This window comes from Homo sapiens, chromosome 8 (genome assembly GCF_000001405.40).
Source record: "Homo sapiens chromosome 8, GRCh38.p14 Primary Assembly".
Classification (NCBI taxonomy): domain Eukaryota; kingdom Metazoa; phylum Chordata; class Mammalia; order Primates; family Hominidae; genus Homo; species Homo sapiens.
Window position 1 is genome coordinate 24,277,379 of NC_000008.11, and position 576,716 is coordinate 24,854,094.

Below are 576,716 nucleotides of genomic sequence, written 5' to 3' on the forward strand. Positions count from 1 at the left end.
GACAGAGTATCAGCAGCAGAAAGATTAGACCCGAAAGCTCACATTGGCATCTTCCCCAGTGTTCTCCTGCATGCTTTGCCCAATACAGGCTGCTTCCTTTGTAGCTACGGTCATTTAAGTGTGCTTCCTCCTTGTGGCTTTCTTCTCTTGTTTTATAGAGTTGTTTTTTTAAAAAAATCTTTTTTTTGGGGGGGTAACATAGGCCTCTTAAATTGTTTTACATACTTTTCACAAAATTATTTTAACAGCCATGCTTTGTTTTTGTTTTGCTTTTTTGGGGGGAACTTCAGAGAAGTGTTCTATCACCTTAGTTCTGCTCAAGTTGGTTATTTTATGTATATTCAACTTGGATAGTATGATACTTGTACTTCTGTATTTTTCCTAATATATGTGTCAGTAGAGCTGCCATGAAGGATTTATGGATCCCAACATCCAACGTGCCCCTTGAGACTCTCACCCAACTCTCACCCCTCACTCCTAGCAGATTATTTTGTTCTTGTTTCATGGATACAATACTTTCCATAGTGTGCATACTTCTTCACTAGACCCCAATATTTTTTAGGTCTTGTGATAACCTCTATTGGCTCTAAATCAGTACAGGTTTTTAGGTTATGATAACCTATATTGGATTAGATCCATTATAGGCTATCACTTATAATCCATCACCCTAGTCGAATACACTTACCTGCTTTCTTAATCCCAGCTCATCTCAAGCCCAATGAGAATGAACTCTAACCTACCACTCTATAACTTTCATCCTTCTACACTCTTTCAACTTACAAATTAACCAGTTTCATCTTGGGGCAAAAAAAACCAGCTTGTTATTTCTCCTTTCCTTCCAAGTACAAGTTCTATAAACAATACATTTTAATTCATACTCTTTACTTAATTCCGCCTTTATCTCTCCACTGAAACTATCCTTGATAAAGACATCAGTGACCTACTCATTTCCAAATTCAAAGACTACTTCTTAATTACTATAATATCTCGGGGATATTTGGTGCTGTTGACTACTTTATTTATTTAGAAAGTCTCTTCTGTTCCCTGTTTGTCCACCACTCTGATTTATTCTCAGTAACCTGCTCAAGGCCCAGTTTCTCCATCTTGTATTTACTGAGTGTGAGCACGTGTCATATGCTGGGTTCTACCAGGATGGCTATCTCCATGCCCTGTAGACTACTAAACATGACTAGTGGGATAAGAGTGGTGATTTTCCCATTCTTGGAAAAAGTATTTGCACAGCCATTTTCATCATTTCTTCCTCTATCACATCTTAAGTGGTAGAAAGGGGAACATGGAATGCTGTATCCAAAAAATCCTAATTCCCATAGGAAGTGCAGGGAAATGAATGAATACTTTGTATTCATCAGGGCTCTCCAGAGAAACAGAATTAACAGGGTGTGTGTGTGTGTGTGTGTGTGCATGCATATACTCACATATATATCTCTTTCCTATACATATGAAAGAGATTTATTTTAAGCACTTGGCTCACACAGTTATGGAAGCTTGGTAAATCAGTATTTTGTTTTCCCTGGAGAATCAGAGAAGAGTTACAGCTCAAGTCCAAAGGTGGTCTGCTGGTTGACTTCCTTCTTATTCAGGTGAGGTCAGTCTTTGTTGTACTAAGGCCTTCAACTGATTGGTGAGGCCCACCTGTATTGTGAAGCATAATCTGTTTTACTCATAGTCTTCTCATTTAAATGTTAATCTCATAAAAAAATCTTCTCAGGAATGACCAAGAATAAGATCTGACCAAATATATGGACATATATGGACATTCTGGCTCAGTCAAGTTGACCTATAAAATTACCCATCTACCTAATGCATGTGGGGCTTAAAGCCTAGATGATGGGTTGATAGGTGCAGCAAACCACCATGGCACATTTATACCTATGCAACAAACCTGCATATTCTGCACATGTATCCCAGAACTTAAAATAAAAATAAATTCAATGCCAAAGAGGAAAAAAAAATTAACCATCACACATTTATAGGTTAAAATTCCAGATCTTAATTTCTTCAAACTCTTATCTCTCAGTTAAATGACACTCCATTGAATTTATTTTCTCTCTTTTTAAGCCGTTTTCACAAATGGCTTCATTCTTGACCTATCCCCATCTGGGATCATGTTAATCCCAAATTAACAAAACATGAATATTTGGATGGTTGACATTCATACACATTGTGCATAAATCATCAACCATTTTTAAGAGGATGGGTTAACAACTTTCTTTGCTTGCAAATTGAGAGAGAAATCAGAATTGCCCAGTCTTGTATTTTGATCCTCTCAACTGAGCACCTCTTATTAATCCAGAAGCACATGACACAGAAACAGGTAATATTGTAGAATGACTCATTCCTGTAGAGATCAATATGTTGAATGTATTCTTGTCAGTGTTCTTCTACATTGCTTATTTAAAAGTGAGGACAGGGCTGTCAGCCTCAGAATCTGTTGGTCCTGGCTTACAAGATTTTATCTGATCAAAAGATGAAGAATCAGTATATATATATGTGTGTGTATATGTATGTGTATATATATATACACATACTCATATATGCACACACATATATACACATATATACACACATATATACACACATAATTTTCTGAATATACACAGTAGGTTCATATATATATATACACAGACATATATATATGTATTTGTATTGTATGTTTTTATATATAGCACATTTGGGAGTATATATGTGTGTGTGTATATGTACAAATATGTGCGTATATGTGTGTATATGTATGTGTGTGTGTGCATATATATATATATATGCATCTACATACTCCCAGTTGTTTAAAGTACATTTTAATCCACTTGTGATATCTTTGGGCATTATTATTCATGTGGGTGTCCATTACTTTGTAAAGTAGATCCAGGATTTTCGACCCAAAAAAGCTGATCCTCTTTGTCCTACAAAGGATCCACTGGAGGCCTTCTTAGTTATGCAGATGCATAGTGAGCAGTCTTATCTTCTTTTATTTGCCCTGTTGGCTGGGGAGGTATTCCCATCCTAGGTTTATGGAGATGCTGAACATATGTTGCCTGGTCCTGGACAGATAAGGTTGACAAATGCTCATGTCACATATACTCATCGCTCAAGGAAGAGGACACTGCATGCCATAAAGGCCACATGAGGAACATAAGTACAGGGAACAGGGAAAAACTAGGGCTGTGGGAAGCAGGCTTTGTGATTAGTATCAATGCGGTGAGGTGCCCTCTGGTTCCCGTGGGAGTATGTGATTGCCTTATCTGAGTAATTCTGTAGCTGGCAGGGAACTGAAGCTCACTACTCAGGAATAAGCAGGAACTTTGCCTAGTCCCTGTGATAAGGAGAGTTGTTTGACTAGTGGAGGTTATCCATGGGAGAAAGGTGAGGAGCAAGATTGGTGGTTAAGCCATTCCAGGCCCTACCAGTTTTCCCCAAATGTCATGTCATACATAACATTGGACCTTAATTTTAGTCCTTATATCTCATCATGCCAGTGGAGAGTGTAGGGAGAAGAAAGAAAACATAGAAGAATCATAGATATAAAGATGGGTGGTGTCTATCCTCATTCTACTTGGAAGGCAGATTGTTCTGCCAAGCCCTGTCTGCTTGTTAAGTGCGTCAAATTCTGCAAATAGTGCATCCATTGATTGTATACAATATATTAACATCTCTGCTGATTACCTATTGCTTTAAAACTTAGATAGTGTATGATGAGAGGATGGGCTGTTTCATGTTACAAAGGACCTAATAGCATGTAGCGTGTCTTAAATACATAGCTAGTAATTCAGGGCCTGAGAGGTTATTAACTAATTATAAAATAGCAACCTAAGCAAGAGGGTAGAAACTTATGTAAATATAGTACCTGAAAGGTGATAACAAAATCTCTTCGCTTTCTTTTGTGGAAATGTGTTTACTAAGCTCAAAAGCAAATAGCTTTCTTTTCTTTGTGCAACACTATCTACTTACCACAGGTGGGAACAGAGCATGTTAGAATAGGAAACCCTAATAGCTTTTTTTTTCCTCCTCTTCTAAGGCTCAGCAGTTCATGACTTGTGGTTCTGAGGCTCTGCTTGTTTTTTGAAGAGTGATCCTGTTTCAATCATGAATTTAGTGTACAAATATTTAGCAGCTACTATTTTCTAATCACTGTATTGGGGTCTTGGGGATTTAATGATGAATAACACATATATCTTAAAGAAAATCTTGGTTAGGGGAGAAAGAGCTTGTTTTATTAAATTTGGAAAATATTTATTTTCCAAGCTGATTTTTACATAATTGTTAAGTTATAAAGGTAATACCAACCACTGCTTAAAAATTAAGAAATACAGAGAGGAGATAAAAATACTTATCTTCTTACCATACACACATACACACACACACACACACACACACACACACATTCACACATGCCTCTATTTGGGACTTCTTTTTGTGTTCTTGGTTTTTTATTCTTAATGGATTCTTGATGCTTTTATTTAGTTTTGATCATTTAACTGTAGTACATCATTTTTGCCCTAACAGTATAATATAAACATTTTCTATAATATAAAAATTCATTATAATGGTAATTTTACATTATGGTTCAGTACTTTATTGAGCAAGCATGAAACATTTACATAACCATGTTCTTATTTTGGGACATTTAATTTTGCTTTTATCTTGTATCAACAATATAATTAATATCTTGATACATTTTACATTTCAGACAATTTCTTTAGAATGATTCTCAATGGTTGAAGTATTTGTTTAATGTTTAAGAAAATATTTTAAAATCTTGTATTTGACACTGACCAGCCTGTTTTTCTCTTGGAGGTTACCCTCCAACTCTAAGTTTGCACTTTTGTCTGTTTTGCTAAACAACAGAGGAAGGAAAGAAATCAGATACATTTTCAGCACATATACAATATATGTAGTGAGCAGATAGAAGGAATGTGGTCAGCCATGTTAAAGTCCAATTTCCTGAAACCCCACCAAACATCTCTTAAAAGCATCACCAAAGCATTCACTCAGTGCCAGTTCTGTGCAGGCCATTTCTAGGTACTGGGAAACAAATACAGTGCCTTGGCACTACATGACTCTGGCCTGCCTTTGGGTTGAAGGAGTGGTACTTTTCTGTCCGTTCCAGGAGCAATTGTAAGAGCACAGCTGTTAAAATATTATTGACTAACTGAATAAAAACATATGTTGAAGATCCCACATCCAGCGGCCCCAAAATTTGTCACACATGATCAGAAAATGTCTATTGTCTTTGATATTTCCACGATATTTCCTTCTTAGCGTTACGGTGAAGATTCATATGTGCTATATAAGCCAACTGGCACATCCCAACTGCCCAGTGAGCATGTGATTCTCTCTCCTTTTCCCCTCACCAAGACTGTGCACCCCCTGACCTGAGGCCGGGGCTCAGTAGGAGTCATCCTTTTTCTCTCATTCCCAGCTTTCAATAAAAAAAACTTACTCTTCTTGCTACATGACCTTCTTTGACATAATCCAGCTGGCAAGCAGAAAGAAGGGAAAATTCTGGGCTGAAAAGAAGTGTTTGTGAAGTTCTTTGGAGAAAAGATACAGTCTTTCACATGTACAGCCCTTCTTCTCCCCTAAGTGAATAGAGCACCTGGGAGCATAGCTATTTTGTTTCTGGGAGTGAAAGAGAGTTACAGTGAAGTCCTTCTGGTGCTTCAGTAGTAAACCCCCTTATGTGGAGTTGGAGAGAAAGTTTCTCTCACTCAAAACCACGTGACTACATGGAAATTGAACAACCTGCTCCTGAATAAGTCCTGGGTAAATAATGAAAATAAGGCAGAAATCAAGAAGTTCTTTGAAACCAATGAGAATAAAGAGAGAGCATACCAGAATTTCTGTGACGCAGCTAAAGCAGTGTTAAGAGGAAATTTATAGCACTAAATGCCCACATCAGAAAGCTGGAAACATCTCAAATTGACACCCTAACATAACAACTAAAAGAACTAGAGAAGCAAGCAAACAAATCCAAAAGCTAGCAGAAGACAAGAAATAACTAAGATCAGAGCAGAACTGAAGGAGATACAGACACGAAAAACCCTTCAAAAATTCAATGAATCTAGGAGCTGGTTTTTTGAAAAAAAAAAATAACTAATAAAATCGGTAGAAGGCAAGCTAGAATAAAGAGGAAGAAAAGAGAGAAGAATCAAATGGACACAATAAAAGATGATAAAAGGGATGTCACCACTGATCCCACATAAACACAAACAACCATCAGAGAATACTATAAACAACTCTATGCGATAAACTAGAAAATCAAAAAATGGATAAATTCCTGGACACATACACCCTACAAAGACTAAACCAGGAAGAAGTCGAATCCCTGATTAGACCAATAACAAGGTCTGAAATTGAGGTAGTAATAAATAGCCTATCAACCACAAAAAGCCCAGGACCAGATGGATTTACAGCTGAATGCTACCAGGGGCACAAAGAGGAGCTGGTACCATTCCTTCTGAAACTATTCCAAACAATTGAAAAGGAGGGACTTCTCCCTAACTCATTTTATGAGGCCAGCATCATCCTGATATCAAAACCTGGCAGAGATACAAGAAAAGAAAACTTCAGGCCAATATCCCTGATGAACATCGATGCAAAAATCCTCAATAAAACACTGGCAAACTGAATCCAGCAGCACATCAAAAAGCTTATCCACCATGATCAAATCAGCTTCACCCCGCTGGTTCAACATATGCAAATCAGTAAACATAATTCATCGCATAAGCAGAACTAATGACAAAAACCGTGATTATCTCAGTAAATTCAGAAAAACCCTTTGATAAAATTCAACATCGCTTCATGTTAAAAACTTTCAATAAACTATTAATGGAACAGATCTCAAAATAATAGCCATTTATGACAAACCCACAGCCAATATCATACTGAATGGGCAAAAACTGGAAGCATTCCCTTTGAAAACTGGTGCAAGGCAAGGATGCCCTCTCTCACCACTCCTATTCGACATAGTATTGGATGTTCTAGCCAGGACAATCAGGCAAGAGAAAGAAATAAAAGGCATTCAAATAGGAAAAGAGGAAGTCAAATTGTCTCTGTTTGCAGATGACATGATCCTATATCTAGAAAACCCCATCATCTCAGCCAAAAAGCTTCTTAAGCTGATAAGCAACTTCAGCAAAGTCTCAGGATACAGAATAAATGTGCAAAAATTACAAGCATTCCTATACACCAACAATAGTCAAGCAGAGAGCCAAATCATATATGAACTTCCATTCACAACTGCTACAAAGAGAATAAAATACCTAGGAATACCATTAACAAGGGATGTGAAGGACCTCTTCAAGGAGAACTACAAACTAGTGCTTGTAGTTCAAAGGAAATGAGAGAGGAAACGATAGAGGACACAAACAAATGGAAAAACATTCCATGCTTGTGGATAGGAAGAATCATTATCATGAAAATGGCCATATTGCCCAAAGTAATTTATAGATTCATTGCTATTCCCATTAAACTACCATTGACATTCTTCACAGAGTTAGAAAAAACTACTTTAAAATTCATATAGAACCAAAAGAAAGCCCATATAGCCAAGACAATCCTAAGCAGAAAGAATAAAGCTGGAGACTTCATGCTAAATGACTTCAAACTATACTATAAGGCAGCAGTAATCAAAGCAGCATGGTACTGGTACCAAAACAGACACATATACCAATGGAACAGATAGAGATCTCAGAAATAAGACCATCTACAACCATCCAATCTTCAACAAATCTGACAAAAATAAACAATGGGAAAGGAGTCCCTATTTAATAAATAGTGCTGGGAAAACTGTCTAGCCATATGCAGAACTTTAAAACTGGACCCCTTCTTTACATCTTATACAAAAATTAACTCAAGATGGATTAAATACTTAAATGTAAAACCCAAAACTATAAAAACCCTAGAAGAAAATCTAGGCGATACCATTCAGGACGTAGGCACAGAGAAAGATTTCATGAGAAAAACATCAAAAGCAACAGAAACAAAAGCAAAAATTGACAAATGGGACCTAATTAAACTAAAGTGCTTCTGCACAGCAAAAGAAACTATCATTAGAGTGAAGAGACAACCTATACAATGGGATAAAAATTTTGCAACTTATCGGACAAAGGTCTAATATCCAGAATCTATAAGGAACTTAAACAAATTCACAGGGGGTGGTGGCTCATGCCTGTAATCCCAGCACTTTGGGAGGCCGAGGCGGGTGGATCACGAGGTCAGGAGATCAAGACCATCTTGGCTAACCTGGTGAAACCCTGTCTCTACTAAAAATACAAAAAGTTAGCCGGGTGTGGTGGCAGGCACCTGTAGTCCCAGCTGCTCGGGAGGCTGAGGCAGGAGAATGGCATGAATCCGGGAGGTGGAGCTTGCAGTGAGCCGAGATCGCGCCACTGCACCCCTGCCTGGACTACAGTGCGAGACTCCATCTCAAAAACAAAAAGCAACCCAATCAAAATTGGGCAAAAGACATGAACAGACACCTCTCAAAAGGAGAAACTTACGTTGCCAACAAATATGAAAAAAAGTTCAACATCACTGCTCATTAGAGAAATGCAAATCAAAACCACAATGAGATACTATCTCATGCCAGTTAGACTGGAAATTATTAAGATGTCAAAAAACAACAGATGCTGGTGAGGCTGTGGAGAAATAGGAACGCTTTTATACTGTTGGTGGGAATGTAAATTAGTTCAACCATTGTGGAAGATAGTGAGGCAATTTCTCAAGGATCTTTAACCAGAAATACCATTTGATCCAGCAATCCCATTACTGGGCATATAATCAAAGGAATATAAATCATTCTATTATAATGATACAGGTATGCATAAGTTTATTGCAGCACTATTCACAATAGCAAAAACATGGAATCAATCCAAATGCCCATTAGTAATAGACTGGATAAAGAAAATGTGGGACATACACACAAATGAATACTATGCAGCCATAAAAAGGAATGAGAGGGAAATGGATGGAGCTGAAAGCCATTATCCTCAGCAAACTAACACAGGAACAGAGAATCAAACACTGCATGTTCTCACTCATAAGTGGGAGCTAAACAATGAGAACACTTGGGCACAGGGAGGTGAAGAACACACACTGGAGCCTGTCAGGGGGGACAGGGAGGGAGAGCATCAGGATAAATAGCTAATGCATGTGGGGCTGTGGGGCTTAATACCTAGCTGATGGATTGATAGGTGCAGCAAACCACAGTGGCACACATTTACCTATGTAACAAACCTGTACATCCTGTACATGTACCCTGGAACCTAAATTAAAAAAAGACACAGTTTCTCATTCATAGAAATTGATGGTTGTTAGTAATTACTATTGAAAGTATTTTAAGCTCTTGAATATAATAAATTCCCAGAGAACACAGCATGACAATTATGTTTATGATATCTATTATTTTTTAAAAATAGATCTCCATACTGAAATCCAAACATGCTTTTTCTAATTAATGACTGAATATCCTGCCTGAATGTAACATGTCTCAAACTAATCTTACACATTTTTTCCCTTACCTGCTCTCTTGTGTGAATCTCCACTCTAATGGAACAAGGCAATTACCTAACTCAGATTCCTACACAAAGATCAGGGAATCAAGCCATAAGCAAACGTTGGCATCCCTACTGCCTAAATATGTCCCTAACCTGAGCACTGACCTCCATTTTCACTGCTTCCTCACTGACCCATTGTTTTTTGGATGTGTTTCAGCAGCTTCTGAATTGGTCTCTCTTCTTCCACTCTGTATTTCTGTCTCTGTAGATAAATTTTAGAAATGTGCTGAAGTTCCACCAAGGGTGTTCCATTGCACTTGAAATAAGCCACTTTTAGGCTCAACATTCTTACCGTCTTTCCCCACATCTCCCACTGACTCTTCTCCTTCAGTCACTCCAGCCACATGGATTCGTGTTTTGTTCTTGGACATGTTGAATGTGCTTCAGCCTCATCCTTTTGCATTTTCTGTTCCCTCTACCTGAAATGCTCTTCCCATGTTTTTTCACGTTTAGGTTCTCATTATTTAGAGCCCAACATCTGTTACCTCCCAAAAGAGGAATAAGTAGCCCCAGCTCTCCTTCCTTCCTACCCCTTCTTGTTTGTCTTTAAGATAAGGCAATTAAAAATATTCATCTTCCTCACTATATCGCTGAGCCATCTGAGAAAGCAGACAAGGAAAATAAAGACTAAAATAGCCCCCTTGTAATTGTTAATGCTGGATATGACCAAAATGTGGTTTATAAATTTGGACTAGCATGTTTGCTAGCACTGGTCCCCAGAATCCAGTAGGCTCATTTACCTTTCCCAGGAAGTCCATGGGGCTGGCTCTGTTCCACATGAGGACAGCTCTTCACTGCATCCCTGGATACTTAAGGATGGAGAAGCAGAGCATACATGTTCTCCCAAGAGGAGAAGAGAAACAAGCAAGGCAGATGGGTTCCTCTACTTGCCTTGGCAAAATAAGACAAGGGTCAGAAAGGGGCTAGGAGGTTATGCTACTGGGTAGTCTTCCCATGGCAGGAAACAGTAGGAATGAGCAATGGATGTTTGTTCAGAACTTGTCATCTAGTTTTATTTTTTTCATAGCATTTATTTTGCTCACGTTCCCATTCCAACTAGATTCTAATCTCCAAGCATGTATACATTTTTATCTCTGTGTTGAAAGCCTAATCCCCAAAACCTATTCCAGTAGTTGGCACATAGTAGACACTACATAAATATTTAATGAATAAACCCTCTTTTTAATTTCAGCACCCCCATATCTAATTAATAACTGTATCTCTCCATTATACTTAATAAATATTTCTCAAATCTCTCCCCTTCTTTCCATCCCTGTTGTTTCTGCTTAAATTCAGACTCTTGCTTTCTTTCATTTTCACTTACAGCTGGTATCTTTTCTCTTCCCTAATCAGGCTTTAGAGTCATTCTCTACACTGCTGCCAAGGTAATTGTTCTGAAATTTCCATCTGATTTTACACCATTCCATACTTCCTTTTGCAGCACTCATACCTTGTATTATTTCTCTTTCTGAAATACTATCCTAAATATATATTTTTATACACATATACATATATACATACAATTATATGTGGTGATGTACCACCATCATCTGGGCAATCCATTGATGATTGAAATGTCATTTATGTGGCACATACCTGTATATAATAGAAACAGGGTTTAATCCAGGAGGCAGAGGTTACAGTGAGCCAGGATCATGCCAATGCACTCCAGCCTGGGCAACAGCGAGACCATCTCAAAAAGAAAAGGAGGGTTTATATATATTTATATGTGTATATATATACACATATAAATGTATATACATAGTTATGTACCACATAAATGACATTTCGGTCATTGATGGATTGCATATATGATGTGGTCCTATAAGATTATAATATTGTATATCATTTCTATACTTAGATATATTTAGTTTCATGATACCACTGTATTACAGCTGCCTACACTATACAGTACAGTAACATGCTATACAGGTTTGTAGCCTAGGAGCAATAGGCTATACCATACAGCCTAGGTGTGTGGTAGTCTATACCATCTAGGTTTGTGTAAGTATACTCTAACACAAACCAACGAAATCGTTTAATGACATTTCTCAGACTGTATCCCCATTGTTAAGTGATCCATGACTGTGTGTGTGTGTGTGTGTGTGTGTGTAATGAGTCAATAGTAATGATATGTATATACGCATGCATTATTCCTGTGTGTAATTTATTTTATATATATATATAGAGAGAGAGAGAGAGAACATTGTTAAATATGTTTTAGCACAGGTTTTGAGTGCTACCTTATGCTTTTTCTCATTCTACTGTACTCCTCTTCATGTATTATATATGTTTTTTCAGTCATGTAGCTCTTCTTTCTGCCATTTATATTTTATATTCTGGCAAAGAGTTTGACAAGTCATGGCAATGAAAGATGTCAATGATAATGCTGTATTTATCACAAAGAAACAAAAGGGAAAATTAAACTGACTGCCCAAATTCAACTTTTATGCTTACTTGATACAACTTTGAGGAAATAACCAGGGAAGCAGAAAATAAAATTCATTTAGAGATTGGTATAAATTCTTTGACAGTAAAGGGAATTATAACTCTGGGCTATGAAGAATGATGAAAAATTATGAGAATGATAACTGGAACAAACTGATCAAAGGCATGTCACGACTACAAGAGAATTGAAAAGAGCCGAAGAACAAGTGCCAATTTAAAATTCCACATGGATCAGCATGCAGACTGTCATCATTCACCATTTCCAGGGCACTCCCCTCCTCAAGAAGCAAGCAGGAAGGTTATACTTCTCATTCGATCCCATCAGTGGTGACCATTCACCACAGCGTCAAAGTCAAGCACAAATACTTAGCAGGATATCTTCCCATTCTCTCAGGCATTCTTTGCTCCAACAATTCCAAACACTACCAGCCATAAACTAATGTGCTATAATATATTGTCCTTATTTATTCTCATAATTCTTTTTTTCCAACTTTTATTTTAGATTCAAGGAGGTACATATCCATCTGTTACATGGATATATTCCGTGATGCTGAGGTTTAGGGTACAAATAATCCTGCCACCCGGGTACTCAGCATAGTATCCAATAGCTAGGTTTTCAGCCTTTTCCCCTCTTCCCTCCCTTCTCCAGCAGTACCCAGTGTCTATTGTTGTCATCTTTATGTCCATGGGTACACAGCGTTTAGCTCCCATGTATAATTGAGAACATGCAGTATTTATAGATTTTGGATATTAGACTTTTGTCAGCTGTGCAGTTTGCTTATATTTTCGCCCGTTATGTAGGTTGTTGGTTTGCTCTGCTGATAGTTTCTTTTTGCTGTACAGAAGCTCTTTAATTTAATTAGGTCCCACTTGTCCATTTTTGTTTTCATTGCAATTGCTTTTGAGGACTTAAGTCATAAATTGTTTCCAGGGCCAATGTCCAGAATGTCATTTCCTAGGTTTTCCATAGTTTGAGGTCTGACATTTAAATCTTTAATCCATCTTGAGTTAATTTTTGTATATGGTGTAAGGTACCGGTTTTCTGTTTCTGCATTAATTCACTTAGGTTAATGGCCTCTAGGTGATCCATGTGCTGCAAAGAACACAATTTAATTCTTTTTTATAGCTGCATAGTATTCCAAGGTATATATGTACCACATTGTATTTATCCATTCCACCACTGATGGGCACCTAGCTTGATTCCATGTCATTGCTCTTGTGGATAGTACTGTGATGAACATAAGCATGTGTCTTCTCGGTAGAATAATTTATTTTCTTTTGGCTATATATCCAGTAAACGGATTGTTCGGTCAAATGACAGTTCTGTTTTAATTTCTTTGAGAAATCTCCAAACTGCTTTCCAGAGTGGCTGAACTAATTTACATTCCTACCAACATTGTGTGTTTCCTTTTCTCTGTGGCCTCACCAGCATTTGTTATTTTTTGACTTTTTAGTAATAGCCATTTTGGCTGGTGTGAGTTGGTACCTCATTGTTTTGATTTGCATTTCTCTGATAATTAGTTATGTTGGGCAATTTTTTCACATGTTTTTTTAACTGCTTGTATTTCTTCTTTTGAGAAGTGTCTGTTCATTTCTTTTGACCCTTTTTTTTTTTTTTTTTCTTTTTTTTTGAGACGGAGTCTTGCTCTGTCACCCAGGCTGGAGTGCAGTGGCGCAGTCTTGGTTCACTGCAACCTCCTCCTCCGGGTTCAAGTGATTCTCCTGCCTCAGCCTCCCAAGTAGCTGGGACTACAGGTGCCTACCACACGTGGCTAATTTTTGTATTTTTAATAGAGATGGGGTTTCACTATGTTGGCTAGACTAGTCTCGAACTCTTGACTTCAGGTGATCTGCCCACCTTGGCCTCCCAGAGTGCTAGGATTACAGGCATGAGCCACTGCACCCACCCTTTTGCCCATTTTTAAATGAGGTTACTTATCTCATGCTTGTTCAATTGTTTAAGTTCTTTATAGATTCTGGATATTAGACTTTTGTCAGCTGTGTAGTTTGCTCATATTTTCACCCGTTATGTAGGTTGTTGGTTTGCTCTGCTGATAGTTTCTTTTTGCTCTACAGAAGCTCTTTAATTTAATTAGGTCCCACTCATCCATTTTTGTTTTCATTGCAATTGCTTTTGAGGACTTAAGTTATAAATTGTTTCCTAGGGCCAATGTCCAGAATGTCATTTTCTAGGTTTTCCATAATTTGAGGTCTTACATTTAAATCTTTAATCCATCTTGAGTTAATTTTTGTATATGGTGTAAGGTAGGGGTCCAGTTTTATTCTTCTGCATATGGCTAGCCAGCTATCCCAGCACCATTTATGAAATAGGGAGTCCTTTTCCCAGGACTCCTGCCACCAGGATGCACTCCCTGCCCTGTTTGGTGTAGACCTCTGACTTCTATTGATAAATCTATTGTAACACTAAACACCTTGTGATATTGTGATCATTTATAGGTGGTACTCACTCTGTGCAATTTTATGGTAATTGAACTTATCTTTGTCAGATTGTGAACATCTCAATGAAAGTGATTGTGTTTTTTGTTTGTTTGTTTGTTTGAGACACTGTCTCGCTCTGTTGCCCAGGCTGGAGTGTGTTGTTGCAATCTCAGCTCGCTGCAGCCTCTGCCTCCTGGGTTCAAGCAATCAAGCAGTTCTCCTACCTCAGCCTCCTGAGTAACTGGGATTACAGGTGACCACCACCACACCCAGCTAATTTTTTTTTTTTAGTAGAGATGGGGTTTCACCATGTTGGGCAGGCTGGTCTCAAATTCTGATCTCAGGTAGTCTGTCTGCCTCAGCCTCCCAAAGTGCTGGGATTACAGACATGAGCCACCACTCCCGGCCATGATTGTGTTTTTTCAACTGCAATCTCAGTGTCTGACACATAATAGCTGTAAGTAAAATTACGTTGAATTAATGGAGAAAAAATATGTAATAATTAAAAGTTGAAGTATCCTTTCTGTTCCCTGGAAAAGACAAAGCAATGGAACTTGGGTTGAAAAGGCAAGAAATCTGTGAATCGCAATCCTGATGGTTAAAATGCTCAGTAACTAGACTCAAAAATTCCTTTGTGGTTTTAGTTGATGACTGTATAATCATTTGGAGACATCAATAATCACTGTAATCCCTCTAGTATGAGAATGTGTTTCAGAATCTGTAAAATGATGCATGATTTTAGTGGACTAGGACTAGGTTTTGTGGTAATAACTGGTCCTCAGCGTAATTTCTATTCCTTAGGAATTTCATAATTATTTCTATTCTCCCAGAATCTTTTCAATAGAAATGATACTGGGAGTACAAGTCAGCTAAGCCAAGGGAAAGCATTAGAGTATATGACTAAGAGCCCAGACAACACATAGTTCAGATTCCACTTCTACCACTTACTGGATAGGTGACTTTATCTGCTTAATCTTCTTAATCTATACAATGAGGGGACAACTGATTCTTAATCTTTTGAATTTTGCCTTTAAAACCCCAAATTTTCACCTGCAAAATGATTGTAAATGCATAATACATGAGTATCATAAAGACTAATAAAATAACAAGTACAGTAGATTTAGGAGAGTACCTGTATTAGTCCATTTTCATACTATCACGAAGAAATATCTGAGACTGGGTAAATTAAAAAGAGGTTTCATGGCCTCACAGTTTCACATGGCTGGGGAGGCCTCACTCTCATGGTAGAAGGTGAAGGAGGAGCAAAGACACATCTTACATGGAGGCAGGCAAAGAGAGCCTGAGCAGGGGAACTGCCCTTTATAAAATCATTAGATCTTATGAGACTTATTCACTATAATGAGAACAGCATGGGAAAAGCCCGCCCCTTGATTCAATTATCTCCCACTGGGTCCCTCCCACAACACATGGGGATTATGGGAGCTACAATTCAAGATGAGATTCAGGTAGGGACACAACCAAACCCTATCAGTACCTAAAACTTAATAAGCAGCTCAGTTGATATTAGTTATTTTATTGGTTATAAGTATGATTTTTAGACATGCCCAGTTTAGCCTTACTACCACCAGTGACAGATCCTAAAATTGTATCCTTTGGGTCTTGAATCCTTCTTCCACACTCCTCATTGCCAGTTATGACACAAATACCCCCAAGGATCTAAAAATTATTGTGCTTATATTGTCAGACATTCTTATTTCAGGATAGTTCAAACTTCCTGAGAGTACACTTGTGTGAGGAATAGAACATAAAATAATGGAAAAGAGAATGCTATATAGTAATTAGGTTGAATTAGAAATTGCTTTACATAACCACATTATGTATGTGGGGGAAAAATAACATTCTTAATAACTTTTTTCCTACAACTGTATATATATAAAAATATATTTAAACATATATTTATATATCATATCCGTAATGTAAATAAATGTCTAGCATGTTTTTCAAGACTCATTAATGCAGTTGCCTCTTTCCTTGTAGCTTATCTGGCTATAGTAATATGTTGGAAATGTACTACTTTGGAGTGGGGAGTATGGCAAAGGAGAGCAAAACAATAGTTCAGATCAAGTAATCTTAGAGCCAGGAGGCAGCCAGGACTTCCGCCTGCTGGGCCATTGTTGCAGGACCACAGCTTCGAGGTTGCGCAACACCTTTAGTAAACACTTCCTGAATCAGAGACAAGAATGAACCAGGGAGTTTCATTCTGTCTCACTGGAGAGGAGGCAGGGACAGACCCAGCAGCACCCACCTGAGCGAGAAGAGCAGACACCGTGCTCCTGGAATCACCCAGCATGTTGCAAGGTCTCCTGCCAGTCAGTCTCCTCCTCTCTGTTGCAGGTACATATTTAGCTCTTTTTCAGGTTCTATTGAATGCATTAGCGAACTTTTCATAGTCTCCTAATAGTTTTATTGTATAAACTATTTTGACTTTTTTCTTTTTCTTTTTTCTCAATCAATCTTACTAACCAGTTGGGCTGGTTTTAACCTGTTGTTTGGGGGCTGCGAGTGATACAAAGACAATGTTAAAAAGAGGCAACAAGAGGTCTTGAACCAATATGTATGCATCTCATCTGAGAATATACAGAAATAAAAGGGACAATTTCATACAGCACAATTTAAATCATGAATATGATTTTTGACTGAAAAAGTGGAATTCATCAAAACCCAGCTTGTCATTTAAAGAATGGTAAAGATGTGGCAGATTTATTTATTTATTACTGTGTACAAGGCTTAGGAAAATACCTACTATTATTATGGGAGCCAGTTTGGCTCTTTCTGTTTGAGTGTATATTTTTGTATTTACTCATTATTAGTAATAATACGTGTGACTAACTGGAAATAATTAATATTTTTTATTTATAAGGTACTGTGATATTACTTAACAAAATATCTCTGTTAAGCTTAAATTGATAATTTACTTCTATTTTGCTGATTATACCAAACATTTAAAAATTTGAAAGGAGAAAAATACTACTTCCTAACAGGAAATTATGTCTAGCAAGTCTCTCAATTTCTGGTAAATTCTCTAATTAGACTTTGGTTAAATTAGATTGGGTATTGTGATTCTTCAGCTTCTATTTCCAGAGCTTATTTAACTCAGCACATGAACTGCAGTGCCTCGAATTCCTCCCAGTAAACCTGTTCTTGGGTCTTAGAATGTTTGCTGGGACCTGGGGATGGGAACAGATTATCAACTAGAGGTATGGGCTTAGGGAGGGAAAAGTTTTCCTTGTCCATGCACCCTCTTAGTACTTTGTTGCTAAAAATGATTTTCCTGTGTCTCACCTGTTTCTGATTTGTTTTCAAGACTTATAAAAATTTCACTTAACCTAATATCTTTAAATATCGAATTATTTTCCTTTTGTTTCTGTGTATTTTTGCTTTATATAATATGTACCTATATCTGAACTGAACCTTTTCCCACTGTGCTGTGATCCTCTTCATCTCTAATGCCTTTTGCTTTGATACCTATTTTGTCTGATGTGAACGTGTTACACCAGCTTTCTTTTGGTAAAATAAGCCTGAAATATTAAAAATATATATAAAACTCATGCCAGGCATTTAACATTGACCTGAAATTCCTACTTTTTGAGGCAGACTTAATAGAAATGTTTTTTTCTCTCCGTTCTCCAAAAATGCTATCACCAAGAGCTTTTCCAGAACCCCCTCTAAGCTGAAATACAAGAACTGCTTGGGCACTAGCTTAGTTGAAGAGCGTAAAGATCAAGCTGGATCCATTAACAGAGTCACATGGCTAACACTGGGGCCCATGCACATTACAGTCCTTTTGTGCAACTGGGCACACTAATCAGTTCTGCTGCCCCGACGGTGCATGTATAACATGGCACCAAGAGATGCAACTTCCTCTGATGTCAACTCTAAAAGTGTGATGTCACCCCTCCTTTAACTTCTAGCTTCTATTTTTAAGGGTGTCTTTTTGCCACTGAACTATCCCTGTTATGATTCCCATTTGGGTTGCCTTTCTAGTCAGAATATAAGAAGTAAAGCAATTTTCATTTCCCAGTTCTTCCTGTTTGTTCTCTGCCCCCATCATCAAAGCAATACATATGTGCCCCTCTGACCATGACTTCTGCCCAGTCCCCAGATGGTTGAAATAAAAGAAAGAGATGTAAAATAAGGCTGGTTGTGTGCAGTGAACTTCACAATCCCGAGAAAAAATTGACTTATGGGATTTCATCCTAGGAAAAGGAAAAACAAATATTTAAAAGGATGTGACAGGTGTTTGCGGGGTGAAGATGTAAATGATTGCATCAACAAAGGAGAAAGGTGCTTACCTTATTACAGCAGAATACTCAGGGGGTACAGCACTTTTTGAAATTATTTTATTTCAAACTACCAGTTCTTCCTTGCCTTTATAAGGTAACTGGAAGACTGAAAAGAAAATATACAGTTTAATCTAAATAGTCAAAATAACAGACCTAATAGAAATGCAGTTTTTTCCCTTTTGTTTGTACTCACTTTTAATGCATGAAGTTTAAAACCACAAGATGGTTTGAGGAGATGCAGAGAATCCCAGGACATAAGTCAATATCCTTGTGTAAACCCTAATTCAGCGTTTAATATGATGTGTTCAGTTTGGAAAGAAGACATTTCTTTGAACAGTTTCAAACACATTTGAACGAAAATGAAAATGTCAATATTACATACTCATGTTCCCATTTCCAAAATGACCCCAAACACATGAACAAATAATGTAGCAATCCAGACTAATGTCTCTCATATTAACGTTGTTAATGAGCTTTGGCTTTTCTAAGACTCAAAACAGTCAAAAATAATTATCCCATCTAAACCAAAATAACAGTTTTCTTTTTCCTGATCTGGTTTTGCTAGTCAAGACTAATCCAGTGTGTGAGTTCTGTGGGAGAGAGAAGGCAAGTATTAAAATGAATTAGTAAAAACATATTGTGTTACACCTTGGATTTGTGTAATCCCTGGATGGCAGTTAGTTGTGTTTGTTCCTCAGGCTTCAAAAATAATTAACGTGATGTTATTCAGTGGGGAAGACGCTGCACCATTTCCATTAAACTTAAGGATGGATGAGCTAAACAATATTTAGGTCTGTTACATCCCTACAATGGCTGTGTAATTTGTTGTATTCCAGATCCCATTATTTCAGGGACTTCTAGGTTTCCAGAAAATAAGAGCCTTTAAGAGAAATTCCATTTAGTTTCTTTAGAGAATATATGGAGTGACAGGAGTTTGGAAGGAGCTGGAATTCCATTCACTTCAAACTGAAGAGATTGAGAGGTTGCCAATGATTTCTAAAAGAAATGTTGTGGGTTTTTTTTTGTTGTTGTTGTTGTTTGTTTTATTTTGCTTTGTTTTTGGTTTCCATTTGGAAGTGTTCGGCCACCAAAAAGTTGGAAATAAATTACATAACTTACATATTTTAAGCCCATATTTAAGAGCCAGTTTGCAATTTCTAATTTCATGAAACATTGGGATTCAGATACTAACTAGAAGCATAGAGGTCAGGGTGCATGTGAGAGAAAATTTGTGTTGGCTAGATGAGCCTGTTTTCCTTCTTACCATTTCTGAATGGTGCTGAGAAGGAAACTCACTTCATTTTCTGCTTTTATACAAAAAATCGGGAACGTAGCTATTATTTTATTCCACGAAGGCAGCTTGGACTACTATTTCCTGTTAGAATCATGTGTGTTCTAATATAGCATTTAAAAAGATTTATGTTGGCTGCAACATTGGTGAAATTTGGCTTCTTGAACTCTCTATCTTAACAAGACTAATTGCATTGATTAGCTACTGTAATGTACCAGGCAGCACGTGGGTGCCTTATGGTATGCTTGTTTTGTGTCCCTGAATTAAGGAGGCAGCAGGGAATTGTGTCAATATCATCAGTTAATTTCTGGCAGGAGTAATTTTCTTACCTCTTGGCATCTTAGTGTTTCAAAATAATTACAATAATTAGAAAAATTTTAACTCAGAAAAAGAATCATCAATTTTTCTTTAGGTTTTTGAACTTATGTTTCAAAAATTTTTTATAATTGATGTTATTCTTTTCCTTTACCAAAAGTTAATTTAATAGAAATAAAAGACGCCCAGCGATTACCTCTGTGACAGCAAGAAATGAGGAACTGAAGAACCCCGTGATGTTGTTCTTGAAGTGTGACAATGTAATGAGGCTTATTTTATCACATTGGATCAGAATTCAGTTATCCTAATGATCACTGACTCTTGAAAGAGGTTATAGGGGATTCTGTACTTGTATGCATAAATCATAAACCACTTGAACTAGCTTTAGAAACCATTTAATTGGCGTCCTTTTTTCAAACTATTTAAAGACTCAAACCAAATAAAAAAAATAAGGTATTCTAATGTCAGTGCCATGGCTTTAAGTAATTTTGAATTTTTTTTTAGAGTAACTCTTACACCACTGAAAGAAAAGATAGTTCATTACTTTAACACCCCATTTTTGACTCAAAGAGTTCTTAGCTGGTTTAAACCCTTTTTCTGTTCTTCAAAGTTAAATGTAAGTGACTCTTGAGTCGTTAAATGAATTAAAGTCATTCTCGAGTAATTTTTAAAAAACGCTGTTTTTTGAAAGTTTATGCTTTAGTTTCTGAAGAAAACTTTAAACAATGTTTTGCTCTGTGGGAAGTGACTGGAGTAAGTGCACAGTCCTCCTAGATAAGCAAGGAATAATACTTATTAAGTGCCTCATCTATGTTTGTTAAAAGATCAACCACAGTAACATAAATGTATCTCACCATAGAACTTAAGATTTGAGTACTTTAATGAGCTGGCATTACCTTTAGAGACCCTCCTAGTCCTTACTCAGAGAAGAGAAAAAAACCTTTTCAGTTTTAGTCTTAGAAAGTTGTAGAGTTAGGCCCCATTCTGCTACTGCAGTCTACATTTTGGTTAAGCCTGTAGCCACCTGTAGCAGCTAAGGAGCAGGTCTATCGACTATATACAGAGCAGAGACTAGACCACATGGGCAAATCAAAAAGAAAATAGAAAATCTAATGTTAGCTTCGAGAAAATTGAATCTCTCTCTCCAAAATGACTTCTAGGCCAGGTGCTGTGGCTCATACCTGTAATCCCAGCACTTTGGGAGGCCGAGCCAGGAGGATTGCTACAGCCTGGGATTTCAAGACCAGCCTGGGCAACATAGCAAGACTACTTCTCTAATAGAAAAAAAAAAAAAAAGCCAGGCATGGTGGTGCACACCTGCAGTCCCAGCTACTCTGGAGGCTGAGGTGGAAGGATGGCTTGAGCCCAGGATGTTGAGGCTGCAGTGAACCCTGTTTGTGCCTCTGCACTCCAGCTTGGTGACAGAGTGAGACATTGTCTCAAAATACAATAAAACAAAATGACTTCTAAAGACAACATGGAGAGGAGCATTTAAAATGCAGATAGGTTGGATCAAATCACTTTTCAGTTCTCTTTCAATATGACTGCAGGCTCAAAAAAGTCCTTCCAGGCCAGTGATTCTGTTTGAATTATCTGCTTCTCTAATTTTCATTTTTTAAATGTTCTGTATGCAAAAATAAGGTTTTTCTGTACTGCTTATGCCAGCTCATTCTATGAACCTAGTATTGGAGCCTTTTCTTACTGTGACATAGTTTTTTTTTATTAGTATAGAATATTGCTGTTTTCAAATCCAAGAAAAATAGAATAAAAATTGTGCACATTAGTTATTTTATTTTTCTAACATTGTATGGTTTCCAGTGCTTCAACCCAATTTTTCTGGGACTGATTCGCTTCTCAGAGGATTACTTTCGCTTCTATCTTCACTTCTTTTTGCCTGAGCTGTTGCTATTTCCCTGCACTGCAGGATCAAAGATAAGAAGTGGGAAAATCCAAAAGAAATACTTTCTCTAAATACAGTAACACCTGTAAACTTTTAGTGGGGAAGGATCTGAAGATATAGGCTAAAGTAAAACTTTAAGAGGAAAGAGTAGCTTTCTGAGGTTGTTGCTCTCTTCTGGTGTCAGCACATTAATCACTCTGACATTCATCACTTCAGGCTTCTGTGTGTGGCATCGTTCATTGGGAATGCAGTAAGGATGGCCTTTACTGACCAGCCTACTTCAGTTCTACCTGGATAAGTCTTTTCTTTTTCTTTTTTCTCAGTAAGTGCTATAAAAGAACTCCCTGGGGTGAAGAAGTATGAAGTGGTTTATCCTATAAGACTTCATCCACTGCATAAAAGAGAGGCCAAAGAGCCAGAGCAACAGGTACAGCTTTTGATTTATCAAAGGATCTTGATTTGAGATACATATATACACACATATATATATCTATCTATGATGAGAGATAGATATGGGATTTATACATGTATGTTTATATATGTGTGTGTGTGTATGTGTGTGCCTGTGTGTTTCAAGTGGAATTTGTGATGTTTTCAGCAATTACACCTTGGAGTTAAATAACAATGATTATATTTGTATTTGTTTTTGACCTTTTAAAAAATCTTCACTATAACCCAAAGTTATATTATTAACCTCATTCTACAAATCAAGTTTCTGAGAAGTGAAAGAAACTGTCCAAGGTTAAAAAGAGTAAATTTGTTTTTTGTTTTTTGTTTTTTTTTCCAGACAGAGTCTCGCTCTGTCGCCCAGGCTGGAGTGCAGTGGTGTGATCTTGGCTCACTGCAAGCTCCGCCTCCCAGGTTCACGCCATTCTCCGCCTCAGCCTCCCGAGTAGCTGGGACTGCAGGCGCCCGCCACCACGCTCGGCTAATTTTTTTGTATTTTTAGTTGAGACGGGGTTTCACTGTGTTAGCCAGGATGTTTTCTATCTCCTGACCTTGTGATCCGCCCGCCTCGGCCTCCCAAAGTGCTGGGATTACAGGCGTGAGCTACCGCCTAGCCATAAATTTAACATTTTATGATGATTTATTCTACGTACTTCCAAAAGAAAATTGGATGCTATCTCTCTATCTATCCATCCTTCCAAACACAACTATGACAATTGAAACAGAAACAGAAAACAAAATACAGCAGGTGAATGCATGTATATATGCACATTAACATGAAATTTACCTGTCTTTTCTGAATAGGCTCTTCTTAATGTTTGTACGTTTCTTACTGCAAATGAAACAACATATTCTCAGTCAACATTTACTCAATAAACATTTATTAATTCTAAGAGAAAAGCTAAAACATGATGATTCATTCAATTATAACAATGTTATAATTACCTGCACTCTTAAGTCTTCTTCTGGGAGCCAGCAAGATACAGATAAATGAGACACAAATAATAGTTTACAGAAATACTCTGAAATCCAGCACACTCGGTGCACATATTCCCTCACTGGACACGGTTTCCCATAGCATTTCTTCTAAAGCAAATTTATGAAAACAGAACCTGTATTTGACCCCATTTCCCAAAATAATTATCAACCAAGTGGTTTCACTAACTTCAGATGGAACCCAAAAGCATAGGATTCCCCTTCAATATGACTTTCTTCAAATGCTCTCTAAGACTTTCTTTAAAATGTCAGACACCTTTTTTCCTGTTGTGCATTATGCTTATTATCTGGGTGACAAAGTAATCTGTACACCAAACCCCCATGACATGCGATTTACCTGTATAACAAACTGGCACAGGTATCCCCTGAATCTAAAATAAAAGTTGGAAAAAAAAATAAGGATTTTTAATATATTTTCATATTTAGTCCTTTCAACAAACATATAACTTAAGTGTATTTTTACAGTATTTTATTTCTAAGTGGAGAGATAGGGGCTCAGAAAATTTAAGTACCCTGCCTAGGAGCACATAGCTTATACGTTTTCTAGCTAGGATTCAAACCTCTGTTTGACTCCAAATGACAACTTTATGTGTTAGTATTATTTGTGGCTGCCTATCCAAGCAGCTAAATTGATTTAATATATGGGAGAGTCCATATGTTCTCCTGAGAGCCTCTGTGGGATCAACACAGGCTTTCTGGCCATTAAGGTAGCTCAAGTTCTGTTACACTAAAGTCTAAGAGTCAGTCTGTAACCCTGAGACACTGACCAGTTTGTTGTATCGTTTACTGTTAAAAATAAGAGACTCATCAGCTGAATTTTTTTTCTAATAACTTTTTGTCTTTTTGAAAATTCTATTTTAAGTTCTGGGATACATGTGCAGAATGTGCAGGTTTGTTACATAGATAAACGTGTGCCATGGTGGTTTGCTGCACCTATCAACCCATCACCTAGGTTTTAAGCCCAGCATGCATTAGCTATTTTTCCTGATGTTCTCCCTTGCCCCGCCGCCTACCACTCCTCAGAGTGTGTTGTTCCCCTGCCTGTGTCCACGTGTTCTCATTGTTCAGCTCTGAATTATAAGTGAGAACATGTGGTGTTTGGTTTTCTGTTCCTGTGTAAGTTCACTGTGGATAACGGCTTCCAGCTCCATCCATGTGCCTGCAAAGGACATGATCCTGTTCCTTTTTATGGTTGCATAGTATTCCATGGTGTATATGTACCACATTTCCTTTATCCAGTCTCTCACTCATGGGCATTTGGGTTGATTCCACGTCACTGCTACTGTGAATAGTGCCGCAATGAACATGTGCATGCATGTATCTTTGTAATAGAATGATTTATATTCCATTGGGTATATACCCAGTAATGGGATTGCTGGGTTAAATGGTATTTCTGGTTCTAGGTCTTTGAGGAATTGCCACACCGTCTTCCACAACGGTTGAACTAAATTACGTTCCCACCAACAGTGTAAACGCATTCCTATTTCTCCACAGCCTTGCCAGCATCTATTGTTTCTTGACTTTTTAATAATCACCATTCTGACTGGTGTGAGATGGTATCTCATTGTGGTTTTGATTTGCATTTCTCTAATCATCAGTGATGTTGAGCTTTTTTCATGTTTGTTGGCTGCATGAATGTCTTCTTTTGAGAAGTGTCTGTTCATGTCCTTTGTCCACTTTTTTTTAAAAATTATACCTTAAGTTCTAGGGTACATGTGCACAACGTGCAGGTTTGTTACATATATATACATGTGCCATGTTGGTGTGCTACACCCATTAACTCATCATTTACATTAGGTATATCTCCTAATGCTATCCCTCCCCCCTCCCCCCTCCCCACAACAAGCCACAGTGTGTGATGTTCCCCATCCTGTGTCCATGTGTTCTCATTGTTCAGGGTTGTTTGTTTTTCTTATAAATTTAAGTTCCTTGTAGATTCTGCATATTTGACCTTTGTCAGATCAATAGATTGTAAAAATTTTCTCTCATTCTGTAGGTTGTCTGTTCACTCTGATGATAGTTTATTTTGCTGTATAGAAGCTCTTTAGTTTTATTAGATCCCGTTTGTCAATTTTTGCTTTTGTTGCAATTGCTTTTGATGATTTGTCATGAAATTTTTGCCTGTGCTTATGTCCTGAATGGTATTGCCTAGATTTTCTTCTAGGGTTTTTATAGTTTTTGGGTTTACATTTGAGTTTTTAATCTATCTTGAGTTAATTTTTGTATAAGGTGGAACAAAGGGGTCCAGTTTCAATTTTCTGCATGTGGCTAGCCAGTTCTCCCAGTACCATTTATTAAATATGAAATCTTTTTCCCATTGCTTGTTTTTGTAAGGTTTGTCAAAGATCAGAGGATTATAGATGTGTGGTCTTATTTCTGACCTCTCTATCCATTTCCATTGGTCTATGTGTCTGTTTTGTACCAGTACCATGCTGTTTTGTTTACTACAGCCTTGTAATACACCTTGAAGTCCGGTAGTATAATGCCTCCAGCTTTGTTCTTTTTGCTTAAGATTGTCTTGGCTATACAGGCTCTTTTGTGGTTTCATATGAATTTTAAAGTAATTTTTTTCTAATTCTGTGAAAGATGTCAATGGTAGTTTAATGGGAATAGCACTGATTCTATAAATTACTGTGGGCAGTATGGCTATTTTCACAGTATTGATTCTTCATATCCATGAACATGGAATGTTTTTCCATTTGTTTGTGTCCTTTCTGATTTCCTTAAGCAGTGGTTTGTGTTCTCCTTGAAGAGGTCCTTCACTTCCCTTGTTAGCCATCAGCTGAAATTTTACAAGTTCACCTGTATCTTCTTTGTTATCAACCTTTTGCTACTAAACCAATGATTAATTGTGTCCTTGTGGAAATTTACACTAATTATCTACTCTTTATGTGTTTTTTTCTCACAGTAAACAATGCTTCCAAGAAAACCCAACATTTACACACACACACACATGCACGTGCACACCAAACACCCTTTTTTCACTGAACATTTTGAGGAAAATTTAAACACAAGTGAAGTGTTTTTAATCACAGCTGTGAAGTGATTTCCTCACGACTGTAAAAAATAAATTTGAGTTTTGAATATATATTTTGATTAACGAAAGCCATAGACTAGTTACTGGCTCATACTAGATGAACAATATTAATTTTTGCAATGATTGACTAGGTGGATGAGGTTGATATAATGTGCTTGATATTTACTGCAGTTATATTATTTATCTAGTCCATTACTAGGTTAAATGGCTACATGAACCTTACATTTTCCTGATCCATAGTGCAAGTATATAGGAGCTGAATTCAGAGGATTAGTTTGTGTTCACCTGTAAATTTTGTCCATTCTCTCTGTATAAATTTAGACAAACATAAACCTTACGTTTCTTGTCTTAAAGTGGAGATGATCATAATACTTGTATAAATATTTGGGGATAATGTATATGAAAAGCAAGGAAGGATCCAAATTTTAACTCCCTATTCAAGATTATGCTATGGGCTGGGTGCATTGGCTCACACCTGTAATCCCAGCACTTTGGGAGATTGAGGCGGGTGGGTCACCTGAGGTCAGGGGTTCAAGACCAACCTGGCCAAGGTTGTGAAACCTGTCTCTATCAAAAATACAAAAAATTAGCTGGGTGTGGTGGTGGGTACCTCTAATCCCAACTACTAAGGAGGCTGAGGCAGGAGAATCATTGGAAACCTCTAATCCCAACTACTAAGGAGGCTGAGGCAGGAGAATCATTGGAACCTGGGAGGCAGAGGTTGCAGTGAGCTGAGATCACGTCATTTGCACTCCAACCTGGGCAACAAGAGTGAAACTCCTTCTCAAAAAAAAAAAAAAATAGATTATGCTATGGTGCTGCCCTGTGTAGCCCATCATATTCCAGTTCTTATGACTAATTTTCAGTTTTTGTGGCTTCATGTCCCAGTTAATAAACCTTTATTTTAAAATTCTTCTTTTCGACATAAATTATCAACTTCAGGTTGCTTTTCTTAATAATATTCTTGTTTCTACTTCTATGTTTTTTTTAATGGATTTCTTGCTACTTAAAATATTCTCTCTACATTTAGAGTCCCTCCCATTTAGGGGACTCTATATTTAGAGTCTCTTATAGTCTTTGTTAAGCTGACTTGCCATATTCATATATACACTAATATATCCCTATCCTGAAATCGTGCGTCAGTCACAGTCAGTATTATAAAGTTTAGCTACTGATTTTAAAAAGAAATGTTGATTTTGTGTCAGGAGCGATGGTGTGTTCACAAGTGTGTGTATGTGTGTGTGTGCATGTGTTTCTATGAGAGCAAGTGTAACCTTCACTTCTGGTTTGAAACTGTCCAGGTAAATTTTTAAGAGGTTTCTTTTTTTTTTTTTTTTTTTTTTTTTTAAAATATGTCTTTGCTATGTCTCTACTCCTCCTTCACCCTCACCTGCCAATCCTTGTCCTGGAACATAAATACTTGTTTCATTAATACATGTTGGTCTAAATAAATACTTGCAAAGCACATTAATTTTATCTTTAAAGGAAATAAGAGTATTAAATAAACACCATAGATAATTGAAGAAAAAATTACCTAAACAATTAGAACCTTTTAATGTTCCTTTAAATGGAAAATCTTTTATTTTTTTAGTTTCATCTATTACATTTCCAAGTTCTCTCCTGCTCCCTTTGGTTGAAGAGTGTAGAAGAGAATATATTATGAGGCCTGATGAATATAATGGAATGAGCACTGAATGCTTCCACAGCATCTCAGAAATAAATATAACTCTCCCATGTTTACTTTTTAATATCTCAGGTGTCAGGTGACACCTTTGAATTACCCCACAATAACCATGTGGCTAAACCATTAGCAGTAAGTTTTGCCAGGGTTTAATTCCAGCTGTTCACAGGGAGATATCAAAAACCGCATGACAGGGTTGCCAGATGAAATACAGAGTACCAGTTAAGTTTGAATTTCAGACAAACAGTAAAACTTTTTTGTATAAATATGTCCCACACCACTTTGGGAGGCCGAGGCGGGTGGATGACGAGGTCAGGAGTTAAGAGACTAGTCCGACCAACATGGTGAAACCCTGTCTCTACTAAAAATACACACACACAAATTAGCTGGGTGTGGTGGTGCGCACCTGTAACACCAGCTTCTCAGGAGGCTGAGGCAGGAGAATCACTTGAACCCTGGGAGGCAGAGGTGGCAGTGAGCTGAGATCATGCCACTGCACTCCAGCCTGGGTGACAGAGTGAGACTCCATCTCAAATACAAATAAATAAATAAATATATATATATATATATATATTTAAAAATATATATATATATGTTCCACACAACACTTCTGATATAATTATAAAGAAGCATTCCAACAGAATGAATCTAATTTTCCCAGCTAGTGCATTTGCATCTCTTTTCCTTAGTCGCTGATCTCTAGTTTCTATTCTTTCCCACATCTTCTAAACTCCTCCATGTGCAGGATTGTCACATTTAGCAAACAGAAATATAGGATGCCCAGTTAAATTTCAAATAAACAACAAATATTTCATTAGTATGTCACCATGGTCATAGGGGGCATATGTATTTTAAAAAGTATTGTGTGTTTTTATGTATAAACAAAAAAATATTCTCTGTTTATCTGAGATTCACATTTAATTGGCATCCTGTATTTTATCTGGCAATCCTATCCTGTGGCTTTTGATATCACCCTGTGAGCATCCAGAACTAAGCCCTAGCAATCTGTCCATGATTCCAGATTCTGTCCTATCCACAGATCTAAGGTTCCTAATGCTGCTGCATGCCTCATATCTCACTCCTGCCCTGTTAGGGTTCTTGGGTTCTGCCATATCACAGTTGTTTTACAAACATAGACTGAAGAAGCTAGTGACATCTTTGTTTGCCACACAACAAATACATGATTTCCATTGGCATAGACTCTTCTATAGTCTCTCAGGCACACCTTATGACTAATAAGAACACTGTCTTCTAGATATAAGCCAAGTTTTAGGAGTTATCTTTGTAGTTTCTGTGTTGAGACTATGGGTCTTCCCTGTGCAAAGACTTGATTAGCAAATACTATTTGAAACGATCCCAAATTCATAGTGCAGTTGACCACCCTTCTGATCAAGGGGATCTCTGTATATCCCATGAAAGCTTCATAGGTCTCACCCTAGATTAAGTGCTTCACTTCTCAAGACAGTGAACAGATGGAAGACTTTTGTAGTTATCATTATACAACTGTGCCCTGTGTTGTTTTATTATACAACCAGAGAACTGAGGCACTGGCTTTACCTGTCAGCTACGCCAGGGTTGTGACGTCATCTTTCTGACTTGATCACACATGCCACATTGCTTAATATTTCAGCTAGACTGAAATAATCCTGTGTAAAAATTTTTGGGGGCTGGGAGTAAAGAACAAGGTGGAACTTTGAATATTTTATTCATAATCATATTCACGATTGTATTTATATGAATGACATAAGGACTAAATAAGTATGTGTTAAATAAATGACCAAATGAGTAAGTAAACTAATGGACAAATGAATAAATGTTTATGACTGGAGCATATTACCCATAAACCTCCATAGATGCATATTTAACCTATACTCTGTGAAAGTCCCTGATGCTGGGAACTTAAATTCTAAAGACAGTAACTATTCTTCAGAGAATTCAGCATCCAGATTGTACATGTTCTTAGAGGCCCAAACCATCTTGGTATTGGCCCATGTCGTAAAAGAAAATATCTTACAGCACAATTCCTCCCTCAGATTGAGAATTCTTTCAGGCCCATTAGCTGATTTAGCAGGGTTTCTAGAGCTCACGGATTTACTGTAAGTTTTGAACAACTGTTGTATTACTAGAATTAAGAACCTCTCTGTGTATTCTACGGCTGCCCTTGATATTTCCTGTGTGCCCATTGACATCCCCTAGACCTTACAGATTTGCTCCATCCCAGAAACATCCAGGACTGTGGCTTTCCCAATCCACCCACTAAATCAGACCCATGTCATTATTTTAGAGGAAATTTGGATCTATATGTTTCTGTGGTCAGCTAGTCTTACTCAGTAAAACCAAAATCATTTCCTTATAGTGAGTGCTCTCCAAATCAAGGTGCATCTTACTTCTCTTGATGCATACTTCAGAACCTACAGAGTACACAACTAGAACACACTTCTTATCCTCAAACCTTGCTCTCCACCAGGGAACTCTCTTTCAAAAGTATTATTATTACATTACCCAGTGTACTCTCTTTCATAGAGGCCCTGGCTTTCTTCCTTCATCTTTCCTTCCATCCATAATCTTTATGCCAGTGTTAACCAAAACTCCACTCCAAAAGCATTTATTCTTTTCTAAAACAACCTTCAGCTAAAGTTTTAGTAACTAAATCTACTAAAAAGCCATTGCTGAACAGGAAGCAGATATCTGGAAGGCCATTTCTGGTAGAAGACCATATTTGGTATCATTCTCATGGCTTCATTCTAGCTAGGCTTTCTTAATCCTGAACAGTAAGAGGTTATGACTATTCTGCATAACTTTTATTTTCAATGCCCTTTCTCTTTCCAGTTCCTGTCATCCATGAAAATAAGCTGAGTCCATCAACCTCTACTTATCTAGGCCCACATTTGGGGGAAATTTATAGCCTGGGATTACTGACAGCAGAGCAGACCTCAACAACTGAGGATTTAAGCAAAGTATGGACTGTAAGAATTGACTTTGGAGAGGGCTAAATCCCAGCACGGTGCTCATGATCTGATGATTCTAACATGCCTTGTCTGTCTGTGAGCTCAGATACCATACCGGCCAGAAGGGGAGGGAGAGAAGGAAGGCTTGAGCTTAGGTGCACCACAGCAGAAGAAACAGAACTCAGTCCATAATATGTGTTTCTCAACAACCTTTGGTCTACCATATTTAGATATCTTTAATGACAATAACGAGGCACTTCCTAATAACTTTTTAGATATTGAGTGCAACCACAGCCAATAACCCTGTTTTATAGACCAAAGTCAGAACTTAGTACCCCAAAACATCTTCTTTAAAATAATTCTGTGTAGTCCTCAATAGCTCTCCTTATATACCAATATCCAAGTTTAAAATAATTTTCCTTTTACATGGTTTACCCGAGGTAATATTTCTTCCTTCTTAAATACCTGGGACTGTGGTTTCTTCTTGATGGTTCTTCCTCACATTACAGTATACATTCCTGTTATGTTTCTCATAGTTTATGTTCCAGTTAGTCTTGAGAAGACTTCAAGACCAAAAATCATGAGATGTGATAGAAGTTTTTAGGCGTCTGTGTACACTATTCCTTCTAATCAGTTAACTTCCCTTACTCACTTCACCTGGGTAATTTATGTGTCGTTTTAAACATTACTTCCTCAAAAAAGCCTTTCCTGGCTTTAAGATGTGAGACATCCTACTATATACATCCATTATCATGCACATAACTCACCTCATTGTCTGTCTTTTCACAAGATCATAAGCTCTCTGACAGTACGTACCAATTTTTCTTGCTTAGAGTAGAATTTTCAAAACCAAGCAGTATCTTGCAAAGAAACAGCACTCACTCAAACGATACTTTAAAATGCAGGGATGGATGGATGGAAGGATGGTTGGAAGGGTGGATGGATAAAAGGCTCTCAGATAATTTGTTTATTTAGTTGCCAGAGTTGTTTGATCTGTCAAGAGGGGAAGAGGCAAGTATTTGGTATTATACTGCTAAAAAATAGATATTGCTTGCTAATGACTACACAGATAGAAATATAATAGTCAAATGAATATGTTTTTAATTACAAGTAAATGTTTGTGTATTTTTGCAGGAACAATTTGAAACTGAATTAAAGTATAAAATGACAATTAATGGAAAAATTGCAGTGCTTTATTTGAAAAAAAACAAGTAAGTATCTTTACCTGTGATATTATCCTCAGCAAGAGCAAGGCAGCCTATGGAGAGTGTGCTGAGTCTGTTGCTGCTTATGGCTCACACAAACCTGGACTAATCAGCGTTTGCTCTCAAATGACTTGAGAATTTCCATGGACTTAGCAATCAGCACAAGTAACCACAACATTTTTGTGTTTCTTTCTCCAGGAACCTCCTTGCACCAGGCTACACGGAAACATATTATAATTCCACTGGAAAGGAGATCACCACAAGCCCACAAATTATGGTATAACGGAGTCTCTTCAATTCTTTAATTAGGGTTTTACCCACAGACCTAAAGGTAGTGTCCTTGCCAGGCAAATAATAGAAGTGAAACTGCATTTGTAACATTAGTGCTTTTTTCAGCAGTAGCCATTACTTAAAATATAAAAAAAAGAAAAGTGGAAAATCAATTAACAAGAACAAAACAATTTCTTGGCAACTCCGGTAAGTTTTTCCAGCCTTTAAGGACCCCTGTAGGAGGGTGGGTAGAAGGAGCATGTTATTTTCTTGAGAGTGAAGAGTTACATACCTCTGGTGTTCTCAATCAATTTCTATCATTTCTCTGGATTTGTGGTCTCTTCAGCCAAGACTATTTCCTCAATGGCAATTGCAGAATTGCTTTTCTTAAACAATTTCTCTTTACTGCTATTCATAGCCCATCTTTTCTTAGACTGAGCAGATGACAGTGTGTAGCCATGTGAGGGGTCATGCACCATTACCTCTTTTTCTGAGCTCCATTTTCCATGGGAAGCCCTTCAAGCATTGTTCTCTGTAGCAATAATATCAGAGTTTACATGGGTCAACACCTCATCTGTCCCGAACTAGAAAGGTCCTTCATGGAACACCCACACGAAAAAATGTTAAGAAGGGCATTTTGCTCCAAATGGAGGCAAGAAATGTGCTGATCCAGTTAATCTGATGGAACGCTTTTGATAAATCAAGAAAGAAAAAACAAAAACCCAATCTAAATAACCTATCCTTTGGAAAAAAGCTTGTAGATCTTTGCTAGAAAGAAGTTAATGAGAAAATGGCCAAAAGGAAAAATGAGTGTCCAGTGTTTTAGGAGCTCAGGTTTTAAACTGACATATCCAAGTTTATTCCATCTAAGTATTATTGACATTCATCCTACTTAGTCAACATTGACAGTTAATACCTTGTAAACATTTTGGGATCATTAACTGACATTAACAATTTTAACTTACATGAAAGATTTTAATTATTTTTTAAACATCTTAGTTTACTGTTGTACAGCAGAATATTGTTTGAAAGCATTTAAAATCCTGTTTCAAGATTTCAGATGCGGCTTTAGCAGCGGTGCTAAAATTCACATGTACTTCTCTTTACAAAACCCCTTTTCCTTTAGGATGATTGTTATTATCAAGGACATATTCTTAATGAAAAGGTTTCTGACGCTAGCATCAGCACATGTAGGGGTCTAAGGTAAGACTTCAGGAATGTTTTGCATGTACCTGTGATTGTGGTATTTATGTATGTATCTAACCAACCAGATGAATCCCAAATATCATTAATTTTTATATAGTTGAATATAAATCATAAGGGCCATAACATTTTGAAATTTGAAGAAACACCGCTTCTCTTGATAGTGGCTTGTAAATTACATATCCGAATTGCTTTCAAATATATTTTTGTTAGTTTAGTTTTAAAATACAGGATTTTGAATCCCAGTTCTGGAGTCAGAATCTTTAGGTAATGGGAGCTGCTCTCTCTTCTCGCTCTTCACTTTATTTTACTCATTGATTTAGATGGAGTCTTGCTCTGTCACCAGGCTGGAGTATAGTGGTGCGATTTCAGCTCACTGCAATCTCAGTCTCCTGGGTTCAAGTGATTCTCCTACCTCAGCCTCTCGAGTAGCTGGGATTACAGATGCCCGCCACCACACCTGGCTAGGTTTTGTATTTTTAATAGAAACAGAATTTCACCATATTGGCCAGGTTGGTCTCGAACTCCTGACCTCAAGTAGTCTGCCCGCCTCAGCCTCCCAAAGTGCTGGAATTACAGGCATGAGCCACCACCCCCAGACTCTCTCCCCACTTTAAGCTCTCACTCGCTCTCTCTCTAGATTGCCTTATCCATGACTATGACATACCATTCTGTCTGTTAATGATATACTATGCATCTGTCTATATATAGTAATCTATAGTAAGGTGGCTCTTCTGATGTCCAGACTTGATTATCTAATTTTCTTTTTCATATTTTCAGTTGGATATCTTAAAGAAACCTCAATCTCAGTATGCCTTAAACCAAACTAATGATTGTCTTTTGAATCTGGTATGGTTTCCATGTTCTTTATTTTAATCAATGGTATAATTAGATAATCACTTGCCCAATTCAGAAACCTAAATTCCTTGAGGTCTGCTTGCCCCTCAGCCCTGCATTTTCAATCCCTTACCAAGTCTTATTGATTCTATCTTCTAAACACTTTCTGAAATTGTTCATTCTGTCTCTACTACGATATCCTAGTCCATCTACCATGATTCCTTATGCAGACCATTGCAATAAACCCCATAATTTATCTTCTTATATCCACTCTTGCCATTATCTAATTTTATGTACATTTAATTCAGTCTGTCTATTATATCTCTTGTACTTTTTCTTCACATCAATTATTATAATTATATATAAGTACTTACTATATAATTATATATATTCTGTGATTATTTGATACACATCCATTTTCCTCATTTGAACATAAGCTCCATAAGAAAAGAGACCATGTCTTTATTTTTGCTGTCTACCCTTAGTCCAATGCCTAATGAATAATGGGTACTCAATGAATATTGGTTGAATGAACCCTGGTTCAAGGCTTTAGCAGAGAAAATTGAGAAGAAATTGATAATATTTATTTGTCATGTGCTTTACATGTTCTCTCATTCAATCTTTACTATCACTATATTAGGTAGGTATTAAGACAAATAAATGTGGAGAACCTGAGGCTTGTGAGTTTAAAGAATTTTCCAAATGTATCACAGTGAATGAGTTATAAAGCCAGTATATTAACACTTATCTATAAAACTCTAAAATCCTTTTCATTATAAGTGTACCTTTAGAACAAGTATAGCATTAAAATTGGAAGAATGCTGTACCAAGTGTCAGGAAATATTCATTCTAGTGCCAGAACTGATATGGTTGCTTGTACAACACTGCAGCAGTCACTTCTCCTTAATATGTCTTATTTCCTTGTAGAAAATAAGTTTAGATAATCTTCAAGGTATCTTCAGCTGTAAGTTTTACTGTATTTTATTGCCATGAGCTTAAATTGTTTTTGACATTGACTAGGAATTTTAAAGGTCCTCTTTTGGATCTTATAAATCTGTATGAACCTAATGCAACAATATTTGTTAAGAAGCCAGAACTCTCATGTTTTTTCAGGGGCTACTTCAGTCAGGGGGATCAAAGATACTTTATTGAACCTTTAAGCCCCATACATCGGGATGGACAGGAGCATGCACTCTTCAAGTATAACCCTGATGAAAAGAATTATGACAGCACCTGTGGGATGGATGGTGTGTTGTGGGCCCACGATTTGCAGCAGAACATTGCCCTACCTGCCACCAAACTAGTAGTATGTGTAACTTTATTTATTTGAAATGCTCTCATGTATTCTGCCCTGGTTTCCAGAATTAGCAGTGCAATTTACTGAAACTATAGTCATTGTCAAAATTAGTAAGTTATAGAGACACTAATCCTTAAATATTGCTAGACATTAATGATTCATTTAACAAGTACTTAGGAATCAACTATTTTTTTTTTTTTTTTGAGATGGAGTTTCACTCTTGTTGCCTGGGCTGTAGTGCAATGGTGTGATCTTGGCCCATCACATCTTCCACCTCCCAGGTTTGAGTGATTCTCCTGTCTCAGCCTCCTGAGTAGCTGGGATTATAGGCATGTGCCACCATGCCCAGCTAATTTTGTATTTTTAGTAGAGACAGGGTTTCACCATGTTGGTCAGGCTGGTCTCCAACTCCCGACCTCGGGTGATCCACCTGTCTCAGCCTCCCAAAGTGCTGAGATTACAGGCATGAGCCACCGCACTTAGCCGGAATCAACTATTATTTTCAGCAATGTACAAAGGTTAAAAATAAGTGTAAAATATAACTGCCCTCTAGAAGCAGGAATCTGTCACACTATTCCCTGTAGCCTACAATAAACCACAAAGATATAAAGTATTATTATTAATTTACTCTTGATTTTAGCCAAAAAGCTATGAAGTGATTATTATTATTTTGAAATATCTTGCTGTCATCATAAATTCATTCAACAAATCTCTCTTAAAGTGCTGTCACAGGTGCTGGGAAGATAGAAATGAGCAAAATAGACATAGAATCTGGCTACAGGAACTTAGAATATTATTTTATGTGTGGAATTCTGCTTCTAGTCATAGGAGATAAATGAATATAGTTTTGTGTTTTAGACTGTATATATCAAAATATCTTTGTTGACCTTACTTTTATTTCTTATTGATACTGCTTTTATTTCCAAGATTTATTTCAAATCCAATCATTTCTTTTAAATGTTCTCAGAGTCTGTGAGCAAAGGGTATAATTGGTCTAAATAAAATTTCTAGTCAGTTTAATTTTCTGTAGGTTTAAATTCTACCAGCAAGTTCAGTAGTAAAGGTAAATGTATAGTCAAACCCAGAATACTCCAATATTTTAAGTGCTCTGTAGATCACATATATCTCTAGTATGACACTTAAAAATCAAATGAGTAAAAAATAATGATGCCCATAATAATTTGTTAAGAAATATATAATATAAAATATGTATATTGTGACATTAAAAGTATAAATTGTCAGGGGGAAGATAAAAGTCTAGAGTTTTTATACATGACTGAAGTTAAGTTGTTATTGGTGTAAGATACTCCATTACAACTATAAGATGTTTTATGTAAACCTCACGGTAAATACAAAAAAAAAAAAAACTATAGCAGATACAAATGATAATGAGAAAAGAATAAAAATGCAGCACTACAGAAAAATGACCAAATCACAAAGATAAACAAGGGAGGAAGAAATGAAAAAGAAATCTATAAAACAAAATGGCAGTAGGAGATCCTTACCTATAAATAATTACTAGGAATGTAAATGGATTAAATTTTCCAATCAAAAGATAAAGAGTGGCTGAATGGCTGAAAAAACAAGATCTGACTATATGCTGCCTCCAAGAGACATTTTTAAGCTTTAAAGACATGCATAGGCTGAAAGAAAAAGATGGAAGAACATATTCCATGCAAATGGTAACAAAATAGACAAACTCTTAGGCAGACTAAGAGGAAAACTCAAATATATAAAATCAGAAATGAAAGTGGAGATATTACAAAAGATGTCTCAGAAATGAAAAAAAGATCTTAAAGGACTAATATGAAAAATTATTTGTCAATAAATTTGATAGCCTAGAGAAAATAGATGAATTCCTAGAAAAATACAACCTATAAAGGTTGAATCAGAAAGAAGTAGAAAGCCTGAACAGACCAATAACAAAGAGATTGAAATAGTAATTAAAAATCTTTCAACAAAGAAAGCCTAGGACTAGATGGCTCTAGAGCTGAAAAGTATCAAACATTCAAAGAAGAATTATTACCAATACTTTTTAAAATTTTCAAAAAAATAGAGACAGAAGGTGTACTGCTTAGTACTTGTTACAAGCCCAGCATTACCTTTATACCTAACCCAAGACAAAGACGCCAAAGAAAGGAAAACTACAGGCCAATAATTCTGACAAACACTGAGGTAAAAATTTTCAATAAAATATTAGCAAATCAAATTCAACAACACATCCAAAAGATTATACATCATAATCAAATGGGACTTATCCTTGGTATACTGACTTAACCTACACAAATTGATCAATGTAGTATATCAATTATATCAACAGACTGAAAGACAAAAAATACATGATCATATCAATTGGTGAAAAGGCATTAAACAAAGTTTAACATGCTTTCTTGATTAAAAGTTTAGGTAGTTAAATAATGGTGTGGAGTTAATGGTTCTTGATTTGAGAGTTTAGGCATAGAAGAAAAGTTCCTCAACATCATAAAGGCCATTTATTTATTTATTTATTTATTTATTTATTTATATTTTTTAGCAGTCAAATATACCTTATTTTATTCTCATAAAATGCTACAAATTATCTTGATTTAGGATATTTGTAAACATTCTATAGCAGCTAGGAACATGTTTTTCCAAAACCAAATAAAGTTTTTTACATGCCAGTTACATTTCAGAGATTTTGTCATTCTTATATTCTTCTTTCTTCATAAAAGTAAGTGCTTGCTCAAATATGTGGGCCTTCTACTGAAATTCATTTAATATATAACTTTTATCCTTGGCTTAGTTGGAATTCGAGTTTTGATAAGAAAGGTGTGGTTGAATGGACATAATCATAGGCTTTCAGCAACCACACAAATGTTGATAGTGTGCAATGCAGTTGTTGATGATTAAACAATAATGAAAATTTAAGAACACTGTTGCATTATTTTATTTGAAGCTGGAATGATGTGAAACTCTAAAATATGTCTCAGCCCAAGCATTAAGGTTTACCTGCCCACTCTTCTTTCTCCTTATTTATTTTTTAAATTAAAAGCCATTTATGGAAAGCCGCTGATAACATCATAATCAATCGGAAAGCAGAAATAGCCATTCTTCTGGTACCAGGCAAGGATGCCTACTCTTACCACTTCTATTAAACATGTACCAGAAGTACTATCAAAAGCATTTAGAAAAGACACATTCAACTTGGAAATGAAGAAGTAAAATTACCTCTATTTGCAGATGAAATGATTCTACCTGTAAAAAACCCTAATGACTCCACTGAAAAACCATTAACACTAACAAATAAGTTCAATAAAGTTGCAGGATATAAAATCAACATACAAAATCTGTGACATTTCTATACACGAATAACAACCTAGCCAAAAATGAAATCAAGAACACCATTCCATTTATAACATAAATAATACTTGGGAATAAATTTTACTAAGGAGGTGAAAGACCTGTATACCGAAGACAATAAAACATTAATGAAGGAAATTGAAGAAAATGCAAATAAATGAATATCCCATGCTCATGAATTAGAAGAATGTTGTTAAAATGTTCATACTACCTAAAGCAATGAGTAGATTCAATGCAGTCCTTATAAAAACCCCAATGACAGTATTTACAGAAATCAGAAAAAAATCATAAAATTTGTATGGAACCACAGAATATCCCAAATAGTCAAAGGAATTCTGAGAAAAAAAAAGACATCATACTACCTGATTTAAAGTTATATTACAAAGATATAGTAATCGAAAGAGTATAATGGCATAAAACCAGACACCTAGACCAGTGGATGAGAATAGCAATCTCGGAAATAAATCCAAACATATACGTTCAATTAATTTTTGACAAGGGCACCAAAAAGACACACTGGGGAAAGGATAGTCTCTTCAATAAATAGTGCTGGGAAAACTGGATATCCACATGCAAAATTATGAAATCGAACCCTTTTCTTATACCATAACTAAAATTCAAATCAAAATGAAAAAGAAACCTAAATGTAATACCTAAAACCATAAAACTCCTAAAAGAAAATAGAGGGGAAAAGCTGTTTGACATTAACCTTGACAATGACTTCTTAAATATCATACCTAAAAGCTAAGGTTATAAAAGTAAAATGTAAGAGACTATATCAAACGAAAAAGCTTCTGCACAGCAAAGCAAACAAACAAAATGAAAAGGAATCTAAAAAAGGGGGTGAGGGTGAGTGTCAAATATATAGAGGTAGAGAATAAAACAGTGGTTACCAGGGTCTAGGTAGGGACAGGAAATGGGGAGATTCGGGTCTAAGGATACCAAGTAGCCAAATATGCGGGGTTAAGCAGTTGAAAGATCTAGGGTACAATATGAGGACTGTTAAGGACAAAAAGTAGACAAATTTAACAGAGTTTAATTGAGCAAAGAAAGGTTTGAGAATCCAGCAGCCCTCAGAACCAGAAGATGTTGAGAGCAATTCCATGCTGGTCGTTGGTTGGAGAGGATTTATAGACAGAAAAATGACATACAGAAAAATGGATTAAGGTACAGAAACAGCTGCACCGGTTACAGCTTGATGTTTGCCTTACTTGAACACGGTTTGAACAGTTGGCCACCTTTGATTGGCCAGAAGTTGGTGAAACTCCTAGCTATATGTTGCTGTGAATATCAACTCCTGGGTTTGCTTGTACAGGGCCTCTTATCCCTCTGTTTCCATTCCTTGGTAACTACGTGGAAAGAGCTTTGCTTTTGAGACATTTTATCGTTTTGGCTTTCCTCTACCTCAGGAGTGCTACTCCTCATTTCATTTCTGTCACCCTTACTCTGATTGACTGGTAAATATTAGAGAACCTCACATAGCTCAATCCTGGATCTTTATCTATACATTCTTCCTAGGTAATCTTACCCTGCCCTGTGCCTTATTTAAATAGGAACTGTGCACTAATGGCCATCAGACGTTTATCTCTAGCCTCTGCCCCTCTCCTAAAGGCCAGACTGTTATAATTATCTTTTTAATATATCTACTCAAACACCTGATATCACAAACCTAAAATATGCCCCCAAAAGAACTACCAATTTCTAAACCACAAACAAAACCTACTTCTCTCTCATTCTCCCCATTTTACTTAACACTACCACCACTCATCATTTGTTCAAATTTGGATCTAGAAATTATCCTTGATTCTCTTTTTCTTCATCCCGCCTTATATGGTATCCATCAGCAAGTGCCTCCGACATATTTCAGATCTTTTACTTTGCTCCCTTTTCTGACTACCCCAAGGTGCCATCTCATAATAACCATGGCAACAGCCTCTGCCTGACCTGCCCATCCTCGTTCAGCAGAATCCACACTCCACACAATCAATCCAGTGCTATTTTTATTGTAAATCACATCACATCCGTTTTCTGCTCAAAGCCCTCCGATGTCTTCCCATTGCATTTAGTATAAAAGCCACACAACTGACCATGGGTCACAAACCCCTATACGATTGTGGTCCCATAGACCTCTCTGGTCTCCTCCTACTCTTTACTCCCCGTCTCTTGGTGACCTCCCCCATTATGTTATAAAAACACAAGCACTTTTTTTCTATGCTCTAAATATGCCAATACTATTTCACCTTGGAGTCTATTTACTCATTTTTTTTCCCTGCTGGAATTGTCTTCCAATTTCTCTTTCCTTGCCTGGCTTCTCATTTTCGTTAATACATCTGCTTGAGGGCCAGCTCTTTAGAGAATTTCACCTATTCTGAAATAACTACCTAGTAACTCAATGTCACATGCCCACTTTAATCCTTCACATAGTACTGGCCACCATCTGATATGTTTATGTTTGTCTCTTGGTCTCTCTGCTGATGGAGCTCACATGGTGATTTCACTACTGCATTTGCAGTTCCCAGAGCACTCTCAGTGTATTGTAAGTGCTAATAAATATTTCGTTCCCATGGAGGGTAGGAAGTAAGTACATGTCTCATCAGATAATACCTAAAAATCTATCTTCAGGAGTTTCTTCTTTGTAATCGAACTTTAGTTACCTATTAAAAGACATGCACTTCCAGAAATGCAATCTAATAAACTTTGATGAGCTATTATTTAGTAGGAATAATCTGTTGGTCCCTTTTCAATGAGTCAATCCACTATGTAACTTTTTTTTTTTTTGAGATAGAGAAAGGAACAGAACATTGGTAAGTTTGAAACATGGGAAGGAGATTCAACTCTGCCTGAAGAGAACAAAGTAGACTAGAAACAATGGTGTCTCTGCATTGCACCATTGATAACGGAGCATGTATTTCACCAGGATATGAATTAAAGGCTACCAAAGAAAACAAAAAAACAAACTGACTAAAAACACTAGGAGGATGCTGAAGTCAAACTTTCTCTATTTTGTGTCAGGATGGTGAAGAAGTCTACTGTTCAAAACAATAGAAAGACTGGTTTTATTTCTAGCTCCCCTATTGTAACATAATTTAGACCCCTTGATAAAAGGAAGGAATCAGACCAGAATATTGCTGGTGTCCCTTCACCTCCAAATTTATGAGCCTTGTCAGTAGATAATCCTGTCGGTTGAATTGGTGTTAAAATGCTAATATTGTCTGCCTTTACTCCAGATATCAACCAACTGCTTATAAAATTACAGATGTCAAATAATAGAAGAACTTTTGCAGAAAACAATATTGTATCAGTAATTCTACTCTTTATATTTCAGAAATTGAAAGACAGGAAGGTTCAGGAACATGAGAAATACATAGAATATTATTTGGTCCTGGATAATGGTGAGGTAATTATATGAGATAAATGTGCTGTCTTCCAAAACTCCCACCCACATATATTTATTTATTATGTGAGACATTAAATATCTGGATGAGATTTAAAGAATCATGAATATGAGCTATGGTTACATGTTCTTCTAAAACTATGAAATTTGACATTTATAATTAAGCTGATATGACTTCTTTTCAGAGCGATCAGGGCAATTGATATGATATGCATAAATTGTTGGCACTTATAACACTATTTTCTTATTGACTTAAGAGTACCCAACTTAGTTTCCAATTACATTCTTCTGTCATTTTGTCTTTTGTTAAGTTGTTAAATCATTTGTAAATTAAACTTTATTCTCATTAGGGAGTCAATACAAAAGCTTAATTGGTCACAATGAAAGCTTAGTGAATGGAATCCTCTGAAAAGGCAAATCTTTGGTAATAGTCACTGTTTATCTTCTACTGTAAGAATGCATTTTCATATACTGTGTTTTCAAAATTTAAAATGCACATGTGTATGAAAATATAAGTCAACCATTAGCTCAGGCCCTAAAGCTTTGGTCTTACTTACTGTGCTTAATTCATGTACTGTTCATGTATGTGTCTCTTAAATTAATAAGATATTCCTTCTGTTAATTCTGCACACCTTAGAAAACCATAGAATTTAAGTGAAAATACATTTGGAGTAATTCTTTAGAGCTTTATACTGAGCTAGTACTTCAGAAGAGAAAACATCATATTCACTCCCAAAGTGCTTTAATGTAGCTAGATGAATAGGAATTAATTTGATTCTAACTTTTAATTAAATCTAATAACTAATCTTTAATTAAAATCAATAATAAGTAATATAAGAGAAGATGCCTTTTTAACCTTCCAAGTATATTCATTTTTATCAATGCCCATATTCTTTCTTAATTTTTCTTTTAGTTTAAAAGGTACAATGAGAATCAAGATGAGATCAGAAAGAGGGTATTTGAGATGGCTAATTATGTCAACATGGTAAGACATATTTTATTACCTGCAGTTTTAAACAGTTTGCTGGGAGATGTCACTGGGTTTTTCAATGAACGCACATGAAGCATGGAAGCAAAGTCAAGACATTTGAGACCAATGTGGCTGACTGGCTCCCAAAGGATGACCACAACTTTTGCTACATAGGTGAACATGAATATTAATACCACAAACCAACACTTTTCTTATTTACCTGCCACAGTATTCTCAGGTATAAGAAGACATAAAAGCTACATGGGTGCATTGTATTTTCCAAAAATCCGCTAAGAAAATGCTGAAGACCAAATCCCAACAGAAAGCTGGTCCAGAGGGGAAAAAAATAATTTTAAACATACCAAGCACTGTCACAGTAGCATATTTCATAAAATCTCATGTAATACCCAGAACAACGCTAAATGTTACTAAAGCCTAATGCATAGCTAAGGAATCATATTCTCAGAAACAAAGAACTTACCCAAGATCACAAAGTGAGAAAAGAATAGCCATGGGGTTTGAATACAGATTTGTCAGATTTCCAAACCCATTTGAGTCATGCAACTATTGACTATGTTCTTTAGACATGATTGTGTTATCTAATTTCCAAAATATTTAAAAAATGGTTTTACAGTCTTTAAATACTACTTCTTAGTTTTCTGTTTGTTGGATATATAGTTGGCATACTTATTTTGAAATGAATGAGTCTCTTTGTGGTATCCTATAAATGCTCTAAAGATAATTTTTTGTTGTTGTACAACATAATGCTGTAATATACTTCTTTTGATATGCATATACATAGTGAAGTGATTACCACAGTCAATATATATGAAATAAAAAAATAATACATTTCCTTTTTATGCTGATGGGAATTATTTGTGGAGGGCTAAACATTGATAATGCAGGAAAGACAGAAGAATTATTGGAATAATCTTGATTGGGGGAGAAATAAGAGATTTAGTGCATGAGTGGAGAAACTGGCCTTAGACTCAGAGATTGTTCATTTATATAGCAGATGGGGAGGCGCAAGGTGTTTGGACAAGACTAGGTGAGGCGATAAGCCAATGGTGGGAGCTTGTGGACGTTCTCTTCAGATTGCTCTTATAGTCTCAGCGAATGTGGAAGCAAGGACAGTTGTGAAAGTCGGATTCAAAGGAAATGTTAGAATTACTAAGAAGAGGAGCATAAAAAATGTGTGCAGAAAACTGCGTGTGAATGGAATTTGGAAATACAGCAGTTTTGCTGGAACGCGTTAAGGACTGCTTGAGCTTAGTCACAGCTTTAAAGTGAGAGCAATCAGAACAATGTGTTTTCCCCTGTGTTCAAGGGCAGAAGGAAGAGAGATGTAGAGGCAAGTTGCTTTTAACCAGGATTGGAGTTTTGTCAGGTGAGTAAAATTAAGCAAGAAAGGAACAAGGAAGTTGAGGAAATAATCCAGTGAAGGATGATAACATGGCTGGATTTTAACTTCACTTTCAGTAACTGCATTCCTTAATGCTTTTCCTGTTTTCCAAACTACCTTTTTTTTAAAAGAAATATTTAAGTTTCTTAGCAGAAAGTTGCTGGTGAGAATGTCTGTCACTGTGCACTTTTAGAAACTATAGTAGTAATTTAAGCTTTTATCTTTAGAGTAAGCATATTGTTTCATAAGTTTAAGTCATTATTTCTAAAGTTTATCCTATATGCATTGTGGATTATTTGGTTCAATCCATGTTTAAGATTAGAGGACCATTGTCTCATTCTGAAAATACATAATATGGGTGGCTCATAAATGACAGCAATTTATTGCTCACAGTTCTGGGGGCTTGGAAGTCCAAATCAAGTTCCATCAAGATTTGGTTTCTGGTGAAGATTGTCTTCCTGGCTTGGAGACAGCTGCCTTCTCACTGTGCCTTTATATGGTAGAAAGAACAAAGCAATTCTCTGGGGATCTCTTTAAGGGCACTAATCTCATTCATGAGGGCTCCACTCTCGTGACCTAATCACCTCCCAAAGGCCCCACCTCCTAACACCACCACCTTGGGAGTTAGGATTTCAACACATGAATTTTGGGGGACACAAACATTCAAACTATAGCGACTACTTAGCTTATTGTAAATGCATCAATGTACAACATTTCATCATATCAAGTTACTTCTTTCATGCCTAAACCAGCACCAAGCCAACTTTGCTAATTCTGAAATATTCTCACTCTGAGAGCACTGAAAAACATATAAGCAATTGAAGCCATAGTAATGGGCCACTGACACAAAATTATAGTATTTCTTAAGAGCATAAACAGGAATATGTTGTCTTAACAGGGCCTTTTCTCCTCCCTACCACCCCCCACCCAAAAAAGAAGTTTACGGACCTAAACTATCTTAGTGTATTTATCTTTTGTTTTGAATGGGAGTTTTAGTGTCTACAAAATAGTCAATACATTCTGTTTCACAAATATGCTTGGAAATAAGGTTTTTATACTGCTGTGATGAATGTTTAAAAATACAAAATATATTGAAAATGTTTAAAATGATATCACCATTATAATTAATTGCTTTGCCATTTATTTTCTTTGGACAGCTTTATAAAAAGCTCAATACTCATGTGGCCTTAGTTGGTATGGAAATCTGGACTGACAAGGATAAGATAAAGATAACCCCAAATGCAAGCTTCACCTTGGAGAATTTTTCTAAATGGAGGGGGAGTGTTCTCTCAAGAAGAAAGCGTCATGATATTGCTCAGTTAATCACGTATGTACAGATTTTCTCCCATTGCACACTATGTGGTATTTAGTGGATGCTTTTCTGAGCCTTGGCAAAGTGAGGGGTGCACATAGAGGGGTAGACATTTATAGAGCACTTACTTGGATTATATGTCAAATATGCTCTTATTTTGGATCCAAGTATTTTTTTTAAAAAAAGAGAGGGTCAATAATTTGGCAATAATTTATAAAATGTTTGTTTTTATTGGGTATACAAGAAGAAAAGACAAGTTTATATAATGGAAAGAGAGTTTTTGATTCAGTGTTTAAAAAAACAACTGATTGGCTTTAGGCTCAAGTTAGAAGAAACATCTAAGATATTATTAGAAAAATTAAGTATTATATTCTAACTCCACATCTTCACTAATTTATTTCCCACTGAAATGACCTGTTAAGAACAACAGGGGAAATAAATCTGATGGCTGTAAATTATATGAGACTGGAGCATGTGCCTCAAAACATTCAAGAAAATGCTGCTGGGTAGATGGATAATATTTAGTTGAAATCAGATAGAAGGAAGCAGTAAGGATTGACTTGAAGTTACTGGAGAGGCTATTACCTAAGAAAACCATGAATTTCATGGAAATCAGTGAACTATGTCCTGCCAGAATTAGTTAATGTTTCTGTGCTGGTCATCTGTTAACTGCATAACAAATGAGCTTGAATTTCTGGGCTTGAAATAAGGCTTCTTCACTTACATAATTGGTGTGTGGGCTCATCTGGCTGGAACAGTGAGTCTGGTTGGTCATGTTTCTGTCTATATCCCCTTTCATGTGCCTAACTTGAGTTTCCTTCAATATGGCTATCTTAGAGTAGGTGGACTTCTTACTAGGTGTCTAGCTTTTCTCAGAATAAGCATTTCAAGAGGCATGAGATAATGCATCAAGGTTTTTTATGACCTAACTACAAAAGTCACAGGGTGTCACTACTGGTATATTATCTTAATCAAGGGGAAGTTGTAGGGCCAGTCCAGATTCAAGGGGAAGGCACTACTCAGGCTGAGAATACTGCAAGGCTGGTTCATTGAGGGGGTCACCTTTGGGAAGCAGCCGACACAATTTCTTAATTTGGAAAGGTGAGTTTTAGACTCGAGAGCCCATTCTTTGTGGAGGAGTTTAGTGGTTTTCTAAGGTCTCATAGCTGGTAAGTAATAAGGGAGCCAGACAAATTGCTGAATACTCCATCACTGTAAGTAATAACGTAGAAGCTTAAAAATAATAGACGAGATGATAAATGTATAGGTAAAAATAAATGACGATACAATGTCAAGAATAGATTCCTTGAAGAGATCAGAATAAAGATACGATGAAAGGAAATAGTTGTTCTTCCAGTTATGCAATTAATGTCTTACCATTTACCAAACAAGTTAACAAAAGAGACCTATACTTAGGTATAAGTAGGTTAAAAAAATTAGAGTCCGAATATACTGTTTACTTAAAAGATAAACCAAAATATATAACTCCAAAATGAACGAAATGTTATTTTTTGCAAATGAGCAAGTGGGGAGAACTGAAACCACAAAAATGTAGAATGAAGTATAAATAACTTTGTGATATAATTTTAAAAGAGAACAGGTATCATAAACCTTTTAAGTATGCATAATGTAAAATATATTTTCAAAATAAATATCTGAAATCAGATTAAATAGATAAAATCTGCAGGGAATGAAAAATTGGAACGTTTTCTAATTTTCTCATTTTATACAGCAGAATTAAAACTCTCTATTTTTAGTATTGTTTTATGGTAAAATACAGGTTCAATTTCCCACGTAAGTGCATCTACTAAGGAAATTAAAAACTTGATGCAATTTGGCAAATTTCTAGAGACAATTAAGGGCCAGGATCTTGTACAGATAGCAAAAAAAAAAAAAAAAAAAAAAAAAAAAACCAAAAAACAAAAACTAAAAGGAAAGAGTATGAAATTATTGAAGGTTTATAGAAAAATCAAAAGGAACCAAAAAAGCAAAATTAAAATTACCAAAGACAAAACATATTATCTATGGAAGTATAAGTGCAAATGATTCAAACCCCTCTCCAGTATAAAACTTATTTGAATAATATAAATGATCACTAATACAAATGCTTTCAAAATGGGCCCAATCCCTAAACCTACTGTAGCTAAAACAATGCTAATGTAAAACAAAAGTATGTGATATAAAAATATGAGTAAGATATAAATAAAAACAAAGCCTGTGTGGTACTGCTAATATCAAAACAAGATACATGTAGACAGATGTTTATTAAGACCAAAAATAGCCTTTCTTTTTCTTCACAAGGGATACATCTCACAATGAAAAGTGTTATAATCAGAAATGATAGAAAATATTCAACATAATTCTATCTAGGTGTTTGGATTTTAAGTAACACAAAAGCCATTCTATAGAAAAATGCCTTATGCAAATTCAAAAACTAAAGAAAAATATGACAGTGATGGTTCACAGTGAGTTTTTCTGCTAACCATTTAGGGTTTTGGATGTATTGTCTATAAAAATAGAGCTTAGCATTATAATTTGTTACATCAATTTATTCCTTTCTTGCAGAGCAACAGAACTTGCTGGAACGACTGTGGGTCTTGCATTTATGTCTACAATGTGTTCTCCTTATTCTGTTGGCGTTGTTCAGGTCTGTATGATGATAAACTGTTGGTTCTATGATTTACATTTATCAAATGCTTTTTAAAAAATCTATAGAGAAGATCATGATAGTTTTTCTCTGTAGTCTGTTGACATGGTAAATAACACTGATTGAATTTCAAATGTTGAACTAATTTTGCATTCCAGTGTAAACTCAACATATTGATAATGCATTATCTTTTTAATATATTGTTTAGCATGAAGTTTTTAGCTACAAACTCTCAATAAACTAGGTATTGAAGGAACATATCTCAAAATAATAGCTATTTATGATAAACTGACAGCCAATATCATACTTAATGGGCAAAAGCTAGAAGCATTCCTTTTGAAAGACAGCACAAGACAAGGATGCCCTTTCTCACCACTCCTATTTAACATAGTATTGGAAGTTCTGGCCAGGGCAATCAGGCAAGAGAAAGAAATAAAGCGTATTCAAATAGAAAGAGAGGAAGTCAAATTGTGTCTGTTTGCAGATGACATGATTGTATAATTAGAAAACCCCATCGTATCAGCCAAAAATATCCTTAAGCTGGTAAGCAACTCCAGCAGTCTCAGGATACACAGTCAATGTGCAAAAATCACAAGCATTCGTATACACCAATAACAGACAGAGAGCCAAATCATGAGTGAACTCCCATTCACAATTACTACAAACAGAATAAATACCTAGGAATACAATTTACAAGGGATATGAAGGACCTCTTCAAGGAGAACTACAAACCACTGCTCAAGGAAGTAAGAAAGGACACTAACAAATGGAAAAATATTCCATGCTCATGGATAGGAAGAATCAATATCATGGAAATGGCCATACTGCCCAACATAATTTATAGATTCAGTGCTATACCCATCATACAATTGACTTTCTTCACAGAATTGGAAAAAACTATTTTAAATTTCATATGGAACCAAAAAAGAGCCTGCATAGCAAAGACAATCCTAAGAAAAAAGAACAAAGCTGGAGGCATCACACTGCCTGACTTCAAACTATACTACAAGGCTACAGTAAGCAAAACAGCAGGGTACTGGGACCAAAACAGATATATAGACCAATGGAACAGAACAGAGGCCTCAGAAATAATACTACACATCTACAACCATCTGATCTTTGACAAACCTGACAAAAACAAGCAATGGGGAAAGGATTCTCTATTTAATAAATGGTGTTGGGAAAAATGTACAGATTTTTTAAGAGTATGCCTCTAACTCTTTCTTCCCATCTATTGTGCTATTATTATCATATGTTTAACTTTATATCACCATAAATACACAATACATTGTTATTAATTTTGTTTTAGATATCCATCTTTCATTGCAATTTAAAATTAAATTAGTTTTCATTTGTACAACAAACCCCCATGACACAGTTTACGTAAGTAACAATCCTGCACTTGTACCTGTGAACTTAAAATAGAAGTTAAAAAAGTTTTATATTTACCATCACTTCATTGCATTTCCAGCACTCTTTACTTCTCTATAAAAATCCTAATTTCTATCTAGTATATATTTTTTCCTTTCAAGGGAATTTTTTAAAACATTCCTTATAATACAGTAAATTCTTTCAGTTTTGTTTGTCTAAGAAAGGCGATCTTACTTTCATTTTGAATATATTTTCACAGACTTTTTGGATGTCCTGTAACCCCAACTTATTGGTGGATTCAAGGGAAGTTATAGTTGTCTACCTGCCTTGTCCTTGTTAGTGTAAGAATAATGTTCTTTCCAGCTTTCTACATCCTAGATAGAAATGGAATTAACATATTTTTTAGTTACTATCTTTTGAGTCTGGGTTTGTGATAGGCTTCATGGATGTACAGAAGAAGTAAAATACATATTTTCAAACTTGAAATAGCTTGCCATAAAATTGGAAGAGAAACTGGCCTACCTAAAGCAATAGTTCTAACATATAGTAGGTAGCTTAATGCTACTTTACGGAAGTAAAAACCATTCTAGGAATTCATAACAGATGATCGTTGATGAATATTAACATAGTCAGGAAAAGTTGCATTAAGATGGACCTCAGCCTGTAATCCCAGCACTTTCGAAGGCCAAGGCAGGTGGATCACCTGAGGTCAGGAGTTCAAGACCAGCCTGGCCAACATGGTTAAACCCTACCTCTACTGAAAATACAAAAAAATTAGTTGGACGTAGTGGCTGGTGCCTGTAATTCTAGCTACTGAGGCAAGAGAATCACTTGAACCCAGGAGGCGGAGGTTGCAGTGAGCAGAGATGGCACCATTACACTCCAGTTTGGGCAACAAGAGTGAGACACAGTCTCAAAAAAAAAAAATGGACCTCAAAGGGTAGGTAGGATTTAGAGTGGGGCAAGACAGAATGGAGGTCATTCGAGGGCAAAAATCATTCAAGTTAGGAAAACCATTATTTAAAGAAAGAAACCATAAACTGAAAGGAACTTCATATAGGCCTCTAAACACATTTTAATTTTTCTGGGGCTTTTTGGCTTGCATTTTTCCCCATTTGGAGCACTCCATATTTCTATATAGGAGGTTTTACCATGTTCATCTCAAAAGAATGAAAGAATATAGTGTGTCTAGGTATCAACTTCCCAACTTACACAGCTGTTCCTTGTTTGCCACTCTTGTACTGTTCTTCATCAAACTTTACATTTAGTTCTTTGAGATGAAGTAGATAAGAGAATCAGACTTCTGTAGGTGGATGTTACTGGCAGATTCTTATCTCCTCAATAGGACATTTTAACCTGCAACGATTCTCCTGCATTGTTTTATTGCTCCTGGATAATTTATAGCTGCAAGCTCTAATTTATCTGCAAGCTTGGAGTTGAGTCCAAGCACCTCAGACCAGAAACAGTCTGGTGATCAAGTTGGCTATAGGCTGGATTTCATGCAATGGGCAAGTTTTTAATTGACTGATGTCTGTCTACTCTTGGCAATTATGGAATTGAGAAAGATACAAGTAGAGCTAAAGTGCTAGGCTGATGAACAATTTTAGATCCCTGATGGCCAAATGCATCATAGACTTCTAAAAGGCAAGCCAAATGTAAGGGAGATAGATCACTTAAAAAAAAGTTCTGATTTCTTATTGTTGATGAAAATTTGCCATCTTTCTTGGAAAGAAAACTAGAACAATTTCCTTCATTATAGGAACCTACTCAAAGAGGAAAGGGCAGACCATATATGCTGTGATGGGCATTCAGTTCCATTTAGTACTCTCTCTCTCTTGCTCTGTGTGTGTGTGTGTGTGTGTTTGTGTGTGTGTGTGTGTGAGAGAGAGAGAGAGAGAGAGAGAGAGAGATGGCAAGTAGAGTGATGTATAATTTCATTCGAAAATCAGAGAATCTTTTTCTTCTTTCATACCTTTAGGACCACAGCGATAATCTTCTTAGAGTTGCAGGGACAATGGCACATGAAATGGGCCACAACTTTGGAATGTTTCATGACGACTATTCTTGCAAGTGTCCTTCTACAATATGTGTGATGGACAAAGCACTGAGGTGAGGCTCTCTGGGCCCTGGGGACATGCTATGTAGCCCTGGTTTTGATCCACTGTGGGCTGTACTACTTTAGGTCATCTTCAACAACGTGTTCGAGTTTTTGAGTCACTAAATGTGCATTTGTGCCAAGCCACCTCATCTATGGGTAATATTTTTTAATAACTAAGACATAATTTAAACATATTGTCTCTTTGCTGATGGGGCAATTCATCATTTTATCCTCATCTTATCTATACAAGACCTGGCTTCAGAAAAATCGTTAGCATTTATCAGGTTTTCCATGAATTCAGCATAGATGGTGGTCAGAAAAGAGTTCTAGAATAAAACTCTAATTAAAGAAGAAACTACTCATAGGACAAAGAAGACAGTCTATGAAAAGACATCACACATTCCCTCCCTGAATTAGGCAAAATTTTTAGGCAATCTTATCTTTAAAAATCTCACAATCTTTTTTAAATATTCATGTCCTCTTTTCTATACATACAGCTCACTCTATAAACTCTATTTCCTCTTTTCTATTTTCATTTCCTCCCTCAGCCCACTGAAGCTAGGGTTATTCTCCAAAGCCCCTGTACAAAACAGCATATGGCTGCATGCCAGTTACAGAGCTTATGTTAACTCTCCCCTCTATTACAGCAGTTTTAAACCTCATCTTTATCTGTAGGATGAAGAGATCCTATCAATAGGAATTCCTCTAAAGGAAAGTGAATTCTGAGACATGTAAATAAATATTTTGGTACCTTTAGGTCTTTACATCTCCCAGATGATCTAAGATTATCTGGAGAAGTCAGAGACATATTTGTTTTATTAAAAGTGGCCTGGATGCTACACATTGAAATATGACTATATTTTCTCATGAAGTTGGAGGTGGGTTAATTCGGGCATGCAAATGAGCTCACGATCTGGCAGTTGGTCAGTGGATTGGATTTTGTCTTTTGGGGCAGGCCGTGGGTGTAATTGTGCCTAATGTCAGATACTGCTTCGCACATGTTAAGCATGACTATATTCCAGTTTTTCTTTCCTTATCTTCACAGCTTCTATATACCCACAGACTTCAGTTCCTGCAGCCGTCTCAGCTATGACAAGTTTTTTGAAGATAAATTATCAAATTGCCTCTTTAATGCTCCATTGCCTACAGATATCATATCCACTCCAATTTGTGGGAACCAGTTGGTGGAAATGGGAGAGGACTGTGATTGTGGGACATCTGAGGTATGGCCAATCACTTTCTAAAACGATCTAGTTGGTTTTTCAGTTGCTAAGAAGATCAACTACAAAATAATGTGTGGCCCGCTATAACATTATAGGTTTTTTGGGTAATTTTGGGTACGCCCATTTGTAGGTATTTTCCAGGAAAATCTTTCTGACAAGGAACCCTGCACTTCTGAACAGACCTTGCTAATTTCTCCCCCAGGTTTCCAACCTCATTCCTTTTTTTAAGGACTATTTACTAACTTGGGCCTTGTGTCCTCGTCCCTCCCTTTCTAAGTGAAATACTTGAAGCTCCTTACGTGACTATGACTTACCCAGTATTACTTTAGACAGAGCACTATGAGTGCCCAGAGTACAAATAGCTTGCTGGTTCAAGGTCACTGGGCTGGCAAATGGAGGAGCCAAGAACTGGATTCAAATGTATCTGTTTCCAGCTCTGAAACGCAAGACCACCCAGCACAGGGATCTGGTTCATCCCTTACTGCTTTGGGACTCGGGAGTTATTACCATCAGAAGTTCTGTCCTGACCCTCTTCACAGGGCAGCTGGGATTTTGAATGGGACCTCTGCTTCCATGTTATTGATGCTTAATATAAATAATGCATCAAGCCTTCAGAGTACTGGCTTTCAGTAACTTTGAAATATGATTATATATTTGATTATGTATTTATTTGCTCTATGAGAAAAAGTAGTCTGTCCTGGTTGATGATTATATTTGAACTAAGGGCTAGAGTTTTAACCCTAAAATATTGTAACCCTGAAACTCTCAGTCTTCTATGGGAATCTAGACAGCTGCAGGGGAACACTTTTGAGGTAAGAGTTTCTCCAATACCTTTTGCAGGCAGGATTCTGACACAAAGCAGAGAGACTAAGACAAAGTATTTGCTTCAAGCACAGTTGAATTAAATATTAAAGTTAGATAAAGAGCTGTATCTTTAGCTTTTCAGTGGATATCCTAGAAATTGGATTTACTGCTAGATATGTACATAACTGATGAGTTGAAGGAATTATATTCTATAATTAGACAAATCTTATTTCAAGAACTGTGTTTTTTCTTCATATTTTACCAAAAAGAATAGATCTTTCCTTAATATTATTGGAGACTGAGGAAACTAGTTAATAGAAAAATGACGTAAGTGGAATTCAGATAAACAACAAACCATCAGTTGCTCCAAAATTTCAGGTTTTCTAATTTTTTTTATATTTTTTGAAAAAGTCCTATTTAGACTCCACGAAAGTAACATATGCCTGATGAATATAGTATGTTACAAATTGTGCTGAACTGGGACCAAAAAGTAATGTTGCATTTACATTTGTTTCTCATATTTCTTAGGAATGTACCAATATTTGCTGTGATGCTAAGACATGTAAAATCAAAGCAACTTTTCAATGTGCATTAGGAGAATGTTGTGAAAAATGCCAAGTAAGATTATTTTATTCTATTTTAATAATTATGATTACATTTTTATACATTAACATCTCAGTGATTATGTTAACTGAAATAAGCAATGCAATATTTTTCTTTATATAAAATGATATATTTACTATTTATGAAGCACTTACTCAGTGTTCTACACACATGGCCTATTGAATCTTCCAGTGATCCTTCACAGTAGATATTATTTCATTTTGTTTTTGAGAAAAAAATGCAGAGTAGAAAATGAACAAAATAATATGGCCACTATTTGCTACAGCCTGGATACACCTGAGAACATTATGCCAACTGAAATAAGCCAGCATAGAAAGACAAACACTGCATACTGATCTCACTTGTATGTGGAATCCAAAAACGTTGAATACACGCAAACAGAGTAGAATGGTGTTTACCAAGGGCAAGGAGGCTCGGAAAATGGGGAGATGATGGTCAAAAGGGACAAGTTACAGTTATGTAGCATGAGTAAGGTTAAAGATCTAATGTACAACATGACTATAGGTACAGGTACAATGTGACCGTATTGTATGTTAATAATTTGCTAAGAGAGTAGATTTTAAGTGTTCTCACCACACACACACCCACACCAACACCTATGTAAGAGACCGATACATCAATTTGTTTGACTGTAGTAATCATTTCTTTCTAAAATTGTTTTATTTTTAATTTTTGTGGGCACATAGGTGTACATATGTAGTAAGCATTTCACTGTATATATGCATATTAAATCATGTGCACCTTAAATACAGGCAACAAAAAAATGTAAAAATAAACATGGCCACTGTTGAGTAGGATAACCCCAAGTGTGATCATCTCCAAAGCCAAAGCTGGTTACTCCTACCTGCTGCTGTTTCTCATGCTCCATGGCTTTCTCAGGTCGAATCTCACAAAACTGATTGTATCTCCCTTTAACAATGTGTGTGGTGGAAGAGGTTTTATTCTGAGTAGTGTGGGGGTATCCCCATCTTCAATCTTTGAAGCCACTTCAGGGTGAAATTCTTCTAAATATGCCATTTCATGTTCTCTGTGGTGCTTTTCTGAATTGTCCTTCAAGTTTAGTATTTAACTTTCTGTTGTTGCATATCGTTCTATATTGTGAGGGTTTGTTTCCATACTCAGATTGACTCCTAAGGCCAGAAGACAGATTCACTTTCACCTAGCACAGAATTTCATACATTTTAAATGATCTGTAACTGCAGCATGAATGTGCACATGGCATACCAGGTTTTATAGGGAATGTTTGGTGTTATTTTGTTTTTAATGTCAGAGAGAGAGGAAAGAAAGAAGTCCAAAAGGAAGTAAATTTGAGAACTTAAGCAGTACTCAAAGAGTGTTTAGTAAATGCTATTTGTTAGAGATTATGGTAGGTAAAAAAGTATCCAGTTTCTTACTATTTAGAGCAATGATATACATATATGAAACATATGAAAATATAATGTGTGATTCAATGGCCTTGTAGATAGCATAATGATATATTAAGCTTTTTACGTACAGTCTCACTTGATTTTCACAATGGCCTTGTAAAGTAGATGTTGGATGGGGACAGGGATTTTCAGAGAGATTAAATCCATTTTCTAAAGTTCAGCACTCAGACACATGCAAAGCCGAGATTCAAATTCCTGTCATCTAAATATGAATTCGAGGCTCTTCCCAAGCACATGAAGAAAGCAGGAGCAGCAATTTGCATTAAAGGTGTCAGAGGAGACTTGGTGGGAAAATGGGCTTTCAACTGGACTTGAAAAAAGATTTTAGACAGAAGAGATTTAGACATAAAAGAATTTCCAAATGAGGGCACAGAAACAGCAAAGACATAAGAGAAGATACAAGCATGGTTTGTCTGGTATGTGGTAAGGAATTCTCTGACTGGAGCTTTGGGTTGAATTTGTAGGATCTCACATGCTTGCATGGAAATTTGGATTTGATCCCGTCACTGGTATTAAGATATTTAAAGTTATTTGACGCATTGAAAACATACCTGCTCCTGTTAGGAAGGAAAACAAACAAACAAACATACTTTCTCAGTTTTGCAGGAATGGCAGAATTTGTTTCACTAAAGTTTCTCTGAGCAAATAAGAGTAAGATTTGCAGTAATTGATTACAACTGAGTTAGTATATCAAGTGAATATTTGCTTATTTCTCCCTCATGATAAGTCATTCTATGGAAGAAGTGAGTTGAAAGGAAATAGCTGAACCTACAATAAAAGGGATTAAGGATTAGGAAACTCGAGGCCTGGGAAAGTCCGAGTCTGCTGATCTGGTGCTTGTAAGCTTATCTCCTTGAATACCGAAGATCCAATTCACCAGTAAATCTCTGAAGTTGCAGATTTAAATCTCCTTGGAGTTCCTGACAGAGATGCATCCAACAAAAGGAGAAATAACTCCCTTCTTTTTATCTAAGTTGTTGCCTGTTTTTTTTTTTTCGTCCTGTACTTTTCTACATTATGTTTCTTTGGTGTTTTTGATACAAATTCAGAAATATTGCTTAAAAACTTAGGGCATTAACCAATATTAATAGAAGTGATATAACAGATCATGGCTTTAATTTATGACAATGTAAGCTTCAGTGAAATGACACCTCCAACTACTATGCCCAAAAAGTCCAAATGGAAAATATTTGTGTTAATTTGAGGTATTAGGGTAAAGCAGGTAGGGAGAATAAAAAGCCTTCTATTTTTGTTTTTCTACAGTTTAAAAAGGCTGGGATGGTGTGCAGACCAGCAAAAGATGAGTGCGACCTGCCTGAAATGTGTAATGGTAAATCTGGTAATTGTCCTGATGATAGATTCCAAGTCAATGGCTTCCCTTGCCATCACGGGAAGGGCCACTGCTTGATGGGGACATGCCCCACACTGCAGGAGCAGTGCACAGAGCTGTGGGGACCAGGTAGGAGGACAAATCCTTTCCCCTGTGCATGTGCGAAGGAAAATCATTTCAGATGACAGTGTTTAACCATGGTCAAAGGACCATTCTGTCCTATCCTTCTTAGAAGCTTTGAACTCAAAATCATGGAAAGGTTTTAAGATTTGAGGTTGGTTTTAGGGTTGCTAGATTTAGCAAGTAAAAATAAGGATGGCCCCGTTAAATTTTAACTTAAAATTAACAAGTTTTTTGTTAATTTTTTGTTTTTTGTCTCAGCATCAGTATATCCCATGCAATATTTGAGGTGTGCTCATACTAAAATTATTTGTGTATCTGAAATTCAAATTAAACTGGGTGTCTTTTTCTTTTCATCTGGCAACCCTACTAAGATCATAAACCCTTGGAAATCTGTGTGTGTGCGGGTGTGTGTGTGTGTGTGTGTGCAGGGGTGGCAGAAGTACTGTGGGATGGGACAGAAATAAGAAAAGATGGAAAAAAGAAAAGAACTCTGGAAATGCAGAAAGCCAATAAAGAAAAGTGAAAGTTCTTAAATGGTCGCTTTGTCCATAATGCCAAAATTTTAGAGACCATATTCTCTAATTTCACCAAGAAAACTTGAAAAATAAAAGTTTAAAGAGATATCCGAAAATTTAAACAGCAATTTGTATAGTATTAAATAACTTTGGCCAGGTGCGGTGGCTCACACCTGTAATCCCAGCACTTTGGGAGGCTGAGGCGGGCGGATCACGAGGTCAGGAGATCAAGACCATCCTGGCTAACACGGTGAAACCCCGTCTCTACTAAAAATACAAAAAATTAGCCGGGCGTGCTAGTGGGCGCCTGTCCCAGCTACTCGGGAGGCTGAGGCAGGAGAAGGGCCTGAACCCAGGAGGCGGAGCTTGCCGTCAGCAGAGATCGTGCCACTGCACTCCAGCCTGGGTGACAAAGCCAGACTCCGTCTCCAAAAAAAAAAAAAAAAAAAGAAAAAAAAAGAAAAATAACTTTATTAGAAAGTCAATTTTAGATCATAAGTGATCTAGCTTATATACCTAAAATCTAAAAAAGTTGAACGCATAGAAGCAGAAAGTACAATGCTGGTTTCCAGGGTGTGACAGGGAGGAGGTGGGGAGATGTTGGTCAGAGGATACAAAATTTAAGTTGAAAAAAAAAGGCAAGTTTTTAAAAACCAGTTATTTGGACTTTCTGGATATGATGTGTATGATGTACATGTATTTAATTGCCATACTCCCTTCCTAATAGTTTCAGACTCCTACTTAAATGACTGAAACAATATTTATTAAAATAGAGAAAATCTACATAGTCCTATTATTTGAAAGGGGTCATTGCGTGCCAGAAACTTTTCATAATTCCTGAAAACAGAGCTAAAACAAGATTGAGAAAATCAACAAAAATTCCTAACTTGCAATGCACTGTGAAAACAAGAAACCTGGGAAACAAATAGACAAGACCCTAGAAAAACCTCCCTGTAAACTTCTCTGTCTTTGGCTACAGCGGGTTGAGACACAATTTGAGGAGCAAAGCTCAATTCCCTTAGTATGTCAGCAAGCTCACTAGTATCCTGGAACCAGGCCTCAGCAATCTTGCCTCCACTTCGTGGATGCGCCAGGTTAAAGGTGGAAACAAAATTGATTGTTGGTTAAGAAGCTCATGTTTCCTTGGCTAACTTCAGTATACGGCAAAAACCAGGAGAAAGAAAATCTTTAGCACAGAGGTGAAGTTCTGAGCATCACCTTTATTATCTTGTAGTAAATATTAACTGCAAACAATATTAACTGTTACCCTCCTCCCTCCTTTGTCCGACTTTATGATTAGTCTCCTCGGCAAATCTGTAAACTTCCTGGAACAGGGACATTGTCTACATTGTTCACAGTTGTATTCCCAGTGCCTCCCAGCACAGTGTCTGGCTTTAGTAAAAAGCTCAAAATTGTCTATTGAATTAACATTGAACATATTTATCTGATCAGGAAATGGAGTAGACCTCTTAAGTCATACATTTAAATACAGCCATTATAAAAGGCCAGAGAAAACAATTTGCCTAAACAAAATTCCAAATTTTATAATTCACAGAGGATCACGTATTTATTTTAAATTAATCTGGGAAGTTTGAAAAGTCTTGCAACTTTGTAAGTAATTTAAAAATCATTCTTTTTGGCATCAAATCATTCCCACAAATCAATTCTAATTCCAAGTATTGAAAATGTGGCTAAGGCATAAGCAGGCAATTTGTCATAAAGAAGAAATACAAATGTCCTGTAAAATTAAAATCATTTTAACTCATTAGCAATATACAAAACCTGAATGAAAACAAGTTAATCTTCTACATTTGCTAATTGGCAAAAGTTTGCTACAGATGTTAATGTTCAGTGTCACAGAAAACATAACCAAACAACTCCCTTCGTACACTGCTGGTAAATACACAAGTTAGCATCATCTTTACGGACAGAAAAATGCATACACAAAATCTAAAAATAATTGTTTTTTACTCCTTCTCCTAGCAATTGTACTCAAATAATTATGAGGATTTTTCAACCAGCATTTTTTAATGATAGTGGATAACTGAAAAACATCTCAAAATCCAAAATATATGGATTAGTTAAATAAAGTGCATTAATTCAATACAATTTTTGCAGCTGTGATGCTTTAGAAAATTTAATGCCTGGGGAAAGGACAGCTATATTGTTAATTGGCAAGAAGTTATAAAACAGCATGATGCCAGATATATGAATGATACCTTCTGCAATATCAGCAGCAATAACTCTGAAGTCTCAGATTAGGAATATCATGCTTCTCCCTGATTATTCATGACTAATGATTCTTTTCTTCCATGTAGATTAGGAATATCATGCTTTTCCCTGATTATTCATGACTAATGATTCTTTTCTTCCATGTAGATATTGTATTATAATAAAACATGAATACATTTTACTAAGATACAAATAATAAAAAGTAACAAAACTCATTTTATCTTACACATTGAAACATGAAATTCGTTTAAAAGTATTTCTTAAAAACAATGCCGTATCTTCATAGGTGTTTATTTTAACTTAGCTTGCTGTTTGTCAAAGGCTAGACTCAAAATTTCCAAACGTTTAAGACAGAATTACTTGTTCTTGAAGAGAGGGTACCTCAGCACAGAGAAGGAACATAGGTCTTTCTCTGTGACTTGATAGGATTCTGTTTCCTTATTAATAAATTGAGAATGGCAATAAGAATGGCTAGTATTTGTCAACCATGTACTGCTGACCAGGCACTGTTCTCAGTGGCTCACCTATATTAAGTAATTTAATCTTCAAAACAGCTCTTTGAGGTAGGTACTGTCATATATAATGTGTATATATATACTTTTATATATGTGTAAATATTAAATATATATGTTCACATAAATATAAATTATATATCCTTATTTTACAGATGAGAAAACTGAGGGGTTAAGACACTTGCCCATGTTCACACAGTTACTCAGTCTTGCTTGAAGCCTGGGCTCTTAACAATGTGTTTTGTCTGATGGAGATCTGAGGAAGATTACCTGAGACATGAAATATGTGATGCCTATTTTTGTACCTAGCACATAGTAGGAGTTTGTTACAGAGTAACAGATTATTTAAAAGATTATTTGTAATTCCAGCCAGCTCATTTGATACCAAATTACTACAGCCTATGTTTCTAGGAGTGGTCAATGGAATTATGCTAAAATAGTATTTTTCTTGCTTGTTTTATATTTTATAAATCGCTTTCCAGCACTGAATCTTTAAAATCTTTTATTTTCAAGTATCTCTTGAATCTCAAAAATCTATTTTCTTTTCCCTGCTGACTGATCCTGGTCCCAGGAACTGAGGTTGCAGATAAGTCATGTTACAACAGGAATGAAGGTGGGTCAAAGTACGGGTACTGTCGCAGAGTGGATGACACACTCATTCCCTGCAAAGCAAAGTAAGTGGCCTTGTCTGAACCTTCCTGCTTCACAGACTAGAGCAATGGTACACTTCCAGCTACACATTCTGATTTATTCCAGTTAAAGGGAAAGTGCATTTGGTCATCAATCATTTGACAAACATTTATTGAGTAACTACTATGTGCCATGATGTGGGCTAGGTACCGAGTCTAAAACAACAAATAAGAAATGGCTTCTTTCTTCAAGTATCTCATGGTGGGTGCTTCAGATGACACAAAGCACAGTCATTGTTGGGTAGAATGAATGGTTGTGATGGAACATGCCACAAAGAATGGGTCTGGTTAGAAATTTGTCCAGGGATTTCCCAGTATAAATCAGATGCTTTCTCAATCTCATGTTTTTCCTTGTAAGATTCAGAGTAGAAATATTTATCTACCCAGAGGAATAACAGATGCAGTGCTTGAACAGTTTTTTAAACTTTCAGTAGAATTACATAAAGAAAAAATACAATATGAAAATATTGACAATTCATCTGAAGAGTTTGTTAGTTTTAGTACTGATATCCGGGAAAACACTATAGAACAGCACACCAGAAGAACTTGGGATTTTTCTATGGTTTAATTCTGCAATTTTGAGATGAGTTTTAAAATCCAATTATAGATTAAACTCTTTGTACCTGCTCTAAATTTTACACATACCAAATAATATATAACAAGAGGTTGCACAAGATCAACATTTCCCAAAGTTTGTCTATTGGACACGAATTTCTCTGAATGACAGGTATTACCAAACTATACTTTGGATATAGGGTTATCTCTTGGGAGAATCTGTGCCTAAAGAACAATCATTTTCGGTGGTCTTGTGGTCTCTTCTTTATAGGAAACCAGGGCAGATTCAAAAGAGGAAATTATGTAAAAGGCAGTATGTGAGGGCCAGAGGAAGGGCAATTGTAGGTGGTGAATGGGAAGAGAGTGGGTCTCGCCATCTTTCCTTTGCAGTCTGTGCACACAACAGTGTCCCATATAACTCTTTGCATGAGCATTAGTTTCTGTGCTCTAGTGGCTCAAGCAGCTCCTTCACCCCACAAACTACCCTCCTAGTCACTTCTCAGTAGTCATTGGCTATAGTGAAGAGTTAGCCTGAAATTCCCTGTGCCCTAAACCATCCTTTATCGCTTTACCTAAGTGATTCAAGAAAAACACACTCTCATATTTTGAGAGAATATATGCCTTTCTCCACTCCTCAAACATATTTTCTACAGCCAAGAGAGATCAAAAAATCTGATGCCATCACTTTCTGGATACTTTTTTCACAGCCCTCTTCCGAATTCTACATAAAGCAATTGACTTCCATTTTATTGTCTTTTAGTCCTGTTGGCAGTAAATGAATGGCTTGAGTGAGTGTTGAGCAGTTTAATCTGCACCTTCAGGGAGACAGTTCTTTTAGTAACTCCACCTGATGCCTTGCAGTGTCAAGGGAGGCTCAGCTTTGTTCTGACAGCATTATAGTGGAGACTTGGGCTTTCTTTTGGTGGAATTATTCTGCAGCCAGTTGTACAAATAAATGAGTAACCTATCTGAAACAAGCTAGAAATTGATGTCTCAGATGCCTCCATGATGTTAGGAATCCATGTTTTATCCTCTAGCTCCATCATCCACATGACTTTCATTTCCATGTGTTTCTCTAGGCCTATGATAGCTTCTCTAGCTATCATACTCCAATCAGCAAAAAATGAGAAAATGTTGAGAAATAGAAGATAATTCCTCATTTAAGGCCACCTTCTAGAATTTGTGCTTAAGATTCTGTTTTCTTCTCATGGGCCAGCACTTCGGCAACTGGCAAAAATTAGGTGTACAGGGATCTAGGTAATACTGTTTATTTGAGCAATAATATATTGTGCTAACGTTCAGGCATCCTATTACTGAGAAATAAGGGAAAATGAGTGTAAAGTACAACTAAGAGTCTCGGCTACAGGGAAAAATACCATCAGTTAAATATCCATAGTCCTAGAGCATTTATGTAAAACTGCAATTTGAATCCTGCAATACATTTTGGCTTTTTCCTCAGTGATACCATGTGTGGGAAGTTGTTCTGTCAAGGTGGGTCGGATAATTTGCCCTGGAAAGGACGGATAGTGACTTTCCTGACATGTAAAACATTTGATCCTGAAGACACAAGTCAAGAAATAGGCATGGTGGCCAATGGAACTAAGTGTGGCGATAACAAGGTAAGTTGAAATTGTGGCTTTCACTCAAAATAGTGTTTTTTACTTTGGTGTGCTTTGTTGTTTTGCCCCTCGGTTATTCACTATGTGCCTTGTTTCCCGATTTTGGGGTTCGCCATGCCTTAATAGAACCCACAGAGTTTGAATTTGGAACACAGAAATGAAAATGGCGCAGAACCTAGTAAATAGCAGGAATAAGCACTGACATTAACATTCTCAAACACTGTGGTGAAATTTGGAAATAATTGACTCTCATAGTCATTATTTCAAGAAGAGTATCATATCGTCATGCAGATAACACACAGTAGCATCCGTTTAACTTTCATAGACGAAGTCTGAAAACTCACTGAAAGTGCCAGTGTATGTGATACTGGGCTTCATTTAACAGATCTGTATATCATTAATAATATAATGAACTTAAATACGAGTACTGTTTAGCCAGGGCCAATCAATTCACGAACTTTGACCATGAGGTTTGTCTCTCTTAAGAGATTAGAATTACCCTCTTTATATATTCACTAAGATATCCACATGACCAAAGAGTTCCCCTGATTTTTCACTGTGGTAAAGCCAATCCTCAGAATATTATCCTATTTACTTAAACTGATTTGGCTATTTAAATATTAATTTATCCAATGATGAGTCCAAAATTATCTAAGTGGTTCAGTGTGGGTATTGCTTATACGTGGTCTCTGAACCCCTGGAGCTGAAAATAAAAATTTAGCAATGTTTATAAATCTGCTGATTTGACATTAAAATATTAGGTCTTGCCTATAAGAAGTACCCACAGTATTTAAACTTATTCTTTTCCCCCATTTTTCCTGAAACATATGCTAGCATCAAGGGCAAGGAATTTTATATAAAATATAATATTTAACTGCGTTTTCCAGGTTTTACTAATTTCCTTGTATTTTCTAGTGCTGAAGCCTTTAAAGACATTGAGACATTATCACATGACCTGGCATGGATGTTGCAGTGCTTGGGCCTTAAGGGAGGGAAGTACTGGGACTAGGGCAGAATTGAGATGTTTCTGGGTCCCCTGGCATTAAGATCATCTCATTATTGCTTATCCCTTAACTTCTTGCATAGTCATTGCTTCTGGGATATACAGTTGTTTGGATTTTTAAAAATACATAAATTCTTAGATAGACTTTATCAACCTTTTTGGGTTGGTTTAACTAAGAGGATAATGTAAGCAACAGAGCCCGTCTCTGTTTCCCTTCTTCTACATCAGCCTCCTGGCAGAGCCACCTTAAACAACATCTGCTAGCCTCTTCACACAGACCTCAACTTTCTCATCTACGTTCAGAGAAGATGAAGCTTCATGTTTTCTACATCACTTTCAGGTTTGCATTAATGCAGAATGTGTGGATATTGAGAAAGCCTACAAATCAACCAATTGCTCATCTAAGTGCAAAGGACATGCTGTAAGTTCTGAAAATATGTTTCCCTAAGCTCTCTGAATCTTATGACATTCTAGGTCAGTCATAAGAAAGCTAAAGGAATATTTTCAGCTTTAAATGATGATAATTACTAAGTTTATCCAAGCCTTCAGTAGCATGGTTCAAGGAGAAATTTCTTCTGGGAATCATTCATGAAATGCCTCTCATTCACTCATACTTTTTGTAGATAGATGGAAGCCTGGAGACTGGGGTTATTCCTTTTTCTGCATGAACTTTATTATGGATGAGTAGGGCCTTGAGTTTCTGGTCAGCCTAGCGGGGACAGTAACAGGATCATTGCTCCCCTAGGTGTGTGACCATGAGCTCCAGTGTCAATGTGAGGAAGGATGGATCCCTCCCGACTGCGATGACTCCTCAGTGGTCTTCCGTAGGTAACATTACACATCTAACCTGAGAAAATTGCTCTCCTCTTCCAAGCCTTTATTTTGTATTATATGAGATTTCACTGCTTCTTTTCTCTGTTCTTGAAATTTCTGTTCTGTTGATGTTGAATCCACAATATTTATCCCCCAAATCTCCTTAATACCTTTTAATTATATTTTCCGTGTCTTCATTTTCACTGCACATGCAAAAAAATTTCCTCAACCTTTATATTTGTAATCTTATTTTAATTTCACAAATTTTCTTACTTTAGGACTCTTCCATTTTCATAGCAGCCTCAAGTTAATGGAAAAATGTAATATCCTCAAAACTCTCTAAGAATATGACCTATTATTTTGTATGTTCAGTTCTATTCTTTGAATTATCTGTTTCTTTTGAGTTGGTTTGTTCTGTTGTCACCACGTCACTTGTATTCTGTTGTACTAGTTTTCTTCAGGATATGTGATCCTTAGTTCAATGTGGAATTGGTAGAGCTGGATTAGTTCACACGGGATGTCTCTGCATTTGTGTGTGCTGTTGTACCTACTGATATTTCTCTTGATGGGGGAATCTGGCTGGGAGCTCTATGGGCAGGTAGGCAGGTCTGCCTATAGGTCTTCAGGGTGGGAAGGAGCCAGAGTGGGGACCCACCTCCAGTTGTTACGAGGAACATTTTACCCTGAGGAGGGAGCTCATCACCACATTTTCTCCTGAGAGAGCTGCTTTTTCTCATCATCATCTCATTGACGCTCCCCTCTCTGTCTGATATAGTGTAGGTATCTAGAGGAAGCCTCTGTCCTCCTGTTCATGTTCCTGCATCCTCTGTTTGCAGAAACGGAGAAATTCTTAGGATTTTGATCTCAGGTGATGAGCCAATCTTGTTCTATATACACAGGAGATGAAGTAGACCTCAGTGAGATATCTGCCCCAAATTCAGATTGTTAGACTTTTCAAGAGAGAACATTTATTTCTGATGTTTAGTCTATATTTATTGTTTCCATCCACATAAATCCCTTAACTTCCTATCTTTCTGAAGATTTTTAAAATTATTTTTTCTAGTGCCCTATGATTTTATTATATACACATGTATTTGTCATGTATTTTGAAAGGGGCATGAACATAATCAACTGTTTTAATTAGAAAACTCTTTAATGGTTTCAATGCTCACTAAAAATCCTTTTAAACTATGACTTTCTTGACTGCTTTATTTTGACATATCTATTGATTTGCTAAGTCACCTCTATGACTAATTTCTTCCTGGTGTAACAATGCATCCACATAAAACTTTCTAAGTTGTACTTATGAGAATGTATTTCTGTTGCCAAATATTTTTAATATTTCAATTAATATTCTATATCATAGCATGCATAGCAGGTTTGATTGAATTTGATTTTTTAAATCATAATTTTGCATTCATAACTCTGTTAAAGTAGATGTTTATATTTAATGTCAAAAAAAAAAAAAACAAGGCCAGACTGATTTCTGTTGATGTTAAATAACATCCCTTTTAAAAGTCATTAGGTTTGTTTTGCTTAAATGCTTTTAGAATTAATTACTTAATTACTAATTAATCAAAATGAATCACTATTTTATTCCTGGGTGATGTTCTGTTTCCATTAAGATGTTACCTAGTGAGTTTCTTTAAACTGAGGATTTGCTTTTTTCTTCCATTGAAGAAATGTTTCTGTTGTTCTAGGTTTTAAAATTTATTTTCTTTCAGTTTTCTGGTTTCTGATTTAGAAATGTAAATTATTTATGCAAAATATCTCCACTGTGTGATCTCCATATTATATTCCATATTGGGTCATTTTTCTTGTTAATTCTGGGGAAGTTTTTCAAGATTATTCTCTGTATCATAATATACATTTTTTAGCAATGTTAATTCTCTTATTACTTATAATGACATTTAAAATTATTCAGTGGCATTTTTATGTGTCTTTGAAATATTTTTTTATCCCAGTTGGTTGTTTTCTCCTGTTTCACATCTGTCTAGCTTTTTTACAGTCTATATTTTAATTGCATTGAGAGTACCCTAAATTTGATTCTTTATACTCCTTTTCTGAGAGTATACATTTTATGTATACTTCTACTTCTATGTGTTATTTTATACCTAATCTTTTGATTCAACCGATGCTTTTTCTTTAGTTATCATCCAATAAGGTTGAATTAATTCTGATAAGCACTGTTAAAAGTATTTCTCAAAATTTTTAACTTGGAGGACTAGCGATACAACTTTACGGTATATTACATGAAATTTGTATTTTAGCAGGATAAGGAGGTAGCTGGAGAAGTTCAAAATACATACAGTGGAAGCTTTTCTCAACTTATTCTGTTTGTTGAAACCACTACATCAGAATTCAACTTTATCCCCCAAGCCTTGTTTTTTTTAGGGCATTGTGTTAGTGGGTTCAGTGCCCTTTCAGTGCTATTTCTTATCTAACCATCAAGGAAAGCCTCAGACAGACTGAGGAACATTTCCTAGTTCAGAAGTGTCCTTGCACCAAGAGGACAGACCCTAGAGGATGACAATTTTTACTATAGCTATGGTCCTAAATCTAAACTTGAATGGGAAAAAATTACATTTTTATTTTCATTAAATTCTAAAGTTAGTTTAGAATTTTCTACAATTATGGGAATGTATGGCTTATAAACCATAATAGTATTAGCAATATTCCATGACTTTGTCACCAATAGAAATTACAAAGACTTTAATATCTCATTGCAGTTGTTGAATGTATCTCCAAATACCCCATGAGTATCATTTGTTTGAAATTTTGGTAATTACTGACCTACTGTTAGAACTGATTATTTCAGAGGTTAATAAACACATATTTTACTATATCATAAATTGTTTTATAATATTTTCACAACTGTATCCCAACATCAATAGCTTCCTTTAAATCTTATGCCTTTTATGAATGAATTTAGAAACACTCAGAAAAGGGGTTTATAGGCTTTATCAGATTGCCAAAATGATTTGCAGCATGACAAAGTTTAAGAGCACTGCCCTACGACATGGCCATACACAGCCATTGGCTTTCAAGATTATTGTTAACACCATCTTTTTGTGTGTAACATAATAGAGCAGACATGTAAATATAAAGGCAAACCTGATGATTACAAAATGAACGCTCATGTAATATAATAAGGGCCAAGAAATAGACCCAGACATCTGCTTTCCTGCCTCTTTTCAGTCTGATCTCCCCTCTTTCTCTAAGGGTTGACCATTAATCTTTCTTTTGTCATAATCATTTTGTTAGTTTTCTTTGTAGTTTTGCTTCCTAAATACACATCCTTAAACAGCAGCTTTTGGTTATATAATTCCATGTGTATAAAGTTTTTAAACACAGGAAACACAGCTTCCCTCACTATCAACACTGTCACCAGAGACATACATTTGTTACATCCATGAACATACCCGGACACATCATTATCACCAAGAGTCTTTAAAGTTTGTATGTATGAAATTTTTCTATGCTCATTTTCTTCTTTTTCTCTACCTTATGCTTTCAAGATCATCCATTCTAGTGATTGGATTAAGGTCCACTAGTTCTCTTTCAAGTTTCTAAGAATTCTGTCAAATACTTCCTTATTTATTAAAATGTTTTCCCCTTTACTCTATTAGTACTGTCAAATAAGTCAATTGGTTTGTGAACATTTATCTAACTTTGCAACCTTTGAATAAACCTAAGTTAGAAATAATATCTTTTTTATATAGTGAAGGATGTTTACTCTTATTTTATACTCTTGGGTGATATTGGACTGTGATTTTTTCATATTGAAAAAATTGCTGAATTTTGGTATCAAGGTTATGCTAGTCGCATAAAGTGTATTGGAGAGTATTCATTTATATTCTCCGGAAGAATTTGTATTTTTTGGCTATTTTATATTCATGGGTGATATTGGACTGTGATTTTTTCATATACGTGTTCTGTAGTATTCTCCAGATATTTTGTTTATCAAGTTTATTAATTGTCTGATATATAAATTAAGCCTAACATTGTTTATTTGTTCTACCAATTACTGTGCTGGGAGTGTTAAAATACCCCCCACTGTAATTGTGAATTTGATTACTACTTCTGGCTCTATCAATACTTTTATACTTTGAGAGCGTATTATTATATACATACAAGTTTAGAGTGTTGCTTCTTCCAAATTAATGAACAGTGTATCATGATGAAATGGTGCTGTGTCTATCTAGTACACTTCTTACCTTTGAGAATATACACTTCCTGGAGACCATATAGCTGTAACGTATTTGTTTTGGTCTGTATTTGCCCTGAAATAACATTTTTCCATATTTTCATTTTTATCCTTTCTGAATCACGTTTTAAGTCTTTTTTTCTTTTATTAAAGAAAGCATGCACATATAGTTTTTAGTAGTACTCACATCTTTGGTTTTTGTTTGTTTCTTTAACTGAGGAACTTAGTCCGTTTAAATTAAATGTAATTACTGATGTACTTGGGTATAAATCCACAATTATATAGTTTCTATTTGTCTTTCCTGTTTATGTTCCCTTTTCTCTCCTTTCTTACTTTCTTATAGACTTATTGATTTTATTATTTTATTAACTTGGATGTTATGCATTTCTTTTATATTTTAATGATTACCCTAAAACTTCCCAATTCATTTGCTTTTTTAAAAAAATAAACTTAACTTACTTTCTTTTGTAGAGCAGTTTTGGGTTCACAGCGAAATTGAAGAGAAAGAACAGACAGTTGACATATACCCAGCAACTCCCACTCCTGAACAGCTTCCCTCACCATCAACATCCCCCATTCTCGTGGAGTATTCGTTGATGGTAACAAATACTCCATAAACCTACATTAACACATCATTATCACCCCAAGCCCACAGTTTACATTAGGGTTTGCTGTTGGTTCATTTGCCTTTCATTTCTTTCTGCATTTCTGAACTTTTATCTAGGATTATTTTCTGTCTCTCCAGGTCCTTGCCCACTCACTAATCTCTACAAAGTAATTTTATCTAACATTTAAGTACTTTTATACTTTTAGGATGCTTTTGTTTGCTTGTTTGCAAAAAATTTAAAGATTAAAAGATTATTTTTAATGGGCAGGTTGATCTCAATTTCCTAGTCCACCATTACCAGAAACAAGAAGAGGCTGCACTTACTCTTCAGTGATTTCTATCTTCACCTGCAAACCTTCCGTTGTTATACTTCCATCTGTCCTGTGCCCCAATTTTAGCTCCAGACCATGTCTTTTCAAGTTTGGTGTGTTTGTGAAGTACTGCCAAATTCCCATTTATTTCTCTGATAATATGTCATTCTTCTGAAAATAGTTACAGTTCTGATATTAGTGCAAGTAAGTGTATGTTTTTCATTCTGAATGTATCTACACTATAACAGAATGCTTCACTGTTTTATTTTCCTTTGACTTTTTGGATTGGAATCTTATGGAGGGTGGCGAGTAGCGAATATTTGAACTAAAGTCATTGTCTTACCTAGAATTCTGCTTCTGATGTGTCTACCTCTATCTGCATGTGTGTGTGTGCTCACACTTGTGAACTTTTCTTGCATTTATACAAATATTAATCATGCTATTGGTTTGCTGATTTCTGTAATAAGAGAACGGTAACTTTTGGCATTGCTTTTCAATCTTTTCCTTCCTGGTCTCTTGTGGTTTCAGATTATTGTAAGAGAAATGAACAGTTAAGAGCAAAAGAGTGAAGTTATATTCATTATTTAAATTTGTCAGTACAAGAAAAAACACCATGGAGGCCCAGGAATATTTGTTCAAACCATTTCCTCATTCTCAAGGTCACATAACTTCCTGTCTAATTCCAGTGTAGACCAACATCAGTGGAACACTCGATTATTTGTCTTCTTAGTCACACCTCAGCTTCTTATTCACTAATGACAGGAATGTATTTTCAAAGTTTTAGTTTCTTTTTCTCTGTTTTATTCCAAGACTGCTTTTCAAAAATGTTTCATTTCTTCTTTGCCATCTTCCTTACTGTATATTCTCTTCTAATCTCCCAGCTCATTTCCCAGTTGTTACAAACATTATCTAAGTATTCTCAATATTATGATTTTTAACTTATTTCATGTTAAATGTTTCCTATAGATTTCATGTGTATTTATTCTACCTAATATTAATATAATTATCCTGATCAAAATACTTTTTCATTTTACTGGCTATGGGAATTTATGTTCATTGGAGAAAAGGGTAGCTGGAATATGTGCTAAGTAAAGAAACAAGGACTAGTGTGTTGTGCAGATGTGTGTTTCTGCAGTCCTCAGCGGGCCCCTGTTCTCTGCTGCAGACTTCTCCATTGTGGTTGGGGTGCTGTTCCCAATGGCGGTCATTTTTGTGGTGGTTGCTATGGTAATCCGGCACCAGAGCTCCAGAGAAAAGCAGAAGAAAGATCAGAGGTGATCCTTTATCTTATCTTGCTGTAGGGACTCTTTGACCCCTATTTTACTTTACTTTAAATTCAATGTATAACCTATCCTTTCAAATTGAATTGGTTTACTTCTAATATTCAGAAATACATGCAGATGGTCTTTTTGGACGAGAAACTGGGTTTCCCTTTAACTGAGAAATCCTTCACATCTAGAAATGTTTTTTGTTTTTCCTTCTGTTAGTCACCGTAGTTATAATAATAAGAGTGATATTAACTCTCATTATGACAGATTTTTTGAATTTGTTGTAAGAATATAATATCTAACATTATTTGATCAATATACGATGAGCACTGTGCTAAGCACCGCCCCACCCACTTTTTTTTGAGACAAGAGTCTCCCTCTGTGGCCCAGGCTGGAGTGCGATGCTGCGATCTCGGCTCACTGCAACCTCCACACCTCCCAGTTTCAAGTACTTCTCCTACCTCAGCCCCGAGTATCTGGGATTACATGCACATACCACCACACCGGGTTATTTTTGTATTTTTAGTAGAGATGGGGTTTCACCATGTTGGCCAACCTGGTCTCAAACTCCTGACCTCAAATGATCCACCCACTTTGGCTTCCCTAAGTGCCGGGATTACAGGTGTGAGTCTCCACACCCGGCCGTGTGCTAAGCCCTTTTATATCTATTATCTTATTTACACTTCACAAGAACTTCATAAAGTGGTCATGAGTTTCATTTTACAGATGAGAAATGTTTTATGCTAACCCTTACACAATTTTGCAAGGTTAGGAACTTCACATTTTGATGGATATAGAAACAAGCTCAGAGAGATTATTAGCAAACATGCTTTCAGTCTTGCAGAGTAAGTGGTGGAGGCTGGGTTTGTCTCACGAACGTGATTCTGGCACAACGGTGTTTTTTTTTTTTTTTTTTTTTTTTTTAGCACTTTTAAAGAAAGACTTATTTACTCATGATGAGTTTTTTAATATTGAGTAAGACATTAATAAAACAACATAATTTAGATAAAATTTGGATTCAACACTATCATTTTTAGAAGTCAGGGGTTTTTGGAGAAAAAAGAAAACTAGTAGTGATTATGAATTACAAGGCAATGAAAGAGGCTGACGGGGAAGTAAAAACTGACCCAGGGAGCAGATAAAAACCCAGGCAATAGGCAAGAAAGACACAATGGGAAAAAGAAGTTGGGAATCTTCTACGGAGTTTCCCTGTCATGCTGAAGGAGCTGCTAAGTCAATTGATATCATGTGTTTCTCTCTTACAGGCCACTATCTACCACTGGCACCAGGCCACACAAACAGAAGAGGAAACCCCAGATGGTAAAGGCTGTTCAACCCCAAGAGGTGAACTATATAGTCTGGGCTGTGATTACCATGGCCCCACTTTGCGTTTCTCTCACACTCTTATCCTGACTACCTATCTATCATTTCTACCCAGCAGCGTTTTGCAGTAACACATTCAGAAATGTCTCCTTTGCCTTTTGTTAAAGGCAAAAGAGTCCCTAAAATGCCGAGGCTACTTTGCCGGGGTTCATGAAATGCAAACAGAATAAAGAGAACAAAGAATGCACATACCGGATGTCTGTCTGTCTCTCTCTTTGTCTCTGCTTCATTCTCTCTCCCTCTCTCACACACACACACTCCCTCTAGCTTATTTCTTTGCAAATTGACAAAATAGATACAAAAATATGTATGTCTGTATGATAATACATGTAATATTTATAACCCAAATGTCCTACTCATGTCCTGTAAATTTAAAGATTTTAGCTGAAGTTGGTTAATAACATTGGTAATCATTTATAACATTGGTAATCATTTTTTGATGAAAACTTTTCATTACAGCTCTGGGAAATACTTCTATGGAATACGCCAGCAGGACCACTGTGATTTTCTATCTGGTCTCTTGGTGTCAGCTTAGTTCCAAGCTTCCATGCCTTGAAAAGTGCTTACTTAAAAATTACTTAAAAACTGTGCTTATGAAACTAATGGTTCATTTTGAAATATTCGTTCTTCTTTTCAGATGAGTCAGATGAAGCCCCATGTGTATGATCTGCCAGTAGAAGGCAATGAGCCCCCAGCCTCTTTTGTGAGTTAGCAACTTCTCTTAAATACCACCCTAGTTCAATCTCCAGGAAATATCGGTGAAAGTCATAGCCCACAACACTTCATTATTTCTTCAGGACAATATTGAAATCTATGTGAATATTAATATAAAATACAAATTCTTCTGCAAAATATTTTGAAAATATAAAAAAATGAACATGTATGTCACTCCATGCCAACTTGTGACAAGAAGAGGACTAATCTGCTTAATAGAGTACCACTGTTTTCATCAGCTCAGGCTGCTGTAACTAAATTAACATAGATTGAGTGGCTTAAACAACAGATATTTACTTCTCACATTCTGGAGACTGGGAAGTCCAAGTTCAAGGAGCTGGCAGATCCAGTGTCTGGTGAAGCGGCCTTCTGGCTTGTAGACAGCTGCCTTTTTATTGTATCCTCACATAGCAGAGGGAGAGCATCTCTCTTGTGCTTCTTCTTATAATGGCATTAATCCTATCATGAGAGCTGCACCCTCACGACCTCATTATTTCCAAAAGGCCCCACCTCCAAATACCATCATTCTGGGGATTAGGGTTTCAACATATGAAATTGTGGGGTGACACAAACATACAGTTTATAGCAATCATCTTTATCAGATACCTATTGACATTGGACTTAGGTCTCAACTGTGTATGTACAACTAAATGAAAGCAATCAAACTCATATTTTACAATATTCTCATGGGTGGGGTCATGGCTTCTCCATTTCTGAAAATGATTTAAGTCTTTTCTTTATGCACGCCTATTTTCAGGACCCTATCTTTGAATGTAAATGTTTTATCCTTTTACTAGCTAATTACAAAGCCAGATTTTCCACCACCGCCAATTCCTGCACCTATATCATCTTCTTTGCTTGTAAGTATCAGATAGTCATTGGTGAATTTTTAATCTCTCACCTGCTCATTGCAAATACTGTCTCCACATCCATCGGTTATCAGGATGTGTACTTTTGAGGTTAACTTGAAATATCACAGCACATTTGTCCCAGGGATATCTAAAACTTCCTGTCTATAAATTAGTATGGATATTGATGTTTTATTATAAAAAATAGTATTGCTGTTATGCAATTATTGAGAAACGATAAATAGCTCTGCTCTGTGAGGTCTCAAAGATTCATTTCTAGATGTTTATTTAAGGAGATAAAATTTTATTAGGTGATATTTTACTTTATGTATATTAGTCATAGTTTTCTGTAGGAGGTAGGGTATGAAAAATGGGCCATATATAAGCAAACCTGGAATAAGAGTCAGGTGCTCATGAAGTAAGAATTACAGTACATTCACTCATTAAATGGCTCCTGAGCATTTTTCTTGTGCCTGGTATTCTGCTGTGGGTAAATGAGAAAGACCTACATTTGAGATTTTTTTCTTTCAAGAAATTTCACATTTTTAGTGAGAAAAAACAAGTCATATAAAAATGGAGCACTTAATTCTTCAACTGTTATTTGTAGTATCGCCCAAGACGAGTGACACTGACAGGAAAAATATGGTGAGGAGAAAGTCAACGGGCTTGGAGTGGTTAAAGTAGGACGAATATTCATTGGTTGAGTAGTTGGAATTTGAACTGGACCTTGAAAGTTGGGTAGAATTTAAATGAGTGAAGAAGAGCTAGGAAATAATTTCATTAAGGAAATAAATATAGCTAAGATGGGACAAGCATAGCATTTCTAATGCCATACCATTGTTTTTATAATTAACGTAGCATAAAGACACAAACGCACTTCCCCCTACTGTTTTCAAGGATAATCCAGTGTCTACACCTAAGGTAAGAGATCTATAGCCAAATTATTATATTCTTGTATTATAATCTCCTACTGTCAAGAGAAGGCCCACCATGTCTTTTTAGAAAAAAACTTACTAAGAACAGTATCTGTATGATTTGGAGATGGGTGCCAACATGAAAGTCTTATTTCTCGGTATGGCCAATAATTAAAAAGAGAAATTAGAAGATTCTCAGCTAGAAAGCTATGTAGACACCAATATTATTTATTTTCTCAGAAATATTCCCTAAGGATGAACATGAGAAGAAACCTCCCATAGAATAATAAGTATAGTATCCTGTAACTCTCCTTCTGGTCCCCTACCTTCTCCATATTATGCTAATTACCGGATAGATACTTAGATCTTAGTGTAGTGTTTTTCTCACTCCCTTCCTATCCTCTCACATTTCTACTTCTTCGTTTTTGCTGTATCAAGTGACCTATGAAATAGAAACTGACTTCAGATAATTTTAATTTCTTCATAGTTCAGCTTCATAATAGTAAATATCTAAATTTTTGAAGAAAGTTGATCATTTAGAAGTTATGTCTTTTTTAGGACTCAAATCCAAAAGCATGAAGCAACAGCTAAGCAAGAACTAATGGCTAAATTATCAACTTGGAAAACTGGAAAATCTGGATGGCAGAGAAATATACTATCTATCTCACCAGTATTTGCTCTCGACTCAAGAAGGTTAACATTTTCTGATTCATGTTAGACTTTGAAGAGACTAAAGAAAATTTTCAAGAGGAACATATGCCTGAGAACCTTTGCATGAATTTAAAATTTCAATTATCCATTCTTATAAGAAGGAAGATGATTGTAAAGAAATATCTCCGAAGTTAAAATCTGTAATAGGAATTGATTCATTCTCTAATGAAAACAAAACATAAAAACATCACACTAATCTTGGAGGAATAAGAAAAATTGTACATCCATTAAATGTACAATTGATTGCAACATCTTGATTGTTTTAACCATTAACTTGTCAAATTACAATCACAGTTAAGAAAATGATGTAAAATTCTGTTTTGTGGATCTCTTTCCTAGATTAGCTTCTGAAATCATTATTAGCTATATCATTTGAGGTTTTCTACAATTTGGTATAACTAAGAATTTAAAAATGTTTTATCATATATATTTGTATAATTAATTACTGGCATGGTTAAAGTGGTTTTCACTTTTTAAATGGAGAAAATTTCAGTTAAATTAATAGGATAAACCAGGTTGCGAACTGGTGACCTGTAGGCCATGTTTGCACTGCAAATATATTTGGTCTGAATGATATTGATATTGGACACATAGTACTTTTACATGTTTTGAATGTATTGCTAATATTTAAAAATTGAGAGATCTTGCATAAACAATAGATTCCCAGCTTTGTCAGATGTAATCTAAAAGTAATCCGATGCTTTGTCAACAACAGACTTACATTGCCCATAGCAACCGTCAGCTTAGTTGATGGGTAATGTAGCAAACACTATTGGTTTCCTACCAAATAATCCCCTTTTTCCTGGCTTTTAGAACAATAATTTTGTTCACCTGCCCACTTCTAGGAAAGAATATCCTATCTAATCTATCTATCTCAGGGATAAATCCCTATCCTTTTAAGTAAGTCAAGTCAATTAAAATAACCTCATTTTTCCTTGCTAGTGGTCGACTTGGAGATGATTTTATAATCCTCCCCCTCCCTTTTTTTTTTTGCTAGTAAGACGACAGAGGAATTATGTTACAACACTTCTGGAAAATTTTTCCTCGTCTCTTTTTCTGGATATGGGCATCTGAATACTCTAGCTGGTACTGCTGCGCTCCACACGGTGATTATGAAGGCTGAAAAAGATAGATAGAGCAGAAAGATGAAAAGAATAAAACCTGGCCTTTCAATGATGTCATGGAATTGGTAGATCAGTGACTGCTGGAGTTACCTCACACTTTCTTGGTACTCCTTATTATATGAGCCATACATTTTCCTTGTTGTTTAAGCCATTTTGAATTGGATTTTCTCTCACTTTCAACAGAGATCATCCTAACTAGTAAAGTAGCTGTTTCCATAATCAGGGAACATGCTTTAGTTCATCATCACAGCTACAGTTTTTCTTGTATTTGTCTGCTTCACCCATTTCTATCAATCACTTACCTGGTCCCCACAGGCCTGTCGCTTCATGAGGAACTTTATGGTTCATTTACCCTTGCAGTATGAGGTTCTAGATAAGCCCACTCTGGCCTCAAAAGTGAAGCTCAGTCCTCAGGAAATCCAGAGTCCACTGATCAAATCACTGTCAAGGATACAGGCTTTTTCTCCATGTGGCATTTGCAGAAGAACAACTTTAAAAGTAGAGCTTTATCTGCCCTGTGAGGTTTCAGAAGACCCTCCCCTGACCCAGAAATAAATCCCTATTTCCTGGAAAGCCATTATGTACTCGTGACCAACTTGTGAACTTTTCTGTGTTGTTGTTGTTGTTTTTTAAATATCTGTCCCCAGTAATAGATTCACCTAATCCTTTTTTATACTGATGGAATGGAAATCTTAAATCTATGAATCCTCAACTAGCCATGTACCATAACCCAAGCAAAAACTAAACCATACACTCTCAAAAGCAGTGGCATGTGAACATGCCTGCAAGTTCCTAAATGATGTCACTAGGTCCCTGATGCAGATGCATCATACGTCCTATTTGAAGAGAAGAAATGCAGTACAATGACAGGAAAACCATTATTTTATCATAGAACTGCGAACCCAAGTCCTACAATGTTTCCCTTTCAGCTCAACTGCAGAATAGTTTAGAACAGACTTTTTGATTTCACAATACTGTTTCCACACTTACTTATATCCGTAACTTTCTAACTTTAAGGGAATTCCGCTTATTTGACATTTAACTACCTCAGATATGCCACCAAACCTGTTTTCATCATTAGTTATTTTTACCTTGTCTACTTTAAAACAGTGAAATTATTAGGTTAAATTATGTTTTTATCCAGTTACTCTAAGATACCTTAGTGTTTGTCTACTTATTACAACTCACCAAATTACTGGTTTTATATGGCCTTTGGGAAGGCTTTTAGCTTTTTATAAAATAATGAAGTATGCATGAAAAGAAAGCAAATTTTAGTTGGTTGCAGTCAGAGAATATGGAAAGGGTTATTATTATAATTAGGATTTTATTATTCACATTGGAAATCACTGCTATGTGTTAAGGAATTGAAGGTGGCCTCTGGCTAGCAGCCATTAAGAAAATGAGCCCCTGAGTTCAACGACCCTCAAATGAAGTGAAGTCTACCAATAACCACTGAATAAGCTTGGAATTTTAGATTCCTTCCCAGCTGAATCTTGACTTCAGCCTTGTGAGACACCCTGAAGTAGAGGATGCAGCTAAATTTTGTCCAGATTACACACCCACAGAAACTGTATGATAATTAATATGTGTTGTTTAAAGTTGTTATGGTTTGGAGATATTTGTTATGCAGCAATAGATAGCTGATACAAGGAAGTAGAGAACAAACATTTTCTATTAGTCTGTTTTCACATGGCTATAAAGAATACCACCTGAGACTGGGTAATTTATAAAGAAAGGAGGATTAATTGACTCAGATTTCCACATGGCCTAGGAGGCCTCAGGAAACTTACAATCATGATGAAAGAGGAAGCAGAAACATCTCATATGATGGAAGATGTGTATGAAGGAGGAACTGTCAAACACTTATAAAACCATCAGATCTCTTGAGAGCTTACTATCTCGACAAAAGCATGGGGGAAACCACCCCCATGATCCAATCACCTCCCACCTGGTCCCTCCCTCAACATGTGGAGATTATAGCAATTAAAAAAATGAGATTTGGGGGGATGGACACAGAGCCAAACCATATAATGTTTTAAATGCTCCAGATAGGTTTAGGTAAAATTAACTATATTTAATAGGCTTTCATCACTGCAAAACTTTTTTTCCTTTCTTTGTGTCTCTAGTCTCTTCCATTTGTTCTCCCTTCTTTACTAGCACCGAGGATTTGCTTGAAATCTCTGATAGCCAGTATTCTCATTTATCATATTCTTTCTCACTTTGTGTTTCCTTGGTAATTTTGGATAACTCCTTAAATTTATCTTCCAAATTACTGGTTTTTATATTCTGTACTGTCAGTCCTCCTGTTCACTAATTTCAAAATTTATAGTTGTTTCTCTTGTTTACTTATATAGTTGTTTCTCTTGTTTACTTAATAACATTCTCTTCTTTCCTATCAGTTTAATTTTATAAAGGCTAACCAATTAACTGTTTTTAACTTATATTTCCAGATATTTTAAAAATTAAAGCAAAATGTGTATAAACTTTATTACTGCTTCCCACAGTAAATATTTTTCAGAAGTACATGCTTTCTCAGCCACTTGACTAGTATGTTCCCCATCATTCAAAGACACCATTATTTCCTAAGTGTTATATTGCTATTTTTCAGTTGGTGCATCCAATATTATTATCAGCTTTAATATTGTTTCATCATATGTCATTGTTCAAAGAATCCATCTCTTGAGCGTAAGCTAAATAATTTGCATACACTAGCATCTGGATGTAATATGGAAAAATATGGAAATGGTTGGGGTGATAAGCAAGTCTTGCATATTCTTTTCTCCTCAATTTTTTTTCTCCAAAGTGGGCCAAGCCAAGAGTGGCACAGCTGTGTGGAGATACTGAGCTCCACCTTGTCAGGGAAGATCCCAACTCAGGAGAAAACACCTCTAACAAAATCTGTAGCCACGTTGGCACATCTGCCCTTGAATTCACTTTGTCTCTTTTGCTGCTTCCATAAAAAGGCTTTCCCTTGACAATGTTAGGCACTTTTTAGCAACTAGGCCTGGGTGGTCTGCTACAATGCCCAACACTTAATACAGTATCACTATTACTGTTAGTAGTATGCTAAGCGAATACTATTGTTATAAAAAAAATCCTAAGCATGAAAATTACGGTATACAATTTATTGTGAAGGCAACTTCTTGTGAACATTAAACGGTTTATCTCCTTCACCTCATATTAAAGTCCATACTCTTGGGATATATCTGACATCTCAATATTAAATGACTAAGATGACTAAGTCGTTTATGTTGCTCCCACCTCACACAAAGTTAAAACTATTTGTTACTTTAAATAGTTTGACAATGTTATTTTAAAATCTGGACAAATCACAAATATAAAATACTTATTTAATTTTCTTCTGTAAAAAGATGTATGCTTGGTCAGGCACAGTGGCTGATGCCTATAATCCCAGCACTTTGGGAGGCTGAGGTGGGTGGATCACGAGGGTCAGGAGTTCGAGACCAGCCTGGCCAAGTTGATGAAACCTCATCTCTACCAATAATACAAAAATTAGCCAGGCAGGATGGCGGGCACCTGTAATCCCAGCTCTCAGGAGGCTGAGGCAGGAGAATCACTTGAACCCAGGGCACAGAGGTTTCAGTGAGCCAAGATCGTACCACCGCACTCTAGCCTGGGTGACAGAGCAAGACTGACTCCACCCAAAAAAAAAAAAAAAAAGCAAAAAGAACAAAGCTGGAGGCATCACACTACCTGACTTCAAACAATACTACAAGGCTACAGTAACCAAAGCAGCATGGTACTGGTACCAAAACAGAGAGACAAACCAATGGAACAGAACAGAGGCCTCAGAAGTAACACCAGACATCTCCAACCATCTGATCTTTGACAAACCTGACAAAAACAAGCAATGTGTAAAGGATTCCCTATTTAATAAATGGTGTTGGGAAAACTGGCTAGCCATATGCAGAAAACTGAAACTGGACCCTTTCCTTACACCTTATACAAAAATTAACTCAAGATGGATCAAAGACTCAGACGTAAGACCTAAAACCATAACTCCAGAAGTAAACCTAGGCAATACCATTCAGGACATAGGCATGGGCAAAGACTTCATGACTAAAACACCAAAAGCAATGGCAACAGACGCCAACATTGACAAATGGGATCTAATTAAACTAAAGAGCTTCTGCACAGCAAAAGAAACTATCAGAGTGAACAGGCAACCTACAAAATGGGAGACAATTTTTGCAATCTATCCATCTGACAAAGGGCTAATATCCAGAATCTACAAAGAACTTAAATTTACAAGAAAAAAAAAATCCCCCATCAAAAAGTAGGTGAAGGATATGAACAGACACTTTTCAAAAAAAGATATTTATGCAGCCAACAAACTATGAAAAAAAGCTCATCATCACTGGTCATTTGAGAAACGCAAATTAAAACCACGATGAGATACAATCTCATGCCAGTTAGAATGGTGATCCTTAAAAAGTCAGGAAAACAACAGATGCTGGAGAGGATGTGGAGAAACAGGAACACTTTTACACTGTTGGGAGTGTAAATTAGTTCAACCATTGTGAAAGACAATATGGCAATTCATTAAGGTTCTAGAACCAGAAATACCATTTGACCAAGCAATCCCATTACTGGGTTTATACCCAAAGGATTGTAAATCATTCTACTATAAAGACATATGCACACGTATGTTTATTGTGATACTGTTCACAAAGCAAAGACTTAGAACCAACCCAAGTGCCCATGAATGATACACTAGATAAAGAAAATTTGGCACATATACACCATGAAATACCACACAGCCATAAAAAAGGATGAGTTCACGTCCTATGCAGGGACATGAAAACCATCATTGTCAGCAAACTAACAGAGGAACAGAAAACCAAACACCACATGTTCTCACTTATAAGTGGGAGTTGAACAATGAGAACACACGGACCCAGGGAGAGGAACATCACATACCGGGGCCTGTTGCGGGGTGGGGGAGTAGGGGAGGGATAGCATTATGAGAAATACCTAATGTAGATGATGGGTGGGTGGGTGCAGCCAACCACCATGGCACATGTATACCTATAGTAACAAACCTTCACATTCTGCACATGTATCCCAGAACTGAAAGTATAATTTTTAAAAAATTTAAAAAACAATATATGCTTAATATAGAAAGGTTGAGAAACAAGAGAAAGTACTAAGACAAAAATTTTTCCTAATCTCACCAAGTATGATTTCAATCAACACTTGGAAATATGACCTTTTCCTCTCTTTTCTGTCTGGTATATAAGTTAAGTATTAATTCAATATTTATGCTATTTGTATTATGGCTTTTAATTTTACTTAGTAATATGACACAAATCTATAAGAATATTATGCAGCCATCAATACTATTTTATTAATGAATAATGTTTTACTTAATATCTGATTCAACAATGAAATCTTTTTTCAAAAATGTTTATGGCTAAAATAATGCAGTGATGAACAATGGTGTATATACCATCTAAAGGCAGTTCTCTGTATCACAGTTCGGGTTCCTGGGCAAGCAGAATCTGAGATGGATTTTAGCAGCCAGGAAGTTTATTATGGAGGGCTTTCAGGTCAGGTCCCCTATTTGTTTAATGGAATGGGAGAAAGCAGGATTAGGCTGGAGGAGTTGGGAATGATGCTGCCTCAAAGAAGGCTTTAGCTGGCCCAGCCAGCCCTGAACCTGGGCTATCCTTCAGAATGAAGCCAAGTTGAGGCAAAAGGGAAAAGCTTTTACTCCCTCATGTCAACTAGTCACAGGTACAAATTGCTCTCAAAAGAGCTGTGACCTTGGGCAAGATGACTTTATTTAGTGAAAGCATTTTCCAGGTACAAATTGCTCTCAAAAGAGCTGTGACCTTGGGCAAGATGACTTTATTTAGTGAAAGCATTTTCCAAGGCAAGTTGATGGCTGTCTGCAGGTAGCACAGCCAACAATTGGGGGATAAGTTCTTCTGTGCTTAATGGCGACCTGTGCAGCCCAAAACAAGGCCTATTTTTTCTTTGAGTCTGGGTTTCATTGCATTGCTCAGACTGGTCTCCAAGTCCTAGACTCAACAATCCTCTTGACTCAGCCTTCCAAGTCACTGGGATTACACATGTGATCCACAACACCCAACGTTTATTACTTCTTATTTCCTTTGGATAGTACTCTATATGTTGGCTAGCCCCCTAAAAGTTTTCCAACTTTTTTGCTACACTTTGCAAAAATTTTTCTCTAGTAGGAATATGTATGAATTTAAATTTCCATTAGCAATTTATGAAACTGTTTCCACATAGGCATTCTCATTCTTAATACCTGCCTATCTTAACACCTTTCCTTGCTTAGAGGATTCCCACATTGCACATCTTGGAGATATAGCTCCTTTGCTATTTGCAGTGGCAACTGGAAATATTCTGCATGTTGTTACCAGATTCTTTTTATTTTTTCCTGGAGACAGGGTCTTGCTCTCCTCTCTTGCACCAGGTTGGAGTGCAGTGGCATGATCTTGGCTCACTGTGATTTCAACCTCCCAGGCTCAAGCAATCCTCCTACCTCAGCCTCCAAAGTAGCTGGAACCATAGGCATGCACCACCACACTCTAATTTTTGTATTTATTGTAGAGAAGGGGTCTTGCCATGTTGCCCAGGCTGGTCTTGAACTCCTGGGTTCAAGTGATCTGCCTGCCTTGGATTTCCAAAGTACTGGGATTCCAGGCTTGAGCTACAGTGCCTGGCCAACCCTCTTTTGCACCTATGACATAGTTATGGCCAAGGATCTACCTTTCAGATGTACCCTCCCAGAACTTTGAATCAGAAGTATGTAATATAAAGCAGAAATTACAGAGAATTATCTTTGGTGATGCACACTGTTATAATAAGGTTGAGTTCCTCAGGAAGTCTTGAGACTAGTGCCAATTGCTGGTTCAAGGCTGGTCTAGTGCAAGGAGTATCAGCAGTGTCAGCTGAGTGACTGGCAAGGGTGAGACAGACATTCTGTATTATTCAGCTCCACGATACAGGCTGGAATTCCTCATTGCATAGCTACCAAGTTTGGTTCTCCAGTCCTCATGTCGAGTCCTTCAGCTACCTAAAATCCTTTGTTTTAACTCAAATATTATGTTTTATTGTGGTAAAATATATATGACATTGAATTTACCATTTTAACCAGTCTTAAGAATACAATTTGGTGACATAAGTACATTCATTGTGCTGTGCAACCACCACCACCATCTATTTCCAGGACCCATTCGTCATTCCAAACAGAAACTCTATATCCATTAAACAATAAATCCCCGTTATGTTTTCCCCTCAATCTCTGGTAACCTCTACTCCACTTTCTGTCTCTGAATTTGCCTATTCTAGGTAGCTCCTATCAATGGAATTATACAGTATTTTTCCATCTATGTGTCTGACTTATTTCACTTTGCACCATGTCTTCAAGTTTCATCCATATTGTAGCACGTATCAGCATTTCATTTATTTTTAAGGCTAAATAACCTAATCATCTTTTAATATATTTATTTTCTATTTGAGAGGGCTGGAGATAATTTCTGTTGCTCCATGTCATCATTCAAATTAACATTGTTTTTCTCCACTTTATACATTTTAATTTACAATTTTTTTTGATGGCAAACCTATTTTAAAATGGATAATGATACATACTTTATTCCTAGTATTTTAGAACCTCATTTAAATCAGTTATTGCTATTCTCTTCTTCATGAGAACCACATCCATTGTTTCTTTCTAAGCTTAGTTGACCAAGCACAGACAATGGCTCAATGTTGAAATCTTAGCTGTGCAATCCTGATGGGAACAACAATTTAAGGAAGTTCAGAAAATTATCTAAATGAAAAATGAAATGATGATGCTATGACTAGAGATAACGGTCCCCTCCTGATGTCCCAGTAGCTTTTGAGAAAGCAGGTATCAACTGCTGGACCGCAAAAGTTGCTCCATTTCTCATAGAGAAGACTCCAATGCACAGGCCAAGTGCTATGTCTCAGCAGATAACACTGTTCCCTTGTAAATCAACATGTGTTGCCAAATTGGCCTTGATCTCTCTAACTGCTGTGGAATAGCTCTGAGATTCGTGGGTCTCTTGAGACATGTTGTAAGTATAATTGAAATGGAGCCTGCAGGAGCCAGTTCCTGGCAAAACTCTCTCAGTTCTTTTGTGCCCATGGCAGGGCTGAGTAGATCCACTGGAAAGCTGCAGTCTCAGATAGGAAATAAGGGAACGAAAATGTAGCAGAAATATAAAGACAAGAGAATAAGAGAAAAGTCAGTTTTTGGTGCAGGATGGTAAGCCACACACAGAAAACAAAGTATAGATAGTCCTCCTGGCTCTGCCAAAAACTAGCTCTTTAGCCTTATGCAAATAATTTCAATTCTTTGATTTTACCAGTCTTAAGTATACAATCTGTACATTTACTCATCTATAAAATGAAATTAAAAATGTATGACTTGCCAATATTCAAACAGGATTTTTTTGTTCTTGTTGAGACAGAATTTTATTCTTGTTGCCCAGGCTGGAGTGCAATGGTGTGATCTCGGCTCACCGCAACCTCCGCCTCCTGGTTTCAAGCAATTCTCCTGCCTCAGCCTCCTGAGTAGCTGGGATTACAGGCACACACCACCACGGCTGGCTAATTTTTTGTATCTTTAGTAGAGGCAGGGTTTCACCATGTTGGCCAGGCTGGTCTCGAACTCCTGACCTCATGATCAACCCACCTTGGCCTCCCAAAGTGCTGGGATGACAGGCATGAGCCACTGCACCCTGCCCCAAAGAGGATTTTCTAAGAAACATGTAAGGGCAGCATGAAAATATAAAGAGAAGAGAGGGAAATGTCCATCATCTAGAAAGGCAAGTAGCACGTATCCATCAGTGCCTACCTGAAGGAGGACTCCGTTGTTGAGCTTGTCAGCACAGAGACCCTCTCTGAACAGTCTATTGCATCATATGTCTTTAAGCAGAAAGTAAGGTTTGGGGAAATAATTACTTGCTGTTTGTACATATTTCATTGGTGAGTACGTATTTCACTGGTGAGTTTTTTTTGAGACAACATCTCTCTCTGTTGCCCAGGCTGAAGTGCAGTGGCATGGTCGTGACTCACTGCAGCCTCGACCTTCTGGGCTCAAGTGATCCTTTCACCTCAGCCTCCAGAGTAGCTGCAACTATGGGCATGCACCACTACACCTGCCTAATTTTTAAATGTTTTTTAGTGACAGGGTCTCCCTGTTTCCCAGGCTGGTCTCAAGTTCCTGGGCTAAAGTCATCCTCCTGTCTCAGCCTCCCCAAGTGCTGAGATTACAGGCATGAGCTGCTGTGCCCAGCCGAGTCTTTTTTCCTTGGTCTTTTATTCTCCTGATGTGCTTTTAGAATTTTCTCCGTAATCCTATTCGGTTTTCTCATCTTATATAATTAAGTTGAATCTCAGTCAGAACTTCTGGGCCAAATAAAATACTGTCCTAGATCTGAGGCTGCATTGTGCAAAGACCCTGGATTCATATTTTGGGGAAATTAACATGGACTGAATTCATACAATTTTTAGAAAATAAAGTCATAGCCAATTTCAAATTTGATTATTTCTTAAAGTAAGGATATCATAAGGTAATAACAAAAGTACACAGTAGCACATTCTGATTTATGCAAGTTTGTGTGTATTTTTGTGTGTTCGTATGTGTGCATGTATAATTTCACTTAACATTTATGACAGTCTTGCACAGGAATCTTACTTCCTTTCACACAACCACACTGTCTGCAGCAAAACTATTTTGCACTGAGAAGCACATTTAATACTATATTATTAAATATGAGAATTCTATTTTATCTCCAGCAACAAATTCTTCTAGGCAATGTTTCCAGTGAAAGTGTATCTGAAGTTGCAGTCAAATCTTTTTTTAATTTTTTCATTTCCAACTTTTATTTTAACTTCAGAGGTACATGTGCAGGATGTGCAGGTTTGTTACATAGGTAAGTAAACAGGTGCCATGGTGGTTTGCTGCAGATCATTCCATCACCCAGGTATTAAGATCAACATCCATCAGCAATTCTTTCTGATCTTCTCCTCCTCCCAACCCCCTCTGACAGGCCCTAGTGTTTGCTGTTCCCCTGCATATGTCCATTTGTTCTCATCATTTAGCTCCCACATATAAGTGAGAACATGTCATATTTGGTTTTCTGTTTCTGTGTTAGTTTGCTTAAGATAATGTGCTCCAGTTCCATCCATGTCACTGCAAAAGACATGATCTCATTTCTTTTTATGGCTGCATAGTATTCCATGTTGCTTATATACCACATTTTCTTTATCCAGTCCATCACTGATGGGCATTTAGGTTGATTCCATGTCTTTGCTATTGTGAATGGTGCTGCAATGCAGACAGTGGATGTGTCTTTTTAACAGAACAATTTCTATTCCTTTGGTTATGTACTTAGTAATGGGATTGCTGGGTCAAAAGGTATTTCTGCCTCTAGGTCTTTGAGCAATCGCCACACCCTCTCTTACAACAGTTGTACTAATTTATACTCCCACCAATAATGTAAAAGCATTCCTTTTTCTCCACAGCTTTGCCATCATCCATTGTTGACTTTTTAGTAATAGCCATTCTGCTGCAGTCAAATCTTATGCCCCTTGATTTTCTACTCCTGAAAATCCGTTCTCATTTTTCCCCATTCTTGTTACTAGTGATTAGCAGAGAGCCTGGGAAATGGTAAGCACTCAATAAATCAACTAACAAAAGTCTTCCACCAAGATTCTGAGCTTAATACATTGTGTAATTTACACTTATCTGGTTGTTTTCTGTAATTCTGCAATACAAACATTTACAAAGTCTCCATTTACTAAGTGGACACTGGAGCTAGAAGGATTAACCTCTTTCCCTGCCGTCCAGGGATTCTCATCCTAGCTCTAGAGACTGACATAAATATAGAAATAAATAATCACTAAAATAAATTGCTAAACTATGAGAACAAGAAAGTACAGAGGAAATGTTTATCAAGAGAAGGCATGAGAAGTTTCTCAGAGGAGGTGCCGTTTAAATCTTGAACTCTAGGCAATTTATCAGATCTATAAAGGAAAAAGAGAAAAAAAAGTCTTCTAGAAAATAACGGAGTTAAATAATAGCCTTGCTAAGTCATGAATCCACAAGGGCCATGACATGTTCAGGGAACTGCAAGCAGATCATCAAGACTATGGAAAACCAAAAATTGTTATTTTTGAATACGTTTAGGTATTTATATATACCATGTTTCATCAAAGATACATACATATTTGTGCATACACAAACTTAGGAGATTTAGAAAAGTATAACACCCCCCAAAAATGAACATTTAAGAAAATCAGAAAGCAAGAAAGTTCTAGAAACCATAAAGCCATGGGTCAGATGAGACTTGTGAAATTTAAAATATACGGCCCTACGTGTTTGATAAATATGAGCTCCAAACTGTACTCCAAACTATCTAAGAATAAAAAAGTAAACAAGAAAAGTAAACAGGATTTATATGAGACTCACAGTGTCTATAAAGAACAAACATACCATCATGGAAGACAGCAAAACCACATAAACACAACAAAATCAGCCAAGTGAATAAAAATTAATGGTTAAGACTGAGCTGTACATACCATCATGGGAGACAGCAAAACCACATAAACACAACAAAATCAGCCTAGTGAATAAAAATAAAAAAGACTGAGCACAGCTCTTTTTGCTTCTGAGACCTAAAATTTGTACTCAGGATGGTGTTGCTGTTGTATCCAACTAGAGAACCTGTCTGTACCTTTTGCTTGATTCCCCACCCTGGGAGCCCCTCAGTACTTCATGGCTACAGACTCTTGGCTGCCTGCCCTAACCACACTGCAGTCACACACACAGTCATAAATAAACCCCAGCAGGAAGCGAGACATAGGCTCAAATTAGAACACCCTCTCAACCTTTTCATCAATAACTTTCAGCACTGCTCAGGGTAATGGAAAAATTGTTTCTAACTGAGCTGCATATCATGAGTTTGGAAGCCAAGTAATAGCTTGCCTATTCATATCATCACTGAACAAGTTATTTCACCTACTTTTAGAATACTTGAAATACTTTTTTAATATAGATCATAGCATCTTTAAATTTTCCTTCGAGGGAATTCAGTATCTGAAAACACAGTGGCTTTAGTGACATTGGTTACAGTTTTATCACTGCCTAATCATTAATTATAATTTTTAAAGGTTCTCAGTTGATTATTTGAGGAACTGTATTTTCCTTACAGAATAATTCCTAGGTATATTGGATGATCTTTTCCGGTGACTAAAGTATATGTAGGGTGTTTGTTACAATATTTGTTCTCTTATCCTTTAATTATTTTGTTTGTAATCAATCCAGCATGGAGTAAAAGAAATAAGAGTAAAGTAATATGTATATTTTTTATTTTCTAAAAATATTGAAAGAGTTCTTCATGTAATAATGGTTCTTGACAAAATGTATCAAGAACCATTTATACCAACCACTTTATACTAACAAAATCTGAACACAGAGGGAAGGAATCAAGATGTCAGTATTTTAATAAGTTCTAGAGATGAATCTAATGTATACTCTTGATTAAGAAACAAAGATTTAATGGAAATATCTCGGCTCTAGTTGGCTACCAACATCTTATGCCTACTATTATCTTAAGAGATTAATTGTATGCTGTAAGTATTGATCTTGATTATTCATGCAAATTAGTATCCGAAATAGCAAAAGTAATTTGATTATAAAAAATTCAAATTCAAAAATATATGTTTGTAATGTCAACTGTTTATCCAAAGAATTTTCAAATTCTAAACATAGGATATTTAACTGGTGGTACTGCTAAAGCCTCTGACTTTACCTGGAATAAAATTATTATGTTTTGTTTTTATTACAGTAGTTTTTGGGGAACAGGTGATGTTTCATTACATGGATAAGTTCTTCAGTGGTAATTTCTGAGATTTTGATGCACCTGTCACATGAGCAGTGTACACTGTACCCAATATGTTGTCTTATCCCTCACTCCCCTCCTAACCTCCTCCAAGTTCCCCAAGTCCCTTATATCATTCTTATGCCTTTGCATCCTCACAGCTTAGCTCCCACTTAGAAGAGCCTAGGATATTTGGTTTTTCCATTTCTGGGTGACTTCACTTAGAATAATGGCCTCCAGCTCCATCCAAGTTGCTTTAAAAGACATTATTCCTTTTTATGGTGGAGTGGTGTTCCATGGTGTACATACATCACATTTTCTTTATCCACTCATTGGTTGATAGGCATTTAGGTTGGTTCTTTATCTTTGCAATTGTGAGTTGTGTTGCTATAAACATATAAACATGCACATGCACATGTACTTGTGCCTTCTTCACAAAATGACTTCATTTCCTTTGGGTAGATAGCCAGTAGTGGGATTGCCGGATCCAGTGGTAGTTCTACAAAGTAAAATGTTTAAAAAAGGCAAATAATCTTGAAAAGATCAGCTTGTAAATAATGAGTAAAAGAAAATATTCAGACTTGAGATTATGATTTCTCTCCTGGTGGTTGCTGAAAAACTTTATATAAAAATATCAAGCATAAATAAGAAAATATTCATGACTATAGCAGAATCCAAAGCATTTTGGGAAACTCATAATAGGTGCAGCACTCTGTTCTTTCATTCATTAGAGGTTCATGCCTATGACCATGCACAAAAGACATGGCTTTTTAAAAATAGGCTATATTTTAGAGCAGTTTTAGGTACTTAGAAAAAAATTGAGCAGAAAGCAGAGATTCTTCCCTGCTCCCACACACAGCTTCCCCCACTATCAACATCTCATACCAGGATGATATACTTGATCATTGATGACTCTCCTTTGTTCCATTATTTTCATCCAATGCCCATAGTTTAAATTAGGGTTTATTCCTGGTGTATCTTCTCTTCTATGGGTTTTGACAAGTGTATGACGACATGTATCCACCATTATAGTATCATACAGAATAGTTTTACTGCCTTAAAATTCTCTTTTCTCTGCCTATTCATCCCTCCCTCCTCCCTAACTCCTGGCAGCCATTGTTCCTTTTACTATTAATAGTTTTGCTTCTTTCAGAATAGCATTATCATTGGAATCAAACAGTACATAACCTTTCAGATTGACTTCTTTCACTTAGCAATATTCATTTAAAGTTTCTCCATGTCTTTTCAAGCAACATAACTCATGTCTTTTTAGGGCAGAATAAAATTCCAATGTTTGGATGTCCCTGAGAGTAGCAGAATGTACCACTTCAAACGATGCCACTTTGACATAGGATGACTTCAAACTGAAGTCATTTGAATTACAGCAGGTGCAAGAAGGGGGCATTCCAATCATCCACCTTTCTTCCTGAAAACAGGAGATTAAAACTCCCATGTGAATGATTTTATCCTTGTATCAGTAGAAAGGAAACATTCTTCAATGCGGAGTCACAGCTGGGAGGATTCTGTAAAACCAGACCTTGTTAAAATAATGACCTTCCTTTGGCCTCCCCATATAATGTAGTTACTTTCCACAATTGCTTCTCTTTGTTCAATGTAATAAAGCATGGAGGCTTTGCCACTCTTTGGGTCTTGGTTCCCTGGGAGCTTTATGCGGCTCCCATGCCACATAAAACTTGTATTGTATAAATTTGTATGTTTCTCTCCTGTTTATCTGTTTTATATCAATTTAATCTTCAGGACCAGTTGAAAAAACAAACTCTAAAGGGACAAGTAAAATTTTCACCCCTATGTTCTGCAGTGTATTTATCAATTCACCTACTGAATGACATCTTAATTGCATCCAAGTTTTGGCAATTATGGATAAAGCTTGTATGAATATTCCAACTCAAGTTTTTGTGTGGATTTCAGTTTTCAACTCCTTTTGGTAAATCCTAAGTAGTGCTAATGCTGGATTGTTTGGTAAGAGTATGTTTAGATTTTTAAGAAACTGCCCATGGTCTTCCAAAGTGGCTGTACCATTTTGCTTTTCTACCAGCAATGAATGAGAGTTCCTGTTGCTCCACATCCTCGTCAGCATTTGGTGTTATCAGTGGTCTGGATTTTGGCCATTCTAGTAGTGGTATCTCATTACTGTTTCAATTTACGATTCCTAATGACATATGATGTTGAGCATTTTTTGTATGCTTATTTGCTAGACCTAGGCTTTTGAAGTACCCCAGCACCCTTTACTTTGTTGCAACTGGAGATACTTCACAAATAGATATTATAAATACTGACTCAGATGACCTCAAATAACCTCTGCATCAACAATATGTGAAACTTTGTGCAACAGTGTCTCACCACTAAAGCTACATGAACTGTTAGAGTTCTGTTTTCTTCTTAAAACACAGAATAGAGAAGTAAAGAAGAAAGGTAGCTAGGCTGATACACCTTAGTTTTATACTAAAAAGGGGGTTTTAATGACCCACTAAACTGAATGATGTAGTTGTAAGTACATTTAATGAAAAAAGAAAACATCTCTATATTTACCTTGGTTAAAAAGAATTCAATGGTTTAAAGCAAATTGCTCATTTTTCACAGTTGTCTTTTTCTCTAGTCTCAGCAAGTACTGAGAAACGGGAAGAAACCCCTAGATAATGTGGGAACCGGAGTGGGTTTAATTTTGGACCCTGGGCTGTGTGACGCTTTGGCTTGGGTCACAAGGCACTTTGGGGAGTCTGAGAGAGAGAAAGAGAATGCATTGTTGTGCTTCTCTGGCCACTTGCCAACTTTGCCTCGGACACAGTGCTGTGTGCATCCCTGCAGAAGCTGGAACTAGTCCTAGTGGACTCTGGGATCAATTTAGGGCAATAGAGAAACCTTGTGCAATGTGACACCAGAGAAAATGAAACTAACCTCTGGCAGTTGCTTTCTCACTCCACCCCCTCTCAAACCTCCAAAAGGTGTAAGTTTATGTTGTTCACTCTGCTTCTCTAAGGACAAATGGTGAAAATCTGACTTGAGCTCTATTTCTGGGTGGAGAGTGACTGACTGGTTTTCTGGTCCCCAGGTTTTGACATCTATGAGGAAGATTCATCAACTCCCAGCTCCCTAAGCTTTTCCGGTTGATAATATATGATATGCACTTCCCTCCATATGCATTGCTTAGTAGTATAAGTCCCACGCAAAAATGATATTGCTTGCCAGAACAGCAATACGTTGAGAAGCACAGACATTTGAAAAGAAAAATATACTGCATTATAGATCCGAATCTAAGCGTAAATATCAAGAGAAGGGCCAAAAAATAATATACATATTAATAGGAATAATGGATATTTGAAATATGAAACCACAAGAAAAAAATGAATTAAGGAACATTTCAGGTATAGAAAATGGAAGAGTTGAAATACAGAATAAAATAGGTAGAATGAATACTAGAATAGGTAGAACTGAGGAACAAATCAGCAAACGGGAAAGATCAAATAGAGAAAATTTTCCAGAAGAAAACAAAAATTAGCAAAGCAATTTTTTAAATAAGAAAGAGTAAAAATTACAGAAGGTAGAAGTAGAAATGCTAAAATTAAAATATGAATCCTACAAAAATGGATATTTCCAAAAAATGGACATAAGGAATTACTTGAATAATGGAGATGAATTATTTAGACTTGAGAAAAAAACATGGCAAGGCAAAGAAGAGAGAAGGAAAAACAAGGCATAAAACAACAATCCTGGCCTCTAAGAACATCATGGCATTATAAAAATATCTGGTTCAAAGGATTATAAATCATTCTACTATAAAGACACATGTACATGTATGTTTATTGTGGCACTGTTCACAATAGCAAAGAACTGGACCCAACCCAAATGCTCATCACTGATAGACTGGATAAAGAAAATGTGACACATGAACACCATGGAATACTATGCAGCAATGAAAAAGGATGAGTTCATGTCCTTTGCAGGAACATGGATGAAGCTGGAAACCATCATTCTCAGCAAACACAAGACCAGAAAACCAAACACCGCATGTTCTCACCCAAAAGTGGGAGTTGAACAATGAGAACACATGGACACAGTGATGGGAAAGTAACACAGCAGGGCCTGTCAGGGGGTGGGGGGCGAGGGGAAGGATAGCATTAGGAGAAATACCTAATGTAGATGACAGGTTGATGGGTGCAGCAAACTGTCATGGCATGTGTATACCTATGTAAAAAACCTGCACGTTCTACACATGTACCCCAGAACTTAAAGTATAATAAAAAAATCAAAAACAAAGAGAAAATTCTATAATTCTAAGAGAAATGGATTACCACATAGAAAAAAAGCAAGAGCCCGTTGATCTCAGAATTTTAGAAGGAGAAATAGATTCAAGAATAAAATAAAACAGTAAAGTATTGAAGTTTCCTTCAATACTAAGTTCTTTTCAGAACTTAGACTCTAGGATTTTACATTCAAATGGTCCCTCAGTTATAATGGTTTAGTTAAAAAATATACTCAGGAATACAGGGTTACAGAAACATAACTATGTAAAGAACCATTTGAAAAGTATTTTTGGATAAATTAATAAATTAGAATAAAGATAATTTACAATATACTGCAAGAGACATATGAAACAGAGATAACCAAGTACCTCAATAAAATTATGTATCCTAAACAAAATTATTATAACCAAATAAAACCAGAAATTATATCCATAATTATGCTCATTTGAAAGCCTAGATCAGTTCTGTGCAATAGAACTTTCTGTGATGAAACTATTCTGTACCTTCACCATTCCATATGGTAGCCAATAATCACACAGCTACCAAGCTTGAAATGTGGCTTCTGTAACTGAGAAACAAAATATTTAAATTGTGTTTAATTTTAATTATTTAAATCTTAATAGCCACAAGGAGTTCATGGCTACTTTTCAGGCATTATAGGTCTCAATAATATCAATATGTTGTAGGGCTTGGGGGAAAGCAAGGGATATGAAGCAGGGTGGATAAGTTATAAGACAAAGATTGACAGACTAGATAAAATATGGGTACACGTTATTTCTAAATAATACATCTAACATAGAATTTCATGCAAAGACTGAAAACAAACGGATAGCAATAGATGTATCAACTCATGTAGGCACCTAATTATCAAATATACATACTTTACAGTGGAAAGCATCATTAGGGATGGAGGAGGTAAGTGATAGAGTCACTGTATAATTTTAAAAGGTACAATTTGCAAAGACAATATAGAGTTTTACATATCTTTATAACGAATAAATTTATAAAATTACAAGGAGAAGTTCATGTATCCACCTTCACTGTGTCAGATTCAACATTTCCTTTTTGGTTGTGAATAGTGCAAATAGGCAAAAAGCTAGGAAGAATATTTAGGCAAGCTGAATAATACAATTGTCAACCTAGAGCTACTGTACATATGCACCCAATAACAAGTAAAAACATCTATAAAAGTATTACAGTATATAACCAAAAATACAATAAAAGAATTAAAAATACTAAGAATATTTTAATAATAAAAGGAGGCAGGGAAGAAAAAGAGAAATAGAAAATAATGCAAAAAATGGAGAGAGATAAGAAAATAAATGCAAAAAAGGAGAGAGAAAAAGCAAAATAGCATATCCCCTCATCGTACCAATAATTATATAAAACACAAATTGGCAAAGCAACTAAAATAAAAGGTAGACACATTTTAGAAACAGTTTTAAAAAGACTGGGTTAAACCCTGACAAAAATATATTGTGTTAATGTAAAGATAAAATTGAATGTAAAAAGACATACTATGCAAATATTCCTTAGAAGGTGATGTGACTATAGGAATACCAGAAAAATTAGATTTTAGTAAAAAAAATATATATATCTTAATATATATATATTTTTTATGTATTTGTTAGAGACTACATATATATATATATATATATATATATATATATATATATATATATATATATATATATATATGGCTGGAAATAAAGAGCAGCATTTCCTACTAATTAATTCATCACGAAGACATGATAATTCCAAATGTTATATGCTTGATAATAAAACTTAAAAAGCTAGGGGCCTAGCTAGTTCCCTCCAGTCCTTTTATAAAAGCACTAATCAATTCCTGAGTGCTCCATCCTCATGACCTAATCACTTTTCAAAGGTGACACCTTTTAACAACATCGCATTAGGTATTGCATTTTAACATAAAGTTTGGAAGGGATGCAAACATTCAAACCAAAGCAGGCATTCATTATTTAAAAACACTTCAGAAAAAAATAAGAATGGAAGGGAACTTTCTAAACTTGATAACATTGACCAAAAACCTACAGTTAATATTAAATCTAATGATAAAAGATTGAATGGTTTTGTCTTAAAACTGGGAACAAGGCAAGGACATTTACTCTCAACACTTTTATTCAACAATGGGCTGGAAGTTTTAGCCAGTGCAATGAGTCAAGAAAAGTGGGGGATCGGGGGGGGGTGGGGGTGGGGGGTGGGGGTAGAAAGCAACCATATGATAGATGAAATAAAACTCTACTGTTTGCAGATGACATGATGGTCTATTTAGAAAATCCCAAAGAATCTACCAAAAAAATCCTAGAGCCAGTAAGTGAGGTCAACAGGTTACAGATTACAAGATGAACACAGAAAAATAAATTATATTTTTCTATATGAGTAATGAATATAAGAAAACCGAAATGAAAATACAATGCCATTTATAATTTTTTTTAATACTCAGATGTAAATCTAACAAAATATATCCAGGATGTATAACCCTGAAAACTACAAAATGCTGATAAAGTAAATCAAAGAAGATTTAAATAAATGGGGAAACATTCCCTATTCATGGTTTGGAAGACTAAACATAGTAAAGATATCAATTCTTTGCGAATTAATATATAGGTTTAGCACAATTCCTACAAAAAGCTCATCAGGAATTTTTCTGCATAGAGATAAGATTATTCTAAAATTTACATGAAATGCATAGGATCTAATATAACTAAAACATTCTTGAAAAGGGAGAATAAAGTGAGAAGCATCAGTTCACTTGATTTTAAGACATATTATACATATATACAGTAATCTAGTTGTAATGTATTGATGGAGGAATAGACATATAAATGAAATCAAATAGGCAACTCAGAAATAGCCACATGCAAACACATCTGATTTTGAAAAGAGGGCAAAAGCATTTCAATAGAGAAGAGATTTTCCAGTAGTGCTGGAGAGAATAAACATTTATAAGCAAAAAGGAAAACAAACCTCAATTTGAACTTCACAACTTATACAAAAATTAGCTCAAAATTGACTACAGACTTAAATATAAAATACAAAACTATAAACTCTGACAAAAATACGTAGAAAAAAACTTCAAAATCTGGAATGAGGCAAAGAGTTCTTAGATTTAAAACCAAAGACACCATCTATAGAAGAAAAAATTGATAAACTAGACTTCATCAAAATTAAAAACATTTATTCTGTAAAAATCTGTTAAGAGAATGAAAAGACAAGCTACAGCCTAGAAGAAAATGCTAGCAAGGCACATAACTGACAAAGGATGAGTATCTAGAATATAAAAAGACTCACAACACAGCAGTAAAAAAAAAAAAATCTAATTAGAACATTGGAAAAAGACATGAAGAGACATTTCAATGAAGAAGATACATGGATGGAAAATAAGCACATGTGCAAAATCACGGTCAAATTTAAACCACAGTGAAAAATCCTAAACACCAATCAGAACGGCTAAAATGAAAAATAGTGACAACACTGAAAATAAGCAAGGATGCAGAGAAACTGGATCATCCGTATGTCGCTGGTGAAAATGGTAAAATGGTACAGATTCTCTGAAAAATGGTTTGGCAAGTTCTTAAAAAAAAAACACAAAAAACAAATACAGCTAACCTGATGCTGCAATTACACTACTGGGTGTTTATCCTGGAGAAATAAAAATATATGCCACGCAAAAAAAAAAAAAAGAATGCCATGAATAGGGATAGCAGATTTATTTGTAATAGTAAAAAATAGAAAACAATCCAGATGCCTCTAAATGGAGGAATCATTAAATGAACTGTGATGCATTCATGCTATGGAATACCACTCGGAAACCAAATGGAGTGAACTATTATATACAACACCGGATGAATATTCAGAGTGAAAGAGAACAATCCCAAAAGCTTACATACTGTATGATTCCACATACATTTTTTAAATGACAAAATTGTAGAAATGGAGTAGATTAGTGGTTGCCGGGGGTTGAGGAGGGTGTGAGGTGGGTAGAAGTGGGTGTGGCTATAAAAGGGCAACAGGAGGCATCCTTGTGGTGACGGAATTATTTTGTATTGTAACTGTACCAATGTCAGTGTTTTGATTGTGATATGGTACTCGGGTTTTGCAAGATGTTACCATTGGGAAAAATGAGTAAAAGGTATATGAAATCTCTTCATATTATGTCTTACAACTGCATATGCAAGTACAGTTATTTCACTATAAAAAAGTTAATCTTAAAAACACAAAACTGACTCTAGAAATTCTAATTCCCTTATATATATCTACAAATTGAATTTTAATTAAAAACTTTTCTCACAAATAAAATTCTTGCTCACATGGTTTCACTGATAAATCCTATTCAAAATTAATGAAGAAACTATCAGAATAAAAGAATATCCTAAAGACTTAAACATAAGACCTAAAACCCTAAAAACCCTAGAAGAAAACCTAGGCAGTACTATTTGGGACATAGGCATGGGCAGACTTCATGTCTAAAACAGCAAAAGCAGTGGCAACAAAAGCCAAAACTGACAAATGGGATCTAATTAAACTAAAGAGCTTCTGCACAGCAAAATAAACTATCATCAGAGTGAACAGGCAACCTACAGAATGGGAGAAAATTTTTCCAGTCTACCCATCTGACAAAGAGCTAATATCCAGAATCTATAAAGAACTTAAATTTACAAGGAAAAAAAAAAACAACCCCATCAAAAAGTGGGCAAAGGAAATGAAGGGACACTTCTCAAAAGAAGACATTTATACAGCCACAAAACATGAAAATAGAGCTCATCATCACTGGTCATTAGAGAAATGCAAATCAAACCACAATGAGATACCATCTCACGTCAGTTAGAACGGCGATCATTAAAAAGTCAGGAAACAACAGATGCTGGATAGGATGTAGAGAAATAGAAACGCTTTTATACTGTTGGTGGGAGTGTAAGTTAGTTCAACCATTGTGGAATACCATGTGGCAATTCTTCAAGGATCTAGAACCAGAAATACCATTTGACCTAGCAATCCCATTACTGGGTATGTACCCAAAGGATTATAAATCATTCTACCACAAAGACACATGCACACGTATGTTTACTGCGGCACTATTCACAATAGCAAAGACTTAGAACCAACCCAAATGCCCATGAATGATAGGCTAAAGAAAATGTGGCACATATACACCATGGAATACTATGCAGCCATGAGAAAGAATGAATTCATGTCCTTTGTAGGGACATGAAGCTGGAAACCATCATTCTCAGCAAAGTAAAACAGGAACAGAAAATCAAACACTGCATGTTCTCACTCATAAATGGGAGCTGAACAATGAGAACACATGGACACGGGGAGGGGAACATCACACCCCCCTGTTGGGGGGTGGGCTGGGGGGCTAGGGGTTGGGATAGCATTAGGAGAAATACCTAACGTAGGTGACAGGTTGATGGGTGCAGCAAACCACCATGGCACATGTATACCAGTGTAACAAAATTGCACGTTCTGCACATGTACCCCAGAACTTAAAGTATAATAATAAAAAAGGATATACTAAAGAAATTCTTTTAGAATATGGAAGAATAGGACTCTATGCAGTTTGTTTTGTAAGATCAACATAATGTTGTTATATCACAATCTTAAAAAGGCATTACAAGAAAAGTAAATTCTAAGAAAACATCTCTAATGAATATGGGTACAAAACTCCCTAAAAAAACTAATACTACATAAATATAATACATCATGATTAAGTGAAGTTTATTTCAAGAATGCAAGATTGGGTTTGTTAATTGCAAAGACCATAATTTACCTTATTGACAGAATAAAGGAGAAAAAACCATAGAACCATTTCAATAAGTTCCAAAAGAAAAAAAATCCAACATTTTTCATAAAAACTCAACAAATTGCCAATAGAAAGGGAACTTCTTAATCTATAAAAGGGCAAAATAAAACTTACAATAACTTATTTGTTGATGAAATTTTGAACATATTTTACAAATATTTGTTCTACTGATTCTAGCAGTATAAAAAGGCAAAGAAAAAAGCATACATGTTGAGAAGGAGTAGTGAGACTTGGTTTTTGCAGGTGGCATGATAGTTTACATAGAAAATCTTCCTTCTGGAATGAATAAGTTTATGTATGTGTGTACATATATATATGTTATATATGTATATACAACACGTATACAAATATTGGTTGTATTTCTATATGTTATCAATAAATAATGGAGAAATAATTTCATTTACGATACCATCGAAAAGCAAAAAATATTTCAAAACACATTTGATGAAATTTGTCCACGTACTCTATTTTAAAAACTACAAACCATCAATGAGACAAATATTTAAAAAGACCTAAGCGAAGAAATACACGTGTTTATGCATCAGAATATCAATTATTACCAGTTTGGCTCAATGATTCAATGCAATCCCAATCAAAATCCTAGTAAGATCTTTATTGGGAACTGATAGGTTGAATCAAAATTGGTATCAAAATGTAGCAGACCCAGAAGAGCCAAAACAAACTTGTAAATAAGAACAATGGATTACATACACTACTTGTATTATATATTATACATTATATATTATGTAATATATAATATATGTAATTATATATTAAATATACATTATATATACAACCTATGTACACTATACAGATATATAATGTTAGAAGAAATGTGAGAATTGTAAAGGCAAAAAGATAATGTGTTATACACATTTTATATTATATATATGTATTTTTTTCTAGCTCATCAAGGTATCATTAATGCAAGATTTATTTCATTGATCTCCATAGCAAAAAGTATAATTTATGTGCATAAACTTGTATCTTTATTTGGGCTCTGAATATAACAATAAGTTTTTGCTATGTTACTTCAGTCTTAGCAATTATAATTTTAAGATAAAAATGTTCATAATTAGAAAAAACAGAAAAACTGGATGTACTGACATTATATGGGTCAGCAAAATTGGTAGGATCCAGACAAGATATTTAAACTTTTTTTTGTTTAAATATATTTTAAATAGGGTTGTAATGAACATAAAATGTTTGAATGCATGCAAGCCACTTAGAACAATGCATGGCTATATAATTGTTAGCTAATATTACTATTAACACAGCTTCATCCAGTAGGGATTCCTGGTGGGTTTGGACAAGCTCAGATTGGAAAAAATTATCTCATTAGATAATTCCAATATATTGATAGACCACCGAGGTAGGGAACATGATCCCTCCCCCAATGCCAGTCATAAGCAAATAGGGATTCCTGAGCATCAAAGGAGTTCAGAGCTTGGCCACCACTATGTTACTTCTCATCTCGAACCTCTGACTCTTACATTATCATATCCTTGAGACAGGCTTCTTCTTTGCAGCAGTTGAAGCCATCATAGAGATCTCCCACAGTAAAATATTTGAAATTCTTTATCAAGCACGTCTTTTCCCACCTTAATGACCTTGGAGACATCTATTACATACCTGGGTGATTTGAAGTATACTAGATCACCTAACCTCTTTGAGTCATCTATAAAATGGGAACCACAATCTTTGAACTGACTACTTGTATCTGTTGTTATTATGACCAAAGAAAATCATGTATGCAAAAGTCGTTACTTGTGCAAGACATTATCATAATTTTTGTCCATGTTACTGCTCTATTTTCATTTGTAGCTTGACAACATTTAAACATCCGCCCCAAATCAAAAATATGTTATTATGCAACATTCTAAAATGTTAAGTTGCAAGCTTTATGGGAATAAAATTCTTTGTAATCAGGATGTTGGTCGTGATTTCTTAGTTTTAGGATCATAAATTAAATCCTATGTTTAGTCAATCCTTAAATATTGTCTTCATAAGGCTCTGTATATATTCTATTTCTCATTCCCTCCAGATGCATTGGGTAAACAATTTCTTCACTGTTATTCCCACAGTTTTGATTTATAGGCTGATATTCAACTATCTAATAAACAGCATCTGTATCTTATGCAGAGTTTAGTTTTCAAATTTTTTATGGTATTCATATATTAAATGAATATTTTAAACATCTATTATCATCATGGTGCTGTGGTCCTGAAGGGTGCCCCAGGATATATAACTCCATTTTTAATGGATTAACAAACTGCAACTTCCATCAAGACACCAAATTGGAAGATTTATATAGTGGCTCAAGCTGAACCTTAGAACTCATTCTAGATTCCTCTGTGTCTTCCAACTGGGAGTGGCTACATACAATCAATCAGCAAGTCTGATAATTGTGTAAGCTAAGTATCTCTCAAATATGTACCTTCTTTAAGATCATTTGTTCCCCCATAACTTGGCCTCTGCATGTGTTATAAGTTTTATATCACATACCTATTACTTTTTTATTATAAAGTTCTGGGATACATGTTCAGAACGTGCAGTTTTGTTACATAGGTATACACATGCCATGGTGGTTTGCTGCATCCATCAACCCGTCACCTACATTAGGTATATCTCCTAATGCTATCCCTCCCCTAGCCCCCCACCCCCCAGCAGGCCCCGGTATGTGATGTTCCCCTCCTTGTGTCCATGTGTTCTCATTGTTCAACTCCCACTTATGAGTGAGAAAATGTGGTGTATGGTTTTCTGTTCTTTTGTTAGTTTGCTGAGAATGATGGTTTCCAGCTTCATCCATGTCCCTGCAAAGGACATGAACTCACCCTTTTTTATGGATGCATAGTATTCCATGGTGTATATGTGCCACATTTTCTTTATCCAGTCTATCACTAATGGGCATTTGGGTTGGTTCCTTTATGTTACGTTCAAGTCATGAGGAACATACACTTCAACAAACAGTATGATTTTCTATATACTCATGGTTTTGCTCATAGTACCAGCTCCACTATTCCTTTTCCAGGTATTATCTGATTCTCTCCACCTATCAAGTGATATGGCCTTTCTAAAATTGATTTCAGCACAATACACAAATATCAATCATAATACTTCATATTTGTACAGACTACCTGTTTGTGGTTGTGTCTCCATTATTAGACTTTATTGTGGGAATATGTGAATAGCAAGGACAGTATCAGTCAGCTTAGAATCCTTAGAAATGTAGTAGCAATTTATTAGAAACACAACTTTAATATGATTTCAATAAATATTCAACTGCCCTAGCAATACTAGTTGTATAATTAATAAGCAAATTAGTTCCCGCTAAATAGCCAGAAAGCAAAATTGTCCACAGCAATAATGGTCACCAAAAGATAGCCAAATCTCATCCAGTAGAGAAACTGCTGAATCAAGTGGTAGTTAGACTTTTAGCTCTTTATGGAATCTCCACACTGTTTTCCATAGTGGCTGTATTAGTTTCCATTCCAGCCAGCAGTGTAGAAGTGTTCCCTTTCACTGCATCCACACCAACATCATCTATGATTTTTTTATTTTTTATAATGGCCATTCTTATGTGAGTAAGGTGGTATTTCATTGTGTATTGCATGTTTATAGCAGCAAAATTTACAATTGCAAAAACGTGGAACCAGCCCAAATGCCCATCATTCAAAGAGTAGATAAAGAAACTGGTGTATATATGTATATACCACACACACATATATGATGTATACCATACATACATGCATATATACCATATATATGCACCACATATACACCATGTATTTGATGGAATACTACTCATTCATGAAAAGGAATGAATTAATGTCATTTGCAACAACCTGGATGGGATTGGAGACTATTATTCTAAGTGAGGTAACTCAGGAACAGAAAACTAAACACTGTATGTTCTCACTTATAAGTGGGAGCTAAGCTATGAGGATGTGAAGACATAAGAATGATACAATGGACTTTGGGGACTCAGGGGGAAAGGATGGGAAGCCAGTGAGGAATAAAAGACTACTAATTGGGTTCAGTGTATACTGCTCAGGTGACGGGTACACCAAAATCTCACAAATCACCACTAAAGAACTTACTCATGTAACCAAATACCACCTGTTCCCCAAAAACCTATAGAAATAATAAAAAAGAATATGTTTAATGAAGAATTAAAAAAAAAATAACTGATGCTAAAAGGACCTGCGAGCAAAGAAGGTGGTACACATGAATAATTTCAAACATCTGTAGAAAACACACACAAAAATAATGAGTAACATGGGGGTCAAAATCATGATAAACTAAAATACTTGACAACAACATGTAATGTGCTAAAGGGTAGGGCACTGATAAGAGTTCACCATTCCAGGATTCTTTTATTATTTGATGATAGAGACATAATTAGCATTATACTTTGTTAAAATATTAATGGCGGGTCATAAAGGATATAAGAAGGATGCCTATCTCTGGACCAGAAAAAGAAATGCAAAATTATAGAGAAAATGTTACTATTTTAAAGGAAGGTAGAACAGCAACAAAGTGAAGAATAGACATAGAGAGGGGATTTTTAAAGTTCCAATTAGATGTTAGGAAACTCCCAGATGTATCAGTGAAAAGTTAAGTTCAGCAGTTAGAAGGTATGGGTTTTTAGATTGGGAAAACTATACATAATGATTTAATTTGGCCCTAACTTTCTGAAAAGCACTGAGTCAATGTTTATCAATAATCTCAAGTTGATTTACCCTTTTTAGCTAAATAATAGCACTTCTAGACATTTATCCTGAAGTCACCAGAAATTCAATTAAAGAAATATACACAACCAAACATTACATGGACACTCAACACACACATATGTAGAAAATATGATATTCTAAAATCACTAAAATTATGTCTTAATATTCAATGTCATGAGAATGCTTATGTCATAGTGCCATGGAAAAAAAAATAAGTTTCTTAAACCCTTTGCCCAATAAGGTTAGCTTTCCTTTTCTGCATAAGAAGATGAAAATAAATTGTAAAAACGTTAACAGAAGTTATTTCTTGATGTCGGATCATTGGCAGTCAACTTTTTTCTCATAATAAACTTGTGATATTATAATCATGAAAATCTACCATATTTGTCAGAGAAACATTGTTATTGTATAAGGTAGAACTCAGAAAGTACACCTCGAACATACTTCATATGTTGTATAGTTCGGTTAAGGCCAGCACTGTCAAGGTTATTTAAATTTCTTGTACATTTCTTATACATGCACATTTCTTTACAATTTTACATGCATGTGCATATGTGTGTGTGCAAATGCATATGAATTTTATAAGAATCTTGAGGCAGTTAAAATTATCAGCATCCCCTGTTGACTCATTAGGAGACTGAATGTTAGAGAGATTTTCAGTATCTTGGTTTGTAGGACTTTACCTGGTGCTTTTTAGATTCTGTGTTCACTGTGACAGTATCTCAAAATATGTACAGAATACTGATATATGTCCTAAATATGTGGATTTATTTCTATAAGGATACTGAACAACAATCGTAATGGTCCAGTTTGGTGAGTATGTAGATATGCACGCGACCACCTCAGTCTCAGTTCACACATTCCCACTGCTTATAGGAGCACCAGGGGCAAACAGTGTCCAGATGTGAGTCCTCAATGAGCTATAACCACAGCCATAAATATCTCTCAAAGATGAGGAACATTCTCATGATGTTGACACTGCAATTTTTTGACAATTTCCCAACACTCTTAAGAAACATTCCCCAATCTCACACGAAAAGTGGGGGTTTTAATTTTCTTGTTCAACTTCTAAAGAGAAATTGGAGAAGATAAAACTGGACACTGGGGAGACCACAACTTCATGCTGCGTGGGATCTCCCAGCTACCTGCAGTGGCCACCATGTCTTGGGTCCTGCTGCCTGTACTTTGGCTCATTGTTCAAACTCAAGGTACGTACCATCACACCAGCATTTTACATAAAAGTCAAATTATTTGATGAATGTTTAAAGTGCCTTTTGAAAAAAAATGGCATATGTTTTTATGGTCGAAAGACCATTACCATTTGCATTTTGGTAGATTTTCTACCTCTCTGCAAAAGCGAACTATATATACATAAGTATGTGTATCTTTTTGAGTGAGGATATTTTAAACCACTATATGAAACATGGATTCTAAAATTTGTCCTATTTCCTCCAATTGTTATATATTTTAACAAATTTTATGTTTGCACAATATTTTCCAAAATAGAGGAAAAAAAAGCTACATATTGTTCCATTCATTATGTCTTTTCTCTACTAAATAAAATTTTATTAACATCTTCATGAATCATGGCTGTTTAAAAAATCTGCACTTTGGGATATTTCCTTGAGAAAAATTCTTAAAAGCAGAATGACAGGGTCAAAATGACTAGTTCTGGAAAAGGAACCCTTTTTGTCTTTGAGATTGATTATTGATATTATTGATAGATGAACCATTTTGATGACACACTATACACACCCTACAAATAATTTTCAAGTCACTGGTTATTTTACTAGTGATCACATAATAAGCATGTTAAAAGCCAAGCTGTAAACCTACGTATTTCCATGTATAAACACATTTGTGCTAAACCCTATATTGAAACAGGTAAAGTACATAGCTGAGGAGTTATCCAAGCTCCCCACAAAATTCCCACTTGCCTAAAAGTTGCCGTGCAAAAGCTGCACACATACGGCTGGCTCTAGCCTTCATATTCTTTTACATTTCCTCATTGTGCATCACCAATACTATACCCAAAAGAAGGATAAAATGGAGTAATTATTATACCAATAATTATGCGATATATACACACAGCTTACTGAAGTCTTCAAATTCAATTATTTGATCCATATAAACATATAAAGACAGGCTTATAGTCAACACTTTGTAATTTGCATAATGATTTAGTAAGGATGTCTCTGGAACTGTATTTCTTATTTAATAACTCTACTAGATCTATTTTCTTTTCTAAAACACACCATCCCAATGACAACACAGAACTAACTTCCTGGCCAAAAATCAAATCCATGTATTTAAGACAACTTCCGAATCATAGCTCTGCTAGGATGAAAGACAGAGAAGAGTTTAAAATAGAATGAGGGCTAAATCATATATAACTGCATTATTAAACAAAAATCAGATGTAATACATTATAATTGCATTATTAAACAAAAGAAAACATTAATTGACCAACTGAACAACTGTGCCTGTGCTGTCGGATGAGAATTAATTGTACCTAAAGAGAAGTCAAACAACATGTAATGAAATAGAACTTGATTGAAATAAAAAAAAAAATCTACATATCTTTTTTCCCCCCATTCCTCAGAGGTCTCAAAATACTCATAGATACATTTCTAGAAAAGTGAAACTTGTTTCTATTAATATTGTTCTCACAATATTCTGCTGAAAAAGTCACTGAAATACTTCTGAATTTGATGATAGTCTATGATGCCCATAGTGCCCAAGTAGCCCTACATTTTTAAACATTCCTCCCTATTACTTTAGATAACCCAATAGTTAACAATGAAAGCTATTATTTTGGAAGATATTCATTAGGTTGCAGTTAACTATATAATTTTATACCTGGTAATGTTCTTATGTTTACCCATACACAATCTTATCTGGTAAATTATTCTTCTTTCAATCTCACAACTTTCTGGAACTTCCATAAAATCTTACCATCATTTTTAACAGTGCATGAAACAATCATTTTCAAACAAACTTGTACTCACTGAACTGCTAAGCAAAATGAACTTCAGCATTACATTTGTATTGCTTTATGTGTATAAAACCACGCCAGAAGTTTCTGGGGGAAATGGGAGGGATTGCAAGAAGGTTTTACTTGGCGTTCTGCCATATTCACCAATCTACTGCTCCTTGTCCCTATATGATCAGCCTTACCTTCTGCTCCTCTATCTGACCTATCTGTGCTGGCTTAACACCTCCATTTGTCTTCTAGATCTTATCCCTTCTCATACAAGGACATTGACCTAACATTTTCCCTCCTTCCTACTGTATCTATTCCATATTCTCTATGGAATCATTCCCATCAGCATATAAAAATTATCCCAACTTAAAATGAATATCCTTTTTCTTTCTCTTCTGCCAATTAACATCCTAAATTTTCTCTCTCCTGCCGGGTCTGTCCCGCAGACCCTGGCTGACCGATGAAGTGAGTACTCAGACACAGGTATGCAGTGTAAGAGCAGCTAGCTAGAGCTGCCTGGCCCTAGTGGCCAGAGAGCAGCTGTTATGTTTTGCCAGGCCAATTGATTCTGGTTGGCTTGTTGTTCCCACAACTCATCATATTCTGTTCACCAGAGGGGGTATTTACTGGTCTCTAAAGTTGTTTTAGCTAGCACTGACCAGTCCCATGGGGTCATATGGAAGTTGTCTGCTATGGCCTCAGTTAATCCTTTCATAAATGGGCTAGTGGCTCTGTTTTCTCTAATGCTTTTTCTTATTTCTTTAGAAGTGTTGAAAGCAATGAGTTCACGTACCTGATTGTCTTGTTGATCTTGCATCACTGGGCAGGTCAAGAGCTCCCTTCTAATTCCACTTGACTAAGACAGGGTCCCATAACAGTAGTGTATCCCTTGTATTTTTTCCAATATATTGGGAGAGAGGGCTCAGGGAAAATATTTGTCTCCTCTGTGGCACCTTTACTCGGTAACGGCGGGGCTGAGGGAGAAGGAGGAGGTGGTAAGGTAGATGATGGTTCTTCCTCCCTTCCCTTTTTAGGCTCTTCTGTGTAGAGTGGGGACAAAGCAGCCCTGACTAAGGCCCATAACGTTAAAGATGTTACTGGGACCCGTTGCCCTTGTGCATGATGTTAAGATTTCTCCCCACTTGTTCCCAGAGCTCTAGGTTTGGCAAGCCTTCTTCTGGGAACCATGGGTTATAGAAAACAACAGTTTGCATAAGGTCCCTTAATTGCACCTCTGAGACACAGGCTCTGCTAGCTTTAAGCAGCTGTTTCAATACTTTTATATACTGTTGCTGTTGAGCTGTTAACTGTTGTCCCATGACAAAACCCTAGCTTGAAAATCCCCTCAAACTTGGAAATCCCCAGCAGGCACCAATTACTTACTGCGCAGTCACTTCACTTTCATTCTCGAGGGTTTTGTCACAATCTGTTGCAGCATTCCTCACACAGGGCACCACCTGCTGGCTCTGTCCTGCAGACGCTGGCAGATGGATGAAATGACCATTCAGACACAGGTATGCACTGTAAGAGCAGCTAGGTGACTGCCTGGCTCTGGTGTCCAAAGAGCAGCCCGGAGAAGCTGGAGCTGCTTGCTTTTATTCAGTGCAAGCACAATGCCAAAAACCTGGAGCAAAAACAAACTGTAGGTAATTAACATTTATTGTTCCCCTTTCAGGGAACGTCAGGTGTGCGGATGATCAAAGGTCAGTTCCAGGTCAACATAAGTAGATGAGCCTGTTTAAGATAAATTCCCCTACACTCCCTGGTACCTACTTCTTGCCCTCTGCCTCAGGGTTATAGAATAGCTGCCTTCAGTTATTCTTCCCCGAGGCTCTGCAGAACCTTGAGAACTTTCAGTAGGTTTGCGTCCTTTCCCTATAGTTTTTCCCACCACTCTGACCAATCCCCAGCATTCCCTTTTGCATAAAAAAATCTTCAAACGTACTGTCTATACACTTTCTCTCTAGTTAGTCTCATCCCATTCTCTTCTATCCTACTTCTACAGAGTTTTCATCTCCAACACTCCACCAAGACTGCTCTTACGGCTTCAAGGATGTTAAATCCAGTGGTCATTTTGGGGGCATCATATTCTCATGTTTTTCCTCTCTTTCTTTCTCTGCCTTCCTCTCTCTTTCCTTTTCCATGGCATGAAACACACCATTTCATTTGGTGAACTCCTACCTCACACTGGCCTCCTTTACTGGTTCCTCCTCTTCTCAATTTCCTAATGTTGGAATAGCCCAGGGCTCAGTGCTTGATACTCTTTTCTTTTGTAGCAGCATTCAGTTATTTGGTGATTTATCTAATCTTTAGCTTTAAGTACCATCCACAAGAGGACAACTCCCATCTTTTTGCTTCCACACTAAAATGTACACTTTATTTCCAACAAATCCACTTAGATGCTGTTTCATGGTGGGCAGGTCTACGCAAATCTGCCCCAAAGCCCAAGGAAGCTGAGATGCCAAAGAAAGAGGCTAAAAGATCCAGTTTCTTAGAAAGCAAGTTTTAATAAGGACTTACAAAGAGAAGCCATGTCTATGTCCTGAGTGGTGACAAGACAAGACAGATGGTGGATCCCTATTCCATTACTCTCCAGATCCAGGGCCTTTATACTGTAGGTGAGGGGTGGTTCAGAAGGGATGTACGGGACAATTGAGGTATGATAGCATTACAGTTGTTTGACCCAAGGGCAAGATTTATGAGAAGTACCTGCTCTTACACAAGGAAAAATGGATACACTGGAAATCTTAGAGGGATCCCAGAACAGGGATTAATCAGAAGCCAACTTGCCAGATTAGCATCCAAGATGGAGTTGCTTTGGCCTCTACAGATGCCTAGTAGACATCTCAAAACAATATACCCAGAACCTTTCCCACATATCTGTTCTTCCTTCACCTTTCCTCAAGTCTGTCAATGGCAATTCTGTTTGCTCAAGGCAAAAATATCTAGTCATCCTTGATTCCTCTCTTTCTCTCATGTTCTATATCCAATCCTTCACCAATTCTATTGATTTCACCTTCAAAATATATCCAATATTTGACCACACCTCACTGCTTCCACTGATACCACTTTCATCTAAGTCACCACCACCTCTGTCTTACATTACTGCAATATCCTCCTAAATGAGCTCTCTGATTCTACACTTGCCTCTCTGCAGGATACTCTTGACAGATCAGACAGGGCAATCTTATTAAACAAAAGTCAGATTATGTTACTTCTCTACTCCGAACTCTCCAGTGGCCCCCATTTCACACAGAGTAAAAGCCAAATTTTCTATCAGGTCTTGCACAATCTATTCATTTCCATAACCAACCTACTTGCATATTCTATTATTCACTCTTCTCATTCCATTCCAGCTAGATCCCTGTGGTTTCTTAAATGCACTCTCTATCCAGGATCTCACATTAAAACCTTATTACTAGCTGTTTCCTCTATCCGGAACTCTTTGTTCCTAAAGAACAATATGGTTCAGTCCCGCATCTTCCTGAAGTCTTGGCTTAAAAGTGATCATCTTGATGTGACTATCATTACTTCCCTATTGAAAATTGCAACACTCACCTCTAATCCAGCATTCACAATCTCCTTTACTCTGATATATTTCATCACCATAGTACTTATCATCTTCCAACCTGTAAATAATTTTTCATAATGTATGCTTCATATGTATAAACATACATAATATAATATCATTTCCCAATAGAATGTAAATTTTATAAGAGCATGGATCAATGTCTATTCTATTATTTTATTTAACCTGACAGCCTCAAACTGTGCGTGGCCTAAAGTCAGCATTCAATAAATATTTGTGAAATGAATATTTCAGTTTTCACATAAAAGAAATATCAGAGAAGGTAAGTTGCTTACTGTCTAGAAAAGAATGTAATACGTTTACATTATTTTTTCTTCTATGTGAAAAATCAAATGTAGTGATTTGAGACATCATAGTTAAAATAAGAGTATAATATTGACCCAATGTCTCCATTTTTAAAATACATTTTTGAGTATTAAGAGGTTGAAATTTCACTCAACCTTGTTTGACTATCATTTTGATAGTCATTAAAAAGACACTGTTGGGATGGGCACAATGGCTCATGCCTGTAATCCCAGCACTTTAGGAGGCTGACGCAGTGGATCACAAGTTCAGGAGTTCGAGACCAGCCTGACCAACATGGTGAAATCCTGTCTCTACTAAAAATACAAAAATTAGCCAGGTGTGGTGGTACGCAACTGTAATCCCAGCTACTCAGGAGGTTGAGGCAGGAGAATCGTTTGAACCTGGGAGGCAGAGGTTGCAGTGAGTCAAGATCGGGCCACTGTACTCCAGCCTGGGTGACAGAGCGAGACTCTGTCTCAAAACAAAACAAAACAAAACAAAACAAAACAACAATAACAAAAACAACACTGTTGGATTTGGTTTTATTTTTTTTTTATTTGTTTTTTACTTTATATATCTTGCGAAGGTTTTTGGCTAAATCACATTGTAATCTACTCTTATAAAGTTTCCCCAAAGCCAAATAAGGTAGACAGAACAAGAAGTGAGGTAGGAAAACAGATATTTTGAGGGCTCTTCCAAAATTGCATGATTAGTGCTAACGTTGGGACTAGACATTATTAAAATTCATTCTCATTCCAAGCGCATGGCTTTTTCCACTAATGGACTCATATTCTCTTTTAATAAAAGATCATTTACTCATACATTTCTAGATTTCCTGTTTTAGTATGTGATGAATCCTTCTCAGGACAGCATTACAGCAGAACTTTGGGAGCTGACTAGGAGGGAATTCTTGCTTTGTAATTTCCTTTCATTTTCCGTATCAGCCAGGTATAAAATCTCCTGTTTTCCCTAAGATCACTCTGTCATACTGAGTGGAAAACTGTCTCTAAGCACAGATACTTATGTATGAAAATGTGAGCATTCAGAAATAAGACTGACCTTGTATGAATGATTGAATAATTAAAAGAAAAAATAGAAAAAGTATGCTGCCATCTTCCTAATAGGGTACTAAATAATTTTATATATTTTATCTTATTCAAGTTTTACACTAACCTATACCTTAGATAATAATCTGGTACAAAGCTGAAGTTACTTCTACGAGGTTATTTAGCTAGGGCATAAGACCACATCTTTTGGCTCCAAGATAATTTCTTTTCTACTATTTGTAAACAATGAAAATCTGTCTATGCAATGTAATTTCAAGTACATCAAGAACATTGTGTCCATAAACAATCTTCCTACTTCCTCTCTGAGGCTTTAAAACTTTCAAAGAGAGGCCAACAAAAACTTTATTTCTTTGAAATCTAAAGTCTTGGGGGAAAATGCTGAGAAAAAGCATCATGGCTTATTGACACACTGAGGAATAAAATTACTGCTAGTAGAGTCTTTCCTAAAAGTAAATGATTATACACAAATGAAAAACTTTATCTTTAGAGTATATAATCAGGGGTTGTGCTTCAGAGGGAAAAGGGTATAAAAAAGAAAAAGTCTTGGAGGGCATAGAGAGAAAAATTCACAATTTTTAAGAAGACTCTAAAGCAATAAGGAAATGGATTACTACAGGTAGAATTCTAGGCTCACACAACCCCTGTTCTTAATCCATAACCTGTCCTTTCTGGGCATGGTGGTCCAGAGTTTGCATACACTGAGAGATCATCTAAAGAATTGTTTTATAATCTTCATGTCTTTTCAGAATAGTGGGAGGGAGAGCAAAAAAAAAAAATCCTTGTCATCAAAGCTGAAGAACGACAATTAACTTGTTATTCATAATGTTTGCTCTCTACATAGGAATGTAGTCTTCACTGCTCTTTCAGCAACCCAAGAAATGAAAACAAAACACAACACGACTAAAACCAAAACCTTTAAATCTTTTATGTGAATATTATTTCTCTTTCTCTAGCAATAGCCATAAAGCAAACACCTGAATTAACGCTCCATGAAATAGTTTGTCCTAAAAAACTTCACATTTTACACAAAAGAGAGATCAAGAACAACCAGACAGAAAAGCATGGCAAAGAGGTAAGCAAGGTGAATGACCGTGGTAGATGTTACAATCATCCAAAGAGACAATAAAAAGCCTTTTCACTAACAGAAGTGATGTTACAGTTACTATGTAATAGTTTCATATTGAAGCCCATGTATACAACTCCCCTTTGTTCAGGAGACAGCTCACAATTTCTCAGAATGCTGCTATGGTTAAGCAGCAGAGAGTCAACAGCCTCACTTGATAAGAAAGGATAAAGCTGCTTAGACATTTCTCTTAAGTTTGAGAGTGAGGAGAGAAGCCCGGGAAGGTCGGCCATCTTTAACGGAGATGTTGTTCCTGGCAAGCCTCACCACCCCTTTTCTCCAGTGAATTGTCTTTTTCCTCAGCCATTTTGTCAATAGTGAAAAATTAAATTTTATATCAGTAGTTAACATAATATTTTATTACTGATTAAAGATACCAATTCTTTGACTATTACATTGTTGCAAGTATTTCCCTCATTTTGTAATTGTTACCTAATTCTTAGTGGGTTGAGAGGTTTTTTTTTTTTTTTTTTTTTTTTTTAGTATTTAATTTAATGTATTTAGTTTGGTTTTAAAGTAAGAAAAATACACACCTTGTTTTGATTCCCTGGCTGATCCTGAGACAGTATACTGTACATTAGGGCAAATGAGAAGTCCCTATCTCACATATTAAAGCTAGTTTAATCTATAAGTGTTATTATCACATAATTGTACTTTTTGGAAGTCCATGTTAGTGCATAATTTGTTTTGTCTTACATATTTTAAAAACACAAAAGAATTGCTTTTATCCTATATGCATTTGTAATTGTTCTTCTAATACATACTACATATATAATTATTTTAGTTATGCTCAGAAATATAAATTGCTTGATGTAATTAAATGTTTTCAGGAAAGGTATGAACCTGAAGTTCAATATCAGATGATCTTAAATGGAGAAGAAATCATTCTCTCCCTACAAAAAACCAAGTAAGTTGTACCTCCTAAAAGTCTAATCACTGGATTAGGTTATGAAATTGGGGAGCAATCTTTTTGAGGCTCCATTTAGTGTGGTTTGACATAGAAGACATGAGGCATTTTGAGCTTTAGATGATACTAGTTTGTGCTAAAAAGGCTGATTTCCTAGGAAATTATATACAAAATGTAAAACAAAAGGAATGGCATATATAAATGACTTTCTTCCTTGACCTGGGAACTTAGTGAACTTCTTTTTCTACTCAGATAAACTCAAGACTTTGATGCAGCTTTCCATTCTTTTATGAGAATATGTGTCCAAGGCTGATTCAAAATGCATGGCCTAGAGATAGATTCCAGGGGATGGGGTTCCTCCTAGTTCTATAGCAGTTAATAAACTTCTCCCTGAATGCAATGGGCCTATAAGCATATTTGTGACCCAGCACCCTTCAAAGGTTCTGTGGAGGTTGTGTCCTTGGTGCAAGAAATCTCAAAATTACTAATTTGAAGATAGGGATCTGCAGATGGGAAGAAGATGAGGGGACTTCCTCCCTCGGATTTAATAGGAAGAACCAACTCTCTGATTTGCTTCAGCAACAGAGCTCCAATGTTGGAAGAGGATTAGTAGGTCAGAACCTTAGCTATTTATCATTGTAGACACTATCACTATTTTAGTGCTGAAGTTCAGGAAGTTCTGCCTTTCTTACCATCCTGAGTGGTCCATGCAGCTCTCTGCTCTCTACAGGCACCTCCTGGGGCCAGACTACACTGAAACATTGTACTCACCCAGAGGAGAGGAAATTACCACGAAACCTGAGAACATGGTAGGGTCCGAATACTTTGTGGGTCTCTTTTGAGTTTTAGATGTTATTAGTTTGTGCTAATGTTAACTAAGATCTCCAAAGGGCTCAATTATTTTATAAAATTCATAGGTCCATGAACAGCTTCAAAAAATAATCAAAGGACTTGAAAGCAAGTTGCTTATCTATGATCAATGAGACAACAGTTTGGAAAATCACATTCAGCTTTTAAAACATAGGAGCAGCAGAAAGCTTCCAAGTGTCACATTTTTGGAAGCAACCAAAAGTCCACTTCTCCCTAGACCATTTTATCCATAGGTTAGAAAAGTTCTTCTCTATACGTACTTAAAACCTCTTGTCACTATTTACTATTTTTTGGAGATACATGCATTTATCCTGAGGTCAGCAATGAAATATCAATAATTAATATTTTTATATCTGATTAAATCATCATCCCGTAGACAATACCAGGGCCAAATGTCAGACATTAAGAATCATGGCATAGAATATCATGAAGAGAATACAATAAATCTCAATCAAGAGATGTTCATGTTCCCAGGCTAAGACAGCTTCTCAGAGCCATCCTACAAGGTACCCTAAACCTGCATTTCTCTATATAAAAAAAAAGACTTCTGCCACAGAATGGTTCTTTGTTCCCCATGCTCATTAAAACTTATTTCATGAACATCTGAATTTTTGCTAACACTATCTTCAGCGGACAGTGTCTGATAAATTAATTTATGCTCAATTGTTAATAGCTGATGATACATTAATGAGGAATCTTCTCAAGTCTTCTATGAGAAAATGTTTATGTTGACGATATCTCTTCCAAAAAGGGAGAAAAGACCATAGATGGAATTTCATAACCTGAGGCAGGTCAATTTATTTTGCACTGGAGTTTTTTCACTACCTTTTTTAGATCACTCCACGTAAGTGGCCCCTTAACTTTGCTGATGTGGGCCAACAATCATGTCTGAATCTCTAATTGTAGACAAATAATTTTGTGTCTTTGAGGCTGATAAAGGGATTCCACTAACAGACCAATTAAAACAGTGATTAAATCAGTTAGTCTGAGGAGCTCAGGAGTGATAGTGTGAAATATCTGGGATTCCCCAGTCTAGAAAAATAGATGTCTCATTTTACTTATTTGTAATGCACAGTGCCTTTGGCACTCAGCACAGTGAAGCCAAATTCTTGAGCACTGACCCCCAAACCTGAGGACCCACTGGGAGTACTGTACATCCCAAGAGGACTGGCTACTTCTCAGAGAAAGCATCCACTTTCACTATGAGCCCACCTAGGTTTAACTTCCCTGGACTCCTCCTTAGTGTAAATTAATGTCAGAAAAACAGTTCAGCCACCAAATATAGAGAGTTTCCAGTGAAGCAATTCTGAAAACCTCTGAGGTTCTTGCTGTTTGTGTTTCTGAGGATTGGTCTGGCCACAGTCACTACTTGAAGAATTTTTACATATTCAAGATGGTAGCTTTCCTCACAACTGTGATACATGTATTCTCATAGTTTATACATTACACACACACTCACATACACACACACACACACATTTCTGAAGCATAATTTCTTTTTTCCACTCCAGGAACACTGTTACTATAAAGGAAACATCCTAAATGAAAAGAATTCTGTTGCCAGCATCAGTACTTGTGACGGGTTGAGGTAAGAACTACCATCAAAATTACTCAAGATCAAGAAGCTTTTTGTTACACAGAATTAAGGGCTACTAGATATTGTCTTCTTACTATTTTGGTAAATTTTTCATTGCTGAAATGCTGAATATATGTGGTTAAAGTGAAGAACAAAGTATTACCCTGACAATCATTTCATAATCTGCTGCTCTAGGAGAAGTCAGGCCTAGCAATGTAAAACAAGAATGCTACACTCTGGACCTTGATGATATCTGGATCCACTTCTGTGTTTATCCAACCTACTCTCTGAAACAGTTACTTCCTGTTTTCTAAAACATTCTTCCCTGCAATGGTCACAGTTGAACTTAATTTTAGAATTATATGTGTTTCTGTTTACGTAGATAATTATTGCCAATGAGAGAAAGTTTGGAAAGTAAGAAAAAGCACAAATAAGAAAATAACAGGCCGGGTGCGGTGGCTCACGCCTGTAATCCCAGCACTTTGGGAGGGCGAGGCGGGCAGATCAGGAGGTCAGAAGATTGAGACCATCCTGGCTAACACGGTGAAACCCCATCTCTACTAAAAATACAAAAAAAAATAGCCGAGTGTGGTGGCTGGCGCCTGTAGTCCCAGCTACTCCGGAGGCTGAGGCAGGAGAATGGCATGAACCCAGGAGGCGGAGCTTGCAATGAGCCAAGATAGCTCCACTGCACTCTAGCTTGGGCGACAGAGCGAGACTCCGTCTCAAAACAAAAAAAAAGAAAAAGAAGGTAACAACTACCACAAAAGTTGACCTCTGAGTAATCACTGTTATTAACATTTTGTCATGTTTGCACCCTTATGTGCACATATAGACAAATGTATCTTTCACAGCATTGAAATAAAAAAAAAACCACATTGTTCTTCCAACATGGCTGATAACACACACGACAAGTTCTTCACATATCATAAAATACCTTCAGGGATATAATTTTGAACAGTTAAGTTGGATTGTAATATTTTATTATATGGATTCACCTTCTATTTATGAACTAATTATCATACTATTGTGATTATAGAAAGAGGGATTCTTTAAGCTACTTCTAATCCCAACGTGTTACTCTGGTTGGCCTGCTGATCATTCATGTTCCCCTCTGGGGTTCTTGCTATCTAAACATTCCCTTACTCCATTTTCCATTATAGTCCTAGGATCTGCCATGAAATATTTGTTAAATGAATCAATAAACTATGGAAAAATATTTACCACGGTGCAAATTCCAAATTCTTTGGGGTTGCTTCATCTTTATAATTCTTGTTCAGAATTCTCTTGGTAAATAAGTTAGGCTTCATTTTATATCGACAAATAGTGATTCTAACTTACATTACCAGAAGTTAGCTGAAAGGTCTATGAATGACAAGGCTATGTGTGAAATTGGGATGGAGGGGCAGACATCAATCCATTCTTGGAAGCAAATATGACACTGTGTGTCAGGAATCCTGAAATATAAGTCTCTATATCTCCCAGAGGATACTTCACACATCATCACCAAAGATACCAGATAAAACCTCTGAAAAGCACAGACGAGAAAGAACATGCCGTCTTTACATCTAACCAGGAGGAACAAGACCCAGCTAACCACACATGTGGTGTGAAGAGCACTGACGGGAAACAAGGCCCAATTCGAATCTCTAGATCACTCAAAAGCCCAGAGGTGAATACAATTCCCTTACCTCATCATTTACTTCAATTGTCTCAGCAAAGATAGGCAATATACTACTATTCTTAGAAATGAGTAGTATGTGTATGTGTCAAGCCTATAATTTATTTACTTATTTTTCTATTTATCTTCTATTTTAGGAAAACAAGTCTCCTTTTAAGCTTTGGAATCTTTTAGGATAAAGATAATGATTAACAATGTTCTTTTATTCTTTGTAAAGAAAGAAGACTTTCTTCGGGCACAGAAATACATTGATCTCTATTTGGTGCTGGATAATGCCTTTGTGAGTATGAAACACACGGCCCTCTCGGCCAGTTCAGTCACCCTTTAAGTTTACTTATCAAGCAAAAGCAAGCAATAAACTATTTTAGCTAATCATGGGGCATTTGTCCACCTGGGTGTCTTGGCTGTTTACATGCCTTGCCAGCAATAGTTATCTCCTCATACCCTTTAATATCCATCTGCCACCAAAATATTTAGTATTGGCAATATACTTAATACCAGATAGCTACAGGCAATCAACCAAAAAAGAAAAATAAAAGGAACGCATTATTAAAATATTGCAATACTTTATATCTTAATATAAAATTAAATATATTTAATATAAATATTATATCAATATAAAATCAACACAAAACTCTATATAACTTAGAAACTATATTGATAGATACAGAGGAAAATACTAGAATCTACATTTCTATCTAGTAAATATTGTTTTGTAATCAAATTTTAATCACATGATTCGGTTTAAAAACCTAAAAATTGTTAATTTGATGTATTCAACTTTAAAATGAAGAACACTAAAATTTTACATGAATGTCTAACTTTTATCAAAAAACTCCTAACATTTGAAATAGAATTTGCCACAATGCAGTCTTACATTATTTAATTATGGAATGAATAGATGTTAATTGTAGTGAAATTCATAATTTTTCTTAAAATGTGAAATCTTGTATGCCATCAGCTTTCTCAGTGTAATCTGCTATTTCACTATACTTTGTGTTTTGTATTTTACAGTATAAGAACTATAATGAGAATCTAACTCTGATAAGAAGCTTTGTGTTTGATGTGATGAACCTACTCAATGTGGTAAGACATTAGTCATGTAAACCTCATGTTTCTGCATAGGGAAGTTCTGCCTGGAACTTCCCTAAGATTTCACCAACAAGAAGTTAAAAAGATCCCAAATGTCTTAAGTTAAATAGTTCAGGGAAATTTTAGCAGAACAAGCATCAACATCAAGGTGAAATCACATGCATGGCAACAAAGACAACTTTTAAAATTTTTACTTTCAAAATGGAAATTCATTACTTGTAGTCCATCACTTTATCTATTACTTGTGGTCAACAAAAGCTCTCAGACACGAAAGGAATCCTGAACATTTTTATGAAGATAAATGCTCTTTCCACAGATATATAACACCATAGATGTTCAAGTGGCCTTGGTAGGTATGGAAATCTGGTCTGATGGGGATAAGATAAAGGTGGTGCCCAGCGCAAGCACCACGTTTGACAACTTCCTGAGATGGCACAGTTCTAACCTGGGGAAAAAGATCCACGACCATGCTCAGCTTCTCAGGTGAGCACATGCTGGCCAGGTGAATGTAGGCAGAATGGATAGCTATCCCCAGGGTTCCTTAGCAGGGATTTCCACTCTGTAATATTTCCCTGATCAACTGTCAGAGTGCTTGACATTTTACCACTAGCAATTCACCTGTGACATTATTGGATCAATAATCAGATGATAGAATGAGCTCTTGGATATAAGATAACCATCTGTGGTCATAACACTAAGGAATAGTAGAAGTTTTTTGGGGCCTAGTGAATATAAAAAGGCTAGGGCAGCGAGGCAATTCGTTAATGTAATTAACAAAAGCTAATGGTTACAAAGACTCAGATTGTGACAGTAGTATCTGTAACTTTTCATACAGCGGGATTAGCTTCAACAATCGACGTGTGGGACTGGCAGCTTCAAATTCCTTGTGTTCCCCATCTTCGGTTGCTGTTATTGAGGTTTGTAAATTTGTAGTAAGGCTCTCTGTGGTTCTGTATCCTCTATGAAGGCCAGCATAACACCTTATATAGAATGAGCAAAATGAACATTTGCTGAATCAATGAATCAAGGAAGAAATGAAACTACTGGTAGGTCATTGCACTGAAGATCCCTTGGGTTATGCGACAGAACATTTCCTTACATCAGCCTTGCTAGAACGTGCCATATCATTCTTTAGTTCATGTTAGAAAATCAGAGTAGGAATATTGGAGCAGAAAGGGCATCCAGTACCCTCTGTGGCCTGGGCTAATACTAGTCATCCCCAGTATCTATGGCCAGAGAGGCCAGACAAGGAAGAAGGGTGCATGCAGGTGTCATATGGCCAAGAACTCCAGTGTCATAGGTATCATAGCAATAGGTTTTGGAGACCTCCGATATGGTGCCTATGAGTACTTCCTATGAAGAATGTAATTAATTCAACCATGATTTACTGGTAACTTAGTATCCATTAGTTCAACAAATATTTATTGAATAAAATGTAAGTATTCATAGGACCCAACCACTTTAAATGCTCTTTCAACGTTTTGCAATACACAGTGACAGGGAAAGGAGCTAACAATTCACTAGTTTTCATCTCTTAAGCCATTTTTAAAGTACTGCACATTGGCAACAATTAAATAAAAAAAGAATAAATAAATATATCTACTTTTTCCAGGCTAAAAAAAAGAATAATGTGGCTCTTGTAGGAGTGATGTCACATGAGCTGGGCCATGTCCTTGGTATGCCTGATGTTCCATTCAACACCAAGTGTCCCTCTGGCAGTTGTGTGATGAATCAGTATCTGAGGTGAGACCTTGTCATCCTAAAAGGAGAGAGATATTTTCCAAATCTTTTTTTTTTCTGAAGACACATATTATTCTCTATTGTTTAATTAAATATTAGATCTTGTGTTGTTCCAAAACAGATTTTAAAATTGTTTATAAAATACATACTAATCAACAGGATAGATTGAAAGTGTTACCCAAAAAACAATCTTAAAACGTGTAGGGTAACATATTACATTCTTAACCTAGTCTTGGATTACAGTAATCTGCTGATATATGTTTCATAAAGACATCAAAAGTGCTATTTTACAAGTAAATTATGTTTAGGGACACTTGCAATGAATGTTTCTTTTCATATATATATATATATATATTATACTTTAAGTTCTAGGGTACATGTGCACAACCTGCAGGTTTGTTACATATGTATACATGTGCCATGTTGGTGTGCTGCACCCATTAACTAGTCATTTAGCATTAGGTATATCTCCTAATGCTATCCCTCCCCCTCCCCCCACCCACAACAGGCCCCAGTGTGTGATGTTCCCCTTCCTGTGTCCAAGTGTTCTCATTGTTCAATTCCCACCTATGAGTAAGAAAATGCGGTGTTTGGTTTTTTGTCCTCACGATAGTTTGCTCAGATTGATGGTTTCCAGCTTCATCCATGTCCCTACAAAGGACATGAACTCATCATTTTTTTATGGCTGCATAGTATTCCATGGTGTATATATGCCACATTTTCTTAATCCAGTCTATCATTGTTGGACATTTGGGTTGGTTCCAAGTCTTTGCTATTATGAGTAGTTTTCCAAATCTTTAAGAATTCGGAAGCAGTCTACAGATGTTGAATGGACATATCTTTTCCCAAGGGTTGTGTATCCCATTAATTCAACTTCCAGTCTCTTGATGCACAAATTTTAAAAACTACCAGGGCTCATTCTTTAAGATTTCCAAATATGCCAAGATAGAGCTTGCACGTATGATGACCTTATAATTTTAACTTAAAATAATTCCAACTGAAAATGAACCCATAGTTTCTAAAAATATTAATCTCATTATGTTGATGACAGGATCTTCTTATATTCCCATCATCAATCAACCAATCAATCTGTTTTTGCATATTTATGAATTACCTGTGAATGCCAGGCACTTTGCAAAGACTTTGGGATAGAAAAATAAATAAAACATACTTTGTTCTTGAAATGCTCACAAAGAAGGAGAGAAATATTTCCATAAAGCCCAGAAGCCTGCAACTACTTCCCTTCACTGGTTCATTATTATTATCTCTTGCCCCTCAATTCTCAATGCAAAATGAGTGGATAATTACAAATGGTGATGGCTGTCACTGCTGTCCTTTAGAACAACATTAAATGGCCACATGGAAATTGAAATCCTTCCAGCTCTGTGACTTAGGCTCTAGGAAGAAAAATGTCCAAATACCATAGTATGCATGCTCTACCACCCACCACATTTAATACAGGGCAGTCCTAAATGGTTGCCAAATTTGGAATTTCCATTGAGCTCGGTAATACAGTTAGATAAATCAGAGTCTCGTGTTTCTTTATCTTTATTCTGTGTTTCACGCAGAAGGCACCACACTGTATATCATATTATTTGAGTTTTCTTCTGATTACAGTTCAAAATTCCCAAAGGATTTCAGTACATCTTGCCGTGCACATTTTGAAAGATACCTTTTATCTCAGAAACCAAAGTGCCTGCTGCAAGCACCTATTCCTACAAATATAATGACAACACCAGTGTGTGGGAACCACCTTCTAGAAGTGGGAGAAGACTGTGATTGTGGCTCTCCTAAGGTATTATTTATTAGAATTATTGGGGCAGAAGAATTATGCAGTTTTCTTTTTGTTTTCCAATATTCTTTTGGAAATTCTTTCTAAAGACAAACTTGGCATCGTAGTTAAAAAGGAGATTTGTGCTTGTGTTTTTGCTACTGAATTTAGTAATCCTTTGAAAGGCATTTCAAAAACTAGGACTTGATTTTGACATAATTATATGAAGTTAAATGTAAAAAAGTAAATTGTTAACTATAACATGTCACTTGCAATCTTTCCAAAACGTGTATTAGTCAGAAATCCCTAGACGACATAATGTCACAGTTGATCATCTGTTGAACAGTAACAATTAGAGATCTAGAAGTAAGTTCTACTCAGAGGGAGAGTTGGTCTTTTCTCATCAAGCCAGTGTATAAACCAGGTTGTAAACAGAGAAGAAAGAGGAAAAGAAAAAATAATCACAAAAATCTGTAGAAAATAGGCTATTAACATAGAACATCCAGAATAAGCACTATGATTCTGCTAATTTATATAAATTAGACTCCTTCAAGGCATTTATGTACTCTAAAGAATGCTGATCACTAGCAATCCCATTGCCTTCTAAAAGATATTCTGTTGCTCCACTGGTGAAGCAGGATGCAGTCCAAGAAGTATCCATTACTTAAGATGGCTCTGTGACAATGAACATGGCGTCTAAACTCTCTATGCTTCAGTTTATGTATTCAGAAATTTTAGCTGGTTAGATTAGATCAGAAGACTACACAGCCTAACTTAGTCATTTGTGAAGAATATTGTAAACTTTCTGTTAATTATAAAGAGGCATGGAATTTTACAAAAGATTTGACATTTTATAGCAAATTAGAGTTACGTTTATCTCGTTCTTACTTGCTTACATTCATCTATGGTTTCTTGGGTGGAAGACAATTGAAGATACTCAAAACCCTAGGTACTTCTGGTTTCAGCAAGTAAATGGTATGTATTTACAGAGAAGAAAGGGGGAAAGGATGAAGGAAGAGGCCAAGAGAGGACCATTGTATACACAATATGTAACATCTAAAATTCTTGAATTATGTCAGTCAACTCTTGTATTATTTTCATATCTTGTTGATTTTTTTCTTATGTAATTGAATAAAACCAGAGAGTTCAGGCTTAGGAACAACTGAATTTCTAAATAACTGTTTTCTTTTCCAAAAAGTAGTATGTATACTTCATACAGTATTGTTTATTGAGTAATCCAATTTCTCATAGATCTGATATCCCAGTTTATTATTCCTAGGTATATAGTTAGGGTTTTTTTTTTAGATTTTAAAAATAAGCTTTCTGTCTAGATATTTCTCCCAGGCATCACACTATTTTAAAGATTGTAACTTGACAATGCGTTTTAATGTCAAGTCTCTTCATTGTTTTGTCGTTACTGTTTTAGCTGCAAATTTGCCCTCAAATACCATTGAGATTTGATGGAAATGCATTAAATTTATATTTAACTTTGAAGGGCACTGATATTTTTACAATATTAAGTATTGTCTTAAAAGACAAGTTGCCTTTAAAGTTTCTCAGGAAATGTATATATAAAGTTCTTCATGGAGTTCCTGCACTTTTGAAAGGCTTTCTAAATTATTTTCATATTTTTCTTTCTGCTGTATGTTCAATTTTTTTTAGTTTGGACTTACACATCATACATCTAGACAAAATTTATTTTTGAAAAATTCTTGAATAATTCTATTTCTCACCTTTTGAGAAGTCTTCATTGCTGATAATATTTTGTTTTCTATTTTTCAATGTCCTTGGTCATTTTCACTGGAATTTGCCTATCAGAGTAATTTACCTTAAAAAGTAAACTTTCATTGCCATCTTGTGCCAGAATTCTATCACCTAGTCTATGGGAAGAAAATGTTGAACCCACCTTTTTCCATTGTGTGTGTGCTTTGAAGGAGTGTACCAATCTCTGCTGTGAAGCCCTAACGTGTAAACTGAAGCCTGGAACTGATTGCGGAGGAGATGCTCCAAACCATACCACGTAAGACCTTTTGTTTTCTTTGTTCCAAAACGTTTTCTCACGTTTATTTCAGATTTGAGAAAAATATGCCACTGGGTTCCATAATACACTAAAACACAATGTATTTTATATTTTTCAAACGACTCAATTTTGGAGAGGAAAACTAGCAATCATTATGAGCATGACTAAGGATTGTAGACAAACACTCATGAGAAAGTAGCTACTTTGACATTTGTGAGATTAGGGCTGCTGGAATCTATGCCAAAAACTGTTTAAATTCCCGTTAGAGAACGATGAGTTTAATACAAACCAAAATGAGAAAAGAAAAGTGTATTTAAAAACAGCCTCAGTTGATGAGCTCATTTTATTCTTGGTTAAAAGCTGATAGTTTTAATTTGCAAGGCTGTCAGAAAATCAATAGCATTTAAGAACATGCTATAAGATTTGACAATTTTACTCCCTTTAAAGTGTCTCAATGAGCCATAATTCAGGTAGTAGTTCTGTGTCTTATACAATCCTATGTGAGCTGGGCTAGGGAACCCAGTTACTTGGAAAATGGTACTTGTTTCAGTGAAAAATAACCTCTAAATATAAAATGGCAACAAGAAAAATAAAAAATAGGGGAAAGACTCAGGATACATTTTCTTTACTCCTCTTTCCCAATTCTTTTCTGGAATTGAAACTGCAGAGACAGTATAAAGAAAATAATTGACTCAAGCACCATCAATTATCATTTCATAGGGAATGGATAGGCAAGGTCAAAGATAAGGACCAACGCTTGTTTATTTACCAAACACCATTTAATACAGCCTACATGAATCATGGAATGAATCCACTCTGCAGGGAATTCTGGAAACTGTGCCCAGGCCAGAAACATAGCATCACAAAAGAAAAAAAATCATCCAGCTATTTAAGGGCTTGGAACCCTAGGTGAACATGCCCCTTACTGTGCAAGATAGGCAATTTATACCATGGAAGAAAATTGGAGGTGGACTCAGGAAACTAAAATTCTAGTCTTTTCTGTCAGAAACTAGCTGTGGGACTTTAAGTCCAGATAAATTAGTTTTTTTCACTCATGAAATACAGCTAATGGTATAGTCTCTTAAATAATATGAATTGTTATTCACATAATTTAAATTCTATACATTTTCATTATCATTATTACATAATATTTTGTAACTTGTAATAACCCTGGCTTCCAAATTTTATTTTTCCTTCAATCAGAGAGTGAATCCAAAAGTCTGCTTCACTGAGATGCTACCTTGCCAGGACAAGAACCAAGAACTCTAACTGTCCCAGGAATCTTGTGAATTTTCACCCATAATGGTCTTTCACTTGTCATTCTACTTTCTATATTGTTATCAGTCCAGGAAACAGGTAAACAGATGTAATTAGAGACATTGGCTCTTTGTTTAGGCCTAATCTTTCTTTTTACTTTTTTTTTTCTTTTTTCTTTTTTTTTAAAGATCATGAATTTGTGACTTAGTTCTGCCCTTTGGAGAACAAAAGAAAGCAGTCTTCCATCAAATCACCTTAAAATGCACGGCTAAACTATTCAGAGTTAACACTCCAGAATTGTTAAATTACAAGTACTATGCTTTAATGCTTCTTTCATCTTACTAGTATGGCCTATAAAAAAAATAATACCACTTGATGGGTGAAGGCTTTGGCAATAGAAAGAAGAATAGAATTCAGGTTTTATGTTATTCCTCTGTGTTCACTTCGCCTTGCTCTTGAAAGTGCAGTATTTTTCTACATCATGTCAAGAATGATTCAATGTAAATATTTTTCATTTTATCATGTATATCCTATACACACATCTCCTTCATCATCATATATGAAGTTTATTTTGAGAAGTCTACATTGCTTACATTTTAATTGAGCCAGCAAAGAAGGCTTAATGATTTATTGAACCATAATGTCAATAAAAACACAACTTTTGAGGCTTTTCTGTGTGGTCATTTTCAAAACTGAGTATTTTCAAGCTTCTTTTGTAGGTTTGTGTTAGGTGCTGAAGCTCACATCATTGGAAAATCATCGCTCTGGTAATTTGATAATATTGTCACAGATAGCCAAGCAATGCTATATGAACATGAGAAGAGGAGGTTGTATCATCTTTTCATGCCCAAAATGGCATGATGTGAGGCCAGTCACACAGGAAGACTAGGCTTCTTCCTGAGGCTTCTTTCTTGAAATAATTTTTAACAATTAATGAAAGTTACCTAAATTTCCACAGATGCCTATGCTGGGAGACTAGAAACTTAGACATGTTTTTAAAGATTGGGCTTTGAAACCAAGGGCCTCCTGGGATGCCCTGCATGACAGTGTTGGCCATCTCCCCCTTCATGGCCTTGATGTCATCGATGGGCTGGCACTGCCAGTGTTTCCTGTGAAGCTGTATGCCAGGTGTGCATATCAGCCCGGCTGCAGCCCCAGGATATGCCTTGCCAAGATCTCCACTGCCCACGGGTTTGATACGAACTTCCAGCCAATTCTTCGAAGGAAAAAGGGCTTCTTAGGACATCCTTTCCACCCCACCCCCAACCCCTGACCTTGTGCTCAGGTAGGGGCTTCTTATAGCAAAACTCACTGAGCTGCAGGGATTAAAATCAGTGGCATGCTGGAGACTTCTAGTACAGGCTTGTGAATGTCAACTGTTAAACTTTAAGAAATATTGTGAGCTGGTTGCTAAACACGGCCACTACCGAAACCCAACGTGTATAAATTCATAATTAAATTCTAGCAAAAGCAAAGGAAATACTCAAAACATATCACTCCCTATTCTACTACATTTGACTCATCTATGCTCTATAGTTATTTAACTCTAACATAGTTATGTGATGTAAATACTATATAAGCATGTGCTACTGAGACCTCTTCCCTACTGTCTGGCCAGTGACATCACGTTGCAGTGGTATATGACAGGAGGACTTTAGCACAGAATAGCCAAATGCTACAAATCGAGGTTTGATTTATTGTTTTATTTATTGTCTATACTTAAGAAAGTGATGGAGTTTTAACTTAAAAGTAAGTCTTGTTTATAGCAATTAAAATGTGAAAGCATAAAATTTTGAAAGGATATTTTTTCATTATTTGAAAACTATCATCCAACTCAATAGTCACTCACACTTTTAATGAATGAGTGAAATTCTAATATATGTCTTTATTCTTTCAATTTTACTCATTGATGTAAGCAAAAATATCAACCAAAATGTTGGAACTATACTCGTTCATTGCTTGCCAGCATAGTTTGGCTAAGGCTTAATAGTTCAACAGAAACCAACGGAAGCATTCTGTTAAAATCAATTGCCTGTTTGGAATTATAGTAATATTGTATTTTTAATTATTATTCAAAAACTGCATGCTACACATTATATCACCGAAATTTAGAATAAACATAGGTACTTATATGTACACATCCTTTTTTTCCCCAAGAGATAGCTTTTTTCTCATCAATAATTATTAATTATTAATTTTTATTTTTATTTCAATAGTTTTGGGCGTACAGGTAGTTTTTGATTACCTGGATAAGTAATCTAGTGATGATTTCTGAGATTCTGGTACACCCATCACCTGAGCAGTGTGCAGTGTACTCATATATAGTCCTTTATCCCTCACCCTCCTTCCAACAATTCCCCCCAAGCCCCCAAAGTCTATTATATCATTCTTGTGCATTTGCATCCTTATAGCTTAGCTCCCATTTATAAGTGAGAACATACAATATTTGGTTTTCCATTTCTGGGTTACTTCACTGAGAAGAATGGCCTCCAGCTACATCCAAGCTGCTGTAAAAGACATTATTCCTTTTTATGGCTGAGTAGTATTCCAAGATTTATACATACCACATTTTCTTTATCTACTCATTGGTTGATGGGCATTTGGGTTGGTTCCAAAAAGGGAACACTTTTATACTGCTGGTGGGAATATAAACTAGTATAACTAGTATGAAAAACAGCATGGAGATTCCTTAAAGAATTAAAAGTAGGACTACCAGGGAGTCAGCTTTTAAAAATTTACCAGCATACCACTGATTACAGAACCTTAAACATAAACTTTTAAAGTTCCATATGTAGCTACCTGCTCTAAGGTAGGCAAATGAATGTCATCAGAGTGGTCAGGGAATGCAGTAGGATGGATTCTATTAGCCTAAAAATATGATCACCACCCCTTCTCCACTGACTTCCTAGCCAATGAGCAAGTATAGCTGCACAGTGTGGCCCTTCTGTCTTTCTTCCAGTGTTTTTCCTTAAAAAAATCCCTGGTTTCTTTTCTTTTTCTTTTTCTTTTTTTGAAATTCCTTTGGTTAGGCTTACTCCAGTCGATTGAACATGGATTTATAGACATAAGTCTCAAAAGAAAGGAGTCAGGATTCTGATTATTTTCTGCCTTAAGAGAATACTCTGCCTGATTGCTTGAGATGCTATACAGATATGGGAAGGGAGGAAATAGGGTGGATCCTTTCTAATTCTACCTAATAGCATCCAACCACTGAAATCTGGTGTATATTTTGAAGCAGAAATGACACCTGACCCCAAGTGCTTTGAGTGTTGAAGATCCAAGCGCTTGCCTAACCCCAAATGTCCTACTCAATAAATTTCAATTTTGAAATGATTCCTCGTGTGTCATGAAAAGATCCACTTTTTTAAGAAAACTGGCTTAGACATGTGGGCAATCTTTAAAGGTTGTGCATAATTAACATATCACCAAATAACTAATTTAAGTGAAATGTTTTCTACTGAATTTAGCATGGATCATAGAATTATTTAGGGAAAAATAGTCATTTCTTTGATAAAAAGTTAAATGCTATTTTTAGAAACCTCCAGAGGGTTGGTATGTTGGTAGACCAAACATCTGGATGGTTTGCTTTTGATGTTTGACAACAATGCATACAGTTTAACAGTTAAATATGACATGACTTTTAACATCTAGCAATTACTTTTCAAAGGCATAATCATTTCCAACCAAAGCAGAAATAAAACACTATTATTTATCTGTTCAATGGATAGGTTTTTCAAAGCATTTTTGCATCTTTTATCTAGTTTGATTCTTAGTGAAATCAATAAGAGACATATATGATGATAATCATTATTATTTAAAATTTATAGGGGCAGAATCTGTGGCCAAAGAGGTTGTTACATGATTTATCTAAGGTTCTATAGAAAACTTACGGCAAACAGAGGCCAGGCACAGTGGCTTATGCCTGTAATGCCAGCACTTTGAGAGGCAGAGGCGGAAGGATTGCTTGAGCTCAGGAGTTCAAGACCAGCCTGGGCAACATAGGAAGACCCTGTCTCTATAAAAGATTAAAATATTGACTGTGTGTGACGGTGAGTACCTGTGGTCCCAGCTACTTGGGAGGCTGAGGTGGGAGGATCATTTGAGCCAGGAGTTTGAGGCTGCAGTGAACCTGGAACTACACTCCAGCCTGGACAACAGAAAGAGACACTGTTCCAAAGAAAAGAAAAAAAGGAAAAAGAAAAAGAAAGAAAAGAAAAGAAGAGAAAAAGAAAAAGAAACCTATAACACAAATTCAGAGTCCTAAAGCTAGGAATTCTACCACTTATCCTCCATTCTGATGGAATTATCTCTTGAGATGGACGAATGCCACATATTAAAGCATTCAGGAGCCACTTTATTTGTTGATACATACAAGGTGTCATAAATCCTAAGAGGACTGAGGATGATGTTAAAAAATGAATGTGAACTTGAAGCATGAATGCCTGCAGATAGTGCTCAGTAATTTGCTTTCTAAAGACACTGATTGCTCCTTGACCAAATTGCCTCACACTAGGAGTTCACTGTTAAAGTAAAAAATATTTAGCCTTACAATTTATGTATAAAATTGAAATGTAATTAATTGGAAGAAAATTGAGTCCACACAAGGATAAACAAAATTTCCCATTTTTAGTGATTAAAAAGCACATATATTGAGTTTCTATAAACAAATAGATATACTATATACTGGAAGCTTATTGAACACATACTGTATACTTTAGTAATGTACCTGGTGTATTATTCAATAACAAGGATAGAAGATATCTAAAGAATATTTTTTCTTCCAAACACTTTTTTAAACTTGTGTTTTAAGTTCAGGGGTACACGTGCAGGATGTGCAGTTTTGTTACATAGGGAAATGCGTGTCATGGGGGTTTGCTGTACAGATTATTTCATCACCCAGGTATTAAGCTCCGTACCCATTAGTTGTTTTTACTCATCCTCTCCCTCCTTCCACCCTCCACCCGCCATTTGGCCCCACTGTGTTGTTCCCCTTTATGTGTACATGTGTCTCATCATTTAGCTCCCACTTATAAGTGAGAACATGCCATATTTGGTTTTCTGTTCCTGCATTAGTTTGCTAAGGATAATGGCCTCTAGCTCTATCCACATCCCTGCAAAGGACATGATCTTTTTCTTTTTTATGGCTGCATAGTATTCCATGGTGTATATGTACCAAGTTTCATTTATCCACTCTATCACTGATGAACATTTATGCTGGTTCCTTGTCTTTGCTGTTGTGAATAGTGCTGCAGTGAATGTACATATGCATGCATCTTTTTAATAGAATGATTTATACTCCTTTGGGTACATACTCAGTAATGGTATTGCTGGGTCAAATGGTATTTCTGTCTTTAGGTCTTTGAGGAATTGCCACGCTGCCTTCCACAATGGCTGAACTAATTTACACTCCCATCAACAATTTCTAAGTGTTCCTTTTTCACCACAACCTTGACAGAATCTGTGATTTTTTTACTTTTTAATAGCAGTCATTCTGACTAGTGTGAGATGGTATTTCATTGCGGTTTTGATTTGCATTTCTCTAACGATCAGTGATGTTGAGCTTTTTTTCCTATGATTGTTGGCCACATCTATGTCTTCCTTTGAGAGGTGTCTGTTCATGTCTTTTGCCTACTTTTTAACGGGGTTATTGTTTTCTTGTAAATTTGCTTAAGTTCCTTATAGACGCTGGCTATTAGACCTTTGTCCAATGCATAGCTTGCAAAATTTTTCTCCTATTCTGTAGGTTGCCTAGTTACTCTGTTGATAGTTTCTTTTGCTCTGCAGAAGCACTTTAGTTTAATTAGATCCCATTTGTCTATTTTTGATTTGTTGCAATTGCTTTTGACATTTTTGTCATGAAATCTTTGCCTGTGCCTATATCCGGAATGATATTGCCTAGGTTGTCTTCTAGGGGTTTTACAGTTTGGGGTTTTACATTTAAGTCTTTAATCCATATTGAGTTAAATTTTGTATATGGCATAAGGAAGGGGTCCACTTTCAATGTTCTGCATATGGCTAGACAGTTATCCCAGTGCTGGTTATCCCAGCAACATTTATTGAATAGGGAAACTTTTCTCCATTGCCTGTTTTTGTCATGTTTGTCAAAGATTAGATAATTGTAGGTGTGTGGTCTTATTTCTGACTTCTCTATTCTGTTCCATTGCTCTATGTGTCTGTTCTTATACCAGTAGCATGATGTTGGGCAGCATGATGCCTCCAGCTTTGCATTAGAGAAATGCAAATCAAAACCACAATGAGATACCATTTCACACCAGTCAGAATGGCTACTATTAAAAAGTCAAAAAAATAACAGATCTTGGCATGGTTATTGAGAAAAAGGAACACTCATACCCTGCTGGTGGAAGTATAAATTAGCTCAGACATTGTGAAAGACAGTGTGGCAATTCACCAAAGACCTAAAATACCATTAGATCCCCCAAACTCATTACTGGGTATGTACCCGAAGGAGTATAAATAATTCTATTACAAAGATGCATGCATGTGTATGTTTACTGCAGCACTATTCACAATAGCAAAAAGATGGCACCAACATAAATGTTCATCAATGATAGAATGGATAAACAAAATGTGGTACATATACACCATGGAATACTATGCAGCCATAAAAAAGAACAAGATGCTGTCCTTTGCATGGATATGGACAGAGCTGGAAGCCATTATCCTTAGCAAACTAACACAGGAACAGAAAACCAAATACAGCATGTTCTCACTCATAAGTGGGAGTTAAATGATGAGACACATGTACACTTAGAGGGGAACAACACACAGTGGGGCCAGTTGGAGGGTGGAGGGTGGAAAGAGGGAGAGGATCAGTAAAAACAACTAATGGGTAGTGGGCTTAGTACCTGAGTGATGAAATAATCTGTACAACAAACCCCCATGATACAAGTTTACTTATGTAATAAGCTTGCACATCCTGCACATGTACCCCTAAACTTAAAATAAACGTTAAAAAATAGAATATATTTACCATGGAATACTACTCAGCCATAAGAAAAAAATGAAATGATGTTTTTGCAGCAACATGGCTGGAACCGGAGGACATTGTCTTAAGTGAAATAATTCAGAAGCAGAAAGCCAAATACCTCATTTTCTCACTTACAAGTGGGAGCTAAATAATGTGTACACATGGGCATAGAGTATGGAATGATAGACATTGGAGACTCAGAAGGGTGGGTGGGTGTGAGAGGGGTAGGTAATCAGAAATTACTTAATGGCTATAATGTACATTATTCTGGTGATGAATACAATAAGATCCCAGACTTCATCATTTAAAAAAAAAAGGAAAGAAAGATGTTAGGTTTCTAACACAGTCCCAGCATTGTGTTGGGATTTAAGCACAGTGGATCCTAGCACATAGGAATCTCTGTAAGCTCTCATAGCATTAGCAACTGGCCAAGAGAAAAATAGATATGAAGTGCTCTAGGGGTCATGTCATAATTTTTTAAATGTGGTTATTATCTTGGTCTAAAAACAAATTGAAAAGGAAACATGTACCCTTAATAATTAGACTAGATGAAAAGACTAATCCAACCAAGCCTTAGACATCACAGAAACCAAGGGATATGTCAGATACATGTGCATATGAGTTTGTGCCCACATATGTACACACATGTGTGTGCTTCTTCAGAGTACTCCGTTGGAACAGGGAAAGATCATGACACATCCAAAGAGAAGTCTGGGAAGCCAGCTGCCCTAGAATGTCAGTGAGTGAGGATGCTGGATAAGGTCAATGCAGAGTTCAATCACCCCTGGGGAGACCTAAGAAGAGCACAGATGTTGGCACGGGGCTATGGGAAGGGAGGTGGCAGCACATGGGAGATTTCACTGATCAAACTGATTTGCTGTTGATGGTGACAAATGAAGATGCAATGGAGAACTGATGAAGAGTTTGCTGATTAAAGTGGCATTGCAAGGTAGAGGAGGGAACAAAATTAGAACCAAGAAAGGACCTTCATTAAGGAAGTCATGTAGCAGTATGCTTTTGGAAAAGGAAGAAATTAAAATGTGGCCATTTAAAAAGGAAGACAAATATTTTGAGCTTTTACAGAAGTCGAGTTTGAAAGAAACACACAAAACAAATGTTGGAGGTGATGGATACCCCAATTACCCTGATTTGATCACTGCGTGTTGTATACATGGATCAAAATATCACATGGACCCCCAAAATATGTAAAGCTATGATATATCAATTAAAAAATACAAAAAAGTTTAAAAAGAAGGCCATTGTATGAAAGACATGGTTTAGAAGATAATTTTGCAGGGCCGAGATTCAGAAAGTCAATACCAAATGAGAAATATCTATGAATAAGAACGTTGGAGAGGACTTTACCTGCTGTGATACACTCAAATGGAGAACAGACGAAAAGTATGGAACAAATGCTGTGTTTTACGGGAGGTATTCTAAGGTGAACATTTAGAATCTTGTGCCAGACGATATCCCTCAATTGGACTTTCTTCCTGGAGTTTTCTTTAGAATGAGGGATTGAGAAAAAAGGAAAAGGGTGTCCAAAGGCCCAGCACCTCACCACTTAGCACATAGTACAATACCTTGCCCTCAGCTAGACACGAGAAAAATGAAAGAAAGAAAGAAAGAATGAATGAATGAACCAATGCATCATGAGAGAATGGGAGAAGAGGACTGCATACAACATCTTTCTAACTTTGTCCACCCCCAAACCCACCACCATCTAGTAACAACCCTAAATTGGCAGAATATTTCATTCTGAAATCACATTAACCTATATTGTAGTATCTCCATCTACAAAGGATAAGAGGCAAGAAGAGAGAAACCTGCAAAAAGAAGACAGAGCCCCCCCTACCCATCACAGAGATTTTTTTGAAAAAATAAAAAACCCAACATGCTATTATCTCGGGTATAATAATGGCCCCAGGATACAAGAAAACAGTGAGAAATCAGAGGAGAGGGAACATAACGAGGTTTTCATGGACATGTGGGAAGAAAATAAGAGGAAGAGTCAAGATTTGAAAATTCAGTACTGATGAATTAAATTAGAAGTAGGCATTTAGGAGAAAAAATGCAAAACTTTTCAAATATTGTGAAGACAGTCCCTGACTGCCAGGTTGAGCGTGGTCTGGGTTCACTCACTCTCCCTCTGGGGATGCACCACGCCAATTCCTGAGAGAGTTAGACTTCCTTCTTTCAACTGCATCTTCAATAACAAAAAAGAAAAGCAAAGCTAAATAAAGGGCTTTTTGAAAAAATAATTTTACTCTGTCCTTAATAAAAAAGAAATAAATACAGTGATAACATGCAACTTAAGTAGAGTCACTTTTCCAGGGTACAGCTCTCTGATATTAAGACAAACTCCAGGCCAATGGACTGGCAAGTCTTTATGTATCATGCCCGGTTCCCCTTCGGCTCCTCCATTTCCAGGTAGGGAATTGCATTTTATTACCGATTTCCTAATCTTTCCTCCTTAGTTCCTGATACCCTGCATCTTTAAAAATCCTGCTTGCGAACAGTCGGCAAGGCCCTTCCCTATAAGCTCCCAGGAAAGCCTCTGATCTCCACGGATGCCTTCCACCAGGAGCCCACTTAGCAGGTGACAGGGAAGGTGAACCCACTTCCTCAGCCCCACAGGCCTCTGTGCCCACAGAGCAGGGCTAGAGGAGAGGGCCTTCGGGACCAAGGACTTCTTGCCTTTCTTTGCCTTTGCATTTCCTCTGCATTTCTCGTGCATCAGAGGGGCTGTGACTGGTGTACTGTAGGTAGGCAGAGTAGGAGATCCCTGAATCCTGGTGTGTGGACCTGACTCAGACACAGGCCTATGTGGGCAAAACCCGGGACCTTTTACGCCCTCGTGTGGCCATAATGTTGACAGCAGCAAAGCCCAGGTCTCCATCTTCTGTTGAATCCTAGGTGATAACGTAACCCGCGGAGAACGGCTTTACTGCAGGCCTCCGGCTGTGCTGGTCGAGCCGTATGTGAGCACGTGACCGTGGCAGAGAGGAGAAACTCAGCTTCACAGACAGCTTCCACTGGACCTGTCCCTGAACCACAGTCTGCCCAAAGCCTCTACCCTCAGCCAATATGCATGCCCTTCAGGTCACCTTAACAAAAGCTGAGCTTCTTGGGCTGAAAACTGCATCCCTGGCCAAGCCTCATTCATTCAGTTCAGCAGAACCAACTCCTCTCCTGTTACCTGTTGAATGAAGAAATAATCAATCTCTATCTTCCACCCAAATATCTCGGTTCCACTTTTTATTTGAAACTGAATTTGAGACTAAGAGTTTGCAAGGATCCTCTACCTTATTTATGGCTGATTTGGCCAGTTTTCAGCCTAAGAAGAATCTTGGAAGGAGAAAACATGCAAGCTCTGGAAACGGTGTCTCTGGGGCACTGTTAACGTGCCTCGTGAACACACATGTTCACAAGCTGAGCGCCACCAAACCAGAGAGTGGCCAACAGCTTCCACAGAGACCCACAGAGCTGTCACCTGGAGTCTGTGCAGGGTATGGTTGACCACAGGTTTATTGTCTCTACTCAGGAGTGCCAAAGGAAAAGGCCAAATACTAAGGAGATTCTGGCTTATTGTCCATGGATATGAAAAGAAGGGGGAAAAGGGGATTAGAGGAATCAGGGGTCCGGGTTAAAGCTTTTGGGAGCAGATCACCAGCTCCAGACTGACATATCTCACAGTCTTTGAACGGAAACAGACCTCCTGCCCAGACTAGCAGGCCAGGCAGGTAACGTCAGCCCAGCTGGCCAGAAAGAAACCTGCTCAGGCCTGTCAGGTGGATTTCCAGGTAAGGGATTTTCAGGGAGTTTAGGGCTAAACTCCCTGAGTTTCATTACTAGGGCAATAACTGGCAAGATGACAACATAATCTGTTCCTCTGAAGTATCATAATTAGTCCAACCACAGTGTCTCCTATCCTAGTGTTCATTCAACCTTCTCTATCCCCTTTTACTCAAAGAAAAAGCTACCTTCTCATTACCTTCTGATACGGTTTGGATATTTCTCCCACCCAAATCTCATGTTGAAATATAATCCCCAATGTTGGAGGTGTGGCCTGGTGGGAGGTGTTTGGGTTATGGAGGTCGATCCCTCATGGCTTGGTGAGGTCCGTGATAATGAGTGAGTTCTCCTGAGATCTGGCTAATAGTGTGGAGCACCTCCTCTTCCCTCTGTCTTGGTCCCTCTCTTGTTATATGAGATGCCTGTTCCTCCTTCACCTTCCATCATGATTGTAAGCTTCCTGAGGCCTCCCCAGAAGCCAAGCAAATGCTAGCACCATGCTTCCTGTACAGCCTGAAGAACCATGAGCAAAATTATACCTCTTTTCTTTATGAATTACCCAGTCTCAGGTATTTCTTTACAGCAACACAAAGAGTGGCCTAGCACACCTTCTACACAATCTCCCTCCCTTCTCCTTAACCTCAGCCTCAAGCCACAGATGCCAGATGGCTTGTTCCTGTGCTTTGTCCTTGATGGTTCTACTTGCAACTGCAGGCTTGCCTCATTTCCCGTATTTAGATAAATCTCTTGGATCATGACTACCTACCTACTGTCATTTTTGAGGATTAGAATTCTAGGCACAAGTTCTTTGTCTTATAAACATTTTTCAAATATTCCAGATATGTCACATATATGTATGTAGATAGAGCATTTCCTCCCAGGCTAGGGCTTGCCTTTTCATCCTCTTAACGTCATCTTTTCAAGGTTAAAAATGTTCAATTTTGTTGAAATCCAATTTATCTTTTCTCTTTTATGCTGTGTATTTGCTCAGTACTAACACGTCTTTTTTCCCTCCTGGTTGATAATAATTTCTTTCATGTTTTCTTTCATAACTTACATTCTTTTAGGTTTTATATTTGGTTATATGGTATATTTCAAATTACATTTCATATATGGTGTCAGGTAAGGTCCAATGTTCATTTATTCCATATATATGGTGAGTTGGTCTAGCACCATTTACTGGAAAATAATGTATCCTGTTTTTATTGCATTGCCTTGCTACATTTGTAAAATAACAAAGTCATTAAGAATATATGTGAGAACCAATTCTTGGCCTCTCTATTCTGTTCTATTGATTTGTATATTGATCCTGTAACTTTGCTAAGCTAACTTATTCTAGTAGTTTTTATGTAGGTTCTGAATTTTGACATTGCGTTTTCTTAATATACCTTGTCTACAGGATTGTAAATCCAGGGCTCTCCATTGACTTGTCACATTATTTAGACACTGATGACTATTTCTAACCACATTGTGCAGCCAGCTCAGTTATCAACAACCCAGATTAGATTTGACCTACACGTGTGTCCTGCTCTGCATTCTGAAGCTCTCCCCTAATCCTGCCATGTGATGGCCTTCTGGGCCCATACTCAATAGCTTCCTCCCTGCACCAGGTTATTGACCTGAATGTCATTCTCTCTTCTTCATCCTCCAAGTCAGAGGCATCATTTATATTTGCTTAGACAACAGTTTTAGCACAGAAATTCAATTTAGCAAATGAATCTTTCAGCTTTTACCCTGGAGGGGGCTATCTCTATGTGGTGGTGCAGGGGGAATCTCATGTCCTTTGGTAACTGAGCATTTAAAAGATTAATACTTTTTAACTTTAATATTATTTATTTATTCATTAGATTATTTAGGGTACTATTCCTTCCCCTGTGGGTTAAAGAGAGATACAGAAGAAATAATCAATTTGAAGAAGATGGACTTGTATCTGGGAATTTTACAGCTCAGCTACTCTGAGGACATCTTTTTGACACAGTAGATATAGACCTCATACTACAAAAGAATATTCACCAAAACAGATGTAATAATCTTAGCTAAAATGGAAGGCCCTGGGTTGAGTGCAGAGACATGAAAAACTCAATACTAAATTACTTTTTTAAAGGAAAGAAAAATCCACACAGTACTCAATAGTAAAGTCCTCGCTAAGCATGTGAGCACAGGAAGATAAAAACTTTGGCTGAGGTCGGGTGCGGTGGCTCATGCCTGTAATCTCAGCACTTCAGGAGGCTGAAGCGGGCAGACCATGAGGTCAGAAGTTCAAGATCAGTCTGGCCAACATGGTGAAACCCTGTTTCTACTAAAAATACAAAAATTAGCTGGGTGTGGTCGTGGGTGCCTGTAATCCTAGCTACTCAGGAGGCTAAGGCAGATGAATCACTTGAACCTAGAAGGCAGAGGTTGCAGTGAGCTGAGATCACAGCACTGCACTCCAGCTTGGGCAACAGTTGAGCAAGACTCCATCTCAAAAAAAAAAAAAAAAAATTGGTTAAATGCTGGGAAATGAACTTTTTCATGGCCTGCTAGGCAACTATCACCAGCTAGAGATTGCTGGTGGTTGTGTTTTCTCTGTGTTTTTTGAGTTTCTCCTATGGCCCTAGACCAGGACAATAGGCATCTATTATAGGCTCCGATTACAAAGAGCAGAAAGAATTCTTTATTTCTCTGCTAATTACTCTAAAAATGCAAGTTGAAAGAAAGAGTACCACCTCCTGTATCCATCAGCAAATAGCACCATGCCTACCACCATCCTTTACCATTCAGGCCCTGCTGCCTCAAAATTCTCCATTGTTGTCATGAGTCATTGACCAGCATGGGCAATGGCACCTTCCAGAGTCAGCCTCTGTGCAAAGAAAGCAGAACTAGGTAGAGAGACACCTGGCAAAATGGAAAGCATTGGCAGGGATGTGTGACTCACTGGGTACCTTCCAAATAGCATGTGGTTGGTTATCATATTTCAAGTGCTTTCACATTTTAACATATATGAAGTTGGGATACTGCTTGTAGTATATACGTATGTATATTTTTTGCACATATACATATACACATAGAAACATACACACTGCATAAGGTAGTGTTCCCCTTTTTCCCCTCAAAAAGTATGATGAAATATATGGTGTCTATTCCATGTCTTCCAGCATGATATCTGTGAATGCAGGAAATGCGCTCATTACGATAGCCGTTGTAATATGTTAATAATACTAACCAAATGAGTCTGTAGTCTGTATTTTTAGGTGTTGGTGGCTTGCCTTTTTGCATTAGGAAATCTTGCAGCTTGCTTCTCTTTTATTAGGCAATTGTGACACCTGCTGTCAGAAACAAAGAACTTACCCTCTTCTCAAAAGCAGGCCTTTTCTATGGAAAAGAAAGAAACATGGCTAGGACATGAAAACTTCTGGGTGAAGATGAGAAAATAAGTTATTTTTTTTCTGACTGTTTAAAGTGCAGTATTAAGCAGGTAGCATTTTTCATTGAAACATTCTAAACAGCCCCAAACCTGTGTCTCTACCTCCCCATCCCTGGCTTTTTCCCTGAGGATGTGGTGGTGAGCCATTTAGAGACCAATAGTTGGACTAATATTTGCAGGCATCTACCCAACCTTTGGGCAGGTAGGTAGCACTTTTTTCTAGTTTCTAGCTACCTACATACGTTTGCCTCATATCTCCTTTCTGGAGATATGACTTTATTAAGGTATAATTTATATACATGTAAAATAAAATGCACTTACTTTTAACAAATGTAACAGTTTCTGCAATCATAATATAAAACATTTCCATTACTCATTCTTTTATGCCCCTTCCTTGTCAGCCCCAACTTCACCCTGGGTCCCAGGCAATCACTGATCTGCTAACACTATAAATTAAGTTTGTCGTTTCTAGTGTCAAGCAAAGGGGATCATCCAGAATGCATGTTTTGTGCCCAGCATCTTTCACTCAGCATAATGTTTAACAGGTTCATTTATTGTTCCAGTTACTATTGCTGCATAACTACTCACCTCAAACTCAGTGGCAGGGAACAATCATTTTAGCATGCTCATTGATCCCGTAGGTCAGACTTTCATCAGACCACAATAGTGACAGCTCTGTGATATATAGGGCCTCAGCTGGGAATATAGGCAGACTAAGGGTGAATAAATGCTTGAGTGCCAGTGTAATGGGGGAGCTCTCACTCACGTGCCTAAGGATTGATGCTAATTACTGATAGAGACCTCAAAGGCATGTATGGACTGGAACACTTGTACGTCGTCTTCTCACAGCTTCATGGTCTCAGAATAGTGAGAATCATTGCATGGTAGGTCAGGATTCCAGGCAGAAGCCGTTTGGCCTTTTCTGACCTAGTCATGGAGGTTACGTAGCGTCACTTTGGTTGCGTTATGTTGCTTTTAAGTACATTATCATGGTCAGTGTAGATTTAAGGGAAGACCCAAACAATTTGACAAAGGATCTGTGGATATATATTAAAACTGCCACATTATTTAATTGCACTGGAATCATTTTTTAAAAATCATTTTTAATGATTTTTAAAGAAATCATCTTTTAACTGTTCATGGGTAGTTAGGGAGTTTCCAGTCTTTGGCTATTATGAATATAACTGTAATGAACATTTGTGTACAAGTCTTTGTGTGGGCATATATTTTCATTTCTCAGAGTAAATACCAAGAGTAAAATTTCTAGGCCATATGGCAATATATATTTAACTTTATAAGAAACTGACAAAATGTTTTCAAGAATGATGTCACTTTACATCCCCGACAGCCATATGTGAGAATTCAAGTTGCTTTACATTTTCAACAACAGTTAGTATTGTCAGTTTTTTCAAATTTTAGTCATTCAACTGTATATATAATGTTATCTCATCGTAATTTTAACTTTCATTGCCTTGATGACTTAATGTCATTGAGCGCAGTTTTGAATGCTTATTGGCACAAATGTGTTGCAATCATTTGCTTGTCTTTAATGAGTTATTTGTTCTATTATTGAATGATTGCAGTTCTTTACATATTCCTGATACAAGTTCTTTGTTAGATAGACACACTACACAAATATTCCCAGGCTATTGTTTTTTCCTGTTCATTTTCTTAATGTTGTCTTTCCAAGAAGTTTTTGATGAAGTCTAAATAATTTTTTTCTTTTGTGTCTTATTTTCTCTGTACTAAGAAATCTTTGCATCTCTTTGGTTGCTAAGATTTTCTCCTATATTTTCTTCCAGAATTGTATTGTTTTAGCTCTTACATTAGATTTATGATGCATTTCCAGCTAATTTTTATGCAAGATGTTAGATATGGTTTAATGTTCATCTTTTCCATACCTATGTCCAGTAATTCTAGCACCATTAATTGAAAAAAGTATCCTTCCCTCATTGAATTACTTTCATACATTTGCAAAAATAATTAGCGAGTGTAGACATGAGAGTCCATTTCTGCCCTCCTTATTCTGTTCCATTGATCTCTATGTCAATGTTTTGGATGCTTTGGCCTTGCTGAACTAATTTATTAGTTCAAATAGCTTTTTTTAGACTCTTTAGGATTTTCTACATACAATATCATGTTGTCTGCAAATAAAGAGATTTTCACTAAAGGTGTACTAATGAGTATACCTTTTATTCTTTTTCTTATTGTATCACAATATTAGGTACTCTAGAAAAATATTAAGTAGAATTGTTGAGAATGAATATCCTTGTCTTGTATTTGATCTTATGGGGGAAACATTCACTTATTCGCGATAAAGCAAGCTTTCTCAATCTGACACGGAGGAGGTAGACATATGGAGTTAGATAATTCTTCATTGTGCAAGGGGCTCTCTTGTGTATTATAGAATATTTTGCAGCACTTCAGGCTTCTACTCTCTAAACACAAGTGGAACATCATCCCCCACCCTAACTGTGACAAGCAAACCTGTCTCGAAACATTGTCAAAAGTTCCCTAGGGGCAAAAATCACTCCCAGTTGAGCAACATTGCTATGTAGTGTGATTTTAACTGTAGGTTTTATGGGGATGCACCTTATTAGGTTGAGAAATTTCTCCATTTCTAGTTTGCTGAGAACTGTTATCACCAGTGGGTTTAGAGCTTTATCAAAAGATTTTATTGTTTTAGTAAGTCATATGATTTTGAAGCGGCATTGCTGTCTGGGGTAAATACCCAAAATTCATCCTCTCACACCAGGGAAATCGAGGATGTGGATGCACAAGAAGTGAGTTTAAGAGCGGAGGTTTGGTAGGCGAAAGAAAGAGAAGAGAATAGCTCTCTCTCACAGAGAAAAAGGGGTTCTTGAGTGGGTCTTCTGGTTCTATGGTGAAATGCATGGGGTTTTATAGATGGGCTTGAGGAGAGAGTGTCTGATTTACATAGAGCCGAAAAGATTGGTCGGGCCAGGTGTGCCACTCACATAGCACGAAGAAGCTGACCATCCTACCCTAATCTTTTATTATGAAGATGGGGTCTCTACCTGTCCATTACCATGTTGCCTTTTTTTTTTTTCTTTTTTCGCAGAGTCTCCTGCTTTGGCCCAGGCTGGAGTATGGTGGTGTGATCTTGGTTCACTGCAACCTCAGCCTCCCAGGTTGAATTGATTCTCCTGCCTCAGCCTCCCTAGTAGCTGGGATTACAGGCGCTTGCCACCACGCCCAGCCAATTTTTGTATTTTTAGTAGAGACAGGGTTTCACCACGTAGGCCAGGCTGGTCTCGAACTCCTGACCTCAGATGATCTGCCTGCCTGGGCCTCCCAGAGTACTGGGATTATAGGCGTGAGCCACCGCACCCAGCCTGCCTTTTTACTGTACACATGGCAACAAAGAAAACTGAAGAGGGAACCTCCATTTTGAACAGGCCTGCCCCCAGGTAGCCTTTTCCTATTGGCACAGTTGCCGGCATTCACCTATACAAGCTTCTAGCTTGCTTCTTTATGTCTACAGCTCAATTTTACAGGCTGCTGTTTGTTAGAAAAGACATTATTTGGAGGAGAAGACGCGGTTTGGTTTTTGGCCTCAGCAATAACACCACACATCTACAACCATCTGATCTTTGAAAAACCTGACAAAAACAAGTAATGGGGAAAGGATTCCCTATTTTATAAATGGTGTTGGGAAAACTGGCTAGCCATGTGCAGAAACCTGAAAAAAATCCCTTTCTTACACCTTATACAAAAATTAACTAAAGATTGATTAAAGACTTAAACATAAGACCTAAAACCATAAAAACCCTAGAAGAAAACCTAGGCAATACCATTCAGGACATAGGCATGGGCAAAGATTTCATGACTAAAACACCAAAAGCAAAGGTAACAGAAGCCAACATTGACAAATGGGATCTAATTAAACTAAAGAACTTCTGCACAGCAGAAGAAACTATCATCAGAGTGAACAGGCAACCTACAGAATGGGAGAACATTTTTGCAATCTATCCATCTGACAAAGGGCTAATATCCAGAATCTACAAAGAACTTAAACACATTTACAAGAAAATAACAACGCCATCAAAAAGTGGGCGAAGGATGTGAACAGACACTTCTCAAAAGAAGACATTTATGCGGCTAACAAACATATGAAAAAAGGCTAATCATCACTGGTCATTAGAGAAATGCAAATCAAAACCACAATGAGATACTATCTCATGCCAGTTAGAATGGTGATCATTAAAAAGTCAGGAAACAACAGATGCTGGATAGGATGCACAGAAATAGGAAGGCTTTTACACTGTTGGTGGGAGTGTAAATTAGTTCAACCATTGTGGAAGACAGTGTGGCGATTCCTCAAGGATCTAGAACTAGAAATACCATTTGACCCAGCAGTCCCATTACTAGTTATATACCCAAAGGATTATAAATCATTCTACTATAAAGACACATGCACACATATGTTTACTTCAGCACTGCTCACAATAGAAAAGACTTGGAACCAACCCAAATGCCTATGAATGACAGACTGGATAAAAAAATGTGGCACATACACCCCATGGAATACTATGCAGCCATCAAACAGAATGAGTTTATGTTCTTTACAGGGACATGCATGAAACTAGAAACTATCATTCTCAGCGTCATGCACCGGGGCCTGTGGCGGGGTGTGGGCCTGGGGGAGGGATAGCATTAGGAGAAATACCTAATGTAGGTGACAGGTTGATGGGTGTAGCAAACCACCATGGCACGTGTATACCTATGAAACAAACCTGCAAGTTCTGCACATGTACCCCAGAACTTAAAAGTATAATAAAAAAGATATTATTTGAGGATTGCTTTTTATTAAAAGGAAAACCAAGAACTCTTCCCCTTCCTATCTGCCTAAGTAAGTTATTTCTAGCTTCTGTATCAGTTTCTCTTTCATAATGATGAAATGTAGGGGTTTATTTTTGAATGTTATTCCAAACTTGTATTTCTAGGATAAACTCCACCTGCTCATGTTATATTATTCATTCATATATTGCTATATTTCATTTATTTATATTTTTAACTATTTTCTTGCTCTCTTCATAAGAGATAAGCCAACTATTTTTAAAAAATATTTTTGTATGGTTTTGGTAATAGGCTAATTCTGATCTCAAAATGTAATTGTGAATATTTTCTTTCATGCTCAAAATTTTAGAAGAGTTCATGTAAAATTCTTAAGATGCTGGCATGAATTTCACCAAGGAAGTTATCTGGGTCTTGAGTTTGCATTGTGGGAAGGTTTAAAACTACAAATTCCATTTTTCTAGTGGCTATATCTATTCAGATTTTCTATATCTTGATTAATTTGTTTTAACAACTTGAATCTCTTAAGGACTTTCCCCATTTCATGTAGATTTTAAATATTTGTTAGCATAAAGTGGTGCTGATCATAATCTCAAACACTTACCCAACGGTGTTGATATTCAATCACCAGTATTGTTTCTACCAAATTTGCGGTCTGTACATGAGGGTATGAGAAAATGCGTTTCACAAAACAACCTAGAAGCATGGCAGAGAAGGTAGGAAAGTTCAATAGGAAATGCTGACATCAATGCACATCAATTCATAGAAAAATTTCAGAAAGAACACAGCCACATAGAAAATGAATGTGAATGTATTTTCCAAAAGCTATGCCTTAAGAGAGAGGAAAAAAAGCAGATATTCATCATTATGCAAGACTTCAAAATACAGTTAATAATCATAAAAGTCAGTCAGTTCTTAGGAACTACTTATGTTCCTACCATAATCTGTGTCTGTAGTATACTTTTTCACATGTCCAATTTTTCTATTTAATTTTTCCCCTCTGTTTTAAATGGTCAGTGTTATTTTTTACAATTTGCTATGCTGTGTATTTCATTATTACACCATTTCCAACACTAAAGGTGTAAATTGTGTAAAGACTTTTAGAAAGTTTTTATATCTAAAATCTATCTAATCCACAGAAACATAAAAACATTTTCTCCATATTCCACAGAAATATAAAGGTAAGATCATAAAACCTATATTAACAAGAAAAATGGGTTAAAGTAGCACCAGGTAAAGTTCTTAAAATTCTCTTTTCTAGTAAACCCCATAGATCAACTAGTTTTCTAGTTAATTAATTCTCCCTGCAGGGTAAAACACATTCACATGTAGGCCTGCGCATGTACACATGTAGAAAACAAATGAAAAAAAAAATCCATTATTTTTACTAAAAAAAGTGACTATATCGTTTTATGTTTCTGTTTTACTTTCATCTAGGAAATTAAAATAAGCTTCACAGAATTAGAGAATCAAAATAGTTTGTTGTAAATTAGGAGGAAACATTCATTTGATTGACCTAAAATGTGCTCTCAGTAATTTTAGTCTTCAGATAAAGTACTTTTTCTCAGAGCATGCGGTTGAAGTCAGATTTCATTATTAGAAAAAGAGAATTTTAGAGCTACAAAAGAACTTCAATGTCTAACAACCTTAATGGATTTAGAGCTAGTTTTAGAAAAAGGTATATTTAGGACACATATTGATTCCTAGTACTGATTAAGTTCGTGTTTCTTCAGAAGTACATATTGCCAGTTACCACTCTATTTTCCTATTACCTAAATGAGACCTTCTAACTGCTCTGAATCATAAGTCTTGGCAAGAAATAGATACTTGGTATTTTTTTTTAAAGTTATTTACTTTTAATAGAGTTAGTGTGATATCCTGAAAACCAATTGGATTTTTAGGACATAGACTCAGGAATCCTTGTTCTGCCACTTACTATCTGTGTGAATTTAAAAAGGAGAATTAGTTTACTTATCTATAAAATTACCACCCCATCCTCCATTTTAAAGATGAGCCCATAGGATAGGCAAGCCCTGGATAAAGCATAGTTATGTTTTGCCATCTTTGGAAGGTTTAATAGAGATTGCTTAGCACTGTGTGTGAGACACAGTAAGCATTCAGCAAATGGAAGGTAATATTAGTAACTGTCAATAATAGAAATGCTTTTTCTCTTTGTTCAATCTCAGATGTAATGTCACAGCTCTGCTGATTTTCTACTGCACCATTATCTCCCTGACCTAAACCGGTAGGCCAGGACACATGAGCACCTTTCTTTAAGTCCGCTTTTTGGGGCCTACCTTCTTCTGTGTCACATGTACTGACACAGTCCTTTACACATGTTCAACAAAGATTTCAACAAAGAGGGGTGCCCCAATGTCTAGGTAAAGAATTCCCAGAAGCTTTATTATGAGGTTGGATATTAAAGAGACAAACTTGGCTTTTTCTAAAACAAAATATAGCATTAAGTTACACAGTAGGTCAAACAAATTATCTTTGTTTCTTGCTTTTTCTTTTCTTGCTCTTCTATTTACGTGTGTATATGTGTTCGCACATGCACGTATCTGCATGTACATGTGCAGTGCTCTGTTACTTTTACTATTTGAGAAGCCTTCTATACATCTTCGTTCTTCTAATTTCCATTTCAGTTCTTCTTAAGAGCTCTTGTCAGCAAAATGTAATGCAGTAAACCTCTGGGGACAACAGCTACTTCAAGCCAGAAGTATATCCTTAAGAAAACGATTCCTCCTTCTCTCCACCTGCCTTCTTGTAATATAATAGTGAGTTATAACTGCAGTTGTATAATTAGTAGAAAATCTATTTTAGAAGGAATATGATTTATTTATGCTCCATGTTTATTTCCTTGGAGTTTAATCTACTTAGCATTACTTTTTTTGGTGGGCCAAAACCTGGCCCAGAATCTGGTCACCCTAAATAAATACTATTGAATATTTTTATTTTGAGTGGTTCAAAAATCTCCCCAAATTTAAAATGCTTACAAAAAAATGGAAAATAACACTAACATAAAAAAATATCGCTTAAGCCAGAGGTTGATATACATTTTCTGTAAAGGCCAGATAGTATGTACATATTTTAGATCTCACAGGCCATACGGTTTCTCTTGCAACAACGTTGCTATTGCATCATGAAAACAGCCACAGACAAGTAGACCTGGCTATGTTCCAATAAAACTTTATTTATAAAACTTGTTGTGTTCCATATATTGCAGTATACTTTCCCCTTAAGAAATACAATGGCTGTCATTTTATTTCTTAATTTTGGAGAAAATCATGCAGCAGTCTTCCAAATTACTGAGAAAATCTTCCAAAATGCCTTGAAAATCATCACATTTAATATCCTATATTAAATACAGTTTGAGTACCCTTTCTCCAGCAAAAGAAAACTCCAGGAATAAAATCTCTGAGCCTGAAGGATAAAAATAAAATATATCAGTGTGAGAAAAAAACTAAATTAAGATCAAATCTGGCCCAATAAAAACCATTTGCTTCTTTCCCCATTCCAATCCATTATTCCAGATATCCTTATAATTCAAAAAAAAAAAAAAAAAACAGGTTGAACAATTTTATGTGTGTATTTAAAATCTTTAGCAGCTATTGCCATCAGGATAAATTATCTTTTTACCCTAGCAAACTGACCTCTTCATGATCCATCTCCACCATCCCTGAGTAGACTCATCTCATGCACTGCCTTTCCTCTTCCCCAAACCCATTAACCGATTCCATTGCTAACCACATCTCCATTGAGCACCCAGTTTTAGGAATGTGTCAGAGTTTATATGTGCATTGGCTTCATCTATATTGTTTTCAAGCATTTTCGTTTCAATTCATAACAATACTGTACTAAAGAGTACTTGTGGGCAAATTTCATCTTCCCATTAACATCTAACATTTTTTTAATTTTTTTTTTTTTTTTTTTTTTGAGACGGAGTCTCGCTCTGTCGCCAGGCTGGAGTGCAGTGGCGCGATTTTGGCTCACTGCAACCTCCACCTTTCGGGTTCAAGTAATTCTTCTGCCTCAGCCTCCCGAGTAGCTGGGACTACAGGCATGCACCATCACGCCCAGCTAATTTTTGTATTTTTAGTAGAGACAGGGTTTCACCATGCTGGCCAGGATGGTCTCACTCTCTTGACCTTGTGATTTGCCTGCCTTGGACTCCCAAAATGCTGAGATTACAGGCGTGAGCCACCACATTTTTTTTTATTTTAATCTTCTTAGAAGAGTATTCAATTGCTACAAGCATGTATTACTTAGGCGAAGCAACAGAGAAAGTCCAGCAAGGAATATGGTGGAAGCCAAGGTTGGAGGGCCTTAAACCATAATAACAAACAAAATAGATCAAAAGAAACAAAAGAGAACAAAGAAAACAAAAGCCTACCTCCTGACTTCATAGGGAGAGAGTGAGAATAGCTTTTGCGTGAATTCTCCTTAACAATTAGGGATAAAGGAGCATGGTTTTTTAAGGAAGAAACTTTGATGAAAGAAAATTCAAAAATTCTTAGATTTCTATCTGAGGACAACCATTGGCATGAGCAGGCAGCAGGACCACCAACAAGGCACAGAACAAGGCAGAGGCTCCAAATATGCCCTTGACCTTTGCATCATTTGCGGTTAGAATTTGAAAATGGAAGAGACTGGTTTCCTTAATTTCAAAACTTGTGCAGGTGGTGGTTACCTTGAGAAGCAAAAACGTTTTTCTAAAGACTATCATTGATAAAGGGTTTCTCTGTGATGCACAGAAGTGAGAGTTAGAATAGTGGAAACCCAGTAAATTAATTGTCTAAGAGACTTGGGCTAGGACAAAGCTCCCCCATTTGCTGGTTTTCCTAGAGCAGGTGAATTTTTCTCTTGAACCTCAGTTTTCTCATTAGTAACATGGCTAAAACAATAACTAACGTACATTGTTAAAATGACTGAGACTGACAGAGTGAATGCTCAAGATATCAGCTGTATTTCATCATTAGCTAGAGGGGTTAAATTCAAACCTGCCTCAAGTGCATGCTTTCCGAACAAAGGAGGGCATTCTGGGTGCCAGAATACACTCCTTTACTTTCTCTTGCCAGGGGACAGTCTTAGCAGGAGGGAGCTTGTGGCACAAATTTGAGGGCCACACTCAGCCTCTGACCCATGATTAATGGAGACCTGCCGGTACAGGCACACAGAGATCAAGCTGTGCCCAAAGGAACAACTGTGGGTGAAAGCGATCTTACAGAGTTTGAATGAGCAGACTGTAGAGATGCTATCACATTCATTTTCTCTTTTCAAGACAACAAAACAAAACAGAACAAAACAATTATGGATATTCAGGTTGTTACAACTATCACTATGGCCTTGGCTCTGGTATTCGATGGCTCATGAGTAGCTCTTGATTCCAGATAACTCTGGAGCTTTTCAGCAGCCTTGGGCTAACTGTAGAGACCCAGAGCAGTATATATTTTTAGGAAAATAGAGGTTGCAGTGGTAATGGTTTTTCAGTCACATCAAATCTATAATATTTATAATCTATTCTATAAACTGAGTGTGGCAATAAAGTTATGATAAATCAATTAACTTCTTAAAGTACTAGTCGCTGAGTCCCAACAAGGTGCACGGTCTGGTGTTTTCAGACCCTGCAGAAGACAGGTGAATGTTAGCCACGGTTTCTGTCTTCAAAGAGCCTACACAAATTGTAGAAAATAATATGAGAATGTGACCTATGATTCCTGGCATTGCAAATGTTCAGAAGCAGGAATAGGCAGACGACTTGCAAATTAAGATTTATCACTTTATTAAGGTCTAAACAAACAAACTGAATACCTCACACCTCACTACAACTAGTCCACAATAACGAGGAAAGAAAAGATCAAAGACTCACTCAAAGACCCTCACACACCAACAGGGAGACTGTAGAGCAGAGAGAGGCAGAGTATTAGGAGACAGGGAGGGGTAACAGAGGTTTCCTGGAGAATGTGATATTACATGTGTGGGTTTGGGGAAAGTGATGGGCATGGGGCAGGGAGCCCCTCATGCCGCAGGATGATTTATCATATTGTCAAATTGGAGGAGAAAGGTGACATGGAATCAAAAATATGATTAAGCTGCAAAAGGCTTTACAGGTGCTCTCAGAGTTCTGTTCAGTCAACCTTGAAAACTATCTTTCAGCAAAATCTGTAGGAAGATGAAAGCAAAGACAACTGCACGGGATAATTCACACAGGCATGCCAATAAAAGCAGCAGGAACACCAAGAACTGAGCAGGCCAACCAACCAAGTGATCGTTGGCCAAAAGTAACATCTCTACTCTTTCTCAGTTATTGATTTTAAACATTTTCCAAACAGTGACTGGGCATGATAACCTATGCCTCCTAATACTTGAGCATTCATGAGAGTAGGAAATTCTCTTCAGAAAGCCAGAAGAATCTGGAGTCTTGGTTATTTGTTAATAACACTCAGTTCTTGGAAAGAAAATGTAAGCTATTGTAAGAAATGCAAGAAAATGTAATATAAGGACAAAATACTTAAAATGGTCAATTCACACTAAAAGTATTTATTGAGAGGCTACTATATGTGAGGAACTATTCTAGACCTTAAGGGTGTAGCACTGAACAACAGATGAAATTCTATGTTGCATTCTAGTACAGAGGGATAGATGAAGAAATACACAAATGAAGTCTTCATTGAGCAGGTGCTAAGAACTGCTATGATAAGACACCAAGTGGGGAGGGGGATGCATGTTTAGATGCATGTGTGTTAGGGGAGTGAAATCTAAAATAGAGTGGCAAGTGCTGATATTTTCTGAAAAGTGGGAAGGTCTTACTGCAAAGGTGACATTTAAAGAAAGGACTAAAAGTGGTGAGGGATAGAGCCAGGAGGAAGGAGCCCTGGGATGACAACATGCTGGCATTTTACAGCAAGAACACAGCATGTTACATACAGCAAGAAGGGCAGAGAAGGTGAGCAGGGGATGGGTAAGGGACAAGGCCCATGAACAACAAGGCCCCAGAGCAAGTGGGGACTTGGAGATCATTGCAAGGAATTTAGCTTCTACTCACCTACTCACAGTGGAGTGGGAGCTATTGGAGGATTTTCAACAAAGAATGACATAGTATTGTGTCCATTTTAAAAGGAATTATGGGAGAGAAGCAAGGACAAAAGCGATGACACTGCCAATAAAGAGGGTGTTGAAGAAATCCCAGTGAGAGATGATTATGGATTAGCTGAGTGGTGGCAGTGCAGATGAGAAATGGTTAGATTCAGAGTGTATTCTGGAGGATGAGACAGCAGGATTTCCTGACAGATTACGTATGAGGTGTGAGAGGAAGCAAGGTGTCAGTGGTGCCTTCAGCATCTTTGGCTTGAGTGGCTTTATTGACAGCATTGCCATTTACCTGAGGTGAGAAAGACATATGGAGAAAGAACTTGGGGGATGAAGATCACGACATTGGTTTTTGTATATATTAAAGTTGAAATGCCTACTAGAGACCAAAATGAAGATGATAAATAGATAAATAAAGCCAAGGAAATATTTCTGGGTTCTATTAATTTGACAACCATACAGCTATAGTTTGAAAGACATGCAATTTACTGAGATTCTCCAAAAGAATAAGTGTAGACAGAAAGGAGAATAAGCAAAAGGAGTGAGCTTTGGGGCTCTTCCCATGTTTAAGTCTCTGGAGCATGGGGAGAAAGTGAGCAGCTAACGAGAAAGAAAACCTGAGCTGAAAGTCACATAAAGAAAATGTGTCCAAACAGCGGATGGTCAATAACAAATCAAACATGAATTTGAGGTCAAATGAAGTCAGGACTGCTGAGAACAGACCACTGAATGTAAAATCTGGGGATTCTTGGCGACCTTGATGAGTAGTTTCAGCAGAGCAATGGGGGCAAAAACCTGTGGGGTAGCCTAAAAAGCGAATGATGAGAAGAACTAGTGACAATGATTACAGATAACTCTTGGAGGGGATTTTATTATAAAGAGATCAGAAAACTGTAGGTAGCTGGATGGAGATGTGAGATCAAGAGAGTTACTGTAAGTTTTTAAAGATGAAGGAAATTGCAACTTGTTTATATGCTCGTGGAAATGCTCCAGGGCAGAGATGGAAAAGGATGCAAGAGCGGGGTGAGTTGTGGCTGTCAATTGAGAAAAATGATGAGACAAGTCTCGATCATTTCAGGAGGTTTATTTGCCAAAGTTAAGGGCACACACCCATGACACAGCCTCAGGAGGTCCTGCAGACATGTGCCCAAGGTGGTTGGGGCACAGCTTGGTTTTACACATTTTAGGGAGACGTGAGACATCAACAAATATATGTAAGAAGTACATTGGTTCCATCCAGAAAGGCGGGGACAACTCGAAGCAGGGAGGGGACTTCCAGATCACAGGTAGGTAAGAGGAAAATGTTTGCATTCTTTGCGTTTCTGATAAGCCTTTCCAAAGGAGGCAATCAGAATATGCATCTGTCTCAATGAGCAGAGGGATGACTTTGAATAGAATGGAAGGCAGGTTTGTCCTGAGCTGTTCCCAGTTTGACTTTTCCCTTAGCTTCGTATTTTGGGGCCCCAAGATTTTCCTTTCATATCGCCATGATGTCCTTTTATAGGGAAGAAGAGTGAGAGTCTAGTGCAGAATTGGATGTATCAGCCTTTGATAGAAGCATGGCCCATTCATTCTCAGTAACTGTAAGACAGAGGATCTGAGCACAGACAGGTGGGTAGATGTGGTAGTGGGGGTTGGTAGAAATGATTTTCTGATTGTCTCTTTTTTTCAGTAAATTAGAAGCAAAGTCACTAGCTATTAGAGATGAAGGAAGAGCCATTGGAGGATTGAGGAGTGAGGCAAAGCTGTGACTCAGTTTTGGAAGAAGATGAAACTTATGAATAGAAGCATGAATGCCATCACCTTGGGCCTAGTTTATTCAACAGGGAAAAAAAATCTAATTATACTGACTTTTATACCCCGTCACCACTTGGCTTTAAGCCTGTGTTATTTAAACCATTTTGACCTTACTGAACTTAGTGAAAATTCTTAAAGCTGTTATGAAACAGTCAGATTGAAAGTAAGAAAAACATCAACCCTTTCACAAAATTGAGAGTTATGCGTGTGTTATGCACTATTCATTAATTATCTTGTTTAATGTACACAGTGATCCTGTATAGAATGCTAGGATCAGTGTGTACATTAAACAAGATCATTAATGGAAATACCAAGGAGTTTGTTCAATGTCACTAGCTAAATAATATGATTACCATAATTAAGAGGTGAAATTGTTATACACTCTGTTTACCCTGGGCCTGCCACTCCCTAGGAATAACGTTGACCCTTTGGGCAGCAGACTGAGTTAAATTTTTTGACTCTTGTTGCATTTATTATTTGACATTTACTATATATAAATTGATAAATTTGTGGTTGGAAATGGAAAATAAGATAGTGATAAAATGACCCCAATTTTTTATTATTATGATAAGTTAAAATCTATACTTACAATGAAGAAGGTCTAAGAGAAGAAAAAGATCAGTAAAGAGATGGAAACATTTGAACAATATAGTGATAGAAACATAGCATTTTGTTGTTAAAACAATCTAGGGGATCAAACATAACTATTCCAATTTATAAATAAGGTGCAGGGGCCCCCAGAAATAAGTGACTTGCTGAAGTTCACTGAATTAGAGAAGAATACAGGGCTTCTGATTTAGAATTTGGTATTCTTTTCAGAATACTTAAGCATGATTACCGAGCTGAAAAGAGCTTCTGAATCTATGAAGAAAATTACAAATTCTCCTGGAATAATGTGTCTTTGGAGTACTTTATGAGGATATTTACTGTAAAGTCAGATAGAAAATGCTGATTTTTATTCCAGTAATTCTATATGAACCTTTTTTTGCCATTACAATTATAATTTAAATAAGATACTTTTATTCATTCTCTTCAGTCTCTCCACTCACTTGAATGTATTGCAGCTTTTCTTCATGTTTCTTTTTACAAAGGTGGCACAAGGGTAAGCATTTTGGGTCCACAAAGTGGGCAACTTTTCATTTCCAGCTCAGAATATATTCTTTATCAACTGCATTCTTCCCAGGCCTCCATTATTGTTCACTCTTTTAAGTCCTTAAGAAGGTTGATGAGATTGCTCTCCAAGTTGCTAGCTGGGAGTGGGAGTGGGAATGAGGGAACTAGAGAGAGGAGACTTAGGAGGGCAAGCCTGAAGGAATATCTGGGTTGTGAGAGCAATCAAAAGGAGAAAAAGGCCAGCTGTGTGCAAAGCTGTGAGGCCTCCAAGACAAGTACTCCTGGTTGACTGTTTTGTAAAGAGCTGATGCCAGTGGCAATAAGAAATGAATGCAAGAATCTACGACCTCAATACTCAAGGAAACCTAGATGGGACTCTATCGGAGCACCTGCTATGAGAGATTGCTTTGCTAATTTGCAGCAGAGAAATAAAAAGAGGACAGCGCATTCTCATACTTGTTTAATCTTCTCTAAAATCTGCTTTTGTTTGGCATTTGGACTCCACAGAGTTCCTTTGATATTGAAATGCTTCAGGGTTCATTGTTTTTGTAAAAAAGCTTTGTATACTTCAATAATATCATTAATTTAAATATGGAAAGCTGTGACCTGAGATGAGAATCCATTATGGGCTAGTAATAAAATCTTCATTTTTTCCCCTATCCCGTACTAATGATCTGGTAGAGTTTAGAATTGAGGGATCATATTCCTCAAATTGAAAAAATATATCATAGAGTGATCGTGAGAAGGAATAAAGCTTCTCCTCTCCCACATAAAAAAAGAGAGGCCTCAGTGTATAATAAAAATAACAAAGAGCTAGGCAGAAATTTTCTTTTCATCTCTGCTTTCCACTTATTATGTTGTTTGAATAAATTACAAAAACTTTTCTGTGAATTTCCCTAACGTTCTTGGTTGTTTCACCTGGGGTAACCATACATAATGCCATATGTAATATTTCAGATTCACTAGAAAGTTGGCTTGACCGTAAGTTGCTGAAAGACATCAGACAAATGCCTTAAAGTCTTATCTTTTAATATGACACTATAAATAACTCAGATTCCATGATTAGTATTTTAAAAATTGGTTTATTTCATTTTCCACAATCTTGACTGTAATAGAGGCAAGTTCAACATATTTCCCATCACCCAACATAAAATGTTCTTTTCAATTGTCACTGTGAATAAAGCTGACAATTTCCACTTGATGCGTGAATGTTTGGTGAAGGGTCAGATACACTCAGTAGGCCCATTGGACTTCAACTATCTCTTCTATTGACCCGAAACAGTAGTAGAAATTCTACCAGTAAAGATGATAATTTGGGTTAAAGCTGTTTCAAGGACAGGTTCAAAATTTCTGGAAAGAAAATATGTAAGGATCTAATCTGAAAATATTTTGCAAATTAATTTAGTAATTCATTTAACAAATTTATATTGAATGCAATGTCTATATGCAAGACCTTGTTAGGTTTGTGGTACTAGAGCAAGCAAAGCAACTGCACTTTTTACTTTATGGAGCTTTGGTTTTCTGGAGGAGACAAATATTCATATATTTAGAGTAATAAGTGTAGGACACACCAACATAAATTTTCAGAAGTAAAAGAATCTTGTTTCACAAAGAAATGTGGCCTAGACTTAGGCGTTAGGGAAGACTTTTTTGACATAGTGACCCTTGAACTGAGAACTGTAAATGGAGAAATTAATTTGACCACAAGGAGGAGAGGACAGGACTACAGGTTAAGAGGAAAGTATGTCTAGAGGTCCTTTAATGGGAGAAAGCATTGCATATTGGAGTAAAGGGGGAACGCCAGAAAACTTGGAGCTCAGAGAGCAGAAGAGAGAAAAAATAGTAGCAGATACAATTAGATCAATAAAAGTAATTATACCAAAAATCGACATTTATATAGCTCTTAGAAAATCAACACTTATCTATCTATTGACATATGGGAGGCATTGCTTTTCAGTGATTTACATAAATCACTTCACTGAATCCTCACAACAATTGCTGCAAGTTAGATAACGTTGCTATTCTCATTTTGGGAAATGAAAAAACTGAAGCACAGAGAGATCAGATATCGTCCAAGGTTTACAGGTAGGAAGTGTAAGTGTAAGTGCTGGGAATTGAACCCAGATGGTGTGGTACTTAGTGCGTACTTTTATTTACTGTACTCTACAACCTCCTCATCATTAGAAGCTAAAATAATCATAGTTTACGCTCTTTTTTTTGAAGCAGAGGTTTAATCGGCAAGAGAAAGAAAAAGGAATACAGCTCTCTCTCTCTAGTGAGAGAGAGGGGACTTCCAAGAGGAAAAGGCCCATAGTTTACTTTTATTGAGTGTTTGCTATGTACCAGATATCTTTCGAAGTTTGCAAATGTATTACATTACACATTCAATAAAAATCTATTGCCAATCTACTGTTCTAGGCAATAAAGATACGGTGGTAAACAAAGCAGACACAATTTTTATCCTCACAGAGCTACATTTTAAGGAGAGGAGTCAGCCTATGAAAAATAAGTAAACAAACAAGTAAATGTATAGCATTTTAGATGGTGACTAATACAAGGCACAAAAGGGCTTAGAGGTGCCAGGGTGGGAGTGGGCAGGTCTATTTTGCATAGGGTGCTTACAGAAGATTCACAGAATGATGTATTTTAATAGACACCTGAAAGGAGAGAAAAACATCGACGTGTGACTGAGAGGGTTACATTCCAGGAAGAAGGAACACCGAGCAAAGACCCTTGAAGCAGAATGTGCTTGTCATGCTCAATAGATGCCAAGGACACTAGGCAATATGCTCAGTGTAGGGAGGGGGGAGAGTAGTAAGATATGAAGCCAGACAACATCAGGCTAGATCATGTAGATCCTGGAGGCTCTCAGAACTTTGCCTAATACTCTGAAAATGGAAGTTATTGAAAAATTTGGACAGAAGGAATCACATAAAGTGATGCATGTTAATAAGAGCATTCTAGGTGATGGGTGGATAATACATTGTGAGGGACCAAGAGAAAAACAGTAAGACTAATTAAGAGTTTAGCTTCAATAAACTAAGCTAGAGATGATAATGTCTAAATTTTCTAAGAATCAGCAAAATAGCAGTAAATGTGGTGAGATACGGTCAGAGCCTTGATGCCTTTTCAGGATAGTGACAACTGGATTTGCTAAAGAATGGGATGCAAAGTGTGAAGAAAAGAGACGAATCAAGGATGACTCCTGGGCAACTGAAAGAATGGAGTTGCAATATCTTAAGATAGGAAAGACTACGGAAACACCAGGTTTGGAGGGGGAGAGCAAGAATCTGGCTTTGTACTTGTGCTTGAGAAATCCATTAGTCTTTCAAGTGAAGATGTTGAAAAGAGAGTTGCTTCTATGAGTCTGAAATTCAGAAAAGATCAGGTTAGATAAATAAATTTGGCAGCCATCATATTATAGATAATATTGAAGATCAAAAGATTGAATGGGAACCACCTCATGAGTATACAGAGAAGAGGAAAGTCTCAAGAATGAAGCCATGGGAATCTATAGCGTTTACACACTGGGGAGAGAAAGAGGACCAACAAAGGAGACTAAGAAGATGCAGTGAATAAGCATGGAGGAAATCCATGATGCACCAGGGACTCAATTCCTTTCAAAAAATGAAAATAATCCACTGTGTCCAATGCTGCTAAAGGATCAAGTGAGTGTGGACTGAAAACTGACCACTGAATTAAGCAAGGTACAGATCATTTGAACGTCGCCTTGTTGAGCAAAGGGTAAAAAGTCTAACAGGACTAATCTCAAGAACAAATAAGGAGAAAGGAACTGGAAACAAACTGTAGACTTTTTATTTTTTTAGAAATTTTACTGTTAGAATCCAAGAATGGGTGGTAGCTGTTTGAAAGGAGAATGATGTAAAAGAAGAAATATTTTTCAAAGGATAGAAAAAATGATTATATATATATATATATATATATATATATATAGAGAGAGAGAGAGAGAGAGAGAGAGAGAGATGATAGTAGAGATGGGGAAGAATTGCTGGAGTGATGACATTGAGGGGACAGGAAGGAATAAAATCCTGCATATTAATTGGGGAATAGACACTAGAAGCATGAACAGTGCATGCATAAAAACAGGAAAGAATGAGTCTATATGGGCACACATTGTAAGGTAGATGTGATAATGAGAGAAAGTGAGAGTTCCTATGATGGTTTATTTTTTTGCCAGTGAAATAGAAAAGCAAGATGGTCAGATGAGAGTGATGAAGAGGAGATTTCGAGATTTAGGGAAAGAAGAAAGGGTATATAATAATTAAGAGAAGTGGGGAGTGAATTAACTAGGGAATAAAAGATGGCTTGTGAGTACGGATTCATTTAATCTTCACATCATCCCTATCAGATTTATATTATTATGCCCATTTTATAGATGAGAAAACAGAAGTACAGAAATGTATCATACCTTAACCAAAGCCACAGAGTTAATAAGTGTCAGGCAATTTAAGTCAAGTGAGTCTTTTGTCTAACACCAGTGAAAAACTATTGAAGCATTTTTTTTTAACAGGCACATGACATGGCCAGGTTTACCTATTAAAAATATTACACTTGTGGTCATGCACAGTGACTCACACCTGTAATCCCAGCATTTTGGGAGGCTGAGGCAGGTGGATCACTTGAGGTTAGGAGTTTGAGACCAGCCTGGCCAACATGGTGAAACCCTATCTTTACTAAAAATACAAAAATTAGCTCAGCATGGTGGCACACACTTGTAGTCTCAGCTACTCAGAAAGCTGAGACAGGAGAATTGCTTAAACCCAGGAGGCAGAGGTTGCAGTGAGCCAAGATTGCACCACTGCACTCCACCCTAGGTGACAGAGCGACACTGCATCTCAGAAATAAAAAATAAATAAATAATCACACTTGTTGCAATGTAACCAAAGAATGTCTTGGACTATAATGGAGGCAAAAAAAAAAAACTTAGTGGTGGACTGATTATAAGGGATGTCATTGATGATACTGACTTTCAGAATTGCAATGCTAAAGGGATGAGGCACTGCTGGCCAAGACAGAGGACAAACTGGGGGGAAATGTATTTTAAGTCTTGTACATATTGATTTTACAAGGACTTTGATCCTTCCCAATGAAGACATTAAGTAGAAACTTTGCTGTAAAGATCTGTTGCCCAAATGGCTAGAAATATAAAATGTGAGGCATAGCATAGCAATAATTAAACCATAACTGAAGATGAGATGGCTTTGGAACAAGCATAATCGGAGGAAAAGAGGGTGTTTAATAAATACCTCAAGGAACTCAAAAATTTAAATGCTACATAGAAAAGGATATACCTACAAGTTGCCACTGAACCAGGAAGAAGTTAAGAAGGCTATTGTGGCAAGGGAGCTAAATAGTATATTTCAAGGGGAAGGATGTGGTCAACAGTGCTAAAAATTGTTAAAAGGGCAAATGAGATGAGGAAACAAAATATCTCTTGGATATAGAAATGGTAAAATCACTGGAGATATTGGCCATTTCAGTAGAATAATAAAGGCAGATGCTAGAACTGGGATGTGGTAGGATAAGTTTGAGGTAAGAAAATTGCAAGAAGTCCAGGTAATACTGTGTTAGAAATTTAGCTGTAAAGGAAATGGGAGAAAAAGTGATAGTAAGAGTATATGAGATATAGAATAGAGAGAATTTTTCAAAAAGGAGAGACTTTTGACTTGACTTAAAATGGTACCCCCGTTTTAAGCCAAGGGACTCCGATTTCTCTGCCTCCTTTCCAAGTTTGCTTATGTTTTCCCAATTTGTAAATATCAGTGTCAATTTCCCCACCTGCAAAGTGGGGATTATATTTTATAATGCTGCTATACATGGCTGCTAACTGGGAGCAAGTGAACTGTATGAGGACAATTCTGTTTTTCAACCACAATGGATGAATATTAATGTCAGATGGATTTTTCCTCTTATGTTTCCTTGTAGAAAAAGTCGTCCTTGGAGCAGAGGGTCTAAATATCAAAAGGAAGCTTCCAATTGACATAGATTCGTTCAGTTTGTGGAAATATTAGAGACATATAGATGCGGGTGAGAAATAGAATCCCAAATGAAGATAAAAGGATTCTATTGGCCATGGGATAACTCTACTAACATAACAAGAGAACACAGACATACAGATGGAATTGTCGAGGCCCTTTGCACATCTGTCCATTGGTATTCTTTTTTGTATTGCTTTGAAAGGGCTCTATATTATATGGACACTTACTCCCACCTTTTATTTATTTATTACATACATTTCTGTAGTTTGGATATTTTAATTTTAATATGTGATTTATGCCATATAAATTTTCAATATTTCTCATTTAACAAATGTTCCTTTTAGTTTTTATATGGCATACTCTGCATAGAAAGAATTTAACCATCTTCAACCAAAGCATATATAAATATTTTTCAACATTTTTTTCCTAAGACATTCTTGATTTTTTTCCACTTTTGAAGTTTTCAGATATCTGGAATCAAATTTATATTAGACATGACGTAGGAATCTATGTCCAGCCAACCTTCACCACCACCACCTCGGTAGTTGTCTTTAATTAGAACATGATGTTCAACCTCCAGGTTTTAGCCTCAAGCACCTAGCAAGTTGTGTAACTCCCTCAAGGAACACTTCCTTGTTGTGGATCAAAACTGCCCACCTATCTGTGAGGTGCTTCATCCCTGCAGTGGAAGTGAGGAGGAAGAAAGGTGAACTCCTTTTCTCAAGCACTTCTGCTCTCCTCTACCAGAATCACTCAGAATGCTTCCCGGGTGTATATTCTTGATGATTTTACTCATTCCTCAGGTTAAAGGTATGTCTTGCTCTTTTTATCAGGACTTTCTTATTATGCTGTGAGGTTGTGTCTCTTTAGTCACAAACTTTAAACTGTAAGTGATAAAAACATTAAACGTTGATGATTTTTCTGAGAGCTTCGACTAGATTACAGCTAATCATGAGACTCCATGCATCTGTGTAATGCCATATCACTCTTGAACATTCTGACCCACAGTGAGGAGGAGAAAGGAGTGGACAAGTACTGCATATCTGCAGCATGGCAGGCACTGTGCTGGCCATTAGCTGCTTTGTATGTTAAAGTGTTTAAAATTTGAAATTAATATCTCCACTTTACAGATAAGGAAAATGAGACTATTTACAGATCAGAGAAATTAAATATGCTACTGCTGGCCACACAATAAATTGGTAAAGGCTTGATTCAAATCAGAGCATATTCCAGAAACCCCATGCCCTCTCCTTTTTATTGCTCTTTAAGTATCACACCTTAATTAAGCAGGGCTCATCTCACAGATGACTATCAAGGTGATAGGACATGAATAGAAGATTATGGTTGGCACTGATGCAGGGCTACCCAAAATTCTTTAACAGGTAAAGGTCTTATACTTAACTACGAAAGGTAAGACTTTAAATGCAAACATCCCTGGAAGACCAAATTCAGTAATTTACATTCAAACAGGACAACAGTGCAGGCTTTGACAGGAGACAAAATCCAGAGGTTGGCATGAGGATAACAAAACGACAACTGCAGGCCAGACATGGTGGCTCATGCCTGTAATCCCAGCACTTTGGGAGGCTGAGGCAGGTGGATCACCTGAGGTCAGGAGTTTGAGACTAGCCTGGCCAACATGGTGAAACCCCGTCTCTACTAAAAATACAAAAATTAGCCAGGCATGGTGGTGTGCACTTGTAATCCCAGCTACTTGGGAGGCTGAGGTGGAAGAATCGCTTGAACCGGGGAGGCGGAGGTTGCAGTGAGCCGAGATCACGCCACTACACTCCAGCCTGGCTGACAGAGCGAGACTCTGTCTCAAAAAAATAAATAAATGAAACAAAAAATAAAATTACAGCTGCAGAACATGGCGAAAATATGGAGGAAATGGAGGGACACTGATTTCTTTGGCTCCTTTCCAAGTTTCCTTATATTCTCCTGATTTGTAAATATCAGTGTCAATTTCCTTGCCAGTAAAGTGGGAATAACATTTCATAGTGTTGCTGTCCATGGCTGCTAACTGGGGGCAAATGAACTGTATTAGAACAATTCTGTTTTTCAGCCGCTGTAGACGAATGTTAATGTCAGACGGATTTTTTCCTCTTATGTTTCCTCGTAGAAAAGTTCATCCTTGGAGTAGAGGGTCAACAACTGGTTCGTCCTAAAAAGCTTCCTCTGATACAGAAGCGAGATACTGGACACACCCATGATGATGACATACTGGTACAAGTTTTGATTTAGTAAATAAGATTTGTTGCTTTCACAGGCATGTAGACAGTTGTCTCTAGCTCCAACCAGAAGCAAATAGGGAGAGAGGAGTTTCAATTTTTCTAAGGACTCCCATTCGGCATACACCATGTGCTTGGGAATAAGCAACCCCTCAATGGGTTAGAAAACAGAAAAGAGTAAAGCCTGGGTTTAGGGAATACCATTCTAAATTTTCCAGTTTATGGAGTTCCACCAACAGCTTTCAGGCTGACTTATAACAACCTCATTTGTTCTGAGCCGGTGCCTGGTGAATGTCATCTTGAGCATGTTACTTTCCCAGAGGTCTGGTATGCAAGGTTTTTGTTTATAGAGTCTGCAGCAAAGATGTGCAACTTTCAGAGGAACTCAAAGGCCTGCTTGGTCTGTTGCTCAGAAGGGTATTTATTCAGATATTAACAATTAAATAAAAACTTGAAAGATTACTTTCAAAAGTAACGAATGCTTATTATAGAAAATAGATAATATATGTAAGAGGGAACAGGCTTGAAAATTAAGATGTTTTCAATTTCCACTGTTATAAAAGACATTAGATGAATGTCCTTAGGTATTTATCATTAGGCACTTGATTTTTAAGCCTTAGGTTTTAATTGGGCTCATAGAGAATACTGACAGGCACGTTGCCCAAACGTACTATGGAAATCCAAACCCTTCCCAATGAATTTCTTCTGTCCACCATTAGAGCAGCCAGTTTTTCAAGTTCTCACTTGTTAGGTTTCTCAGTCATAAATTAGATACACTTCACTTTTCTAAACAGTCCCACTGAGATCTGTTTCCTATGGCTTGAGATGATTAAAATAAAAAGCAACTCTCCGTCTCCTCCCGTTTGGAAGTAATATGTAACTATTTTGTTCAACGATTCTCTTTAATATGCGACTCTATTCTCACTTTCTCAGACTTTGTCTTGGCTGAAGATTGGTACTCAGCTAAGGGGGCTTTCACCAGCTTTCTACCACCCACTGTGCATACACTGGTGGCGTCTTCTCACGACTACTGTCCTAAGACTTAATCAAGACTGATGTTAAAAATCTCATTATGGCTGGGTGCAGTGGCTCATGCCTGTAACCCCAGCACTTTGGGAGGCCGAGGAGGGCAGATCACGTGAGGCCAGGAGTTCAAGACCAGCCTGGCCAACATGGTGAAACCCCATCTCTACTAAAAATACAAAAATTAGCCAGGCATGGTGGTGTGCACCTGTAATCCCAGCTACTCCGGAGGCTGAGGTGAATCGCTTGAACCCAGGAGGCAGAGGTTGCAGTGAGCCAAGATCATGCCACTGTGCTCCAGCCTGGGCAACAGAGCAAGACTCTCTCAAAAAATAAAAATAAAATAAAATAAAATAAAATAAAATAAAATAAAAATATCATTATGAATATACCAGATAAGCTTGGATAAGGGCAAGGAATATAAACAATGAACCTAAAGCTTCTTGTATACCAGAATATGCTCAAACAGACAAAACAAAATTCAAACCACATTGAAGGGGTCTTGTCAAAAGAATTCAGAAGCCAACAGAAAGAGCTCCCGATGGCCAAAGCTGGGATAATGTGAAGAACAAAATAAATAACAGCTTTGTATTATGACATGAAGTGTAAATAAATATCATGAGCCCATACTGATATAAATAAATGACTGAATAAATAATATATAATAAATAAATAAATAAATTAAATAAATAAATTGAAAAAATGGACACTTCTTCTGGGAGAGGAATCAAATAATTTATGTAGATGCTGTCCTCTCCAGGGGGTGGAACCTAAATCCCCACCCATTAAGTGTGGGTTGTAGATTGTGACTTCCTTCCAGGAAGTACCATACTGAAGGGGGGAAAGAGTCATTTTACAGAGAGAAAGATGAAAACACCACCTCAGCCACGTGATCAGGTTTAACACTTGCTAAGTCCTGTGGCTAGTAGGGTGTAATAAAATGGCATTTTCTATTATGGCTCTCACCTCAAAATCTGTAACATCAGTCTAAGCATGAGAAAAATATCAGAACAAAAACAAATTGTAAGACGCCCTACAAAATGCTTGACAGATACTCCCCATAAAGGTCCAGATCGTAAAAAAAAAAACACAAAAAAACGAAAAAACCTGAGAAACTGTGAGACTTCAGGAGGCTAAGGAGACCTGACAACTAAACGTAGTGTGGAATCTGGGATCAGATCCTGAAAGAGTTAAAGCACATCAGGGAAAAACTAAGAAGACCTGAATAACTATAATTAATAGTAGTTTATGAATCTGGGCTTATTCGTTGTGACAAATAGACTATAGTAATGTCAGATGCTAATAAACAGGGAAACCTGAGTGCAGAGTATATGGAAACTCTGTACTATCTTTCCAACTTTTCTGTAAATCTAAAATGATTCCAAAATAAAAATTAAAAACCAAATTGTTATTAAAAACAGTATTAATGACACAATTTAAAATATCCTATTAACAATATTGACAATATTAAAAATCTTCTAATATTTGTTAATATAAAATCCATATCTGAATTTCCAAAAAAGTTCCATTGCCACCATTACACCCATACATGCATGTACACATACATGCAGACACACACACATACACACCTCTACACATACAACTCATCATGTTGCAAAATGTGACCAAACCCTTTCTATCTGATTAAGTACCCACCCTAGTTTCTTGGCCTCCCACGTGGGGATTCTGTGTCTTTATGATAAAGCTGTAATTTTATTGTTCAACTTGCAGTCAAAACAACCTTAACTAATGCACACTTAACATTGAATAAACACAAAACTCTCCTTCCCAACCTCATAGCTGACCCTCTTCAGATCCTCCTTGCTATAGTAGCACAGCTCTACAAGTTAAACAAATCAGAAATCTGGGCTTAGTCTTGACTACTCTCTCTTACTCCATCTGACTATCACTGAGGCTTGTAGATTCTAGCATGTAAATGTCTTTTAAAGTTATCTACTGCTTACTCCTCTGCTCAAATCATCTGCATTCATCAACAGCCTTAAATGGTTTTCCTGGCTATAGTACTGAGTTTTGCTAATCCATTATCTACAAGAAGTAAAGTACTAAAACACCATGCTTGCTATGGCATGTTTCTGCCTAGATATTTTGCTTCTCTTTGTTCATAGGATAAGGCCCAAATCTTTGACTTACTAGGTTGAACATGATTTACTCCTTCCCACTTTGTCATTTCATTTCTATTCAACTTACACCTGATTTTCCAGTAATATTGAACCTCTGTCTGTTCTTCAAATGTGTCATGTTCCTTCCTGGCTCAGAGCCTTGGCATGTGCTGTTCCCTGCCCCTGACTTCTCCTTGTAATATCCCTGGCACAGTCCTTGCATTTCTCCTATTATGATGCTCATTACACTCCACTATGTGTGCTTGGTTATCCAGTGTTTTTCTCTGCCAAGCAGGGACTTCCATGAGGGCAGAGACCTCCACCGTCTACACCATTGTATTTTCCATATTATCTCTGTGCCTGAAATAGTAGTCATTGAATAAATGAATGAACAGTCATCTCAAAGTAATGTGCAACATGTATGACCAACAACTGTGAATCTTAAATTATAGAGAATTTTTAAGAAGCATGAAGAAATAAAATACCACAAAAGAAACTGGTGAAAGGGCATGAATCAGAATCCATATGAAAACTACAAATAACTAAATAAATAAAGGAAAAATATTGATGTGAATGATCATCCAGGAAAACAATTTATCACAATAAGTCATCATTTCATTGTTTAAAATATTTGTATTAATCATAATATCTATTATTGGTAAGAAGGCAAGGAAACAGAAACTGCTATAAATTGATGGTGAGGTTCTAAACATGACCACTTCCTTTCTTCATGATAGTTTGGCAATAGTTATAAAAGCTTTACATTTTTTTTCATGTCATTGAAAATGCAGCTCTGTCCAACGACAGGGAATACCCCAAACCAAATTTCTCATAGTAAATATAGATTAAATAAATGAAGTTTCACTCACATTGTGCTTAGCTGCCTAAAGACACATACTATAAAAAATTTATTAAAATAGGAAATAGTCATGATTTATCATTGAGTGCAAAGTAGACGAAAAAACAGTATGTATAAAAATCGCTTTAAAAATGCGTGAACAGGATATCTGTGTATAGAGCTGCTACATGGACATATGGTAAATGGTGTATCCTTGGATGAGGAGAGAATCTGCATTTTCCATTTAATTGTATAACTAGAAACTATATATAATATGCTATATTATATTATATTAAACTATATTATAACATGCTATGTTATAATATAAATAGTTGTAATATAACTAATAATATAAACTATAATATAAAAGAATAACTATATTTATATTTTATTCTAATATAACTAGAAGAAATCTAGTTCTAAAATATAACTAGAATGAGGTTTGTAAAATCTTCCTTCTAATATTAGCTCTCTTTCAATTCATCTTTATCAGTATTTTGCATTTTGGCTGAAAGGACTGCTGGGTGGATTGGAGATAGGGAACATTCACCCAAAGCACTACTTGCTCCAGAACACACTAAATGAGCCCATGTTGAAGTCACGTGATGCCTCTTCTTTTTTAGAAAACGTATGAAGAAGAATTGTTGTATGAAATAAAACTAAATAGAAAAACCTTAGTCCTTCATCTTCTAAGATCCAGGTAAGTTCTATTGTGATTCCAGTACCTTATAGATTTTAGTAATTATGGTAAGCCAATTTTCGTAAAAACTGCCAGTGAAGAGGATTCCTCAATTTTTATTTGCACGTAATCTGAATTTTTCCTCTTCAAATAAAAGCTCTTCATGTGTAAGCCAATCACATCTCAAAAGCTTAAAGACAATCACAGATGCCACTGTTCTCCCGTTCCTAAATAACTCCCTACTTTGAATACTTGCAGTTTTTTGAGCTCCATATAGTCACTCTAAGAACAGGGTTGATACATTACTGTGTTGGGAATCAGTGGAACAAAAGAGATGTGAAAAACATGGTTTTTAAAATGACTTCTAAGTTGTGTAAACTAGATATCAAATCAAGTTCCATTGCAGAGTAAACTAAGAAATGTAGCGCATTTGCTTCGTCAAGACATCTTGTGTAACCAAATAGTGTAATTGCAATGTCTATAACTTTCTTCATTGGCTTTCTTCAAAAGAATGTCTATTGTTGCCGCTGTTTAAGTTTCATTGTTTTTCCACTGGGCCATTTCTACACAAAATAGCTCTGTCTCAGAGCCCCAGATATTAAAAGGATGAGGAGCTGTCAAATGCTAAGCAGAAAGAAAGAGTGACACTACTGGGGAATTGAGACTTTGGTCTATTAGCTAAAAGTAAATAACAAAACACACACACACACACACACACACACACACACACACACACACACACAATCCCAAACCCTCCCTCTATTCTGAATCCGTCACCAGACAAATGTGCCGAATAATAAACATAATCCCATAACCATATTGATAATACATTTAGACTCTGCATATTTTCACCTTCTCAGCATGAAAGAAGCAAAGATTTATTGAGAGATTTCTATCTCTGTTACTTTTTAATTCCTGAAAAATGTATATGAGACAGATATTGTTTAATTTACACTTTGCTGAGGAAGAATTATAGGTACAATGAAAAGATAACTTGTCCAGGGTCACAATACTCATAAGCACATGATGATGCAGATGGTCTGACTGAAGAGTTCCAAGTTACCTTCACAATTACCCCAGGCTGCCTAGGCCTCTGAGTCAATTTCATTGTATTAGCCACTGCGTAATTCTGCTAATCAGCCTGTAGTGGCATGTTAGTGAATTGTACACACAGAGAGCAGTTTAATCTAATTTCAACATCTGTAATAGGCAACACTGCCTCATTCCCTCAGTTCTACAAAGTAAATGAATTTAGTGCATACCACAGAGCCTCTAAATCTGTGAATATTATGTGATTGGATGTTTTTGTAATACAGTAACAAACAGAAACTGATCTTATTAATTTAGATTTCTATTTGTCTTTCTCTCCATGACCACACTTTTCAACATTTCCCCTCTAAGTTTCATTCAGCTTGTTTATTATTATTATTATTATTATTATTATACTTTAAGTTTTAGGGTACATGTGCACAATGTGCAGGTTAGTTTACATGGGCCATGGTGGTGTGCTGCACCCATTAACTCGTCATTTAGCATTAGGTATATCTCCTAATGCTATCCCTCCCCCAACCCCACAACAGTCCCCAGTGTGTGATGTTCCCCTTCCTGTGTCCATGTGTTCTCATTGTTCAATTCCCACCTGTGAGTGAGAATATGCGGTGTTTGCATTTTTGTTCTTGCGATAGTTTACTGAGAATGATGATTTCCAATTTCATCCATGTCCCTACAAAGAACATGAACTCATCCTTTTTTATGGCTGCATAGTATTCCATGGTGTATATGTGCCACATTTTCTTAATCCAGTCTATTATTGTTGGACATGTGGGTTGGTTCCAAGTCTTTGCTATTGTGAATAGAGCCGCAATAAACATACTTGTGCCTGTGTCTTTATAGCAGCATGATTTATAGTCCTTTGGGTATATACCCAGTAATGGGATGGCTCGGTCAAATGGTATTTCTAGTTCCAGATCCCTGAGGAATTGCCACACTGACTTCCACAATGGTTGAACTAGTTTACAGTCCCACCAACAATGTAAAAGTGTTCCTGTTTCTCCACATCCTCTCCAGCACCTGTTGTTTCCTGACTTTTTAATGATTGCCATTCTAACTGGTGTGAGATGATAGCTCATTGTGGTTTTGATTTGCATTTCTCTGATGGCCAGTGACGGTGAGCATTTTTTCATGTGTTTTTTGGCTGCATAAATATCTTCTTTTGAGAAGTGTCTGTTCATGGCCTTAGCCCACTTTTTGATGGGGTTGTTTTTTTCTTGTAAATTTGTTTGAGTTCATTGTAGATTCTGGATATTAGCCCTTTGTCAGATATGCAGGTTGCGAAAATTTTCTCCCATTTTGTAGGTTGCCTGTTCACTCTGATAGTAGTTTCTTTTGCTGTGCAGAAGCTCTTTAGTTTAATTAGATCCCATTTGTCAATTTTGGCTTTTGTTGCCATTGCTTTTGGTGTTTTAGACATGAAGTCCTTGCCCATGCCTATGTCCTGAATGGTAATGCCTAGGTTTTCTTCTAGGGTTTTTATGGCTTTAGGTCTAAAGTTTAAGTCTTTAATCCATCCTGAATTAATTTTTGTATAAGGTGTAAAGAAGAGATCCAGTTTCAGCTTTCTACATATGGCTAGCCAGTTTTCCCAGCACCATTTATTAAATAGGGAATCCTTTCCCCATTGCTTGTTTTTCTCAGGTTTGTCAAAGACCAGATAGTTGTAGATATGTGGCCTTATTTCTGAGGGCTCTGTTTTGTTCCATTGATCTATATCTCTGTTTTGGTATGAGTACCATGCTGTTTTGGTTACTGTAGCCTTGTAGTGTAGTTTGAAGTCAGGTAGCATGATGCCTCCAGCTTTGTTCTTTTGGCTTAGGATTGACTTGGCGATGCGGGCTCTTTTTTGGTTCCATATCAACTTTAAAGTAGTTTTTTCCAATTCTGTGAAGAAAGTCATTGGTAGCTTGATGGGGATGGCATTGAATCTGTAAGTTACCTTGGGCAGTATGGCCATTTTCACGATATTGATTCTTCCTACCCATGAGCATGGAATGTTCTTCCATTTCTTTGTATCCTCTTTTATTTCACTGAGCAATAGTTTGTAGTTCTCCTTGAAGAGGTCCTTCACGTCCCTTGTAAGTTGGATTCCTAGGTATTTTATTCTCTTTGAAGCATTTGTGAATGGGAGTTCACTCATGATTTGGCTCTCTGTTTGTCTGTTATTGGTGTATAAGAATGCTTGTGATTTTTGTACATTGATTTTGTATCCTGAGACTTTGCTGAAGTTGCTTATCAGCTTAAGGAGATTTTGGGCTGAGACAATGGGGTTTTCTAGATATACAATCGTGTAGTCTGCAAACAGGGACAATTTGACTTCCTCTTTCCTAATTGAATACCCTTTATTTCCTTCTCCTGCCTAATTGCCCTGGCCAGAACTTCCAACACTATGTTGAATAGGAGTGGTGAGAGAGGGCATCCCTGTCTTGTGCCAGTTTTCAAAGGGAATGCTTCCAGTTTTTGCCCATTCAGTATGATATTGGCTGTGGGTTTGTCATGGATAGCTCTTATTATTTTGAGATACATCCCATCAATACCTAATGTATTGAGAGTTTTTAGCATGAAGGGTTGTTGAATTTTGTCAGAGGCCTTTTCTGCATCTATTGAGATAATCATGTGGTTTTCATCTTTGGTTCTGTTTATATGCTAGATTACATTTATTGATTTGCGTATATTGAACCAGCCTTGCATCCCAGGGATGAAGCCCACTTGATCATGGTGGATAAGCTTTTTGATGTGCTGCTGGATTCGGTTTGCCAGCATTTTATTGAGGATTTTTGCATCAATGTTCATCAAGGATATTGGTCTAAAATTCTCTTTTTTGGTTGTGTCTCTGCCAGGCTTTGGTATCAGAATGATGCTGGCCTCATAAAATGAGTTAGGGAGGATTCCCTCTTTTTCTATTGATTGGAATAGTTTCAGAAGGAATGGTACCAGTTCCTCCTTGTACCTCTGGTAGAATTCGGCTGTGAATCCATCTGGTCCTCGACTCTTTTTGGTTGGTAAGCTATTGATTATTGCCACAATTTCAGAGCCTGTTATTGGTCTATTCAGAGATTTGACTTCTTCCTGGTTTAGTCTTGGGAGGGTTATGTGTCAAGGAATTTACCCATTTCTTCTAGATTTTCTAGTTTATTTGCGTAGAGGTGTTTGTAGTATTCTCTGATGGTAGTTTGTATTTCTTTGGGATCGGTGGTGATAACCCCTTTATCATTTTTTATTGCGTCTATTTGATTCTTCTCTCGTTTCTTCTTTATTAGTCTTGCTAGTGGTCTAACAATTTTGTTGATCCTTTCAAAAAACCAGCTCCTGGATTCATTAATTTTTTGAAGGGTTTTTTGTGTCTCTATTTCCTTCAGTTCTGCTCTGATTTTAGTTATTTCTTGCCTTCTGCTAGCTTTTGACTGTGTTTGCTCTTGCTTTTCTAGTTCTTTTAATTGTGATGTTAGGGTGTCAATTTTGGATCTTTCCTGCTTTCTCTTGTGGGCATTTAGTGCTATAAATTTCCCTCTACACACTGCTTTGAATGCGTCCCAGAGATTCTGGTATGTTGTGTCTTTGTTCTCGTTGGTTTCAAAGAACATCTTTATTTCTGCCTTCATTTCATTATGTACCCAGTAGTCATTCAGGAGCAGGTTGTTCAGTTTCCATGTAGTTGAGCGGTTTTGAGTGAGTTTCTTAATCCTGAGTTCTAGTTTGATTGCACTGTGGTCTGAGAGACAGTTTGTTGCAATTTCTGTTCTTTTACATTTGCTGAGGAGAGCTTTACTTCCAACTATGTGGTCAATTTTGGAATAGGTGTGGTGTGGTGCTGAAAAAAATGTATATTCTGTTGATTTGGGGTGGAGAGTTCTGTAGATGTCTGTTAGGTCCACTTGGTGCAGAGCTGAGTTCAATTCCTGGGTATCCTTGTTAACTTTCTGTCTCGTTGATCTGTCTAATGTTGACAGTGGGGTGTTAAAGTCTCCCATTATTATTGTGTGGGAGTCTAAGTCTCTTTGCAGGTCACTCAGGACTTGCTTTACGAATCTGGGTGCTCCTGTATTGGGTGCATATATATTTAGGATAGTTAGCTCTTCTTGTTGAATTGATCCCTTTACCATTATGTAATGGCCTTCTTTGTCTCTTTTGATCTTTGTTGGTTTACAGTCTGTTTTATCAGAGACTAGGATTGCAACCCCTGCCTTTTTTTGTTTTCCGTTTGTTTGGTAGATCTTCCTCTATCCTTTTATTTTGAGCCTATGTGTGTCTCTGCACGTGAGATGGGTTTCCTGAATACAGCACACTGATGGGTCTTGACTCTTTATCCAATTTGCCAGTCTGTGTCTTTTAATTGGAGCATTTAGTCCATTTACATTTAAAGTTAATATTGTTATGTGTGAATTTGATCCTGTCATTATGATGTTAGCTGGTTATTTTGCTGGTTAGTTGATGCAGTTTCTTCCTAGCCTCGATGGTCTTTACAATTTGGCATGATTTTGCAGTGGCTGGTACCAGTTGTTCCTTTCCATGTTTCGTGCTTCCTTCAGGAGCTCTTGTAGGGCAGGCCTGGTGGTGACAAAATCTCTCAGCATTTGCTTGTCTGTAAAGGATTTTATTTCTCCTTCACTTATGAAGCTTAGTTTGGCTGGATATGAAATTCTGGGTTGAAAATTCTTTTCTTTAAGAATGTTGAATATTGGCCCCCACTCTCTTCTGGCTTGTAGGGTTTCTGCCGAGAGATCTGCTGTTAGTCTGATGGGCTTCCCTTTGAGGGTAACCCGACCTTTCTCTCTGGCTGCCCTTAACATTTTTTCCTTCATTTCAACTTTGGTGAATCTGACAATTATGTGTGTTGGAGTTGCTCTTCTCGAGGAGTATCTTTGTGGCATTCTCTGTATTTCCTGAATCTGAATGTTGGCCTGCCTTGCTAGATTGGGGAAGTTCTCCTGGATAATATCTTGCAGAGTGTTTTCCAACTTGGTTCCATTCTCCCCATCAGTTTCAGGTACACCAATCAGACGTAGATTTGGTCTTTTCACATAGTCCCATATTTCTTGGAGGCTTTGCTCATTTCTTTTTATTCTTTTTTCTCTAAACTTCCCTTCTCGCTTCATTTCATTCATTTCATCTTCCATCACTGATACCCTTTCTTCCAATTGATCACATCGGCTCCTGAGGCTTCTGCATTCTTCACGTAGTTCTCGAGCCTTGGCTTTCAGCTCCATCAGCTCCTTTAAGCACTTCTCTGTATTGGTTATTCTAGTTGTACACTCATCTAAATTTTTTTCAAAGTTTTTAACTTCTTTGCCTTTGGTTTGAATTTCCTCCTGTAGCTCGGAGTAGTTTGATCGTCTGAAGCCTTCTTCTCTCACCTCGTCAAAGTCATTCTCCATTCAGCTTTATTCCGTTGCTGGTGAGGAACTGCGTTCCTTTGGAGGAGGAGAGGCGCTCTCCTTTATAGAGTTTCCAGTTTTTCTGCTCTGTTTTTTCTCCATCTTTGTGGTTTTATCTACTTTTGGTCTCTGATGATGGTGATGTACAGATGGGTTTTTGGTGTGGATGTCCTTTCTGTTTGTTAGTTTTCCTTCTAACAGACAGGACCCTCAGCTGCAGGTCTGTTGGTGTTTGCTAGAGGTCCACTCCAGACCTGTTTGCCTGGGTATCCGCAGCAGTGGCTGCAGAACAGCGGACTTTTGTGAACCGCGAATGCTGCTGTCTGATCATTCCTCTGGAAGTTTTGTCTCAGAGGAGTACCCGGCTGTGTGAGATGTCAGTCTGCCCCTACTGGGGGGTGCCTCCCAGTTAGGCTGCTCAGGGGTCAGGGGTCAGGGACCCACTCGAGGAGGCAGTCTGCCCATTCTCAGATCTCCAGCTGCATGCTGGGAGAACCACTGCTCTCTTTAAAGCTGTCAGACAGGGACATTTAAGTCTGCAGAGGTTACTGCTGTCTTTTTGTTTGTCTGTGCCCTGCCCCCAGAGGTGGAGCCTACAGAGGCAGGCCGGTCTCCTTGAGCTGTGGTGGGCTCCACCCAGTTCGAGCTTCCTGGCTGCTTTGTTTACCTAAGCAAGCCTGGGCAATGGCGGGCGCCCCTCCCCCAGCCTCGCTGCCGCCTTGCAGTTTGATCTCAGACTGCTGTGCTAGCAATCAGCAAGACTCCATGGGCGTAAGACCCTCCGAGCCAGGTGCGGGATATAATCTCCTGGTGCGCCATTTTTTAAGCCCGTCGGAAAAGTGCAGTATTAGGGTGGGAGTGACCCGATTTTGCAGGTGCCATCTGTCACCCCTTTCTTTGACTAGGAAAGGGAACTCCCTGATCCCTTGCGCTTCCCGGGGTGAGGCAATGCCTCGCCCTGCTTCTGCTCGTGCACGGTGCGCTGCACCCACTGTCCTGCGCCCACTGTCTGGCACTCCCTAGTGAGATGAACCCGGTACCTCAGATGGAAATGCAGAAATCACCCGTCTTCTGCATCGCTCACGCTGGGAGCTGTAGACCGGAGCTGTTCCTATTCGTCCATCTTGGCTGCCCTCCCCCTCAGCTTGGTTTTAATAATAATAAATACTTATTTTATAAACTCATGTTGAGAAATAGCGATGAATCTTTCTAGGACAACAATGTTAAATCAGATTGTACATTCATTCTGTGGAAACGTTGATTGGGTCAATTTTCTGTTCGCTATAATAAATCTATTAATAGATGAAGAGTTTTATTTGTATGTGCGTATGAGTCACCAGAAATATTAATTTAGAATCTACTATACAACCAAGCAGTTTATTATATATTTTATATATGCTATTTCAAAACAACCACAAAATAATTATATTCTATTTACCTGTTGCATCTAGTTAATGTTCCCAAAAAGTTTACTATGATAAAATTTTAACACACAGAGCAGAATTGAAAAAAATCCATATACCCGCTAACATATACATATACCCATAGATCCATTAAGTTACACATATTCACTAATATTTTACTATTTCTGTTTTATATCATCTTTCTCATCTATCCATTCATCCATCAATCCATTCATCCTCCATGTTATTTTTATGCATTTTAAATTATATTACAGACATCAGTTTACTTTCCCCTCAATACATGAACAAGGTTAGCATTAGAGTTTAGTATTTGTTTTTGTTTGTTTTGAGACACAGCCTCACTCTGTCACCCAGGCTAGAGTGCAGTGGCACAGTCATGGCTCACTGTAGCCTTGATCTCAACCTCCTGGGCTCAGGTGATCCTCCCACCTCAGCCTCTCAACTAGCTGGAACTACAGGCACATGCCACCACACCCAGCTAATTGTATTGTTTGCAGAGATGGTGTTTCACCCTGTTATCCAGGCTGGTCTGAAACTCTTAGGTTCAAGCAGTCCTCCTGCCTTGGCCTCCCAAAGTGCTAGGATTACAGGCATGCACCACTGCACCCAGCCTAATATAGGTTTACACTGAATTTTTTCTTTGTATAACATTTTCATAAAATGAAATGCACAAATTTTAAATGTCCATCTACATATTTGTTGAATTTTATGTATGTATGTATGTATGCATGCATGTATTCACTTATTGTAATTTGACAAACTATGATTGTATATATTTATGGGGCCAAAGTGATGTTATGATTCATGAATACAATGTGTAATAATTAAATCAAGCTAATTAACATATCTATCACCTCAACTACTTATTTTTTTTTTTGTGGTGCAAACACTTGAAATTTACTCTCTAAGATTATTTACTCTCACTATTATTAAGTAAATTCACCATGCGGTGCAACAGATCCCAGTAAAACTCAAACTAACTTACTCATCCCATGTAACTTGGGCTTTGTACCCTTTGACCATCATCTCCACATTTTTCCTACAGCTCCAGTCACTGGTGACCACCATTTTATTCTCTGCTTCTATGAGTTCAATTTTTCTAGATTCCACATATAAATGAGATTATGCAGTATTTGTCTTCCTGTGCCTGGCTTTTTTCATTTGGCATAATGTTCTCCAATTCCACACATGTTGTCATAAATGACAGAATTTTCCTCTATTTTAAGGCCGAACATTATTCCATTGTGTATCTTTACCATATTCTCTTTATCTATTCATCTGTCGATGGACGCCTAGGTTGATTCCATAATTTGGCTATTGTGAATAGTGTTGCAATGAATATGGGGGAGGAGACATCTTTCCCACATAGTGATTCCAAATCTTTTACGTAAACACCCACAAGTGGAATTGCTGGGTCCATCCATTGAGCTCTGGCAAATGCACATATCTATAAAACTCCTATAAAAATACAGAACTAACACTCAGAAAAGTTCTTCATGCTTCTCCTGAGTCACCTCCTCTAAAAATCTGTCCTGGGAATTTTTTTTTTTTTTTTTTGCCGTAGATTACATTTGTCCATTCTGGAAATTTTTAACACAAGAATCACACTACATGTACTCTTTTGTGTAAGACTTTTAAAATTTAGCATACTGATATTGAGATTCATTCATGCTGCTGCATTTATCAGAGGTTTGCTTTCTTTATTTTCTTGCAGTATTCTGTTGAATAAATATACTGCAGTTCGTTCATCCACTCTCCTATTGATAGACATGTGGGCTGTTTTCAGTGTTTGGCTATCATTAGTAAAGCTTCTATGAGTGTTCATGTACAGCCTTTTTATAAACATATGTTTTCATTTCTCTTTGGTAAACACCAAGGAGTGATATTCCTGAGTCACAGGATATGTATATGTTTAGATTTATAGAAATCTGACAGATTCTTTTCCAAGGTGTTTGTCAAATTTTAGTAACTACCAGCAATGTATGAGAATACTACCTGCTGTATGTATTCCTCATCATTTTATACTGTCACTTTAAAAAATTTTAGCTATACTAGTTGTAATATTTAACTATTATTAAATGTTATGTTTCCTGTTGAAAACTTTATGTGCTTATTTGATCATTTGTATATCTTTTTAATCTTTAAATATTTACCCATTTTTATTGGATTGTTTGTCCTGTTATTATTGAGTTCGAGGAGATTTTTTTTTCCTCACTCTGTCATCTAGGCTGGAGTAGAGTGGCACGATCTTGGCTCACTGCAACCTCTGCCTCCTGGGCTCAAATGATTCTTGTGCCTCAGCCTCCCCAGTAGCTGGGACTGCAGGCATCCACCACCATGACTGGCAAATTTTTTGTATTTTAGTAGAGATGGGGTTTCACCGTGTTGGGCAGGCTGGTCTTGAACTCCTAAGCTCAGGCAATCCACCCGCCTTGGCCTCCCATAGTGATAGGATTACAGGCATGAGCCACTGTATAATTTGGAGACCAGCCCTTAGTCAAATATAGTTCTTGTTATGTTTGTTCCTGTCTGTGACCTTTTAATTCATTTCTAAAAATTGTGTCTTTTAACAAGTAAAAATTTATAATTTTAAATAAATTTTAATTTATCAGTTTCTTTCTTTATGGTCATCATTTTCTAGGACCTAAGAAAAATTGCCTAACTGCAAATCACAAATATATTGTATGTTTGCTTCTAAGCTCTTCATAGTTTTAGCTTTTAGTTTTGGTCTGTTATGACCTTAAATTTGTGTATGTGCATATGTGTGTGAGTGTGTGTGTGTGTGTGTGTGTGTGTGTAATTTGCTGGAGAAGTCAATATTCTTGTTTTTCCCTATTTATAGGCAATTATTCCAGTCCATTTTGATGAATTGTCTTTCTGGTGCTATTGGATTACTTTGGCACCTTCGGCCAAAATCAAATGACTATTTCTTGGCTCTCTATTCTATCTTATTCATCTATTTACAGTCTGTAAGCCATGGCCAAACTGCCTTGATTACTGCAGCTTTTTAGTATACTTTGAAGGCACAATGTGTAACTCTTCTAATCAGAATTGTTTATTTATTCTAGGTCCTTTGCATTTCTATATAAAACTTAGAGTCACCCTGGCAATTTCTATTAAAAGGCCCGCTGCAATTTTACTGAATTTCATTTTAACTTACTGACTCTATAGATAAGTTTGGAGAGAACTGACATCTCAGCAGTGTTGAGTATTCACGTTATAACTCATCTACTTTAATGTTTATCAACATCTTTTAAAGTTTTCAATGTGGAGCTCTCACCTGTCTTGTTAAATTTATTTCTTTATATTTACTATTTCTGGTGGTTATATAAGCTGAATTGTCTTTATTATTTCATTTTTCTATGATTTGTGTCTACAATATAAAAGCAAAATGGATTATTTTATTTAGGCTTTGGATTTGAGAAGCATTAGTAAATGAATTTATTGATTGTTTTGTAGAGTACTTAGAAATCTTCTAGGAAATTTACCATCTTGTCATCTGAAAATACTGATAGTTTTGTCTTCCTCTCTGATTATTCTTTCTTTTATTTTTATACTTTATTTTATGACAATGGCTAGGACCTTCATTACAATTTTACTGGAATGAGTGAGGGCAGCCTTACACTTTTCCTGATCTTAAAGGGAAAGTGTTCAGTATTAAATGATTAATATGACAGTACCTGTAGATTTGTCATTGATATACTTTATCAAATTAAAGTTCCTTGAAAAGTTTTTTGCAAGTATTCTGTCTGAATCCATTGAAATGTCGATATGGCAGTGTACACTGATTTTTGTTCATTATACCTTATATATTATTTTATAATAAATTATTTTATTTAATTTGCCAATATCTTATTAAGGGTTTTTGAAATTATGTTACTGATGGCTATTCTGTGTTTTTAGTTTTTGCAATAGATTTGTCAAATTTTGATGATAGATTATGTTGTGCTTCTGAGTTGGGAAATATTCTCTCCTGTATTTTCTTAAAAAAGTTATTTTCAAAGTGTTTGACAGAATTTACAAAGGAAACTGCATGTGCCTTGAGCATATTTGTGTGTATGTGTAGGAAAGAGGTTTTATAACCAATTCAAGTTTACTTATAAGGGGTTATTCAAAGTTTCTATTTTATCATGCATCAGTTTTAAATTACAGTTTTCAAAAAAAAATGTCTATTTCACTTAAGTTGCCCCCTTTTTTGGCATAAAGTGTTTCATAATATTATCTTATAATTTTTAAAAATGTAATAATTTATTTAGTGATAACTCTTTTTAAATTTCTATTATTGGTAATTTGGGTTCTTCTTATATGATCAATCTAAAAGGGGCTATCAATTGTCGACCTTTTATTTATTTATTTATTTTTATTTTTTGTTTTTGTTTTTGAGACAGAGTCCTACTGTATTTCCCAGGCTGGAGTGCAGTGGTGCAATCATGGCTATTGCAGCCTCAACCTCCCAGTCTCTAGGCATCCTCCCACCTCATCCTCCTGAGTATCTGAGACTGAAGCCATGTGCCACCATGCCTGGCTAGTTTTTTAAAAACCTTTTTGTAAAGATGGGTTTTCGCCTTGTTGCCCAGGCTGGCCTCGAACTCCAGGCCTCAAGCAATTCTCCTGCCTTGGCCTCCCAAAGTGTCAGGATTACAAGAGTGAGCCATCATACCTGACCTGATTTTTCTTTAGCTTTGTGAATAATTGTAATTGGTTGTCTATTTATTTCACTGATGTCTTTTATCGTTTGTATTATTTTCTTTATTATTCTTATTGAGTGTTTATTTTTCTCTGGTTATAGAAATATTTAATATTTTCTAAGTATTTAAAATATTGAAGTCATAGCATTTCTCTCAAGTCTTCATTTAGATACATCTCAAAAGTCTTGATTTTTTTTATTATCATTCATTTCAAAATATTTGATTTCTTCTGGGATTTCTTCTTTGAGTCATGAATTATTTTAGAGCATGTTATTTAATTACCAATGTTTGGATTTGTTTGATTTTTTTAAAATGTATCTTTGGGCCAATCATTTGTGTATTTTGCAGTTTGTTATCTGATATTAACACAGCTATTCCAGCCTTATGTTTACTATATAAATAAGATACTATTCTTTTATTCATTTCCTTTCAACATATCTGTGTCTTTACATTTAAGATGTATCTTTTGTAAGATGGAAATTAGTTTGGTCCTGATTTTTAATGCCTTCTAATAATCTCTGATTTTTAATAGGAATGTTAACATTAACATTGAATGTTAATGTTATTATTTTTTAATAGGTTAACATTTAATGTTAATGTTACCGTTCCTATTAACATTACATTAAATGTTATGATTGGCATGGTTGGAATTATTTCTTTTATGTTTATCTCCTCTGTTACTATCCTTTTTCCTTTGATCTTTGGCTTACTTTATTTTTCACTTTCCCTGCTGGCTTCTTATTAATCTCTTAACTTTGTAACAATGACTCTCTACATTAGATTTAATTTTCATTTTAGAGATTGCAGCATATATTTACAATTAATCATTAAGTTATAGTTAATGTCATGTCATTTTATGTGAAATGTAAAAACATTGCAATAAGTTCATTTACAGACACTCCTTATTTGTGAAAAGTTGCCATATATATATACATATACACATATATATGTGTGTATATATATGTATGTATGTGTGTGTGTGTGTGTATATATATATATATATATCCCATGATGCATGACTATAATTTGGCTTTAAACATTTATATGTATCTTATGTGAAAATATGTTTTAGTTTATTCATTTATCACTTCTTATCTCTCCCTTTTTGTTACAGGTTCAGTTTTTTTCATGTGTTACAATTTCATTGAGACTAAAGAACTTTTACCAATTTTTGTAGCATAGATCTGTGGCAAAAATTCACTTCAGTTTTATTTTATCTGTAAGTCTTTGTCTTCCTTCTTGAAGGCTATTTTTGCTGCATATAAAATTCTGGGTTCGCCAATTTTCTGTATGCTCCACCTTCTGGGTTCACGCCATTCTCCTGCCTCAGTCTCCTGAGTAGCTGGGACTACAGGCACCCGCCACCACGCCCAGCTAATTTTTGGTATTTTTAGTGGAGACGGGGTTTCACCATGTTAGCCAGGATGGTCTCGATCTCCTGATCTCGTGATCCACCCGCCTCAGCCTCCCAAAGTGTTCGGATTACAGGCTGAGCCACTACGCCCAGCCGGTTTTCTGTATTTTTTTAAGAAAAGATGATGACTGATGATGTTCTCCTCTTCTGGCTCACATAGTCTCTAATGGAATGTTAATGGTTGTACAAATTTCTGTTCCCCAGTATGTGTCGTGTTGTCTTTCTCTTGCTGGTTTTGAGATTTTGTCTTTATTTCTGATACTCTGCAATCCGACAGTGATGTGCAAAGGTGTGACTTTCTTCTCGTAAATGCTGTTTGATGTTTTCTGAACTTCTTGAAATTATAATTCATGTCTTTCTCCAAATTGGGTTCATTTTTTGCTACTACTTTTCCATTTTTTTTTCTGATACCCTTTCTCCACTTTCCAGCACTCCACTTAATCAGTATGTTAGTCTTTTGATGTAATCTACATAGCTCTGAAGCTCTTTTTTTTCTGTCTCTTTTTCAGGTTAGGTAATTTCTATTAATCTCTCATTGAGTTTGTCAACTCTTTTATCAGTTTTGTTCTTATTTTAAGGATATCAAGTAAAACTTATCTAGGTAGTTTTTAGCTATAACATTTTCAATTTGTTTTTAAAAAATATAATTCCATTTATCTGCCACAGTTCTACATTTTTGCATGCATTGCAAATAACTTTCTTTTACTTTGCTAAGCATAGTTATAGTAGCTGCTTTAAAAGTCTTATCTGTAATTTCAACTTCTAGATTAACTTGAGATAAGCCTCTGCTGATCATCTTTTCTCTTGACGATAGTTCAATGTTTCATGTTTCTTCATTGTGTAAATTTGAATTATGAACTGAACAATCTGAATGTTGTGTGAAATGGACTCCAAATTCTGTTACGTTCTGCTGAAGAGTTCTCATATTTTCATTTTATTTGGAGATTAACTTTGTTGGACTTAAACGGCAAATTCTGTCTTTTGGGTGGCATCAAATTTTAGTTCAGTTGTTTTATTCTTAGCATGGCTACTTTTAATCTATCCTTCACATGTCATAGTTCAGGGAAAATTCTGAATTTGAGACTGAGTTTGTTTACAGAACTGAGGATTCTCCCCGCTCTCTCATTTTTTTCCATGATTACTGTGTACATTCCTGTTACTGTGATTACTCCAAACTCTGTTATATGGCTTTTCAAATAAGAACAACTGTGGTTTTCTAGCAGAGTTTTATCCGTCCTCTATAAGGCAGACTTCAGCCTGACCTCAAGCTAAATGCTGTAAAACTGGAAACTTCATCTTATGCTGTGCCTTCTTCACCTCTCATGCTGTGCCTTCTCCCCTGAGCCTCCTTCCCTTTCCCAAAGGATGCTGACATCCCTTCAGAGTCTGCCTGCTTTTGCTCGGTACCTAGATCCTTGAGGTACTTTCTTTTTATGTATTATCCAGAACTAAATATTTATACATGGAATGTCTGTCTAGTAGTAGCTTATTCAGCCATAGGAGGAATGAAATGCTATATTTAGTTCATTTTAAACATTAGTTCACCATTTATTTTTTTGACCACTCCTAATATTCCAAATACTATCTTAAAAACTGGAAGACACAAATAAATAAAAATGAAAAGTCCTTTTCCTATGGTAGTTCACAGGTAACCTTTGAAGACTGACATGAAATACATCATGGGTGAACAAATGATAATTGGTACACCAAATTGGGCATGTTTTCTATTAATGTATACCCCTTAATCTAAGAGTAATGTTCAAAATTTGGAATATTTGGAGTAAAAACAGCAGCAACAGTAACAAAAAATGAAACAAAGAACATGTAATAGCAGCCACATATATGGCCAATATAGCCTCGAATGCTTATTGTCTTCACCTGTACAGAAAAAGTTTGCTACATTTTTATTATGTAGCAAACATGAAAATGAATATCTTTTGAAGTGTGAAATACACCTTATGAAGGGATCTCAAAATCTGCTTGATGGAGTCAGGATGTGTGTTTTGCACTGAGTTTTGAAGAACTTCTAGAAGATTCTTATGTTCAGGTTGGGATCAAGAAGTGGCCATGGGTAGTCCAAAAAGATGTTCAAGAAAAAATTATTCAGTGACAGTTGTTAAAGCACTGTAAGGCAGGCTTTATTCAGGCCCATCACTATAGATATAGAGACCACTGCAATGGTAGGGTCTTGCCATGGGGGAGAGAGATTGGGCTCAATTCCAAATACAGCATGGGTAGTGTGAATTTATTATAATTAATACATATTACTTTTATCTAAATATGTAGCTGTTAGGTTACTATATATTAAGACGTACTCGCCACATATATCTTATGATGTGATGAATATAAGACATATTCATCACATTTATTAATGCATGTTTTTTGCATTAATTTTGATCTCTGATTTTTGCTTAGATAACATTTTCTCCAAGCTATTTTAAAAATACTGCTTTGCTAAAACTGCCAGAATCTATTTTCTAGCTTCTCTACAGTCTTTATGAACCATGATATTTAAGTAGAAAGGCTCTTCATATGAGTGGGCTTGATTTTGCTTTACTATTTCTAGCGGAAGAGGATCTTGCTGAGATTTGGAAGCAAACTGGACACTTCTCCATCACATTATAGGTTTTATCTGTCAGGTTTTTAGAACGAACAAATCTCACCACCTGTCTGCCCTCTTTTTCAGGGAGTTCCTAGGCTCAAATTACAGTGAAACATTCTACTCCATGAAAGGAGAAGCGTTCACCAGGCATCCTCAGATCATGGTATCTTATGGAACTTTACTGTGTCTCTTCTCTAAAAGCAGTATTTCCTGATGTGATTTTGAAACCCTGTTCTAGCTGTACAAGCTGTTTCAGAAAGTACTACATCAGAAATAAGCTCTGAATTGATTACTCTCACTGAAAAATTATAGTATAAAAATACGATTGTGTGGACCCTAACCTCTTACTGCCTAACAAGCAAATCAATGACTGCTAATATAGCTTTGCTTTTCCTAAACTGATTTCTGTACACTCAATATGGTGTTAAGTCTAGGAGAGGGTAAAGCAGGACACCAAAAATATAAGGCACCTTATGAGGCTGTGATCAAGCTAAACGGATAAAATCTGAAGCTATGAAACAACTTTAAAATCTCCATTAATTGATCCTTATGTGATTCTCATCCCCTTGCCCGGTTTTTCTGACGCACCAATGTTGAGGTCTTTTCTTCAATCCTCAAATGAATTTTTGTTCATTTATTATTATTATTCCATTAATTTTAATAAAATCTAGATACAGATTTTATTTTTACATCCCCATTGCTTTTTTCCAGAACATGTCCTCTGTAACCTTCTACCAAGAACATTACTTTTACCAAACCTATACATTTAAAAAAGTATTTCCTCCATTTAAAGCAATGGTGAACTTTGTTTTGTTTTGTTTTGAAACAGAGCCTCACTCTGTTGCCAGGCTGGAGCGCAGTGGTGCAATCTCAGCTCACTGCAACCTCCGCCTCCCAGGTTCAAGCGATTCTCCTGCCTCAGCCATCCAAGTAGCTGTGACTACAGGCGCATGCCACCGTGCCCAGCTAATTTTTGTATTTTTAGTAGAGGCGGGGTTTCACCATGTTGGCCAGGATGGTCTCGATCTCTCCAGGCTGGAGCGCAGCGGCACAATCTCAGCTCACTGCAACCTCCGCCTCCCAGGTTCAAGCGATTCTCCTGCCTCAGCCATCCAAGTAGCTGTGACTACAGGCGCACGCCACCGTGCCCAGCTAATTTTTGTATTTTTAGTAGAGGCGGGGTTTCACCATGTTGGCCAGGATGGTCTCGATCTCTTGACCTTGTGATCCACCCGCCTTGGCCTCCCAAAGTGCTGAGATGACAGGCGTAATCTACCATGCCCAGCAGCAAATGTCAACTTCTATGAGAGCTAAGTCTTCATGCAATCTTCAAAACAGGACAAGAGGAAAACTGGGTAACATTCTTTTATGCAGGGGGTGGGTTATTTGTGAGGGTGTGAGGTCCCTGGAAGACCACAGAAAGTGTCATCCATAGGGAGGATTTTAACACATGGAAATGATGGGAAAAATAATTACCTGATTGGACTACCATGGGCAGAGCATCAAGTAGGGAGTAATAAAGACACCAACTTGATTGAAACAGAGAGGCTGGAGAGAAAGGCTAGTTTCGTAAAAATTTTAGGGTGGATTAAAAAGTAATATTTCTAAGGAAAAGGTCACAATTCTAAAACTACTGTCGTCATTAACAGACTATTAAATTTGTAGAGGAAGAATCTATACTTTGCTTTACACAACATAATCACATAATTAAGGTAAAATGTCTCTGAAGCAGGCTCAAATATTTCCAAATGAAAGAATTTAATGAATGAATGCAGAACAAATATCAATGCAATTTGTCAAAATAAAACATTGATATATTCTGAACAGAAAATATTTAGATATTAGTATCTATATAAAATCAATATTTATACATATAGTAATAGAGTCTTCTTCTATTTTAGGATCATTGTTTTTACCAAGGATCCATAGTACACGAATATGATTCAGCTGCCAGTATCAGTACGTGTAATGGTCTAAGGTAATGCAGAATATCTTTCTTTTTCCTTTATGAGTTTTCCTATGGATTTTCAAAGAAGTTAACTTTGTTGATTTTGTTTTATCACTCCTGGTATATAGAAAAATTAATGAGAAAAAAGCTGCTGTGCATTTTTAGCAGTTTCAGCTGTAGCCTATGATTTACATTTTGACAAAGAGATGCCTAATGCATAGTCCTGAACAAGACAAGCTTTGCAGTATATGAATAAGGGATTCATATTTGGAAGATTACTGAAAATCATTTAGTCTGGGCTCTCATTTTATAGATCAGGATACTGACTGAAATTAGAAGCTTTCTCCTGAATATTCCATTTGCTAGTGGTAAAATTGAGCCTGAAACCCAGGTCTTTTGAAGGCTAGTTTTGTGAATTCCCATTATGCCGTAAGGCTTGACTCTTTTAGCTTTTTACTAAATTGAGCTGTGTTTGCAGCCTCTTGAAAGTAAAAATTCAGAAGTAAAGCCTATAGTTCTCTATAGATCATAGGCTCATGGACAAAGAAAGATGATGTGGAGAGGTAAAGAGGAAAAGAACAAGGAAGTTCTGTCTTTAATTACGGGAAATTTGCTTGACTAGTTCTTAGTGTTTTCAAGAATGAGAACCCCTTTAATGACACAGTTACCACATATTAGTATTTTTACTTTCATATATTTACTTTCATATATATTCCATGTCATGATAGACATAGAAACTCACATAATTTTTGCAATAACTCTTAAGACTTGACAGCGGTCCACAACCACCAGTGGGACTTGCTACACTACCTGTACTCAAAGCAGATATTGGACTGTGAAACTTCTGAAAATCTAGTAAGTTGACTCTTAGAAAAAAGTATTGATTCAGTCAAAGGCCTCATATCATCACATTTCCTTACCACTGAAAGCACTCTCCTACCTGTTCATGAAGCACTGGCTTTGTGGTTTCTCTTTCTTGAAAAGGCAAAGTCAATACAATGAAATAGAGTAATTATAGGCCTTGAATACAAATTGTGTTCCCAATTTCTACAGGGGATTCTTCAGAATAAACGACCAAAGATACCTCATTGAACCAGTGAAATACTCAGATGAGGGAGAACATTTGGTGTTCAAATATAACCTGAGGGTGCCGTATGGTGCCAATTATTCCTGTACAGAGCTTAATTTTACCAGAAAAACTGTTCCAGGGGATAATGAATCTGAAGAAGACTCCAAAATAAAAGTGAGTACTTTATTATTATCTTTACCCCAAATGAAACACCTTTTATTTTCTTGATGATGTCTAGGGATAAAGTATGAGTCCAGTTACTGAAATATATGTGCTACTTTCAGTCTGGCACTTCATCTGATATTTGAAATTGGAAAATTTTTTCTTGTCTATGTAAAAAGTGTTTATTTCATAGAGTTTGTTTAATCAGTTTCAAGAAAGGATGATTCTACAATTCTATGTATAGATTGATAACATTGGGGCTATGAGTAGTTGGAAATCATGAAATTTTCAATGTCCTAAAACCTAATCTAGAGATAGTGTCTTTCCTTTTCTTCCCTGCCATTTTTTTTTGCAGAGTTATTGATGACAAGCTATGTTCTCCCCTTTTTATCATTCAAATGTTTTAATGGTTAAGGATGATTAAGGATAAAACAAGTTCAGTTTTTGGTGGGATGGTTGTATAAAAGTAGTCCTTGGAGCTTTAGGCTTTTCTATACAACTAATCCATATCCCCTTAAATTCCCAGTGGATGTTAGTCTGTAAGCTACTTGGTTGTTTTTCTTCTTCGTATGTCCATGATTTGTATAGTGTCTGACACATACTGTATGCCTAATGGATGTTTCCTGATTGAATAAATCAACAAATAAATGATTACTTAGTCCATAGAAAAAGATTTAGCCAAATCTTTGAACAATTTACCTCTGTTTTGTCCTCAGAGAATATGTACATACCTCAGCGCATGCACACTGAAAGCTGAATACTTAGAAGAATTTCCTGGTATTGGTGTTTTATAGACATAAAAGATTGGCCAGGCATGGTGGCTCATGCCTGTAATCCCAACACTTTGGGAGGCTGAGGCGGGCCGATCATCTGAGGTCAGAATTCGAGACCAGCCTGACCAACATGGTGAAACCCTATCTCTATTAAAAATACAAAATTTGGCCAGGCAGTAGTGGTGTGCGCCTGTAATCCCAGCTACTTGGGAGGCTGAGGCAGAAGAATACCTTGAACCCAGGAGGTGGAAGGTTGCGGTGAGCCAAGATTGCACCACTGCACTCGACTCTGGGCGACAGAGTGAGACCCTGTCTCAAAAGAAAAATAAATAAAAATAAATTTAAAAAAAAGATCTATGATTAGCAAAATTTGTACATGTTTGCTTGGAATTGAGACTACTGAAAATTAGAAAGTTGGGAAGCAGGGGAAGGAGTACAAGAAATGCAGTCAGTCCTGTTGGTCCACACTATGTTTTAACTCTCAGTTACAGATGGATGTTTTTCACGTGAGCTTACTAATGAAACACTTACTCAGTAAATGAAAAAAAAAAAACCTGAATGTTAAAGTATGTGTTTATGATTATTTACAACTCTTATTTGACCTGAAAGCCTAAACAAAGCATTAGGAAAAAGAGCTAATGCATGCTAGGCTTAATACCTAGGTGATGGGGTTGATAGGTGCAGCAAACCACCGTGGCACATGCTCACCCATGTAACAAACCCACATATCCTGCACATGTACCTCGGAAATTAAAAAATAAAATTAAATTTAAAAAAAAGAAAAGAAAAAAAAGAACAAATAGAAAATACTAAAATCCGATGTATAGGACCCCATGTTTAATCGTATAGATCTCATTTAGATAAATTCGTACAATTTTTATATATTCATATGCCTCCCCATTTTGTATCAATATCAACATTTCTTACCTTGAAAATACTAGGATTTTTTTTCCAACTTAAAGGGTTAAGATAGAAAGTGTTAACTATACTTCAACTGAATTTTCCCTAACTTTACAGGGCATCCATGATGAAAAGTATGTTGAATTGTTCATTGTTGCTGATGATACTGTGGTAAGTTTTCAATAGAACATTTCTCTCTTTATTCTTCCTTTTGGAACTTGTAGTTATCATTCTAGCATAGAGAGAAAGGTATTCTAATCAGAGTTCTATTCTAGGCTCAAAGTCCTATTTTTAGCTTCCCAAAACAGACATACATAAGAGATTATGGGGTCCTTTGCCACAATAGCAGACTGACCCAAAATAGAACACCCCTCCCCATTAAGAACATATGGAAATGCTGAATGACATACAAAAAGTTGAAAATATTTTAGCAACCTGTTGTTAAGCTCAAAAGAAAAAGTGGAAAATCTCCAAGTACTAAAAATGAAGAAGAAAATCTCTATCAGAACAGTGAGTAAAATTTAAAGGCTTGGTGACCCCGCTATACAGAATACAAAAAGAGGCAATTGTAATGTAATTGAATGTAAACCCCTGAGAAGCACAATACTGAAATTTGGAAATGAGACCTCTGCATTATTCTCAGAGCCATAAAGGGCTGCCCATCTCAGAAAAGGGAACTAGAAACGCTCCACAGAAACTGCAAGAGATAAGGGAAATTTTCTGTCTGCCTATAGCCATGAGCAGGTAAAATGTTACACATGGGAAAACAAATCTCCTGTCTGTGTTATGCACAGATGTGGGACATGATATTATATATTTCTTCAGATGCAGCACTGCCAAGCAAATTTTTTAATATAAAAACTTATTAGAGAACCGCTAAACTGCTGGAAGTCAAGTCAAAAATGCCCTAAAGTGACTCTTCAATAATCCAAGATAAAATGAACCACATGAGGAAGAGTCAATCAACTTAAAAAAAAGGAAAATAAGCTCACCTGGAACTGTAAATCATCCAATGATATTTCAGACTGTGCTGTGACACTAAATGTTTTAAAGTTATTAAAGATGTAAAAATGAATTAAAATGACACTGAAATGACTAGAAAAGACTGGACAAAACAACAGGCATACTTGAAAAACTACCTGTTTTAACATTTATAAAAGGAAAACGTATATACCCTTGAAAAAATTAAACAGAAGATTAGACACATGTGAAGAAAGAATTAGTGAACTAGAGAATGGAGGATATAGAGAAACCACCATTTCTCCAGAGAAATAAAAAGTTGGAAACTGTAAAAGAGAACATAAGAGACATTAATTCAGAATATAAAGCTTATAAAGAGTGAATGGGAATGATTGGATGACAGATGACAAATGAGAGACAATTCTTGAGAATTTTCCAGAAGGAAAGGAATAAGCAAATCAGATAACATGGTAGAAAAATTTCTGAATATCAAAGACAAAGAAAAAATCTTTTAAAATCAACTGTAAGAAAGAGGCAGATTGACTATAAGTAAATCACAAACAGAGCATACGTTTTAAACAACAGAAGATACAGTTTCTAGAAAGTAAGTTCAAACAGCTAATGAAAAATGTTATAAAATTTAAATTGAGTACTAAAGTATCAGGCAAGGATAATATATTCGGAGAAAGAAATCATACTTAAAATGTTCTATGGAATTTTAGATTAGGAATGTAAAGGTAGTCACAATTTTACACTTCATAAGTAAAGTGTGAGTATTAAAACTTTAATTGTAATCACTATGAACCTAGCAATTAGAATGTAAATATCCCAAAAGGGTAGAGGGAAATAGGTGGATTTGAAAATAAAAAAAAAAAGACCAATCCAACAGAAAGCCTCAAAGAAAATACACACTTGCACACATACACCTACAGTCATGCACCACATAACAATGTTTTGGTCAACAATAGACCACATATATGAAAGTGGTTCCATTAGATGATAACAAAGCAGAAAAATTCCTATAGCCTAGTGACATCGTAGCCATCATAACGTTACAGCACAGTGCTTCACTCATGTGTCTGTGGTGATGCTGGTGTAAACAAACCTACTGCATTGCCAGTTGTATGAAAGTATAGCACATACAATTATGTACGGTACACAATGCTTGATAATAATAAAAAACAACTATGTTACTGGTTTATGTATTCACTATATTATACTTTTTGTTGTTATTTTATAGTGTACTCTTATTGATATATTTAAAAAGTTAACTGTAAAATAGCTTAGGTGAGTCTTTCAGGACATATTCCAGAAGAAGGCATTGTTATCAGAGGAGGCGGCAGCTGTATGTATGTAATTGCCCCTAAAGACCTTCAGTGGGACAAGATATGGAGGTGAAGACAATGATAGTGATGGTCCTGATTTTGTGTAGGTTTAGGCTAATGTGTGTGGTTTTTGTCTTAGCTTTTAACAAAAAAAGTTTGAAAAGTAAAAATAAATTAAAAAACAGAAAAAAGCTTACAGAATAGAGATATAAAGAAAAAATATTTTTGTACAGCTATAGAATGTGTTTGATTTTAAACTGATGTCTAAAAAAATCAAAAGTTTAAAAATTTTTAAAGTTTATAAAGTAAAAATGTTACAGTACGCTAAGGTTAATTTATTATTCAATAAATAAAAATATACTTGTGTAAATATAGTGTAGCCAAGTATAGAGTGTTTACAAAGTCCACCGTAGGGTACAGTAATGTCCTAGGCCTTTATGTTCACTCACCATTCATTCTTTGACTCGTCCAGAGAAACCTCCAGGCCTACAAGCTCCATTCATGGTAAGTTCCCTAAGGAAGTGTACCAGGTTTTTTTTTTTTGTCATTTATACCATTTTTTATTGTACTTTTTCTATGTTTGCATACACAAAAAGCATTATGTTACAATTGCCTACAATATTCAGTATAGTAACATGCTCTACAGGTTTGCAGCCTAGGAACAATAGGCTATACCATATGGTTTAACTGTGTTGTAGGTTATAACATTTAGGTTTGTGTACGTATGCTTTATGATGTTTGCACAAAGAAGAAATCACCTAAGAATTCATTTCTCAGAATATATTCCCATTGTCAAGCAATGTATAACTATATTACATATATACATACACACAGAATAGTAAATACAAAAACAGAAAAAAATATGTGAAGGTAATTCCAAATGTGTCAGAAATTAGAGTAAATATAACAATTACATCTGCCTGTTAGAAGTTAGAAAGTCTCAAATTGAATATAGGAAAAGGACATTATGACATTTATAAGAAATATACCTAAACTTCTCAAGAGACCTAAAAAATCTCAAAACTAGTTTCTTCTCTCCAAAAATATATCTTATGATTTTAATAGTATATAAAAGAGAATTTATGATTTAAAAAGTTATTTGAGATAAATTGGGGAATTAATCAGAAAAAGAGCACCAAAAGGATACAAAATATGAAAATACCTAACAACAAAGTATAAAAAGATAACAAAAAAAAAAAAAAAACAGGTTTGCCAGAAAAGTAGGGTATTTTTTAGCTCCTCTCCATCAGAAAATGTAAGGTCAAGAGGAAAAGCTTCAGCAAAAATGGACAAGATTTGAACCACATAAATGCAAGTTTCATTTAACCAACTGATATACTACCTTGCATTTAAAAAAAAAGAATATGTATTTTTTTCATGTACAAATAACATATTTGAAAAAATTAAGTGGGTATCTGGCCACAAAGAAAATACATAGAAATAGCAAAGAGATATCATAAGATCACTGTTTTCTTTTTTACCACAACCCAATTAGAAGTTATAACAGAAATTGTTAAATTAAACCACTAAAAGACTATTGGTTTGGAAACTGAAAGTACAATATATTTCCAAATATTAATTGTCTAAAAAATCAAATCTGAAATTATGGACTATTTATAACTGACCATAAAAAATAGTAAAGTAAAATTTATTAGATACAGGTAGCATACCAGTATTTAGAAAGACATTTGTCAATTTAAACAGTTTTATTAAGAAAAAAGAAAGAAAATAAATGGACTAAGAGTCCAACTAGAGAGATTAGAAAACAAAACAATATAAATCCAAAGAAGGTATAAAGAAGAAAGTAATTTTAGCAATGAGAAAAATCAATAAAACCACCAAGCAAAACAAAAAATACCACAATGGAGTAGTTCAACAGAGCCAAGTACTAATTCTTTGAAAACATTAATGAAATAGACAAGCTTCTGACAATGCTGATTAAAAAATATAGAAATATATGTAAAATTAGAAGACAAAATATAAATAAAAGTTACACTTTATTAAAAATATATGAAGAACTATGTGCCAATAAATTTATAAACAGATGTAGTAAAATGCTATCAAGCTGACTCAACAATAGGAAACCCCAAAAAGATTTACAGCAGATTTGAAAAATTACATAAGTAGTCCACAACCTATCAGCAAATAAAGACACCAGGAGCCTCAGATTCGTTTAGTGGCAAATTTTACCAAAGTTTTTTATAAACAAACAACCTTTGTTTAACAAAGATAAATAACCTTATCTTTTACAAACTGTTCCACAGAATAGGAAAAGAGGAAAAAACCCCACATTTTATAAGTTTATTATAACCTTTGTATTATTTATCTACCACTGTGTAATCAACTACTCAAAACCTGGTGGGTAATCAATGACTCATGCAGCTGCAGTAATCTATTGTGTCCAATGGCTGGCTAGTCTAAGATGGCCTCAGTCATTTGCCTGGTACGTGATATTGGGTTTCAGCTGGCCATGTATCTCCAATAGGCTAGCTAGTTGTGCTTTCTTGCATCATAGCTGGGCATCAAAGCACCAAAAGAGAGGTGAGGCTGCAATGTGCAAGAACTTTTCAACCTTCTGTTTGTACATGTTTTCATGTCTCAAGCAAAGTAAGTCATATGTCCAAGACTAGAATCAACATTGGAGGAAACTTATAAAAAGATATAGATACCTGTAAGAGTGATTCCTTGAGTCATTACAGTAACAATCTATGACAACTGATAATATTGGTAACAGATCTAGACATGATCTTATGAGAAAGTAAAATTATAAGCTAATGTCCCTTATAAATGCAATTTCAAATGTCCAAAAAATATTTGCAAACCCAAGCCAAGATATATCCATAAAAATTTACATGAGAGTGACGGTTTCCTCCGGTAATGTGAATATTGCTTTGCTTTGACATGAATAGATTTTTAAAAAGTGATAATTTCAAATATCTCAAATTTATATATATAGTATATATTTGTGTATGTATACACATACATATAATTCAACACTCATTCATAATAAAACTCTTAGGATATAAAAAGTGGAAGAAAATAAAGTATATTTACCAAACTCCTATTCAGTATAAACATTAAACTTATTAATAAAATGTTGGCAGTTTTCCTCCAAAATTGGGAATAAGGTACATTTGTTCATTGTCACCAGATTTCTTTCAACATTTTTACTGAAATTCCCAGCCAATGTAATAAAAAAGGTAAGACCCATCTTAATTGAAAAGATGTAACAGTTTTTACACATTAAAGATAGAAGAAACTATAATTAACCTATGAACAAAATTTTAAATCAAAATTAGTAAGTTCTAAGCACTAAACAGATAGGCTTACACTGGCATGTTGCTGAGAAATTTTATAAAGAATGCTGAGACACTTTGCTCTTAATAATAATATATGTGTTATTAAAGACCAAGAATAGGTTATTAAAATTTTTACTCATATACTAGGTGAAGGGTTGCTTGGTGTGATTTTAGTTGCATTAAACTGGGCTTTAGTGTATAGCTCTTGCTCATGCTGCTTTAATAGTATCTTAAAATATTTAAGGTTTTCTTTATTTAGAGAAGTTCCTAAGGTAAATCATCCATTTTCATTAGACAAATAGTTAATGAGCATTCAATATGCTAGGTTCTGAGTATTAATGATATATATGATAGCCAAATAAAAAAAGCAGCAGAGGTCAGGTGCAGTGGCTCACACCTGTAAACCCAGCACTTTGAGAAGCCGAGGTGGGAGGACTGCTTGAGACCAGGAGTTTGAGACCAGCCTGGGCAACACAGCAAGACCTCATCATGACAAAAAGAAAAGAAAAAAAATAGCTGGGTGTGGTGGTGTACACCTGCAATCCCAACTACATGGGAGGCTGAGACAAGAGGATCACTTGAGCCCAGGAGGTCGAGGCTGCAATGAGCCATGTTCACGCCACTGCACTCCAGCCTGGGTGACAGAGCAAGACCTTGTCTCAAGGAACAACAACAACAAAAAGAGCAAGAAAGCAAGAGAAGGATAGAAAATTTGAGCATTGCAGTCAGATAAAATAAGGAAACCAAAGGCAGTCTTTGGAAACCTGTTGAGAAGTTTATATATCTCCACAATAATGAGGAATTCTCAGCAGGAAAGTGAAGTGAGGATATGGATGAAACACTGACAGCTAGCAAGTTGAAAAAGAAGAGCAGAACACAAATGTCTGAATCCTGGGAAACACCCATCATTAAATAAAGATTTGGCAATAAAAGTGCAAAGCTCATACCTAACCATTCCTCCTCCCTCCCCTCTGATTGAAACTCACTGATTGATAAAGCATCTAATCTTTGTGATCCCTAAAATAGCTTCAGAATATTCTCCACAGTGAATTTTAGGCAGTGAATTTTGGGTAATTTTTATCAATCAATCAATGGAAATCCTGTTGTGAAACACATTTGTCATCCAGCATTTAAGGGATAATGGGAATGCACAATAAAATAGTAGGAGTGTCCGGGGTAATAGAAACCAAGAAGAAATTTCTTGAAACAGAAAATAGTCAACATTAAATGTGGAGAAGATGACCAGAAAGGAAAATATGTTCACAATGTATTTGATAATTAAGAGAATATTTGTGGGTTATTAAGAATAGTTTCAATGGAATAGTGGCAGTTATAATCAGAGTGTAGTAGGTTGAATACGTGGAAGATGAAGATTGAAGAGATTCTAATGCTATATCTTAGCAGTATTTTGATCTTTAAGGTAACAGGACAGCAATGGCATGGTAACAAGCAGATACTTGCGGGATTCAGGAAAGGCAGGTTAATTTCTTATTTTTATTATGAAAGAAGTTTGACCATTTGCATTTATCCCTACAGGACACCTTATGTTATTATTAAGTACATTTGATCAGGTCTAAATTGATAATTGATACAAGATCCCGATAGTACAAAAAGGGAATGCAGTTATAAGGAGACAACAAAAGTCAGAGTAGACTGGACATGAAAAGTCTGGTTTGCCCTCGTAGCTATTTCCTGGAGGGAAGGGGTAGCTACAGTTTCCTGTCCCTCTTCAGCACTTCTCCAGCTCCAGTGGGTTTTTAAATTACATATTCCTTATTTTGTGAACACCAAGGACACAGAAGGACTAATAAAGTTGCTGTTCTTCGCCATATAGATTGCTTTGTAGCTTTAATAGGTTTGTTTCATCAATGTGATAAAAATGGACTCTAAAGAACACTAATCAGTTGGTTTAATAAATTAATGCAATGTAGTACAATGTAATGTGAAAAGGAAACAGAGTTAGAAAGAAAAGCTTGAAGTAATACTACACCTAAGAATGTCTTTAGGAGGGCTGTATTTAGTTATTTTATATCAAAAATGTATTTAAGTTGTCTAGTTTTTAGCTGAATGAAAGGAGTTCTCTTTCTTCATTAGGCCAATGATTTTTTTCTTTGTAATAGCTGATGAATGAAGTATTTTGTTGAGCTTTTATGCAACTCCTATTATTAATGAATATTAATATGATATTTATATTTCCAGTATCGCAGAAATGGTCATCCTCACAATAAACTAAGGAACCGAATTTGGGGAATGGTCAATTTTGTCAACATGGTAAGATTTGATACAGTTTTTGAATCAAGCCAATAATACGAATGCAAAGAACCTTTCAGCGCAGTTCTCTGCTGGACTATTGTAGTTACCTGATATTAAGGGAGTACAAAGCACAAAGACTAATAAGCAAAAATCCACGGGAAAAAATAATAACAACAAACCACAGCTCTGAATTTTCAATTTTCGATGTAAGTGACATTTAATATTGAAATAAGTTTCAAAATTTGGTCTCTAATCACAAAATTTATGAACCAATGTACAAAGAATATGAAAATCAATCACTGTAAACCAAATCACACTACTTTAAATCACTGCTCTGTGACGTTGTATAACAAAAAGTCTTAAGTTATAATTTGTTGTCCATGGTTTGGCATAGAAAGTGGAGTAACTGTTTCAGTAAAATATATTAAAATGCTTAATTTGTCTAAATTAGAATGAGGTATATAACCCTTTAAAAAAACAAATTGTGAATGGCAACACATTTTTTTTGCCGACTCATTCTAAGACACCTCAGCCCTATTACTAGGATAAAGAGACCCCATAAGAAAAAGCTGTAAGGAAGGCCCCTCTAGGCCAATGGTTACTAATTCACCAGTTGAGGGACATTTAATCTGTTTGTAGTTTTTGGCTATTGTAAATACAATGGCTTTAAATATTTGTATATAGTTGTATGTGCAATTATAGAATTTCATTTATTTTTTGTAAATAACGAAGAAGTAGGAATACTGGGTCATATGGAAAGTGTATGCTTCCTCACAATAATATATTCTTTGAAAGAAAGTTACTATGCACGGCTCACACTTCAGTGGAAATTATGCTCTTCCTCCTTGACAATGGAGCATCTACATAAATTAGTTGAAATTTTTCTATGCAAGAGATGTATCTCTTTTCTTCCATTAATATGTATTTAATAATTTATTTATATCAGTATGGACTCATGGATATTTATTTTGTACTTTGAGTTACAACCTAACACTACTTTATTTTGTTGCTCAAACTGTTTCAGTTTTGTCCATTGGGCAATATTTTAGCTGGTCTATGTGTCCCTTGGGCATACCCTCATCAGTGTGTGTGTGTGTGTGTGTGTGTGGTATTTACAGTGTTGGATTCTCTGAACTTCTGGGATCTGTGATTTGCTGTTTTATACTATTTTTAAAAATTATTGATCATTCAAATATTTCAAAGAAATTGAAATATTTCTTCTGCCTTGTTATCTCTCTTCTCTTTCTCATATTTCAATTATATGCATATTAGATCCTGTGATTTTCCCACAGCTTTGGACCTTCCCCTATGTGGTTTTCACTCTTAACTCTTTGTGTTTCCATTTGGCTAATTTTTGTTGGGCCAACAAGATTCTTTCCTCACCCATGTCTAGCCTACTGATGTACTCATCAATGGTATTCTTTGTCACTACTACCATATATGTACTCAGCTAATTTCACTCACTCTCTCTTATAGTTTCCACCTCTCTGCTGAAATTCCCTCATCTTTTCAAGCTTGTTTTTCACTATATTCATTTTTTTATTACTGCATAACAAGTTACCACAAACCTAGCATCTTAGAACAATACTCATTAACTATCTCACAATTTTTGTAGGCAGGAAGTCTGGGTACAACATAACTGGATTCTCTGCTCAGGATCTCAGAATGAGGAAATCAGGCCTGGGGATCTCAGCTTGTTGTTGTTGGCAGAATTTATTTCATGCAGTTACAGGATTGAAGTCCTCAAATTCTTGCTGGCAGTCTGCTGGGGCCATCTCAGTTACTGGGGGCCCTGACAATTTCTTGCCACACAGTGCTCTCTCGGACCCTTTCACAACATGGCAGGTTTCTTCTTTGGGCCAGCAGGAGAAATGCTGCTGCTTCAAATTACTAGACTTGTTTTAAAAGATTAAGTTAGGTCTACCCACAGTAAGTTCACTGTTATTCAACTCAGAATCCTCTGATTTGGGTACCTTAATTACATCTGAAAAGCTGTAAGCTCCCTTTATCTTTGTTCTGTTTCATAACCTAAATATACTAGTGAAATTCATCATAGTCACAGTCCTGCCCACGTTGAAAGGGAGGTCATTCCACAGTGTGTTACTGTCCAGGAACAGGAATCCTTGGGGGCCATCTTCAAATTCTGCAAACCACATCCATGTTTTCCATTAGAGCCTTCAACATATTATGGATAACTAATTTAAATTTCCTGTTAGACAATTTCAACATGTGGGTCATCTACGAGTTTAGTTTTGTCAACTCTTTTCTCTCCAACAGTGGGTTGTCTTTTCTTGCTCTTTTGTATGTTCTTTAATGTTTTATTGGATAGTAGACAGTATGTATAGGATAGTAGAGTCTAAGAAAATAATATTTATGCCTGAAATGGTACACTTCCTCTTTTGCTAGGTCATTAACATGCGGAATTGGATTAATCTGGTCAGAAATTAGCTGATTTTGTTGCTACTGCTACCTGAAGTGCACTATCAACTGCATATTCATCTAGTGTTACTTTGTGCTTAGGGTGGGTCCTGAATTGTTGGGGAGTTTTTCTCCATATTTCTGTTCCTTTCTCGACTTTAGGCTTTTATTGAGAGCCAGCACCTCAGCACGTTTATTGAGAGCCAGCACCTCCCTTCACATTCTCACTGCTTCTTCAGTAGTGGCGTGTTGTTTGTTCCTCAGTGCCTTCTAGCCTAGTTATGGGGTCCAGAGCATGTTCTATCATCCTGATTTAACCTCAGTCTTAGGGAAGCCCTGTCCATGGGTCATTGGGTGAGTATTTCTCAGTGTTCATTTTCCTCTCCATTGGTAGGAGATCTTGAATGGTCTGGATTCAGGACAGTTTCCCACCTGTCCTCCAGGAGTAGAAGGCTATTTTTGTTTTGTTTTGTTTTGTTTTGTTTTCCTTTTCTTCAGCTGTAATACATTTTAATTTGGGTTCTGGGGGAAAAATTTACTATAGCTCCCTTGGCAGTTTAAAGCTTTTGTTCCTTGAGGGAAAGAGTTCGGTAGATTTTATAATTTTTTGCAAAACAGCAATTCTCCCCTTCTTCAGGCCCACTCCACTGAGGGAGCCATCTTGAGTCTCCCTCTCTGTCTCCCACTGTGGTTGTTGGCGTCCATGGAGGCCCATGGAGATCAATCTGTGTGTGGGTCTGAGATCCCTGTGTCTGGATCTCCATAGGGCTCTGCATTCTCCTTCTCTCCCACACTTGGCCTGAAGCAGTTCATCAATGATATTTGGTCAGTTCTTTCTACCCATTAAAAAGGTGCTCAACATCTTTCTTTCTCATTATCTGCCACAAGGAAGGTGCTCTGGCACCATTTCTCCTTGAAGGAGACTGTCTTTTCTTAGGGTTCAGGCACACTTGTTGGCCCTATGGCCTCAGTTCTGTGGTGGATACAGAAAAAAATATATGATTTTCTAGATTCTCTGGCTTGTCCTTTTTGTCAGGATAGAGGCAACATTCTTTCTAACTTTGTACTTTGTAGGCAGAAGCAGAACTTCTCCCAACTGTTTCAATTTATGTCCGTGGAAATTGAAAATTTCCCCCATGCCTTTTTGTAAGAGGGAGGAAGGAACAGTGTGGAGTGCAATGATTACATCTCATAGTCACTTCTGTTTTCTGCCTTGCCTTGTATCTTGCAATTATGTCTTTTATCACTTCCCTAGCATTGACACCAAGTCAAGACTCAAACTCTCTCCTTGGTTTCTCATCTTCAAGTAAGCATACATACAAAATTGTTGCATATTGCTGAACTTTTACTGAAGATTTGTAGTTTAGATTGGGAGGTTACATAGCACATTATAAAACAAACAATTTAAGCTAACAAAGTCTAAAAGCCCGTGTGCCTGGCCATTGTATCCCTTCTTACTGGCCCTTTATCCTTCACAGAGCCCATACTCACGTTATTTCACTGGGTCCTTTCTTATTTTGACTTTTATTATGTCTTCACCCCTTTTAACTCAGAGATTCCATAGTTGTTTCCCTACTATAAAGAGCAGTTCAACTCTCCACAACATTCCAAATGTGTGTATCCAAAACTATCCAAGAATTTAGCAGATAAAGCATGGCTTTTATTTTATATGTTCTTATGAGAAGAAAATATCATCAGAAGGACAAATAATATTTCCGTTTGCACTTGTGTGTAGTTTTGTAAACGTAAAGCCCATTTGTGAATAGAGAGGGTCTGAAAATCCCACGTTAAAATAATTATTGCTATGTAGTACTTGATTTCTAAAGTTTACCATACATTAAGATTAGGGTCAAGATCCTGGTGTGGTGACTCATGCTTGTAATCCCAACACTTTGGAAGGTCAAGGCAGGAGAATCACTGAGCCCAGGAGTTCAAGACTAGACTGGGCAACAAACTGAGACATCGTCCCAACAACAACAACAACAACAAAAAGAAATAAATAAATAAAATAGCAAGGCACAGTGGTGTGTGCCTGTAGTTCCAACTACTCAGGAAGCTGAGGTGGGAGGATCCTTTGAGCGCAGGAGTTCAACTTTGCAATGAGCTATGATTGCACCACTGCACTCCAGGCTGGGTGACAGAATGAGACCCTGTCTCAAAAACAAACAAACAAACAAACAAACAAACAAACAATTCAGGGCCAAGAGGAATAAGGATGCATATCACAGGCTCCAGGGTAGATTTGAAGTCAGAGTTTGACTACATGTCTAACTTCGGGAGAGTTTAAAAGGCACCTAATTCCCATGATTATGAAATGACTTCTTTGGCCTCTACTGACACATGGAATTGAGTATATTCATATCATGTAGGTTAAGAAAAGTAGAATATTAACAGAAGTTTATTGTTATAGGAATGATATAATTATTACACTTCTTATTGACTAGTTACATTGCCTAGTAACATTGTATGAATGATCTTTCCATTTCTGTTCATTCAGTGTTGATAGTTTATCATTCACTTCCTTTCAACCTACTTGTACTGACTATTGTAGAATATAAAACTGATACAACACATAGTCCTTTCTCTCAAAATTCCCATAATAACTGCATAAACTCTAACTTCTTTTGTCCTGGCATAAAAGTACCTATCACCCAGGTGTTTACAGAGCAGGTAGAAATAGGTGTGAGGTTTATAGGCTACAACTATTTCTGCCTGCTTAGAGCAACCCCTAATGACATTTCTCAGATTAAATAAAAAGGTAGTTACAAAATTCAAACATAAAGATCAAACACAGCAGTTAAGTTTTTGAAAACCAATACCAACTTTCTAACCTGCCACAGAATGAACACTTGGCCTGAAGTATGAAGGTGCATAAGGAGCACTCACACCGCCTGCCACTGTTAGTAAATTTATGCTTTTAGGCCAGTTCTAAATTCAGAACTTTAATACATTCTTCCAGCACATCCTGAGACAGTGCCTGTAAGACTTATGATAGTTCGAGGAGGCAGATCTTTCTGATCAAATTTCACCATTGCCCAGAAAATTCACCAGGTATTCTGGGCAATGCATTCTGTCCCATTTTGATATATCTGTTTGCAACATGAGGCTTGCACTGTTTACTAATGTACCTCACAAGTTCAAATTATTGTTTTTTGGGGAAATGTAAAGGAATATAGTAATATTGAAGACTGTTTCCAGCAACTTGACTTTGTGAAAAATGATTTCTTCTTTGAACAGATTTATAAAACCTTAAACATCCATGTGACGTTGGTTGGCATTGAAATATGGACACATGAAGATAAAATAGAACTATATTCAAATATAGAAACTACCTTATTGCGTTTTTCATTTTGGCAAGAAAAGATCCTTAAAACACGGAAGGATTTTGATCATGTTGTATTACTCAGGTTGGTGATTGCTCTATTTTCTTGCATACCTTTGGTGGATTATTACAAAAGAAAACAAAAAAAAATTAACAGAAAAAAAACATTTTTTAAGCATTTGACTTTTGGGTAGCACACAGGGACAAAATGTTATTTGTAGCTACACAGAAAATTTCCAAGCAAGGAACCGTAGCATATATCTTTAATCCCAACATTTTAGGAGACCAAAGTAGAAGGATTGTTTTAGCCTAGGAGTTCAAGACCAGCCCCAGGCAACATAGCAAGACCCCATCTGTACAAAAAATTTAAAAATTAGCTGAGCATGGGGGCAAGCACCCATGGTCCCAGCTACTTGGGAAGCTGAGGCTGGAGGATCTCTTGAATCCAGGAGGTTAAGGATAACATGAGCTGTGGTTGTGCCACTGCACTCCAGCCTGAGTGACAGAATGAGACCCTGTCTCAATAAATAAATAAATAGAAAGTTTTCAAGTGGACTATTTAATAATCTTTCTTTCTAATATTAATACTAGAAAAGAAAAAATCTGATATATTCATATTCCTTGGTAGACTTAAAAATGCCATTAGGTAAGCAAAGTGCTTTTAGAATCCATGTTACATTTTTTATCAGCATCCAGTGCTAACTCCTCTCGCCCTCCCATGTTGTACCGTTCCAATATTCTTCCAAAATCTGCCTTTCTGGGAAAGCACCTCACTCTCTGAACATTTCCCCTCATCAAAATCTGCCTACCTGGTGGCCAGCCCTTCAATACCATCTTCTCTACTATACAATTGAACAAACAACTAATCTGATAAGTGAAACCTGTCAGAGCTTTAATATTCCTAAGTAAAAGCGTGACTTTGTCTAGACCACTCAATCTTTAATTTCTTTAAAAAGGGGACCATTTTTATCATTTTTGTTATTCAAGATACCTAGCGCAGTACTTAGCCCAGAGGAAAAGGATAAGTAATTATGGAACTGAATGTAATACAACCTAATATTTAGCACAGTCCTGTTATCCTAAAGAATGCTAAATTGTGGAAGAAGTCCTTTGGAGCGATGCCATCTTTTAGAATCTCTTCTGAAGCCCTTAAAGCTACTGTATTAAAATAGTGCTCACTCTTCCTACTTTATATACCCATAATATCGGTATTTCTCCTAAGGTCTGCAAACCCAGCGTGCTAATCTTCTATTATTATTTAGACGTTGACTTTCAGTCCGAACTCAAAAACCTGAAGCTTCCAATACCTGTAGTCAGAAGTCAGATTCAGTCCTTTGGCAGATTAATGAGAGTGCATCAGACCTCCAAAGTAACATAATTCCTGTTTTCTATATCTGGGATGGCCCATAGCATATATCGCCAGAGGCATAGTTGTGCCTGGCTTGTACTTGAATATTCATGCATTAGCATGCCCCAAAATCATGGGGAATGGAGCGTGGTAAAACATCGCCATAAACTTCAGAGTGGGCAAGATTAACTCCTTTGCCCTCTCTTTATACATGTATTTTTTAATACTTAATAAATAAAACCAAAAGTATTTGAATGGGTGTAAGTAGAAAACTTTTAACTACTTTAGAACACCTCCGATTCTAACCAGTAGCTTCTCATATCAATAGGATGTCTGCAAGTGAGGAGATGGGGTGAAATGCTACTAAATAGCCAATTGAGCATCATATTTGGGACTTCTTATGTGTTAAGTTTCTTGGGTACCTGCCCTTCTGTATTCACTTAGATGTAGAAGTGGCAAGACAGTATATATGGCATTATCATGTGTTACTTGATTTCATGCAACCATGAGAGGACACTCAAGATTATTCTTGTCCTGGCGCTTCCCCTCCATACATGTGGTTTTCTCAATACCCCCAGAGTTTAAAAAGACCAGAATTCTGTCTCTCCAAGAAGCATAGTCAAATACTGATGCCTAATATGTAGGAAGAGAAACATTTCAATAATAAAGAGAAAAATGGAGTGTATCTTAATCAAAAAAGGTAAAGACTGAAAGAGGTCATCTAATCTGACCACCTATCTTGTCTTTGAGTTCTATTACATTCCAGGTATGACCCTTTAGCCCCTAATGGCTCTTTTTAAAGTGGTTCAACTCTAAATAATATTCCTGAAATCAAATCAAATTTGGATTCCTATAATATAAATATCTACATTTGTCTTTTCAAGTAATCCAAGGAACAGTTCTCATTTTATCTGACAACTCATTTAAGTGTTTTATTATAGCTATCAAATCCTACCTGAGTTTCTATGGTTGATTAAAAGTCTTAACATTTTTCAATTGTAGCTAATCAATCATGGTGTTAAGTCCATTCATTGTGTTACTTTGTTTTTCCTTCTAAACACTTTTACATTTTACATTTCATTAATTTCTGGTCTTGTAAGTGGTTTTATCCAAAGCTGAGGGCAGAGTAGACTAAAGTAAAATGGGATTTCAATTGTATTTTTTGATTTGTATTTTTTTGTTTTTTGTTTTATACCTTTCTACAATTTCAGTGTAAGATTGCACTGGCTTTTTTTTTTTTTTTTTTTTTTAATTGAGGTGGAGCCTCGCTCTGTGTCCTGGAGAGCAGTAGCATGATCTCAGTTCACTGCAACCTCCGCCTCTCGGGTTCAGGTGATTCTCCTACCTCAGCCTCCCAAGTACCTGGGACTACAGGTGTGCACCACCATGCCCAGCTAATTTTTGTATTTTCAGTAGAGATGGGGTTTCACCACAATGGCCAGGATGGTCTCGATCTCTTGACCTCGTGATCCACCTGCCTCGGCCTCCCAAGTGCACTGGCTTTTTCAATGCCTCTAATATCCCACAGGTTAAAGATGAGCTCAATATCAACTAAGGTCAGCCTCAATTCCAAAACTCCAGAAATAAGAAGGCATTTTCACATGCAAAAGCATTGGCATTGCTGGGGTTCACTGCAATTTGATCTTTGTGTTAATTAAACTACTAACTCAGATTGAAGACTATTTTTGCATCTTTTTCATAGTGGGAAGTGGCTCTACTCACATGTGCAAGGAATTTCTTATCCAGGGGGTATGTGCCTGCCCTATTATTCCACCAGTATCATTAAGGTGGGCTGTGTTTTATTTATATTACTTAATAATGTTTGAATAAAATTGTTGTAATGTCCTGGGTTCCATGGAAAGAGACTATGTATGCATTTTGTCATATATACTCACTAAGATATGTCATGAACAGACTGTTATGCTTCCTTTATTAAATGAATAAAAATGTTTTATTGAAAAATTATAGATAAATATTGAAGGTAAACCCATTTTGTTTAGAGTTTAAACGGATAGTATACCACAGATCAGCATGCAATGATTAGTAAAGCTCTTTTGCATATGAAATATAGCTACTTATAAGGACAAATAATGCACATAAAGGTTGATGGCTCATTTAATAAGTGAGGATAATTGTTCTAGTGCTGATAATAAGGCACATAAACCACTTCCTATATCATATCAAGACAACCTTTCAATTCATTTTTAGAAAGCATAAGACCTAAAAACTGTTGACTCCCTTTTTTTTATGTGATCCTTTCCAAAGTCTCTAAGCTTCTAGTAAATGTTGTCCAAGTAACCCCATCTGAGAGATGCTTGAAAACACGAAGGTTTCTATTTATTTTCTTTATGTCGCGCCTAATTGTTGCTGTGCCTTGTCTGGTATTAAGATAAAAAATTTCAAAGCTAGTACTTATTTAAATGACCACATGACTTACTTATTATATAGTTATTTTGTGTGTATAGCTTTTCCTATGGTATTTCAGTAACATAAGTTTTGGATCATAGAGTCAATTTCATCTGATATATGCTGTTAGATTATTGCTACTCATACTATGATACACGCTACTTAGATTATGCTATTATAATCACTCCAGGACACATTTTAAACTTTATATGAGTAAGATGAGATGACCAAATTAGGTATGTTTTATTAGCTTTATAGTAATCTGATAGCCCACCTCTTTTTGGAAATTAATTCTGTATTAACATAGAAATTAAAGCATATAATGGAACTATGAGCCAAGTTAACCAATTCTTGCATGGATTTGATATATCTGACATTTAAGTTTTTCCCATAATAGAAACTTCGTCTTTAAGATTGTATAGCATTGTTGTGCAATGTGAGACTATAAGCTGAAAACAAGAACCTCATATTTTTATTTGTATAGAATTTGGATATCTAGTACAAAGAGGACAATCAATATTACTTATTATATTGTGTAGGATATTTATCTTAGCTCATTCTAGCTGCTGTAACAAAATATCACAAATGAATGGGTAAGAAACAATAGAAAGTTATTTCTCGGAGGCTAGGAAATCCAAGATTAAGTCCTTAGCAGATTCGGTGTCTGGTGAAGCCCTGTCTGGCTCACAGTTGACACCTTCTTGCTGTGTCCTGACCCGGTAGAAGGGGCATGGATCTCATTCAAACCTCTTTTATAAGGGCATTAATCCCACTTATGAGGGCTCTGCCCCCATGACTTACTCACCTTCCAAAGACTTCACCTCCTAGTGTCATCACCTTGAAGTTAGTTTTATACCTTCGACATATGAATTTTGAAGAGGTAAAAATCATAATAACATTAGTTCATAGTTTTTAACTATTTATAAGAATGAGCTTCTATAAATTGAACAATGACTATCACCATGCCACAAAGAAAGAATTTCAAATGTTAGAGCTAGAGATACTTAAAAAGTCACTTTCTTGGGTTTCTTATACAATTAAGGAAACTGAGGTACAGAGGAGAGAAGTAACTGAGTCCATGCCTTTTTAAATAGATACCAGTTAACTAGGAGCTAGAAGCCAGGTCTTTCAACCACTAGTTTGAAGCACTATGTACTACAGTATGCTAACTTTTGAAAATTTCTAATGCAATTGTTTTATCATCAGGATCTTTTACCTGACACAAACATAATTGCAAACAGAATGGCACATCAACTGGGGCATAACCTTGGGATGCAGCATGACGAGTTCCCATGCACCTGTCCTTCAGGAAAATGCGTGATGGACAGTGATGGAAGGTGAGATTCGAACAATGTACAGAATACACTTACATAATTCAGAAGTGGGCTGGGCATGGTGGCTTATGCCTGTAATCCCAGCACTTTGGGAGGCCGAGGCAGGTGGATCACCTGAGGTCAGGAGTTCGAGACCAGCCTGGCCAACATGGAGAAACCCCATCTCTACTAAAAATACAAAATTAGCCAGGCTGGTGGCACATGCGTGTAATCCCAGCTACTTGGGAGGAGAATTGCTTGAATTCGGGAGGCGGAGGTTGCCGTGAGCCGAGATCATGCCACTGCACTCTAGCCTGGGCAACAAGAGCAAAACTCCATCTCAAAAAAAAAAAGAAAAAAAAAGAAAAGAAAAAAATATGTTTCAAAAGTGGATTTTGAGTCAAAATCCATTATTGTAGGATATGTTGTAAAGCTATGGAATTTCCTAAAAAGTCTATTCCATAACTAGGCGTGGCAGTTTTCTTTCTGGGGCTAAATCTTGCCAACTGGTAGTGTCTCTCTCTAGTGATACCGTGAGAGAAATCCCAAAACTTTCTGGGTACACTGCAAAAGTACACCATGAACAATTAGTACCAATTGCTACCAAGGCAATTAGGGGACAAATAGACTCTACATGCCTTGTTTTGTCATCTTTTCTATAAGCTATAATGTCTTCCTTCACATCTTTACTCAAATGTTATTCCCACCGATGTTTTCCCTGGCCACCTGATCTAGATCATACATACATCCTGGCATTTCAACTCCCACTCCATTTGTTTTTTGTCTTCTCTTTAGTACTTATTACTATCTAGCATATTCTCTGTTTCATGCATTCAGCTTATTTATAACTGTACTCTTCTGCTGGAATATAAGCTAGTCCCACAAGGTCAGAGGGTTTTGTCTTTTGGGGTCACTGTTATAACACCACTGTACTAGAAAAGTCCCAAACACATATTAAACACTCCATAAACAGTTACAGAATAAATGAATATCCAGCCTTCCCCATTGTACTGTGAATTACCAAGCAGTCAGGTCCTAAGTTTTGCACATCTTTGAATCCCTTCGGAGCAGGTATACATAAAGCATTGTATATAGTAAGAAAAGTTTCGTGGTGATCAATGCTTCCACACATTGATTAAATGGAGTAAAGTGACTAACACAACTAAATGTGATGGCTGGCACAGAATAAGAACACAGTAATTAATATTTAGTTTTACATTATTATTTACATAATTAGTAGTATTTTACAGAGTCCTAGTATCTCAGTCTAATGTGATCAAGACTCTAAAGACCTACTGTATTGAACTATTATGTCAATAATAATGTTAAGGAAGTCAGAAGAAAAGGAAGATGGAAGGGAGATAAATTTCAGGTTAAGAAGTATATTACATTCCTATGGATGTGTATATTATTAAATAAACTGTTTGTCTTAATAAATTTATAGAGAACCACTTTGTGCCAGGTACTGTGTTAACTAATGTTTATTTTTTTAAAATCACACATGATACAATTATTGCTTTGAGATGCTTGTAATCTAGTAGGGATGATAAACAAATACATAGGTTATTTCAAGAGGACCAAATTAAAGAGGATGTGGAAGCAGTAAACACAGACAACCAGTCTGTAAGGTGGGCTTCAGGAAGGATTTGCTGGAGGATCTATAACCAAGATATTTTCACTAACATAGCATGTGTTTGCTGTGTTTTGAAAAGATATTTTCTATAATAAAGGACCCAGTTACTTCCCTGCTCTAACAGTAAACATTTACATTTGTTCTTTTCAAATGCTTCATAAAATGCTCACAGCCACTGTACCACTATGCATTGATATGATTAATCTTTATTTTTACCTCATTCTATCTCTAGCATTCCTGCACTGAAATTCAGTAAATGCAGCCAAAACCAATACCACCAGTACTTGAAGGATTATAAGCCAACATGCATGCTCAACATTCCATTTCCTTACAATTTTCATGATTTCCAATTTTGTGGAAACAAGAAGTTGGATGAGGGTGAAGAGTGTGACTGTGGCCCTGCTCAGGTATTTGCAAATGAAGCTATCTTTAAATTGCAAAATTTATGATCAGGTAGAACCTAGGCAGGGATGTGGCCATTAATCAAACCAACCGTGGTGTTCCTTGTAAAACTTTTAAAAATTTTGCTTTCCATTTTTATTTTGATTTTATAAAACAAATTATTGGTGCAGCCTCATTCCAGGGCTTCTTATCAAGTCATGAAACATGTGTAATGACCTTGCTGGAGATCAGCAGCATCAGCTTTCCTTGTTAATATATAATTGGTTCTGCTTGTGACAAGGGCCCATAAGTGTCCTTAAGTCTGATGTCTCATGCAGAGTCAGAATCTGCTCTACAAAATCTCTTACTCAATCAAGTTTTATTTATTAACTTATGAGGCTAGCCTGTATCACAGCTGGACAGTTCCTGTTAATAGAAAACTCTTTCTTAATAGAGCAGAAACCTTCAAATGTTTCATGTATTTATTGTAGTTGTGGTCTCTGGAACATTTAGGAAAAGCCCTTGAGGCAATTTTTAAAGTAATTCTTAATATGCTTTTCCCTATCATAGAAGCTATTTCTTTCAAGAGCTTATCACATAGATATGTCTTCTAGACAACTGCCTCTGAAATTAATAAGTGCAGATGAATCACCAGGGGACATTGTTAAAATGTGAACTCAGATTCAGTAAGTATGGAGTGGTTCTGAGATTCTGTACACCTACCTAGCTTCAAGGTTACACTGATGTTGCTGGCCCGAGGACCACAATTTTAGTATCTACAGTCTAGATAATGCACAATACCAGGAGGTCTAGTAGGACAGCAGTTAGAGACTCCATAATCAGACTGGGGACAGTAACCTGTCCAAAGGTTATAAGAATGTCTTCAAATGTCTCAGGTTAAACGCAAAGAGGCTCTTAATTTTGGAAAATGATCCTCCTGTCCATATGCATTCTTTGGAATGGTTCCATAGATTCATTCTAACACATGAGGTACCTTATCCGGCCACACTCCATTTTCTTTGAGTTTTTATTTTGTTTGAGAAAATAGGGCATAAGTTACCATTTTGATGTTATTTAATGATACATTAAAAAATAAAAGTCAGCCTGAAATAATGGACAGCTTGAGCAAAAGGTAAAATCAGATCTTCAGCAGTTGAATAGTCTCACATCACACTTCAGTACAGGGAAGCAGTATGACCCTTCAAGGAAATGGAGATAATTAGGATAACTGAAGATTATAAATGTTGGACTCTCTAATTCTGTCAATGAGAATCCATTACCCGTAATGTACCAAACAGCACGAGAGAAGGAGAAATAGTTAAAGTCCCAAATACCCGTTCTAAACAGTAATCTTTATGTATGTACCACAGCCAACAATCATGCATCACTATTTAACTCTATCAGAATCCACAGAAGCACAACTAATTAATTCTTCAAACAGGAGTCAGAGTACATACCAATTTCTCATCTCTCTTTTGTGGTTATTGCCAGGAGTGTACTAATCCTTGCTGTGATGCACACACATGTGTACTGAAGCCAGGATTTACTTGTGCAGAAGGAGAATGCTGTGAATCTTGTCAGGTAAGGTCATGTGCCAGGAGAAGGTTTTTTTTTTTCAGTTTAAGAATATGTAGGATCCAAGAGTTATCTAACCACTGGACAGCCCTGCACCACTGACTCCAAAATGAAGCTAGGCTTGCAAGTACCCAACAGAGATTCTTGTGAGATGCTCCAACATCTGAGCATTGGGCTGTGCTATGGCCTGGGGTAGTGGAGAAACATCAAGTAGCAATTGGAGGTTTAGGAGGGAAGTCACATGACCAGCTCTATTCTTGCTCCTTTGTAAATAATCACCAATCTGTTTAACCTCATCTAGGAGGATAGTTGAAATCCCAAGGGAGAGCTAAAAGGGAAAGGGGTTATATTAGCATTGGAAAGTGGCAGTGGCTAGTAAGTGGAGAAACGTTCCCGAGGAAGACAACCAGAAACCCCAATGGCTCTGTCCAAGAGTTTACTGACACTTCTTTCACTCAACTTTATTGTGAATTCACAAAGAAAACAAACATATCTTATGCATCTTCAAATTCATCCAGAACCCAGCGTAATTAAATTCTTATTGAATGGCTGAATGAGAGAATATCTCTATGCAGTTCCCTCTAGCAGTGAAAGCAAGGGTATTTTTCTCCAGTTCATATGCAGGAATCTGATTTATTGGGACTGGAGATTTCCTCATTATAAGCAGGGGTTCCCAATTCGAGGTGGGTAGGGGGTAGGCAGGGTATGTACTGGATCCCTTGGGACAAAGAAAAGACAAGATAAATGAGAACACCTGCCCGTTTCTTCATTTGATGTACATCCCAACTCTCCCTAAGGCTGCTGTAATACCAAACTTCAAAAACATCATTTTGTCATTCTTAAAATTACATGAGTGCCAACACATTGACAAATGACAATGATTCTTGATGGAATGGAGAAGGAAGCTATGATCCATCCTTAAAACCTTTTTTGGATGAATGGGTCAACTTTCTGTCTACTTACGAAACCTTACCTACCTAAATGTATCCAGGATTTAGTCTCTTTGTTTTTCCTCAACAGATAAAAAAAGCAGGGTCCATATGCAGACCGGCGAAAGATGAATGTGATTTTCCTGAGATGTGCACTGGCCACTCGCCTGCCTGTCCTAAGGACCAGTTCAGGGTCAATGGATTTCCTTGCAAGAACTCAGAAGGCTACTGTTTCATGGGGAAATGTCCAACTCGTGAGGATCAGTGCTCTGAACTATTTGATGATGGTGAGAGATAATCACAGTGAAGTATTCACACAGATGGTGGCCTCTATTTCTCTGTTATTGCCCTGTAGGAATTGGGTCAAGATCAGATATAATGTCATTTGTGGCATTATTCCAAGATATTGCTTAGCATTTCTCTGGATATTACCTGTCATATTAGTTGATCTTACGTCTAATATTAACTATCTCAGTATATGAGCTATGTATATTTGTTACTGTTTTATATCTCCAGCCTAAAATATTCTCCTGAGGCAATAGGATAGTTTTTAAATAATTTATTCCATTCTACTTCACTATGACATGATTCTGAAAGTTTAATTACATTAGAAAAATAAGGTCTTTTATGATTCATGATAGTCATGCTTTATTGTTTTACTTTTATACCATTTTTTACCCCAGAGGCAATAGAGAGTCATGATATCTGCTACAAGATGAATACAAAAGGAAATAAATTTGGATACTGCAAAAACAAGGAAAACAGATTTCTTCCCTGTGAGGAGAAGTAAGTGCCCTGTGGAAAAAAAGTAATTTGCCTTCTTACAGCACTTTGTCAAAATCAGAATGGCTCCTGTCCCCAGACCTGTTAATCTCTTTTTACTGAGACCGGGAGAAGAGGGAAATAAGAAGGAAATCTTGGTGTCCTGATTAAAATTATGCTAATTCAAATTACTAATAAAAAAATATTCCCCTGTAAACTTAAGCCAGTATTGACTTGTGAGGTTCACAGGGAAATCCAAAGGAAATATGATCATTTTACATTTTTTACGGACTCATCTCAGTTCCCAGGGCCAAGACTTTGCTCAGTGGTTTTCTCTGCCCATTACAGCCTCCTTAACTTGGCAAGAAACCTGGATCTAGAAAAAGAGTGACCGGGAGGCTCCATTGCCAGCCTAGTCTCAAAAGTTGTATTTCTAGTTCCAAGTTTGAATATTCTGCCTTTCCTTCAGAGATGTCAGATGTGGAAAGATCTACTGCACTGGAGGGGAGCTTTCCTCTCTCCTTGGAGAAGACAAGACTTATCACCTTAAGGATCCCCAGAAGAATGCTACTGTCAAATGCAAAACTATTTTTTTATACCATGATTCTACAGACATTGGCCTGGTGGCGTCAGGAACAAAATGTGGAGAGGGAATGGTAAGACAAAAGCCCTTTGTTTTATTAAAACTTCTTAGTTCAATCCTTTAAAAACATTACTGGATACTGTAATTGCTTCCAAAGAGGTCTAGATATGGAAAAGGAAAAAATATTGACAAGTATTTTTTTAATGAGGAGCAGAGTAGCAATAACACTGTAATAAACATCCATTTTGCCTAATTTTAGTCATGCCAAATGACCCATAATTGTTACAGATGTGCTTAATTAGTAAAACTTACAGCAGATATCTAATTAGACATGGATTATAGACATGGATTTTTCTAATTAATGTGAGTATAAAGTAGCCTTACATCTTCATTTATTTTATTCATTCACTCATATTTACTAGCCATATACTATGGTGCCACTGACTGTACACTAAAGGTAAGCATACATGAGAATTTCATACAGTAAAAATTACATGATTACAGTTCAAAAAATTGCTTTCTTAGTGGTGTGACCAATGTATATTGATGTCTAAAGGAAAAGTGGCTGACTTTGCTCAGAGAAGATGAAATGGCATCTTAAATGAGTAACATTTCAGCTTTGACTTGAACATTTTAACACACAGGAAATGGGAGAAGACATTTTAGCAAAAAATGCCTGCACAATATGTAAAGGTACAAAGTGTATGGCATAATTCAGATGACCAGCAATTTCAGAGTGGCTTGACCTTTGGGTTAAATGGCAAAAGATGAAATTGAAGAGAAGACAGAATGGGTCCAAATTGGAAAGAGTTTTTTATGGCAAGATGACAACATTAGAATGCATACTCTAAACAATAGCTGGCTCATAAAGAATATATGGAAAACACATGATATTTTACCCCTAAAATCAGCTATTTGAAACTGAATAGGTTCTCTATGTGATATGTCTTCCCTTCTCTCTCTACACTATCACCAAAAATATTACAGTGACATTTGTACAGTGTGATAGAGAAATACATTGGAAAACCAAAGTTCAGAATGTAAAAAAAAGAACTAGAACTAAATATTTAATAGCGACTTACATTTTGAGTCTATATATTTAACTATCCTACTTCCTGTTAAAATCATTAAATGAATATCAACATGCTAAGAAAGCTATGTTTGTGAAAATTAAGGTATGTATGCTAACCACAAGCTAAAAAATTCAAAGGTATTCAACAAGACTAAGTGTGAAGCCTGAGGTTGAAGAAAATACCAAAAGATTTGCTATTCACCTCAGATACGAAAAACCAGCCTGAGATACAAAGTGCTTCCTTCTTTAAGAGTGGCAAGGACTGAAGAAAGGGGCTGTTAGAAAGGCAGTTGTGAAGGAATCCATCTCCATCTCCCAAGTACACTGTGACCACGTACTCCGCATAGAGAGCTTATTCCTTCAAGAGAAGGCTTAGGGCAGAAGTACATCCATCACAGTGGTGCCAGTTCTTCAGCCAAATTCTAATGAGGAAATTCATGCATAGTTAATGCCAGTCTATGTAGGTATCACAATGATGTGAGTGAAAAAAAAATCTCTTTTTGGCATTGATATGCTATTTTTAGACTATGAGCTATGTGGGACCTTATTCAAATCTGTTGTTTTAGCAGGGCTTCTCTAAAACCAAAGGACAAGAAAAGGAGTAGGCTAACGAGATGGAAAACATTTTGGTAATAATTGCCCCACTCCAACCAAACAGCAGGGAAAAATTCTATGGTCTGACTCCTCCTGCATCAGCAAGGATCAAGTGGGAAGCCTAGACTTCCATTTTCTTCCAGCTCTAACAGATGCCCTGGCTCCAGACAGGGTTTCAGTGGAGGCTTATGGGGAGTCAGGACATTCACCACAGCTCAGTGGTGATGAATTCTTCCAACCCCAGTGTCATGAAAGTATGTGAGGAGGCTGGGTTTCCACCCCAGCTGGCGTGAGTGAAGCAGTGATTCTCTTCCATAACAGGAATGGTTTTAGAGAAGATCTGCTAAAACAACAGATTTGAATAAGATCCTATAGCTCATAGTCCCCAGAGTATCCAGAATACAAATGAGCCACTCTTCAAACAAAGAACCAGGGAAATCTCAATTGAAATGACAAAAGACAATCTCTAGATGCAACAACAAGGTGACACATATGTTGAATTACCTGACAAGGAATTTAAAGCAGCCTTTACAAAAATGCTTCAGTGAACAATTATGCACACGCTTGAAATAAATGAAAAAAATAGAAGGTCTCAGCAAAATAACAAACTTCCAGAAAAGACGTATAAAATATAAGAGCCAAATGGAAATTTTAGAACGGAAAAATTACAATACTGGAATAAAAATATTCAGTGAATGAGTTCAACAGAAGAATGGAGGGAACAGAAGAAAGAATCAATGAATGTAAAGAAAAAAATAAAAATTATTCAATCTCAGTTGCCATTTCAAGTAAAGGTGAATGTAAGGTGAAACAGGAGCAAAGATGACTCTTGTTATGTTTTAGCAAAGAGACTGGTAGCATTTTGCCCCTGCTCTAGAGATTTGTGGAACTGTGAACTGAAGAGAGATGATTTAGGGTATCTGGTGGAAGAAATTTCTAAGCAGCAAAGCATTCAATAGGTGACTTGGGTGCTGTTAAATGCATTCAGTTTTATAAGGGAAGCAGAGCATAAAAGTTCAAAAAATTTGCAGCCTGACAATGTGATAGAAAAGAAAAACCCATTTTCTGAGGAGAAATTGAAGCTGGCTGCGGATGTCTGCATAAGTAATGAGATGCCAAATGTTAATCCCAAAGACAATGGGGAAAATGTCTCCAGAGCATGTCACAGGTCTTCATAGCAGCCCCTCCTATCACAGGCCCATAGGCCTAGGAGAAAATGGTTTAGTGGGCCAGGCCCAGGGTCCCCGTGCTGTGTGCAGTTTAGGGACTTGGTGCCCTGAGTCCCAGCCACTCCAGCTGGGACTAAAAGGCTCCAAGGTACAGCTTGGGCTGTTGCTTCAGAGGGTGGAAGCCCCAGGCCTTGGCAGCCTTCATGTGGTGCTGAGACTGCAGGTGCACAGAAGTCAAGAATTGAGGTTTGGGAACCTCAGCGTAGATTTCAGAAGATGTATGGAAATGCCTGGATGCCCAGGTAAAAGTTTGCTGCAGGGGCGGGGCCCTCATGGAGAATCTCTGCTAGGGCAGTGTAGATGAGAAATGTAGGGTCGGATCCCCCACACAGAGTCCTTGCTGAGGCATTGCCTAGTGGAGCTGTAAGAAGAGGGCCAATGTCCTCCAGACCCTGGAATGGTAGATCCACCCACAGCTTGCACTGTGCACCTGGAAAAGCTGCAAACACTCAATGTCAGCCCATGGAAGCAGCCAGAAGGGAGGCTATATCCTGCAAAACCACAGAGGCAGAGCTGCTCAAGACTATGGGAACCCACCTCTTGCATCAGTGTGATCTGGATGTGAGACATGGAATCAAAGGAGATCATTTTGGAGCTTTAAGATTTGACTGCCCTGCTGGATTCAGACTTACATGGGGCCTATTAGCCCCTTTGTTCTGGCCAATTTCTCCCATTTGGAATGGCTGTATTTATCCAATGCCTGTACCCCCATTGTGTCCAGAAAGTAAGTAACTTGCTTTTTGATTTTACAGGATTTTAGGTGGAAGGGACTTGCCTTGTACTGAATGAGACTTTGGACTGTGGACTTTTGAGTTAATGCTGAAATGAGTTAAGACTCTGGGGGACTGTTGGGAAGGCATGATTGGTTTTAAAATGTGAGGACATGAGATTTGGGAGGGGCCAGGGACGGAATGATGTGGTTTGGCTGTGTCTCCACCCAAATCTCATCTTGAATTCCCACATTTGTGGGAGGGACCCACTGGGAGGTAAGTGAATCATGAGAGCAGGTCCTTCCCATGCTGTTCTCCTGATACTGAGTAAGTCTCATGAGATCTGATGGTTATTATAAGGGGGGATTTTCCTGCACAAGCTCTCTCTTTGCCTGCTGCCATCCATGTAAGATGTGACTTGCTCCTCCTTGCTTTCTGCCAAGATTGTGAGACTTCCCCAGCCACGTGGAACTGTAAGTTCAATTAAACCTCTTTCTTTTGTAAATTGCCCAGTCTCATGTATGTCTTTATCAGCAGCATGAAAACGAACTAATACAATGTTGAAAGATTTCCTCCTTTATCAAGAAAAATTTTTTGAATGAAATTTTAAAACATATTAAACCTATATAAAAAAGTATAATTTGAGATCAAAGAGCATTGCCTTCAAAGTACAAACCATGATTACTGGTTTATATGTAATGTGGCCAGTAAACCACTGAATTGGATATTACAAAAAAAATCAGTAAGTTAGAAGCTAAACTTCTTAACACAATAACATAAAGGAATGTTAAAACTCAAAGAAAATAAATAAAACCAGGAAATAGAGTTCTAAAAAATTCATTACAGATTTAATATGAAGTCTAAATTAAAAACACAGAAGAGAGGTGAAAATATAGTTAATGAAATAATCACAATATGTCCCTAATCTGAAGAATGTATGAAAAAATTCACTTAGTACCAGGAAAAATTTATAGAAAGAGATGAAGGCTTTTACTTACCCTCATGCCTTGAATGTCAAAAATAAAGAATACATGCCATAAGCACAAAAGAGAAAAGGTCATTAATTTGCTACAGAAAGAAATATCAGGTTACCATAATACTTCTCTGCAACAAGTATCCAGAAGACAATGGAGCAACATCTACAGAGGTTTGGGGAACATAATTGTTGGGACCCTAAAACTATATTTACAGCCAAGTTTTTATTCAGACAGAAAAGCAATGCAATGATACTCTCACACATATTATAACTAATAAAATATATTGTAATATATAGACTGCACCTATTTTTTGAAAAGAAAAATAGTCAAGAACGTATTCCAGCCAAGAGAGAAATAAATTTAAATTTAGAAGGTAAAATAAGGAGATAGGATATTAAAGAAATGATTGCAAGCAACAAACTCCATAAGACTTTTGAGTAAATTCTAGTTATTAATTATAATATTTTTATTACAATGATGTAAAAAATCTCAGGAATAATAAATAATTTTGACAATGTAGTATCTGATTTACTCAATCAAAAACTTGAATTGAGAGAAAGAGGAAAGAAGTAAAAACATGATAAATTTCTTATCTTGCAAAAGGAGGAGTTAATGTTGATTTTTTCTTGAAAATGATAGAATTATTTAGATTCAAATATATTAATGTAAATCAAATTAATCTTTAGAAATTAGCATATATAGCTTTCAAATTAGAGAAAACAATAGCTGAATAAAAGTGATAAATATAGTAAAAGGTAAGCCACAATGTCTAATGTTGGAAATCAGGTAAATAAAATGAAAGGACTAAGAGTATATATATATATATCACTTATTCCAATAAATATAGATGTATTAAGTTCTCCCTACAGAAAATGTAAATATAATCTTTGAACTGGTGGCAATAAATGAATGTTTAATTATAAATAAAATGTAAAATAACATTTAAAAATTAAATAGATGAGTAAGGATGAATCACGCAAAGACCAAAAATAACAAAACCAATAATATTTTAGTGATCAAATTTACCAAGAGAAAGGAAAATTTAAAGCAAAAATATTAAACACAAATAAGATTAATTGATATTAATAAAATGACCATCAATTGTGGTATAATAAACATACATTGCTAAACCAAAAGAAAAACTTCATTGAAACAAAAGAAACTGTTGCAATTACAGTTGTAGAATCTTTGACAGATTAACGCTGAAGTAATTACTCAGAACATAAACATTTTAATAACTAATGAGTTTAAAATATTTCTTTGCATGTATAGTACACACCCCAATCATCTATAGAGGATTTCTCTATCCACAGAAAATACTACATGTGGAATTTTACAGTAGGAAAAATTACATAACTTATAATTAAATCATGTAAATTGAAATTTTTCATATGTAAATTACATGCAAAATTGTGCACTTCACATGCATTACATGAAATTACAATTTCACATCAATTGTAAGTCATTTTAATTCATGCTTGGTTACTTCATTTCTAGGTGTGCAACAATGGTGAATGTCTAAACATGGAAAAGGTCTATATCTCAACCAATTGCCCCTCTCAGTGCAATGAAAATCCTGTAAGATATGACTGCTTTCAAAATTAATGTCTTATCAGCCATATATTTACTTTATTCCCCAGCCTATATGTGCATGTATATGTATGTATATATGTATTTTTGCTGCTTTCTAAATCAAATATATATTTGGGATTCATTTTTTCATGTGTTATCAACAAAATTTATCCAAGGAGCAAAATCACATATTATTATACACAGATACAGCCAGTATTACAAGTAATGCTTTCATTATTGTACTGGTTATCTAGAAATTCAGTGATTCATGTATGTATAAAGTTTAAATCTGATGTTTAAAGTTGAATCTATTGCAACATATCTTATAGTTAAATTACACCAATGTCAAGTTAAGCTTTTGAGAAAATCAGCAAACATTGTATATTTTTTACAAAATAATATATTAACACTAATACCAACAATTACTAACAGTTAGTGCCTAACATCGCTCATAAGCTGGGTTAATCAGTAACACTTATATAGTAATACACACACACACACACACACACACACACACATCACACATCACACACACACACACACATACATATCAGGTTACCATATTTATCATATATATCATATATTTACCTGGAAAGATAAATCATGCTGTCTTGTTCATCTGCCTTTGAATTTGTCAGTATCATTCTCTTATTCACAGGCCGTTTTCAAAGATGGCTGCTTCTTGTATTTTGTTTACTTATTTTTATACATCATTGATTTTGTTACACAGTTTAATAAACGAATAAAAAGTTCGCGCTTGTGCTTGTGTGCATGTATGTTTGATGTAGAGGTAGCACTAAAGTAAGTGAGTTGCAGAACACAACTTATATCAGTCATTTGAGAATATATCATTGACTGCTCTTCCAGGTGGATGGCCACGGACTCCAGTGCCACTGTGAGGAAGGACAGGCACCTGTAGCCTGTGAAGAAACCTTACATGTTACCAGTGAGCATCCTAAAACAAAATCTTTCATATATCAAAAGCCTACCCAGCGAAAAAAGTTTTTCTTATTTTTCAAGTCTGCTACTTATTTGCTGTGTTTTGATATGGATTTGTATGGTCTTCATATTATTGTGCATGAATACCCAAATTGATTTTACTGCAATTACCTTTTACAGCAATTCCCTTTTACAGCCAATGTAGTCTCTTCTAGCTAAATTAAATTTTCTTAGGTATCCCACAAACCCTCAACACACAAGGGCTTTTCTATAGTTATTAACTGACAATCAAAACTCTTCCTGATGATTGTGGTTCCCTTAAATATAACGGAATATTGGGTGGAGTGTCAGTTGCAAATACAAATGATAATTTGTATAATGTTTGGGCTTTTTACTTTACATAAAAATAATTGAGAGGAAAGGAGAATTGAAGTTCTATAGAAAGGAATAAGGAGCATTGTAACAGCTCCATTAAATGTTAATATTCCACTGTTTTACAACTGATACCCTCGATGAAGCCCATGTTTCTTCATGTTGCAGATATCACCATCTTGGTTGTTGTGCTTGTCCTGGTTATTGTCGGTATCGGAGTTCTTATACTATTAGTTCGTTACCGAAAATGTATCAAGTTGAAGCAAGTTCAGAGGTACATTTACATTTTTCTATGTGTTGAAGAAGGGAATTGTTACTGAGAATATGTAAGCTTTGTGGTTATAGAGGATATTCAATGGGGGGAAGTATAAGCTTCTTACTGAAGATCAGGTAAGAATAGTAGTAACTCAAGCTTTTATGTACTTGCTCATATCCAGATGCTAATATCAATGATTCCCAAACTTGTGCACATTGAAATCACCAACAGGTCTTTCAAAAAATACTGATGTGGGTTGAAGACATTGTGATTTAATTGTTATTGGGTATGACTTGAGCATTAGTATTTTAAAAATCTTGTAGATGATTTAATTTTAGCCATAAATGTATCCCATAGTTTGTTTATCCCATAATTTCTGATTCTTCCCACATCAAGAATCAGGTGACATCACTGAAGATTGTACAAGTATTAAGTTGATAATTAGACAATATAAAAAAGCATTATTTCAATATATTTAACATTGTAATGAAATGGAAATTTTTGAAATATAAAAATTACTAAAGCTTACTCATGAAGAAATAAATAACCTGAATAGCCCTATATCTAATAAATTAGTTGTTCAATTTCCTTCTTGACAGCCCACCTACAGAAACCCTGGGAGTGGAGAACAAAGGATACTTTGGTGATGAGCAGCAGATAAGGACTGAGCCAATCCTGCCAGAAATTCATTTCCTAAATGTAAGAAACTTCCATTTGCAACAGTTAATTTATTGATTTTTTTTTTTTAAGTAGCTGAATGTGTTTAAAGTAGAACCCGTCCTAAGCTAAGTGACATGGGAAGTGCAGAGGAGCAATTTAACATGGTTCCACACACATGAAGCTTTGAATCTACATGTAGGGAAAGGAAAGAGGGCAGGATTCAAAACAGATATGGAACAATAACCAAGATACTATATCAGAGCAGAATATATTGGTTTAATAACATACTAATTTGTGCACTATTGGAAAAATTTACAAGCATAAACCACATGATGGGCCATAAAGCAAGTTTTAACAAACTTAAAAGAACTGAGCTGGGCGCAGTGGCTCACGTCTGTAATCCTCACACTTCTGGAGGCCGAGACAGGCAGATCACCTGAATTTGAGATGAGCCTGGCCAACATGGGAAACTCCCTCTCCACTAAAAATATAAAGACTAAAAAACAAGAAAGAAAAGAATTGTAGCCACACAAAATATATTCTCAGAATTAAATTACAATAGAAGTAAGTAATGGAAAGATATCACTAATTAGAAAAATTCTCAGTTGAAAATTAGATAATGAATTCTAAGGAACTCAACTTTCAAAGGAATAATCAAAAGGGAAATTAGAAAGTGTTTTAACCTGAATGAAAATTAAATACCACGTGCCAAAACATGCAGGTGTAGTAAAATCAGTAGAGGAAAATGTATAGCGCTTATCTGCTTCTGTTTGAAAAGAAGAAAAATAAAAGATCAATGACCTCAGCTTTTACTTTAAGAAACTAGAGAAAATAAAGAAAATGAAGCCCAATATATGCAGAAAAAAAGAAAAAGTAAATATCAGATTGATCACTAATGAAATAGAAAACAGAAAAATAACAGAGAAAATGTATTTTGAGAAGATTAATAAATTTTATAAGCCTCCAGCCAGTCTAACTAGTTAGTACATATTATTAACATCAAGAATCAGAAAGGCAACATCAATGAAGATACTATAAATATTAAGTTGATAATTAGAAAATATTATGAAAAACCTTATTTTAATAGTTTTGACAGTGCAATGAAATGGAAATTTTTGAAAGATAAACATTACTAAAGCTTACTCATGAAAAACAGATAACCTGAATAGCTCAAGTTAAATTTGTAGTAAAAACCTTTCCACAAACAAAAAAATATTTGACCCATATGGCTCTACTGGTGAATTCTATTTAAAAATTCATGAATGCATAACACTAATTCTACATAAACTTTCCAGATAATTGGAAAGAGGGGGAAAATTCCCAATTTATTTTATGAGGCCAATATTTCTCTGATGCCTACCTATAAAAGTCATTACAAGAAGAAAAAGCACTACTAACTAATACACTAACAAATATAGGTGCATGAATTATTATTAGATGTTAGCCAACTGAATCTCATGATGAATGATAATGCATCATGATCATATATAGAGGATAATGAATCATGATCAAGTATTACTGCAATAATGCAAAGAAACTTTAACATTCAAAAAAGCAATGAGGCTAACTTACTGTATTATCAGTGAAAGTGTAAAATCATATGATCATATCAATAGAGGCAGATAAATTATTTGAAAAAATTATGTCTATTCCTGAGAAAATTCAGTAAACTAGGAATGTAAGCAATATATGAAGATCTAAGAAAAATGTTGAAAATCCTGCAGAAGTCCCTGCAAATCACAGCTTGTTCAATAATTGTAGCAACAGCGATAATTTCCAATACATTCAGCTCACTTAAAAAACTGTTAGAATGGTGATCATTAAAAAGTCAGGTAACAACAGATGCTAGAGAGAATGGAGAGAAATAGGAACACTTTTACATTGTTGGAGGGAGTGTAAATTAGTTCAACCATTGTGGAAGACAGTGTGGCAATTTCTCAAGGATCTAGAACTAGAAATACCATTTGACCCAGCAATCCCATTACTGGGTATATACCCAAAGGATTGTAAATCATTCTACTATAAAGACACATGCACACGTACGTTTACCGCAGCACTATTCACAATAGCAAAGACTTGGAACCACCCCAAATGTCCATCAATGATAGACTGGATAAAGAAAATGTGGCATATATATACCATGGAATACTATGCAGCCATAAAAAAGGATGAGTTCATGTCCTTTGCAGGGACATGGATGAAGCTGGAAACCATCATTTGCAGCAAACTATCACAAGAACAGAAAACCAAACACCGCATGTTCTCACTCATAAGTGGGAGTTGAGCAATGAGAACACATGGACCCAGTGAGGAAAACATCACACACTGAGGCCTGTCGGGGGATGGGGAACAAGGGGAGGGATAGCATTAGGAGAAATACCTAATGTAGGTGACAAGTTGATGGGTGCAGCAAACCACCATGCCACGTGTATACCTATGTAATAAACCTGCACGTTCTACACATGTATCCCTGAACTTCAAGTACAAAAATAAAATAAAATAAAATAAAATAAAATAAAATAAAATAAATAAAATAAAAAAACTGAGTGGCCAGGCACAGTGGCTCACAGCTACAATTCTAGCACTTTGAGAGGCCAAGGCAAGAGGGTAATTTGAGGCCAGGAGTTCTAGACCAGGCTGAGTAATATGTCAAGCCTTTGTCTATATAAAAAAAGAAAAACAGCCAAACATAATGGTGCACACCTGTAGTCCCTAGCTACACGGGAGACTGAGGCACCAAGAACCTCTGGAGCCCAGGAGATCCAGACTGCAGTGAGCTATGATCATGCCACTGCATTCCAACCTGGGCTACATAGTGATACCCTGTCTCAAAAAACAACAATATCAACAACAATCAAGACAAAACCTGTAAGGAAAGATCAAGAAACTACAAAGGCATTAGCTTTAAAAAAAAAAATAGCTGATGAAGAAAGCATCATTTTTGAAAAGATTATCTCTTTAAAATGATGAAACTGCCCATTAGGATTTAAGTCATGAAGAAGGGATCGAAAGGCCCAAATTTTAAGGCTAATAATTAACTGACTCTTGCTAGATGCAAGTGCCAATAAAAATATTATATTGCCAGTATTTTAAAATCAGGATATTTTTGGTTGGTGGGGTGGTCTGGTTACGTAGTTCCAGAGGTTTCGAATGCTTTGCCACGGCTTTAGGCATGCCATAAGCCTTGTGATTTTTACTGCACAATATTGCAGAGCATACCCCCACTCTATCCCCCAGAACACATATATGACATTTTAGTGGAAATGCCTCTGATGAATTTCACTGGCATATAGAGATAGTGAATCTTTCTCTGGTTATATATGTTAGTTATCATTTTTATCCATTTATACTCTTTATTATGCCAGATGTGATTCCAAGAAGGTAAAACCAAGTCTTAATTGTCCATTAGAATGGACAAAATAACAACGTGTGATTTTTTTTAAGTTTACACTGAGATTTTCAGGAAAGAAACCGCATGATGCTAATGTAATTCTCATTCATTTGTCTTGAGGTTTAAATGAGAAATTGTATGTAAATATACTTAGCACAGTGATTGGTATACACTTAGCACTTAATATGTGTTATTTTAATCTACGATGCCTCATGTGCTGTTGCAGTTACTTTCCTAATTACATTTTCCTTAAATTAATACGTTAAAATAGGTGGACTTCCAGAGAGATGAGTCAGGAAAGGTAGGCTGAGTACTGCTCAATGATGAATAACCATAGAGCGTAGGACATATTTGTTATGATTATAGATCCTAAGCTTCCTTTAAGGGCTTTTGGTTTTTTGGTTAAATGAGGGGCACCTAGAAGAGAAGATGAATAAATATCTGTTGAATATGTGAATAAATTCAATTTACTGTTGATGGTATATACACCATGATATTAACAGAGATAGGAGAGTTGGATCCTCAAACATCACATTTAGGGTTTTTGTATTTTTTGGCATGAAGTATTATAAACAATAATGATTTAACTGATGCTTATTTGACACAGTTATCCATCAAAGACCAGTCCTCAGCAAACCTGGGGTTTGGGGGAGGTCCGTCTTTGGCGTCTTTTACCTATTACGTTAATGATGTTTGTTTTTTGTTTGTTTGTTTTTTCTCTCCCTGCTCTGGCATCCAGGTCCTCTCACAGATCCTGCTTCCATTGGACCATGCTTTCTAGTTGTATTAATATTTACTGGGGAGTTAACAGAATGCACTTTAAAGAGGGAAACTTAATTTAGGAATTTTTGTATTTTAATAGGAAATTGTGGAGTTTCTCAAAGACATTCAAGGCCCAAAGGAATGTGGCTGGTTAGGGAATTTCAGGCATACAGTCAATTAGCGATAGTAAGATTTGGTGGCTAGCAGACCTGCCTCATCATATTCATATCACAATGTATAAATTCCCACTCTTCTCATATGTAAATTTGTCTTATAGACAGGCCCTGAGATAGACTCATATGTTGTAGGATAACAATCTACACAAGAATATTATGTCTGGGTCTTTCAGTATTGGTATATTTACTAGGAATTGCAGGTTAATAGTATCTCTTCTTACTAGCAGAGAACTCCAGAATCCTTGGAAAGCCTGCCCACTAGTTTTTCAAGTCCCCACTACATCACACTGGTACGTTCCCCTCCCCTTCCTCTTGGTGGTGGGCTATGTCCTTTCCAATAATAATTTTCATGAAACTTAATCATTTGTTGGTTCCTTGAAAAGGACCAATAATATAACATCGATAGCTCTCTGATCGGAGGTAGAAATGGGACACTCTGACACTCTGGCATAGAGACCTACTTCTTAACAGGGTGGGGGTTAGGGTGAGGAGAGTGAAGTGAGCCAGGCAAGTCCTAGGGCAGACCCAAGTTTTTGTTTAAAATGTTGGCATTTTGTTCACCATGATACATGCATTTTCTTGCAAATTAATTTTGATATTTTAAACTAACACATTAGCACAAAATTTATCTTAATTACTGAATTAGTTTTCTCCCCTTAAATTCTGCCCCTGAGACCAATGCTTCACTCACCTCACTCTAGTCCTGGCCCCTGTTCTAAAAGGTAAAACACAGCAATGGTTTTCAGTGAGTCCTTGATCAGCCAGAGGGCTCTCCCCTGGAACCCTCAGTTAGATGAAGCTGTGTAATCCCTGCATCTTTATTTATAAGGGAGAAACAAAATATTAGCACATATTAGCACACACATGCATTAGAGACTGAGTCAAAGCACACACACACACACACACACACACACACACACACACAAAATAGAACCACTACAGGATTTCTAGGAATTGCCCAAATGACTAGAATCTCTATCTCTACATCCTCAAGGTTACTCAGTAGAGCACCTCTTACTCAGAACTGGGCGCTGAATACACACAGATTTTCAACTTTGTATTTTTAAAAGCAGCCATTCTCATTAAGCTTTCTTTATGGACGACTAAAACGCTGTGATTAGTTGATTAGTTTCTAATCTGTGGTTGCAGAGAATCCTCAGATCACACAAAAGGATTACAGAAAGTGGCAGACAGCTGGGGGAGTTGTATGAATGAATTCTTCCTTGAACCCGGGCAGTCCATGTTTAAAATCAATTTTACTGAGATTCCAACAGAGATGTTATCGGAATGAAAGTGCTAATACTTTAAAAGTGTTTGAAAATCTCTTACCTAATATATTCTAGGGAAGATTCACAGATTTTACAACCAATAATGGTTTCTGATACAACTTTGCTTAACCAACACCATCTATCCTCCTCTCCCTCAATCCCATAGGAATTTACAAACTGTCTTAAGCAATTTACAAACTGTCTTGGATTTTTCATGGAGCAAGCAGAGGTGGCCTGCGTGTGTATGTGCTCATGTGTATGTGTGCACATGCATGTCTGTGTGTGGATGCCCATGCGTGTAACATCTGATGTGGCACATGATACAACATAATTTATTTATTATAGAAACCTGCAAGTAAAGATTCAAGAGGAATCGCAGATCCCAATCAAAGTGCCAAGTGGTAGGTTACCCTGACAGATAGTACCTCCCTTTTTTATTTTTCAAATGCTGGCATAGTTTTGTGTTCTTTACCAACTCATTGATTTACTGGGGACATCCTCTGTACTTATCACAACAGATTAGGAAGGTTAGAATTTTTTTTTTTTTTTGCTGATATGCTTAAAGTTCTAATATATAATTCTGCTAAGGATGTTTTAATCAAAACTTTCTAACCGGACCAAAGGAGCAATCCAGAATTCAACAGTGCCACAGTCTCAATACAGGTTAGGAATAACGAAAGCAGCACTATTCTTTCAGACTTTTGTTGGTCAGAGTATACATACCCACAGGTTTTCTTCAAGTATGTTAAAAGACTTCGTAATGTTGGGAATCACAGAAAAGGAACAGTTTCCTTCATGATTCCTTTTTTAGATTTTTCACTTATCAAATCAATAAATGGAAGGGTTGATTTCACATTTGACTTAGTATGTCTATATTAGAAAATTTATCCAAAAATTGTGATTTATGTCAAAGGGAAAGAAAATGAGCATGGCTTCAGTACATTTTGAGTTTGTTTTCATTTCTTCCTCCTTTATTTCTGCTGAGTTTTTACAGTGCACTAGGCACTGGATTAGTATGAAGATTCCTTCCACAAAGCGTTCTTATGAGGTGTAATAAGATACACCGCCCACCTCCACCGAAAAGCAGGGCATTTTCTAATGATCTTTCCACTCCACAATGACAAACCTGTCCCACAGAGAGTAGAGAGTGAAGACACTCCTTAGTGCCAGCAAACTGTTTGGCATCCCATAATGGAAAACAAAATTATTTTCTTTCTTTCATAATAGGCCTATTTATTTTATAACTGCTTAATTAGCAATGGCTAGGGAGATCTATAAAAGCATGAATAAATGTAGGACTACAGAACACAGAAAGGTTATTCTAATTAGTAGATATAAATGAGTAATGGAAATACATGGTTCACAGATTTCATAGGAAACAATCTATTTTTAACCATCTGTTTCTATTTAGAGCTTGAAGTTGGATATCCAAAATGGCCGTGCAAGCTTAGGCTGGGGATTCTGGATGCAACGTCTTTACAACCTTACCTAGATATCTGCTACTCACATTTTTGGTAGTGTTTCAAACGTTCTTTATCCAGACAGACAATGTTTAAGAGAAACAACTTATTTCTGTTAATATTTACCGGTAGAATTCACACCCTCTATCATAAACATATGCTGCAGAAAAAAAATGTCTTGTGGTCTTTCAAATGCTCTTTAGCACAATATAAAAATTCGTAACCTTGCTGTAGTATTTTCCTACAAAATGTTACTCTGCTTTCTTTTAAGAATCCAAACTTTAAGGATGATAACTTACAGTCTAAGAAGAAAACATTGCATATAAAAAGTTACTTTTTTGGAAACATAAAAGTACGTTTTAAAACTTGAACATGACATCATTAGCACTAATTCTGGTTTAAATGAAAGTCCTGCAGAAATGCCAAAGAAGGCAGGGCAGAGCGGCACGGATTCTAGGTAATTAAAAGTGAAAGAGGCAGAAGAATAGTGGACAGAACTGCAGGATAGTCCTTAAAATAATGGTGGTGGGAAAGGAAAACACAGAATGCTCCTGGCAATTCTAAATTCCTAGGTTTGCCTTTCTAGAATTCCTTAAGAAGCTGACAGAGAAATCAGAGGGTTACAAGAATTTCAGAAAATTTACTCCAAGTGAGAGGACATACTCACAACTCCTATGAAGGGTTTCTAAGGTCTTTGTCCTGTGCAATTTGACAATGTGCCATTTCTGTGCTGTCTCTGCCCTCTCCCTATCCGTTTGTTATGGGATGGGGGATTACCCTGGGAATGATTTCAGCTGCTTCTTACACAGATGCCTCTCAAGGTGTTCTTTTGTGTCCTCTATTTTCTTCTTGTGAACTGTTAAAGCTACATGCATTATTTTTTTTCCATTTACTGAAATAAAGTTTTCAAGTTCTAAATAAAAATATTCTGACTCGATGAAATAAATAAAGGCTACAAAAGAAGGAAGAAAGGCTGTTGTCCTTGTTGACATTGTTGTTGCTCTGCTGACTTGTTTTTCTCCTGGAGCGGAGCCTGCCTGCAGCACAGCACAGCGGTGACTCAGCACTGGATACCACAGGAGCTTTCCTTCGGCGTCTGCTGTTCTAATCAAAGCCGCCACTTTAAGAAAGGGTGTTGACAAATGTGTACTCAAAGCCAAAGAAACTAATTTAAACGTTTTATGTAAATTTGAGGGAAAAAAAAAAACCCAGAAACTCCACATCTGATATATGCTGGCCTCATTAAAGCAAACAATAAGCCTCTGATGTCCAAAATTAAGGAACAACCACATCTTCATATTCTCCTGAACACTGCATATGTGAATGAACAAAGCACATTTTGATGATATCGTATTTCCTTTATAAAAAGGATCACCTTTCTGATTCATTATTTTTGTATTTCCTCCATATCACTTTCAGACAACATCACCTCTCCCCATTGCTTCTGTCTTGGGCTCCATATTTAACTAGCTGCTACTTTCTGGTGAATTTTTTCCAAGTTCTTCTCTCTCCAATAATAAACATGTCTTGTACCCCCTCCGTTCTCCCACCTCGTTGCTTCCTGTTCAGATCTCTTTAGCTTTCTAATTTGCTTCCTTTTCCTTCCAACAACCCCAGAAGCCTCTGACAGTTAGGCCCCTTTTCAATTTTAGGTCACGTTCTCCAAGTTTGTCCATATGTAGACCCCAGGCCTTAGGACTTTCTATTCCTTTTAAGTGCTGTTAGGAAGCCTCTCCTTCCAATGTCTACAGAGCAGAATCAAACGTCACAGCTCCTCGTTACTTGTTGACCCCTTGTCAGCCCAGTTCTGCCATGACTGTGGAGCCAGTTACTGGCCGTGATTTCCCAGGAATGGACATCGGGAGTCCCTGCCCCATACATGGACATAGCTGGCACTTGCCCAAACTCAACTTGAGTTTGTTGTGTTTTGAGATGCTGTGTTTTAGGGTATGGGGTTGTCCTTGCAGTTGGGTCATGCCCCTCTGCTCTGAACAGACACAGATTTATATGGAAGCAAATGATCTTGCCCTTTAGAGCCCATAATATGTACTGCCCTTTTCAACACCATTTATCTAATTTTGTATTTACATTTTTAAATGGCCTTCCATAGGCTGGATTTGGGTTGGGGAGGAGAAATCCAAAATATTTATAAGCAAAAATGCTAAAACCTATGGAAAACAAATAGGACAAAGATGTTTCTTGGCTATCCTGGGACTGGAGGCACAGCTAAGGTGAGGCAGCTGAGGTGAGGAGTGGACTAGCCAGGGATGGAATTAGGGTCACAGTTGGGCGGTGTTCTGAGAATGAGAGAAGCATGGAAGGGTTGCCAAGCTCTCCACTCACCCCTGCGACATGCACAGAAGTGGGTACCCGAGAGAGCACCACGGAGAGTAAAATCCAAGAGAGGACTGAAAGCTGATGGGCTTTGATTACACTCCCAACCCACACAGAGATCAGTGGCCTGAGGGCTGAAGTTTTACAGGCCCCCGGGGTTTAAGCAAAACCTCTGTCCAAATTACTGACCCCTATAACCTGCCAACCCCAGGGCAACCCATAGAAAAACAAGATAACATATAAAAGTGAGAATTAAAACCTGAGCAGAGATGTCCGTGGCTATACGCTTCAAGCAGAGATGTCCGTGGCTGTACACTTCAGGAAGGGAGTTAAGGGAGAGGATGGGGGAAATCGATTGTGCAGTTTAAGTCCAGCCCAGCCACTTTTTAAAACACTCCAAACAATAAATTGGAATCCACACTTGCTATAAGATATTATCAAAATGCTGTTGTGCCAAGGAATCTCAATGCACATATTTACATCAGTTCTGCCAGGAACACACCAATGACAACACAAAACAAAACCTTCACTGACGGATGACCTATCATCAGCATTCCCAATATACCAGCAATTATTCTCAAATATCAGCCATCTCCCCACAGCTATTCTGCCTTTTTCTCAAAGTATCTGTCCTGCCGGATGATTCTAGAATTCAGAAACTCACATCGTATATGCTAAAATTAAGAAGTCATATTCCAAGAAAGATAATAACTTCTTTATTAGTGGGCAATTGTCTGTGTACCTGACAATGCATCAGCGACATCCATGGAAGAGCCACTAGGTGGCCACATAGCTAACAAAATTCTTGTTAGCTAGAAAACTGCTCCAGGCTGCTGCTGTCCCTTTTCCAGGTAGCACTAGGCTGTCAAAATCATGACTTTAAGTAAATTTCTTAAGGAATTTGATCAATTCCATTCTTGATGATTCCAGATGGAAATCTTGGTGAATTGTTTCAAACACTGCTTTCGTCTCTGGCAGAGTTGTGGATGGAAATAGGCAAACAGGAACCATATCCCTAAAACGAAAGGGGAACTGGGTTCTCAGCTAGAAAGCTTTGAATGGAGATTTTAGACTGGAAGGATAAATCTTCTTTACTCTCAGTTATGAAGCCCAATCTTCTTGACATTGGCATTTGGATAAACCCCAAAAAACCCAGGGTCCTTAAAACTACTGCGAGTGGGTGTCTAGTTTTTGTTGTTGTTTAATTATATATTATCTGTTCCTTTTTTTTTTGAAGGCCATCAAATTAGCTTGGCCGACTGCTGCCATGGAAACCTGAAGTGCTCCCACCTCCCAGGGGATGTATAATGGATGGTGAATGTCAGAAGCCTGCATCCTGTGTTACTTATCTGACATTGTGGTGGACTGTTGATGACAACTGATGTCCTCTACTAATCATCACCATTGTGTGAGAAATATTGATTAGATTCCTAGGCTTTTTGAGAAGCTTCCTGATCACTTTCTAATTGAAGTTCAGGCTTTTAGGAAACTCAAGAGCTGATGTATAGGGAAGTGAGGGTCTAGTGGGCTGGACAGAATCCATTAACATCTGTCTCCAGGAAAAGTTGTAATTGTGAGACATATGTAATGGGTATTGATTGCTAAGGAAAGAACATACATATAACTTTAAACCTTAGAAGTCTCCAAGGACAAAAAAAAATATGGAAAAGGGGGGGTCTTTGGGATTGCAGGAATGCTGGCTGGGAAGAAATTGTATCAGAGCTGTCTTAGAGGATCTTAGATAAGTAAATTCAAAAGCCAAAGTCTCTTGCCCAAGGATACGAGAGATATGCTACTACAGCAGCTAGAACAAACAGCATTTCGTGAGTGGACACTATTTGTCAGAGATTATTCTAAGCACTTCATACGTATTATTTCATTTAACTTAAAACAATGAGTTAAATACTATTACTATTTTCATTTTACAGCTTGGAAAACTGATATGAAAAAAGTCAAATAATTTGCCAAAAGAGACAACTGATTAACTAGTATAGTCACAATTCTAAGCCAGGAAGTCTAACTCCAAAGAGTATGCTTTTAATCATTATTATGCTACTGATATTAATACAACTTTGACAGGAAGAATGCACAGCCCTCACCCCCAAAATTCAGAACTGTGTAAATATCTCACTCCCATTCTCGTCTTCCATCTACCATCCACCATACTTCCCAACCACAGTATAATGGTGCGTGAGTTAACATATCAGGTAGGAAGCGCAAAGCTAGGCAGCTGTCACCTCCCAATTCAGCCAGAGCATGGCTGAGATGTTTTTGTCCAAGGAAGAACTGTATTTGGGGATGGACTAAAACTTAAACACTCTTTGAAGCCCTCATTGGCCACTTCCTAGCAGACACTTTGGGATCCTTGAATCTTTCCCTTGTGTTATAGTGACCTCAATTTCTGGATGATCCCTTCTTAATAGAATAGACCTCTACTTGGGTGGTGCTTTAATTCAGCTTAGTGTGTTTGGGCAAGCTGTCTGTTGCTGTCTCTGCCATCACTGTGCATAAAAGGGAAGACGGTGGGTCAGGGGATGGCAGCGGCCAATCAAGAGATAACAGCCCTCTGCTAAAGCTTCCTTCCTTGCTTTAATCAAATGAAGAATGCACCAGATGAGGGTCACTTGGAACACATAGGGAAAGGTAGAATGCCTACAAAGAATCTTCCAGACCCCATACTACTGCATTTCCATGAAATGCACAAGGTCCATGGGAAGGATTATTTTACAAATGAGGAGGCTAGGGATTAAGAGGTCCTCAAACACACAGCCAAGAAATGGCAAAACAGGAATCACAGGCCTCAGACCAAAGCCACCATCCGAACAGTAACTCATTCCAGTTTTAAAAGTGACAGCATCACAACTGGCCACTGGATGACCTCAGAGTTCAATCCTGCTAAAAGTAGCTTTGGATTGAGACCATCCTGGCCAACAAAGTGAAATCCCGTCTCTACTAAAATACAAAAAATTAGCCAGGCATGGTGGCATGCACCTGTAGTCCCAGCTGCTCGGGAGGCTGAGGCAGGGGAATCCCTTGAATCCAGGAGGCAGAGGTTGCAGTGAGCTGAGACTGCACCACTGCACTCCAGCCTGGCGACAGGGCCAGACTTTGTCTCAAAAAAAAAAAAAAAGTAGCTTTGATGTTGAAAGGGGCTGGGTAGTAGAGATCAGTTAGTGGGCCCTCCCCAATCCTAGCCAAAAGGAGCACAGTATCCATTTCATTTTCACATCTTCAGGTTCTTCAAAGTCATGCCTAAAGTGGGGAAAGAATTAAAAGATCTACTGTCATTCTAACAGGATTCAAAGAGAGGAACCACTGGATGGAAAAATGTGAATTATTTTAGACAAAGCCTTTAGCATTTAAAATACTCCTCATCCCATAATTAATCTATTCCTTTCTCTCACGTTATCAGCATCAGTGCCTTGATATCAAAGTGTATGTCAATAAGTCACAGAAGGGAAGATAATAGTTGGAGTGACCTTCTGAGCTTCTAGGTTGTTCTACCCTCTCCCTTAAAGTCCTGGCTCAGGGGTGTGCCTCCTCAGGTCCACCAGGGAAAGCAGCTGTAGAGTAATCTGATCCTCTCCAAAATGTCCGTGACGCTGTCTCTGAAGAAGGACATTTCCCAAGTTTAAGCTATCATTACCTACTGCAGTCTTCTGTCTGGCTGAAGGAAGGAAGAAATAATCTCCTAAAGTGGCACATTGTGCAAATCTGATGCGTCAATCTTGAAGCACTGCCAAGCAATTCAGAAGAGAAATAAATCAATTCATTCCATCTCCTTAATGCTGCCGTGTCTAACAGGTTTCTATGCTGAAAATATCACCAGCTGGACACTGTGACACTTAATATTGCACCTTCAGAAATGAATTATCAGGCACAAGCCCAGTCTGATGTCATTCTCCTTCCCTGGTTCACTTGAATCTTCAAGAGAAAGAACACTCAGGCTCAGAAGGAACAATGATAAAATGGTAGAACAACATGACATCACCTCCGCATCACAAAACAGGCAAAGTTATAATCCTCTTCACTAGGATCCCTCTGTGACTCCTCTAAACAGAAACAATAACAAAAAAGCAGAGGCAGAGATTAAGCACACTTACAGATTTCAGAGGGGAAAAAACTTAGAAAAGTAAAAAACGAATGTGGACTGATGCCATGTAGGTTCTATTTACTTATCCATTAACGTCTTTGTTCAACATGTACTCATCGCATACTGGCTGTGTTAGAGGTATTATTCTAGGGACATGTAGATATGTAGGTGTACACAGCCCTGCCCTGAGAAAACCAAGCTTTGTGAGCAAGCAAAACAGGCTTCTAAATGGATGGTCATAAATTATGTGATGTCTGTATCAAAACATCTCATGTATCCTCTGAATATATATACCTACTCTGTACCCACAACAATTAAAAATTAAAAGTTTAAAAATAAAATACATTGCCACATATACATGAAAAATGAAATTCTGGAAAAAAATTAGAAAAATAAATTAATGTGATACATGGCACCAAAGAGGAAGGCAGTAGGTGAAATTGCCCAGGGGAATGAAGAGGAGGCTTCTAATGCTTGTTGGAATGGAGAAGGCGTCAGAGAGGTAACTTTTAATCAAGGTCTTAACAAAGGTACAAGGGTTTGCCAAGCAGAGAATTAACATTCCAGGGAGAAGCAGCGAGTCTAAGCATACCTGAGTTTGGTAGGTCTGATCACAGAAAGTAGGTTAGTGTAGTTATATCATGAGGTATATAGGAAAGCATGGTATGAGAGGACATTAAAGACAGGCTGCATTGGATATTCTATGCTGTGGTTATCTGTTGTTGTTTGAGACAAGGTCTTGCTACATGGCCCAGGCTGAAGAGCAGGGGCATGATCTCGGCTCACTGCAACATCTGCCTCCTGGGTTCAAGTAATTCTCTTGCCTCAGCCTCCTGAGTAGCTGGGACTACAGACGTGTGCCACCATGCCCAGGTAATTTTTTAATTTTTTGTAGAGACAGAGTTTCACAATGTTGGCCAGGCTAGTCTCAAACTCCTGGCCTCAAGTAATCTGCCTGCCTCAGCCTCCCAAAGTGCTGGGATTACAGGCATGAGCCACTGTGCCTGGCATGGTGTGGATATCTTAAAGGCAAATGACTTGGTAAAATAACTTAAATGAAAGTAACAAGGTAAAATTTGTGTTTTAGGGGGGAGAACTGCATGATTTTGAAGGTTGGATAAAAGAAGGCTACTGTACTGTCCAAGTTAGAAGATATGAAACCTCAGAGAGACTGGAGTAGTAGAAACATAGATTAAAGGAGGGCTATAAGAAGTTCTTTTTTGATTGGATAAGGGAACAGGGATGAGGTCAAGGGCAGAGTTGATGCTGTCTTCCATGTTTCTGATTTGTGTAGATGAAGTTTTATGGGTTCCTTAACCAAGAAAAGAAAGTAAGAGAGAAGCAGGTTAGATTGGAGATGACAATGGAGCTTAAGTTTGATGCATTTTTAACTTTCTTATGTAAATAAATATAGTGAATTAATATAACAATAAAAGTATACTGGTAAGTTTATGTAATCAAATTGGGGTAACTGAGATACCTATCATCTTAAATATTGTCTTTTTTTAATGCGAGGAACACTCAAGTTATTTTTTTCCAGCTACTTTGAAATGTACAATTGATGAATGTTAAGTGTAGACACCCTACTAATGTATCCTGAAAATATGTACACGTATATCAACCAAAAAATCTAAAAAAACAAGTATACTAAGAAATACTCAGATAAGTTTTCCTAAAAAAATTACTTAAAAATACGCATTCAATTTTACTCAGTTATTGTGTTAACAGTTGACTATCTAGAACTTTGGACTAGGAGCAGAGGGTATATAGTACAGTGTAGGTTTATCAAATATTGTTTTAGATTTAAAAGAAACGTGTTCCTTTTATAGGTTTTGAAAACAAAGCCCAATGAAGTTAAACAGCTAGTGGAAAATAAACAAGATGTGGATAATTGTGTAAACAGGACCCAACTCTCCTAGCTTCTTATGTAGTACATGGTCCCTGCTCATCTGCAGACTCATTGGTGAGATAAAGACTATTAGGCTATTCCAAAAATTCTCTACAAACCCCAAAGACTTTATGGCTCTCCTGAATAAGCCCCTCTGTGACTTTCACTCTAAGCCCCAATACAGGCCTCTCAAGGAAGAAAGTTAAGGTCCCCTGAAGCAAGAAAGTCATTTTATTTGAAAAGACAGAATGACAATTTTATCCTATTCTACCCAACACAATCTTCCTTGTTTCCCCATCTTGGAACACTAAGTCCGCTGCAAATGTTTAATATCTTTTATATCTTCCATGTCTCTACTTAAATTTTTGAACATATTGATTATTATTTTAATGAGTGTTCTGAGCCTAGTCTGCTAAATCAAACATCTGTGTCTGTTCTAGGTTAATTTTAAGTTTTCTTTTCATGTAAGACCCCCACTTTAGCTTTACCTTTTGCAATGAGTAAAAGCTCCCTGAGGCCTTGCCAGAAGCAGAAGCTGCCATAATTTCTGTAGAGCCTGTGGAACTGTGAGCCAGTTAAAACTCTTTTTTTTTTTTTTTTTTTTTTTTTTTGAGAGGGAGTCTCACTCTGTCGCCCAGGCTGGAGTGCAGTGGCACAACCTCGGCTCACTGCAATCTCCGCCTCCCAGGTTCAAGCGATTCTCCTGCCTCAGCCTCCCAAGTAGCTGGGATTACAGGTGCCTGCCACCACACTGGGCAAATTTTTGTATTTTTGGTAGAGATGGGGTTTCACCATGTTGGTCAGGCTGGTCTTGAACTCCAGACCTCAGGTTATCTGCCTGCCTCGGCCTCCCAAAGTGCTGGGATTATAAACCTCTTTTCTTTATAAATTATCCTGTCTCAGGTATTCCTTTATAGTAGTGTGAGAATGAACTAATACATCCTGTGAAATACAGCTGCCTTACTCTGCTTGGATCCATAGCTCCTTCTGCTCACCTCAGGGAATCCACTGGGCTCTGCCTGGGTTCCCCCTTCTTTGTGCTGCAGCCTGAAAACTCTGAAGGCAGTGAGTTTGGGAAATCAAATAGTTCAGATCCTTCATTTCCAGTCTCTCAGGATTCATCATCCTTCATTGTTGGATGGCTTGTGCCTTAAACTGTTGTTTTCATACTGTTTGCCTTTAAGTGTTTGCAGTTGTTCCAGATAAAAGGGTAAATCTGGTCCCAGTTTCTCTAGTTAATGCCTGTTTCGATACAAGTAAAGAGGGAGGTTGAATTGTAGCTTCCCTAGCTGGTAAAATAGTGAACAAGAAAGCTAAAGAAATATACCTGGTACAAAACACCAAAAAGGTCTGAAAAGTTTTGGAATTATTTTTTAACTTTTAAATGGATTGCTGTTTTGATAAGAAAGTAAAGGTTATCCTGAGTCCAGAAACAATGAGAAACATAAATCCAGAAATGTAAGCTAAATACAAACCACTTTAATCACAACCTCAATGTTTCATCTCACAGTAAGCTTCCTGTGAACATGAGACTATGTTTTAGAAAATCACAGAGTGGAACTGGAACTAAGTCATCCAGAACAAGGGTCAGTAGAAAAAGTAAACAACAATGTTAAGACTCACAAATATGGCCCGGTGTGGTGGCTCACACCTATAATCCCAGCAGTTTGGGAGGCTGAGGCAGATGGATCATCTGAGATAAGGAGTTCAAGACCAGCCTGGCCAACATGGTGAAACCCCATCTCTACTAAAAATACAAAAATGAGCTGGGCATGGTGGTGCTTGCCCATAGTCCCAGTTACTCAGGAGGCAGGAGGATTGCTTGAGCCTGGGGGTGGAGGTTGCAGTGAGCCAAGTTTGCGCCATTACACTCCAGCCTGGGCGACAATAGTGAAACTCCATTAAAAAAAAAAAAAAAAGCCTCACAAATATAATCAGTTTTGGAATAGACTCAAAATATAAAATAAGTACATTCATTATATTTAAAAAGTTATAGGATGACCAGAAGAATAGAAATATTAAATAAAAATAGTCTGTGTAATTTAAAACACACATAACATAGTTGAAATTTAAAATGCAATGGATGTATTGAGCAGCATTTTGGACATAAACAAAGAGATAATTAGTGAGCTTTAAGGCAATTCTAAAGAAGTTATTCCAAAATACATCATGTAGTTGAAAATAAAAATAGTTGAAAAATAAAAGACTAGTTGAAAGATGTAAGAGAAAGTGAAAAGATGTAACATATCTAACTGAAGTGATGATAGAATGGGTTGACATTATTCAAATAATGATGGATATATTTGTTCCAGTAACGTGAAAAAGAAAGAGATGAAAAAGAAAAGAAAAAATATTTTCAAAACTAGAGCATTTCGGTTTCCAGGTAAAAAGTACTCTTCTTAAAAGTCATAGTAAAATTTCAAGTCATAGGGTTTAAAGTGAAGAATCCAATACCTCCGAGAGAAAATACAGGTTATAAAAAAGGGATTAAGAATAGGATGGCATTATATTTCTTAATGCAGCTTGAGAAGTTAGAAGAAAATGGAGCAAAGCCTTCAAGAATTGAAGGAAAATGCTCATCAGACTGCACTTTCTTACTTGCAAGACAGCAAGTAACAAAGGTACAAATGGAAGTACAAGTAACTTACTTAGAAATATAGAGGTAGCTGGTAGTGGGAATGTAAAAGTATGGAATGTCTAGTATACAACAAATGAGAATCAGAAGTGGTAACATATGGGGCAGAAGCTCATGTATTTCATTATAAATCTTTGGATATTATTTGATATTTTAAACTATGTGTACATTTTATGAAAAAAATATTTTCGAAGAAGATAAGGTAGCTGTCCATCACAAGACACAGTGAGCTAATTAAGAAATTCGACTTCTGGTTCATACAAATGAGTAAATAACTTAGACAATTTTGCTAAAAACTTAATAATTTTATTTTCCAGTTGAAATACCAAGAGATGCAAATTTTTTTGGTCTTCAATGTATAAAGATCAAAATATCTAATATTATATCTCATATATCTATATTTCGGTACTTATGGATGTGTGTATAGATAGATAGATAGATAATATAAATATAGATTTTTTTTTTAAATTTCAAGTTGACTTCCCCACTGGAGAATTCATGCAGAGTAGGATGAAGGGGGTATGTCCACAAGGTTGAGTCAGGGAGGACCAGGACTGTCCCTTTATCATCTCTACTTAGTGCCAGAAGGACAATATGAAATTGTGACTGAGAGAAAAGTTGAGGCTGAGCCAGAGAGGCATGTGCAAAATGGGCCCTTAAAATTGCAGTAGAGGAAGCATCAAGAGTCCACATATTGAAATCAACTGGAATTGGAGAGCTAGTCAATTTGGTGAGAACTGGCTGAAATGAGGGAAGTAAATAACAAGTGGCCTGGAATAATTCCAGACATGAAAGCCAATGTCTGCCACTAGGCTTGTACAAATTCTCCACATACGTTTGCATAAGTGAGTTCTTCCACTTAAAAAAGGATGGGACAAAAAATGACCTCAGTCTGTCATATGATGGGAGGCCTCAAAATTAAAAGCAATACATATATACCCAAACACACAAAGGACTGAATTTTGAAATTCAATCCATGGCCTCTATGAGCCCTCCAAACAGATGAAATAGATGAGATTACCAGTCTGCAAATGATCAGGACAAAGCTCATTGTTGTGATGGTGAGACAGCATCATTGGATGACAGCATCACTAGCATCTGACTCACTTGACAAAGTATCTGTATCCTGCCTTTTACTAAAAAGCCTAGCACTGAGGTCTCATTTATTCTAGGTAATGAGCACACTTCTTTGCTTTAAGGAGCACTGTTAAGATAGGAGTGTTAAAATCAAGGCTTTACCGATAACAAGGATTTTTAAAAGAGATTTACTACTTTAATTAGAACCAATGATTAGAAAGTCTTGCATTACATTGCAGTACTTAGAATATGAGAATGCAATTTTCCTTCAGTCACTAAGATAATAATTTTTATGAGTGTATTCAGAGGATGTGCATATGTATAAGATAATTGGAAGACGGTTTTTAGAAGAATAGTTATGTCACAAGAAAATTTTAAAAATTCACTAAGCTACTGATATTAATACTTGCATTCATTTGTTAAAATCTTTCCCTTTTCACAGTCAAATTTCCTACTTATACATGTGAAGTGTATAGTTTTTCCCCCATTACAAGAGGTGCAAAGATTTCCTTAGGAAAGTTGCATTTTGGCAAGATATTCGAAATAAAAGAAACACAATTGTTGTTTTAGTTTTAGCTTTAGTTTAGTTTTTTTTTTTTTTTAAAGGAAGTCAGTGATAGTCACAGAAATATTAGGATTTCTAATAGGTCCTCAGAGTATGATTGAAAAGGTCATGTCAAGACAGGGTCAGCAGTATACCTTGGCACTGAGTGAGTTTGAATTGGTTTAGGAGATGAGATCATATTTATCTGAAAGGAAGCAGAAAAGATACTCTAAATCATTTTTGTTCTCAGGAACTTATATCAGCTTAGGAAGAAGGACTAATATGTTCAAGAAAACAATCCCATTGTAAGTGGCACGCATTAACCTTAAATAGACTTGGTGCACAGGGTGATCTATCCCTATAAGTGAGTTTGTGTGTTAGAACCTGAAGGACATTGTGAAATTCTATTTTTCAGGCTCTAAACATGGGTCATTGTGGGAAACAGAAAATGAAAGAGGCAAAGATGTTAAATTTCTCTTTACAAAGTTGCATGATTTACTAGTTAAAATCAATAGGGACTACCTGTAGTAATATACAAATAAATAATGATTTTTAAGATAGAAACATGAGAGACATCTGACTTGCCATCCTCGTTCTCAGAACAGCAAATGGCTCATCTGAGATCTTAGAACAGATGCAGAACAATAACACAGGCTCTTCTTCCATAACAAGGGCATCACATACTCTTCCTCTAACACAGAAGTGGATCATGAAGGGCTTTGCCAACCCCACTGCCCACCTCTCACCTAAGTAAAAAATCTACTAGGAGTTTTCAAAACAGCTGTGTATTATTGGAGAGGAGGCCCTTAGGATGAAGATACCGATGATGCCTACTTAAATGTGTCTTCTGTACTGAATATTAAGTACAAGAGTAAAATCCTAGTTTAAAGAAAAATTTGGAAGAACACTATTCTAAGTAGTAAGCTTTCTATGTCCAATTGTGGGGAAATTTTTGGCTTGTTTTATTTTCTCAGTTTTTCGTCACTTGATTGTGAATGAGAATAGCCATTTCTCCTGCTGTAACACTGTGCTATGCAGTAAGCACTCATTTATAGAACACGGTACTAGATCTGCTGTACATATATATCAAAGCATTGGTTCCTGATTTGGTGATCTTTCTCTTCAATTCACTTTACATAAAAAGTCTCAAAATAATTGTAATTCCTGTTCATGACATTCTAACATCCTTACCAGTGAGAGAATATATGCCAGATATAGAAAATATAACAGTTGTTCTTCCCCCATGTTAAATGTATGAACACATGGGAATTGAGATACACAGAAAGCAGCTTCAAGCAAGGATACTTATTGTCATTGTCTGTGTCATTCATTAGAAGTTCTATGGGGATAAAATAGCCATAGCCAGATAGTTGTTTTTATTTATACATAACCAAATTTTATAAAATTTAGCTTTCAAAGTCTACTAAGCCATCAACAAATATTTAATTGGCACCTACTATGTGTTCAGCCCTCAGAAATACTACTAAATATACATGATAACTATTGTTAATGTTAAAATAATTAGGTTTATCAATTTGGAAAAGAGAACTTTATTTCTCATAAAGGGTTGCAGCCTACAGGGTGACCATTCTGACTGGGAAGCGTAGCCTCTGGTCAGAAACCAAAAACAGACACCTCAAGGGAGGGGCAAAGGGAAAAGGAATTTATGCTGATCATATATATATATATATACACATATATACATATACATATATATACACACATATATACATATACATATATACATATATATACATATATACACACATATATACATATATATACATATATACACACATATATATACATATATATATACACACACACACACACATACATATAGTTGGTAAGCTGTGGTAGCCATGTATATTTATGAAAAGAGAAATGTGTGCATGCACAGTTGAGTCTCATGTCCCTTCACGAATATAAACAGCTGCAAGTGCGTGACCCCAACATAGAGTTTTCAGCTCTCTGATGGCAAAAGGTGAAGCAGAGAACATGAAAACCCTCATTACACATTCTTCGTAGACTGGCCAGAGCCACTCCATGGTTGGTGGACTCCTATCAGAAGGAATGTGGTTTGTTGTTTTGTTGAAACTACAAAAGGGTGGACCAGTATCCAGCAGTTGGTTGACACCATTGGTAAAGTCTTTTGAAAGGGCTGTTTTCTGTTTTTCCCTTAGGGAAGAAAGCTTAACAGCAGTTTGCAAAGGAAGGGGTATAACGAGGCACGTCTAAGCTCCCATCCCATCATGCCTGAGAAGTCAGTTTTCAAGGTTTCTCTGGGTCCCCTTGGCCAAGAAGGGGTCCGTTCAGTCAGCTGGGAGGCTTAGAATTTCATTGTTATTTCTCATGATAAAGAAGAAATGCAGTTTTTATCCTTCTATTTGGATTGTGAAAATAAGATCGACCTATAAAGAGTTGGCTGCAATCATGCAGGTTTATGCTGTTTGTACACCCAGGCTCATGCTTGCTCCTTTCTGCTGTCTCATCCAAGCACTGTGCACACCCCTTCTCCAGATAATTCAAAACTTTCAATCATCAGGATGCCTCTGCTGGATACTCTCTATGTGATTCTCAGATTCACTTTCCACCCTTTTTTCTTCCCAAGGATGCTGTGGGCAACAGCAATGAACATTTCCTTTCTGTGGTTTCCTTTGGAGTTTGTCCAATAGGAGGTACAATAGGCTGAAGTTTGGAAAGGGAAGACTGGAACTGGGCTTTGCATTCTCCCAACTCCTTTCGCGCAGGGCTATGGCTTGGGAAGTTGCTGTGCTACTCTATTAAAGTCCACAGCATTTGTCAAGCAGCTCTGTCCCTAACAGCAACTCCCCCACACCTTTGTCTTCCAGCAACAGTTCACTCCCTTTGCCCTTTAGGGTAAGGGTGGTAAGGGCTAGCTGCTGTTGATAGCCTTGGGGTTCTTCATCATCCTTTTTGATTTTCCTGAAACCCTAAATATACCTTTTTTATTATACTTTAAGTTTTAGGGTACATGTGCACAGCGTGCAGGTTTGTTACATATGTATGTATGTGCCATGTTGGTGTGCTGCACCCATCAACTCGTCATTTAACATTAGATATATCTCCTAATGCTATCCCTCACCCCTGCCCCCAACCCACAACAGGCCCCGGTGTGTGATGTTCCCCTTCCTATGTCCACATGTTCTCATTGTTCAATTCCCACCCATGAGTGAGAACATGTGGTGTTTGGTTTTTTGTCCTTGCGATAGTTGGTTGAGAATAATGGTTTCCAGCTTCATCCATGTCCCTGCAAAGGACATGAACTCGTCCTTTTTTATGGCTGCATAGTATTCCATGGTGTATATGTGCCACATTTTCTTAATCCAGTCTATCATTGTTGGACATTTCAGTTGGTTCCAAGTCTTTGCTATTGTGAATAGTGCCACAATAAACATATGTGTGCATGTGTCTTTATAGCAGCATGTTTTATAATCCTTTGGGTATATACCCAGTAGTGGGATGGCTGGGTCAAATGGTATTTCTAGTTCTATATCCCCGAGGAAACGCCACACTGACTTCCCAAATGGTTGAACTAGTTTACAGTCCCACCAACAGTGTAAAAGTGTTCCTATTTCTAAATATACCTTTTTGCAAAATGGCAAATCATCCTCTTCCTGCTACTCCTCTCATTCACACTTATCAATTATCCCCCATTCAAGTGCAGCACCTGTGACCTGCCTGGACTCCGTCATCACAATGTCAAAATTCTGTCACAATGTCAAAATTCTGTCACAGTGCCAAAATTCTGTCACAGTGTCAAAATTCTGCTGAGTTTCACGCCAAGGGAGGGGAAGGAGAATATTCATCCTCTTTTCCCATTTGGTGTCACATGCAATTATATGGGGCCCAAAGCAGATCAGCTTATATCCAGGTAAGTCAAATAGTTACACCAAATCTTATAAAACTCAATTCCCTACAATCTTAGAAAAGAGGCAAAAAAATAAAAATGAGGAATCAAGTTATTCTTCCCATCCTCTATCCTCTTCATAAACCCTGCTTCTAATCACAATATTCCTCCCAGGCATAAAACAAAAATTGCATTGCCTGCCTATGGATACAAAGAGGTTCGGCTGATGGTAGCAAGTGTTGGGAAGGCTTGGCTTACAGAGCATTAGCTTATCCAAGCAGAACGTTCTCCGTTCCAATAATAGAAGGCAGGAGGAGTAAGAAACTGATCATTACAAAGGTTGGACAAATCAGAAAAGGCTTTATGGACAAGATGAAATTGACTTGGGCTTGACAGATAAAAAGGATTAAGAAGTTTAGAGAGTATTTCAGGGAAAGGTAACATTTGTGCAAAGATAATGAGGTAGGACATTAATACATTGAGGGGAGTGGGGTTTAGGGAGCAATGGAAGATAAAGTCAGATGGGTAGAGGAAGCCACTCAAAGGCAGATCTTGAAAGTTACGTAGAAGTATTTACATTAGATGTAATCAGCAATAGGAAAACATGGAAGGTATAAAATCAACCTGAAGAGACAAGTGACAGGCCACTGGAAGGAATTCTGTTCTACTAGTTTTGGTTAATTTAATGAGATCTTGGAACTCTGGTAATGCTATCTTCAAAATGGCCCTTTTAAACTTCCTGGACAATGTAGAAACCAGTAGAAGCCAAGCCCATTCTTCCATAATGGCAGATGTGGAAATCTTTACATCTTTAGTTAAGCGAGCCTTACAAAGAATTATGGCACTTTGCTAAAGATCCGCTCAGAAGACAGATGACAGATAAATAAGCCTTCAACACATCTCTGCACTTGGAAATTGCAAAGCTGACAAAATGTTCAGAAACTCACCCAGAAGTAGTTTCCATACAAGAAAGTTTCCTTACTTGCTATTTCTTGAAAAGTGAGTAGATAATAATTCTTTAGGCCCAGGCTACCTCTGTGATGACACACGCTTTGAAATGTAGTCTAAAAGAAGCAATAATGTAGAAAAAGGGCAAAGAGATGAAAAGGATCAGAAATGGCTACAAAGTCCATATGACATGGACTCCAACAAGATTACAGGTCATAAAGTGGTCTAAGCTTTCTGATTATCTAAATTTTCTGCATATGATGCTTCCTTTTTCCCTTAAGGACAACTGTAAGAAATACAAAATCTTTGGAGGAAAATGGAAAGCTAGCATATTTAGAATATTTTTTAAAAAGTTAAGCTTCATGCACTATTCTGTGCATTTCCTTATTTAGTAACAACTTTATTAAGTCTATAGGTATTTAGTAGTTTGCTCAAAATCACACAAAAAGATTTTAAATTAGGACACTCAGCCTTCATAATCAATACCTTTCACATGTTACTCACCTGGTATAACTAACAGAAATCATTTATCTGAATATATATATGGTCAGCCCAATTGATCTGAGTTTTCTTCTAAGAATTTTCAATAGTCATACTGTTGAGCTATGTCTCTCTGAATTAAATCAAGCCTATAGCTAAAGGAGATCCCCTCTATAGTCCTTTCCTATTTTCTAACTGGTTTTACTCATTGTTTTATTCATTCGCTGTGTGTGTTTGAAGGAAGTTAAGCTTTGATATCATTTATTCATTCATACTTTCATATATTTCAGCACCTCTTATATGGAAGGCATCAATGAGAACCAAAATAAAAACTACAATCCCTCACTCAAGAAGTTTAAAATGAAGTGAATGGACAATTGTGAGAAGAAATGCTATTGATCTTCCAAAGTTGTATATTCGATAGTGAATATTGTATGTTTAAAGTAACCTTGCAAAATGTGTCATGTCAAATGTAATAAATTGTATGTTCTGACGAAGGAATGGAATGCCAGATCTAAGGAACTGAAATTTATCTGGGCACTGGACAGTCATTTTATATTTTTGAGGAGAAAAGCCATTTTAGTATTCCTTGAATATGTGTAGTTTCTTAAATACAATATATATGTAGCATGTAAGTACTGAATTTAGAATGGAAAAATACCTTTACAATTACCTTGTTCTATCCTCTTATTTGACAAGGAGGACATGCAAGCTCAGATAAGTGAAAATTACTTGCCTGGATCTGATAGGGCCTGAATTCTACATTTTCTAAATTTAAACTTCCTGGTAGATTGTCATTGAACTGAATGTCTATTAACTCCCAAATCAGTACTTCGTCAGATCTTTGTGACCCAATATTGATTCATTATCTTATTTGCCAAATAAATAACAGTTTAAGCACAATGCTATGTGCTGGGTGTGAGGAGAAAAGTGACACACAGCCCCTGACCTAGAAAAACTTCCTTAATGTGGGAGAGGGTAAAATGCAAAGCAATACATGTGTTAATCCATTTGGATTCACAGGGTATTAGGAGAGAATAATAAATATATTGTGGCATCTTAATTACCCATTATGCTTATTAAAATGCATGAGTATTATATAAAACATTCCAAATGAAATGCTGTCAAATTCATATGACATTGTTGTAAAATCCTCAAGATATTGAATAGCTTCATTAATGACACTGTTAGAAAAATACTGCTGCATTGCAGGCAATATTCCCATTTGGAATAAACTCATTTGCACTTTTCTCCTCAGCGATGGAGCCACTGCTTTGCTATCAGCCAGTGCTCCAGAAACTCCTTAAGCTAAACCCACATTTAGGAAATAATAGAGATCGGTTTTTTGACTCCTCTAAAACCTTCTAAATCTTCCATAGCAGTTGGTCCATTTGCTGAGCTGCAGAACTCACGCTGTCATGAAGGAATTTTACTTCACAGATTCAAAGAGTGGTTCAGGGCTGTAATGGTCATTGGGGCATTTTTCTCATTTTTCAGGTGAGGAAACTGACACTCAGAGAAACTGGATGACTTGCTAGTTAGCTGCCAGATGAAACTAGATCCCTAAATACCTAGCAACTGTCTGGTGCTGCTTCTGCTACAACATATTATCTGGACACCTGTCTTACTCTGTTTTGTGCTGCTATGATAGAATATCTGGGATTTGGTAATTTATTAACAAAAGAAATTTATTTGGATAACAGTTCTGGAGGTTGGGAATTCCAAAATCAGGCAGCCCACCTGGTGAGGGTTTCTTGCTGCTTTAACTCATGGTAGAAAGAGGGGAGGGGGAAGAGAAGGGGAATGTGTAAAGAGACCAAACACGAGAAAGAACAACCTGGTTTCTGCTAACTAATCCAATCCTGCAAGAGGGAGAACTTTCTTCCCCAGATGGTATTAATCTACTCGTGAGAGATCCATCCCTGTGACCCAATCACCTCCCACTAAGCTCCACTTCCCAAAACTGCCATATTGGGAATCAAATTTCAACATAAGCTTTGACAGGAACAAGCCACATCTGAACCACAGCAATACCTTCTCCAATATAATTTTTCCATTATCAATAAACTCACAGTGACCCATTATGGCATGAGGTTCAAAAAGTGTTCTATCTATTCATGAAACACTATTATGAGTCCACATGGATATTTATTCCAAGCAGGGAGCTCGAATGAGAAAGAATGACACAAACAGGGTTTTCTCTTTGTGGCACCTCTGCTGGGATGGGCCACCTTAGTCTGTTTCTTGTATTGAACATGATATCCTCTAGTGATTTATATAGAAAACTTTATGGAAACTGCAAGACAGAAATTCTTCTGGGTACTTTGCCTAGGTTATCTCATTCAGCCCTCACAAATCGTGACGGGTTTGTATGTGGTATGTGTGTGTGTGTGATTGTCTTTCTTTTGTAGATTAAAAAACTGAGGCTCTGAGAAGTTATCTGTGCAGGTCACATACCTGGTAAATGGTAAATCTCAGAGAAACTTTGGTTTCTCTGAACTTAAATTCATGCTGCTTACACTGTGCCAGGTTACTCATTGAAAGCACCAACTCTGCCCTGAAATTAAGCAAAAGAAATATTTGTTTTCATATAGTGTAATTATATGTGTATATTTCAGGGTTTCAAATTAACAGAACCATGTTGGAATTGGTATGACATTTTGCATTTCCCAAATGTTTTATAATTTTTTTGTCTGATCAATGAGAAAATCTTTATAAGTGATTTTGCAAGTCATAGTGTTTAGTTTTTTGTTTTTTGTTTTGTTTGTTTGTTTTGTTTTGTTTTGGCAAGGAGTAGGAGCCTGAACAGAACTGACTTTGTCATTCTATGGCCTCAGAGGCAGGGATGAGTTACAGCTTTTTAAGTTTCCTGGGTTTTGTCCATGTCCTACGTTCATAAATCCATTCATCTCAGCTCCAGAATTGTAGACTCATCAGGGCCACTGGGAGCTATTGTCTAAAATACCAGGTCTCGGCCAGGTACGGTGGCTCATGCCTATAATCCCAGCACCTTTGGAGGCTTGGGCAAGCAGATTGCTTGAGCCCAGGAGTTTGAGACCAGCCTGGGCAACATAGCAAACCTCATATCTACAAAAAATTAAAAATAAGTTAGTCAAGCATGGTGGCATTTGCTTGTGGTCTCAGATACTCAGGAGACTGAGGTGGGAGGATCATTTGAATCTGGGAGGTTGAAGCTGCAGTGAGCTGAAATTGTGTCTCTGCCCTCCAGTCTGGGTGACAGAACAAGACCCTGTCTAAAAAAAAATAAATAAAAATAAATAAAGTACCAGGTGTCTCTTTTAAAGAGCAAAATGAAAAACATTACCAAGATTGATGTGAAAGTCACAGAAACTGAGGTTTGTGATTTGTGGAAGACTCATTACCACATTGAAGTGTCAATGCCTCCATGCAACCTAATGAACCCTTGGCCTTAAGTCACCCAGTATTATGCAATGTAATAAAAATCTACTGGGGTTCAGCGGGGTAGGTGATAGTGTCATGGTGTTACAACACTTTTGTACAGTGGCCAACACAATGACTGCTTTCACATTCATTTCCTTCGGCTTCATTGATTATGTTGTGTGACTTTGCATAAACACAGCATAGATGTGACTCTGATTTACATTGCAGTGACCTCTAGCAAGCGGCACCAATTTCCCTTCAACTCCAGTCTTGCAGCTCCCGAAACTCAATATTTGGGAATGGTACATTTAAACAAAGCCAAGGTGCTACAAGGTGGATCTAAAACCTAGGAGCTTTCTCATCTACCCCCAGCTTCAGGAATAGATAGTCATTGGAAACCCAGTTACACTATGAGCAGAATAAGAAGAAGAAATGAAATCATGACGAAGGAATTTTACCAGCAGATATGAAAGAGTTGCAGGAACATGTTCTTCTGTAAAATATTGTGGTTAAAATCTACGAGGCTACGGTTAAAGTTTAAACCAGGTGCTAAAAGAACCACAGATTTGCTCCTAGCTCTGCTCTGATTCTTTGAAAATATTGGACATAAAATTTGAACTCCGGTGCCTATTTTCACATCTGTAGTTTTAAACATATATCTACCAATTCTAATGACGACATGTCTTGGTCATATTTACCACACTTAGATCACAGCAGTATCTAATTCATAGATGACACTAAAGTTAGGTCTATTGAATAAATTAGGGCTTGGTCTTCTTATTGCCTGTAGTGCTCACACATAATTAAAAGGCAGCATAGTATGGTGGTTAAGTGCACAGGTTGAGCCCAGTAAACTTGAGTCTGACTCTTCACTGTTTATACATGTAAACCTGGTTAAGTTCCATAATCATTCTGTACCACACTTTCATCAAAGGTATGTTGTAATAATGGTACCTACATCATAAGATTGTTATAATAATTAGCTGAGTAAATATAAGTAAAGCAATCAGGGCAGAGCCTGGCATATAGAAAACACAAGTACATGTTATTAAATTTGACCTTGTTAAAAAGATCTTTATTAACTCTATGATTTCCTGTTTATTCCCTTCCTGACAAGACTCTATTAAAACAATTAATGAATACTGAAATTGCCCAGTGAAGAGCAGGGGAAAGTGAAGGTAAAGATTAACTATCAAGAAGTAAGAGTAAACATTTTATACATCCCCAGATCTCCCAAGTTGCTCTCATGTCCTAGAATACAAACCAATCAATGCATTTCAAGGAGGCTCCTTTGTAAAACACAATGTATTACTCATTAACTTAGGAATCTGGAAATAGAATGCATTTTCTCACAACTGCAAAAAGGAACAGAAGGGCAGGTATGCTACTTAATTCCCTTGTTTGAATTCAGTATTACAGTGTGTAGCATTTTTTACTAGAATACCCTGGGCATAACATGTTTATCATAAGCTTTCTCTTTGAGGCCTTTAATTTGCCCACACTCCCTCCCCTTGAGTTCCCATTGCAGTTCCACTAGGGAAGGAACTTTCTGATCCTATAGCCTACACATAGGTTAGAGGTTTGTCTGTCTTAATTTTACATTCCACTGAGCAAAGGAAATTGTTTCCAAAAGAATAAGGCAATAAAATTCCTAATTTTGCCTTTAAAATGCATAGGTAATCTATTTAGAATGATCTCTCTTTGAATACATAGGTTTGAAACATCTTAGGGTATCGTGATTATGAGCTAATTCCTGCTCCATTCTTCCAGGCTGGGCTATAGCTCTTGGGCCTATCCTGTAAAGACTCAGCTCTGATCCAATTTAGATTAAACCAAAGGAGACCAAAAGAAAACTGGTAGCCACCCTGGGATAGGGTCAAGAACTGGTCCTGCTTGAACCAGCCCATGGTTTGTTCTGCAGTGATTCATAGACATCTGCTTGTCAGTGAGTTGCAATCTTTCATTAACCTCTACCATGAGTTTCCAGACCACATACCTGGGCTTCTGCTTCTGTTTCCTGAGTCGCACTCTATTTGTAATCCAGTTTCCTGATGGCATTGGAAATTGGAGCCGAAACCCAGCTGAAATAGAGAGGACCCTGACATACTACTTTACCCCGTTGTTATTTGCTTTGGGGACTGGACCACTTTTCTCTATTTCATATGTTGGTCTTTATTTTGTTCAAAATAACATGGACCACCTGGAACCATGACATTGATTTCTAATTACCAGGCATATCTCCACTATATAGAAGTTCTTTATTTTGCACCACTCTTTAGATCAGACTCCTCTCTGTAAACAGACAGCTCAAATCAAGAAATAATGCTACTTGTGGATACTCTCATTCTTATTTGTTTAAGCTCTCAGAGATAGCACCACATTTGGGTTTGTTAGTTCTGGCCTGGCTTATGCCTACTCACTCATGTCCTCACTGAGCAGCTACAGATGGTTAGTTCATCATGACCCATGGAAGGGCCTAACGCGATCCTACTTCATTAAAAATTAGAATCACACACTCACAGACACACACACACATGCACACACACAAAAATAATATTCGCAGAGTTACAATAGAAATACATGTACACATGCACAAAAATGTCATAGCAGGATTATTTTTTTATTTCAAATCATTTAACAATAATGTATAAATAAATCATGGGCTATTCATACAATAGAGTACTACACAATAATAAATAAACATAATTTATTGGTACATGCAACATTATAGATAAATTCTGTAGGCATAACTGAGCAGAAAAAGCCAAACACAGAAGGATATATTCTCAGTGGTTGTGTCTGTATAAAGGGCAAAAACAGACAAAACTAAGTGGCTATAGTGATTACCTCTGGGAAACAGAAGAAAAGACACAGAGAACAAGAGTTAAGGAGTAAACATGAGTAAATCACAAACTCCATCTTCTAGGAGCTAGCAGCCCTGTAGAGAACAGGAAAATGTAAACAGAGGTTTATGAAATTGGAAGTAGCACCTTAGGAGGCAGCAAGCAGAGAGCCTTTCCTTTGACTCCTAAGGCTCCCTAGAGATCTGGAAGGCTTTTATTTTATGATAGAGTTTATATTACAGCGAGTCCTGGAAATTGTCACCCATCTACTATAACTTGACAAAAGAAGAACTTGAGGCATCCTAGGATGTAGATAATGTTTCATTGCAGTCTCTCAGTAAAAAGACAGACATTTTCACATTCAATATCTGTGCACTTTTCTGACTATGTATTATAATTATAACATTATTAAAGATAAAAAATATGGCCTCCTGCAATTAAGGTTCCTGCTGTTTAATTTTGGGGCTACAGATTTATAAATAGAACCTAATCTTCCCCTTGGCTATTTATCCATCCTCATTCTACCAATATTCTTCTGTGGGCAGATGATGCCAAAGTCTATAGCTGTAGCCCTGACATCCCTATCCTGCTGTCAAGCACACTTGCCACACGGGACCACTTGAACACTTCCTTACCTTTGACAGCTTGTCTACAATACTATTCTTTCTGCCTCTAAAATCTGTTTAGTCCATTCTCTCCTCCCCTCCCTGATAATTATCACTCTTCTTGCCACCTCATGCATTTTCCTGGACAATTGTAGCTACCTCCTAATCGGTCTTCACAACAGCAATTTGTATCCATCATAACTGTGACTCCATCAAGACCATAAATACGTTGACACCATTCTTTTGCTCAAAAGTGTTAATATCTCCCAAATGCTAACTGAATGAAATAAAAACCCCTAGGCCTGGCCTTCATAGCTGGTTTCAAGCTATCTCACTTATGCCTTTTGCTGCTCCACTTCTCATATCTGATTCTTGTAGCTAGTCTGATTTTCTCAACATTTGCTGTGTCTAGTCTTACTAATCATATTTTGTTTCTTTTATTCATAATTGGCCCTCTGCCATGGATTTGTATTCTCCTATCTTCAGAGACCTAATTCTATGTATCCCGCAATGTCTAATTCAAATGCTACCTTTTTGATAAAAGTTTTTCCTCATTCCTTCCAGGTGCAATTTCTCGCTCCTTTCAAGGACCATCACCACTTTATTTTTATATCTTTTATATGTATTTATCAATTTTCCCCTTTTATCAATGGCCTAATTTGCAAACAAACAAACAAAAAACTCAATGTGTAATGAGTAAGCAGTAGTTTGAATCCTACCTTTGTTGCTTACTAAGTGTGTGATTTGAGGCAAGTCATTTAACTTGAGCTTCAATTTTTTTTTTTTTTTTTTTTGAGACGGAGTCTTGCTCAACTGTTGCCCAGGCTGGAGTGCATTGGTGTGATCACGACTCACTGCAACCTCTGCCTCTCGGGTTCAAGCAATTCTTCTGCCTCAGCCTCCCGAGTAGCTGGGAATACAGGCATGTGCCACCATGCCCGGCTAATTTTTGTATTTTTAGTAGAGACAGGGTTTCACCATGCTGGCCAGGCTGGCCTCGAAATCCTGATCTTGTGATCCGCCCGCCTCGGCCTCCCAAAGTACTAGGGTTACAGGTGTGAGCCACCACACCTGGCCTTTTTTATCATGTCAAAATATGGAAGATGGCTGCAAATTTTCAGGACTCACTACAATATAAACTCCATCCTAAAATAAAAGCCTTCCAGATCACTACGGAGCCTTGGGAGTCAACAAAAAGACTTTCTGCTAGGTGCCCTCTAAGGCTACTCCCTGTTTCATAAACCTCTGTGTACATTTTCCTATCCTCTGCAAGGCTACAAGCCCCTAGAGGATGGAGTTTATGATTTACTCACGTTTAGTCCCTTAACATAAGCACCATGCCTTGTACACTGTTAGTGCACTAGAAATGTGTGTTAAGTAAATCATGGAAAAGAATCATATAATGAAAGGGTGGTATTTTACATAAAGAATTAGACAAGTCTAGAATTTACTGGGAATGACCAAAGAAGTTGTATTCATTGATAACATCAGGATCTAAACCCAGGTGTCATGTCTCAGAGGCTAAGACTCCAATAACTTGACAGTTCATCCAATCATAAATAAAACAGTGAAAGGAACTCCAGGGATCATCTAGTTCAAGCACGTCGTTTTATAGGGTGTCCCTCCAACCGCTGAAATGCTTTTCCCACTTAATATAGCCAGAAAAGGCTACAGCAAGAGGCCAGGTTTGCTCTTTTCTCTAGAGATCTCTTCAGCTTGTCACTCTGCTTACCTCTGGAAGCCCTGTTGCTAGGCAACCATGAGCTCTTTCAACCACTTAAGTTTCAAGTGTATTTTATGAAATTTCTCTCCTTGATATACTTGAATGATGGTGGAATTTACTATGAGAAAGAACAAACCTGAAAACAGCCAGCTTGTGAGCTTAGGGAAGTTAACTCAGTCCGGTTCCTCTAACTGGACAACGGGATTGTTTTGCTTGATGTGAATAATGAATAGGCTACTGGCTTTACAGCATTAAGCACCCCGAGTCCACACCAGCTCTGGGCATGTGGATGAAAGTGCTTGCATGTTTTTTAAGGGTGGTGAATATTAATCTCACTATGCCCTTTTAAAATACAGATTTTTTCCATGAAAATTACATGTATTGGTTATTTGCTTTAACAAGATTTTCACTTGGAAACTTCCACATTTTCACTTGGAACCTGATTTTTATAGCAACTGCATATAGTACAGAGGCCTTTTTCTTGTACCTGATTTATGATCTTTCCCTGGAAATTGCCCTGGGGACCCCTCTGGCCCACTGCTGAACTCTGGTACTCTTGGTTTCTCTGGTTCCTTCAATAGGGGAGCAAATGGGAATTAAAACTGACTTCTTTAACTGGTTTCAGCCTTGCTATTCGTATTTGTCTGCAATGCAGCACAGCATTCTCTTCTAAGCACAGTGAGCTCTAACTCTGGCAGTGTTTTCATAATTTATAATATATTTTAATATTGGGACTCAGTTCACATATTTGGGAGGATTCAGTTAGTTGTTTCTCAAAGGCTTGGATATAATACGACGTTTGTAGCCAGTTGCTCTTCTGGCCATTATTTTGTCTCATAAGCCAACTCTGAAACCAGTTTACTTCACAAAAACTGACAATAGTGGTTTTATTTTTAGCTCTTGAGCCAACTCTGCAATGATAAACAGTCAGTTATTTCAAAGGTGATACAAGAGCTAGGAATTATTATTCCAAAATATTTGAAAGTTGCCAAGGGCCATACAAATTTTATTAAATCACTTATAATAAAACATGTGAGAATTACAAATTATAATAATTTACTTTTATATATCACTTTTCATAATACAAAATACCTTAATATTGATGCTTACAATGACCTTGTGGGATAGGCAAAGCTCTCTGAAGGTAGGTATTAGCTCCAATTTATACACTTGAGAAGCTGAGACTAAGGGAAGTAACATGACTTGTCAGGAACATTCTGTGGAGGAGCTAGGACTTTAACCCAAGACTTTCAGTTCCAAACTCACCTCTCTATTACTAATGATACTCTTTGCCAAATATCAGAAGATTACACTTATTGAGCTACTTATCCCATACCTTGGGTGGTAGAAAGTAATGATAACTCTAATAAATGCTAATACTAAACGTCATGAATACATTTGGAATTCAAGTTCTATGACATACATGCTATTATTTTCCACATTTTACTGATAAAGAAATTCAGGCAAAATCAAGTTACATAACTTGCCAAATGTCACATGTTTAAGAGAAAGGGTGAAGATTCAAATCGAGGCCAATTGCTGAGTTCTAAGCACCGCTATGACTGATATAAGAAATATAAGGCAGCTAGCTGCAGAGAAAGGACAGTGGTGACCAAGCAAGTTCACAGGTTCATTTGAGGATCCATCTTGGGACCTCATGTTCATTAACACAGTATTCACTTGCTACATGCTTCAAGCAAATAACTGGTTGGTTTACGACCATGCAGCTAAAGAATATTAGACTCAAGTACTGTGGGTCTAAGAACACAGCTGAATCTGGTGGGTCGGGGTCATAGAGATGATTCCTTCTCTAAGTTACTGATTGGGACACTTGCCTTTGATCCTGCTCTAAATAATTTCTATGTCTTTATTTTTTTTTCCCATGAGACATAACTTAAATAAAATCTGATAGGATGATCATATGTCCCCATTTTCCCAGGTCCTTACTGTTTTACTTCTGTTGTTTCAGAGTAATTATTGACAACAGCCCCTCTCACTCTCAAAGGCTTCCCAGTTTGGGTAGTAGATATTATGATAAGAAACCCATAATTTCCAGACTATCAAAATTTCAATTGAGTGGAAAACCTCACATTTTGTTGTATAACTGACTTGAATGTGGATAGTTAATAGCATTTTGCCTTGATTAGGTTGAACTTAGCTCAGTCTCCTGTCTTTCATCTGCAAGATGGATATACCAATATAAATCTTGCATACTTATTATAAGGATTACATTATACACAAGCATTGGCTCCCCGTGAATTTGTTCCCATTCTTCACTTCCAGTATCCTTTATTTAATACTTAACTGAGGGCTGACAGTTGTTCTTTTCTATATATGCTGCTCGTCTCTTAAAATAGGTAAGCCCCTCAGTGGTCATGATCGAATGTTAAATCACTGTAAGTCCCAGTCACTTGATATGCTTCCTTGTAATTGCTTTTTGTGTAATAAATGTTTGCAGATAGTGGATTTGTCTATGAGTAGATCTTATTGAAATATTTAAGCATCTCTAGTATACAATAGTTTCATGGAATCAATGTTAATGTCAGAAAGTCATCCAGCCACAAATCTTACTCTCTTCTGTAAGCAAGTTCATCCTGGTGGTTACAATGCTTCTTTTATGCTACTAGGGTATTCCTTAGCAAATAACTGCAAGATTGCTTTACATGTCATGGTGCATTGCAGCTAGAAGTCTTCCCTTCTTTCTGATCCTTATATCAATATTTGTTTTCTTCATTTTGTACATGATAAAAGTTCTTCCTTTATTAAGGAACTAAATAGTATAGCAGTGGCTTTAAAGTGATTTAGGTGCTCTGTAAGAATTTCCAAGTTCCTTAAAGAAGCACTGCATTGTATCTTAAGAAGGCACCACATGGTTTGGCTACAGAGAAAGTCAGTTCCAAGTTAAAGTTTACATGAAGATACGTTTGCAGGGGTCTTTGCAGCCTTCTGGACTGATGTGCATAGAATCTGTATAACACGCAGTTGAGAGGGAGAGTAAGACACAATGGCTAGCCTGAAACACACACACCAGAGCCATTCTAGAAGAATCTGACCCTGCTAGAAAGGCCAGCGGCAGAGATGACCAGGCAGGTCCCAGCGCAGTGAAACTGGCCTCAGTTAAGGTGTTCCAAGTGGTCAGTGTTGAGGAACAGAATGAGGTAGGGAGAGCATTTTATGGAAAAATCCAAGGAAGAGGGAGTAGGATTCTTGACAATCAGAGAAACTGTTGCTATGAGTCCAGGAAGTTTCCTCATTGAGAACTCTAGGCCTAGCCTCTTCAGGGATTAGGAATTATACTTCCTCCATAAACACTTATCACATTTTATAGCAATTTCTTGTTAATTATCTGTCACCTCACTAGACTGTAAACTATGTGAAGGTAAGGGAATCTCAGCCTTGTCCTGCTCTAATCCAGTACTCAGCAGGCACACTGTAATTGTTCAATAAATAATCGTTATGTAAATAAATGAACCAATAAGCTACATAAACAGCAGTATCTTAGCCATGAGTCTAGGTAGAACACTAAAGCAAAGCTTCATAAGGGAACTAATGAATCAGGCAAGTACCAGGTTGAAATTGTGGGTGTGATATGGACTCACCTCCATAGACAATATCCAAGGTCAACCTGGCAGAGACTCTATGGGACCACTGAAATTCAGGGTATAGCATATGGCTTAATCCCTAGTCTAACCAAAGAGAAGACACTACCATTGATATCCCCTGTTGCTGTTTTGCTCAGAGAACACAAGTCTGACTGTTAATAGGTCAAGCCTTGAGGAGTCACAAAAGGCACTGGGGTATTTGTCCTTGCATTAGGTCATTTTAAGCAGATGCTCCTGGCAGATTCTGTAAAATCTACGTATTGGCTTCATTTTTGTTGTAATTTGATGGAAAGCTGGGTATTGATTTTTAGAGTAAAAGCAAAAAATACTTGGAAAGGTTTTGATTCTTTCCATTAACTTTATTAGAACTATAACAAATCAGTCATCTATTAAGACCACAGCATTTTTATAGAGAAGACAGATTCCTACATTCAAATTGTTTTGTCCCAATCTCTGTCTCTCCCTAAGCAAACACAGTGTGTTACTCAACCATTCTTCTAAAGATATTTTTTTCTCGGGCAGGGCATGGTGGCAGCGCCTGTGGTCTCAGCTACTCAAGAGATGGAGGTGGAAGGAACACTTAAGCCCAGAAGGTCGAGGCTGCAGTGAGCTATGCTCACACCACTGCACTCCAGCTTGAGCAACAGAGTGAGAACCTGTCTCAGATAAATAAACCAATAAAAATAAAGAGATTAACAAAATAATAATTTAGAAAGACAAAAAATATTTATTTATTTTTTGAGACAGGGTCTCCCTCTGTCACCTAGGCTGGAGTGCAGTGGCATGATCATGGCTCACTGCAGCCAAGACCTCCTGGGCTCAAGCAATACTTCCAACTCAGCCTCCTGAATAGCTGAGACTATAGGTGTGCAGGACCATGCCAAGCTAATGTTTGCATTTTTAGTAGAGATGGGGTTTCACCATGTTGCCCACGTCTGTCTTGTGCCCCTGGCTCAAACAATCCATCTATCTCAGCCTCCCAAAGTGCTGAGATTATAGACGTGAGCCACCACACCTGGCCAATCTCCTCATTTTTTAATGTAAATAATTCCACTTTAGAAAGATCATTTGCTTATTTGCTTTGAGGTGAATTAAAGACTTAGGAAATATCAAAAATATTCAATATACATTTGACTCTATTAACATGTCTTCATCTTCTATTTGAAAAATTTTCTTAAAACACTATAAGGTAGCTTTTAAGGATACTTAAGGCTCAGCTATGAGTCACCCTGGGATAAGTACAGTTCAAGGTGAAGCTGAGGCTTGGTCAGATCAAAACCAATGGGATGAACATTAATATATGTAGCTCTGTATCCTAGGGCTTAGGCAAGAATTTGAAGTAGAGGATGTGCTCAGAAAGTGGACAAAACAATAGATGAAAAATTGAAAAAGTGAATGAATTAAATAATCTTGAAGGATGTGTCTGTTAATCAGCTAACCAGTGATACCAAATAATGCCCAAATAGGTAGAGGCAATTGGCTTACTATTGGTAGTGATAACATACAATCAGGTCAAACCTGTGGTTCCTGGCATGAGTTCCCATAGTTTGAATGGATGGCACAGCTCAAAAAAGACAAGTGACAGGAACGATGTCTAGATTCTAATAATGCTGAGCCACAGTTGAGGTTAAATCTCTTTTCTCACCATGGAAATGAAACGTTGAGCAGGAAGACAAGATTAAGAGGAACAAAGAGGCCTACACCTCAGAGGCAAAGGTGAAGACTGTAGCCTTGTGGCTTTCAGATGCTCATGGCTCATGAGAGGTGAGGCAGATCAATGACAACAAATCTAATTCACGACCTACGCCGTCACTGAATTTTTTTCTGTTCTGATGGGGATTGGCTACAAACTGGGAGGGAAGTTAGGGCGAAGTGAGGGTTTCAGTATCCCATGGCAGAAATAAGTGGGGAGTCACAAAATGCACTGGGGATTTGTCCTTGCATTAGGTCATTTTAAACACACGCTTCTGGCAGATTCTGTAATATCTATGTATTGGCTTTATTTTTATTGTAATTTGATGGATGGAGAGTGATACCAAAAAATTCCTGCTAAGTACAACATTTTCTTTCTCACCACCTAGGATGAATGAATCTTATCTAGCGTAAAAGAGAGATGCTAAAGGAGATGCCAGAGAGGGTGGGTCTATGTACCTGCCTGTCATCCCTACAACTGCTTTGTGATCTAGGTTTCATTTCTCCCAGTTTTACAGACAAGGAAACTAAAGCTCATGGAAATTAAATAATTTATAAAAATTTACAATACAGGAAGAGACAGAGATAGTTATCAAAGGTAGATCTTTTTCAATCTTATGGCACCTTCAGCTAATTTAAGACTCTGAGAATCTAAGTCTATGAACTGCAACAGAAACAAAAGACACTGCCTGCCCTTCTTTTTTGGACTGGGCTGTCCTCACCTGTTAGCTATTAAGAAGTGTGATCATTTTCAGTCCTTACTCCAGAGTCTGACTCCAATCATCATCCCTATTACCAATCTTCAGATGTGTATTCTGAGAGAGATTGAAAACTTGTAACTCCTAAATCTTGACTTCACAGGACAGAAGAAAAAAATGTAAGCAGTCAAAAATGTGAATTCAGACTAATAGGAACTGCTTTAACTAGAAGAGATGAGATATTATTATGACCTAAAGGATTCATGGGACTAGAAAGAGAGGTAATGGCAAAAGCGTCCCTATACCAGAGAAGAACGAGTAAGTGCTCATGGTTAACTATAGGAGATTTTTAATTCACGGATCCTTCCAATGCTGCTCAAATCCTTAAGCTGTATTCATCCTTCTTGTTCCCACATGTGTAGATTTCTATTCCCCTCCCCAGCGCATAAATCCAACACTAACTCCCAGTTTACCAAAGACAGATGGTTAAGGAGGTGTAATCCATGGGAAATAGATGTTTCCAAAGCCACAAGGTTTAGTACATATAGTAGAGCATCAGTCTATGGTTCTCCTTGCTCTTTTATTTTTTTCAAGAACTGGTATCTTTTTAGCATTCAAACAGAGGTGTTATGAGTCAGCAAAAAGAAAATAAAGTTTTTGTTATAAGTCAAATTTACTATTAGTATTGTTGTATGTTTTGAATGGAAATAAATGGCATTCACTTCTTTAATCTATCCATATGCTACATGTATATCACCGAAAATGTCTTTAGTATCAAGAGTTAGCTCCAACACTGCACTACATAGATTTATACACACAAGGGTTAAAGTATTAAAAACTATCTTAAAGCGACATGGAAAACGAACAGCCAATGAAAAGCTCTTTTGATGAGGTAATGCTATTTGCTTAAGTTTCATTGGTTGAGTCTAAAATTTCTGTTTCCAGGAGTTGGAGGACAAGTTTCTCTGCAACCAGAAAGAACTGGATAGTCTCCAATTGCTTATATAAGATACTTTATGATCACTCAGTAAAAGCAAGTCCCTCCTCAACTTGCCAATAGCCTAGAATTATTTCCCAACAAATTCATACATAAACTAGCCTGCAGGGATTTCTGCTTGTTCCAAAACAAAATCTACATAAGAGATTAAGAAATGCAGAGTTAAATTCTGAGTAATTATATTTGTGTACTATGTTGAAAGGAATATTAAACTATAAGTTAACACACCTCGTTCCTCATCCAAGCTCTGATACAGTCACCTTGGCAACCTTGTGCTGCTACTTACCACTTCTAGAATTTAGGTTCATCTTGTTTTTGTTTTTCAAAATTCTTATTTCTTGCTGAAAAATGACAATAATTGTGGCAGTCCTACCTATTCCGCAGACTTTTTGCATGCAAGGGCATCCAATGAAATATTGAATATGCAAGAGCTCTGAAAAATATCATATCTACCTCAACTTACAGGGTTTCCTGTAATTTTATGGAAAGATGACATTATGACTCCTTTTTGAGGTAACATTAGCACCCTTCATAAGCAAGCACAGAAATCCTCTTAGCTAGATATGATACGTCCATATGTTAAAAGAAAAAAAAAAACCAACAGAAACTGAGAAGGTAGTCTGCTTTAATGCTAGGGAGGAAGATACAGATTTCATTGAGGTAGAGTTCTATCCAAGCCAAACCGTCTTGAGACTTAATTATCTAATTAGAATAGCTCTCTTAGCTTTGTGAAATATAGATAGGCTGTTTGTCCCATTGGGAGTTTTAAATCCTATCTTCAAGGCCACTAGACTTTGAGGCAACTATCCCACTACTCATTGCAATGTCTAGCCATCTAAGTATACAACCCACTGCATAGGCACATTGGTAGCTTCAAGTCTATTGCTATCTTGGCAAGAAAAAAAATGCAACAGATTTATTTTCTGGGAGAGAGTTCTAGTTATACATCTTAACATATTTAAAAGCAAAACTCTTGATATTCTTACTACCCAACTCTAGCCTTCCCAAATCCCTACCTCTTTCATCTCAGTAAATGGCAATCCCATCCTTCATGTTGCTTAAGCAAAACACCTTGGAGTCATCTTTATTTCTTCTCTTTTTCTCCACCCGACCTTGACTCTATCAGCAAATACTGCCAACCTACTTTCAAAATACACTCACAATCCAGCCTCTTCCACTCATAATCACCACTGTGATTATCACTCTGGTGGAAACTGCTGCCATTTTTTCCCCTTGGATTATTGCAAAAACCTCCTAGTTAGTCTCCCTGCTTATGCCTATCCCATACGATCTACTGTTCAAAGAGCAACCTGAGTAATTCTCCTAAAAAGTTAATGAATAACGTCACCTCTCTGCTCCAGACCCTCAGAGGTCCCATCTCACTCAAAGTGAAAGTCAGAGGCCTTACACTGACCTGGCCCCAACATGACTTCCCTACTCCTCTTCTACTACTGCCCTCTTCTGTACCTGGAATACAGCAAGCATCCGCATCCGCCCTCCACACCTTTGCACTGGGTGCTTCCTCTGTCTGGGATGACCATCTTCCAGCAAACTTTCTCTTGCTCTCTCCTCATCTTTATTCTCAATTAGAACCATTTCAATTGCATTCTTAATCTACTCTCATTGCAATGGTTAATTTTGTGTGGCGACTTGACAGGGTTAAGGGATGCCCAGATAGTTGATGAAACATTATTTCTGCTTGTGTCTATTTCCAGAAGAGAGGAGCATTTGACTCAGCACACTGAGTAAAGAAGATCCCCCCTCACCAAGGTGGGTGGGCATCATGAAATTCATGGAGAGACAAGATGGAGCAAAAAGGTGGAGGAAGGGAAAATGCACTCTCTCTCTTATTCTCCCTCCTTCCCTTCCTCCCTCCCTTCCTCTCTCTCTCACGTAGACACACATACACACACATCTTGAACTGGAGCATCTATCTTCTCCTGCCCTCAGAAATTTTAGTTCTTGGTCTCTGCATCTTCAGGTTCCAGGACTTACACTGGCACAACACTAGCACCCCCTCCAAACACACACCCTGTTCTTAAGACTTTAGACTCAGGGTGGGAGTCACACCAGGGGCTCCCCTCATTATCAGGCCTTCAGACTCAGGGTGGGAATCACACCATGGGCTCCCCTGATTCTCAGGCCTTCAGACTTGGGCTGAATTACACCACCAGCTTTCCTTGTTCTCCAGCTTACAGATGGCATGTCATGGGTCATCATCTTCATAAACGCATGAACTGATTTCTGTAATTAAACTCATATATATTAATTATGTTTTTCTACAGAACCTTGACTATTAAACCCATATAAAATTATATCTTCTACACAAACCCTTTCTTGTCTACATTGCTATGTTTTTCTCTACAGTTCTTGTTGCTATCTAGCAGATTTTAGGTTGTCTTGTTTATTGTCATCCTTTTGCACGACAACATAAGCTCCATGAGGACAGGATTTGATAATTTTTCTTCCATATTCACAGCGCCTAGCAGTAGGTGCTGAAAAGTATTTAATATAGTACGCAGGAAAGGTAGTGTATTCACATCTTACTTGAAGTAGTCATAAAATATTTAATACTTAAGGAAAACCAAAGTGTAATTATGAACTCTTAAAATTGATCCTAAAAATATTGTAATTTATATGTTCCCAGAGGAGGCATTCAGTCAGTGTCAGTATCATTGCACTAAGTGTATAGATGCTCAAGGACATTCTATTGATTGGAGAAATAGGAAAAAGTAATGTATAAATGAATGCTTAGAATTACTCAGACACTGGGAGATTTTCTTTCTTTAGCATTTTGATCTAATTTCAGGAATCTCAGTGGTTAATAATCATTTAAATGTACATATTCTTATGCATTCATTATAAAATCAGTCCTTTTTGTTGATGTATAAACACATGTGTACCAATAAGATACTGAAATATCACCTATTATCCTGACTACAGACAGTGAAATTCTGATATATGAGTAAGTTACTCTCTAAGCCCAAGTTAACTAGTTATTCATGTAGGTTGAGAAGTGCATACTTAATTCATCTCAGATAGGAAGAATTTTTAAAATGATCTAGAAAAATCAGCATGTCTCTGAGAACCTTATTGATGTGCAGAGGGAGTACCTTCATAAGAAACAATATGGTATATATTAAAGAAAATATTATTCTGATACTTGTTAAAAGGATACAAAAGATTTTAATGAGGACTATTACCATAGGTATCAAGACCATTAGAGTAGGGGAGAGAGATGACCTCTGAATACAAAACAGACCTTTAAGGATTTATAGCCAAAGAGCAGAGTGAGAGAATCAGTGGAGAGAAAATTACTGGCTGGGTGCAGTGGCTCATGCCTGTAATCACAGCACTTTGGGAGCCAAAGCGGGCAGATCACTTGAGGCCAGGAGTTCAAGACCAGCCTGGCCAACATTGCAAAACCCCGTCTCTACTAAATATACAAAAATTAGCCAGGCGTGATTGTGCACACCTGTAATCCAGGCTACTTGGGAAGCTGAGGCACAAGAATCACTTGAACCCAGGAGGCTGAGGTTGCAGTGAGCCGAGATAGCACTGCTGCACTACAGCGTGGGTGACACAGTGAAAATCTGTCCCAAAAAAAAAAGAGAAAAGAAAAGAAAAGAAAATTACTAGGAGGTGACAGCTAGGATCCAGGGTAGTGGGATTCTTGCTAAACTGACTTAACAAGATTCTTACCAAAGGTAAGCCAAGTATATATGCACCAAAGGCTGAGAATGAGAAATCTGATGAGTTATCGAGGATGATCGGATATCAAGGATGGGAAGATTCTTGCTAAAGTGGCTTAGCAGGATTCTGGCTAAAATTGCACTAAGCAGGCCTAAGGTAAAACCCAAGAATGAGGCCTAGTCTTAAAGGCAGCTCAGAGGAGCCTGGCTAAGGTCTGGTTAATGAGAGAACCTTTATTATATAAAAGATCATATCAAGAGCCCATCTGAAGTTCATTTGTCTCCAAATATCATAAATAAGACTTGGCCATTATTTAATTCAACAATATGCATCCACTGACCTTGCTGTAGGCACTGTGCTCAATATAGAAGAAATAAATTCAAATATAATGCCATTTTGACCTGGGAACTCCCACTCTAGTGGAGAGACCAAAGTGTAAAATAATCATCACAATGTAATACAGCATGTGCTTTAATAGAGGGTGAAGAACATATTATGAAACACAAGGAAGAAAGGGAATTGATGTTGAACAAAAGAGAAAAATACAGGGGTCATGGAAGTCTTCACAGCAGTCTATTCTTTCGGTTTGGGTCTTGATGGAAAGGTAGGAGTTTACTGATCAGAAAAATAAAATTGAGGAATATCTTTCAAGGAAAAAGCAACAACACTTACATAGGTTCAGAAATACAAAACAAATAAGATAGCTCACTGGGAGATGCAAGAAGAGGCTGGACCCAGCATGGGGTGCCTGAAGAGGAATGGAAATGAGTAAGGCAGGTAGTCACCTGGATCCAGATTGTGATGGACACTGTACTCTAATTGCGTCCCTGGGTTTGGGATGCAATAGGATCCTATAGGAGGAACAGAGGAGTGGAAGTCAGATTTACAGTTTAGAAAGATTTCTCTGACACAAGTGGAAGAGGGAGACTGAAGTATAAACAGACCAAATAAAAAAGACTACTTTGGTGGTTTCTGGACTCTAGGAGAAAAATAATAATGAGGGTTTCAAGGAAGGCAAATGAGGTTGGAAAGGAAGTGACAAATTTAGAGGGGACAGATTTTCATTAGAAATCCAATGTTAATTATAAGGTAAGACTTCTGAGTGCTTATGAAGATAGTGGTAGTATTAATACATATAAAGAGTATAGAAAAATGAAATAAAATAAAAACGTGTCACCTGTGGGGTATATAGAGAGATTTGTTTCGAATATGTTGAATTTAAGGTGCTCAAGTGACCTCCAAGTCTAGATGTCTGGAATGCAGATCTGTGTGTGGGTTTGTGACGCAGGTGGAGGTAGAAGGTGAGACGGGAAATTGCAAATCACTGTAACAGAAACAGGAGTTTGAACCACTAGAGATGGAGAGCGTACACAGGAAGAACACCGTGTGAGAAGACAACAAAAATGGAACCCAGGTGCACTCATGCATAAGAAAAACCACTGTGTGTTCAATTAAAAAGAAAAGGCTTATGTTATATAACCCCAACTGTTCCTAAGCAGGATGAATTATGTTAGTAAGAAAAGCCCTGTTTTGAGAGTACATTGATAGGTTTAGATAAGCAAATATGAGATATGCAAATCTGCTAAATTACTCTGCAAATGAGAACAAGAGAATTGAAGTTCTTTAGAGAAAAATACAGACAAAAGAACCAAAAAGGAAGACTAGATGCTTAGGGAAATCAGAAAGCGAGATTCTGGCAGGAACTTTAGAAAAAATATGTTTCAAAAACATTTGAAATTCTATGTTGTGATTTACACTCTTCCCAAATGAAAACTTCAGTAAGTCCACAGTTCTCTAATATCTTTTTACACCTGTGGATTCACTGGTCTGGGATTGTGTGGAGGGGGTCAGTTCTCTAAGAGCTATTGATTTCCACTTTTGGCTACTTAGTGCAATTAAAAGACAATGTTTATAAGATAAGACAGAGGAGGCCATGAGAGACTAGGCAGCAATAACTGACACACAAAAAAATTGTGAGGAGGACTTCCTACTTCCCCCAGGGGCTAGAAGTTTCCTGTTGACCCATGTGCTACACAGTATAGATATTCATAAATGATATATACCAACAAAACACATACAACACATTTAGCTAGCTAGCTAGCTATGTGATCTTAGGCAAGTTTCCAATATTTACCCATATACAGACTCACTTACATATGCCTCTGTATTCTTATATCAAATTCAAATTCAAAATGATAGCCTCATTGACATGCATAGCATGTCTATATATTTAACCTCCTTTCTATTAATACATTCCCTACCATGTGCATATGCAAATTGTTGCTTCACTGTACATCCCCAAAAATACAGGAACAGTATATGTATTGTTTTTTGTTGCTTGTTATTTTAAGCTACATATTCGCCAGGTGTGGTGGCTCACACCTGTAATCCCAGGACTTTGGGAGGCTGAGGTGGGTGGATTACCTGAGGTCAGGAGTTCGAGACCAGCCTGGCCAACATGGTGAAACCCTGTCTCTACTAAAAATACAAAAATTAGCCAGGAGTGGTGGCACATAATCCCAGCTACTCAGGAGGCTGAGGCAGAATTGCTTGAGCCTGGGAACGGAGGTTGCACTGAGCTGAGATCGTGCCACTGCCCTCCAGCCTGGCCGACAGAGCAAGACTCTGTCTCAAAAAAAAAAAAAAAAAAAAAAGCTACATATTAATCTCTGGTTTTAGAAGAAGATAATTTTTTAATTTTATGAGGTTTTGTGTTAGGCGAATCATGCAAAGCAGATATAAGAAACTTAAAAATATTTCCATAATGCAAAAACATAAATCAGAAGGCTTTTTTAGAAAAATCAATACAGCCAAGCAAACCTTATGTGCATTCTGCAGGCAGCTGCTGTCAAGTTTCCATGTTGCCCTATGGGTCTCAGAGGACGCCCTTATTCTTTCTGCAGATACTGCAGAGATGTGGGTGTGGTTTCCAATACAGAAGCTAACTGTCTATGAATATTCATAAACACACTCTAGCTAAAACCTTCTAAGGGTTTTCTGGGAACAGTTAAAATAGCAACAGTAAATTTTAATCTAACCAGATAAAATAGATAAGGAAGGATGCTGAGTTATTTGAAAATGAATATATAAAGCACCCACTCCCAAAGTCTGTTCAGCACAGAGCCAGTTTCCTCCAAATCAGTCCCCTCTGAGTTATGAGGGCATGTTACTTGAAACAGATTGGTAAGGAACAAGAAGCACAATTCACAGAAGCTACAAAACAATAGGATCCAATGATATGTTAAGACAGTGTCTATAATTGGTTATTTCTGAATCCCTAGGAAAAGTTCCAAAACTCAGCCTCAAACTTTCCTTACATAGTATTGATTTTTTACAAAATTGTGCACTTAAGCATTGTTTTCCCAATCATGAGCTGATCTTTGCGCAACATGTGAAAAATACAAAGTTGTATAAAGAAAGCCAAAATACATTTAATTCCTCAATCCAAAAATTATAAATGCTATAAACATAGAGACAACTATTTTATCTTACATAAAACTCTATGTGCAAATTTATCTGTGTATCTATCTACCATCTATCTAACCTATCTATACATATATACACATACATATCACATAAATCTCTTCATACAAATTTATCCATATATCCATTTATCTATCATCCATCTAACCTATCTATACACATATATACATACACACAATATTTTTAAATGGATATTTTATATATTTAAAGACAGTGGTAGTTTATCTATATACTGTTTGATATCTCTCTTTTCAGGTTATATCAAGGTCACTTTGCTAAATTTTTACAAATGATCTAAAATCCCATATTATGGATATGCTATCATGCATGTAAATAAACTTTAATTGTTGGATATTTAGTAATTTTTATTTTTTGCTATCATAAATAAGAGTATAATAAATATTACTGTACATAAGTCTTTATGGGCATTTCTGTTTATTTCCTATAAATAAATTTCTTGATTAGGATTAGCCTGGTAAACTTCCACAAAATTTTAGAGAATGTATAGAAATTTTTGCTCTTAAACGAATATTGCTTATTTTGCCCTATAGTCACAACTAAGATAATAAGTATTATCACAATAGCAAAAAATACTAATCTGCATTATTGGATTACTAACAAAGGGAACATTCCCATATGATTATTTATTTCTTTTCCTATTATTTGGTAATGATCATATTATATCCTTGATCATGGTCTTTAATAGTGCAAAAAATAATTTTTATAGTATTTATTTCACTCTCTGTTTCTATCATTATCAAATACAGTTTTAGCAAAATGTAAATTTTTGTTAAATGAATTGGAAAGCTTTTGATCTTATTTTCTTTTAACCTGGCATAATTAGTTATGGACATTAAATCTTGGAAATTCAAAATAAAGATAGACCTGGAATTACTAGTTGCGGCAACAGTATTTTTCAGATGTAATTTTTTGGCCAAAAAAAAAAAATCTCATATTTGCATATCCATGATCAATTCCTATCTTCTATTTATTCTTAAATCAAATGAAGTCATAACATTTTCCAGAAATTATGTTTATTCTGTCAAGAATTCAAATGAATTAAAATTTATTAGCAGAGTATTCTACATGTTAGTTATTTAAAATATATTTTTTATTAGTCACATATCGTTTTTATTTATAACATTGTGGGGTTTTTTTCCTCTATCTTTTCTTAAGATAGATAAAAGTTTAGTTAATTAGTACTTTATTTTCTGGGAAGTTATCATTTTAATTTATAAGTGATCTTTGTATTCCCACTTAAAGTTTTTGCCCTGGAACCCTCTAGCTGTAACTAATGTTATTTACACTTTGCTTTAGTATTTTATAAATTTTTCATCCAAAATATTCTCTCCAACAAGTTACTGATAACAAATCCATTTCACCTTATTTTGGAAGAGATTACTGAACAACAGAATTGTTCTTTGCTTTTGTCCAGTTTATAATCAGGCTGTTTATCTTGGTTAAACGTTTTATAAAAACTCATGTTGGGTATTTTATTACATTTTGTTATACCTTTTTTTCTATTTTGCTCTTTGAGCTAAGATTTCTTATTGGATTTTGCTTTTCTCCAATAATTTGGAGAACTTAAAACCATTTCGCATCTTATGTATGATTAACTCAAACTTTTAAAACTATATTGGAAATGTATGTTTCTAATAATAAGTGTTAGAAATGGGAAAATATTAACTGACTTCTATTTTAAAAGATATGGTGGGGTTTTTTTTGTTTTTCTGTTTTGGTTTGTTTTGGTTTTTTGAGACGGAGTCTCGGTCTGTCACCAGGCTGGAGTGCAGTGGCGTGATCTCGGCTCACTGCAACCTCTGCCTCTGGGGTTCAAGTGATTCATCTGCTTCAGCCTCCCGAGTAGCTGGGACTACAGAGACGCACCACCATAAACTTCCTATACTGTTATGCTTCGGGTGCTATTTTCCCAGATATACCTATGATATTTTTAATTAGTTGTTTGTTTGACTTTCTTTTTGTCACTAGGTTTTAGTTTCCTAAACTTAACTGATTATCAAAATCACATTGGGCTTTGGTTGCAATTCTGAATTTTTTGGTTCCATCCAAACCTACCTAATCATACTCTCTAGGAATAGGCCTGGGAATTAATATTTTCAGCATGTACTTGAGGTGTGCCTTTGAGCTTGTTTAAAAGGTGTGTTTACATTCAACATTTTTTAGAGTTCGCATTCAACTTTTTTTTTTTTTAACCCAGGGGATCTGATTGATCTGCAAACTAGAGTATCATTCAAGAGTCTTTTCTGTTATCTGTATATATATATTATTACTGTTCCATTTGTGGGGTTTTTTTTTCCTTTTTTATTAAGAATGCCAATTATGTGTAGATTATCTCCAGTTTTTATATGAAAACTTTCACCCTTTAGCCATTTGAATGTTTTTGCTTTTAATGGTGTGAGTTTTTGTCTATCATGATTCCATTTAGTAATTTGGATTTCTGCCATTATGATATGTTCCCCTCAATATGATGCAGATTTTAATTCTTATCTCCTTCTGTTCTTGTTGATTTACAAATTTTTAAAAATAATTTTATGTCAATTTTACTGAGAAATGTTTTTATTTTATCTTGCTTTATTATATGTCCTGTTTGCTATGGTTATTCAATCTCAAAAATGTGTTCTTTCCTTAAGGGCACAGAATTGTTGTAGAGTCATTCAACTCTGTGTTTTGTTTGTTTTGATTTGACTGGGCTTTGTTTTTTCACTCCCAAGTGAGAGCGAGTAAAGGTCTACCCAAATGTTTTTCTCTCTAACCGGTGGTTGAGACCTCCTGGGTTTTTCTCTTAATTTACCTGACTGCTGCTTAACTCTTTTTATTTTTAATTTAGGGCCTCCTAACGCAGTGTTTTTCTTACTAACATGCTTATAAATCACTAGAAATCTTCTTTAAAAAACAGATTCTGACTGAGAGCAGTGGGTGGAGCCTGAGAGTCTTCATTTCCAATCAGCTCTCAGATATTACTGATGCTGTAGCCCTAAGACCCACACTTTCAGTAACAACGTCAGTAACAAGACAGATAGTAACTATCTCTTAGTGCTTTGGATTTATAGATATGAAATGGAATCAACTGATAAGGTTTCAGTCTTCTGTGAAAACTTCCATTAACTGTTAACACTTGCTTCTCCAATTTGGGGGCATGTAAGGGATACAGGTTGTATGTAAGCTGTTTTGTTTTTTAATTTTTTTATTTCCATAGGTTTTGGGGGAACAGGTGGTGTTTGCTTACATGAGTAAGTTCTTTAGTGGTGATTTGTGAGATTTTGGTGCATCTATCACCCAAGCAGCACACACTGAACTCAATTTGTTGTCTTTTATCTCTCATCCCCTTCCCACACTTTCCTCCTGAATCCTCAAAGTCCATTGTATCCTTATACTTTTGCATCCTCATAGTTTAGCTCCCACTTATACTGAGAATATATGATGTTTGGTTTTCCATTCCTGAGTTACTTCACTTAGTATAATAGTCTCCAATTTCATCCAGGTTGCTGTGAATGCCATTAATTCATTCCTTTTTATGGCTGAGTAGTATTCTATTGTGTGTGTGCATATATATACACCCCACATTGTCTTTATCCCCTCATTGAATGGTGGGCATTTGGGCTGGTTCCATATTGTTGAAATCACAAATTGTGTTGCAATAAACATGTGTGTGCAAGTATCTTTTTCATATAATGACTACATTCCCTCTCTGCCATCCTCTCTTCCCACTTGTAGGTGCTACATGAGCACAGTGGCCTCATGGTGACTTTGAGCCTACAAGTGTGTACAGTGTCACACCTATGATCTGCCTCAGCCACAGGCTTTCATTGCTCCAGAAAAGATAGTGAGGGTGAAGTCTACTGTGGTCTCCTCTGTATGTTTCCTGTAACAGAACATTCTCAAGTGAATAGTGCATGCCAGCCCTGTCTTCCTTGAAACCCAAGTACTTTTGTACTCTATCCTGCAGATTTCTTAACTTTTAAGGACTATGGATCACTCCTATCTCTTGTCAAAGCATTGATGAAGATTTTTCCTCATTATATTTTGTGTTGCTCATTTCATTAAGGTACTGTGAGGAGGGTGGAAAAAATAGGGAGAGAGCCATTTAGAGAAATACATGAAGTTTTCTGCTCATGTTGCCATCTCATTCAGAAGTCTTACAAACTCCTGTTTATATTATTTGTATGTTTTTGTGTGTTTTCTGTTTCCCACATAAAAATAACCCTATTAACTTTATGGTTATATAAGTAATACTTCTTTATTGTATGTTTTTCAGATAGTACAAAAATGTATCATGACAAAAAGGAACTAAAATTGCCCTTGCTATGGTCTACGTCTGTGTCCCTCTAAAAGTCATATTGAAACAATCTCCAAGGCAACAGTATTAAGAGATGGGACCTTTAGGAGCCGATTAATTAATGAGAAAGAAGCTCTCATGGATGGGGAGCAGGCCCTTATAAAAAGCCTTGAGGACATGGGTTCCCCTTTTCTTCTTTTCTGCCATGTGAAGACACATACACCCTGTTTTGCCCTTCCACCTTCAGCCTGCACATGAAGCACTAAGCTAAATATATTATATGCCTTATCCCATCTTAACCTCACCATAGCCCTATGAGGTAGGAACTTCATTATTTCCGTTTTGCAAAGGAGGGAACTGAGGTGCAAAAAGCACAGTGGATTGGCCAAGGTCATCGAGCATGGTAACTGGGCAAAGGCCAAGGAATGAAAGGCCGTATGTTCAAAGTCAGACGGAATTTCCTCCTGAAAGCCATGAGGAGATGCAGAAGGATTTTTACAAGACAGTGACATGATCTTATCTGAATTGTATAAAGCTAGACCTGGAGTTGGGGACTGGGGAAGAAACGTGGAGCCATGGGCAGAGGAAAGCAAAACAGAGTCATTTAGAAAGCTTTAGGTGAGATCTGAGGGTGAATAATGAATAAGAACGTGTGCATCTGGTGAGAAAGGAATTGATTTGAGAGAGAAGAGCAAACTATAGTGGACCATCAAATGGCAATTCAAGAGTTAAAGTACTGAACCAAAACAGATATTAAAGATGCTTTATTATTACATATTCCCCCAAAGGATGATGGGAATCTGCACAATTTACAGAATTTACACTATGATAAATATGGACTTGACAATCCGGAAAATCTGATTAGTGATTAATAGCCCAAGTTATTTTAAACTCATGGGTCATGATCATTCAGAAAGGAGAAAATTGCCTCTCTTGTTGCCTTCCACTTTAATTCCAACTAGGAAGAATCGTTTAGCAGCCTTTGTTATGCAGCTTATAAATATCTTTTGAAAAACAGGACAGCATCAAAGCAGTATCATTCTGACACTGCATGACATCACATTCAGCTGGTACCAAACAGGACAGACAGAGTCCTACAGTCCCAAACCAGGACCCAGAGTTTCCAGGGATGAAGATCCACTTTCTGTCTTCACTTCTTGGCTCATGCCTTTAAGAGGGTGGGCAGGGGGAAGATTACAAATAAACATCACTTGGTTATCAGCTCCAGAACAAGTTTCCCTCAATTTCTCTCTTATATGTCCATGAAAATTGGTCAAGGACAATTCGCTAGTATCATGGTTTTCCTCCTAAAAGGACAATAAAAGCAGTAGCTACTTACAATTTTCTGGGGAAAATAGGACCAGAGGAGTGTGAGAACAATAGCCCAGTTTGCCTGTCTCTAGGATACTTTTCCCTACACACACAAAATGAGCAACACTGTAGGGGTTCAGGCCATGAAATAGAATGATTCAGTATTTTGCACAAAGGCCACTTGGAAATTAAGTTCCTGCTAAGTCCTGTTCTTTTTAATTATAACCTGTAAAAAAATTATTCCACGTGTTAAATTTTCATAAATCATGTCGAAAATAAGGCTTCATGTTTGGGAGCCTGGATGACATTTTAAGAAATACAAACTAAGCCTATTCCAAGGTAGGAAAAGTGATCAGAATTGATGCAGATTGCCTTGGCACATTTCCTAAGTCTAAAAAAAAGGAAGAAGTTATGAATTTATAATATATATAAAAACGACATCCTGTAGAGTTTTTAATTTTATATATTTTATTGATTTTTAGAGATGGGGTCTCACTATGTTGTCCAGGTTGGCCTCAAAATCCTGGGCTCTAGTGATCCTCCCACCACAACCTCTCAAGTACCTGGGACTACAGATGTGCACCACCTCACTCAGCTAGGGTGTTTTTTGTTTATTTCTTTTTGTTTTTGTTTTCTTTAGCACACACACCTAAATGTGCACAGATTGTAAGTGGACAAGTAATGTATATTTAGTGTTCACATCCATATAACCAGTGACCAGTTTCAAGAATCAGAACTTGGCTAACAGTATAGAAGCTTGCACTTACCCATTTCCAGTCATTATTTTTCTCTTGAAAACGGTATTAGGGAATGAATGCTTTTCTCCCGTCCTCAAATTTATATGTTGAAACCCTAACCTGCAATGTGATGGTATTTGGATACAATACTAATATTTAGTAGATGAGGCCCTTATGATGGAATTGATACTGTGATAAGAAGAAACAAAAGAGTACTTGCTGTCTTTCCCTCCACATACAGAGCAAGAAGAGGTTATGAGAGTACACAGCAAGATGGACAGCCACCTGCAAGCCAAGAGGCCTCAGAATGAAATCTGCCTTGCTGGCACCTCGATCCTGGACTTCTCAGCCTCCAGAACTGTGAAAAATAAAGTTCTGCTGCTGAAACCACTCACTCTGGACAGCCCAAGCCAATAAAGACCAATGGTAGCTACTTCTCTGAATTCTAACATTACAGATTACTTTTCCTTGGTTTAGAATTCTTTTTTTATTATGCTTTAAGTTTTAGGGTACATGTGCACAACGTGCAGGTTAGTTACATATGTATACATGTGCCATGTTGGTGTACTGCACCCATTAACTCATCATTTAACATTAGGTATATCTCCTAATGCTATCCCTCCCCGCTCCCACACAGGCCCCGGTGTGTGATGTTCCTCTTCTTGTGTCCATGTGTTCTCATTGTTCAATTCCCACCTATGAGTGAGAACATGCAATGTTTGGTTTTTTGTCCTTGCGATAGTTTGCTGAGAATGATGGTTTCCAGCTTCATCCATGTCCCTACAAAGGACATAAACTCATCATTTTTTATGGCTGCATAGTATTCCACGGTGTATATGTGCCACATTTTCTTAATCCAGTCTATCGATGTTGGACATTGGCTTGGTTCCAAGTCTTTGCTATTGTGAATAGTGCCACAATAAACATACGTGTGCATGTGTCTTTATAGCAGCATGATTTATAATCCTTTGGGTATATACCCAGTAATGGGATTGCTGGGTCAAATGGTATTTCTATAAGTCGACTTACACTGTGTGCATTCATTAGGTTTGGTTTATATAAACATAATGAGAAATTCATTCATATTTACCAGAATAAGGAAATGCTTTTTCTTTTTCCTTGTTTCTTGAGAATTTATTTTCCTTGTTTGTTGTTGCTGTCTCTTTGGCTTGTTATTGTTGTTGTTTTATTGTGAATAGTATTGACATTACTCAAATGTTCATCTCCAGATGAAAAAAAAATATCATTTGATCCCCACTGCTCACAAACATTTTTCTGCTAATATGAAAGAAAACATTGGTTGATTTTCAAATATTAGGTTACTCTTATATTCCTGGAATAAGACTAGTTTATTCAAGATGTATTCTTTTTTAAAATATATTTTGCTGGATTCACTGAGCTAAAATTTTATTAGAATTACTGCATCTATATCCCTGAGGACTAATGGTTTATAATGTCCTTATCAAGTTTGGGATGACGGTTATATTGGCCTCAAAAAAGAGTCGGGGAGTATTCTCTATGTTTCTATACTTTGAAAGAATTTTTTAATATTGGTATTATTCTTTTCCTTAAGTATTGAAAGAATACTGGCAAAGTTATATGAGTATGTTTTCGTTAACTGTTATTTTGTGTCTATGGAAGGTATTTAGCAACAGATTCAATTTCTTTACTAAATATTAGGCTAGAGATTGTTTTCCTATTACTTTCAGTTTATGTTAGTTTTTTCTTAAGCAATTTACCTGTTTCATCCAAATTGTCAACTTTACCGGCAAAAAGTTGTTTCTAACATCCTGTTACCACTTTAAATGTGTATAGGAAATATGGTAATACTCATTCTTGCTATTGGTAACTTACGTTTCCTCTCTCTTCTTTGTTTTTTCCTTTTCTTTCTTCCATACTTTCTTCCTTTCTTCCTTTTTACCCTTTCTTCCTTTTTGTTAATCGCCCTTTCTAGGTATTTATCAATGTTATTAATTTTTAAAAGAGTCAATTTATAACTTTGTTGCTTACTATTGTACTCTAATTTTATTTATTTCTGCTTTTAACTTTACTATTTTTCTTCTATTTTATTTAGTTTAGCTTTGTGAGTACTTTGCTTTCTTTCCTTCCTAATATAGATATGTAACACTAAAAATTTGCCTCTGAGCCTTAGTTGAGTTCCACAATTTGCTTTTTTAAAAAGGTTATATCTTTGCTGAAATTGAATTCAAAATATTCTATAATTTTGGTTGTAACTTCTTTGGTTCACAAATTACTATGGAATGCATTGTTAAATTTCTAAGTTTGGAGATTTTATTTATTTTTCAATTTTTTCTTTCTTTCTTTTTGACAGTTTCCCTCTGTCACCCAGGCTGGAGTATAATGGCACAATCTTGACTCACTGTAGCCTCCGCCTCCTGGGCTCAAGCAATTCTCATGCCTCAGCCTCCTGAGTAGCTGGGATTATGGACATTCACCGCCATACACAGCTAATTTTTGTATTTTTGGTAGAGACAGGGTTTCGCCATGTTGGCCAGGCTGGTCTCAAACCCCTGGCCTCAAGTGATCAACCCACCTCGGCCTTCCAATGTGCTGGGATTACACGCATGAGCCACTGTGCCTGGCCCAATTTTTATTTTATTTTATTTTTTTTTAGACACAGCCTGTCACCCAGGCTGGAGTGCAGTGTTATAATTATGGCTCACTGCAGCCTCAGTCTCCTGTGCTCAAGCAATCCTCCCACCTCAGCCTCACAAAGTCAAAGGATTTTAAGTTATTTTTAATTATATATTTCTAGCTTGATTTCCCTGAAGATCAGACCTCATCCTCTGAATATTAATCCTTTGATATTTGTTAAAGCTTTCTTGATGGTTCAGCACATGATGGTTTTAGTAAATGTTTTATGTGTACTTGAAAATAATGTGAATTTTGAATCAGTAGGATTTCTATACACCCATATCTCCCAAGCTGACAGCAAAACCAAGAACACAACCCCATTCATAATAGCCACAAAAAGAACAAAATACCTAGGAACTCAGCTAACCAGAAAGGTGAAATATCTCCACAATGAGAAATACAAAACATTGTTGAAAGAAATCAGAGGTGACACCAACAAATTGGAAAAACATTTCACACTCCTGGAGAGGAAGAATCAATATTGTTATAATAGCTATACTATCCAAAGCAACTTACAGACTCAATGCTATTCCTATCAAAATATCCTTTTTGAGAATCAAATATTCAAAAATTTATGTGGAACCGAAAAAGAACCTGAATAGCCAAAGCAATCCTAAGCATAAACAACAAAGCTGGAGGCATCACACTACCCAACTTCAATGTATCCTTCAAGGCTACAGTTACCAAAACAGCATGATACTGGCACAAAAACAGACACATAAACCAATTGATACAATCAAAGAATACAAGAAATTAAGTGGCACACCTACAACCATCTGATCTTCAACAAAGTCGACAATGAGGAAAAGACCCCCTATTCAATATATAGTGCTGCGATATCTGGCTAGCCATATGCAGAAGATAGAAAATGGGACCCTTCTTTCATCATATAAAAAATTAACTCAAGGTGTTTTAAGGATTTAAATGTAAACTATAAAAACAGTAGGAGAAAACCTGGGTCATACTTTCTGAACATAGGCCTTGGTATATAGTTCATTAACTCTCCAAAAGCAACAACAACGAAAAACCTCTGTAGGCTCCACCTCTGGGGGCAGGGCACAGACAAACAAAAAGACAGAAGTAACCTCTGCAGACTTAAATGTCCCTGTCTGACAACTTTGAAGAGAGCAGTGGTTCTCCCAGCATGCAGCTGGAGATCTGAGAACAGGCAGACTGCCTCCTCAAGTGGGTCCCTGACCCCTGACCCCCGAGTAGCCTAACTGGGAGGCACCCTCCAGTAGGGGCAGACTGACATCTCACATGGCCGGGTACTCCTCTGAGACAAAACTTCCAGAGGAATGATCAGACAGCAGCATTCACGGTTCACGAAAATCCACTGTTCTGCAGTCACCGCTGCTGATACCCAGGCAAACAGGGTCTGGAGTGGACCTCTAGCAAACTCCAACAGACCTGCAGCTGAGGGTCCTGTCTGTTAGAAGGAAAACTAACAAACAGAAAGGACATCCACACCAAAAACCCACCTGTACATTACCATCATCAAAGACCAAAAGTAGATAAAACCACAAAGATAGGGAAAAAACAGAGCAGAAAAACTGGAAACTCTAAAAAGCAGAGCACCTCTCCTCCTCCAAAGGAATGCAGTTCCTCACCAGCAACGGAACAAAGCTGGACAGAGAATGACTTTGACGAGTTGAGAGAAGAAGGCTTCAGACGATCAAACTACTCCGAGCTACAGGAGGAAATTCAAACCAAAGGCAAAGAAGTTAAAACTTTGAAAAAAATTTAGACGAATGTGTAACTAGAATAACCAATACAGAGAAGTGCTTAAAGGAGCTGATGGAGCTGAAAGCCAAGGCTCGAGAACTACGTGAAGAATGCAGAAGCCTCAGGAGCCGATGCGATCAACTGGAAGAAAGGGTATCAGTGATGGAAGATGAAATGAATGAAATGAAGCGAGAAGGGAAGTTTAGAGAAAAAAGAATAACAAGAAACGAACAAAGCCTCCAAGAAATATGGGTCTATGTGAAAAGACCAAATCTACATCTGATTGGTGTACCTGAAAGTGACGGACAGAATGGAACCAAGTTGGAAAACATTCTGCAGGATATTATCCAGGAGAACTTCCCCAATCTAGCAAGGCAGGCCAACATTCAGATTCAGGAAATACAGAGAATGCCACAAAGATACTCCTCGAGAAGAGCAACTCCAAGACACATAATTGTCAGATTCACCAAAGTTGAAATGAAGGAAAAAATGTTAAGGGCAGCCAGAGAGAAAGGTCGGGTTACCCTCAAAGGGAAGCCCATCAGACTAACAGCAGATCTCTCGGCAGAAACTCTACAAGCCAGAAGAGAGTGGGGGCCAATATTCAACATTCTTAAAGAAAAGAATTTTCAACCCAGAATTTCATATCCAGCCAAACTAAGCTTCATAAGTGAAGGAGAAATAAAATACTTTACAGACAAGCAAAGGCTGAGAGATTTTGTCACCACCAGGCCTGCCCTACAAGAGCTCCTGAAGGAAACACTAAACATGGAAAGGAACAAGTGGTACCAGCCACTGCAAAATCGTGCCAAATTGTAAAGACCATCAAGGCTAGGAAGAAACTGCATCAACTAACGAGCAAAATAACCAGCTAACATCATAATGACAGGATCAAATTCATACATAACAATATTAACTTTAAATGTAAATGGACTAAATGCTCCAATTAAAAGACACGGACTGGCAAATTGTATGAAGAATCAGGACCCAACAGTGTGCTGTATTCAGGAAACCCATCTCACGTGCAGAGACACACATAGCCTCAAAATAAAAGGATGGAGGAAGATCTACCAAGCAAATGGAAAACAAAAAAAGGCAGGGGTTGCAATCCTAGTCTCTGATAAAACAGACTTTAAACCAACAAAGATCAAAAGAGACAAAGAAGGCCATTACATAATGGTAAAGGGATCAATTCAACAAGAAGAGCTAACTATCCTAAATATATATGCACCCAATACAGGAGCATCCAGATTCATAAAGCAAGCCCTGAGTGACCTACAAAGAGACTTAGACTCCCACACAATAATAATGGGAGACTTTAACACCCCACTGTCAACATTAGACAGATCAATGAGACAGAAAGTTAACAAGGATACCCAGGAATTGAACTCAGCTCTGCACCAAGCAGACCTAATAGACATCTACAGAACTCTCCACCCCAAATCAACAGAATATACTTTTTTTTTCAGCACCACACCGCACCTATTCCAAAACTGACCACATAGTTGGAAGTAAAGCTCTCCTCAGCAAATGTAAAAGAACAGAAATTATAACAAACTGTCTCTCAGACCACAGTGCAATCAAACTAGAACTCAGGATTAAGAAACTCACTCAAAACCGCTCAACTACATGGAAACTGAACAACCTGCTCCTGAATGACTACTGGGTACATAACGAAATGAAGGCAGAAATAAAGATGTTCTTTGAAACCAACGGGAACAAAGACACAACATACCAGAATCTCTGGGACACATTCAAAGCAGTGTGTGGAGGGAAATTTATAGCACTAAATGCCCACAAGAGAAAGCAAGAAAGATCCAAAATTGACACCCTAACATCACAATTAAAAGAACTAGAAAAGCAAGAGCAAACACATTCAAAAGCTAGCAGAAGACAAGAAATAACTAAAACAAGAGCAGAACTGAAGGAAATAGAGACACAAAAAACCCTTCAAAAAATTAATGAATCCAGGAGCTGGTTTTTTGAAAGGATCAACTAAATTGATAGACTGCTAGCAAGACTAATAAAGAAGAAAAGAGAGAAGAATCAAATAGACACAATAAAAAATGATAAAGGGGATATCACCACTGATCCCACAGAAATACAAACTACCATCAGAGAATACTACAAACACCTCTATGCAAATAAACTAGAAAATCTAGAAGAAATGGATAAATTCCTCGACACATACACCCTCCCAAGACTAAACCAGGAAGAAGTTGAATCTCTGAATAGACCAATAATAGGCTCTGAAATTGTGGCAATAATCAATAGCTTACCAACCAAAAAGAGTCCAGGACCAGATGGATTCACAGCCGAATTCTACCAGAGGTACAAGGAGGAACTGCTACCATTCCTTCTGAAACTATTCCAATCAATAGAAAAAGAGGGAATCCTCCCTCACTCATTTTATGAGGCCAGCATCATCCTGATACTGGAGCCCGCATCACCAAGTCAATCCTAAGCCAAAAGAACAAAGCTGGAGGCATCACGCTACCTGACTTCAAACTATACTACAAGGCTACAGTAAACAAAACAGCATGGTACTCATACCAAAACAGAGATATAGATCAATGGAACAGAACAGAGCCCTCAGAAATAACGCTGCATATATACAACTACCTGATCTTTGACAAACCTGAGAAAGACAAGCAACGGGGAAAGGATTCCCTATTTAATAAATGGTGCTGGGAAAACTGGCTAGCCATATGTAGAAAGCTGAAACTGGATCCCTTCCTTACACCTTATACAAAAATTAATTCAAGATGGATTAAAGACTTAAACATTAGACCTAAAACCACAAAAACCCTAGAAGAAAACCTAGGCATTACCATTCAGGACATAGGCATGGGCAAGGACTTCATGTCTAAAACACCGAAAGCAATGGCAACAAAAGACAAAATTGACAAATGGGATCTAATTAAACTAAAGAGTTTCTGCACAGCAAAAGAAACCACCATCAGAGTGAACAGGCAACCCACAAAATGGGAGAAAATTTTCGCAACCTACTCATCTGACAAAGGGCTAATATCTGGAATCTACAAGGAACGCAAACAAATTTACAAGAAAAAAACAAACAACCCCATCAAAAAGTGGGCGAAGGACATGAACAGACACTTCTCAAAAGAAGACATTTATGCAGCCAAAAAACACATGAAAAAATGCTCACCATCACTGGCCATCAGAGAAATGCAAATCAAAACCACAATGAGATACCATCTCACACCAGTTAGAATGGCAATCATTAAAAAGTCAGGAAACAACAGGTGCTGGAGAGGATGTGGAGAAATAGGAACACTTTTACACTGTTGGTGGGACTGTAAACTAGTTCAACCATGGTGGAAGTCAGTGTGGTGATTCCTCAGGGATCTAGAACTAGAAATACTATTTGACCCAGCCATCCCATTACTGGGTATATACCCAAAGGATTATAAATCATGCTGCTATAAAGACACATGCACATATATGTTTATTGCGGCTCTATTCACAATAGCAAAGACTTGGAACCAAGCCAAGTGTCCAACAACGATAAACTGGATTAAGAAAATATGGCACATATACACCATGGAATACTATGCAGCCATAAAAAATGATAAGTTCATGTCCTTTATAGGGACATGGATGAAATTGGAAATCATCATTCTTAGTAAACTATCGCAAGGACAAAAAACCAAACACCGCATGTTCTCACTCATAGGTGGGAATTGAACAATGAGAACACATGGACACAGGAAGGGGAACATCACACTCTGGGGACTGTTGTGGGGTGGGGGGAGGGGGAGGGATAGCATTAGGAGATATACCTAATGCTAAATGACGAGTTAATGGGTGCAGCACACCAGCATGGCACATGTATACATATGTATCTAACCTACACATTGTGCACATGTACCCTAAAACTTAAAGTATAATAATAAAAAAAAAAAAACATGTAGCCACGAAACAAAACAAAACAAAAGTTGCCACAAAAACAAAAATAGAAAGGTGAGATCTAATTAAACTAAGAGCTTCTGCACATCTAAAGAAACTGTCAAAAGAGTAAACAAACAGCATACAGAGTGGGAGAAAATATTTGCAAAGTATGCATCCAACAAAGGTCTAATATCCAGAATTTATAAAGAACTTAAACAAATAAACAAGCAAAAAGCAAACAACCCCTTTCAAAAAATGGGCAAAAAACATAAATGATGCTTTTCAAAAGAAGACATACACGTGGCCAACAAACACGTGAAAGAATGCTCAACATCACTAACCATTAGAGAAATGCAAGTCAAAACTACAATGAGATACCATCTCATACCAGTCAGAATGGCTATCATTAAAATGTTAGAAAATAAGATGTTGACAAGGTTATACATAAAAGGAAACACTTACATGCTGCTAGTGGGAATGTAAATTATTTTAGCCACTATTGAAAGCAGTTTGGAGATTTCTCAAGGAATTTAAAATAGAACTACCATTTGACCCAGCAATCCCATTACTGGCTACATACTCAAAGAAATAATGTCATTCTACTAAAAAGATACATGCATGCATATGTTCATCACAGCACTATTCATAGAAGCAAATACACGGAATCAATCTAGATGTTTATCTATGGTCGACTGGATAAAGAAAATGTAGTACATATACATGACAGAATACTATGCAGCCATAAAAAAGAATGAAATCATGTCCTTTGCAGCAACATGGATGCAGCTGGAGGCCATTATCCTAAGTGAATTAATGCAGAAACAACAACAAAAAAGAAATGCCACGTTTTCACTTGTAAGTGAGAGCTAAACATTGAGTATACATGTACACAAAGAGGGGAACAATAGATACCAGGGCATACTTGAGGGTAGAGGGTGGAAGGAGGGTGAGGGTTGAAAAATTGACTATTGGGTACTATGCTCATTATCTGGATAACAAAATCATTTGTAAACTAAGCCCCTGTGACATGTAATTTACTCATGTAACAAACCTGCACATGTACCTCTGAACCTAAAATAAAAATTGAAAAACAAAAATGAAAAGAATGTGAATTCTATTGTGATTTTTATGGGGTATTCTTCATGTTAAATACCTAGTGTTCCATTATTGGAATGCTAAGCTTGTGGAAGTTATTTATATCCTACTGCTCAAGGTCATCGCCCAGGTCTGATTGCAAAAATTCAAAAAATTGCAACCTCAGGCATAAATGGATAAATCAGATCAAGTTTACTGAATGTGTTGTTAATTTCTGCTATATTCTCACTGAGTTTTGTCTACTTGTTCTATAAGCTATAGATGTTTGTTAAGATCTGTCTATCAGTTTGATTTGTCTATTTCTCCTTTAAATTATGTTAATATTTTTTGCTTTACATATCATAAAGATGCACCATTGAAGGCATACAAATTTAAAATATTGATATTGTTTTGACAGATTTACCCAGTTATTATTATGAAATATACCCCTTTATTTTTAGTAAGATTTCTTACCTTAAAGCCTATTTTGTTTGATATTAGCAAAGCTACTAGAGTTTTCTTTTATTACATATTTGCATGGAATATAGTTATTTTAATCCATTTATTATCTCTATGTTTAAAGTGTTTAAATATAAATGCTTAATCCATTAATACTCAATTTAATTACTTATTTAGTTCTGCTTCTATCTACCACTTTACTGCTTGTTCTCTATTTGACCCAATTTTAATTTTTTCTCATTTTATATTTTATATTATTTAAATGTTATTTTCACTATTCCATTTTGCTCTTATTAACTTCTTAGTTATTTTCTGTTTCATTCTTTTTCAGTGGTTACTACTGCTATGGTATCATAGCAGGCATTTTTGAGTGAGTATAATGCAGTATAAATATTACTTTTATCACCTCCTAATAATTCTGGAATTTACAATACTTTAACTAAAATTACCCCTTATGCATTTCATGTTACATTTATCACACATTTTAATTCCATATATTATATATATTTTTAAATGATAAGTTCTAGGGTGCATGTACACAACGTGCAGTTTTGTTACATAGGTATACATGTGCCATGTTGGTTTGCTTCATCCATTAACTCATCATTTACATTAGGTATTTTTCCTAATGCTATCCCTCACCCTGCCCCCTACCCCATGACAGGCCCCAGGGTGTGATGTTCCCTGCCCTGTGTCCAAGTGTTTTCATTGTTCAATTCCCACCTATGAGTGAGAACATGCGGTGTTTGGTTTTCTGTTCCTGTGTTAGTTTGCTGAGAATGATGATTTCCAGCTTCATCTATGTCCCTGCAAAGGACATGAACTCATCCTTTTGTATGGCTGCATAGTATTCCATGGTGTATACGTGCCACATTTTCTTTATCCAGTCTATCATTGATGAACATTTGGGTTGGTTCCAAGTCTTTGCTATTGTGAACATTGCTGCAGTAAACATATGTGTGCATGTGTCTTTATAGTAGCATGATTTATAACTCTTTGGGTATATACCTAGTAATTGGATCGCTGGATCAAATGGTATTTCTAGTTCTAGATCCTCACAGACATTAGGAGTTTTCTTTTCTGCAGTCAATTTCCTCACATTTATTCACATATATACTCTAACAGGCTTCTCATTCTTTCCTGCTTTTCCATATTTCCATTGAAATCATTAATTATTCCTGTAGACCTCTCTTGTATTTTGTTTAATGTAGGTCTGCTGGTGACAAATTTACTTGGTTTTATTCTGAATATGTCTTTACTTTCACCTTCATCTTTGAAGGATATATTTGCTGGGTGTAAAATTCTAGGTTGGCAGTTATTCGTGTTTCAGCGCTCTTAAGATACCATTGTATTTTTTTCTTACTTCTTTCACAGAAAAATCAACTGTCAGTTGATCCTTTAAAGTTAATGTGCTGTTTTTTCCTATGACTACTTTTAAGATTTTCTCTTTCTCTTTGTTTTTTTAACAATTTGACTATCATGTTCCTATTGTTTAATGCATATTTGCCAACCTGGGTTTCCCTAAGTTATCTGAAGCCATAGGCTGATGTTTTTTCATAAATTTTGAAGTTTTTTCAACAATCGTTTCCTTAAAAACTATTTGCTTTCCATTTTCTCTTCTTTCCCACCCAAAAACCAAGTACACGTTACACTTTTTGAGCATGACTCATATGTCTCTTATACTGTGCTCTATTTTTTCAATTCATATTCCTCTCTGCATTTTGGGTATTTTCTATCAGCTGTTCCTCTTGGTCATCACTCTGTCTTCTGGTATATTTAATTTGCTGTTAAACTCATCCATTCACAAATTCTATTGTTCAGTTTAAGAACATCCACTTGATTTTCTATACAGATTCCAATTCTGTGTTGAAATTCTGCACTCTTTCCATTTTTCTCTGTTCATTTTTTGAACATCCTGATCAGTTAAAGAACTTGTGTGCTAACTTTGATATATGGATTCCTTGTTGGATTGTTTCTATGGTCAATTTCATCTTAGAGTTCGGTCCTATGATCCTATCTCCTCACATATCTAGGAATTTTTTATTGAATGACACGTAAAGGGTTAAAAAAATATAGATACTTTAAATGGTTTTGTCTTCCACAAGAGAGGATTCCCCTTTATTCTGTTAAATGGTTAAAAGGAGACTGATTATTTCAAAGCCATCTGTTTGAGGACCTTCACACCTCTAAATCTGTCCCTGAAACCCTTCATGACTGCTAAGACTGCCTCTGGTTCACAGCCTGGGCTGCACTTCGAGTCTCAGTTTCAACTCCATGGACAGTATCAGATAATGTCCACAAAGAATACTCCAGATAACACCGTGTTGCAGTTTGTTAAGATGCAGCCAACTTCTTTTTTATAGCTGTTCCTAGGATACAGCCCTTCAGGGATTTCAGTTGCAATCATTGTGAGTTTTTGTCTCCTCAGCAATGAGAAGCTGCAGGAATCTCTGCTCTGATTTTCACAAGGTTTTCAGCTTAGTGCTTTAGTCTCCCATCCCACATATTAGAATTTGACAATGGTCTTGAGGAGGAGACCAGCTGTGTTTAAAGGCCTTCAACTTTCCAATTTTATCACTCAAGTTCTGAGCAAATGTCAAACATCCCTCTGGCTTCTTTGTCTACAGCAATGGTCGGCTTCTAGAGGTCAAGCTTGGATTTTAAGATTGTAGCTATATCCAGATATTCAAGTACCTCTATGAACAAAGAAACAGGAGTTTTGTATCCATGTCAGTTTACCATCATGGGGGGAGGGGGGTATTTTAGCTCTCCTCTCTTATTTTTAGTATGTGTGTACTGTCCCTAGTACATATTTGTTTGCTGAGTAACGAGACTGAAAAATTCCACTCAGCGTTTCTGAGATCTGGGCTTAATTCTTTAGCCTCCTCTCCCATGCAGATTTGGAGTGAAGCAAATGTATTAAAAGGAAAACTAGCCATCTGTTTGAGGACTTTCACACCTCTAAATCTGTCCCTGAAACCCTTCATGACTGCTAAGATTACCTCTGGTTCACAGTCTGGGCTGCACTTCGATTCTCAGTTTCAGCCCCGTGGACAGAATCAGATAATGTCCACAAAGAACTGAAAGTCTTAATTTCACCTTCTAAAAGTGTTTCTCTGCCTAGAACATTACTCTGTAGTCCTCATAGTTCTGTGGTTCTCTCACATTATTATAGCTATAAAAATTGTATCTTATCTGACTTGTCTAGTTTGTCTCAGTGGGAACACTGGTCTGCTACGAAATTCTCCATCCCATCCCTAAGAAGTCCTGACTTGGCTTTTTCGATAAATAAAATAAATGTCATTCTTCATTTTTTTACTTCTACATGGAGTTTGCTTTCAGATCTTCTGAACTCATATCCAATGGCTCTTACTCACAACCTCTTTACACATAGATGAATACTGACAAAATAATTTTATTTCAAAGTAACCACAAACCGTAAGTCATGTCATCTTTTTCAAAAGTTGCTGGGTGTTTTTATTCTACAACCGAAAGAAAAAAAGACACCAAAACTAGTTTATTAGTTTTTCTATAAATGTTAGCTTTTAGACAATAGGATATTTATGATCATATTTATGACTTCTCAGTAGGAATTTCTTTACTCAAACACTCTATGGAAATGTTTTCTAATTATCTGTCTAAAGACTGGTAAAATCAATCTATACCACTTCTGGCTTCTCTGTCCCTATTCCCCTTCACTGACAGTGGTTGCAGATTAAGTTCACTCTTGCCCCACACTGCACCCAAACATCCCTTTCTTCTCCAGTGTTGTTAATAAGGCATTTGGAGAGTTTTGTCTTCCATAATGTAATTTGTTTTGAAACATGTTTGTAGAGGGATCTGAGGCTTTAAAAATACACAGGCATTTGATACCAGCATTTGCATGTTATCATGAGATCAAGAAGTTTTGATACCTCTTTCCTTCTGTAGAACAATTATGTTAATGTTAATATAACATTTTGTGTTTACAAAATGGCTTTATGTAATCTCATATTTGCATCTCAATAAGTATATAACAAAGTTATTCTTGGTATCTCCATTTGAGAACTGAAAAACTGATCATCTGAGGGATTAATTGATATCCCCAAAGTAAGATAGCTAGAAATGAACTGAACTTCAGCTCAACTCCAGGTCTTCCTATTATAAATTCCACGCTCTTTTTATTTACTTCCTTGGTTTAATCTGGATTACTAGCATACGAGATAGTGTGCTAGAAACTGGAAAAATGTAAACATATGAGATCCTATCCTTGTGTTTGTGTAGTCCATGGGAAGACACACAGTAATGACCCACCATTTCCAGAGTGTAACAGTTACCATACCATGTAGGTGGTGGTATGTGAGCATAGAGGGCTTGCATTTAAATAAAAAGAAGATGTCAGTAAAAGCTTATCTGAGAAATGACATACGTTGAGTTTTGAAGGTACAAAGATTGGGTAAAGAATAAAGGAGAACACTTGTCCGGAGGCAACAGCATATAGAAAGATACAGAGGTGTAAATCACAAATGTTCTAATATTCTAAATATAATTTACTTGGGGAATGGTTTAGAAGGTAATGATTAACCTATATTCTATTAAAGATTCTTGGAGCTAGAGGGGTTCCCCAGAGTCTGCCTAGACTTGTTAGCTACCACATGGTATCCTAATGATACCAGCCAAGTGGGTCATCAGTTCATTAAATAAAACTTTACAGCCTCTCTAATAATGTTTTTCATCAGCTAACAACACTTGGTTAATTTTTTAATTATTATAAGAAATATTCTTCAGAACTTACATACTACCTATTTCTGTCTTGGGTAAAATATTCCCTAGATCATGTGAGAGTACAAAGAATCATGTGCAAATGCTTCAATTTGTTAAACTCATCCTATTTTTTCCCAATTATTCTTGAAAAAGGTCGCTGCAATTTTTGAAGACATCAATTTCTCTCTATATGGTCATCATAAATTCTCAACTAAACTGTGTTTATGTTTAGTGGGACAACATTAAGAAGTTTTTGTTTTATCTACTTCCAGATCCTTCCCTTTTATTTATTGACAGTTTTCTAATCCGAAAAAAAAGATATATGAAACAATACAATTAGCATTTCCATATTATGGATTCTATTTCAAATTAGAATAATTCCTCAATCATAACTATTAATTTTTAATTGAAATGTATACTTTTCAATGATGAGGCAAATATTATGGTTTATTTTATTCTCATATTTTATGAAAGATCCTGAGGCTCAGGCAGACAGTGTTGTCTTGCCCTCGGTTACAGTGCAGAACCAGAATTTAGTTTCTAATCCAGTGATTTTCCCATTACCCCATGCTGCCTGTTCACGGGTCTCCTCCCTCCCTCTCTCTATTTTCTTCCTCTCACCGACTACATTCCAGAAATCTTATTACTTCTTGTTAGTTCTACAATGAATAGGTGAGAGTTACCTTCCCTGGAGTTTATGCTCTTGATTAGAATTCCTGAATTCCATAACTAAATGACAAACGACTTAGACTTTAGGGAGCTCTCTCTTTGTGTCAATTGCTGAATAACCCCTTTCTGAATCTTAGATTCATTTTTTATCCTTGACACAGAAGTAGGACCTGACCTACTTTCTAAATTTATATTACATTGCATTTTACCCCCACTTCTAACCACCCAGTTTATTTCACTGCTTTGAAGGAAAAATAAAATGACATGAACATATTTCTGGGTTAATTTTTAAGTTAAGCTCTTAGTAAGCCTATCTGTTCAAGATAAGGTGTATGGAACTATTGAAGAGACAGAGAAAAAATTAATTGGAAAGTAAAGTATGTTAAAAATAGCCCCTGGGGTAAAGCTTATTCAAACCAATCCCTCAAAAGCTAGTTTGGGGAATAACTATCTAGTACATAATTTCCATCTCCTTAGTAAGGATATTGTAGGATGGAAATTAGGATTAAAATTGAAGAAAACTAAAAGTTCATTCCAGTAGAATTTTGAAACAAAGAAAAAGGAGAGGGAAAAGTCATAAAAGCAATAATACAGGAAAATTCCTAGAGTTGAGGAAATGAGTTTCCACATGTAAAAGGTCTGCTGAGTTACAATACTTTAATATAGTATATAAAGAAAATATTGGAAACTTCTAAGAGAAAATGATAATATGCTAAATATCTGGAATCTGAATGTTTTCAGATTCCTAATCAATAATGGTTTCACACAGATAAATGACATTTCTGATTTATAAATTTATAAAATGACTCTAGATGATATGTAAGTAATGGATTGGAATAAAAGCAGCCAGACAAATTAGGAAGCTGTCACACTCATCCACCCCCAGTGGGATGATGACAGTGGGGATGGAGAGCTGTCCAGAGGTGTGAGCTAGAATCAGCAAAGGTGTGGAACTGAGAAATTCCAGGAGACAGAGACCTACCAGTTCCCCAAATCCCTTAGATACTCCCTACATAGTCTCTTTGTGACTATAAGCAGTACACAAATATAAGATTGTATCTGCAGATAAGCATAGTCTGAAGATTTGGAATTCCTTCCCAGACACCAAGCAATCTTTACTTTTCTATCCTACATTTCATACATACACTGATTATATGGAAAATCTCCAGGTGGCTTCAGGTGGCTTTCTACTGTTTCCTTTTCTCCCCCAACATTACCCAACAAAACAAAAGAAGAGAAATTACAAATAGAGTAATCTGCAAAAGCTCATAGTTCCTATCCTCAAATAACGTAAATTCTAAGTGACCATAGAAAGCTAACTAATATTATAAGGATACATATGGGTATATATGTTAAGTGGAAAACAGTCATAAGGTAACGATATTTCTTAGGCATTCGAAGGGAGGGGTTTGCTGTTTGAGGGGTCATAGAGGTGGTACTCAGGTAGAACTTGGAAGTTCGGGTGTCAGGTGGAGGAGAAATGACAGACATCACAGAGAACACAGCATAAATAATAGGTGAGACTTAACAACCACCATGTTTGGGAGGTAGAGAGTAGAAGAGGCTGGTTGGAGAGATCCTTATAACAATGTACAACACATAAGAAGAGTATTTTTTTTCCTTAATAGTACCCTCCCCACTGACAATGTGAGTGCACTTTCATATAACAGCACAGTGCACCAGCTTGAATACAATAATATGACCAATATAGATATAATTTGGTCCCACCCATATTTGAACATTCATTATATTTTATATTCTTCTTATGTGGTAACTGTGGGATTGATCCACTCAGATCTCACTTCAAGAGAATCTGCTGTGGAGAGCATAGGTGACTGGCAACTTCCAGCTGCTGCACTTTGAGATATACCTTCAGATTCACACCGGGACACACTTCCTATGTTTCACTTCCAGCTGATAAGTGGGCCTAGCAGAGATATTAGCACTGGGCCAATCCTACATATTGACATGGCCAACATTTTCTTTCCAGAACTGGACTGAGATCTGAGGTTGTCCCTACCTAATCCTCCTCTTCCTCTTTCTTTGCACAGATATCTGACTAGCACCACAGTTTGAAAGCTTTCCCTTTCTTTCTCAGGCATTTCCTGTGAATCTATTGTATACCTAATTCTATCTTGCTGTCTGCTTCTTGGAGGACCAAACTGATATACTTGGACATGTATCCCTAAGAACACAAATCAACAATTATTGCTATCAGAAACATCGGAGAGTAAAAATCTTTCAGGAGACACCATTCTGAGACAAATATAACCATTAATTCCTTTCAAGTTCCATTAGTTTCCACTCTAGGGTAAAAAGGATCTTTTAAAGATCATCTAATTCAACTCTACATTCTGACGTGTGGTTACTGAAGTAGATTAATGACAAAAATGGCCTGTTTATTCACCCCTCCCTGTATCCACATCCTTTCCAATGTAACCTTGCAGCTTCTCTCATCAAGTGAACACTAATTATTGCCCCACCCCTTGCATTTAGTCTGGCTTTGTGACTTGCTTTGGTTAATAGAAAGGGATGGAACACTGAGCCAAGCTCAGGACTCCAGTGACCTTGCACAATTCCACTGTTTCTCTTGGACCTCTGCCTCCAAAAGAACATGATCAAGATCGCTGGATGGAGAGCCAGAGACCACATGAACCAGAGCTGAGTTCAATCGTCCCAGCCAAGGCATCAGGCCTGTGAAAAAGTCCAGCTGAGACAACCACAACTGCCCAGCTGACCAGCAACTGATCATAGACATATGAGGGGGCCCTATTCAGTCTAGAAAAACTGTCAAGCTGACCCATAGACTCCTGAGCAATAAAAAACATTTGCTTTAAGCCAGTGAGTTTGGGAATGGCTTGTCATGTAACATCATTGTGTTAAATTTAACTAATACATATGTTTTCTAAGATCGTCTTTATCACAGACGCACCCAGACTCTGCTAGGACTACACCAGGGGGAGGACAGAAATAAGTGATCAGGACTTTTTGTCTTCATTTTCTTCTCTTTTCTTAGATTAAATGAGATCATGTGGTTATTTCAGTGGACCTCAATAAATACTTAGAGGCACAGATGTCACTATGCTGTATCCCTCCTGTCCACCCCCAATCCATTATTTTTCAGTTTCTTTCAATTCCATGACATGTCCAGTTATCAGGGCTGATTTTTCCTACTTCTGCTATATCCAGTTCACCTATACAGTTAGTACAATTGGAGAATCTGAGCCATGAATTTGGGATATAGTTTATTGCATGTGTTCCTCAGGATCAGAGATTCTTTTTGAAGGGTGGGGATATTTCATTAGTGAATTTGGTTATTTTCATGGAATTCTTTATTGCAACTTTTAAAGTGATTATATGTTGTAACTAAAGCTCTGGGCAGGGATGGATATTAGGATAGCACAGAGCTGCCAATACCTGGAAACCTGACTAACATGACATCAACAAATGAGAGCTTTTTTTAAAAATTCTCACCCGATGAAAAGTTTCAAGTAATTGAAACTGTCCTAGCAGCTTAACAACACAAGTTACAGGGTCCCTGGGGTTCTCATGAATGCGAGATGACAATTCCCACTTTAGGTATTTCAACAAAGCGAAAAGAAGAGAGGAAAATATAGTACCAAAGTTATTTGTTCTTTTTGTCAGAAATGAGAAGCCCCCAGAAGATTTTGTTTTGTGTCATTGTCTAAAATTGTACCACATGGCCACCACTGCTGCAGGGAAGGTAGTGAACTATGCAGTTTCCATTCTCAGTGTGAAGGCAGCAAGGGCTAGCAGTGCTTGGAAATGAGTACTGGTTAGGCAACAACAGTGTCTGTCATAGTCTGTACACTAAAGCAAAGAGTAAAATTGGGGAAACAGACAATGCAAGTTTAATCAACACAGGATTTATCTGTAGGTGGACAACATGCACTTCAAATTTCTTGAAAAATAATAAATATTCTGAGACTTTGCTCCTCAAATTAATTGTTGTAATTTTGGGAAATATTTATATTATGAATGAGTAACTTTATCTGAGAATATTGAGTCAAAGCAGGGCACCAGAATATGTATACTTGAAAACTTCCACATGCATTTCTGTATATTCAAGCTGAATTTACATTCCAACCCCCTACTCCTGTTCACCTAGTCATCCTCTTCCTCACCTCTTAAATCTATCAATTTCCAAGTGCAAGCAACTCAGCCTCCCACATAGAACTCAATCTGCTCTTACTGTGCATTCTTGTTGATTACATCATAGGGCAGCTCATTACCCACCTGCATTACTACAATAGAGGCCATACTGCTTACTTCTGTTAGCATTTTTTCCTCAAATCACCACCCAACAATCCTGTCAAAGTGAAATATCTAAATTTAAACTGATTTTTTTAACTAGCTACCTTAAATTTTATTTCCTTTGAAATAAAAGCAGGTATCCTTTTGGCAAGACTTAAAAGGTCCTTTATGAACTGGTCTTCACCATCCTCTCCTAGCTCTTTATCCTTTCCAAACAACCCTTTGCCCTGAAATTCCTAGAGTTCCCTAGAAACGGCAGACCTACCACGTGCCTTCTTCTCCCCACGTTTTCTCACATGTCCTTGCACTAGGAATAGCTCTAGGGTCCATTATTCATAAGGGCTCCTCCTTGTCATGCACTTCAATTCTCATCTCAATGATAACCTGCTCATGTGCCTGTCTCGTGAGCTCCTGAAGTGACTGTGTATTTATCACACTTCCTTATCATCATCTCACTATTATTTATCACTGCAATTGTGTGTTCCTATGTTAGAAAGTAAAATTTAAAAGTTGTTGGAACACCTAAAACACTTTCAGTCTTCAGAGACATGTGATTGTGTGATCTGAGTCATAGAGCATGTAGTTGTAACTACTTCTTCTTAGATTATAGATTTACTCTTTCTTAGTGTTCTTGTTTTGTAAGTGACTAGGAGAGACCAAAGGCCAGACATCCTCCCCTTCTAATTACTTACCTTTGTTACAGATTAACTGTTGCCCTTACTGTCCTGTACCTAACTCAGACCAGGTGACACAAAAGACTTCGTGACTGTTACATCTTCAGTGTGGAATGTTAAACATACCTCTCCCGAGAGAGAGAGAGAAAAAAAAAACACCTTGACCAATCAGATCATTATAACTATGCAGTAAGCCTCTATAGAAAGATGTTGGAATCCTGCTAAGTTTCCCTAAACCCTGCCTATAAAGACAACCCCAAACTTCTACACTTCAGAACAGTGACATCCAGTCTTTAGAGTCTGTGCTTCCTGGGCAGTCATCTTCAAGCTTTTTGTATGAATAAACTGTACATTTAATCACATATTCTTAATCTCATTATTTAAGGTTGACGTGTGTGTGTGTGTATGTGTGTGTGTGTTCAGCCTTTTAACATTCATGACCATCTAAGGTAGCCAGGCAGAAGACTGAAATGCTACAGTGGCACCTACATACCACCACTACCCTTCCCTTTACCCTGCTGCAGAAGTCAAGGACGCAGAAGGAACCGTACAATCAAGGCTGTGAATTCAGGACTCTGTCTTCGTGTGTTTACTTTCTTCACTGGCAACAGTTAACACTCTTCCTGATACACTGTGGGTGCATTTGCTGAATTGGTGAAAGGAGAAAAGGTTTTAAAGGTTAACTTCTAACAAAATGTTTATCTCCCTGGAAAAAAGTAGAAACTACATTCTCTGAGCCTCATCTCAAAACGTATGGCTTTGGTTGACCTTCAAAATGTTAATTTCCAAGGGAGAGGCAACTTTTTACCTCTCAATGGTAGAGTAAATCATATATCTTAATGTGGGCTCTGAGTCTCTGAGGAGGATTGATGGGCCAGTGAGTGAGAGAGAGGGGGCTCCTTAGGTCCTGGACAACAGGAAATGACAGCTACTGGCTTGTTTCACTTTCCCCAGACTTTTCCTAAATCCTTTCAAATGATTCTCTGCACTTCTTTCTAAATTGAGTTAAATTTGTGCCCTCTGTAAGATTATAAAAATAGCAAACCCAATAGTCTTCAAGAGTGAAAAGGTAAACTTCAGCCTCAACCCATGTGATGAAAAATATCAAATCAGTGGCCTTTGGATTAATGAAGTTTTACTGAAGTCATATTCCTAATTGTAACTTTCGCATTGCTGATACTGACAGAACAAATTGAGAAAAAGCAATTTGGCTTTGCATTCTCATGCATCAAATTTCTTGAAATCTAAATATAGATTCCTAGGATCTCCTGCAATTTGGGAGTAGCACTGTGCCAATCCAGATGAACAATTTTCCCTCAGGAAGCTCCTGAAAAGGTTCTGTTTCAGAGACCTCTAGTATATATTAAAAGCCAAAGCAGCAACAGTTAAGATTCATATATAGACCAAGTATTGGTGCTTCAGAAAGTTTTCCAGAAAATAAAAATGTAAATTAGTTATTGCTGAATCAAGTCACAGGAGAGTACTTTATGTCAATTACAAAAGCAATAAGAGAACAACAGCAACAAATGTGTATTTGATATCTTTCCTAAAAATTGATTTTATATTTTGTTTTAGAAACATGGAATAATTGTGGCTTGCCTATTAAGCAAAAAAAAAAAAAAAAAAAAAAAAAAAAAAAAAAAAAAAAAAAAAAAAAAACACCACCACCACTGTGTAAATAGTGTTGTTCACCATTCAAGCATTAGGATGACCTAAATCACTCACAAGTCACTTGGGCCCAGCCCTGAGTCACTCCTTAGGACGTGATTGAACTCTCCCAGATGGGGCCTTCCTTCTAATTTCCCAGGTATGTTAGAAACTGAGGCCACACCACTAATACCAGATACCCAATCTGGAGTAATTTTTCTAGGATTTTTGAGAGTTAAAAATTAGTGCCTGTTCATCATGCTATCTGACTTCAAACTATACTATAAGACTACAGTAACCCCAACAGCATGGTACTGGTACCAAAACAGATATATAGACCAATGGAACAGAACAGAGGCCTTAAAAATAACACCACACGTCTGCAACCATCTGATCTTTGACAAACCTGACAAAAACAAGCAATGGGGAAAAGATTCCCTATTTGATAAATGATGTTGGGAAAACTGGCTAGCCATATGCAGAAAAATGAAACTGGACTCCTTCATTATACCTTATACAAAAATTAACTCAAGATTGATTAAAGACTTAAATGTAAGACCTAAAACCATAAAAGTCCTAGAGGAAAACCTAGGCAATACCATTCAGGATGTAGCCGTGGGCAAACACTCTATGACTAAAACACCAAAAGCAATTGCAACAAAAGCCAAAATTGACAAATGGGATCTAATTAAACTAAAGAGCTTCTGCACAGCAAAATAAACTATCATCAGAGTGAACAGGCAACCTACAGAATGGGAGAAAATTTTTGCAATCTATCCATCTGACAAAGGGCTAACATCCAGAATCTACAAGGAACTTAAACAAATTTACAAGAAAAAACAAACAAACCCATCAAAAAGTGAATGGTCACTTCTCAAAAGAAGACATTTATGGGGCCAACAAACATGAAAAAAAGCTCATTATTACTGGTCATTAGAGAAATGCAAATCAAAACCACAATGAGATACCATCTCATGACAGTTAGAATGGCAATCATTAAAAAGTCAGGAAACAACAGATGCTGGAGAGGATGTGGAGAATTAGGAACACTTTTCACTGTTGGTAGGAGTGTAAATTAGTTCAACCATTGTGGAAGACAGTGTGACAATTCCTCAAGGATCTAGAACCAGAAATACCATTTGGCCCAGCAAATGGTATTTTGCTGGAATATTTGCATATACTGGGTATATATCCAAAGGATTATAAATCATTCTACTATAAGGTCACATGCACACGTGTGTTTATTGCAGCACTATTCACAAGAGCAAAGACTTGGAACCAACCCAAATGCCCATCAATGATAGACTGGATAAAGAAATGTGGCACATATACACTGTGGAATACTATGCAGCCATAAAAAAGATGAGTTCATGTCCTTTGCAGGGACCTGGATGAAGCTGGAAACCATCATTCTCAGCAAACTAACGCAGGAACAGAAAACCAAACACCGCATGTTCTCACTCATAAGTGGGAGTTGAAGGCTGGGAGCGGTGGCTCACTCCTGTAATCCCAGCACTTTGGCAGACTGAAGTGGGCGGATCACGAGGTCAGGAGATTGAGACCATCCTGGCCAACGTGGTGAAACCCCGTCTCTACTAAAAATACAAAAAATTAGCTGGGGGTGGTGGCAGGCACCTGTAGTCTCAGCTACTCAGGAGGCTGAGGCAGGAGAATGGCGTGAACCCGGGAGGTGGAGCTTGCAGTGTGAGCCAAGATCGCGCCATTGCACTCCAGCCCGGGCGACAGAGCGAGACTCCATCTTAAAACAAACAAACAAACAAACAAACAAACAAACAAATAAATGGGAGTTGAACAATGAGAACGTATGGGCACAGGGAAGGGAACATCACACACCGGGACCTATCAGTGGGTGGGGGTGAAGGGGAGGAATAGCATTAGGAGAAATATCTAATGTACATGACGGGTTGATGGGTGCAGCAAACCACCATGGCACATGTATACCTATGTAACAAACCTGCACGTTCTGCACATCATGTATCCCAGAATTTAAACTGTGTGTATATATATATGTGTGTGTGTGTATGTGTGTGTGTGTGTGTGTGTGTGTGTATGTATAAAATAGTACCCGTTTCAGAGGCTGAGGAAATAGAAGGTGGTGCTCCATTCAGGCACTGCGACTGGACAAATTTTATAGCCTTGCATGCATCACTTAACTCATGAGAGCCTCAAATTCCCCATCTGTGAAATAAGAAACTTGAAACAGAAAACATCACCTTGTATTTGTACAATATTAAATAACTTGCAAAGCACTTCAGCTGTTTTCTCATGTAATCTTAAACAAAAATATGTGAAAGGCTGGGCTGGGTTGAAATTAATATCCTTATGATGGTCAAGTTTTGAGGATTCCTAAGGGACACTAACTCTTCTACACTTATATCAAGTAACTGGCTTAAGCAAATAACAGCAATCAGACAGATGGAGGAAGAGTGCCAGGAGCTAAGGAACATGAACAGCCTATGGAAGCTAGAAAAGTCAACAAAACAGACTCTCCCCTAGAGCCTCCAGAAAAGAAAGCAGCCCGGGCAACAGCTGGGTTCTTAGTCTCATGGCACTTGTATCAGACTTCTGGCATACAGAACTATAAGATAATAAATTTGATTTTGCTTTGGTTACTAGTTTTTTGGTACAGGTTGAGAGTCCCTAATCTGACAATCCAAAATCCAAAATGCTTCAAAATTCAAAACTTGTTGATTGGCAACATGACACCACAAGTGGAAAATTCCACAACTGAACAACTGCCACCTTTGCTTTCTGATGGTCAATGTACACAGTTATTTTGTGTACAAAATTAAAAATATTGTATGAAATTACCTTTAGGGCATATGTATATGATGCCCATAAAGCACAAATAAATTTTGTGTTTAGACTTGGTTTCCATCCCCAAGATATCTCATTATGTATATGCAAATATTCCAAAATCTAAAAAAAATCTGAAATCCAAAACACTTCTGGTCTCAAGCATTTTGGACCAGGGACACTCAACCTACGCAAATTCTATAATTTGCTACTGGCAATAGAAAACTATTATATGATACAACCACTTTGGAAGACACTTTGATGTTTTCTTAGAAAGTTATGTATATCTATAACATGATTCTTCCATTCCACCCCATTTATTCACATCCTATTAACTCAAGAGAAATGAAAACACATATCTGTATAAAGACTTGTACGTTAATATTTATGGCAATTTTTTTCTTTTTAGAGACTGAGTCTCGCTTTGTCACCCAAGCTGGAGTGCAGTGGTGTGTTTATAGCAACTTGTTTTGAAATGGCTAAAAACCGGAAATGATCAAAGTGCCTATGAACAGATGAATAGATTTAAAAAATCTGGTAAACCCATACAACCAGGTACTAGTTAACAATTTAAAAGAGTATACCATTGATCTATATAACACTGGGGATGAATCTCAGATTATACTGAGTGAAAAAAGTGAGATAAAAAGAATACACAGTCTACGATTTCATTCATATATTTTCTAGAAAATACAAACTCATCTATAGGAACAAATGAGTGGTGGCGACAGGGAAGTGGCTGTGGGTCAAAGCAGGAGTGAGGGAATAAAAGCATGAGTAAAATTCTGCAGGTGATGGATATGTTCACTCTACTGACTGTGGTAATGGCTTCACTGGTATAGAAATGTCAAAATTTATCATTTGAACACTTTAATCTGTGTCAATTATATCTCAATAAAGTTGTTTAAAAATAATGTAAAATATCAGGGTTCCCAAGTTTATGTAATATGTTAATAGCAGAGATAAATACCATTTTTCAGAAATTTATTATATTCCTAAAGGCCATGGCCTAGCTGCAAATATCAGCATAGTAACAATCAAGAATAAAATCAGTTTTGTTCAAGGATCCAAGATTCTGGGAGAATATAAAGCTGTTTGGCATGATGGATTTCCAAGCTGGAGGCTGTGTTCACTGGCCACTTCTTCACCTCATTAAGCAACTAATTATTGGCACAAAGGGATGGATCAATGAGAGGCCTGCAAGATGTCTCCTGGAGGCAAGGGGTACTGGGAAGAAAATGAGTACAGTCTCAGCAGGAACCCTGAATCCAAATGAATACCGAGGACCATTTAAGGTGCCAAAATGGGAAGACAGCCATCATTTGGAAGCCAGGTATGTGGCAAGAAGCCCCCACTTTTTTTTTTTTTTTAGACAGAGTCTCGCTCTAATTGGCAAGCTCGAGTGTAGTGGCGCAATCTCAGCTCACTGCAACCTCCGCCTCCTGGATTCAAGCAATTCTCTTGCCTCAGCCTCCCGAGTAGCTGGGACTACAGGTGCACACCACCATGCCCAGCTAATTTTTATATTTTTAGTAGAGACGGGGTTTCACCATGTTGGCCAGGATGGTCTCGATCTCTTGACCTCGTGATCCACCCACCTTGGCCTCCCAAAGTGCTGAGATTACAGGCATGAGCCACCACACCTGGCCTGAAGCCCCCACTCTTTAAGGAGGCTGGCATGCATGAAGGAAAAGAAAAGCTGTCACCATTGAGCTGTTATTTAGGGAAAAATATAATCTTTCTGGTTGGGCACCATGGTGTGTGCCTGTAGTCCCAGCTACTCAGGAGGCTGAGGCAGAAGGATAGCTTAAATCCAGGAGGTCAAGGCTGCAGTGAACTATGATGGTGCCACTGCATTCCATCCTGGGAGATAGAGCAAGACCCTGTCACTTAAACAGCCCTTCTACCTGCCCGCAGTAAAAATTCAGGAAGGGAGAGTGAGGGGAGAAAGAGAGAGATAGCAGTTCTCACACCTTTCAATTATAAATTGTTTTCTGTACACTCAACTAAGTTTGGTGTCATGGATGGATGATGTCTTCCTCATATATTGAACTCCTAATCCGCCAGTACTTCAGAACATGACTGCATTTAAAGATAGTGTCTTTAGGCCGGGCACAGTGGCTCATGCCTGTAATCCCAGCACTATGGGAGGCTAAGGCGGGGGGATCATGAGGTCAGGAGATCGAGACCATCCTGGCTAACATGGTGAAACCTCATCTCTACTAAAAATACAAAAAATTAGCTGGGCATGGTGGCGGGCGCCTGTAGTCCCAGCTACTCAGGAGGCTGAGGCAGGAGAATGGCATGAACCCGGGAGGCGGAGCTTGCAGTGAGCCGAGATCATGCCACTGCCCTCTAGCCTCGGTGACAGAGCGAGACTCTGTCTCAAAAAAAAAAAAAAAAAAAAAAGAAAAAGAAAAAATAATTTGTCTTTAGAAAGCAATTAAGTTATAACACATTACAGTGGGCCCTAATCCAATATGACTGATGTCCTTACAAGAAGAGAAAATTTGAACTCAGACACGGACAGAAGAAAGACCACGTGAAGACATAGGGAGAAGATGCTGTTGCAAGGCAAGGACAGAAGCCTCAGAAGGAATCTACCCTGCTGGCCCATTGATCTCAGACTTCCAGCTTCCACAATTGTAAGAAAACGAATTTTTATTGTAGAAGCCACCCAGGGTGTGATACTTTGTTACGGTTGCCTGAGCAAATTAGTATGGTTGGCGTGATCTGAGACAGGATGATTGCTGACTGACCGAAGCCAATGAGGTAATGCGTGATCTTTTGGGGAGATACTAGGGACAGTTCAGGTGGGTAAAGACTGTACATCACCCTATCATATTCTTACTATTAAGTTGTAAGAAAAGTAAACTACAGATCACTCGAACCCACAAAGCAGAGGTTGCAGTGAGCCGAGATCTCACCACTGCACTCCACCCTGGGTGACAGAGTGAGACTCCATCTCAAAAAAACAACAACAACAACAACAACAACAACAAAAACAGCAACAACAGCAACAACAACAAGAAAATAGCACAAAATAATTTTGCAACCTGTTCTGTAATCTTTCTGCCCTCCAGGAAATAAATCACTACTGGGTAGGGATGGGTCACTCAGGAAAGCAATACTCTAGAGACAGAATTCCGTTATCTTATAGTCCACATCAGAAGGCAGAATCCTCTGAACATAGCATATTTTAAAATCAAGCTCCATTCTAAGGAACAATAGTAAAAAGCATCATGCAATCTTACACTTTGTTCACTCAGGGCCAGAGAGTACTTCTACAATTTTTAGCCAAGATAATTGCATGTCTTTAACACGACTAAATTCTCCAATGACTATGCATTTCTAAAATAATTTTTAATTTTAGAATTAAAAAATACTTTAGAAATAATTAGAAATGGTTTTAATGGATATATAAATCTAATACCTTTTCTCTGTCAACATTCGTTCTCCACTAAAAAAATAAAAATCTGAGTGGGTATGGTGAGAAGGCCTTATTCAAAGATTCATAGAAAAATTTCTTTGTCTAACCGTAGACACATTTCAACAATGGACTTAGAATGTGTAAAGTAAAAGCAATTGTAAAGTGACAATGACCTATTTCCCTGTCACCTAAGTATTTTTAATACATTGATTTTTTTTATTGGTGTAATTTTACAGGCCATCAATATCAAAAGCATTATATGAAACCTAAATGTATATATTTTCTGGCAGAGTTAATGCCATATACAGAAGTGCTAACATAAAATGTGTAAATCACTCCTTTTAGCATCTTCTTGTTTTTTTTCCCCTTAGCATATTTTCAGAGGAAAATCTGGAGAAAATAAATCCATGTTGACTTGGATGTTGACTCTTCTTTAAATCCATCCTACCATTGGATGTGGTTAGCTTTAAATTTCTTACCACCTTATGGGATAGGACACCTCCAAACATTATGTGAATTTTATTTTTTAAATTTTATTTCTTAGTGTTACGTTTGTGAAACTTACGTTTTGACAAATGGCAAAGTTGACCTGTTGTCATCTAATGACTGAAAAATCAAGGTTATTGTATTATGCTGCAGCCTGATGCCTTTCCCTCAACAGAGAAATATCCTAATAAAATTGTTTCCATGCCTAGGTGATTACAGATACAGATATAGATATTTGATTTTAATTTTATTAGGAAGACCTCAGTTTTCCTACCAACTAATGTGAAAGATAGCATCTTTATTGACTCCAACATTATATTTTGAGGCTCGACTCTTCTTAAATTTGGCTTATATTTCATAGTTTACCATATCTTATCTTAGTCTTGAGCCAGGGCACTTTAGAATAATATTAGGAAGCCAAATATTTCTTAGGAACTTTCTTATATAAAATCTACTGCCCAAGTGTTGTTAAGTCCTCTAAGAAAACTTGAAATTGCCAGAATGCAAATCTTTCTAGAACAACATAAGTACAAGTAGAAATTATTAGTGATTCAAGATACAAATTGAGCTTAATTATTTCTTGATTGGGAGATCTTTCCACCTTTTCACTATGTACCATGCACTTATTGTATCTATTCAGACCCAAATCCAGGAAGGCCATCCACTCTCCATGAATGCCCTGGATTCTCTGCCCTGCTCCCCCAAGTGGAGTTGACAGCTCAGTTTTCTGAATTTCTACCATGTCTTGTCATGTCTCAGTTATATGCAAAGTGTACATACAGAATCTATCTATTCATCAGTACATTATGTGTCAGTAATGTATATATCCACTACTTATATGTCCATTAGTACCCTATGGATTACTTGAAGGCAGGAATTGCTTTGTAAAAAAATTTTTTGACCAAAAAATGATCATTAAGTGATTAATGGAAGAGTAACCAGCATGAAATGAACATGAATATAGCACATGGAAAGTTAAATAATAATACCAGTGTTTAAAGAAGAACTTTAGACAATTAAATTTAACAGAGTTTAATTGAGAAAAGAATGATTCATGAATCGGCCAGCCTCCTGTGCCATGGTAGGCTCAGAGAGACACCAGCACAACCGCATGGTGTAAGAAGACTTAGGGATGGCAAAAGGAAAACGATGTACAGAAAATGGAAGTGAGGTTAAGAAAAAAAATGGCTAGAATGATTACAGCTCGATCTTTGCCTTATTTGAACATGACTTAAACAGTTGGCCCCCTTTGATTGCCCAAAACTCTATGACTGTCACAAGAGTAGGTTACAGCCTGTTTATGGATCCAGTTAGGTTTCAGTTTACTACGTATAGAGAAACCTTTAGGCTGAACTTAAAATGTGCAAGGAGACAGCTTTGAGCTAAATTTGATTTAATACAAGAGAAATAAAAATACTTTATGGACAATGAATGACACCAAAAATACACTCTATAAGCTCAAAGAGTTAGCTTAGAAAGATCAGGTAAGGGTTTAGGAAGAAATTGGAAATTGAAAAATGACTTGGAATTAGGGTAGCTACAGAAGAAGGAAAACAGTTCCAACCTGGGATTATTGAGGTTTTCATGGTAATAAATCACAAATTATTTACCAAATAAAAATATCTTTCCTGGGATGTTAAGTCAGAAATGACAGACTGCATCTTAAGTTTTACAAAATTGGTATACTATATCTTAATCATTGGGATGATACGGAACTTTCAAAACCAGGAATTCACCCAAGGGGATGTTGAAAATGACAGCCCTAGGCTCACAGAGTTTTTGATATAGATTGTAAAAGTCTTTTGTTTCAGTTCGTCCTTTGAAGAATGGGATAAAAACTTCTTTTTTCCCTTCCTGCAATAAGTCATCAATGTGGGGCTATTTTGGGGAGAGGGCTTTAGGCACTTACATTGTCCTCCATGCATTATATGCCAATAGAATAAATGCAAATTTTGTTGGAGCTATACAGTCTGTCAGCTCTGGCCCATGCCTCACCTGGTTCCATCAGATTTGATAAATCATCAATGACCTTTGCAAATCTTCCACTTTTTTCTTAAGAGCAGGTACATGCTGATTCATAACAGGCACAAACCAATGAAATAATTAAATGTGTTAAGTGTTAAATGTGAAGGAGAAAAAATGATTTGAAAAACAAAAAGAATATTGGTACATTGGTTAATTTTATGTGTTAGATTGACTGGGCTGAGGGATACTCAGATAGCAGGTACACATTGTTTTTGCGTGTGTTTCCACAAGAGATCCAGATCTGAATCTGCAGACTGAATAAAGAAGGTCACCCTCATCAATGTGAGTGTATTGCACATCATCAATATTGGCATCACTGTCATCAATGCAGATGGGCATCATCAATATTGGCATCACCCTCATTGATGTAGGTGACCTTCATCAACATGGGCATCACCTTCATCAATGTGGCATCATTCGATCTGTTGAGAGACTGGTAGAACAATAAGATAGAGGAAGGGCAAATTTGCTGTCACAGCTTGAGCTCTGCCATCCATGTTCTCCCACCCTCAGACACCTGTGCTCTTAGTTCTTGGGCCTCTGGACTTGAAACAGGACTTATGCCATCAGTTTTCCTGGTTCCCAGACCTTTGCACTAATGTTAAATTATAGCACTGGCTTTTCTGGGCCTCCAGCTTGCAGACTTCAGGTTGGGGAACTTCTCAGCCTTCATAATTGCAAGAACCAATCCCTCATAATAAACCTGCTTTTATATATCAATATATATCCTATTGGTTCTGTTTCTCTAGATAAATCTGATAAAATAGGTCCTTAGAAAACCTGCTTTAATGCTTCAGTGCAATTCTAGATACACTAAAGTAATGAAGAATAAGTGGTTCCTTGAAAGCTTTCATTAATGCTTGGATCCAGAGGTCAAGAGATGATTGATTTTTCCAATTATACATTGATATTGATATTGACATGGATATTACTCTATGGCAGAAGCCTTTGTTTACCTCAGGAAAATGAAGAAAAGTGAAATATGAGTGTCCCAAGTCCATCTGAACTAAAAAAATAAAAAATCCTGAAAAGCCAAACAAAATCTTCACTGTACTAGTCAATATTTCAGCCCAGATTGGCTGGTAAAGTTGTAAAATTGTCAGGCCTTCTAGCATTCCAATTTGAAGTTTTCTTTTTCCCTACTGGTAGTATTCCTTATACGTCTCAACCAAGTCTTTGTGGAAAATCATACTCCATGTTTCTAATAATGGCCAATATTTATTGAGCCCTTATTATGTGCCTGACTTAAGTATATTTCAACTCTTTGCCACAATAATGCTCAAAATTACTGTATTATCTTACTGTCTCCTTATGCAGATATGAAATCTGAGGGGCCAATGAAATTTTATCAAATGACACAGCAAATCTTAGACCACACAGCAAATACATGATGAGACCAAAATTTTTAACAGAAGTTCATAGGCTCTTGATCTCTATTTTATACTCATATTTGGGACCCCAGAAAAAGTCATCGAATAGATAAACCTATGATATTAATTGATTGAATAGATACACCTATGTGGTTTATCACATAATCAGTAACAGTAAGAAAACATAATAGTTTAAGAAAGAGTAAATTAATTCTTTCAATTTAAAAACATGGTATGTTATTTCATTTATTTGTATCTTTTTCAGTTTCTTTCATCAACATTTTACAGTTTTCACTGTACTGATTATTTCACCACCCTTAAGTAAATTTATTCCTAAGTATTTTATTGTTTTTGTAGCTATTTTAATGAGGATTATTTTCCTACTTTCGATTTCACATAGTTCATTTTTAGTATATAGAAACACAACTCATTTTTGTATGCTGACTTTGGCATGCTGCAACTTTATTGCATTTATTTCTAACAGTTTGTTTGGTGGATTCTTTAGGGATTTCTGTACATAAGATTATATCATCTGCAAACAGAGGCCATTTTACTTCTTCCTTTCAGGCTGGGGTATCTTTTATTTCTTTTTTCTTATCTAATTGCTCTGCCTAGCACTTCCAGTACTATGTTGAATAGAAATGCCAAGAATGAGCATCCTTGTTTTGGTCCTGATCTTAGAGAAAAAGCTTTCAGCTTTTCACCATTGAGTGTTAGCCACCGGTTTGTCATATATGGCTTTTATTAGATTGAGATACATTACTTCTACACTTGATTTACTGAAAGCTGTTATTATGAAAGGATGAATTTTGTCAAATGCTTTTTATGCATCATTGAGATGATCATATGATTTTTATGCTTCATTCTGTTAATGTGTTGTATGATATTTCTATTATTTATAAAGGACCCACCCTGTGGTGTTTTGTTATAGCAACACAAATGGACTAAGACAAACCCTTACATAAAAATTATTTTTGTTTTAAATTTTTTCTAGATAATTCTAACATCTGCATCAATGAATCTGGTTCTAATGATTATTTTGTCTCTTCAGACCGTGTTTTTTCTTGCCTTTTTGCATTCCTTGTAATTTTTAGTTGAATGCCACATATATTGTATTGGGTAATAGGAACTGAAGTAAATGGGCCTTTAATGTTTGTTTTTCTTTTTTTAGATAGAGTCTTGCTCTATCACCCAGGCTGGAGTGCAGTGGTGTGGTCTCGGCTTACTGTAACCTCCACCTCCCAGGTTCAATTGATTCTCCTATCTCAGCCTCCCGAGTAGCTGGGATTACAGGTGCCCCCGACCCCGCCTGGCTAATTTTTGTATTTTTAGTAGAGATGGGGTTTCACCATGTTGGCCAGGCTGATCTTGAACTCCTGACCTCAGGTGATCCACTTGCCTTGGCCTCCCGAAGTGCTGGGATTACAGCTGTGAGTCACTGTGCCTGGCCTAATGTTTGGCTTTATGTTATCTTGCTAGAAGTCAGGCTGTGTTTAATGTTCTCTGTAGCTTTAGGTACGAGAGGCTTCAAATTTCTCTGGTGACCTTGTTTCGTCTTCCCTTCCCCTTTTGAGCTCCTGCAAATAAATATTCTTCTTCAGAGAATCTCTGAATCTAGCAGCTCCTTCAGCTGGAATCCACAGTTATTATAGTTGAGACCTATAGGTTTTAATGAAAAGGTTTTGGAGAGGAGGAGTGCTCTATAATATTATGATTAACTCTTGGTCTTTTAGTAGACTTGTGTCCCTGTCTGTGACCTTCACAAGTGTTTTTCCAATTGTATAAGTTTTTACCCCTTCCCTTTACTTTCTTTCCTGGCTGCAGAGTTCCCAAGCCATTTCTTTGAAGTCCTGACCTCAATTCCATATATATATATATATATATATATATATATGTATATATATATGTATATATATACATATATATGTGTATATACATATATATGTATATACGTATATATGTGTATATATGTATATACGTGTATATATACATATATACGTATATATGTGTATATATATACGTATATATATGTATATATGTATATATTATTTTTTTTTCCTCTCGCTGGGGTAAGACAGAAAGTAGGAGATGACTGGTGTAGCGGAAAAGAATTTCCTTCTCCCTGCTGACATTAAGTTTCAGAAATAAGCCTAAGGTTTCTCTATTGCAGTGTAGGCCTTTGTTATGGAGAACGTTCTAGGAGTATTTCACAACGGTATCTCTTCTATTACCCTGCCATAGTTAACAGGGTCTTTCTGGAATCCTCATTATGAAAACCTGGTGTGTTTCCTGTTGAGAAAGCCCAGGAAAATGTCCCCACAAGATTCCCCTCAAACTGGGACTCCTGGAGTTTCTCACTTTCCTGTTAGTCCACACACAGCTTCCAGCAATGTGTCAAAATTGAGTCTTTCTACCAGTTCATGGCTCCAGTTGTCTCCCTTGCAGTAAGCAGATCATGGTCACTGTCTCTCTCTGGATATCCTTCTCTTTCCAGATTTTGGGGTTGGCATTTGCCTTGTGTCTGGAGTTCTCTGATGTGTCCAAGAAAAGTCATTGCTTGCAGATTGTCTATTTCTTATTGTAATGATGGTAGTGAAAACTCCAAGCTCTTTATGGGTGAGAACTAAAATAAGAGGTTTGTGGACTTGAGGTTTAATTAAGTACAAGGAACTAGGGTAGAGTTTTGAGGTTGGGCCTGATAAAGACCTTATGAGGTCATGACATTGTCTGATATGAGACGTGGATTTGTGCTTTAGAAGATCTGGGAGGACTTAGCTATTCTCCACCCCTACTCCGGAATCTCTTCAAAGGAAGTTTCAAGAGTCTCATCCAAAGGGGAAAAAAGACTCTGGGTGAATATGCTTTGCATAAAGACAAGTATTTGTTTTTGGAGAAAATCACAGAATGGAGCCTGCCTTGGTCAGTCAGTCTCTTTTCTCAGGCCCTAATTTCTGTTCAAAGCCTGCAGTTACATGGTTGTAGTGAAGAGTGATAGAGGGTGGAGGTCAAAATTGCCTGTTTCACTAATAGCTCTATAGACACTGAGAACACAAAATAGCTCTCCTTTGGGTCATCCTTATAATTGAAAGGAAGGTTGGGCCCAGATACAAGAGGGTCTTGAAAACAGATGGGATAATTTAGGTATAATGCAGGGGTTAAAAAACAAACATGCCACTAGAGACTTTTAAGTAACAAAATGTTATAATATTTTCACTGGATCAGTAACAACTTTTGAGTCTGGGCGCATGGCAGGTTCTAATGATGCCTTTGCTCACAGGTCATGCAGCATTAAGGAGACCCTGACTTTGAAACCAGGTATTAAAGAGATTAAATTTTGGTTCTAGTACCTATTAGCTGAGCCACTTGGCAAATTTCTTTGCAGGCCATTTTCTAAATTACTTCCATGGCCCATATTTTCACCTGTAAAATGAGGATAATACCTATTCAAGGAGTTTTGAAGATTATATCAGATAACATATGCAGTGTACAGAGATATAGGAAATGCACAACAAATAAGTATTTTATTGTACTTTAAAATATAATAGTTAATATATAATTAAATAATAGCATTTAGTTATATCATTAAAGTTTTTGAAACTTATTTTCATAAGTTAATGGTAGTGAATGGGTAACTGGGGTATCTCTCCAGTCTCATAAGGTTAACAAAATGAATTCTAATCTCTTGAAATGAGCTGAAAATAGGTCATAAACTTCTGTGTGGGGAATGGAGAAATGGCAGAAACCAGAGGAGTCTTCACATCAAGGAGAAACTAGGGAATGGGAGAGACAGTGAGCTCTTGAATAGCTGGATAACTCCAGCAGTAAGCTCAGCCCAGGAGCTTTAGAACTATGGAGCAGGGGCCAGGTGTAGTGCCTCATGCCTGTAATCCCAGCACTTTGGGAGGCCAAGGTGGGTGGATCACCTGAGGTCAGGAGTTCGAGACAAGCCTCACCAATATAGTAAAACCCTGTTTCTACTAAAAATACAAAAAATTAGCTTTGTGTGGTGGCGCACTGCTGTAATCCCAGCTACTCAGGAGGCTGAGGCAGGAGAATTGCTTGAACCTGGGAGGTGGAGGTTGCAGTGAGCCGAGATTGCACCACTGCACTCCAGCTCGGGCAACAAGAGCAAAGCTCCGTCTCAAAAAAAAAAAAAAAAAAAAAAAAAATAGAACTCTGGGGCAGGAAAGTAAAACTCCCCAAAGGTTTAGAATCATCTTTAGAGGTATACATCCTAGAGTTAGAAAAACAAACAACAAACAGACAAATTAGATTTACCATGAGAGGACCAGACAGAGGGGAAGACATGGACAGGAATTATGAAGCAAATTGAATAAAGCAATTTATGATGTATTCTAAATTTTCTATTCCTTTAAAGTCTAAGTCATAATTTTGGGGAACTCTGTCCTTCAATGTTAGGATCACAATCAAGCCAGACAGGAAACCATCTGAGACAGCGTGGAGTAGAGGCAAAGACTAGACTTTGCAATCAGACCAGTTTGGATTCCATTTCTAAATTTTATAATGATAGAGACCTGTGTCCTCTTGCCATTGGCCATCTCCTTAAATTTCTTAAACTACATTTTGGTTGCACCAGACTGTGTCATCAGGCCTTAGACCTCAGGAAACAGCTGGAAGGAGATGCCAATCATACTTTCTTTCATTCTTCCCTAAAGTTTCATGTTGAGCTGCGTACGGGGTGGGGTGATGAGGAGAGGGATGCCTTTTCCCTAAACAATGATAAAGGGAGAAACATAAAGCACTGATGTTTACCAAATGCTTGCTAACTTCTAAGTCATCCTTTTGCATTCCTGCATTTTTTAATGCCATGTTTTGGGCTTCAAATTGTGAAAAGCTAGTAGGAGAAATCCGGAATTCAAGCCTTCAAGGAAGACAACCCTAAGATAATAGAGTAACAGAGTAATCATAGAAGCTAAGAGAACATAAAAGCTTTACTAGAGACCTAATATGTGAATGTTTTCCAGTCAACCTGCTTCCAGTTTTACAAAAATAATGAATATTTTTAACAGAACCTGCCAGTCATCAGATACCTTGAGTCCTTGGAGGAAAACACAGGATAAACAGAATGCAATTATTTTCTATTATGCCCTCTCTTCCTACTCAGTGGCCATCCAAATCAACTCACATTTATTAAATACCCAAGGAGAGAAAAATGTCACACAGTGAAAACACAATGCAGTAAGAAACAAAAAATCTAGGTTTCAGACCTGTCACTGATGCCAACAGTCTATAACTTGGAACAAGTCACTTAATCTTTAATGCCTGTGTTCCCACATCTATCAAATGATAGGTTGAAACAAATGGCCTCTAAGGTCCCTGCTGTTTTTATAAAGTGATAGGAGAATGGGATGCTGTCTAAAACAGAGATAATAGTGGATGATGCAAGACCTCTAGGTTACAACTCACCTCTACCAACACACTGTTTTGGAAGGTAAGCTGAATGTTTGTACTGCCAAAGCAATATGATAATTTGTAGATAAAACAGAGCTCCACAACGTGAGTTAGGTAAAAGTAACCTGGAAACGGCAAGGTAATTTCTCTGTATTGTCTCTTCATTTCACACACTGAATGTAAATACATTTACAAAGTTGATCCTAAAATAAAGCCAGTCATGATTTCACAGTTAACACTGTCCAAAAGGTGCAAATAATCATGCCATTTGTTGATTAATAACAACTTTAGGCAATGGTCTTCACTACACTGGTGTCAACCCATTAGTGAACAGAGCCGCTCGATAATAATGTTTCAAATAGAAGAGAATAAAATATTTCAAATAGAAAATAGAAAATAAAATATAAATAGGAAATAGAAATGAATACAAAAGAAAGTACATGACATACAGTAAGAAGTATTATTTGTAAAACAGTTTTCATATATATCACATGTGCCTCTATAGCATGCATTTAAATAGTCATATACATGTTTATATATGCACATATAAATGCATATACATGCTTATATATGTATATAACACATATATTGTGTATGTGTGTATATGAGAATATTGGCTCACGTTGTAAAATTTAATTTTTTACTCTGTATCAAGGTCAAAAAACCATGAAACGCACAGTTACAGGGCAGCTCAAGTCTTCCCCAGTCTCACTCCTACCCTATACTGCAGAATTAGAAGACCTCTGATGCTGTGCAGCTTTTTGCATAGAAATAGATCCTGTGTTAGGAATAAAGCATTTGCATCATAAAATATTCTAACTTTCTTTAAGTTCTACCTTTTGACTCTTGGGCTTGTGCTCCTTCCTGGAAGCTCTGTTAGAATATTTATTTTTTAGGGGGGCGGGGAATGTAACACGTTTGACTCTTCTTCTGTGTAGCTGATACAAAAAAGAATAGCCATGGCCTCTTTTGCCTTCCTGAGTGAAGGTGCTGTCCTCTGCCTCTTAGAGTCAGGAATGAAGTGGGAAGCAGTGGGGAGACCAATTGCTGATAACAACTTGTGCATGGCAGGGGGATAGAGCAGTGAGAGATGGCGAAGGCTTGAGACAGGTAGGGAACTGCCCTGAACACTGTGCTAAGGATTTGGGACATGATGCTTTGGGAAAAGGGAACACAGGGGTGGCGGGGGAGGGGGTCACAAACAGAGGCCACTGGAAGTTTTGAGTCAGATAATGCATATTTACATGTAAGGAATTACTCTGAAGAAAAGTTAGAGCCCCATAGACAATGAAGGAGATCAATACCTTTGCCCAGGCAAAGAGAACAAAAATAATGAAAGTGTGAACTAGGGTATCAGCAGGGAGGATGGAGGTATATTCAAGACTTTAAGAGATAAAAGACTTGGTCTCATAGCTCTAATTTTTTTTTTCATTTTTACATTTTACTACGTAACTAAAAGCATCAAAAACGAAAACTCATCTTTCCAGAAAAAAGGAAAAAAAAAGCTTTATCCCTTCTAACTTGTCACTAGTACAAGCATCATCTGGTCAGAGGAGAAAAGCAATTATAACCTTCTTTAGTTCACAGTGTCTTTTGTCCTTTCTCTTTTATTAGTTGCCAAGAAACTCAAATTCTCAAATCTATATTTTTCTTGTTTTTTATTTTTTTTTTGTGTGTGTGTTTGTTCGTTCGTTTTTGCAAACATCTTCCTCTTTTGCTCAAGCCATTATAAACCAGTGGAGTCTGAGATAATTTTTCAACTGGTTTTCTTGGCCTTCCTTATTCTTTTCTCTCCCTTTTAATTCCCTGCCTTCAAACTGATCTTTCCATGATGATATTTTTTTTCCTCTATACCTCCCTAGTTATAGACTCACAATAGGTTCCAATGACCAAGAGAATAAAGTGAAAATGCTCTGGTTCCCACCTTCTCTCTTCTACTTTATTTTTCAAACTCTCTTTAACAAACATCTCACCTTTTATTCATTCAACAAAGAATATCTGAAAACCCAGTGTATCCCATACTATTTAAACTGTAGACAGGAGCAATGGTAAAAACAATTAAATTTGTTTCAAAGTGGGAAGTCATCAGAGGTGTTGTTTTGTTTTTCAAACTTGTTTAATTGTGTTTTCTAAACAGAAACTGACATGATCTGGTTCTGCTTTGAGTCTTTAGGGTCTCACTCTGGAGGGTGGGTGGAGAATGGATTCTTGGGAAGCAAGATAGGTGCAGGGTGACTATTAGAGTATCTGGGAAAATCTATTGCAGCCTAGACCAGGATGTTAACAGTGGAGATGGAGGGAAGTCAGTGGATTCTGGGTATCTTAAGAGTAGACCTTATAAGACCTGGATTATGAATTCAACATAGGGAACATGGTAAGAAATAGTTCAATAAGAACTTTGGAGTCAGATATAATTATCTAGGCCTGAACAAATTTTTTAACTTTTCTGAGACTAAGTGTATTTATCTACTTAAAAAGGATAATAGCACTGTTATTACACATACATAATTGCCCATATTGACTGTTAGTAACCTACAAAAGTCATGAACTTATATGGTTCAATGTAATATTGAACTCATAGCATTATTGGAAGGATTAAATGAGGTAAAGAATGCAAAGACACCAACTTAATACCATATTTAGTAGATGCTCGTTTCTTCCTCCCCCTATTCTTCATTCTTTCCATTTCAGGATCTGAATACAAATCTTCACTGCAGTCTTCTTGGATCAACTAACACTTATTGATTTCTTTATCCTCAAGACTCTAATTTCTACACCAGATTGCTCTAGTTTAACAATTCTCCACAACTGCCTTTCTTTGTAAGAGTTCAGACAAGCCAAAAGCTTTCATTATGCTACATAGTAAGTTAATGACAGACTCAGGCCAAAACATAATTTTCTGAACTCTGGGATTTACCACATTGATCCTGCTTTACTGCATATTTACTAACGTGTATATTTTATCTCTTCAAATATACCATAAGCTCATAGACAACGATGCAAGTGTACAGTTGTTTAGAATTTAACATTGTCTTGCACCTACTGTATATTCTGTAAGTACTTTCTGAGGTACTTCAAACTAGATAAAATCTATAATATATAGGAATAAAAGAGAGAAAAATAAGAACACATGGAAAGAACATAGAGTTTCTTATCAAATCCATGCAAAAAAATTACTCTAGAAGAGGAGGAATAAAGGAATAATCAGAATAAATTTTGGTTAATTAGGGAAGGTCTCCTAAAGAGAAAGACCTTACCAGTGCTACTAATTGTAGTTGTTTTATTAAGGTCTTAGGGCAATTTGTTCTTTATTAAAAATGGACCAAATGCAGCAGGTAGGACACATTGAGTCAGAAGCAACTGTTAGCAGTGGTTTTTCCAATTCATAATAGGCACCTGTTAAAACAGCTGGAATCTGAAAGTACCTGCCCAGTAACTTACTGCATAGCCTCAATCAACACCACAAAATGGAATAGGTCTCATATTTGAGTGATCCTTGATTTTGTTTGAATGTAACAGTAATTTTTTAATCAAAACTGCCTGCAGTTTTACACATAACCAGTTCAACCAAACTGAATAATCAAATCAGACAAAATACCCATGAAACTGACTTGAATTAATGGGTCAGTATGATTTTTAAAACCATGCAACCTTAAATAAAGGCAGTCAAGTAACTAGGATGCAAACACCATGAAATAACTTTTCTTTAGCATTTCTAATGAGAAAGAAGAGAAGGATCATGAATAAGTCAGCAGCTAACAATAGCCCTTGAACTTTACAGTCCATGAAACATTTCAGGTTTCACATGTTTCATTTGACTTCTACAAGCCTTATGATAGCTATTATGCTTTTCAATTTTGCAGATTAGAAATTAAAATTCAGAGAAGGTAGACGTATTAGTTCATTCTCACACTGCTATTAAGAACTACCTAGACTGAGTAATTTAAGAAGAATAGAGGTTCCATTTCCTCACAGTTCCTCAGGCTTAACAGGAAGCATGACTGGAAGGCCTCAGGAAACTCATGATGGCAGAAAGTGAACGGGAAGCAAGCATGTCTTATGGTAAAGCAGTGGGGAGGGGAGAGTGCCGTACTTTTAAACCATCAGATGTCATGAGAACTCACTATCACGAGAACAGCATGAGAAAAATCCGCCCCCATGATCAAATCACCTCCCACCAGTTTCCTCCCCTGACATGGGGATTACAATTCGACATGAGATCTGGGTGAGGATACAGAGCCAAACCCTATCAGTAGGTGATTTTCTCAAAATCACAGTTCTAGTACATTAGGAAGCATGGCTTCAAAACTGAGTTTTTTCCTCTACAAATATTACTCCACTTATATTGCTGATGGGTTACAAACATTGCTGGATATTGCAATCACCTGGAATTTTGTTAAATGCAGGCACCTGGGATAAAACAAGGCACACCCTGGTTGATATTGTGGCAGGTGATATGAATATCTTACTTTCGGAAACACTAAAAGGAAAGTGAATTAGGAGGAGTTGGATGGGTACCAAGTTTAAACTGTGTATCTTTTAAGAAAATGTACAAGGAATATTGCATTTGCTTGTAGGAGTTTCATTTACTACAAAGGCACTAATATGAACATTAATCTACGTAGAGAAGAAAAATGAAGGTTAGCAAGAATATAAAACCAGATGTAAGTTAGCCACATCACTAATAGCATGCCGTATGTCTTCCTAACTCACAAAAATAAGCAGCGATTAACTCACTACTTTAATGATACTGGAAATCCTGTTCATCTCATATGTGTCACAATTAACCAAGGCTAAGATTATTGGAAATACCTGGATTAGGGGAAAATTAAGGTACCATCAATAGCAAGCCAGTTTTCAGGACTGTGCAACACTTTATCATATTTTACTGAATTGTTTAATAGAATAAATGACAATAGTGACTACAACAGATGAAACAAATTCATCTTATTAAAATCTATTTTTCACATGTACATATGGAATACATATATGGCACATAGAATGTTTTTCAACTGCTTTAAAAAGTATTACAGTGTCCCAAGAATAGGGTGGTCAGCTCTGTTTATTTGCCCAGGACTGAATGGGCTCCATTTTAAAGCAAGAACAGTCCTGGACAAACTGGAACAAGTTTGTCCCAGTGTGAGATTTTAATTGAAATTGACTTTAAGTTAAATCAGTGAGGGATGTAAGTCCAGGGTAAAATCAAGGTATTAGTGGGTGGCTAAGTGGAGTGGCCAATGTGGAATAAAGTAAGAGTCTATAGTAATTAAGGACTATTCATGTAGTAGAATAATAACAGGCCATAGGAAGGAGACTAGGAGCTTAGCATCTGTAACAATGTTCAGTGAATAAGACGTATTCAGGAAATCAGTGACAGTGAGGGGTAAGCATACAAGCTAGAAAACCCAGCTTGAATAAGGCTCAAAGGCACAATTAGGAGACAGTGGATAAGGCTCTGCTAACATTTAATTACAATGGAATGGAATACAGTTTAACTGCAGAAGACATAAGGAACAGTTTGTGGAGAAAGAAGAGGACTGCGACTTGGGCTTAGAAAAAAGAATAAACAGAGCAATGTATGAGAAATATGTGAGAAAAAAGTGAAAGCTAAAATAGATAAATGGATCCTTCTGTTTGTGCACTGGCCAAGAACTCCTGAAACACAAGGCTTCCAAAACAAGTATTCTCAGGAATTGTATTTGGATGGGCTATGCTATTGAAGGAAAGTTTTCCTAGGATTAACCCATTTGTGCCAAAGGTTGCAATTTTTTGAATTTTTGCAATCAGACCTTGGTGATGACCTTGAGCAGAAGGATATAAATAACTCCCACACGCTTAGGCATAAATGCAATATGTTTATTGGCAGTTGACGTCCTTTCTCATCTGTTTTTCTTTCATGACTGTATCTCAGGGGCTGGAAGTCTAAAAACTTTATTTCTGACTCCCTTGAGCTTGAGCTCCGAATGAGATCTAAGTTTCAATGATGAAAATGCACTTGAAGAAGTTTAAGAGGCAGAAGGGAGCCAGAGACCATAAACCTGCATCTGTGGCAGGGAGCAAGCAAACTCCCCTAGACATGGATGTTTGTAAGGATTGGATCTCACATTCTCCTGCCTAGTCACATTCTACTGGCAGTGGAAGGGGTGGTGGCAGTAGCATAAATAGTTTCCTAATATTTGTATCTAAACATTCAGTTATAACCCCTTATTTCTACTTCTCCAGTCTTTCCAACGATTTTGTAAGTATTCAGTTCCCTTTATCAAACCCTGTCTGTTTGAAAGACCCAGAATGATTTCAGTTTTCTACATCCATAGCCAAGACAGAAGGTCAATAAGAATAGTCATCTCTCAGGATTGTCATTGTGTGTTGAAAATTGAACATGTCTTCATAAACGGGAAGGCTACAACTTCCTTGCAAAGAGTCCATTTAATTTTTATGTAACTTTGTTCTAAATGATCTCCTGGCCCAATTAAAGTAATTTGACAGTTCCTAAGAATTTTACGCAAGTTGGAAATAGCAGCAACTTCTAGTGGATGGGAACATAAAGGCGTGAGAGAGGACCCAAGGTACAGAAGGAATAACACTCTTCTCATGGAAGCCTTGACCCAAGATAGGGAATTAATTAGTTTCCAGGACTCTTTTTTTTTTTTTTTGTACTTTCAATTCGTTCAATAGTTTTAATTTTTTAATTTGAAATAATTATAGATTCATAGGAGTTTGCAAAATGTACAGGAAATCCCCGCGTGCTCTTCACCCAACCAAAGTGAACTTCTTACACAACAGTATAATATCAAAATCAGGAAGTTGACACTGGTATAATCAATAAAGCTTATAAACTTACTCAGATTTCACCAGTTACACATGCACTCAGTGTGAGCATGTATCCTTGCAATATTACCATGTGTACCTTCCTAACCACCACCCAAACCACATTCTCCACTGTAGCATCATCACAAGACTTCCTTGTGTTCCCTTTTATAGCCACGCCAATCCCTCCCTATCCTAACCTTGGCAACCACTTTGTTTTCTCCATCTTTAAAATAATATTCTCAAAAACGTTACACATCGGGGTTGCGTAGCATGTATCTTTGGAAAGTCTTTTGTTAATTAAAACATGTAGTCTTCTGCCACCCCCAGATGTTTTTCACATTTTAAATAGTGAAGTGTTCTGTAAAGAGGATGATATTTAGAACAACTTCAGCTTCTAGGTATAAAAACACCTCAAATATAAAGTATTTGCTATTTTTAGCTACAGTTTTATTTAAAGCTTAGGAATGACTTTCGAATAATTAAATTCTAAAAACAAAGTATCAAAATAATTTTGAAAAACAGGGTAATTCTTGTGGGATGCTGCTTCACTTCCTACTGTAAATAAATGTACAGATCCAATTATAGAGACTTATAAATATGCTACCTCATATTTTCAATGTTCACACTTTCAGGCAAATAAGGTCCTAGTTACTAACACAACCTTAACACTTATGAACCTTGACAATACTTCTTTTGGAATACAATATATTCCACCCGCCTTGCTTTAAAAAATTAAGGAAAACCCAACAGAATTCAGCAAACTTTCTATTCATGTGGGCAAAGTTGAAATTAAAATAGAAACCTTGAGGAGGAAGCCTATAACACTGTCTGATTTAGCTCTAAAGAAGAATTCAGAGGAGTGCTGCGGTGAGTTAAATTATTAGCAGGGGCATATAAAGTTCAGAACCTTCTCTTGAAAACTGTTTCTCTTTTTCTCTTCTTTTGGATCTCCATCTCTTGGGACAGATCTGAAAGCCACTCACCACTCCAACCTAGGAGCCTAGCAATCCTCTCAGAAATTTAATGCATATTTTTTATTTGAGCATTATTTTCTCCAAACAAATAAATGACCCTATGTTATGACAAAGGGCTTCTAGGCCACTTTCAGCTAGGTGGGACAATTTAGAGTATTTTAGTTAAGGAAATATTAAAATCTTCAAAGATTTTTATGGTTTATAATGAAAATAATTTCAGAACTATTATATAAGATTTAGGATGAGTATCTAGGCAAATATGGAAGTCCGAGATCAAGGTTTTGGCAGTGTTGGTTCCTTCTGAGGGGGGTGAGGGAAGGTTCCATCTCTGAGCTCTCTCCTTGGCTTACAGATGACTATCTTCATGTCTGCATACCGTTCCTCCTCCCTGCCTGTAAGCCTGTGTCCAAATTTTCTCTTTTTATAATACCAGTCATACTGCATTAGGACCCACTCTACTCTAGGAGCACTTCATCTTATCTGACTAATTACATCTGCACTGACCCTATTTCCAAAGATTGCACTGCAAGGTACTGGGGGTTAGAACTTGGACTTAAACTTTTCAGGGGATACAATTCAACCCATAGTAGGATTCATATTACTAAAATAATATTTCCCTCTACTTTCTCCAAAATTTTTTCCCACATAGAGTCCTACCTGCAGAGCACATCCTGATTGGACAGAACTATAATAAACTGCAGGTCACTTTCCTTTAGGGTTGGAGACAAGTCATCTTGGACCAGATTGTTTTTTAAGGATAGAGTCACTTCTGTAGCTATTTCTAGTTATGTAAGTGTGAGATAAGCAGACGCTCAATAATTTGAGGATAAAATGCAACTGATCCTTCACTGATTAGTCTGACAAAAGTGACTCATTTTGATAACCTTCCTTGAACCTTGTTTTCAGGGACAAGACTGGTAAATGTGTGTCATGGAGTATCCTGTAAGAACAGTGACTGAGAACCCAGCTCCTCTGTTCTGTGGAGTCTGATGGACTAAGAAAGCCAAATGAGGTTCATCAGCATTGAAGACACCAATAGTCCCCAAGGAGAACATTCAGTAAATGTAGGAGCTCTCTGAACAAGACATCTGGTTTAACAAAATAGAAAGTTACAGTGAGAAGGATTTGTTCAGGCATAATATGAATCTACCTCAGACCTGGCTGTCCTATGGCACAAGGGATGTCAATGCATATGAGTGTAAACTCAATAAATAGAAGTATTGGGAGGCCAAGTGTGGAAAGACTGTTGGCATGCATTATGTTGGTGAAATTGTCCCTCCTAGAAAATCACTAAGGGCTGCACAGGGAGGTAGACAAGCAAGACAATTATTACAGCAGTGGATAAAAACTTCTCAAATAGTGCAACAATGACAGAAGCAATTAAAGATAAAAATCAGTACACACTATTGACTTTTCACTCAGTGTCTGCAAGTAGGAGTGGTGCCTTCAGACGTAGTAAACCTCCTGCATTTTTAGGCAAATCGGGGAAAAATGTCTATGGTTGCAGAGTGTGGTGACTATCTTGAAACATGATCCTGCTGCATATTGTATTAATTCAGGTAGATTAAGTGAATAGTGTTAATATTTTCAAATCTGTGATTTTACTTATATGGCAAAGTGTAACATACATATGCAAATATACATAAAGAATAACATCTATTCACACTCTATTTCAAGAATGTGAATAGATGTTATTATTTTTCCAAACACTACTTTCTCTGTTGGAGGATTATACTTCCCCACCACTTTGACATCAAGCTTGGCCATATAGTTTGCTTTGACCAATAAAATATGAGAAGACGTAACGTATGCCACTTTCGAGTTGAAGTTTCGAGAGTTATCTTCTGCTTCTGCTTTCCTCTCCCCACCCCCTTGTTTTCTGCCACAGGACAAGCGATGCCTTAGATAGGAGGTGCTCTTTCAGCCTGGTCCCAAAATAAAGACAGCACAAGGCCACGCCAGGGCCAACCTTGGTGGTCAAAATGTGAGAAGGGAATACAACATGGTTGTATAAATCCAATATCATTTGAGAGGACTGCTTGTTACAGCTTAATCTGCCATGATCAAAATAGAAAGCCTTACCAATTATATATATTTTTTCATTTTATAAAGAGGACCTAGAGTTAGTACTAATATTTTGGAAGGTAGTCAAAACTTCAGTATAGGGTTTGGTGGCTCATGCCTGTAATCCCAGCATTTTGGGAAGCCAAGATAGGAGGATTATTTGAACTCAGGAGTTTGAGACTAGGCTAGGCAATATAGTGAAACTTGTCTCTACAAAAATAAAAAGTTAGCTGGGTATGGTGGCATGCGGCTATAGTCCCACCTATTTGGGAGGCTGAGGTGGAAGGACAGCTTGAGGCTTGGAGGTGGGGGCTGCAGTAGGCCGAGATCCATTGTTACACTCCAGCCTGGGCAAAAAAGCAAGACTCCGTCTCAAAAAAGAAAAAAGAAAGAAAAAAAAACTTTAGTACACAATATTCTGAGTATTAGATATTTGGGTTGCAAATGGTAGAAACCCAAAGCAAAGTAGCTTAAGATAACTTTTAAGGAAACTATTGATTTATAAAACTGAAAAGTCCAAAATAAGTTGTATTCTGGAGGTCCACTGATGTCTTCAGGACTTTGTAGCTTTCACTGTACTGCCTGGCTCTGATTTTTTCTTCATTGTCCCCTTCTTCACCCATTCTTCCCTCATATCAGCAAGATGGCTCTCACATCCTATCTTTTCTGCAAAAAAAAATTCTCTTTAGCTCTGACAAGTAAGACGTTCAAAACACCTATCGAGTATTGAATTTTAATTTGTTTATTTTAACTTTTTTTTCCCTTCCAAGGCCACAGGGAATTCGCTGGTTCCAGAATGATTAATGTGTGGCTTGGGGGTGGGGAAGGGCTCCACTACGCAAGTAAATATGAATTAAAATCCCAACCTGAGAGTGGCACAAGCCAGGGTTTCTGATTTCTTGCAGGAGACTCATTCTCTCCCCATTTATTTTGCAGATAGGACTCTAAACAGTACATAGATGACTCAATATCAGCTCCCCACGTGCACAGAGCCTGCATCCTGGAGATCACCTCCTGGATGGATATCAGAACCTCAGGCCCTATGCACGAAGGCTTAGATCAAGTTCATATATTCCCATGAGCTCTTCAGCCTTAGTTCTTGATGACTGCTCTCCGAGTTCATCCATCATAGCTGGCTCCAGGGGATTTTTCTGTTTTTTAAATGGTTATACATCAAAAATTACTATGTTCTATGTAGTAATATTTGCTTGGCTCAGAAGAGATGCTTTCACATTAGCTCAATGTACCAAGTTTTTAGTGACCTCTGTAATTTGTTTGCAATGCTCATTAATCTTTGGTCCATGCAAGATCAGGTACTGTAACTATTGTGTTCACTCCAGAACTTAATACAAAGTTGAGGAAATAGTAGGAACTTAATACATATTTCTCAAGTGGTGAGAGACAGTAGAACACAGCAGTTAAAAATTTTGGCTGAAACCAGGTTGCCTGAGTTCAAACCCTGATCTGTCACTTCCTAGCTGTGTGAACTTGGGCATGACTCTTAACCTCTGTGCACTTCAGCTGCTCGTGGGTAAATAGAATAATAATGGCATACAGGCCTCATAAGGTTGTTGTAGGTATTCAATGAGGTAATGTTTATAAAGCCTGTAAAGACCAGTGCCTGTAATGTGTGTAATCAGCGCTATCAGAGTGTTAGTACATATTATTTGTCGTTTCATAATTAATAATACATTTTATTTGGAAATAGGTAAGCCTTTTAGTAGGACACATAGTATAAACAGTTATCTCCTTTGCCTATGTATACGGCTGGCCCTGGGATTAAATCTTGTTGAAGAACACTGTTGAATGAAATAGCTCAGAACAGAGACCTGGTGTTTGAAAATCAAGTAGGATAAATTGCAGTGGGCATAGCAAATTATTGTAGGGCTCAGGGCTGTGTTTTTCCATCCCAGCAATCAAGTGTCCCGCGAAGGGGGTTGCGGTGGGGAGAGGATGAGAGGGGAAGAAGAAACAGGAGCTAATAAAAGGCAAAAAGGATGTCCTAGTGTCTTGGAATCAACCCAGAAAATATTTTTTTTTAATTATATTTCCCACCAGGCATAGAATTCACTTTGCAGCAATAGTCTATTTGTATCAGGATCAAAAATTTCAAAATCTCTTAGTGAACATGTTGGTATAATAATCTTTCTAGTTTAAATAAAATAGACATATAAATAGAAACCTTGATTTGGAAAAGGTGCTTCAGTCATAAGGACTGCCAAATCTTTGTTTGATAAATTCAGTAATTACCTACTTACAGCTTTAAAATATTCACTCTCTTATAATATGTAACTTGCAGTGTGGAGAGTTCTACTGCAGAGTCCTGATGATTTAGATGTACCAATGTTTGAATCCTGTCTCAAAATAGAAAGAGAAAACCAGGCATGGTACAATTTATGTGTCAATGGTAGTGATGCTATTCCTACATCTAACACCAACTGTGTAAAATATTGACGTCGCATACAGATGTTTCACCTTGTGGTCTCAAAACTCTTTCTAGCTGATAAGTTTAGCAAAATAAATATGTTATCTTCCCTAGATTATGACAGGGCACCCAAAACTAAACTACCCTCTCTGGTGATTAAAGGGTTTGAGAAAATAGCATGCTGGTCTTTCTTTTTCAGCAGACAAGGGCAATCATATTAAAAAAATTAAAAATTCCACAAAATTTATTTAGTTTGTATATTTTTTACTTTCAGAAAACAAATGGCAGAAAGGAGGTGCCCCACCTAACATTACTGAGGTGTTAAGTTTTTTAAAAAAGCATGTGAGGGGGGTAAAATCAGTGAATAAGAAAATTAATATACACATTCTAATCTTTAATAGATTCAGACTTAGCTTCATTTAGGCAAATATTAACATAATAATTACTTGTGCTTGCTGAATATGATTCTGTAGATTATCTACTTCTCTGCAAGTCATTAATGGAGAAAAACTATCCACCTAATGATTATCTGGAATATATTTAATTACTCACCCAGTTTAAACATGTTAACACATCTGTAAATGTTATCTGAAAAGATGATATAATGGATGGTGCAGAGTCAGAATAGCTTGTCCCCAATGAATTATTACTATTAACTATACAGAAATTTACTAGGATATTGATGAATCAAGCCCTAAGTTATGAATATTTTTAAATAAATATTATTAAGCAAATATTTTGAAAAATACTCAAAGATTATGTTTTATTGTTAGAATTGCACAATTTGAGAAACTAAAATTCCGAGAAATAAATTTAAACATCTTGGCCTACAAATTATATTTAAACGTGACTGGATGGTGTGATAAAGCTGTTGTACTTTACTAAAAGCAGAATGGATTGATGAACAACTTTAGGTGATATTTTATAAACACATTTATGTACATGTCTATTTCTAGGCCATTCTACTCTATTCCACTGGCCTAAGATCTATTTGTGCCAAGCCCACACTGCCTTACTTAAAGAAGTTTTATAATAAGTCTTGAATCTTGAATGTAATCCCGCCCAGGTGTTATTTTTCAAACTTTCTTTGGTTATTCTTGTCCATTGAATGCACAAATAAATTTTATAATCATTTTGTCAATATTGCTATTGGTATTTTAATTTGGATTACATTTATTTTATAGAACAATTTTGGAAGAGTAAACATCTTTGTGACATCTACAATATTCTAATCCATGGAAATGGTTATTGCCCACTGTTTTTGGACTTTAAACAAATCAGTAACATTTTAGAGTTTCCAAATGTATAGATACTTTCATTGGACTTACTTGTAGATATTTGATAGTTTTGAAACCATTATCAGTTACAAATTATAACTTTTTATGTCATTTTTATTTGTTATTTATATGTAGTTTTTAAAAATCTTATGTTGGCTTCTATCTTGCAACCTTAATTCACTGATGTATTCAAATGTTTTACATGTAGATTCATTCTACATCCAATCATATCACCAGTAAATAGAGTTTTATATCTTACTGTTTAAGCCTTATAACTTTTGCTTTTTTTTCTTACTTTATAACAATAAGTAGGATCTCTATACCATGTTGAATAGAAGTAGAACTAGACGTCTTTACTCATTTCCAAATTCAGGATGAATTTTAAATTCACACGAATTGTGAATTCAGAATTTGTTCATTACAGAAATTTGTTTGGTTGTTTACTTTGGCTTTACAGATTCTCTATTACTTTAAGCAGGTTTATTTTCATGTCTAGTTTGCCAAAATTATCACAAAATGTCTTGACATCTACTGATATAACTCTGATATTGTTCTCTGCTTTGTATTAATGTAGAAAAGTACACTGACTTTCATTATATATTAATCTTTTTATATATTGCTAGAATTAATCTTGCTTTTATGAGAGTGATCAGCCCTATAATTTTCCAAAGTGCAAAAAAAAGAATCAAAAGCCAAAAGATAGTTCATTAAAAAGTCTAAAAAAATTGAAAGATCTTTAGCAAGACTGATCACAAAGAAAGAGAGAAGATACAAGTTACCAGTATCAGATTTGACAGAGAAAGTTGCTACACAAATAGATCCTAAAGAAATTAAAACTTTAATTAAACAACTTTAAGACAGTAATTTTAAAAAACTGTTGAAAGACACAAATTCCTGTAAAAACACAAGTTATCAAAACTAAAACAAGACTAAAAAAGATCTGAGTAATCCTATATCTAGCAAAGACATTGTAATTAAAAACTTCCCCACACAAAAATCTCCAAGCCCACATTTAAAGAAAAAGTGTTAAAAAAAGACTATAATGTCAATCTTTAAAAATGCTTCTAGAGACTAGACAAAAAAGAAAGTTTGTTTCCTCACTTATTTCAGGATTCCATCATAGTTTCGAAACCAAAATCTGAGAGAAGCACTAGAAAAGAAATACATAGAAATTACAAGATTAGCTCTGTAAATTGCTTATTTCCCCACTTTTTAAATACAAGAGTAGTTTTAGAGAAAGGGGAAAAGGTTTGAAATGACTGCCACTGAGGAGGAAAGCAAATGTTTCTGGAAAATATTTGATAATTTTCCAAAGTATTAGAGTTTCAGCACAGGGTAGAAATTTAAACCTGTAGTAAAATCAGTTTGCATCTGGTGGGATTTTGTTCTATTTTCCTCATAGCATTTGGCAACCTAGGTGAAAATGTGAAGTCATACTTTTGGATTGATCCAGGGTTGAGATATTGTCATGTAAGTACGAAAAGTAGGAGGACAAGGAGGAGGAGGAAAAGGAGAAGGGGAGGGGGAGGAGGAAGAGAAAAAACAAAGAGGAAAGGGAAGAAATGGGGAAGAAAGAAGAAAAAATGGAATGGAAGGGGAGGGGAGAGAAGAGAAGGGAAGGGCCAGAAGATCCAGGAGACAAAGGAAAAATGAAAAGTATATACACCAGACACTGGAGGTATTATGAGAAAACAACAACAAATACAAAAACAAACAAACAAAAACAGAGCAATGAAATGACTAGTGATGGAATGAGAGATTGCCATCCTCCATAGAATGTGATGTTTAAAAGATCAGAAATGGAGCAATTAATTTCAGTTGATCCGTGGCTCTGTGTATGGGTAGCTCAAGTTAGATGAAGTTATTAGAACTGAGGAAGTCATGGAAGTTAAAGGCTAGTATGTGGGCTAGGTCATCCATATAGCTGTTGTTTACCTGATGGTGGATTGGAGCAAGGGGAATCAACCTGTCCATCAACCCATTCTCTGTGGGAGCAGTGGAAATATAAGCATAGGGTTCCATGTAGAAAATGACTAGACAAATTCTGTGCAATTCTAGACAGTTGAATTAAAACAAAAACAATGGTGGTTTGGGAAAAATAATATTCTTGGACTCACCTAGACCTATTATGACAGAATTCCAGGGGAAGAATGTAGGAAGATATATTCTTAGTGAATGCCTCAGGTTACTTTTCATTCATTCATTCATTCATTCCTTCATTCCTTCGTCCATTCATTCATTCATTTATTTGAGATGGCTCACTGCAACCTCCACCTCCTGGGTTCAAGCGATTCTCCTGACTCAGCCTCTGAGTAGTTGGGATTACAGGTGCCCACTACCATGCTCAGCTAATTTTTGTATTTTTAGTAGTAGAGATGGGGTTTCACCATGTTGGCCAGGATGGTCTGGATCTCTGGACCTCGTGATCCACCCACCTCGGGCTCCCAAAATGTTGGGATTACAGGCGTGAGCCACCGCACCCAGTCAATGCCTCAGGTTATTCTTATGCTTAGGCATGAGCAGAAATGTGGGGAGAAAATGTGTAATACAGGTGGAATTTTTGTTTTGTTTGCTCTGATAGGAATAAAAGATTTCTAACTAAGGGACTGGGCTGATCCAAGCAGATGTGACTTCCCTGTTGCTGACTTTAGGGCATTAACTCTTCAGACACTTGGAGCACTTGTGCTGTGTCCCAGGCTCTGCGCTTAGGTTTTTATCCTTGTTCTGAGAGGGCCAACACCCTCATGGAGCAGACAAGTAATAGAAGAATAAAAAAAGTGTGCTAAGATCATGATATTTGTTTTAAAAAAATCTTATAAGAGCACAGAAGAAAGATCAACCAACTCTGTCTTGGGAGCCAAGAGGAAGTTTCTCCTAAGAAAGACATTTAATCTGAGTTTTGTAAAATTCAGTAGGAATCTGCTAGGCAAGGATGAGAGGGAGAGGATTGCAGGTAGAAAGAATCGGTGTACAGATGCAATGAGAGTAGGAATAATTGTTCAGTCTCTTTGCTCAGGTTGTATTCTGTTATGAGTTGAATGGTGCCCTTACAAAAAAAAAAAAAAATATATATATATATATATATATATATACATAAATATTTGTTATTTATGTTAGAGTTACTACCACTTGCACTTCAAAATGTGACCTTATTTGGAGATAATGTCTTTACAGAGGCAATCAGGTTAAAATAAGCTCATTAGCATGGACCCTCATCTATAATAATATGACTGGTGTCCTTATAAAAAGGGGAAATTTAGACACAAAGACAGACATGCACTATGTGAAGATACAGGGAGAAGATGGTCATTTTCAGGCCCAAGAGAGAAGCTTGTAACAGATTTTTCCTCACAGACCTTGGAAGGTACCAATGTTTCCAATATCTTGATCTCAGACTCCCAGCCTCCAGAACTGTGAGAAAATAATTTCCTATGGTTTAAGCTGCCCAGTTGGTGACACTTTGTTATGGCAGCCCTAGCAAGCTAATACACAATTCTGTTAAAAAGTAAAATAAAATGATACATGCCATGGAGTGGATAGGGGGCTTCTACTTACTTAGTCTGTCAACCACAATTTCCAGAATATTGTGTGGTCTGTAAATTAGCACTATATTGTTACATTTCCTTAGCAATACTGAAAGATCCTATGAGTTACTTTAATTTGGAATAAATACAATAAAAATAATTTCATGCTAACTATTAGACCCACATTATAACTTACAGAAACTAGTAGTATATAAACATTTACCAAAATATGTGTGCACAACAGACCACAATTGTATATTCATCTGCATTGAATGTGCAATGCTATAATTAACATTTCCTGATAGGCCACTCTTGATGTTCATGGCCAATTGGTCCTCTAAACGCTCTTTAAAAAAAATTCCGATTCTCAGAAACAAAAGAATGACTTTAAATAAACTTATTCTTGATCAGCTGTAGTGAAAGCCCACACTGTCTCATATAAATCCTTATTTAACAATAATAAAACATTTCCATTATCTACAAATGCTTAAGTATCAAGATCTAAACTACAGACATAATTAACTTGATTTCTGTGCATTTATCTGTTTGTTCTTGGATGCTTCAGCTCAGTCCTGCTATTCCTGAACTTAAGAAGATTCACCACTGTGCATCTTTCCAATATGTGCTCTGCAAAAGTGCTTGCCTCAGCTGCCTTCTAATGTGCAGGCAGCTTCTGACTGCTGGTGCTGCAGTGGGTGGGCTTTATAGCCACTCTTGGCATCTGGCAGGAATTCAGCAGAGTGTGCTGTGATGATTCAAAAATTCCGTTTAATTTTAAACAAGTGAACAAACAAGAGCAACAACAAAGACACAAAAATCCCTCAGTGTTTTCTTCCTATGTTACACTATAAACTATGCTCTCTTCACCCCACCCTAATAAGCAATAACATCTTAGTGTTATTTACTGTTTCATAATCACTTAAGCATAGACTTCAAAATATCTAAGAGTGTGCTATACTCAGGTGATATGAGGCAACAAAGAAAAGTTGCAGTTAGACCCTAACCAATATTGTTTAATCCCAGCACTTTGGGAAGCCGAGGCAGGCAGATCGCTTGAGGTCAGGAGTTCGAGACCAGCCTGGCCAACATGGTAAAACCCTCATCTGTACTAAAAATACAAAAATTAGCTGGTTGTGGTGGTACATGCCTGTAGTCCCATCTACTCAGGAAGCTGAGGCAGGAGAATTGCTTGAACCCGGTAGGCGGAGATTGCAGTGGGCAGAGATTGCACCACTACACACTCAGGCTTGGGTGAGACTTCGCCTCAAAAAATAATAATAATATGGTTGCTCTAGGCTAAGATCTTTGGACTGTATTATTTCATAATATATGTAATGGGCTTGGGTTGAAGAATTTTAAGCAAAGAATAACTTGACCAGATTTATAATTTTTGTATTTGTAAAGATCACCCCAATGAGAGGGTAATCTGTGGATATGCATGCCTTTAGGAGACTTTTGCTGTACTCCAGTAGGACCAATGAAGGACTGTACTTAAACAATGGCTATAGGAAAGAAGAGAAGTGAATGGACCAAGAAATATTAAGGAGGTAGAAGTAATGGGATTCATTCATTGATTGCAATGAGAAAAGGATATATACTGTGGTACTCTATTACATCAGTATAAAGTCAGAGATCAAGATTGAAATACTGGTTTCTCTATCTACTACCTGTGTGACTCATCTGAAACTAGTAACACCTACTGCATAAGGCAGTTATAAAGACAAAATAATATAACACATGCAAAGCACATAGTACTGTGGGAAGTACAGAATTATAAGTCCATGTATTTAGAAATAGAATGGATAAAATCTCAAGGATAACTCTGAAATTTCTCACTGGGCATTCTATCAGGGGTATCATAGAGAAGATTAACACACTGAGCTTGATGAGAATTCACGATTCAATGGTTAGAAGCAAATATAATTTCTATGATAGATTTTTAAAAATTACAAAGCAGTTTTTTTTAATTGCTTTTAGTATCAATTAACTGCAGCAGACTCTCTAGTTGCTGATCTCACTCTGGGTGACCTGTCTTGCTTCCTTTGATGAATCGATCCTTGGGGAACTCTAGGGGAAGGCATTTGTTTCTGCAGCCTGATAGGCAATTCCTTGTTTCAATAGTGGCTAATCACTGTAGGCTCCATTTCCATCCTTAGGTCATGCCCTTGTCAGAGCATCCCGGCTGCTCCACAGCAGGCAGCACTTGGCTTTCCATTACATGTGTCCTGCAAACCTCTAGTAACCATGGTAATAATCATCAGAAGACACAGCCCCAAACCCATCCTGACCTATTGACCATCCATGGTGGAAACCACAATTCCTTCCTGTTTGAATGTTTTAAATTAGACAGCCATGAGATTTTCTTTCAGTCAAGGGACAATACCATGTGCCAATGACAACAGCGGCCTGATATCAATCAAAACAAGATATCAATGATAAGATGCTGTTCTAACACAATTCAGGTCAAAATGCAATCAGTCTTTTATCTGCAAAGGACAGCCAACATTTTTCAATGCCTGTGGTATTCTGGGATTTGGGATGTCTGCTTACTCTTTTTTAAAAAAATAATTGCATGAAGGAAATATTTCTAGTGTTTCTCTAAGAGGAATGTAAGAAATATTAAAAACTGAGGAGTGGCATTATAATTAAAATTAAAATTAATGGATTTTATAATTCTTCTCCCTAAGTTTAAAAAGAAGAAAACTGAGGCACCAAAAAAGGGGGAGGAGTACTTACCCAGGACAGCACATCTTTAAGGGATCACAATACTGAGACTTATAGAATGGTGGTTACCATGGATTTGGGTTGGTAGGGCAGGGGCAGTGGTGAGTGTTGTGTTGGGAAGATGTTGGTCAAAGGATTCAAAATTTCACTTAGAGAAATAAGTTGAAGAGATCTATTGTACAACATGATGACTATAGTTAATAACAATGTATTATATATTGAAAAATGCCAAGAGAATAGATTTTGAGTGTTCTTGTCACAAAAAATGACAGGTATGTGGAGCAATACATATATTAATTAGCTCGATTTAGTGATTCCACAATATATGCGTATTTTAAAACATCATGTTTTACTTCATAAATATATACAATTTTGTTAATTAAAATAATTGAAAATAATTATATCATTCATTATTTAGTTATACTGCATTTGTTGATTCATTCATGCATCACACTTAAAACGGCACTCTGTATGTGGGTGTCTACACTTCTTTAAAGGGGATGCCTGTGTTTACATGTGACACTGTATGAGATGGTGCATGGGCCATGGGATAAATATAGCTCATCTCCATAGACTGTCAATTTTATTAAAATATATCTATGGGGAAATAAAACAACTAACCCGAATATAATATGGATTGCAATGCAAAATTCACATGAAAGAGAAAAAAAAGACAATTTGAAACAACTGTCTGTTTTTGGCAGCCCTGGTTAGTCTTTTATACCAAGACCTCCAAGATTATTTATCTCCCTTTGATTGTCATTAGCAACACAAATTTGAGAAGAAAAATTGGAGAAACTCTATGCCAAGAATAAAACCAGCATATAGGCCAGTCGCGGTGGCTCACACTTGTAATCCCAGCACTTTGGGAGGCTGAGGCGGAAGGATCACCTGAGATCTGGAGATCAAGACCAGTCGGGCCAACAGGATGAAACCCGTCTCTACTAAAAATACAAAAATTAGCCAGGAGTGATGGTATGTGCTGTTCAGGAGGCTGAGGCAGGAGAATCATTTGAACCTGGGAGGCTGAGGTTGCAATGAGCCGAGATCACACCACTACACTCCAGCCTAGGTGACAGAGCAAGACTCTGTCTCAAAAAAAAAAAAAAAAAAAAGACAGCATATAATACAGCATATACAATATAATCTCTGACTTGATTATAATATGAATTTTACATAACACATGTAGACAGATATAGGATTTAAATATATAAAAAGATCTGATAGCAAAAAAGAGACTCAGTTGCAAGTTGAAATACACCAAAAATGTTTACAGTAGTTGTCTTTTTTTGTTGTATGATTAAAAGTGTTTGTTTTATTCTTGATGTCTTTTTTGCACATATAATTTTTCTTAAGTATATGTAGATGGCATTTTTAAATTAAATCTTAACATGTTTATTATTTTTGAATGAAGAAAATATATACAAACCCACTCTATTATTAATCACCATAGAAAGACTAATTTCAAATTTAATAAAGTAGTAATTTTGGTTATGTTAAATCATAAAAAAAATTAGCATTAGATTATATGAGATTTCTTGGGTTTATTAACAGTCTTCCTCTGGGATAAATTATTTAACTTTCTAGAATTGGTAGAAGTTTAAAGAATGGAAAAACTTATAATTTCTTTTTCTTAGTTGTGTGGATATATTAAATCCTACAGCTGAAAACTACATCTTCTCCCCACATGGAAAATATTTAAGAAATAATACCTCAGTTTCCCTAGATTCAAATGGAGATATTAAAAGTCCCACAGATTTATTCATTATTAACTATGAAAGTACTTTAACATGTGATTTGCACCCTCCTTTTGAAAAGCAGCTTTAGTTTTATTTGCAGGCCATACTCATCAGTGTTAAAAAAGAAAGAACATTTCAGTAAATACCAAGTAACTATAGCATCAGTCTAAAACGTGCTATCAGAGTGCTTTAGTACATTATAGAAAGTAGGGCTCTTTTGAGCCTCCGGTTCTGCATCTGTGGTCCAACAAGACTGTGGAGGATTTAAATTCCTCTCTGTGCATTGCAGGATACCTCTGGAGACGAATGATCTGGCAATGTGTGGAGTCCAGCAGGCAATCACTGTAACGCGTGAACTGCAGTGCAGGCTTGTGAAGTATCAAAAAGTCTTTTTCACAAAACTTCTCTGAGCCAGCCTAAAAATTGAAGGTACTCTTTCAATGCTGTCTCTTCAAATATAAAAATTATGTAAATCATAAATATAAAGCGTCTTACAGGCCGGGCATAGTGGCTCACGCCTGTAATCCCAGCACTTTGGGAGGCCGAGGTGGGTGAATCACTCTCTCAGGCCAGGAGTTCAAGACCAGCCTGGCCAACATGGCGAAACCCCTACAAAAAAAAATTAGCCGGGCATGGGGGCGGGTGCCTGTAATCCCAGCTACTCAGGAGGCTGAGGCAGGAGAATCGCTTGAACCTGGGAGGCAGAGGCTGCAGTGAGCTGAGATCGTGCCATTGCACTCCAACCTGGGCAACAAGAGCGAAACTCCGTGTCAAAAAAAAGAAAAAAAATTGTCTTACAATATGTTTGAATACAGTGGAGATAAAACACTTTAAGGCTGACAATCAAGCGGCTTGGATCCTGAGCTCAAGTTTGCCACATTACATGACCTTGAATAAAGTTATTTGACCTTCGAATATCTCATTTGCATCATCAATAAAATTAGGCTAATAACACTGCTTTTTGCTACCTCACAAGGCTGCTGAAAGTCTCAAATGACTGGAAATATAGCTTGAAAAGGATAAGAGAACAATTAAAATAAGGTCATGTGACTTTTTAATCTTCAAATATCAAATTACTTATAGACTCTTTTCATGTTTGAAATAAGAAAGTGCTTTTTTTAAAAAACGTGATTTTTAAAAATCCACAACATCTCTTAAAGAGAACAAAACAATAGAATAACTTTTTTACATTGGACAACTTTTTTGGGTTTTGTTTTTGTTTACTGTCAGACAGCTGTGTCAAACGAAATATTTCAACTCCATGATAAACTTCAAAATAGAAGTTGAATATTTGCTTTTTTGTTAATATGTACATAGGGCTGGTAAGTCTAGATAGCCATCTGTCCCCAGACCCCAGGAAGAATGATACCACTGAAAAGTCCTTAGCATGGAATTCAAAACCAGCAGACTTGGTTCATTTTAGTCTTATGAGGTTGGCTATTTACATATCAAGACCTTCCTCTGCATTTCCTCCTAAACCTGCTCCCCCACAGAACTGTAGATTCCTTGGGAGAAGAGAAAGTATCTTATTCATCTTTCGACCCCTCCCTGTTTTATAATATAGAACTTTGCAAATTGTAGATACAAATAGTAGCTTGCGAAGTGAATGCATAATTACCATTTCTCTGCTTGTAGCTGTATTGAGAACTAGCATTTGCTGGGCATGTGTTAAGTGCTTTGTCACTGTGCTAATTACTTTACAGACAAGTCTCCCTGAACCTCCAGGGAGATGTTACTAGCAAAACTTAGGATCTAGTAAGCGTGAAATAAATATTAACTGTAATTAAGATAATGATCATTCTTATTACGCCCCTTTAAGAGATGAAGAAACTAGTTTCAGGGAGGCAAAGCTGGCCAAGGTCACAGGTTCACAGTTAATAGTGAAGCAAAGTGAGGACTTAAAAGCAGACCTATGTGGTGTCAGACCTTGTATTTAGCCATTTGACCCTACTGCCTGCCCACAGGAGATGAGGTTATGAGTGGAATATTGCTCCAGGACAGAGGTACCACCTTCGTCTGTTACGACAAAATTGCCCATCCCTCTCTGTGGCTTGGCAGACTTTCCAAAGAGTCTATGAATTGTGGGGAGGTTTTACTAACGGTGTGTCTCCTCCATGGGACCCAGTTTGGGACTGCTGTCTTCTCATTCTGCTGCTCTCACTTACTGGGCTTCACAATATGTGCTTTGGGATTTCTCGCTGCAAGCAGATTGAATTTCTGTATAAGTAGGTGGTGATACTCATCAGTTTATGTGCTATGATATTCCTTTGTATCATTGAAGAGAGTCTCAGTCTTTCTTATTTCATGAAGTATTAATTATATTCTTTATAAAATGAATATTATGTTTATTTTAGAGAGCTTATTAAGACAGAAAAGCAACAAGGAGAATCAATACTCATCCATAACCACACTACTGACTGCTGTCTACAAATTAGTAGATGTCCTTTTCTATGTATAATATGATGTGTCAATGTATATAAATGTGTAAGTTTTGTGTATATACAAACCATACACACAATGGTGTCATATCTAAAAAACATACATGTTAGGTAATTCTTTTTTTGACTAAATAATACATTTTGGGCCTCTTTCCATTACATAAAATATGATTTAAAATTATCATGTAAGTAGTTAAATAATAATGCTTTGTTTAAATATGTAGTTTATTTAAGACATCCTCTATTAAATTTATTTTTAATTATAAACACAATGCTGCAAGGAATATCATTGTAGCTGAATATTTATCCACATCATTAATGATTTCCTTAAAATGACTTCTAGATTTTGTCTCATCCAATTTTCTAGTTTTACACAGAGGGAAAGGTTATACATTTGTTTTAATCTGTAGTTGAGTATACACAGTTGAGTACACACAGCTAAGACATGTAGTGGCTTGGATTTTAACTTCCAATCTGTGTGCCTTAAAGTCCCTACACTTCCCAATATACCATATGGTACACTTCCCAGAATACTGGTCAAAAAACTATGTACAATTTACACGCCCAAATTGTACAAGGGGATTTTTAAAGGAGAAGTAGGAGTACTTATCTCAGGGAAATTGTCATTTTGATGATGTGTTTATATCTCAGAATGATAGTTGCACTTAAATGTTTAATTTTCAAAATGCTAGGGGGAGCTTGACACGCAGTCTCTAAACTGCAGAGGTCTAACCATGAAGTATATTGGCCTTTCTAATGGGCTCGGCAAATTTAGGGGGAAGAAAAATGCATCTATTGATTTGGCTCAGCTGTCTCAATTTGGGAGCTGTCCCAGTAATCTCATTACTAGGGTATGTATGCTTTTATTCCCTCAGCAACAGAATTAAGTCTATATATAGAGCCAGCAGCTGCATTCTCAGCAAGACCTCAAGGTATCGAATGCCCTCCGGAGCTCTCCACTACTCATTTTCATTAACACAAGGCACTGATGACAAATATCTTTTTCTTGACCCACACGTTATTTTCAGTCCAAAGATCTATTTTTCTCCTTTGCATATCTTTGTCTAAACTAGCACAGATTTTTTTAAAAATCATTTCCAGATTCAGGCCTTACATGCTTTGATTTTGGTAGAGATTTAAATATATTCAAGCACATCTTTCTTTTTACCTGACTCATGAAATCACCAGATTGGCCCTCAGAAGATTTTATGGATTGAATACAAAGAAAACTGTAATTACTAATAAATAAATAAATAAATAATAAAAATACAAAATGTATAGTATGTTTAATTGTCCTTTCCATCACAGAAATTAATTTTTAAATGACCACAAAAATGTTTTTGCTCACCAATAAAACCTTTTTTTATGCTATTCCTTGATATTTTTCTCTTTTCTGCAAGAAAAAATATGCTTATGTGCAGAAAGTCTGGCTTGCTCAAGTCTGCATTTCACCCTCACTTGCCATATGCAATGCATAAATTTATAATGTGTTAAGCTTCGAGAACAGCTGACGACAAATTTCAGCTTTCCGACCTGGGTTTAATTCCACCTAGACGCTCTGTCCCCTTATATCAGCTGTGTGTGTTGTGAAATGCTTTTATGACGAATCAAATATCTTCTGCTGCAAAGATTTCAAGGGCTTTTAGTGAAAATGAAAACCTGTGTTAATAAGAACTTGAGAAGTGCTAACGAATCGTGTTTGTCTCAATGCCACTTTTTTTTTTCTGTCTTATCCTTGAAAGGTCATGAGCTTTCAGAGTGGAGGTTTCCTCCATGACCAAATTCTATGACATTTACATGAAATGTTGGGTTATAAAATACCTGTTTAAACACTAATATTAGTCCTCACACTATTATCTTTTGCTTTCTATTGTCCCAAGCAGAAACACTGTTTAATTTATTTCCATGTGCTCGATGCAAAATCTCTTTTTAGTAGCAAGAGATTAAATATAAATCTCTTGCTACTAAAAATTAGGCCAATTTAAAGGAGGAAGAGATTATCTGATTCAATGTCATTGTATTAAAAAAAAGGGAAGTTAATGCCACACAACCCGATCATAACAGAGCTGAGGCTAAAGTCTAGGGATTTTAAGTATCTTCCTTAATAATGCACAGGATATCCTTGATCTTTCTTAAATACTAAAGTATAAATAGAAAATCCATTTGCCTATTTAAATTATCTTGTTTTTTTTTTTAATTTTTTTTGAAAAGCAGACTGAGAAGATCACAATTAGTAGCCCAGCAAAGAAAGTGTTTTGCTTATTTGGTTGAAAATCTTTTACTTCTAACTGGGTGATACTCTGGAAAAGGTAAAAACCATAGAGCTAATAAAAAGATCAGTGGTTGCCAGGGGTTGGTAGAGAGAGACGGATGAATAGACATAGCACAGAAGATTTTTAGGGTACTGAATCTATTCTGCGTGATACTGTAATGGTGAGTATATGTCTTATCCATTTGTCCAAATCCATAGAATGTACAATACCCAGAGTAAACCCAAATATAAGCAATGGTCTTTATGTGACGATGTGTCAGTATAGGTCATCAATTGTCACAAATGCACCACTCTGGTGGGGAATGTTCATGGTGGGGAGGCTGTGCCTGTGTAGGGGCAGGAGTAGATGAAAACTCTCTGTACCTTCTGCTCAATTTTTCTGCTAACCTAAAACTACTCTTTAAAACATCTTTTAAAAATATCTTACAAACTAATATGTCAAATCAAATTAAAATTAGATACCTGTAAATCCAAATAAAAAGAAAGATTTAAGCTGATTCTAAACAATACACCATCATGGGTTTGAGAGTTTGAAATAATGACAGAGATGGTCAGCAGTTCACTAAGATACCTAAAAAAACTTTTATAACAGAAACTTAAGGGGACTTCCTGGCCGGCCCTGGTGGCTCACACCTGTAATCCCAACACTTTGGGAGGCGGAAGCGGGCGGATCACCTGAGGTCAGGAGCTTGAGACCAGCCTGAACACCATGGAGAAACCCTGTCTCTACTAAAAATACAAAAAATTAGCTGGGCATGGTGGTGCATGCCTGTAATCCCAGCTACTCAGCAGGCTGAGGTAGGAGAATCGCTTGAACTCGGGAGGCGGAGTTTGCAGTGTGCTGAGATTACACCATTGCATTCCAGCCTGAGCAACAAGAGTGAAAGTCCATCTCAAAAAAAGGGACTTCCTAAAATGATGGCATCTAGAATAAAAACATCTCAGTCTCTCTTTTAAAGATATATTGAAATGATCAGAGGATAAAAAATATTAGGAGAAAATATGTATCAGCACTGGAAACTAAAACATGCTGTCCACATACTCTAAGACATAAAGGTGTTTTCTCCTAAATTCAGTATAAATAGGAATATGCTAAGTAGAGACACACCAAGGGCCAACTCACAACTGCTCCCCTCAGAAAAGTATTATAATTCCAAATACATTCACAAAAGACATACTAGCAGAACACAGAAAACAAATCCCAAATTGCAAGGGCAAAGGTAAGATACTAATATATAGCAGAATATTCTGACCCAACTGTGCTAGGAGACCCCAGGGAGAGGTTTGCTACAGCAAAATATGAAAACGGACCCTTATTTCTACAAGAAGATAGTTGTACCATGGTAACACACAAAAATGCGTTTTTGCTATGTGACCTGAAGCTAGGTAAGTATTATTTTTGTGCCTTTCATTTTCTCAAAGATAGAAATGATAATAAAGATACTGATTTCACAGGTTTGTGGAAAGGAAGAAATGAAACCATATAGGCAAAGTGTTAATCAAGGTGCATAGTTTTAAATCAACACACAGTATGTGGTAGCCACTATAATAATTGTCGTTGTCGTCATCGTCATCATCATCGTCATCTTCACAGTGTTTATCACCTTCAGAGGCATGGACTTTGCATTTTGACAGTAGTAAAAGGAAAAAAGCTGGAGGAGCTTTCCTATGCAGAGATAGCACCGAACAGAAAATTAGCTTCAGAAAGCTTGCCCCTAGTGATAGATTTCTGCAACAACGTGGTATGGAAACTAAAAGTCCCTCATGCTTTAACTGAAATTAAGTGCCTCATCACTAGTCTCAGAATTTTGGGATCAAAGAAACAGTGACATAAATACAAATCAACAAGTCCTTCAATTTGAGATCTGAGAAAGTATTTGAAAAGTGCGTAAGAAGGGGCTGTCTCTTAGAACACAATACCAAAATAGAATTATCCTCATCCTATCTAAATATCAAAGAACACAAATACAAAACCAATACAAAGCCTGCAATAAGCTGAATAATGTCCATCCAAAGATGCATACATCCTAATCTCAGAATTGTTAAATATGTTGTTGCCTTATATGGTAAAAGATAACAATGGATATGATTAAGTTCAGGATCCTGAGATAGGAAGGTTATCATGGATTATTAAGGCAGACCCAATGGAATCAGGAGGAATCCTTATACAAGAAAGGCAGGAGGATTAGCATTACCAGCAAGAGATGTGACAACAGAATCAAGAAGTTGGAAGTGGTCACTAGGCAAGGAACACAAGATGGTCTCTAGAAATGGTAAAGAAATGGATTGTTTCCTCTGAATTTCCATAAGGAACCAGCCCTTTAAAAATGGTTATTTGAAAAGATAAATACAATTGATAGACCATTAGCAACATTACCCAAGCAAAGAAGAGAGAAGATCCGAATAAACTGAATTGGAATGAAATGGGAGATATTACAACTGACACCACAGAAATACAAAGATCATTCAAAGCTACTGTGAACACCTTTACATGCATAAACTAGAAAACCTAGAGGAGATGGATAAATTCCTGGAAAGATACATCCCTCCCTAGCTTAAATGAGGAAGAATTGGAAACCCTGAACAGACCAATAAGAAGCGGTGAGATTGGAATTGTAATAAAAAAATTACCAACAAAAAAAGTCCAGGACCAGATGGATTCGGTAGCTGAATTCTATCAGACATTCAAAGAAGAATTGGTACCAATCCTATTGACACTATTCCACAAGATAGAGAAAGAGGGAATTCTCCCTAAATCATTCTATGAAGCCAGTATCACCCTAATACGAAAACCAAGAAGGACATAACAAAAAAAGGAAACTACAGACCAATATCCCTGATTAACATAGATGCAAAAATCCTTAACAAAATACTACCTAACAAAATCCAACAACATACCAAAATATAATCCACCATGATCAAGCGAGTTTCATACCAGGATGCAGGGATGGTTCAACATATGCAAGCCAATAAATGTGATACACCACAAAAACAGAATTAAAAACAAAAATCACATGATAATCTCAATAGATGCAGAAAAAGCATTTGACAAAATCTAGCATCGCTTCATGATTAAAAACCTCACCAAAATTGGCATACAAGGGACATACCTCAATGTAGTAAAAGCCATCTATGACAAACTCACAACCAACATAATACCGAATGGGGAAAAGTTGAAAGCATTCCCTCTGAGGACTGGAACAAGACAAGGATGCCCACTCTCACCACTTCTATTCAACATAGTACTGGAAGTCCTAGCCAGAGCAATCAGCCAAGAGAAAGAAATAAAGGGCATCCAAATCAGTAAAAAGGAAGTCAAAGTGTCACTGTTTGCTGACAATATGATTGTTTACCTAGAAAGCCCTAAAGTCTCCTCCAGAAAGTTCCTAGAACTGATAAATGAATTCAGCAAAGCTTCAGGATATGAAATTAATGTACATAAACCAGTAGCTCTGCTACACACTAACAGCAACCACGCTGAGAATCAAATCAAGAATTCAACCTTTTTACAATAGCTGCAAAAAAAAAAAGAAATACTTAGGAATATACCTAATCAAGGAGGTGAAAGACCTCTACAAGAAAAACTACAAAACACTGCTGAAAGAAATCATAGATGACACAAACAAATGGAAACACATTCTATGCTCATGGATAGGTAGAATCGATATTGTGAAAATGACCACACTGCCAAAAGCAATCTACAAATTCAGTGCAATTCCCATCAAAAAACCACCATCATGTATCACAGAACTAGAAAAAACAATCCTAAAATTCACATGGAACCATAAAAGAGCCTGCATAGCCAAAGCAAGACTTTTTGGTTAAAAGTCTTTTTGGTTAAAAGAGCAAATCTGGAGGCATTACATGATTTCAAACTATACTATAAGGCCATAGTCACCAAAACTGCATGCTACTGGTACAAAAATAGGCACATAGACCAATGGGACAGAATAGAGCACCCATAAATAAACCCAAATACTTACAGCCAACTGATTTTTGACAAAGCAAACAAAAGCATAAAATGGAGAAAGGACACCCTATTCAACACATGGTGTTGGGATAACTGGTAAGCCACATGTGAGAGAATGAAACTGGATCCTCATCTCTCACCTTATACAAAAATCAACTCAAGATGGATCAAGGACTTAGATCTAAGACCTGAAACTATAAAAATTCTAGAAGATAACATCAGAAAAACCCTTCTAGACATTGGCTTAGGCAAAGACTTCATGACCAAGAATCCAAAAGCAGATGCAACAAAAACAAAAATAGGTAGGACTTAATTAAACTAAAGAGCTTCTGCACAGCATAAGGAAAAGTCAGCAGAGTAAACAGACCCACAGAATGCAAGAAAATCTTCATAATCTATACATCCAACAATGGACTAATATTTAGAATCTGCAAGGAACTCAAACAAATTAGCAAGAAAAAGCAATCCCATCAAAAAGTGGGCTAAAGACGTAAATAGGCAATTCTCAAAAGAAGATATACGAAAGGCCAACAAACATATTTAAAAATGCTCAACATCACTAATGATCAGGGAAATGCAAATCAAAACTACAATGTGATACCGCTTTACTCCCTCAAGAATGACTATAAAAAAAACCCAAAAAATAATAGATGCTGGCATCTATATGTAGAAGGGAACACTTCTACACTGCTGGTGGGAATGCAAATTAGTACAACCACATGGAAAACAGTGTGGAGATTCCTTAAAGAACTAAAAGTAGAATTACCATTTGATCCAGTAATCCCACTACCCAGAGGGAAAAAAAAGTATCTACCCAGAGGAAAAAAAAGTCATTATACAAAAAAGATACTTGCACACGCATGTTTATAGCAGTACAATTTGCAACTGCAAAAATATAGAGCCGGCCCAAATGCCCATCAATCAATGAGTGGATAAGAAATCTGTGGTGTATACATATATACAATGGAATACTACTCAGCCATAAAAGGAAATGAATTAATGGTGTTCACAGCCCGAATGAAATTAGAGACTATTATTCTAAGTGAAGTATCTCAGGAATGGAAAACAAACATCGTATGTTCTCACTCATAAGTGGGAGCTAAGCTATGAGGATGCAAAGGCATAAGATTGATAAAATGGACTTTGGGGACTCAGGAGAAAGGGTGGGAAGGGGTTGAGGGATAAAAGACTACAAATTGGGTTCAGTGTATACTGCTTTGGTGATGGGTGCACTAAAATCTCATAAATCACCACTAAAGAACTCAGTCATGTAACCAAATACCACCTGTTCCCCAAAAACCTAAGGAAATAAAACATTTAAAAATAAACAAAATACATGACACAAAAAAATTACTGAAATAATGATAAAAGAGACAAATTCACATACTCTCTTAATAGTTGATCTAACAAAAAGACAAAAACCTAGTAGGGAGTAAGCATAGAAGATCTAAACAACAAAATTTAAAATTTGATATCATGGACATATTACCGTATCCCATAATGACAGAATTTAGATTGTTTTAAAGTTCAGACAGAATGCTTACTAAAATTTAATAAATTCTGGGCCATGGGAGAATTGAAAGGTTAGCAAATGATCACATAAAAAAATACAAAATATAGAGTAGTCATCATGTCCCATCTGGCTGATGCACCAAGCAGCCAGCAAGGTCAAGGTCTTTAATTCTTCTCCCACCACCACTCACACCAGAGGAATTAGTTGTCCTTATCTCCTCTAATCCAGCCTCACGTATTTTATCAGGGAATACTCAACATGCTGTTTAAGAGGAAGACGTTAGTTACATTGAATTTGGAAAATGTATACACTCATGTGTTAAAGTGAAAACTTTCTTCACAGCATAATCTTCCACTTTAGAAGACAAGACCATAGCAAAAGATAAAAGCACAAACTGTGGACCTACTCTATTACTATTTATACGAATACTTCAATAAACATGAAAAAGATTCAGGATAAATTGGAAAACAGATGAGACATTAGAACAATTGTGAATTAAGACTTTCAAAGATCAACCAGGACATATGGTCATGCCAATCTTGCCCCACCCTAAAAAGCAGTGGATTTTTTTTTCAGCTTGCTTATTTACCAATAAAGAGAAGCAGATGTATTGATTGCCTTTATCACTGTTCTCCTCCCACCATGCATAATGGGCAAATTCTCTTTTCAGTTTAACAGCTGGGGACAGGATGACAGGCACAGCTCTCAGCTAATTTCCTCTTCTGAGTCTTGCTTCTTGATTCTCATTATTTCAAGCTAGAATAGTCTGCATATGTAAGGCTGAATTCCCAAATATCATTCATAGAGTACATTAGAGATTTAATTGAAGAAACTAAATCTCCTAAGATGCTATCAGTCTTTATTCCCTCCTTAAATGCAAGTTTTCTAGGTGCCCCAAATACATATCTTCCTTTATGAAAGAAAGGACAAAAATAACCTGGATTTTGAAAAGCAGCACCCATACCACAGAGGGACCATTTTCTGGCAGTAACAGATTTGGGATGTTTAAGTGTGTATGGCAGAGGGGAATTGATTGCAACTATTATAACCATTATGATTATGGGTATTACACTGCAACTCTTTTCTAAATAGTTTTAATACTCTTACTTGGCATAGATGTTTTCATTGACCTGGTTCAGTTTGCTTCCCCTTAATTCCTTATAGATGCTGGTAGGCTATCTGCAAGGCTTAAGTATAGGTTCTTCTGTGGTTTCATGTATTTTTGCCTCCATGGGTATTTTACTGAGAAATTGGGGAAGATTAACCAGAGGTTCATAGCTGGATTCCATTATAAAGTGGAGGTGCCTGAATCAATGATTTTTAATCAACGGTCATGAGCAATGTGCACTAAAGCTGATTAGAACTCATTAAAATGCCGTTTCTTTAAATATAGTATTTCTGCTTTACTCTGTACCTCTATTGTAGTGTCACAGGCCATCAGATATGCTGAAAGATCACTCTAGTTTCCAGAATTAAGACTGACACCACTTAACTACAATTCACCAAGACAATGGTTTACAAACAATTTTGGCTCTCCCCGCTCCACACCAAGAGAAAATATCTTATATTTCGCAATACATTTGACTAATTGCAAAAATAATTTTAAAACTTGATTTAATCAAAGGCTCTGAAAAATATAATTCACAGTAGTTTTACTCTTGTTCCCACATAGAAAACAGAGTTAAAGTTAGTTCTATTTTTTCTTTCTTTGGTTTTGAGACAGGGTGTCACTCTGTCACCCAGGCCAGAGTGCAGTGGCATAATTATAGCTCACTATAACTTTGAACTCCTGGACTGAAGGGATCTCCTCATCACAGCCTCCTGAGTAGCTGGGATTACAAGCACAGACCACCATGCCTGACTAATTTTTTAGTTTTTGGTAGAGACAAGGTCACATGTTGCCCAGGCTGGTCTTGAACTCCTGGCTTCAGGCAATCCTCCCATCTTGGCCTCCCAAAGTACTGGGACTACAGGTGTGAGTCACAGCATCCAGCCTATTTCTTCTTTTTTAATTGTTCGTTTCTTCTGAGAATTTTCCTTCACCAACCTAAGCCCTATCAATATTTAATAGGTCCCATTTTAATCATGTGAAAACACAAGACTCATATATACATTGAATCTATTTACTAAAATTTACACAAATTTAATTAAAACAGAAAATTTTTACACCCTCTGTATTAACAGATTCTATCTTATGACTCTATCAATGTATAGAATTATTTAAATTCACTTCCTCCGTGTCATAAAATGTGAGTCATAAGCCATCTCTCTAACACAGAATACATTACTAGAGACATGACATTTTCTGTTCTCATGTGTGCTGGAATGGGTAAAATTCCATTTTATAGTTGAGGGAATAGGTGATAGTCATCTTTTTTCTTTTTTATTCACCCACTGAATTTTCTCAAAATTTTTAAAAAGATACACCCACTCATTTTAATAGGCCTTTGGAAGGGTAGTGCGAGGGGCCTTGGTCTGATAGAAGGAAGGAAAGTACATAACAAAAATAGAGGCATTCCTTTTGAGCATATCGCCCTTTCTCAAAAAATTGCAGATTTTTACTTGGTTCTTTCTCTTTCTTTTCTTTTTCTTCCTTTCTTTCCTCCTTTCTTATCCTTTTAAATAATTAGGATCTTGCTCTGTTGCCTAAGCTGGAGTGCAGTGGCACAATCATAGCTCCCTGCAGCCTCAAACTACTGGACTCAAGCGATCCTCTGACCTCTCAAAGCCTCTCAAAGGGCTGGGATTACAGGATTCAGCCACCATGCCCAGCCTAAAACCACTTTTGGTCACTTAAATAACAAATAAATTTTGTAAGTGATATCATTGAAATCATTACCAATCTAATGAATTTTTCTTTCATGTGTGTTTCTCTGAAACAGAGGAAAACTTTTAATGTTATTCTGTGTATACAATTATTTGTAGCATATTTGTTGAGTACTTAATAAACGTTAGTACTGTGGGCTGAAAATCCACACAGATACGGTCTCATTTTTTTCCATAAAATCTCTCTGTAAAGTAGGAACTTTACTTTTTTGTTTTACAGGGAAAGAAACAGACTCGGAGAACCTTGATAATTTGCACAGGGTCATCCAGCTATTGAATGACAGAGCTAGAACCATTCTTCCTAAGGTGGTCTGATGCTATTAATGTCAGAAACCCATAATTTCCCAGCCAGTTAAAAAATATATAGATGTTTAGCGCCTCCATGCTGCCTGGTGCTCTGCGTCAGAGTCTAGAAAACATCAGTTTTCTATCTGTAAGTTTTCTAATTACTTGCTTTATTATACAATGATCTACCATATCAATTCTACTTAGGTTGTTTTATTTTTTATCTTCAGCAATTTCCACTAGTTCAGGCAAATTGATGGATTTCAAGAATAATGAGTCTTGACATTGCTTTTTTTCTCCGGTGATCTTTTTTTTTTTTTTTTTTTTTTTTTTTTTTGAGACGGAGTCTCGCTCTGTGGCACAGGCTGGAGTGCAGTGGCGCGATCTCAGCTCACTGCAAGCTCCGCCTTCCGGGTTCACGCCATTCTCCTGCCTCAGCCTCCCAAGTAGCTGGGACTATAGGCGCCCGCCATCACGCCCGGCTAATTTTTTTGTATTTTTAGTAGAGACGGGGTTTCACCATGTTAGCCAGGATGGTCTCGATCTCCTGACCTCGTGATCCGCCCGTCTCGGCCTCCCATAGTGCTGGGATTACAGGCGTGAGCTACCGTGCCTGGCCGATCCTCTCATTTTTAAAGCTTGCTGATATTCTCTGCACATGTGCCTTTACAAAAACAGCTTCTCTGACTGGTATGAAACAGGATTTTGCAGACCTCTTCAACTTTGAAAAATAACATCTCACAGCTGAAAGGTTTGCTTCTGTTAGACGACATTTACTTTTTGTAGGCTTTTGTTTCTTCTTATAAAGTAACCTCTTTCCTGCCTCTTGATGAAGGTTTTGGCAGGTTCCTGACTCACATCCATTTTCATGTGACTTATCTTTATTCAACATGTCTGTGATGTGTCAGTGACTAATCAAAGCACTAGGGATATATTAGCAGCAACATAAATGACTGCTTGCCTTCAGGGAGCTTACATTTCTAGTGGGGGAAACAGACAATAAAAGTGATAACTCAGTAAATTCGATAGTAGAAAAGAAAATGATAAGTATGAAGAAGCAAAAAAAAAAAAAAAAAAAAAAAAAAGCAAGAAAAGGATGTCCAAAGGGGGTGAAAATTTAGATAGTACAGCCAGGGGAGACCTGAATCAAGTGATTTGGGACCTGGAAGAACAGAGAGATTTGGGATTTGAGATAGGTTTGAATTGGTACAGTTTATTTCATCATTCAATGGATCAACAGCATGCAGCAGCCAATAGTTGAAAACCTGAAACATTGTAAACTTAAGTGTCCTAACGGAGATCAAATCCACAACCTTGGTCTTACATGTTCTGTAGTTTAACAGAACTCACCTGCCAGGGATGGCCAGGAGACTGGCTCCATTGTGTCTTTATTAGTATCTTAAGGCTATTTTATCTGTGACTCGGGTAGAACCAATGAGTATTTTATTAAGCCCAAAAATTTATTCTAGTAGTCTTGATTTAACTGTTCATTAACTGCCCCCGAAGTATTCCAATTCTTCCCTAAATGTTAGTTTAAAGTGTAATGACTCCAGCAAATATGAGTCAGGATCTTTCACTTTACACATTATCTTTTTTTTTTTTTTTTTTTTTTTTGAGAGACAGAGTCTTGCTCTGTCACCCAGGCTGGAGTACGATGGCACAGTCTCAGCTCACTGCAACCTCCACCTCCTGGGTTCAAGCTATCCTCCTGCCTCAGCTTCCTAAGTAGCTGGGACTACAGGCGTGCACCACCACACCCAGCTAATTTTTATATTTTTCGGTAGAGATGGGGTTTCACTATATGTTGGCCAGCTGGTCTCGAACTCCTGACCTCAGGTGATCCGCCTGCCTCGGCCTCCCAAAGTGCTGGAATTACAGGTGTGAGCTACCGTGCCAGCCACATTATCTTACATAATCCTCACAATTCCTCCCTCAGATTTATATTATGTTCTTGTTACCAATGAGGACAAAAAGGCTCAGATAGATTAAGGAACTTCCCTAAATTAAAGTGATAATAAAGTGCTCAGAGGAATTCACACACAGATATTGTCTTAACTCTAGAGTCTGTGTTCTTAAATGCCAGGTTTATTCATTGAAGTGGATGCATCAGACATGAAAGAAACCTAAGAATGAATCTACTTCACAATGAGGCCCAGAGAGATGGAGTTATTTTTCCAATGACTCAAAGTCACAAGCAGTTTGGACTAGAAATCAGATGTACTAGTGCTTAGCCTAACCATCTTACTACTACGCCATGCAAAGATTTATTACTATAATATAAAGCTCCAGGAGAAATAAACAACCTGTCCCATGCCCCATTGTTTCTTGGCTGGAATGACCATGGCCTTCTGGTAAATATCCTATTCTTCTATTCTTTCTCCAAAATCCAAGGAGATGGTATCTCCTTTGCAAAGCCATCCTTGATACTTCCAGCTACTGTTACTCTCTCCATCCTCCATACATCTATTGTTGTCTTCTCATGCCATCTAAATCATACCATAATTTATAAATCACATGTCCTTATCTCCTTGAAGACTGAGCCTCTTGAAGGGAATCATGTCATTCTTTACAGTAGCCCCAGTGTCTACAGCAAATACTAAATATTTCTGGCAATGAATTTTTTTGTATTCCCATTTCCTTGAGCAAACTATGATTAATATGGCCTTTTAAGTTTTATATAAAGAGAACACAAATAGAACTTTAAAGAAAACATTTTGTTTACTGTTTTAATGCAATTTTTAATTCAATCATTTGTTAAATAGATAACTCAATGTTTAATTAACAACCAAAATATAAAATTATTTTCAAAGAGACACAAGTTCTTCCTTAAATTAATTTTTATAGGAGCTTTAGTACTCTACATTTCTTCGGAGGAGACACCCTTTCTTCAGCTTTCCTCACTATCCCTAGTAGGGCACCCACCACTGGAATTGTTCTGAGCAAAAACAGCTCAGCCTACCCAGGGGACAGAGATTCTCCTTCTGCATTGTCTGTCTATGTAGGTTTCTATTCCTTCCTGATACAATGTGAAATACTGGAAAAAGAATAAGATCTATGGTCAGAAAACTTGGTTTCAAGTTCCAAATCTTCCGTTTAATTTATAATGAATGTGTGTAAATCTCTCCAATATTTTTAGTTCACCAAAATGGGGATATCTGCTCCATCTAATATCTGACAAGGGAGTGAATATGAACTGAGTGATGTTTGTAAATGTGCTTAGTCAGCTAAGTACTACATTAGTCCTAGTTATTATTTGTCCAGAATTTTGCTTGGATGGATAGGATCTACCATTCTAATATCAGCATCAGTCTTTTCTGCTACTCCTAGAGAGAATAAAAACATATATGTAGCAGAAATCTTATTTTGTCTCAAACTTAGGGGAACTCCTCATATTATTTACCTTATTACGTACTGTCCAAATGATGATATGGAGAGAAATTACTCTTCATGAGCAGGTGGTGGATGACATAATAAACTTTGCAATGGTTGACTTAAATAAAAATTAGTAGTTTAAGTTGGTGGGGTCCTCCTCCACAGTCCTAGGTCTGTGTCTGTGTTATGTTAATTTGGTGAGTGCTATTAAAGTTTACTGATTCCTGATGAGGGTGTTGGAGGTGATTGGTTTGGAGACAGTTAATAAGCATGAATAGGAAACTCTTTCTTGACTAGCAGCACTATTAGTATTCCCCCATCCATCCCTTTTTCACCTATAGCACAATTGGCATAAAGATTCTTCAACTGGCTTCTCACCAAGACTAGTAAGAATAGAGCAATAGGCCGGGTGCGGTGGCTCACGCCTGTAATCCCAGCACTTTGGGAGGCCGAGACGGGTGGATCATGCGGTCAGGAAATCGAGACCATCCTGGCTAACACAGTGAAACCCCGTCTCTACTAAAAATACAAAAAAAATTAGCCGGATGTGGTGGCAGGCGCCTGTAGTCCCAGCTACTTGGGAGGCTGAGGTAGGAGAATGGCGTGAACCCGGGAGGTGGAGCTTGCAGTGAGCCGAGATCACGCCACTGCACTCCAGCCTGGGTGACAGAGCAAGACTCCATTTCAAAAAAAAAAAAAAAAAAAGTAGAGCAATTAACTCTGCATTGTGGTACCTTGTAAAAAGATAATGTCCCCAGATCAATGAAGTACTCTTTCTATAGGCAATCACAAGCACAGAAAATGTCACCTTGTGGTATCAGAGACTTCCTTGAAATTACTCTAAATAAGATTTAATTTTCACATGTTTTAGCTGCTAATACTGAAATAGAGATGAAGAGATGATTGAGATGTTTAGTGCAGATTTTTTTCTAAGGCACAGAGCTTTTAAAAAAATTATTCAATTTTCCAAATTGCACCCCGCCATTAAGAAATCCTTCCAGGATATGAAGATTGAGTTTTAGAGAATACTTAAAACCCAAAACAAATAAATCAAGACAGCTCATAAGAATTTCTTATGTCAGTGTAATTTACAAAGATAGATACTGCACTTTTTTCCTGAATGTCAACAGAATGGGAATTGCATTGAAAATTCTCCATCTACAATTCCCGAACCATGGACTTGGGAACATAGTGAAAAAGCTAATCTTTCTAATGACATCTTAATGAACCTTTTTCATATTTGGATGGCCAGGAGCAACCAGAAAAATCTGGTTGTGTCTTTATGTCACACTCAGCGCCTCTTCTCCTCCTCACTCCCTGCTTGAGAACTTCTGTTTTTATCCAGGTGTCTCAAGCAAGTTTTGGAAATTCAGTATTCCTTCAACCACTGATTAGTGATGGGACCTTATGAAATGTCAAAGAGCATTTATTTTGTGAAAGTAAGAATAACAATAAAGAGTAGTACAATTTAGTCAACATGTGTATACTCAGACACTATTATAATATTTAAGTTTCATTGATAAAAGGCCCTGCTAGAGGGGACAATATTCTTGTGGACACCAATAATTAGAAGAATTTGAAATGCTATGATGAATTACTGTGGTTGGCGAGACAAAGAGGAGCAACTTGCGTAAAGAAACAAGATGAACCAGCCAGGCGCAGTGGCTCAAGCCTGTAATCCCAGCACTCTGGGAGGCTGAGGCTGGCGGATCTCCTGAGGTCGGGAGTTTGAGACCAGCCTGACCAACAAGGAGAAACCCCATCTCTACTAAAACAACAACAACAACAACAACAAAAAACAACAAAAAAACGAAAACAAAAAATTTGCCAGGTATGGTGACACATGATGCCTGTAATCCCAGCTACTGGGGAGGCTGAGGCAGGAGAATCACTTGAACCTGGGAGGCACTCCAGCCTGGGCAACAAGAGCAAAACTCCATAAAAAAAAAAAAAAGAAACAAGATGAGAGAGAAGAGAACCAAATTTCACTTGCGTATTTGAGGCCACCTGAGGGATATAAGAACAGAGTTGAAGCTTAGATAAGAAAGTCAATATCTTAATAAAGATTGCATTATGCACATGTCCTCCTAGTAACCCATGACAGGATTATCTTGTCAATTTAGTTATAATTAAATACATAGATATTTAGACAGATAATAGATATCGAAATACTGATACATAATGCAGTAAAAACTGCACTCTATTGTGAAGTACCATATAGTTTGGTATTTCCATTTTAGGTCAAAGGCTATGCATAACTTTTCATAGTGGATAAAAAAAACTTTATTTCCTGGTGGGATGAATTTGAATTTGGTAAATTTTTATGGCGACTCCCGGTGGCATGTCTCTCCTTTCATCTTGCCATGTCCAAGGAAGAATAAGAAAAATGAAATTTTATTTCTGTTGTTATCAACTAATACACACTGAGAGCTTGCGGGTAGAGGCCATCACGTGCATTGTTTCATTTTATCCTCATAGTACCCTTGTGAGGTGGGAATTATCTCCTTCCTCCATCTTATGAATGAGTAAAGAGTTCAGACATGATAAATAATTCACTCTGAGAAAATGTTAGACTTTCAATTTGAACTAAAGTTTATCTACTAAGACTTATGCTTCTTGCCAAAATCACATACTGACTTTTTTTTATTCATTTAACTGGCATTTATTAAATTAGGTGTTGTAGGGAAAATTATATGGTCATAGTTAATTGCATGGGCTCCAGAGTCAGACAGTCTGGGCTAAAATTCTAGCTTTCTCATTTGTAAGCTTGTTAGCCTTGGGGAAGTTACTTATCTTCTCTAAACATTAATTGCCTCATCTATAAAATATGGTTTTTAAAATGGTGTCTATTTCAGAGAATTTGTTAGATAATTAAAGAAGATATTGCATACTAAATACTTAGCTCAGTGCCTAAATCACAGTAAACGTTCAGTAAATGATAGTTGCTCTAATTGTGATAAATATATCAGGGCCTCTGCCCTCAAGAACTATTGACTTAAGAAGGGAAGATTTGATATGCGCCAAGTGACTGCAATACATAATTTAAAATGACATTGTGAGAGGTGAAAGCACAAGTGGTAAGTCTGATCTAGTGAGATCATAGGCATCATTGTTGGGGAGGATACATTTTATCAGGGCCTTGAGGAATTGGCTTATGCAGACTCAGCAGAAGGGCATCCCATGGAGAGGCATGAACAAAATTGGAGGCAAGAAAATACAAGCCTTGGCTGATAAACAAAAGAGAACTGAGACTGACTCGAGCATGGGCTCTATGTAGGAGCTCAGTGGGAGACAAAACTAGGAAAATATATCAGAGGCTGCAATGCAATGCTAAGAAATCTGGTCTTTATTAGGTGATAATATAGAAGACTTTTAACAGGAGTTAGAGAAATATGCCTGACCTCTTAAGATGCAGATGTAAAGTGTAGTAATAACTGAGAATGTTAAATAAAATAATCAGATCAGCCAATTAAGGAGACTATATGGAAGTCAAAATGAACAATAATGAGACTTAAGCGAAATAGAGCAGTGGGGAGTTATTGCAGAGAAACAAACTATCTCTGAGGGGGATAAACACATAAAATGGACGGTAGTTGTCAAACTGGGCACAAGAGACAAGGGAGAGGAAATAATTTAAAAAATGACTCTGAAAGTTCAAGTCCGACATGAAAGGACAGTAGAGGCAGTGAAAGAGAGAGAGATCAGAAAGCAGACCAGCTTTGCAGAGCAGGTGATGAGCTCTCTTGCACACATACTGCTTTTGCAACCAGACAGCTATATGGAGATGCTGAGAGGTGTTGAAAGATAAACCTTTGATAAATTCAATTTAACAGAGTTTAACTGAGCAAAGTACGATTCACAAATCAGGTAGCTTCCAGAGCCAGCGTAGGCTCAGAGAGGCTCCAGCGCAGCCATGTGGTGGAAGAAGATTAATGGATAAAGAAAAGTGAGGTACAGAAAACAGAAATGAGGTGCAGAAACAGTTGTTTTGGTTACAGCTCAGCGTTTGCCTTATTTGAACATGGTTTAAACAACTGGCAACTTTTAATTGGCCAAAACTTGGTGGTTGGCACAAAAATAGTTTAGTCTCTTTACACACCCAGTTAGGTAGGTTTCCATTAACTATGTATGGAGAAATCTTTAGGTTGAACTTAAAATATGGAAGGAGGCAGCTTTAGACTAAACTTCACAGAAGGTGATCAGAATTGTGAGACTGCAACTCAAGAAGAGATTTAAAATCATAGTGGTAACTGATTTGAGATGAATCTCCACATGATGAGAAGTTAAGTACCCTATAACAAGTGCAATTGCTGAGAGAAAGAGAGGAGAGCCAGGAGCACTGCATGCAGAGAGGGGATAGAGTCACAGAAAATACAAAGAATAACAAGAACAATGTTAAAGTATTCTCAAAACCAGTAAGTAAGTAGTAAATAAAATAGATGGTCATTAGAGCAAAATTGTGCAGTGAAGCCAATGCTACAAACTAACAAAAGATCAATATTAACACTGGAAAATAAGAACTCATTGGTGGAGCCAATTTGGAAAATACTTTTGGTAGCTTCTCATAATTTTAAACATATAGATACCATATGAATCAGCATTATATTCATAGATATCTACTCAGAGAGAAGAAACATATTGTCCACACAAACTCTACATAAATGTTCATAGTGGCATTATTCATGATAGACCCAAAATGGAAATAACTCAAATACCCAACAATTGAAATGGATAAACAAAATGTAGTATATCCAACAATAAAATATTATCCAGCAGTAAAAAGGAACAAAGCACTGATATTTGCTACAACATGGATAAACTTTGAAAACACTATGTTAAATGAAAGAAGGCAGTCAGAAAAGACTACAGATTGTATGATTCCATTTATATGAAATGTCCAGAATAGGCAGTTCTATTGAGACAGTAAATTAGTGTTTGCCTAAGTACAGAGGAAATTGAGAAGAATGAGTAGTGACTGTTAATTGGCATTGGGCTTTTTCTTTTTATTTGGAGTGATGAAAATATTCTAAAATTAGATAGTGGTGATGACTGTATAACTATGTAGATATACTAAAGCTATTGAATTGTATACTTAAATTTGCTGAATTCTATAGTGTACAAATCAAATCTCAATAAATCCATTAAAAAAGAAGAAAGACAGCCGGGCGCGGTGGTTCACACCTGTAATCCCAGCACTTTGGGAGGCCGAGACAGGCAGATCACAGGGTCGGGAGATGGAGACCATCCTGGCTGACACGGTGAAACCCTGTCTCTACTGAAAATACAAAAAAATTAGCCAGGCGCGGTGGCAGGCGCCTGTAGCCCCAGCTGCTCGGGAGGCTGAGGCAGGAGAATGGCGTGAACCCGGGAGGCTGAGCTTGCAGTGAGCCGAGACCGCGCCACTGTACTCCAACCTGGGCGACTGAGGGAGACTCCGTCTCAAAAAAAAAAAAAAAAAAAAAAGAAGAAAGACAAAACAATGGAAAAAGTAAAATGGTTAGTGGTTGAAAAGATGGTAGCACAGAGAATTTTTATGGCAGTGAAAAATACCCTGGAAGATGCAATAATGGTGGATATAATGGTATCATTTTACATTGTCCAAAGCCATAGAATGTACAACACCAAGAGCAAACCTTAGTGTAAACTATGGATGCTGGGTGATGATGATGCATCAGTGTAGGCCCATCGGTTGAAACAAATGAACCGCTCTGGTGTGGGATGTTTATAGCGGGGGAGGCTGTGAATGTGTGGGGGAAGGGGGCATAGAGTCCACTGGTAATGTTTGAAAGAGCTATTTCTGTGAAATGGTAGGATTCAAAGGAATAAAAGCTTCCAATATGAACCACATTTAAGAAAATGGGTGCAGCACACCAGCATGGCACATGTATACATATGTAACTAACTGGCACATTGTGCACATGTACCCTAAAACTTAAAGTATAATAATAAAAAAAAAAGAAAATGTTCAGTAAGTTACAGTCATGAGGTAAATCAAACAAAACCTTAAATAGGACACCACCTAAGATGCTGCATCATGTCTCTGCAAATGAAATTCTGGCAATCCATTCATGTTTTACCTCAAGGAGAAGATGAAAGAAAGGTGGTTGTGTGGCTCCAAATGCTAAACTTAATTTCCGCTGACTTAAACTCCTTCTGCATAACAACTCATTGATTTGTTTAGAGACGTCTAAGGTTTAGTCATGAGTCAAACACTTTCATTATTTACTATGAACATCTTGCATCTCATCATCATATGCAGTTGCAACACTCAGAATGACCCAGTAGGGCCTTCATCACAGATTTGCTTGTCTATCATACAGTGAAGCCATTGAGAGAAGAGCCTGGTAGTCTACACGATAGCTGCCTTGACTCGCCTCGTGGTCTTACTGTGGTGGTAACACCCAGGGAACCCACTGGAGGGTATATCACCCCTGTGTGTTATGTGGGTTGCTGTCAGGTGTGGCACAACTGATCAGCATCCTGGGGCATTTGGTTGAATCTGGGTGCTCTAGGCACTAAAATGACATCAAGAGTCATCAGAAAAGAAGAATTAATACGTCTTAATGCAAAAGCAATAGCAATAGTAATTGAATAATTTGTGTATATGGCCCAAAATTTTAAGGAATGAATATTAAGATTAAATATATTTGTGACATTGAAATAAACATACATACTTTGAGCAACAGAAATCCTAAAAAATAGCAAAACTATCTCAAAGCATTAGTATAGGCTCTAATGAAAAAACGATTTATCTTTCAAATATCATGTTTTTGGTTCTTCCAATATGAATGAGTAAATAAAAGGGAATAAACGATAAGTATTTTTATTTATAAATAAATAAAATATTTTATTGTTAAAATAAACCCAAACCATTTTGACTTGCAAAAAAAAAAATGGTTCAGGTTATTATTTGCTTCACAACTGATTAGTAACCCCAAATAATTAATGGTTGGAGAAAACTCCACCCTCAGCAGCTTTTATGAGAGAAATTGATGCTTCTGACATTATAGGACATGTATTCAACACCTCAGAAAACTTCCCTCTAGGTCCAATCTCCTTTTACCTTCTCACGCTAGCATTTTGTCAGTTACTTAAGGAAAATAGAAAGGATTTTTGATGGCCAGTGAGTGGTTAAATACCATTTATTTCCAATCCTCTGAGGCATCTCATTAATGTAATAAGATTGAGCCACTACTGCTTCAGAGCTTACATTACCTAAGATTCTGAGATTGATGTGCCAAAGAGAGCCCCTCAGAACAAAATGCACCGAGCAGGAGCACACTGCAATTCATCACTTCAGTGGATTGAAAATTCATTTCATTCAACAAATTTTTATTGAGTGCCTACTATGTGCCAGACAGAGGGCTCATTGTTCTAAATGACACTGTTCTAAACATAGTTACTCTATTCAAGAAGGCATTAATATAGTAGAGTGGGTTACATTTTAAAAATTAATAAATTTAGTATTAGGTAATCTAAATACTAATAGGGCATTAAAAGAAAATGTAATAAAGTTTAAAATAATTACTTGTATTAGTCCATTCTTACACTGTTAATAAAGATAAAAATTCCTGAGACTGGGTAATTTATAAAAGAAAGAGGTTCAATTGATTCACAGTTCAGCATGGCTGGGGAGGCCTCAGAAAACTTACAATCATGGTGGAAGGGACAGCAAACACATCCTTCTTCACATGGTGGCAGGAAGAAGAAGTGCTAAGCCAAAGGGGAAAAGCTCCTTATCAGATCTCAGCCGGGTGCGGTGGCTCACGCCTGTAATCCCAGCACTTTGGGAGGCCTGGGCAGGTGAATCACCAGGTCAGGAGTTCGAGAGCAGCCTGGCCAACACGGTGAAACTACGTCTCTACCAAAAATACAAAAAAATTAGCTGGGCGTAATGGCAGGCGTGTGTAATCCCAGCTACTCAGGAGGCTGAGGCAGGAGAATCACTTGAACCCAGGAGGCGGAGGTTGCAGTGAGCTGAGATTGCGCCTCTGCACTCCAGCCTGGGTGACAGAGTGAGACTCCATCTCAAAAAAAAAAAAAAAAAGAAAAGAAAAGAGAAAAAAAGCATCAGACCTCATAACTCATTCACTATCACAAAAATAGCAGCATGGGGGTAACCACCCCCATGATTCAATTACCTCCAATCAGGTCCTTCCCATGACACATGGGGATTATGAGAACTACAATTCAAGATGAGATTTGGGTGGGGACACAGTCAAACTGTATCAGAATCTACTTGGAAGATTAGAAAAACTTCCAATTAGAAATACATCTTTGATATAATGATAGAATAATATCATTTTTAATGTTTATGTGACAAGCATATCACATCTATATTCTCATTTAGTCACAGAAATAACATTAATATAGGTAGGAATATTTCCAGTTTTTATAGAGGAGAAAAACAAATCACAAGAGAATAATGAATTTATCACGTTCATGCCCACTCAATAAATAAATAGAACCTGGATTCAAACCCAAATCTGTCTAGCTCCAAAAGTATAAACCAGGTCATTATAATGGCTTTTAAAACACAGAAAACTTGTACAAGCAGAATTGGTGTCACAATTTCTCATAAGTAGAGGGTTAAGGTGAAAAGATATCTATACAAAAGACTATGGGGATGTTGATGGATTGTCAAAAATAAACTGCATGCAAGCACAGTGGGGAAGAAAATAAGGGTACATGCACTGGACTGAATGTTTGTGTTCCCCTAAAATTCATGTGTTGAAACTCTAATCCCCAAGTGATATTATTGGAGACGAAGACTTTGGAGATGATTAGGTCATGAGGGTGGAGACTTCATGAATAGGATTAGTGCCCTTATAAGAAGAGGCTAGAGAGCTAGCTCTCTTTCCTCCATGTAACGACACAGCAAGAAGACAGCTGTCTATAAACCAGAAACACCACCCTCACCAAAACCCAACCTTGCTGACAACCTGATCTCAAACTTCCAACAAACTCTAAAACTGTGAGAAATAGATGTTTGTTGTTAAAACCCCCCAGTTTATGTTATTTTGTCATAGCAGCCCAGGCTGACTAAGACAGTGCACAACTAGAAAGGAGAAATTCAAGAACCAGTCAAGAAATGTGTGTCTTTTTGGTTAAAAAAAAAAATTGAAAGCCACTGGCAGCTTTTCACAAAAAGAGCAGAGCATGAAGAACCTTAATTCAAGACGAATGCCCAGATAACACTGTGTACAAGAGGTTGCGTATTGAACAATAATGGTACAAACACATAAAGAACACTCATTATCAAATAAAAATCCTTAGTGCTAATTAGCAGGTTATTTGAAAGGTTGACTATGGGTAACAAGAGAGAAAGTTTGGAAGATATTTCATATAAAATAATTACTCAGGGTGACCACTAAAAGAATGTTAAGTATTGTTTTGAGTGAAACGCTGAGAAATAAGATAGTATTAAAAATATCTTTAAAATTCTGCTGCACTCACTCTGTCTTGAGCTGTTTATCCATATTGGGCTCATAAAATCCAATATTCCCCAGCCCACACAAATATTTTTCTCTTCAAGAGTTGCTGTTTTGTAGAAGGGCACAAATACTTTTCTTTCAATAGTTCCATGGATACTTTATACATTCATCGCAAATTTCAAATCTATTAAGCATCTTGCCCTCATTTATTTTCAGATCAGCACTCATAATTCATTATTCATTACACACTTTCCAAGCTAAGCACTGTACTAAGTACTGGGGATAAAAAGAAAAAAAAAGGTAAAAAGGTTATATAGCATGCTGCGGGATGTACACATGTCAACAAATCATGACAATACGTTGTATGAAGATTGTCTAATAGAAGCATATGAAAATTACTCTACGTATATTTCAGGATGTCAGTAGAACCATCTCACGTATTTATAACAGAGAAAATGTAATGCAAGTAGTTGATTACTCAGAAGATGCAGATCTGTGAAGTTAAATGGTGGACAGTGAGGTGGCCAGGAAATACTCACTGCAGACAGCCTTTACCACTTCAAGACTGGAGAAAAAAAGAGAGAGGTGGTTGTGGTGTGTTAAATGGCTGCCCCTAAAAATATATATTCATCTTTGGGAGGCCGAGGCAGGCGTTCCAGACCAACCTGACCAGCATGGAGAAACCCCATCTCTACTAAAAGCACAAAATTAGCCGGGCATGGTGGCACATGCCTGTCATCCCAGCTACTGGGGAGGCTGAGGCAGGAAAATCACTTGAAGCCGGGAGGCAGGGGTTGCAGTGAGCCGAGATCACGCCATTGCACTACAGCCTGGGCAATAAGAGCTAAATTCCATCTCAAAAAAAAAAAAAAATACACACAGACACACACACACACACACACACACACACACACACATACATATATATATATATTCGTATCTTAATACCTAGATCCAGTGAATATTACCTTATTTTGAAAAAGGGTCTTTGTAGGCATAAATTGTCATTAAATTAAAGATTTTGAGGCTGGGCACAGTGGCTCATGCCTGTAATCCCAGTGCTTTCGGAGGTCATGGGGGCTGGATCACCTGAGCCCAGGAGTTCAAAACCAGCATGGGCAACACAGCAAAACCCCATCTCTACTCAAAATACAAAAAATTCACCAGGTGTGGTAGTGCATGCCTGTAGTCCCAGCTACTCAGGAGGATCACCTGAGTCCAGGAGGTCCAGACCCCAATGTGCTGTGATTATGCTACTGCACACCAGCCAAGGCAACAGAGAGACCCTGTCACAAAAAAAGAAGAAAGCAAGCAAGAAAGCAAGCAAGCAAGCAAGAAAGAGAGATAGAGAAAGAAACAAAGATTGATTTTGAGATGAGATCATTCTAGATTACTCAGGTGGACCCTAAATCCAAAGATAATCATCTTTATAGGAGACAAAAGAGAAGACATAGAGAAGAGGAGAAGGCCATGTGAAGACAGAGGTAGAGATTGAAGTGGTGTTGCCATGAGCCAAACAAGGTCTGGGTCCATCGGAAGCTGGAAGAGGTGAGACTGGAGTCTCCCCTGGAACAGTCGGAGGGAGCGCCCTGCTGACACCTTGACTTCAGACATCTGGCCTCCAGAGCTAGGGGAGAACACATTTAAGTTAAGTCAGTAAGTTTTCAGTAATCTGTTACTGCAGCCCTAGGAAACTAATTCAGCAGTGTTACTGGAGCTTGAGTTGGAACCAGAGCAAGCACATGGAGCTGGAGCTGGAACCAGAGCAAGCATGTCTACTGGGAGCTAGAATTTCAGAGGGGTCAGAGCCACTTCTTCAAAACCATTCAATGCAGGGAGGGAGGACAAGACCCTGGTTTCTGCTTTCCCACCCCCATTTTCTGCCAGAGCTGCTCACTGGTTGGTATCAGCCCTAGGTCAGCTGACACAGGAGCCTAGAGAAGTCAGTTCCCACCATGCAGAGAAGAGTCAGGGAGAATGAAGAAGTTGTCCGAGGGCCACAGGCTCAGAGGCAGCATATTATGGAACACACTGGGTAAGCAAAGCTTGGTATATCAGGAAATCTTCACAGAGAAGATAACATTTAAGCTTAATCTAGACAAATGAGAAGAAATTCATTAGGCAATGGAGGAAAGGCATCCAAAGGTTGGGAGAAGCACATGCAAACTCAAGTTCATAACCCCATGCCATCTTCTTTTCCTCCACTTTTGTGCTCATGGTATCTGAAACACAAATATGGGCAGGATTTAATCTCTAGGGGCAGGCACCCACTCTTCTTCAGGGTAGCAACCTGGGTAATTGGCATAGGATCTAATCTGAAGATTTAGCCATCTTAGGTGCGGAACAAAGAGGATGTAGAACATTCCACTGGGTATCTCTGGATGAAGTGGCACTCTCCAAATTAGTCTTACAGACAGGGCTCTGTTAAGGGTTATGTTAAGGCTATGTCAGGTAATTGCCAATCTATAACAAAGCAGTATTATCCTTGCTATTTGGCTTCTCACTTGGCATGCATAAATATCTTCAGCTCATGTATAAGGAACCCCAATGGAGGTGAAGTAAAGAGTAAGAATTTCAAATCTCGTGCCTATTCCCAGAAACAGATGCTAATTTTTAGATCATATGATTTATTCATACATAAACGTCCATTATACAGTTGGAGTTTGCTTCTGAAATTCAAAGCAAATATTGGGCATGGGATAGAGGTTTGAAAGTCATTAGGTAATAACTTAAAATATAGGACTGAATGAGAACATTGAGGTAGATGCTAAATGAGGACTAAGGACTTTGCTCTAGGGAATCTCCAGTGATGGGCATACTTCATTGCTCTTAGGAAATTCTGCTGCTATTCACTACTCTTCAGTCACCTGCAGCCACCTGCACTCTCCCGCTTTTCCTCAGACCTGAGACAAAGTTATCAATGGAAGCTTAATTTTAAAACATTAGATAACTCTTTATTGCAATACCTAATCTACCAGGTATTAGAATGGATTAATCAGAAAATAACACTGCCAAGCCTTCAGAACTTTTTACCTTTTTTTTAAAATCCACCTATTCTACCTGGATTTCAACCAGAATTGAAGAGAAAAGTTGCTCTTATTTTACTGGAATTGCACCTCCTGCAACTATAACTCCATCTTTAAAGGTTCTGCTTTTTATTTCTTGCATATTTAATCCTTCAAATTCTTGCTCAAACAAAAATATAGTGTTATTTCCTCATTTTAGCTCCCACCTTATGTAACCTCGAAAGGCAAAAGAAGACCTCATCGTAAACTTTCTTTACATGGGGTGTTAGCAAAAGAGGAAGAAAATGCTGCCTTGTCAACTAAATAGCACTGGATGGTTACAAATGAATGCAGCCCTCCTAAAGGACAAGCCTGTATCCAGGCAGAGGCTGGCAGTACTACAGCATTGCACATAAACGAGTGATGCACTGCAGATAAAATGCAAATCAACCTGTCTTCTGGGCAGTGAGCCCGTTCAAGGAAGAAACCTCGCTCTTTACTGAAAGCACACCATCCTTCTTGTCCACACTCCCCAAGTGCCTGTCATTTCTTCAAGAAAATATTAAATGAAGAACTGGTCTCAGTGAAGGAGTACTGTCGCGGAGGGAGGACTTTGACCTTTCAAAGCAGTCACCAACCTCCTTTTTCTAGAGACAGAATCAGCTCCATGGATTTAGGTGTAATGGGAATTATTTTTCCTTTCTTAATTCACTTCCGAAGATATTTATAAAACATCCCAGGTAAATTTGAGAACATCTATGTCCATTTTCTAACCTTTGGAATGATGATTGTAGCTTTAAGATCTATAATTCTATATTAACTATGATATTCAAGACAGAAAGGATTTTAGAGATTATCTAGTCTAATGTCATAATATATCCCTAGCAGGCAATTTTCTTTGCAACATGTCTGGAAAGTTCTGCTTTAAAATGTTCAAGGACAGGAATCCTACCAGCTATTAAAGCAGATCATCTCTTTGAAAGCTCTAGTTGACCGAAAGTCTCTCCTGATAGAAGACTGAAATATGTATCGCCTATCTCATCCTATGTGCATCACCACCACATACCCTCTACCTGGCTACACTCCATTAAATCACACCTGCTCTTCTACATGAGAGTTTTTCATGTATTTCAAGGACACTTTTGCTATCACAGACACGTGGCATCCATAGTTGTACATGTAATGGGAAGAATATGCCATACTGTAAAATTGACTAGTACAGTGCCTGTCCTACAATGCTGCACCGATTCAATACATGCTAGTGCTTATTTAATAACAATCTCTGAAATTCAAGTAGGATTTTACAATTTAGAGGGACTTTTAAATTATATTTTATGTAAACGGCTCCACAAAATGAAAATGAGGAGGTAGGTATTATGATCTACTTTTCTTGGATGAGGATACATATATGTATATATTTTTAGAGACAAGGTCTTGCTCTGTCGCCCAGGCTGGAGTGCAGTGGCATGATCATAGCTTACTACAAACTCAAACTCCTGGGTTTAAGCAATCCTCCCACTTCAGTCTCCTGAGTAGCTGGGACTACTGACATACGGCACCATGCCCAGCTAATTTTTTTTTTTTTTTCCTAGAGATGGAGGCTAACTCTATTGCCCAAGCTGGTCTCCAACTCTTGACCTCAAGTGATCCTCCTGCCTTAGCTTTCCAAAGTGCTGAGATTACAGACATGAGCCACTGTGCCTGGCTGAGGATATTTTCTTATTCAACAATCATCTATCACATGACTAATAAGCGACAAGCACTCTTCTAGGTATTCAAATTGACACTGAGAGAATAAGATGTCTGCTTAACTTCATATAGCTTCTTAGCGGGAGATTCAGGAAATCATATAGAAATCTTTGGATATGAAGTCTATGGTCTTTCTACCACATTGCTTATCACTCCAGAGAGAGAGGAAGACAGAGCTCTAGGGTTCTTGGCAGTGACAGACAAATAACTCCACCTATGGGCACTTGGCATCCAGTTGGCTTGTTAGTGACCCACTCCTAAATAGGAATTTACAGTCAACAATTACCACATATTTGAGAAAAAAATTACTATAAAAGACACAAACCAAAACAGACAAAAAGCAATAGGATGGACACAGAGACAGTATAGGGAAAATAAATTTAAAATCTGTATTAATAGCCCCCCAAAAATAAAATGTGTTACATTCATAATGTAAAAACAGGCAGCATCGAAAAAGACTACTAAAAGAATAACCAACAAGAGATGTTAAGAATTGAAATTTAAAAATGTAAACTTGAAGAAATCTCCCAGAAAATAGAGCTAAAATATAAAGAATTGGAAAAATGGAGAGAAAAGATCAGAAAATTCAGCAACCTTTGCAGTATGTCCAAGATACAAATAGAAGAGCCACAGAAAGAGAGGACACAGAAAGTGGTGGGTAGGAAATCACCCATGGGTTATACTTGAGGGAATCTTTCAAGTTCCTAGATTGGAAGGGCCCATTTCATGCACAGCACAGCAGATAAGCAGTGGCATCATTGTAAAGTTTCAGAGCATTACAGACTAAGAAAAGATTCTAAAATCTTCACAGAGAAAACTGGTTTCATACAAAGAATCAAGAAGCAGATGGTGTCATGGTGTCACATTACCCAGTAGCAACATTGGGAGTCAGAAGATCGTGGGCCAATGCTTTTTCTTTTTTTTTTTTTTTATTATACTTTAAGTTCTAGGGTACATGTGCACAACATGCAGGTTTGTTACATATGTATACATGTGCCAATGCTTTCAAAAAGAGATTTCTTCCAATACAGAATTGTATTCAGCCAAACATTCGATGAGGTATGAGAGTAAGGGGGAAAAAAAGACATTCTCAGACACTCACGTTATCAGACAAAAATTTAAAAGAAACAAGAACTAGAGAGTAGGGTGTACGACACAAAGGAGAAGCCCAGAGAATCACCAGGATTAGGGTAGACAGAGATACCAACATGGCAGCAGTGTGCGATAGAAAGAACAGGTTAAAAAACTCTGGGGATCTTTATTTGTTAATAAGATGATGTCGTAAAATAGCTGATGGGTGGGGCGCGGCAGGTCATGCCTGTAATCCCAGCACTTTGGGAGGCTGAGACAGGTGGATTGCCTGAGGTCAGGAATTCCAGACCAGCCTGGCCAACATGGTGAAACCCTGTCACTACTGAAAATACAAAAATTAGCCAGGCGTGGTGCTGCGCACCTGTAATCCCAGCTGCTTGGGAGGCTGAGGCAGGAGAATCACTTGAACCCAGGAGATGGAGGTTGCAGTGAGCCAAGATCATGACATTGCACTCCACCCTGGGCAACAGAGTGAGATTCTGTCTCCAAAAAAAAAAAAAAAAAAAAAAAAAAAAAAGATATTGAAAAATACCTGATGACTTTGAACATATTGAGAGAAGAGTTACACCATTAAAAGAGATTTCATGTATAAATTAATAACAGGAATATAAAACCAATCAAATGGGAAAGGACAATTATTACTTTGAGGAGGGTGATAAGAAACAGAAAGCAACTATGACATACTACACGTCTCGGCTATCAAGTACATTTACAACGTGAAGATAAAATGTTTATCTCGCTCATTCATTCACAAAGTATTGTCTCTAGACCATCCAAGCAGCATCATCAACATCTCCTGAAAGCATGGTTGAAATGCTGATTTTCTAGATTTACCTTTTTTAGTCAAAAGAGGGAGTAGCCAGAAATTTGTATTTAAACAAGCTCTCAAGATGATTCTGATACATGTAAATTTGAGAATCACTGATATAATCAAAATTATAAAATCTATATTAGAGAGGGTGACAAGCTGTTTGCCTGTGTGTGACTGGGATGAACAGAGGAAAAATTTAGTAACTGATGCTTAAACAAAATGAATAATTAGTAAAATCAAGAAATACCATCTAAGCACGATATTTAAATATGCAGAGTCACATCCAGGAGAATTAGCAAAGAGTTCATCACAGTAGCCTTCAGGGTGCTGGGATAGGTGGGACAGAACAGGCTGCTGCTGTAAGCTTTATGTACAAGTCCACAGGACAGTTGTGCTCTGAACTATGTATTTGTTTCAATTGATCAAAAGAAAAAGTAAATTACAAAAGGAGCTATGACCTGCTCAGTCCAGCTGACCTGATGTTCCCCAGCCCACGGAAATTAAGGGTGTTTTCCCTTTTCAAATTATAAAAAGAACATCTGATCTACTTAAAAGACCTTGTTTAAAGACATGTAAGAATATTAAATTAAGAATTAAGAATATTTATCTTCATGCATATTCATTTAAAAATCATTCCTACATCATAAACCACAGATCTCATGTTCCAAAATATTCAGATAAAAATTGGTATTATTTTTAATCCTATAGGTGAGGTTTTTAACTGAATGCCAACCTTTGGGGAAGTGTGGGGGGAAAGCATAGCTTTAATTAATAAGCATAGTATAATACATCATATTATATGTATACATACATACATATGCCATGCATCACTTAATGATAGAGCTGTGTTCTGGGAAATACATCATTAGGTGATTCTGTCATTGTGCTAACATCATATAGTGAACTTACAGAAATCTAGATGTTATAGCCTACTATACACCTAAGCTAATAACTATGTACATACTGTATATGGCATAGCCCATTACTCCAGTACTACAAAACTGTACAGCATGTTACTGTATTGAATACTATAGGCAATTGTAACAAAGTAGTAGGTTTTTAAGTATGTAAACATAGAAAAGGTAGAGTAAAAATGTGGTATTACAATCTCGTGGGACCACTGTCATATGTGGTCCATCAGTGACCAAAATATCATGGGGCACATGACTGTATATATACATATACATTAAACATGCTTGCGCGCGCACACACACATTAAAGATCTCGTTTTATTCTCGTAACCATTTTAGAAAAGTGGTTACCTCCAGTTTACGGATGAGGAAACGCTGGCTTGAAAAAGTTACCGAAATTGTTTAACATCACACTACCTTTCATGACCTCCTGTTAAACTATATTCAGGTTGTAATTATTTGTATTTCAACTAGTCAGATTTTTGTAGCATCTGCAGACACCTAATTGTAAAAGGCAGAGGACCCAATCTTTCTACATTGATGTGAGGAACTCAGTAAAGTAAAATGAGCAAGTGGCTCTGCAATTTTCTCTTTAACAAACAAAATAAGCTATCGATCATCAAAATGTCGAAGCCAGTTTACTAGTCAGTGGAAATATCTTCTTTAATAAAAAGTCAGAAGCAACTCTAAACATAAAAAGCAAATGAGGAAAAATTGAATTCTTCAATCTTATTTTCCTTCTCAGAATTCTGCTGCAGTTGCCTCCTGGCAGGGTGAACACAGCCCTCTCTGACTCAGTATTAAACCTCCCACCAGAGCCCACCTTGTTTCTTTCCTGTCTTTTTTGGCATACATGCCTGACTCTAAATAATACAACATGATTAAGGATCAGCCCTGGTTGTGAGAATTGACTGACCAGAGCAGCCCAGGAGATTGTGTACACACTCAAGCTGACTGCTGGACTTTTCTCTTTTTAGAAGAAGTATCACCAGAATCATTTATATTCTGCACACACTCAAATCTTCATTCTGGACCTCAGTGTTGTGTATTTCCTGAGACAAGGAGCCTAAGGCCCTAACTTTTGAGACAATCTTACATTCCCAGGGTGAGCAGCTTCCTAACCCATGCTTGTGGGTCTCTGACCTCTACTCCCTGGCCTCCTTTGCAGCTTCCACCTGACTCTCCATTCTGAGTGCAGAGCTTTCTTTTGTCCTAGACAGCTATCCTCAAGCTGATTTACTCCAGACTCACATCTACCCTCAAACCCTTATGCTAGGCAAATCAGGAGCAGACACACTTAATTTTCCAGGTGAGCAGGACTTCACAGTAATCTCAGCAACTACTGCAAAGTGACTATTAGTGATGATGAAATGGAAATAGCCTGGGTTTAAGAGTGAGACTCACTTGATGTTTTGGGATAGGCTGAAAATAAAAGTGCTTTCTCTTTATATCTGGGTGTAGCTTGGTTCTTTCTATTGAAGTGAGAGAGGAATTGCAGAATCCTGAGAGACAGGCCAGCTATAATGTTTCACTGTCCCTTTATTACCTCGTAAATATAGTGTCAAACATTATCCAAATCATTTCCAGCTCTTTTCCTGGCTTCTGCATAAAGGAAATGACCAGGCATTTCCCCAGAGGCCCAAGCCCCATGACCAGCTCAGCCTGCTATGCGATAAGGCAGACAGCATGGGGTCACCACTGCTGCACAGCTGTCCCGGCCTGACCTGGCATCCATTCCAATGGGGTGAGAGGGCAGAAGATTGAGTGGGAGCCATATATTCCAACTCCTTCCATTAGTTCTTTCATGCAAGAATTATGACTACTCAGTACAAGTTCCTATTTCTGTTTAAACCTTTTTTTATTGTGAAATATAAAATATGATCTGCATATAAAAAAGTACATAAAATATAAATGCATGGTTTAATAAATTACTGTAAACATCTCTAAAACCACCTCCAAGGATGAAAAATAGAACACTGCTTGCACCCTATAAGTACTCAACACACCGTTCTTTATCTAAACTCTCATCTTTATCCTGGAGTAACCCTGACATGACTTTGAGGGCAATCATCTTGTTTTCCATGATAGTTTTAATATTTATGTATGAATCTCTAATAATATAGTATGGTGTTGTCTATTTTTGACTCTTAAGCAAATGGAATTATACATAATTCTGTATAATTATACAGAAATATTATACAAAAGTCTGCATCTTTGGTTTGTGGGTTTTTTTGCTTATTATCATATTTTTGAGATTCCTTCACATACTCGTGTAATGAATGGTTATCAGATATTCATTCATTTTCATCAGCATAGAGCAAACATTTCCTTATATGAAATATTAAAGCATACCCCTTCATACTGATGAATATTTGTTGTTGCTTTTTTCTAAGTTGGGTCATTATGAATAATGCTGCTGAGAATATTTTTATACATGCCTCAGGTCACTCTTTACATCATTAAGGGGCACACAAAAAATGAGTAAGCCTGAATCCAAAGCTAAAAGTGACATTTAAAAGGGAATTTTTTAGATACACTTTTTTCTCTTGTTTCAGATGTATCAGTGATCCTGAAGAGAAATATGCAGGTCTTTGTTGCCTAACTATTCTATTTACCCCATCTGCTTTCTGTGAGCTGGAAAAATGTTTTTATGACAGGGTCAGAGAAATCTGGGGTCCTAAAAGCCTTATTTCCTCACAAGTGGGTTCTGGAACTATTGTGCCACCACTCACCAGCAATAAGACTTTGGGAAAGTGACCTGATGTCATTAAGCTTCTGTTTCCTTTCATGTAAAGTTCAAAAGGGAATACATTATTGTTATTAAGCATCAATTATATCATGCACAGGAAATTTTGCCATCCATGTAGTTAACTATCTTATTTAAGCATTTCAAAATCTTAGTGAAATAAGTACCCACATGTTCTATTTTACCATTTTTATTTCCCAGAGTTGTTTTGGGTACTAAATGAAATAATGCATGCAAGTGCTTGCACAAAGTTGAAATCCAACCCATATTCATTACACTGATATTGCCTCATCACAGTCTGTACATTTTTAAAAATATTTTCAATACTAGGTATATTTTATGCTTATCTGATCAAATCAGCACATTGATTTTGTTGTGATATTTATGTCTGATCCCCTTGTTTTGATTCATTTCCATTTAAAGTATGGGAAGAAGAAGACGATAGGAACCACAATGAATATAAGAACTAAATTGTGTTTCCATTCAAACTTAGTAACTGTCTTTAAAATGTCTTCGATCCTCTGAAGACACAGTGAAAACACAGTGAAAACTTGGAGTCCAGATTTTTAAGTTGCCTTTATTTAAATAAACCCCATGTCCTTAGAAAAATACTGCATAGAGGTAATTGTTGCATTGGATCTTCATTTAGATCACTCAAAAAAATAAAGAGAAAGATGTGAGGAGATGTGTGGCTACATTTAAGATCTATTCCTGCTTCATGTTTCAGGTTTGGGGCTTTAGCACTTTATTTCACTTTGGCAGCAAAGTAAGGACTATTCCGCCACCCTGGTTTACAAGGCTGGTTTTGCCACAATATTCAGGAAGAGGCACTCGGTCACTTTGATCCCACTACTTACAAAAAAAAAAAAAACAAAAAAAAAAAAAACAAGAAGCAGTCCCAGAAGAGGAGTGAGAGGAGCACAGTGGCTGAGAAATAATTAGTAGCTTTTCTTCCCCCACCCAGCCTGGCTGCTTCCCACATTCTCTGCTTCAATCTTTTGATGGCCAACAAGATCATGCATCTTGCTAACCAGCTGAGGACTCCTTGGGTATCATGGCTGATGACTCAAAGTCAGAGAAAAAAAGGAGGGCATGAGGGCCATTGTTCAGGGAAAATATTTATTGAGTGCAAACCCTATATAATGCACCGTATAAAATAGAAGATCAGCAAGCATGATTCACTTGTCAAGTCCTCGAGTTATTGCATGGATTTCACCTTTGCTGCTCAGCATTAGAGATAATGCATAATTACCGTTTTAAAAAAGAAGATTGAGAACATCTATCCTCCAGTAACCCATACCCCTTCTGGTACTGAAGTTTCTAAAATCTGATTTTCCTTGCTTTTTTTTTCCTGTGCAAATTTAATGCCTTGAAGCCAATCCCCTGAGCAGTTATGTCAGAATCTTTAGCTCATGTATGTCTGGAAGACTGATTCCTGAGGCTTCTTTGACATCATGTGCTGGGAGATGAGAGCATGCAGGAGAGCCAGGAGCCAGGAGGGGCAGAGGTGATGGTGTTCAGAAGCTAAGAAGAAGAGCATGTCAGCAGAATCCAACATGAAGTCACAGCCATTTGCACTTGGCTATGTACCAAGCCAGTTCTCTAATCATCAATGATTTCCCGACCCTGGAATTAGACACTATACTATATAATCCCTGGCAAACACTTGTCTGTGGCAATAGTGGCTGTAAAGTAACGGGGATGAGAAAATGGTAGGGCTTATGTAATATGTCTTATTTCTTTCTGGTTGCATTCAGTCCTCCTGGCTGTGAGTAGGTCATCCACAGTATCCCTGAAGGCTGGCTAGAGGATTTTACTCAATTCTCAAAAATTCACTAAGAAAATTGTGAATATCTAAGCTTTAAGAGGAAGTTAAATATGATACCACTGAAATTTGTTTTCCAAGTTGAAGATTCAAAATAATGTTCATAGCTGTAGTGACAGTGGCAGTTGTACTGTAGGACTGGCTTTCCACGAGCAGGTCTTAGTGTGCTGTTGGTTTTCTTGCAGCTGTCCTCAGATCGCGCCTGGTTACTGGCTTCCTAATCAAGGCATGAGGGCTCTGATACGCATGGAGTGTTTTAAATATTAAGAGACTAATGAAGTAAGATATTCAACTAAAGTGAATTAGCATTGATTCATGCAAGTTAAATACCTGTCTCTTAATGAAAGCTTAGAGCTTCAAACTTAATCAATGGGATTGAGAACTGACAATTAAATCCACTCAATAAACACTCACCACCTGCCATTACGTTTCACTGGGTTCTTGCTTCTCACCAACTCCTCTTCCTTTTCTGCCTGAAAACCATGACTCTTTAGAGTTTGGGTCTGCCTTTCCAAACCAAAGTGAAAGAGAGACAGTCTATAGAAAATACCTTGTCTACTTAGAAAATGAAACCTAGTTGAGTTGTTTTCAACCCTATACCCTGTGCCAAAGACGACTGATACAATGGAGCCACAAAGAGCAGGGAAGGCTCTGGCATGGCATGCCTCCTTTGTATAAATGATAGAATAAGCCAGGTGTAGTGGTACACACTTGTAGTCCAGCCACTTGTGAAGCTGAGGTGGGAGGATCACTTGAGCCCAGGAGTTCAAGGCTACAGTGAGCTATGGTAGTGCCACTACACTCCAGCCTGAGTGACAGAGTGAGACTCTGTCTCTTAAAATAAAAAATAAAAATGACAGGACAGTCTTATTTTGGGTAGACTTCTTGGTGACTCACCAAATTCATAGCACCAGTGTTTTTGATTTCCTCAAGACTCCATTCCTCAGTTCATTCAATAGCTATTTACTGAGCATCTGTCATATGCCAGGCAGTTCTGAGTAATGGCAACACAATGGCAATAAGGTATAGACTTTGCCCTTGGAAACAAATATTCAAAGCAGTAATGATTGTGCAATGAATAAATGCTATTATAGGTATTTACTTAGGATGCTATGATATCATAATGTCTTGGCTAGATTGTTACAAACATCTTTATAGAAATATTGGTGCTCATTTTGAATAAAAAAGATATATGGATATGTATTCTCAGCCAAATAAAATTATATCAGGACCTTAGTTTTATCACATGTAATATTTTAAAAATTTTAAAAATATTGTCTCTTCCTCATCAGAATCTTTACAAAGCTAAAATTTAAAGAAGACATAGGGAGTTGAAAGATCTTTGTAAATTATAAAGTTATCTGCCAGAACAGAGTTAAACAACATTGTGATTTTTTCTAATGCTTGACTCTGAAACAAATTCTGCACTTTTGACATTCTCTTAGAAGATGCTTATATTTTCCCCTAAATGAAAATTCCCATATCAGACACTTCAGCTATAGCTAAGCCAGCTCCTTGTAGTTGCAAGTGTGCTGGAAACCCTGTCGAGTAGCACTTAACACTCTTAATGCACGTAGCGTGTGAAGGAATGGTTCCCAGATGTCTCTCCAGTGCTATCTAAACTACCACCATCCCACCCCTGGCTCCCACAAGCTCTTAATCACCCCCCTCTCTCTCTCTCACACACACACACATACACGCACACACACACACACACACACACATACACAAAGCCATGCACACACACGAACAATTCCTGTGAAACAATCCCTCTCTAGTCTTCTTCACTCATTGTAGAGGTCATCCTTTTAAGAGGCAAACATGACCTGACAAAAAAGTAACTAAAGAGAATACCTTCCTAAAAGCCCATTCCATTAGTCTCCCTCACTTCCTTAATCTCCTACCTGTGTGTTGAGTCATATTTACTTCTCCAGCTTCCATGAAACCTCTCCCGATTATTCCAACCCATATTGACCTGTCCTTTCTTCGAACCCTGGCAGCAGTTAATGTCCACAGGCCACAGCCCCACCAACAGTGGGACTTCCCCCTCAATAACGTCCACACCACATTCTTTTGTACACCATTGTTCTTGAGTGACTCTTCTTCTGTAAAATCATCACCTGTAAATAAAATCCTTACTTTGCAGAATACTCTCAAAACTAAAGATAATAAAGTGCTTTGAAAATAAATATGACAGCATCTGCTACACAGAAGGTACTAAATAAATAACACCTCTTGCTTCCCTCTCTTTTGTATCTCCAGCGATCAGCACAGCTCTAAGGTAAATAGTAAATGTGTCAATAAATAGGATAAATAGGTATTGATTCGCTCTATCATATTGTATGCCACTCTTTTCTCTTCCCTTTGGAATTATAGAATTTTTTAAAGCTATAGTGAAAGAACTCAGTGCTCTTTATGCTCCTCCCCTTGATTAATTTCCTCTCAATTCTTGTCCTGCCTAATTACATACAATCTCTTTAGGCCCTTCTCCAGTTACTAGCTGATTCAAAGGCGTGTTTGTTTGTGGATTTCATTTAAATTTCTACTTTACAGGCTAATTGCTGATGATGTTATGAAAGTAAACAGTTCAGGAAAGCTGCCAATGTGTGTCCTATGAATTCATCACTGGTGAAAGCCCTTATTCTGCCAAGCCTGTGCAGAATGTATAAAATATTCAGAATGGAAGGCACTCATGTAGCAGAAAATATCCCAGCAGATCTGAAGCTCAGCATAGAACAGTGTGCAATGACTTAGAGCCCAGAAGAGTTTATCACGCAAGCCTAGTACTTCTATTTATGGTTAAAAAGGAGACGAAACTTGGCTGTTCTTAGAGCGTGACCTGAAATCTAGGAACTATGAGAAGTCCAGTGAGTGGATGTGAGTCTCTTGCTCCATAATGCGGCAAGAGAATACAAAACAGGCTGCATCCCTGTATCTCTGTTGTCAAAGGCAAGGAAGTCAGTTACCCTGCCCCACCTGCAATCTCTGATAGCCACTCATGACAACCAGTCATTCTATTGGTCTGCATGTCAAATGGCCACACCATATAGATCACGGGCTTTATGCACCAGAGGATTCACCAGCAGGCCCTCCTCCTTTAAGTCCATTCTCTTCAGGAATGCAGTATTGACTACTAAGAGACTGGCTCTTCCAAACACTAAGAACCATTTTAAAGGTCTTATATGAGTGAGTGGTAAAGGTGTTGGCAATCGCACTGCATAAAGTCAGCCAACATAGTTCATTAAGCCCCTGTGAGTTGTCATTTCTGCAGGACTGGAAAGCCTTCCTATCTTTGACACTGCAACTCCTTTCTGCCTGAAACACCTGAAAGTTACCAATGAAAGCTGTAGCCCTGAAAGTTGCATTCTTTAATTAAAAATAAAGATCAGCTGCAAATGCACCTGGGCTAGGTGACCCAGTGACCTCTATTTACACCAGAAAAAAGATCACAAGGCTCCCCCTACCTTGACTGTGTGTCTTGCACATTGAGAAGTCACCGTGAAAGACGACATGCATCGATTCCTTGTCTATGTAAAAGAGAGTGCTCATTAACTATACCACAACATTACTGAGTGCTGCAACAGAAAATGGACACGAGCATAGGCAAATGTGGCTTCTAGAAACAACCACTGCTATTTTAAAGTTTTGGTTTCACCTTCTTCGACTCTAAATTATAAGAAGCACAGGAAAACCAACAAATGGAATTGACTTTAAAGATTTCTGGTTCAAGGAAAAAAAGAGTCCACATTCTCCCTACTTCTCAAATCCCATTAATATAATAAAAAGAATGTAAAAAGATACCAAAATCTATACCTGTGCCTGAAAGCAGAAAAATAAAAATGCCATTTACATGCACAAAATTTTAAGAGATTTCTGCAAGAAACAGTGCTGGCAAGACCAAGGTGAAGGGTCACCTGATCATCACCCAGATCCCTGCATGAAAGGAAGAGTCCCTCTTGTGAGGCATACACAGAGCCTGAGTGGACCCCACGAACTATTAAGGTTGGACCATGGGCAATCAGTGCAGATTAAATCAAATACAATGACTGTCTCTGGAAAACACATCAGTACTGATGCCCAGAGCAATGGGCTGCACTTCCCTTCGCACCTTTCTTTAAACACTGGCTTTGGGCCAAGCAAGAACGTGGGAACCAATGAGAGAGTTGACCAATGAGAACATTCAGTCAAGTTGCAGGTGAAAAAACAATAAAGATCAAATCCATCACTTCCTTACATGCCAGCAATAACTACATAGAATATACAATGAAAAAAAAAAGGCCTCATTTATAACAACAATGTAAATTCCAGCAAGTTCAAGATGTAAAGGTAAAAAAAATGAAGCCTTAAAGTAAAACATAGTTTGTTAAATATATAAAATAATATCATCTATAAACAAAATTTTAGAGGAAAATAGAAGTGTTAATATAATATCATTCATATAACATCATTTCTTCCAAAATATTTCTTCCAAAGGCAGTTTCTTAAAAGGGCAATGATTTGCAAAGAGTTACAGATATATGTATGTAAATATTAAAATATTAAATACATAAAATTGTTACAAGTAGGTATACAAAATTTTAAATGTAAAATAAAATTAAAATATTAAACCATTGGGAGATAGAGTAAAATCTAAATGACCAATCTCTGACATATAAAAAATGCTAGTGAATTAATACGAGAAAAATAAAGTTTTGACACCTTCAAAAGAAAACACTAGTAACCCTAAAATATATTAATAAAATGTTTACACATACTACAGGCTAATATTAAATCTCATTTTTAAAAATATCAAATAGATTATATTAAAATTATAATTCATTGGCAAGAGTCAGAAAATAAGCCCTGCCATTCACAGCCTGTGATAATTTCAGTTGTTACAAACTTTTTCACCATTACACAAAAGTGTGTATCAAAAATCTTTAAAAAGCTTCTCATTTATACAGTATCCCACATCTAGAAAATAATTTTGATACAATAATTGTAAATATAGCCAAAGATGTCACTTAGAAAATATCAATTACAGTACTGTTTTAAATTGCAATAGAATTAAACATAATCTAAATATTCAGCTTTGCGGACTGATAAGTTTTTTGAAAGGCTGTATGTAGTCATTAAAAAGTATGTGATAGACATATACTTAATAAAAAACATTTTATAAGAAAACAGTATGTTTAAAATTGTGAGTAGATTTTAATTTAAGTCTGTTAAATATGCATTCATCCATTCAATTGCCCATTTATGGCCTCATGGAACTTATATTTTAGAGGAAATGCATATATCTGACTACATATCTATTTGGAAGGCTAGATATAAAAATGTTACTAGTGACTATCTCGTGATTATCTCAAGCTGAAAGAATGTTTATGTAAGTTTCCTATTTTTCTCTAGTAAATGTGTAAAAATAAAAAAGGTTATTTTGAATGGCACTCAAGAAATAATAATGACATGGTTCGATTCAGTCAAATTACCAGTTATTAAATAGATTTCTAAACATTAGCATTTGAATTCAAACATGTACTTTGAAATAAGCTTCCATGTACAGTTCACAACTAAATTTATAAGTCTTTTTACATAATTTTTCTGAGTCAATTAATACTACGATTAAAATGTTTTCCTCAACAAACAAATGTGAATAAAAGAAGAACTAATCAAAAAGGAGATGAGAAATTAAAATTAATTCTTATTGGTGGATGATTATTTTCTTTCAGCAATGTCTCTCCCTCCTCTGTAGAATGATGCCTCAGTTCATTAAATAAATGCACACATATTCCCCACAAATTCAAGGGATATTTCTTAAGGATACATGTAAATCACACAAAAATTTTCTTCTAAAATTATGAAAACAGAATACAGTCTTCACATTTTGAAAAATGTGCAGATTCTGTGCTATTCTCACTTAGGGTATTTATTTGTGGATGCTGGAATGAAGAGAAAACTGCAAGTTTTATATAAGGATCTTTATATATAAATATTGCTTCTTCTAGATTGCCATCTCTTGCATTTTCTCCCAAGATCCTTAAGATTTTTGTATTCATTTCAATATCACTTCCAGTGCCCTTCCTTCAATCCTGTATCTTGATTTAGTCAGGATGATTTTCAAGGAATCCCTAGCAGTAGGTTCTGGTTTTAGCCCCACCAGAACTGAATTTTCACATTTAAGCAATTCATTTCACCTCTCAGAAGAGAGTACACATATATCTGAGAATTCTTAAAGTGTTATTAAGTATTATGACTCATTTCCACATTGCACATCAGACTAATTTTTGATTCAAGATATAAATATGAATATGGTTAGACTCCATTTTTTAAAAAATGTGTAAAAGAGAATTAACTGTAGTCCTTCTTTTTCAAACAGGGATGCTTCAAAATACTTAATGAACATATGTATTGTATGCTTGCAAAAGTATTTACACCTCTATGCAACATGAGGAATACACAGAGGCAAATTGCATTATCCCTGCTTTCAAGTTGGAAAAAAAAGATAAAGCATTAAAAAAAAGGATTATAATATGTATTCACGTGTTATGTGTAATATGAGATGTGCCATCCCAGCATGCCTGGGAGGCATATATTTGTACCTGTTTTGCAGATTGAGAACAAGAAGCTTGAAAATGGTAACTGGCATGCTCAAGGCTACAAGAGAGTGATCACTAAATCAACCCTATGAGTAAAGAAGGGAACAGAAAATATCTTAAAATTTAAAATAAACACCTACCTTATCCCAGCCTGCCAGATACACTAATATTCAAGAAGAAACTGCTGGGATGTTTCTTCTATCCTCTGATTTTCCTTAAATCTATAGTATTGGACTTGTACATCTATGTTTCGCTGGCCATTCTTCTAACCTTTTTGTTGGTAGAAAGCCAAGTCACATATGAATATAAGACTATAGGATGACAATTATTCCTTCTTTTTCAGTCCCCATTATCATTCCCCACCGCTGCATTTCAAAGATTTTGCAGCAAATCTTAAAAAGAAATCACTATCTGGCCATTTTTTATTCAACCATTGGCAGGCTTCTTAAAAAAATCAATAAAATGTAAAAAGTATTGCTTAACACATGCATTAGCTACATTGGAAATAAGAAAGTGCTTGTGCAATTGGTTTTCTATGTGTGTATATGTATATATATATATTTCTATGTTTATGTGTGTGTGTGTATATATATATACACATACATATATATATATATATATGGAGAGAGAGACACACACACAGAGGGAGAGGGAGAGGGAGAGAGAGAATGAGAGAGAGAGAGAGAGAAAAATCAGAGCTTTAGTGGGGAAACAGGCATCCTAACTATTCTGTATGGGGTTCAGCGTCATCTGATTTGAGCACTTGTCCCCCCACCTATGAATTTCAGTGACCAACCTCAAGTTTTATAGTGATTGTATCCACTCTATGAAAATGTCTTTGACATCAGGTAATATCTGCATTTAGGACTTGATTTCTTGAAAACCTAGTTTTTTCTTAAACCTTCTCCGGTCTCAATTTACCTGTTCAGACTTTCTCCACCTTGTCTCCACCTACTAATCATGATGATAATGCAACTGTGATTGTTCCTATTCACACACCCCCACCCACACCCATGGATTGTTCTACACTACACAAGCCTCCTAGGATGTAAACTTCTGCATTCATTATTAGGCTGGCTCCCTTTCCATAGCCTTGCATTCTCCCAAGAAATATAAAGATTCACACAACTTCCCTTCCACCTTTTTATAGCTGCTCTACCCCATACCTCCTCTCTCTGTCTTTCTCTCTCTCTCATTCCCTCCTCCCCCTCTCTCTCTCTCTTCCAATTCCATCTTCAAATTTCCCTCTCTCTTGTTTCTTTCCCATCAACAATTAGTTTTCTCTTCTCCTTCCCAGCCATACTTTTTTTAAAAGGACCCAATTCCATGTCCTCAGATTCCATTCATTCTTCCACCCATCGCACACTGGCCTCTCCCACCACAATGCACTGGAAACTGCTCATGACCAGGTTGCCAGCAAACTAGTCACTGATAAATTCAGTGGACTCAGCACAGTTCATTTTTGTGCCTAATTTGTTAGTAATTATCTAACTCTTTGGCACTATCATTTGTCTTTTAAAACATGTAATGCAACCATGTTTTTTTTTTATCACTGAAAGCCAGATATTATCAAAGTCTGAATTCAACCATTGTTGCAAGATCTCCTTTCTTTCACTGTTTTCACTTTTTTAAATATATACTTTTTTTATTATACTTTAAGTTCTAGGGTACATGTGCCCTAATATTTAAGCATGTCGCTTCTTTGAAAATATTCTATTTCTATATTTATATTTATGTTTTTGGGTTTTGTTGAGCTGTACTTTCAAAGTTTCTGTTTCTATTATGATTCTGATAGTTAATCATCCTAAATGGTCTAAGAATTAAATAACATTTTTACATAAAATATTCTTATAGTTTAATTTTAGTTAAATCTTATACGTATTTCAAAATCGTTTGCAAAAATGGAATTCAGTGTACATCTAGTTGCCATTTTAAAGAAAAATTATCATGCTTCAAACATTTCATATCTGCTCCTACACATATACAAAATTCAGAGCAATATGAATTGTTTAATATTGCAACATATCACTTAGCCTCTAAGTAATATGTATAACTATTGAATGCTGCACTAACTTACACCTCTAGAATTGTGAAAACTGACCCAAGAGGAGGAAGAAAATGAATGATCAGCACGACTGGGAAATGAAATGTTATTATTCAACCTTCTATTCCATTCATGTGATCTGAAAAGGTTTGACAAGTTGATTTGTTTTCTCTCTCACCTAAGTCCTTCTACCTCCCAGTTCCTCCCTGCATTCTCAAAGTGTCCAACTCTGATAGCAGCACCATGACCCTTTGAGCCTTAACAGCATTAGGACACAGCAACTTTTGTACTGAGGACATATGGCAAACGTGGAGCAGCAGTATCCTGGGGCCTGAATGGCGTTAGTCATGAGAACGGATAGATATTTAGAGGCACAGGTTGCACTATGCCAGTTCTGACACTGGATTCTGAGTGACAAACAAGCCAACGGTATGCTTGGCATACCCTTCCTGTCTCTTCCTCAATTTCTCTGGCTCTCTCTTAATTTCTACGGTGGGTCTCTTGAGTGCTTTGGTTATTTGCGTTAATTGTAATATGGGAACTTCTAAAGTGTGAGAAAAAAGGCAGGTCTCGCCCAGGTCTAAGGGCAGTAGTTCCAGCTAAAATACCATTATCATCTCAACTTTGCAGATGAGGAAAATGAATCATAAAAAGATGAAGCATTGTGGCCTAATCACAGATTTAACCAAGGACAGGTCTGAGATGTGAATCCAGGCAGTCTCACTCTATATCTGTTTTCTTTTTGGTTTATATTATTTCTAAAACATATATATTTTTTGGTGTTTCAAGACAATAAAAACTCAGTGTGTCTTAATAAAATCCAAAAAATCAGAGCAAAACTAAGCTAAAACTAAATTGTCCTTTTGGAGACAGCTTTTGCACTGACTCTTTACTCTGAAAATTAGTAACTAAAGAGAAATAATTGTGCACCTATCTTGTCTTTCCCAACAGGAACTGTATTTGAGGGTAACCAAATAGCAATGAAGAGAAGGGAAAACAAAACAAAACAAACACCAGTGATTTCTTGTAATAAAATATTATTGTAAATACCTAGTCAAAGGAAGAGACTGTGGCTTAAAACTCAAAGAAATTTATTTTAAATTTCCTTTTTTTAACCTTTTCTCTCTTTTCACCATTCCAAAGTATCTCCTTTGCAAATGTGGTATAATATAATAGCAGAGAAATCACTCTAGAGGGAGTCACTTACCCACTTTCCTCAGGACCAAAAGTAAGCAAGTTGCAAGAAGAAATTAATTTATGCTAATGTCTTAAAATCCTGCCAAAATGTTTCTTGCTATCTCCATTAACATTTAGGATCTGGGCCATAACCAAAGTAATATATTCTAGTGACATAATATAAATTTTAGTATTGATGTAGTCATTGAAGATATTTTTAAAAATTTCTTTTATATTAATCTACTAATGAAAGGCAAGGTGACCGGATTATTATTAGCCTGAGAAAAGTCTGCAACACACAAAAAATATTCAAAAGGAGAAGAATGAATGAGAATCAAAATCGCTTCTATGATCTTGCTCAATTTTCAGATCTTAATAGGTATTATTGCTCTAATTCCCAGAGATTCCCCTGAGAGAGAAACTGAGATATTTGGTAAATGATTAATATTTTCACAGGCAGTGTTAAGATGTTATGTCCACATCCCTGTCACTGTATCTTTCTACATTCCTGGTTTAGCAACACAGCATTCTCTCAATTCTGGAAGCATCCTTTCCACTTCCGCTAGTATTCTCAGTGAGTCTAATTCATTCCAATGATTTAACCAACTCCTGATATGACTAAAAATTGTGAAAGAATATTCATCTGCTGCTGTACTTGCAATTTAACATGGGATTCCTAAATTCCCTCAAAGGCATGAATATTGAATAGTGAGACTTCAGACGTTATGGCAAGCTAAAAGTAGAAGACTGAGAAGGAAGGAGTGGAAGGAAGCTGCAGTCTCCTTCAGACCACCCCATGGGAGTCCCTGTCCCATTAATGTATAGGCCAAGCCCATTAGCTATAGCCATAAGAACCAAGGAAACCACAAATGTTGTTAACATTCTTGCTTTCATATCACCTCTTTTCCCTGAGTGCTGCAGTGCATGACATCATCAGCCATCAGCAACCTATAAGTTTTTGAAGATACCATTGTGTACCTAATGCCAAGTGAATTTTTGTTTAGAGGTACTTTCACTGACACCAAGATGTTTAAAACAAACTCATTTCTTTTTTTTTTTTCTTTTTTTGAGATGGAGTCTCGCTCTGTTGCCCAGGCTGGAGTGCAGTAACGCAATCTTGGCTCACTGCAACTTCCACCTCCTGGGTTCAAGTGATTCTTCTGCCTCAGCCTCCTGAGTAGCTGGGACTATAGGCATGTGCCACCATGCCCAGCTAATTTTTGTATTTTTAGTAGAGATGGGGTTTTACCATATTGGCCAGGCTGGTCTCAAACTCCTGACCTCATGATTCACCCTTCTCGGCCTCCCAAAGTGCTGGCATTACAGGTGTGAGCCAGTGTGCCAGGCCCAAGCTCTCATTTTTTTAAGGTTTAAGATAGTAATTGCATTCTCTTCTCATGAGAGATGGCACCTGTTCTTGCTAATTAACATTTGTAGATTTACAGAAAGTTGCACTAAGAAGACTCCATAGGAGCTCATCTAATTTACCACATTTTCCAAATTCTCTCCCACCTTCCACCTTATTTTTATGATGAAGAATCTGAGAGAGAAAAAAACAAGTTGGAGGAAGTCACAGCATTCCACTAATTCTCATCTCTCACCAGAAAATGAGAGGGAAAACATATCTCTTTGCTGCGGAAAAGAACCAGGGATGACTTGCTTCTGATGCCTCTTGGCATGACACAGTAACCAGAGGACTCAGGAGACCAGACAGGGAAATTGAGGGAGAGAGAGGCCAAGGAAGAGTGTGTCAAGCTCCAGTGCCGAAGATTCCAGAGGATCAGCGGAAGCAGGCAATGGGAGTGGGAATGGACATAGAGCAGAGATTAGGCAAAGGGATGAAGGAGGCCAACATTTGTTACCTCTGTCCCTGTTTCTTGCGTCCATTTCTGAATGCTCTGTCCAGGTAGTCCTGGTGACAGATTTTCTCTCAGTACAACCAGCAAAACAGAGAAGTCCCTTATTGGCTAGGGTTCCAGGATGCACCCCACCTGAGAAGCAAACTCTTTAAGCCACAGCAGGGCTTAGAGGAAGTTTCCCAAACTCACCTTGTCCTCCAAATACTGAAGTATCTATTTAAAATACAGAGTTTCAGGCTTGTCCCTTGGAGATTTTGATTTAGTAAGTTGGAAAGGCTATGAGGCATCTGTATTTTTCACAAACACTTTGTGATTCTAGTGATCAAAAAGGCTGGGGATATATGGGAGCAGTAAAGAATGCCGGCTTTGCTGTGGCAGAGATGAGGCCTACTCATCATGTACCTTGGGCAGGGATTTTGAAATTTTGAAACTCAGTTGCCTCATTTATAAAACAGAGATAATAATCACAGGATGGAACATTCAGTTGGATCCTACAAGTAGTCTGTAGTCATATGCATGGCGTGACCTGCATTCAATAAATATTAGCATCTAGTCCATACCTGCTATTTTCCTTGGTAGTACCTCTAGTTTTAAGGCTCAGGGCACAACAGATCCTCATTATTTAGACAGAGTACTAGCCTGCTTTAAAAAGAACAATGTTGAAAACTTCCACTGAGTGGTAAATAAGAATTACTGAGGTAAGAACCCACATGTCAGGCTATATTTGCTGAGCACAGCTACTAAAAGGTGGACAAGAGATGGCCCCCAAAGAGATTCCTATGTCGTAAAATAGAATTAGCCTCTCTTTGTCTCTAGACTGTGATCTGCATAGTTGTATCTACTTCTGCCTCATCTACCCCTGGCTATGTTTGACTGTATGTGATGTGGCACCCATCACCCAGATTTTTTTTTTTCCAGCTGGCTTCAATTTGGGATTTGGAAGTAATGCATTGATTACACTTTGCCTCACCCTTGACCAAGAATTCCCTCCAGCATGCTGCCCTTCCACCACTATCCATGGCTCCAGCTTTTCAATTCCAGGCTTTCATCCTAAAACAACTTTCTCTTGAGGACAATATCACAGTAACAGATACTAGGAATGGATTGAGGTTTAAAACAGTGTCCATGTGTTGTGGGCTTTCAATCTCGTCCTCTCAAAAGATGTTGTGTGGGATTCCACTAGACACAAAATGACAACGTAAATGTTAACAGGGGAATTTCTATGGGAACTAACATAGCATGAACTTACATCTCTACTTAATTGTCAGTGGTTGATATGACATCATTTTCCCAAGTCAGGTTCTGCAGATTAGCAAGAAAAGGAAAATAGAATGAGAAGAAAGAAGAAATAGGAAAGGCTTATAATGAGGAAGATGAAATGTTTAAAAACAAATATTTCTCCTCCAATCTTGCATTACAGACCAATCCCATGCCCTTAGAGATCTATTGGAGTTTAGGGACTTATGTTTACTAAATATCTGAAGGAAATAGTCCAATGAGATCAACAGAGGTAGGACATGAGATATCTATATCATGTATCTCAGTGAATGTATCTCTGTAATATTCACCTTCTGTAAGAAGAACAGGGGGACGAGAAGTGGTAATACTCCAGTGTCTTGGAAATACACTTCACAGAATTCCAGAAATGATAATTGTAAGCAACAGAAAACAAGATAAATCACTTGAGTATTTATGTCTGCATTTATGTAAGAAAACAGGCTATCATCTCCTTTGCAGAGGTTGGGTAGGATATAGGTGACTGTTCAGTTTCATTCTACACTTACCATGTCTTAGAAAATACTTGTCTTTGAAGCATTTATTTCTAAAAACCTGTCTCAAATATAATGGCCCATTTTCTTAAGCTAGCATGTAAAATATAACAAACCCTGAAAGGAAAATAAAGGGCAAAGTCCCACCTAACCTTGAAAAAGTTAAAAATAAAACTATCTGATTGGTGAAACCTTCCAAGGAAAAGGAGAAAAGGTTTTGAGAAGAGATTTTTGTCAGAGGAGTCAAAGCTATTTTTTTAGTATATCTTTCTAATTTTCTTTTCTACTTTCTGTCCCATTTCCCTCTATTCCTCTTCCAACCAGTATTTCCTACTACTTATAGACTTGGTATTTATTAACATACTATTTAATTTGGTATTTAACTTAGAATTTGCACTGAAGGGAAAAGAAGCAGGAAGGAAGTAGAGGAAAAAAAAAAAGAGAAAATGGGCATTGTATTAGTCTGTTCTCACACTGCTAATAAAGACATACCTGAGACTGGGTAGTTTATAAATTAAAGTGGTTTAAGTGATTCATAGTTCCACATGGCTAAGGAGGCCTCACAATCATGGTGGAAGATGAAGGAAGAGCAAAGGGACTTCTTACATGGCAGCAGGCGAGAGAGAGAGCGTGTGCAGGGGAACTCCTCTTTATAACACCATCAGGTCTCATAAGACTTATTCGCTATCACAAGAACAGCAGGAGAAAGACCCACCCCCATGATTCAATTAAGTGCCACCGGGTCCCCCCAGTACATGGGAATTATGGGAGCTACAGTTTGAGATTTGGGTGGGGACACAGCCAAACCATTTCAGGGATCAATATATTTCATGTGCCTAATGTGTTTCAGGCATTGGCTAGTGGTTTCTAGGCACATTAGCACATCCTATGCTCACAGCCATCCTGTCTTACGGGTACTGTAGTTTCCATTTTGCAGCTGAGAAAACTGAGACTCAGAGAGACTGTGGCTTATCCAAAGTCACAAAAGTACTGAATACAAGTGCTGATATTTTACTTCTAAATCCAAATCCAACTTCTTCTATTTCATCAGATGTGATTGTCTTGTAAACAAATAGCTGCCCACTTCACCTTCCTGGCCAACAGAACCCTAGTTTTATTCAGAAAACCACTCCTTGGGAAAAGTTATTCTATCCCAGCTCAGGCATTATTTTGGATAAGTTTAAACCAATCAGGCAAGTCCCAGTTCCCTTGCCAATGTTAGTTTTCAGGATATGTATATGACCCAACTCAAACCATTGAGATATTTGAAAAGTCTTCCAGGAGAGTTCTGAGAAAAAGTTACTTGCCCTTAAAAAGTGAGCAAAGATAATATTGTTATTTGATCAGATATGGTTGTAATGCCTGCAACAGTGGCGACTATATTTTGACCATGATGGCTGAAGCCTAAGAACAAAGTGAACACACCAAAGACAAAAAATTGTAAGGTGAAAAAAAAACCTGTCATTGAGCTACTAAATTGACCAGCCATGAAGCTGCTCTACCCTGGCTCTCTCACCATGTAGCATAACAAATGCCCTAAGACATTAAGAGCTGAGTTATCTGTTACTTGCAAATGGAAGCATCCTAACAGATAGAAGCCTCATTGTGGGAGATATAACAGATGCAGTGCCAATCCAATATAGAAGCAGAGAACACTGCCAGTTTATGAATAACTAAAATGGTATGGAAATAAAGAAGCCACATGTGGAAGCAAGTGTATAAACACACACAATACTAGAACAGCATCTCAACAACATCCTAGAGCAAAATATCCTACAAATGTTAACAGTTCATCTCTCTCCTTAAGTCTCAAAGTCTCACAAGGCTCAATTACATTGCTTCACTTTTCCTGAGATGTCAGGAAAGCTTTGAAAATAGCAAAGCCTGGGCTATCTCTAGGGATTTCAATGTAATTGGTTTTGGATACAACTTGAGCATTGAGAGGTGGTTGGGGCTCCCAAGGTGGTTGGTTCTAACATGATGTTTATAGAACATCACTGTTCTATAAACTTCAGCAGTGGCATTGTTTCAAATGCTTGATTACCTCCAGAAGATATCTGAGGCTTGTCCATATTAAACTACATACATCTGTATTCCCTTTCCCCCAAAATATTCCAATTTTTCATGGAGCAGGGGTGGGGTAAGAAGAGACTGGAGCAGAAGTCATTCATGAAAGGTCATGGCACTTGGAGTTCTGGGTGGTAAACCAGGAGGAGCACTGGTTTAGAAGCCAGGAAATCTAGGTTTCATTGCTAGTGTCATCAGTTACTTGGGATCATGGAAATCACCTGCTGACTCTGGGTAATCATGTCTTCAAAGATAAGACAAGGCTAATTATCCTTCTGTTTCCCTTTTGGGTGTTGTGAGGATCAAATTCACTATTCATGTGAGACGTTTTGTAAAAGGTGAAGCATCACACAGGTGTGAGATGTTGTGCTTTGTGAATGAACAGCTCCAACTTTAGAAGTTTCCAGGTTGTCACCCACTAGTTATTCTAGGCTTGAATTACTTTGCAATAGCTCAGGTTTTCTTAGTCTTTTCCCCTCATTAGAATTCCTTGGCGAGTTTTCAGAAGTCACCGATGTCCTAATCTGCCCTCCAAAAATTCTGATGTAAACTGTCTGGGGTGGGGGCTGACAATTAGTACTTTTTAAGGCTTATATATTGTGTCCAGTGGTCAGCCGAGGATCTCCAAATCCAAATGCTTGTAAATAGCAGTGTTTGGTAGGTTGTGTGGGTTTGTTCTGTTTTGCTTTTTGCCTTCCTCATCCCTGACCTCCTACTGGAGACAGTGAGTCAGCTGCAATCTCCCATCATCCTGCAGAGGATGGATGGCTCTGGGAGGCTGCCCTGGTCTCCTGCTGCCTTTCTGATCTCAACTCCAGAGTCAGGAGGCAGCGTTCTCCTCTGAGTCATCATTCCCTATAAACAACCCTAGAGTCGGGTTGCCAGTCACCCTGACCCAGCCACAGAAACCTCCTGCTTGGTTTATTCCATTCACGGGCTCTGCTGAGGCAGCTCTCATCTGGGCTTCTAAGATGTGCAGATCCTATCTAGTTACCACCTGCAGGTCATTTAGAGGCCATGTAGCAGAGAAGAAGAGGAGAAAGAGGAGAGAAATAGAGAAAATCTTTACTTCCCTATGCCCTATAGTTCTATCTGCCGTTGCATTTGTTCCACCAGGCTCACCATCAATTCATAGAATAAAAGACATAAATAAACCCTAAGAACAGGTAGGGCATTTCCTACCAATGCGGGGTCTTCTAGCCCCTTGGACACCACCTTTTCACTTGGACTTTATATAGAAGGAACAGGGAATGGGCAGGTTAGGAAAACCTGATGGCCCAGGAAGGTTTGGGATTGAGGAGTCCTCTTCTAGGGAAGATGCATCCTGGAGTATCCTGTGGATGGTTAGGGAAGAGAGACCCCTACCTCCTACAATGCTGAGAGAGGACTTCCTGAAGCCCCGAAGTCCTATGAACCAGCTATTCTCACTGAACTCAGGCACCCTGTCTCTTCCTCCTCAGTAGACTCATTAATAGTTTTCTTCCTATGATGATTATTGATATTTAAATCATTAACTCATTCACTGGATGTGAACTCCTAGGCACATCTTTGATTCATCTTGGAATATCCAAAGGGACTATAACAGCCATTGAACCTCAGTAAAAATTTGTGAATGAGTGAATGACGAATAAATGAGGGAGTGAATGAATGGGACTAATCAAATTGTTTTCTCATTCCTTTCTAAAAGCAATAGTTACTTGTAAGGGTTAAGTGTTATCTTACAAGTAGATGAGTGGGAACAGAGAGGATTTGAATGAGTAAATGAGTTTGAGGAAGATAGGCCCTGCTCTCTGACTGCTGTTCTGACCACATCACACCGTTTCATCAACCCACAGATTCTCTGTCCTTTTCCTTATCCTTAAGTGAATGAATTTTGCTCTGCCCTTGGCTTCTTGCACAGACCCTAGACATGTTCCCTATTGAATTCTACTGAGATTCTTTGCCGATACCTACCCACTCTTCTACTGCAGTCAATTGTGGTAACTCCAACCTCAGGGAGAAGGCTTTTTCAGTTGTTTTATTTTGTTTGCTGTTTTATATTTTCTCCATGTTCATTTGCAGCATATTTTGGCTGTCACTGGCAAAATCACTTCGAGGCATTGCCACATCGAGACTAAATCTGGAGGCAATGTTCTGATCTCCACTGTCATTGCACAGAGACTGTGAAAACCAGTTCCCTGGGGAAGGTGGTGAATTGAACATCGAGACCTGCTCTCATCCAGCATTTTCCTAGGTAAATATCTGTAGCATTTCCCAGGAAAGGAACACAGTAATATCTCATGCCAAACACTGGCCTCTCCTTATTTCCTATCAGTAGTTCATTTTGCAGAGTAAAGAACCATGCCTAGTTTTATCATGGGGCCACTTTATTTGAAGAGTTTACTTTATTACTTGGGTTGGCAAAACAGCAGAGTTTAAATCTTAACAAAATCTGATTACCTAGGGCAGTTTCCACCCTTAATTTTCCTCTCACATTTCTTTAACCAGGAATCAGATTCTAGTTGTCTTTAGCACAAGATGTGTCTCAGGGTACGTTTTTGTTTTTGCTCTCCTGGACCAATTCTTTTGTAGAAACAGAGCAATTATTAAGGGGGCAAGGCCCAAAGATTTAATTTCAAGGCCAAACACTGATGTAATTCAAAATTAATTAACACTTACGCAGCACCTACTATGCTTCAGGCAGTTTCTATCCCCATGTTTCATTGAATCCTCAGACAGATTCTGAGGTAGGTATTAGCATATCCAATTAACAAATGAAAATACTGAGGATCAATATAATATTACACATCTACTTATCTTTAAAGAGCAAAGAAAATTATATACATGGGAAAATGACAAATATGTACAATGATAAGGAAACAGGATAATTGCAATTATTTCTGCATGATAAAATTGTGAATCCTAGTGAGTTTATTCTTTATATATTTTTGCTCCCACTTAGTGATTATGTATTATTTCAAAAATGGCAAGTGATATGTATTTTAAAGAGAATAAAAAAACAAAAACAAAACTCAGAGGCTGTGGTTGTTCATGAGTGCACTGTTAGTAAGCTTCTGAGCCAGGATTTTCCTTTTTCTAATGGAAAGCCCTGCTCTCTATTCCACAGTGCCTCTGATAGGGAAGTAGTTTGTGAGGAGCAGGGCCATAGGAAAACACCCCCTGTGGACCTGCCCTGCCCTGAGACTGCACCATGTTGAGCACTGGGCCTTACCTGAGAAAGCAGATGTGAGAAGGAGCTTTTCTCCTGTTGTCGGAAGTGTTCAAACCAGAGCAACTCCATCCTGAATAGGGGCTGGGTAAATGAGGCTGAGACCTACTGGGCTACATTCCCAGACAGTTAAGGCATTCTAAGTCACAGAATGAGATAGGAGGTCGGCACAAGAGACAGGTCACAAAGACCTTGCTGATAAAACAGGTTGCAGTAAAGAAACCAGCCAAAGCTCACCAAAACCAAGATGGTGATGAGAATGACCTCTGGTCATCCTTACTGCTACACTTCCACCAGCACCATGACAGTTTACAAGTGCCAAGGCAATGTCAACAAGTTACCCTGTATGGTATGAAACAAGGAAGCATGAATAATCTACCCCTTGTTTAGCATATAACCAAGAAATAACCATAAAAATGGTCAACCAGCAGCCCTTGGGGCTGCTCTGCTTATGGAGTGGCAATTCTTTTATTCCTTTGTGTTGTTGTTTTTTTGGGTTTTTTTGTTTGTTTTTTTTTGAGACAGTCTCGCTCTGTCACCCAGGCTGGAGTGCAGTGGTGTGATCTAGGCTCACTGCAAGCTCCGCCTCCCAGGTTCATGCCATTCTCCTGCCTCAGCTTCCCGGGTAGCTGGGTCTACCGGCGCCCCCCACCACGCCCAGCTAATTTTTTGTATTTTTAGCAGAGACAGGATTTCACCGTGTTAGCCAGGATGGTCTCGATCTCCTGACCTCGTGATCCGCCCGCCTCGCCTCCCAAAATGCTGGGATTACAGGCGTGAGCCACGGTGCCTGGCCCCCTTTACTTGCTTCATAAACTTGCTTTCACTTTTACTCTGTGGATTCGCCCTGAATTCTTTCTTGCTCCAGATCCAAGAACCCTCTCTTGGGGTCCGGATCCAGACTCCCTTCCAGTAACACTGTTGCCTTCCTTAAGCTTCCTGATGCTCTCACTGCTGGATTCAGTGGAATACAAATGATCCCTATTATCCAAATTCCAAATCCACATGATCTTCCCTTTCATTCAGAGATATTGAGTCAAAGCGTTGGTATGTGTCACTCCAAGTGCAAATTCAAAGTATATTATGGAAAGAGTTCTGAGCTCAGAAATGAGGGCTAGGCTGGAGAACATTTGAGAGGCACTCACGTCATGTTGACGGCTGCTTGTCGCTATGGCTGGACTCAGCTGACTTTTGTACAGCGTGTCTGGTTTCCCAAAATTCTCTCATTTGCATTACCTGATCTTTGTGAGCCTTGGAGATAGGCAGGCATTTGTCAGCGAAGGAAACAGAGACCTTGAGAGTCTAAGTGACATTTTTTACTTAGTTCAGCTCCTCTGTCCAAAAACATTCAAGATGGCTTAAAATAAGACATTTATACAATGATGGTAGTCAAATAGAAATTTTAAAATCACAACCACAAAAAAGAAGAGAAGAAAGTGGATAATCCAAACAGGCAAGCTGATATACATGAAGTACAAATATTATCCTGAGTTTCTCTGCCTCCAGAACAAAAAGGGAAACATGGGAAATTAGCACACTCTTATTACTGGAGGGAGAAAATGCCATTTTCTCAGAGAAGCAGAGTTCTTCTTAACTTGGTTGTAAAACCTAAATGGAATTCTTTATAGGATACATTGAAAATTGGCAATTACCTCAACAACAGATTTTTACAACAGATTTTACAGCAAATACACCAAAATGAATTTCATATGGCTTTTTTTAAAAGCTACAAATTTTAAGCCACAAACTATTTTTAAGCTACAGGGCCTTTTTTTTTTTTTTTTTTTTTTGCATGAGCTAGACCATTAAAATCTTACAAAAGCTCTATGAAGTATTTACTATCACATTTTCCAAATTCAGAAATGGAAGCTTAAATTGATTAAGCCGCTCTCCCAACATCCCACAGCCCATAATTGACAGAGTTGGGGCTGGATCCCAGGTCTGACATCTTAAACTCTGAGGATAAGTAAAACACAATCACATAAAGGCAATCTGGCAAATTGGCAAAAATGTTGTCTCCTAGTGGACTGACCTAAGCCCACAATAAAACTTAGATCCCAGAAGTAAATGAACAATGTATTGCAAATTATTTTCAGAATTATTTCTCTAGCTGGACTTTTAATAAAGTCTAAAAAGCAAACCCTTAGCTATCATACACTGGCAAAGGTTGCTGGTTGACGCTACCCTAGAAGATTTACAGAAGATCATGTGGGTGGGTTGTGCCTTGCCAGGTTAGAACCAACTCCTCCACTACTAAGTCACAGATCTTATTATAATCAGATCAATCTCTCCCCAGCTATGACCTTAGACTCATAGTTTCTAAGTTCAAGGAATATGCATCCAATATTTTTCCCGTATTTTTAAAGCTGATATAAAATAGTCCTCCTGTGTCTGGTGCTTCACAGGGAACTGAGATTACTGAAGCTCAAGAAGCTTCAAACAGGATGGGATTACATAACAAGCCCTCCTGGATACTGAGCAGTGCTACAAGTGAACTGGGGATATTCTCCTTCGGAAAAAGCCAAAAGGCAAGCTTCACAGGGAGATAAATTTCCACAGCCTTAGTGTTCTCTATTTTATTGTCCACACAATGGTTTACATCCCTGAAAACCTGCCATTGAGTCCTCAGCTGCATCCCTGAGGCACTAAGGCTTAATGAACTCAGCTATGACTCAGTCAAATTGCTCCCAGAGTAAAGGTTTCACTGGAGAATGTAAGAGTCCTTCCGCAAAGTTAATTCTTTCTGAAAGAGGAAGAATATTAGAAAATAGTCAACCATAAATTAAGTACTTATATAACACCAATATTTCCAATTTAGTGTAGCAAAGAAGTATATTGCAGGGATTAAAAGTACATACTTTGGAGCCGGATAGCCTTGGTTCAAATGCATATCCTGCCAGGGTCTGGATTTGTTACATTGGCAGTTATTTCTAGGCCTCAGTTGCGTCATCTAGACAATGGTTATAATAGTATGACATTATTGAGTTGTTCTGCATATCCACTTAATTATTACACTTAAAGCAATTAGTAAGTGCCTGAGACATAGTTAAGTGTTCAGTAAATGTTAGGTATCAAAATGCAAGGAACTGAAGTAAAAGCTGAATAAGCTGTAACATTAACACAAGACTTCATTCTAATCCTCAAGGAATGATTTTAAGCAAAATATAAACGATGGAGTAATTAGCTCCTAATGAAGCTGTATTTGCTAGCTTTTGCTGTGTAACAAACCATCCCCCAAATGTCATGGCTTAAAGCAATAACCATATTTTAGCACACATTTGTACATCTGTCAGTTTAAGTTGCACTCATCTAGGCAGCTCATCTGGGCTGGGCTCAACAGATTTTAGCTGGGCTTGCTAAATGTTTGACAGTCAGCTAGTGGGTTGCCTGGTTTATCACTGTCTTTTCTGGGACACCCAGATTTACTGGGACTTTTCTCTCCATGGTCTTTCATGTGCTAGAAGGCAAGCCCAGTCTTATTCACATATCAGTGACAATGTTTCAGGAACAGCATAAAAACAAACCCTAAGGTACAAGTAACTGCCAAGTTGCTGTTTGCATTAAGTGTGCTGCTGTCCCATTGGCCAAGGCATGTCACATGGGCTAGCTTATACTCACAAAGAACTTTCCAAAGGTTTGAATTCAGGGGGGTGTTAGTATATGCAGTATCACTGCATCAGCACACTACAGGGGGCATCAGAAAATAATTCATAGGAGGACACAGTGATGAGTTCTAGTACAGGTGAACAAATTTTGATCAAGAAAAATGGGAGGAGTATTCTATATATGGAAAGTATCATGACCTGAGATACAGTGGGATGAACACATATAGCGTGAGGTACACTAAAACTCCCAAGGGGAAAGAGGGGAGGTGTGTTTTAATTGTCACCTCTAGCTCCAAGCTCTTCTTTCTGTCAAATAGTTTATAAACTGTCTTCCCACCTACTCACATAATACCTGTTCCATAGTGCAGCATTCTAAACAAAGAATTCCCAGCTGGGAACTATACATCCTTCTTTTAAATATTTTTTGGCTCTTTCATCACTGGGGATTATATTAAGAATCATTTCTCTAGCCGAACTTTTAATGAAGTCTAAGTAGCAAACACTTAGCTGTTGTACTGATACCACCACTCCATGCCACACCACAATAACTAGGGTCCTCAGGCCTTCCTCTCTTTTCATCCCCCTCTTGCTGAATGGATCCCAAAAGTGGCTTTCCCCAGAAACTACTTCAAACACAGCTCTGGCCCTGTATTTGCTTGAAAATAAATTACGATTCACAACACAAAGGACCTTCCATTTAACAGGGTTCATGCTTCTGAAACAGTCGTGGGTTTTTCTTCCTGTTATTAGACAGTATTTATGTTACAATTAATATTCTCTCCTTATCAAAGGAAAATCAACAGTAGTACAAGAATTATAGAGCCAAAAAATGCATGATAACCAGATTTAACAATGCTAGATCATGGATACTGTCACTTCCTGATAATTTCCCCTTATATTCCCCTACCCCAATATTCCAGCTCTACTGTTTCATAAATAGATTTGAAAATCTCACTCCCTGATAGATTTAGAAAGAATTTTTATAACATGTCACGTGTCCTAGGGCACCCGGGGATGAATCTAGTCCCTTGGGAACCCATGAGAATAATGAGCATCAGGTTGTCTATCAAACTCATACAGCAGGAAGAAAGTCTATGTGGTTTGTCTTACTCTATCCCGATAAATTCTGTTTCCCCTATTCTTCAAATCCACTCATAAAATCTCCCTGCATGATGATTAAGACTGTACCCTGAAGACTCAAATTGACTGAAAATTTGGGAATTTATGCTCAGGTTTAGGAAACAAAAGACATAGGAGTTTTAAGTAAGAGCCATTTCAATATATGGCACATGTGTCTTATATTGTGACTTATTTTATTCAGTAAGTCTGGGCTATGATATTTCAAGCACATATTCTCCAAAGCAAATCTAAGTTGCATGTAGCTAGGGTTGATGTGGATTTTCCAAACTACATGATCTCTCTCTAAATATTAGTGATATATTACCTAAGGAGCCATGCATAGCAATCTGAAACCCAGTTGTGTAATAGAAAATGAGATCTAACATTCCACAAATGGCCAGGAAGTACACACAAGAGAAGTCAGTGAGGAGAAAAATGTCCAGGTGCTGCCTGTTGATTGACATTAAATTTGAACATACTTTACGTTATTTATTGATGGACAAGAGGAAATCAAAGCATAACAAATTAGACACAAGTTTACTACAAAATATGCAGAAAAAATGAATCAGAAAGAAACGTGAAGATTAAAATAATCTACTTTTTGTCATTAAAGAGGGGAGAGGGGAGAAAACCTATTTGGCATTCTCAACAGATTCTTTAAAACACTAACAAAAAATAAAATGAGCTGATATTAGCAAAAAGATGGAATAAGGACTCTAAAAGTTCACACCTTCAGAAAAATCAATGAAAAATCTGACAAAAAAAATCAGAATCAACTTTTTATACAAGCATACCAAAAGTTTGAAATAATGCACAGAACACTTACTTAAAAACAGCAGTTAAATCTTGGTAAGATCTTGTAGCTTTTTAATTTACCCTAATTCTAGCTCTCACTTCCAGCTCAGAGCATTATTAAAAAATTCGTAATTTCTGGTACTTGTAACAGATGGAGCAGAAGCCATTTATTTTCAGAGTGTTGAACTTTTATGTTTTGACTTGTCTGGTGGCTCCCTGGAAGACCAGATCAAAAGACTTGCCTTTATCTTGCCTGATTCAGAACCCACCTAGTGCTAAAGCTACTACCTCGAGTGTGTTTATAGGAAACATTTACAGGCAAATAAATATTTTAGTGACTGCTGTCTCAGGTAATGGATGATACTTAAAACAGACTAACCAAAAGGTTTGAAGGAAAGACTAGAAAATAAGACGTGTTGGAAAATAAGGGCTTTAGTAAGCTGCAACCTATTTCTGGAAACCTTGAAAGCTAAATGCATGCCCAGAGCTGTGTGTGTGCTCAAGGAAGACCCAGCAAGGGCTGAATCAGTCACCGATGGCTGACCTTGATTGCTCTGTGAAAGCAAGAAGGCAATATCAGAGTTTTAAACTGCCTGGCTAAGTGCTGAAAACACACCACACACACACCAACACACAAACACATACACAGACTCTGTGTAAGACCGGAAGATGTTCTGGTTTCAGGATTTGAAGAAAATTCCTGCCCTATCATTACTTGACCACTAAGCTAATGAAACAGAGACCTCAGGGGCCACACATAACAAAAATGAAAACTTTACAGAATTGGTTCTGAAAGTCACTAAAACAAAATGTCACCAAATAAACAACTACTACAACAAGCAGCAACAAGAAATCCTGAAGAAGAGAATCTGGTTATCAGAGTTGCCAACTTATACTAAAAATGTTAAATTTGAAGCAATAAATTATCAGGCATGCAAAGAAACAAAATGGTATGATCAATAAATAGAGAAGAGGCTGGGTGTGGTGGCTCACACCTGTAATCCCAACACTTTGAGAGGCTGAGGCGGGTGGATCACAAGGTCAGGAAATCGAGACCACCCTGGTTAACATGGTAAAACCCCGTCTCTAATAAAAATACAAAAAATTAGCCAGGCATGGTGGCAGGTGCCTGTAGTCGCAGCTACTCGGCAGGCTGAGGCGGGAGAATGGCATGAACCCGGGAGGCTGGCATGAACCCGGGAGGCAGAGCTTGCAGTGAGCCGAGATAGTGCCACTGCACTCCAGCCTGGGCGAAAGAGCAAGACTCCGTCTCAAAAAAATAAATAAGTAAATAAATAAATACATAGAGAAGAAAGTAATCAATGGAAACTGTCACTCAAGGAGTTCAGATAACTTATTATACAAATGCCTTAAATTATCTATTTTAAATCATTTAAATATATTCAACAATTTAAAGAAAATCATGTCTGAATAACTATAGAAACCATGAGAATAATGTCTCACCAAATAAAAAATCCAATAAAGAAACAGAACTTATAAAGTTAAAGAGAAATTCTGGAGTAGGAAAGCACAACAACTTAAATAACATTTCACTAGAGAGGATCAAGAACACACTTGGGCAGCACACTTGGTAAGCATAAGAAAAATCAGTAAAATTGAAGATAGGTTAATTGAGATTATCCATTCTGAGAAATATAATTTTTTAAATGAAGGAAATAAATAGAGCCTAAGAGACTTGTAGGACACCATCAAGTATACCAACACACAAATAATGAGATTCCCAGAAGAAGAGGAGAAACAAAAAGGGAAAAAAATATTTGAAGAAATAAGGGTCCAAATCTTCCAAAATTTGAATTAAAAATAGTAAAATACATATCTAAGAAACTCAAAGAACTTCTAGTCAAAAAAACTCAAAGAGATATGTGCTTACACATAATAAAGTGTCAGAAGATAAAGATAAGGAATCTTGAATGCAGCAAGAGAAAAGAACCTCATTATATGGAAATGCCCCTCCAAAGATTAATGTCTGTTTTCATAAGATACCGCAGACGCCAGAAGCAGTGGGATGACATATTCAAAGAGCTTAAAAATAAACGAAAAAACCATCAAACAAGAATTTTATATCCAGCAAAACTTTCCTTCAAAAATGAAGGCGAAATGAAGACATTACCAGATAAACAAATACAGAGGGTTATTAGCAAACCTGCCCTCTGAGAAATGCTAAAAATCTTTCAGTGTGAATTGAAGATATACTATATAATAACTTAAATATATACAAAGTAAAGAACACCAGTAAGTTATCTACATAGGTAAATGTAAAAAAATAGTATTAATGTATTTTAATTTTTTTCTTTTAGAGATAGGGTCTCACAATATTGCCCAGGCTGGCCTTAAATTCCTGGGCTCAAGCAATCCTCCCACCTTGGCTGCTCAAAGAGCTGGAATTACAGGCTCTGAGCCACTGTGCCCAGCTGTAAGAGGCGTTTGAACCAGAATGACTCCATCTTAAATAGGGGCTAAGTAAAATAAGACTGAGACCTGCTGAGCTGCATGCACAGTAAATTAGGCATTCTAAGTCACAGGATAGGAGGTTGGCAAAAGATACAGGTCATACCGACCTTGCTGATAAAACAGGTTGCAGAAAAGAAGCCAGCCAGAAGCCAGCCAAAACCCACCAAAAACAAGACAGCAACAAGAATGATGTCTGACGGTCCTCACTGCTCATTATATCCCAATTATAATGCATTAGCATGCTAAGAGACACTCCCACCAGCACCATGACAGTTTACAAATGCCATGACAAAGTCAGGAAGTTACCCTATATGGTCTAAAAAAGGGAGGAACCCTCAGTTCAGGGAATTGCCCACCCCTTTCCCAGAAAACTAATCAATAAGCCACCCCTTGTTTAGTGTATAATCAAGAAATAACTGTAAGTGTCCTTAATGGAGCAGCCCACACCGCTGCTCTGCCAGTGGGGCAGCCATTATTTATTCCTTTACTTTCCTAATAAACTTGCTCTCACTTTATTCTTTGGATTCACCTCAAATTCTTTCTCTCGCAAGATCCAAGAACCCTCTCTTTGGGTCTGGATCCGGGCCCCTTCCGGCAACAAAGCCAAATGTAATTTTTAAATTTGCAATTCCTTTCTTTACATCTGATTTAAAAGACAACTGTACAAAATGATAATTACAAGTCTACGTTGGAGAACACATGGTGTAAAAAGATATATTAATAATTTGTGAAAATAACAGCACAAAGGGGAAGAAGATCTAGGCTATAGCAGCAATGCTTTAGTGCACTATTGCAGTTAAGTTGGTATTAACTAAAAAAAAAAATTAAAATGGTACACTAGGAAATACCTATTTAACTCAAAAGGAGACAATAATGGAGGAAATGTGGAAGAAAAAATAATAACACATATAGAAAACAAATATCCAAGGGGAGAACTGTATTCTTATCAGTAAGTATATCCAATGTAAATAGATTAAACCCTCCAGTTAAAAGGCAGAGACTGGCAGAAGGGTTAAAGGAATAACAACAAAACATGATTCCTACAGACTATGTGTTGTCTATAAGAAACCCACTTTAGATTCAAAGACACGAATAAATGCAAGTTAAAAAAAAAAAGGAAAAACATATCCCATGCAAGCAGTAATCAAAAGAGAGCAGACAAGATGGACTTTAGGGCAAAAGTTGTTATGAGAGGCAAAGAAGGACATTATATAAAGATAAAAGGATCAATCCATCAAAAAGTTTTAACAATAATTAAAATATATACACCTAAAAAAGAGCCCCAAAATACATAAATCAAATCTGACTAAATGAATGAATAAACAGTTTGATAACCATGGTTGAAGACCTCAACACCCTGCTTTTAATAATGGACAGAATGATGAGACAGATGATCAAGAAAATAAAAGAATGGAACAACACAATAACCCAACTAATCAACAGAACATTTCACTCTGTGATAGCAGAATACACATTCTTCTCAAGTGCATCTGGAAGATTCTCCAAGATACACTCTGAGTCAATTCACAAAACACATCTCAAAAGTTTAAAAATGTTGAAAGCATACAAAATATGTTTCCCACCACGATGGAATGAAATACAAATTAACAACTGAGGAACTTTTGAAAATTCATGAATATAATGAAACTAAGCAACCCACTCGTAAAAGATCTATGAGTCAAAGGCATCATCACAGCAGAATCAGAAAATACTTTGAGATGAACTAAAATAAAAAAAGCATGCCAAAACATGGGAGGCAGTGAATGTAATACTTACAGCAAATCTACAATTGCAAATGCTTTCATTTAAAAGGAATGCTGGTTTCAAATAAATAACCTAAACTTCCTCCTTTAAGAAAAAGAAGAACAAACTACACCCAAAATAAGAAGATATAACTAATAAAGACTAGAGAGGAGATAAAACAGAGAATTTAAAAATCAATAGAGAAAACGAAACCAATAGTTGGTTCATTCAAAAGAATGACGGAAGTGCCAAACTTTTAGTTAGGTTAACCAAGAAAATAAGAAAGAAAACACAAATTACTAAAATTAGGAATAAAAGTGAAGGCACTCAAACCTACTTGAAAGAAATAAAAAGGATTATTAGAGAGTACTCTAAATGCTTGTGCGTCAACAAATTAATCTTCTCATCTCTCTGAGGTAGCTTAACTTTTTAAAAAATGCTGAACTATTCAAAACTATATAAATAATCTCCTAAAATATGCAAGGTCCTCCTTTCTGAACTAAGTAATATTTTTTAAAATCCTATTCCTAAATACTCTTTGAAAAGCCCAATAATAAAACATGGGGCCAGTGAGGCTCACTATATCATTTTTAGAGCTTGGTCACTTTGGAGAATGGCCCAGATTGCCTCTGGAAACTCAAAGTTCCCACCAACATAAACACATTCATGCTTATGACATTCCTAGGAAAATCCAAATATTTGAGAATTTGAAAATCTGACAACTTAATTCCCATTTTTCATGATCAAATATTCAAAATTGGATTTAACATATTGATTGACCCCCAGGAGAATGACTCAACATTGTTGTTTTTAATGCTTTGTTATAGTATCCAGCAGGCAACGGTTGTTTTTCTAAAGCTTGGAATAAAACTGCAACTGACTGGGAAGCCTGAAAGGACTCATCACCTTTATTATATCATAACATCTCTTGTTTCTCCTGAGTCGTGTTTTTGTTATTTTTTTAAAATTATTATACTTTAAATTCTGGGGTACATGTGGAGAACGTGCAGGTTTGTTACATAGGTATACATGTGCCATGGTGGTTTGCTGCACCCATCAACCTGTCATCTACATTAGGTATTTCTCTTAATGCTATCCCTCCCCTAGCCCCCCCATCCCCCGACAGGCCCTGGTGTGTGATGTTCCCCTCCCTGTGTCCATGTGTTCTCACTGTTCAACTCCCACTTATGAGTGAGAACATGCGGTGTTTGGTTTTCTGTTCCTGTGTTAGTTTGCTGAGAATGATTGTTTCCAGCTTCATCTATGTCCCTGAAAAGGACATAAACTGGGTCGTGTTTTTAAATCTTACAATACTGAGAATTAAACAATTCCTTATAATTTAAGCCAGTTGGGCGTCATTCACTAGGCAATAAAGCATGTATTAATCTTTTCTAAATTTTTATTTATTAAAAGCTCTGAGACATTCAGAAATCAATAAAAGTAGAATCAATTATCTTTTTAATCTCCTTGTATGCTCAGGAAATGAATCAGCAAGCACAGCAGTGAGAAACTGTTCTGCTTTTTTACGAGTTAACTATGCAAGCGGTAAAATGTTTGAGAGAGATGTGGAGATTTAAGCTGCCGAACTCACATTTAAAATGTAATCGACAAACACTCATGACAATTAGTATTTACAGAAGCTCTTACCATTTATCAGGCACTTTCACATGCATTACTGTATTCAATCATCACAAAAAAACCTGAGATGGGTATTTTCGTCTTGAATGTAAGGTACAGAAAGATTAAACAGCTTGATAAGAGACATCAAATCAGAAGCAGACTCCTGGTTCCACGCCCAAAGCTCTTCCCCATTTTGCTGAGTCATAGCAGAATCCATACAGCCATTACTGAATTTTGTCTCGTCATGAAATACGTTCTCATAAATGTTTATTATAAATGCACTTTCCTTGCAGGACATTATCTTTCTTGACAGTTTTTAGTTCTTAGTCACACAACTTAGAGAAATTATATTTGGCCACATATAATTAATATCCCCACTAAATTATAAAAACTTGGACTTTGTAAAGTTTGTTGGGCATTTTAAAATCATAAACTTTAGACAACTATAACTAAGATTAATTAATTCTCTGCAATATCAATTATTGCAAATGCATGAAACCAATTCTCAATTACTCATATCATCTATGGCATTTTTTAAATCCTAAAAACATTTATTCCTGTCTCTGAGAATACTTGATATTATAACATCCTAATCAGGAAATATAAATAAGTATAGATATTAGCTTAAAAATATAAAATTAGGATAATGGGCATAATATGTATGTTATATACATACAATTACCTTTTGCTACTTTCTTCCAACTGAATGGATAATCAAGAGTTGATGAGAAAATGTTACTAAAATATACATAAAAAACACATATACAGGTACAATGTATATGACTTGTATATATGCACATATATACACACAAACATAACACATAAATATGAATACGTATGATGGATATGTACATACACACATTATATAATTATTATGAATGTATATGTGTATATATACACCTATATACACATATGCATGAGCTCATACTGAAACCTCCAATGACAAATCAACAGCAACAGAGGGTTCATTCTAGTGGTCCCCCTTTCTATAACAACCTTCATCAAAAATGAGAAAACTAGCTCACATTATACTTAATATATTTACTTGATTTCCCAGTCATAAAATACACAGAAAACAGTTTTAGAATTGTTAACCCATAGCAATGCTTTAAAAAACATAACTAACTAGATCTCAATATTTGCATTTGATCTTAGTCAAAAGGCTGAGAAGCAATGAGATCTCAATATTTGCGTATAGCTTCTTTTTCTCTTTAATCTAAGGTCAGAGACTGAAAATACCATGGTCAGAAGCTGGTAGGGTTAAATTTTCTCTTCATTCAGTTTGATAATGTTACTCATTTGAAATACAATTACATTAAACTTACTTGGTTCATATCTTATTTTATGGTTCTTTTGTGCCTCTAAATATCTTGACTGCAAAGAGTCAAAACTATCTAAAAAGTATACATCTATCCTTCCCTATCCACAGATTCTGTATCCCCAAATTCAACCAACTACAGATTGAAAATATTTTTAAGAATGATAAAAAATGACAATACAAAATTGAAATAAATTATAAAAATATATTATAACTATTTACATAGCATTTACATTGTATTAGATATAAGTAACAGATGATTTAAAGTATATGGGAAGATGTGTATAGGTTATATGCAAATACTAGCCATTTTATATAAGAGACTTGAGCATCTGCAGATTTTGGTATTCACGGGGCTTCTGGAACCAATCCCCCATGGATTCCAAGGGACAACTATACTTAGAAAAGTGTCACCCCCATGCTATGTTTTCCACCTCACTCCCATCTGACAACCCCTATAAGTTGTCAATCTCATTATTTTCTAGTTTGCCTTTCCTACAATTCATTTTGCAAAAATAAACACATACATGTATTATTTTATATTTCCTTTTTTTTTTTTTTTTTTTGGCCAAAGTTAGTGTGCTATACTCTTCTGCACTTTGTGTCCTGCAAATCACTCTATATATGCTCATGGTGATCTTCATCATCCTTTCATAGAAGCTTCAGGGCATTCTGATAAGTGCACATACCATAATCTGTTCAATTAATCTTCCATATATGGCCATTCAGGATGTTCCAGCATACTAAATTACAAAAAAAGTAATACAATAAACATCTTTGTGTAAATGTATTTTTACACTGTGGGAGATATGCCTTTAGAATAAACTCCTAGAAATAGGATTTCTTGGTCAAAACGTAAATGAGTATATAGTTTTCTTAAATATTCCCTTCCATGATGATTGCACCAGTTAATATTCCCATTGTCATCATTCTCAGTAAACTATCGCAAGAACAAAAAACCAAACACCGCATATTCTCACTCATAGGTGGGAATTGAACAATGAGATCACATGGACACAGGAAGGGGAATATCACACTCGGGGACTGTGGGGGGTGGGGGGAGGGGGGAGGGATAGCATTGGGAGATATACCTAATGCTAGATGACGAGTTAGTGGGTGCAGCACACCAGCATGGCACATGTATACATATGTAACTAACCTGCACAATGTGCACATGTACCCTAAAACTTAAAGTATAATAAAAAAAAAAAAAAGAAAAAAAAAGAAAACAACAACAACAAAAAAATATATATTCCCATTGTCAATGCACGTCTGTGCCTACATTCTCCCACCCTCAGCAACAGTCTTGATTAAGTTGTTATATGTCTGGAGGTCAGAAGTAAAGAATCGAGATTCCCTCAGCTAAAATTAAGATGTCAATGGGGCTATGTTTCCTCTGGAGGCTGAGGGGACAATCTGTGTCATTGAGTCATTGGATTTTCCAGCTACTACAGATCCCTGTGTCCCTTGAATCCTGCATTCCTTTCTCTCCATCTTTTTTTTTTTTTTTTTTTTTTTTTTTTTTTTTTTTTTTTTGAGACAGTGGTTCACTCTTGCCACCCAGGCTGGAATGGAATGGCAAGATCTCAGCTCACTGCAATCTCCACCTCTCGGCTTCAAGCTATACTCTTGCCTCAGCCTCCCAAGTAGCTGGGACTACAGGCGTGTGCCACCATACCTGGCTATTTTTGTATTTTTAGTAGAGATGGGGTTTTACCATGCTGGCCAGGCTGGTCTTGAACTCCTGACCTCGGGTGATCCACCTGCCTTGGCCTCCCAAAGTACTGGGATTACAGGCGTCAGCCACCGTGCCTGGCCCTCCCTCCATCTTTAAAGCCAGCAATGTCACATCTCTCTTTCCCTTCTTCTGCCCTCATACCTCTCTCTCACTGCAGAAAATTTCCTTACTTTTAAAGGACTCACATGGTTACACTAGGCCCACCCAGATATTCCAGGATAATATCTCCACCCCAAGTCCCTCACCCTTCGTCACATCTGCAAAGTCCCTCTCATCATATACGGTAATGGATACCTGGTGATTAGGACATGGACATCTTTAGGGGCCATTGTTTTACCTAATACAGGTATTTTATCATTCAGTGTCGAAATTTCTCCTTCTGGAGATGAATTTGTGTTTCATCTGAGTTCTTTCTTCTCTCCTTTGATAGAATCTCTTAAGCCTCCCATTTCCTTCTTTCTACACCCACAGGCTTGAGGGGCCACTGAGCTCTGATGAGATTTGGGGTTTATTTTTCTCAGATGTCATTTGAAGTTCATGGTATTTTCTGCCTCCTACTAACATAATGGTGAAATCATAAGACATGTGTGGGTTTTTTTCTGCTCCTTGTTGTACTTTTTAAAATTTATCTGTACTTTATGTTCAGGAGTGATGGTATATGGAGAGATTTAGATTCAGTTGGCCACAACATTGCAGATTTTATGACTATTAATGTATGATTTAGGGTATTTCTTAGGACTGTCCTAGGTCTTTGTTACTATAAGTGTATTTTGAAAACCAGAATACCATATTACCTCTGATCATCAAATATGATGATGAAGAACAAAGTTCCAGGGCATTTTTTACAAAATGGAAGGGATAGACTAGTGCTGCAATCAAGCAATGAGAGCTCATCACTACAATGTACCACAGACTAATAAGCAAACACCCACTAGAAGACAAGACCTTCCGATGAATTATAATTGTCACTTCACACCTACTCCCTACAAGGAGGCTTTTATCTGCAGCTGCTATAATCAATAGCGCTTTGTTGCTGGCAAGCATTATACTTTTATAGCTGCAAAATGGAAACAGAAAGCTTTAAAATCTCTCAATATCTATGTTTGAATATCTCACTATCTTTTCTCTGTTCTCTTATTTGCAAACACTGTTCATGTTCTCTCTGATCACTTTACAGATGCTTTCTCATTTCAAGAAACATTTCATTATTTTATCTCTTGAGAGAAATGGGCAATGGCTCAAGTTTCACAAACCAAATGGGCACACTGTATTAAAAAGTTAATTTAGGCATGTTGGGTTTTACAAAATTTTTTATTAATGGTGTATTTTCAAGGAATATGTGAAAATAAAATGACACAAAGAGCACACCATGAAGATCAGCTTTAAATTCCCCCTTCCCACTTTAAATTCTTAGTTCTTCAGTTGTACACTTAAAAGAACCCCCTTGCTGTTTTCTTATTTATATTTTCAAGTTTTATTCAGTTACAATTGCATGTTCACACGTTCCCCTTTATAATACACAAATACAAGCCAATGATACTACTGAGTCTTCATTCTTTATACTTAGGTACCTTGTGATCTTTCCTTATGTGCATATATAAAGCTATCTCATATCTTTTCACAGTTGCATGGTTTTACACCGTGTGACGGTTAATACTGAGTGTCAACTTGATTGGACTGAAGTATTGTTCCTGGGTGTATCTGTGAGGGTGTTGCCAAAGGAAATTAACATTTGAGTCAGTGGACTGGGAGAGGCAGACACACCCTCAATCTGGGTGGGCACCATGTAATCAGCTGCCAGTGCAGCTAGGATAAAAGCAGGTTAGAAGAACTTCGAAGGATTAGACTGGCTTAGTCTCCTGACCTACATCTTTCTCCCATGCTGGATGCTTCCTGTCCCCCAACACCAGAATCCAAGTTCTGCAGCTTTGGGACTCTCGGACCTTCAACCACAGACTGAAGGCTGCACTGCTGGCTTCCCTACTTTTTAGATTTTGGGACACAGACTGGCTTCTTTGCTCCTCAACTTGCAGACAGCCTATTGTGGAACCTCACCTTGTGATCCTGTGAGTCAATACTCCCTAATAAACTGCCTTTATACATACATCTTTCCCATTAGCTCTGCCTTCTAAAGAACCCTAATACACTCTGTATTAATAATCTATAATTTATTTAAAAACTGTCCTATTAATGGATTTAAATTTTTATTTAAACTTCCTACTACACACATTTATTCACTCCAAATCAAGTGTTTTTTTTTTCTTGTTAAGAAGTAATAGTAGAAACTCAGAGCACAAAATGGAATCTGTTTAACAGAAAAATAATAAAAAAAAACATGGGGTCCGTTTCTGATATGCAAAAGGTTTTGGAAGTCAGCACGCTCATCCTGACAAGAAAAGAAGCTCAACAAACTGAAAGTTGCTGGATGGATCAAAGACTTGAGATCATAGAGAAAACCGCTACCCTGAAATCAGTAGCTATGGGTGAAAAGAGAGAATCACTGTAAAAATCAGCTTACTCTGAGCAGAAGCCACTGGTAAACTGGTAGGAACACTTAAATCTTAATTTTTACAAATTGCTAGAGGCTGAATGTGAACTACTATGAGAGTTAGAAACATGAGACTATGAGAGTAAGACCATAGCTGTGGAGCTATAGTCTTAAGAGGACCTTCAATTTTTTATAGGTTTCACCTCCAGGAACCCTACCAGACTTTCACAGTGAAGAGCTGAAAGATCCCTTCTTGGTTCCGGAAGAGAAGGAGAAAAAGTAATCATTTCAAAATATGCCAAGAGAGTTCTCCACAAGGAAGTCCTGCTCTCCAGGTTAGCCCACCTGGGGAGAGTTCTGATGTCCAAGAGAAGACAGAGAATGGGGCAGTAATATACTTGGTAAAAGCTGCAACTTCATAGATTTATAAATGTGAGGTCATCACAACCCAAACTGAATAAATACAAAGAAAATATGCGTAAGCACATCCTAGTCAAGAATGTCTAAAAACAGTAAATGCTAAAAAAAAAAAAAAACAAACAAAAAAACAGAAAAAGGATACATTATATACCTGGAAACGAATTCAAATGGCCATAGACTTCTCATCAAAAATTAAACAGGTAGGTAGTGTTATTTCAATATAAATTAAATTTTAATTCTGTGATCATTATTTTTATGCATCAACTTGACTGGTCTAAGGAATACCCAGGTCACTGGTAAAGTATTATTTCTGGATATGTCCATGAAAGTGTTTCTGGAAGACACTGGCATTTGAATCAGTGAACTGAATAAGGAAGATCCACTCTTACCCAATGTGGGTGGCTACCATCCAACTGGCTGAAGGCCCCAATAGAACAAGGCAAATTCTCTCTCTCTCATTCTCTCTCTCTCTCTCTGAGCCAGAACACCCTTCTCCTCCTGGCCTTGCACATCAAGTTATTTTGCTGGTGTAAGTCCTGGAGTCCAAAGGCAAAAGAACTTCATGTGCAATGCCAGGAGAAGGGTGTTTTCTTTTTCCTAGGGTTAATTTATTTCCATTTTGATTCTCACTATTCTGTGCTCTCTACTCAAGACCCTGCATATTTAATGAGCTCTTTTGAGTTTGGCTAGAGGAACTTGAGTGTTTCCCACCCTGGTGTGAACTCCGGAAGTTGTTCATTTTACAGCTTCCCAGGAATTGCTTTTTCCTCAGACATTACTTTTGCCTGACCTCTTGGGGTTTCACTCTACCCATGTGCAGAGTTTTCAACCAGAGACCATGAGGACCCTTATCCATATTCCTAGGGTCCTTTCTATGTATCTCTCTCTTATCTTGGGTGCTTTTCCCAGAAATTAGAGTCACTTTGGCTTCCCTAAACTTTGGTCTTTGTCTTTTTGACTTGGTGAGATTGGCCAGACTCTGCTGGAGGCATGTTGCTCTAAGCCATGGTCAGGAATCATCTCCATGCAGAAGGCTTTGTGATGAGTTCACCTCACTTGTTTTCTTGACTTCCTTCTTTGCAGGAATCACAATCATGTGCTGTCTGTGGTCCTATGTCTAAAACCTGTCATTTCTTTTTTTTAAAAAAATAGTTACTCCAGTTTTTAGGTTGTTTATACCAAGAGATAAGTTCTGTACCAGTTTGCTTTTATGCTAGGAACAGAAAGTCACTTTTACTGATTTTAGTCATGTTAGTCTACCTCTTGTTTTTACTATACTTTATTATAGCCTGAAACTTTTCACTGCTTTAATGCTTATATGAAATTACTAGATTCTGAGGCATCACGGGTAATTTACTTCTCTTCCACACCCACACACTGCGTTTAGTGCCCAGCTTCTGTAAGAAGCTTTACATTTTCTACCTTCTTTGTGATCATTCCTCGCCTACACTCTACCTCCATGTAGCCATGCAAACTAGCAATGGGTTTTTGAATATCTTGAGAACTGTTAGCATCCCCCACCTGCCAGCTGATTATAGAAAAACCATCCATGCAGAATTCCTATCTCAGAAACTGTTTGGTTTACCTTTTGATGTTGGGAGTTGTTTGAACTGTGTCCCTTCAATATACCAGGCATTGAAGATAAAATTGTGAGCCCAAACAGGGTCCCTCCTTCTGTGGAAATTACAGTCTAATGCAAGACAGACATTCATCATCACACGAACCAGTGGATATTTGGAAGTAAGGATTGTTATAAAGATAAGGTAAGCTGTGCTATAAGAATATAACCCAGCTCTATCTGAGAAACCCAGCTCTCTCTAAGAAATGCAGGGAAATCTTGGTGAAATTACTATTGATATGAAATCTAAAGCTCGAGTAGGAATTATCTGGATAAAGGTGATGGTAGGAAGGTGGGGTGAGAGAGTTGTTCAGGTAAAGGGAACATCTCGTACCCAAGGCCTGTGTTTAGAAGAAGCATGGTGCATTGAAACAACACAAACAAGGTAGACATGGCTGAAACCAGAGTGTAAGGTTATGCTGGTGAGACAGGTAAGGACATGGTGGTTTATGCTAAGGATAGTGGCCTTTACCTTAAAAGAACAAGAAAATTGCCAAGGTGGGAGGATTGCCTGAGGCCAGGAATTCAAGACCAGCTTAGGCAACAAGGCAAGACCTCGTCTCTACAAAATAATAATAAATTATCTCAGGGTTTTAAGCAAGGCATTGAATTGATCAATTTGAGTTATAAAAAGATTATCATGAGTTCGGTATTAGGAAAAGATTGAAAAGAAGAATGATGGAAACAGAATAATTAGACTGGCTGGGCGCAGTGACTCATAACTGTAATTCCAGCACTTTGGGATGCCAAGGCGGGTGGATCACTTGAGGTCAGGAGTTAAAGACCAGCCTGGCCAACATGGTGAAACCCCATCTCTACTTAAAAAAAAAAAAAAAAAAAAAAAAAGCAAAAATTAGCTGGGTGTGGTGGCACACGCCTGTAATCTTAGCTACTCGGGAGGCTGAGGCAGGAGAATTACTTGAACCTGGGAGGTGGAGGTTGCAATAAGCCAAGATCGCACCACTGTACTCCAGCCCGGGCCACAGAGAAAGACTCTGTCTCCCCCGACCCTCCACCCCCACACAAAAAAATAGCTAAACTATTAACCCAGAGAAATAATGGTAGCCTGAACTTGAGAGTTAGCAGTGGATGGGATTGAAAGGTTTGGGAGATAAAGTTGTCAGGGAGTGAGTTATTTTAAAGAAGCACTCTTGGGCTCTCACCTGTGGAAGGGAGGAAAGCAGAGCAGGGTAGAATAGAGGGGGAAGTGTAGTTTAAATATGGGGACTTAAAAAAGAAGGATGAGAAAATGACAACTTGTGGGATTAACCAGGTAATAGTGTCATCTTCTAAGAAAGGGAAAGAAAATCAGGGTTAGTGATGTCTGGGGAGAAGAATGAATGAAGACTGAGTCTAGTTTGTATGTGCTGAGTTGGGGATGCTGTGGGTTCACTGAATTATAGGTGCTTGGTGGACAGTTGGGAATATAGAGATGGAGCTCAGAGAAGTCAACATGATAATTGTGGATGAGTTTTGCCAATGGACGTAACATACAGTCTGTAGAGATGCTCCCGCCCCATGAGTGAGTAACTCTTTGCCCTTCTACAGGAAGTGCCATTGACTGAGGGCCTTCAGTTATAGCTACTTCAGGAATAATTTTTTTAAAAAAAGATTGCCTTGTCCATGGTTATGCCTATTCCCAGGTTGGCCTTTGGCCAATGACTCATAAATGATGGCATATAAAGGCCAGGGCATCACGACCATTCTAGCTCCAGAGCTTCTCACATGGTTGGCGGAGGTGGTGGCTGGGCCCTTATCACAGCACAACTTCCTCCTTTACTCCATCTTGCCTTTCTTTCCTCCCTTCCACAGGTAAGAGCCCAAGAGTGCTTTTTAAAAAACAGACCACATGCCAACTCTGGGGAAACCAACTTTAGTGTCAATGAAAGTGCAAAGAGATCTTGACTGAGCTTTAATAAGTCCAACATGTTAGGCCCTGATAAGAGAAGAAGAATCATAAAAAAAAACAGAGAAAATATGACTGGACTAACAGACCTAGAAGTAGGCAAGAGTAGATGTCATATATGCCAAGAAGCTGAAAGACTAAAGTATGAACTGAAAAATATATTTCTATTGGAGATGTTGGTGAGAGTTCTTTCAGAGCAGTGCTAAGAGTAGAAAACCAAACTATAGTGGGTTGAGAAAGGAATAAGATGTGCAATAAAGAAAACAGTGAACATAGACACTTCTTTTGAGAAGCTCATCTTTGAGGGGAAAGAGAAAGAAGTGGTTGGCAGAGGTCAAGAAGATCAGTTCTTAAGAGGACAAAGTTTCATGTTTAGTTGTTCATAGAAAGAGAACAGTTGAAATGGGGTTAAATTTTTAGAAGAGATACAGAGAGAGCAAGATAGTAAGTTGTTATATTTGGAAAGCTTAAAAGGTCAAGAAAAATGAATTAAAACCAAGAGGGTAAATTGAGGAAGGGGCTCACTGCAGTCAGATTTCAGTAGAGTGAGGAAGAGAGGAAGAGAAAGGACTCTCCAAGGCCAGTTTTTGTTTGTATTAATTAAACTTCAGTATGTGTAATAATCATTGAATGCCTTGATAAAAAAAAAAAAAAAGAGTCCAGGATAATTCCCAGAGATTTGGATTCAACAGAAATGCAATGGAACCCAGAATCTGCATTAATAAGATCGTCAAGTGATTCTGACATAGATGGCTCCAAACTGTCAGAGGAGGACACTAACACATTGCAGGTGTCACTAGTGAGCCCTCCAACTGCTCTCAGGGGAGTGCCAAAAGACAGTGCCTGTGTGTAAGGAAGAAGTAAAAATGTTAACAGCCCCAGAGCCTTCTGGGTAGGGAATTGCCTTGACTTAGCAAAGTACTTCTCTGGGAAGTAGAAGGCAATTCCCAGAGGGCTTGGGGACTGGGAATGGAAAGTAATGAGGAAGTAGAGAAACAGGTACGTTGCCAGGAGTTCGAGACCAGCCTGGCCAACATGGCAAAACCCCATCTCTACTAAAAATGCAAAATTAGCCAGGCATGGTGGCAGTTGCCTGTAATTCCAGCTACTCAGAAGGCTAAGGCAGGAGAATAGCTTGAACTCGGGAGGCGGAAACGGAGGCGGAGGCTGCAGTGAACCCAGATCGAGCCATTGTACTCCAGCCTAGGCAACAAGAGTGAAAGTCTGTCTCAAAAAAAAAAAAAAAAAAAAGAAAAGAAAAAGAATAAAAGGTAACAGGTACATTGATACGTGAAAGAAATAAGGGAGGGAATGTGCAGGGAAGAGGTGGGGAGACTTTTTAAAAGGTTAGCATTTAAGGGAAAAAACAGCCTCTGAAAAATTAAAAATGATGATGGAGTGACTTTTCAGATCTCAATTGCTACTGTCAGGAAGGCACCCTTTGACTCCAGACCTTCTCTAAAACCTGACTTGTCTACAAGAGACACGTGGTGACTAAAGAATGAGCAGGTGAGGGGAAGTGTGATCGGCCCTGCGTGGGTTTCTCTACTGAACCTCCTGATATCTGGGTGGTCCAGGCCATGGTGTGAGTGGGTAGACAGTGTCTGCAGAAGAAGGAAGTGCCATCAAGCACTAGTTACTCCATGGGACCAAATGTTCCTTTTCCCATACTATTTGAAAACTCAATTACATATTTATTCATCTATTCAACAAATATTGACTGTAAATCAGTGGTGTTCTCTATAGGATGGATTATAAAGGGGCAAAAGCAGTCACAGTCCATGTCCTCATGGAACTTGCAATATAGTGAGGAAGATAAAAGAAAGGTGAATAATTCTACAAATATAATTACAGTAAGGTCCTAGGAAGAAGAGACACATGCCACAGTGAGTTATTAATAATGGAAGATGATCTAATGTCGGGGATCAGATCAATTTTCCAGATAATTGAACTCAGAGCTGACGGATGAGTTAGAGTTAAATGGGGTTAATAATATCTTGTCATAGTGTCCTTGAGAGGATTAACTAAAACACTGTAGGAAAAGCCTCAGGCCATGGCATAGTTCCTCAATTCTACTATAGTATGAATGAAGACACACTGATTTAACAACAGATTTGTGAGAAGTAAAGAAACATGATCTCTTTATATGCACACATTTAATGTAAGATCCACTTCACTTCTGAAATATGAACACCATAGGGACTGAGGCTCAGTATTCTTTATATTTCAAGCCTGGCAGAGTGCATGCCACATAGTAGATACTCAAAAAACATTTGTAAAATAAATTAACATCTGTTCCTCTTTTGTTTTTCATCCTTCCTTCTCTCTCATGTGTTATTATCTCATTTCTCTTGTCAAGCAAGGATTTGTTAAATGAATTCATATTGAAATTTTAAGGATTTACGTATTCATCTTTCATAGAGTATTCTCACTTTAAAAGCTGCTATGGAAAAGGTAATCACCACACTTGGGAAACAAATGCATTATTGTGGAATTTTAGGTATTTCTTCTAGAATTATTTTGAGGTGAAAGCCTACTCAGAGACATTTGAATTAGCACACATAAAAAGAAACTTGTATTAGGGTATCCATTACTTAAACAAAGTGTCAGTTCCTTTTTTGGTGACAACACTGTCCAATGCAAGCAGACAGAGTAGCACTCTGCTCCATGCAGTTATTCAGGGATCTTCCTGAATAACTTCCACCCTGGCTTCACCTTCCTCTGGGTTCTTGAGTTTTCTCTATTCAATAACAGGATAGAAAAAAGATTGTGGAATTTACAATGAGGATGTTTAAGGGTCAGGTTGGAGAGAGACACACATCAAATCAGTTCACATTCCATGAGGAGGACTTGGTTTTGTGGCCACAACTAACTACAAATTGAACTTAAAATGAATTATAGCCAGGTATGGTAGCTCACACTTATAATCTCAGCACTTTGGGAGGTCAGGGTGGAAGAATCACTTGTGCCCAGGAGTTCAAAACCAGCCTGGGCAACATGGCAAAACTCCATCTTCACAAAAAATACAAAAATTAGCCAAGTGTGGTGGTGCACACCTTTATTCCAAGCTACTTAGAAGGCTGAGGTGGGAGGATTGCTTGAATTTGGGAGATGAAGGCTGCAGTGAGCCATGATCATACCACTGCACTCTAGCCTAGGTGACAGCTCAAGACCCTGTCTCAAAAAATACATATTTATATAATGAAGTCTAGGTAAGGACTCAGTACAGAGAAGGGAACACATATCTTGGTGAATCCTAGAATTCTCTGCTAAACTTCTATTCCATCTGTATGTGATGGCCACTGTCATTGTGCATTTATTGGCAGTTTTTTTTTTAAGTTTTGTTCTTACCATGTGACGAAAGTCAGGGGTTACTTATAAAAAAATCTTGGGAAAGTTTTATAAATATATATATGTTATATATATCTCTCTATATATATAGATATATATTATAAATTTATATTCATATATATGATATATAAATATATATCATATATATTTTTTCCAGGTTCAATTGATAGTTCTAACCTGATTTAATCGACTCTCCAAAAGTGGATGCTAGAAAAGTCTCCCCAGGTAACTCTGGTTCAGCTAATTCAAGTACTGGCATTTCAAGACCACCGAACTAAGTCATTCATAATCCCATGCAAAATCTTTTGAAGGAAGGAAGAGTGAGATGAATCTGAGCCAAAATCTTTTAAAGTGTAAATTGAAATCAGTAAAAAAATTTAAGGTAGAGGAGGAAATAAAAGATAGGGTAAAAGGCTGAAAATAAGAAACAAACCCAAGATTGAGTATTAAGAAACATAGGAAGAGAGAGCAAGTCAGGAGTGCAGAGCTGAGGGTCTTGAGTCATTGCAGCTAAGGGAGAAAGGGGACTGCAAGACTTGGGACTGTGCTATTTGGAGGAGTATATATGAGCCAGTCATGCAGACCATCACCCACCATTTTGCAAATATAGAAATTAAGCATCAAAGACATTATTTTCCATTATGACTCAAGATGCAAACCCATCTTTGTCACATCATGTTCTGTACATTTATACCAGGACTGACCTGAGATTAAAACCTAATTTCTGGCCACAAACAAAGTACCACTAACTGGCCACATAAGAATGGATTCTGGAACAGGCACTATGGGGACACACTCTAAGGTGGCCCTCACGGTCTCCACCTCCTGGGGTTTACTACTTTATCTAATCTCCTTCCCTTAACTGTAGAAAAAACCTTTGACTTGCTCCTGATTGATTCAATATGGGAAAGGTGATAAAATGCCACTCCAGTGACTACGTTACCCGGGTAAGACTTTGTCTTATAGTAGAATGGCTTTTTCCCTTTCTAGCTTTGAAGAAGTAAATAGCCATGTTGTAAGAGATCCTACATAGATGTCTACATAGCAAGGAATGACCGGTGGTCCCTAGGAACTGAGAGAAGCCAGAATGACCAGTGTTCCCTAGGAACTGAGAGAAGCCAGAGAAAAACTGGTGTTCTGGGTCTGAAAGCTTCAAGGAAACCAATTCTACCAACAACATGAGTGAGCATGGAAGCATATTCTTCCCCAACCTAACCTTCAGATGAAAACACGGTCCAGTTGACACCTAGATTGCAGCCTGGTGAGATCCTGAGCTAAGGGCCCAACTAAACAGAACCCAGATTCTTGAACCACAGAGACTGTGAGATTATAAATATGCATTAGTTTACACTGTTAAATTTGTAGTCATTTGTTATGTAGCAATAGAAAATTAATGCAGGGACCTCATTTGTTGCTCTGAGTCATGCAGGTCTGACATGGATTGGTAATTCTAATCCTTAAAACATAATTGTTCAAAATGAGTTCAAAAATAAACAGCACACACATCAACCTAAGTGTGAATTCTTGTTTCCTGATTCCCCCAGAAAGGGGTCTTGCTGGGTCGGCTATGCTCATCATCCTTCCACACTAATGGTGTTTTCTTCTTGGCAGATTTACTAGATAAATCCTCAGCTTTCTTGTCTGTGCAGTTACTGAAATGCTGCACTACATTAGCTTCATGCCTGATTGGCTTTTGAATGTACAAATATCATTCCAAACTTCACACAGATGGATCATGAAAAAAAGAAGATAGTAAAATGAATAGAAATAAGCCCAACATTTCTTATTCAAATGTCTAAGGGTCTAAGGAGCAGCACAGCACGAGGTCTAGTGGCTGCCAACCCCAGGTACCTGGGCTGCTGAGCTGAGGAACACTTGGCTTCAATCCCCTCTCCATGACCAGAAATATCAGGTCCTTGGGGAGCAAAGAAATGTTCAGAAACAGCCTGGAGTGGAGCTTTGAACTGCTGCACTCTTCAGCCACCCGGAACAACTGACAGATGGAGCAGGTTACAGAGCCAGGTGGGGAGGCTGAGTTGCTATCTAGCTTCCCACCCATCAGCCCATCCTTCTGTTGCTCTGGGATGTCCCACAGGAGCCCAGACACAGTGGGGACTTGAAAGGATGGGAAACACCTTAGCAATAGCTTCTAAGTCAGACACAAAGTGCAGCCAGCCTTTGGGAATGGGACCAACTGCCACCTTTGCTTTGCAAAAAATGAGTCAGGTTGTACTCTCCACAACAGGAACAGGGAGCTACCTTAGACTGTGGGAGAGGAGTTGGCCATATGTTGGCTTCTTCCTATAGGCAGGATTAAAGAAACTCCCCACAGAGGCCCATAACATCACCATCTCAAGCAAATTAAAGTAACTTTTGGAAAAATTACATTTTATAATTTTAAAAGATTTCTTTATTGTGGTAAGAACACTTAACATGAGATTCACGTTTCTAACAAATCTAAATGTACTATACATTGTTGTTGACTATAGGTACAATGTTGTACAACAGATTAATTCTAGAGTGTTTTAATCTTGCTCAACTGAAACTTTATGCCCACTGATTTGTAACTCTCGATTTACCTCTCCCCCCAGCTCCTGGAAACCAATATTCTACTTCTTTGCTCAAAAAAAAAAAAAAAAAATTGACTAATCAACACCATCTCACCTACCTTAACTCCCAAATCCATCTTATCATCTTAATTCCAAGCCTTAACTTTCTGTCAGCCACTAGTTCCCCACAAAAACATGAAGCTAACCTTGTATTTTTTCTACGCTTTACACCTCTTCCTTTCATTTTTCTCTGTAGTCACATCTTCATCTATGCAACAAATGAAAATTCACACACACATACCCCTGACATTTGAAAGTATATATTCCTAGAATGAAAGTGGAAAACAAAAAGAGTAGAAGGATACACTAAAGTTCAAATTGATTAAAAACAAAAACGAAAACGTGGCAATACAGATAAAGAACTAAAAATAGATCCTGGAAGGAAAATCACATTCATCTGCAAATCAAATCAGCAGATGTTTAATGAACACCCACTATAGTCAACACACTAAGCTAGATGTTAACATATAAACAAGTTTAAATTACAATTTCTTTCTTTAAAAGTTTATGATTTGTTTGGGGAGCTAAAACAGAGATTAGAATGACAACATAGTATATGTTGTATAGTGCATTTTATGTGGATTACGTTTTATAAACCATTTTTACATTTGTAATCTTGACTCACCTTAGAGAAAGTTTGTAGTGAGGGCTTTTTTTTTTTCTTTTAAATACTGACAAGGAGAAAAGGAGTCTCAGAGACACTGTGATGTGCTAAAGGTCACATGGCAAACAAGTGTGTGACCCGTATCTTAAGCACAGTTGTAACTAAATTCAGTGCCCTTTGCAATGTATGCATCTGTTTCTAAATGAAACAAACAATAGGTATGACAGATGTCCACAGATGGGACAAACTATTTAGAATCACGTAAACAAGCTTGGCGCAGGGATACGGAATTTGAGCTGGCCCTGAAGAATGAGTCGCTTTAGGAATCAGGAAAGCTGGAGAGGGCACTTTGGGTTGGGGAAATGTTGAGAGCAAGGGCTTATAAGCAGAAATAAGAGTTAATACACTTAAGGCCCTCTGAGTATTTATAAGTTATTGAACGTCACCCACGTTTCATACTTGGAATCCTTTTCTGTGTCTGTAAAATAAGAAAATATCTTTTTACTGGGCACATGCAGCATAGGGGTCATTTTTCTCCTTCGAGGCAGGAGTACAATGGGGGCAATTCCAACCACAGCACAGAGTGCTAGAAACTCCCAGCTACTAGAGATTGGTGGCTTCAGAGTCGAAATGGATTCTGAGCAAACCAAGTTTTATATATCTAATTAGAAAGTATAGCTTTATGGCTCCAAAGAGTATGGAAGACTCTCCTGCGCATATTTTATACGGTAGTCTTAAAAATTAAATGAAAGTCTTTCTTCAGCATCTAAAGCTGTGTTTGGCTCTTTATTTCACCTAAACATTTAGTATTTATTATTAAAGAATCAAGTTCTGGACACGTTACTTTTTGTATTTTGAACACTTCAAATTCATAAATGATTCAGTATTATGTTTTTCTTTTATTTTCCTTTTTTTGTTTCGTTTTGTTTTGTTTTTAGACGGAGTTATGCTCTTGTCGGCCAGGCAGAGTGAAGTGGTGGGATCTCGGTTCACTGCAACCTCTTTCTCCCGAGTTCAAGCAGTTCTCCTGCCTCAACCTTCCAAGTAGCTGGGATTACAGGCATGTGCCACCACACCCACAGAATTTTTGTATTTTTAGTAGAGATGGGGTTTCACCATGTTGGCCAGGCTGGTTTCAAACTCCTGACCTCAGGTGATCCACCCACCTCAGCTTTCCAAAGTGCTGGGATTACAGGCGTGAGCCAACACACCCGGACATTTTTCTTTTCTTTCTTTTTTTTTTTTTTTGGATATATGGGCAAATGCTTTTTGTATTTTGAACAATTTGAATTCACAAATGATTCAGTATTATGTTTTTATTTTCCTTTTTTTTTTTTTTTGGATATATGGGCAAATGCAGTCATTGATGTTCACAGATGTTCACTATGTTTCATGGTTTCCACTAATTGCAGTTGTGATAGCAAAAATCTCCAAAAAGTAACACAGTCAGACTGCAGATACTTCAACTGGATATAAACCGTCTCTTAGCATCTGATGAATTGTGCATATGCTCAATGCTGAGCTCATTACTGAATGATTAGCAGAGGCAATAGAAAAACAGAGGATGGGGCATGGAAACGATAAGTGGATAATCTCAACTAAAAATAAAAATTCATGGATCTTTCTAACTTGTTAATCTATCAATAAAAATGCACAATGACATAATAATTAAATCAACCTTACTTACCTGTTCAGCTAATCACCTTGCATTGAAAAGAAAATCTTTACCATACAAAATACTTTCTTTTAAAGATGTATGTTAGTTAAAGTAAACTTTGAAATCAAGTTTGCTCAGATAAGACATAGCCTTGAAGTAGGAAAGGGAATGCCAGAAGGGAAGGATGACACCTGCGATGCCTGCTCTGTGCCTGGTGCTTTCTATGCATGACTTCAGTTCAGTGTTCCACAAGCCTGGGAAGCACATCAAATTGTTATATTTCCAGTTTCCAAGTAATCTCACTGTGATGCATAAGAAAATTAATTTCTCCAGAGCCCACATCTAACATGAAGTTATTCAAGCCCATGCTCCCTTGCTGTCTGTGGCCTCCCAACAAGAAATGACAACAATGATCATTTCTGGGAGGGGGCACGTGCTCTGTGCTCCGACCCTCCAATGTAGTCCTTGCCCAGTGTAGTCCTTGCCCACTGCCTACATTGGTGTAAGATAAGTCCTCATCCAAATAGAGAATTGGCTTTTCCTGTTATTGTCCCAATTAGGAGTTACCACTATCATTACTTATAAGATTAAAAAAATCGAGAAGATTCTGGAAAATTTCCACTTCATTATAAGTTCCTGAAAAAAATTCAGATAGGAAAAAAATTTATACATGTATGTATAAACAGGTAAAGATAAATGCAAATAAAAACATAATAGTAGGCAAAATCTGTGCCGTTAGATTTTCCTTACCTAATTGAAGGATTACTCTAAAAGCTACTACTGCAAATACAGAAGTGGACACATCTATCTTCACCACAGAATAGTGACACTGATACAAAATTAAAATTGTAAAACACAAAAGTTTTCCCAGCTCCGTATCAAACTTTTAAAATATTTCTGTAATTCAGTTCCTTCTGCTCAACCCTATGGACAATTACTGCATTTGCAGACTTTCTGGAAGAAAAAAGAAGATATGATTGTGGATAATGGGATTTTTTTACAATGATTTATTTTCATGCAAATTTTAATGCCAGGAAAATAATCAAATCTGTATTTTGTTGAAAGAAAAAAAAACACAAATGGCTAAAAACTGAATAATGGTTAGACAAATTTAACAATAAAATATTACTGTCATTGGGGATGGCAGGTGAAATAGACTAGTATATAAAAAAAAATGTAATACAAAGTAGACAGCATGAAAAAGAGGGTCTTGGCTTAATGGAACTAATGTCCTTACCACAGGATAAAGTGTAATGCCTTGTCTGAATTTTGGAAAAATTACTCAGTTCCCATGTCACTCCAGCTTGAGAGAATGAAAATCTCAATACCAACCCAACACAGTACATCACCTTTACTCATTCCAATGTACACCTGAGTGCCCTTGATTTTATGACCAGTGTTGTGGCATCAATTTTGGAAGTATGAGAGTAGCACCATCACTTGGGGTCAGTCGTTAACAAGATTAGTTACCTTACCTTTACCTTAAATTCTACTCAATGCAATCTCATAGTCAAAATAACATGAGTAGAATAGCAATTTGAAAATGAAGTTAAGAAAGCAATTCCATTCAGTGTCAATAAAAATAATATATTTAAGATAAAATTAACAAAAGGAATTTAACCTTTGTACACCGAAAAGTGCAAAAGTACAAAATTGTTGACAGAAAGTTAAAAGGACCCAGATAAATCAAAAGACATTCCATGCCCATAGATTGGAATAGTTCATATTAACATGACAAGAACGCCCAAAATCGATCAACAGATCCAACTCAGTCTCTATCAAAATCCCAGCTGGTTTCTTTGCAGAAATTGGCAAGCTCATCCCAAAATGTATATGGGATGTACCCAGAATAGCCAAAACAGTCTAGAAAAAGAACAAAACTGGCAGACCTAACATTTCCCTAATTTCAAAACTTATCATGAAACTGCATAATAAGAAAGTGTGGCACTGGCATAAAGATAGACATATAGACTATCACAAAAAAAAAAAACTGAAAGACTAAAAATGAATAGATTTTCAACAATAGTGCCACAACAATTGGGAGAAAGAATAGTCATTTTAATAAATAATACTAAAATACCTGTACAAGAATGAAGTTAGACCCTTAGCCTACAATGTATATAAAAATTAACTCAAAATAGATTATACACCTAAACATAGGTGCCAAAACTATTAAACTGATGGAGAACACATAAGTGAATATTTGAGACCTTGTGTGAGGCAATAGTTCTTAGATATAATAGCAAAAGTACGAGAAAAAAGAAAAAATAGGTAAATTCAACTTCATGAAAATTACAACTTTTTGTGCTTCAGAGAACATCATCCAAAAAAGTGAAAAGGTAATGCACAGAATGGGGGAAAATATTTGCAAGTCGTATATTCAATAGGGAATTTTACCCAAAATATATAAGGAATTTTTATAACTCAATAAAAGGAAAAATAATTTTAAATTGTCAAAGGAATTAAATAGACATTTCTCCAAAAAAAAGATGTACAAATGGCCAATAAGCACAAGAAATTATGTTTAACATCATTAGTTGTTAAGGAAATAAAAATCAAAACCACAATGAGATGTCATTTTCCACCTTCTAGGAATTCTGAAATAAGAAAGACAGTCAATACCAAGTGTTTGTAGGATGTGGAGAAACTGGAAATCTCATGCATTGCTATTAGGAACATAAAATGATACAGACTCTTTGGAAAACCATCTTGCATTTCCTCAACATGTTAATCACAGTTACCTCATGACCCAGCAATTCTGTTACCAGGAACTGTAAGACTCCTCAGCTCTTCTCTAACTTGAGATAAAGAATTTGGCCAAGAAGCAACTAGTAATCTAAGCGAAAGGATTATTAAGAAGTTAAGAGGACACTGTAAAAGGGGAGCAGGCTGACCTCTCTGGAAAACAGCTCTGAACTGGTCTACTTGGAATAATAGCAGAAGCAGTGTTTATTTAAAGAGACAGTAGTACACTCTGAAAGAAAAGCCAGCAGCAGCCAGTGCTGAGGGACTCTATAAGAATCTTACATAATTATTCATGATGGGGTATGAGGGGGTGTCACTTGCAACCATGTTTCAGGCAGAAATATCTGAGACGGGGTAATTTATAAAGAAAAGAGGTTTAATTAGCTCACGGTTCCACAAGCTGTACAGGAAGCATGGCTGGAATGGCCTTAGGAAACTTACAATTATGGTGGAAGGTGAAGGGGAAGCCAACATATCTTACATGACCAAATCAGGAGGAAGAGAGTCAGGGAGAAAGTGCTACACACTTTAAAACAATCAGATCTCGTGAGAACTCATGCACTGTCATGAGAAGAGCAAGGAGGAAATCCACAAAACATGATCCAGTCACCTCCAACCAGGCCCTGCCTCCAACACTGGGGATTACAATTTGACATGAGATTTGGGCAGGGACATAGACCCAAACGATATCAGGCAGTCCCCTTGTGGGCACGTGCTCTGTGGTTGTGCATGCTAATACATGTGTTACGTGTTTCATTAGCATTTAAAATCTCCACCCAGGTGTGTGGTTTTTACTATTATAATGAGCAAAACAGTACTCTAGGGCAAGTTATTGGAGGAGTACACATGCTCATCAGTGGGCAAAGACGCTACACCATGATTATCTCCAACTAGAGCCATCCCCTTCAGGGCTGGAGGAGCCCAACCACAAGGCCATGCATAGCCAATGTAGCCATTGTCTTTTTTGGTGACTCTCGGTGGGCAGTGTTGACTATCAGAGGGCAGCATTTCCAGGACTTCTTTTCCCAGGGGCTTTCTTGCCATGCTCATTTCTGACTATCTGCCTATTCTAATAGTTCCACTCCTAGATATATACTCAAGAGAAATAAAAGCATATGTCCACACAAAAATATGGACATGAATGCTCACATCAGCTCTGCTCACAATAGCCAAAAAGTAAAAACAAACCAAAAACTCTATCAAGTGATGAATGGATAGAATGTGATATAACTATACAGTGGCATATTATTCAGCAATAAAAAGCAATATAGTACTTATATATGCCACACATGGAAAAACCTTATAAATATTATGCTAAGAGAAAGAAGCAAAACACTTGAGCCACATATCATATGATTTCACTTATATGAAAAGTCAAAAGGCAAATTCATAGAATTGATAAGTAGTTCCCAGAGAATAATTTAAAAAAAAAAAGAACTAAGAAGTGACTTTAAGGACTTTCTTCTAGGGGTGATTAAAATATTCTAAAACTGAATAGTGGCAATCTTTGCCTGACTCTGTGACTATACAAAAGCCAATGAATTCCTCACTTTCAGTGGGTAAAATTATGTCTCATTAAATGTGAATTATATCTCTTGAAAGCTGTTATTTTATGAAAAGTATGAAACAACAAAGAAAAGATTTAAAATTTGAATATACTACAGCTAAAGCCTTTAGTTTATCAAAAGAGCACCATTACAAGAATGAAAGGTGAACCCGTAGAACAGAAGACATTCATGAAACATGTAGGTCTGGAAAATCAGTCATCGCCAGAATTTATAAGGAATTTTTAGAAACTAAGAAAAAGAGAGAAAAAGCAAGCCAGTAGAAATATGGGCAAGACTTACACAGATACTTCACAGAAGATGTCAAATGAAAAACCTAATAAAAGATGCTCAGCATCATTAGTCATCAGGAAAGTAAAAATTAAATTCACAAAGTGAAGCTGCGAAACACTGATTAGAATAGGTAAAATGAAAATGAGATAAAACATCAAAAATACAGGAGGATTAGGAGCAAAGGGAATTCTGATATACTACTTGAGTGATACAATTTATTATTTATTTAATTTTAAAGATGGGAGAATGTCGTTCTGCTGACCAGGCTGGTCTCAAACTTCTGACCTCAAGACATCCTCCCACCTCAGCCTCCCAAGTCGTTAGGAATATAGGCATCTAGAAAAACTCTAATTATCTACTAAAAGTTAACATACAGATACCATGATACAACAATTCTTTTTTTAGGTATATATGCAACAGAAACTACGTCAAAAGGCCAAGCATGGTGGCTCATGAATGTAATCCCAGCACTTCGGGAGGCTGAGGCAGGAGGATTGCTTAAGGCCAAGAGTTTGAGACCAGGCTGGGCAACACAGTGAGACCCTGTCTTTACAAAAAATAAATTAGCCTGGCATAGTGGCATATGCCTGTAATCCCAGCTACTCAGGGGGCTAAGACAGGAGGGCTGCTTCAGCCAGAAGGTTGAGGATATAGTAAGCCATGATTGCACCACCACACTCCAGCCTGGGTGGCAGAGCGAGACTACATCTAAAAACAAAACAAAACAAAAAAAGAAAGAAAGGAAAAAAGAGAGAAATTACATCAGAAGAGAAATATGAGAATGTTAATAACAATACCATTTGTAAAAACCCCAAACTGGAAATAACCCCCAAATTTATCAAGAGTTAAATGAATAAATAAGTTATGAAATATTCACTTAATAGGAAGTGAATGAATGAACTGCTATATAGAACAAACAGGATAATTCTCACAAATGTAATTTTGAACAAAGAAGCCCATTACCAAAATGAATATATTCTAAGATTTTATCCAAATAAAGCTTAAAATCAGGAAAACTTGTCAATAGCAATAGAAAATGGAATAGTAGTTACCCTTATAGAAAGGAGTTTTGACTGGGAAGAGATACAAGGAAGATTTATTGAATATTAGGGATGGTCTATTTATTTCTCAGGGTGGAAATTAATCAAGCTATATTCTTATATCTCTATATTTAACATATGTATATTAACTTCAAAAAAAGTTTGCCTTAAAAATTCACACAGTCATTACACAAGTTTATCGCATATCACATATAGTTTTAGAAAAGTATTCAAGAGTTTGCCAATACATTTTTCGAGACAGAAATCATTTAGGTTATGAATCCCTGAATATATAATAAATTCATTAAATCTGGATTAGTAATACAAGTTTTATAATGTTTAAATCCACCTAGAAATTTCAATTCACTATTATAAACAACTTCCAGATAAAAGTGGAAATTAAATCAGCTTTTACAGAAAATATAGAAAATGATACAGAACATCTTACTCAGAACAACCCATGGAGATATGGCCAAAACTACACATATAGTAAAATTATTTTGACTTGTCTCATAATTGTAAGAGAAAGATCAAAAATAAATGAACTAAGTTTTCAACTCAAGAATCTATAAGAACAATGAACAAAGTCTAATACAAGTAGGAGGTAAACAATATTAAAGAGAAAAGTAGAAATTATTAAATTTGGAAACAGAACATCATTGATAAATTATCCCCTAAATTTTAAAAGCTAATAACAATATTTTTAAAAAACATAGAGACAGAAAGAGAGAGAAAAAAGGATCCTGTGTTCCCTAGGCACCACTCTTCTCCCTCTGCTCCTCCCTAGTAAGAACAATGGCATTCAATCTGTGATCCAAATAAGGGCTGAGCCATGTCTGTAGAAATGCTCCCTAGATGGATTGGACATTATGCCTGTCCTTTTGATAATTGCTTATTTATGGAGAGAGATGTTATCTCAGAATTCTACTATTCACATGACCTTAGATATCCAACAGATTAAACAGAGGAAACAGGTCTGTTTTGAATCCAGTTCACATCAGTTATATGATTCAAGTCTAAATACTTGAATCAAGTGTTTGCGTAGCTGCTAAGTTAGATAAATACTTTGGTGGTGTTGAAAGAGCAGTGAGTTTAGACCAGAGTCAGAGAACTTGGGACCATGACTTTTTCATTATTTATCTCTGATCTTGGACAAATCATTGTACTTATTATTGTACTTTGTTATCCTACTTCCCTCTCAGGTATATTTGAATACCGCCCCCCACCTGCCCATCCATGGAAAGATGGGATGAACTGCCATTTGTGAGTAGAGGGAGGAGCAGAGAGAGAAGAGTGGTGTCTAGAAACATGGGATCCCTTTTTCTTTCTCTTTCTCTCTCTCTGTGTTTTTTTAAAAATATTGTTATTAGCTTTTAAAATTTAGGGGCCAATTCATTGATGATGTTCTGTTTCCAAGTTTAATAATTTCTACTTGAACCATCATAATAGAACAGCATACCATCTCTTCATCAAATATTTATCAAATGCCCTTGTTCAGTGCCATGGAATACCTCCTTTGCAGGACTTTTTCAGAGACTGGTGACTCTGAACATTTTACTCACTGTTCACTTTTTCAAAAGCCCAACTTGGACAAACAATCTCCAACAAAGACAGCCTCAATGACATGTTATCTATATACATCTCTAAGCATTTTAAGTAGATAATAGTTACAAGTCAGGTTATAGAAATATGACATACCTAGATCACACTAACTTAGCTTATTGCCCAGGAAAGAATCATGTTTACCATAACATTTGCAACTAATTTGGACGTACTGGCATATGTCTTAGACTCAAATCAGAAATAGCTCTAAGAAAATAACTTTTTATTCATTTAGGGTTATTGTTGGGACATTTTCCATCATGCTATTTATATTAGTTCACTTTTACACTGCTATAAAGATACTACCTGAGACTGGGTAATTTATAAAGAAAAGAGGTTTCACTGGCCAAGTGCGGTGGCTCAAGCCTGTAATTCCAGCACTTTGGGAGGCGGGCGGATCACCTGAGGTCCAGAGTTCAAGACCAGCCTGACCAACATGGTGAAACCCTGTCTCTACTAAAAATACAAAAAACTAGCTAGGCATGGTGGCATATGCCTGTAATCCCAGCTACTCATGAGGCTGAGGCAGGAGAATCGCTTGAACCTGGGAGGAGAGGTTGCAGTGAGCTGAGATCGTGCCATTGCACTCCAGCCTGGGCAACAAGAGCAAAACTCCACTTCAAAAAAAAAAAGAAAGAGAGAGGTTTAATTGACTCATAGTTCCACATGGCTGGGGAGGCCTCAGAAAAATTACAATCATGGCAGAAGGTGAAGGGGAAGCAGAAACCTTCTTCACAAGGTGGCAGGAAAGAGAGCGAGTGAGGAAGTGCCACACTTTAAAACTATCACCTCTTGTGAGAACTCATTATCATGAGAACAACATGGGGGAAACCGCCTCCATAATCCAATCACCTCCACCAGGTCCCTCCCTCGACACGTGGGGATTACCATTCCAGATGAGATTTGGGTGGGGACACAGAGCCAAACTGTATCACTATTCAATACCTCCTGCATGAAGTCCCACATGACAAATTCCTTTTGAAACTTAGCAAAACTTTGTCTTCTTTGAGGTATGGATATTTGACTTGTATATCTTTCCATTAGATATTAAGTATTATGTAAAACAGGTTATTTCCCATTTTAGTTGTGTTAGCCAGGGCCTTTTAAGTCAAATTCAGTGTCCAATGATGTGGTTAATACTCTGGCCTATTTATCTATTTTTGTTGGAGAATGAGTATAATGTAGTGGCTAAGAATGAGCTCTATGGAATCACAGTGCATGCACTCAAATTGGAGCTCAGCCACTTAGCAGCTATATGACCTTTGACAATTTATATAGCTGCTCTAACCCTGAGTTTCTTTATCTGTAAAATTGAGATAACAGTAACACCTACCTTATGGGATTTTGTGAAGATTAAATAAGCAAAACCACATAAAACACTTATTCTCAACACTTGGCACATTGTACTCAGTATTTTTTTCTCATTTCATATTTGTCCGTTATTATAAGCTACTTCTAATTTATTTAAATGCTGCATTTTAACTGCTAACATTTACTGTATGGACACTAACCACCAGCTAGGGTTACAGTGTGTGTTCACTGCTCTACACTGAATCTCTACTAATGGTAAGTTAATTAGTCATGAGAAATAACTGTATTAGCTGTTAGGTTTGCAGCAAAAAATTCCGTGCAAGAAAAAAGACCCAAAAAGTGAAATCCTATAAACCATGTAATTCCCACCATCTGATGGGTGGAAATCATAAAATTTGCTATCACATAAATTTGTGGGAAAAAACAAAAGACATCATACATACATGGTAAAGAGTGTCAGGAATATTATTCTTCTCTGGTTTAATATGGATGAAAATACTATAAAATACGAGTGCAGAAATAGTCATTCTATATAAGCGAAAACAATCCTAACTCAACAAAACAGGAAAAATAAAGTTGTAAGGAACTGGATGAGCTTATCCAAAAAGGAAGAGAAAAGGTGAGGAAAGCACATTCTCCCCAATTTCTGGGAAGAGCACCAACACTTAAAAACATGATTGTGGGAGAATCATTTTTTATTTCTATGAACTTGAGGCCAAGGCATCAATGTTGACTGATCAGGAATCCTATGTTTGGTGAGAGTATGTATTTCCTTGCTGTTGGTCATGTATGTCAGGGTCCATAAACATAACACCTTAAGGCCTAATCGTTTCTGTAACAAGTATAACCCCATGGAATTCATGTTCATTATTTTTCAGAAGACAATCCAAACTCTTTAGCATTCCACCCTTTCTTAATTTCAACAGCTTGATGGCTTTGGCAGATCCATTAGACACCAGTTAATGGCAATGCCTAAAAATCTCATTTCAGCAAGGTGGTCAGGCATAGTGAAAATAATAATCAAATTTATTCAAATTGCATTGCATGTCCATATATCATACTCATTATTTTATTTACTAAACTCTTATAATAATAACAGCTCACTATGTACCAGGCACCACTTTTAAGTGCTTCATATATATTATTAACTTTGACAATCATAAGCCTATAAAGCATGACCATTATTATCTTTCATTTTATGAATCAGGAAACCAAGGCACAGAGAGGTTAAACAACATTTCCAAATCACTCTCCTGTAAGGAGTAGGGCTAGGATTTGAAGCCAGGAAAACTAGGTCCAAAGCCCACACCGTCAACCACTACTCTCTACTGGCTTATGTGTGTTAGTGTTTGAGATGCAAAATGAAAACAGAAACAAATACAAAAATTGAACTTCAAAGTAACTGACTGATATGTCTTTTTCTCTTTGTTTATCTGTATGATTAACTCATGTTTTCAAGCTCATCTAACGTAAATGCTGCTTTACCCTCAGAGAGAAATAATCTTTCCCTCCTTTGTGTTCCCATGAAACTTGTACATTCTTCTAATCATAGCACTTTCCACAACTGTTCATAATTTTGGTTTGTCTCTTTCTTTCCCTACTGAGCATAAGCTTTTTTTTTATTGTAGAAACTGTGAGTTCATGCTCCTAGTACCTAGCATGGAGGAACAGAGTAAGGAGGGAGGGAGGGAGGGAGGGAAAGAGGAGAAAGGAATGAGGGAAGAAAAGGTGGAAGAGACGATGGATTTGATTCTTCTTTTCCCCATATTACACACTGTTCTTAAATATACATAGTATTCAGGAGTTCTTGCCATTTCTCCATTTAGATGATTTATATGTGAAGAGGTTAATTCAGTGCTGTAAATTTAGAACCAATGCATGAAAACATTTGTTAAAGTAAAAGTGAGAGAGACAGAGAGAGAGAGAGAGAGAGAGAGAGACAGACAGACAAACAGACAGGGACAGACAGACACCGACCTGGAAGGAAGAGGAAGAAGAGAATAAAATAAGGGAACAGCCAAAGGAGTTTTGAGGATACTTTGAAACTGCCTAGACAAAGAAAGGAAAGATGGCTCCTTTTCTCCACTTTTGTCCAAAGGAGATACTTAGCTGATTAAAACAGGAGCTGGTTCACTTCCGAGAGACTGCATCACTCTCTATTTATTAACTTTTACCCTAGCTACAGATTGAGGTATGCAAACATTTCACTTGTTCAAATATCTCATGTCCTAGAGACAGACATCAATTGCAATTAATTCCACCCTTTCGCTGACTACAGCTATGATCCCTCTGCCCTTCACCTGTCTTGCTCTTTTCTTTCCATTTGCAAATTTCACTGACCTAATCAACAAAACCATGCAATATAGCCTTAAATTTCCATTTTCTCTATACTCACAAGCATCATCTCTTCTCCAAACAAAAATTCTGGCAATCTCTACTTCTAAACATCTTACCCAATGGTGCCAAGAAATTACTGTATTGTATTTCTCCTTCATCTAAAACATAGTCAGCTTCACCAACGTGCAGCTGCCTCACCCACGATACTACTTGTGCATCTGCTTAATGTGCTGCCAAATTCTCTTCTAGCTGTATATCTAAGCAATATTTTCTACTTTGAGAGTTTTTTCAGCTGGGCCAAAGGTTTGTTTAACTTTCCTATAAATGTCATTCCAGTGGCTGAGATGGATTGGTTTGGAGGAACCCAGAGCCATTACCAGGCTGACCCAAGAGACCCAACATTCTAGCAACAGAGCCCATGTCTTGGAGCTGGCAATACACAGCCTCTATGGATTTTACATAATGAAATGATGAAAGCTATTTAGTACTGCAGTATATTTCATGCATTAATCTAATAGCATTTTTAAAGCCAGTTCCCTACTCTTGTCTCCCTGGAATAGAAAAGCCATCTGCACCAACCCAGAATAATTTATTAAAGACTTATGAAAAAACAGAGGTGTATTTTCTCTCCTTTATTATTTCACTTGGTTTTATTTTTTTCAGATCCATTTTCACCATATTTTTCTATGTATGATTTTATTTTTCTGGTTTAATTGCCTCATGAACACGACTTTAAAATAAAGTCCATGAAACTGAGCTCTAAGAATTGAAAAAAAGAAAGCCCAACGTTTCCCTCTTTACCATACTTCATGTTAGAATGATGGGATAAAAAAACATGGGTTTTAGAATTCAGCAACCTTCTTCTTAGATGAAGTTACTTAACCTTGATAAGCCTTAGTTTTTTCATCTGTAAAATGAAAATGATAATACCTACTTTTCCAGGCTATGCGAGAATTAAATTCAATAATGAATATGTACAAAGTCTCTGGTGTCAGGCATATACGCTATTCTGTGTCAATGAAAGCTGATACTGAAGAACACATAGGTCTCAGATAATTTTTGCAACTCTCTTCTCTCTGATTACTGCTTTAACATCTCAGAGAGTCATTAGGGAGGGGAGGAGAAAGGACGCAGGGCACCAAACATCACAGCAGTTTAGTAATGTGATAGTTACCCAGTCTGCAATAATTTATCCCTTCTGGACTGTCCAGGTGGTCACTCCAGCAGCAGGTCAACTGGACTGCACTAGGGGAGCCTTGGCAAGGCAGATAGGGGGAGAGGGGAGAAAAGCTGGTGAATTGAGGAACAAGTTAGGCTTTTTCAATGAGGCTTCTCTTTCGGGTAGTTATAGAACACTTCTCTAAGCTGGGTTAGAGCAGTATGTGGGTCTCCAAAGACTTTTTTTTAAATATGTTTATTTTTTACCTTAGTATGAAACTAATCTTAGTTTTCTAAATTCATTTTCACCATATTTGGGGCTCTAGAATTTTCATTTAAAAAGTCATCAAAGTTTCAGCCTCTCCAATATCTGTTGCGTATATTTCTTAAACATCAGACAATTTAATTTAGAATATACTAAAAACAACAAAGATAGTTGAAGTTCATTCCCACCTGGTTTTACACTCATAGGCCATAGCGTGTCATGCATCTGACACTGAATTCCTCTAAGAAGATGAAGTCAGTGCCTCCTCCTTATTGCACTCTGCTTATAATTGTGGTTATGTGTACCTTAATCAAATGACAGATGAAATGTATCTTGAAAGCAGGGCTTATTTCTAATTTACTTGACCAGCTTTCAGTCTCTTTACAGTACCATGCAAAGTACCATGAATGCTTGCAAATGAATTTTAATTACTCAGAACATGGAAGTGAGATGTCAGCCTGACCAAATTTACATACCCTTATAACCGTGTTGGCAATCTGTGCTTTACTTACAAAAAAATTAAGGAGCTATGAGACTGCACCTGTTTCCCCCACTTAATTTCCTTACTTCTGCTATGAGCAAAAGCCAAAAAAAAAAAAAAAATCCATTACCTCCATTACCTTACTTCTGCTAAGAGGAAGAAATCCAGTTTAACCTCTTCATTAAACATTCTAGCACCCAATGTAGTGCAGTGTATTAACCATGACCTTTGTGGGCAGACAGATCAGATTACAAAGGGGGCTCTGTGTGAAGTTAGATTAGTCACATAATCATCTAAGCTTTGGCTTTCTCATCTGAAACAGGAGAATAGCAGCAATGCCTCCAGCACAAATTGGTGGCATTAAATATGTAAAATACACATGCGTAAGGGATTCAATATGAGTTAGCTTTCCTTTCATTTTTGTAGGGCTTTGGCAAATAAGTATGGGAAGAAATGTTCAAATTCTCTAGCAATCAGATAAATGTAAAATAAAACCACCCTTTAGGTCCATTATAAAATACCAAATGTTGGCAAGGAGTATTTAGACAGGAATCTTGTACGCTACCTGGGAGAGAGTAGACTGGAGCAGCCATTTGGGAAATCAACCTGTCAATCTTTGTGAAATTGAGTTTGCATAGCTATGAACAACCTGAGATCCCAACCCTGCTAACATGTCCCAGGGAAATTCTCATGCAAGTCTGCAAAGAAACTGAAATGAGAAGAATTATTGCAGTGTTGCTTATTACAGTAGGGAATTGAAGTTAAGCTGAGTGCCCATCACTGAATAAGTTGTAGTGGATGCCTTTTGTAGAGTTCAGTGCAAAACCATTGAAAGAAACAAACTAGATGTATGTACAGCACATAGCCTATTGTAAGAAAAAGAAACTGACAGGTATCCTTTACGTAAATGAAAGACACATGCAAAACAGCACTGATATTTTGCAAGGACGCATACAAATTCAAGGTCATGTATAAAAGACTTTAGAGCATGTGGCCATGGGGAGGAAATGGGAGTAGGCATTTAATTGTGAAGGGAGACAAATTTTTAGAATTCCATTATACAGACCTGTAATGATGACGGTATGTCATGAACTGAGGGGGATGACAAATTCAAATCTCTGCACCTCGAGTTCAACAAAAATGGAAAAGAAAAGTAATAAAGACGTGTGTTGAGTGGGTGGGAATGTGGTTGTGTGTATACATGTGTGTGTATGAGCTACAATATTCATGAACACTTTTCTAGGAATATACACAACAAACTAAATGTTGGTGACTTTTGGAAAGAGGAATTGGAGATTAACAGAGAGGGAAAGAGGAACTTTTTGTTACTTTCGCATTGTTAGAATTTTTACCTTATGTCTATGTAACATCTATTTAAATATTAGTTTGGCCTTTTAAATTAACTTCTGCTCTCTACTCTTCCAGTTTCACCTTCAATCATTTATTTCCACACTGGTATTGGAATCATTCTAAAATGTGCATGTGATCCTATTAAGTTTCTACTTAAAAACCTTCTGGCGGCTCCCATTGCCCATAAAACAACATCTAAGCTCCTAGCATGGCATGAAAGGTCCTTTGCAGTCTGCTCAAAACTTTCTAAACTTCAGCCAATCTAAGTCCATGAGCCCTTTACTTTTGGAAAATCAGATACCCACCTGTTTTTATACTGCCAGGTACCATCACATTCTAAGTTTTTGCTCAGGCTTGTTCTCTGCCCAGAATGCTATCCCCTGATTTTACTGTCAGATGAATTCCTACATACCCATCAACGCCTACAACATATCTTCTCTTTCATGAATTTCTCTCTGGTTCCCTGATTTCTTGACCAGGCATTATGACCTGCTGCTCCCACATCTATTTCCCTGTTACACTTTAAACAAGCTTCAACTAAAGCCAAGCCTCAATGACCTGGTGTTATTTGTTGCCAGGTCTGTCTCCCTGGCTAGAAAGTGAGGTTGTGTTTTTCTCCGAATGTTGAAATCCCACTACCTTGCAAAGTATAGCTCAATGCAAAACCATTGAAAGAAACAAACTAGACGTATGTATACAGCACATAGTCTGTTGTAAGAAAAAGGGCCTGACACAAACACAATGGATACATAATAACTGTTTGTTGAATTAAATTGGAAATTATCTTCTCAGGTTATGCCATTAAATGAACTGTAAAACCAACCACCTGAGCCAAAAATAGAGAAAAGCCAAGAGTTATATCCTAAGTTTAAATTTTAAAAGGCTTTGGTGAGGCTCACACGTTTGGGGGAAAATATAGGTATAGACTCACTTATCACTGCTCCTCTCCTCTGAATACAACTAAACATTCTGGAAATAATCAAACAATGACAAAAGGACTCTGAAAGATAGAAGGAGGAAGACAGATGTACTGGAGACCTCAGGACTTGAAGAATGATATGGGAGTGAGATCCCAGGGTTTTCTTTTTATCTGCCCTATATCCCAGACTGTGGGCTAGAGAGGTCTTCCCAGACCTCCAACAGTCAGAGACCAGAAGAAGAAGAGCCCAAAGAATGGGAAAAGGGGCAACTCAGCAAGGCAGAAGTCTTTTTAACAAAACTAGTCCTATGCTAGGCAAGTACCATGAATGACCACCTGTGCCCATGGCTACAGCACTGACAGAGACTGAGTCGGGAGCCTCATCTCCTGATTGCCACTTCACGATAGTGGATAGGCCAGGCTAAGCCCCTTGCTCCCATACTAGTAGTGCAAGTGGAAACCAGGCAGGGGATTTGACATCCCACTTCCCAACCCCCAAGAACAGCAGGAGACCGAGTGCAGCACCCCGCTTTCTCTAACTTACTACTGGAGACAGGCAGGAAAGGGTGGACTCCCAATCCTGCCCAGGAGTAGCAGGCAGCATCCATCACCCTCCAAACGAAAGGGCTGGGTGAGGATCTTCGAGAAGAGATGGCTGGAGAAAGGATTCCTAAATCTGTATAGGAAGGCCTAATAAGTCAAACATGAAACTCTCCAGAATCAACACGCCAAAAGGTTTGAGGACCAAACTATGGCATGGAATTCCACTTAGATTTTAAGAATGAACTCTAAGGAGCACAAATATGAAGTAGAACCAATTTGGACTGCGAGAGCTGTGAACACATGTTATTGGTATTACATTCCACAAAAGCAGGACAGAACACATGTTCTAAACCTAGACAAAGTAACATTTGGCTAAAATAGCAGATAGAAAATACAAAGAACTAAGAAGATCACAATTTGACTGAGAAAAGACAATTAACAGATACTGAAACATTGAGATACTGAAATTATCTAACAAAGATTTTAAAGTATCCATTGTAAAAATACTTTAATAAGCAATTACAAATTATCTTGAAACAAAAAAGAGAAAATTTCAACAATAAGAAATACATGTTATAGTAAAAAAGGAACCAAATAGAAAATACAGACCTGAAAAATATAATAACTGAATTTTTTAATTTACCAGATGGCTCAGTCATAAATACTATCATCATTGGCAAGGTAAAGCATCACTGAACTAGAGGACAGATCAATAGAATATATCCAATTGGAACAACAGAAAACAGACTGATAGAAAGTAATGAAACAGAGTTTCAGAGACCTGTTGGACAGTCACAAAAAAATTAACACTTATGTCATCAGAGTCACAGAACAACAGGGGAAAAAGTGTGGAGCTGAAAAATATTCACAGAACTAATGACTGAAGATTTCCCAAATTTGTGATATACCTAAACCTACAAATTCAAGAAATTGAGAAAATCTCAAACTACTTTTGCTCAAAGAAATTCGTACCAAGACATATCACAATCAAACTTCTAAAAATAAATACAAAGAAAAATCTTGAACGTAGCTAGAAAGAAGCAACACATGAGGGAGAACACTGATGTGAATTACTGTGGATTTTTAAGGTGAAACCATGAAGCCAAAAGGAATTGGCACATTTTTCAAATGCTAATACAAAAGAATGGCTAACTTTGAGCTCTATATCCAATAAAATTATTCTTCAGCAATGAAGGAGAAATAAACACTTCTCAGATAAAAGAAAACTGTTGGGGAAAAGCTGAGTGTTGGCAGAAGCTGAGGCAGGTCTTACACGTCTGACATAATGTAAAAGAGTCTTGGAACATGTCTGGGGTCCAGGGTCTAAAACCCCTTGTGGCCTCTGGAACACTAAGCTCTGTACTAAAGGGTGGAAGGCTACCCTCACATACCATAATCTAAGCCCAGGACATAAAACCCCTCGTGGCTTGGATAGAATCCAGGGCTCGTGGCTCTGGAATGTGTCTAGACTTGCTGGCTCCTTGCTCCTTGCTCTCCCAGGATCGAATATATCTTGAGTTAAAAGAACCTGCTCTCCATTCATCTCAAGTAGCAAAACAAATGCTAAACCATCACAGCTGTAAATCATGTGTTTAATGCAACGCGTCCTTTTGACCTCCACATTCTCACCACCTGTTTCTCTGTTGGATTACCAATAAATAGCATGGGCTCCCAGACCTTGGGGTCTTCACAGCCTCCACAATTGCGATGGCCCCCTGGTGCCCACCTTTCTCTCTCAAGCTGTCTTTTCTCAATCCTTTGACACTGCCGGACTTTGTCACTCCCACGACCTGGTGTTGGGTCTGATCACCCCAACAGAAAACTAAGAAAATTTGTAGTCAGCAAACCTACCCTAAGAGAAGGGCTGAAGAAAATTCTCCAAACAGTATTTTAGGATAACAGAAAGAGACTTGGAAAAATTCAAAAAAGGAAAAGATATCAATGGAATGAGTAAAAATGGGGATAAATAAAACATGTCCTCCTTCCCCTCTTGAGTTTTTAAAGCTATTTTGATGGTTGGGAAAAATATAATACCTTCCAATGTGGTGCTCAACATACTTATGGAAATACTCAAGGCAACTATATTTTTAAAGGGAGGAGGGTAAAGTATGGAAATGAAAGTATGATTTCCATACTTCACTCAAGGTGCTATTAGTAAAACTTTATTATAAATAGGCAGTGATAAGTTACACGTGTATATTGTAATACCTAGAACAACCACTAAGAAAACAATATCAAAAGACATATTCCAAAACACTCTTAATAAATCAAAATAGATTCTTAAAAAAACTCAAGAAAACCAAAGGAAGTCAAGAAAAGTGTATCAGAGAAATGAGAAGTAGAGGGAACACACACAAAAATGAATAAAATGGCATGCTTACACCTTAGCATGTCAATAATTACTTTAAATGTAAATAATTTATTTTTATTTTTTATTTCTTATTTTATTGTATTTATTTTGTTTGTTTTTGAGCAGAGTCTTGCTCTGTCACCCAGGCTGGAGTGCAGTGATACCATCTGAGCTCACTGCAACCTCTGCCTCCCAGGTTCAAGTGATTCTCCTGCCTCAGCCTCCCAAGAAGCTGGGACTACAGGCACCTGCTAACACACCAAGCTAATTTTTGTATTTTTAGTAGAGCTGGGGTATTCTCATGTTGGCCAGGCTGGTCTTGAACTCCTGACCTCATGTGATCCACCCGCCTTGGCCTCCTAAAGTGCTGGGATTACAGGCATGAGCCACCACACCTGGTCCTAACTGTAAATAGTTTAAATGCACCAGTTACAAGACAGAGACTGTCAGAGTAAAAAGCATGCCCCGATTACATAATGTCTACAAGAAACTGACTTCAAACATAATGACACAAGCAGGTTGAAAGTTAAAGGATAGAAAAACATATCCCATAAGACCATCAGTGAAAGAAAAGGAGAGACTATATTAATAGCAGATAAAATAGACTTCAGAGCAAAGAAAATTACCAGAGACAAAAAGGAACATTATGTAATCATACAAAGGTCAATCTACATAGTATTCCTAAAAGTGCATGCACCAAACAAAGCATCAAAATACATGTAGCAGACACTGATAGAACTGAAGTGAGCTGGGCGTGGCAGCTCACACCTGTAATCCTAGCACTTTTAGGAGGCCGAGGCAGGCAGATCACCTGAGGTCAGGAGTTCCAGTCTAGTTCAGCCAAGATGGAGAAACCTCATCTCTACCAAAAATACAAAAATTAGCTGGGCGTGGCAGCACACACCTGTAATCCCAGCTATTCAGGAGGCTGAGGCAGGAAAATCGCTTGAATCCGGGAGGTGGATGTTGCAGTGAACCGAGATTGCGCTACCGCACTCCAGCCTGGGTGACAGAGTGAAACTGTGTCTCCAAAAAAAAATAAAAACTGAAAAGACTTTGATGAAGGCTCTCAACTCATGATTGAGGATCAAATCCTAGAAAGAATAGAGGAAACCAACAGCAATCTCTCACAAATTCCTCCTTGGAAGACAATCTTCTGTGTTAAGGGCAAAAATGCTCTATACGGATTTACTAATCTTTTGGATCAAATTAAAAAAAAAAAAAGAGTGGTTCCCCTAAATTAGAAGAAGTCTGTTCATAATGATAGAGCAAATAACCTCCCATGCCAGATATTGGTATGTCACAAAAAATTGTACTGTATTAATATTTAAATAGATGGATAAATGTTGATTGATAACTCAAGAGCACTGCCACTTTTAAAAAATAAATGAAAGGGCATAGAAATGTTATGAAAACTTAGTCTCTGAGCCAGCATTCAAGCACCTGGGTCCTTATTCTTTTGTCTCAACCCATCCCTTTATCCGATCTGGCAGCCATCAGGAGCTAGCTGTTGTAAAATGGCATTTTTCTTGGCTCCAGCCTCTCTTGGTTGGATTTGGCTTTTGACAATAGCTTTATTTGATTTATTGGTTACAGTTGCTATTGTTCATATAATCAAAACGAACTTCTACTTCTGGCTAAGATATGGTAACAGGGACCAGATTTACTGTCTCACCTGAAAGAACATCGACAAGACAAAATATATAAAACGACAATTTTAAGAAAGTGTACATCAGGCAACAAAAGACAGTGTTGCCTGAGAGAAGAAAAACAAATCACATCAGACCTACAGTTTCCCCAGGTTATTTCCTTGAGAGTCTCTGGACTCCAACGCAGGGAGGGGGGAATCCAAGCAGAGGCCCCAGACTCAGTGAGTTAAGGAGACAGAACTAAATTTAAGGAGAGCAAGGCAATCAGACATCTCAGGACGGCATATCAAAGAGGAGATGCTGCACAGAGTGACTTGGAGATCTGCAGAAGGTCCTGCTGGAATTAATGACATGCACACCCATGAGAAAATGGCTGCTGGCCAGGAGAAAGAACCCTCTTAAGGATCAGTGAAATCTATACCCAGTGGTCACACAGGTCTAGAGATCATTTCTGTTGTCAGGAGATAGATTGGAAAACCTTACGTTTTATGGAGTGTTGGGTAGAATACTCAGAATAATTTTGCCTCAGGAGTGGGCAAATGTACTGCCCTGATCCCACCTAACAAATCTTAAAAGCCAGATTCCAAAGGATTAAACTGTTTCCAAATAACTGCATGCCAAAACAAAAGTAAAGAATATTCATAGTAATACAAAAATATCCAGCAAAAAAGAAGAAAGGAAAAATGCACAGTGTTGGCACCCAATCAAAGGTCATTAGTCATGAAGAAGGCCAAAAATTATGACTCGTAATAACATGGCTAATAAGCCTGACCCTCCCCATCTCACCACTCATAACCATGGCAACTGACATTTACTGTTATCCAAAATTAACAAAATTGGTGTCTACAAGTTATGACTTCAATATTTTGGTTTTTTATGATCTCTTTAGGAAACAGTGCTGAAGCCATTTACAGTCTTGCATTGCATAACAACATTTCAGTCAACAATGAATCTTATATACAGCTGTGAACCCATAAGATTATAATGAAGGTAAAAATTTCCAGCGGCCTAGTGATGTAACTGTAGTGACTTCGTAGCTGTCGTGATGTTACAGTGCAATGCATTCTTCACGTGCTTATGGTGATTCTGTTGTAAAGAAACCTGCTGCATGATGCCAGTAGTTTAAAAAGTTAAAAGAAGAATAACAAATTCTAAAAATAGAAAAAAGCTTATACAATAAGGATATTAAAAAAGAAAACATTTTTGTACAACTGTACAATATGTTTGTGTTTTAAGCTGTATTATTACAAAAGAGTCAAAAGGTTTAAAAAAAACTATGAAGTAAATAAGTCACAGTAAGCTAAGGTTAATTTATTATTGAACAAAGAAAAAATATTTTTATACATTTAATGTAGCCTAAGTGTAGTGTTTACAAAGTCTACAGTAGCATACGGCAATGTCTTAAGCCTTCACATTAACTCATCAATCACTCATAGACTCACCCAGAGCAACTTCTAGTCCTGCAGGCTCCATCCATGGTAGGTGCCCTATACAAATGTACCAAATTTTTACCTTTTATATCTTATTTTTTACTGTACCTTTTCTATGTTTAGATATGTTTAGATAACACAAATACCATCATTTTACAATTACCTATAGTATTCAATATAGTAGCCTGCTGTACAGGTTTGCAGCCTAGGATCAATAGGCTATATGCCACATAGCCTAAGTGTATAGTAGGCTATATCATCTAGGTTTGTGAAAGTACACTTTATGATGTTCATACAATGATGAAATCGCCTAACAATGCATTTCTCAGAATGTATCCCCATCATGACTGTACTTCGTTAAGTGGTTGTAAGACTTAGACATTTTTTCTGGTAGCAAGACCCCAACATTTCCTCAAGGTCAATGGTGGCTGTCAATTTAACCTCTACTTCAGCATTTTAAAAATAAATGCCAACACATATTTCCCCACCACTGGATAGAAGGTCAAAGTCTTATTCTTGTCAACTCCTAATCAGAAGATCTCAGCTTTGAGAGGCAAAAATTACAATACACTTGAGTGGTTCTGAGGCAGCAGCTTGTATTTGAAGAACCCCTGTAGGTAAGCACAAATTGAACAAGGAGAAATGAAATCTGCCCGTGATTATGCTTACCTTGTCCAGCTATTGAGAATGGCCAAGAGGCAAGTCAATGCTGACCCCGTGTTCTGAAGATTGATAGTGTCAATAATCTGATTACCTCCTGCAAAAATTGTTTTTGCTGAAACAAGCTCTCAAGAATATGCAGAATGGAGATCTTAGGTACCGCATTAGCTGAATGACTTGAAAGTATTCTATGACCATTTAATTTACCTCTTTGATTATGACATAAGATGTCAGCTTTCACTCTCACTCTCCATGACCTTGAGCAACTCATGAACTATCTTTGAGTTTGTGTGAATAGATGCAGAGCTGGAATACAATCTATTTTCCATGAATATCCCTCAGAGAGAATAAAATAAGATTGTGTATTCAGAGCTTTCCTTTGCCAAAAAGACCTCTGACAGATATATAATACATTATTGTTCTTGTAACCAACTGCAGCCTGCTGTCTTGTAAACAAAAGTGCTCAATCAATAATGTTGGTTGATAGATCGGTTCACCAACTGAAGGTGTCCATGTGAGAAATCTACACTAGAAAACAGCCCCCATTAAAACAGATTCAGCAGAACCTCCACCAAGTGTGCAGATGTAAATGTCTCCTCTCTTCTGAGTCAAGAGAGACATTCCAGGGACAAAGTAAGACATAGAGTAACAGTATGTCGAAAATCCAAGTCATCCTGGCAAAATAAGTAAATCCAGTGACATGAAAGGACAACAGAAACTAGTGACATTAACAAATATTTATAAAGGGCAAAGTTCCATTTACAGGCACAGCTGGTTTTGTTGTGCTTTGCTTCATAGCGCTTTGCAGATATTGCTTTTACAAATTAAAGGTTTGTGGCAACCCTACAGCCAGCAAGTCTTTCGGCACCATCTCTCCAACAATGTGTGCTCACTTCATGCCTCCATGTAACATTTTGGTAATTCTTGCAATATTTCAGCATTTTTGTTACTATTTTCTCTCTGTTATGGTAGTCTGTGATCAATAATTTTTGATGTTACTATTGTATGTGCTTTAAGGCAATATGAACTGTGCCCATATAAGATGGCAAACTTAATAAATGCTATGTGTGTATGCTCTGACTGCCCACTGATGAGCCGTTTCCCCATCCCTCTCCCTTTCCTCAGGCCTCCCTATTCTCTGAGACACACCAATATTAAAATTAGACAATTAATTACCCCTACAATGGCACCTAAGTGTTCGAGTGGAAGGAAGAGTGAGTCCCTCACTTTAATCAAAAGCTAGAAATGGGCAAGGTATGGTGGCTCAAGCCTGTAGTCCCTGCACTTTGGGAGGTGGAGGCGGGAAGATTATTTGAGGAAGGAGTTTGAGACCAGCCTGGACAACACACAGAGACTCTGTCCCTACAAAAAATTAAAAATCAGCTGGGCATGGCGGTACATGCCTGTAGTCCCAGCTACTCAGGAGGCAGAGGTGGGGAGGCTCCCTTGAACCCAGGAGGTTGAGGCTGCTGTGAGCCGTGATTGTGCCATTCCACTCCAGCCTAGGCAACAGTACAAAATCCTGTCCAAAAAAAAAAAAAAGCTAGAAATGGTTAAGTTTAGTTGAGAAGGCATGTCAATAGCCAAAGTAGGCCAAAAGCTAGGCTTCTTATACCAAAGAGTTAGCCAAATTGTGAATGCAAAGGCACAGCTCTTGAAGAAAATTAAATGTGCTACTCCAGCAAACACATGAATGGTAAGAAAGCAAAACAGCCTGTTGCTGATATGAAGAAAGTTTTGGCGGTCTGGATAGAAGATCAAACCAGCCAAAAAATATTTTTAAGCCAAAGCATAAACCAGAGCAAAGTCCTAACTCTCTTCAATTTCTATTAAGTCTAAAAAAGGTAAGGGAGCTGCAGAAGAAGAGTTTGAAGCTAACAGAGGTTTGTTCATGAGGTCTAAGGAAACCAGCCATCTCTGTAACACAAAAGTTCAAGTTGAAGCAGCAAATGCTGATATAGAAGCTGCAGCAGGTTATGCAGAAGATCTAGCTGAGATCATTGATGAAGGGGGCCACATTAAGTGACCAATTTTCAATACAGACAAAACAGCCTTCCATTGGAAGAAGATGCCATCTATGACTTTCATGGCTAGAGAGAAGTCAAGGTCTGGCTTCAAAGTTTTTGAAGGACAGGCTGACTTTTGTTGGGGGCTAATGCAGCTGGTGAATTCAAATTGAAACCAATGCTCATTTACCATTCTGAAAATCCTAGGGTCCTTAAGAATGCTGCTAAATCTACTCTGGCTATGCTCTTATAAATGTAAAAACAAAGTGTGGATGGCAGCCCATCTGTTTGTGGCATGGTTTACTGAATATTTTTGGCCCACTGTTGAGACTTACTCCTCAGAAAAAAAAAATACTTTTTTTCAAACTATGACTGCTCATTGATAATGCATCTAGGTACCAAAGAGCTCTGATGGAGATGTATAAGGAGATTAATGTTTTCACACCTGCTAACACAGTATCCACAAATCTACAGTATCTGTAACCCATGGATTAAGGAGTAATTGTGATTTTCAAGTCCTATTATTTGTGATTCCTGTGATGGATCTGAGCAAAATCAATTGAAAACCTTCTGGAAAGGATTTACCATTCTAGATGCCATTAAGAACTTTCATGATTCATGGGAGGAGGTCAAAATATCTACATGAACAGGAGTTTGGAAGAAGTTGATTCCAACCCTCATGAGTGACTCTGAGGGGTTCGAGGTTTCTGTGAAGGAAGTAGCTGCAGATGTGGTGGAAACAGCAAGAAAACTAGAATTAAAAGTGGAAGCTGAAGATATGATTGAATTGCTGCAATGTCATGATAAAACTTGGAAAGATGAGAAGACGCTTCCTACGGATGAGCAAAGAAAGTGGTTTCTTGAGATGGAATCTACTCCTGGTAAAGCTGCTGTGAACATTATTGGAATGACATCAAAGGGTTTAGAATATTACATAAACGTAGTTGATAAAGCAGCTGCAGGGTTTGAGAGCATTGACTTTAATTTGAAAGAAGTTCTACTATAGATAAAATGTTATCAAACAGCATTACATGATACAGAGAAACCTTTCATAAAATAAAGAGTTCGTCAATGTAGCATACTTCATTGTTGTATAGAGGTTCTAAGATACTGCTATACCCACTCTAACCTTCAGCAATCACAACCCTAATCAGTCAGCTGCCATCAACATTGAGGCAAGACCCTCCATCAGCAACACATTTACAATTTGCTGAAGTCTCAGGTGACTATTAGCATTTTTTAAGCAATAAGGTATATTTTAGTTAAGGTATGTACTTTAACTTTTTAGACTAATGCTATTGCACACAATAGACTACAGTATAGTATAAACATAAGTTTTATATGCACCAGGAAAGCAAAGATTTTTTTATTTTGTAAAATTTCTATTATTTGTAATTAACAGATAAAGTTGTATGTATTTATCATGTGTAATATGATTTATTGAAGTATATATACATTGTAGAATGACTAAATCTAGATTTCATATGACTCACTTTATTGTGATAGCCTCTTCGTTGTGGTGCTCTGGAAATGAACCCACAATGTCTCCAATGTATGCTTGTACTAGGAAGAATTCAGGACTCCAATAAAAGATACCATGTAAGTGGAATATCTCTGTGATCTAATTCACCTAAACTCATAGGAATCACTACCCACTTAGCATACGGTAGTTTGCTTTAACAGTTCTGTTTGTTCTAGAAAAATATAATACAGAATTTTGCTAGACTCAGAGCCTGAGAAACTGTTCCAGCAAAACATCATCCTTCCTTTCCATGTATGTCTCTTGTGAGCCATAGTTCATTAAGCCCAATGTAATAAGGAAGCTATAGACCTGATCATTTTAAAAGTTTGAATGAGAGTTTTAGAAATTATTCTCTAGGTTATATTGTTATCCCCACCGGAGTCAGAGAAGCTTGTTTGGTTACACTGTCATGACGCCTACATTGCAATGTTTTAGGGCCACCTGCATCCCAAAAATCCCTCTCTCCTACCTGCATTCTTCTACAATCCTGTTTGTCCTTGACAAAATCCCTCTCTCCCACCTGTACACATTCTTCTACAATCCTGTCTGTCCCTGACACAATTAGTCACATTTCTCAGGACCTTTGGGAGGTACATATATTAATATTTCCAATAATATTAGTTGCATGATTTAAAAAGAACTACACAGTGAGAGCTAAAGTCAGCAGAAATCATTTTCTTAGATTAACTTGGAACTTCCTTTTATTGTTTAGCAGACAGGAGCTTGGAAATAATGAGAAGAAAGATTCAGCAAGAGTGAGAGTGGAAAATCAGCTTGTGGTTTTGAGCATATCATGTGAAAAGGACAGTATTCTAAAAAGACACAGAGGGAGAAATGAATTAGAAGCAAAAGCAGACAAATTCCATTTTCGCTTTACAACCTTCACTAAGATTTAAGTGCATTTAAATGTTTGTAAATATAATATGATTTAGATAACAGAGAACTGGAGGATCACAGAGTGTATGTTTGGAAAAGATTTTCCATTATGATTTGAATTATTATTAGGTGAGATAGCCCCTTAGCCAAGAAAGAAGTACCCTATTACTGTAAATACAGGCTTCCCAGAAACACAAGCATGCTCAGGCTGTCCTCTGGCCACCAGAGGCAATGGCAGCAGAAACCTGAAGGACTGTTTGCAAGTGGAACAGATGCTTCTTGCCAAAAACGATTGAAATCCTCCAAGATGAGGATAGACCCAGAGGCTGACCTTGTAGTATAGGAGATAAAGAATGGAGTGATGCCGCTCAAGTGGGGAGAAAACTCTCAGGCAGCCTGACTTTGATAAATGATTTTAACTGTGATTCCAAAACAACAGGAATGCATTAAGTGAGCTCTGGCAGCATCTAGGGACAAGCAACGCCGCACTTGTATTAATCATTCCAGCCCGGTCGACTGCCGACGTGATTCATAGGCAGTGCACAGCATCATAGAAAAGCGGCCTGATGTTGTGGAAAAGGCATGCTGCGAAAAGTCAGGAGCACCAGGAGGCACATGCAAATATTACTGAACACCTGCTGTTTTCCAGATACCATGCTCAGCACTTTTCCAGCAGATTTTTACTGAGTCCTCCCAGAACCTTCTGTCATAGGCTTTGGTGTGCTGGAGCCAGCTCATACCAGCTAATGAAGGCATCTTTTTGTTGTTTGCATTTCTTCCCAGGTCCATGTGCAATGAGGTCACACTGGTAGCTTGAACTGCATTTTACATTCAAAGGCTTTAATCTTGTTATGATGGAAACCTTGAAGGAAAGGAAGGAAAGAAGCCTGTGTCCTACAACAATCATCATCTGAATGGAGTGCTTAATCCTTCTGTGCCTTCTCTCATCTTGTGATCATAGGCATCCCTCTAGTTAAGGGAGGATTTGCTGAAGACCCCTTAATAGGCAAGACAGCCTGACAAAGACTGCAATACTTCTGAGTGATAAGCAAGAAAATAATACAGATATAAAGTTGTAGAAACACCATCCACCATGTACAATCATTTGTATTTGTCAATGCTTACTTTTAACACATTTTCATATGGTACACAATCAAATGTCACCATTCAATGCTTTAGTGTTTGGGAGCTCAGCCCCATCCCAGAGCAGATGAAAGGAGTCTTTGATACTTGGAAGCCTCATTTTCATCCTGATTCTTTGTTCTCTTCATCCTTTCTTCTTATTTTGTGAATGCCCTGCTTCCCCGATCTGATCTGATTTTCTTCTCTATTTCATCTCAGTAGAACACCAAGAGTCCCTATTTTATCAGAGTGTACCCTTGCTTACCAGAGTACCCATTAACCTAGTCTGAGTATCTTTACTTTCAAGAACATTATTAATAATTCTTTATCTCTGATTGCACAAGTAATGCACGTTCTTCATTTTTTAAAAGTGTAGAGAAGCAAACGAGGATAAAAAGCTATCTGTATCCTCATTATTGCAAAAGATTATCACTGTCAATAATCTACCATATTCTATATTGGGTCTCCATTTTTTTTTCTAACTCGGCAAATTTTTAGATCAAAAGTTTAAACCAGTGATTTTCTATCAGTGATGATTTTGCCTAGACAATTCTTTCCTTCCTTCTACCAAAACATATTTGACAAAGTCTGGAGGCATTTTTGGTTGCCACAGCTTGGAGGGGGATGCTACTAGCATCTAGTGGATGGAGGCCATGGATGCATGTAAATGGACTAAAATGCTCAGTATAGTCCCCAAAACAGGGAATTATCCAGTCTAAAATATTGATAGTATCCGGATTGAGAAAGTTTGGTCTAACATAAAGCCTAACACATCCTAGATTTTCCAACAACAAGTATTGTATTTCTGATTCCTCTAATACCTTCAGTCAATATTCTGGTTTCTCCTTTGCCTGTCTTCCTCTTGGAGCCCAACAATTATAATTCACCCACAGAATTGTCAGGCAATTCGTGAACACACACTAGTGAACAAAGAACTAGATTCCTCTCTGTCCTCCAGTCCTGTGTTCCTCTCCAGATCTGCTTAGAACTATGTTGTTTTTTTCATGTTCTTTTAGTTGTGACTTTCTCTCTCTCTCTCTCTCTGTGTGTGTGTGTGTGTGTGTGTGTGTGTGTGTGTGTGTGTGTGTTCTACTCATTTTTGTACCCAAGTACTTTGAATTGATCATTTCCACATTTTATTATGGGCTTGGTTATGAACTCTTCACATTCTATGAAAGGTTTAGTCTTCAAGATAAATTAACAAAAAGTAGTGGCATCACTAGAGAGGAAGCCTAAGGGGACAGCAGGGGGTGCTCCAGGGGGCTATGGGCTCCTAGGATAATAGAGAAGAAGGAGAGGGCAGTGAGACTGCCAGGGAAGTCAAGGCAGGCTCCCCCAGCTCAGGTAGACCCAGAAGTATAGCATGCAGGCATCCTAGGGCCCTGAAACAAACTCCAAGCATCCAGTGTCTAAAAGACTTTTCCCCCTTCTCAAATGCCTGGAAGGACAGGGTCATACTTCTCTGTCATTTCCAAGAGCCTGAGATATTGTGGGACTTTCAGAGATATTATGCATATGGTAGTTTACATTTGTATAGGCAGTTTCCTTTTAATGAGATATCTTCCATCGTGAATATAAAATGTTTCTAAGATCTGGATGCTGCGTAACTACGGGGTTTTGTTGCACACATATTTCAGCCAAAGAGAGTCCTTTTCTATCATATTCCCCTATCCCACTACAAACATCCTGGGTACCAAAGGTGTAACTCTTCACTAAGAATTATGTTTCCAATAATAAATATGCTGAATAGTTAAAATTTCATTATCACTATGGCTAATATTCATAGAGTTTTGTAGACTGTAAAGCATTTCCACAGTTTATGTTACTTGTTTCTCACAATTGTGTGAAGTATTTGGGGCACTTGATTTTACATTAGAATTGATGTACATTCCCCTCTCTGCCACTTAGTATCTATTTGGCTTCAGGCAAGCCACTTAGCTTCTTTGAACTTGTTTTATCATCTGTAAAATTATTCTTGTTTTATTTGGTTCTAGTGAGATCAAAATAAGAAAATGTATTACAGCGAAATTTCTGTCAGCAATAAAGCATGTTACCAACACAAGCAACTATTTTGCAGATGGAGGCACTGAAGCTGGAAAAGACTGGTAATGTTTTGAATGTTATATACCTAGTAAGTCCTCCTTGCAGATTTCTGATATTAGTATACAGATGGTGCCCAACTTAATGGTGGCTTGATTTACAATTTTTTGACCTGATAATGTGTTTATTGAGGTATCAAATGCATTTTTAACTTACAATGGTTTTGACTCATTATGGATTTATTGGGACGTAACCCCACTGTAAGTCAAGGAGCATCTGCGTTCTGATACCGCATTCAGCTCTCATTCCACTAGGTGCTCTCAAAAGCTCCTGTCATTGCTCCAGGTGATCTTAAAACTTAGCAACTCAATAATTTATATTCTACATTCTGCTTAGATTTTAACACAATAGAACTGATGCCTGATGCAGTGATGGCCACAAAGGCTGTAAATGCTGAATAAATACTCTGCCTGCTTGAGTGATTACCTTAAATTAATAATGAAATAAAATACACATTCCCACCAGTCTTAAATGATAATTCCTTAGCAAGAGTAATCACCGCATAATGGATACAAAGTGGGGTTCTGAAAGCAGACAATCCCAGGTTTAAAACCAAGCCCTGACCTTCATAAATTGTACAACCCTGAACAACCTCCTTAACATCTATGAACCTTTAGTTCTGAATCTGTTAAATGAGGACAGTGACATTTCATAAAATCTCTGTAAGAATTAAAAACATGTTGTATCAAAAGAGCTGAGTACTATGTCTGGCATATTATATGCACTTAATAAATGTTACCTATTTCTATTATTTGACACCTAGTGTCTTCTTTTCTGTTCTATTGAGCTCATGTTATTTCAAGGAAGACTATTTGAAATTTAAGAGAAATACTCATTCCTCTTGCTAACGACAAAGATTTGTTTAGGAGGCAGGAGGGAGACGTAAAATTGGAAGCAAATATCCCCTTGAGTTGGTGGCTCAAAGGGATGCGTTTCTTTGCAAGGAAATTTTTTAAATATAAAGAAGTTGATATTTTTTTCCCTATGAGATCTATTAGTGAGGAAATAGAATTCTTCCTCCTAGTGTGGTTCAATATAGACATCAGTTGCAACATGCCCTGATTAAAAACACACTTGCCTCTAAGATAGAAAACATTTGTCTTGTTCAAAAACCAAGAGAAAAAGAAGAGTTCTTAACATAGAAATAATTAATGGGGAACCATGGAATTGGCCAGGGTCAGAAGATTTTTGGAAGAACAACTATGAGTTTTATTTTTAACTACTAGGGCTGAAAAGCAGAAGCTGAAAAAATCACACCCCCTACTGCCCTTAAGTAATGAAAAGGTCCTCCTGTTTAATTCCTTTCTGTCACTTACTCCCAAGGGTCTCCACCTCCAAACCTGCAGTGCAAGAGTAATTTCCTGTTAGAATACATCTGAAAAAAAAAAAAAAAAAAAAAAAAAAAAAAGTTCTGTTGCTGGATTGTGTCTTGCCTGCTACAGTGTGGGGGCTTGTTTTCATGCCAGGTCTCAGCAAACACCTGAAGAGACAAGTGTATTTTGGAGGAGCTGACGTCCCAAGGTATCAAGCTGTAAGCTCTTTCCTCCACCAATCTTCTCACATCGTGAGAATAAAGTCAGCCAAGGACTCAAAATAAACTTTCTAAACACTCTTTTCTCATTGCTGTCCCTGCTGTGGTGCTCTATTCCTTAGCCACCTGACCTTCTTGTTCAAAGCTTCCAATCAATTCCCCAGCTAAGTGCTGTCTTTCTGGAATTGAGAACACTGCTGAAATTTCAAAGATTGACATTTTTGAACACCTGGGTGAGAACCTCCTGGTGAGATAAGACAGACAAATAATAGAGTGGGCTCGTCAACATACTGAAAACCTTCAGCGTTCAGGAGATGGATACACAATGATTTAAAAGGAATGAGAGCTTAATACTTGTGGCCAACATTCTTAACACCAATCCAAATATATCACACATTCTTTAATTGTGATGTGCCTAGGTAGACTGAAATTTTCTCAGTGTCCAAAGATTTTATGCTCTTCTGCCTTCATAACCAGAGACAGGTGATACTTAGTTCTGGTTGAGACTTCAAGACGGAAAATTTTTAATGGCAAAGTAAATATTTTTGGAGTTTTACTAAAGTTTATGTCACAGAAGTTCTGAAAGGGAGTTTCTACCACAGGGAGAAAAAAAATAGGGTAGGCCTCTAGGAATCTCAATTGCATGAGAAACAAAGGAACCTCCCTGCAAAAAGAGAGGTGAGAAATTCAAGCCACACACTCACAAGTGTCAGAAGCAATTTTCTCCTGACCTCATGGCATGTGAAGTATTTTATTATGGTGGACAAAAGAAGAGATTGATACCAGCGCCCAGTGGGAAACTGGGAAAACTGACCGGGCAGCAGGAGCATTTCCTTCCTGAAGGGAACAGCAGCATGCATGTGTGTACCCAAGAGACTGGGGAAAAGAAAAAATCAGCATAACTAAAACTCGATGAGCAAGATGGAGTCCACTCAAAGACAACCCAGGAAAGCAATATCTAGATTGTAAGGCAGGAGCCATTCTCAGCAGGTAAAATAAGCCCATTTAAGGTAGGACAAGGGAGATGTGAAGCCAAACAGAGCCCTACGGAAAAGAACAGGTAAACAAAAGATGAAAAGGCCATGACTCTTAGTCAACTCTCAGGCATTCAAAATGAGGTTACGTTCTCCAAAGGTAACCATGGAAGGGCCAGGCAACAGGTAACTGAGTTGAGGACCATTCAAACAAACTAACCCACACACGGTGTGAGCAGATTCATTAGGTAAGTTTCAGGATTCATGTAGGCACCAAATTCCAAATTCATCATTAGGTCTAAGGCACTAGGAGTGCTGGGAATTAATGCTGGAAGAATGAAAGGAACTGGGCTAATAAGGTTAGTTCTAGCTAATATTTGCTAGAGAATGGTTTTCAGTGGTACCATCAGGTTTGATTCTCATTGAGCCTGGTCCTGGGTTGGCCTGAATTTGCAGTAGCGAAATGCCTTCAATTAACCATTTTATCTATCCTCTTGGAAACCGTCATCACAGTAGCACATGGTGGAGTGATTTTCATTATTTTTCACAATTCCACTGAAGATTTTCAGGTAAGAAGACAACTAATGACATTTATAAAATGATAACTATGACATTTATAAAATGGCCATAGCATGTCTACCTTTCAAAATTGTTGTGAAAATTAAATATAATAATTCCTGTAGGGTTTATAGCTATGGTGTCTAAGAATACTATGTACTCATTACACAGTAGTTATAATAATTCTAATAATTATTATGAAGCATAGCATCTTTGTCCCTCTTAACTAACAATTAAAATGCCCAAAGAAATATAAAAATAGGCCAGGTATGGTGGCTCATGCCTGTAATCCCAGCACTTTGGGAGGCCAAGGCGGGCTGATCACTTGAGGTCAGGAGTTCAAGATCAACCCGCCCAAAATGGTGAAACCTGTCCCTACTAAAAATGCAAAAAAATTAGCTGGGCGTGGTGGCATGTGCCTGTAATCCAAACTACTTGTGAGGCTGAGGCGGGAGAATCTCCTGAACCCAGGAGGCGGAAGTTGCAGTGAACTGAGATCATACCATTGCACTCCAGCCTGAATGACAGAGCAAGACTCTGTCCCACAAAAAAGAGAAATATAAAAATACAGAGAGCTGGGCGCGGTGGCTCATGCCAGTAATCCCAGCACTTTGGGAGGCCAAGGCGGGTGGATCACAAGGTCAGGAGATCGAGACCATCCTGGCTAACGTGGTGAAACCCCGTCTCTACTAAAAATACAAAAAATTAGCCGGGCGTAGTGGCAGGCGCCTGTAGTCCCAGCTACTCAGGAGGCTGAGGCAGGAGAATGGTGTGAACCTGGGAGGCAGAGCTTGCAGTGAGCTGAGATTGCGCCACTGCACTCCAGCCTGGGTGACAGAGCAAGACTCTGTCTCAAAAAAAAAAAAAAGAAAAGAAAAAAAAAAGAAAAATCCAGCATCCACAATGAAAAACAAGCAAAAGTTCAATCAAGTAGGTAGATATTCTAGTTGTGTTGCAAACAATCAACTCACAAATTTCATTACAGAGAAAGCAGGATGATGCCTCAGGTGGTAGACAGGACAGACATGCAAAATGTCATAAATGTTCACATTTGAAGAAAAAAAATCTAAAGACAAATGAAGGTTTTCAAATGAGGAGTAAATTCCACTTAACGTCATTTTCACCACCACTGAACAACAGCACACAAAAGCAATTGTTCTAGGAGAACTAAGGAGAACATCAGCAGGTGATGAGGCTTCTGCTGCAGTAACTCCTAGGAGTCCGTTCACAGCCACCCATTGCCATGATTCTCAAGTCCAGCTATGTGACAGAAGCATTTAGGACCTTTAAACAATATTCATGCCTCGCTATTTTTTCCCAGACATTCTGATTTAATTTTTGCAAGCAAGTTTGGGAACTGTTGAACTGTCATTATAGGCCAAGATGAAGGAAAACCTAGAAGAAGGTTGGCTTCTAACTCAACAGCTTCATTATCATGGGAAAGAAACTCTGCAGTTCAACCACAATCTTGGTCCCTCTCCACTCCCTTGGGCAGCTGGATCACTGAATCACTGAATGCAGCCTTCCATGGAGCAGAGTGTAAAGGGATCCAGCAACCCAACGCCAACACGGTGATAAGGCACCAGTCCAGCGACCCAGCAGTAAGCCAAGTATCAAGCCAGGAGAAAGCTCTCCTGAAACAAAGACAAATGAACAGAGCAAACACAGCAAAGCACATGAAAAAATTCTGCATCATAAATGGAGAAAATAGTATACTCAAGAGAATAAAAAAAATAACGATTTTTGAAAAGGAGAAAAATGACAATTTTACATCTATTTTGCACTACCAATAAAATTTCAAGACAAGGAGAATTTTATAAGACATAATGATTGGGAGTTAAGACAGAATAAAGGTAGCAGAAAAGAAGTTTTAAGAATTAACTGTACAGAAATGGATTGTATCATTGCTTCAGTTCTGTGCTGTCCTTAATATTTGTTTATTTAAGCAAATGCATTAAATTAAAAGGAGGTTTCAGGGCAAAGGTTGTGATCTGGGACTTATAACACTCAAAAATACTGATTAATAATTTTGCATTAATTACTGTCTTGCATTCTCAAAATGCAAGACATCAGAAAATACACCACCTGAGGTTCTTTCCAAAAAGGGAGAAACAAAGAAAAAGGCAAAGTCTCCAAAACATAGTCCTGCCAGTCAAAAGAGACCCATATTTATAAGTGGTATAAAATTCTAGACTGTACTAACAAAAATGAGGAAATGAGAGGGAAAAAGCTAGAAGGAAATGAAATTATACCAGTATTTTCATATTACATAGGGAAGAACCTGGGTATTGCTCGTGTTAATATTAAGTATTAAAGGAATAGATATACTAAATATGTATATATACTTTTTCTAAAATTACTAAAAAATAGTACAAAGCATATTTTTAATGAAAGAACAAGAAATCACACAAAAATATTAAAATTGGTGACACAAATAAAACTAAACATATTAAATATATGATTCCCCCAATACTATTAACTGATGATGGGGTTATAAGTATATATATGCTTGCCTATAACAGACACATCTCAAATAAAGTGACAAAGATAACAGTAGTAAAGGAATGAACAAAGATATACAAAACAATAAAAAAGAAAATGGAAGAAAGGTAGAGTATTAATGTAAGGCAGAATTCAAAGCAAAAAAGCATTACAAGACATAAACAGTGCAATTATGTCTTTGATAACAAATATAATCCAAAATGAGGACATATATCAGTCATGGATGTTTACACATCAAATTGCACAGCATTAAATCAAAACAAAAATCATTAGAAACACATAGAGAAATAGAGAACTAAAAAAGGTATGGGAGACTTCAAACGAATAGAAATCATTCTATTACAAAGATACATGCACATGTATGTTCATCGCAGCACTATTCACAATAATAGCAAAGACATGGAATCAACCCAAATGCCCATCAATTATAGACTGGATAAAGAAAATGTGGTATTTATACACCATAGAATACTATGTTGCCATTAGAAAAAAAAACCATGAGATCATGTCCTTTGCAGGGACATGGATGGAGCTGGAAGCCATTAACCTCCACAAACTAACACAGGAACAGAAAACCATGTTCTTACTCATAAGAGAGAGCTGAACGATGAACACATGGACACAGGGAGGAGAATAACACATATTGGGGCCTGTCAGTGGGGCAGGTGGGTAGAAGGAGAGCATCAAGAAAAATAGTTAATGCAGGCTGGGCTTAATACCTAGGTGATGGGTTGATAGGTGCAGCAAACCACCATGGCACATGTTTACCTATGTAGCAAACTTACGCATCCTGCACATGTTCCCCAGAACTTAAAATAAAATAAAATGTATGGGAGACTTTAACATAACCGCTTGTAGTTGATTAATCAAGTAGTTGCATACATGCATATGTGTGTGTTTGTGCATGTGTGTGTTTGTGTGTGTGTGTAGAAAGAGACAAAGAATAAAAAGGATCTCTATAACTAAAGGTCCAAGCCACTGGCCTCTAAACCAAGAAATGTATTTAACAGCATTAAAAGTGGCAACACCAGCAGCAGAGAGGTCAAGATAAAAAACACACAGGAACAGCAGAAGTGACAGCAGCAATGAAAGAGGGATTTCACTGTGTCCCACAGAAGACACCTGCTATGTTTGCAGTCCTACTGAGACAAATGTTACTGAAATGCTTTGGTCTTCCATTTTTCTATCCAGGTTGGTGGCTACCATGTTTATTTATATACCACCACTCTGTAACTAAAGCTAAACGTGATTCTTTACTTCTCTCCCTTCTACCCAACACCAATGTCAATGTCAGTGTGGCCTTTGAAAATGAGATCTGCAACTACAATAAAACTTTGTTCAATGCAACTACCATGCTGCTTATTACGACCTTGTATTACGACCTTGTGATACTGTGAAATATATATGTGGTTTCCTCCTCTGTTTCCTGGCACACAATAACTAAAAGTTTTGGAATCTCTTAAGTGATAAGTGCCTTTGTGAATGCCAGTGAGAAGACTGGTGGCTTTGGGCTCCTGGATAGCCTCAGGATGGGGTCTGGTTGCCACGGGAACCAACCAAGAGACTAGAGGGTTGGGACTTTCAGCCCTACCCCCACCTCTGCGGAGGGAAGAGAGGCTAAAGATTGAATTGATGATTATTGGTCAATGATTTAATTAGTCATACCTATGTAATGAAACCTCTGTAACAACAACAACAACAACAAACTGGATCTAAGGAGATTCTAGATAGCTGAACATGTAGAAATTGCTGAAGGTAGCACACCCAGAGAGGTGCTACTGCTACCCAGTCTGACAGCTACTAGCCTTTGTAGCTTTTGAGCTCTTGAAATGTGGATAGAATAAACTAAGATGTAACATAAGTATAAAAGACACCCTGAATTTTCAAGACTTAGTGCAAATAATTAAAATGATCTCACTATTTTGTGTATATTAGATTAAATAAAATATATTGTTAATATAAATCATACATGTTTATTTCTGCTTTTCTAATGTGACTACTAGAAAATTTTAAATTATATGTGTGGCTTGCATTATATTTCCATCAGATGTGCTAATAAACAGTTTTGACTCTCTTGTGAATATAATACCACTTGAGAAATTCTAAGCTATATTAGGAATAATCAACTTGCAATGAATTAAAGTGCACCAAAATACGTCATATCTGAAACATCCACTGAACCAAAAGCTGTGTATTCTGTGATTATTTTTAAGGCACATTAAAATGTTTTTGTGACTTGGCATAATTCCAATAAATATTTGTTTATACTGGTGGTGGGAGAGAGAACAGGTGAATTGCATGGCATATGGAGTACGCTACTCACAGTTCTTGGTTGCAAGTAACAGAATCCACTCCGGATCTTTTAAGCTGAATATTAAAGATATTAGTTAGCTCACAGAATCACAAGAACACCTGGAGCAACAGACCCAAGGCTACATTTTCAAGAACATTGTTCCAAAACCAAAAGAGGGGTACATCTACAAGCAAAATTGAAGTTTGTTGCTGAGCCTGTTCCCCTTGTTCATTTCCAAAGCAAAGCTCCCTGAGAGAATGTCTGCTAGGAGGAGCTTAAATAGATGTCAGCATCCTAGCAGCCAAGAGGCTGATTCTGAGTTCTGAATTATATATTGGAGATTTGGGACTCACAATATGGGAATTTTGCTCCAAATTGGAAGGGCATTCAAAAGATGATAATCAGTCCTGGCATGGTGGCTCATGCCTGTAATGCTAGCACTTTGGGAGGCCAAGGCAGGCAGATCACCTGAGGTAAGGAGTTTAAGACCAGACTGGCCAACATGGTGAAACCCTGTCTCTACGAAAAATACAAAAAAATTAGCCAGGCATCGTGGCACACCCTTGTAATCCCAGCTACTCGGGAGGCTGAGGCACAAGAATTGCCTGAACCTGGGAGACGGAGGTTGCAGTGAGCTGAGATCGTGCCACTGTGCTCCAGTTTGGGTGACAGAGCGAGACTGTCTCAAAAATAAATAAATAAATAAAATAAGAAAAAAAAGATGATGATCAGGCACAAATATGAAAATTACCTACTACATGGAATTAACTTTTCTGAAGGACAAATCTCTTTTGAATATTTGTCATTTTCCTCTGTCATATGAAATGAAATCTAAAACACTATTCATAGGAAAGCAAACTGGTACAACCCTAAGGCACACACACACTCCAAAAACCCCATATTCTGAATGAATCTATTTATATAAAGTACAGGAAAAGGCCAAACTAATCTACAGTAAGAAATACTAGAAGAGTGACTGTATATGCCAGGTGAGGACTGACTGGAAGGGGTAATAAAGGCACGTTCTAGATGATGGAATCATTTCATATTCTGATTGAGGTCACGGTTAATTCTATGTATGCATTTATAGAACTCACAAGATTGTACAGTCTGTGCATTTCAATGTATGCAAATTTTACTTCAATGAAAAAAATGTTTAAATATAGAAAGAACAGCTTTATAAGCTTTAGCTTAGTTTTCCAGTTACCATGACTGTAGATGCAGAACTTTCCTAAAGATATTAGACCTACAGCTCAGGCCTCCAAAATTCCTAGTACTAGGAGGCACATGAGGTAAACCAACAGGCAGGAGAAAAGAAGGGGAATAGGAATTGATAGTAAAAAGACTTGAGGACTCATGGGTGTAGACTCAGCAGTTGTAACAACATCATAATCAAGCCAGAGCCATGAGAACTCATAAATACATTCACATTCAAGCCTCCAGAGACATCCTTTTGCTATTTATCTGCCTAGAATGTTTTCTTACTACTCTTTTCGTTGATCCAAATCCACGGTGGTCATTTGCGGTTCCGTCGTCAAGGAGCAAAACCCCTGAGAAGATATTTTAAAACTCAGGGGCAGCAGAAAGCTCCTCAGCACCCTATGTGCTTTTTTTAAAATTTAAATTTAAATTTGCTGGTGGGGCTTATGGTGGGATCACAGTACTTTTTGTGATGCTGGTCTGGAATAGAACAGTTATCAACGAACTTTTTTTTGTCTTGCTAAGCTGCTTCTTTCCTGGTTCTTTGCTCAGAAATCAGGCTTTGGTTGGGGCTTTTTTTTTCTTTTTTTCCTGCACCTGTTGGCATTTCTGGGTTTCCAGTTTCTCCAACTCCAAGTCTGGGATATATGAGACAGAAAAAGAACTCACTTAAACTTAACTCACCCTGCAAGCATGTAGGTCATGAGTACCCTGACCTGTCTGCCTTCTCTACACCGTTCCAAGCCTTCTTATGTTTGCTTCAATTTAAAGGCCAGGGTGTTTAGCTGTGCTTATCAAGAGAACTAGGGAAAAATGACTCCACCTTTTCAGAAGCAAAAGTCTCCCTGGTGTGCATTTTATCACACCCTTTCTCACTCTGTATTGTGGTTGTTTACTTATCTGTATCTCCCACATCATGTGGTTGCCATAAGAGTGCTGTAGGACAAACCCCTCAAACTCAGAGATTTAAAAATTCCTGCTTTTATCTAGCCCATGAATCCATGGATTGGTGATTTAGACTTGACACTTCTTCTGAGCTCTGCTGGGCTCATTCACATATCTGAGAGTGGATCAGCTGTCAGCTAGAGTCACTTGGCTTTGTTCCATATGCTTTTCATATCCCTCCAGGAGGCTAATCCTGATGTATTCTCACAATTGAAGGCAAAGGTGTAAAAATAGAAACAAAAGAGCGAAGATGGTTTTTCATGCCTCAGGTGACTCCCATCTGCTAAAATGTCATTGGTCATAGCAAGTCATATAGCTACATGCAGAATCAAGATGCATAGAGACAGACTATCATTTTAGTGAGAGGAACTCAAAATCTCATAGCAAAGCAAACATAAACAGATAAGGTGAAAAATTGGAGCCATTCATACAATCAGTCTACCACGTTGCTCAAAACGTCAAAAGGTAAGCTCCTTAAGAGCAAGGTGAGGTATTCTGTTTTTGTTTTGTTTTGTTTTGTTTTTTGAGATGGAGTCTCGCTTTTTCATCCAGGCTGGAATGCAGTAGTGCAATCTCAGCTCACCGCAATCTCCACCTCCTGGGTTCAAGTTATTCCTCCACTTTGGCCTCCAGATTTGCTGGGATTACAAGCACGTGCCACCACGCCCATCTAATTTTTCTACTTTTAGTAGAGACGGGGTTTCACCATGTTTGCCAGGCCAGTCTCAAACTCCTGGCCTCAAGTGATCTGCCCACCTTGGCCTCCCAAAGTGCTGGGATTACAGGCATGAGCCACCACGCCCGGTGTATTCTGTCTTATTCATTCTTACATGCCCAGTACCTAAAGTGCTAAAAGGCTCAGTGTAGCTCTCAATAAATGTTAACTTGAATGAATGAATGAATGAATGAATGAATGAATGAACAACAACATTTAAATTTACTTGCCAATCATTTGAAGATAGGAAGAAAGATTCCCTGGTTTCTAGAGTTTGTTTCTCTGTAAATTTGGTTCTCTGCTGTCTAGAGAAACACCGGTAATACACATTTTAGCAGGATCTTTTCTACTCAGGAGACTGGCAACATTTTTTCCCAGGAATTTTAACTATCCACTGCAACAACCTTCCTTGCCTTGCGTACAACTCTCCATCTAAAAGGTCTTGTCTGTACCAGAAATGAACATGAGATCTGTCTAGAAATTTCAAAGCAGGCAGCATCATTCCTAACCTCAAAAGACCTGTCTTATGACATATTAATCTGATAGCTGCCTGGAATGGAACAAAGTCTTTCTACATTCATTGAGACTTGTCTATCTTGGTTTGCAGATGGGCCTCAGCTTCTAACTCAGATGTTTCCCCGTTTATCTAATGTTCTCTTCTCTTAAGCTGGTCTCTTCCACCTTGTTCACAGCATGAAAGGCACTACTATCTAATAATGATTCTCATACCTCTGGTGGCATCCTCTTGTCAAAGTTCATCATAAGAGCATATACTTAGGCAATTCCTAGATATGTCCATGGGTCTTTAACTAAAATGATCCTATATGCATAAACCAGCTTTTGTAACATATTTACATAGAAAATTCTAAAATTATAGCACTCATTTCTCTTAAAGTTGTGCAGGCTAAAAATAAAATTTAAGATAATCGTAGACATTTCCAATTATTTATACATAATACTGTTTTATAAAGAAAACTATCTCCTGACCTTGTGATCTGCACGCCTCGGCCTCCCAAAGCGCTGGGATTACAGGCGTGAGCCACCACACTTGGTCATCCTGGATAACACGGTGAAACCCTGTCTCTACTAAAAATACAAAAGATTAGCTGGGTGTGGTGACAGGCACCTGTAATCCCAGCTACTCAGGAGGCTGAGGCAGGAGAATGGCATGAACCTGGGAGGCAGAGGTTGCAGTGAGCCGAGATCACCCCACCGCACTCAAGCCTGGGCGACAGAGAAAGACTCCATCTTAAAAATAATAATAATAATAATAATAATAATAATAATAATAATAATAATGAAAACTATAACACATGATTTTTCCCTGCACTCTTGAAGTCAATGCCGCCTTGCCGTGCTGCAAAATATCTCTCAATGACTATGACAAAAATGATTTACAATCACTCTTGAAACCTCTCATTTCCTTTCCAAATGTCATGGTATGTGGTAAAAGATACACAGCAGATTGTGTCAGAGGCAATTTGAAAAAATTACATACTGGTAAAAATAAAAACCAACTGCTGCAAAAAGAAGTGGTCTTTGTTTAAATTTCGAGAAATACCTAGAATGCAGCTGGTCACTATAAAGCTGTTTCTGAAAAGAACCTCACCCCACTGGAGAGTAAAGATTAACTTATTCAGTTTGGAAAGAAAATAAAGTTGCTGGATTTTATAACGCAGAAGAAAGGTGATGTGTTTTCTGCCTTTTTTCCTGTAAAGAGAACAATATAATGGTAGAAAATAAAGAGAATATGAGAAAAACTTTTCTTATTTCCTCCTTCCACTTTTACATCTCTGATCTTAATTATTTCTAGCCCACTACCTACCTGTTTTACATAATCAGAGTGATTCTTAAAAATGCCTGAATTGAAAGCAAAACCTGAAGTGGTTACAAGGATCCAGTTAGGGAATCCATAATTATTAGGAAATAAAAATCATCTATTATGCATCAATGATTTGCAGGGATTTTTGTTCATTGACTTACAAGAAAATATTTAATGAATAGCTATTATAAGTAAGATATACTGATATGGCAAGGAGATATAAGGATAAATGAGGGAACAAGGAGATTAGAACTACTAGAGAAAAATGAAACAAACAGAGGAAAATTGATAGATTAGATATAGATAGATAGGATAGATAAAAGATAAATAAAGATGGGGGAGAAAAAGTATAAAATACAAGAGAAAAGAGAAGAAGATTGAAATGATGGAATGCAAGTACTGTGGGAGGTCAAAAGAGAAATTTTCTATGTCCATAGGAAAGTTGCCAAGTTGTGGGTTAGAATCCAGAAGAAGTAAGAAAAAAATAGTGTGGATATGTAGCAATGAAAAGTGCTCTTTTAGAGAGACAAAATGGAGCTCGAAGGAGGAGAAAAAGCAGAGAAAGCTACAAAGTAGGAAAGCGTGAAAATATTTAGAAAAAAGGAAGTGGTTCTGTTTGGCGGGAGCACAGAGAGTATGAGGAAATTGCCAGAAACAAGATTCACAATGTAGTTCAAGGGAACTTACATTCCAGGGGTGAAACATTACATACACAAACTGTCAGAAACAAAAATTAAAAACATTATTTCTCTTGCCTACTAAATTTTTAGTATAACTAATTATGAACTTTCTATATAAACTAGGATCATGAAAACAGTCACCAAATAAACACCAAGGTATTTTTAAAATAAAATATATTCTTGCCTTTGGGAGGCCGAGGAGGGCAGATCACTTGAGGTCAGGAGTTCGAGACCAGCCTGGCCAACATGGAGAAACCCCATCTCTACTAAAAATACAAAAATTAGCCAGGCATGGTGGCAGATGCCTGTAATCCCAGCTACTCAGGAGGCTGAGGCAGGAGAATCCCTGGAACCCAGGAGGCGGAGGCTGCAGGGAGCCGAGATCGTGCACTGCACTCCAGCCTGGGTGATAGAGTAAGACTCTGTTTCAAAAAAAAAAAAAAAATATATATATATATATACATATACACACACACACACACACACATACACACAGACACACACACACACACACACACACACACACACACACACACACACACATATTCTTGCTTTATTCCCAATACTTTCTTGTTTATAATGCCAAAAAGCTACATGAGGTTTTCCTCTGGATATTTAGATGATAAATGAAATAATTTTCCAATCCTACCAAAAGATACATATCCCAAGTCAGAGCAAATAGCAAAGGCTAAATAGAAAAATAAACATGCACAGCAAAGAGAGACAGGAAGAGAAATCAGTGTTGATCTCAAAGTCAAGAAGCTATCTGAAGAATTTCTGGTTCTTGCTGTATTTTGGCCTCTATTGAAAATTGGAAGAAATAATCCTGTAGGATCCAAAGCTGTGTAGATAGATTTGTATTGCAACTTCATTTGTTTTACCAGCAAAACCAGAGCAAAGAGACCATAAACCTTTCCATGTAACCCAGATCTTTGGAAGGGTGTATAAATGGAACTATAAAATCTGTACTGAAAACTGATTCTTGGCAGCCAGTCAAGATCTCTCCATTTCTGAAATTAAATGGCATGGCTTCTCCAAGAATGGGAGATCAGGGGACAATCAAAATCCTGCTGCATTATTCCTGCAACTATAAGCCAGATGGTTTTAAAAGTCAAATGTTCCACACATGAGTAAGTCATGGCTCTAAATGAATTACTTTGGGATCTGCAAAATAGAACCTGAAGTGCCACACCACTGAGATATGTTCCATTGCACCATCAATCTTAGAGTAAAATACTTACCAGCTCATTCAACCTTTTAACTAAAGAAAAATCATGCTGACAAAAGCCCCAAAGAGCATGTTTAGGAAATAATGTAGTCTTTAGCATGCACAGGGAATACAGAATCCCAAAGCATGTGGAAAAAATCTTTTCATTCAGGGAGGTGGGGACCAATAGACCCGTAACAGGTGTGCGTAAAAGAAATTGCTCCTAATAAAGTGAATGCTATAGAAGCAACATGGGTTTAATAAAGTACAGATTCTACAGCTAAAGTCTATTTAGTGAAAATAACAGGACTAAAAGACCTCAGCCATTCTGCACATCTGATTAAAACATTCTGGCTATTACCACTGCCCTCCTGGTGGTCCCTGTGCCTGCTGCATCACTTTCATACCTGCGAGTGCAGGTGCCCCTGGGCTACCAAAGCCCCCAGCTTCTTGGGCAACAAAGAGCAATGGCCTTTTCTTCTGTGTGACTTTTAGAGCTGTGTCATAGCTGCAAGTGGTGAAGGACAGAGTTACAGCTGTTAGTATTCCATCTGTAAAATAAATACACACGCATACACGTACACACGCATACACGTGCACATGCAAACACACACACACAGAGACAGAGGACTGTTTTCTGTAAGAAGCAGTCTGGGAGCCATCATCTAAACCCTGTGCTCAGAGACCAGCTCTCCTTGTATTCTACCAGATAGGACACTGCCCTTCTCCAGTGGAAGACAGGAGTCCCAGCTCTTCAGAGCTTGCTCTAGGACAAGATTTCTTCCTTGGTGGTTCTAAAGGATTTGCTATCTAGAGTATGGCTGCCACAGTTACTACCATTATTTCCAGGGAAGTTGTGGTCATGCTTTTCTTTTTCCTCAGGAAAGAAAGAGCAAGTTCCCACCACAAAGCCAGCTCCAGGGTCTCTGCCTAAGAGCCAGGGGTAATGAGAAGTGGAAGAATCCCTGCGCCTCTTCCAACCTCAAGGCCTGCCTCGTGGCTCATCCCACGTTTAGGATGATTGCCCGTGGGAATACACAGCTCTTTCTGGAAAAGCCCATCACCACCTACAAGGGTAGAGCCGTGCCTTCATGGCTTCAAAACTCAATCCCAAGGTAAGACTTAGGAACATGTTGAGAGCTACTTACTTATTGTATCTTATTTAGGATCAATTGTTTAGACTCCATTAACTACAATTTGCCAGACATCTTCCTGAAAGCATGTGAACCAGCTTTCATATCATCCATTATAACATCCAACATAACAAAGGCCTGTCTACTGTCTATTATGAACCAGGCCATCTATGAGGGATGGGGAAGAGAGTTGTATAAGAAGTAACCCTGCTTTCAAAGCTCACATAATTTGGTAGGGAAAATGAGACCCGTGCAAGAAAAAGACTTGTGAAATTAAGGGAGTACAGTGTGATAAGAAGTAAAGGAAAATGTAGGCAAAAAGCTCACCTTGCAAAGAAGGAAAATTGACTCCTGAGTATCTCATACAAAGGCCTTTGAAAGTTAATAGTATCCAGGGAGTGCCTGTGTTGCATTTTGGGGTTTTGATAGATCAGAAAGAAACCAAAAAACATTTCTTTCTTTTTTTTTTTTTCTTTTTTCTCCTTGGGGGTAGGATTAGGTAATGAGAGGATGTTTAGGAAGGAAGCTCTGAAAATCCTTCATAAAAATGCCTTCAGCAGTTCACTGTGTACCCACTGATGCCTCTTCTTTAACCAAATTTGATTTTAATATGCAAAGGGAATGCAGGTTAATTACACAGTGGAGTTCATGGAAATGGCAGATTGAGAATTATACTTTGACTTGCTGTTAGTGTAAATTCCATCCGATCATTATTGAAAGAGAACAAATAGAGAATTCTCTCAGGAGGTTTTAAAGGTCTTTCTTCCTCCATTTCCCCAGATCTCCCCTTCATCCTGTTCTTTCTCCTAACACTAAATAACATGCTTGGAAAGTGATAGGAGACTTTGCACAATCATTCCACTTCTAATATTTGAACATCCACAATAGAAATCCTTCGTTTTCCATTCACCTTGACTTTTTTGACCTTAACATAGCAAAGCATAGAACAAATTAAGAACTAGGAAGCTCCATGATTGTGAGAGTAATTTTCCCATCTCCTCCATGGAGCCGCATGCTAAAAGGGACTCTTGTTGATTTGATTATTTCTGTGTATGGAACAGTAACAGTGCTTGGGGATTGTTTTACTAAATGAAGCTGTGGACTATTTCTGTACCCTGTGGTTTGCCTTAATTGCCTGTAGAATATCATGCCTCCTCAACTAAAATGGAAGCTTCTCAAAGGCTCAAGAACTTGCATTTATTCTTTGTTCTTCTCAACATATGTAACACTGGGCAAAATTTTGGTAGACATTCATTAAACATTTAATGGACTTATTGGTTGAAATGCATTATAAAAAGTTTCTTTTTAAAAAATAACAGTTTGGAAGTTTGCTTTTATCATCCTTTTAAAGGTATTTTACACAACGGATGCAATATTTCTTAGTAGATCACAGCATTTGCCTACAATTTTTAAAGCCACATTCTGATTTTTCAGCACCTACCTTTTTCTCTCTCCTTTTAATATTTAATGATTTATAAACTAATACAATTTCATGTTGAGAAAAAAATTCAGAATCTGTGTCTGTTGATATTGTCTTAAGACAAATAATGCTTTTAGAATATGAATAGCCACTATCACGCTGGATTTATTTCTTTGTTTCTTAAGATTTATAAAGAACATATTCTTAAAGAGTGTAAGCTAAAAGGCAACTAGTTGATTCTACAAAGGTGAGAAAATTGACATGCATGTAAGAAGCGTCACTGATATAAGCTATGAGCTTTGGGATCACTGCTTGAATTCATGGCATCTATCAAAATATCTTTACTCCTTTCCACTTTGTAGAATCATGAGTCCTAAGGGTAAATAATATACAAAAATAAAATAAAATCAGAAGCTTCAAACACTTAATATCTTCAAACTAATAGTGCCTATAGTGTCACAACCAGAGAATACAAGGGCAGCCAGCAGGTGGTGGAAATATCAGGAAACAAAAGAAGGTCAGTGTAAAACAGCTGGCTAGAGTTCTGTGGAAAGAGAATAGTTGCCAAGAGCAAGAGCAATTAAGTCTATCATTTTTCCTACCTAGAGACCACAAACAGAAATGCCCGTTATTCCAGAAGCAACTTGGAAAATAGAAGGTTGGTGAAGAAAGAGGGATGTCATTAAAAAGTTTTAAAAGCCCTTAATATTCTTCTTAGGAAAACTTCTCACACTTCAAGAAAGCTTCAAGAGTAGATCCAGCCTGGGCCACGGGTATCTAAGATTACTCAGATCCAGCTGGTTCCTCTTTGACACTTTATGGCAAACTGAAGTCTATCTTCCAAAAAAACACTGAAGCATTGACCTTAGATATTTAATTGCCTATTGAGATGACAACTCAATGAACTTGTCTAGTTTGGAAAATACAAAGAAACAGTCATTTAGGTAACCATATATGAGCCAGAATTTTGTAGAATCTAATCTTATATATGGCCCTAACTCTGTCCATTAATGAGATGTTGGGTTACATTAGTTCACTTTATTTTAAAAAATGGAAAACATATTAATACTCTCAATAGTCTCATCTCTATGCAAGCAGGTGTCTCCTTGCATATAAAAAGCATTAGACCATAGATTTGATGGCACTTTGACTTTTAAAAAAATGACTTCCTATGTTTAAAAAAAAAAAAACAAGGAGAGACATTCTTGATCAGGTCTCTGTTGCCAAATCCTAAAGATTCTAGGCCCTATAAAATGAGACATTAAAATCATTAGGCACCGTAATAAGGCCATTCTGGGTAAAGTCATTTCTATTCATCTCCATTACTTTGAGAGTAATCTGTCAAAGACAAACTAACTGCCAGAGGAAACTTACCAAAAAATATTTGTTCCCAAAAGCTGTGATGGATTTATTTTACCTTTAGTCTCCACTTGCCGAAACCATAAATCGCAGAATATCTCCATCAAAGCTCATGCCAAATTACAAGTCTCTCCTCTGGCTGTCATTTGTGAGATGGCCCCTCTTCAGGTTCATATTAGCTATGTGCAAAGACAGCCTAGGCAATGAAAAGTCAAGAGATAAATAATTTCTGGGATTTCCTGAGTTGATTGTTTTGATCCCAGCCCTGCTCTTCATTGGAATTGCTAAGTCCCTCTTCCTACAACAGAACTATCAGCACCAATGTGCATGGGGGCAACTTATCTGCTCTGGATGTTAGCACGAGTTAATACGAAGACTCAAGGCTGAGACCTACAAAACTTAGGTTCAAGTTAAGCTGTTTTTTGTTTGTTTTGTTTGTTTTTATCAAATAGGAGTATGACTTTGAGTTTATCACCTCACATCCTAGGTGGATGATCTGATCTGAGTAATTTTTCTTTGAACATGCTCTTGAGATAACATAAATATAATCCCATTGTTGGGAGAGATTTCAGAGCCCAATTCCAACCCACTTGTGCTTGAAACTTCTCTAAAGCAACCTGAAAAAGAATGTTCTTGGAGCTGATGCCTGAAAGCCTCCGTGCCGGAGAACTCGCCCACCACCCACCACCATCACCAAAAAACCAGCCCTGTTGCCCTGTTTGTTTGGTTTGATTTAGTCGTAAGGGAGCTTTGTAAAGAGTGAAGAGCAAGATACTAGAATGTACACAAGCTTCAGTGTTAGGGAAACTTGATTTTATTTCTATCCTACAACTATTTGTCTTCGCTTTTGTTTGCAAAATAGAAGGCTATTATAACCTTGTATCTTACAAGTTTGGTAATAATTACAAATGGGCTAAGCATTCAGTAAAAACATCATTTTTCTCCTATTTGCTCTAACTGAATACAGGATAACTTTGAGCGAACAGGGCAGTCGTATGCTTGCAATAGCTAATTTACAGTAACTCTAGAGTTTTTGAAGTTTGCCCTGGGCATTAAAGATGCTGACCATGGCCTATGAGAAATATCAAAGCATGAGACAAGGCCATTCAATAAAAAGAGGTCAGAAATTTCTCAACTGCTGCAAAATTTTTTAGCAATAAATTCATTTCTGGTAAGTCTTCTACATCACCCACTCCTACCCTTACATACAAATGTGAATTATTACCCAATTTTTGTATCAGTAAAAGAATTTGATGATATCCTGAAATGATACTGTGGGTTTTGGAGCTTAAAAATCTTGGAGAAAATTTATCTCAGAGTCAAATGTGGCCTGGTGATTACCTGATTCCCAGGTAGGCCTGTAAAGTCTCATCTGAGATCCTGCTGTCAAATGCTGTCCTCATTATATGAGACCAGCCATAGACACAAAAGGGTATCAGTTATCTTAACTCCAACTCTTAGAAAGTGTTTTTAAGTTTTTGATCAAATGGATCTATTCATATGGTTTGAAAAATTAAATCAAATAGATTAAAATTAAAAATAAACTTCTCTGCCCCATGCCTAACAGTCTCTAGTTTTTCTTACAGGGTAACTGTGTTAGGCTGTTTTTGCATTGCTACAAAAAAAATCTGAGGCTGGATAATTTATAAAGAAAAGAGGTTTAATTGACTCCCGGTTCTGCAGGCTATACAAAAAGTGTAGTGCCAGCATCTTCTTAGCTTCTGGTGAGGCCTCAGGGAGCTTTTACCCATGGCAGAAGGTGAAGCAGGAGCAGGCACGTCACACAGTGAGAGTGGGAGCAAAAGAGAGAAGGGAGTCAGGAGGCACCATTCTCTTTTAAACAACCACATCTCATGTGAACATATTACCATTCATTACCATGGGTAGAACACCAAACCATTCATGAGGGATCTGCCCTCATGATCCGAACACCTCCCACCAGGCCTCATCACCAATGCTGGGGATTACATTTCAACATGCGATTTGGAAGGGACAAATATCCAAACTGTATCAATAACACTATTTAACTCTTAAAACTATTTCTTAGCAGGGCGTGGTGACTCACGCCTGTATTCCCAGCACTTTGGGAGGCCAAGGAGGGCGGATCACTTGAGGTCAGGAGTTCAAGACCAGCCTGGCCAACATGGTGAAACCCCGTTTCTACTAAAAATATAAAAATTAGCTGGGCTTGGTGGTGCATGCCTGTATTCCCAGCCACTTGGGAGGCTGAGGTGAGAGAATTGCTTGAACCTGGCAGGAGGCTGAGGTTGCAGTGAGCTGAGATCACGCCACTGCACTCCAGCCTGGGCAATAGAGCAAGATTCTGTCCCCCTCCCCCTGCCAACACACAAAAAAACTATTTCTAAACTTACATTTCTGATTATCATCCACCTTTAAATAATCTGCTATTGCACTATATTCCTTGACAAATTTGAAATAGTGTTTACTGACTCGCTATTCTGACAAAAGATTTAACTCTCTTATGTCATCCCAAGCCTTCCCTTCATACTCCTGCCAGTATGATTCTTTGCCTACTTTTTTTCTATTAATTACTTTTGTAACTTTAAATAAATGTTCACCATTATATTTCTTTTTACAGCAACTATAGGAAATATCTCTTGTCTAGTTGAGATAACGGTTATTCTCTAATTTGCTAATGTTTGAAAGATCACCTGATCTTATTTGTAGAGATAATATTTTCTTAAATCTGAATCTTGTAAATTGTCAAGGTTGATAATACTTGCATTCCTTTCCAAGGCCATACCTGTCTTCTGTGCTTTATCTACGGTTTATTATGAAATCAGGAAGTGAATCATGTTTTGTTTGTTATTCCTCTTCCGAGTACTATTTGCTGCAGAACCAAGTCATTGCTTAGGATTGATTTCGCTGGTCTTGTAGAGCTTTTTGGATTTTTCTGGAGTTTCTAGTTGTCTTATTTCTTCCTATTGTCTTTAATACATTTTTAAGCAGCTTGACCTTCCCAGAGATCATACGAAATCTATGAAACACCATTTTTTGCTAAATGCCTCCCTGTTGGAGCCTCTGTTTTCTTTCTTCTGTCTGGACTGCTGCTTCCAGGCCTGCTGCAAAGCGGCATCCTGGTACTCCTGCTTCTCTCGGTCACCCTGGATCCACCTTTCTTTGGCTCCCATGTCTTCCACACTCTTAGCCTCCTCATTTTGCTGAAGAAAATCCTCCAGTAACATCCTAAGAAAGTTTGAGAAGTAACTTCTTAGTTTCTGTAAATGTCTCTATTTTTTATTATCTACTCATCCAGATTGAGTGTTTGGCTTGGTATTTTTTTTAACAATCCTGGAAAATAATTTTCCCTCAGATCTTTGAAATCACTTCTCCATTTCCTTTCAGCATCTAGTATTGTGGATGTGAACGTAATACTTGCCTGAGTCTCATTTCTTTGTATGTGACCCGGCTTTGCTTTCTGGGAGCTTTGAGAATCTCTCATTGACTATGGTATTCTAAAGGTTCACAGCAATTTGTCTGGGCGCAGGCCTTTCTGCAGTTACTTATGTGCTTCCCTCCTCACTGAATCCTTTCCATCTCTAGGCAGTACACTTTGGCTCTTAAGGGTTCTCTTTTAGTATTTTTCTACAATGTCCTTCTGTCTATTTTCTCTGAACCTTCTCTTAGTCAAACGTTTACTTCCAGTTTCAGTCCTCCATGTCCCTCATCTTTTCATTTATCTTTCTCTCTACTTCTCTTTTTCTGTAGCTATTAAAAGTTTCCTCAACATTACAAGCAACCGTATCACTGAATTATAGATTCCTGATAATTTCCAAACACTAATTCTTATTCTCTAACTTACTAATGTTTCAAGGATCATCTGATCTTATTTGCAGAGTTAATATTTTCCTAAATCTTTCTGAGGACAATCAGCTATTTTAAAATTTTTTTCTACATCCTGAGTTACTTTTTGTTAAGGTCATTTTCCTATGAGTTTTGCTTTTTTTTTTCCTGGAATATTGCAAACGTGCCTCACACTGATTGGTTAATTCTGTGTGTGCAGATAAAAAATCCATCACGAGGCTTCACTTTAGAGTCATTTGGCAGGTAACTGGGGGGTTCCTAAGTGCCAGGATGCACAAGACTTCATGAAGCGACGCCACAATCAGATCGGCTTCCTTGATTGTTGCACGATAGTTTATTCAATTTCTTCCAGTGAATCCTTTCTTTTTCTAGTTTTCAGTTTGGCCTAGGGAAGGCATAATACTTGAACGTCTAATATGCTGCACATGGAATAGGGTAGCAGTGATGGGAAACGGAGTGAAGGAAATTGGGCTCTAAACTAGATGGTGCTGATGAGGTCAACTGAAAAGGGAGAGCTCTCCTTCACAGAACTGTAGAGTAGTGATTCTTGAAGTGAGGTTCCCACATCAGCAGCATCATCGTCACCTGGGTACCTGCTAGAAATGCTGACTCACAGGTCCTATCCCAGTTCTACTGAATCAGCAACTCTGGGAATGAGCCCCAGTAACCTGTGTTTTACTATGCCATTCAGAGGATTTTGATGTAGAGTAAAAGTGGAGACTCAGGCATGCTTGTAATCTTCACGAAGTTACTGATCTCTCTTTTCCACTAATGGTCTACCACCCCAACCCTATGTTAGAGATGATGCTTTGTTTTGGTTTTCCTTGATTGTTTAATTCTTTATTATCATTTTAATAACTTTTGGAGAAAGAAAAATATAAACATGTGATCAGACTGCCTTGTTGAGCCAAAGTCATACTCATATTTCAATGCATCAATATGTCCCTAGCACCAACATATCTTTTTTTCCAGACCTTACATCCATATGTGTCCATAACTCTTATGCAAATTTTTAAAAGTAAAATTTTTGAAAATTTGATTCTAGTTGTAAAAATTTTAGATATCTGACAGTATAGAAAAGGAGGTGTTTGGGGAAGTGAAGCCATTTTAAGTAAGTCAAAAATAAAATAGGTGGGTTGGCTGTTTACCAAGCCCAGTTTCTTCTCTTTTGGGACACCCAGAAAGTCTACCTTGGTTACTAGTTCTCAATGATGGGCTGTGAGTGGAAATAACGTATGTAATCTTTAGGCCAATGTGGTTAAGAAGTAGATGCACCTTCTTTACCCTTTCCGCCATCAGCCAGCTTAATGCATAGTCCTCTGAAGCCCTGGAGAAGAGGCAAAGACATAGATGAAAGGAAACTGGGTCCTTGAATGACTGACCTCAAGGAAGGGCATAGATCACAAATGATTTCATTGGACTACTCTGTGCTAAGCCACTGAAATCTTAGACTTCACATTACATCAAGTTGCTTTAGCCTAACTAATAAATTGATAAAAGAAGGTCCTTCTTGAGTCTATAAACATGTTTGGGAGAAATTAACTTGCACTGAGGTATAGTCTATATGGACTTCTGTGTTGTGAAAGCCTCAGATCCATATAGAATTTCACCACAGCAATGCATTAAAGCATTTGTAGCTGACATATTGCTTAAAATTTGGTCTTATAAATCTACAAATAAGTTGTTACATCTGTAATTTAATAAATAAAACCTAACACTTAATTATAATGAATTGAATGAGATTGTCAATAGAAAAGTGCTTTCCAAAAATAAAAATACCATTCAAGTGCCACATAATAATTAACTTTTCTTAGAAGCAAAGGTGAATTCTTGACAATTAAAAATTTTTCTTTGTATCGATTTGTTAATGGAACTTGCAAATTTCAGCTTCTTCCCCAGCAAGTATCTGATTCATGGTTGTTGGAGATTTTAAATTAGCTTCCTCAGCTCAATTTATAAGTTAGTGCCACTGCATTGCTAAAAGATGCTTAATTTTTGTATTACTCAACTTTTAAAACACTAAAAGTTTTAATTAAACATCATCAGTGCTTTTAGCCTTTGGAAACTCTGAGGATATAACTGCAGTATGTCATAAGTCTTCAAACAAGATTGAAAACCCTGCAGGTCAAATGAAGCTTAATCAGGCTTATTCCCATTTTGGTAATTGAACCACTGGCTTCATTCCACCTACATACACTGGCCTCTCAAAAGTGTGAGTTGTTATTCTCTAGCCCTAAGCTTTAATATTAAGATCCTTCCTACATAGAGCTAGACAGAAAGATAATTTGAGAGCACTTCAGTTCTTCCAGAGGTGACATTCAATAGGGCATTTACAAAATATTAGATTTCTACATTTCAGCTAACACACATTAAGCACATATGATATACCCCATTATTATTAATTATAGTATTATATTCAAAACTAATTAACAACAATGGGCAACAAATGACACAACCAAGTTCTTTTAGAATCCAGAGGAGGCAAAGATCACTTCCACTTCCACCTTTCTCAAGACCTTTCTTGGAGAACTGAAATTTCAGCTGGACCTTAAAGCTGAGGGAGGTTGCCACAGGAAAAGAGTAGAACTCTTAACTTTCCTTGTTTGCAGAAAAGTCAGTTCTCAGTCCTAGATTTACAAGACAAGTTTACTATCTTCTGTGCAACAAAACCTAAAATATTCATGCTTCTCATCTGTACCAGGAAGATTTTCAAAGATTCCATAAAAGCCCATCAGTTCAGATTGGGTCCACTTGTAATTATTTTGACAGGAGCTAGACTGGCATTTACTTTAGTGCTGTGTAGAAAGCATATAAAAACGGAGTGAGCAAAGAAATATTGTCAACAGAAACAGAAGGAGGGAAAACCTTACCTTAATTTTCAAAAATGAGAAATACAAGGGCTTTACATTCTATCCACGAAAAGAATACAATAAGTGGACTAGGACAAATTGTCAGTATTACAGAATTTAACCAGTACTACAAGAACCTCCATTTGGCAACCTTGTTAGCTTGGTTGATGTTGCTGCCAATAACTAAAACGACTTAAGATTGCTTATTAGCAAGGTCTGGCCTTCTGTATGTCTGGACCGAATTAGTTGGTCACTAATTATTCCCTACTTGAATTTAAACAATATTTATTGAATGTCTGTTCTGTGCCACCATGCTTGTCATTGAGATGAGATTTAATAGGTGTGGTTCTCCACCTCAAAAACCTTGAACTAAATGGAGAAATTAAAAAGTGACACAAAAATAATACACAGCAATAAGCAACAAATGGCACACAAATGATACAACCAATTCTGTTAGAATGCAGAGGAGGCAAAGATCATTTCCAATTTCAGTTTTCTCAAGATATTTCTTGGAGGAAAGACATGTCAGCTGAACTCAAAGACCAATAGGATTTCAACAGGCAGCAGGAAGCAGGAAGTATTAATATTTCAGAGGAATAAAATATGACCATAGAAATACAAGAAAGCCCAAAGCAGTTTAGGAGACATTGAGGGGTCAATGTGAATTGAATGTCAGATTCATGAGTAGGAGACTGGGGAAGAGGGATAGAAAAGGAACACAAAGTGCTCTACATTTCAAGCAAATCTGGAAAGATCACGAGCAAGAGAAATAGTGTATTCAGAAATATTAGAAAACCTGCCACTAATTAGCTACTTAACTTTTCTAGATTTTAATTTTTTTCATCTATACAATGAAATGAATAGGTTCCCCCTACCTAGGTGTCATAATTGTTATGAAAACTAAAATGTGATAACAAAAGTGAAATTTCCTTGAAAGTTACATATACTATATTGGAAAACAAATTGGTTCCTTGAGTCACAATCTACGATATTGAACATTCACTCAGAGCCATTCTATGTAGCCAGCCTCAGAGGTATCATTCTTCACACTCTACTTCCAGCAATTCATGTGAACCCACTGCTCAGGACCTTTTTTAGCATCACAAAGTAGCTCTCGTCATATGTCTTTGCAGCAGACACTGAATCTCTTTCACATAGTTTCTTTCTGAAAATTGTTCAGAAATTTGTTCATCTCCAGCAATTAGTTGTAAAACCGCATTTCCAGGTTTATCTAGTCACTGAGATCACATGGAAAGCTGGATGATATCATGGGCAAAGAACAGCCTTCAGAATTAGGGAGAATGATTTATGACCTCTGATTCACCCGCACATACTAGCTATGTGTCATTGAACAACTTCCTTAACCTGAGGACTTCTGTGTGAAATGGGAAAATATGGTTTTTTACAAGCTGTCAAATCTAACACCTAATAAGTTTTAAATGTTTCATTCCTTCTGTCTTCCCTACTATATAAATTAAAAATTCAGTTCTACTTTATATCTTTAAAGCACTATTATTAATGTTAATTTATAAGCCCTTGACTGCTGCAAATGATGTTCTCAACTGCTGTGTTAGGATGATGATGAAGAAGGAGGAGGAAGAGAAGAGGAGAAAGGGGAAGGGAAGGAGAAGAAGAGAGAGAAAGAGAAGAAGGGTGAGGAGGATACGAAAAGAGCTAACAGCAAAGCACATCACTGAAGTAACTTGGAACTGGACTCCATCCAGAATCTTAATCGTGTGTGTGTGTGTGTGTATTTACTTATTTATATATATATTTATTTCTGTATACACATTTACATTTATATTGTATTATATGTGTGCGTGTGTGTGTGTGTGTGTGTGTGTGTGTGTGTGTGTGTATATATATATATATATACAATAGTTACCTGGCTAAGTTTTTGTATTTTTAGTAGAGACAGGGTTTCACCATGTTGGCCAGGCTAGTCTTGAACTCATGGCCTCAAGTGATCCACTCGCTTTGGTCTCCAAAAAGGCTGGGATTACAGGTATTAGCCACTGTGCTCAGCCTTAATCCTGTATATTTTTATATGATCTCAGGGCTATGTGTTCCTCCTAGTATCCAATCCAAACTAAATTAAATATAAACCTCAAAACTGACAGCTGTTGCTAACATTATTATATCCCATTTTATTTTTATCTCAGTAACCACTCCTAAGCTGGATGAAATGAATGCATCTGAAGTTTAAGCAGGTGTCTATGCTAAATTTTGCACTTAATTTATAAAAAGATTAAGCGTGAATTTCAATGGAGTTCCATGGACTTTTGCCCTTTCTTCATTGTTTTAGAACTGAGGTCAACTTATTCATGAATAATGAGATAATGTCAGAGAAAACACTTTGCCTTTCAGATGATTAAGGTAAATTATCTGGTTCATCCTGAAAAAAATGATATCACTTTGGCAAATATAAAAATTAAAAAGTTTTACATGGTTAAGTACCATCTTGTGTCTTTGTCAATAGCACTAGTTACATTTTTCCACCAACCAAGTTTTAACCAAATATTATGTTATAATTTTTAAATGACATTTTATCACTATATTTATGCATCAAATAATAGTTCATGTTATTATCAAATAATAACTTATTTATTATGTATAATATTTACAGTGAGTACTGACTTCAGCTGTAATCAAAATATAAATTTAACCAGTCTATGGGGGTCTTATTTTACTTTAATGATGAAAACATAGGTTCAAACCCCAGCCTGTTTGATCCAGTATTTGACCAATGTTATTCTCCAATACATTGCTATGTAAGATTGTAAGTGGAGATCCTTTCCTCTTTTAAAATGAAAATGAACTATTGAAGGTCACTGTGATATTTCTGAAGAACTAGGGATTTTATCACTGGGGAGCATTTAAATGTTCCTTAAACCAATCTTGTTACAGCTGGACCCCTCGACCAGAGTCTGTCTCTGAGGTGTTGCTCTATCTTTCAACAGCCTCCTCTTGTTGCACCAGACAACCTTCTTCCAACATCACTGTGTTTTCCAAGGTCATAACTATTGAATCATAAGCAATACCATGTCTTCAATTTACAATGCAGTCACCATTATGCTAAGACAATCCCAGAGCAGTCCCTTTTCTGAACTCACATTCCTCCTAGTGTCTCATCAAACCTTTCAAATCCTTCCTACAAGGACTTCCTTTCTTCCCTTCTTTCTGCATCTCAGCTCTCTATCACCTACACAGAATGGCACTAAGATCATTGTGACCACAACTCCACAAGAACAGGAAAGGAATACAGGTTTGGAGATACAAAACTAAACAGAGGAGAAAATATCCCAGTTATAAGTATAAACTACAAAACTGCAATTAGGTTAAAAGAAATATTTTGTAGCTTCAGAGGAAGACAGTCAACTAGAAGCTCCCACAGAAATAAATACATAATTTTTTAAAATGCCATTTCAACCAAAACAACTAAAGGAAAGATGTGGACAATAGCAAAGAAGCAACACAAATCCTGCAGAGCACAGAAACCCAGGATGGCCACCTAGAGAAGAAGGAAAAACACCTTGCACCCAACACCCCATCTCCCCAGTCAAGATCAGCTTGGAACCAGGAGTGACTCCTTCCGGCAGGGAAAACGTAAGCAAGAGGATGTCAGCAGCCCCAGCCACCACCACAGACACCTGCAGTCTTCGCTACCAGAGACTTGTGCAGTCCTCACGGACTGTGAGCGCAGCTGAAGGAGCTGCCCAGAATCCAGACACTGAATTACTCCCAAAGAAAAAGCCAATGCTGTGCCCACACCCCACCTCACTGGCCTGTGCTGCTACTGTGCTGTACCATCTTAGAACCAGAGCTACTTCTAGAGTGGGTTCTGCTCCAGGATTGAGGATCCATGCATCCTTCCATCCCTGAGGCTTTGTTGCCCCTGCACAATGCTCACCTGGTAGCATGCCATCCCTGGGCTGAGCTTCTGCTATACCTTACCCCATAGGGCCAAGCCACTGCAGAGTTGTTCCATATCCCCCCAGTCCAGTCATTGCTTCCCCCTCTTCTGTACATCTTCTGTACACCAAAGTTAAAGTGGTACCCTATCCCCAGGAACCACAATCCTCCTGCACACTAGAACAGTCTACCCCCAGCACCACAACTGAGGCAGTCCCTCAGGGACCTCAGGCTCCTGCACACCAAAGCAGTTGACTCCCACACACAGGACACAAATGTGGCAGCACCACACCCCCAAGGGCTCTGAGCCTCTGCCACACCCAAGCAGTTGCACCCCTCAGTGCCACAGCTGACATAGTGCCCCAGGTCATACGAGACAGAGATTCTGCCAACCCATGTAGCTGTACATTTTGGGCCACGCAGATGCAGCACCTCATATCACAGGGAATCAGAGCCCAGGCTGAGCTGCACCATCTTCAATCTCCTGGCTGAACAGCCATAGTGCTCTGCCTACCTGGAACTGGACTTCACCCCCCGCACAACAGTCCAAGCTGCTGAGGTGCCCCACCAATGAATAGAGTCACTGTTGCATTGTTCCCCTCTCCCTGCAGCCCGAGCAACAGTGGCATTTTGCCATTCTTGGATCCTTACTATTGCTGCATCTGGCCTCACAGAGCCTGGGCTATGACTGTGCCCCACCATCCCAAGGTCCAGAGTCACTAGTACATGGTACCTCATCCCCTGGAGCCAGAGCTCCCACTGTGTCCTGTTGGTTAGTTCTGAGTTCCAAACTGCAGCTGTGCCCTGTTCCCCAGGACCCAAGCCTCTGAAGTGCCCTTTCTTCTCCTGAGCCATACCAATGCTGCACCTTGTCCCTCAGAGTCAGAATCACAGCTACATTCCAGACCACTGGAATGCTGGAATATGTCCCAGAGCAATAGATCTTAGCTTAGTAGCAGATCTGCATCCACCCATGCCTTGGAAAGTGAACCCTTCACTTCAAACACCAAATGCTATCACAGTTTCAAAAGACCCTGAGCCCAGGAATCCAGCTCCACAGCTGTTCCAAGCATCTGTGTCCTGGATCCCAGTACCATTGTGGCTGCCCATGGGCCACGTCAGACCCAGGACCAAGAGATATCCCCTCAGCTAAGACTCCCCTTCAGCTAAGATTCCCTGTTCTAGGAAAAACAAGAACAGGAAGATCCCTAAAGCTTTTACCCTAATAACCTGTGCAGCACCATCACTGCCACAAACTCCTGCAGACTAGATCACTGAGGTGATTGCACCAGCAGATGCACAGACATTAATACAGGAATGCAAGAAACATGAAAAAACAAGGAAACATAACATCACCAAAGAAACACAATAATTCTCTAGTAACTGATCCCAAAGATAGAAATTAACAAATTGCCTGAAAGGGAATTCAAAATAATGATCTTAAGAAACTCAGTGAGACATAAGAGAATAAAAATGGATAATTCAATAAAATCAGGAAAATCATTCAATATCTGAAGGAAATATTCAATAGGTATTTTAAAAAGAACCAAACAGAAATCTTTGAGCTAAGGAAGTAAGCTAATGAAATTTAAAAATATACACATATATATATATATATATAAGAGCTTCAGCAGCAGACTAGATCAAGTAGAAGAAAGAATCTGTGAACGTGAAGATAGATAGTAATTTTGAAATTATTTAGTCAGAGGGAAAAAAAAGAATAAAAAGAACAAAGACAGACTGTGGGACTTATTGGCTGCCATTAAGTGAACAAATAGTCACTTTATAGGATTTAAAGAAGGCAAAGAGACAGAGAAAGGAACAGAAAGCATATTTAATGAAATAATTGCTGAAAACTTCCCAGAAATTGGGAGAGAGATGGACATGCAGGTTTATGAAGTCCAAATTTTCCCAAATAGATAGAACCCAAAGAGGTCCTCTCCAAGGCATGTTATAATAAAACTGTCAAAAATCAAAGACAAGGTGAGAATTTTTAAAGCTGCTAGAGAAAAATGTCAAGTCACATATATATGAATCCACATTAGGCTATCAGATTTCCCAGCAAAAATCTTGCAGGCCAGGAGAGAATGGAATGATTTATTCAAAGTGCTGAAAGGAAAAAAGCTGCCAGAGAAGAATGTTATACCCAGCAAATCTATCCTTTGGAAATGAAGCAGAAATAGTCTTTCTCAGGCAAGAAAAAGCTGAAGGAATTTATCTTCACTAGTCCCACACTACAAGAAATGCATAAGCAAATTATTCAAGAAGAAATGAAAGGATGATTCAAACTATCATAAATACATCTGAAAGCATAAAACTCACCGGTAGAGGTGAATACATAATCAAACCCAGAATACTCCAATACTACACTGAGGATGTACAAACCATACATATCTCTAGTATGACAACTGAAAGTCAAAATGGTTAAAATAACTAAAGCTATGATAAATGTTAAGGAATACAAAATATAAAAATATGTAAATTGTGTCATCAAAAACAAGTAGTTGTTGGGAGGGTAAAAATCCCAATGCAAGAGAAGTGAAGTTATTATCAGCTTAAAATTGATTATAAATAAAATAAATTTTATGTAAGCTTCATGGTAACCACAAAACAAAACAAAAACCACAGAAGATATACAAATAATAAAGAGAAAGCAATCAAAGCTTACCACTACAGAAAATTATAAGATCACAAAGATACATTGCTACAATTTATACCTTAAACTGTCAATCATATTTTTACAGTGTAAAAACAATACAAATGTATTTACATTGTCTAACTTGTTCAGCATGTGCAGTAATCGTCATTCCTTTGTATAGATGTGAGTTGCCATCTGTTTTAACGTTCTATCATTCTGAAGAACTTCTCGTAACACTGTTAGTGCCTGTCTGCTGGCACTAAATTCTCTTTTTTTAAAAAAAAAAAAAAGTATTTTTACTTACTATACAACTTTAAGTTCACAGCTTTTCTTTTGGCACTTTCAAGTTCCTTGTCTTATGGCATGCATTGTTTCTGACAAGAAATCTATCTTAATTGTTATTTCTGTTAACATAATTTGGCTTAATATAATATAAAGAGGTTTCTCTGTCTGTTATTGAGATTTTTGCTTTATTGTTGGTTTTCATCAGTTTGATTATAATGTGCCTTGTTGTGGTTGTCTTTGGGTTTATCCTACTTAGGATACAGTAAAATTTATCTACCTGTAGTTGATATTTTGCATCACATTTGGAAAAATGTTGGCCACTGCTTCTTCCAACATTTTTTCTGCCCCTACACTTGCCCCAGTTGTTCTCCTTCTAAGATTATAATTACATGGATAGACTGTTTTTGCTCATAGGTCAATAAATCTCTTTAAATTTTTTTTCAGCCTTTCATTATCTCTATGTTTCAGTTAGGGTAATTTTATTATACTGCCTTCAAATTCTCTGATTTTTTTTTTCTTTTTCAGCACCACATCTGCTGATAAGCCTTTCTAGTAAAGTACTAATTTCAGATATTACCTTTCTCAACACAAAAATCATTTTATATCCTTCTGTCCTCTCCTTATTATGTTTATGTTTTCCTTGAAATCCTTGAATACATTTATTATAGCTGCTTTAAAGTCCCTTTTCTGCTAATTCTATCATTTCTTGATAGATTTTTATCCTGGTTATTGGATGTAATTATTGCTTCTTTGCATATCAAGTATATTTTTCTGGATGCAGAATAAATGTTACTCTATTGAGTATCTGGATTTTAACTGCTTTTAAAATGTGAGTTTTTTGTTTTGGTGCCCCATTAAGGTACATGTGGGCCTCCTCAACCCTTCCGAAACTTATTTTTAAGGTTTGTTAGGGTATGTCTACAGCACCTCTTACTCTGATGAGTTCAGAACTACTATTAAGGCATGACCCTTCTGAGCCATCCACAGAATACTTTGCTCCATGAGGTATCTCTACTATGGCTCATAAAAACTTAAACATACCTCACTCCATTGTGAGCTCATGGACTCTCAACTCTCTACACACATACCTTAGTGTTCAGCCAAGATCTCAACAGGAATCTTTGTCTAGCTCCCACCTCTTCAGTATTCTTTCCCACATATTCCAGATGCTTCAGGCTCCCCAAACTCCCATCTCTGTCTTTTCAGCTTTGGAGTATCTCCTTTCTCTGCTTGGATCCCTCTTTCCCACACTACAGTTAGAAAGTGCTTTTAAGCAGAAAACCAGGGTAATTTTCTTGCTCATCTTGTTTTTAACCCTTATCTCAAGGATCTTAGTTCTGTGCTGTTTTCCAATGTCTGCAAACATTCATTTTTTTCTTTATGCTTAGTTTCCTAGTTGTTTATGTCAGGAGGGGAAAACTGATAGCAGTTACTTCATCGGGCTAGAAGTGGAAGTTGAACTTTGTACTATTCCATAATCATGTTTTTTAAATTTTGCATAAAAGAAGTAAATTTGACTTACCTCTAATTTCACTACTTTGAGATATCCTCTATCATTATCATACATAGTGTTTTTTTCTATAAATATGTATAATTCTTATACTGTTAAACCTGGACCATATAAACTATAGCTAGCTTTGTTCAAAAAAAAAAAAAAACTCCCCATTTTCTCATTCTACTCTTTATATTCATGTTTACTAATACTATTATCTTATTAAATCACACAAATATATGCCCCAAGAATTATGAAATATATGGACATTCTTGGCCTCCACTGTAATTTCAAGGAGGAGAGAACATTGCTCAAGTTTAAGAACAGATTAAGACTGTATTTTTCTGGCAGTGATGCTTTAAATGGATAGAGTCCTCCATGTTCTCAGCCATTGCCATTTTTCACTCTCTCTCCTTTCTTTGAAGCCACGTTGGTCCAAGCACAGCTTCTTCTGAAATGGCAGAAGATCTACTCATATGTTTCTCTAATTCTCTGTTTCTTCCAAGTAGAACCTATGCTTGGAAAAGTTACATGCGACCCTGAATAGCTAAAGGTGGTAGCCTCAGTTAGGTAGCAGGTCTGGAGACAGTTACTGGGAAGAATGTATTTATATATTTTTTCTCTCTTTCTTTTCTCTCTCTCTCCGTCTTTCTCTCCTCTAGCTTATTCAAGCTTATCTGGTAAAAAGAATGTTTCTACATGTCCCAGACCATCTGAAGTACAGAGTCAGAACCCAGCTAAAGTATTATCTTGCCTCACACTACCAGTTTTCTTTTCCTGCATGTGAGAATATAATTTCCCTCTGGTATTCTTGGAGAAGAGATGTGATGAAGTCAAGCAGAACTGACTCATTCCTGGGTCCCATATTTTAATAGCAAAGTAATAGCTTCCCAACCTGAACCTAACTTCTTACAGGTATTTATTTTCCATTTCTCACTATTTGAAATTGAAATCAATATATTTATATTAAATCTTTGTATACTACTTTAATTATCTCATGGTAATTGATTTCTGGAAGTTGAGTTGTATTGTCAAAAAATATGAACTGAGAATTAAATTTTTCACAAAAACACCAAATTTCCCTCTAAAAAAGTTGTACTGATATATGTTCTTATCACTATAAAATGTGTTCATCTTTTTATTGTTACCTCATCAATTCAGGTTAGCATTTATAAAAACCAAAATACAAACACTTTGCCGCCAGAATCACAGAAAAAAATCTTATTTCATTTAACTTCTATATCTTTAATTACTTTTCACACCTATTGAGCATTTGTTCTTTCAGTTTTGAATTGTCAGTTCAAACTTACTATTTTTTCTATTAGGGTTTTCATCTTCTTAATGATTGTCTATTTTTCATAATTTTTCTTACTATTATTGATTCAGAGTTTTTCATTTGCTTATTACCTTCATTTAGTGAGCAATGCTTTTCTTATGCATTGAAATTCTGCCATCACCCTATTTTTCCATCATAATTGACCATCCGAACTACTTATAGTTCCCTTTCCAACACCTGACTTGTTACATATCACAAGATCTTATGCACAGTTGCAAATTTAAAATATATCTAGATACGGTAGTCCTCTAAATCACCTTTGCTCTCTTTTCTTCTTGCAATTTGACACCATCTAGCTCCAAATGCAGATGGTGTGCAAAGCTCCAAGCCTTAGTTAGGAGGCAGACATGGACTCTGGTGAGCAAAAGCATATTAACTTTCCATATCTCCCTTTTTTTTCTTTCCTATCTAAGTTCACATTTTACTCCCCTTTCCCAGGTCTGTCAAAGACATTGCGCTGGTGGTGGCTCAGGAAAATCCCAGCAAATAAAGTTTTCATAGGCCTTTAGGTATGAGATTATTTAACTGAGTGCTTGGCTGAGCAGGATTAGAACACACGTTCAAATATCTTGATGGAGTAAACAAGAGAGAAATGTTAAAGTGTGCAGTCATAGAAAAGACACCCTAGTCCAGGTCTCCAGGCAGCTGCATCTAGCCTGAAGGCACTAGGTTCCTGCAACCCAGGGTGAGAACGGCAGGGCAGCTAGAGGAACTTGAGTGCTGAAGATGCCTAGGCTTTCTTTCATGGGTTCTAGGCTTCTGGGGGTTTTCTATTCCTTGTGCTAGTTTTGTTTTGTTTTCCAGACACAAACAAATAGCAACATCCAAAATGCCAGTCTCTCTGAAATTTATTCTTTTAAAATTAGGCTTGTGAAACAGCAGGATCTTTACTTCATAGCCTGATACGCTATGAATGCACCTTCAAACTTAGGACCTCATACAATATACCATATTAAACTAAGACAATATGCAGTATTGCACCAATACAAGAGGAAATGAAAACATGATAGGCGATGCCTTTAAGCACACGCAGGTCATCTTGCTCTGAGTATGAGAGACAACATGAATCTGAGATGTAACAACGACAGAGAGACAGACATCAGTAGAAAGATTCACACACATACACAACAAGAGATTGACAAAAGACATCTCTAGCCTGTGACCATTCTCCTTTCATTAAGTGTTGCTAATCCATTGTCACTGCTACATTTGTAAATGTTTATGTAACTGAATTGGTATAAATAATTCAAAGCAATATTAACTTTGATGTACAGATGGCTTTTCCTCTGAAGGCAACTTGGATAGTATTTGGGGCATGACTGTCTTAACCGAAGAATATTTTGACGTGGTACTTCTTGTGTTTTGTTGTTGTTGTTGTTGTTGTTGTTGTTTCTAGCAGAATTCTCCAAGGTTCACTTCGTGAAGGGCTGGAAAAGCCTCTCTCAGGGTTAAAATGATTTTAGGAATACATAATTCCAGTGCTAGAAGTAAAGATGGATATCCTTATATTTAGAGTGAAAAATAAGGCATCTTCACCAGAAAGGAAACTTGATCCCTGTTGGAAATTGGTGGGGGGTGACGGGGTGGTGATGGGGGACAAGAATCTCTGCAAGCCAGGAAGGAAGGAAGGGAAGGAAGAGGTTAAGAGGATGTGAAAGACACAAGACAGCGGTGAGGATGAGTAATGGGTGGAGGAATACACAGCCCACACTCCCAGGAGGAGTCCAAGCTTTTATCTAAGGCCAGTAGTTTGGAAATTTGCCCTTCCATGTATTCTGTAATGACCTTGGAGCCTCTGGAGAGAAGAACGCTGGTCAGTGGGTACCATCGCCTGTGGAAACTTGTTTGCCCTGGCCTCAGAACGTGAATGCACAATCAAACCCATCTTTAATATGTCTCCCCTCAGAATGTGAAATATTCTCTCTGCAAGTGTCATCAAAGATGCTCCATACTCCCCAGTAAAAGTCCTCTAAGAATCTAAGACAGATCAGTTGCCTGGCCTGATTTACCCGTGATGTATCTTAAGCAGTACTGGAGACCCAAAACCTCTCCAGATCCTCCCAGAATGAGGCTCCTGTGACAATGTGTCCTGCTCATTTCCTCCCCCTGAGCAAATTGCTACAGGCGGCTGCCTTTGAAGGAAACTGTCTCTGCAACCATAAACTCCCCCTGGGAGACAGCAAAGAAGCAGGAAGCTGGAAAGCAAAGGATGCAGAGTACAAATTGCATTCAGAGGCAGAAGGGGAGGGGAGCCCAGCTGGGATTTCAGCTCCTGAGCGACCAGCTCCATTGACCTTTGCTTCTCTCCTTTATTCTCTACTGCCCCTTTTTAGCTTTGTTCCTTTTATGCAGGAGTGTACGCTATATAGGGTATGAGCTAAACCATCAATAACCGAGACACAATGTTCCCCAAAACTCGACCGAATTCTTAAAAGGATGAAGACACAGGAGCAAGCTGGTCTTTAGTCACCTTCCTTATTCCCTCATTAAAAAAAAAAAAAAAAAAAAAAAAAAAAAAAAAAAAAAAGCAAGTTACTAACAGCTGCAGAGAGCTGCTTCCACGAATTGCAAATAAATTCGGGGTCCACATGAATGAAGTCTTTCCTGGTGGGCTGATCTGTTCACCTGCCCCTGTGAAGGGCAGTTTGTCTGAGCCACCTATCTGGGAGGTACACAGGTACACTTTCTCTGAGAGCAGAAGATTGCTGCAAGGAGGGCGAGGTAGCTTTTTCAAACCCTTTATCTCTGCGGGCCAGGTTGTTCCAGTTACAAGCTGCTCAATTGCCGCATCAAGTCTCTGCCTTCAAGAAAAAGAAACAAGGAAATACAATCTTACTTCTGGAAATCTAAAAGCTTATAAAAGCTCACAGTAGAATTTGCTTCAGGCAGAACCCACAGGAATTTCTATCGGGGAGTGAGGGGGCAGACAACTGGATGTGTGGCAGAAAAATTCAACTCAGACCCCCTGTTTCCCAACAGCAGCAGTTCTCAGAATTTTAGATTTAAAACTTAAGGAAGAAATGCTTTCTCTGAGCAAAAGAAACTCTACTGAGCACCTCCACCTTGCCTATACACCCGACACACCAGCCCATCATCACCACCACGCTAATAACTCAGTGCACTGACTTACAGGCTGGTGCTGTTTTCATGAACCAAAGATGAGCTTCCAGTATGTTTTTAAAAATTAAATAAGCTGTATGAATTATTCATCGTTTACACCCCCTCCCAAAGAGTATGGATCTGATATTTTAAACATTATTACTTCCTCAATCCAATAATCAATTTCCTCCACAAACCTTGTCATGATAACCTCTGCAAGAAGGACATTTCTGCTCTGAATTACTATTGCATTTTGGTTTGGCCCCGCTACACGGGGTGTCGCATGGATTGTCTTACAGCTAATTATGAGCACAAAGACCTTTTAGATGGTGCCTGAGAAACCACCCAGGAAACAGGAATAAGCACCCCAGCCCAAGAGTCCTCATTCATCTTGATCAAACTAATACTAGGGGACGGGATCGGTTCACCTCCTCTCTGACTAGGCGATTAAGGGGGCATAACTCAGAGACACTGAATACAAGCTTGTCAAAAGCTGGGCTGATGAATTCAAATCTAATCTAAAAGCATAATGGGTAGAAATGCCATTTATCTTAATCAGTGCTAAAGGTTAATGTATAGACATGGTTAGCTCCATAGAAATGAGAAAGAACATTTTGTTTTCTTCCTGGCTCTTTGCTATGAAAAGAAAATTCATCACGAGAAGCCAAGAGGAGATAATTAAAAAGCAAATGCCAGCCTGCTTTCAAAGCATCCATTTTCTGTGCTCAGCCACATGCCTTTGTTCTTCCTGCAGTGTCCTTGACCAGAAGATCGCCTGAGAGAGGTGCAGGAGGAGGTGATGCTGACTCAGGACTTGGCGCTGGTTGCCTGAACTGTAGGCTCCCCTCTCTTATGAGTCCACCACACCCCATTTGCTCAATCGGACGAAGTCGAGTTACCCAGTGTCAACCAAAGGGTGGGTGCCTAGCCCATCTTCTCTCTTTTGTGATTACAAATTCCAAAGAAAAAAAAAAAAAAAAAAAAAAGAATTGCATCTTTTTTTGCAATTCCAAAGCAAGTTTCTAGAAGGCAAAAAGCAGAGAGGGAATATCAAGCTGCTCTGATGGGTGATTCTCCAGCCCTAGCCCTTTCTCTGGATCAAGTGCAATGAGGAAGAGCATGGTTCCAGGAACTCCACAGAAGTTATGTCAGCTCTGTAGACAAATCGGTGCAAAAGGAATGGATGGCTGGTCTGCAGTCCAAACCCCCAGTAGGGATTTTTTTCTGCCTTAGTACAGGGGACATACATTAGAGGCAGCAAATGCGAGGAAATAGATGAGACAAGGTGTACCAGCTGTCAGAGGTGGGACAGGGAACCAGTCCAGCAGAGCTGCATAATAAGTCAGCAGTCTTCCCTGTATCCAGGCAGCAGCATCTGTGAAATTCAGCTGTGGCTATTTAAGTTATTGTTTCATTGTCCCACATGGAAGTAATCTCTTATGCAGGTTTTCTTTTTTAATTATTAGTAGGATGCTTATCACCATAGAACTCATGCAAGCACTATCCCAATCCTATTTATAGAAGAAGAAACAAAGACACAGGGGGGAAAAAAAAAGTCACAGTGCTGAGAGAACAGAAGGCCGATGTTCTAGACCCATCTCTGCCACTAACTTCCCACATAATCAAAAGAAACCACATTCTCTTTCTGCATCTTAATTTGGAGGCAGATATTATTGGTTGCCAAGAGGTGTATCAGTACCTACACGTACTTCTTGTTGGCAGAACCCCATTTTCATTTGGATAGTCAGCCTCCCCTGTGCTCAAGGAAGATGACTACTTCCTAGCCCCAGGAGAGGAATATCAATTATGATACTTTCATTCCCCTCATTGCTATTAGTATGAACATGGATATGTTATATAATCTAACAAATAAGATCTGAAACTACAGCAGGCCTCTGAGGACATTTTTCTCAGTCTTTAGAAGGGACACAGATGAGGACGTGCTTCTCCCTGCTTTTGGTTCTTCTCTTATGAGGATATAATTCATGTTTGGAGCTGTGGCAGTCGTACTGTGACCATGAGGAAAATTACCATCCTCACACCAAGGATGGCAGAACAAGACAATGGAAGGCCCCTATGTGCCTCAGCACATGATTACATTAAAGGACTCCCCTCCCCCCATGGAAGGTAAAATAATTAACTTTTTATGATTAAGCCACTCTTAGTTGGGTATTCTATAATAAGCAGCTAAAATGATCCTCTGAACCCATCAACCCTGCTTCCCTCCCTCCAGTAACCTCCATATTTCTTTCCTGCCCTGACCAGTTGGGTAGCAGCAGAGAAATGAAAGAAGGATGGAATGCTGGGTGGTTGTCAGGGGCAAAAGAGGAACTTGTAAAAGAGAAAAGAGCAAAAATCCATGTAATGTTAAAATTGAACATGTAGTATACTATGTGAAAAAATTGTAAGGAATACAAGACTTCATCGAAAGGAAATTAGGGTGCCATTCAGAACAAACAAGACACATCGTGGAATACAATGGACCTGAAGGTCCGGCAAGGACATAGGAAAAGAGAACTTTGCACCATCAGCAACCACCATGCGCATCCCTGACCCACTGGGGGACACAGCTAGGTGTAAGGAGCATGGTGGTTTGGCAAGGCAGGCTTCCAGGTTAAACCAAGGTAGGAGATCAGCAGGACTTGCTTTCCTAGCACCAGTCACAAGACCCCGCTGAACAAATCAGGAGCTGATTAAGACTCAATGCAGCAAAGAAACTGGCCAAAATCAGCTAAAACCAACATGGTGACAAGAGCAGCCTCTAGTTGCCCTCATTGCTCATTATACACTAATTATAATACATTAGCATGTTAAAAGACACTCCCATCAGCACCAAGACAGTTTACAAATGCCATGGCAACCCCCAGAAGTTACCTTATATGGCTTAAAAGGGGAGGAGCCCTTTGTTCTGGTGACTCCCTGCCCCTTTTCCAAAAAAATTTATAAATGACCTGCTCCTAATTTAGCATATAATCAGAGAATAGCCTACATACAGCTAGCCAGCAATCCATGAGGCAGGGGCTTCTGCCACTGCTGCCACTCCTACTGCTACTACAACTCCTCTGTCTACAGAGCGCTCATGTTCCTGTACTCTGTTGCTCTAATAAACTTGCTTTCACTTTGCTCTGTTGTCTTCCTCATAAATTTTTTTTTCCTGCCTGAAGCCAAGAACCCTCCAGGCTGTCACAATTTTGGGGTTCATCTGCAGCACCACTAGCCACAAACAACACAAAGAGTTGAACTAGGGCTTTCTCAGAGTGACAGCCTTCAAGAGCAGCCTGGAACTAAACTGTGTTTGGCCTCTAATTTGTCTATTTCTCACCCATTGGAGTAAAGTTGATGTGGGTTTGGAAGTTGTTTGTGGAACCAGTCTAGTTCACAGGGCTTAGAGTGACCCCTCAAATATTTACTTCTCTTAGTAACAGTGGCTGTCACCCTGTTGAGAAGAAATATTCCAAACCAGACATAGTTGTGGCCTCCTTAAAATTGTTCCTGAGTGTTCAGGGACTGAATTAGTTTTCAGTGGCTGCATAACTAATTACCACAAACTCTGTAGCAAAAAATAACACACACTTATTATCTAACAGTTCCTGTGGGTCAGGGGTTGGGATTTCCTCAGCTGGGTCCCCTGCCTCGGGGCTCACAAAGCACCTCCTTCCCTGCTCATGTGGTTGTCTGCAGCATTCATTTCCTAGCAGCTGAAGGAGTCACAGCATCTTGCTTCTTCAAAGCTAGAAAAGAGAGGGAAAGGCTAGCAGGAGACTGCTAACGAGCCAGAGACTTACATGAAGTAATCATGGAATGAGAGCCCATCACCTTTGCCATATTCCATTGGTTAGAAGCAAATCACAGGCCCCACCCACACACAGAAAGGGGTTTACATAAAGGCATGAACACCAGAAGGCATAGACCATGGAAGCTACCATAGAGTTTATCTGCCACAAAGACCCAACCTGATAATGCCAGTGAGTTACGATGGTTGTGTTAAATTAAAGCTAGATAAATAAAACGAATAAGTTCTAGTGTTCTATACCATTGTAGAATGACCATCATTAACAATATATAGTTTCGAATAGCTAGAAGGATGTTGAATGTTCCCAACACAGAGAAATGATAAATGTTTGAGATGATAGATATGCTAATTACCCTGATCTGATCACTATACACTGTATGTATTGAAACATCCTATGTATTCCATTAATATATACACTATCATGTGTAAAAACTAAAACTAAAATTAAATACCAAAAAATAGTTGTGTTTTGAGGTCCTCCCAGAACATAGACTGTTCTAATTCTCCCTTCAAGCTCCATTTTTTATTAGTCTAGGCAGTTGGGTATGGGAGCTGCCAGGAAGTGTCAAAATCATGCGACTGAGCAGAATCCAGAACAAAATGTGAACCCGGAGTGCAAAAAATCAAACAGGGAAATTTAAATGGTTCACTAAAATGGGCTTAAAGTGTGAAAAAGAAGCTGCAACCCTTTGAGATCAATGTGAAGTAGCTTTGCAAATAAATAAATAGGAAAGACATCATGGATACTAGGGTCCAAGTTTTAGGTCCAGTGTCCCCTGCACGTTGAAAGTTTTCACTGCGTATACTGGAAAAATATTGCAGTATTTTATTAAAGAATATAAAAAGCAACAATAATGAGTAATAAGTAACTGATCAGGTTATTATGCTTAATTGGTCTTATCTGTAGGTTAACATCTGTTTGAAAGATCTTAGAAGATCGGGTCTTGACATGAGATCCTAGGAATGAAGAATGAAATCCAGGCTAAGTATCAGGAGTGGGGTTCATAGCCCTATAGCAGCACTAGACATTGGGAGGGAGTGGCAGCTTAAGAAGAGACACTTACAAAAGTATCTTACTTAGAAAACAGATGCTTACAAAAGCCATGCCACACTAGACAGCATGGGAGAGGAGAGAGATCAGTGGAGCCCAAGGCAATCGGAGCAACTGCAGTTTTTTTAAAAATCAATGGTTAATGAAACAAGGGTAAAAAGCCAGTGTTCCCCAGCAACATCTTCTTCCCGTTACCGGAGAGCACCTCCACCTAAAAGAACAAGGTAATGTTGAATCCTCATCTAAGGTCACTGCTGTCCTTGAGGAAGAATTCAAACAGCACATTCACCTTTTACTCCAACTTTGAGGAGGGCAATGCAAAGATCTTTTCCTTTAGGCCATAACTGGACATTTATAGAATTACAGCAAAGAGCATAAAATGGTGTTTTGTGCCATACTTTCTTTGGAGTCTTAACTCTTTGGATTATCTCTCTCTCAATGTATTCATCTAGGGATGTTCAGATAAGCCAGAGGCTGCACCTGCTGGGTTGATGTTTTCTACAATCAGTAGCATGCTTCTGTTGGCTCTAGCCTAGGTTGTAGGGGGAAAATATTCTCTCTTTAGTATCATTTATTTAGGCTTGAATTTATTTCCCTGTGGCAAGACAAAACAGGCTGTGGATCTAGGGAAAATGGACAAGGAGTCTCCTCAGCCTCCCTCTGGTAAAGGTCTTAGGCCACAGACCCAAAATAAGCTTCTGAATTTCATGAGTGATTCAACCCAACTTTTCAGCCGTAAGAGAGTCCAGATTCAAAATTTATCAGTGCCCATTTTCTCTGTGTCTGTCCTCCTTATGAAACTGACTCAATAGTAGAAGCCAAATCAACGATCTTAGGATGAAAGAGACATCCTATCACTCATTTAGCAGCACTGTTTTCCAAGCCCTCCCCTGTTCTCCCAAACACATAGTAGAATCACATTCCATCACATAAATTTAAAATGTGAGGCTCGGTTCTACTAGAAACCTTAAGAGTCTATGCATGAGATGTCATCCTCTTTTCTCTGGGGCTTGTGAAGCATTATTCAAGAAGATGGCTGCTCTGTCATCCTGACAGGCTGCAGGGAACAGGGCCCAGCTGACCTGCAATGGGCATACCAGCATTAACAAGAAACAAGCCTTTGTTGTTTTATGCCATTGAACTTTTTGTTGTTGTTATTTGCTTGCGTTTGGTTTTCACAGCATAACCTAGTTTATCCCGACAGTTGCAGACCCCACTGCCTGTGGTCTCTAAGGCTGTATAGACAGAGGCAGAATCTTCACAAGAACTGTGACCCCAGCTTCAATGTTCTCTCTGAAACTGGAACACTCTAAGATTTCACCCCATAAAAAAATAGGCTGTTGGGTAGTTTGTTGAGCATTGCAGGCTTCTATGAGTAATACCAAAGTGGCTAGGATGAAAAGTTTACCCTTATTTATAGATTGCTTACAAGAAAATTCCCCCAGGTCTTCATTTTCAAGCTAATATATGGAAAAATGCCTATTTAGGGGGGAAAGGGGAGGGAGAAAGGGGAGGGCAGAGAGAGGGGAGGGCAGAGAGAAGGGAGGAAGAAAAGAGACAGTGCTTTGGCAGAGGTAATTTTTCATAGGTTATATATTATATGCTGGGTATCAGGCAAAGCTTTGCTGATGTCATAGAATAGTCAGCCAGAAGACTTGTTATGAAATTTGTATTAGAGAGTTGTCTAATCGGGTCATATTTACCTCTCTGAGGCAGTAAAATATAAGGATTTTTGGAATATATAATGAAAGTGCTTCACAAAACAATACGAAGATACCCTTTATGCTGCCATTAAATTAAATGAAGGGTGAGAATGAACTATAAGGAAAAAAAAGAACACTCATAAAAAGAGCTGGAAATAATATCGAGATGATAACACTTAAATAGCAATATTACCCAAAAGAGACTTTTAAATTGAAAGTAAGTAATGACAAGATAAAATTTTCTTCTTCTGAGTAGAAATGGGAACCCATAAAGGAAATTAAAAAGAAAGGAAAATGGAGTTTCAGTTTTGTGTGAGTTTGATTTGTGACAGTTCAATTTATATTTGACACAGAAAAAATAAAGGTACTATAAGAAATAAAATAATTATACCAAATAACTTATGTAGTAGCTAGGCCCACATATGAAAACAAATGTTGGAGCTCTACTTCCATAGAAAGGTAGGAAGAGGTCACCTTGTTATTTGTAGAGAGTGTTGAAGCAAGAAAGATAGAACAGGAAACAGAGATCCTGACTCCACATAAAGTACAAGTTTTTCCTGGTCCAAGTCTCAGGATCACAGAAGCTCGGGTGATTAAGCTAAAACCCTGTTCATGTGTGCAAAATTCAAGACTGTCTTCCCTTGGAAATCAGAATGAATAAGATAATCTACTACAAAGTTGATAGACGGAAATCCCTCCCAATGCAGACCCCACTCTTTTTATGTTAGATGAAGGGATTGCAACGTTAGGGGAGTCTGAATCCCTCTGGAGCATTAATTCAAAGCCAGGTGGCTCTACAGAGTCCCAGAGAGCTAAATATCTTCCCTTAGCCAGAAGCTTCTTCAATATCCTGAATGGATAACCTCCTAGTGTGACTAAGTTCTGCAAGAACTATTTCACACTCAGACCTGTTGGAGGTACTGATAGATAAAAGTGGCCCCATAAAAGAGGCCAAGCCAAAGACAGCTTTTTCAGCATTCTAGGAGGACATACAGTACAGTGGTTGAAAGCATAAACTTCAGCATCAGACCGACATAAATCCTGTCCTATTTCTGACATCTACTCACTGTGTGACCTTGTGCAAGAATATCACTTAATCTCAACATTCCCATCAATAAAATTGAGATAATAGAGCCTACTTCATAGGGATGACTCTGAAGACTAATCAATATAATGCATGTAAAATGTTTAGTTCCTGGCATTCAGTACAAAATCAATGTAGACTTGCTATTGTTAGAATTTAAAGTTTTGTGGGGTTTTTTTTTTCTTTGCTCAAGGAATGTCCCAATCTCTTTCCAACATTAGCTCAACAATCCAGTGTGTCTGGAGCTTTAACCAGCTTATGTTGTTAATCTACAGCCCAGAATATGGAATCCTACTTAGAATATCTATCAGCTGTTCCAGGACTGAGTCAAACAATCAGCAGAATTAGGAATTACAAGGGATAATATCATTAGGAAAAATGGAATAAAATAGCTTCCCTAGGACAAGGTGGAGGCTGCAAAAAACTGAACACTTCTCTAAACCCAGACTAAAGTTAGAGATCTCCTGAAATTGGCCTAATGCTATTGGACATTTAGTCTTTGTTTGGTACCCTACCATCCCTTTTGCTGGAAAGAAAGGAAATCAAGTAAGTACATCATAATTTTTCATTGTCCCAGATTATGGACAAAGGGGCTGTGATAGGGCTGTGCCCCACAGTTATCTGAGATACAGGAAAGAGACTCTCAGAGCCACAGCAAGAGTGTCAGAAGAGCTCTGTTGTGAAAGTCTACATGTGAGCCCGCATCTGCTAACAGTATAGGAGTGCTTAGCATCGCTCTGCCTTAGGGAAGATCAAGTGTTTGTTCAAAAAACATCAGGTCTTTGAAGTGGTTAGGAACCATGAGGAATTATAATCCCAAATTTTAGTGCTCAGCACTGACTCTACAATAGTTTGACTTCCTGATAAAGTGCCTCAGTGTATTTCATTGTGATAGGCAATGACATCTCCAGGACACTTTGAGATAAAAATTAAGAAACTGGGGAGACTTTGGCCAAATAAAGTGCTCCCAAGAGGGGGAAGATCATAAAGAACGATGCAGCACTGACCACAGAAAAATAAACCCCAGTGCAACCTCTTTAAGATCCTGTACGAATTAAACACAGCAAGCCATGTCTTAGAAGCCAAATTATCTATTTCTGTTCATCTTTGAATTCAGTCATCCTTTATCTCATTATCTTTTAGAAAGTCACTTACAACTCATATAATTAACTTTACTTGCTTGGGGTACAAATATAATATATATTTGTTTTACTTTTCCAATTCACATCTCTAGCCATACCATGACTTTATTAATATGAAGTTCAATCTTGAAGACTTGTCCTGAATAATCAAAGGACAATTATATTGAGCATACGAGATGTTGAGAAGAATGATTCCTGCTGTCCTGAAACTATCGCTAAGTTACAGACCTGAGGGGGAAAGTATGCTAAGGATCCTGCATTTCAAGGTCAAGATGTATCAGCAGCTGGACCTACCACTTCCCAGCAAAATTTACTAAGATGCATCAGTACAGAAAGGGCTACCCATCACTAACCAATATATGAAGAGGACTTAGGGAAAGGGGATAGATTGCCGGTCTTTTGGGGAGAACGTTGATCATGAGGAGAGATTATTCCCTTTTCTCTCCCTAGAAAGCCAAGGAAGGAAGCATCCTAGAGAATTGAGAATAGTAGGCGTGCCTAAAGAATGGCAAGTAGAATTTTTCTTTAGATATTGAGTTATACAGTAACCCTTTCAATATGTCCCTGTGCTGCTTACACGGATGAAAAGAGAACTGGGGAGAGATGGTGTAGATGAGAGGGTGGACTGCAATGAAGGAAGCCGCAAGGCTACTCTTTCACGTGCGAAGGACTTTTGAGGTTTTTGGGGGACTACATGCACACCCAGAAAAGTAGCTGGGCTTGAACGTTCTTAATGGTATTTTAGTGAATGAGGAAACTCCTCCAGAAAATGTTTGTTTCTGGTGGTAGACCAGGGAAGAGGCTTGCGCAGAAGAGGAGGTGGAGCCAAAGCTGAATTTCTCACATTACATAATTGGGCAATAAAGAGATTCAACTGAACTCTATGAAGAATCCCACATATGCTCCACAAGAGATGCAGGATTTACATGAACTCCATAAATATTCAGGGACATCACACATTAATGAAGTTTTTAGAGTTTCAGTAATACCTCTTTAAATTTGGGGGGGTACCATACACCACTATCAAAATATTTTTCTAATCCATTTATTGGGTGGCAAGGAAGTTTACCCACTTTGAGTGGGGCCCAGCAAAGGAAGGCTCTGCAGAATGTCTTGCAAATCAAGCAATAGAACATGAGCTGCTGCTAGAAAAATCTGATGATGATTAAGAACATTCTACTGAGTCTCTAGCAAGTTCCAATTGGCTATTGTAGCACAGATCCATAGTATTCTGGAGCAAAGCCATGCCATCTGCAGTAGAGACTACTCTTCATTTGAAAATCAACTCTTAGTATGCTACTGATCCCTAGGAGAGTCTGTGCCTCTGACCATGAGATTAAAAATAATTGACCTACAGAAGCTGTCCATTATGGGCATTATTAGATCTATCAAGTCACAAGTTAAAGAACATATAGCAGCAATGATTATATAGGATAAAGTGTATTTCTGAATTGGGTCTAAGCAGACCCGCAACACAAAAACAAATTACATGAAAAATTGGCCTAGACTCTCGGTCAGGTCACCTACCAACGTTGTAGAAATGACTACATCTTAACTCAAACTTCTGTCCTCCTTAGGTTTTCCTATGACCAAATGATGATAGGGAAAATAACTTGGGCCTAGTTCACAAATTGGTTCATGAACTGTGTTGATGCCAGCAGGAAATAGACTGCTACAGCATTGCAGCCCCACTCAAAAGTGACCCTAAATAATACTGGTGAAGGGATATCAACCCAGCCGTCACAGAGAGCTGCAGTCAGTGTTCTTGGTAGGCCCAAGTTCATTTTATTGGTAGGCCCAAGTTCATGTTATACAGGGGTCTAGGCTACCTGAGGTATAGATACCCACTAACCATGTGGGAGATGAGAGGGAGTGGCTAATCACTTATCTGATTATCCACAGTTCTGAAAGGACAATGGAGTTAGAGACAGATTTATCCTGCCTGAAGTGAGATGGGCAGAAATAGGAAATATGGAGCTTTGAATCAAGTTTGTGATTGCATTTTCATGTGAACAGAACTGAGTCATAAACATTGGCTTGAAACTGATCTAATAACGGAACAAGCCTGATAAGTTTTAGAATCTGCCTAGATGTTATTAAGGGACCTACTACACAGTGAGAAAGTAGGTTCCACATAGCCCAATGGAGTTCAGTAGTTGGGGAAAAATATCTTATTCATATATGATCACACTGAGGTGCTTTGATCATGGGTCACTTTCCAGAGGAGGCATTCACTAACTCATCATTCTGGGGCAATTAGATGAATTCAATGATATAGCAGTGAACTTGCACATCCATATTAGCTGCATTATTATACTATTATTGATCTTGAAGGTTATAGTTATTATTCATTATTCAACACATTTATATTGAGGTTCTACTATGCGGCAGACAATATTCTAGACACCAGTAATCTGTTGTTGAAAAAAAGTAGAAATAGTTTTTACTCTTATAGATCTTACAGCATAGTGGAATAGATATTCAATGAATAGCCATGCTAATATATGTGGTATATATAATATATATGCTAATGATATATGGTATATATACTTATGAAATTCACAGAAATAAAGAAAAAAAAATCAGGTCAAATAGTAGAGGAACATGACCAAAATAGGAGATTAAATGAAACTTCCTAGGGAAGTTAAAATTTTGAGCTGAGAATGGAAGGATAAGTGTGTGTTAAGCAGAAGTTAGAAAGGAACACCTTCCAAGTGAGGGAAGAGTATATGCAAAATTCCTGTGGCTGAGGAAGGATTAAGTAGATATTCAGTAGGTAAAATCAACAAAAGTTAAAGATAGCTTACATACAGAGGAAAACGAAGGCAGACTGTGTGACTTGTGTCCTACATAGAAAGGACACTGAGGTAAGAAGATTTGGGGAGAAAAATCATGTGTTTGGTTTATATATATTGAAGTTTAAGAAGCTTTTCTCCTTTAAGATTGTAAAATAGATGCAAATCTATTTGTACCTTTTAGAACAACCTGATTTAATTAATGTGTTTAATTCTGTGCTAAACATAGCATGAAAGAAATTAAGCACAGTTGGAAACTCATATGGATTGTACTTAATGCCATATTCTCTGAAAATTCAATTACTCAGGACTTAATAACATTTTAATGTCACAAATTCGCTTTTTCCTTCGTCTTTCTTACAGAAATATTTTTTGAACACCTACTATGAGCCTAGAATTGTTCTAGGTGGTGCACACATAGTGGCAATGGCATCTGTCTTCAGGTTTATAGTTTTGGGAATAAATTTTAAAATGTAGACAGTTACCATCCTGTCTAGCACGGTGAAACCCTGTCTCTACTAAAAATACAAAAAATGAGCCGGGCACGATGGTGGGTTCCTGTAGTCCCAGCTGCTTCGGAGGCTGAGGCAGGAGAATGGTGTGAACCTGGGAAGCAGAGCTTGCAGTGAGCTAAGATCGAGCCACTGCACTCCAGGCTAGGATACAGAGCAAGACTCTGTCTCACAAAAAAAAAAAAAAAAAAAAGACAGTTACAACACAGCGTTAAAAGTGCTTCCACAGAGAGCAGTAGAAAACTCCATGAGAGTACATACTAACCACGGCCTGTAGCCCATCCTTGGAGGGCAGGATCAGTAAATGCTTCAAAATCATCAGGTGGTGATGCCTGAGCTAAAACCAGAAAGATGAAGGAGATTTGTCCCATCAAATGACAGGCATGGAAACGAAGAGAGATGTAAACAGAAGAGACTAATGAGAGTGAGACAGGAAAAAATTCACAGATCATTCAAGTAATTAAAACTAGTATAATAAGACTAATGTGTAGAGTTGGGTAAGAAGTGATAGCAGGAGATAAGACTGTTATGTGCCACATTAAGGTGTTTCGATTTTTCTTGAGGGTACCTGGGAACAATGAAAGCCTTGAAAGTAGTGTTTTAGATGAATATCCTTGATGAACATTGATGCAAAAATCCTCAATAAAATACTGGCAAACCAAATCCAGCAGCACATCAAAAAGCTTATCCGCCATGATCAAGTGGGCTTCATCCCTGGGATGCAAGGCTGGTTCAATATACGCGAATCAATAAATGTAATCCAGCATATAAACAGAACCAAAGACAAAAACCACATGATTATCTCAATAGATGCAGAAAAGGCCTTTGACAAAATTCAACAGCCCTTCATGCTAAAAACCCTCAATAAATTAGGTATTGATGGGACGTATCTCAAAATAATAAGAGCTATCTATGACAAACCCACAGCTAATATCATACTGAATGGGCAAAAACTGGAAGCATTCCCTTTGAAAACGGGCACAAGACAGGGATGCCCTCTGTCACCACTCCTATTCAACATAGTGTTGGAAGTTCTGGCCAGGGCAATCAGGCAGGAGAAGGAAATAAAGGGTATTCAATTAGGAAAAGAGGAAGTCAAATTGTCCCTGTTTGCAGATGACATGATTGTATATCTAGAAAACCCCACTGTCTCAGCCCAAAATCTCCTTAAGCTGATAAGCAACTTCAGCAAAGTCTCAGGATACAAAATCAATGTACAAAAATCACAAGCATTCTTATACACCAATAACAGACAGAGAGCCAAATCATGAGTGAACTCCCATTCACAAATGCTTCAAAGAGAATAAAATACTTAGGAATCCAACTTACAAGGGACGTGAAGAACCTCTTCAAGGAGAACTACAAACCACTGCTCAATGAAATAAAAGAGGATACAAAGAAATGGAAGAACATTCCATGCTCATGGGTAGGAGGAATCAATATCTTGAAAATGGCCATACTGCCCAAGGTAATTTATAGATTCAATGCCATCCCCATCAAGCTACCAATGACTTTCTTCACAGAATTGGAAAAAACTACTTTAAAGTTCGTATGGAAACAAAAAAGAGCCCGCATTGCCAAGTCAATCCTAAGCCAAAAGAACACAGCTGGAGGCATCATGCTACCTGACTTCAAACTACACTACAAGGCTACAGTAACCAAAACAGCATGGTACTGGTACCAAAACAGAGGTATAGATCAATGGAACAGAACAGAGCCCTCAGAAACAATGCCGCATATCTACAACTATCTGATCTTTGACAAACCTGAGAAAAACAAGCAATGGGGAAAGGATTCCCCATTTAATAAATGATGCTGGGAAAACTGGCTAGCCATATGTAGAAAGCTGAAACTGGATCCCTTCCTTGCACCTTATACAAAAATTAATTCAAGATGGATTAAAGACTTCAATGTTAGACCTAAAACCATAAAAACCCTAGAAGAAAACCTAGGCATTACCATTCAGGACATAGGCATGGGCAAGGACTTCATGTCTAAAACACCAAAAGCAATAGCAACAAAAGCCAAAATTGACAAATGGGATCTAATTAAACTAAAGAGCTTCTGCACAGCAAAAGAAACTACCATCAGAGTGAACAGGCAACCCACAAAATTGGATAAAATTTTCGCAACCTACTCATCTGACAAAGGGCTAATATCCAGAATCTACAATGAACTCAAACAAATTTACAAGAAAAAAACAAACAACCCCATCAAAAAGTGGGCAAAGGATATGAACAGACACTTCTCAAAAGAAGACATTTATGGAGCCAAAAGACACATGAAAAAATGCTCATCATCACTGGCCATCAGAGAAATGCAAATCAAAACCATAATGAGATATCATCTCACACCAGTTAGAATGGCAATCATTAAAAAGTCAGGAAACAACAGGTGCTGGAGAGGATGTGGAGAAATAGGAACACTTTTACATTGTTGGTGGGACTGTAAACTAGTTCAACCCTTGTGGAAGTCAGTGTGGCGATTCCTCAGGGATCTAGAACTAGAAATACCATTTGACCCAGCCATCCCATTACTGGGTATATACCCAAAGGACTTTAAATCATGCTGCTATAAAGACACATGCACACGTATGTTTATTGCAGCACTATTCACAATAGCAAAGACTTGGAACCAACCCAAATGTCCAACAATGATAGACTGGATTAAGAAAATGTGGCACATATACACCATGGAATACTATGCAGCCATAAAAAATGATGAGTTCATGTCCTTTGTAAGAACATGGATGAAATTGGAAATCATCATTCTCAGTAAACTATCTCAAGGACAAAAAACCAAACACCACATGTTCTCACTCATAGATGGGAATTGAACAAAGAGAACACATGGACACAGGAAGGGGAACATCACACTCTGGGGACTGTTGTGGGGTGGGGGGAGGGGGGAGGGATAGCATTAGGAGATATACCTAATGCTAAATGATGAGTTAATGGGTGCAGCACACTAGCATGGCACATGTATACATATGTAACCAGCACATTGTGCACATGTACCCTAAAACTTAAAGTATAATAATAATAAAAAATAAATTAATTAATTAATTTAAAAAAAAAAGAAAGTAGTGTTTTGGCTGGGCCTGGTGGCTCACGCCTGTAATCCCAGCACTTTGGGAGGCCAAGGCGGGTGGATCACAAGGTCAGGAGTTCAAGACCAGCCTGGCCAACATGGCGAAACCCCATCTCTACTAAAAATACAGAAAAATTAGCCAGGCGTGGTGGCAGGCACCTGTAATCCCAGCTACTTAGGAGGCTGAGGCAGGGAATTGCTTGAACCCAGGAAGCAGAGGTTGCAGTGAGCTGAGACTGCACCACTGCACTCCAGCCTGGGTGACAAAGGGAGACTCCATCTCAAAAAAAAAAAAAAAGAAAAGAAAGCAGTGTTTGGTGATAACTAGATGGGCATTTTTAAAAAGTCACTCTGTTATCTGTGCTAGAAGAAACCAAGACTGGAACCAGAGACCAAATGAGGTGCTGTTGACATGATCCAGGTGACAGCTAAAGTTGTCAAATGGAAATAGAAAGAACCCAATGGTTTATGAACAACTTAGGAGATAGAAACAACTGGATTTTTTAATTCATTAAATACAGAGAGAGGCAAGAGCAAAAGGTGTACAAGATAAATACAAGGGCTATGGCTTGGGAGCTGAATGAGCAGTAGGATCAATTTTTTGGGAAAAGTTTGTGGTTTGGACATGAGTTTCAGATGTCTGACAAGCAGTCAGGCAGGGATGTTTGGAACGTAAGAGTCTGGAGCTCAAGAGGGAAATTAGGGCAAGAGATAAAAATTTGAGAACCATAGTTGAAGATGACGATGGCAACAAGGACGGCATGAGATGGATCAGGGAAAGTGTGTGGTGAGCTTCGGTAGGGTAAGAAGAAAAGCAGACTAGGTAGAAACCCTGAAAAACAGAGGCAACTAACAGACAGCTGAGGAGCGATACCTGTAAGAATACTTAGGCAGTGGTTGATGCCTGTAATCCCAGCACTTTGGGAGGCTGAGGTGGAGGGATCATTTGAGGTTGGTAGTTCAAGACCATCTTGGCCAACATGGTGAAACCCAGCCTCCACCAAAAATATAGATAGATAGATAGATAGATAGATAGATAGATAGATAGATATATTTATACATATATATACACACACATATATATACCCTGTATATATAAAGGGTATATGTATTTATACCATTTATATATAAAATACCCTGTATTTTAAAGGAGTCATTAAAGGATTTTAAGCAAGGCCAGATCAACTTTGTGTTTCATAAAAATAACTCTGAAAAAAAAAAACTCTGACTTCCCTGTGGTGAATGAATCACAGGGATATGAACCTGGAGGGCCACTTACAAGTCAGTTTCCTTTGTGTTTCTTCATGTTGGATAATGAGAATTGGATCAATCTGACATTTTGCTTTATTCATTTTTCATCCCACATATGCTGCTGCAGAGAGTGGCATGAGGGTCTAATGACTCAGGAGATGTTTGAAAGGTAGACGAATCCATCGCTGATGTGTTGCTCTGTTGATAGTCCAGTTTTCCTTATTACATTCTCTAGGGAGGCCCTCTGACTAATGTAAGCCATCAGCACTATTTCTGGAAGCATGGTAAACATTTTAATCTTTGTGGCCTGATCTCAATGGAAGACAGATAAACCAAATCTCCCTTCTGCCTGCAAAATAATCAATAACAAAGAAGAAAATGAAAAACACTTAAGCCAAGCTTCCTGAATGGATACTCCCAAGTAACACAGGAATGATTTTCCCTCAGAAATGTTATCTTGGGGATTCGAATCTTTTATATTGCAATGACAAATGGTTCAGAAGGGGGATTAGATGCAGAGTCACTGAGAACGATGGAGACTATAAGGTCACTGCTGAGGTGGACAAAAGTAAAAATGTTTCCTTAGAAAAGGTGAGTTAGTAGAAACACTGCTATTTGTGAAGTATCTAGGCTGGTAGGAACGGGAGCAATTCTTCTTGCATCGTGGCTGAGGTGGTCCTTTATTTGATAGTTGGTTTTGAGTGCCAGGCAGTGCTTCCTCACCTTCTATAAAACAAGGTATTAGCAAGTTTCTGAAATCCCACATAAGATGTTTCATTCATTTCATCGTAACTGTGTGGGAGTCACTGATGACCTCCCTGTTGCTTCTCAGACCTCGTCTTAGTTGACCTATCCTTGACACTCCTTCTTTTCAACAGTCTTTTTCCTTGACTTTTCTGACTCCATCCTTTTGTGGGTTTTTGCACCTCTCTCTAAGTGTCTTCTCTTTTCTTTTCTATTTTTTTTTTTTTTTTGAGACAGAATCTCACTCTGTCACCCAGGCTGGAGTGCACTTGTGTGACCTCAGCTCACTGCAACCTCCATCTCCCAGGTTCAGGTGATTCTCCTGCCTCAGCCTCCTGAGTAGCTGGCATTACAGGCACCCGCCATAGATATATATGTATCTATAGCCAGGCGTGATTTGGTTTATCTGTCTTCCATTGAGATCAGGCCACAAAGATTAAAATGTTTACCATGCTTCCAGAAATAGTGCTGATGGCTTACATTAGTCAGAGGGCCTCCCTAGAGAATGTAATAAGGAAAACTGGACTATCAACAGAGCAACACATCAGCGATGGATTCGTCTACCTTTCAAACATCTCCTGAGTCATTAGACCCTCATGCCACTCTCTGCAGCAGCATATGTGGGATGAAAAATGAATAAAGCAAAATGTCAGATTGATCCAATTCTCATTATCCAACATGAAGAAACACAAAGGAAACTGACTTGTAAGTGGCCCTCCAGGTTCATATCCCTGTGATTCATTCACCACAGGGAAGTCAGAGTTTTTTTTTTCAGAGTTATTTTTATGAAACACAAAGTTGATCTGGCCTTGCTTAAAATCCTTTAATGACTCCTTTAAAATACAAGGTAAGGGAAGAGTTATTTGTTGGGATAAGTAACAATAGCTAAACAATGCATGCCAATGATTATCCTAAGCTTTAAATATACCACCTCCTTAAACATTTTAAGGAACTTATGATGAGAAGATATAGAAATGGCCAGTGAGCACATAAGAAGATGCTCAATATCACTAATCAGTAGGGAGATATGTACTGAAACCACAATGTGATACTATCTCACACTCATTAGGATGGGGACTACAATTTTAAAAGCAAAAGAAAAGGTGTTAGGGAAGATATGAAGAAATTGGAACCCTTGTGCACTATTGATGGGAATGCAAACTGGTCAAACTGGTGTAGCCCCTATGGAAAACAGTATGGCATTTCTTCAAAAACAATGAAAAATAGAATTATTGTATGATCCAGCAATCCCACTACTGGGCTGTACACCCAAAAGAACTGAAAGCAGGGTCTTGAAGGTACATTTGTATATCTAAATTCATAGCAGCATTATTCACAGTAGCTAAAACATGGAAGCAACCCAGGTATCCACCAATGCACAAATGGATAGGCATAAGGCAGTATATCCATACAATGGAATGTAATTCAACTTTAAAAAGCAAATAAATCCTGACACATACTACAATATGAATAAACTTTGAGAACATTATGTTAAGTGAAAGAAGCCAGTCACAAAAGACAAATACTTGTATGATTCCCCTCATATGAGGTACTTAGAATAGTTCAAAATCATAGAGACAAGAAAGTAGAATGATGGTTGCCAGGCCCTGTGTGGGTGGGGGAGAAGAGGGATAGGAATTATCATTTAAAGGTCATAGACTTTTAGTTTTACAAGATAAAAAAAGTTATAAAGATGAATAGTGGTGATGGTTGCACAACATTGTCAATGTATTTAATACCACTGAAGGTATACTTAAAAAACTTAAGATGGTAAATTTTGTGATTTGCATTTTACCACAAAAAAAGTTAAAAACAAACAAACAAACAAACAAACTATGATGTGGTGTTTGTTAGTAACCAAATTTTTTTTTTTTTTTTTTTTTTTTGAGACAGAGTCTCGCCCTGTCGCCCAGGCTGGAGAGCAATGACGCGATCTCGGCTCACTGCAATCTCCGCCTCCCGGATTCAAACAATTCTCCTGCCTCAGCCTCCTGAGCAGCTGGGACTATAGGCGCCCGCCACCACAACCAGCTAATTTTTTGTAGTTTTAGTAGAGATGGGGTTTTGCCCTGTTAGCCAAGATGGCCTCGATCTCCTGACCTCGTGATCCGCCTGCCTCAACCTCCCAAAGGATTACAGGTGTGAGCCACTGTGCCCGGCTTTTTAAATTTATTTTTATTTATTTTTATTTTTTTTGAGGCAAGAGTCTCACTCTGTCGCCAGGCTGGAGTGCAGTGGCATGATCTCAGCTCACTGTAACCCCTGCCTCCCAGGTTCAAGTGATTCTCCCGCCTTGATCTCTTGACCTCGTAATCCGCCTGCCTCAGCCTCATCCTCCCAAAGCATTGGGATTTCAGGCATGAGCCACCATGCCTGGCCTAGTAACCACATTTTAGCAATCATTAATAACCTCATTTTACATGTGAGAAAACTGAGGTGTGTGGGTGTAATGTGTTCAAACACAGATAGGTATTAGGTGGTAAAGACAAATCTGAAACTCGGAGATGATTTTAGAGTCTAGGGCTCTTAACTACTAAAGATACTCCCATTGTGAGCTCAATCAATCTCCCCAGCATTGTCTTCCACACTGTATTCATTACATTTACAACTATACCAACATTCTAATAGCCTTACCTTTTCCCATAAAGCATAATAATAAAGAAAAAACAACGGCAAAAATATTACCCTGCTTTTCCGTTCCTCTGTGTGTTTAATACACTATCTTTTCTTACATTAAGGGAAAATTTTCCTTCCTCCTTATGCTCATAGAATAATTCTAAGTATCCTTCAAGCCTCAAGTACTCCAAGTCGCTTCAACTTACTACAGTCCATGAACCCAGAGTTCTCTCACGTGTCCTTATAACAGTTTTGCAACATAAGGACATGCATTAATCTAATTTGACAGGCAGAGCAACTGAGCATTAAAGAAGTCAACTACCCACCTGAATGTAGAAAATTTGTTAGCTGAGTCAAAATTCTATGCCTGGATTTCAAAACCCAAAACCAAAACCTTTTCATCATTATATTTTGCATAATCATGCTATTAGAGGCTGTTACTTGTCTCCAACTTGTCTGCCATTTGATGTCTTTGCATATTTCTACATATAAAGGATTTGTTTTGTATGTATTCTGATTATATATCACCTGAAATGCAGACTATTTTGACATATCTGTGGATTGAATTTTTAAAAATTCTTAATGACCTTTCTTTAAATATTATGATATTAATACGGCAACCACTGCATTTTTTATTGTATTGGGTTTATATGTCTTTCTACAACTTTTTACTTTCAATCCCTCTGAGCCAATAAATTTGGCTATGTTTTATAAATAATATATTTTGGTTTTATTTTTGACACAATCTAAGAATCTTCAAGTTATCTTTTTTATTCCACATATCTATTTCATATATTTTCTTAGCATAAAGTGCATATTTGTTGTAGAAAGTTTAGAAACATCAAAAAGTATAAAAAAAATTAACACATGTAATGTCATCAAGATATAATCATTACAAATATTTAATTGTTCTATACATTTGTATGTAACATATAATTAAAAGTGAACATTTAATTTTTTTTTATCTAGGTACTCTGCTAAGGGTCTTACACAGATTAAATCATTTGTACTCCACAACAGCCACATGTGCTAGATATTGTTAGTATTTTCATGTTAAAAGAAGACCCAGAAGCAAAAAGAGGTTCACAAATTTCCCAAAAGTAGACTTTGGATATAAACGCAAGGAGATCCATCTCCACGGACCACACTCTCATTACGCTGTAATATCTTCTCTCCTAATAGTCCAAGCAGAGAAAGATTAAATAGGTCAATGGATAGCTATGTGTGAGTGAAGGGAGATTCTCTCTGCATATTGTTTTGTTACCTGTTTCTCCACTTAAAATATAACATAACTTTCCTTATTAAATATCTTCCAACCATGACATAAGTGACCATGCTATTATATAATTGTGCCATCATTTCTTAATCAGTTTCCTGTAGTTTAACATTTTTTTTAAACTGTGCATAATGTCTACATTTTTATATGCTTGGGGATAAGCATACACCCATGAGACCATTACCACCATCAAAGCCATAAATATATCCATCGCCTCCTAAAATTTCCTCCTGCCCCCTTTTTTATTAGTGTGTGTGTATATGTGTGCGTGTGTGTGTGTTTGGTAAGAACAGTTAACATTATATCTACTCTCTTGGGAAATTTTAAGAATATAATAAGGTATTGTTAGCTATAGGCTCCATGTTAAAAGTAGATTTCCAGAGCTTATATATCCTGCAAAACTGACACTTTGTACCCTTCAATCATCACCTCCCCATTTCCCACTTCCTGCAGCCCCTGGCAACCACTACTCTACTCTCTGCTTCTGTGAGAGGGACTAGTTTAGAGTCCACACATAAGTGAGATCATATAGTATGTGTCTTTTCGTGTCTGCTTATTTCACTCAACATGACCCTCCAGGTCTATCTATGATGTCACAAATGGCAGGATTTCCTTCTTTTTAATGCTGAACAGTATTTCATTGCATGTATGGACTACGGTTTTTTTTTTTATCCATTCATCCATCAATGGACATTTAGGTTGTTTGCTGGCTATTTTGTATAGTGCAGATATCTCTTTGGGATCCCAGTTTCAATTTATTTGGACAGATACCCAGTAATGGAATTGCTGTATCATATGGTAATCCTATTTTTAGTTTTTTGAGAAACTTTCATGCTATTTTCCAAAGGGCTATGCCAAATTACATTCCTACTACCTGTGTACAAGGGTTCCCATTTTCTCCACCTCCTTGCCAATACTTATTTCTTTACTAATAACAACCCTGATACATAAAGTGATACTTCATTGTGTTGTGATTTGCATTTCCCTGACTATGTTGAACACCTTTTCATATCCCTATTGGCCATTTGTATGTCTTCTTCAGAGAAATATCTACTAAGGTTTTTTGCCCATTTTTCGTTTGGGTCATTTGGGTTTTTTGCTATACAGTTGTATGATTTTTTTATTTTGAATATTATTTGGATAGTAAAAACCCCTTATCAGACATGTGGTTTGCAAATATTTTCTCCCAACCTGCCAGTTGCCTTTTTGTTTTATTGATTGTTTGCTTTGCAGGGGCTTTTTAGGTTGATGTATTCCCACTTTATTGTTGCTTTTATTGCCTGTGATTTTTGTTGCTTTTTTTTTTTTTTTTTTTTTTTTTTCTCCAGTCAGAGTCTCACTCTGTTGCCCAGGCTGGAGTTCAGTGGCACAATCCTGACTAGCTGCAAGACTCTGCCTCCCAGGTTCAAGTGATTCTCCTGCCTCAGCCTCCCAAGTAGCTGGGATTACAGGCATGCACCACCATGCCAGGTAATATTTTGTATTTTTAGTAGAGACTGGGTTTTGCCATGTTGGCTAGGCTGGTCTCGATCTCCTGAGCTAAGGCAATCTGCCCACCTCAGCCTCCCAAAGTGCTAGGATTACAGGTGTGAGCCACTGCGCCCAGCCATGTTGCCTGTGATTTCTTTCTAAGGCCTTTACTTTGCCTTTTTCTCATTTAAGTATAATGAATGGGTCATTCTTTTAAAAAAGATATTCATAATTGGGTACAACCAGGTAAAGCAATTGCTTAATTCTACTGCTTCTTAAGAAGGTTCGTATTCCAAAAGTTACAGTTGCTTTTGCTTCATTGTTTTTAGTCTTTTATAATTTAATAACACATTATTCTGCAAGTTCGGGGTTTTGTTTGTTGGCTTTTTTGTCTGTGTCTGTTTTTGCTTTGGGTTGATAAATCTCCATTTTAGTGTTCTCACCTGAGAAACTCATGCAGCCCAGGCCCACCTTCACACACCCTCCCTCCCCATTCTCCAGCTCCGACCCCCAATCCTGTGGAATTTTATTGGTCTTAAGGATATACACCTCCTGACTCATAGCCAAGCCTCACAGTAAAGCTGCTAAGAGGTTGTCAGGGGCACTCATCTACCAGCACAAGCTAAGAGTGATCACATTGTCCTCAACCATCTCTCCACCCTGAAGAAATCCACCAATTCCAAAAAGACAATTCCACTGGAGGAAGTCATACTCCAAGAACTTCTGTTTTTATTCTATTGTTGATGCTGTTATCTTTTTCGCTGTATGTCTTTTTGTTTTTGTTAAGATGGAGCCTTGCTCTGTCGCCCAGGCTGATGTTCAGTGGCACAATCTCAGCTCACTCCAACCCCTACCTCCGAGGTTCAAGCAATTCTCCTGCCTCAGACTCTTGAGTAGCTGGGGTTACAGGCACGTGCCACCGCTGTATTTTTAGTAGAGGCGGGGTTTCACCATGTTGTCCAGGCTGGTCTTGAACTCCTGACTTCAAGTGATCTGCCTGCCTCGGCCTCCCAAAGTGCTGGGATTACAGGCATGAGCCAAAGCACCCGCCCCCTTTTTCACTGTATGTCTATTTCCAGTTACTGATTCACAGAAGAAAAGCTTGGTCAACATTTTTGTAATCAGTAGCTCACCTATTTATTTTCTTTTATCCCGATCACAATTTTCATCACCTTACTTGATTTCCTCATTTCTTACCAGTTTTCCAAACTCTGCCTTTTGTCCACACACCCATTGACACCTTTTAAAAATCAACATCTAGGCTTGGCATGGTGGCTCACACCTGTAATCCCAATACTTTGGGAGGCTGAGGCAGGAGGATCACTTGAGCCTAGGAGACCAGCCTGGGCAACATGGTGAAACCCTGTCTCTACAAAAAATAAAAATAAAAAAATTAGCAGGACATGATGGTAGTCCCAGCTACATGGGAGGCTGAGGGGGAGGATCACCTGAGCCTAGGAGTTTGAGACTGCACCAAACCATCATCATGCCACTGTACTCCAGCCTAAGCAACAGAGTCAGACTTTGTCTCAAAAAGGAAAAAAAAATAACGTCTAGAATTGTTAAACTACTTATGTATTATTAATTTTTTGATATAAGCATTTACTTTTCATCTTTGAATGAGGCTATGTCTAGCCTGTCCTGGCATTTACCCTCAAAGGATTATAAGTAGCTTCTGTTTCTCCATCCTATTCCTTTAGTTTATGTTAGAATTCTCTGTCTTTGTCTGGAGGTTGGATGATGTCGGCTTACTTAAAGTTTTCTGATCCATGACCTAGCAGTATGAAGAAGACAGAAAGAGAACTGATGCTAAGGACAGTCCCAGCAGATAAGTTTTGTCTCTACACAGCTTCTTCTCTGTGTTTACTGAAAATATTATATAGCAAGTAGGTTTTGTGTATCTACCATCTCTTCAGCCAAGCCTCCATCTTGGGTACACTCTGCAGCTTGACTGGTGACTGCCTATCCCATCGGAAGAAAGCATTGTAGTGTCCAAGAAGGGTCCCTACAGCAAGAAAATGAGCTGTGGAATATTCTGGAAAAAACTAAGTCAGGGGAAATGCTAGAAGTTCTATTTAGTTTTGCAGCTTTACCCAGAGCCTCCAAGTGTAGCCACCTCTGGATCTGAAAGCCATTTCACATGGAGCCATCTGTTTCTCTCTCTCTCTCTCTCTCTCTCCCACTCCCTTCCCCTCTCTCTCTCTCTCTCCCCTTCCCTTTCTCCCATACCCTACCCACAATTCTATACTTTACCAATACTGTAGCTCCTTGTGACTTTTCCATTTTCCATGGAAGGCAATTATGAGCTAGGCTTTTCGATTGCTTTCACACTGGTTCCATCCAATGGAGAACCAACAGACTTGTTTTTGAGGCAATGAATGGCACCCCTTCTTAGTTTCCATCACTGATTCTGACTTTCTTCTATTTTTGCATTTCTTTGTTCATTTCAGCCAATTCTGATGGTAGTAGAAGGGGTGGCCAGTGCTGGTGCCCTCACCGCCAGCCTTCCCAGAACTCTCACAGTGTGTGCTCCTTTTGATTTAGATAATCCGTGCCCTTTGGAGTAAATCTGACTTGACCATTCTGCTGACTAAGACACTCTGGTCTTCCTAACCCTTACAAAGAAGGCTCTATTTTAAAAGATGATGCTACTGACATGTATCATTATTTAATAATGTATATTTGAAAATGTAATTGCCCAAATATTACCTTCTCAGAGACACAGAGGTCAGGATCTCCCTGAGACAGAAAGTTTATCCAAAGAAAATGAAGATTTGATTAAAATGGAACATAGAAGTTCTCTTGAAACTGTTTTCCCACTGCCGTGGGAATAGAAATTTGTCAATGCCCTCTGAAAGGTTTTGTTCAGACTCAGCCACTATTATCAGAATATTTTGTTTCTATCTATAAGACATTCTGCACATTCCTTCTATAATATAGGGAATGATAACAAGTCCTAATATCTTCTTTCTCTTTGGTGAGTTACTAAGAAACCTGTGAAGCTGTGTAAGATTTTTCATCACTAAATAAACCTAAAATAGGACCAAAGCCTCAGGGTCCCTGAGCACAGAGAATGAAAAGAGCATAAGTTTCACGGCTCAGGAAGGTTCTCAACGAGACCTTTGTAGTAGGCACTGAGACTCCCTGCCTGCCAGCTCTATGCATTTGAAGACTAAAGGGTCTTCACTTTTCTCCAAACCAGTGCAACAAACAACATAACTTCTGCCAGGCACAAACATCCATATGGACTCACATTTTGGTCTGATCCTGCTGGTATTTGACTTCTCGCAACTGCCACCATATGTCCACTAATCTAAACGTGTCAATTTCATATTTGATCATCATTTTACACCTCTAACTCGGTGCATCCCACACATTTAGTAGGCATATGGATCACTTGGGATCCTGTTAAAATGCAGATTCTGATTCAGTAGGCCTGGTGTGAGGCCCGAGAGTCCACATTTCTATCAGATCCCCAGATCATGCCAAGGCTGCTGGTGTAGAGACCACGTTTTGAATAGAAAGTTTTTGTTCACGTGTGTTAATTTCTTATCTCACTGGGCTTTCATTGTTAATTCTAAACTTATGTTTTAATTAATAAACTTAATTTTCAAAGTCCTTCTCAATAGGTAAGATAATTTTCTTCCTCTGGCTTCTTTCAAGATTTTTTTATTTTTGACTTTCTAAAGTTTGAATACAATATGCCTAGGTGTATGTTTTTGTCATTTATCTTGCTTGGTGTTCTTTGAGCTTCTTGGACCTGTTTGGTGTCTGACATTAATGTGGGGAAACTGTCAGTCATTATTGCTTCAATTTTTTTTTTTTTTTGAGACAGAGTCTTGCTCTGCTGCCCAGGCTGAAGTGCAGTGGCATGAATTCGGCTCACTCCAACCTCTGCCTCCAGGATTCAAGCAATTTCTGGCTAATTTTTGTATTTTTGGTAGAGGAGGGATTTTACCATGTTGGCCAGGCTGGTCTCGAACTCCTGACCTCAACCGATCCGCCCGCCTTGGCCCCCCAAAGTGGTAGGATTACAGATGTGAGCCACCATGGCCAGCCTTCGAATATTATTTCTGCTCCTGTGTCTCATCAGAGAATCTTTCTCCAGTGTCCACTGTGCATACCAGGTGTAGCTCCTGAAAGGAAATCTCGCAAAAGTTTAGGGTTTCTCTATGACTGGACCCCCTGTGGAGTGTTTAAGTTTTGAACTTGTCCACTGATGTCACTTCTCTGATGCACCTAAAAAGAGTGGTTCATTTTTCAGTTTGTCCCGCTTTTTACTTGTAGCTAGGATGGAATGGCAACTTCTAAGCTCCTTACATGCCGACTGAAAACTGGAAGTCTAAACTTATTTTTTATCCATTATTTTTAAAAGCTTCATGCTAATCTCTACTTCGGAGCAACCTGACGTTTAGAAAGTGGGACACAATAGGGTGGAACCAACTTTTCGAGCAGCGCTTCTCAAACTGTGTGCAGTAAAGTACTATTATTTCCCCAATCTATCACAGATGGATGTTTTCTAAAATACCATAAAAGTTAATTAGAAAAATTATAAGGCAAACATGTAAGATACAAACATTTATTATATTCAACAAACATTCTATTGCTCTATCAAGTACTATAAAAGCTTCTAAATGCTTAATCACAATTTTTTTATTATTTCTTTCAAATCTGTGTAAATTATAAGATACGGGGATTTTTAAATGTGGGTACTTGCTAATAACCTACTCTCCAGGTTCAATCTCATTCTGAACTCCAGAACTATAATGATTTTCATTATTTGTGGTAGTTATGGTATATAAAGTCACCATAACCACTGAATTAGCAAGTACTGAATTTTTGCTCCTGAGGAAAATATAGAGTTAGGTTCCTCTGAGCCTCTGGTAACAACATTTTAATCTACTTATCTATATATAACTTTGTTTTACATGTGTTTTTTTTTTAAAGACTCTTAATTGTACATAGATTGTTAATTAACATCAAACTTATGCCCACTAACACTATAATTTATGCCTGAATGAAACTTATGTAACACAAATATTTTCCATAAGGCACATCACAGCCTGATCACATTTAGGGACAACATACAGCACTTGCAGTCCATTTGGGGTCCCTTTAGACAGAACAATCTCCACACAAAAAGCACAAGCATGGAAAAAACATGGTGCTAAATAGACTTCAAAGAAGACAGCTGTTTACAGTATGAGAGTTGAATCAAGGAGACAGAGTATTGCCTTGCTCAATCTCAGCTGGGAACTAGGCCTTATGTACTAAGCTGTGCAAATTATCTACTCTTCTGAACATGTCCATGAATGATTATGAATGTACTGAAAGTATTAACTTGGGAATTACAGATGAATTTTATTGATTAGTCAAATTCAGAAATATAAAATCTATAAATAATTAGGATTGACTGTGTGTATGTGTGTGAACATGTACACAATATCTCCCTTTGGAAGTTTAAAAGGACTCTCAACTTTACCATATGCAAGACAGAACACTGATTTTCCCACCAAAACTCTTTGTCCTATGGATTTTCCCATCTCAGTACATGACAATTTTTACTGTTGCCAGGACCAAAACACCTTAAGAGTTTCTTCTCTCACCCTGAGTATATCCAAAGTCTGATCACTGCTCACACACCCATCTGGTCCAAGCACAATGACCCCTTTGCCTGTTTTATTACAATAGCTTCCCAAATGGCCTATCTTCTATTAAGGAGACAGAATTTTCTTTAGACAATTATTTCATGTTTCCAAAACACTTTTATTATTTTTTTAACATGTTAACATTTCTGAAATCAGGAGGAGAATTACAAACAACAATTAAGAAAGTTTTGGGCCATAGTTTAAATGACAATATTTTTTCCAGGAGTAAATAAAATAATGTCAGGCCTTACATTTTAAGGTATCTCAGATGCAATGATAAACAGTAGGATAAATTACATTGCTTCACTATGAAAAGGTCCCAATGGCTTCCCACCTCATTCAGAGTAAAGTTTTTATTGAGACCTGCAAGGTCTTGCCCGATTCCCTGTCTCCCAACTTCTCCCATCTCATCCCTAACCGCTCCCCAACTTGGCCACGTGACTCCATCCACTCTGGTCTTTTTGTTCCTGCTTCAAGGCCTTAACCCTTGCTCTTTCTGCCACTTGTATGTCTCCTAGCTGTTCCCTCACTTATTTATCTGTCGTCAGTCCTGCCTTCTCAATGAGGTCTTCTCTAACCCCATCCCCTCTGAAATTACCACACCCCCTGACACTCTTCTCTACTTTATTTTTCAACTTAGAACTTCATACTAACTGATACAGCATACATGTTTACTGCTTCCTCCCCCAACCACAATGCAAGCCTTTTAAATCTGAGCTGTGACTTCTAGAGGATTGAGAAAAGGTAAACTTCAGTGAGTTAAAACTATATTATCAATTAAGTTTGCAAGCTGGGTGCCTTCTTCTCCAGGCTCCTGAGAGCTTATTATTTAGGAAATTGAGTAAAAGTTATATGTGGAATAAAGAACTATCCCCAAACCTGAAAATAGGCAGCGTGCTCTTGGAGGGTCCATTCTGACAGTGTTCACTTTACCACACCAGGGTTTTTTTGTTACAAAAATCATTGACCTTAATTACTCACAGTCTTTCTTCTCCTCTCACTGCTTAATATGATAACTCTATTGGCCTGCTTGTTCATACTCATGAACTTGGTATTGAAGGCCTTGAACAATTGGGCTCCAGGCTTTCTTTCTGTTTCTCCATTCAGTAGCCTTCCTTAAAAATCACAGGTCCCTCAAACTGGCTCATCCACAACTCTCTGCTTTTCCCTCCCTCTATACTTTTATTAGCAAGGGCACACTGACTCATAAGGTCCTTGCCTGTCTTCCCCACTCATGCTAAGCCCATCCACACTCCATCTCTGCAAACATCTCCCAGACGATTCTTGCTTGAAGTTAGAGCCACTGTGCATCTGAGTTTGGAGCAAAATTGTTGCTTGAGCAACTCATTGACTATTATGCATTGTGACATTGATTTTATTGTTGTCTTGAATTATTCAAGGACTTTACTGTTACTTAACTTACCATCTTTTTTTGAATGCCCTTGGCACTTAGACAGCCCTTAAATATAGTAGGCTCTCACCAAATATGAAACGAGTTGAAGATCATAACTTTTAGAAGGTAAGTCAATTGATTAGCATACTAAACAGCATTAGCATTATGTAAGTTTTGTCTTGTCTGACTTTCTACTATTTATTTTGTCTGGTATCTCCAAACTGTTAACAAGAAAGGGTTAGACCTTCTCAAAAATCAATTAGAATAGTTACTCTGAGATAATGTTTGTTCTCAAAATCATATTGTAACTATCACCTCTTTGCCAGTTTGACATAAAGTAGGAAAACAGAGAAACATCTACAACATCCAAAAAGTTTAATGGCTTTTCTGTTGGGGCTAGCTGGCATAAACAATTTATTTCACAAGTCAACTACCAAAGAAATTAAAGCAAATGGCCCCCAAAGTACAGAGGTTTTACTTTTATATATGCTGTTTAGAGTGTATAAAAAAAGAGTTATTCTTAGAAATCATTTTGAGTTAACTAAGTATGTCATGTCAGACTAATTGCATTTTCTTATTATTGGACTTCCAAACTGTAAACTCAGGGAAATTTCATCAGCATAATAAAAAAAAAAAAAGATTTTTGAAAAAGGCATTGACATGTTCCTTTATGATATCTTTGTGGAAAAAATTAGAAATATATGCAATGCACTCAAGTTTTATCATACTCATAATTAACTTACTCAAACACAACACTAGGCAAAAGGGAAAAAAATAAATTTAATAGTGACAGGTGGAGAGGAAGAGCAATTAGCAGAATGTGCACATTACCCAGGGTCATGGTCTCATCTTTCATTATATATTTGACATACTTATTACTGTATAGGATTTAACATACAAATTCCTGTATATAAGTCTTTCACATTATTTAATGATATTCAAGAACAATTTTGACTACACATGAATTTTCCCCTAACATTATACAAGATGAAACTGTCCCGAAGTTAACAGATGTTTGAATATTTCTATTAGAAGACAATTCTCTCTGCATCTCTGGCACTTTTTCAGGCTGTGGGTGTTTTGAGCAAAGACATTTACAGCCAACTGGACAATGATTATATAAGAAGATACTCCAGGAGAGTGAAACTTCCCTTCTTTCCCTGGAGTAGATTTGTTTATATTCCAGAGCAATAAAGATAGAGTCTGGAGGGGATGATGGACATATTTGCTAAGAGTCCTTTATAAAATGAGGAGTTTCCTAAACTGAGTTTCCCTCAGGTGGGATACAGATATACTGTGTATAGCATCCTACCCTGGCCCACTCGAAAGCACCCTCAGGGAGATGAGGGAGGCAAGGAGAACTGCTCTGAACAAAAAGCTCCTGCTGCTTGCTGCACCAAGGACAATACACCACCTATATCCACTAGGGCTGATTGTTTCCTCACCAATAGAATCTATAGAAATGTGGCACACAAACCTAGCAACTGCGGGCTGCTTAGGGACTACTTCACCACTTGGCAATTTGTAGTCAAACCAGATACAAAATATTTTATTAGCATTTCACAGTTAACCAAAATGTTAGTCTTAATTACCCTGCAGTTGCTTAATAACATTTTGGCAAACACTTCAATTATTACCAAGAAGTAATATTAAAGAGTTTGAGAGTGGCAAGAACTGAAAAGGAGAATTAACATTATGGGTAACGAATTTAAAAAAGACTCTATATGATAGGATAATGGTGCAAAATAAAATGGACATTCATAAAAATAAATATAAAGTCCTAAACTTTAGTTTAAAACAGTTTCCCAGAGCAGAAGAGGAGTTCAAATTAGCAAGTCACATGGGGGAAATAAGAGAAAAATAAAAACACATAGGGAACTTACATTTCCAAACATAAGAGTAAAACAATCAACAATTTCCCTCCTGCTAAAAACAACTGAAACATTGCCCAAAACATAGAAGATGACTATTTTCAGACATTGGACAACAGGCAGTGGAGGACAGTGATCCTAACAAAACAGAAAAATAGTTCCTGCCTAAGGTAATACTGAATGTGGGCAAGGAGATTTCAAAATAACAGAGTCTAACAATCTCCCAGAGTTTATATTCCAGACCAATAAAGGTAGAAGTTGGCGTTTGGAAAAGCAGAGGCAGAAGAATGGGTAACACAGATAAAAGATTCCAGAAATCTGCATAGGGGTCTCCTTGAGTCTTTGGTTGAAGATCATTCAATGCATGTATAAGGTAAAACCCAACAAGCATAGACCAGAACAGCTTTCAAGGGAAGAACTATTACAAGGAAGCTGTAAGTCTAACAACTGCCAGAGGTCACCTAAAACTGACAATCTCTTGTGTTTCCTCTAACAGGTGTGGAGACATCCTCTCTAAACGATGGGCTATTCAGTAGGGACCCTAGAAAGACCAAACCTTTAAAAAAAAAATCTAAATTTTCTCTAGAATAATGGCCACTCTAGACCTACCCAAAAAAAAAGAGGTTAAAACAACTCTCAAAAGGCTCAAAGTAATGCACATGCAATTTAACTGACTGCAACAAAATAAAAGGTCAATATTCTTTAAAGATGCACAACAAAATCTAACATTTAACAATGTAAAATATACAGCAGTCAATCAAAAACTAACATATATAGAGAAAACAGAAAATGTGTTTCATTATCAATAGAAACAAACTCAGAAATAATAAGATGATGGAATAGGCAGAAGTGGACATTAAAACAGTAATTATAAATGCATTCTATATACTCAAAATATATAAGAAAACATGAATGTGATAAGGTAGGAAATGTAGAAAATTTCCAAATCAAATTTATATTGATAAAAAATACAAGCTTTAAAATGAAAATACATGACAAAGGATTAACAACCAATTAAACATTGTATAAAAAGATCCAAGAACTTAAAGATATAGCAATAGACGCTATCCAAATGGATGCACAATCAAGGAAATAACTTGAAGCCTCAGGGACTATGGAACAAAATCAAGTGATTTCATGTATGTATCACAGTCCTAGAAAAGAGGAGAGAAGAAAATATTTAAGTAATGGCCAAAATTTTCTGAAATCACATGAAAATTGTAAAAACAGAAAAGATAATTATACCAATAAAAGAATCACATACCTGCAGACAAACTGGAGCAATGTTATTTTTTAAGGGTTTTTTTACCTCCTTATTCTTAGATTATTACTGTATTAGGGAAGAAATAAGACAATTTTGTGGAGGCTTTTTCTAAAGTCCAATAGTCTTTGAACAGATTTTAGATTCTCAGAATAAATGTTTTTGACAAATAAAATATTTGAGATCTAAGGCTTGACAGAGTTCTTGACATGACATCAGAAGCATAATCCATAATAGAAAAAAATTAATAAAATGGGCTTCATCCAAATTAGCTTTTATCATGAGAAAATCCTTGTTAAGAGGATGAAAAGACCAGCTACAGACAGAGAAAACATTTGCAAACTACAACTCAATTCAAAGAACCCATATGTAGAATATATTTTTAAATTCTAAAAATGCAACAGGAAAAAAAGAAATCAGTCCAATTAGAAACTGGGAAAAAGATATCAACATTTCACTAAGAGAATATACAGATGGAAAATAAAAACATGAAATGATATTCAGAATCATTAGTCATTAGGGAAATGCAAATTAAGACCACATGGAGAGTATGCAAAGGATACATATATTCTCATACCTTCCTGTGTGAAAGTAAAATGATGTAGCCGCTCTGGAAAACAATTTGACAGTTTCTTTAAAACAACTAGATATACACTCACCATGTAATCCAAGAAAATTTACATTTACACAAAAACCTGTACACAAATTTCATAGCAACTTTATTTGTATTAAATAATAGCCCCAAACTGGAAATACCCAAAATGTTCTTCAACAGATTAATGGTTGAATAAACTAATTAAAATTGTTAAAATGATAAATTTTATATTATGTGTATTTTACCACAACTTTTTAAAAATGAAGGGGAAATAAACACTTTTTCAGACAAACAAAATCTGAAACTATTGATCAGCAGCATACCTTCACTATAAGAAATATTACGGAAAGTTAAGGCAGATGGAAAATAGTTGGATATTGGATATACACAAAATAGAGAATGCTGGCGAAAGTAAACATATATATTATGTATAAAAATAAAAGACATTTTATCATTTTTAGTCTCCACAAAAGATATTTGATTGTTTCAAATAAAAATAATGGCAATGTGTTTTGAGGTTTATAGCACATACAGAAGTAAAATGTGCTATAAATGTGAAAATAGCATAAAGGACAGGAGGGAAGAATTGGGTGTGTTCTGCTGTACATTTCTTACACCATATGTGAAGTGGAATAGCATTGCTTGAAAGTTAAACCCTACCTTTCAAGTGCCAAAAAATAAAGCAAGGTAGAGATAATAAACGAGTCTTTTTTTAAAAAAACTAAATCCAAAAGAAGGAGGGGAAGGAAGGAAAAGCAGATGGGAGAAATAGACAAGAAATAGCAAGATGGTAGGTTTAAATTAGACCATGTTGATAATTACATTAAACATGCCTTATTTCAGATTATGTCTTCCCAGAAACAGATGTCAAGTTGGAATTAGGATGAGCAAGAGATTTATTGGGGGAAATGTGTGTGAAGGAGCAAGGGAAGACAATTGGATAGGTGGGAGAAGCTTTTGATTACAATGTAGGCCTGCCATCTGTCAAAGAAGAGAAAGAAGAAAGGAGAATTGAGTATGAAGAGCCTCAGACTATCACACACTTCTCAGACTATCACAGCCAGGCTAATGGAGGCTCACTGAGGAAAGGTTGCTCATTAGAAGCAGAAATTTCCCAATTCTCATAACCCCATCATGCTGGGAACAGTGTGAGCTCCATGTTGCATCTGAAGGTATAGCTGGAAGTGACTGACTACCTATGCTCCCTACAGAAGATTTGCTTGAACAGAGATTGAGCAGCAAATCTCCATGGCCACCATAGCCCAGCTTTGCTCTGCACAGATCCACACCTCCACACATGCCATGGTTCCACTGACCTTCTTTCCTTTGGGTAAACTTAGCGAGATAAACTATAGTCCCTGTTGTTGCAGTTGGTCTTAGGTCCACAATTGATACCCATCATCTCCTCCATCATTCACTCTAAATTTCCCTCCTCTCAGCTAATGCCTATGCAGGTCATTTCTAAGGATCTGAGTCCCTGGTAATCTTACCATCCTCAGGGGTTGCTGCACATGTTCATTCATAGTTATGATTCGGCAAGGAAGCACTAGGAGGCATCCAAGCATATAGCCTGGGTGCCACAGCTATTTCTTCCTACCTCCATTGTGTAAAAGCAGACCTGCCTCTTCCTACTGTCAGGATCAATCACCCCTTCCAAGATTATTACTCTTCTTTTTACCTGGCCCTTATATAAAGGAATCCAATATGCCCTGGCAGCATATATAGCATGTAGTTCAATAAGATCCTCTTGCATACTTTAGCAAGAGTATGGCTTGTTTGGGGTGCCAAGGTCTCCAATCTTGCAGAACCCACAGTTGCAGGGATGGGAAGCAGAGACTCTTCCAACAGGACATTAGATTTCATTCAATGTTTCTCTAAACTTAAAACTGCTTAAAAAAATAAAGTCTATTAATTTTAAATGTGGAGGGGAGGAGTCAGGTCATGTCGCTCCTTTGCTCAAAATTTTAGTCACTGCCTATGTTATTCAGAATCTCAGCCAAAGATTTCTATAAGGCCTACAAGGCCTCCTTTCCATTATCCCTATGACTTAATCTGCTAGTAATTTATCTCTTACTATGGTGCTCCAAGCAGACTTCTAGACTAGGACCTTTGCACTGCCTGGAATGCACTTCACTTAGATATTCCCATGGTGAATTCCTTCATCTCCTTCAAATCATTGCTCTAAATAATACATATAACATGTAACCTATACAAAACAAATAAAAAGTTCTTGTAATCTGTCAAATACCTCAACTGTAAGAAAATGGGCATAGGATTTGAATAAGCTCTTCCCAAATGGGATACCCAAACAGCTCCTATAAAAGGAGACATGATCAACTCATTAGTTGATCCAAATCCAAATTAAGGACACAATGAAAAACCACTAAATACTCATTAGATTGGCCAAAATTGCAGTATCTGATAGTTTCAAGTTTTAGTAATAGAGTAATTGGAACTCTCTTGTGGGAGTGAATATTGGTACAAATACTGTGGAAATAGTTTGGCACTATCTGGGAAATTTAAACTATGCATGCCCTGCCATGTAACAGTTTACACCTAAATATACACTCTGGAGAAACTCTAGTACATAGCCAGGAGATAGAGATATATTCATAGCAGTATTATTCAAAATAGCTCTAAAACTGGAAATAATCCAAGGGCATCAAGATAGAATCAATACAGAAATTAAATATTAATATTATACATCTATAAACATACATAAACTATAAATACACCCATCAACATAAATGAATCTTACAAATATCCCATTGAATGAAAGTAGCAATCACAGAAGAAAAACATTTTATGATTTATTTGTGTACATTTCAAAGACAAAATGAAATTAAAATTTTTAGTGGGCAAACTATTGAAAAGATAAAATCTATAGCGATACGCAGGGACTTATGGTAAATTTCATTGGTTGATGTTGCATCAGGAGAGGGAAGATTCTGTTCGGACTGTAGAGAACAACAATAGCAGATTTCTACTTGGTCTGAGTGGTTCACGATGCTTGCTTTGTAATTATTTTTTAAACTGTACATGAGTTTTATCTACTCTTCTGTATGTGTAAAATATTTCACAAGAAGTAAAACAAACCAATTTCAAAAGGGCAAATTGATGATGGATCTAAAGCCACAGCCAGCAATGTGAATGGAAGATGCACTCACAGAATTAAGGAAACACCTTGTTATTTTTTTCTTCACATTTCACACAGCTTTGGCTTACATTAAGTGCTAATTATCTACTGTTTGTGTTGCCGCCTATGCATTTTAATAGCTGTTCACTGATCTGGTCTGACCTTCTGCTTAGCAATTTTGAATAGTCAGCAGGAGGCATTAAATTGCATCAAGACACAATGCATTATGTAATGTTGTAAAAACTAAGATAAAATAATGTTATAGCTTGCAAAGCAGGAAAATGTAAATTAGACCCCTTGAACGTAAGGCATCCCTTTAATTGGAACAGAAATATCACACAATTCAAGTGCAATGGTCTTGGGGGACAAAAGACTAAGAACATCTTGCTTTTTCCTGTTCCCAGGATTCTGAGCTAAAATTCCTTTAATCTTTTTTTTACTTTTGAATTTCAATTCTGAGCAGAGCTAGCACACAACTTGGCAAATTGGTGTTAGAAAGACTGTTGCCAAGGTTATTTCCCAAGCAGGTAGGGTAGAATTGTTTGAGGAATAAACTAAGGTCAAGCCAGGATTTGAAAGCAAATCTATTTTCAGAAACTTTATTGTCAACTGTCATGTCAGATGACCTACCTAAAAGTGCTTTGTGTGGAACGAGCCTTTGGAACCAGCTATTCTAACTCCTTCTGAGGTTATATCAAAGTTTCACAAATCTGATTTTGGGTGTAATTGCAACTATAGAAGTTGTATGAAATCTGCCATCCCTAATCAAATCAAAAATAAAATAGAAATAGTGTCAACAATATAATCAAATTTCTGTTGAAATATTTCTGTAGGTACAAGTCAAGAAATGAAATGTAGTGTGATATCATGGAAAGCTCCCTGGATCTGAGTTCAAAGACTTTATAAATTATGTAATCATCAGTAAGTCATGCAATCTCATACATAATTTTTTCTAATCTGAAAAATATAACACCTGTCAAGCCAAACTCATGTTGGATGAACCAAATAAGATGGGGAATATGGAAATGGTCTGTAAATCTTAAATCATCCTGCAAATATTTTACTACTATTACACAAGCCAAATAAAGAAGATGCTCAAAGTTTCTGCTCACTAAAGTTATCGGATATTATATTTAACTAATGGCAACTCTCTTCCCAATTACATAAGGCAGCTCATTTCACCAGGTTTAATTGCACCATTCCATTAATCTTCATCTGTAAAATTTGTAACTCCATGGAGATCCACTTTATAGAAGTGTGGCTAGGAAAAATGAATAGTGAGGCAAATGACACAGAGCACGGGACCAAGCATTGGGTTTTTATTTTCTTCTGTGGGACCACAAGTTAGAACAGATGATTGTTCACGACTTATCTATTCCAAAGTTTAACATAAAGAGTGCATGGAGGGAAGAGTCCTGCTGAGTATCCAGCCCAGAACATATGCTTTTGAGTTTTCTATAATATTGAGGGGCTGGCTCCAACCCAACTCTCACTAGGTCCTCCAGCATGAATTCATTTTCAAGTTGGGTCCACCAGCATATGCGGTTGCAGACTATGGAAACAAAACAAAGTTCTTCCTTGTGTAAAGTGAACTGAATCATGAATCATATGGGGTCTGAATCTGTGACCTTGGCCTCATTTGCTGTGTTCTAACTAGGTGAGGGAACAGGCCCAGATGGTGACAAGACGTAGAGTACTTTGGAGAAGTCCTTCTGTACTTATCATAGATCAGTGATGACTTCTGTAAACTGAATCTTTTGATGGCATGTGCCATTTCACCCCTAGGTACTTAGTGCATGGTTCTGCGGAAGCAATAAGAGGGAGACAGATGGTCAAGCTGGAGGGAATCAAAAAGAGAACAAACATAAAGGGAAGAAAAAAATGCTTAAAGGAAAAGATTGGGATTCTGGACAATGCCCAGAAATATGAAATATAAGAGAAAGCTTATAAATCTCAATGCCTGAGAAACTTAAGCATAGACCTTAGCTGCTGCAGTACAAAGCTTAGCAATCAAAATGAAATATCCCCCAATTCAACAAAGCACATTATCATCAAAACAAAATATACTACACAATTGGATTGGTAAATATTAATGAAAGGACTCCAACTATGAAATACATGAAGGTGGAAGAAAATGATACTGAACCTATGAACACTTGAGAAGAATTCCAAAGTTAGAGGAATCAAGGGCAAAACTACTGGCTGGGGATATTTCGAGCAGGAGAACAGAGCTCTTTCAACCCTTGTTACTAAGGAAACTGTAGATCCAGTCTAAAAATAGCTCCTTACTATTAGCCCCAACAGAAATGAGGTTCTGTATCAACACTGCAGTTCTGCACGCTGCTGAAAGAAATTTAATTCTAACCATTTATTTCTCTTTCTTTTTTGGGGAAAGCAAGAAAGAAAAAACACCACAGGAAAGAAAATGAAAGAAAAAGTTGATAGCTCACAGCATAGCTCAAGAACTGCAGTGCTTCTATTTTAGAGGAGTTGTTCCTTAAACTCCTGCTGCTATGGAAATAATGTGTAGTTGCTCCCAGTGTTCAACTAGGTAGGTGGTCAGTTCTGATACTTTGGGGTTGGCATCTAATGCCTGCCTTCTATGGGTCTATGAAGAAAGGATTAATACAGTAATCTAGTATCTTTTCTTTTATAGGAAGGCCTAATTTCCTCACAAGGGTTCTTTCACCCAAAACATTCACATATAATATAAATTATTTTAAAAATTTGTCAATATTCTTATTGCCTTACTCTCTCTATTGTAAACTCCTTCTCCCACACATCAGCATTTTTGCCTCATTTCCCTATCTGTTTCTGTTCTCTTTTGAACTTGTTTTTACTAAATAAATAAGTAATTTGAGAACATCAGTTTATTTCAATAGAGGTAAATATCAGTATGGGAAAAAATGAAAGTAATACAACTTTCCATTCCAGCAGGTAGTTTCATCAAAATTGCTGCATTTAGAACCTCCAAGTCTAATTTTGGTAAATGTATGGATAAGGGAAAGCTGATTTCGATATCTTCCCCCTCTCTTCCTGTGGAACTCTCCTACAAAGGAATTTTTTTGACAATGCCTTGAAACCCATAGGACCAGCTCACCCGAGCATATATAGGGTGCCATGCCCTGTGTTCTTCTTTTCCTCTCTCAGATAAAAATTGAATTGTTTCCTCAAATTAATCTATAAATTTAATGCAAGCCAAGGCCCATAAGAATTGATAAACAGATTATAAAACTCAGCTGGAGGAGTGAATATGTAAGGATAGCCAACAAAATTTTAAAAGAAGACTAATGACACACAAGAAAATCAAAGGGACACAGAAGAGAAGTCATATGTAACTATATATTTACATACATGTATGTATACAAATTTAAAATGTGATAAAGTGACTTTTAAAGCAGTGAAAAAAGTTATTGAACAACGGGCTATTCATCTATCAAAATAAGAGATTCCCTACCACACACTTTATACAAAATTAAACTGAAATTAAATGATTGAATAATCAAGTTCTAAAAATAAAAATTTGGAAAAATACTATAATAAAATATAGGAGACTAACTTTATAAACTTCAGGTGGGGTGGTAAAGAAGAAACCTATGCAAGCCATAAACCCAGAATTCTCAAAAGAAAATATGACCAGCTGTGTGAATTTAAAAATCATCAACATAGCAAAAGATACTTGAAATCAATAGTAAGCTACAGCCTGAGATAAAATGGTAAAGAGCTATAACAAATAATATGCTAATGTCCATTATATAAAACCTAAAAACTAATAAGAGAAAATAACTTAGTAGAAAAAATAGCCAAAGGACATGAACCAACAATTTATAGAAGTAGAAATTCAATAGTTGATAAACATATGAAAGGATATTCAGTCTCACTACAGTCCAGAAAAATGAAAAGTAAAATAAAGATTTCATGTTTTAGCTATTACAATGACAAAAATTAAAGATTGATAATATCTAGCATTGCTGAGATTATGGAGAAATGGGATTTCTCATATGTTCCATGTATCCTGGTTAAACTCATCTTTCTGTATACTCACAGGCCTCAAAATAATCATCTTAAGTAATCTCAATGAGATGCAAGCAAACACAGAGAGACAACTAAGTGAAATTTTAAAAAACAATGGATGATAAAACTTAGAAGTCTACTGAGGAAACAAAAACCATTAAAAAGAACCAAACCGAAACCCTAGACCTGGAAAATTCAATGACAGGACTGGAAAATTTAATTGAGAGTTGAAATATCAGACTCAATCATGCAGAAGAAAGAAGTTGAAATCTGAAAAACAAGTCATTTCTAATCGGTCAATTAGAAGAACCAAAAGAAATCATATTTTTTAAATAATGAAGAAAGTTTAAGAAACTTATGGAACACCATTAAGCTCATGAATATATGAATAATGGAGGCCCCAGAAGGAGAAGAGAGAAGAGATCAGAAGGTTTATTTAAAGAAATACTGGTCGTCCTTCAAAAATGAGAGCTAAAGACATTCCTAGACAAACAAAAGTCAAAGAGTTCATCACCATAAAACCTGTCTTACAGGAAATATTGAAGGGAGTCCCTCAGGTTGCAACAAAAGGATGCCAGGTAACTACAGAAAAACGTAAGAAAGTATAAAATTCACTAGTTAAAAAAAAGTGAAATTCAGAATAATACTGTAATACTGCAATGGTGTGAAAATCACATTTAACTCTAGTATAAAACATAAAATACAAAATTATTAAAAATAACTACAGCTAAAATAGTTAATGGATACGCAGTATAAAAAGAGGTAAAGTGTGAACTTATTAGTATAAAATGTGGAGATAAATAAAAGTGTTAGTTTTTGGATGAGTTCAAATTGTTTTAGCTTAAATTAGAATCATATAAGATATTTTATGTAAATCCATGGTAACCACAAGCAGAAAAAACTTTTAGTAGATACACAAAAGATAAAGAGAAAGAATTCAAAGAATACCACTATAAAAATTAAATAAATCACAAAGGAAGACAGCAAGAGAGGAATAAGGAAACAAACTACAAAATAAAACAATAAAATAACAATAGTAAGCCCTTACCGATCAATAATTACTTTAATATAAATGGACTAAAATCTCCAATTAAAAGAAATAAAGTGGCTGAATAAATTTTTTTAAAAACAAAGATTCAACAATATGCTGCCTACAAGAGATTCAGATTAACCAAAAAAGGACACACACAGAATGAATGTGAAAGGAGAAAAAAGGTAACCACAAGAGAGCAGGAGTGGCTATACTCACATCAGACAAATAGACATTGAGTCAAATTCTGTCACGAGAGATAAAGAAGATCACTATATAATGATAAAGAAGTCAATTCATCAACAGGTTATAAGAATTATAAATATATATGCCCCCAAAATTGAAGCACCAAAATATATAAGGCAAATATTAACAGAATGAAAGGGAGAAATAGACAATGATACAATAATACCAGAGAACTTCAATATCCCTCTTTCAACAATGGACTGTCCAGATACAACATCCATGAGGAAATAGTGGAGTGTAATAACACTATAAACCAAATGGACCAAACATTTTGTACATGTTTTCCACGTACAAACCATTCTATCTGATTGCAATGTAGTATACTTTATTCTGAAGCACACGTGGAACACTCTCCAACAGTGATCATATGTTCGGCCACGAAATAAGTCTTAACAAATTTAGAAAAGTTGAAATCATCTCAACCTTCCTAGGCATAGTAGTATAACAGTAGAAATCAACAACAGGAGGGATTTTCAAAAATTCACAAATATGTGGAAATTAAACATCAAACTCCTGAGCAACCAATGTGTCAAAGAAGAAATCAAGAGAAATCAAAATATACATTGACACAAATGAAAAATTGAAACACAGCAAAGCAAAACATGAGATGCTGCAAGACCTGTGCTAAGAGGGAAATTTGTAGTGATAAATGACTAAGAAAAAAAAGAGAACTCTTAAATGAGCAATGTAACTTCACATCTCAAGGAACTGGAAAAAGAAAAACAAACTAAGCATAAAGGCAACAGAGGAAAGGAACCAATGAAGACTAGAAGAGAAATAAATTAAGTAGAGATGAGGAAAGCAACTGAAATGACAAGCAAAACTAAGAACTGAGCTTGTGAAAAGACATAAACTTGACAAGCATTTAAGCTAGATTCACCAAGGAAAAAAAAAAGAGAGCTGAAGAAAAATTATAAATGAGAATGGACACAATGTAACTGATACCTCGGAAATCATAAAAGACTACTATGAAAAATTATATGCCAATAAATTGGATAACTGAAGTGGATAAATTCTGAGAGACATACCATCTACTAAGACTGAATCATGAAGAAATAGAAAATCTGAAGAGAACAATGACAATTAATGAGATTGAGTAAGTATAGTAGTCCCCTCCTCCCCTTTATCCATGGTTTTGCTTTATGCAGTTTCAGTTATCTTGTTCAACGGAGGTACAAAAATAGTAAATGGGAAATTTCAGAAATAAACAATTCATAAGTTTTAAATTGCATGATGTTCTGAGTAGCATAACAATCTTATGCTCGTGCTTGTGTTCAGGTAAACCTTATTGGACTTAATGTTGGCTCCAAAGGGCAAGACTAGTAGTGGGGGCAATTCAAATACGTCAAAGAGAAGCTGTAAAATGCTTCCTTTCAGTGAAAAAGTGAAAGTTCTCAACTTTCATAAGAAAATAAAAATTATATGCTGAGGTTGTTATGATCTACAGTAAGAATGAATCTTCTATCTATGAAATTGTGAAGAAGGAAAAAGAATTTTATGCTAGCTTTGCTGTCATGCCTCAAACTACAAAATTTACATGACCATGCATGACAAGTGCTTACTTAAGATAGAAAAGGCATTAAATTTGTGGATGGAAGGCATGAAAAGCAATTCAATTCAAAGTAGCCAAAGGATTTGAATGAACATTTTCTTCAAAGAAGATATACAAATGGCCAATAAGCCCATGAAAAAAAAGGTTCAACATCATTAGCCATTAAGGAAATGCAAATTAAAACCTCAAGGAGATACCACTTCATACCTATTAGGATGGCTATAATAAAAACAAAAAACAAAAGTAACAGGTATTTTCAAGGATGGGGAGAAACTGAAACTCATGCGTTGCTAGAGGGTTTGTAAAATGGGGCAGTTACTATGTAAAATAGTTTGTCAGTTTCTCAGAAGGTTAAACATAGCACTACTATATGCCCCAGTGATTCCACGCCTATGTATTAGATTGGTGCAAAAGTGATTGTGATTTTTGCTATTACTTTCAATGACGAAAACTGCAATCAATTTTGCATCAACCTAATATTTATCTAGAAGAATTGAAAGACGGGCCTTAATCAGATATTTGTACAACAATGCTAGTAACAGATTTAGAACAACCAAAAGGTAGGAGTCACCTAAATGCCCATTAACAGATACAAGGACAAACAAAACATGGTCTATACATACAATGGAATATTATCCAGCCATTAAAAAAATTAAATTTTGATATACATCCTACAACATGGATGAACCTTGAAAACATAGGTAATAAGCTAGACACAGAATAGTAAGTATTTGTGTAATGTCACTTATATGAGGTACCCACAGTAGTTAAATAGAGACAAAGTGGGTTACCAATGGCTCAAAGCAGAGAGTTATTATATACTGTGTACAAAGTTTTTGTTGGGACTTATGAAAAAGTCTCGGGTGCAGATCATCTTGATGGTTACACAACATTGTGAATGTATTTAATGCCACTGAATTGTATATTAATAAATGGCTAAAATGGTAAATATTATATGTTAGATATATTCTATGACAATTTTTAAAAAAGATTGAAAAGATGATAAATGGTAAAGTAATTATGACAGATGCAATCTGTTGAAGAGGACGATAAATTCTTCCAGGCACCATTCTCTTAAAAAACAATAGTGTATTATCTTAACAAGACACGGCTTCGAAAGAATTCTGAGGTCATTTGGGTTACACCTCTATTTTTTTTAGACTGCCACAAACATAATTGGCTCAGACAATTCATCTCTACCTAGTATTTACAATCCTGGTCCAAGGCAGTTTCATGAAACCAAGACTTTGAGTCTTAGGCTGTTTGAGAGAGAACATTAAGAACAATAACAAGCATAGTGGTCATCATAATTAAATGTAAGGGATTTAAATATATGACATAATTATGTAATCTTAAATTTGAAAAATGGACCTTCACAGTCATATTTAGACATTTTGCCAGTGACAAAACTGAGTCACTAACACATTTTCATGATGAATTTAAGATCAAATGAATATTTTTATCAGACCTATGTTTTCTGACTTCTAATTCAGAGACTCCTCTACTTTGCCACACTAAAGCAATTTTTATTTATCCAGATGCATAAATACAACAGTTTTGAAAGTTAGGTACTGTATGGCCATTTGGCAAAATAAAGTACATTAACATAAAAGTGCTGGCCGGGCGTGGTGCCTCACACCCATAATCCTAGCACTTTGGAAGGCCGAGGTGGATGGATTATCTTAGGTCAGGAGTTCGACCAGCCTGGCCAACATGGCAAAACCCCATCTCTACAAAAAAATACAAAAATTAGCTGGGCATGGTGGCACACGCCTGTAATCCCAGCTACTTGGGAGGCTGAGGCTGGAGAATCACTTGAACCCGGGAGGCAGAAGTTGCAGTGAGCCAAGATGGCGCCACTGCACTGCAGCCTGGGCAACACAGCAAGACTCCATCTCAAAAAAATAAATAAATAAAAGTGCTGAATGACTCTTAAATGAAAATGAATTAAAATTAAATTGCACTGAATCTCAAAGAGCCCAGCTTATCCATGAAAGTATATTGGGATCAGAGAATAAAGGTGTCATAGGCAGAAGCACTATTCCAGGAATTCTTCTGACCACTTTCTGTTCATCTCTGACTCCTACTGCTACTTGCTCTTGGCTTTCCTGATTAATCTATCAATCATCTCCCCATTTGGGCTCTGTAGATTGCTTTTCTAGCCTCTGTGATTAGCAGCCGAATATTGGCTTACAGCAGCATACCATTCTTCACCTACCCAAACTGGGCAAGAAGATTTTGCTATGCGTTCTGTATATCCATAAGCCACATAGACAAGAGGCAACTCATACTTAAGGATTACTTATGCTGCCTGAGACTAATGATTTCCCCCTTCCAGAGCTTGTCAGAGGTTGTTTAACATGTTGAAAGAGAAACTAACAGCCACCTAGTTTTAAAATGCAATTAACGTTCAAAGTTACTCTATTACTTCAATAATAATGTAATAGCCCAGCCCTGCCTGTCCACTGGGAACTTATAACTAGTCTTACTATTTCTGACTCTTAGAAGATATTTTCTTTTATTTAACAATTTCATGTCTCCTGACTTTTATTCATTGCTTTTAGTTGCACCCCTTAGGGTAAAACAGAATTTACCTGTTCTATTTTCCAACAGTATCTTCAAATATTTTGTAGATTTTACAAGTATCCCTCTACATTGGCTATTCTCCATTCTGAGATAAGGGACAATTCAAATTCCTTCGGTAATGTATAACTTTTTTGAATCCGTTAACTCCCTGTCACTCTCTGAAAGAGTCATCCAGTTTTACTATGTTCCTCTTCAAGAGTGATGTACAGAAGCGGATACAGCCCTCCCCGTTAATTGTCTGCCACCACGGAGAGGAAGAGGACTGAGATTGCCTGTGTTTCAGATATTTCTCCATTCTCCACCTGTGTGATGCTGCCTCCAGCATCTTGCTCCACTTACATCCTCATCCTTCTCCAGGGACTGTGGTGCTGCTTCTTCCCTAGGAGGCTGCAACTCACCCTCCTGGGGAAGAACTCCTCTTTCCTTCCATGGAAATTGAGAGTTCTAGGTTATGTTCCTCACCTTTCTTCTTTGTGGAAGAAAAAAGGTAACTCCAATTCTCCCAGTAAACCTAATTGAGAAATATTTGTCAAGCCTCTAGAGTGCAGGGACTAACTTGCAATATATACCTATGGAGTTGACCCCTGAACAATATGGGCTTGAACTGCTCCAATCCACTCACAAGCAGAAGTTTTTCAATAAGTTACACTGAGTGTGTCCGCCCTTCCTGTCTCTCCTTCTACTTCTTCCACCCCTTCTGCCTCTGCCACCCCTGAGACAGCAAGACCAATACCTCTTTTCTTTCTCCTCCTCGGCATACTCAATATGAAGACTTTCATGATGATCCATTTCCACTTAATAGCAAATATATTTTTCCTTTCTTATGATTTTCTTAATAATTTTTTTCTAGCTTTATTATAAGAATGCAGTCTTAAATACATATAACACACAAAATATGTGTTAATTGGCTGTTTATGTTATCAGTAAGGCTGCCAGTCAACAATAGGCTATTAGTCATAAAGTTTTGGGGGAGTCAAAATTTACATACAGGTCAGGTGCAGTGCCTCACGCCTGTAATCCCAGCATTTTGGGAGGCCAAGGCAGGCGGATCATGAGGTCAGGAGATCAAGACCATCCTGGCTAACACGGTGAGACACCGTCTCTACTAAAAAATACAAAAAATTAGCCGGGCGTGGTGTCAGGCACCTGTAGTCCCAGCTACTCGGGAGGCTGAGGCGGGAGAATGGCGTGAACCCAGGAGGTGGAGCTTGCAGTGAGCCAAGATTGCGCCACTGCAATCTAGCCTGGGTGAAAGAGCAAGACTCTGTCTCAAAAAAAAAAAAAAAAAAAAACAGTTACATACAGATTTATGACTGTGCAGGGGGTCAGCATGTCTATCCCCCACGTTGTCCAAGGGTCAACTGTACAGCTGATCATTGTCTACCACCAGAAGACAAGCATATCTCATCTCCTAAAGGCCACTGAAAGATCCATTCATTTATGATTGCTAGTTACACTCTAGGACTTTTCCAAAACTAGAAACTGTCCATAATGCCCATACTAACCCTCATCCACACCTGTCAGTCCTGGCCACCTGTCAGAGCTATCTGTGGGTCTTCTGAAAACTAAAGATGGCTCCTACCCCAAAGATGATTCAATAGGTCTTTATTGCTATTGCTGTCATTGATATAGCTGTTTTTAAGCTCATAGGTGATTTTTAATTCACAGCCAGAATTCAGAACAATACTCGAGGCTCTGAAGTTTTACTCAGTCATCTATCAGTTATGTGATATGGGCAAGCTGTTTAAGAAGTGTGAGCTTCAGTTTCTCACCTGTGAAATGAAATAGCAACTCTCCTATAGGGCTTTTTATATATTACCTACAAAACACTTAACACATTATTGACAAAAAATTAATATTTAATTGGTAGGTACCTCTTGGCAGATTCTACCACGCAAATGTCTACTTACCCTACCTGGTTTACCTTAAACACTTTCTCCACTCAAAGACAGAGTTAAGGGCTCCAAACTCAAGGTACTAGTAGTATCTCATACTCTTTCAATTGTAGTATTTTTAATATAATTGGATTATAAAGACCTAGCAAAAAAATATACCTCTGAGAATTTTAGATAAAATCAGTATTCTGGAAATGTTTAACTCTGACAAATACTTTTAATAACCATTCAAATGTATTTATCTACCTTTACCAAGAACTCTTAGTAAATTATGTAAAATAATCATCAAAAAATTATTTCCTAAAATATTACTTAGGGGGCCCAAACCAACAGTTAGAGAATGAAATTCTATTAAAATATAACCTGTAAGGTCTGTTTGACATTTTAATCTCTTTCGGGTGTTTTTTCCTTTTGTTTCTTTATCAGAGAGACACAAAGAAGAAGAAAAGGCTTCTATATTCTAATTGCAAATCCATCACATAAATTATTGGCAGATTCACTTTTGTTGGATGAGCTAATGTAATTTTCCAAACTCTCAACTGAGCTAATGTGATTACACTCCATTCCCATTAACCGGGGTCAGCCAGGCCAAGCCCCTGCCCCCTGACTTATCACGAGCTGGAGTCGATAATAGAAGGAATGGCAGCCGCTCAAAAATGAAAGCATCACCGTCATCAGATAGTACATAGAAAGGCAAAGCTGTGTCAACACCGCTCTCTCTTCATTTACAGAATGCCCAAAAGGAGGTATATAAACATCCCCAAAACAGCCAACTTGTAATACAAGGGCTAGAAAAATCTCAAAATTGAACACTCTTTTGTATAGGAAGCTGTGGCCTCGTGAGGAAACACCACTTACTTTAGATTACCCAGTGAGTTCGGGGCAGGTCCAGATGGTATGACCTTGCCACACACCATGCCATTTCAGATGACCTTCTAGCAAAAATGCAGCTGTGCCCAGTGTGGGGCTCATAAAAAAGTGCACCTCCTATGAAATATGCTATAGATCTTAAGGATGCATTTCTTCTATTTCCACCCCCCTCCTCCCAAAAAAGTATAGAGAATTATGAGCAACTTCAAATTAAAACTTATTTGCAGTTGTCTTCTGGTAATTAATATGCTTATTTCTCTCTCTCTGAATTACTTGTTACTTATTATGCACTATGGAATATTGTTTCCTCTCATGTCTCTCCTAAACCAAGATGGTCAAACCGGTTTCTTCTTCCTTGATTTCAAGCTGCTGTGAATACGGGAGTTTTGTTCAAATATAATAGCTACAAAAAAAATGGTTTGCGTTGACAGGCCAAAAGTGTACAATGCTTACCTCCAAGGCTGCACTGAGTACCTCACCCTGAATACATACCACATTCACATCCATTGTTGTGCAGTGGCATGATCTCTGCTCACTGCAACCTCTGCCTGCCAGGTTCAAGTGATTCTCCTGCCTCAGCCCCCCAGATAGCCAAGATTACAGGTGGATGCCACCATGCCAGGCTAATTTTTATATTTTTAATAGAGATCAGGTTTCGCCATGTTGGCCAGGCTGGTCTCGAACTCCTGACCTCAAGTGATCCACCTGCCTCAGCCTCCCAAAGTGCTCCTTCTCTTTTCTCTTCCCACATTTCTCCCTTTCCTAGTCACCATATTTCTTAGTTTGTGTGTTTCCCTTACTTTGTCCCAAAATTGCTCTCAATTTTGTCTTAGATTAGCTAATGTATACCCATAAATCAATTTCATATCTAACTCATGATGAACACTGTTAAAGAAATAAATATAAGATAAATGTATTAACTGTTAAAACTTGAATTTTGAAAAATTGGTAAAAGTAGATCAAAGAATTATATATTCTTGATGAATTTATATCCCATAAAAGTAACCAAAGCATATTAGACTTAGAGGAAATAATAGCCACTAAAGCAACTTCCCATGGCAGAAAGCCAAGGTGTAACATTTGATTGATGACTTAAATGTTAGTCTTAAAATTCAGACTGAAACATTTGATTGATGAATTAAATGTTAGTCTTAAAATTCAAATTGAAACATTTGATTGATGAATCAAATGTTAGTCTTAAAATTTAAATGGAATAGAATTGATTCTGAGAAAATTAATTTTATGAAATAAAAATGAAAATGGAAAAATTGGAAGTGGCTTGGCTGCTCTTTTTAAAAAATCAGTCATGGAGTTAAATTGATTTGGTACAATTTGCTCTGGAAATGACTGTCATGGCAAATAATCATCTGTGGCATAATTGTAACTGAAATGTTTTCATTAAAATGGCTTAGTCTAAATATTCCATACCCCATGAGCAAATGTCAATGATAATAAAGTTTAAGAATTGTCTAAAAGCAACTCCACAGCTTCTATTATGAGGCAGATAATATTATCTTCAATTAAAAGGATATTCAAGTATTTTGGTACCAAAAACATGCTATGCTCCAGAAACTGGTACCAGCCTTAGTTATGAATGAAAGATTTAAGCAGTGATTAAGGTACACAGGCAGGTCTGTGGATTGCAGAACACGACTTAGCCTCAGGAATCTTATATGGCCCTTATAAAGCAAAACTTATTAATCCCTTAAACTGTCATTAATATATAAAGTAACTAAGCTGGTGTCTTTGCATTCCAACTGACTTTTCACTGAGTTATTGAGAAGGTATCATCCTAAGTCCTTGATCAAAACAACACAACCAGAGGAACCCACAGCTGAAAGGAAATATATAGGGGAGAGTTTATTGCTGTCTCTCATCAGCTGAGGCTGCCATAGAAAATGACTTAGATTGACAGTTTATTCATATGGTGAGTGTGTGAGTGTATGTAAATACGTGTGTGTGTGTGTGTGTGTGTGTGTGTGTGTGTGTCACATTTAAACACTAAATGTTGGGGAATATAGAGAAATAGTATATTTGTGTATGTGAAAGTGCGTATTGCATAATGTAACTAACATACACAAAGCTCCACACAAACATACACACTCTGCCACAGGACTTAGCCTGGCAAAGGTGATTCTGAGAGAGTGGGCTTTCCTGGCAGGAGTGACAGCATGTTTCAAGCTCCTTAGGTGAAAAAGCAACAAACACAGTCAACAGAGGGAGTTCTGAGTGGTACTGAGTGTCTGGAATGTGGCAGACAAAGCCAACAAGTTTCCTCATACCTAAGGGGACATGATAATCTCAGAGAATAACTTACTCGTTATTTTTCCTTCCACTATTACAAGCTCGAAGCTTGATATATATAAAAGAAGCTGCTTTATCCTAGGTTTAAAAATGCAATATCAAGAATGCTCTGCTCTATTATATAAAGGATCCAATAAGAATAAAGTCAGAGATGACGGGGGAAAATATGTATATGAAGATAAATGGCTAAAGCTCAGGTAGAGGGGGAACCATGCCCCTGTGAATGGCCTCAGGCAAAACTGTCAAGGCTAGGAACTTGTTTCCAGCCACCCTGAATCTCTGCCTTTGTTAGATTTCCTGTTTCTGTCCTTCCCCTGCTCCTCAGTGCTCTCAGCCTGTCATCAGGGTCATTTTTGTGTTTCATTTCTAGTGTTGTGAGTTAGAAGTGGACATTTTCATGCTGAAGTTTTTAGGAAGAAGAGTTAAGATGGCTGCAATTTACTTTAAAATGCATCCAAAAATAAGATAGGTTAGTGGGTGGATAGCTGGATAGATGTGTGATGAAGCCAGTGTAGTAAAATGTTAATGGTACAATCCAGAGATGCAGGAAAAGTGGGGATATTTTGCTCTACTTGTGAAACCATTCCTAATAAAATGGTGAACAAACTGTGGGCATATTGGCCCAAATTTGGCCAGTGGACACCTCCTCAGTTTTGCTCCTGAGTCCTTTGGACATGAATCTAGTAGTCTTTGACAGCTTGCCTGCTACTTGTAATGACATGATTATTGCAAGCTCATCTACCCTGACCTAGAAACAGACAATTCAGTGGGAAACAATATTTAAAGGCAAGAATCTCAGTGCTACCAATATTCATTGTGACTGGTCTGGTCATTGTTTTATGGCCTTTTCAGAGGACAAAGCTAGGATACAGACAGGTGATAGGTAAAGAGAGAAACAGAAACAATAAGAAAAAGAAAGAGAAAGAAAAAGAGAAAGATTTTTTTAAGGTAAGATGTCCTATGAGTTCACACAAACATTTCCTTTTCAAATTAATGCAATGGGAATTTTCCTACCTTGTCCTATATTACTTCTGTACTGTCCTTCTTCCACAGTGAGAATTCTGGTTCTCAAGGCACAGATGATATAGAATTAGAATACCTCATAATTTATCTATGCTCTGCCCCACATTATACAAACAGTTTCAGAAAGATGATAGTAACATAGCCAATTCTGATTACTGAAACCAATTAAAAATGTTTACATATGCTTTCCCCAATCTGCCCTCCTTTTAGACATTGTATTTTATCAACATTGTCAGAGCATGTAGTCATTGCAGACCATACTCTCTCTTTTAATCCTCATTTATCCTTACTTCTAAAGGTAACCCCCATTTACTCTGATTTCTAAAGATAACTATATATTCTATCCTCATCATCAGTCCTAATGCTGAGGTCTTCCTTCTCATTTTTGTCTGGAATGTTCTTTAGTAGATTCCTCAGGAAAAGTTTATGGAAATAATAGCTCTTTATTTCTTGCATTTTAATTACAGATTGTGTCCTTCATCAACAAAATTCAGTTTCTAATACATTCTTAGCTCACATTTTCTTTCCTTGAATATCTTAAATATATTCACATCATTTCCTTTGTCATAAAGGATTGCTGCTGAAAAGTCTGAGGATAATCTAACTTCCCCCTTAAATATCACATTCTCTTTTGCTTATATGCCCAAATGATTTTTGTTTCTCTTTAAAGTCCAGTAATTTTACTAGAATATACCTTGGGGGTCATATAGATTCATTCTGGATCTATATTTTCAGATGCATGATATGATCTTTCAGTTTGGGCATCAATAAAAATACAATGAATTGAAGTCCATAAAATTCTATATCAAATCAGGAATTTATAATGATGCAAAAAATTAACTTATCTTAAGACAGGAAACCAACTCATTACCTTAAAAACTGGTAAAGGGAAGAAATCATGCATTTATCCTCCATTTTCCATGTAATCACTGAGTAACCAAATAGTAAATAAGAAAAAGACATACTCATAAAAATATTTTCAGATAATAAATAAAAACCCAATGATTAAAGTATAACATCAGCATTTTGCATGTCAGAAGGCTTATTTTAGATTCCATCCAAACCTTTTATGTTGCCCTTGAAGATGACTGCATATAATCTAATAAATCTGTAGTCATCAGCTATCTTAAGTGATTTGTTATTGATGTGAGATGGGTAGGACGAGACATTTGTGGAGAAAGAATATATTAGCTTTCTCTGTGGAGGCTGTGCTGTCCAAAATAACCTTTCAGTCTCTTTGAAGTCTCATCCAAAGGGCATATGAATTTACAAGTGGCCCACCAACAACAGAGGCAGCATCAAAGCAGGCCAAACTAAGATCTTAATTATGGATTTCCAGGAACAGCGGCCATGTGGACAGAAAAAAAGCTGAATAAAATGGCATAAACACGAAAATTAATAATACCCACTATGGATGATAAGAGCTAGAATTTTCCAAGAGTTTACCATGTGCAGCACCAGGCTAATCTCATTCAATCCTCACAACAAGCCTTTGAGGCACATACTGTGACTTTCCTGATTTAAAAGTCAATTGTAAGCTTTCCTGGATTATAAAATATTTCTGAATGTTTCACATTTTAAAAAAGGATAACATTTTACTGATTGTTTCATACTGAGACTCATAGGAACATAGAAACTTCTCTATAGCCACGTATGTAACAAACATAGTAATAAGGAAAATGGGCATCAGCCCAAGAAATGAAGGATACACAGTGTGAGGGGACAGGTGTCCACTTGCAGCAAACCTCACAGGCCTTACCAAGGGGCAATTCACAATTCCTCTTCCTGAGAAACAAATGCAAAGTCACAGGAGGCAGTCAAAGGGGAGAAAAGTTAGATCACCATCTCCACTCCCTGGACTGAAGGGAAACAGGGAGCAGCCTTTATAATTTGCCACATGATATGGTTTGGCTCTGTCTCCATCCAAATCTCAACTTGAACTGTATCTCCCGGAATTTCCATGTGTTGTGTTGTGGGAGGGACCCAGGGGGAGGTAATTGAATCATGGGGGCTGGTCATTCCTATGCTATTCTCATGATAGTGAATAAGTCTCATGAGATCTGATGGGTTTATCAGGGGTTTCTGCTTTTGCTTCTTCCTCATTTTCTCTTGCCGCTGCCATGTAAGAAGTGCCTTTCAGTTCCTGCCATGATCCTGAGGCCTCCCCAGCCATGTGGAACTGTAAGTCCAATTAAACCTCTTTTTCTTCCTAGTTTCGGGTATGTCTTTATCAGCAGCATGAAAATGGAGTAATACAGTAAATTGGTACCAGTAGAGTGGGGCATTGCTGAAAAGATACCCAAAAATGTGGAAGTGACTTTGGAACTGGGTAACAGGTAGAGGCTGCAACAGTTTGGAGGGCTCAGAAGAAGACAGAAAAATGTGGGAAAGTTTGGAACATCCTAGAGACTTGAATGGCTTTGTCCAAATGCTGATAGCGATATGGACAATAAGGTCCAGACTGAGGTGGTCTCAGATGGAGATGAGGAACTTGTTGGGAACTGGAGTAAAAGTGATTCTTGTTATATTTTAGCAAACAGACTGGTGGCATTTTGCCTCTGCCCTAGAGATTTGTGGAACTTTGAACTTGAGAAAGATGATTTAGGGTATCTGGCGGAAGAAGTTTCTAAGCAGTGAAGCAGTGACTTCAGTGCTGTCAAAGGCATTTAGTTTTATAAGGGAATCAGAGCATAAAAGTTTGGAAAATTTGCAGTCTGACTATGTGATAGAAAAGAAAACCCATTTTCTAGGGAGAAATTCAAGCCAGCTGCAGAAATTTGCATAAGTTGCAAGGAGCCTAATGTTAATCCCCAAGACCATGGGGAAAATGTCTCCAGACCATGTCAGAGATCTTCACATCAGCCCCTGCCATCACATGCCTAGGAGGAAAAAGGGTTTCATGGGCTGGGCCTATGTGCAGCCTAGAGACTAGGTGCCCTGTGTCCCAGCCGCTCCAGCCATGGCTGAAAGTGGCCAATGTAGAGCTTGGGCTGTAGCTTTAGGGGGTGGAAGCCCCAAGCCTCCAAGCCTTGGCAGCTTCCACATGGTGTTAAGCCTGCAGGTGCACAGAAGTCAAGAATTGAGGTTTGCGAACCTCTGCCTAGATTTCAGAAGACGTATGAAAACACCTGGATGCCCAGGCAAACGTCTGCTGCAGGGGTGGGGCCCTCATGGAGAACCTCTGCTAGGGCAATGCAGAAGGGAAATGTGTTGGAGCCCCCACACAGGGTCCCTACTGGGGCACCACCTAGGGGACCCGTGAGAAGAGGGCCACCATCCTCCAGACCCCAGAATGCTAGATCCACTGACAGCTTGCACCATGCGCCTGGAAAATCCACACTGAATGTCAGCCTGTGAAAGCAGCCGGGAGTGGGGCTATACCCTGCAAAGCCACAAGGGCAGAGCTGCCCAAGACCATGGGAACCCACTTCTTACATCAGCGTGACCTGCATGTGAGACCTGGAATCAAAGGAGATCATTTTGGAGCTTTAAAATTTGACTGCCCCATTGGATTTCAGACTTGCAAGGGCCCTGTAATCCGTTTGTTTTGGCCAATTTCTCTCATTTGGAATGGCTGTATTTACCCAATACCTGTACCCCCATTGCATTTAGGAAGTAACTAGCTTGCTTTTGATTTTACAGGCTCATAGGTGGAAGGGACTTGACTTGTGTCAGATGAGAATTTGGACTGTGGACTTTTAGGTTAGTGCTGAAATGAGTTAGGACTTTGGGGGACTGTTGGGAAGGCATGATTGGTTTTGAAATGTGAGGACATGAGATTTAGAGGGACCAGGGTGGAATGATATGGTTTGACTGTGTCTCCATCCAAATCTCAACTTTGACTGTATCTCCCAGGATTCTCATGTGTTGTGGGAGGGACCCAGGGGGAGGTAACTGAATCATGAGACCCATCTTTCCAGTGCTATTCTCATGGTAATGAATAAGTCTCACGAGATCTGATGGATTTATCCAGGGGTTTCTGCTTTTGCTTCTTCCTCATTTTCCCTTGCCACCACCATGTAAGAAGTGTTTTTCACCTCCCACCATGATTCTGAGGCCTCCCCAGCCATGTGGAACTGTAAGTCCAATTAAACTTCTTTTTCTTCCCAGTCTCTGGTATGTCTTTATCAGCAGTTTGAAAATGGACTAATATACTACATAAACCTTCATAATCAATTGCCTTCAGGATTAATGGTTAGTGCCAGTAGGGCAGTTTCAACACTCCAGAAGAGAAGGATATTTACACAGATGGAGTTCCCTGCTATAACTGCCCATGGCCCAGATCCTTCCACAAACCCACACCCTAACAGAAGATGAGTCATGGCTTTTTAGTGTAGGGTCCTACAAGATACCATCAATTTCTGTTAGACTAGTTCTGAAGCCCAAAGAGAAGTCACTCATATCAGGACAAATATCAGAAGAGAATAGACCTTTTCTCATTTAAAAATAAGTAAGCATAAATAACAGCAAAGTCTGAAAAATAAAAAAGCAGTATAAATGAGAAATAAACACAAAACACACCAGAGAAAGAGCTTATTTTTGAAAATTATTTACTCTAGCAAACATCTGCTTTATACTCTCATAGAAAGTAAATAACAACAAAACACAGAGGAAAGACAATATGTAACAACTATGAGACTGAAATGAAAACTGAGAAGTTATTGTAAGGAAATAATATAGGTAAGTTATGATATAATAAGATTTAAGATGACATTGAAAGCAATAAGAAACAGAATCTATATTCTGTTGTAGATTACAAACATAGAAATGACAAATTCTATCAAAATGCAGAAAAAATATAAGTTATGAAAGCAATCAGAAAGAATACAGATTATGAAGAATAGCTCATGATTTAAAATAGCAATAGTCAGTGTTTCCATAGAGATCAGAATCAATATTACAAAAGCAATCATCAACTACATAAAAGAAATATTTTCCTATGCAGAAGACCTACACCTACAAATTTATAGCACAGAATATTAAGAAAACAATATTCTGAAAAAAACTAGCATTTAGCTTTATTCCAGTGATTATTTTTCTTCAAGGACTAAAAAAAGTAATCATGGTATAAGAATTCAGACAGCCACAAAGAAGAAAATATAGAGCTGGACTCCCATTTCTCTTCAAGCAACTCCAATTGTCAAGGAGATTTCTAATGTCTTTATGGTCGTGAGTGAAAAATATCAAGAGTTCTGAGGCCATTCACTTTGTCATTTACATGGAAAACCAACAGAAAGGTGATCATACGCACAAGGACTCAGGAAATAACATCTATAATGTTTCGGGGTGGGGGGACTATTCTCAAAGTAATGAGAAAAGGTCAATATTAATAACCAAAAATGAGAAAATACATACTACAATAAGGACTGGCAGTGAGCACTGAAAATGCTAAAATGTAGAATTAAATCTAAAAATCTCATATGTTTTATTGTATATACCATAAATAACATTTGAAGACATTTAATTTTGTGTTAAATAATTTTTAAAGGTGTAAGGTAATATTCATAAGCCAGTAAAAATTTCCAAATTTTTCAGACTTTAAAAGGATAAACAGAAGAAAAAATAGAGGCAGTAAAAGTTTACTAATTGATTTTTATGATACAAGAAGGAGTTTTGTCATTGATATTGATAAAGAAGCGTAACTTTAATTATAGTTTTCTTCTTAAGGGTAATTACGACAGCTATATAAGAAACTTCTCTTTGAAATTTAAAATATAGTACTTAAAATAGAAAACTCAACCCAAGATTGGAAAGTAAGAAGAAAATTAGCCATTACGTGAAGTTAAAACACAAGGAGCTCTAAAATATGACAGAAAGTTTAAGAGACATGAAGAGACCAAAAATTCATTGTCAACAGGTGTTTAAAAAGAAAAATTAAAATAGAATGGAATGGAATAGAATTTGCTAGTACTAAAGAAAGACAGGAGACTTAAGAAGACTGATGAGAAAAACTTATAAAATTTGAGAACTGCAAAGATGGACACGATATTCGAAAGTTCCAGAGAGAAAAAGAAATTGTTCACCTGCAAAGAAAGACAAATGCATCTAAATGTAAGCAGCGGGTGCCAGAGAAGGAGACACTGCTCACAGGATGTCAAGAGAAAATTACGTTAAGTTTGATATTCTGTGAGCCATGCAGATCATGCAACTGAATTGGGAAGTCATTTGAAATACAAAGCAAATAAAAAGTGGCATGATTTTAGAATGTGGGGAAATAATCCATTTACATCACCCTAGGAATATTCCTCCTCCATTGCTACAGAAGTCCTGTGAAGGGAATGCAATTCTAACACACAGCTTGATAAAGCCTTTAGTAGATTTAAATATTCAATATACAATATTATATGTTGGCCTTAAACTTTTAGAACCAAACTGTAGACAAAATAAAGCTGAATTCAGTGTTGTACGTGGAAACTAAGAATAAATAAATAAAAATACAGCAGAATTCACTGGGGCTTGTCATGGGCTTAATTGTGCCCTCTCTCTTAAAAAAAAAAAAAAAGAAAGAAAGAAAATTTTAAAAATTAAAAAAAAAATTCAGATGTTGAAACCTAATCCCCAATTCCGAGGAATATGACTGCCTTTGGAGATAGGGCCTTCAAACAGATGGCTAAATTTACATGAGGCCGTTAGGGCAGGCCCTAATCCAATCTGACTGTTGTCCTTATAAAAAGACTACATTTGGACGCACAGAAGAGACACCAGGGACGCACGTGCAAAGAGAAAACACCAAGAGAGGACATAGCGAGAAGCGGCCAACTGCCAGCTAAGGACAGAGGCCTCAGGAGAAACCAAACCTGCTGACACTTTGATATTGGACTTCCAGTCTCCAAAGCTACAAGAAAGTAAACATTTGTCATTGAAGCCGCCCAGTCTGCAGTATTAGGTTATGGCAGCTAATATAGAGCTTAAAACAGCAGGGTTGTTGTTGAGCTTAATATTATAAAGATGTGAAACAATGGAACAGGGGGAGGGGAGAAGAGCAGCTCTAATCCTTTTTCAAAAAGGAGGAAATCAAGGATATTGTCTAAATTTTATAGAGCAAAAAATAAAGTTTTAAGCATATTATTTAAAGTTAAAAAGGCAAGAGGAATAATTAATGTAAATTATCAAACTCTGAAGGTAGGGAAAAAAAAGGAGTGATGAGGGATATGGTAAATGGGCTGAAACTGTATTTTTTTGAAGCCAGAGCCAATAATCATTAAACATTCAGCAGGTATTTCCTGAGCATCTATTATTCGCCAAGCTGTGCTCTGGGCGCACAAGATCTGTCAGTGAACAACAGACAGAATTTTGCCCTCATGGAGCTTCCATGAAAATACAGAGAAACAGAGAGTAAACAATAGATGTATGATGATGGAGGAAGCTGTTACAGAAATGTGAAAACAGGATAAGGTTACCTTACAGGATTGTGAGTGTGGGTCAGGAACTCAGCCAGTGTGTGATGATCCTGCCCTGAGCTCAGGTGCTCACAAGCCGGCTTTTAGGGTATAGAGCAAAGAGGTGTGAAGAGTGGATCTGGAAGAATACATAGAAGACATTCAGGACAGCATAATAAATAAGTACATTGTCAGAGTTGTTTCAAAATGATGCCTGCTATAAGGAAAAGGTGAACTCAGAAAGATAAAAGAGAAATGACAAGAGGTCAGGAGGTAGGAAGGGGCCTGCAATTTTAAAGAGAGGTGCTCAGACACGTTGCATCGAGATCTTATTTGAACAAATATTTTGAGAAGATGATAACTAGGGAAAAAATATCCCAAGTAGTGAGAGTAGCCAGTGCAAACGTCCAATGACAGGAACATGTCAGACCTAACAATGAGAAGTTAGAGGGAATGATTGGTCACTGAGAGAGAGAAGCAGCCTGAATCCAAAATGCAGAGAGGAAAAGTCTTTGGGGGCCTGAGATGTGGGCCTGACACTAACAGTAGATATGGCTTTTCTGAGAGTTACTGAGAGTTCCCTGAGAGCTCCCATCAGTAAGACTATACATTATAAGTTATTAAGACAAGAGCACAAATAAATTTATGAGATTGATTTACGAATGGTCAGAGAACTGAGGGAAACTGTTCGTGGTAATAAGAGAAAGAATTGCAAGTGGAGAAGACAAATATGGTGGAAAGGTTCTGAAACACAGTTGCTGCTTATCACGACATGGGCAGGTACTATAAAACAATAAAAAATACTAGGATGAGAAGGAGGACAAGGAAGCTGGATCAGAAGTGCAAAAACAGTGAAGGCTGGCTTTTTACAAGGGGGAGCCTCGTTCAAAGAGAAAACGAAGTGGCCAGTGAGTTCTTTAAAGAGCTGCATGGTAGTGCCTACATTTTTGTGAATGGTGTTGGAAAGCAGAAAGAACTGCAAAATAGACACTGTGCCCAAGGGTCAAACTCTGTTGGCCTGCCATTTATATGACACACTGTCCTCAGGACTAGGAAGTGGTCAGATTTCATGTAACCTACTCACTTATGAGGTTAGTGATGAATGGAAGAGATATTATCTGAAAACACATTTTAAAATGCAGCAGATGCTTTAAAAGGGCATTATTTTCTGCACCAAAGATAAAGTCTGACTTAAAAATTCATGTATTAAATGTCACCTCGAAAGAGCAAGGACAGCTGCATAGAATATTAAATACAATTAAAAACAATGCGTAATATGAACAGAACTCAGTAAAGACCCAAAACCAAAAAAAAAAGAAATAGAGGAGTGGGAGGATACACATTCAACATTAATTCATGAAAATAAAAGGATGATTTATTTGCAATAACTTTAAGAAAACATATTTCCTAGAATAAAGGTCATTGATGTTTAATTAAAGGAAAAACAAAACAGTAAAGGTAAGAAATAAGTCACTAATAATAACACAAAGTAACAGTTATCCCTATTCACATTTTGATAATCCTACTTACACCCATGTTTCTGTGCATATATGTACCCCCAAAGTATTTTACATACTATACATAAAGCTTATAGCCTGGTTTTTCTTATTAAAAAGTATCAGGAACATTTTCTCTGCATTAATTACTTTTCTAAAATGTATTTGATGACTATAAGATTCAATGAAATCAATATAGTGTGCCTTATTTAAACATTACATATTCTTACACATTTATAGTAACTATTTTTGTTATTGTGTACAATGCTATTATGAACACACTTACAGCTCATTGTTACATGCTTTTATGATAATGTCAAGCCCATACCTCTCAAATCATATTGCGTATGGTGGTCTAATCTCTTGAAGTACTCTCTGCCCAAAAATAGTTCTATAATCAAAGTTTAAATGAGAACTTTTAAAATATATTATTTTGCAGTTTACAATGTACATTAGCACATTTCAAATCCTGAGTTCTGTTACTTAAAAACTTTAAGTTAGCTTTTTGCCAAACCACAGAAAATTCCTCATAGTCATGTATATCCATTAAGATGTCTCAGAAATACACATCTTAGAATGCCTAAAAGTGAAATTGCTGGGTTAACGTGCAGGAGCAACTTAAAGCTCGTGATATTTATTACTAAAGAATCTTCAAGAAGGGTCTACAAGTGTAAAAGACTTTCTCTTTTCCCTTTTTTCTTTCTTTTTTCTCTTTCTCCAAACTAATGACAACATGAGGGTTATCCCTTGTTCAGCTTCCCCAGTTTTGTAGGTGGTGGATTAAAACATTTTCGTTAGCATTTCCTGTTTATTAATGAGCTTGACCTTTGCCTCACATTTCTTGCAAATACTTATTTCTTTTTGTTTAGGTAGATTGTTTATTCATGACCTTAGCCTTTTTTTTCTATTATGGTGATCATCTTTTCCTTTGTTTATTATGAAGCCCTTCACCTGTAAGTAATATCAGTATTTTTTCTGTCTTATGTATTTCAAATGTTGTCTCAGTACTATTTTTCCATTTATGTTTATCATGTTTTATAATCTTTATTTTTCTGCAGAAAAAACTAGCAAAATCTGTACACATGGTTTCTGCTTTACTGTCCTAGTAGAAGGCTTTTCCCAGTCCCCAAATCACATAAACTTTAATCATTAAGCTAATTAGAAAGATTACAGCAATAAAACCAGATATAAGAGCAATATAACACAATCAATATATTTTCTATAAAAAGATCCTATTTACCATAAAAGAATCAAATACTATAAAGCTTCTAGGAATAAACTTTACAAGAAATACACAGGACCTTCTTTGGAAAATGCTACAAAACTTTAATGAAAGACATAAAAGGAGGCCAGAATAAATGGAGAGATATTTGATGTTATTGGATGGGAAGACTCAATATTATAAAGATATCAAACTTTCCAAATTAATCTATAAAGTTAATTCAATTATAATAAAAGTCTCAAGGATTTTTAAATAAAACTTGACAAGCTAATTCTAAAATTAATATGAAAAAGTAAATGCAGACGCACAGCCAAGACAATTATGAAAAAGGAGAACAATATAGGGGTGATTTGCCCTTCCAAATATTAAGATGAATTAGAAGCTATGGTAATTAATGCATGAAACCAGACAAATAAATATTTGTTATAGAATAAAAAGTCCAGAAACAAGCCCATATGCACATATGGAACATTAGTATATTATAAAAGTGGTATTTCAAGTTACTAGGAAAGAATCAACTATTAACTAATAGTGTTAATACAAGTGATGACATGCCCAAAAAATAAATTTAGGTCCCAACTCATGTCATTTGCACAAAACAAAAAGCTGAAACAATTGGATGAGAATATATATTATCCTACTAAAATAGGAAAGGTCTTCTTAACCAAGAGATAAGCAAAGAAAATTTATAAATTAAAATTGCTAAATTTGGCCACATCAAAATTCAAAATCGCTAACAAATGACTTCATTAAAAATATGTAAAACATATTTGACATATCTGCAGCAAGTGCAAAAGAGAAAACAACAGCCAGTATGATTGATGTTATAGATTAACCCCCTGAACTCCATTATGCTGTATTGTAACTGCACCCTTTAGAACAGGAAAGCCAAGATTACATCTCCCAGATTCCTGTACAGTTGGAGTTTGATACATAACCTAGATACCACCAAGCATTCACATCCTTGTGAGATGTGGAAGAAAAAAGGGAGGCAGAAATAGGATTTTTCTGCTTCTACTGTGTCTTCTGGAAAGGTGAGTTGTGGGAATAACAGAGCTTTCCTGTGGCAGTGGTAGCAATGGTCCCAGTGTCAAGTCCCTAGACTCATGCCCTTTGAGAGCCAGGCTATTGTGCATCCACTGTGCTAGAAGGGATTACAGCTAAGATGGTCAATTATTCTGGAAATGGCTCCCTCCTGTTTTCTGGACCCAGCAATTGAGATAATGGTTTCCTAATTCCCCAGCAGCATTAGTCCGTTTTCATACTGCTATAAAGAAATACCCAAGATTGGTTAATTTATAAAGGAAAGGGGTGCAATTGATTCACAGTTCATCATGTCTAGGGAGACCTCAGGAAACTTACAATCATGGTGGAAGGTGAAGGGGAAGCAAGGGCCTTCTTCACATGGTGGCAGGAGAGAGAAGTGTGTGTGTGAGCACAGGAAAAGCTACCATTTATAAAACCATCAGATCTCTTGAGAATTCACTACCACGAGAACAGTATGACAGCCTGGGGGAAACTGTCCCTGTAATCCAATCACTTCCCACCAGGTTTCTCCCTTAACACTGGGAGATTACAATTCCAGATGAGGTTTGAGTGGGGACACAAAGCTAAACCATCTCTCCAACTTTCTAACCATTCTTTTATTCTGAAATAGAAAAGGCAACTGCTCTCTTAGCCACTTTTCCAGTGATGTTCTAGGAACCATTCCTGAAGGATCCCTGGAAAGCCTCCACAGAGCTCTCTTCAGCTACTCCCACAATTTTAAGAGTACATAATATGTTAAATGCCTTTATTATTAAAATAGCTAGAGTGGTTTCTGTTATCTACAACAGAACTCAACATTAAAAAGAATTTGGTAGCAGGGAAGATTATAGGCAACAGACCAACAAGGACAGGAATCTAAAACTATCTTCCCCCCTTCTTGGATTTGGAGGTTTTAAAGTTTGGACTCCAAATAGTGGCATAACAGCAACTTAAAGAATTACTTGTGATCATCTGAATTACAGTGCTTTTTGATGTTATGATTTAATCAGACTGAATATCAATTGTTATAGCATAGTGAAAAGATTGTCAGGATGATTAGAATTCTGTGAGTGAGGTGGCTACTCTGCCTCCACTGAAAAGTTTAAATAAACAAAATGACATATTTGGCAGTTTAAATTTTCTGCTCAAGACACAGTAAGAAAACCAGGCAACTTCTATGATTTTCTTAAATAAACTTCAACTTGCAGCTCCATACAGCTGTTGTAACTGAAAACAGAGTATGATTCTGCAAAGCAATTGCTAAGTAATAACACAGATGCAATTCACAGCCTCTCTTATGTGAAAGTTAAGGTTGTGATTGTAAATGACAGGGTGCTGAGAACTGGAAGGGTGACATTTAAAGGAGTACCGCAAACCTGAAGTCCACTAATTCTTCCCTGCCAGCAGAAGTAGCCATTGCTCCCTTGTGTGATAAGGCTGGTCGTGACTTGTGTAGAGCCCACATAATAATGTCACCTAAAAGACTTACTATTTAAGGAAATGATTATTTTCTCTATGCCCCCACCCTTGACTGCCCCTCATTGCCTTCAACTCTATTATTATAATTGATCTCATCCGTCTCTAGGGTCCTAATTACAAAATCAAACCAGAGAGAAGAAGGTTTATACATAAATAGTAACAAAGTTTTGCAAATTTACTGTATTAGTCTGTTTTCACACTGCTACAAAGAACTTCCCTGAGACTGTGTAATTTATAAAGGAAAGGCTGCGGAGGCCTCAGGAAACTGACAATCATGCCACCTTCTTCACAAAGCAGCAGGAGCTAAAAGAAAGCCACTGAAAGAGGAACTGTCAACACTTGTAAAACCATCAGATCTCATGAGACTCACTCACTGTCATGAGAACAGCATGATGGAAGCCATTCCCATAATCAAATCACCTCCCACCAGGTTTCTCCCTTGACACATGCAGATTACAATTCAAGATGAGATTTGGGTGGGGACACAGAGCCAAAACCTATCATTTATATTGAAAAACACCTCAAGACACTTATGTCAGAATGGATTTTGAGTATTCTAGCTTAGAGACAAAGAAACACAATTTCGCTTCAGGAATTTATCATCATGAGAAATACTGGATTTGATGTTTTGGCTTGAGTAGCTAAGAGTAGTTCTAATTGTTTAATTACATTCAGTTGTTTTTTACTGTAACCTGAAGTCAATAATGGCCCACACTAAATAAAGGTGAAATGCCAGAAACTATCTCAATAATTAGGACAGGAGGGAGCTGTCAGAATTGTGAACAACTCATGCAGCTCTGGGGAAAGAACTCCAGAAGAGAGCAAACAGCAAGTGCTCAGCGAAGGCACTACACAGGAGCATAGCTTGGTGTTTTTGTGAACCCAGCAACAAGGTCAAGAAAACTGGAGCAGAATCAACAGGGGAAGATTAATAGAAAATGAGGCCAGAAATGTAGCCTGGGGACAGATCATGAAGGTCAAAAGAGGCTGTGGAGAGGACTTGAGGGTCTATAATTGTGGCAGAGATAAGAAACCATTGGAGGGATCAGAGAATAGCATGGTGAGCTGAATTGAACACATATACCACATTCCCCTAATATCCCAAATTATTAGACATAGAATAAAATATGTGCTTACAAAAATAAGAAACCTATAACATAAGGAAACAAGAAAGAGTGTCATCCATGTAATGGAAATTCTGTAAAAATTTTGCAAAAATAGAAATCAGACTGTATTAGTCTGTTCTCACCATGCTAACAAAGGCCTACCCGAGGCTAGGTAATTTATAAGGAAAAAGAGGTTTAATGGACTCACAGTTCCACTGACTGGGAAGGCTTCACAATCATTGCAGAAGGCAAAGGAGGAGCAAAGTCACGTCTACATGGTGGCAAGCAAGAGAGAGCTCGTGTAGGGGAACTCTCCTTTATAAAACTATCAGATCTTGTGACACTTATTCACTATCACAAGAACAGCATGGGTAAGATCCACCTCCATGATTCATTACTTCTCACCAGGTCCCTCCCATGACATGTAGGAATTACAGGAGATACAATTCAAGATGAGATTTGAATGAGGACACAGGGTCAGATTGACAAAGAAAACTATAGCCCAAGACACCTGCCAGAGGCAAGTGTGTAGGTAGATGAAATTGGAGGCAGAGGTTCTACAAGCAGAGAGTAGCAAGTAGGATGATCCCTACTACGTCCTGAGTTTGTACTGAGCAGCCAGCAGCAAAAAGGTTGATGCGCTTTCCCCACCCTGCACAAAACAGCAGCTAAGACTTGGTGGGAACACCTGGGTAATGCCGTCAATGCTAATGGAACACAAGCTCCTGCATTAGAAAAACAGGATACCCAGAATAGTAGCTCACCCTTCCTTAATAATCATCTGGAAGAGATTAGCATTTTAACTGAAGGTGTAAGTAAAGCAGATTGCCCTTCCCAGGGTGGGTGAGAATCAACCAATCTTTTGAGAGCCCAAATAGGGCAAAGGAGAGGAAGAAGTTTGAAACCTCTCTCTCTGCATTAGTCTTCTCCAGCCCTTGGACTGGGCTTTATACCATCCACAGTCCTGGTTCTCAGGCCTTCAGGCTCAGACTGAACTATATAGCACTGGGTTTCCTGGGTCTCCTGCTTGGAGATAGATGATCATGGGCCTTCTCAGCCTCATAATAATGTGAGCCAAGTCTTTATAATAAATCTGTGTGGGTGTGTGTGTGTGTGTGTGTGTGTGTGTGTGTACCTTGGATTCTGTTTCTCTGGTGAACTCTGACTAATATCTTTCACTGCGACACAGTCAACTAATTCAACAACTAGGAGAACTACATTTTGAAGAGAACATGTAATAGAACAAGTAGAACAAATTTAATAAATGTAATTGATAATTTCATATTTGGGAAAACAGCAAATCCATGAAAAAAAACAACTAGAGATCCTGGAAATTTAAAAATGATTTTCAAACTTTAAAAAAAAGTAATAAAAAAGAGAAAGAATGTATAGTTGGGCTGAATTACATAATTAACACAACTGAAGAATGAAATTAATGAGTTGGAGGACTGGGCTGCGGACTACTCCCAGAGCAAAACAGAAACAAGCAAGATAGATTGGGATGAAGAAAAAGTTAAATTAAATGACATAGAAGAGATATCTGGAATGCCCAGATTCTATCTAAAAAGAAGTCAAAAGAGAAGAATAGACATGTTGGAGAAGAAATAATTAAGTATCTTCCAGGAGAAAATTTCTCAGTGCTAAAAAGGATCTTTATCGCAAAGAATGTCAGACAATGGGAATTCAAAAGAAAGAGCCGTGTTCTGTAGTTAGAAAAAAGGCAAATGACATTTCAAAACCCCCAAAATAAAGGAAAAAGGTCATGAAAGCCTTTTCAAAAAACGGGAAATCAAATGGAGAAATTAGCCACTAAGAAAAAAGAAATAGACCATCATGGGCTATCTAACTGGTAGCACTGATTGCCAGAAGACAATGGGGAAATTGTATTACTTAAGGAAAATTATATGAGACTGAAATATTAGACAGTCAAGCTAACATTCAACCAGGAAGGAATAATAAAGACTATTTCAGATTTCTGAAGACTCAGAAAGTTACCCAATCACAGAGCATCTATAAAAGAAATATTTAGGATACACTCCAGCAAAAATAGAAACAGGAAAAAGAGAATAATTTAGGCTTAAGCAAAAAATGGTAACAAATAAACCAGTAAAACCTATAGTTAGGTCTAAATAATTATTGATGCATAGTGAAAATATAAATATTCTGAACAAAAATAAATAACCCTGGGAATAGGTTAGTCTGTAGAAATCATTGAGAAGAGCCTAGAGAAGAGGGAATAGTTGACTCCAAAGAATGGAAATGCTTGGAACATTGCCAAGCGTGGAGGTAAGTGAATCCCTTCTAGGAGAAAGCAGACCTGAAGCTACATAGAAAGATGCCGTGCTAAGGAATTTGGATGTCAAATTTGCACCTGCAGGTTTAGTGTCTCCATTTATGGCACCTCTGAACCATAGTTTTGTTGACCCAAGCCTTAACCAAAGCCTTGTTAAAAATCATAGTTGTGGTCTCAGTTTTGCTGAAGGGAGTTAGGAATTACCTTCTGCCCTCTACATGGCTAACAAAGAGTGAGAAAGGCAGAGAGAGAAAGAGAGACAAAATCGGCCATATTACAAGCTTCAGAAGCAACATATTAAGTTGAAGGGACCAGAAAGACATATCTGAGAAATTTGTTGCAGGACACACACTAAATTTCAGACATTACCAGCTATAAAGAGGGGCTAATTTCCAGCAACTTGGTGGGGAATTATACTGAAAAAAAAGTTACTATAAGGAAGTCGAACCTATTTTGTGGCCACATACTGGTAACCTTTATGGGCTACAGGAAGAAATTTTATCCTAGTCCTAGCTTAATTATTCAGGAAGCCACAAATGCCACTGAGAACATAAGATGCTCTCAGAAAAATGAAACTATAATTTCTGCATTCTGTGGCTCAATTAGAGACACCATTAAGTCAGGTGAAAGCAGATTCTTATCAATCTGAAGCTGCCATGAGACCCCAAGCATCCCTACTTTCTTGGACCTACATAAATCTAATTACATGCTGACAACATGGGTAACACAAGACTCCCCACTGCCCATCAAAGAAAGGACATGTTGAAATTCTGCTCAGATTACAATCTCAGTTACAGGGCAAAGAGCTAAAACCTAGAGAAATTAAGAATCATTGGGCTCTTAGCAATCATGTAGCCTAACCACGTGTTCTTCCACTGAAGAAAGTGAAGCTCAGAGGATTACAGTGATTTTCCTAAGGACTGACATCTAGAAAGTAAGAAGTAATAAATAACAATTAAAATGTTTAGCTTACTGTATTATTAAATCTGTAAAAAAAAAAAAAAAGAATATGTAATCCCATGTCACCCAAGCAAACAAAAATCAAATGATTTCCCCATCTGCTGTCTTTTTTTTTTTTCCATTTTTAGGTTTTTGTTTTATCTTCTTTGTTGGATTTTTTAAGCCATAATATTTTGTATAATTATTAGTGATTTCTCTAGAGATTACAATATGCACCCTTAAACACATTTTATCATGAATACTATACCACCTCATGTATAATCTGATAATCTTTACACAGTGAATTCCCATTCCCCACTTTTCACTATTATTACTAGACATTTTACTTCTCCCTAAGTTAGAAACTCCACAATACACTGTTACCAATATCTGCTGTAAACAGCCAATTATTTTTCAAATAAATTGAGAAATGAGAACATTCATTAATGTGTACCCACATATTTACCATTCTGATTTCACTTCACCCATTCATGTAGGTCCAAATATCCTCTTGTATTATTTTCCTTCAGCCTGAGAGCTTCTTTAAACATTTTTTGCAGCGTAAGCCTCTGGTGACAAGTTCTCTCAGCTTTTGTTTATTTGAAAACATTTTTATTTTACCTCCAATTTTAAAAAAAAAAGTTTGATGAACATAGAACACAAGACATTTTTTCTTTTTTTTTTTTTTTAATTTTTTTTTTATTATTATCTAAGTTTTAGGGTACATGTGCACATTGTAAGACATTTTTTCTTCTTTCAGCATTTTAAAGTGTCATTCCATGGCTTTTTGGCTTGCATTATTTCTGACAAGTCAAAGGGATTTTTAACATTGACCCTCTATAGGAAATACATCTTTTTTCCCTCTAGCTGCTATTTTCTTGTTATCCTTGGTTTTCATATGTTTTACTGATTTCATGTGTGTACCTACTTATGGCATTTTTGTGTTTACACTGATTAGGGTTGCTATTTTTCTTTAAATTTGGAAGTTTTTAAGTCATTATTTTCTCAATTTTTTCCTGAATAATCTCTGTCTTCTGTCCTTCTGAGATAAAATTCTACAAATGTTATGACACCTGATGTTGTCTCACTTGATGTTGGTTCAGTTCACTTCAATTTATATTGTTTTTCCCTCAGTGCTTCAAGTTCTACTGTCTTATCTTCATTATCACTGGAATTTCCTTATAAAGGCTAATCTTCTGATAAGCCCATCAGTGAAACTTTTATTTCAGATACTGTATTTTTTAATTCTAAAACTGAAAATCCCTACGTGGTTTGTTTTTACTTCTACTGAGATTCCTCATTGTGTGAATGTTTTTCTTTATATCCTTGAACATAATTATATTCATTATCTAGAAGTTTTTGTTTACTAATTCCTTCATCTATCATTTCTAAGTCTGTTTCTATTGAGTTATTTTTCCTGATTATGGGTAACACATTGCTATTTTTTTAAAGTACAGATTGGACAAATTGAAAACAACTAGAAAAATGATAGACAAACCTAACCATAGCAAGAATTACATTAAAATAAACAGAACAAAGTCTCCACTTGAACTTAGAATATAGAAATTTACAAGAGAATATCTCTCCCTTACAATGAAAAAAAATCAAACAATTCACAAAATCATATATTTTATTCAACCCATCAGGGAACTGAGGTCATAATGCAACTTTTAAATTCCAAAGGCTTAGAAGGCCCTCTGTGATGGATGATATTGAGTGTCAACTGGATTGGATTGAAGGATGCAAAGTATTGTTCCTGGGTGTGTCTATGAGGATGTTGCCAAAGGAGATTAACATTTGAGTCAGTGGGCTGGGGAAGGCAGACCCACCCTTAATCTGGTAGGCACAATCTAATCAGCTGCCAGTGAATATAAAACAGGCAGAAAAGCATGAAGAAGCAAGACTGGCCTAGCCTCCCAGCCTACATCTTTCTCCTGTGCCAGAGGCTTCCTGCCTTCAAACATCAGGTTCCAAGTTCTTCAGTTTGAGACTTGGACTGGCCCTCCTTACTTCACAAGCAACTGGTACTGAAAACCTGTTATATCCCAGAAACTGTTTGAGGAACTTCTGCTGCAAGAGTGAAATAAAATGTCAAAAACCCATGTTTTCCTCATCTCCCAAGGTTTTATTCTAGTGGAGACAGACAATAAATAATACATACAATTTTAAAGTAGATAAATAATAAAATGTATAAGCATATAGAAGTAAGTAAATACAGAGTGTATTAGAGATTGACAAATGCTATCAGGGAATAGTGGGCAGAATAAGGAAGATGAGGAGTGCAAAAGATCGGCAATGAAATAGATTGGAATTGCCAACAAGAAAAATAGGATTACCTCATTGAAAAGGTAACATTTAGGGCCAGGCCCAGTGGCTCATGCCTGTAATTCCAGCACTTTGGGAGGCCGAGGCAGGCAGATCACTTGAAGCCACGAGTTCAAGACCAGCCTGGACAACATGGGGAAACCCCACCTCTACTAAAACTACAAAAAATAGCCAGGCATGGTGGTGTGCCTGCAGTCCCAGCCACTCAAGAGGCTGAGACAGGAGAATCACTTGAACCTGGGAGGCAGAGGTTGCAGTGAGCCGAGAGTGCGCCACTGCACTCCAGCCTGGGTGACCAAGCGAGACTCTGTCTCAAAAATAAAAATAAAAAAATAAAGAAAAGGTAAAATTTAAGCAAAGACTTACAGAAGATCTAAGGGATGACCATTCCAGACAGAATGAGGAATTATTGCAAATACCCTAAATTATGATGGACCTTGTATGTTTGAGAAACAGCGTGAAGGCCAGAAATGGCTCAAAGAGAATGTGTAAGAGAGAAAATTATAGGAGATAATACACCTGAAACAGGAAGCAAGTCATGTAGGGCCTTTAAGTCTTGAAAGGATTTAAGAATAAGAGTAATATGATCTGGATTATGTTGTTAAAAAGCCATTCTGATTAATTCATTATAGAAATATACATGTATTTTTATGTGCATAATATATTTAAATATTGTTTCATGTATTAACAATACAATAATGTATAACATTATACACACATTTTTATCTTTTATATTGAAAGATACTGCTGACTATATATCTCCTTGTCTTTCATCTTCAACTCAATATAAATAAGATCTCTATCGAGGGTCAGCCAAGATGGCTGAATAGGAACAGCTCTGGTCTACAGCTCCCAGCGTGAGCAACACAGAAGACGGGTGATTTCTACATTTCCATCTGAGGTACCGGGTTCATCTCACTAGGGAGTGCTAGACAGTGGGTGCAGGACAGTGGGTGCACTGCACCATGCATGAGCCAAAGCAGGGCGAGGCGTTGCCTCACTCGGGAAGTGCAAGGGGTCAGGGAGTTCCCTTTCCTAGTCAAAGAAAGGGGTGACAGATGGCACCTGGAAAATTCGGTCACTCCTACCCTAATACTGCGCTGTTGTGACGGGCTTAAAAGACGGCACACCAGGAGATTATATCCCGCACATGGCTCGGAGGGTCCTACACCCACGGAGTCTTGCTGATTGCTAGCACAGCAGTCTGAGATCAAACTGCAAGGTGGCAGCGAGGCTAGGGGAGGGGCGCCCGCCATTGCCCAGGCTTGCTTAGGTAAACAAAGCAGCTGGGAAGCTCGAACTGGGTGGAGCCCACCACAGCTCAAGGAGGCCTGCCTGCCTCTCTAGGCTCCACCTCTGGGGGCAGGGCACAGACAAACAAAAAGATAGCAGTAACCTCTGCAGACTTAAATGTCCCTGTCTGACAGCTTTGAAGAGAGCAGTGGTTCTCCCAGCACACAACTGGAGATCTGATAACGGGCAGACTGCCTCCTCAAGTGGGTCCCTGACCCCTGACCCCCGAGTAGCCTAACTGGGAGGCATCCCCCAGTAGGGGCAGACTGACACCTCACACAGCCAGGCACTCCTCTGAGACAAAACTTCCAGAGGAACGATCAGACAGCAGCACTTGTGGTTCACAAAAATCTGCTGTTCTGCAGCCACCGCTGCTGATACCCAGGCAAACAGAGTCTGGAGTGGACCTCTAGCAAACTCCAACAGACCTGCAGCTGAGGGTCCTGTCTGTTAGAAGGAAAACTAACAAACAGAAAGGACATCGACACCAAAAACCCACCTGTACATCACCATCATCAAAGACCGAAAGTAGATAAAATCACAAAGATGGGGAAAAAACAGAGCAGAAAACCTGGAAACTCTAAAAAGCAGAGTGCCTCCCCTCCTCCAAAGGAATGCAGTTCCTCACCAGCAACGGAACAAAGCTGGATGGAGAATGACTTTGACGAGTTGAGAGAAGAAGGCTTCAGATGATCAAACTACGCCGAGCTACAGGAGGAAATTCAAACTAAAGGCAAAGAAGTTTAAAACTTTGAAAAAAATTTAGAAGAATGTATAACTAGAATAATCAATAAGAGAAGTGCTTAAAGGAGCTGATGGAGCTGAAAGCCAAGGCTCCAGAACTATGTGAAGAATGCAGAAGCCTCAGGAGCCGATGCGATCAACTGGAAGAAAGGGTATCAGTGATGGAAGATGAAATGAATGAAATGAAGTGAGAAGGGAAGTTTAGAGAAAAAAGAATAAAAAGAAATGAACAAAGCCTCCAAGAAATATGGGACTCTGTGAAAAGACCAAATCTACATCCTGATTGGTGTACCTGAAAGTGACGGACAGAATGGAACCAAGTTGGAAAACACTCTGCAGGATATTATCCAGGAGAACTTCCCCAATCTAGCAAGGCAGGCCAACATTCAGATTCAGGAAATACAGAGAATGCCACAAAGATACTCCTCGAGAAGAGCAACTCCAAGACACATAATTGTCAGATTCACCAAAGTTGAAATGAAGGAAAAAATGTTAAGGGCAGCCAGAGAGAAAGGTCGGGTTACCCACAAAGGGAAGCCCATCAGACTACCAGCAGATCTCTTGGTAGAAACTCTACAAGCCAGAAGAGAGTGGGGGCCAATATTCAACATTCTTAAAGAAAAGAATTTTCAACCCAGAATTTCATATCCAGCCAAACTAAGCTTCATAAGTGAAGGAGAAATAAAATACTTTACAGACAAGCAAATGCTGAGAGATTTTGTCACCACCAGGCCTGCCCTACAAGAGCTCCTGAAGGAAGCACTAAACATGGAAAGGAACAACTGGTACCAGCCACTGCAAAATCATGCCAAATTGTAAAGACCATCGAGGCTAGGAAGAAACTGCATCAACTAACCAGCAAAATAACCAGCTAACATCATAATGACAGGATCAAATTCACACATAACAATATTAACTTTAAATGTAAATGGACTAAATGCTCCAATTAAAAGACACAGACTGGCAAATTGGATAAAGAGTCAGGACCCATCAGTGTGTTGTATTCAGGAAACCCATCTCACGTGCAGAGACACACATAGGCTCAAAATAAAAGGATGGAGGAAGATCTACCAAGCAAATGGAAAACAAAAAAAGGCATGGGTTGCAATCCTAGTCTCTGATAAAACAGACTTTAAACCAACACAGATCAAAAGAGACAAAGAAGGCCATTACATAATGGTAAAGGGATCAATTCAACAAGAAGAGCTAACTATCCTAAATATATATGCACCCAATACAGGAGCACCCAGATTCATAAAGCAAGTCCTGAGTGACCTACAAAGAGACTTAGACTCCCACACAATAATAATGGGAGACTTTAACACCCCACTGTCAACATTAGACAGATTAACGAGACAGAAAGTTAACAAGGATACCCAGGAATTGAACTCAGCTCTACACCAAGCGGACCAAATAGACATCTACAGAACTCTCCAACCCAAATCAACAGAATATACATTTTTTTCAGCACCACACCACACCTATTCCAAAATTGACCACATACTTTGAAGTAAAGCTCTCCTCAGCAAATGTAAAAGAACAGAAATTATAACAAACTGTCTCTCAGACCACAGTGCAATCAAACTAGAACTCAGGATTAAGAAACTCACTCAAAACCGCTCAACTACATGGAAACTGAACAGCCTGCTCCTGAATGACTACGGGGTACATAATGAAATGAAGGCAGAAATAAAGATGTTCTTTGAAACCAACGAGAACAAAGACAACATACCAGAATCTCTGGGACACATTCAAAGCAGTGTGTAGAGGGAAATTTATAGCACTAAATGCCCACAAGAGAAGGCAGGAAAGATCCAAAATTGACACCCTAACATCACAATTAAAAGAACTAGAGAAGCAAGAGCAAACACATTCAAAAGCTAGCAGAAGACAAGAAATAACTAAAATCAGAGCAGAACTGAAGGAAATAGAGACACAAAAAACCCTTCAAAAAATTAATGAATCCAGGAGCTGGTTTTTTGAAAGGATCAACAAAGTTGATAGACCACTAGCTAGACTAATAAAGAAGAAAAGAGAGAAGAATCAAATAGACACAATAAAAAATGATAAAGGGGTTATCACCACCGATCCCACAGAAATACAAACTACCATCAGAGAATACTACAAACACCTCTACGCAAATAAACTAGAAAATCCAGAAGAAATGGATAAATTCCTCGACACATACACCCTCCCAAGACTAAACCAGGAAGAAGTTGAATCTCTGAATAGATCAATAACAGGTTCCGAAATTGTGGCAATAATCAATAGCCTACCAACCAAAAAGAGTCCAGGACCAGATAGATTCACAGCAAAATTCTACCAGAGGTAAAAGGAGGAGCTGGTACCATTCCTTCTGAAACTATTCCAATCAATAGAAAAAGAGGGAATCCTCCCTAACTCATTTTATGAGGCCAGCATCATCCTGATACCAAAGCCTGGCAGAGACACAACCAAAAAACAGAATTTTAGACCAATATCCTTGATGAACATTGATGCGAAAATTCTCAATAAAATACTGGCAAACCAAATCCAGCAGCACATCAAAAACCTTATCCACCATGATCAAGTGAGCTTCATCCCTGGGATGCAAGGCTGGTTCAATATACGCAAATCAATAAATGTAATCCAGCATATAAACAGAGCCAAAGACAAAAACCACATGATTATCTCAATAGATGCAGAAAAGGCCTTTGACAAAATTCAACAGCCCTTCATGCTAAAAACTCTCAATAAGTTAGGTGTTGATGGGACCTATCTCAAAATAATAAGAGCTATCTATGACAAACCCACAGCCAATATCATACTGAATGGGCAAAAACAGGAAGCATTCCCTTTGAAAACTGGCACAAGACAGGGATGCCCTCTCTCACCACTCCTATTCAACATAGTGTTGGAAGTTCTGGCCAGGGCAATCAGGCAGGAGAAGGAAATAAAGGGTATTCAATTAGGAAAAGAGGAAGTCCAATTGTCCCTGTTTGCAGATGACATGATTGTATATCTAGAAAACCCCATTTTCTCAGCCCAAAAATCTCCTTAAGCTGATAAGCAACTTCAGCGAAGTCTCAGGATACAAAATCAATGTACAAAAATCACAAGCATTCTTATACACCAATAACAGACAGAAAGCCAAATCATGAGTGAACTCCCATTCACAATTGCTTCAAAGAGAATAAAATACCTAGGAATCCAACTTACAAGGGACGTGAAGGACCTCTTCAAGGAGAACTACAAACCACTGCTCAATGAAATAAAAGAGGATATCAACAAATGGAAGAACATTCCATGCTCATGGGCAGGAAGTATCAATATCTTGAAAATGGCCATACTGCCCAAGGTAATTTATAGATTCAATGCCATCCCCATCAAGCTACCAATGACTTTCTTCACAGAATTGGAAAAAACTACTTTAAAGTTCATATGGAACCAAAAAAGAGCCCGCATCGCCAAGTCAATCCTAAGCCAAAAGAACAAAGCTGGAGGCATCACGCTACCTGACTTCAAACTATACTACAAGGCTACAGTAACCAAAACAGTATGGTACTGGTACTAAAACAGAGATATAGATCAATGGAACAGAACAGAGCCCTCAGAATTAACGCTGCATATCTACAACCATCTGATCTTTGACAAACATGAGAAAAACAAGCAATGGGGAAAGGATTCCCTATTTAATAAATGGTGCTGGGAAAACTGGCTAGCCATATGTAGAAAGCTGAAACTGGATCCCTTCCTTACACCTTGTACAAAAATTAATTCAAGGTGGATTAAAGACTTACATGTTAGACCTAAAACCATAAAAACCCTAGAAGAAAACCTAGGCATTACCATTCAGGACATAGGCATGGGCAAGGACTTCATGTCTAAAGCACTAAAAGCAATAGCAACAAAAGCCAAAATTGACAAATGGGATCTGATTAAACTAAAGAGCTTCTGCACAGCAAAAGAAACTACCATCAGAGTGAACAGGCAACCTACAGAATGGGAGAAAATTTTTGCAACCTATTCATCTGACAAAGGGCTAATATCCAGAATCTACAATGAACTCCAACGCATTTACAAGAAAAAAACAAACAACCCATCAAAAAGTGGGCAAAGGACATGAACAGACACTTCTCAAAAGAAGACACTTATGCGGCCAAAAAACACATGAAAAAATGCTCACCATCACTGGCCATCAGAGAAATGCAAATCAAAACCACAATGAGATACCATCTCACACCAGTTAGAATGGCAATCATTAAAAAGTCAGGAAACAACAGGTGCTGGAGAGGATGTGGAGAAATAGGAACACTTTTACACTGTAGGTGGGACTGTAAACTAGTTCAACCATTGAGGAAGTTAGTGTGGCGATTCCTCAGGGATCTAGAACTAGAAATACCATTTGACCCAGCCATCCCATTACTGGGTATATACCCAAAGGATTATAAATCATGCTGCTATAAAGACACATGCACACGTATGTTTATTGTGGCACTATTCACAATAGCAAAGAATTGGAACCAACCCAAATGTCCAACAATGATAGACTGGATTACGAAAATGTGGCACATACATACCACGGAATACTATGCAGCCATAAAAAATGATGAGTTCATGTCCTTTGTAGGGACATGGATGAAATTGGAAATCATCATTCTCAGTAAACTATCTCAAGGACAAAAAAACCAAACACCACATGTTCTCACTCATAGGTGGGAATTGAACAATGAGAACACATGGACACAGGAAGGGGAACATCACACTCGGGGGACTGTTGTGGGGTGGGGGGAGGGGGGAGGGATAGCATTAGGAGATATACCTAATGCTAAATGACGAGTTAATGGGTGCACCACACCAACATGGCACATGCATACATATGTAACTCACCTACACATTGTGCACATGTACCCTAAAACTTAAAGTATAATAATAATAAAATTTAAAAAAAATAAGATCTCTATTATGAACTCAACAAATATTTAATATTCACTAGGTGTGTGGCACTGTTCATGGTTCTGAAGTTCCTGAACAAAGAAGTCTGAAAAGTTTGTTTCAAGATTAAGAAATAAGTCTATAAATAAGCAGTAACATAATAAATCATAATACATAGTGTGGGGAAAAGTAAGAGGCAGATGAGACAGAGAGTCACTCGATGGCTGCTTTAGAGGGGAAAGTTGGAAAAGTCATTCTGCAGAAATAGCAACTAAGCTAAGACCCAACAAGCTAATGATGTAATTGTCAAAGGAAGAGAATACTCAGCAGAGGATATTGCTAGCTGAAATATCTTAAAGTAAGAAAAATAAGCTTACCCTGGTGTAGTAACTCAGACATTGCAGTGTGCTAGATCATAGGGGTTACGGGAAAACTGGATACTGGGCAATATAAAAGGTGTCAGCCCAGGTGGTGGTTTGAACTAGGATGATAGCAACAGAGACTGTGTTAACTAATTGAGTTCAGGTTAGGACTTGGTGGAACTGAGAAAGAGAGGTCTAAGGCTTTTATATTGACTGAGTCATCCATGCCTTTTGAAAGTCTTTTCTACGTCTTCCCGGAAAGAAGATGGTTTGCAAACCTATGGAATCTTTATGTGTTTATTTGGTAAATATCTTTGTCTAAGTTGTCATTTGAAATTCCATGTAGCTGCCTTTCATGAGCACTAAAAGCTCACTAGAAAAACTCCAGATATAGCATATAGTTTTTAAATAAAGCAGATTCTTTTCTTCTTGCCTCTGAAACTGGGACATCATGCCCTAGGTTTGTGTGCCAGGTCAATGGCATCAAAAGTAAAACAGTAAAGGTAAGTCCAGCCTAATGAAAGTAAAGCAAGATAAAAGCAGAACACTGCAGAGGCTCAATTTTTCCAGTAGCACTAAAATATAAATGATTTTGTGTAAGTGATCGTTCCAGCTCTAATTGAACTACACAACCAGAAGTCTCAAAGAAAGCAGCTCTATTTAGGTTAGACTTACTTGACTGTCTTATTTAACAGAGCATGGGTTTTGGAGTCATTTGATGTAAACATGAATGCTATCTCTTCTTTATGTGTCCATCAACACTCAATTTCTCTAAACCTCTATTTCCTCACTTACAAAGAAAATAATCTACTTTATGCATTGGTTGTAAGAAATAAGCTAGTTTGTAAATAACCTGTCATAAAATGTAAATACTCTGTGATGGCCAGTTACTATTTTGTAATGTCTTCTCTAGAGTAAAAATGTGCTATCAAGTTGTAGGCAATATAAATAATTCAGCTAGAATATTATGCAATGGAGAATTTTTTCAACAGCTAGTAGGCTAAAGTAAATCACAGAAAAGCCCCCTACCAAAAGTTCTCTTGGTTGGAAAAACCCATACTTTCTATGGTTTGAACATTTATGTTTCCCCAAAATTCATATACTGAATTTCTAACTCCCACGCTATTAAGAGGTGGGGCCTTTTGGAAGGTGATTAGGTCACAATGGTGGAGCATTCATGAATAAAATTAGTGCCCTTATAAGAGAGACCCGAGAGACAACTATCCCTTTCCACCATGTGAGAACACAAGAAGAAGATATCATCTATGAAGCAGGAAATGGGCCCCCCAGCAGACAATGAATCTGTCAGTGTCTTCATCTTGGACTTCCCAGCCTCTAGAACTGTGGGAAATACCTGTTGTTTATAAGCCACCCAGTTTAAGGTCATTTGTCATAGCAGCCCAATCCAACTAAGATAGCATCCTAATAAGAATAGTGACTGTCTCATTTACTATTATGCATAAGGGTTGCTGATGACTTAGTATTAACGTTTCCAGAAACTAAGACCACCTCCCAGAGAGAAGAGATGGTGGATTTGGGATATTTCCTACTATGTAGTTCTTCAACTTCTTTCTTCCCTTTTAATACTTCCTATAGTTGAGACACAACAAAAGCATAAAATACTGATATGATAAATGTAATAGACTAACTGATCATAGAAGCAACAGGAGTAGGGGAGATGGAGAGAATAGTGATAGTGACACTGAATATATTGAATACAAGGCATGAGCTGCAAGCTATTCGGTTGGTGCAAAAGTAATGGCAAAAGCCGAAATTATTTTTGTACCAACTTAATATATCATTTTAATCCTTCCACCAAATCCTTGAGGAGGAGCCCATTTCCCATATTGCACACTGGGGTTAGATAGTGTGTCCAAGGTCATACAGCTGTGAGAAGGCAGAGCTGGGATTTGGACCCAAATTTATCTGACTCCAAATTCATGTGATTTCCACTATATCAAGACAAAAAACCAGCCATCCTGGGCAGTTTCACAGAAAGACAACCAGCAGCCTCAAGGGTGGGTGTGAATAAACAAAATTTAAGTGAATGTAAGATAACTATTTTGCATGAGCTGCTTTTTTTTTTGTTTTGTATTAGATAGTCCTTCCATTGCATGTTATATGACCCAACACTGTCATCCCTGTTCTCCCTCCTGACCTGTCACCTGATCACTGAGCAACTCAGCCCTGGCTGTCCCCATAGAGGAGACCCTCAAGCACCCAGAACCGGGAACATTGGTTTCTCTTTTCCCCCACCCACCCCAAACCCACACCCAGTCTGGTTGAGGTCGGTAGACTTAGCAGTCTTACTCCAAACCTTTTTCTTCCTAGCTCTTCCCATGTGACCACTCAACTCTGACCTACAAACCAACAGCTCAGGCAGAGAGGCAGCTTCTCATAAAATGCAGAAAGAAGGATGACAACTTTTCCAAAGGAAATACTCAGTGGAAAAAGCACAAGAGCCCCAGGAGAGCAAAGGATGCTTTCTCTATCAAAACCCTAGAACATTGATTAATGATATTCTAGGAGATGCAGTCACCTTGTGACATCTGAAATACTGTTGTGCATTTAGTTTGAACTGTGTAGAGACCTCAGCTCCCTCCTGAGACATATTTACTGCCCAATCTTCTTTCTGACAAAAGATTCACTTTCCAGAAAATCGTACCTCGTATTATTATCATTAGCTCATTTTAAAGTTATGCGGGGTTTGTCTAGAGGAAATTTAATTGGTGAGAGGCTACTCCAAGCCCCTTTAGACTCATACATCAAAGCTTTATCCAACAAGCACTCTTAGTCACAATATCATGTTAAGGGATGAAAAAAGAAAGAAAACAATAATTTAGTGCTTTTAATAATTTCTAAAGATGATTCAATTCCAAAATTGTTATACTTCTAGAGAACAAGTTACAAATAACATTGCCTCCTCCCCTGATAAAATCTTATATTTGAATCACCACTTTTCATTTTCCAAAGTGCTTTCATACCCATTGTATGATTTTATGTTCAAAACCATAAAATGGGGGGGGGCGAAATAATATTATCCCTGATTTAGATCAGAAAACTGAGACAAGAGCCACTATGTGATATTTCTTTATTTTTTTATTATACTTTAAGTTCTAGGGTACATGTGCACAACATGCAGGCTTGTTACATATGTATACATGTGCCATGTTGGTGTGCTGCACCCATTAACTCGTCATTTACATTAGGTATTATCTCCTAATGCTATCCCTCCCCCCTCCCCCCCACCCCATGACAGGCCCCAGTGTGTGATGTTCCCCACCCTGTATCCAAGTGTTCTCATTGTTCATTTCCCACCTATGAGTGAGAACATGCAGTATTTCGTTTTCTGTCCTTATGATAGTTTGCTCAGAATAATGGTTTCCAGCTTCATCCATGTCTCTACAAAGGACATGACCCCATCCTTTTTTATGGCTGCATAGTATTCCATGGTGTATACATGCCACAATTTCTTAATCCAGTCTATGTCTTTGCTATTGTGAATAGGCACTATGTGATATTTCTAAATCCATTTGACTGGTTATTGGCAGAGCTAAGCTATTGTAACTTCTGAAATTATTTTCTCTTAGATTACTTATTATTCCCATCATTTTTATTTCCATTTATATAAAAGGGCACCACTCAGCATTTATTCAACACATATTTATTGAGCACCAATTATCTGATTGTTGAGGATTTAGGAGGAACGGATATATTGATGAAGACATATTTCTCCAGTTGCATGAAGCATACTTTCTAGTGAATAAAAAAAAAATAAAACAAAGAAAGGGAAGAAGAAAGTTCTAAGTGCTCTGACAAAGGTGACACGTGGGACAATCACTGGGGACTGTTTTCTCTCTGGGTAGTCAAGGTACCAGCATCCTCACAGATTCCCGGGTTTGTAACCTCAAGTCTTTCCTCCCTTATCAATCACATCCTATTTGTTGTTGTGCCATATCCTGTCAGCGTATTTATAACTCCTTGATGTCTTATGTGTTCTCCTCTCCTCCAGTCCCACAATGGCTTCCCTGACTCCTTAGCCTCTGTCAGGTGGGCTTTCCAAAACTTACCCAGCTGGTCTTTTGATCTTCAGTCTCTCCTTTCCAGTGCACCTTGTCCATTCCTATTGACCTTTGTATCAGGTTGTTTCATATTACATTAAAAGTAATGCCAAACCCCACAATTACCTTTGCATCAACCTAATAAAAACTCCTGTTGAATGCCATGGAAAGCAGGGGAGACTTTATCCCAGCATTTAAGATTCTACCCAATCTAATCCAAACTTCTCTCCAAATTCTTTTCATTAGCCAGCTACAGCGGCTCATACCTGTAATCCCAGCACTTTGGGAGGCTGAGGCAGGTGGATCATCTGAGGTCAGGAGTTCAAGACCAGTATGACCAACATGGTGAAACCCTGTCTTTACTAAAAACACAAAAATTAGGCTGGCATGGTGGAACACACCTGTAATCCCAGCTACTTGGGAGACTGAGACAGGATCATTGCTTGAACCCAGGAGACAGAGGTTGCAGGGAGCTGAGATCACACCACTGCACTCCAGCCTGGGTGACAGAGTGAGACTCCATCTCAAAAAAAAAAAATCATTTTATTCTCAGCAAATGAAACCATTCACCATTCTTAATGTTATATTTGTAGTTTTCTACTTTTGCATCATATTCCTCTCACTCCCTCCATTTAAAATCCCCCATCCTTTCCTAGCCAGTTTCTAAGGCATGCCTCTTTTCTGGGGCTAGCTCCACAGATACCTCCTGCATGAATGAATGAACAAATGCACAAAGAAACTGAAGTGACTCTGGTATCTCCCCTGCTCTGCTCTTGTCATCTACTTAGACTTTCACCAATTAGCAGGGCTTTGTCTCTGATACAGCCTCTTGCTTCTCTAAGTGAGGACAATTTTCCCTACTCCTCCACTAGCACGTGGGCTAATTTGGTTCTGTGACATCCCTTATGAACGTCAGTCAGCTTGTCAGCTGTAGGTCTCTGCTCTTCTGCCTTCCTGTCCCCTAAAGCCAAATCCATTGACCCCAAGATCATCTGCCAGCTGATGGCATCTGCTCTCTAGGAATAGGCTCCAAGTTCAGACCTTTCCTGACAGTGCTTTGGGGTCCCCATAAAACTCAAGTAGATCTCTAAATTCATGTCCTTTCAGAGCCTACTGTGATACATTTATTTCCCTTGTAAGGTTCAGCAAAAAGGCTGTCAAGAGCACATGAATGAAAGGAACGGGGAAGCATGATGCATAGTTTCTATAAGAAATCAATGGCTACTAAAGATATCCCACATGAAATACCCTGAATGAAGCATTTTTAGTCTCAGGGAGAAGCCTTTGGGGAGCTCATAGGGCTTTGGCTGTCACGTCTCATGGGAACTGTTCCTAGAGTAGAAAATTATTTTTCTTTCAGGCAATGACTTTGCTTAAATCATGCACCGAAGCTAACATTTAGGTGTTCTTCTCTCAGGTAGGTTTATGCTTAGATCTTTATAATGCTGTATTCATATAGCCATTGATGTGAGAAGACCCAAGAGGAAAGATTTAGTGTCAAATGGCTGAAAATTTCATGCTTATACTTCAGTGGTTATAGGAGGCTGCAGAATGTCACTGGATGCTGAGAACTCACAAGGAGAAAGAGAGGAACATCCTGTCACAAACACATATGGATTGAGGGACACTTTATGATGTCAGGCAGATTCTTCTTCCGATTTTCATAGTGGGAAGAAGGAATTGTTGGTGTAACTACAGATTTACGAGATCCTGGTTTCCATCTACAAGACCTTCCATTTCCCTAATTAACTCTTGCTCTGAGTCTCCACAGTGGCTGTTTCAAAACCTATCTGTTCTCATGAAACCATCTAAGCAGCTCATCTATCCCCTCCACTCTCAGTACTCATCTTCCACTTCACTGAGAAAATTGGAGCTGTTAGGCAAGAATGCCCTCACCTGCATCCATTTTTACCCTTGTCTTCCTGTTTTTGTTACAAGAGTTAACCTGTTCCCTAATGTTCACATCTCCTTCTCCACCTCCTGTCCTCCAGATCTCATCCCCCCTTTGGAGAATGGTCCTTGATCAAATATCTTTAAACCTCTCCCTCTATGGTTTCTTCTATCAACATGGGAAGAATATACTCAGGTCTCATACATGTTGAAAAACTAAGTAAATTAAAACCTCTTTGGTTCTCTCTCTTCACAACCAGGCTTCTTAAATGAGCCATCTACACTCACTGTTTTATTTTCTCCTTCCAGTCATTCTTCATCTCATTGAAATCTGCTTTTTCCCCCTTTACTCCATTGAAACTGCTGATGCTAAGATTTACCATAGGTCTGATTTTTTTTGTCCTGTACATTATCTTTGAATAACTGCGTGATCTCACTGCTTCAATTATCACCCACTGTGATGGCACAGAGGCCTGAACATCTCTAATGTAGACCTCCCTTCTAGGCTCCAGACCTGTGTACCTACCTACTTCCTGGACATGGATGTGCCACTTTCACATGTACAAAACTAAACTTGGCAACCCCTCTCACTCCAATTCCCCATTAAAATGGCTATTTTGTCACTCCTCTCATTAAATGACACTGCACTCACCCTTATTGCCCAAGCAATAGAACTGGGAATCATCTTTGCCTTCTTTCTTTCTCTTTTACTAATTCCACTGCCATAGACTATCACCAAAGCTTGTTGAGTCAGCTCCTGAGGTTATGTAGAATTTATCCAAGTGACACAATATAATATCCCAAGCAGGATCTGCTTCAGGGCTCCATAATAAAACACATTAATATTTCTGCAATATAAGAAAATACACAATAAGTGGGATATGTAAGGATCCATAAAGCAGACCTGCACAACAAGAAATGCTAAGGAACACTCTTCAGTCTGAAAGCAAATAACAGATGGAATTATGAATCTTCACCAAAAAATAAAACGCATCAGAGGCTTTAAATATCTGATAAAAAAAAGATCATTTTCCTGTTCGTTTTTTAAAAATACATACGATTCCTTAAAGCAAGATGATAATATCATCTTGTTGCTTTTATAATACATATTCAATACCTGTAATAACAATAGCATAAAGGCATGGCAAAGGGGATAAACAGACCTTACAATTGCAAGTTTATATATTTTATGGGAATTGGTACAACATTAACTCTGAGTAGAATATGAAAAACTAAGAATTGCATTTTAATCCCACAGCAATGACACACAATATAATGCAAATAAGAACAGTTTAAAAGCCAGTGGATAATTTCTAATTACATTAATAATAATAGCAAATACTTATTGAGTGTTTCTATATGCCATTATCTCATTCAATCTTCAAAAAATCCTATGAAGTACACATTATTTTTCCCATTTTACAAATGAGTAAAATAAGACTGAGAAATAAAGTAATTTTCCCAAATTTATAACAGGATTAGCCTCAGAGGTGTCAGATTATGGTATATGCTCTCTTTTTAAAATTGACAGATAAAATGTATTTATAGTAACAGCATGAGGTTTTAAAATATAAGTATATGCTTTTCTATAAAATAAATAAAATTTTTGGCCAGACACGGTGGCTCACGCCTGTAATCCCAGCATTTTGGGAGGCCGAGGCAGGCAGATTACCTGAGGTCAGGAGTTCAAGACAAGCCTGGCCAACATGGTGAAACCCTGTCTCCTCTAAAACTAAAAATATTGGCTGGGTGTGGTGGCACATGCCTGTAATCCCAGCTACTCAGCAGGCTGAGGCAGGAGAATCAGCTGAACCTAGGAGGCGGAGGCTGCAGTGAGCCAAGATTATACCACTGCACTCCACCCTGGGTGACAGAGCAAGACTCCATCTCAAAAAGTAAATAAAATTTCCATTTCTAAATAATCATAGACATATGAAAAAATTAAACAGAAAGTTACACATCTTCCTTCCACCAAATTCCAGTTCTATTCCCCAAAAGTAGCCTCTGTCAATGGTTTCTCTGATTATATCAGGAAAAGAAAAAGCTGCAAATACTAATATGTAGATCT

General features: G+C 37.3%; 3 protein-coding genes and 4 long non-coding RNA genes across 29 annotated transcripts, besides 4 other annotated features; 4 read left to right on the forward strand and 3 right to left on the reverse strand.

The window, feature by feature from the left end:
- Positions 16,691–81,636, forward strand: ADAM28 (ADAM metallopeptidase domain 28). Of its 20 annotated transcripts, none has more exons than NR_130710.2 (23): positions 16,691–16,817; positions 22,596–22,699; positions 32,516–32,592; positions 32,785–32,863; positions 33,983–34,059; positions 36,010–36,202; positions 42,858–42,929; positions 43,937–44,070; positions 46,456–46,625; positions 49,176–49,257; positions 52,607–52,737; positions 53,772–53,949; positions 55,282–55,371; positions 58,068–58,263; positions 62,088–62,190; positions 64,220–64,379; positions 65,723–65,803; positions 66,128–66,210; positions 72,486–72,594; positions 73,854–73,932; positions 74,609–74,674; positions 76,392–76,454; positions 77,006–81,636. NR_130710.2 is itself a non-coding variant. In NM_014265.6 (23 exons), the coding sequence occupies exons 1-23, from the start codon at positions 16,772–16,774 to the stop codon at positions 77,024–77,026; spliced, it is 2,328 nt and encodes a 775-aa protein (NP_055080.2). In that variant the 5' UTR covers positions 16,691–16,771; the 3' UTR covers positions 77,027–81,636. The 20 variants fall into 20 exon arrangements, 18 of the variants coding, with proteins under 18 accessions (NP_055080.2, XP_006716336.1, XP_005273437.1 ...); NM_014265.6 differs by lacking the exon at positions 43,937–44,070 and adding an exon at positions 43,840–43,911 and having other exon boundaries at positions 66,128–66,206; XM_006716273.4 differs by lacking the exon at positions 43,937–44,070 and adding an exon at positions 43,840–43,911 and having other exon boundaries at positions 66,128–66,206; positions 73,854–73,908.
- On the reverse strand, positions 18,436–271,240 carry ADAM7-AS1 (ADAM7, ADAMDEC1 and ADAM28 antisense RNA 1). The gene is made up of 6 exons (NR_125808.1): positions 271,162–271,240; positions 110,373–110,613; positions 109,783–109,963; positions 23,507–23,551; positions 18,776–18,872; positions 18,436–18,679 (listed from the first exon to the last, which is right to left on the reverse strand). It is a non-coding gene; the product is annotated as an ADAM7, ADAMDEC1 and ADAM28 antisense RNA 1 (long non-coding RNA).
- ADAMDEC1 (ADAM like decysin 1) lies at positions 106,907–128,635 on the forward strand. 4 transcript variants are annotated; one of them, NR_156422.2, is made up of 15 exons: positions 107,127–107,214; positions 114,884–115,002; positions 115,884–115,960; positions 116,691–116,769; positions 118,342–118,418; positions 119,892–120,078; positions 120,305–120,367; positions 121,102–121,173; positions 121,496–121,662; positions 122,015–122,096; positions 122,792–122,922; positions 124,537–124,714; positions 126,625–126,710; positions 127,914–128,066; positions 128,156–128,635. NR_156422.2 is itself a non-coding variant. In NM_001145271.2 (15 exons), the coding sequence occupies exons 4-15, from the start codon at positions 115,914–115,916 to the stop codon at positions 127,918–127,920; spliced, it is 1,176 nt and encodes a 391-aa protein (NP_001138743.1). In that variant the 5' UTR covers positions 107,127–107,214; positions 112,751–112,840; positions 114,884–115,002; positions 115,884–115,913; the 3' UTR covers positions 127,921–128,635. The 4 variants fall into 4 exon arrangements, 3 of the variants coding, with proteins under 3 accessions (NP_055294.1, NP_001138743.1, NP_001138744.1); NM_001145271.2 differs by adding an exon at positions 112,751–112,840 and having other exon boundaries at positions 127,914–128,635; NM_014479.3 differs by having other exon boundaries at positions 106,907–107,214; positions 127,914–128,635.
- Positions 109,775–110,974: an enhancer, noted in NCBI's record as "BRD4-independent group 4 enhancer chr8:24244666-24245865 (GRCh37/hg19 assembly coordinates)". NCBI's record gives its function as "activates an origin of replication core promoter dependent on BRD2, P300/CBP, MED14 and CDK7 cofactors, and independent of BRD4, by STARR-seq in HCT116 cells {active_cell/tissue: HCT116}" and the evidence as "EXISTENCE:reporter gene assay evidence [ECO:0000049][PMID:35650434]".
- Positions 110,227–110,486: an enhancer, noted in NCBI's record as "active region_27122". NCBI's record gives its function as "activates an Ori minimal core promoter by ATAC-STARR-seq in GM12878 lymphoblastoid cells {active_cell/tissue: GM12878}" and the evidence as "EXISTENCE:reporter gene assay evidence [ECO:0000049][PMID:35858748]".
- On the forward strand, positions 163,648–232,187 carry ADAM7 (ADAM metallopeptidase domain 7). Its single transcript, NM_003817.4, has 22 exons — positions 163,648–163,782; positions 165,095–165,198; positions 169,808–169,884; positions 186,504–186,582; positions 188,321–188,397; positions 189,421–189,610; positions 191,389–191,442; positions 199,055–199,126; positions 204,764–204,933; positions 207,899–207,983; positions 209,809–209,939; positions 211,781–211,955; positions 213,421–213,510; positions 214,525–214,720; positions 215,117–215,219; positions 215,665–215,851; positions 221,858–221,938; positions 222,800–222,878; positions 223,412–223,517; positions 224,099–224,198; positions 230,102–230,157; positions 231,168–232,187. Coding segments are annotated over exons 1-22 (2,265 nt in total). The 5' UTR covers positions 163,648–163,730; the 3' UTR covers positions 231,169–232,187.
- Positions 177,128–177,627: an enhancer, noted in NCBI's record as "H3K4me1 hESC enhancer chr8:24312019-24312518 (GRCh37/hg19 assembly coordinates)". NCBI's record gives its function as "activates a minimal SCP1, AML or CMV promoter by ChIP-STARR-seq in primed H9 embryonic stem cells {active_cell/tissue: H9 hESC(primed)}" and the evidence as "EXISTENCE:reporter gene assay evidence [ECO:0000049][PMID:30033119]".
- ADAM7-AS2 (ADAM7 antisense RNA 2) lies at positions 212,934–237,490 on the reverse strand. The gene is made up of 5 exons (NR_125809.1): positions 237,408–237,490; positions 237,197–237,286; positions 234,293–234,565; positions 214,482–214,782; positions 212,934–213,128 (listed from the first exon to the last, which is right to left on the reverse strand). It is a non-coding gene; the product is annotated as an ADAM7 antisense RNA 2 (long non-coding RNA).
- On the forward strand, positions 247,593–249,592 carry LOC107986932 (uncharacterized). Its single transcript, XR_001745845.3, has 2 exons — positions 247,593–247,682; positions 249,377–249,592. It is a non-coding gene; the product is annotated as an uncharacterized LOC107986932 (long non-coding RNA).
- Positions 336,156–336,287: a silencer, noted in NCBI's record as "fragment chr8:24471047-24471178 (GRCh37/hg19 assembly coordinates)". NCBI's record gives its function as "represses an EF-1alpha promoter that drives an FKBP-Casp9 reporter gene in an ReSE screen in HepG2 liver carcinoma cells, and both phorbol 12-myristate 13-acetate-treated (for megakaryocytic differentiation) and untreated K562 erythroleukemia cells {active_cell/tissue: HepG2 | K562 | K562(+PMA)}" and the evidence as "EXISTENCE:reporter gene assay evidence [ECO:0000049][PMID:32094911]".
- Positions 395,831–405,478, reverse strand: LOC107986882 (uncharacterized). The gene is made up of 3 exons (XR_001745701.1): positions 405,408–405,478; positions 396,885–396,976; positions 395,831–396,769 (listed from the first exon to the last, which is right to left on the reverse strand). It is a non-coding gene; the product is annotated as an uncharacterized LOC107986882 (long non-coding RNA).
- Between the last annotated feature and the right edge of the window lie 171,238 nt (positions 405,479–576,716).

What these genes read in the sequence shown, in the direction of transcription:
- ADAM28 (NM_014265.6), top strand. Translation starts at nt 16,772, where the DNA reads ATGTTGCAAGGTCTCCTGCCAGTCAGTCTCCTCCTCTCTGTTGCAG. An exon ending in CCACAAGCCCACAAATTATG is followed by an intron (nt 32,864 to 33,982) that starts GTATAACGGAGT and finishes CTTTTCCTTTAG; the next exon opens with GATGATTGTTATTATCAAGG. An exon ending in CTCATTCCCTGCAAAGCAAA is followed by an intron (nt 62,191 to 64,219) that starts GTAAGTGGCCTT and finishes CTTTTTCCTCAG; the next exon opens with TGATACCATGTGTGGGAAGT.
- ADAMDEC1 (NM_014479.3), top strand. Translation starts at nt 107,127, where the DNA reads ATGCTGCGTGGGATCTCCCAGCTACCTGCAGTGGCCACCATGTCTTGG. An exon ending in GCTCATTGTTCAAACTCAAG is followed by an intron (nt 107,215 to 114,883) that starts GTACGTACCATC and finishes CTCTTTCTCTAG; the next exon opens with CAATAGCCATAAAGCAAACA. An exon ending in CTCTCCCTACAAAAAACCAA is followed by an intron (nt 115,961 to 116,690) that starts GTAAGTTGTACC and finishes TGCTCTCTACAG; the next exon opens with GCACCTCCTGGGGCCAGACT.
- ADAM7 (NM_003817.4), top strand. Translation starts at nt 163,731, where the DNA reads ATGCTTCCCGGGTGTATATTCTTGATGATTTTACTCATTCCTCAGGTT. An exon ending in AAGAAGACTCCAAAATAAAA is followed by an intron (nt 189,611 to 191,388) that starts GTGAGTACTTTA and finishes CTAACTTTACAG; the next exon opens with GGCATCCATGATGAAAAGTA. An exon ending in AAGTTGAAGCAAGTTCAGAG is followed by an intron (nt 223,518 to 224,098) that starts GTACATTTACAT and finishes CCTTCTTGACAG; the next exon opens with CCCACCTACAGAAACCCTGG.